The 533,520-nt window shown below is 43.9% G+C and overlaps 1 protein-coding gene across 1 annotated transcript; it reads right to left on the reverse strand.

Moving 5' to 3' along the window:
• Positions 1-23,119: 23,119 nt before the first annotated feature.
• LRRIQ1 (leucine rich repeats and IQ motif containing 1) lies at positions 23,120-292,625 on the reverse strand. Its single transcript, XM_069764400.1, has 26 exons — positions 292,486-292,625; positions 261,675-261,804; positions 260,384-260,475; positions 256,977-257,088; positions 254,692-254,921; positions 252,034-252,108; positions 248,490-249,626; positions 238,966-239,118; positions 234,153-234,303; positions 227,005-227,198; positions 209,608-209,735; positions 185,718-185,791; positions 185,396-185,489; positions 152,044-152,211; positions 151,600-151,956; positions 146,748-146,946; positions 144,986-145,105; positions 126,347-126,433; positions 123,301-123,425; positions 118,764-118,859; positions 118,591-118,679; positions 115,673-115,774; positions 30,783-30,912; positions 27,857-27,917; positions 26,989-27,112; positions 23,120-23,568 (listed from the first exon to the last, which is right to left on the reverse strand). The coding sequence occupies exons 1-26, from the start codon at positions 292,606-292,608 to the stop codon at positions 23,435-23,437; spliced, it is 4,485 nt and encodes a 1,494-aa protein (XP_069620501.1). The 5' UTR covers positions 292,609-292,625; the 3' UTR covers positions 23,120-23,434.
• Between the last annotated feature and the right edge of the window lie 240,895 nt (positions 292,626-533,520).

Raw genomic sequence — 533,520 nt, forward strand, 5'->3', positions numbered from 1 at the left:
AAATGGCTGCCCACTCTCCCCAGTCCCACAAGCTCGCTGCCTCGGGGTAATCCTTGATGCTGATCTCTCCTTCAAACCACATATCCAAGCCCTTTCCACTTCCTGCCGCTTTCAAATCAAAAATATTTCACAAATCTGTTCATTCCTCACCCATGACTCTGCAAAAACCCTTGTCCATGCCCTCATCATCTCTCGCCTTGACTACTGCAACTTCCTGCTCTGTGGCCTCCCCTCTAACACTCTCGCACCCCTCCAATCTATTCTAAACTCTGCTGCCCGACTAATCCACCTGTCCCCCCGCTATTTCCCGGCCTCTCCCCTCTGTCAATCCCTTCACTGGCTCCCCATTGCCCAGAGACTCCACTACAAAACCCTAACCATGACGTACAAAGCCATCCACAACCTGTCTCCTCCATACATCTGTGACCTCGTCTCCCGGTACTTACCTACCCGCAACCTCCGATCCTCACAAGATCTCCTACTCTACTCCCCTCTTATCTCCTCTTCCCACAATCGTATACAAGATTTCTCTCGCGTATCACCCCTACTCTGGAACCCTCTACCACAACACATCAGACTCTCGCCTACCATCGAAACCTTCAAAAAGAACCTGAAGACCCACCTCTTCAGACAAGCCTACAACCTGCAGTAACCACCGATCGACCAAACCGCTGCATGACCAGCTCTACCCTCACCTACTGTATTCTCACCCATCCCTTGTAGATTGTGAGCCTTCGCGGGCAGGGTCCTCATTCCTCCTGTACCAGTTATGACTTGTATTGTTTAAGATTATTGTACTTGTTTTTATTATGTATACCCCTCCTCACATGTAAAGCGCCATGGAATAAATGGCGCTATAACAATAAATAATAATAATAATAATGTTTTAACTCAGGAAGTGTTCAGAAATCAATATTTTGTGGAATAACCATGATTTTTAATCACAGCTTTCCTGCGTCTTGGCATACTTTCCACCAGTCTTTCACACTGCTCCTGGCGCAAAAATGGAAACAGTTCTTCTTTGTTTGATGGCTTGTGACTATCCATCATCCTCTTGATTACATTCCAGAGGTTTTCAATGGGGCTCAGGTCTGGAGATTGGGCTGCCCATGACAGGGCTTTTATGTGGTGGTCTCTTAATTTTTGCCAGAACTGTATATGTTGTCAGAAACTAATGTTAAGGTTACTGTTAGGGTACTATTTGTTAGGGCTAACGGAACGCACCGAGTAAATATAGATGTTTTATTGTTATTGGTGCATTCGCAGCCCGGGGTCCACTGTGCAGGAGAACCTGCTGCTAGCAAACGGCGGAACTATATGGCGGTATGAACTAGCTCTGTTATTTCACAGAGTAACCGTGAAAGCAAAGCACTGAGCCCTGTTAGACTTCACAGAGGCACAGGCTAACTACCCAACTGAGAGCAGTCAGTGGTCATGCATGCACACAAAACTCCTCGCCGGAGCTGCCAGCATTCTAGGGGCTTATTTCAGCCAGGTCCCTTAATACACACAAACACAATCTCCTCGCCGGAGGTGCCAGCATTCTAGGGGCTTATTTCAGCCGGGTCCCTGAACACACTCTTACATGACCACACTGGCGCAAAGCATATAACATAGAAAGATACTAGCGCATAGCCATGCGAGCCTTAAATAGTTGCAGCACGTACAGGACCTTCCTAGCAGGACCAATGAGAGGCTGCCACAGAGCCTGAGCACCTACAGGACCTTCCTGAAGGACCAATGGCTTTAGCTGCAGTATCTCACTCTGGGCATGCTCAGAACAAGAAAAGCAGGACTTAGTCCCAGAAGCGTCTGCTCGCCGATGCCCAGCACTGACTTCAATGGCAGAAGCAGGAAAAGCAGCAGTAACTCTTTGTACAGAGTCAGACTGAGCGAGACGCTGGGACTGACATCTCCGCTTAGCAGGCTCCACTGCGGCAGGAGAAGAATGGGAGACCGCAGCGGAGATGGCCCGAGATTCCCCCTGTGCAGAGGCGGGAACTCGACCCCTAACACTATTAGGGTTTTTAATGGTTACATTTTGGGTTACATAACATTTTTGTTTGGTTTCAGTATAAGGCTGTAATTACATTTTTGTGCCCTACGCTGAGCACTTACTTTGGGGTTTCAGTGTAAATTCCACAAAACGTGATTCAAGCCAACGACGGAACCACCCACTATTATAAGGCAGATGGAGACACTTTGGACTCCGTTTGGTGTCTGTTCAGGTGGTATACATCTTTGTAGGCATGCACAGATCTGTGGTCGCCCACACTTGTGTGCTAAAAATATGCCTAAAATTATAGGACACCGCCAGAACACAGGACAGTCCAAAGTGACTCCATCTGCCTCAATAGTGAGTGGTTCCATTGGGGGCTTTATTTGAATCACGGTTTTGGGAATTTACACAAAAACCCCTACGTAAGCGCTCAGCGGACAGCACAGGATGCATGTGAGCTAAACCTTACTCTTGATTTTTGGGAGACAGAATGAATAAATAGAAACCAGTACAAGAATAGTTATTTTTATTTTTGCACAGTTCACCATGTGGTATAAGTGATGACATGGCTTTATTCTTTGGGTTGGTGCGATTACAGCGATACCAGATTTATATAGGTTTTTTAATGTTTTGCTGCTATCACACAGTCAAAATACATTTTTTTTTAATAAAAAAATAGTTTTGTCGCCATATTCCAGGGAACTGTCAGTTTTTTTTTACTTTTTGGCGAACAGTGCTGAATGAGGGCTTACATTTTGAGGGACAAGTTGAAGATTTTTTTGGTACCATTTTGGGACAGACAACATTTTGTGATTGCTTTTTACACACAGAATGAACAAACAAATGGCCAAGAGGAAGGCTGAAAAAATAGCAGCACTCACCACTAGTAACTTAAAAAGGCATCTTTACTGAGGGAACATGCACCCAATGTGGACCTAGGAAAGACGGGTGACAGCTGTTTTCACTTGACAAGCCAGAAGAAGTGTGTTTTGTACGAAACAGCTATCACTTGTCTCTGCTTTTCTAGGTCCACATCGTGTGCATGTTCCCTCAATAAAGATGCCATTTTAAGTTACCAGTGGGGAGTGTCGCTATTTTTTTTTAGCTTTTCTCTTGTCCAGATATACGCATTTTTGTTGCTGAGCAAAACCCTAAACTGTTTTTTATGGACATTGTACAGATTCTGGTTAAATTTCACATTTAAAAGTGATAATTAACAATTATAAGTGATATAGACATGTGAGCAGTGCGCATGATCAACACTCACTCCATTCAAATGACTCTTCATAGCCCCGGTCTCAGGATTAGTGGAGATTCCAACCTTTGTACTCCCAGTGATAAGGAAGTTGCCATCCCATCGATCAGGAATAACTTCCATATTTGAGAATACCCTTTAAATATTTCCAAAACATGTGTGAGATTAAGGAGCCGTCAAGGTCAATGCCATTCTGAGCCAAATGTATTCTTCAAATACTTTAATGCAGAATGTGAGACAGAGTTCAGGAGTAATTACGGAATTTATAGACTGGAGATAGTTACAGAGTCATGATACTAATAATCTAAGAAAAATACTTTTACACACATATATCAGAGATGTATTCTGGAAGAATTGTAAACTACCTAAAATAAATTTTTCAATATAAAATGTCTATTTGTGTGTTATTTAATTATCATGTATTATTACAATATCTTCTGAAGAATGATCTATTGTGAATTTACAGTGTTTTTTCCAATTGCATATTTTGGCATAATAAAATTAATAAAATAATTTGTGGGGGGAAAAGGTAAACCTTGGCAGCATTAATGTTGTAGCCTTACATTTTCACACATAAGAGATACAAGCCTGAGGTCCAGAACAGGAAGAGTTGAACTCCTGCACCTGGATCTAGTCTAGAGACACTTCCCAGCTTTGGGTAAAACCAGATTACGATTTTTATTTTATTTTTTTTTTATTTATTTTTTTACACTTTTTCAACAACTATTTGCAAACTTTTCATTTTCCAATTCAGCTATATTACTTAAAAAAACAAGTGTTAAAGCATGAATCTGAGCAGTATTGTCCAATAATTATCCATAGTGTTCAAGAGAGTTTGGGAAAAATTAATATACTTACAGAGTATGTGTGCAATGTAATGCACTGTTATAGATAATAAATTAAAAAGGTTGAAAAGTGAAAGCAAGTCCTGTCGATATATGGTATGATACTGATCGGTGGAGGTCCAGCCGTTGGGACCCGCACCAATGGGCAGAACAGGAATTTTTATCCCTGATGGGATCTCTATCCACATTACAAAATGGAGTGGCAGTTCAGAAGACCAACAACCACTCCATTCAATTTTTATTATGGCTTATGAAAAAAGCGGAGAACAGCTCTTCGCAGCCTATAGGGAATGAATTGAGCAGAGGTACAGCATGGGCCACTCCTTTCTAATAGGGATACAAGTGCCTCTTTCTGCTGATCGGTGTGTGTCCCAAGATTTGGTCCCCCAACCCTTAACAAGTTATCCTTTAAGTAAATAGGTAATAAAGGGGTTGTCTGGTGAAACAAGTTGAAAAAAGATGAGCATCAACACTATCCTGTATTATCTACGATAATATATTTACCTACATACACTGACAAGCAAAATGGTAACAATCTCTTTTGATTTTCAGGCTCCATAGCTCATCATCCACTACTGCTTCAAATGTAAGACTACCATCATTTTATAGACAATCATCTTGGCTATCTCATATATAAATTTGATTTGCAACTATTTTGCATATGATTACTTATGGAGATTCTTGTCATATCACTATATTATTGTTTTCTTCCTAAAAATCTAAGTTGTAATTTTTATTATTTTGTTAGTATTTTGTAAATCCACTTTTGACCCTTAACACTGACAATCATTCTGGGCATGCTCTCGCTCAGATTCAAACATATCTTGACCGAAATTAGATTCAGGTTTCTTATACACTGAACCAAAAGTTAGCACATACTGGTCGACTCACTTGGGTATGTATAAAGTTTTTTCATCAACTCTACCCACAAGGGTCTATTGGGTTGAGATCTGAGGACTGTGGGGGCCAGTCAAGCACCACTACTTCATTGTCACTGAACAATTTCTTCGCCAATTTTTACGTATGCTTTTGGTCTTTGTCCTGCTGGAGCACTTTGGTCCTTTTCAGCCCCATATTACTAGACTGTACGAAGTAACTTGTCATGAAGGATACTCACATATAGCTGAACATCGAGATAAACTTCGATTCTGGTCAAGTATCCAATGTCTTTGGCTGTGATACACCCCCATATCATAAGGCTTCCTCAACCAAATTTGACAGTTCCTTCAATTTCTCAATCCGTTCTTCCCTTTTCCTTGATCCTTTCAGACCTTTTTGCACCCATCAGAGACTAGTCTATTAATTTTCATCTTACCACTGCAAATCACCCATTTCTAATCTCTCCACTTTTCATACTTTTTTGAAAACTCACAGATGCTTCTTATGATGAAATTGAAGTTGTGGCTTCTTCCCCTATTTTTTGGCCATCATTCCAGACTTGTGTAACATGCTTCACACAGTGCTTGCATAGATATCTGTGATCTCACTATTACGAAGCATACAAGCCACCTCCACTTCCATGTTTGATGTGTCAGAACTGATAGATCTTGTTGACACCGATATTTTGCCTAGATGTCCAAGTCTTGGCTATTGATTAGATGGACAGACTTCATTTCTGCCATCTGTAATGGCAACCACATGATGCATTTTAGCAATATTCTTGAAGATTTTTCAGGTGGGTGACTCTTTTAAGGCTGGGGTCACACTAGTGCAGAATATGGAAGAGTGCTATGCAAGAAAACATTGTCACACACACACATATACAGTTAGGTCCATATATATTTGGACAGAGACAACATTTTTCTAATTTTGGTTATAGACATTACCACAATGAATTTTAAACAAAACAATTCAGATGCAGTTGAAGTTCAGACTTTCAGCTTTCATTTGAGGGTATCCACATTAAAATTGGATGATGGGTTTAGGAGTTTCAGCTCCTTAACATGTGCCACCCTGTTTTTAAAGGGACCAAAAGTAATTGGACAATTGACTCCAAGGCTATTTCATGGACAGGTGTGGGCAATTCCCTCGCTATGTCATTCTCAATTAAGCAGATAAAAGGCCTGGAGTTGATTTGAGGTGTGGTGCTTGCATTTGGAAGGTTTTGCTGTGAAGTAAACATGTGGCCAAAGGAGCTCTCCATGCAGGTGAAACAAGCCATCCTTAAGCTGCGAAAACAGAAAAAAAACCATCCGAGAAATTGCTGCAACATTAGGAGTGGCAAAATCTACAGTTTGGTACATCCTGAGAAAGAAAGAAAGCACTGGTGAACTCATCAATGCAAAAAGACCTGGGCGCCCACGGAAGACAACAGTGGTGGATGATCGCAGAATAATCTCCCTGGTGAAGAAAACCCCTTCACAACAGCCAACCAAGTGAACAACACTCTCCAGGAGGTAGGCGCATCAATATCCAAATCTACCATAAAGAGAAGACTGCATGAAAGTAAATACAGAGGGTTCACTGCACGGTGCAAGCCACTCATAAGCATCAAGAATAAAAAGGCTAGATTGGACTTTGCTAAAAAAACATCTAAAAAAGCCTGCACAGTTCTGGAAGAACATTCTTTGGACAGATGAAACCAAGATCAACCTCTACCAGAATGATGGACAGAGAAAAGTATGGCGAAGGCGTGGTACAGCTCATGATCCAAAGCATACCATATCATCTGTAATAAACGGTGGAGGCAGTGTGATGGCTTGGGCATGCATGGCTGCCAGTGGCACTGGGTCACTAGTGTTTCTTGATGATGTGACACAGGACAGAAGCAGCCGAATGAATTCTGAGGTATTCAGAGCCATACTGTGTGCTCAGATCCAGCCAAATGCAGCCAAACGGATTGGTCGTCGTTTCATACTACAGCTGGACAATGACCCAAACCATAAAGCCAAAGCAACCCAGGAGTTTATTAAAGCAAAGAAGTGGAATATTCTTGAATAGCCAAGTCAGTCACCTGATCTCAACCCAATTGAGCATGCATTTCACTTGTTAAAGACTAAACTTCTTGCAGAAAGGCTCACAAACAACCAGCAACTGAAAACCACCGCAGTGAAGGCCTGGCAGAGCATCAAAAAGGAGGAAACACAGCGTCTGGTGATGTCCATGAATTCAAGACTTCAGGCAGTCATTGCCAACAAAGGGTTTTCAACCCAAGTACTAAAAATGAACATTTTATTTAAAATTATTGAATTTGTCCAATTACTTTTGGTCCCTTTAAAAACAGGGTGGCACATGTTAAGGAGCTGAAACTCCTAAACCATTCATCCAATTTTAATGTGGATACCCTCAAATGAAAGCTGAAAGTCTGAACTTCAACTGCATCTGAATTGTTTTGTTTAAAATTCATTGTGGTAATGTCTATAACCAAAATTAGAAAAATGTTGTCTCTGTCCAAATATATATGGACCTAACTGTATATATGTATTTATATTGCATACATAGATAGATACAAGAAAAGTCGGCAAAGCATCTGCCACGTACAGTATAATCACAGTGACAAGTTAGAATAGAATAATGTAGATAGAATACATATATACACATAGAATAGATGTGTGTGTATATATATATATATATATAGCAGTGACACACACACATATATATATACATATATATATATGTATTTATATTGCATAGAGAGAGATAGAAGAAAAGCACGTAGATCATCTGCTGTGTTCTGTAAAATCACTGCAAGAGCCGATAGGATAGAGGAGATGGATTACATACAGTTAATACCAATAGAATAGGTAGATATATATTTGTCTGTGACAAATACAGCTAATACAGTGCGTGTGCAAATTACTGTACATGTATTTAATTAGTCCCTCAGAGTAGCGGTCATATACCGGTCCCCAGGCTTACCCACCCACTTCCTGGACCATTTCTCTGCCTGGCTGCCGCACTTCATGTCCTCAAAACTACCAACCCTTATCCTGGGAGACTTCAACATCCCCATTAACAGCCCCACTTCCACATCTTCATTCCAGCTTCTATCACTAACCAGTTCTCTAGGCCTCTCACATCTCCCAACCTCTAAAACACACAAAGACGGTAACTCCCTTGACCTGGTGTTTGTCCGGCTCTGTTCAATATCCTACCTAGATAACTCATCGCTTCCCCTCTCTGACCACAACATTCTCTCCTTCACGCTCACAAATCCTCGCCCATCCCAGCACACTCCTACCTACCACACATTCAGAAATCTACAAGCCATTAACCCTCATACACTTTCAGACTCTCTACACTCATCACTGTCCCCAATCTCCTCTTTTTCCTGTCCTGATATGGCTGTACATCACTACGAAGACACTCTTAGAAGCACCCTTGACCAAGTAGCTCCTTTCACCCTCAGAACCTCCAAAACACAGAGTACAATAGCCCTAGCCCACATCGCAAAGCCGATTTCTCCAGCGATTCTCTAGGTGTGCTGAACGCTTATGGAGGAAAACTCGCACACCAGAAGACTTCATCCACTTCAAATTTATGTTGAGAACCTATAATTCTGCGATTCACTTTGCCAAACAGACCTACTTCACCACCCTGATCTCCTCACTATCCAACAACCTCAAGAAACTTTTTGACACCTTTCACTCCCTCCTCAGGCCAAAAGCACAAGCCCCTATCACACACATTTGTGCTGATGACATGGCCTCCCACTTTATGGAGAAAATAGATAATGACCATCAGGAAATCAGCTCCCAGCCACCAAGAGCATTGACTCCCATCCCCTAGCTCACTCTCTAAATTTGATCCCATCACAGAAGAAGTCTCCAAGCTCCTCTCTTCTCGTCTGACTACAAGCACTACTGACCCCATTCCCTCACATCTCCTCCAGTCTCTCTCTCCAGTCATCACAACTCACCTAACTACAATCTTTAATCTCTCCCTCTCCTCTGGCATTTTCCCCTCCTCCTTCAAAACACTACTATTACTCCATTATTAAAGAAACCTGTCCTCGACCCATCCTGCACAAACAACTTCAGACCAGTCTCCAATCTCCCCTTCATCTATAAACTCTTGGAGCTCCTGGTCTACTCCTGCCTTACCCGTTACCTCTCCACTCATTCCCTCCTAAACCCTACTGACAGCAAAATGTAATGGTGACCACTCTCTGCTCATTCTTCTTGACCTTTCTGCAGCTTTCGACACTGTTGAACACCTTCTCCTACTCTCTAGGCTCCAGTCACTAGGTATTAAAGACACTGTTCTCTCCTGGTGCTCTTCCTATCTTTCTGACCACTCCTTCAGTGTTCTGTTTGCTGGCTCCACTTCATCCCTTCTTCCTCTCACTCTTGGGGTACCTCAGGGCTCAGTTTTTGGCCTCCTTCTCCCTCTACATGGCCCCAATTGGAAAGACCATCAGCAGATTTGGCTTTCAGTACCATCTTTATGTTGATGACATACAACTATACACATCATCCCCTGACCTTACCCCTGCTGTACTACAGGATGCCAGTGACTGTCTGTCCACAGTCTCCAACATAATGTCCAGTCACTATCTGAAACTCAACCTTTCCAAAACTGAACTTCTTTTACTGCTGCGTCTACTAACTGTCATGATCCCAATGGCAGGGGATCACAAAAAGGACAAGCACAGAAACAAACAAGCTCTAGGGCGATGGAACCTGAGCTGACCGCGACCCTGAACCTAACACACAAATAAAAGTAGCCGGGGAACGTGCCTACGATGATCCTAGACGTCTCGCTCCAGCCGAAGATCTAACTTCCCCTATCAGAAGAAACACAGACCTCTCTTGCCTCCAGAGAAATACCCCACAGCAAATAGCAGCCCCCCACATATAATGACGGTGAAATGAGAGGAAAGCACATACGTAGTATGAAAACAGTTTCAGCAAAATGAGGCCCGCTAAAGCTAGATAGCAGAGGATACAAAAGTGAACTGCGCGGTCAGCGAAAAACCCTTCAAAAAACCATCCTGAAATTACTTGAACTCATGTGCCAACTCATGGTACATGAAAAGCAATTTCAGCCCACTAGAGCAACCAGCAGCAGAGAATCACATATCTGCAGGCTGGACTAAAAACCAAATTAAGCAAAACACAAAACAGGAAAATCCAAACTTAGCTTGTCCAGAAGGTTCTAGGAGCAGGGAGCAGAGGTAACAAGACACACTGGATACATTGATAACCGGCGAGGAAATGCCAGCAAAGCCAGGTTAAATAGGAAACTCCCATATGCTGATGGAACAGGTGGAACCCAGAAACCCAGGAAAGACAAGTCACCCAGTACCATCAGTAACCACCAGAGGGAGCCCAAAAACAGAACTCACAACAACTAACCTCCCTAAATCTGACATTTCCCTCTCCATGGGTGGCACCATAATCACGTCCTGGCAGCAGGCACGCTGCCTGCATGTTATGTTTGACACCAATCTCTCCTTCACATTCCATATACAATCTCTTGCCCGCTCTTGCCGCTTACACCTAAAGAACATCTCTAGAATCTGCCCTTTTCTCACCATGGAAACAACAAAAACCCTCACTGTCATCCTGATCCACTCCCACCTGGACTACTGTAACACTCTATTAATTGGCCTTCCTGTTACTCGGCTTTCCCCTCTCCAGTCCATCCTTAATGCAGCAGCCAGGGTCATCCACCTGGCTAATTGTTACTCGGACACATCCGTTCTTTGCCAGTCATTACACTAGCTGCACATTCATTATAGGATCCAATTCAAAGTACTTGTTCTCACCCACAAAGCTCTCCACAGTGCGGCACCCCCTTACATCTCCTCCTTCATTTGTGTCTATCGGCCTAGCCGATCGCTGGGCTCTGTAAATGACTTTCAACTAACCTCTGCACTAATTCGTACCTCCCACTCCAAACTCCAAGACTTCTCCGGCGTTGCGCCATTCCTCTGGAATGCTCTACCCCAAGAAATTAGGACTAACCACAACTTGCACAGTTTTAGGTGCTCCCTCGAAACAGATTTGTTCAGAGCGGCCTATCACGTTCCCTCATCAAAGTAATTTTATGTCTAAGTGTGTGTGTATGTAGCCCATTATCTCAACCAATCCCCCCCCCTGAAGATGGCTGGACCTTCACTGTAAATACATCATTGTAAATACACACCTGTACTTTGTATCTCCCCCACCTCATTGTAAATTGTAAGCTCTCATGTGCTGGGTTGTTTCATTTTTGCTTTAATCATTATATTATTGTTAACGCTGTTATTTATGGGCGGCACGGTGGCGCAGTGGTTAGCACAGCAGCCTTGCAGCGCTGGAGTCCTGGGTTCAAACCCCGCCAAGGACAACATCTGCAAAGAGTTTGTATGTTCTCTCCGTGTTTGCGTGGGTTTCCTCCGGGCACTCCGGTTTCCTCCCACATTCCAAAGACATACTGATAGGGAATTTAGAATGTGAGCCCCATCGGGGACAGTGATGATAATGTGTGCAAAACTGTAAAGCGCTGCGGAATATGTTAGCGCTATATAAAAATAAAGATTATTATTATTATTTATGACTGTTGTGTTTGAAACGGTTTAACTGTAAAGTGCTGCAGAATATGTTGGCGCTAAACAAAGATTATTATTATTTTTAAGAAAAAAATGTCTTGGGCACCCGCGCAATTTTCATAACCAGCAGAGGAAAAGCGATGACTGGGGGCACATGTTTATAGCATGGGTAGGGGGTAATACCCATGGAGCTTTCCAGGCTATTACTATCCGCTCACAACTGTATTCTTAGCCTTTACTGGCTATTAAAATGGGGGACCCCCCAAAAAGTGATGTGGGGTCCCTCTGTATTTAATAACCAGCAAAGGCTATGCAGACAGCTATGGGCTGATATTAATAGCCTAGGAAGGGGTTCAATCTTCGTGTCTTCACAGCAGATCACCATGAGACTGAGCTTGAACTGCGGTGACCTCATTACTAACTTTTTCCCACGTTCCAGAGGTCACCGCAGTTCAGCATGGCTGGGAGCGCAGCTTCAGTGACGTCACTGAGGCTGTGCTCACAGCATCTTATTCACCAGTGGTTCTCAGCCTGGATAGTCGCATCTTGACACCGTCCAGGTTGAAAACGAATTATCCGTCCAGACATGGATTATGAAGTGGGACAGAATGAAAGGTATGGTATATTGTTGTTTTTTTATTTTACGTTTATTACAGGAGATCGAGGGCTTTGATGAATTAGGTGAGGTCATAAGTATGGTTTAATTGAGATTATTAAAGGAGTCTGTGCCTTTCTTTAAATTAACCCCTTTCTGACCTCGGACGGGATAGTACGTCCGAGGTCAGATCCCCTGCTTTGATGCGGGCTCCGGCGGTGAGCCCGCATCAAGGCCGGGACATGTCAGCTGTTTTGAACAGCTGACATGTGCCCGTAATAGGCGCGAGCAGAATCACGATCTGCCCGTGCCTATTAACTAGTTAAATGCCGCTGTCAAACGCAGACAGCGGCATTTAACTACCGCTTCCGGCCGGGCGGCCGGAAATGACGTCACATGATCGGGGGTCGGCGATGCTTCAGAATTGTAACCATAGAGGTCCTTGAGACCTCTATGGTTACTGATCGCCGGCAGCTGTGAGCGCCACTCTGTGGTCGGCGCTCACAGCACACCTGATTTTCAGCTACATAGCAGCGAACAGCAGATCGCTGCTATGTAGAAGAGGCGATCGTGCTGTGCATGGTTCTAGCCTCCCATGGAGGCTATTAAAGCATGGCAAAAGTAAAAAAAAAAAAAAAAAAAGTTAAAAAAATGTGAAAAAAAAATAAAAAAAAATAAAAGTTTAAATCACCCCCCTTTCGCCCCAATCAAAATAAATCAATAAAAAAATATATCAAATCTACGCATATTTGGTATCGCCCGATCTATCAACTAAAAAAAAGTATTAACCTGATTGCTAAACAGGGTAGCGAGAAAAAAATGCGAAATCCCAGAATTACGTTTTTTTGGTCGCCGCCACATTGCATTAAAATGCATTAACGGGCGATCAAAAGAACGTATTTGCACCAAAATGCTATCATTAAAAACATCATCTCAGCATGCAAAAAATAAGCCCTCAACCGACCCCAGATCATGAAAAATGGAGACGCTACGGGTATCGGAAAATGGCGCAATTTTTTTTTTTTTTTAGCAAAGTTTGGAATTTTTTTTTCACCACTTAGGTAAAAAATAACCTAGTCATGTTAGGTGTCTATGAACTCGTATTGACCTGGAGAATCATAATGGCAGGTCAGCAAAAAAGCCAAACAAAAAACAAGTGTGGGATTGCACTTTTTTTGCAATTTCACCGCACTTGGAATTTTTTTCCCGTTTTCTAGTACACGACATGCTAAAACCAATGATGTCGTTCAAAAGTACAACTCGTCCCGCAAAAAATGAACCCTCACATGGCCAAATTGATGGAAAAATAAAAAAGTTATGGCTCTAGGAAGGAGGGGAGTGAAAAACAAACACGGAAAAACGAAAAATCCCAAGGTCATGAAGGGGTTAAAGTACTTCTTTCTGGGTGTCTGTTTTCTTACAATGTGACTATGGGGTTAGTAATGGGGGTGTCTTATTGACGCCTCTCCATTACCAACCTCGAGACTTGATGTCACCAGACAATACAAAGGTGACATCAACCCCCCACAACTATTACCCCACTTGCCACCGCTACAGGGCAAGTGGGAAGAGCGAGGCTAAGTGCCAGAATTGGCACATCTTAGAGATACGCCTTTTCTGGGGCGTCTGAGAGCTGATGTTTTTAACCGGGGAGGGGGGCAGTATCCATAGCCCCTTCCTAGGCTATTGATATCAGCCCGCAGCTGTCTGCATAGCCGTTGCTGGTTAATAACTATAGGGGGACCCCACATCAGAATTACAGGCTTTTTTTCTATCTATCACTCTACGCAATATAAGTACATATATACACACGTGTGTGTCACTGACATATATACAGCAAAAATATATGTATATATATACAGTGGGGCAAAAAAGTATTTAGTCAGTCAGCAATAGTGCAAGTTCCACCACTTAATAAGATGAGAGGCGTCTGTAATTTACATCATAGGTAGACCTCAACTATGGGAGACAAACCGAGAAAAAAAAATCCAGAAAATCACATTGTCTGTTTTTTTAACAATTTATTTGCATATTATGGTGGAAAATAAGTATTTGGTCAGAAACAAACAATCAAGATTTCTGGCTCTCACAGACCTGTATCTTCTTCTTTAAGAGTCTCCTCTTTCCTCCACTCATTACCTGTAGTAATGGCACCTGTTTAAACTTGTTATCAGTATAAAAAGACACCTGTGCACACCCTCAAACAGTCTGACTCCAAACTCCACTATGGTGAAGACCAAAGAGCTGTCAAAGGACACCAGAAACAAAATTGTAGCCCTGCACCAGGCTGGGAAGACTGAATCTGCAATAGCCAACCAGCTTGGAGTGAAGAAATCAACAGTGGGAGCAATAATTAGAAAATGGAAGACATACAAGACCACTGATAATCTCCCTCGATCTGGGGCTCCACGCAAAATCCCACCCCGTGGGGTCAGAATGATCACAAGAACGGTGAGCAAAAATCCCAGAACCACGCGGGGGGACCTAGTGAATGAACTGCAGAGAGCTGGGACCAATGTAACAAGGCTTACCATAAGTAACACACTACGCCACCATGGATTCAGATCCTGCAGTGCCAGACGTGTCCCACTGCTTAAGCCAGTACATGTACGGGCCCGTCTGAAGTTTGCTAGAGAGCATTTGGATGATCCAGAGGAGTTTTGGGAGAATGTCCTATGGTCTGATGAAACCAAACTGGAACTGTTTGGTAGAAACACAACTTGTCGTATTTGGAGGAAAAAGAATACTGAGTTGCATCCATCAAACACCATACCTACTGTAAAGCATGGTGGTGGAAACATCATGCTTTAGGGCTGTTTCTCTGCAAAGGGGCCAGGACGACTGATCCGGGTACATGAAAGAATGAATGGGGCCATGTATCGTGAGATTTTGAGTGCAAACCTCCTTCCATCAGCAAGGGCATTGAAGATGAAACGTGGCTGGGTCTTTCAACATGACAATGATCCAAAGCACACCGCCAGGGCAACGAAGGAGTGGCTTCGTAAGAAGCATTTCAAGGTCCTGGAGTGGCCTAGCCAGTCTCCAGATCTCAACCCTATAGAAAACCTTTGGAGGGAGTTGAAAGTCCGTGTTGCCAAGCGAAAAGCCAAACACATCACTGCTCTAGAGGAGATCTGCATGGAGGAATGGGCCAACATACCAACAACAGTGTGTGGCAACCTTGTGAAGACTTACAGAAAACGTTTGACCTCTGTCATTGCCAACAAAGGATATATTACAAAGTATTGAGATGAAATTTTGTTTCTGACCAAATACTTATTTTCCACCATAATATGCAAATAAAATGTTAAAAAAACAGACAATGTGATTTTCTGGATTTTTTTTTCTCAGTTTGTCTCCCATAGTTGAGGTCTACCTATGATGTAAATTACAGACGCCTCTCATCTTTTTAAGTGGTGGAACTTGCACTATTGCTGACTGACTAAATACTTTTTTGCCCCACTGTACATATATATATATATATATAGACACACACACACACATCTATTCTATGTGTATATATCTATTCTAACTTGTCACTCTGTGATATACAGTTTTGGCAAAAATTAAGAGACCACCACATCAAAACCCTGTCATGAGCAGCCCGATCTTCAGACCTGTACCCCATTGAAAACCTCGGGAATGTAATCAAGAGGATGATTGATAGTCACAAGCCATCAAACAAAGAAGAATTGCTTACATTTTTGTGCCAGAAGCAGTGTGAAAGACTGGTGAAAAGCATGCCAAGATGCATGAAAGCTGTGATTAAAAATCATGGTTATTCCACAAAATATTGATTTCTGAACTCTTCCGGAGTTAAAACATTGTTGTTTCTAAATGATTATGAACTTGTTTTCTTTGCATTATTTGAGGTCTGAAAACACATTTTTTAATTTTGACAATTTCACCTATTCAGAAAAAAAATGTTATTGCTTGGAAATTCGGAGACATGTTGTCAGAAGTTTCTAGAATAAATGAACAAGTTACATTTTACTCAAAAATTTACCTATAGAGAGAAAAATCAGACAAACTGAACATTTTGCAGTGGTCTCTTAATTTTTGCCAGAGCGATATATATATATATATATGTGTGTGTGTGTGTGTGTGTGTTTTGACGAATATTTCCTTCGAAAACAACATTTAAATGACAGAAAATTGCTGTATGTAAAAGCTCATGTTAAAATCGCATTGCAATCGGCTGTCATACGGATTCATAGGTGCGAGAAAATCGCTTCATTGCATTGCAAATGGATTACACACAGATGTCCATACGGAGAACACTCCTGTGACTCTCGGCAGGGAGACTCGGACCGATTTTCCATATGGTAAGGGTGACCCGGGCCTAAGTCTTTACATTTTCTGTATTATCTGATGTATTGATGCATTGTCTTTTTTTCTTGCTTAGTTGAGTTGCTTAGCCATTTTGTGAACAATGAAGGAAAGAAACATCAAAATATGTTTATCTGACATAAAACTTTGCTTGCTGACACGGATGATGAGGTCACAGTAGCATATGGCACCCGATGCGAGAGCATCGGATGCAATATGCTAATTACCCTCGACTCCTGCTCTGCTCCGAGCTTGAGCCGAGTGTCAGTGCTCTGTGCTCCAATCTTCTCTCATGACACTTGCAGCACAGGTGTGGAGGAGACAGATAAAGTAATTTCTCCATCTCCCCTATGGCCTGACTCAGCATATATATCGGACTGTAACGGTATGATATCCGAGTGTAGTCCGATGTATCACAAGCACCCATAGACTTGTATGGGTGGGGTGTGCAGAGTCTCGCTGCTGAGTCTGTTGCAACATGCTGCAATTTGCGATTGCTCTTTCATGCCAAATCTGCACTGCCCCATAGTATAGCATTGGGCTGAGTGCTATCCAAAAAAACATTGGCTATCACTCGGTTGTGTTGTACAGTATGCTCTTGTGACCCCGGCCTTATAATCACTTCACATTCCGGTGATGTCGCCACTGGGTCTCTTGGCACTCATAGGACATTGTTATGCGAACTCTGCAGCCAATCAGCAGCTGCTATTGGGTTCCAGTGCTCCCACTTTCACTGGACATCTACATTTTGTTAGAGACCCAGTAACCCAGTGCCAGTTGACAGGCTGCAGTGCTTATGTGGTATAAAAACGTTATGTAAGTGCCAAGAGACCTGGGTCCAATATTGCTAACTAGTGCAAAGTGCGGGAGGTGAGTATATTTCTTTTATTTCAGTAGGGATGGCTGTGGGAAATCTCTCTATCTCATTACAGTGGGGCAAAAAAGTATTTAGTCAGTCAGCAATAGTGCAAGTTCCACCACTTAAAAAGATGAGAGGCGTCTGTAATTTACATCATAGGTAGACCTCAACTATGGGAGACAAACTGAGAAAAAAAAATCCAGAAAATCACATTGTCTGTTTTTTTTATCATTTTATTTGCATATTATGGTGGAAAATAAGTATTTGGTCAGAAACAAACAATCAAGATTTCTGGCTCTCACAGACCTGTAACTTCTTCTTTAAGAGTCTCCTCTTTCCTCCACTCATTACCTGTAGTAATGGCACCTGTTTAAACTTGTTATCAGTATAAAAAGACACCTGTGCACACCCTCAAACAGTCTGACTCTAAACTCCACTATGGTGAAGACCAAAGAGCTGTCAAAGGACTCCAGAAACAAAATTGTAGCCCTGCACCAGGCTGGGAAGACTGAATCTGCAATAGTCAACCAGCTTGGAGTGAAGAAATCAACAGTGGGAGCAATAATTAGAAAATGGAAGACATACAAGACCACTGATAATCTCCCTCGATCTGGGGCTCCACGCAAAATCCCACCCTGTGGGGTCAGAATGATCACAAGAACGGTGAGCAAAAATCCCAGAACCACGCGGGGGGACCTAGTGAATGAACTGCAGAGAGCTGGGACCAATGTAACAAGGCCTACCATAAGTAACACACTACGCCACCATGGACTCAGATCCTGCAGTGCCAGACGTGTCCCACTGCTTAAGCCAGTACATGTCCGGGCCCGTCTGAAGATTGCTAGAGAGCATTTGGATGATCCAGAGGAGTTTTGGGAGAATGTCCTATGGTCTGATGAAACCAAACTGGAACTGTTTGGTAGAAACACAACTTGTCGTGTTTGGAGGAAAAAGAATACTGAGTTGCATCCATCAAACACCATACCTACTGTAAAGCATGGTGGTGGAAACATCATGCTTTGGGGCTGTTTCTCTGCAAAGGGGCCAGGACGACTGATCCGGGTACATGAAAGAATGAATGGGGCCATGTATCGTGAGATTTTGAGTGCAAACCTCCTTCCATCAGCAAGGGCATTGAAGATAAAACGTGTCTGGGTCTTTCAACATGACAATGATCCAAAGCACACCACCAGGGCAACGAAGGAGTGGCTTCGTAAGAAGCATTTCAAGGTCCTGGAGTGGCCTAGCCAGTCTCCAGATCTCAACCCTATAGAAAACCTTTGGAGGGAGTTGAAAGTCCGTGTTGCCAAGCGAAAAGCCAAAAACATCACTGCTCTAGAGGAGATCTGCATGGAGGAATGGGCCAACAACATACCAACAACAGTGTGTGGCAACCTTGTGAAGACTTACAGAAAACGTTTGACCTCTGTCATTGCCAACAAAGGATATATTACAAAGTATTGAGATGAAATTTTGTTTCTGACCAAATACTTATTTTCCACCATAATATGCAAATAAAATGTTAAAAAAACAGACAATGTGATTTTCTGGATTTTTTTTTCTCAGTTTGTCTCCCATAGTTGAGGTCTACCTATGATGTAAATTACAGACGCCTCTCATCTTTTTAAGTGGTGGAACTTGCACTATTGCTGACTGACTAAATACTTTTTTGCCCCACTGTACATATATATATATATATATAGACACACACACACACATCTATTCTATGTGTATATATCTATTCTAACTTGTCACTCTGTGATATACAGTTTTGGCAAAAATTAAGAGACCACCACATCAAAACCCTGTCATGAGCAGCCCGATCTTCAGACCTGTACCCCATTGAAAACCTCTGGAATGTAATCAAGAGGATGATTGATAGTCACAAGCCATCAAACAAAGAAGAATTGCTTACATTTTTGTGCCAGAAGCAGTGTGAAAGACTGGTGAAAAGCATGCCAAGATGCATGAAAGCTGTGATTAAAAATCATGGTTATTCCACAAAATATTGATTTCTGAACTCTTCCGGAGTTAAAACATTGTTGTTTCTAAATGATTATGAACTTGTTTTCTTTGCATTATTTGAGGTCTGAAAACACATTTTTTAATTTTGACAATTTCACCTATTCAGAAAAAAAATGTTATTGCTTGGAAATTCGGAGACATGTTGTCAGAAGTTTCTAGAATAAATGAACAAGTTACATTTTACTCAAAAATTTACCTATAGAGAGAAAAATCAGACAAACTGAACATTTTGCAGTGGTCTCTTAATTTTTGCCAGAGCGATATATATATATATATATATATATATATATGTGTGTGTGTGTGTGTGTGTGTTTTGACGAATATTTCCTTCGAAAACAACATTTAAATGACAGAAAATTGCTGTATGTAAAAGCTCATGTTAAAATCGCATTGCAATCGGCTGTCATACGGATTCATAGGTGCGAGAAAATCGCTTCATTGCATTGCAAATGGATTACACACAGATGTCCATACGGAGAACACTCCTGTGACTCTCGGCAGGGAGACTCGGACCGATTTTCCATATGGTAAGGGTGACCCGGGCCTAAGTCTTTACATTTTCTGTATTATCTGATGTATTGATGCATTGTCTTTTTTTCTTGCTTAGTTGAGTTGCTTAGCCATTTTGTGAACAATGAAGGAAAGAAACATCAAAATATGTTTATCTGACATAAAACTTTGCTTGCTGACACGGATGATGAGGTCACAGTAGCATATGGCACCCGATGCGAGAGCATCGGATGCAATATGCTAATTACCCTCGACTCCTGCTCTGCTCCGAGCTTGAGCCGAGTGTCAGTGCTCTGTGCTCCAATCTTCTCTCATGACACTTGCAGCACAGGTGTGGAGGAGACAGATAAAGTAATTTCTCCATCTCCCCTATGGCCTGACTCAGCATATATATCGGACTGTAACGGTATGATATCCGAGTGTAGTCCGATGTATCACAAGCACCCATAGACTTGTATGGGTGGGGTGTGCAGAGTCTCGCTGCTGAGTCTGTTGCAACATGCTGCAATTTGCGATTGCTCTTTCATGCCAAATCTGCACTGCCCCATAGTATAGCATTGGGCTGAGTGCTATCCAAAAAAACATTGGCTATCACTCGGTTGTGTTGTACAGTATGCTCTTGTGACCCCGGCCTTATAATCACTTCACATTCCGGTGATGTCGCCACTGGGTCTCTTGGCACTCATAGGACATTGTTATGCGAACTCTGCAGCCAATCAGCAGCTGCTATTGGGTTCCAGTGCTCCCACTTTCACTGGACATCTACATTTTGTTAGAGACCCAGTAACCCAGTGCCAGTTGACAGGCTGCAGTGCTTATGTGGTATAAAAACGTTATGTAAGTGCCAAGAGACCTGGGTCCAATATTGCTAACTAGTGCAAAGTGCGGGAGGTGAGTATATTTCTTTTATTTCAGTAGGGATGGCTGTGGGAAATCTCTCTATCTCATTACAGTGGGGCAAAAAAGTATTTAGTCAGTCAGCAATAGTGCAAGTTCCACCACTTAAAAAGATGAGAGGCGTCTGTAATTTACATCATAGGTAGACCTCAACTATGGGAGACAAACTGAGAAAAAAAAATCCAGAAAATCACATTGTCTGTTTTTTTTATCATTTTATTTGCATATTATGGTGGAAAATAAGTATTTGGTCAGAAACAAACAATCAAGATTTCTGGCTCTCACAGACCTGTAACTTCTTCTTTAAGAGTCTCCTCTTTCCTCCACTCATTACCTGTAGTAATGGCACCTGTTTAAACTTGTTATCAGTATAAAAAGACACCTGTGCACACCCTCAAACAGTCTGACTCTAAACTCCACTATGGTGAAGACCAAAGAGCTGTCAAAGGACTCCAGAAACAAAATTGTAGCCCTGCACCAGGCTGGGAAGACTGAATCTGCAATAGTCAACCAGCTTGGAGTGAAGAAATCAACAGTGGGAGCAATAATTAGAAAATGGAAGACATACAAGACCACTGATAATCTCCCTCGATCTGGGGCTCCACGCAAAATCCCACCCTGTGGGGTCAGAATGATCACAAGAACGGTGAGCAAAAATCCCAGAACCACGCGGGGGGACCTAGTGAATGAACTGCAGAGAGCTGGGACCAATGTAACAAGGCCTACCATAAGTAACACACTACGCCACCATGGACTCAGATCCTGCAGTGCCAGACGTGTCCCACTGCTTAAGCCAGTACATGTCCGGGCCCGTCTGAAGATTGCTAGAGAGCATTTGGATGATCCAGAGGAGTTTTGGGAGAATGTCCTATGGTCTGATGAAACCAAACTGGAACTGTTTGGTAGAAACACAACTTGTCGTGTTTGGAGGAAAAAGAATACTGAGTTGCATCCATCAAACACCATACCTACTGTAAAGCATGGTGGTGGAAACATCATGCTTTGGGGCTGTTTCTCTGCAAAGGGGCCAGGACGACTGATCCGGGTACATGAAAGAATGAATGGGGCCATGTATCGTGAGATTTTGAGTGCAAACCTCCTTCCATCAGCAAGGGCATTGAAGATAAAACGTGTCTGGGTCTTTCAACATGACAATGATCCAAAGCACACCACCAGGGCAACGAAGGAGTGGCTTCGTAAGAAGCATTTCAAGGTCCTGGAGTGGCCTAGCCAGTCTCCAGATCTCAACCCTATAGAAAACCTTTGGAGGGAGTTGAAAGTCCGTGTTGCCAAGCGAAAAGCCAAAAACATCACTGCTCTAGAGGAGATCTGCATGGAGGAATGGGCCAACAACATACCAACAACAGTGTGTGGCAACCTTGTGAAGACTTACAGAAAACGTTTGACCTCTGTCATTGCCAACAAAGGATATATTACAAAGTATTGAGATGAAATTTTGTTTCTGACCAAATACTTATTTTCCACCATAATATGCAAATAAAATGATAAAAAAACAGACAAAGTGATTTTCTGGATTTTTTTTCTCAGTTTGTCTCCCATAGTTGAGGTCTACCTATGATGTAAATTACAGACGCCTCTCATCTTTTTAAGTGGTGGAACTTGCACTATTGCTGACTGACTAAATACTTTTTTGCCCCACTGTATGTATGTTTTAAAAAGACTAATAACTTGACATTTAAATAGTAACTAAACTTTTTGATTTAATTATCATCCAGGCATTTCAAAGTTTAGATTTTTTTTTACCTTATTTTTGCTTTTTCTCCCTAAAACATTATTCTGCAGTACTATTTTAATGCTTTAGAAGCTCCTTTCTACTGCTGCTGAGCACTTTCTGTACACTATATTCAAACATTCTGTATAGTGAGGAGCTTCAACAGTTTGAGTCAGCTTGCTCACCAGAGGAAATTGTTTTCAAGCAGGGGAATACACTTACTGTTTGAATATAAACGGAGCTTGCTGAGCAGCAGTTAAAAGAAGCTTCTAAAAGAGAATGAAATTGGCATAGTAAGGACCATGCAGCATAATAGTTGGGAGAGAATGAAGCAAAATAAAGTATTGAAGTATATTACAAAATTTATAATGAAGGATAATTAAATGAAAACAATTTAGTGGTAAGTCTTTAGTTATTACTCTTCAACATTTTTAACATCTAAGTATCACTAAAGCTTAACATCTAAAAAAAAGCATATATTTTCTTAATAAAACTTAGTATTGATTCAAACATCAGCTAAAATATTTTTATGAAAAATCATATTTAAGCATTTTTGTGCTAGTCTTTAGATGAAAAAAATGAATCTAAAGAATTCCATGTTCAGTTATTGTGTTCAAATTCTTTACTGGTTTGATATGTCATACAAAGTAAGGCACAACATTTATCACAACAATGTCATATACGCTACATTTTTATAATAAATAATTTAGTTAATTGAAAAATCATTTAAAACAAGAGCTAAAGAAAATATGAATTTTACCATGTATATCACAATAGCAGAAAGAACTACTGGAAAATGTCAGATAGTTTCCCAAAAAATTTTCTATTGTAAATATGGATCTATATAAGGATAGCGTATATTTTGAATCATATAAAATATACTAAACGATTCATCTGTATATCTTTAAATAAAACTATATATTGGCTTTTCCCTTCTTTTTTCCTCCTCCCCAGCCACCACTGAATTGAACTGGATTGTCTCTAAATGATATGCGTTCTTTCCGCTGAGGTCCCGAATAAGTTTTCACTGGTGCAAATAAATTTCTGTCTAAAGAACAAAAAAAAATACAGCTTTATTAACATATTAAAATAAAAAGAGACAGATCTAACACATGGCACTTGATGAATTGTTCATGATCACTTCCAGATGATGGCCCTAATCCAGATAACAGTTTCAGGAATTATAGCTAAAACATGTTCGCTAAATTGAATGTAGGCATCTACCAATAGGAAAGCAGAAGATATACTGTATGTTATATGTTGCACCCTGTAATTGCTGGCCATGCCTCATAAATAAATGATCCAACAATCTCATACTTAAAGGGGACCTGTCCTGTAAAATAATGCTATTAACCTGCAGATATGGGGTTACCCTGTGGCACTTAGAGCCCCCCAGTCGGGAGGAAATCAACTTTATTCTCCCCAGTGGCATCTGACTTCCAGTCATAAGGGTGGAGCTAGCCCGGTTTCAGTCACACAAAATAGATAATAAATAACATTTCCAACGTCTACTTTACATCAGAACAATTTTTGAAACATAACTTTTTTGTTCAAAGGGTTAAAAGTTGACCAACAATTTCTCATTTTTCCAACAAGATTTACAAAATCATTTTTTTAGGGACCAGATCACATTTGAAGTGACTTTGAGGGGTCTATACGACAGAAAATAACCAAAAGTGACACCATTAAAAACTGCACCCCTTAAGGTGCTCAAAACTACATTCAAGAAGTTTATCAACCCCTTCAGGTGCTTCACAGAAACTGAAGCAATGTGGAAGGAAAGAATGAACATTTAACTTTTTCGCAAAAAACTTACCCCCATTTTTTATTTTTTTTCACAAGGATAACAGAAGAAAATGGACCCCAAAAAGTGTTGTGCAATTTCTCCTGATTACGCCTATACTCAAGAGGTGGGGGAAGTCTACTGTTTGTGCGCACTGCAGGGCTCAGAAGGGAAGGTGCACGTTTGATTTTTTGAACGCAAAATTGTTTGGAATCGAGAGCAGACATCATGTCGCGTTTGGAGAGCCGCTGATGTGCCAAAGTAGTGGAAACCCTCACAAGTACAAGTGACCAAATTTTAGAACTACACCCCCCAAATAATTTGGCTAGATATGTAGTGAGTATCTTGAAAATAAAAAAAATATAAAAAAAAAATTTCCTCAAAAATGTTCTTTTAACTCCAAATGGTTTTATATTCATAAGGGTAGGAGGAGAAAATGGAGTCCAAAATTTGTTGTGCAATTTCTTTCTCCTGATACCCCATATATGGGCGGAAACTACTGTTTGGGCGCACTGCAGGCCTCTGAAGGGAAGGAGTGATGTTTTGGAATGCAGACTGATGGAATGGTCTGCAGGTGTCATGTCGCATTTAGAGAGCCTCTGATCTGCCTTAGCAGTGGAAACCCCCCACAAGTGACTCAATACTGGAATGGATCTAGTGTTTCCTGGTATGTGAATTTTATAATGTAGTGGCATACGTGAGTAGTGTTGAGTGCATTGGGTTGGCATACGTGAGTTGTGTAGTGTACATCAGGTTGGCATATATGAGTTGAGTAGTGTACATCAGATTGCCATACGTGAATTGTGTACAGTGCATCAGTTTGGCATACGTGAGTTGTGTCAGTCAGAAATGAATTTAGTAGTCTATGGATGTGGTACAGTTTGAAGAATTCTTTTATAGACAGGCCAGGTTTGTCAGGTCAGGTGTTGAATCGATAAGTGGTGTACTTGCATATTTCGCTTCTGTAACACACTCGGCACCTCTTTTGCAACCTTCTTTTCTTTGTGGTTTGAGGGATCTCACCCTGGATATGTTGGCCTGGTATGTTATGAGCAGGAGAAGAGCCTTGGTGAAACAGGTAAAGAAGAACCCCAAGATCACTGTGGCTGAGCTCCCGAGATGCAGTAGGAAGACTGGAGAAAGTTCCACAAATTCAACTATCACTGAAGCCCTCCACCAGTCGGGCCTTACGGCAGAGTGGCCCGATGGAAGCCTCTCCTCAGTGCAAGACATGTGAAAGCCCGCATAGTTTGCTAAAAAACACATGAAGGACTCTCAGACAATGAGAAATAAGATTCTCTGGTCTGATGAGATGAAGATAGACCTTTTTGTTGATAATTCTAAGTGGTATGTGTGGAGAAATCCAGGCACTGCTCATCGCCTGCCCAATACAATTCCAACAGTGAAACATGTTGGTGGCAGCATCATGCTATGGGAGTTTTTTTCAACTGCAGGGACAGGATGACTGGTTTCCATTGAAGGAAACATGAATACGGCCAAGTACAGAAATATACTGGATGAAAACCTCTTCCAGAGTGCTCTGGACCTCAGACTTGGCCGAAGGTTCACCTTCCAACAAGACAATGACCCTAAGCACACAGCTAAAATAACAAAGGAGTGGCTTAAGAACAACTTTGTGACCATTCTTGACTTGCCCAGTCAGAGCCCTGACCTAAACCCAATTGAGCATCTCTGAAGAGACCTGAAAATGGCTGTCCACCAACATTCACCATCCAAACAGAAGGAACTGGAGAGGATCTGCAAGAAAGAATGGCAGAGGATCCCCAAATCCAGGTGTAAAAAACTTGTTGCTTCATTCCTAAGAAGACTCATGGCTGTACTAGCTCAAAAGGGTGCTTCTATTCAATACTGAGGGTCTGAATACTTATGACCATGTGATATTTCAGTTTTTCTTTTTTAATAAATTTGCAAAAATTACTTTACTAAATTTCGGTATTTTTTCAGTCAAGATGGGGTGCAGAGTGCACATTAATGAGAAAAAAAGAACTTTTTTTGAATTTACCAAATGGCTGCAATGAAACAAAGCGTGAAAAATTTAAAGGGGTCTGAAAACTTTCCATACCCACTGTACAAGCACGGATACTTTAGCATGCTTTTTAAGTCTTTTTGATAAGGTAGATAATTTTTATCCTGTGTGCATCAATGGTAGAAACTTTTACTGTAATCTACAGCCTGCATCTGTAGTGCAGATCTTCTGACACGTTGGTATTAGGTAATACTTGTATTCACCATAAAGTAATAATTCTTAAGCATCCTTTTATAAAATGATGCATTATGGCATTCCTCCGTCATCTCTCGTGGAACAGTAATAATTAGTTGACAAATGAAAATTGGCATCCCCATATACACAGGGTGTGTCTTTACACAGTCTAACATTGGTCAGCACTGATTGGAAAGAGTGTAGGGACTCGCCCCCAAATGGTAACACCCAGGTGTCAATATATTCAGAAATTTCTAGGAAGAATAACATAGGAATAGACAATACATCTTGACAAGATACTGTGTCATTCTTCCTTATGTCAAGAGAACCAACAGTTTCATAGTTTTTAAGGTTGAAGGTAGGCTTAAGTCCAAAGAGTTCAACCTATAGCCTGTTCGGTCCTTCTTAATATAAGGTCATTAGATTTCCAAATGCTTGCCAATTAAATATATACGGTAACTTACTAGAAGATGTCCCAGAACTTCTTTGAGTTTTCGCTTTTTCTTCTCTGTTTTGAGATACTGAACTGCCAGATTTCACAGACAACAGATCTAAGTCATCAGCTTCTTTGCTTAGAGGAGCATTACTCTGAAAATTGTGACAAAACATGCATATCTTACTATCCCAAGAGCACAAAACATACCTGTGCCCAAAGTATATGAACGGTTATTGCTGGTTCCAAACTCTTCCTCATCTTCCAGAATGAACAGGCTTGATAATTCGAGAAGTCATCTGTCCGGTTGCACTGACTATTCTGCCTGCAGTACTTTGCAATGGGTGAAATCTATGGTTGTCATTCATTATTATTATTATTTCTTTTTGGATAAGTAAAGCCAAGCATCACTGCTGCGGACCAGCGGTTAACCCCTTCCCATGGACATGCGAGAAGTCAATAGATTTTCACTTTTCCGGTGTATGGACAATATTTCACTTTCTCTTACGAGTTTTCAATGAAACATTTTTTAAATTATTGGAAACGTAGAAAATAATAATATAACCTTGAGCCAAAACAGAATGTAATCTCTAACAATAATAAGGGAGGGATGAATAATCAGCATGCAAATTGTACCTCAGCGTTCTGGTTCTTGATGTAAACCATGCCAGCGTCACCAGTAATGTACGCAGTGTATTAACCAACACCTTGATACAATTACACATCTATTATTTATGGTTTGCATCTAAAATCAGTACTATCAGTCACTTCTGTGGTATGCTTAGCACATGGCCATTTATTGTATGTAAATTCATGCAGAGTATTTATTCAGAATATTTAGCGGTTAAGATAGAATCAGATAATAATCCCTAAGGGAAATATACTGGATAATATCTTACCACAAGCTGGACACGTCTTCCATTCAGAACGTCATGGTTTAATTCAGGCAATAAACGCTTACTGAAATAAAAGGACATAGAATGATTCAAACTATAGACCTAATTCTGTACCATGGGGCAGAAATCAGATGGTATTTTCTATATCTGCATATTCATCAATCACAGGAGCATCATATTTGGGGAAAAATATAGAATTGTGGTCTACACGTGACTCATGGAAACTAGGATCAACCATCCAAACTGTGCACATGCAGCAAATGCCTAGATGGGGTAATGCATGAAATAAACCAATATGTATTTTTATTACCTAAGTAAACCATTGTATTAATTTAATGTTCCATTTCTAGCAGCTGTAGAGAGAAGAAATGAGCAAATTGGTTGGAAAAGACTTTAACGGGAACCTGGCAGCTGCGCATGCGCAGGGAGGCAGTGGTGACGCAGGGAACGAGATTTGTAGAGCCGGCGGTAATGGCTAGCGGAGTACTAGATCAGTGGTCCCCAACTCCAGTCCTCAAGGCCCACCAACAGGTCATGTTTTCAGGATTTCCTTTGCATTGCACAGGTGATGCAATTATTACCTGGGCAAGACTAAGGAAATCCTGAAAACATGACATGTTGGTGGGCCTTGAGGACTGGAGTTGGTGACCCCTGTACTAGATCACCACTGCCTCCCTAAGCATGTGCACTGATGAAGTTGGGGAGCATACACTTGGCTTCACTATGAATTGCCAGGGATTACCATTGGTAAACTGAAAAGTATAAGTGCAGAAAATATGTGCGGATGTTAAATGCAGAAACACTGTGGATTCCAGATTACATATCCAACGTGTGAATCGACTGTACCTTAGATACTGTTATTTGGAACGCTTGAATTTTATAAGTGTATATGTGTCATGTACAGAATTTGCGTGCACAGTTCTTTATTAAAAACCAAATAATATATGAGGCTGATACTAAATGGCGACCTCCATCCTGTTTCAGTATGATAACTACATTCACTTTATTATGTCTACAACAGAGGCAGTCTTATTCCTAGTCTATAATGGGCCACATACACAGGTGCATCTCACAAAATTAGAATATCAGCAAAAAGTAAATTTATTTCAGTTCTTCAATACAAAATATGAAACTCATATATTAGATAGATCACTCTGTTTGTTATGACTCTATTTCAAGTGTTTATTTCTGTTAATGTTGATGATTATGGCTTACCCCAAATGAAAACCCAAAAGTCATTATCTCAGTAAATTAGAATACTTTATAACACCAGCTTGAAAAAATGATTTTAACATCCGAAATGTTGGCCTACTCAAATGTATGTTCAGTAAATGCACTCAATACTTGGTCAGGGCTTATTTTGCATCAATTACTGCATCAATGGCATAGACGCGATCAGTCTGTGGCACTGCTGAGGTGTTATGGAAGCCCAGATTGCTTTGATAGGAGCCTTCAGCTAATCAGCATTGTTGGGGCTGGTGTCTCTCATCTTCCTCTTGACAATACCCCATAGATTCTCTATAGGGTTAAGGTCAGGCGAGTTTGCTGGCCAATCAAGCACAGTGATACTGTTGTTTGAAAACCAGGTATTGGTACTTTTGGCAGTGTGGACAGGTGCCAAGTCCTGCTGGAGAATTACATTTCCATCTCTAAAAAGCTTGTCGGCAGAAAGGACGAATGAAGTGCTCTAAAATTTCCTGGTAGATGGCTGTGCTGACTTTGTTCTTGATAAAACACAGTGGACCTACACCAGCAGATGACATGGCTCCCGAAACCATCATTGATTGTGGATACTTCACTTCACGCTTAGTCCCAGAAGCGTCTGCTCGCTGCTGTCCAGCACGGACTTCAATGGCAGAAGCAGGAAAAGCAGCAGTAACTCTTTGTACAGAGTGGGACTGAGCAAGATGCTGGGACCGACGTCTCCGCTGAGCAGGCTCCACTGCGGCAGGAGAAGAATGGGAGACCGCAGCGGAGATGGCCCGAGATTCCCCGTGTGCAGAGGCGGGAACTCGACCCCTAACACACTAGACCTTGGAAATCCAGGTCCCAGAGTCTAGAGGAAGAGTGGAGAGAAAAACAATCCAAGCTGCTTGAGGCCTAGTGTGAAGTTTCCACAATCAGTGATGGTTTGGGGAGCTATGCTATCTGCTGGTATAAGTACACTGTTTTATCAAGACCAAAGTCAGCACAGCTGTCTACCAGGAAATTCCCTCTGCCGACAAGCTTTTTGGAGATGGAAATGTAATTCTCCAGCAGGACTTGGCACCTGTCCACACTGCCAAAAGTACCAATACCTGGTTGAAAAACAACAGTATCACTATGCTTGATTGGCCAGCAAACTCGTCTGACCTTAACCACATAGAGAATCTATGGGTTATCATCAAGAGGATGATGCGAGTCACCAGACCCAACAATGCAGATGAACTGAAGGCTCCTATCAAAACAATCTGGACTTCCATAACACCTCAGCAGTGCCACAGACTGATCGCCTCCATGCCATGCCGCATTGATGCAGTAATTTATGCAATAGGAGCCCCGACCAAGTATTGAGTGCATTTACTGAACATACATTTCAGTAGGCCAACATTTTGGATGTTTAAATCATTTTTTCAAGCTGGTGTTATATTCTAATTTACTGAGATAATGACTTTTGGGTTTTCATTGGCTGTAAACCATAATCATCAACATTAACAGAAATAAACACTTGAAATACATCACTCTATTTGTTATAACTCTAATATATGAGTTTCACTTTTTGTATTGAAGAAATTAAATAAATTAACTTTTGGCTGATATTCTAATTTTGTGAGATGCACCTGTATGCTAGAGGAGATGGTGTGCACATGATTTCTCACCCTATATGTATTGTACGAGGCACTGTATTCTGTATTAGCAAATCATTTGTACAATAAGACCAGTATACCACCTCGATGATGCAGAACGATTTGTATTTATGTCTCCACACTGTGTATGAAGCCATTGATAAGTGAGTTCTCTACTTCTTGCTAATGCTTCTAGAGGGAGTTCCGTTAACTGGCATGATTCTTCTTCTTTACCTAGGAAAAAGTTATAAAATCATTATATAAATGTATAAAAAAAAAACACAGGAAGGAAGAAAATAAGTATACCCACTTGGTCCACTTCCACAAAGTTGAAGATTGCAGAATGAAAAAAAAACCTATATAACCAAACTTCAAAATCATGGTTTTCTTGAGCGTGGACTATGTCCATCAGCCATTTACTAATAACACAAGTGAAACCGCTACTGAAGGTCTTAAGCGCTTAAATATCTGGCTGTGCCACCCATTCCCTGCTATACAATCACAGCTTGGCAAAAGGGGCTTCCTAATAGAAATACCATTGGAAACAATTTTTAATTGAACTTTTATAAATAAATAATTTTTCAAATTTATTTTTTTTTTGTTTTAAACTGCTCAGAAGAGATTAAATTAAGCAGCTGTAAAGTGAACCATTCTTTGTCTATTAGACCTTAGCTAAACACTCACAGAGTGAAAGTGTCCTTCATGCCACTTTACTTTCTGGAGCAATGCATTAGAAATACAGAATAAGGCCACGTTCACACGTTCAGTATTTGGTGAGTTTTTAACCTCAGTATTTGTAAGCCAAAACCAGGAGAGGAACAATCAGAGGAAAGTATAATAGAAACACGTCACCACTTCTGCAGTTTTCGTCCACTCCTGGCTTTGGCTTACAAATACTGATGTAAAAAACTCACCAAATACTGAACGTGCGCAAGTGGCTTAATCAGGAGTAAATCACTGAGCTTGAGGAAAGGTTTTTTTTTTTTACGCTAGGCTCCCAAGTTGCGTATTTGGTCCACACAATATCCACAGCATTTTACAAGATTATCAAAGTGGATGAGTTTTACGTTAATTCCATCACATGCTTCCCTAGAGGAATTGGAAATTGTGTTTTTTACATTTTTTTGATTGGCAGCATTCAGTTTCTGTTGCAAAGACTTAAATTTGGTTTAGATGTTTGAAATTGAAGGACATGGTTCATGTTTCTGAACGGTCTCGTATTTCTGAACCGGAAATTTGCAGAAAACCTTTCTAAATCACTGCTGAATTCCATTTTTTGACACTTTTGGCCTTCATATATAGAAACCGCCAATATTAGCGGCATCGGACGACAGTCTAAAGTGTATGGGGAAAATGAAGTCTGGCATTTGTTCTTTCATAGCCCAGCCAAGCATTCCTGTGTAAGGGGAAGTTAGGAGACAGATGTTGGACAAAAAATATTTAGAATTGAGAATCCTCAGTGGTTGATACCTTTTAATGGCTAACTGAAAAGATGGTAACAAATTGCAAGCTTTCGAGACTACTCAGGTCTCTTCATCAGGCAAAGACGTTGGACAAACATTCTAATGTGTAATGGGGCTTTCAGAGAGATAATAAACTTGTGAAATATTGTGTCCGTACTGCTATTTTTCTTAATGTAATCAGATCTAAAAAAAATGAACATCCTGCAAAAAATCATCATTTTCTTGCATACAATGCATAAGCCGTGGTGACTCCAAACCTATAAAAGTTTTTCAGAACTTCCCTTCTAAAATATAGTAACTGATTCTTTTACTTTTAAGTCATGGATGCTCATTCCTTTTCATTTCTATATATTAGGTGGGTCCCGGAGGTCAGACTCCCATTGATACTAAAGTAATGAGATATCCTAGCAATGCTCCAACAGTTTCTATGATGGGAATACCCCTTTAATGTATATTTATTCATCAAATCCATGAATGACGAACAATGATCGAGAATTATTCCAAAATGGTCTTTAAACCTTTATTCATTTAGAATTACTTACGGTTTCAAGCCACGAAAAAATATATATTATTTTTACCATTTGGCCTCTATGTTTTTGAGCTGCCTTGGGAAAAACAATTTAACAACCATTGCCTCAGAAGCATTACCAATTGAGGAGCAACTAAGAAGCTGAACACTGAAATTTCAGAAATAGAAACCCACGTAGGAAAAAGCAAGTATTTGAGTAGCAATTACAGTAAACAAACGGTAAGATCTAAATCAAGTTATTTGAAAGGCCTAGTCGGAAAAACAAACTCCAGTAAGATGGAGAAACCGCTTCCCAAGATTTGTAAATGCATTTGTCCTGTGGGCAAGTAGCTACTCAAAACCAGCTGCCATGGCAAAATGTTTTATCCAGCGCAAAAAATAAGCTATTGTTTATTGATCAATCGGCAGATAAAGCAAAACAGAGAGATGGATATCTTGTGTGTGTTATAACCCAATGCCAATTGCTCCCAGAAATGTTGGTGAGTTTGAAAGTATATGCTAAAAACATACAAGTAGCCAGCAATTCGGTATGGTGGAACTCTCTAATAGCCAGTTCTTAGTAAACAAAATTATGTGCAAATATTAGAAACAAAGGCCTCAGCCCCAATGTCCCAGGAAAAAAAGATATCAGAGTACCCCTAAGCTATGAACTCAATAATATATTATATTATATATATATACAATTTTCGTAGTCATGAAAGTACAGAAAAATCTTTAAATGAGATGGTGTGTCCAAACTTTTGGTCTGTACTGTATATATATATATATATATATATATATATACAGTACAGACCAAAAGTTTGGACACACCATCTCATTTAAAGATTTTTCTGTACTTTCATGACTACGAAAATTGTACATTCACACTGAAGGCATCAAAACTGTTAGAATTTGTATTATGGCAAGAAAAAAGCAGCTAGTAAAGAAAAACGAGTGGCCATCATTACTTTAAGTAATAAAGGTCAGTCAGTCCGAAAAATTGGGAAAACTTTGAAAGTGTCCCCAAGTGCAGTGGCAAAAACCATCAAGAACTACAAAGAAACTGGCTCACATGAGGACCGCCCCAGGAAAGGAAGACCAAGAGTCACCTCTGCTTCTGAGGATAAGTTTATCCGAGTCACCAGCCTCAAAAATCACAGGTTAACAGCAGCTCAGATTAGAGACCAGGTCAATGCCACACAGAGTTCTAGCAGCAGACACATCTCTACAACAACTGTTAAGAGGAGACTTTGTGCAGAAGGCCTTCGTGGTAAAATAGCTGCTAGGAAACCACTGCTAAGGACAGGCAGCAAGCAGAAGAAACTTGTTTGGGCTAAAGAACATAAGGAATGGACATTAGATTAGTGGAAATCTGTGTTTTGGTCTGATGAGTCCAAGTGTGAGATCTTTGGTTCCAACCACCGTCTCTTTGTACGACACAGAAAAGGTGAACGGATGAACTCTACATGCCTGGTTCCCACCGTGAAGCATGGAGGAGGAGGTATGATGGTGCTTTGCTGGTGACACTGTTGGGGATTTATTCAAAATTGAAGGCATACTGAACCAGCATGGCTACCACAGAATCTTGCAGCAGCATGCTATTCCAACCGGTTTGCGTTTAGTTGGACCATCATTTATTTTTCAACAGGACAATGACCCCAAACACACCTCCAGGCTGTGTAAGGGCTATTTGACCAAGAAGGAGAGTGATGGGCTGCTATGCCAGATGACCTAGCCTCCACAGTCACCAGACCTGAACCCAATCGAGATGGTTTGGGGTGAGCTGCACCGCAGAGTGAAGGCAAAAGGGCCAACAAGTGCTAAGCATCTCTGGGAACTCCTTCAAGATTGCTGGAAGACCATTCCCAGTGACTATCTCTTGAAGCTCATCAAGAGAATGCCAAGAGTGTACAAAGCAGTCATCAAAGCAAAAGGTGGCTACTTTGAACAGCCTAGAATATAAGACATAATTTCAGTTGTTTTACACTTTTTTGTTAAGTATATAATTCCGCATGTGTTAATTCATAGTATTGATGCCTTCAGTGTGAATGTACAATTTTCATAGTCATGAAAATACAGAAAAATCTTTAAATGAGAAGGTGTGTCCAAACTTTTTTGGTCTGTAATATATATATATATATATATATATATATATATATATATATATATATATATATATTCTAGACAATGTTGTAAACTAAATTCTATTTTTTAATATATTTTGTGGTATGTTGACTCGCTCGATTTCTTAAAGAGGTACACACAGATGGTTTATTGCAGTCCTCATAAACCACATCACAGTCTTTGTCCACCACAAGGTAAAACAAAACAGTAACAAGTCCATACAATAGTGCTGGTTAGCCAACCTGGCAAAGAGTCCAGCATCTTAGTCCTTTTAGCAAAGGCATTCAATCCAGCAGATCTGAAACCTCCACAGACACAGCCCTGCATGAGAGAAACAGCTCTCAATTTACCAAAGTGAACCACACCCAGGGATGGAGATATGGTGAGTAGTACTGTCTCACAAATCATCAGCTGCTCACAATAAAACTGCCATGACCAGGCAACTCCTCTCAGCACTTAGTGTGCCGAAGCACTTTCCTATATGTACTAAAACATTACTTCAAGTTTATCTCTCAACCACTAGATGTCCGACAGCCACCTTACATACCCTCCCCTCTGCCTAAAGACGTGGGCTTGGCACCTTCTATCACTAGACATGGAATTCTCGGGAGGGCATTGGTATTACCCTGTAATTCCTGGCTCTATGTTCTACGTGGAAGCTGAAATTCTGCATAGCTGAATCCAGTGGGGTAACACAAGCATTTCCTCCTTTTTTTCTGATCCACTTGAGTGGAGCATGGTCTGATACAAATTTAAATTTTCACTCTAAGAGATAGTATCGCAATGTGTCCACTGCCCATTTCAAGGCTAAACATTCCTTTTCTACCATGGAATAATTTTTCTCACATGTCGACAGTGTTCTACTCAGGTAGAGAACACGTCGCTCCTCTCCGTGTATCTCCTGAGAAAGGAAGGACTGCTCCTAATCTGACTTCTGAGGAGTTTGTTTGTACAAATTCCTTCTTAAAGTCAGGGGCAATCAGGACTGGCTGATTACACAGAGCTACTTTTAGTTCTTGAATTGCCGTCTCCGCTACCGACGTCCATTTGGCAATAACCGATTTGTCCTCTTAAGTAGGTCAGTCAGGGGGGTGGCCACCATGGCAAAGTTTAAAATGAACGTCATGTAGTACTATAGCGCCAACATATTCCCCAATCCTTTACAGTATGACCTAGTTTTGAGTTTTGTCCACCCCCAGATGGCCATCCAAGGCTTGTGAATGGGCCTTGACCAATACCCTCCGTCTATAGAGTCCTGGTACCAACATTTGTTCCTCATGCATTATGGAGTACTAACTCCTCATCTTCCCCCATTACACAGAAGCAAAGCCTGTCAGACTCTTGGGTTGGCGATACTTTTTTTTTTTTTAGGGACAACTCGTTGTTTCTTAGCTGAGCAATTGAGGCTCAGAGTAGTATGATGTAAGCAACGAGACCCTGAATCCAATGGTGTTCAACTTAGTTTACTGGGTGCAACTGTTACAACACAATTAGAGTTCTTAGATTTAGCAATATAGCAGAGCTTAGAAAGCTAGCCCTGCCCACATCAGGCTCTCAGTGTACATAGCTATAGACAGTGAGCTACTTATCACAGAACTTGACTAAATTTGACTACACACCAATAATGGATAATTAATACCATCAGGATATTTGGATAAATTGTGATTTTAATATTCCAGCTATATAAAAAAACAAAGACTTATTTTTTTTAATTTTGTACAGTCATGTACACATTTATGCCAACAGCTACTCAGTCTTGAGACACTGATTTGGTGTACTCCGGTTTTCACAGTGGTCTTTGCTAGTGTACATTGACATGCAGTAGTAGTGGTACAGAAAAAAAGACCACATGGAAAGAAGAAAGCAATAGCTTTTCACTTTAAAGTTTTATCTTCATCTATGGAATCTAATTCAAATTGCCTTTAAAAAAAAGAAAAGCAGCATACCAACAAGTCACAAACCAGTTGCCGAGTTCTTCACACAAGTCCACATTGGTCTTTTATTGGATGACATCATGCTTCATCAAGAATGGTCATTAATCTGAAGTTATGCTGCTGATAGGTGAATGCTACCATCGATTATACCTAAGGGTGTTATGTTCAGGTTGCCCCGTGACTGGAGGAAAAGGTTATTCCAGAAATATAATGGCAAAAATGGCAGGTGGCACGTTTATGCAGGCTGCACAGCGGGAATGAAGAGCCTTGGGCTTCCAAAATGGTTATTACCGTATTTTTCATACTATAAGACGCACTCTTTTCATCCCAAAATGTGGAGGAAAATGGGGGATGCGTCTTATAGTCCGGATGTATGGGCTCTGGCTATGGTGAGGAGGTGGGGGAGCAGTTTTGGCAGAGCATCAGGTCAGTTGAGGCTGGAGCCGGCAGCTCCGGCTAACTCCTGTGCCCGCTGCTAAAGAGAAATGAATATGTCCTGCATTCCACGACCCTGGGCGTGAAGGGCAATACATATTCATTTCTTTCTGGCATCCTGGTATGATTGGCCCCATCCTGTTGCTGGTATGATTGGTCCCATCAGAAAAGATTAAAAAAAGACAAAACATTACAGTTACCTTCCTCCGCTCCCTCGAAGTGTCCTGCTCCGGTGCCAGCAGCTGCCGGAATACTCACTGGGACCGTTCATCATAGACAACGGTGAGTATCCATTCCTCTTCAGTAGCGTGCAGTGTCAGCCGGAGCCTTCCTGCTGCTGCCAGTGGTCACGCGTGTCAATATTAAGAGAAATGAATATTCTGAATATTCATTTCTCTTAAGCATTGGCACACGTGACTGCCGCAGCAACAGGAAGCTGCTGGCTGAAACTGCGCGCTATTGAAGAGGAATGGATACTCACCGCTCTCTGCGATGAACGGTCCGGATACTCACCGCTCTCTGTGATGAACAGTCCTGGTGAGTATTCTGGCAGCTGTGCTCTGCTTGCAAGCAGCGCATGGCATCCCTGCCATGTGCTGCTTACAAGCATTAAACAACCGCTGGCACCAGAGCAGGATGCTGCGACTGCGAGGGAGTGGAGGAAGGTACAGTGCTGTGCAAATTAATTGGGACAAAGCATTTTTTTTTAAGTAAAATCGTAAGTTGGTTACCAGTCAGTGATTCAAACCAGTCTTAATATACAGTACAGACCAAAAGTTTGGACACAACTTCTTTAAAGATTTTTCTGTATTTTCATTACGGTACTATGAAAATTGTACATTCACACTGAAGGCATCAAAACTATGAATTAACACATGTGGAATTATATACTTAACAAAAAAGTGTGAAACAACTGAAAATATGTCTTATATTCTAGGTTCTTCAAAGTAGCCACCTTTTGCTTTGATGACTGCTTTGCACACTCTTGGCATTCTCTTGATGAGCTTCAAGAGGTAGTCACTGGGAATGGTCTTCCAACAATCTTGAAGGAGTTCCCAGAGATGCTTAGCACTTGTTGGCCCTTTTGCCTTCACTCTGCGGTCCAGCTCACCCCAAACAACCTCGATGGGGTTCAGGTCTGGTGACTCTGGAGGCCAGGTCATCTGGCGTAGCACCCCATCACTCTCCTTCTTGGTCAAATAGCCCTTACACAGCCTGGAGGTGTGTTTGAGGTCATTCTCCTGTTGAAAAATAAATGATGGTCCAACTAAACGCAAACTGGATGGAATAGTATGCCGCTGCAAGATGCTGTGGTAGCCATGCTGGTCCAGTATGCCTTCAATTTTGAATAAATCCCCTACAGTGTCACCAGCAAAGCACCTCCACACCATCACACCTCCTCCTCCATGCTTCACGGTGGAAACCAGGCATGTAGAGTCCATCTGTTCACCTTTTCTGCATCTCACAAACACACGGTGGTTGGAACCAAAGATCTCAAATTTGGACTCATCAGACTAAAGCACAGATTTCCACTGGTCTAATGTCCATTCCTTGTGTTCTTTAGCCCAGAAAAGTCTCTTCTGCTTGTTGCCTGTCCTTAGCAGTGGTTTCCTAGCAGCTATTTTACCATGAAAGTCTGCTGCACAAAGTCTCTTCTTAACAGTTGTTGTAGAGATGTGTCTGCTGCTTTGAAATCTGTGTGGCATTGACCTGGTCTCTAATCTGAGCTGCTGTTTCTGAGGCTGGTGACTCAGATTAACTTATCCTCAGAAGCAGAGGTCACTCTTGGTCTTCCTTTACTGGGATGGCCCTCATGTGAGCCAGTTTCTTTGTAGCACTTGATGGTTTTTGCAGCTGCACATGGGGACACTTTCAAAGTTTTCCCAATTTTTCAGCCTGACTGACCTTCATTTCTTAAAGTAATGATAGCCACTCATTTTTCCTTACTTAGCTGCTTTTTTCTTGCCATAGTACAAATTCTAACTGTCTATTCAGTAGGGCTATCAGCTGTGTATCCACTAGACTTCTGCACAACACAACTGATGGTCCCAATCCCATTTATAAGGCAAGAAATCCCACTTATTAAATCTGACAGGGCACACCTGTGAAGTGAAAACCATTCCCGGTGACTACATCTTGAAGCACATCAAGACAATGCCAAGAGTGTACAAAGCAGTCATCAAAGCAAAAGGTGGCTACTTTGAAGAACCTAGAATATAAGACATATTTTCAGTTGTTTCACAATTTTTTGTTAAGTATATAATTCCACTTGTGTTAATTCATAGGTTTGATGCCTTCAGTGTGAATGTACAATTTTCACAGTCATGAAAATACAGAAAAATCTTTAAACGAGAAGGTGTGTCCAAACTTTTGGTCTGTTCTGTATAATAAATAAATCTTGGTCAACTAGCCAGTGGAAAAAGGTAATTTTCAGAATTAGCATGTAACAGTGCATTATAACATTTTATTTTTTTGCTTTGTTCCAATTAATTTGCACAGTGTGTAATATTTTTTTTTTTTTAATCTTTCCTGATGGAGCCATGCATACCAGGAATGGGATGGGACCAATTATAAAACAAAAAGGATGGGACCAATCGTACCAGGAATGGGATGGGGCCAATTATAAAAGAAAAAGGATGGGACCAATCATACCAGAAACAGGATGTGGCCAACTATAAAAGAAAAAGGATGGGACCAATCATACCAGGAATGGGATGGGGCCAATTATAAAAGAAAAAGGATGGGACCAATCATAACAGGAACAGTATGGGGCCAATCATACCAGGACTTTGATGGGGACAATCATACCAGAATAAGGATGGGACCAATCATACCAGGAACAGGATGGGGTCAATCATACCAGAATAAGGATGGGACAAATCATACCAGGACCTTGATGGGGCAAATCATACCAGAATAAGGATGGGACCCATCATACCAGGAAAGGGATGGGGCCAATTATACACCAGAATAAGGATGGGACCAATCATACTAGGATAAGGATGGGACCAATCATACCAGGACTGGGATGGTGCCAATCATACCAGGATAAGGATAGGGCCATGCATACCAGGATAGGGATGAGGGGGTCATGCATATCAGGATAGGGATGAGGGAGCCATGCATACCAGGATAGGGACGAGGGACCATGTGTATCAGAATGAGGATGAGGGGACCATATATACCAGGAAAGGGGATATTAAGCACAGAATTGACCATTTTTGTGCTTCCATTTTTTTCCCCTAATTTCCTGCTCTAGAACCTAGGTGCGTCTTACAGTCTGAAAAATACGGTACTATCGACGCATTTCTGCATCGGTCGGCGCCTTTCTCAAGCTATATAAACCAAGTGACTTCCTCCATTAATCATTGCCATGACACAGCAGAACAATTTTTAATGACTGTGACTTGCAGCTTGCCAACTTTCAAGACGGTTGGGAAAACCAATACTGACAATGGGACATAAAGGAAATCAGTGGCCACACACAGATTATAATAGCTCTGATAGCATGTTGGGCAACTTGCAGACATCAACAGAGGAATGATTCCAAGTGAGCGAGCCAGTGTATTTAGAAAAATGTAAGATGACGATCTGAGCCAATAATAAATAGGAAAACGGAATTTTGAGGTGAGATCACATCTGCTTCATCCAGACGGACATCAAAGTAAAGCGTATGTTCATCTATTGTAAATACTGATATCTGATTGGCTGTGGAATGGTAAACCAAACTAAATATCCCTTCGACCTGTTGTTTCCCATCACATGTGTTCATTATTTCAGCATATAAACATACTTGTCAGAAGAAACCATCAAATGAATGTGTTAGTGTCCAAAATCATTACTGCAGAATATGTTCATCTTTACACCACAAACTGCAACTGACACGATACAAAACGTCTACATATACACCAGAAGCCTGCTGCCTAGAGCAGATCTCAGTTTCAGATAAAGAACAACACTAAAGGGGAAACATAATACTGTGACACTACATTTTCATTAAAAGGAGCCTTCCTGTTTCAGAAAACCCAACTCTTTAGATGTAGTTTGCTTAAAAAAATAAAAAATAAATATTATAATATATCTAATAAACAGTGGGTTACTCATCCTCTCTAGTTTGACAAATACTATGTTATGGTCTGCAGTAGTGACATTATGTCAATAGTAAGGCAGCCAATCAGTGAGCTCAGCGGCTCATGCCGTTAACTTTGGACCCCGGGATGGAGAGTAAAGCACAATTTTGTTTGAAAAAAAAAAACGGTACCTGGGTATAGGGGCTTTGTGAAACTAGAAAATCCTTTTGTGCTGACATTTTCTAAATGATTTGCAACTTGGCTATAGTGAAGATAACTGCCCACATAACTGGTATGCGAAAGGGGTAGACGGGTTCTAGTCTTGGTGACAAAAAGAGGATAAGTAACTGGACAAAAGGTCATTAAGCATGTGTCTGGCCCTTCTAGGACGGCTAGCTCAACCCATAGATATAAAGCGGGGCCCCTCTTCAGATTTCACAGTCTGTGCTACACATCAAACATTTTCCATGTTCGTTATCATAATTTATGCCATGTAGAAACACAGTGTAACATGCCTTTAATGTTGTTCAGGTACAGGTTAAATAATCCTATAGGACTAGGGTAAAATATGATAAATGGTAGAAAACACAAAGTGGCAATATAAAAATATAAAGGCTCAGGTATTAACGATCCTAGACCGGTAATAAGAAATGATCTAAAACCGATGGTATAAGAATTGGGATAACACTACGGGAACTTAAGCCGGTTGACCACGGTAGATAACACGTCTACACCAAGTCCTAAAGACTGGTGTGCTTTTTCAACCATTGTCCCATTTCATTGAGTGTTGCTATGCAGGATACTATTCAGGATTCACCAGGACATTATGTAAAGTGAATATCCTTTTCACGATAAAGGCGAACTAGATTTGTAGAGTCTCAACCAAATTCCATCCATCATACACAACAGCATCAATAAGCACTGGCCTTAGTATTCCCATGGCTGCTGATAAAAGGAAAGTGGTTTATTACACAGTAAGTAGATCCCTACTTGCCAGTGTTTTCCTGCAGTAATTTAACATGCACTTTCACCTTCTAGACATGTTTCAACAACACTTTAATTGATGACTAAGTGTGTGGCTACCTAATACGTCTTGTTCTCTTACATACGACCATCAATGAGATACGGTATAGAGCCTTCGAAAGGACTAGCTAAGGACCGATAGTAGTCACTCAAGCACACAATGCACTAAACATAGGGGTTGAAGAGCGCCTGTCACGGGGAAGAAAGAGGAAGCAATTTAATTACAAAAAGTCCATCGCTTGTCAATGACTTTCTCTAATGTACAAATAACCCATTATACGTCATTAATGTCGTCCTGTGGGTACAACACCAACGACAATGTTCTATGGATATGCCAAGTTCTATTAACAGTAGATAGCGCATAGATCCCCAGGATAAACTAGTCTGATGAGCCCAACCAACTCAGAAAAACTAACAAGTCTTTTTTCTTGCAGATACCAGAGCATAAAATATGACAAAATAAAGCTTTATTTAAAGCGTTATATTATATTAGAAAGAAAAGGTAGAAATAAGAAGTAGTGCAGAAGGAAGTGCAGACCCACAGAAACTTCCATCCTCGGATGTGTTAACCGATATATGGTAAATTAAAGTATTTTCTGTGGTAGGCCTCTCTTGGATTTTCCGATTGTGTTATGTGTTTTATTATCTAAAAATATTTTAATGAGAAAATGTCTAATAAAATAAATGCATCACTTCCAGGTTTATTTTTTTTCAATGAATGTTAACATCTCATTTAGTGATGAGAAAGTGTGCTTGGAGAAGGAGTTATTCGAGCACGCTCATATCCTAATTGAGTATTTTCGCCGTGCTCGAAAAAAAATGCTCGAGTTGTCGCTGCTGCATATCTAACGGCTGGTTGAGAGCCACAATACACGCTGGGATACATTTTTTTTGGAGCATGACAAAAATACTCGATTAGGACACGAGCATACTTGCTCATCACTAATCCCAATATGTATTTAAAAAAAATAAAAAACTCTAGTGAGGTAGCTAAAGAGAGTGCAGAAGTAACCATCTCATCTAACCCCTTATGACTGAGGGGGCCAAGATGTCCCTTTTCTACATAAAAGTCACCTGTATTAAAAACTTTGCATTAAAGAGAGTTTGTCATCACAAAATGACTGGTCAAGCCAAGAACACTTGGCATGACAAGACAATTCCGTGCACCTTGCCAGTTACTTATTTTGCATCTATCCCCACCCTCTTCCTTGACTGACAGCTCAGGCTTTATAGCATCACAAAATGCACAGAGCAGTGAGCAATTTGCATAAAATCTGACATTTTTAAACATACTTTATTTTATGGCACTTTTTTTTCGGCGCCATCAGCAAGATGCAAACAATTACCAAAATCTAATTTTTCCCTTCATTGTCACATTACTTATGCCATAAAACGTACAAGTGTTTAAAGGTAGCAGGTGTGGAAAAAATTAATTTAGCTGCCGAAAAGATCCAATTTTTACACACTCATAAAATCAAGTAATTTGAGGAACAGGAGTCTATTAGTTTGGAGTATTAGTATATGAAGGGTCATTAAAAGTGACAATTTTCTTAAACAAAATATTTTGTGCAATAAATTGAACTTTTTATTTAAAAAAAAAGTAGAAAACCATGTCAGATTTTATTTAGCATAATATAAAAATAATAAGACTTTTCTATTATTTGGAACACCTACATGCATATTCAGATGAGTTTAGTTTAAATGTTTAATGCTCCTTCCAATACCTTTGGAGGTAGAAAAGGAAACTTGGCTAAAAAGCAGGAGTCATGCCTATTATCTACAGCTCTCAGGGGTATCCTGTAATCGGAGGTCACAATCGAGGCAACAGAAGCAATGTCACAATATCAGAGAATAGGCCAATTCAGGCCTCCCCTGGACAGACTGAAAGGTCAGGTCCTATGGCACATAATTGTATTAAAAAACAGCTCGCTGCACACTTTTAGAAATGTCATCTGAACAAACAAGAGAGGGTCATTTCTAGGTTAAATTAGATCAAGCTATTGCATTGTAAAAGTTTCTAGCAATCCACTAAATGAAATAATAAAAATGTTAAGATCAGTTAATTTTACCAAACATTGCAGAATCCCATTTTTTACTAGCTCAAATACTATATATATGGGGATAAAATGGCTGAAAACAAGAACGACAGAAAAACAAATAGGAGAGGATATTATTCTTGCATTTTTTTTAATTTCCAAAATATTTTTTAAATTATATGTCCTAACATTTCTATAAAAACTGTTTCCAAAACTATTTACCTATCTATTTGATTTTTCAGTTCAGACAACTTGTTTATTAAAACACTCTAAAATTCTAAGGCCCTAATGACTATTGATTCGGTTATCCTGCAGTGTACTCTTGTGGCGAAAAGTTTTGGGACTGACACATTTATACATTTTCACAAAGTTTGTTTCAGTTGTTTAAGTGGAAAAACTCTAGATTGTTATGAAGAGTAATCGAATGAAATGCAAAAATTGGTAATGTTGTTTCCAGGACTCCATCATGACAGCACCATCAGGAAATGGTCCTTCGTATCCTTGATATGGACAGGAACACAGAAGAGGTTAAATAGCCCCTTTCTACCACCACTCTTCAGTGTTTTCTCCAAGTACCACACCAGGATGGATGCAAAGCTATTTTATTGAATTTCCCCTCTACACATGTTTACATCACATATCAGACAGGAAATCCAAGAGAGGGTATATAAGGGGTGCTGTCATGATGGACTCCTGGAAACAACATTACCGGTAGGACTAATTCCTACTTTCCAGGACGTCCCTCCTGCAGCACCATCAGGAAAAATACCAAATAACTCCTAATAGGGCGGGTTTACTGCTTGGAAGACTTTCCTTCCAAAGGTCGTCTGTTGGTTTGACAGAACGACCAATTTGTAATGCTTGCAAAAGGTATTTACTCTAGACCAGGTTGTGGCCCTGCAGATTTGGTCCATGGAAGCCCCTGCACTCTGTGCCCACGAAGCCAAGATTGCTCTCAGCGAGTGAGCCCTGAGGCTTTCTGGTGGAGTCTTTCCCGCCAAAATATATGCTACACTAGTTGACTTTATCCATCTGGCTAAGGTGGCTTTTGATGCTTTCTTCCCCGTTCTTTCCTGCCATCTGAACGAAGAAATTTGAGTCCACTCTCCAGCTCTCTGTGAGCTTTAAGTACTGTAAGACTGTCCTTTTAACATCCAAGGAGTGGAGAGAGCGCTGTTTTTCATTGCTATGGTTCTGGCAGAAAGTGGGCAACATGATCTCCTGATTCCTATGGAAGTCAGTCACCACCTTGGGAAAAAAGCTGGATCTAATTTTAAGATGATATAGTCCTCCTGGATCTTTAAGTATGTGTCTCTTATGGAAAGAGCCTGGATCTCACCTGTAAGCCTTGCTGAGGTTATTGCTATAAGAAAAATTCTTTGAATGTTACCGACCTTAGGTCGGCTTGGTGTTGAGGTTCATAAGGGTCCTTTTGTAGATCATTTAGAACTAATTTGAGATACCAGGGGGGCAAAGAGCTACGTATTGTGGGCCTAATACTTTGAGTGGCTTTAACGAACCTTACTACACAGGGATGATCGGCCAGTGGATAATCAAAAAGGACATCATGGCTGAAATTTGTACCTTTAATGTACTAGGCCTTAGACCGCTATCGAAGCCAGCCTGAAGAAAGTCTACAACCTGAGGAATATTAGGATCCTGACAGAGGGATACTGGACCTGCACAGTGTGAACAGAATATTTTCCAGACTGAGGTATATAGCTGAGATAACAGGCTTTCTACTTTTTTGCAGGGTAGAGATGACTGACTGACAAGCCCCTCAGTCTGAGGATCTCCTTCTCAGGATTCAAGCTGATAGCTGCAAGAACTCTAAATTCTGATGAACAAAAGGGCCCTATGTCAGAAGATCCCATTGTGATGGTAGGAGAATTGGCTATTCTAACGCCATCTGTTTCAATAGCGGTAACCAGCTCCTTTTGGGCCAGTAGGGAACTATTAGAATTACAGAAGCCTGACTTTCCTGGATATTCCTTAGAACTCTTGGTATTAGAGCCAGACAGTGGAGGGAACGCATAAGCTAGCTCCATATCCCAGTTCTGTGCTAAGGTATCTACTGCAGTCAGATTGGCTCCCGGATTTAACAAGAAGAAATCTTTTGTCTTTCTATTTTTCTTTGAGGAAAACAAGTGTATTTCTGGTGAACCCCAGAGCCTGGTTAGTTGAACAAACACTTCTTCACTTAAGGTCAACTCCGAGGGTTGTATTTTCTCCCTGCTAAGAAAATCTGCTACCTGTTTTCTTTCAGGTGTACTGCCGAAATGGACTTTACATTGAGTTCTGCCCAGAAAAATATTGTCTCTGCTAAATTCTGCAAGTGACTGTCTCGGACCTCCCTGATGTAGTAGGAAGGATACTGTGGTTGAGTTGTCCAAGAACACTCTGACATGATGATTGTGTAGCTGTCTCTGGCATCTCCTCAGCAGCTCCCAGACTGCTTTGAGTTTCCAGAGGTTTGATGAACTGTTGTGCACGGTTATGGGCCATATTCCCTTCTATGAGGGCTCCCCAACCACTGAGGCTTGCGTCCGTGGTGATGTTTATGCATGGAAACAATCTCCAGGGTTTCCCCTTCTCGAGGTTTGCTATACTGGTCCACCACGACAGGTACTATCTTACATCTTTGGATATCATTCTGTCATCCAATGAAGTTTCCTTGCCATCCCATGCTGAAAGGATCTCTTGTTGTAATATCCTTGAGTGAAATTGACTCCATTGGAGGTTGGAAATACATGAAGTCATTAGGCCCAGAACTCTCATGGCCTTCCTGATGGAGATGTATTTTCGCTTTTGTAGGTTCTGAGTCTCCTGTTTGATTGCTGTTGGAATGAATGCGCCTGTTCTGAGTCTACGAGTACCTCCAAAAAACTTTTTTTTCCTTCCCAGCTTGAACCTCGATTTTTTCAGGTTTATCACCCGCCCCAGCCTCTCCAGAAGTGACCTGGTAGCTACCAGATATTCTTCCATTTGTTGTGGTGAGTCTGCCACTAGCAGTAGATCGTCCAGTATGGGATTATGAGAACGTTCTTTACCCTTAAGAAGGCCGTAACTTCTGCCATGAGTTTTATTAACACTCGAGGAGCGGAAGAGAGACCGAATGGCAGACACCGGAACTGGAAATGCTGTATCCTTCCTTGGTCTTCTATTGCAAACCTGAGGTACTTTAGATGTGAGGCATAAATGGGCACATGGTAATTTGCGCTTTTGAGGTCTAGCGTGTACATTACCGAATTTTTCCTTATCAGCAGTATGACTGATTTGAGAGATTCCATTTTGAACTTGTAGGATACCCATTGGTTTAATGTCTTCAGGTTTATTATAGTCCGGTATTCCCTTCGTTTTTTTATGGAAAATAGACGGGAATAATGTCCATGGAATTGCTGGGAAAGGGCACCAGAATTATGACTTATAATTCTATAAGCTCCTGTATGTCTTTTAGAAGTCTTAGATGGACCACTGGGGACTGGCTGCGTGTTAGGCAAAGTCTCCTGAGGGGTATCTGGATGAGCTCCAACCTGTACCCCTGAGCAATTGTCTGCAGGATCCACTGATTCTGGGTAAATTCCTGCCAATTCTCCAGGACGTACTGAAGTCTCCCCCGATGCGTCTTGTGTCATTGTCTGACGGATCTAGACCCCTGGTCTCGAAAAGAGCTTCTACCCTTACGACACTTGGGGTAGCTCCACCTTCCGGTTTTACCCTTTCCTTTATAATCCTGCCTCGGGTGAGAGCGAATCCTCTGAAAGAACAGCATCTTTTTTGGCCTTTCCTCTGGGAAGCCCTTCTTTCTACCTGATGCTTTTTCAAGCAACTCATCCAAAACTGGTCCGAATACATGGAGGCCAGAAAATGTTATCGAGCAAAGTTAATTTTTTGATTGGGTATCCCTTGAACACAATCTTAGCCACAGAGCACGCCTCGCTGCGTTTGATAGCGTATTGTTTCTTGCTGCGAAACGGAGTGACTCTGCTGAGGCATCTGCCATAAAATCAGTCGCCATTCTCAATAATGGTAGATTTCAGGATTTCCTCCCTGGGAATCCTGTTCCTGATCTGGCTCTCAAGCTCCTCTACCCAGAGACTCATTGATCTGGCTACTGAAGTAGCCGCTATGTTGGATTTCATGATGGTTTCAGATGCTTCCCACGCCTTTTTAAGGAGGTCTTCCGCTCTTTTGTCTAATGGATCCTTAAGGCCAGATGAGTCCTCGAACCGGATGGCTGTCTTCCTAGACACTCTAACCACTGGTATATCAATTTTTGGTACTGTTTTCAAGACCTTAGTTTCTTCCGAATTGAAGGGAAGGCGGAACTTAAAATCCCTTGGGACCACAAGCTTTTTCCCCACGTCTTCCCATTCTTCTAGTATCATTGCCGTTATATGATTATTTACTGGGAATATCCTGTTCCTACGAGCCCTCAGGCTGCCGAACATCTCATCCTGAATTGTTAATGGTTCCGTGGAGTCCTCCACTTTCATGGCACCCTGGACCACCTGCAGGAGCATATCCGTGTTCTCGGATGAAAATAAATATCTTTTCCATTTCTGTGAAAGTAACATTAAGGAACTCTCGCCTTCGCCAGAGTCCGGGTCAGAGTAGCCTGATATTTCCCCTTCCTCTGAGCTTGGATTATGTCCCATCTGGGTCTCTTAGGAGAGGGAGATTGGGACGGTCCGAGTGTAGAGACAGTAGCCTGAATTTCCTCTTTAATCATGGTCCTTATATTGGTCAATAAAGAGGTTTGCTCCTGTTTAACCAACTTGGCAATGAATGCTTCACACAGTTTTTTGTCGTATGCCTCTGGAGGTCTGGCGGAACATAATGGACACTTATTAGACTTCTTTCTGGCTGTTGAAGTGGTTCACTTAGGCATCGCTGAGTCCTAGAAGATAATATAGAAAGGAAGGCCCTGTAGCTATTGGATCTAGCCCAGCTGAGAGACCCTCGCTATGCCCCACTCACATGATCCAGGGACGGCTCTAAGGACTGGATGTCAGGACAGCTAGCACTCTCCACCTTCACTAAGTCCATTGTGCTGTCAGCTGTCAGTCTTTAAGTAGTCTGCCTTACTCAGCTTGAAGACATCTGCTTCGTCCTCCTTCCGAGCTCAGCAGCTGTCAATCATGGTGTTGCAGGCACTCAACTAAACCGCACATGCTCCCCGTGGAATGCACGCCGACCAGAAGCACCTACACCCAGTGCCATGCTTCCTCTCGCCTGAAGGAACTCCCCCAGGCCCTGACTCAGCACCCCCCTGACGAGGAGCACCAGAAGTCCTGTTTCCTGCCTGGACCTGGCCTGTTAGACATGCCCCTGGATGTTGTCACCGGCGCGCCTCATGATGACGCGGCACACCAAAAGTGCCGGTCGGAAATCCCAGCTTGCATTCGGAGGCCCCGTCCCTCGGAAATCACTAGCAGCGTGCCTCCTGACCGGAAGCTCAGGCCCCGCGTACCGGCCTGAGGATGCCACTACAGCAGCTACTGCCCAGAGCCGCCTGGGGAGGGATGAAGCAAATGTCGGGGACACACAGCTCAACCAGCCGCTGAGGGACCTCCAGCAGTATCAGCGACATTATGGAGCCCGTCAGGTCGAGCCTCCACTGCCCCAGAGCCCCCTATGGAGGGATGATTCCCTTGTTTCCATACCTACTGTGCTCCTCTCCTGCATCTGTCCCTGATAGGGACAGGAAAAACACTGAAGGGTTGTGGTGGGGAGGGGCTCTTTAACCTCTTCTGTGTTCCTGTCCCTATCAAGGATAAAAAAGGCCAACTTCCTGGTGGTGCTGTCAGGAGGGACATCCTGGAAAAAGACATTCCTTGTAAGAAAATTAACTTGATCCACTCTCTTTGAATGGGGTCATTCTGAATAATTGATAGAACAAATACTTCAGGGTGCTCAAAATAGTCCAGCAAGTAACAGGGCCATTTACCAAAGAGGATTTGGCAACAGGATGTGTTCAACACCAGTGCAGAGCTTGCTCAGCGATGGCAGCAGGCAGATGTCAGTGCATCAACAGGCACATTGAGATTAATACTGTTCTGATGGCAAGAAAGGCAGCAAAGAAGCCACTGCCCTACAAAAAAATCATTGACAGACTGAAAGTCTGCAGGTTGTATAGGGATAAGATTGGAGAGGACTGGGGTAAAGATATTTTCTCTGTTGAAGACCCCTTCACACTGATTGGCACATCTTAAAGAAAGACTGTCCGGAGAAGAAAATATGCTTTCTGCCAAGAGTATTGTGTCATGCCATTCATATGTGCAGTTCATTTTCATCCAAGTGAGTGGTCTCACTCACAACTTTTCTTATAAACACTGCCATGAATAAAGGATGGTATATAAACAACCTTCTAGATTAACTTCTCAAAATGATGGAGCAATTTGGTGATGAAAAATGCTTTTTCCAGCATGATGGAGCACCACGTACGAAACAAAAGTAATAAAGTGGCTCAGTGAACAAACCATTGACATTTTGGGTCCATGACCAACAAAGTCCCTATATCTTAATCCTATTTAGAACAAGTGGTCAATCCTCAAAAAGAGTGGACAAACAAAAAACAAAGTAACTGTGTTAAATGGCAAGCACTGATTAGGCCAGAAATGGTTGCCATAATTCAGGAATTGGTAAGATATTGAGGCGTGATCACAGAACTATCAAACTTTTTCTTGCAAATAGTCAACAAGGTAGCAAAAAAGTGTTGAGAAAAAAAAAGACGCACATTAACTGCCAAAGATTTGAGAAGAATCAAATGTGAAGTGACCAGAAATCCATTATCCTTCAGTGCTGCCATATTCCAGAATCGCAACCTCCCTGTAGTACCAAGAAGTACAGGCTGTAAAGTGCTCAGAGAAATGGCCAAGGTAAGGAAGACTGAAACCGAATAACCACTGAATAAGACACAAAAGTTGAAATGTAAAGACTGGGGCAAAAAATATCTGAAGATCGACAGACCTGATGGTTGACCTGTGGCTGGATAAGTAATGGGCACTGACATACACTTAGAAACAGATATCAGCAAGCAGGAAGTGGTCTACTGTTATGGGCTGGTATTATTAAAGACGAGCTTGTTGGACCTTTTCGGGTTGAAGATGGACTCAAAAACTTTCTTCAATCAGTGATACAGGAAAATGTTTGCATCTTTCAAGAAATCCATGATTTTTATGCAGCACAATGCTCCATCGCATACATCAAAGTATTCCACTACTTAGCTATACAGTAAAGACCTTAAAGATGAAATAATAATCACCTGCCCTAAACCCTATTGAGAACTTGTGGGCTCTTCTTAACCTCTTTCCATCATCGGGCATAATTGTACGCCGATGTCTGACTCCCTCCCTTTGATTTGGGCTCCGATGCTGAGCCCACATCTTTCCTAGCACGTCAGCTGTTTTGAACAGCTGACATCTGCTTCTAACAGCCGTGGGTGGAATTGTGAAACACCCTTGGCTGATAAGCAGTTAAATGCCACTGTTAATCTCTGACAGCGGCATTTAACTCGCGCTTCCGGCAAGCACGCTGGAAATCCGTCCCATTGGTGACCCAGTCACGTGATCGTCGGACACCGATGGGTTGATATGATAACCAGAGAACTTCAGCACAAATCTATGATTGTAATAGCCAGATTGCTATGAGCACTGCGTGATGGTTGGCGCTTATAGCAAGTGAGCATTTCTGCTACATACAGGTGATCTGATCATTGCCTGTATGTAGCACAGCTGATCGGACAAGTTTCTAGTTTCCCATGGAGACTATTGAAGCATGCAAAAGGTAAAAAAAAAAGTTTGTAAAAATATTAAAAAATAAAAAAGTATCCCCCCTTTCGCCCCATTCAAAATAAAACAATTAAAAAAAAAATTAAACAAACATATATTTGGTATCGCAGTGTTCAGAATCGCCTGATCAATCTGTTAGGTGTCGAGTTCCCGCTGCCACACAGGGGGAATCTCGAACCATGTCCGCTGCAGTCTCCCATTCTCCTCCAACCACAGTGGAACCTGCTCAGCAGAGACGTCAGTCCCAGCATCTGGCTCAAGCTGATACTATGCGAATGGTTACTGTTGCCTTTCCAGGCTCTACCTTTGTAGCCAGCACTGATCAGCAGCAAGCAGGCCTTTCTGGGATTAAGTCTTGCTTTTCCCATACTGAGCATGGCCACGGTCACATGCTCAGGTCCTGTTGCGGCTCCTATTGGATCATCAGGAAGGTCCTGGAGCGCTACTGCTATAAAAGGTTCGCATGGCCACTCAGCGATGGATGAAAGCTCCAAATCATTCCCATCCCTAGTGTTGTTGCCTGCTCGCGAATGGTGGAAGCTACCTGGCACCAAACAGTGGTACTCTGCACATCCAGCACACAATTCAGCGTCTCTCAGCAGAGACCGCCAGTGCGGCGCTGTGTGCTTAGTGCGCTTTCCGGGCCCTGGTTAGGGCGGTTAGTGGCATCCTAACTCTTGTGGGATAAATTATTATAATCAGTTCATTTTTAACCCTTGACACCACAGTAGGTGTCAAGCGTAAGAGGTCTAGAGGAACTTTTTCCCCGTGTCTTGTGACAGAGTTCTGTGACCCTTTACTTGCGCACTCTGTGCGGTATCTCGGCCCTGTGATGCAACAGGGTTCGCATCCTTCATACCGAGTGAAGCTAACCCGTGTATGTATTCACATTATAACGCCACCTAGTCCGGCATTATCGAGCAGCAGGTGTCCTTTCTGAATGGTGGACCCCGGACTGCGAACGCACCTCATATCCTCTCTAAATATTTTTTGGTGCGTTCCGCCAGTCCTAACATTACACTAGCGCCAGGGTCTGGCTAGTTATGGCGGACGAACAGCGACTGCAGCGGTACATCCAGAAGCTGGAGGGCAGGTTGACGGCTCTCGAGCACAGAACCTCAGCTGTGGATGTTACCGCACTAGCTGTTCAGGCTGCTAGCGTGGCTGCAGCCACTTTGTCCACTGCCACCCCTGTTCCGACCTTATCCCGCCTCCCACTGCCAGATAAATTCTCTGCTGATAGCAAGTCTTGTAGGGAATTCGTGAACCAGTGTGTGATTCACCTTGTGCACCTGGCTGCACGTTTCCCCTCAGAGCGGGCTGAAGTGGGATACATCATTTCTCTCTTGTCGGGCAGGGCATTGGAGTGGGCTACGCCGCTGTGGGAGCACGATGATCATGTGATGCAGAGTGCTCCACAGTTTCTGAGCACGCTGAAACAGGTCTTTTGGGACCCCAAGTCACCCATGATACGGCGCTCCAACTGCTAGTATTGACACAGGGTTCATTCATGGTCAGTCATTTTTCTGTCCACTTCCGGACTTTAGCACATGAGCTGGAGTGGTCGGATAAAGCCCTCATCCCTGTATTTTGGAGGGGGCTGGCTGACCATGTGAAGGACGCCTTGACCAATAGGGAGATTTCTGCCGAATTACAGGAGCTATTAACTATATCTACTAGCATCAACCTTCATTTCAACAAGCCCAGTGAAGGCAGAGGTTTCGGCTCCCACATTCGCCAAACCTCTGGGATCTCCGATCCAGGCGTCCGAGCCATATGAGGCCGTGGAGGTGTCACGAGTGGGGCCTAAGTCACGGACTGCTCATGCACTCAAGGTCTCCGGTCTGCCAGCAGTCGGGACATTATGCCAGGAAATGTCCCCAGCAGTCGGGAAAACATCAGCATCTATTGGTAGGAGGAGGTACACTAGACACGGCGACATTTTCCTCCAAATTGTCCTTTAAGGGGACAATTACCTTAGGCCCATCCACTCATACGGTAGAGCTTTGCATGGATTCCGGGGCGGAGGGCAACTTCATGTCTTCTGCCTTCGCCCAACGGCACGCAAAACCTCTGGTGATGCTCGCCAAAACAGTGACCGTGCGAGTAGTAAATGTGTCGACACTGCCCTCACAGATAACACACCAGACCATTCCATTTACTCTATGTCGCCATCCCATCAGGAGATTATCTCTTTACTCATCATTCCTGATGGAATTGATGAGGTCCTGTTAGGGATACCTTGGCTACGGTACCACTCCCTCATATAGAGTGGTCCACAGGCAGAATTTTGGGATGGAGTGAATCTTGTGAGGGTAGATGTCAGAGGGAGTGCGTTCAGGTTGCTACTGAGGTACCCGCAGATCTTTCCTCTCTTCCCAAGCATTATTGGCCCCATGCGGGCATGTTCTCCAAGAGGGCTGCGGAGACCCTTCCGCCTCACCGCCCCTATGACTGTCCTATTGACCTCTTGCCTGGTGCTGAGCTTTCCTGCGGTTGAGTCTATCCGTTATCTCTCCCAGAGACGGAGGCAATGTCTCAGCTCATCCAGGAGAATCTGGCAAGAGGATTCATTAGGATGTCAGTGTCACCCGCAGGGGCTGGGTTCTTCTTCATGCAGAAGAACGGAGAACTATGTCCATGGAGACTACAGGGGTCTTAACGCAATCACTGTTAAAGGGACACTGTCACCTGAATTTGGAGGGAACAATCTTCAGCCATGGAGGCGGGGTTTTGGGGTTTTTATTCACCCTTTCCTTACCCGCTGGCTGCATGCTGGCTGCAATATTGGATTGAAGTTCATTCTCTGTCCTCCGTAGTACATGCCTGCACAAGGTGCAATCTTGCCTTGCCCAGGCGTGTACTATGAAGGACAGAGAATGAACTTCAATCCAATATTGCAGCCAGCATGCAGCCAGCGGGTAAGGAAAGGGTGAATCAAAAACCCCAAAACCCCGCCTCCATGGCTGAAGATTGTTCCCTCCAAATTCAGGTGACAGTGTCCCTTTAAGAATAAGTACCAACTGCTCCTGATATCTGAGCTCTTTGATAGGCTTTGGGGAGAAAGGGTATTTACTAAACTAGATCTGCGGGGTGCTTACAACCTGATTCGCATCCGTGAGGGGGACGAATAGAAGATGGCTTTTAACACCAGGGATGGGCACTATGAATACCTGGTGATGCCCTTCCGGCTCTGTAATGCCCCAGCCATTTTCAAAGACTTTGTGAACGATATCTTCTGGGATATGCTCTCCACCTCGGTTGTAGTGTATCTGGATGATATTCTCATCTACTCTCCAGATATAGACTCCCACCAGAGAGATGTTTGCAAAGTCTTCGACCTCCTACGGGCAAACTCCCTCTATGTCAAGTTGGAGAAGTGTGTGTTTGAGCCGGAGTCTTTGCCTTTCCTTGGCTATATCATCTCGGCCCAAGGATTGGCTATGGATCCCGCCAAGCTACAGGCTGTGATGGACTGGCAGGAACCTCATTCTCTCAAAGCGGTGCAGCGCTTTATGGGGTTCATCAACTATTATTGCCAGTTCATTCCCTACTTCTCAACTTTGGTAGCCCCCCTGGTTGACCTCACCAAGAAGGGAGCTAATCCCAAATTGTGGTCAGAGGAGGTCTCCAAGGCCTTCCTCTCTATCAAGTCACACTTCGCTGGGGCTCCCATTTTACATCACCCCGATGTTGATAAACCATTTATCATGGAGGTGGAAGCCTCTTCCGTCGGTGCTGGAGCAGTTCTCTTCCAGAAGGATGCTCAAGGTCGGAAGCATCCTTGCTTCTTCTTCTCCAAGACCTTCACACCAGCAGAGAGGAATTATTCCATCGGGGATAGGGAGTTGCTAGCCGTGAAGTTGGCCTTTTCAGAGTGGAGACACCTCCTGGAGGGCGCTCGCTTTCCCTTCCAAGTTTTCAACGACCACAAAAATTTGGTGTATTTGCAAACCGCCCAGCGGCTAAACCCTCGCCAGGCCAGATGGTCCCTGTTTTTCTCCCGGTTCCACTTTATCCTCCATTTTCTCTCTGGGGAGAACACTCATGCCGACGCTCTCTCCCGCTCCTTAGTGTCATCAGAGGAGGAGGAGCCTCGGCTTATTGTCCCTTCAAAGAGCCTGATGACTGTGGCGCTGGTTTCGCTAGAGTCTGTACCCCCAGGCAAGACTTTCATTCCATCTAATTTGCTACCGGAGGTTCTCTCTTGGGCTCACTCGTCCAGGGTGGGTGGACATTTTGGGACCAAGAGGACATCTGAGCTTCTAGCGAGGATGAACTGGTGGCTGCATATGGCCTGTGACGTCGGGGACTATATTTGGGCGTGTGTCTCCTGCGCTAAGAATCGGTCTCCTCGGCAACGGCCTGCTGAGCTGGTTTTACCCTGCCGGTGGCAGACAGGCCTTTAGAGATGCCACAATCGAAATATAGAAAGGACAGCGCCACACCAGGAAGTGACAGACAGTAACTTTCTTTATTCTGCCTCCTGCGGCTGCAGGAGGCAGAATAAAGAAAGTTACTGTCTGTCACTTCCTGGTGTGGCGCTGTCCTTTCTATATTTCGATTGTGGACTCTTTTGCTGGGACGGACCCCCTGGTGTGGACGAGCGCCCTGATGTCCATGGAGACAGTGTCAGTATTGGGTGCGGTCTAACACATTTGTTCGATACAGGCCTTTAGAGATGGTCTGGATGGACTTCGTGGTGGGCTTACCCAAGTCTCATAGCTGCACCGTTATCTGGGTAGTCACTGACCATTTTTCTAAAATGGTGCACTTGGTTCCGCTTCCATGGTTACCTTCTGCATGGGCCTTAGCGGCATTGTTCATTAAACATGCTTTCTGTCTACATGGCATGCCTGACAAAATTGTCAGTGACCGGGGTCCCCAGTTTGCGTCTCGGTTCTGGAGAGAGCTCTGTCGTTTTCTCAGCATTGAGCTGAATCTCTCTTCTGCGTACCATCCCGAGACGAATGGGTTGGTAGAGAGGGCCAACCAGACTCTGGTCACATACCTGCAACATTTTGTCTCTGCCAGGCAGGATGACAGGGCATCTTTGCTATCATGGGCGGAATTTGCTTTGAACAATGTAGTAGCCGACTCCACTGGGCAGACCCCATTCCTCCTTAATTACGGCCAGCATCCGCGTGTCCCTGTGCCCATGCCCGTATCATCCACCAATTCTAGGGTGGCAGACTGGGCGGTGGAGGCACATGACATTTGGGACCGCACACAGGATGCCATCCGGGCCTCCAAGGAGAGAATGAGAGTTTCTGCCGATGCACACCAGCGCCCCACTCCAACCTTTGCTCCTGGCGACTTAGTGTGGCTCTCTGCCCGTAACATCAGGCTGCGAGTTGAGTCCACGAAGTTTGCGCCTCGCTACATAGGCCCTTTCAAGGTTCTGGAACAGGTTAACCCTGTGGTCTACTGTTTGGCTCCTCGTCCACACCTAGGTATCACCGACACTTTTCATGTATCTCTCTTAAAAACCGTCTATATGTCCTGGTTTTCCGAGTCATCTGCCGGGACATTGGGTTTGTCCACGGACGAGTACGAGGTGAACTCTATCTTGGGGTGCATGGCAAAAAATATTATCTGGTGGACTGGAAGGGTCACGGCCCAGAGGACAGAACCTGGGAACCTGTGGAGCACATTTGGGCTCCACTGCTCATTGCAGCCTTTGAACGTAGCAAGGCCCAAGGAGGAGGGGGCCATGTTAGGTGTCGAGTTCCCATTGCTGCACAGGCGGAATCTCAAACCATGTCCGCTGCGGTCTCCCATTCTCCTGCAGCCGCAGTGGAATCTGCTCAGCAGAGATGTCGGTCCCAGCGTCTGGCTCAAGCTGATACTGTGTGAATGGCTACTGCTGCCTTTCCAGGTTCTGCCTTTGTAGCCAGGACTGATCAGCAGCAAGCAGGCCTTTCTGGGACTAAGTCCTGCTTTTCCCTTACTGAGCATGCCCACAGGGCAACCTCTCATTGGAGGTCGGGTCACATGTTCAGGTCCTGTTGTGGCTCCTATTGGATCATCAGGAAGATCTTGGAACGCTACTGCTATAAAAGGTTTGCATGGCCGCTCGGCCATGCGCTTGTGTAAACTTATTTACTTATGTGGGTGTAGATGAATGCCTGTAGATGGATGAAAGCTCCGAATCATTCCCATCGCTAGTGTTTTCCCACAAAAATGATTTTTTTAGCCCCCAAATTTTTATTTTCCCAAGGTAAACAAGAGAAATTGGGCCCCAGAAGTTATTGTCCAATTTGACCTGAGTACGCTGATACCCCATATGTTGGGGTAAACCCCACTTTGAGCGCACGGGAGAGCTCGAAAGCGAAGGAGCACTGTTTTACTTTTTCAATGCAGAATTGGCTGGAAATGAGATCAGACGCCGTGTCGCGTTTGGAGAGCCCCTGATGTGCCTAAACAGTTGGAACCCCCCAATTCTAACTGAAACCCTAACCCAAACACACCCTTAATCCTAATCCCAACACTAACCATAACCCTAACCACACCCCTAACCCTAATCCCAACCACACCCCTAACCCCAACACACCCCAAACCCAGCAGAGATGTCGGTCCCAGCGTCTGGCTCAAGCTGATACTGTGCGAATGGTTACTGCTGCTTTTACAGGTTCTGCCTTTGTAGCCAGGACTGATCAGCAGCAAGCAGGCCTTTCTGGGACTAAGTCCTGCTTTTCCCTTACTGAGCATGCCCACGCGACGACCTCTCATTGGAGGTCGGGTCACATGTTCAGGTCCTGTTGTGGCTCCTATTGGATCATCAGGAAGATCTTGGAACGCTACTGCTATAAAAGGTTTGTATGGCTGCTCGGCCATGCGCTAATGTAAACTTATTTACTTATGTGGGTGTAGATGAATGCCTGTAGATGGATGAAAGCTCCAAATCATTCCCATCGCTAGTGTTTTCCCACAAAAATGATTTTTTACCCCCAAAATTTATATTTTTCCAAGGTAAACAAGAGAAATTGGACCCCAGAAGTTGTCCAATTTGTCCTGAGTACGCTGATACCCCATATGTTGGGGTAAACCCCTGTTTGGGCGCACGGGAGAGCTCGGAAGGGAAGGAGCACCTTTTACTTTTTCAACGCAGAATGGGCTGGAAATGAGATCAGACGCCTTGTCGCGTTTGGAGAGCCCCTGATGTGCCTAAACAGTGGAAACCCCCCAATTCTAACTAAAACCCTAATCCAAGCACACCCTTAATCCTAATCCCAACACTAACCATAACCCTAACCACACACCTAACCCTAATCCCAACCACACCCCTAACCCCAACACACCCCAAACCCAACCCTAACCACACCCTTAACTCCAACACACCTCTAACCCTAATCCCAACCATAACCCTAATCCCAATCGTAAATGTAATCCAAACCCTAACCTTAACTTTAGCCCCAACTCTAACCCTAACTTTAGCCCCATCCCTAACCCTAACTTTAGCCCCAACCCTAACTGTAGCACTAATGAGAAAATGGAAAAACATTTTTTTTATTTTATTTTTCCCTAACTAAGGGGGTGACGAAGGAGGGTTTGATTTACTATTTATAGAGTTTTTTAGCAGATTTTTATGATTGGCAGCTGTCACACACTAAAAGGCACTTTTTATTGCAAAAAAATAGTTTTTGCGTCTCCACATTTTGAGAGCTATAATTTTTCCATATTTTGGTCCACAGAGTCATGTGAGGTCTTGTTTTCTGCGGGACGAGTTGACGTTTTTATTGTTAACATTTTCGGTCACGTGACATATTTTGATCGCTTTTTATTCTAATCTGATTTCTTTGCCTATATGGATTGGATGCGTTGTTACAGACATCTGGTGAGAATTTCATGTCAATAGCACCTTTACAAATATATTTTCTTAGAAAATTGGTGACGTGTTCAATACTTATTTCACCCGCTCGCTGTATGTCAATATTTTTTATTGATTATTGCAGTGATATGTAAAAATGAAAAATCACTACCTTCACACTTGGAAAGATCTACTAGACATAGTAGTTTTACACACTTCTTGTCAAACCTATAGTAAAATTAAGTACAGTAAATAAATATGAAAATATACTTAGAAATGTATTTTAAAGGGTTTGGCAAAACTGCAGTAACAAGAGAAAGTGGCCAACCCTTTTAATGCATTGCTTCTCTTTATAAAATAACACAACCTTTCATAGCAGTGTGAAAATAAAAATATAAAGTCTATAGATCTCTAATTGTGAAGACATTTTAACACTATCATATTCACAAAATTTCAAATTTAAGATTTCGCAATGGTAAAAAAAAAAAATCATGAGAAATGACTGTCAGAGAGCCTGATTACACCATTTACCTTCAAGTTCAATTGTCTTATAATTTGTCATATGTGAAAGTGGCTGCTCATTCCCTCTGTGTTTATTATTACTGCATACAACTGAAGCTGCCACCCTCAGTCAGAACAAAGATAAATTGCTGATTTTGCAAGTGTTTACATAATTAGAAAGCAAATGCTGTCAGATTTGTACCCAAAAAGCCAAGGAAGAAGGCTGATCTGATAGCCATCTGAAGGACAGTGTATTTTATTTCTTAGTCTGGCGGCCTTCCAAAAGACAAGCTTTCCCTATCAGATTAAAGGTAAATCTATTGCAATCGTGTATGACTGGATATTTATACAAAAAATAATTAAACTTCAGTAATAAAAATGTCACACATTTGGCTATCTTTATTTTCAGTATCATACGAAAACACTGTAAAGGTTAATAAAGCTACAGAAGAAGATTATTCAAGTAATCCAAATGCTTATACACCAAAATGATAAGAGGAAGCCAAATAAACAACATAAATGAATACAAGTTTCGAGTACAGTTATACATCACACAACCACCTTGTATGAACCTTTTATGCTATCGCAGTCTCCAAAATTCAGTATTATGGACTACGTCATATAGTACCTGCTTCAAGGCACAATTTTATTTGCATCGATCAACCACATTAGAAAACCAAAAACCTACAACTGTTGGGTAGGTCAACCTTGTGCTACCAAAGCAGCCCTAATCTATGGAGGCATGTGTTCTTCTAGAGTTATCATTCGTAAACGATGCCAACATATTAGGACCTGATCCCTTAGGTTCCATATAGCTGGCCAAACACATGAGATTGTTGTCAGCTGAACAACACCCCCACGCACAACTCGCAGCCATGTCTTCATGTGTACTTCAGAAAGCCACTCCAATAAATTGGCCTGTCTCCCTTCAAAGTTAACGGATCAGTCATTAAAATTCCCATTGTGTGATTCTTCTTTTCCCTAACAGATGATGTGAGAGCAGGAAGAAACTCATACATATTAGATGGTCGGTAAATTTTACCATAATCGACGAGTGTGGCAAACATTCATCGAATGCGTATGGCAGCTTTAGATACAGTAGGGGAAATAAGTATTTGATCCCTTGCTGATTTTGTAAGTTTGCCCACTAACAAAGACATGAACAGTCTATAATTTTATGGGTAGGTTAATTTTAACATTGAGATATAGAATATCAAAAATAAAATCCAGAAAATCACATTGTATAAATTATATAAAATGTATTTGCATTTTGCAGTGAGAAATAAATATTTGATCCCTATGGCAAACAAGACTTAATACTTGGTGGCAAAACCATGGTTGGCAAGCACAGCAGTCAGACATTTTTTGTAGTTGATGATGAGGTTAGTGCACATGTCAGGAAGAATTTTGTTCCATTCATCTTTCAGATCATCTCTAAGTCATTAAGATTTTGAGGCTGCCGCATGGCAACTCGGAGCTTCAACTACCTCCATAACATATAGAAAAAACCAGCATATACAAATTGTAACATATATACTAACTCAATTATAGCATATTAGATATAGGAGAACTAGAATTATTCGTATAAAAATACCATTTATTAAATATAAAACATCAAGATACAAAAGAATTTCATAATATCACATACATTATATTAGCATGAAAACATAGAAAATAGTGTGATCCCAATGGTACAAACACAAAAGGGGTTGTTAACCTGGGCTGAAAAGGGCAGCAATGAACAGTATTACTTCCAAATGATTGTAATTATAGACATGGAACGAAGTAAACTCCTACTGCACATGTGCTAACAAGGAAGATAGTCCCCTCCCTTGTAAACATTCGGGTAGTTCCAGCCTAGAATAGATACCGCATATAACATGGAAAACAATTGCTGCCCAGAAAAAGATAGTATGATAAAAGGTTAATTACCCATAGTATGTGAAGTTCAGTCCAGGAAACGACCACTCGTTTCCTGGACTGAGAGTGGTCGTTTCCTGGACTGAGAGTGGTCGTTTCCTGGAATGAACTTCACATAATATGGGTAATTAACCTTTTATCATACTATCTTTTTCTGGGCAGTAATTGTTTTCCATGTTATATGCGGTATCTATTCTAGGCTAGAACTACCCGAAGGTTTACAAGGGAGGAGACTATCTTCCTTGTTAGCACATGTGCAGTAGGGGTTTACTTCGTTCCATGTCTATAATTACGTTCATTTGGAAGTAATACTGTTCATTGCTGCCCTTTTCAGCCCAGGTTAACGACCCCTTTTGCGTTTGTACCATTGGGATCACACTATTTTCTATGTTTTCATGCTAATATAATGTATGTGATATTATGAAATTCTTTTGTATCTTGTAACAACTACCTCCATAAGTTTTCTATGGGAATAAGGTCAGGAGACTGGCTAGGCCACTCCAAGACCTTAATGTGCTTCTTTTTGAGCCACTCCTTTGTTGCCGTGGCTGTATGTTTTGGGTCATTGTCTTGCTGGAAGACCCAGCCATGACCCATTTTGAATGTCCTGGTGGAGGGAAGGAGGTTGTTACTCAGGATTTTATGGTACATGGCTCCATTCATTCTCCCATTGATGTGAAGTAGTCCTGTACCCTTAGCAGAAAAACACCCCCTAAACATAATGTTTCCACCTCCATGCTTGACAGTGGGGATGGTGTTCTTTGGGTCACAGGTAGCATTTCTCTTCCTCCAAACACGGCGAGTTGAGTTAATGCCAAAGACCTCAATTTTTGCCTCATTTGACCACAGCACTTCTCCCAATCACTCACAGAATCATCCAGGTGTTCATTGGCAAACTTCAGACGGGCCTGCACATGTGCCTTCTTGAACAGGGGGGCCTTGCGGGCACTGCAGGATTTTAAACCTTTACGACGTAATGTGTTAATGGTTTTCTTGGTGACTGTGGCCCCAGCTGCCTTGAAATCATTAACAAGTTCCCCCATGTAGTTTTAGGCTGATCTCTCACCTTCCTCATGATCAAGGATATCCCATGAGGTGAGATTTTGCACAGTGCCCTAGATCAATGTCGATTCACAGTCATTTTGTACTTCTTCCATTTTCTTACTATTGCACCAACAGTTGTCTCCTTCTCACCCCGCGTCTTACTTATGGTTCTGTAGCCCATCCTAGCTTTGTGTAGGTCTTTGATCTTGTCCCTGAAATCTTTCTAAAGCTCTTTGGTCTTGCCCATGTTGTAGAGGTTAGAGTTTGACTAATTAGTTGAGTCTGTGGACAGGAGTCTTTTATAAAAGTGATATGTAAGACAGCTACCTTTAATGCAGGTAACACATTGACTAGGAGCGTCTAACTGGTCTGTAGCAGCCAGAACGCTTAATGGTTGGTAGAGGATCAAATACTTATTTCCCACTGCAAAATGCAAATAAATTTATATAATTTATACAATGTGATTTTCTGAATTTTATTTTTGATATTCTATCTCTCAATGTTAAAATTAACCTACCCTTAAAATTATAGACTGTTCATGTCTTTGCCAGTGGGTAAACTTACAAAATCAGCAAGGGATCAAATACTTAGTTCCCCCACTGTAGATACTCAACTGAATTTAGATCTTAAGAATTTGGAGTCCAAGCCAACTCCTTGTCATGTACCTCAAACAACTACTGAACAATTTTTGCAGTGTGCCAAGACACATTATTTTGCTTACAGGGACCATTACCATTTAGGAATATAGGTATAATATTACCATAAAGAGGTGTACTTGTCAGCAACATTTCGAGGTAGGTGGCACATGTCAAAGTAACATTCACATAAATGGCAAGACCCAAGGCTTCCCATCAGGATAACAGTGCTTTTGATACCTTGCCTTTGTATGGTACATTCTAGTGCCATTTCTTTTAGGTAAGCAATGTACATGCAGCCAGTTGTCCACTGGATGTAAAAAAGAACTAAATTCATCAGATCAGTCTACTTTCTTTCATTGCTCTACAGTAAAATTCTTATGTTCATGTGCCTTCATTTGTGGAAATGGGTCAGCAAAGGTACTATAACTGCAGTCCCATACAGCATTGCAAGAGGTCGTACCATGAATAACGTTTATCAGCTATGTACAGGACAGATGACACATGAATGATTGCTGAGGTTTCAGCTATTCAGTCCTCTACTGATCACTATGTAAATAAAAAAATTTGTCAGAATGTTCGACCATTGACGGTTTATACTATTTTCATGACTGGAAGGTGTCTCAGAGGTCATGCCCCCAGCAATCATACATTTATCACCGATCCCTAGGACAGGTGATACTGAGTACCATGTTTATGTGAAAACTTGTTAAAACTTTTTCAGCAATTTGCAGTACAGTAGGTCTTAACCGACTAAAATGTAGTTCCTACACAGCAGAAATTCTGCTATTGAGACTGTCCAAAGTTGCAGTAAAATGCATTTGTTATATGAGCATTTTGGACTCAGATAGATTCTTCTAAAGATGTCATCCTCTTATGTATGGCAAATCTGCGAGACATCGCCAACAGATATTACACTTTATGGATTCGAAAATCCAAAGAATGACCATGAAAAGGACCTGACACCAGGTCATCAGTGGCCATTTTTTGCTCTTATTTTATTCCCACTGCTCCCGGACATGCTTTTTTTTTATCCACCATAAAGTTCCATAGATATGGGCCTTAATATTTAGTGCAATTTCTTTATGGCCTCTACCAAGGGTACATTGCTTACCGGGTAATTATGCAGAGCATCCTAAAGACATGGCCCCAGAGAATTCTGTGAGTAAGGACTCTTGGAAAAGATCATAAAACAAAAGGAAAAAAAAACCAGAATGTTCAGAGGAGCAGCTGGAATAGAATAGGAGCACAAACTGGCCATGTTTGACCTGGTGACAGGTCATTTTTAAATCTGCTAAATATATGCTGTGGGTGCCTGCAGATCAAAAGTTTATTAGCTTCTCAGTCATGCAACAATTTTTCTTTCAACTGCTTTTCATAGTGCCATTTTTTAGCTAATTTTTGCTTTACCGTATGTTTGGCATTTATGTTTATTTTTATAACTACATCTTGATGATACATGCGAAAAATAAAAATTACCTACATTTTTGAAGATTGCCGTTTAAATGACCTACAAACTCATCTTTTCTGGACAAATAGGTTCTTCATCAGGATGTTTGAGCAGGAAAAGTCTCAGCAAGCTGAATTAAACACATCTTTAAATCTGGCATTAATGGCATGGAGGGAAACACGGCTCTTCCATTTTTTGTTATTTTATTTAAAAAACAATGTCAACCTTATGAACTTCTGCACATGGCAACCGACGGAGTGTTTATTTTTAACCGTTCCGATTAAATCCAAGTGTTGAAAACACTTGGTTCAATACGGAATTAATTCAGACTTTGTCTTCCCCCAATTTAAAAGCAAAAAAAAATCATTTAGGTTTAAATGGATTCTAAAATTATCCGTATCTTGCTCTCCCAGACCCAGGTCATAACCTTGTTTAGGCTCAGGAAATAGTTATCAGGTCATACAATGGTCAGATGAAAAAGAATGTGAATAGACCTAACCTTGTCTTAGTGGGAGTATGTTCAAAAGAAGCTTTCTTAAGACGAATCAAATCAACAATAAAAAAAACAAAACTGTCGTAAGAGCTCGACAATTACTCACGTGGATTTTATTCATCTGGCCATTTTTCATTACATAGGCGTGTGTCAAGGCCTGTATGTAAGATTAATGGAATGTTTTGGTTGTAAGACAGCGAGCTTTAAAGCGAACTTCAGGTTTCATCTCGCGATTTATTCCAAATTGCAAAACTGTGGCTATCACAACTAATGTCCATGCAGCCCAAGTGCGCGCTGTAGAAGGTCAAAGGAGTATTTTTCATATAGCTGCTCTAGTGAACTGGGTTTGCACTCTGCCAGCAGAGCAAATCTGACCCATGGAGAGCACTCCTTCAGATCAACACTGCCTCGGGCCTTACTACTTTCTCCAAGAAGTCTAACGTTTCAGGCATCAAGTTGAAATTCTTCTGGAGATGATTAACCCAAACCCATGACAGATTTTTTCCAAGATATCCAACTCCTCATGTTTATTTTATCCTGGCTCTTTTTGGATGTATTGGACATAACTAACCTACTCATTTTACATGTTAAGGGGCTGGTAGAGAGCCATTTATGTCTTCAAATGAGAAAATATTTCAATGTGCAAGCCTCTATTGTTGTGTGAGCTCACACTAGATAATAAGAAACAAAGCTATACTTTGCTCCGATTCTCAAACTTCCTGTTTCATCACATCTTAAGATAAAGATCTTACATGTTTTTGGAAATGTATACGTTTAACTTTTATTCGCTACATAGAGAGTCAGAGCTGAACTGCTTTAATTAAAAGTTGATTGATCAAAACAAAAATTTAAGCCAAACCCACCCCCCCTCCTGCTGATTCTATTTTTAACCAGATACGTATGCTTCTTCACCCAGTGACATTCATTAGTATCTAGACAAATAAGAAACCCTTAGAGCTTCACTTTACAAAAATAGTAGTGGGATTTACAGTGATAAAGAGCAATCCGCGAATATTAGTTATGGTTCTACTGAAGTTAAACAGCCGTGACAAACGTACTTATACTATATAATGACATAACGGCAAACATTTAATTTTAGAAAAATGTGTAGATCTAAAATTATGTTTAAATGAACTAAGTTAGTAACTATACACCATTGTCAGATTTCAAAACTCACAAGAAAAAAAATCATGCAAAAAAAAAAAAAAAAAAGGCCCGATGTCTTAAATTCCAAAGACCGTGGGGGGAGTGGAGGAACAGCACAAGATTCCTCAACCCTATAGCGGATACAGACAGAAAAGGGCCCTTGTGTAAGGACAATATATGGGCCCCTCCTTGATTTTGCGACAAAAGCAGATTGTTACTGTGGAGGTGGAAGTGGCCCCCATTCCTCTTGGCCCCTGTCTCATTCACTTCCTAAATGCTTGGGCTAAGCATTCATACTGCGCTCTACCTTATCATTGGGTAAAATGTGTGGCCGTCTGTAGTCACACGGATTTCAATGGTCCGTATAACCCATATCAGTTGTGTCTTCCATGTTCCCCTGAAGTTCAGGTGTGGGGAGGTCCGTAAGGAGCACTACTCAGCTAATACGTAGAGTTGACATATCACAGCTTTGTCCAAGATTCCGTGACGGCATCACCTACACGCCAAGCCTTTCTTATCACCCACCCTCAGCCTAGATCACTGACTGCTATCTATATACTAACCATTGCTGCATGGTCACCTTTATATTTACTATAGCTTGTCTACATGAGACAGTATTCCATTTGCTTACTTTGGAGCTTTAATTTACTTTGCAAGTGCTGTATAATCAAAACTAAAATCTACATACGGTATATACTATTATTTTATTTGTATGCTTTTATTTGGTTGGCACCTACTCACGCTAGCTTAGATGTGCTGATCCTTCTTTTCTATTTTTATTTCAATTATTTTATCAGTTTGATGGAAAGTTCTAAAGATCGGGTGTTTTTTAACAATTGTTTTCTTATGTATTTCTATGTATGGGACATTTTCCTTTGCGTGCGTCTCTACGTCCCTAAGGGAAACCATGTAGTTTACCTTTACTGTTGTGTAATATACCTATAAAGGGAAATTATCATCAGAAAATGACCCATCAGATTTTTGTATTCTGACTCATGCACATGACCAATTATACTGAACGAGTGCTATCCACAGGGAAAAGTTGAAGACATGTCTGATTTTGATCCGAGTCAGATCAAAACTGACAAAGCAAGTCTATGGGTCTGTGAAAAACATTGGAGCACACTCAGATGACATCCACTTTCACAGACTAACAGAATAGAGAGGGTACAGAAACTTTTTTTCTGCCACCTCCGAGAGACACCGATGACAGTCTGATCAAACCCTTGATCAGAATATCTACACTGTTTTTTGCGGATAGAGTGCAATTTTCACAGTGAAGAGTTACTTATCATCAATGACGGGGTTACAATGACAGGTAACACTTCTATACACCTCTGACAACACAGGATCCACTAATTACAATAGGTAAGGTCAGATCTCTCCCTCACTTCACTAAGATCTTTCCATAGAAATTACTGGAAAAATTAGGAAGATAGTCTAAACCCTAGTGGCCAGTGTGATCATTGCAAGATTTTCATTGTTAATACAGATTTTAATATGAGTTAAAAATTACAGGTTTTGAGTTAAAACAAAAACCTAATTTTAACTATAGGTAATTTTCTGATAATACACCCACTAGAGGACCATAAAAATATAAAATGTGAACAAGTAACAAAAATAAAAATAAAACACGGCAACGTCAGCAAATGAAAAAAGGGGAGACAGCCCAATACCGCCACACTGTATATACTTATAAGCGATAAACACTATGGTATCACTACCTGATTGAATCGTCCGAGAAGGATCAAAGTAACTGCAATATAGTCACTTGGAATGTCCCAGAAAAGTCCGTCCCTTATGACCAATGTACAGGAAAACGGTATAGCAGATTGTTCCGGAGTCCTTGATGCTTGCGGTGCCCAATAAAGGTCAGATGAAATGAGTATCGCAAATTGTCCTGATCTAAATCACGATGGCAGGCACTGCCCCGGCCGGTGGCAGCGTTAGCCCGCGTGTAAAACGACGCGTCCGCGCTACTAAATGGAGCCGTTAGGTATACTGCTATTGCAGGACCTAATGTGACGTCACAATCACGTGGGGAACCACGTGATGGGCTACAGGAAGAGCTCAGGACCAATTCCTACGCGTTTCGGAGACAAAACGATCTCCTTCCTCGTGATTTAGATCAGGACAATTTGCGATACTCATTTCATCTGACCTTTATTGGGCACCGCAAGCATCAAGGACTCCGGAACAATCTGCTATACCGTTTTCCTGTACATTGGTCATAAGGGACGGACTTTTCTGGGACATTCCAAGTGACTATATTGCAGTTACTTTGATCCTTCTCGGACGATTCAATCAGGTAGTGATACCATAGTGTTTATCGCTTATAAGTATATACAGTGTGGCGGTATTGGGCTGTCTCCCCTTTTTTCATTTGCTGACGTTGCCGTGTTTTATTTTTATTTTTGTTACTTGTTCACATTTTATATTTTTATGGTCCTCTAGTGGGTGTATTTTCTCCAGCGCAGATTTTCCTTTTCTTTTTAGATTTATCTACTTTTTGCGGGTGGGTGGTCCCGCGATATTATCTGCTGCAGGTTTAATTTTAGTGTGAGCGCTACAGGTGCCGCTTTTGTGTTTTAATTTTCTGATAATAGCTTTCTTATAAAGTTTACACAAATGTACTTAAAATAGGAGGACATGTGAACATCCTATTCTATCCTAAAACACCAAGGAGGCAGTACCCTAGCATGAAAAAAATAATGTCATTAACTCCCCCACTACCATAGAACAGAAAAGAAGTTTTAATTACTATGAAACACTGCTTCTCCTAATTTTTCTTGTCTAAATTCAGGTCTATCTATAGTCATCAGCAATATAAGAATGGTAAAAAAATATCTTGGTAAATGCACTAGTATATGGGAAGTAACGGTCCAGTCATCAACGCTATCTACATTACTATGTGGTGGGGTGTATAAACTTTTAATTTTATTTTAAAAATATGAAAAAAAATATCCTTAACAAGGGGCATAAAGGGGTATAGATTCATGTTTCCACCCCCTGCGTAAGTCAGTGAAAGAAGATTAAAACAGATTACCAACAATTAAGCAGTTCAAGTCCCCTAGGGAAACAAATAAATAAATAAATAAAGATAGCTTAAAAATACGATTGAAGAAAACCTCAAATACATGAGATATTTAAATCTCCCACCTTTTTCCATTCTGTAAATCAAAATATAAACACATTTGCTATCCCCACCGCATTAAAGGTCTGCACTTTCAAAAGGTTACATTATTTGTCCCAGACAGTTAACATCTATAAAATAAAAACAGAATTTCTCACCAAAAACAACACGATCAAAAAGTTGTAGGCGTGTCAAAATGGAACTAATAGAAACGACAGCTTGTCATGCAAAAAATAAAGTATCAAAGAGAAAGAACAAAAACCCAAACAAACAATAAAAACTATCATTTCAGTTTTCCGATTAATGACAATGAAGAATGGAAAGGCAGATCCACAGAAGATCCCCTTCTCCCCCCACTCGTAAAGCCAACAAAAGAAGATTAAAAACAGATTGTGAAATAGAATTTTGGGCATTGGTCGCCCAATCAATCTTTCTGCTGACCTCGATCCTCATAAAAAGGAAAGAAAAATGGATAAGTGAACATATTAATTGTTTTACTCAATTGAATAATGTAGCACTTTGGTTTCCTCATATCATTTGAAAGAGAAGTCTTGAAAAGACACAAACTGAAGCCAAAATGAATATACTGACATTAGTCTAAATTCCATAGAAATAAATGCAATCCTTCACCACATCGTTTATGTGTTTTAACAAAAGCTAGTGTGAAAATAGTTGTCAAAGGGAATGTATCAGCTTTATTTTTAATAATTAAAACCAGAAAGTAAAATAATTGTCTCCTAATCTCTCAGTGGCAGCAGCCACATGGACCATAGGAATCTGTCCGGAGATGACTCTCTGACTTCTATGAAAGATTGTCTTACGCATGTTCTGTGACCTGATGACCTGTGCAGGAGGGCAGAGGAGGTGAGCTGTGGCCATTACTTTTCGGAATCCTGTGTGATCATATATATGTGTTATCCGTCATTGTAATCCTGCCTGTGTTGATAATGCGATGAGTACTGAAAAATGATCTCTACAGAACATGAATTATGAGCATATTATTAGGAAGGGTAGACAAAGGAAAAATGGGAAAATTTCAGGATTTTTTTCCCACTATACACTATATGGACAAAAGTATCTTAATTGCTAAATTCAGGATTGTCCTTCAGCTCCATTCCTGCATAATTAACATATAACCCCTAACCATGCGTATGAATGTACACGCTTTTAAAAAAGAAAAATGGGTCACAGAAGTGGTGAACATTTTATAGTCAACTGTGAGTTGTATCATGGAAAAGTGGAAGCTTTTAGGAACCATAACGGAGTGGCAGATCATGTAAAGCTACTGAGTGAGGTTGCCAAGTGCTGAGGTATCTATATATATAATTGTCTAAGGGTCACTTCCGTCTGTCTGTCTGTCTGTCTTTCTGTCTGTCACGGATATTCATTGGTCCCGGCCCTGTCTGTCATGGAATCCAAGTCGCTGATTGGTCGTGGCAAAACGCTCACGACCATTGCCACGACCAATCAGCGACGCCTGCAGTCCGGTGGCAATATGGCCGCTCTTTCCTCCCCGCAGTCAGTCAGTGCCCGCTCCATACTCCCCTCCAGTCAGCCCTCACACAGGGTTAATGCCAGCGTTACCGGAGCGCGGTGTAACGCACTCCGGTTAAGCAGCTATTAACCCTGTGTGACCAACTTTTTACTATTGATGCTGCGTATGAGGCATCAATAGTAAAACGATCTAATGTTAAAAATAATAATAAAAATAAAACGTTATACTCACCCTCTGCCGTCGCGTCCTGTCCTCGGCACTACAAGCGGCAGGTTCCGCTTCCAAAGATGCTATAGGAGAAGGACCTTCCATGACGTCACAGTCATGTTACCGCAATGTAACGGTCATGTGACCGCGACATCATGGAAGGTCCTGCGCTCATACCAATCCTGGGACCGGAAGCTGCCGGATGCACCACACACAAGCGCCGGAACTACAACGGGCTTTTCGGAAGGTGAGTATATGTTTTTTTTATTTTTTAACCTGTTACATACGTGGCTGGGCAATATACTACGTGGCTTTGTGCTGTATACTACGTCGCTGTGCAATATACTACGTGGCTGGGCAATGTACTACGTCGCTGGGCAATATACTACGTGACTGGGCAATATACTACGTGGCTCTGTGCTGTATACTACGTTGCTGTGCAATATACTAGGTGACTGGGCAATATACTACGTGACTGGGCAATATACTACGTGACTGGGCAATATACTATATGGCTGGGCAATATACTATGTGGCTGGGCAATATACTACGTGACTGCGCAATATACTACGTGACTGGGCAATATACTACGTGACTGGGCAATATACTACGTGGCTGGGCAATATACTACGTGGCTGGGCAATATACTGCGTGACTGGGCAATATACTACATGGTGGGGCAATAAACTACGTGACTGGGCAATATACTATGTGACTGGGCAATATACTACGTCGCTGGGCAATATACTACGTGACTGGGGGCAATATACTACGTGACTGTGCAATATACTGCGTGACTGGGCAATATACTGCGTGACTGGGCAATATACTACGTGGCTGGGCAATATACTGCGTGGTTGGGCAATATACTACGTGACTGGGCAATATACTACGTGACTGGGCAATATACTACGTGACTGGGCAATATACTACGTGGCTGGGCAATATACTACGTGGCTGGGCAATATACTACGTGGCTGGGCAATATACTACGTGGCTGGGCAATATACTGCGTGACTGGGCAATATACTACGTGGCTGGGCAATATACTACGTGGACATGCATATTCTAGAATACCCGATGCGTTAGAATCGAGCCACCATCTAGTAGTGCATAAAAGTCACCAAACTATGCTAAACTCAGTAACTGCACAGTTCTCAGCCTCCTCTAGCATTAACATCAGCACATGAGCTGTATTGGGAGCATTATGGTGGGGTTTCAAGGTCAAGCAGCTGTATACAAGTCTTAAATCCCCAAGCACAATGCCAAACATCAGATAGTGTGGTGTAACACAAGCTAATATGGGACTGAAAATATATTTTGCGGAGTAGCAAATTCTCTATCTGACTTCTCATGGATGAGTTTGGGTATGGTACATGGCAGAAGAATGTTAACTGACTGACAGCATTATGCCACCTGTAAAGTATGGTGGAGGATGGATAATACAATAGGGTTGTTGTTGAGGGGTTGTTCTAGGCACCTTACCTCCAGTGACGTGATTTTTTATGCTTCAGCATATCTAGACACATTGAAAAATTGTATGTTTCCAACTTTGTGTGAACAGTCTGGGGAAGGCCCTTTTCTACTGGTGTCCCAGTGCACAATGCATAATTCATAGAGGCATAGTTAGGGGAGTATGGTGTAAAAGAACTGAACTGGGCCCGTACAGATCCTTGACTTAATCCTCTTCGATCACTATGGAAAACAACTAGAATGTAGATTGTGAGCCAGATCCTTTTGTCAAACATCGGTGTCTAAAATCACAAATGTTCTTCTAGATACATGGCAATTCTAAACACACACAATACAAAGGTGCAATGTCTAGGTATCCTAATACCTTTGTCCATACAACATAAATAGTTAGAACAGATAATTTTCCAATCACACATTCTATTTAAAAGGAATCTGTCAGCAGGTTTTTGCTATATAAACTGAGGAGAGCTGATGTAGGGGTTAAAACACTAAACGAAGGATGTGACATGTCAGAGTGTGTGATGTTGCTTACTTAGGCTGAAGCATTAAACACCTTGTGATTAACATTGCTGTGAGAGCCAGCCATGTGCTTGCAAGTCAGACTCCACCCCTTTTGGTTATAAGCAGCTCAATTTCTATAGACTGTGTACACTGTGGGCCTGGTGTGGGCGGGGCTAGCTTTCTCAGCTCTGCTGCATTGCTTAATATAAAAACTCTGATTGTGTCACAATGGCTGCATCCAGTAAACTAAGTGACACAAAGCTGGATTCAGGGTCTCTTTGCCTACATCAGGCTGATCTCAGATGAAACTGCAAAAACCTGTTGACAGATTCCCTTCAAGTATGCAAAATTTGGCAAGATAACCATAGTATTAAAATGTCAGATAGAATGTACTAAAATACTGATTATTATAACATGATCTGACATTATACCATGCCATGATTCCACTAGCAGTTTTGTTACAGCTTATATACAGGTTACAGATTGCTGTAAGTCATGTATGTAGCCCAATCTCCATTAATAAGCAAAGCACAAGTGTAATTCTATATCTATAGTGTTCTGTTGCTTCATTTTTGTAATTTTGAATTGATAAAAGGAGCAAGTATGTGAAGTGTGCAGATATCAGCGTTGCCTGATTCAGAGATTTATTATAAAGAAAATATGATGCTTTATTAGACATTTATAGATAATAGAAATTGTATTATAAATATTGCCTTTTACCTCTACTTAATTATGTGTTTTACTTTTCAACCATAAAGTATTTCCTTTCTAGAATACATCAAGGGCAGAAACTGGTAAATTATACTATGTTTCTAATACACATGCTTGGAAATTTTTCATTGACAAAAATATGTTCCTAACCAACACATTCTGGTAGCAATAGCATTGTATGGGCACTACTTATCTCTTTATTAAGTGGAAAACTCCACAAAAATCCACATTTTTCTTAAAGGGAAACTGACACCTGGTTTTTGCTATTTAATCTGACAGTAGTATAACATAGAGCACAAGAGCATGATTCCAGGGATGTTTCACTTATTAGGCTGTGTGTTGTAGATTCCAGACAATCAGTATTTTATTAACAGGAGATTAACACTACAAGACAACATCTTGTGAGCCCCGCCTCACCCCCATCAGTGATTAACAGCTTACTGACAATTCACAGTGTACACAGGAAGCTGCTAGAGAGGGGTGTGAGCAGGGATAGACAGAGCCCCAAAGTCTTAGCTCTGCTATGTGTACAGTAGAAAAACAAGGACACTATCAAAACTATACCACACAGTCCAGTAAGTGATACATCATCTACATTCATCTACATCTAGATTCAGGCTTGTTTTTAATAAAAGGGGGTGTTATCAGTGTGGGACATGTAAATGACACAGTATGGTAGACCTGAACTTTGTCTCATTACAAACACATTTGCAGCAGCAGCTCCCACAGCTCTGCAGTACGGTAACAACGGCTGCCTGTGACACGGAAGTTGAAGCACTGAGAGGCCACCTGCAGATGTGTTTAATGTTGTACTGTGTGAGTTATAATCATCCACAGCACTGCAATGAGGTCAGTCAGTCATTACATGTCTTACACTGGTAACTCCCACTTTCATTTAAATAAGCTCTGGAGGCAGATTTTCATTCAGACAAGTGTCTGGCCCATAGATTTTATGGCTCATTCACATATAAGGAAATATGAATTTCTTTTGAATTAACCCCTCTGTGACCTTAGACGTACTATCCCGTCGAGGTGCCCTGGGCCTATCTGACCCTGGACGGGATAGGACGTCATAGCGATCGGCAGCGCTTACGGGGGAAGCGCCGCCGATCGCGGCCGGGTGTCAGCTGCTTATCGCAGCTGACATCCGGCACTATGTGCCAGGAGCGGTCACGGACCGCCCCCGGCACATTAACCCCCAGCACACCGCGATCAAAGATGATTGCGATGTGCCGGCGGTACAGGGAAGAAATCGCGCAGGGAGGGGGCTCCCTGCGGGCTTCCCTGAGCCCCCCACAGCAACGCGATGTGATCGCGTTGCTGCGAGGGTCTCCTCACCTCCCTCCCTGCTACAGGCCCGGATCCAAGATGGCCGCGGATCCGGGTCCTGCAGGGAGGGAGGTGGCTTCACAGAGCCTGCTCAGAGCAAGCACTGTGAAGCCTGCAGTGCTGCATGTCAGATCAGTGATCTGACAGAGTGCTGTGAAAACTGTCAGATCACTGATCTGTGATGTCCCCCCCTGGGACAAAGTAAAAAAGTTAAAAAATTTTTTTCCAAATGTGTAAAAAAAAATAAAAAAAAATATTCCTAAATAATGAAAAAAAAAAAATATTATTCCCATAAATACATTTCTTCATCTAAATAAAAAAAAAACAATAAAAGTGCACATATTTAGTATCGCCGCGTCCGTAACGACCCGACCTATAAAACTGGCCCACTAGTTAACCCCTTCAGTAAACACCGTAAGAAAAAAAAAAAAAACGAGGCAAAAAACAACGCTTTATTATCATACCGCCGAACAAAAAGTGGAATAACACGCGATCAAAAAGACAGATATAAATAACCATAGTACCGCTGAAAACGTCATCTTGTCCCGCAAAAAATGAACTGCCATACAGCATCATCAGCAAAAAAATAAAAAAGTTATAGTCCTGAGAATAAAGCGATGCAAAAATAATTATTTTTTCTGTAAAATAGTTTTTATCGTATAAAAGCGCCAAAACATAAAAAAATGATATAAATGAGGTGTCGCTGTAATCATACTGAACTGAAGAACAAAACTGCTTTATCAATTTTACCAAACGTGGAACGGTATAAACGCCTCCCCCAAAAGAAATTCATGAATAGCTGGTTTTTGGTCATTCTTCCTCACAACAATCGGAATAAAAAGCGATCAAAAAATGTCACGTGCCCGAAAATGTTACCAATAAAAACGTCAACTCGTCCCGCAAAAAACAAGACCTCACATGACTCTGTGGACCAAATATGGAAAAATTATAGCTCTCAAAATGTGGTAACGCAAAAAATATTTTTTGCAATAAAAAGAGTCTTTCAGTGTGTGATGGCTGCCAATCATAAAAATCCGCTAAAAAACCTGCTAGAAAAGTAAATCAAACCCCCCTTCATCACCCCCTTAGTTAGGGAAAAATAAAAAAAATGTATTGATTTCCATATTCCCATTAGGGCTAGGGTTAGGGCTAGGGTTAGGGCTAGGGTTAGGGTTAGGGCTAGGGTTAGGGCTAGGGTTAGGGCTAGGGTTAGGGCTAGGGTTAGGGCTAGGGTTAGGGCTAGGGTTGGGGCTAAAGTTAGGGTTAGGGTTTAGATTACATTTACAGTTGGGAATAGGGTTGGGATTAGGGTTAGGGGTGTGTCAGGTTATTATTAAACTCAAAGTAAACCTCAGAAAAAAATATAAAACCACTATTTATTATATAAAATCAAGGCGACGAACCCAACCCATAGTGACCAATAACCAAAAACAACCAAGAAAACATACAAAAAAAGTGCTATAAAAACACCATTGAACTAATGGGGTAGGCTATATGACCCTAGTAAGGTAGACTAGATGCTCTCCTACCTAGCTGCGGAGGTTGACACCCTAGGGGGAACGTACTGGCGCCCCCGCTCAACGATGACTGTCCCTAGGGGCCCTAGTGTACCCTACACCAACTGAAGACCACCTCTACCCAGCATCTAAAGGATCCTCTAGTGCTATACAGAGATCTACTGCACTAGGGAAAGCCTATACCCCAGAATGAACAATGAAGATGATAGACACCTATGGCGGTGGGTGAGAAATGCTAGTATCAGCACAGCAGATAGTACTCCAGTACTCAACAATAGCGGGTAGCTGCACAAGATAAAATATATTGCTGCCAGGCCGATCTGCCTAGTACACTGGAGCATCCCAATACACCATCGATAGCTTTGTCAAATCAAGACATTAGTGTGTATATGAACCGATAGTACTCATCTGCTGGCATATCCACTCTACCGCCATCTATGAACCACGCCTCAACGCGTTTCGCCTGCCACGGCTCTTCAGGAGGCCAGATATCCAGATACGCAGTGTCACTAATGATGATGGATGACTTAAGCGCCCAGTCTCACCTTAGCTGCTTATATAGCCATTGCCGGACTTACTTCCTCGCGGTGCCGTCTCACCACTTCCTGTGGCGTGCCTCCAGTTGGACTGCGCATGTCCTCTGCAATCTGCGCACCAGGGACTGCGCATGTCCATTAGAGGCTGCGCACTACGGACACTATCTGTATCCCGCTGCGCAGACATCGCCGCGTGTGCCCCAGGAGGAGGATAACATTACCACACCGCGCATGACAACGTCAAACAGCGCCGTGCCCCCAGCCAGATGGACACACGCGGCAGCCGCCCCGCCTGTCACATAGGTCCGGCGGCACACACGATGCAGGGACAGGTCCTGCGCATGCCAGAGTTACTTCACACATCATATTCCTGCTGGCCCTCTACATGGATACAGCGGACATCATCGCCCCCCAAGGCTATAAGGCAACATAGATAGCACCCCAACAAAGTCTTTATTCAATACTGTAGGTATATATATATATATATATATATATATATATATATATATATATATATATATATATATATATATACTCCTCTACCCATAGGTTATTTGCGGTGCATTATAAAAAATTGCACAATGACTATCAATATAAAGAATCAAAAATCAAGCAAATCCCAGGTTACCCCCAGACGTGTGACAGGATAGATCACGCACCCGCAGGAAAACCCCAACCGATGGTTGTCCACAGATAACGTACTAAACATAGTATGAATAATGTTGACATACAGGTTGGGCATAAGGTAAAATCTTACGGGTTTCAAGGATGAAAAATTACATACCCTGGGCCAACAAAAAATAGGGCACCGAGAGAGAATATACCAATATCATACGGCAATGGTGGATAGTAGACGGTGAGACACTGTGTCAGGGTTAGAGGTGTGGTTAGGGTTACCGTTGGAATTAGGGTTAGGGGTGTGTTTGGATTAGGGTTTCAGTTATAATTGGGGGGTTTCCACTGTTTAGGCACATCAGGGGCTCTCCAAATACGACATGGCGTCCGATCTCAATTCCAGCCAATTCTGCGTTGAAAAAGTAAAACAGTGCTCCTTCCCTTCCGAGCTATCCCGTGTGCCCAAACAGGGGTTTACCCCAACATATGGGGTATCAGCGTACTCAGGACAAATAGGACAACAACTTTTGGGGTCCAATTTCTCCTGTTACCCTTGGGAAAATACAAAACTGGGGGCTAAAAAATAATTTTTGTGGGAAAACAAAAAGATTTTTTATTTTCACGGCTCTGCGTTATAAACTGTAGTGAAACACTTGGGGGTTCAAAGTTCTCACAACACATCTAGATAAGTTCATTGAGGGGTCTAGTTTCCAATATGGGGTCACTTGTGGGGGGTTTCTACTGTTTAGGTACATTAGGGGCTCTGCAAACGCAATGTGACACCTGCAGACCAATCCATCTAAGTCTGCATTCCAAATGATGCTCCTTCCCTTCCGAGCCCTCCCATGCGCCCAAACGGTGGTTCCCCCCCACATATCGGGTATTAGCGTACTCAGGACAAATTGGACAACAACATTTAGGGTCTAATTTCTCCTGCTACCCTTGGAAAAATACAAAACTGGGGGCTAAAATATAATTTTTGTGGAAAAAAAATATTTTTCATTTGCACGGCTCTGCGTTATAAACTGTAGTGAAATACTTGGGGGTTCAAAGCTCTCACAACACATCTAGAGGAGTTCCTTAGGGGGTCTACTTTCCAAAATGGTGTCACTTGTGGGGGGTTTCTACTGTTTAGGTACATTAGGGGCTCTGCAAATGCAATGTGACGCCTGCAGACCATTCCATCTAAGTCTGCATTCCAAATGGCGCTCCTTCCCTTCCGAGCCCTCCCATGCGCCCAAACGGTGGTTCCCCCCCCCACATATGGGGTATCAGCGTACTCAGGACAAATTGGACAACAACTTTTGGGGTCCAATTTCTCCTGTTACCCTAGGGAAAATACAAAACTGGGGGCTAAAAAATAATTTTTGTGGGAAAAAAATTGTTTTATTTTTATGGCTCTGCATTATAAACTTCTGTGAAGCCCTTGGTGGGTCAAAGTGCTCGCCACACATCCAGATAAGTTCCTTAGGGGGTCTACTTTCCAAAATGGTGTCACTTGTGGGGGGTTTCAATGTTTAGGCACATCAGTGGCTCTCCAAATGCAACATGGCGTCCCATCTCAATTCCTGTCAATTTTGGCATGAAAAGTCAAACGGTGCTCCTTCCCTTCCGAGCTCTACCATGTGCCCAAACAGTGGTTTACCCCCACATATGGGGAATCAGCGTACTCAGGACAAATTGGACAACAACTTTTGAGGTCCAATTTCTTTTCTTACCCTTGGAAAAATAAAAAATTGGGGGCAAAAATATAATTTTTGTGAAAAAGTTCCTTAGGGGGTCTACTTTCCAAAATGGTGTCACTTGTGGGGGGTTTCAATGTTTAGGCACATCAGTGGCTCTCCAAACGCAACATGGCGTTCCATCTCAATTCCTGTCAATTTTGCATTGAAAAGTCAAATTGCCCTCCTTCGCTTCCAAGCTCTGTCATGCGCCCAAACAGTGGTTTACCCCCACATATGGGGTATCGGCGTACTCAGGACAAATTGTACAACAACTTTTGGGGTCCATTTTTTCCTGTTACCCTTGGTAAAATAAAACAAATTGGAGCTGAAAGAATTTTTTTGTGAATAAAAGTTAAATGTTCATTTTTATTTAAACATTCCAAAAATTCCTATGAAACACCTGAAGGGTTAATAAACTTCTTGAATGTGGTTTTGAGCACCTTGAGGGGTGCAGTTTTTAGAATGGTGTCACACTTGGGTATTTTCTATCATATAGACCCCTCAAAATGACTTCAAATGAGATGTGGTCCCTAAAAAAAAAATGGTGTTGTAAAAATGAGAAATTGCTGGTCAACTTTTAACCCTTATAACTCCCTAACAAAAAAAAATTTTGGTCCCAAAATTATGCTGATGTAAAGTAGACATGTGGGAAATGTTACTTATTAAGTATTTTGTGTTACATATCTCTGTGATTTAATTGCATAAAAATTCAAAGTTTGAAAATTGCAAAATTTTCAAAATTTTCGCTAAATTTCCGTTTTTTTCACAAATAAACGCAGGTACTATCAAAGAAATTTTACCACTATCATGAAGTACAATATGTCACGAGAAAACAATGTCAGAATCACCAGGATCCGTTGAAGCGTTCCAGAGTTATAACCTCATAAAGGGACAGTGGTCAGAATTGTAAAAAGTGGCCTGGTCATTGACGTGCAAACCACCCTTGGGGGTAAAGGGGTTAAACATCAGATTACAGATATCAAGGTATAATTTTATTTAACTTTCTATGACCTGCATATCCATATAAATGGCTAAAGATTGTTAATCCTACTGACAGATTCCCTTCAGTAACAGTGTGCTTTTTTAAGGGATGAAGGCAACCAATAGTGGACAGCAATCTCATGCTTATCTTACAAAAGAGGTTCGACAGTAGCTGAGCTGTGTAAAATGAGAAATAACATAGCTCCTAAAATAAACAAAGAGTATATAAAGTCACTTCGGAGTTATGTGACATTTACAAGGGCAGCTAGCCTGTGGCTTTGTGGGTTTATATAGTGAAGGATCCCTTTGGTGACTTTACCCCTTTCTGACATCTGATCGCCATAAATGAGTGCACCCCCTTTAAAAATAAAGATTTAATTAATATCTCACTGAATATAAGAACAATTTCCAACATTTTGACTCAGTTGCATGGATCATTTTATTTAACCCATAACCCATGAAAGTAAAGTTAATAATATAACTTTCATTACAAAATGTGCAGTTTTACTAATTAGTTGATGCAAAAGTGAATACGCCCCACATCAAAAACTGCTACATTTAGTATTTTGTACGACCTCCAATGTTTGTTTTGGATCATTCTTATGTTGAAAAAATGCACAGCTTCCAAGGGAGCGGAGTGATGATAGCATCTTCTGCTTTAATATAGATCACTACATCTGTGAATTCATGACACCATCAATGAAACGAAGCTTCCCGACACCAGTAGCTCTCATGCAGCCCCACATAAGGACACTGCTACTATCAGGTTTCACTGTAGACACCATGCATTTTCTAAATGCATGGTGCCTATAGCGATATATGGAGATGTCAGTGCACTTATATGGGGCTTAATGAGAGCTACTGGTGTCGGGAAGCTACGTTTCATTGATGGTATCATGAATTCATAGACATCCTGCTCTACATTGAAAGAAGATGCTAAGATCACTTTGTTCCATTGGTAGATGTTCATTTTTCCAACATGAGTATGATAAAAAAACATCTTTCATGCATTTCTGAAGAACAGGGTGAAAGTGATTAATTGGCCAAATAGGTCTACTGATCTGAACCCCATCGGACATCTATGGAGAAATCTCACCAGACAGGTTGAGCATCACTCTCCATTCAGGCTCTAAAAGAGGTTGATCTTGAAGAATGAAAAAAGAGACATGTTGTAATAATACAGTGGGGCAAAAAAGTGTGTGTGGCAACCTTGTGAAGACTTACAGAAAACGTTTGACCTCTGTCATTGCCAACAAAGGATATATTACAAAGTATTGAGATTAAATTTTGTTTCTGACCAAATACTTATTTTCCACCATAATATGCAAAAAAAATGATAAAAAAACAGACAATGTGATTTTCTGGATTTTTTTTTCTCAGTTTGTCTCCCATAGTTGAGGTCTACCTATGATGTAAATTACAAACGCCTCTCATCTTTTTAAGTGGTGGAACTTGCACTATTGCAGACTGACTAAATACTTTATGCCCCACTGTATATCACCAACTTGTTCATTCCAAGTGTAGAAGACTTGGTGCTGGCCTGAAAAATCATGGAGATCCTATAAAATACTAAATGTGGCACTTCAGATGTTGGGTCTATTCATTTTTACATGATCTAATTTCTTTATAAAATGCTCAGTTTTGCTCAAAGTTATATTATTAACCTCTCTTTCGTGTTATGGATTAAATGAATGTTCCATGAAACTCAGTCTTGTCAAAATGTTAGAAATTGTTCTTATATTCAGTGAGATATTGATTAAAGTAATCTTACTTTTCAAAGGGGGTGTACTTATTTATGCTGAGGAGTGTACATAAACCTGGCTGATGTCAGGAGCGTATGTAAGGAATTAGCTGACACCCACCGGTGGCTCATCTCTACGTACACTGTTATGATCTAGTGGCCTAGGAGCAGCATGAGACGTACTCTGGAGTCCGACCCCCCTAATTTTGCCATAAAAAAACTGGGGAAACTTATTGACTCGAGTATAAGCCTAGGGTGGGAAATGCAGCAGCTACCGGTAAATTTCAAAAGTAAAAATAGATACCAATAAAAGTAAAATTAATTGAGACATCAGTAGGTTAAGTGTTTTTGAATATCCATATTGAATCAGGAGCCCCATATAATGCTCCATAAAGTTTATGATGGCCCCATAAGATGCTCCATATTAAAATATGCCCCATATAATCCTGCATAAAGGTTAATAATGGCCCCATAAGATGCTCCATAGACACATTTGCCCAATATAATGCTGCACAAATGTTGATTATTGCCCCATAAGATGCTCCATCAAGATATTTGCCCCATAGGATGCTGCACAAACCTTGATTATGGCCCCATAAGATGCTCCATACAGACACTTACCCCTTATAATGCTCCACAAACGTTAACGGGACTTTGTCACCTGAATTTGGAGGAAACAATTTTCAGCCATAGAGGCGGGGTTTTCGGGTGTTTGATTCACCCTTTCCTTACCCGCTGGCTGCATGCTGGCTGCAATATTGGATTGAAGTTCATTCTCTGTCCTCCATAGAACACGCCTGCGCAAGGCAAGATCACATACTCACCTCTTTGTCGCTCAGGCCCCCGACACTTTCAATATTCACCTGACGCTGTTCCATCTTCAGCATCTTCTGCACTGACGTTCAGGCAGAGGGCGCGCACTAACCACGTCACCGCGCCCTCTGACCTGAGCGTCACTGCAGAAGACGCTTTTGATGGAGCGGCGCCGGAACGGGGAGCAAGTGAATATCGCACAACGCTCCCCCTCCCCATTATACTCACCTGCTCCTGTCGCGGTGCAGTCCCTGCTTCCCCAGCTTCTTCCTGTATTGAGCGGTCACCGTTACCGCTTATTACAGTAATGAATATGCGGCTCCACCCCTATGGGAGGTGGAGCAGCATATTCATTACTGTAATGAGCGGTACCATGTGACCTCTCAGTACAGGAAGAAGCTGGGGCGTCGGGATGCCAGGAACCTGCAAGGATCGCGCCAGGAGCAGGTGAGTATAATTAGACAGCCCCCACTCCCCCTCCCCTGCCGACCCCTGGGTATGACTCGAGTATAAGCCGAGAGGGGGACTTTCAGCCCAAAAAATGGGCTCAAAATCTCAGCTTATACTCTATTATATACGGTAATTTTAAACACTCAGAGAATGATGTAATTGCAGTGAACTACAAAAAAAAAAGCTCACAAAATATTAGCAGAATTGCTTTTATTTTTACTTCAACCCCACAAATATTTTTTCTGTTTTCCCATATTTTAGAGGTAAATCATTAGTGCCATATAAAACTAGAACTCACAGTTAATAAACAAAAAAAAATACATTAATATGGGTTTCAATTACTATCAATTATTTTATATTATCAAGTTTTATCTAACGCAGACAAAACTACGTAAATGTTATTTAACATAAATTATTACAATTAATATCTTTATATTACCATAATTCAGAAACTAATGGCAGCCATAGCGGACATGGTTGCCTATGACTGTAAAAATTCTTACTTGGGTATTCCATAAAATATATAAATGACAAAGCAAACATTACTACATTAGAAAATGCACTCTAGTGGTACTAAAGTATAAATAGCTAATAAAAAACAAATTACTTTAAAAACACTAACCACAATTGATATTTCTTATCGCAATAAAATATGTTTCCCATACATATCCTTGTGCTTGACGATTTATTCTGCTTCCGATGCACTAACCTAATAAAATGACTGTTCACAGCAACCTCACATATCTTGATATACGGTAGTGTAACTAGATAATCAATGTTCTTCACTTCGGCTGTCAATGGTATTATTATAGCTGATTGGTGTGAGCAGCGTACACCGAAATTATGATGCCCTATAGCACAAATCCGAACAGAAACATCCTAAAAAAAAAGCAGATTGTCTCTCAACTTTTAAAGACAGAGAGAGGGACATTTGGTCCCAAACACATTATGAGGCCTTCAGTGACTCCCACACAGTATGATGGCTCTCCATAGTCCCAAAACACAGTATGTTGGCCCCTACAGTTCCACAACACAAAATTATGGCCCCCAAATAAACAAAAGCGGATGATGACACCTACAGCAGCACAACAAAGTATGATGGCCCCCACAGACATCCATATACTACACAAACCTCCGCATGACATAATGGCCCCACATAGCTCAATACATAGTATACTGGCCCCATACAGCCCTCCACACTGTATAATGGCCCACACACATCGCTCCATAGCACATAATGGCCCCCAAACAGCCCTCTAGAAAGAATAATGGCCCCACACAGCGTAATGGCCCCCAAAAAGGCTTCCACACACTATAAGGGCAGATACACAGTCCTCCCCAAATACAGCATGATACGCCCACAATGCCCGCAACAGAGTGATAATCCCACCTTTCCCCCACACGAATTGTGATCCTCACTGTGATGGCCCCCACAGTTCCACAACATAACAACATAGGATGATGGCCCAAACAGTCCCATAGCATAGGATGATGAACCCCACTGTCTCACAATACAGAATGATGGTCCCCACAGTCTCACAGAGTATGATGACCCCTGCAGTTCCATATAAGTATAATGGCCCCTACATAGCCATCCACACAGCATAGTGGCCCCCACAAAGCCCTCCATACAGTATAATGGCCTCCACACAGCAATCGATTCAGTACGATTGCCTTCACACAGCATAATGTCCCCCACACACCTGTCCACACAGCATAATGGTCCCAACACAACCGTTCACACATTATAATGGCCTCCACACAGCTGTCCACACAACAAAATAGCCTCCTCACAGTATAATAGTCCCCACACAGCCATCCACATAGTATAATGACCTCCACACAGTATAACAGCCCCATACACAGTATAATGGTCAATCACAGCCCTCCACACCATATAATGACCCCACACAGTCCTTTACAAAGTATAATGGCCTCCTAACAGAATAATAGCCCACAAAGCACCCATCAAAAAACAATAATGGCCTCCCAGAGTCTCTCCTCACACACAATTGATGGCCCCCAAAGTTCCCCACATTTTATGATGGCCATCTATTCCCTTACACACAATATGATGGTCCGCACAGCATATCCCCAGACACACAATAAAAGCATGATACAAGTACTCTTTGATAAAATAAAAAAATAAGAAACTACTCACCTCAACCTGTACCCCCAACTGCTGCGGTCTCTGTGTTCTGAAGCTCCATACTGCAAGCAAGATGCAGTGACATCATCAAACCCGCTGCTCAGATGCACAGAGCAAATGATGGAACAGGGTACAGACTGACCCTTTTTCCATCATTGTATTCAACCCTATCTGCATCCCGAACGCAGATACCATTGAACGTGGAATGCACAGCGTTCCACTTGGTTTCTTTCTGCCTGTATAATGTGGTGCACAGTGTAGAACCTCTGTGTTTCACTATTATCCCTTGATGAACCTCTGAAATGAAGAAAAAGGGGGAAAATGCATTGTTACCTGTATTCTTGGCATTATAAGATAAGTTGATAACCTTACTTTTTCTGCAACATTTAAAAGTTGTTATGATACCCATATCAGGGATGTACTATACAGTTATCACAATGAGGGGAAACCCTTCTAGAGCTGCTATGACTATTATGGTTAAAATTATTTTGGTTATAAGGGGGACCAGAATGAGTCCCTAACTGATCCTAATTGGGTGGAGTGTATTTGCTCTCCTCGGGTCATGTTATCTTTTCGTTGTGTTAATTTATGTATTTAATAATTGGTTTGTTGACACTGGTGGTGTTTTAAGTGCATTAGCCCCTTTCTCCCATACAATTATCTGATATGTATCCTGAGAAACAGGGTTTAACAGGGTGAGCCGACGTGGAGCGGGAGAGCCATTAAAGTGTCATCCTCTGCTGACAGGTAGGGGAAAAACTAGGGATGTATGTAGGCCCCATGGAGACACCCCTATATTTTCCTCTACAAGAAGGTTGCCCCACATCTTTGCCCATTTGAATCAACACCAGTGATAATTGATATATATATATATATTTTTTGTCTAGTTAGGACATAGGGCTGTATAGTTACTTAGAGGGTCAACCTAGGTGGTGTAAGGACGCCAGATCGGCAGCTTATAAGGGTGCCAATCTCCGTTGACAGGCAAGGTAAGAATAGGGTTCCATTGAGGGACATTATAGAATTTCTAATAGTTATTTATATGTTTGTCTGTGTTGGATCATTTCTGATTTTGATAAGTATTTAATAAAGTATATTTTCAAAAGGGTTTTTGGTTTACCTATTTAGCTATATCTGCATCTAGAGTGCAGATACCATTGAAAGTGGGATGCCAACCAAGTGGGAGAGCGAGGGAGCAGCACCAGACGCCTCCCAACTCACAGGCACCTAAAGTGGCCGCATGGTCTGCTGCTATTAGTAGTACACCACTGATCAGCATATGGTATTCTTTTAGCGTAATGTACTGATAATAAAAAATGTAATGGAGTTGATAACTTTTTTTTAAAGTAATTGCCCTGTATTAGGGGTGCAGCACTGCATCAATTTTTGGTGTGAGAGACCACATTGTAAGGTTGGATTTATACATCCAACATATATGATCCACTGATCACATGTGATTGGCTTGGTTATTGCAGTCCGAGCACGGATTGCATATTATGGGGATGTCAATGCAGCCTTAGTTTGTAGAACCTGAAGAGCATAAAGAAAATATAAGAAACAGGCTTGAGTTACACTGTGATTTTGACTGCGACAGGACACACAAGATCTACCATGAACAACCATAACATTGAAAAAAACCACGTATCCAAACCACTCTGAGCTGTCAATGCATGGACTCCACAAGACTTCTAACGTTGTCCTGTAGTATGTGGCCCAAATGTTAGTAACAGACCTTTGTAGTCATGGAATTTCCAATGCAGACTCATGACCTATAACCATATCATCAGTTTACAAGGTCGTTTTTCCATACAACAATTGGTAGGAAATAACCACTGTATACTAAGAACAGTCCACAAAAGCGGCTATTTTGGAAATGCGCCAATGAATCGTCCAAGTTGCTACTATATCCTATCTGTAAACAATATATGCCATTGTAACAAGTGTTATGACCTGGTGGTGAGGACAATAATGGACCTGGTGGTTAAGAGCACACGGAATGACCTGATAGTTACTAATAATACAGGACAAGCTCTGAGACGTGGGAACTCTGCTGACCGCAATCCCTAATCCCATCACACACACTAAAAATAGCCGTGGATTGCTCCTAACGCTCCCTATGCAACTCGTCACAGCCTAAGGAACTAGCTAGCCCTAAAGATAGAAAAATAAAGCCTACCTTGCCTCAGAGAAATTCCCCAAAGGAACAGGCAGCCCCCCACATATAATGACTGTGAGTTAAGATGAAAATTGCAAACACAGAGATTAAATAGATTTAGCAAAGTGAGGCCCGACTTACTGAACAGACCGAGGATAGGAAAGGTTACTTTGCGGTCAGCACAAAAAACTACAAAAAGACCACGCAGAGGGCGCAAAAAGACCCTCTGCACCGACTCACGGTGCGGAGGCGCTCCCGCTGCGTCCCATAGCTTCCAGCAAGCAAGAAAAAAATCAAAATAGCAAGCTGGACAGAAAAAATAGCAATCAGAGAAAAACAAGCAGGAACTTAGCTTCTGCTGGGAAGACAGGTCACAAGAACGATCCAGGAGCAAACTAGACCAATACTGGAACATTGACAGGTGGCATGGAGCAATGATCTAGGTGGAGTTAAATAGAGCAGCCAGCTAACGAATTAACCTCGTCACCTGTGGAAGGAACCTCAGAAGCTGCAGCCCCACTCACAACCACCAGAGGAAGCCCATGGACAGAACCAGCCGAAGTACCATTCATGACCACAGGAGGGAGCTTGACAACAGAATTCACAACAGTACCCCCCCCCCCTTGAGGAGGGGTCACCGAACCCTCACCAGAGCCCCCAGGCCGACCAGGACGAGACAAATGAAAGGCATGAACCAGATCGGCAGCATGAACATCAGAGGCAAAGACCCAGGAATTATCTTCCTGACCATAACCCTTCCACTTGACCAGGTACTGGAGTTTCCGTCTCGAAATACGAGAATCCAAAATCTTCTCCACCACATACTCCAACTCCCCCTCAACCAACACCGGGGCAGGAGGATCAATGGATGGAACCACAGGCGCCACGTATCTCCGCAACAACAACCTATGGAATACATTATGGATGGCAAAAGAAGCTGGAAGGGTCAAACGAAATGACACAGGATTGAGAACCTCAGAAATCTTATATGGACCAATGAAACGAGGCTTAAACTTAGGAGAGGAAACCTTTATAGGAACATAACGAGACGACAACCAAACCAAATCCCCAACACGAAGTCGGGGACCCACACAGCGCCGGCGGTTAGCGAAACGTTGAGCCTTCTCCTGGGACAATGTCAAATTGTCCACCACATGAGTCCAAATCTGCTGCAACCTATCCACCACAGTATCTACACCAGGACAGTCCGAAGACTCAACCTGCCCTGAAGAGAAACGAGGATGGAAACCAGAATTGCAGAAAAACGGCGAAACCAAAGTAGCCGAGCTGGCCCGATTATTAAGGGCGAACTCAGCCAAAGGCAAAAAGGACACCCAATCATCCTGATCAGCAGAAACAAAGCATCTCAGATATGTTTCCAAAGTCTGATTAGTACGTTCGATTTGGCCATTTGTCTGAGGATGGAAAGCCGAGGAAAAAGACAAATCAATGCCCATCCTAGCACAAAAGGATCGCCAAAACCTCGAAACAAACTGGGAACCTCTGTCCGAAACGATGTTCTCCGGAATGCCATGTAAACGAACCACATGCTGGAAAAACAACGGCACCAAATCAGAGGAGGAAGGCAATTTAGACAAGGGTACCAAATGGACCATCTTAGAGAAGCGATCACAAACCACCCAAATGACCGACATCTTTTGAGAGACAGGGATATCCGAAATAAAATCCATAGAAATATGCGTCCATGGCCTCTTCAGGACTGGCAAGGGCAAAAGCAACCCACTGGCACGAGAACAGCAGGGCTTAGCCCGAGCACAAGTCCCACAGGACTGCACAAAAGAACGCACATCCCGCGACAAAGACGGCCACCAAAAGGATCTAGCCACCAAATCTCTGGTACCAAAGATTCCAGGATGACCAGCCAACACCGAACAATGAACCTCAGAGATAACTCTACTAGTCCATTTATCAGGGACAAACAGTTTCTCCGCTGGGCAACGGTCAGGTCTATCAGCCTGAAATTTTTGCAGCACCCGCCGCAAATCAGGGGAGATGGCAGACAAAATTACCCCCTCTTTGAGAATACCCACCGGCTCAGGAACACCCGGAGAGTCGGGCACAAAACTCCTTGACAGGGCATCAGCCTTCACATTCTTAGAGCCCGGAAGGTACGAAACCACAAAATCAAAACGGGAGAAAAATAGCGACCAACGAGCCTGTCTAGGATTCAACCGTTTGGCAGACTCGAGATAAGTCAAATTCTTGTGATCCGTCAAGACCACCACGCGATGCTTGGCTCCTTCAAGCCAATGACGCCACTCCTCGAATGCCCACTTAATGGCCAACAACTCTCGATTGCCAACATCATAATTGCGCTCAGCAGGCGAAAACTTTCTAGAAAAGAAGGCACATGGTTTCATCACCGAGCCATCAGAACTTCTTTGCGACAAAACAGCTCCTGCTCCAATCTCAGAAGCATCAACCTCGACCTGAAACGGGAGCGAAACATCTGGCTGGCACAACACAGGGGCAGAAGAAAAACGACGCTTCAACTCCTGAAAAGCTTCCACAGCCGCAGAAGATCAATTGACCACATCAGCACCCTTCTTGGTCAAATCAGTCAACGGTTTAGCAACACTAGAAAAATTACTGATGAAGCGACGATAAAAATTAGCAAAGCCCAGGAACTTTTGAAGACTCTTCACAGATGTCGGCTGAGTCCAATCATAAATGGCCTGGACTTTAACAGGGTCCATCTCGATAGTAGAAGGGGAAAAAATGAAACCCAAAAATGAAACCTTCTGAACTCCAAAGAGACACTTAGACCCCTTCACAAACAAAGAATTAGCACTAAGGACCTGGAACACCATTCTGACCTGCTTCACGTGAGACTCCCAATCATCCGAGAAGACCAAAATATCATCCAAATATACAATCAGGAATTTATCCAGCTACTCTCGGAAGATGTCATGCATAAAGGACTGAAATACTGATGGAGCATTGGAAAGCGCGAATGGCATAACCAGGTACTCAAAATGGCCCTCGGGCGTATTAAATGCTGTTTTCCATTCATCGCCCTGTTTAATACGCACAAGATTATACGCACCACGAAGATCTATCTTGGTGAACCAACTAGCCCCCTTAATCCGAGCAAATAAATCAGACAGCAGCGGCAAAGGGTACTGAAATTTGACTGTGATCTTATTAAGAAGGCGGTAATCAATACAAGGTCTCAAAGAACCATCCTTCTTGGCCACAAAAAAGAACCCTGCTCCCAATGGTGACGACGACGGGCGAATATGACCCTTCTCCAAGGATTCCTTTATATAACTCCGCATAGCGGCGTGTTCTGGCACAGATAAATTGAACAATCGGCCCTTAGGAAACTTCCTACCAGGAATCAAATTGATAGCACAATCGCAATCCCTATGAGGAGGTAGGGCACTGGATTTGGGCTCATCAAATACATCCCGGTAATCCGACAAAAACTCCGGGACTTCAGAAGGGGTGGATGACGAAATAGACAAAAATGGAACATCACCATGTACCCCCTGACAACCCCAGCTGGACACAGACATAGATTTCCAATCCAATACTGGATTATGGACCTGTAGCCATGGCAACCCCAAAACGACCACATCATGCAGATTATGCAACACCAAAAAGCGAATATTCTCTTGATGTGCAGGAGCCATGCACATGGTCAATTGGGTCCAGTACTGGGGCTTATTCTTGGTCAAAGGCGTAGCATCAATTCCTCTCAATGGAATAGGATACTGCAAGGGCTCCAAGAAAAAACCACAGCGCCTAGCAAACTCCAAGTCCATCAAATTCAGGGCAGCGCCTGAATCCACAAATGCCATAACAGAATAGGATGACAAAGAGCAAGTCAGAGTAACGGACAAAAGAAATTTCGACTGTACCGTACCAATGGTGGCAGACCTAGCGAAACGCTTAGTGTGCTTAGGACAATCGGAGATAGCATGAGTGGAATCACCACAGTAAAAACACAGCCCATTCCGACGTCTGTGTTCTTGCCGTTCAGCTCTGGTCGAAGTCCTATCACATTGCATAGGCTCAGTTCTATGCTCAGATAATACCGCCAAATGGTGAACAACTTTACGCTTATGCAAGCGTCGATCGATCTGAATGGCCAAAGACATAGACTCATTCAGACCAGCAGGCATGGGAAATGCCACCATGACATCCTTAAGGGCTTCAGAGAGACCCTTTCTGAAAATTGCTGCCAGCGCACATTCATTCCACTGAGTGAGTACAGACCACTTCCTAAACTTCTGACAATATATCTCTACCTCATCCTGACCCTGACACAGAGCCAGCAAGATTTTCTCTGCCTGATCCACTGAATTTGGTTCATCATAAAGCAATCCAAGCGCCAGAAAAAACGCATCAACATCACGCAATGCCGGATCTCCTGGCGCAAGGGAAAATGCCCAGTCTTGAGGGTCGCCACATAACAAAGAAATAATGATTTTCACTTGTTGAACAGGGTCACCTGAGGAGCGAGGCTTCAAAGCAAGAAACAATTTACAATTATTTTTGAAATTCAGAAACTTAGATCTATCCCCAAAAAACAAATCAGGAATTGGAATCCTAGGCTCTAACATCGGATTCTGAACCACAAAATCTTGAATGTTTTGTACCCTTGCAGTGAGATTATCCATACAAGAGGACAGACCTTGAATGTCCATATCTACACCTGTATCCTGAACCACCCAGAGGTAAAGGGGAAAAGAGACAAAACACACTGCAAAGAAAAAAAAATGGTCTCAGAACTTCTCTTATCCCTCTATTGAGATGCATTAATACTTTTGGCCACCTGTACTGTTATGACCTGGTGGTGAGGACAATAATGGACCTGGTGGTTAAGAGCACACGGAATGACCTGATAGGTACTAATAATACAGGACAAGCTCTGAGACGTGGGAACTCTGCTGACCGCAATCCCTAATCCTATCACACACACTAGATATAGCCGTGGATTGCTCCTAATGCTCCCTATGCAACTCGTCACAGCCTAAGGAACTAGCTAGCCCTAAAGATAGAAAAATAAAGCCTACCTTGCCTCAGAGAAATTCCCCAAAGGAACAGGCAGCCCCCCACATATAATGACTGTGAGTTAAGATGAAAATTACAAACACAGAGATGAAATAGATTTAGCAAAGTGAGGCCCGACTTACTGAACAGACAGAGGATAGGAAAGGTAACTTTGCGGTCAGCACAAAAAAACTACAAAAAGACCACGCAGAGGGCGCAAAAAGACCCTCCGCACCGACTCACGGTGCAGAGGCGCTCCCTCTGCGTCCCAGAGCTTCCAGCAAGCAAGACAAAAAACAAAATAGCAAGCTGGACAGAAAAAATAGCAAACAGAGAAAAACAAGCAGGAACTTAGCTTCTGCTGGGAAGACAGGTCACAAGAACGATCCAGGAGCGAACTAGACCAATACTGGAACATTGACAGGTGGCATGGAGCAATGATCTAGGTGGAGTTAAATAGAGCAGCCAGCTAACGAATTAACCTCGTCACCTGTGGAAGGAACCTCAGAAGCCGCAGCCTCACTCACAACCACCAGAGGAAGCCCATGGACAGAACCAGCCGAAGTACCATTCTTGACCACAGGAGGGAGCTTAACAACAGAATTCACAACAAACAAGATAACCATTGTACCAAATGTTAATAATAGCAATTAGTGATGAGCGAGCATGTTTGGTTAAGGCATCATCCGGACATCCTCCTGTGCTAACAGAGTGTCTTCAGCGTGGTCGAATAATATGTTCGAGTCCTGCGGCTGCATGTCTTGCTTAACAAACAATCAATCTATTAATGTGTTGCGGCTGTCAAACAGCTGCGAAACATACAGCGGGGTAAATAGAGCATTTTTTTTCCGAGCACGTTACCTCATATCTAATAGCGTTATTAACAATTCTTGTCAAGGATATGGGTGGTGCTGATCAAACAAAAAGGTTGCTATGCTTTACATGGTTCTGCAGTTTCTTTTGCCTTAGTCCCTGGAAATTCCACATCGAGGCATTAAACGGAATCTGTAAGCAGGATTTAGGTATGTAATCAGAGTAGAACGATGTAGGAACAGAAACCCTGATTTCAGTGGGTGTTTTGCTGTTTCAATGAAATCAGTATTTTATCAGCAAGAGATTATCACTTGAGGACTAGATGTCTCCTGGTCCAACCATCCAGCTTTCTGTCAATATACATTGTACAGAGAAAGCTGCCAATGAGTGATATTTGCAGAGTTCTACAGAGCTCATCATTGCGAGCTCTGCTACCTCTGCAGCAGAGAAAACTGTGATTGTATTACAACTGCTGCATCCTGCAAACTAAGTGTTGCCTCACCAAATCACGGTTTTTCTCCTTTCCCCTTGCTGCTGTGAGGTTACTTAGCAAAAACCTTCCATCAGATTCACTTTAATGGGGTTTTCTACTGTCAGTAAAGTTCAGGGTCGGCTCCAGGTTTTCGTGGGTCCCGGGCGAAAGATTCTCAGTGCACCCATTTAACACATACCACGATTCATAATGCACAAAAATGGCTCCACATTGTCTTATATGCTACATCGTCTCCACACTGTCCCCTCCTTTAAAATATTCCCATCATACTGTTCCACTTTTTTTTTTTTTACTATGACTACCACCATACTGTACACCCTGGTGAACTGCCACATTGTCCTCCATTATGACATATACCCAAAACACCTTTTCTTTATGAACTATGACCTCCGGGTTGTTTTCTCCCAATACTGACCCCCTCCACTCCATATTGAGCCACCTCTTCACACTGTCTCCTCACTCCTTACCGAGCCTTCTCTTTACACTGTCGTTCCAATATTGCCCTTCTCCAAACTGCCCCTCCTTCAGTCAGCCCCTCATACTGCCCCACCTAGTCACAAACTGTCCATATTGATCCATCTGCACAGAGTTCCCTCTATACTGCCCAATCTTTATATCAAATAGTCACACACTGCCTCAACTTCATACCGAGCCGCCCCTCCATCCTGCCTAATCTCCATACTGAGCCCTGCGTACTGTCTTTTTTCCCACACAGTGATCCCCAACACTGCCTCATCTCCATATTCAGCCTCCTATGCTGACCCATCTCCATACAGAGTCCCTGTGCGCTGCCCTATCTCCACGCAGACCCCATCACCGACACATCTCTATAGATTCCCCTTATGCTGTCCAATCGCCATGCTAAGCCCCCATACTGCCCCATCTCCACACAAAGCTCCCCTATACTTCTCCATCTCCATATAGAACCCCCTATCCTGCCCTATCTTGATACAGAAAGCCCAATATTACTCCATCTCGATACAGAATCCCCTATACTACCCGTCTCTATATAGAGCTACCCTATATTGCCCCATCTTCATATTAAACTGCCCTATTCTGTCATATGCCCATATTCAGCCGCTTATACTGCAGCATCTCCATAAAGACCCAGCTTTACTACCGCATCCCCATACTGGCCTCTCCCAGCTGCTTCACCCACACCGTCTGATCCTCTGGCACATTCTTGATGACTGCAGTGTGATGAGATGACCTCATCACGCTTCAAATCGGACAGGGAGCAGATCCCGAAAGTGCCAGCGCTGGCATCTTCTTTGGCATTCACATCTGTATAGATGTGAATACAAATGAATGCTCGCAGAAAATGTACTTTCTCCCTCCATCCCCGGACAGAGAGTGGGCCTCCCGGTTGTCCGAGGGCCCGGCACTTGCCCGAGCTCGCTGGGTGGTGACGCCGGCCCTGACCCCAAACAATCTAAAATAACAAGCAGGTACTCACCCTCCCCGAGTCCAGAACTGGCCATAGTCTCAGCGATGAAGTCACGTCGTCAACAACATCATTTCTGCATCTGTTATTATTTTGCACCAACATTTATCACAGCATCACATGATGTTTGATAAATGACGACACCACTGAGAGTTCGTCAATCAAATCATTATAGTGACAAGCAAATTATCACTTCAAGGAACATTCTTACTAAGTCCAAAAGTAATTGGCTGACATTGTGATTTAAGGGTTAATTGTGACTCTGACATTGACACCCAATTTGGTGAAGTGGCTAGCAAACATTTTATTTGCCAGAATTGCTCAAGCAGGTTTGTAGTGACTATGCAACCAAGGAAAAATAATATTCAGGCAGTTCTGGTCTCAGCATTAAGCGTGTTAGCTTGGCGGCTGACCAGACACTTCTGATTAAAAGTAATATAGCACTTAAAGTTGACAGGATAGTTCTATCAAGGCAAATACATGACAAATTGACTAAGAAATGTGTTATTCTAGAACAGGTCTACCAAGTCCTTTAGTACAACACATTGTTTAACTTGGCCACCGGGGCATTTTGCTCCATTTAACAAAATTAGTTAAGAAAATCCTCTTGCATTACTAAAAATAACTTTTAGAACTAAGGAGAAAAATCTGCAACATAATCTTTAATGAGGAAATGTTCATTTTACTAGAACATTCTGGTTATACACATTTACAAGGACATATTGTATAAAGTATATCGTTTTCGAACTGTAACAAATAGCAGCAAAATGGTCTTTGGAGATGTTGAGACCTTTACATTTTTGGAATAAATTCTAATAATCCCAAATGAACACATATCCAGGCTTCTAGGTAAAGCGGAGTTAAAATGAGTTTTTACGTAAGTAAAGCTAATTTCTTGTGCAATTTCTAACAATTTCTTAATGCAAATACATGGTGGCCTACTGTCCCAGATATCATGGGACACCTAAATCAAAAGGAGACAAGGATTATTATAAACTGCACCCAAAAGTGGGAATTCTGGAGCAGAACAGCGACCACTATATACCCTTCACTGTGTATTATCTCCTTTGTATATGGCTATTAAAGAGTTACTCATTTTAATTTTCATTTCATAAATACACATGAAAATTAAAAACTTTGCAAAATATCTTATCAGAAAAAATAATCTACTTCTTTGATAAGATAAATAGTGTGTGATATAAGCATTGAACAAGTCACAAATTGTCTAAGTAAATATATCTCTAAAGGTGCTATTGCCATGAAATTCTCAGTAGATGTTGATGACAACCCATCCAATCCACACAGGCAAAGAAATCAGACCATAGATGTCCATAAATTGAGTTATGCGTGACAATTTCATGTCAATAGCATTTTTACAAAAATATTTGCTTAGACAAGAAATTGTTACATCACACAAATGTGCCCAATCATTGTCCTGTGAGAATATTTCCAGCAATTGCACGATCACTGAGAATTGACTTACATGTCATTCATCAAATCATAGATGTCTGCTTAAAAATTAGCATTTGTCTGCGGTATATCCCTTCATAAATAGGGGAGTGCTAGTCATTACCAGAGGAGACAAGAGGAAAAACAAAATAAATCTCAAAGGGAATGGCATTATGAAAAGAAACGTGTGATTGTTATGCATAAACCCACGTCTTTCGAATGTTAAAAGGTGTTCTATGTAAAGTAAAAAGATTGCCTTGGAGACTGGATGTGTAAAAATAAAAAAAAACTCATTAATACTCGACTATCGGCACCCACCTAGATCAAATGGATTCAACCCGGACTTCATTGCTTAAGCATCCACTAAACAGCTATGGTCTGTCATTGGCTGCAGTGGTCATGTGACCGTAAACCACGCGCCATCAGTAAAATATATGCTGATCATAGAATATTAGATGTGGAAGGGACCTCAATGGTCATTGTGTCCAACCCCCCTCTGCTCAATACAGCACAGGATTCACTAAACCATCTCAGACAGATGTCTGTCCAGCCTCTGTTTGAAGACTTCCATTGAAGAAGAACTCACCACCTCTCGTTGCAGCCTGTTCCACTCATTGATCACCTTCACTGTTCAATTTTTGTCTAATATCTAATCTGTATCTTCTCCCTTTCAGTTTCATTCCATTGCTTCTCATGCATAAATGTGCAAATGAGAATAATGATAATCCCTCTATACTCCACGTAGGACATGCTTTGCAGTCCGCTCACCATCCTGGTAGTTCTTCTCTGAACTTGCTCCAGTTTTTCAATGTTTTTTTTTTTTTTTTTTTTTAATGTGGTGCCCAGAACTGGACTCAATATTCCAAAAGAGGTCTGACAAAGGAGGAGTAGAGAGGGATAATTACTTTACATGCTACTCTTATTACATCCTAGAACTGTCTGCCTTTTTTTGCTGCTGCATCACACTGTTGACTCATGTGCGCGGTCTGTGAGCTATTATTATACGCAAGTCTTTTTCACATGTGCTGTTGCTTCGTTCTATTTCTTCCATTCTGTAGATGTAATTTTTGTTTTTCTTGCACAGATGTAGAATTTTGCATTTCTTCCTGTTAAATGCCATTCTATTAGTTGTTGCCCATTGTTCAAGCTTATCTACACCGTTTTGAATTATTTCTGTCTTTTCTAGTGCTAGCTATTCCACCTAGTTTTGCATCGTCTGCAAATTTGATCAGGTTACCTACAGTTCCCTTATCTAGATCATTCATTTATAAAAACGTTGAACAACACTGGGGCCAGGACAGAGCCTTGTGGTACCCCACTTGAAACATTCTTCCAATTGGATGTGCAGCCATTTATTACCAATCTTTGTGTACGATCACTGAGCCAGTTATAAATTTACCTAACCATAGCCTTGTTAATCCCATACTTTGTCATTTTTTAAATTAATTTAAATTAGCTAAGTGTTCCCTCACCATCTCTTTGTTTATAGTTAGTGTGGATTCCTTTATTCCTTCGATGGCACCGTGATAGGCCCACGACGACCAATCCATTTTCCAGTAAACTGTTCATGTAGGAATGCTCAGACCGGACACCCAAAATGTGGTGATACACCATCCTGCTGGAAAACTGAGGGAACGTGCCATCTTCAGTGCATAAAGAGGGCAACACATCATCATGATGGTTGTCGTGGGCCAGATGAATGGCCACCAAGGTCTCCAAATATCCCTTAGACTTTTATCTTTGGGGTCATCTTAAGGCAATTGACTCAGTATGGAATGGCCAAGGCAACTGTTAGGTGGATTCATAACTGGCTTAGTGATCGGACCCAAAGAGTGGCTGTAAATGGCTGCACATGCAGTTGGAAGAATGTGTCAAGTGTGGGGTGCCACAGGGCTCTGTATTGTTCAACATCTTTATTAATGATTTAGATTTAGGAATTGAGGGTACACTGATTAAATTTGCTGATGACTCCAAGCTAGGAGGGATAGCTAATACTAGAGAAGAGAGAGGATTCAAAAAGATATAAATAAGCTGGAGCAGTGGGCAGCAACTAATAGAATGGTTTTTAACAGGGAAAATGCAAAGTATTACATCTGGGTAATAAAAATGAATTAAAAAGCATATACAGAATGGGATGAATAGGGCTAAGTAACAGTACATGTGAAATAGACTTGGGTATATTAATAGATCATAGACTAAACATGAGTCAACATTGTGATGCAGCAGCAAAAAAAGCAAATACAGTTCTGGGATGTATTAACAGAAGCATACAGCCTAGATCACGTGAAGTCATTATATGGTGTCCAGTTTTGGGCACTACATTTAAAAAAAACACATCAACAAACTGAAGCAAGTTCAGAGATGAGCGACCAGAATGGTGACCGGTCTGCAAACCATGTCCTATGAGGAACGGTTACAGGATTTGGGAATGTTTAGCTTGCAAAAAAGAAGACAGAGGAGACTTAATAGCTGTCTACAAATATCTCAAGGGCTGTCACATTGTAGAAGGATCATCTTTATTTTCATTTGCAAGAGGAAAGACTAGAAGCAATGGGATGAAACTGATTAGGAGGAGACACAGATTAGATATTAGAAAAAACTTTTTGACAGGGTGATCAATGAGTGGAATAGGCTGCCACGAGAGGTGATGAGTTCTCCTTCAATAAAAGTCTTCAAACAGAGGCTGTACAGACATCTGAGATGGTTTAGTGAATCCTTCTTTGAGCAGGGGACTGGACCAGATGACCCAGGAGGTCCTTTCCAACTCTACCATTCTATAGGTTGTAGCCCTCATTACAACTGACTGACCAACCAGAGTTGACAATAAACCACTCACTGAGCAGGCTGTTCCGCTCATATGACAACAAGCGAGCCAATTGGATTCTATCGCGTCATCTGACATATGCAGACTCAAGCTCCAGCTAGATTGGATGGGCTGTGAGCGGACATGCCTGCTATATGCTCGCATCTGACTAGTAAGTCTGAGCAATGATGCGCTCACTAGGATCACAAATGGTGAAGCGCTACGTCAGCATGCCAGAGAGCACTTCACCTATTGGAGTATTGAGAGGAGAGCATTCTCCGATTGGTTTGAACATAATTTTGACAATATGGAGATTTGATGTTTTCAGTTGCGATGTATCACTATGGGCCTTTCACAAAGATTAATTTTCACCCCATTGGCCGGTTACTCTCATTGGCTATAGTGTAAGTGATGTCATCTTTTTGTAAAATGTAAGACTTTGATCTATTGGTCCTCAAATTACACAGAGGCTATCTATTGATGGCTTGTTTGGCCGGCAGCCATTCAAGCCTGTGTCCATCCACTCATGGGGAATCCTTCCTGTATCTCTCCTACTCATTTGTTATTGCCTATATATGAAGTAGTTTGCAGATATCTGTTACAAATATTATCCATATAGTTAATAAATAGATTAGCTCCATGCTACCATAACGGCGCTCCCAGACGTTAAGCCTCTTTTTCCAAACGCCTTTCTGAGATAACCTATAAAGACTATTAGAAACTTATATAGGATTTCACATTTCCTGGTGTTCTGGCCTGACTGTCTGTGTTCACTTTGATTTTCCCTTTCGTGAGGGCTTTACGTCTGTATTGCTTTCCTAACCCTGACATTGAAGAGTAATGGAATTATGTCTTTTTAACATAGGCCTTCCTGCCACCGGTCATCTGTGTTCAATTAATAATTGTTATTGTTTTGGCCCTTTGGAGCCTCATTGCTCTTAGGTGTAAATGATATTGGTCTTAGCTTCAGATGTCAATTACAGAATCTCTTGTTTTGTTTTTTTTAAACTTTTTCACTGTCATATTTACATAGCAATATCGCATTATTAGATTTTTCTATGTATAGTTCTAAGCGATAATTTCTGTTAGATGATATGCAGCACAAATTATAATAGGCAAATTAATATAATATCAAAGATAACAACGCATTTATATAGAAGTGATATGGAGATTGTGTTTTATAGGACAAGCAATATCAATAGCATATGGGATTTTTTTTTTTTTTTAAATCAAACACCACTTTAACTCCTTCCGAACATGTGCTGTATTTGTACATTCCTTCAAACTGCCGTACATATACTTCTTCACAATCACATTGTGCTCATGGTCTCCAAGGTGACCCCGGGCCGAAAGATGGCTCCAGGGTCACCCAGGGACGGTAGCCTCTGAGGTCCTGCATGTGATACACTGTTCTAATTCCCTACAATCCAAAAACATTGCAGAGTATTAGATCAGCGTTCAGTGCAGGAAACGTTGATGTCCCAATGTAAAAAGTTAAAAAAGTTATTAACAATTGTAAAAATTAAAAAAAAAAAAAAATCACAAAATAAAGAACAAAAGGATGAAAAAAAAATTAATCAAATAAATATATTTATTTATGTAAAAAGAAAAATAAACAAAAAAAATAAACATATTTGGCATTCCTGTATCCGGAACGACCCAACCTATAAAACTGTACCTCTAGTTAACCACTTGAGTTAACAAAGTAAAGAATAAATAAAAAATTAGGCAAAAAACTATGCTTTATCATCATATCGCTGAACAAAAAGTGGAATAAAATGCGATAAAAAAGATGAACGTAAATAAAAATGGTATCACTGAAAATGGAAAAAAACAAAAAAACAAGCTGCCATACAGCTGTCAGCAGAAAAATTAAAACGTTATAGTTCTCAGAATAAAGCAATGCAAAATAAAAAATTTTTCTATAAATTAGTTTTTAGTAAAACGTAAGAAAAATTATATAAATGTGGAATTTTTGTAATCATACTGACCTGAAGAATAAAGCTGCCTTATCAATTTTACCACACGCGGAACGACATTAAAAAAAAAAAAAAAACATTTCCTGAATTGCTGGTTTTCATTCACTTTGCTTCCAAAAAATCGCAATAGAAAGTTATAAAAAAAACTGTCATGTGCCCGAAAGTGGTACAAATAAAAACATCAACTCATCCCTCAAAAAACAAATCCTCATGTGACTTTATCAGCAAAAATATGGACAAATTATAGCTATCTAAATATAGGGATGCCAATAAAAAATATATTCTAGTGTGACAGAAGCCAAACATAAAAAAAACACATAAATCTGATATCGCTGTACTCACACCGACCCGAAGAATAAAGTTGTCTAATCATTCATATTGCACGAGGAACGGCAATAAAAATAAAACCAATTCTTCACCTGCTGTTTATTTGTTCATTCTGCCTCCTAAAGATTGCAGTAGGAGTTTGTATGTTCTCCCTGTGTTTCTGTGGGTTTCCTCTGGGTACTCCGGTTTCCTCCCACATTCCAAAGACATACTAATAAGGAATTTAGATTGTGAGCCCCATCGGGGACAGAGATGATAATGCGTGCAAACTGTAAAGCGCTGCGGAATATGTTAGCACTATATATAAAGATTAATATTATTATCACAGAAAGGCTCAGCTCACATTTATCCTGTGCTCTACGCTATGCGCTTGCACCGGGGTTTCCGTGTAAATCTCTGAAATACGTGATTCAGACAGAACCCCCGGCCGAAGATTCCCTATAATAAGGCAAATGGATATAGAACATAATAAAAAATGGGGATATAGTCCAATATAATCAACAATTGTAAATTTATTAGAATATAATACATAAATAAATGAATAGATAAAAATACATAGACTAGGATCAGGTAAAAAATGTGGACAGTATGTCCTGACAACAAATTATCTTATTTGTCACGGGTAAAAAGTGCTAAAGTGCCGTGGAGATACACCCATACAGTCCAAACAATGATTTGTAGTAAGAAAACAAGTGTCATAGTAATTATAAATAGCGCGCTATATCATGATTAGGACCAGGTTATACGCTCACAAATGTGCTTACCCATAGTTTTACTGAGTCAGGACACGTGTCCACGCCGCCACCGACGCGCGTTTCGCCTCTTTATCAAGGTGCGGTAATGTGCCGTGTGCCCGGCCGCCCTTAAATATCCTCACCATTCGGTGTCCATCTTGATGGCGCATGTGTGAGGATCCGTGCGCCGATGATTGCATTACTTCCGGCAAGGTGCGTCAGACATGCGGGCCAGGAGACGTCACAAGGGCATCACTGAACCGCACACGTCAGCACCCAGCGCCATTGGCAATGCCCAGGAATGCACAGGCCCCAGACATGCGCACATGAACACGGAGGTGGTGCTATAACGGTCACTGGTCTGTCCTCCAAACAGACCCTATTCTTCAAAAATGCCTTCCACATCGCCCCCTCATGACAGCAAGAAGGAGCAACAATTTACGAGACATATTAGTGAAAAGTCACTATGTTGCTAAAATACCTAAACCTTTTCAAGTATGTACACCAAGAATTGGTTTCTACCCCTGCGGAGACTGCCTCGCATGCAAAAACCTTAGGCGTGCTACATCCTTCACTTCATACGATAGCCAGAAGGAATTTAAAATCAAAGATTATATCACATGCAACACCACGTTTGTGGTGTATTATGCAGTGTGCCCTTGTGGACTTATCTATATTGGGCTCACATCGCGTGAATTACAGGTCCGTATTCGCGAGCATGTGAGGGATATCGAGGCTGCTCGGGATGTGGAGGATGTAAGCACCCTAAAACCCATTCCAAGACACTTTTGTTTGAAACACAAGTGTAATTCGGGGGGTCTCCGGGCTTGGGGTATTGATAAAATTCATGCTGGTATTCGTGGTGGTGATATGGGGCGCCTGCTCGCTCAGAGGGAATGCCGATGGATTGTGACACTTGACACAATGTCACCGGCAGGTCTCAATGAACTGCTGAGCTTTAGCTCATATTTATGAATTGGTATCCCCCTTTTTGCATTCTTTTATATGTGTGTTTCTGTGTGTCATTTTGTATTAATGTGTTTCTTTATTCTTTTTTCTTATTTAGTTTCATTATAATTATTGGCATTTATGCATGGATGAATTGTCATGTAATTGAGATCTACTGGACCGTTTTGGAGCTTCTTATCAGAAAAAAATCGGCGCATGTTGAACATCTACTGGATAATACTATGATAATTTTAGTACTTCACAAATGAGTTCATTATTCACTGTATAATATTATATATATTATTCTTATTCATTTATAGATCACATATATTTTGTGTATAATTATTTCACACTGTATATTCATATATATGTCACTTCACAGTATATATGTTGTTAATTTGGTAGTCGGTCTTATTATTATTATTATATTGTTGTCTGTGTTATTATTATATCTATATCTATCATAATTTTGTTATCCACTATTGCATATACCACTTTACTTTGATTAGTTGTTCTTTAATCATGATTATTAGTATGGTATATATTCTAATATATCTGCGTGATTAGTTAATCAATTATTGCACATTGTACGTCACTCTGATTAGCGGTTCTCACGATTATCAGCATTCTGTATGTCTAGTATACCTGGGTGTTTAGATCTTGTTACAACCTCCCCCTCCATTATAACACCACCTCCGTGTTCATGTGCGCATGTCTGGGGCCTGTGCGTTCCGGGGCATTGCCAATGGTGCTGGGTGCTGACGTGTGCGGTTCAGTGACGCCCTTGTGACGTCTCCTGGCCCGCATGTCTGACGCACCTTGCCGGAAGTAATGCAATCACCGGCGCACGGATCCACACACATGCGCCATCAAGATGGACACGGAATGGTGAGGATATTTAAGGGCGGCCGGGCACACAGCACATTACCGCACCTTGATAAAGAGGCGAAACGCATGTCGGTGGCGGCGTGGACACGTGTCCTGACTCAGTAAAACTATGGGTAAGCACAATTGTGAGCGCATAACCCGGTCCTAATCATGATATACGCGAGTAAAAAGTATACGGCAGCACTCACCGATCTTCTATGCAGGTTCCTTTATTAAGACAATATCTTCACGGCACGGGGGTGTGTACACATGGAAATGTGGCAGCTAAACTCACATTTCCATGTATACACACCCCCGTTCCGTGAAGATATTGTCTTAATAAAGGAACCTGCATAGAAGATCGGTGAGTGCTGCCGTATACTTTTTACTCACGTGTCTACGATAGCTATCTTTCCGGCTGAAGCACCCGAGATCTGCGGGCTAGTGGTGGTTAATTGGCCTGAAGCGTTCAAAGTCAGCTGTATCGTGGTGCGGTCAGCTGTTTTCTTTTTGGCTTACTAATCATGACATAGCGCGTTATTTATTATAATTACTATGACACTTGTTTTCTTACTGCAAATCATTGTTTGGACTGTATGGGTGTATCTCCGCGGCACTTTAGCACTTTTTACCTCGTGATGGTGCCATGATGAATTGGCTGCAGTCCTTTCTCTTGTCTGTTGGGCGGTTTGCAGAATGTCCAGCTGGTAGCTCTGTGTACTTCAGACTCCCAGGATGTGATCTCTGAGTCAATTTATCATGGCACCATCATGAGGGACACTGATTTAGGATTCTATAGGAAACAACCTAGGGGTTTTCGGCTCCGGTTGGAAGGACACAGATCTGATCCAGTGACCATCTCTACACCATGGATATGTTTGGAGAAAACCAGGGTTGGGACCCGTTGGTCGCCTGGTTCCATGGAGATGGTCCGATAAGACAGGTGGTGAATCTCGTGTCAACTGGCTCTGAACCTTGTATGGACTCTATGGACAGTTCTTGGTCATCTCCCTATGCTTGTCGTTACCCCTCCACAGATGGAGTAGCGACCCTGGGAGCTCTGACATCATGTCAACTGGCTTTGGACCATGTATGGACTCTATGGACAGTTCTTGGTCATCTCCCTATGCTTGTCGCTGCCCCTTCTCTGTGCGTTCATCCACAGATGGAGTAGCGACCCTGGGACCTCTGACATCGTGTCATACTAGAAATACGTGGAGACGCAGTGATATTTTATATGCGCCCATGTACCAATACAATTCCAGGCATGTTGGGAATGCTCTGTTTGCTATTGTGTGCTGTGGTTCAATAAAGTATTGCCACCCTGGTTTACCTTAACCCTGTGTTGTCTGTGTAGTGTACTGCCCACTGGGAGATAGAGCGGGCATTCAGTGGTATGAGCCGTGGTCCATGCAGTCTTGCTAAAGACAGCCGGGCCAGCGGACAAGAGCACCCACTGACCCCGCTTCTCCATTACACTGGTGGCAGACAGCGGGATGTGATATCCCTTCTACAGAAGTTAAAAAGGACTACATTAAAAGATCTGGTGGAAGCCCGAGGGTTAATCGCCAGCAACAAAACAAAAGCGGATTTGATAGCAGCCATCATGGAACACGACAGTGCAGGGCCCCCAATGTGAACGTGGAGGACACTGAATTCCAGAGGGAGGTAAAGAACAGACTGGCGTTCTATGGCCCAAACCCTGCAGTAGAGATCATACGAGAGGTGATGGCTGATGTGCGTACTGATCTGAAGGAAGAGATGGCCGAGCGGACCAGGATAGAGCTAACCAAGATGGAGATGGCAGAGCGGACCAAAGTGGAGCTGGCCAAGATGGAGATGGCAGAGCGGAGAGAGGAGAGTCAGCGAGCAAGGGGAGCTCTGGCCTCCGCCCAGGTACCTTCAACAGTAAGCCACAAAAAGATCCAGTATAATGCCTTCCGACAGTTGGGAGAAGCAGTCAGCTTTTATATGCTCTCATGTAATCAAGAAATTCCTGCCAGCGTCCTTCATTCAAAATCTAGCAAAAGCAGAGTGGACTTCCTGAAACACGGGGTGGTACTGAAAGAGGTACCCCAGCTTGGTAGACCCTGTTACAACTTCTTCCTCAGGAAATACCACACACATATCACGCATTCCTAAAAAGACGGACTACTACAGTTTTGTGCACTTCGGAAAAAAAGGAAGCCACAGAACAGAAGCCAGATGGAGTGCAAAGTAACTCTGTTGCATCATTATAGTGAATGGATCCCTTGGGGGTTTCTTCTAAATCACGTTACTTGGAGATGTAGGTGGAAGTGCTCAGCATAGTGCGCAGGACAAATGTGATCCCAAATGTTATGTAAAATGTTCCCAATAAAAGCTTCAACTCAATCCACAAAAAAAGCAAGTCCCCACTCAGGTCCTTTATCTGTTAACGGAAATATAGGGCACGTCCACGTTACTGGTAGAACACAGGCTCTGGAAAAGCGCTATGGCTCCTTGCCCCCCAAAGAAATTCAGCAAATTCTGAGCTCCCAAATCCAAATGCCCCCTTCATTCTGAGTCCCACAGTGTGCCTTAACCACATTTAGCGTCCACATTTTTGGCATTTCTGTAGAAATGACAGCCTGCCCAACTTATGGGTGTGTTTCTCCAGAAATATGAGCTAGGTTCTAAAACATATTGGTAACTATCTTAGGCTAGTTTCACATTTGCATTTAAATCCGCGTTTAAAACGAATCCGCAAGTGGTGAAAAAAACGCATGTAAACGTGTACAAACGCTGCGTTTTTTAGACGAATGCGTTGTCGCATGTGGTTAAAAAAACGCCGCGTTTGTACGCGTTTACATGCGTTTTTTCCTGCGTTTGCGCTTTCAAGACACCGCCAATGGGACTACAGAGGGCGTGTATTATGACGAAACGCGGAACGGTATAAATGGCCCCCCAAAAGAAATTCATGAATAGCTGGTTTTTGTTCATTCTGCTTCACAAAAATCGGAATAAAAAGCAATAAAAAATGTCACGTGCCCGAAAATGTTACCAATAAAAATGTCAACTCGTTCCGCAAAAAACAAGACCTCACATGACTCTGTGGACCAAAATATGGAAAAATTGTAGCTCTCAAAATGTGGTAACGCAAAAAATATTTTTTGGAATAAAAAGCGTCTTTCAGTGTGTGACAGCTGCCAATCATAAAAATCCACTAGAAAACCCTCTATAAATAGAAATCAAACCCCCTTCATCAACTCCTTAGGGAAAAATAAAAAAAATTAAAAAAATGTATTTATTTCCATTTTCCCATTAGGGTTAGGGCTAGGGTTAGGATCCCTTTATCACCTTGATGGTGGCTTAGGGTTAGGGTTTGGATCCCTTATCACCTTGATGGTGGCTTAGGGTTAGGGTTTGGATCCCTTTATCATCTTGATGGTGGGGGGGTGGCTTATCAGTGTCTAGACTTGTTTTTCTCTATTGAAACGCATGCGTTCAAAAACGCATCCAAAACGCATGTGCTTAAAAACGCATGCGTTTACATAGACAGCAATGTGGTTTTTTTACGCAAACCGTAGAAATTACTAGAAATTACTACATGTTGCATTTCCGCGCCAAGCCGCACGCGACAAAAAGACGCATGTGTCATCAAACGCAGCAAAACGCGAACAAAAAAAAACCGCATGCGTTTTTAATGTTAAATATAGGAAAACACGAGGCAGGCGTTTATATGCGGTACAAATGCTGCGGCAAAAAACGCAAATGTGAAACCAGCCTTACTGGGCACTACAATGGCAGTTTGCAATTTTCACTTAACAAAATCTACTACTGCCTGTTTCTGGGAAACACCCATGGAGTCAAGTTCATCACTACACCTATAGATAAATTTACGAAGGGGTATAATTTCCAAAATACGGTCACTTGAGGTGGGGTTCTGCTCTTCTAGAACTTAGGGGCGATGTATATGGAATCTGAAAACTATTCTAGGAAATTCTGTGCTCCAGGAGAAAAATTGAGCTCCGTTCCTCCAGAGTCTCGCCGTGTAGCTAAGCAGTGCTGTACAGCCATATATGGGCTATTTCTAAATTCAGCAAAAATTGTGGGACAAATTTTGGTGTCATGGTTACCAATTTCCCAGTGTGAAAAGGTAAAATATGAGGTTAAAACTACATTTTTATGATAAAAATTGACTTATTTTTTCTTCACTGCCCAATGGTATGAAATTCTCAGACGGACACCTGTGGTGTCAACATGATTACTGTACCATTAGAGGAATTCATTGACAAGTGTAGTTTGTAAGACTGGGTCACTTATGTTTTTTTTTTTGCTGTTCTGGCAACTCAGTGGCTTTACCATGTGACATGGCACCTTCAAACCATTCCAGCAAAATCTAAACTGCAATATGGTGCGTCTTTCATTCTGAGCTTTGTTCTGTACCTCAAAAGTAGTTTTCAACCACATACGGGGTATTGGTGTACTCACATTGCACAACAAATTTTGGGGTCCATGTTTTTCCTGTTATCCTTGAGAAAATGAGAACATTTGGGGCTAAAACAACAATTTTGTTGGAAAAATATATATTTTTAATTTTCACAGATCAACATTGTAAAATTTTGTGAATCACTTGTGGGTTTAAGGTACTCATCAGATATCTAGATAAATTCCTTGAGGGGTCTAGTTTCCAAAATGGGGTCACTTGTGAGGGGTTTCCACTGATAAGGCACATCAGGCTCTCCAAACCAGACATGACACCCGCAGAACATTCCATGAAAATCTGCGTTCCAAAAAGTCACTACATGCTTTCTGAACTCCGAGGTAAGCCCAAACAAAAGATTTCACCCACATATGGACATATGAGGTATCTGAATACCCAGGATAAACAGTACAACATATTTTGGAGTTCATTTTACCCTTGTGAAAATAACAAATTTGGGGCTAAAAACATTTTTGTAGGAAAAATTTAATTTTTTATTTTTACTGTTCAATGTTATAAAAGTCTGTGAAGCACCTGGAGATTCAATGTGTCACCATCACCACACATCAAGATAAGTTCCTTGAGGGGTCTAGTTTCCAAAATGGGGTCACCTGTGGGGAGTCTCTACTCTTTCGGCAGATCAGGAGCTCTCTATTCTCTAAACACGACATGGCGTCCACTGATTCCAGCTAATATTGCATTCAAAGAATCAAATGGTGCGCTCCATCCCTTTCATGCCATGCACCCAAACAGTAGTTTTCCTCCACATATTGGCTATCGGCCTACGCAGGAGAATTACGCAACAAATTGTATGGTGCATTTTCTCCTGTCATCCTTGTAAAAATAACAAAAATTGAGTCTAAAGTTAAATTTTTGTGAAAAAAAAGTAAAATGTTAATTTTTTTTCCACAATGCTTCAGTTCCTGTAACGCATCTTAAGGGTTAATGAACTTCTTCAATGTGGTTTTGAGCACTTTGAGGGGTGCGGTATTTAGAATGGTTTCACATTTCGATATTTTCTAGCACACAGACTCCTCAAAGTCACTTCACATGTGATGAGGTCCCTAAAAAATGATTTTGCAAATTTTGTTGCAAAAATGAGAAATCGATGGTCAACTTTTAACCCTTCTAACTTCCTAACAGAAAAAAATTGTGTTTCATAAATTGTGCTGAGATTAAGCAGACATGTGGGAAATGTTAGTTATTAACTATTTTGTGTGACATAACTATCTGATTTAAGGGACATAAAAATAAAAATAAATTGAAAATTTCAAAATTTTTGCCAAATTTCCAATTGTTTCACAAATAAACGCAAGTCATATCGAATAAATTTTATCACTATCATGAAGTACAATAGGTCACGAAAAAAAAAACAAATCTAAGAATCAGTGGGAACTGATGATGAGTTCCAGAGTGACACTGGTCAGAATTGCAAAATTTGCTTGGTCGTGAAGGTGAAAATAGGCTCGGGGGTGAAGGGGTTAAACTTTACGCTACATTCTTTCTGGATTTAATTTCAGAATATGACAAATATAAATAAAAAAAAGTCTTGTGATTTGTTTTTTATATGCTTCCATAAAAACGCTAAAGTGAAAGCAGGCAATATAGCAGCTTTATTGGTAAGTGCTGCACGTATTTTTATGAATTTATCTGTTCTCTGTACCTCCTAACGCATCATTCTTTAAGTCGTTATTTAACAGCCATTTTAACGCCATTGGGTGATGCCATCAAATCTCATGTTGGCAGTACTCACTACAAACAGACTGCTGGTTATGTATTCAAAAGTGCACATCCATTGCCCTGCATTTAACAGGGGAGGTGAAAGAAAGCCCCCCTTGATGGGGTGTAGATGGTCAGGCAAGTGAATATTTGCTTGTGGCTTTAATAAAAAAACAAATGGCAGACTCTTGTGCACAGTGGCTGAAAGGTGCCAACCGGCGGCGGAGTAGTAAGCTGTCGATGTGTCTCGGCATCTCAGTACAGCATTGTATTACGCAGGTGTTAAACCACCGAAAAAATAAATAAATTAATATATATATATATAAAATATATATATATATATATATATATATATATATATATATATATATATATATATATATCAGAAAAAAAATCTCTATACAAACCTGGCAACAAACAGAGGTATAGTTAGCCCCCACAGAGGTGTCGTGTTATGGCTCCACACGACTAGGAACGTGCTGCCAGAGTAAGCAATGTATACCAGTCGGAGGGATTTTTTAATTATTACTCAGTGTTTGGGTAACATCTACAAAATGTGCTAAGTATGGAGATCAAGCACCCGTCATATTAGGTTACTCACACAAGGGCCCATTTACAGCAATCTGTTTATTGGTTCTGTATTTTGTCTGAACCTTGGTGTTCTGTTTTCTTTGTTTTAGGCATTTTTCCATATTTAATCACAATAAATACTACTAATAATAACAATAATAATATTAAACACATTTACGCTTAAAAGACATTTACATTTTACCTATTTGTATATTTGCTAAAAAATGCAAATGAGCAAAAAGGGGCTGAAACTCATTTAATAATATATTGTATGTGTTGTGTTGCAATTCCTGTACGAAATGAATTCAATGTTACATATGAATTCCCGTCCCCTTTTAGAGACATCAGGGGAATGTAAACAGATTTTCCATGACAGTTAGCAGAAAGCTGGTACTGGTGTTGAGATTTGCTTGGTTAGACAATGGTTTATTTGGCGTACCCAGCACAAATTAAGTAGACATGTTTTAAGCACATTACGGGAGAACAATGAGATCAAACAGAGTTAGCCGGCAAACCACAATTTTATGAGGAACATCTTGCTGGAAGGGGCCGGTGTCAGGGTCAGACGGAGAAACATGCAGACGATCTCCTGCTCGCATACAGCGCACTCCCTAACTACAGACCCGACACTGCTACTACTCTCCACATTCCTGCAGACTGGAGACTATGGATTAATCGGTAGATAATTACAGAAGATAAATGACAAAAACTATTACATTTAAATCAGCAAATGTATGTGCTGTAATACACGTCAGAAAAAAGAAGGCTTCACACACAAGCAGTGCAATATATTATTATTATTATTATTATAGCGCCATTTATTCCATGGCAATATATATATATATATATATATATATATATATATATATATATATATATACACATACATACCACACAGCCCAGCTGTCTAATCTGCATATATAAACACAGAAATATATATACATATATATACACACAATGTACATACACACACATATATGCACATACATACTAATCTATCTATACATGTATATATATATGTGTGTTTATACATGTATACTCATATTATTCATATATAAATGTATATTTGTAACTGTATGTATATACTGTATTATATATATATATATATATATATATATATATATACACACACACACACACAACTGCAAATATATATATATATATATGAATATACATATATACATATAGAATCATACATACATATAAACACACACAGACATACAGGTCCTTTTAAAAAAATTACCATAATGTAATGATTACAATTAAACTTTCATATATTATAGATTCATTATCCACCAACTGAAATTTGTCAGGTCTTTTATTGTTTTAATACTGATGATTTTGGCATACAACTCCTGATAACTCAAAAAACCTGTCTCAATAAATTAGCATATCAAGAAAAGGTTCTCTAAACGACCTATTACCCTAATCTTCTGAATCAACTAATTAACTCTAAACACATGCAAAAGATACCTGAGGCTTTTATAAACTCCCTGCCTGGTTCATTACTCAAAACCCCCATCATGGGTAAGACTAGCGACCTGACAGATGTCAAGAAGGCCATCATTGACACCCTCAAGCAAGAGGGTAAGACCCAGAAAGAAATTTCTCAACAAATAGGCTGTTCCCAGAGTGCTGTATCAAGGCACCTCAATGGTAAGTCTGTTGGAAGGAAACAATGTGGCAGAAAACGCTGTACAACGAGAAGAGGAGACCGGACCCTGAGGAAGATTGTGGAGAAGGACCGATTCCAGACCTTGGGGAACCTGAGGAAGCAGTGGACTGAGTCTGGTGTGGAAACATCCAGAGCCACCGTGCACAGGCGTGTGCAGGAAATGGGCTACAGGTGCCGCATTCCCCAGGTAAAGCCACTTTTGAGCTACAGAGAAGCAGCACTGGACTGTTGCTAAGTGGTCCCAAGTACTTTTTTCTGATGAAAGCAAATTTTGCATGTCATTCGGAAATCAAGGTGCCAGAGTCTGGAGGAAGACTGGGGAGAAGGAATTGCCAAAATGCCTGAAGTCCAGTGTCAAGTACCCACAGTCAGTGATGGTGTGGGGTGCCATGTCAGCTGCTGGTGTTGGTCCACTGTGTTTCATCAAGGGCAGGGTCAATGCAGCTAGCTATCAGGAGATTTTGGAGCACTTCATGCTTCCATCGGCTGAAATGCTTTATGGAGATAAAGATTTCATTTTTCAGCACGACCTGGCACCTGCTCACAGTGCCAAAACCACTGGTAAATGGTTTACTGACCATGGTATTACTGTGCTCAATTGGCCTGCCAACTCTCCTGACCTGAACCCCATAGAGAATCTGTGGGATATTGTGAAGAGAAAGTTGAGAGACGCAAGACCCAACACTCTGGATGAGCTTAAGGCCGCTATTGAAGCATCCTGGGCCTCCATAACATCTCAACAGTGTCACAGGCTGATTGCCTCCATGCCACGCCGCATTGAAGCAGTCATTTCTGCAAAAGGATTCCCGACCAAGTATTGAGTGCATAACTGAACATTATTATTTGATGGTTTTTTTGTTTGTTATTAAAAAACACTTTTATTTGATTGGATGGGTGAAATATGCTAATTTATTGAGACAGGTTTTTTGGGTTATCAGGAGTTGTATGCCAAAATCATCAGTATTAAAACAATAAAAGACCTGACAAATTTCAGTTGGTGGATAATGAATCTATAATATATGAAAGTTTAATTGTAATCATTACATTATGGTAAATAATGAAATTTAACACTATATGCTAATTTTTTGAGAAGGACCTGTATATACAAACGCATAGAAACAAATGTGTCTATACATGTGTGTGTGTATATATATATGTATTTATGTTTCTATGTGTATATACATATGTATATTCACATATAAACATATATATATATATATATATATATATACACACACAGAGTTATAAATATATATATATGAATATATATATATATATATTCATATACCATATATATATATATATATATATATATATATATATATATATATATATATATATATATATATACACACATACACACACACAGAAACAAATACATGTACACACACACATATATATATATATATACACACAAACACATGTATAGATATATAGATGCATTTGTCTCTTTGCATGTGTATATATGTGTGTTTATGTACTGTATGTATGTGAAGCATTCTTTTCTTGCCGTAAATTACAGTGTATAAAATGGCTAACTAAATAAAATTATTTTCCTTATTTATCTTCTGCAATTATCTAACAATTAATTTAGAGTCATAGATTTGCAAGAATTTATATATATATATATATATATATATATATATATATATATATATATATATATATATATATATTTTATATTGAGGCTCATGATAAGGGATGAGCCAAAAGCTTAGTATAGAAAATAAATGTCCATGTCATCGTTTTTACTACAAATTGGCCAGGAGAGAAGTCCTAACGCTTAGGTACTAACCTCGAAAGTACTCGATTTTTGTTGGCTGGGCCTTCTTTGGTGGCATTACAGGGGCATGTTTATTTTCATTATTTTTGAACAACGCCAGGCGCACAGCTGGGTCTAGATGAAAAGGTACATGTTAAAATTAAAAGGGTATGATTTGTTTTGCTCTTTCAAAGGTTAACTTACTCTTTTCTAGGTCTAAAAGGCAACAAGGCTTCATGCAGTTCAGAACAAAACATGGAGCTTTCTAAAAAGCAATCCTCTTTGAAAGTAAGAAAAGAAAAAAAAAAGAAAGAAAAAAAAAAATCCGGCTTAAATTCTACCACAAATTACATCATATATTATGGTTACGTTATACCAATCTATTTAAAATATGATAAGAAGCGCTCACATTTTCACTTACTGTAAAAATGAAATTACATTTTTTGTTTTATTTTCAGGATAAATTTTCATGATAAATAAAAAAAGGTAACGGACGAATACAGATATTAGGAATGATACTAGTTGTTTTAGCACAAATAATGAACTTTACACATAGGAAATATAGGAAGATATAAAAACATAGGAAATTTGACAATGGTTAACAGAAATGTCACCGAGTGAACTAGAGCTCTACAGCTCTAATCAAGAATTGACGACGGAGATGAAAACGTCTTGGACATAGAGGATTCTGAAACCTTGAATCAATTTTTCTAATACAGTTTCATCTTCAAAGCATGTCTGTGCTATGATGCTTCTCGTTTGTTAGGGAAGAGCCTAATTTCTTAAAGACTCCATGTGCAAACCACTGGAATTCGAAGACGAGACTAGATGCAATATACATAGTACGGTATATCCTTCTATCAAAGCGCTCGGCAGTGTGGCCATCATTCTGAGCTGGTAAAGAAGCGCAGCAAAAAGGAGAAATAGTCACTATACATTGCCGTACAAAGCTGTAAGCACTCATGTAAGCGGACAAAAAGAAGCAGAACTAGACATGTCCGAAACTCGGAAACTCTTATCTAATCTGCAGAAAAAAAGAATGAACCTTAGCATTAATGACACTTAAATATTTTGCACACTTCATTGATTTTTTTTAAGATATACCAGTAATAAATTAAAAAAAAAAACTTAAAAAGGCAAAAAGAAGAATGGAAAAAATTAGCATCTTCTGGCTTACCGTACAATTAAAAAAAAAGATATATATATATATATATATATATATATATATATATATATATAAATATATAATTATATATATATATATATATATATATATATATATATATATATATATATATATATATATATATATATATATATAATGCTTCTAAAATGATGCCCAGGGCCTAAACTGTGAGCTCCTACTTTATGACATTCCAGTTGCAATGACTAAGTTATTTGCAACCTACACCTCACTGCTAAATAGCATATAAAACTAAAACTATTTTTGCTATATTGTGAAGATAGGGATATCAGCCGTTGTGTAGTGCCCAAGTGAACGCGCGTGGCTCGGTGGACAGGTTGAACATCTTTGGTTTGCTGGCCATCTGCAGGACAACTCATAGCCATAGCTGTATTTTTTTTTAGTCTTTCGTTGTAGAAACTCAATAAAAAGGATAACTATTAGTTTTCAGAAAAATGGCATTCCTTTTAGTTAATGTTGTAGTTGTTTGCGAAAGAGAAAATCAAATGTCTTTATTCGAGGCTGAAAAGGTGACGGAACCGTTGGAGCTCAAGTGAGGTCATTTGTAAACTCTGATGTATTCCATGTGTCTTTAGAAATATTAAATACATCTTGACAGACCAAAGGCGAATATAATCATGATTTTATGCCCATTTTCCACTTTACGATATTTTCCTCCAGGATAAGTAAACCTTGGTGGCTACAAATTAGGCAAAGTTCTGGGGAATGTGATGGTACACCCTTGCACAGTTTTATGCTAATATTAATACATTTCGGAGTAATAAATTATATCAATTAAGAAGTAAATTAGGCTTATTTACCCTTTGATCACTATTACAAATGATTTGAAACCTATCAAGTCAACAGTCTATCAATTTATAGGGAAGCTACCTTTAAATAAAACACCTATTGTTTTAAACAGGTTTTTGTGTTAAATGTATATACTAAACATTTTTGGATTTTTTTTTCCCGATATCGCAATCTGTGTTAAAAAGAAATAGAAATATTGCAACCTTCATACTGGCCACAAGGGCTTTTTTAGACTCATACTTCCTGTTGTTGCAGGAAACACTACATGTACATCACCTCAATTAGCAGACGCTGACCCTATGTTTTGTACTGAATCATCTAATGAGTGAGTATGGGTATGGTTTTTGTGTTAAATGTATTTTTTAAACATTTTTGGTCATCACTATGTGTTTTATAAAATAAATAAATCTTGCAATTCTCATATTGGCCACCGAGTCATTTTTAGACTCATATATCCTGTTTCAGGAAACAACACATGTGCTTAGTCACAATGAGCAGACTACTGTGATCCTATCTTTTGTATTGAAGCGCCTAATGAGCATATGCAAAAATCATTGTGAGAGGAGGAGGAGGAGCAAGGTCAACTGTGACATCGTCTATTGAAATTGGTGAACCTTGTGTTATCAGGAGTTCATCTGCTGATAAGGAAGCTGCTGAATAGTGTTCCTAAAAACACAGAAAGTCGAAAAACGTCCCCGTGATTACTTTGAAAATTGCAGAATTACTTATTTTGTTTTTCCTTATTCATAAAAATTGTGATATGAAAAAAAAATATTGCTAGAATTTTCGGTTAGAAATAGATGTAGCACAAAAAACATGATTTTAACAATAAGGCCATTTTCTGATGATGGCTTGTATTAAACATTATAAAAAAGCTTAATATTTCTAGAAAGGTGACAATATAAAGCATTGTAATGCTTTAACAATTTTTATGAAACTCTGGTTCCCAATTACTTACCCAACATTTTTTTATGTTTTGCTTGTTTAGACTTCATTTTCTGGGCTCTTTTCAGCATGAGTTGTGCTGTAGATGCCTCTTTAAACCCCCTACAAGAAAAGATATTTACATACATATACGTTGAGCCTCACGATGATGCATCAAGTTATAGTAAAAGGAAGTATTTTACATACCACTCCTGGGAAATTTTTTCCTCTTTCTCCGATTTGAAGGAAACGTCAGTATTGGACTTCATGCTATACACATGTGACAGATTTGGTTTCTCCGACCTGACATTAGATGAAATTGTAGGCCAAATCAGTTAAAACTGTGATGTACTAAGGCTTTGTAGTCTAAAGCTGCTCCGGCTAACTGTTTATGCATTCCTAAATCTAAAAGAAAATCTACGCGAAATTCTGGTGGAAAGCTTCATCGTGAAAGGTTCTAAAAGTCTCTTACATTCTGAAGTGTTTACATTTCAATTACTTAAAGAACATTTCAAAAATCACCGTCAGCACACAAATCCTGACCTGCACAGCAAAAACATCCATAGCTAGACACATAGACATGTTCTCCCACGAAATACAAACACTGGACGAGCTAACGAACAGTCTACCATTATAATTCGCATACATGGATGACAATGATGGTAATACCTGTAGGGCAGTAACACACTTTAAAAGAAACACTCCCCCTTAAATACCATTTTGATATTAAATAGTAAGGTTGTAAATATGTAAAAAAAAAAAAAAAAAAAAAAAAAGGGGCAGCGTCGCCAATTCCTGTTCTATTTTTTTTTCCCACTTTTTTTTTTTATTGTGTCCAATGGACATACAACACTTTGATGTCGTTTTTTGGGGGGAATTGATGAGGCTAAATCTGGCGTTATATTTTTTGCCTGCTTCAGTGTCCATTTTATTAGTTGTATGGAATCGTAAAAAATGTATAAATTATTACCCACCTAGTTTCTACCATTTACAGTGCTCCATGACATTACCGCACTTATGCTGTTCAGTCCATCTATCACTTGACCGCTGCAGTCAATTACTGTACTCAGCGATGATATTGGCAGCCAGTGATTGGCTGCAGCGGTCAGGTGACCAATTCAATTTATAATGAAATGTGTGGGAATTACAATTTCTTTATTTTCTCATTCCCTACTTTAGAAAGGCATTTTTTAAATCTTGGAAACCAAGTTAAAGTACAATGTAATGGAAAAGGTAGAAAATAATATGTAAAAAACATTACAGTATAATAAAAATATTAGGTTTAATTTAGCCCACACAGATATTTTTACCATTTATTAATTCAAGTTTTACCTTGCTTTGGGGTTGACAGGAAAAAGAGATGCTAAATCTGTCATCAAAGTGATTAGGCATATGAAAAATGAAATTTCTGCTACGTATATTATTTTATGAACATTAATAACAGTCTGAAAGTATAATTCCAGCTATTAAGAAAACGATTACGGTATATTACAGCCTCCTGCACAATAAATGCGCAATAAATGTTTTACATTGTAACCGTAGGTTCTCCGTCCAAACTTCTTTTCGCCGTTTCAGAAATCACACTTTCAAGCGCAGACCAAGCCAAAAAGCTTGTCAGGAATGCAATAAAGTTCAATTTCTCTCCCAAAATGGAACTTTCTACTTATTAAATTAGTATTAGCGGTTTATTGGATTTAGTGGTCAGGTGACCTCTTCAAAAACGGAAATATGTAGAAGAGTTGTTGCTTCTCTCTTTGGCTCCCGACACACATCATTGTGGTTTTGTTACCACTTTGTCAGGGTTTCACAAAAAACAACAACTTTTGAGCCTATCTGCAGGGGTTCTGAATCAGGTCCTTAATTTGTTAATCTTCGCATCCTTTGGGTTAAGGGTATGTGCACACGTAAGAATTTCTTGCAGAAAATTCCTGAAAAAAATCACGGATATTTTCTGCAAGAAATCCACATGCGTTTTTTTTTCCGGGGTTTTTTCCAGAGCTTTCCCAATGTATTATATAGCGGGGAAAAATTGAAGAAAACGCAAAATTAATGAACATGCTGCGTTTTTTACCGCAATGGGCACACAAATTGCAGAATGCATTCTAAATGATAAGATGCATATGTCTGCGTTTTTATTGAAAGCGCAACGTGTGCACACAGCTTAGAGTTATTACTTTTAGCTTATTTTGGATAAAGAGGAGCTGCCACTCTTTGACAAGTCTATTTTAGTAAATGGTTCAATATGTAATAGCAAATCATGTGCCTCTTTTCTATTAAATCTGCGTTGCCCCATTCTGCTTGTATTCTTATAAATATACTAGCTATTCAACCCGTTCTACACCTGGGTGGCGAGCATTTATATTGGTATATGGTCTCCATCCTGTCATGTGCTGCTTCATCCTGCGTCCCCATCCTGTCATGTGCTGCTCCATCCTGCGCCCCCATCCTGTCATGTGCTGCTCCCATCCTGCGCCCCCATCCTGTCATGTGCTACTCCATCATGTGTCCCCATCCTGTCATGAGCTGCTCCATCCTGTGCCCCATTCTGACATGTGCTGCACCCATCATGCGCCCCCATTCTGACATGTGCTGCACCCATCCTGCGCCTCCATTCTGACATGTGCTGCTCCCATCCTGCACCCCCATCCTGTCATGTGCTGCTCCCATCCTGCGCCCCCGTTCTGTCATGTGCTGCTGCCATCCTGCACCCCCGTTCTGTCATGTGCTGCCCTATTCTGTCATGTGCTGCTCCCATCCTGCGCCCCCGTTCTGTCATGTGCTGCTCCCATCCAGCGCCACCGTTCTGTAATTTGCTGCTCCCATCCATATGCCACATACGCTGCTCCATTATGGTTGATGGCCCCCATAAGATGCTCCATAGTATATGCCCCATATGCTGCTCCATTATGGTTGATGGCCCCCATAAGATGCTCCATAGTATATGCCTCATATGCTGCTCCATTATGGTTGATGGCCCCCATAAGATGCTCCATAGTATATGCCTCATATGCTGCTCCATTATGGTTGACGGCCCCCATAAGATGCTCCATAGTATATGCCTCATATGCTGCTCCAATATGGTTGATGGCCCCCATAAGATGCTCCATTTTTTGTTAAGTATATAATTCCACATGTGTTAATTCATAGTTTTGATGCCTTCAGTGTGAATGTACAATTTTCATAGTCATGAAAATACAGAAAAATCTTTAATTGAGAAGATGTGTCCAAACCTCTACTGCATGTCAGGAGAGATGACTGATGTTCTGTAAAACGTTAATATAAAAATGAACAAACATTAAGGCCCCGATTCATCTAGATCGGTGTTGTTTGCACCAGGCCCATGAAGGGTGTACAGAAGTCAGTCACCTGATTCACTAGGATGCACACACCTCTTAAAAAGAACCTAACATCTGACACACACTGCTCAATCTGTGGCTGTATGATCTCAGTCAGTTATGTATTCCTCTAAAATGCTGCTGAGTTTCAGAGATCAACATACTTTAATAACCAAAGAGGACCAAGACTGCGCTGAGACTAGTCAGAAAGGCACGTCTCCGGTAGCTTCTTCTCGCCCGCTGCCCTGGAGTGGCAGGTCTCGGCCTATTTGTGCACAATCCAGGTCATCGGTTGAGGAGAATCCACCGGAGACATGCCTATCTGACTAGCATCCAGAGCAGCTTGGTCCTTGACAGCTGTTAACCGCTTAAGAACCGAGCCACTTTGTATGCTAATGACCAAGCCTCATTTTTTTAAATCTTATCAGTGTTACTTCATGGAGGTAATAATAACTCTGAAACGCTTCAACAAATCCCACTGATTGTGAGATTGTTTTTTGTGACATATTGTACTTCACGATAATAGTAAAATTTCTTCAATATGACATGCGTTTATTTGTAAAAAAAATTGGAAATTTGATGAAAATTTCACAATTTTCAAACTTTCATTTCTTATGCCCTTAAACCAGAGAGTTATGTCACACAACATAGTTAATAAATAGCATTTACCACATTTCTACTTTACATCACCACAGTTTTAGAACAATATTTTTTTTTGTTAAGTTAAAAGGGTTAAAAGTTGGTCAGCAATTTCATTTTTTCAACAAAATTCACTAAACCATTTTTAGGGACCACATCACATTTGAAGTCCTCACCATTTAAAGTCCTCAAAACCACATTCAAGTAGTTTATTAACCCTTCAGGTGGAAAAAAAAAGAACATTTTACTTTTTTTCACAAAAAAATGAAATTTAACCCCAATTTTTTTATTTTCACAAGGGTAACAGGAAAAAATGGACTCCAAAATTTGTTGCGCAATTTCTCCTGAGTACGCTGATACTCCAATATGTGGGTGAAAACTACTTTTGAGGCACAGTGCAAAGCTCAGAAGGGAAGAAGCGCCATATTGGGGTTCAGATTTTACTGGAATGGTTTTAGGGTGCCATATCACATTGGTAGAGCCCCTGAGGTGCCAGAACAGCAGAAACCCCCCAAAAGTGTCTTTTGAGATCTTTTCCTTGTATAGATGATAACTTGCTGATAGTTGAGGGTCCAACTGCTGGTATTCTATTTGAAGCAGAGAATATGGTTCTGCAGAATACTGTCTAAATGGAGCAGTAGCCAGACATGCTCATCGCTGCACTATTCAATTTCCATGGGACTGGCAGAGAAAGCTGAGTGCTGTACGCACTTATCTTTGGCACTCTCAGTTCCCTTTAAGTGTTGATGTAATATGTAAAATAATATTACCTGCTACCATCACTGCCTTTTTCATATTGTTGTCTTCTATCTGGTGCAGACACCTCAGAAACAGCCCAGGCTTCTTGTGGGAACCATGTCAAAGAGTATTCCCTGTCTTCTTTAGAGACATATTTCTGTGGAAAGTTAAATAAAATTAAACCATTCTGAATACTTATATTATGTGCTCTACACTCTTTTCCCGATGTGCTCTACACTCTTTTTACGACGTGCTCTACACTCTTTTCCCGATGTGCTCTACACTCTTTTCCCGACGTGCTCTACACTCTTTTCCCGACGTGCTCTACACTCTTTTCCCGACGTGTTCTACACTCTTTTCCCGACGTGCTCTACACTCTTTTCCCGACGTGCTCTACACTCATTTCCCGACGTGCTCTACACTCTTTTCCCGACGTGCTCTACACTCTTTTCCCGACGTGCTCTACACTCTTTTCCCGACGTGCTCTACACTCTTTTCCCCATGTGCTCTACACTCTTTTCCCGATGTGCTCTACACTCTTTTCCCGATGTGCGCTACACTCTTTTCCCGATGTGCGCTACACTATTTTGCATATGTGCTCTACACTCTTTTGCCGATGTGCTCTACACTATTTTCCCGATGTGCTCTACACTCTTTTGCCGATGTGCTCTACACTATTTTCCCGATGTGCTCTACACTATTTTGCTGATGTGCTCTACACTATTTTGCCGATGTGCTCTACACTCTTTTCCCGATGTGCGCTACACTCTTTTCCCGATGTGCTCTACACTATTTTGCCGATGTGCTCTACACTCTTTTGCCGATGTGCTCCACACTCTTTTCCCGATGTGCGCTACACTCTTTTCCCGATGTGCGCTACACTCTTTTCCCGATGTGCTCTACACTCTTTTCCCGATGTGCTCTACACTATTTTCCCGATGTGCTCTACACTCTTTTGCCGATGTGCTCTACATTCTTTTCCCGATGTGCGCTACACTCTTTTCCCGATGTGCTCTACACTCTTTTCCCAATGTGCTCTACACTCTTTTCCCGACGTGCTCTACACTCTTTTCCCGACGTGCTCTACACTCTTTTCCCGACGTGCTCTACACTCTTTTCCCGACGTGCTCTACACTCTTTTCCCGATGTGCTCTACACTCTTTTCCCGATGTGCGCTACACTCTTTTCCCGATGTGCTCTACACTCTACATACACTGAAAACCTGCTTTCTACTTTAGAGTTCCCTCAAAGTTTGATCCACTTGTTAAGAGTCAATGGATAAATAAAACTTCAGGCAGTCTACCTGCCTCAGTGAAAAAAAAAAACATATACGAACACAGTCTGAACAGACCACAGCTACTGGCCAGGGGAGGACACATTACAGCAGGGGACAACAGCTGCTGCTTTCTGTGTGGTAAAATATTTCCCTTCCCATTTTTTAAATATGCTTTAGGGTGCCTTCACCCGAAAATTATGCATGGCAGAGTGCACATTCGCTCTGCTGGCACCATTATAGTCTAGTTGCCGAACTCATCTGAATCTGAGTTTTGCAGGGGGAAGGGGTTCGGGCGCATACACCTACTGGAGGCGGACACTCAGACATAGTACACTGCATCTGCGTGTCCACCTCTACTAGGAGCATATGCCCGAAAATGATGCACAACAGAGAGCACATTCACTCTGCCTACACCATTATAGTCTATGACCCTGTCAGGGCATATGCCTGAATCCAGTTTTGTGGGGTGGTGCAGACACGAGCTACGACGGGACACAAACGTGAAGATAAGCGCAATGTGAAAGCACCTCACAGAATCAGCTGCAATGCTTGTCCTGACTGTATATTCTTATACTTCCTACCCTGACCAGAAGATGTGGTATGATCAGACCCATGTTCCTATGTTTCTGTACGGTCAGACACAGCCATTACACAGTACACATCAGGGGCACATTTATAAGATTCTCTCAGCACAGGACCATTTTTTAACACATCCAAATGTGGAAATTATTAATATTCCAAGAGCTATTGATTAAAATGTACTTTGCTCGGGGGAAAACCCCAATTAAAGGTAAAACAGAACATCGGAGATTACTAGCACTGACAGTGAGCATTTCTGTTTTCATTCTTTTAAGATCTCGGATTCCAAGTTGAGCATTTAACATCAGGAGAACATTTGTTGGACGGGTATAAACATTTGTGTGGCAATTACAATTCTGAGAACTTCAGTTTGAGAATTGGCCATGATCAAGAACAATACACAAAAGGGGAGATTTCTTAAGACGAGTATTTCATATGCCAATGTATACTGAAGCAGGATGTGTCAGATTCATTAAATAGGTATACACCTAAAATTCTAAGTTATAAAAGAAGAAAATTAAATCTACGTCTGCTAGAAGCGAGCCAAATTTTCATTATAATTATTAGTAAATGTGTCAGACTGATGGGAACCCCAATCCTCTTGGATAAGATTGTCCGCTGTTTACACCACGTTTCAAAAGTGTCTGTAGGAGTTGGAGGTCAAGAATTTAATCGAATATATGTTGTATAGCAAAATGTGCACCTCTTTTAGGCTATAGAGCTGTTAACAAATCTGCCCGATAAAGCATGGTTAAGCTGCCAGAGGTGTCTTATATCAACCTGTTGAGAAACTCAATTTGAAGAGCAATAGAGGCAGTTTCGCCCAAGAACTGGCACATAAAATATTAGTGGAATATAAAACATTAACTTAACTTAGAAAGTTCTAGTAACATGAAGACACTCATTTCTTAATAGAAGATTTTTATATTATTTGGAATACTACATCCACTAGCGATTTCTCACACTGTGCCAGAAATGCAGCTGCCGCATATCAGAAATGTGTTTTTTTCACATTCTTTCTTTTCTTAACATTAAGCTACTGTGAAAGAGTGTTGAAAAAAATCCAAAATAAAGACAGATATAAAATACAAGAGAAATAACAGCTGGGGAGAAACAGAGCCAATGGTATCTTAAAACAGGCCAATGAATCACTACATTAATCACTCAGGCACAAAAAACCTCAGTGGATGATGAAAGGCTAAGACATCCCAATGACATGTTACCTTTGGTCGTTCTGGTTTACTGAAGATATGTAGCGCTCTAGAATGGGAAAGGGCAGGATCGACTACCCAGTCTTTTTCGAAAACATTCTAAAAAAAAAAAAATGAAGTAAATACTTATAGATCAAAAAATTTACAGCAATGAGGAAACAATATGTTCTAGTACAGTATAAAAGCAAATTAACAAGACTATCTAATCTTAGAGATCACAGTAATTTACCCAGTATTCACATAGATTTCTTAAAGGGTAACCATACTTTTAAGGATCTTTTCAGAATAATCTATCCCGGATGTGTATATCAGAAGTAAAACTATATCTGGCCATTATATGATTTGTGGCCTGTATTTTAACCAGTTTGTAGGATCCACCTCTTAATTTGCAATTGTCTCTGAGCTGGTGGGAGGAGCATAGCTGCTATGATCTCTATTATACATATCACAGCACATAGAGAGATTCATGCTCTTTATTTCTGTCTTGATAGTGGTTAGGCAAAAATAGGGGATTGCTAGTTGACGCCTAATCCACTGAAGTGATCTGGCTTAAATAACAATCCAAGATTCAAAATTGATGCTATTTTGGGGGCGAAAGATAACAGTAAAGCGGTCACCTAATATAACTCTATTAGGATACAGTTTATCCTAATAGGAACCTTCGCGCGATATCAGCTCAATTCATTTCCTTAACTGTAGGAACTACACTGAGCCATCAGGCACTGCATAAATAATCAAAGTACACCTACATGCAGTCTTTGAAGGAACATAGGAGGGATGCTGTTCCAAACATCTTAGGCCGGTTTCCGATTTGTGGTTGTGTCCACAGCGTTTGTGCCGCAATTATCCGCATGCGTCGTGTATTCCTATCTTTAACATTAGGGACGCATGTGTCAGAGATCGGTTGCGTTTTGCCGCGTTAGACTACGCATGCGTCGTTTCGTCGTCTGCGGTTTGGCGCGGTGAACGCTACATGTAGTAATTTTAGAGGCGTCAATTTGCCGCCTAGAAACGTATGCGGTTGTTAGCGGAAGGACTGTGGCAAAAAAAGCATTACGGTCTATGTGAACGCATGCGTTCGCAAGCACATGTGTTTGCTTGCGTTTGTGAACACATGTGTTGCACCACAGGAAAACATGTCTAGAAACTGATTAGCCACCCCCCACATACAAACTGATAAGAGGAGGGAGTGGGCATTTGCAGATCACTACCCAGCAGACAGAGAAGCAGAGCAGACGCAGGCAAGAACCTTGGAGGAAACAAAACACTGAACAATGTGAGTATATCCTAGCCAATGTCTTTACTTTCTATTTTCTGTCTCTATTTGTCCTAATTTCTGCCATTTTTTTCTTTCTGCATGCATCAGAATGTCATCTTCTTCTGAGGAGCAACGGCCTGGGCCTGCACAAGCTGAACATGTCAGTGAAGTGAGTACTCACCTCCTCAGTAAGTAAGTATTCACTGTCACATCTACACATATGACAATTTTTTATTCCTTTTTTTAGAGCACTTCATCCACTGCGGCAGAGACTGAGCAGGAGCAGCGGGTTCACGGTCGGATGGCAAGGTGGCAGCATGTACGTATACGTGGCTGACTGTTTATTGTATCCTCACTTTACTATTCTTGAATGTTCATTTCTTTACTTTCCTCTTTCTTTACCTTTTTCTTCTTGACTCCTGTTTTTCTTGACTTTCAATATTCATGGCAGTTTTCTGTCTCTGTTTTTTTTCCTTTCCTTATGTTAATGTCTTCTACATTAATGTCTTTATTTATTTTTTAGGTTCCAGAACAGGATGAGGACCTCATTGAAAATGGCAGCACTCGGACAAGGTGACGATCCGGCGGCTATGGAATGAGGTAGCCAAAGCGATGTGGGATAACTGGGACAACGCCCCGACTCGGGTCCGAAATGCATTTTCTAAGTATTGCAATGCAGTGTGCTGCAGCAGCACTCTTGGCCATGATCACACAACTGTGTGTGATGAGAGAAACTCTCAGGAGTTTATCTCATCACACGCAGTTGTGTGATCACGGTGAAAAGTACATTGTCTAACCATAATTTATATTTTTCAACAGTGCTCAAAGTCAAAACACGTTGGCATTCGATGAAGGATCGCTTCAACAAGGACCTTCGTCAAGAGAGCCGGCTTCCTAGTGGTTCTGGAGCAAGGATCCGCAAATACAAATATCACTGCATCCTTGCATTTTTGAGACTGGGCCTTACCCAGAGAACGTAAGTATTGTTTGTGGTGTAATGGGTTGTGTTGGATTGCCTAATCTGTATTTTTATATTCCACAGGAGTTGGCGCTTTACTAATGTAAATGTTTGGTAGTAATGTGTTTTTTCTTCTTTTTTCACAGCACACGGAGCAGCACTCTTGACCCTGGTTCTGAAGCGGTCCTTCATCAAACAGCAACAGACCCGTCCCAGACTTCCAGCAGCGCTGCAGCAAGTGGGCCTGCCACACAGACTGGAGACCAGGAAGCTGGTCCATCAGGTGTTCCCCTGTCCCAGTCCTCTGCCTCTATTTTTTGGGCTCTTCCCGGCAGCGGCAGAGGGCCTCAGACAGGTCACTCATGCCCGAGTTTTTGCACTTGAGCTCGATCTTTCATGATGGCAAAAAAATGGATAGAGAGAACCACTCCAAAAGAGAGCACACCGCTATATAATTATATATAAAGAGGCAAAACTTTTATTGATACAAAAATATAAAAACACTTAAAAAATACATGTATACAACAACATCCCCAGTGCTACTGCCAAAATACAAAAGGTCATGATATATATAGTAAAGAGACAAAGATAATCTGCATAGTCATAATGAAAAAACGACCTAGAATATAGAAAATACCATGAACACACACCCCGGAAAGGTATAGAACCGATGGACAATAACCACCGATAAAACCAACCATAAAGCAACACTCTCTAAGGCAAATATACCAGAAATAACTGTATGCGGACGCAAGATTACACTGATATTTTTTGGTATCCTCAGTGCTAATAAATACAGTCAGAAACATATCCATCATGCAAATACAATCAGGGAGGCACCTAATTGGCTACACATTCATTCTGCAACAGGCTACCGACTCCAAAGATACAGCCAATGTTATTAAGAACTGTCTTTGTGGAAGTGATGATGTGTCCCTAACAGAGTCCTGATCTCAAAATCATCAAGTCTGTCTGGCATTATATGAAAAGACAGAAGGATACATCCACACAAGAGCAGTGGTTAGTTCTCCAAGATGTTTGGAAGAACCTCACTACCGAGTTCCTAGAAGAATTGTTGCTTTGATACTTTATTGAAGGGAAGAGTTGAATGGCCGTATATCTCAGATGAGGATCACAGCACAATGCTTGGACTAGCCATCGGTTCTCCTGACCAGAGCGTGACAGCTGCATAGAAATACATGCTGACACGCTTGGTTCAGAAGAGCTGACAGTAAGTCATAAAATTAAAAAGCAGCCACACCAAATATTGATATGACTTACAATTTCTCTTTTGTTCACTCACTTTGCATTGTATTAATTGATAAAAATAACCTACCACTTCTATTTTTCAAAGCATTTTTACTTTCCACACGTGCCTAAAACTTGTGCACAGTACTGTATATTACTGATATTTTAAATTAGTTTAGTTTATTAACCTCTTTTTGACAACTTTTCCCCCGTTTTGGCCTCACTTTTGCTTTGTCAATACTGTTATTGTTATGTTATTTGACAATTATGTCTGCATAAAGTGATTATTTTTTTACTTGGCTTGCATTAACTTGATTATTGGTGTTTTTTGAGTGTGTGTATATACACACACTCACACACATACACGGTCATGGCCGTAAGTGTGTTGGCACCCTTGAAATTGTTCCAGATAATGAAGTATTTCTCCCAGACAATTATTGCAATTACACATGTTTTGTTATACACATGTTTATTTCCTTTATTTTCTTTGTGTGTATTGGAACAATACAAAAAAACAGAGAAATCATGCAAAAATTCAAATTGGACATAACTTCACACAAAAACTCCAAAATGGCAAGATCAAATTTGTTGGCACCGTCAACTTAATATTTGGTTGCTCACACTTTGCAATACATAACTGCAGTCAATCGCTTTCGATAACCATCAACAAGCTTCTTACACCTATCAACTGCAACCACTGCACAGTCACACGTCTGGACCCCGAGAGCGTCGTAGGCTATGTTGTGAGGCGAAATTTTAACCCCGCGCATTCCAATTCACTAAACAATTTTGTCCCTATCTACATAATGGGGAAAAAGTGAAAGGAAAAGTGTTGGAGGCAAATTGACAGCTGCCAGATGTGAACAAGGGGGACTTAAAGAGTGAGAGCGATGGCGCCAAAGAGTATATACCGTACAGTTGCTAAGGTGGGGCCCCAACATGGGATACTTACCACACACGGGGATATGAACACACACACAAAAGGCGCAACACACTACCACGTCACATGACCTGTCTATTATGTGTATGTGTGAGCTAATATATACTGCCAGGGGGGGAGGGCTTCCTGTTGGCTGGGGATTTATCAGGCTGCCAATTTAGCTTAGGAGGTGCGCTTTGACTGAGTGACCCCCCACCCCCCGTTTGGTTGACCAACATGACCGCAGGTATAACCACTGTTATTATATGACTGCATGTGAAGCCCTTGCTAGCTATATGGCAAATGACAATAAGATTAGTTTCTATACGTAGCAACGGGCAGGCTGCATTTATATTCATTAGATCCTGCATAATAGCCGTATCATGGTCTTGGTCCATATAACGTAACGCATGTGTAGTTAGGTCAGCTGTATTCTATAGACAGTCACCTAGTGGGGATTACTTTAGTCTCTGGTTCTGTTATGACTCCGTCTTAATGATTGTATCTCACCATGTTATTGTATGTGTAATGCTGTTTTTATATATTTTCTTGTAATTAATAAATAAACTGTTTTTATATGCTCAATTTGTTTGTGATCCAGTCTCTTCATGTTTCTCTGTTGGCGCCCATTGATTTATTAATGGAGGGATCTTAGAAATACTATGAGGATATTTGTATTGGTTATATATGCCAATTTAGCTTACAAATACTGAGGTAAAAATACTGACCAAATAATGTGTGAATGCGGTCTAATACAGGAGGAGATGACAAACAGATATATACTATATACAGGAGGAGATTACGCACAGGTATATACTATATACAGGAGGAGATGACACAGGTATATACTATATACAGGAGGAGATGACACACGTATATACTATATACAGGAGGAGATGACACACGTATATACTATATACAGGAGGAGATTACATACAGGTATATACTATGTACAGGAGGAGATGACACACACATATATACTATATACAGGGGAGATGACACAGGTATATACTATATACAGGAGGAGATGACAACCCGGTATATACTATATACAGGGGAGATGACATACAGGTACATACTATATACAGGGGCGATGACACAGGTATATACTATATACAGTGGAGATGATACACAGGTATATACTATATACAGGAGGAGATGACATACAGGTATATACTATATACTGGAGGAGATGACACACAGATATATACTATATACAGGAGCAGATGATACACAGGTATATACTATATACAGGAGATGACTTACAGGTACATACTATATACAGGAGGAGATGACACACGTATATACTATATACAGGAGGAGATGACATACAGGTATATACTATATAAAAGAGGAGATGACATAGGTATATAGATGAGATGACATACAGCAGGTATATACTATATACAGGGGAGATGACATACAGGTATATACTATATACAGGAGGTGACATACATGTATATACTATAGATAGGAGGAGATGACATACAGGTATATAGTATATACAGAAGAGATGACATACAGGTATATAATATAGGAGATGACACATGGGTATTTACAATATACAGGAGGAGATGACATACAGCAGGCATATACTATTTACAGGAGAGATGACATACAGATATATACAATATACAAGAAAAGACATATAGGTGTATACTATATAAAAGGGAGATGACAAACATGTATATACTGAGGTGAAAATGAGGGGTGTGAGGTGAAAATGAAAAGGTGTGAGTGCAAAATGAGAGGAGTGAGGGAAAATAGTGGAGTGATCGGAAAATGACAGATGTGAGGTCGAAATGAAAAGTGTTAGGGGGGAATGAGAGGAGTGAGGGGGAAAATAAGAGGAGTGAGGGGGAAAATGAGAGGTGTAAGGGAGAAAATGAGAGGCATGATGGGAAAATAAGAGAAGTGAGGTGCTATAACTAACCACAGATATTTACTATGCCCAGGCAACGCCGGGCTCTTCAGCTAGTATATATATATATATATATATATATATATATATACACATATATATACACACATACAGTATACACATACACCAATACAGATATATAATAGATATATAATATAATAGGTACAGTGGCATGTAAAAGTTCGGGCACCCCTGGTCAAAATTACTGTTATTGTGAACAGTTAAGCAAGTTGAAGCTATAATGATCTCTATAAGGCCACGTTCCCACAGTCAGTATTTGGTCAGTATCTTACCTCAGTATTTGTAAGCCAAAATCAGGAGAGGAACAATCAGAGGAAAAGTATAATACAAATACTTCACCACATCTGTATTTATCACCCACTCCTGGTTTTGGCTTACAGATACTGAGGTAAAATACCGACCAAATAGTGAACGTGTGACTGTGGCCTAAGACCTACAGTTAAAGATGACACATTTCCTTTGCTTTTTAAGGCAAACTATATATCTATTTTTAGCTTTTACATTTTAAAAATTACAAAGAAAATGGGTCAATGCAAAAATTTGGGCACCCTGCATGGGTACTACCTAATAGCTGTTGTGAATTCTGTGGCTGAATTCACTCCTGTGGTCACAAGTGGTACTGCAGCTTCTGAGCTTCCTCCCTCAGGTGTTCTGGTGAGCTCGTTAACTGCTTCATTACTTAACTCCGCCTGATGCTGCTATCCTTGCTCCTTGTCAATGTTTCAGTGTTGGATCTGAGCTTCTCCTGATTGTTCCTGTGACCTGCTGCTCTGTATAGCTAAGTGCTTTTTGCTTTTTTGTTGCTTTTTTTCTGTCCAGCTTGTCTTTTGTTTTGCTGGAAGCTCTGAGACGCAAAGGGTGTACCGCCGTGCCGTTAGTTCGGCACGGTGGGTTTTTTTTACCCCCTTTGCGTGGTTTTGCTTTAGGGTTTTTTGTAGACTGCAAAGTTCGCTTTACTGTCCTCGCTCTGTCCTAGAATATCGGGCCCCACTTTGCTGAATCTATTTCATCCCTACGTTTTGTCTTTTCATCTTACTCACAGTCATTATATGTGGGGGGCTGCCTTTTCCTTTGGGGAATTTCTCTGGGGCAAGTCAGGCCTATTTTTCTATCTTCAGGCTAGCTAGTTTCTTAGGCTGTGCCGAGTTGCCTAGGTAGTTGTTAGGCGCAATCCACAGCCGCTTTTAGTTGTGTTTAGGATAGGATCAGGTGTGCAGTCTACAGAGTTTCCATGTCTCAGAGCTCGTTCTTGTATTTTTGGGTATTTGTCAGATCACTGTGTGCGCTCTGATCGCTAAGCACACTGTGTTTCTGGATTGCCTTCATAACACCTGTCATTAGCAAACATAACAGTACAAGGAGCCTAACTAATGATTCTCAATAGAGGGAAAGAAAAAGTTCTGACATCATTTTTTTTTTTTTTTTCTGCTCTGTGTTCACTTTTTTTTTTTCCCCTAGACATTTGGGTGATTCTGGACACAGGTGTGGACATGGATATTCAGGGTCTGTGCTCTTCAATGGATAATCTCGTTATAAATGTACAAAAAATTCAAGATACTATTGATCAGAAATCTATGTTAGAACCAAGAATTCCTATTCCTGATTTGTTTTTTGGAGATAGAACGAAGTTTCTAAGTTTCAAAAATAATTGTAAGCTATTTCTGGCCTTGAAACCTCATTCTTCTGGTAATCCTATTCAACAGGTTTTGATTATTATTTCTTTTTTGCGCGGCGACCCTCAAGACTGGGCATTTTCTCTTGCGCCAGGAGACCCTGCATTGAGTAGTGTCGATGCGTTTTTCCTGGCGCTCGGATTGCTGTACGATGAGCCTAATTCAGTGGATCAGGCTGAGAAAAATTTGCTGGCTTTGTGCCAGGGTCAGGATGATATAGAAGTATATTGTCAGAAATTTAGGAAATGGTCAGTACTCACTCAGTGGAATGAATCTGCGCTGGCAGCTTTGTTCAGAAAGGGTCTCTCTGAGGCTCTTAAGGATGTCATGGTGGGATTTCCTATGCCTGCTGGTTTAAATGAGTCTTTGTCTTTGGCCATTCAGATCGGTCGACGCTTGCGCGAGCGTAAATCTGTGCACCATTTGGCGGTACTGCCTGAGGTTAAACCTGAGCCTATGCAGTGCGATAGGACTATGACTAGAGTTGAACGGCAGGAATACAGACGTCTGAATGGTCTGTGTTTCTACTGTGGTGATTCCACTCATGCTATTTCTGATTGTCCTAAGCGCACTAAGCGGTCCGCTAGGTCTGCCGTCATTGGTACTGTACAGTCCAAATTCCTTCTGTCCATTACCTTGATATGCTCTTTGTCATCGTTTTCTGTCATGGCGTTTGTGGATTCGGGCGCTGCCCTGAATCTGATGGATTTGGATTATGCTAAACGTTGTGGGTTTTTCTTGGAGCCTTTGCGGTGTCCTATTCCATTGAGAGGAATTGATGCTACACCTTTGGCCAAGAATAAACCTCAATACTGGGCCCAGCTGACCATGTGCATGGCTCCTGCACATCAGGAAGTTATTCGCTTTCTGGTGTTGCATAATCTGCATGATGTGGTCGTGTTGGGGTTGCCATGGCTACAAACCCATAATCCAGTATTGGATTGGAATTCCATGTCGGTATCCAGCTGGGGTTGTCAGGGGGTACATGGTGATGTTCCATTTTTGTCGATTTCGTCATCCACCCCTTCTGAGTTCCCAGAGTTCTTGTCTGATTATCAGGATGTATTTGAAGAGCCCAAGTCCGATGCTCTACCTCCGCATAGGGATTGTGATTGTGCTATCAATTTGATTCCTGGTAGTAAATTCCCTAAAGGTCGATTATTTAATTTATCCGTGCCCGAACACGCCGCTATGCGCAGTTATGTGAAGGAATCCCTGGAGAAGGGACATATTCGCCCATCGTCATCACCACTGGGAGCAGGGTTCTTCTTTGTAGCCAAGAAGGATGGTTCGCTGAGACCGTGTATTGATTACCGCCTTCTTAATAAGATCACTGTTAAATTTCAGTATCCCTTGCCATTGTTATCTGACTTGTTTGCTCGGATTAAGGGGGCTAGTTGGTTCACTAAGATAGATCTTCGTGGTGCGTATAATCTGGTGAGAATCAGGCAAGGAGATGAATGGAAAACTGCATTCAATACGCCCGAGGGTCATTTTGAGTATCTAGTGATGCCGTTCGGACTTGCCAATGCTCCATCTGTGTTTCAGTCTTTTATGCATGACATCTTCCGTGAGTATCTGGATAAATTCCTGATTGTTTACTTGGATGACATTTTGATCTTCTCAGATGATTGGGAGTCTCATGTGAAGCAGGTCAGAATGGTTTTTCAGGTCCTGCGTGCTAACTCTTTGTTTGTGAAGGGATCAAAGTGTCTCTTCGGTGTGCAGAAAGTTTCATTTTTGGGGTTCATCTTTACCCCTTCAACTATCGAGATGGATCCAGTTAAGGTCCAAGCCATCCAGGATTGGATTCAGCCGACATCTCTGAAAAGTCTGCAAAAGTTCCTGGGCTTTGCTAATTTTTATCGTCGCTTCATCTGTAATTTTTCTAGCATTGCCAAACCATTGACCGATTTGACCAAGAAGGGTGCTGATTTGGTTAATTGGTCTTCTGCTGCTGTGGAAGCTTTTCAGGAGTTGAAGCGTCGTTTTTGTTCTGCCCCTGTGTTGTGTCAGCCAGATGTTTCTCTTCCGTTCCAGGTCGAGGTTGATGCTTCTGAGATTGGAGCAGGGGCGGTTTTGTCACAGAGAGGTTCTGATTGCTCAGTGATGAAACCATGTGCTTTCTTTTCCAGGAAGTTTTCGCCCGCTGAGCGTAATTATGATGTGGGCAATCGAGAGTTGCTGGCCATGAAGTGGGCATTCGAGGAGTGGCGTCATTGGCTTGAAGGAGCTAAGCATCGCGTGGTGGTATTGACTGATCATAAGAACTTGACTTATCTCGAGTCTGCCAAGCGCTTGAATCCTAGACAGGCCCGTTGGTCGTTATTTTTTGCCCGCTTCGACTTTGTGATTTCGTACCTTCCGGGCTCTAAAAATGTGAAGGCGGATGCTCTGTCTAGGAGTTTTGTGCCCGACTCTCCGGGTTTATCTGAGCCAGCGGGTATCCTCAAGGAAGGAGTCATTGTGTCTGCCATCTCCCCTGATTTGCGGCGGGTGCTGCAAAAATTTCAGGCGAATAAACCTGATCGTTGTCCAGCAGAGAAACTGTTCGTCCCTGATAGGTGGACTAATAAACTTATCTCTGAACTTCATTGTTCGGTGTTGGCTGGTCATCCTGGAATCTTTGGTACCAGAGAGTTAGTGGCTAGATCCTTCTGGTGGCCATCTCTGTCACGGAATGTACGTACTTTTGTGCAGTCCTGTGGGATTTGTGCTAGGGCTAAGCCCTGCTGTTCTCGTGCCAGTGGGTTGCTTTTGCCCTTGCCGGTCCCAAAGAGGCCTTGGACACATATTTCGATGGATTTCATTTCTGAACTTCCCGTTTCTCAAAAGATGTCAGTCATTTGGGTGGTCTGTGATCGCTTTTCTAAAATGGTCCATCTGGTGCCCTTGGCTAAATTGCCTTCCTCCTCTGATTTGGTACCTTTGTTCTTTCAGCATGTGGTTCGGTTGCATGGCATTCCTGAGAATATTGTTTCTGACAGAGGTTCCCAGTTTGTTTCAAGGTTTTGGCGAGCCTTTTGTGGTAGGATGGGCATTGACCTATCCTTTTCCTCGGCTTTCCATCCTCAGACTAATGGCCAGACCGAACGAACCAATCAGACCTTGGAAATATATCTGAGATGTTTTGTTTCTGCAGACCAGGATGATTGGGTGTCCTTTTTGCCGTTGGCTGAGTTCGCCCTTAATAATCGGGCCAGCTCGGCTACCTTGGTTTCTCCATTTTTTTGCAATTCTGGGTTCCATCCTCGTTTCTCTTCAGGACAGGTTGAGTCTTCGGACTATCCTGGTGTGGATTCTGTGGTGGATAGGTTGCAGCAGATCTGGACTCAGGTAGTGGACAATTTGATTTTGTCCCAGGAGAAAGCTCAACTTTTCGCTAATCGCAGACGCCGTGTGGGTCCCCGACTTCGTGTTGGGGATCTGGTTTGGTTATCTTCTCGTCATATTCCTATGAAGGTTTCCTCTCCTAAATTTAAACCTCGTTTTATTGGTCCGTATAGGATTTCTGAGGTTCTCAATCCTGTGTCTTTTCGTTTGACCCTCCCAGACTCCTTTTCCATACATAATGTATTCCATAGGTCGTTGTTGCGGAGATACGTGGCACCTATGGTTCCATCTGTTGAGCCTCCTGCCCCGGTTTTGGTGGAGGGGGAATTGGAGTATATTGTGGAGAAGATTTTGGATTCTCGTGTTTCTAGACGGAAACTCCAGTATCTGGTTAAATGGAAGGGTTATGCTCAGGAAGATAATTCCTGGGTTTTTGCCTCTGATGTTCATGCTTCCGATCTTGTTCGTGCCTTTCATGCGGCTCATCCTGGTCGGCCTGGGGGCTCTGGTGAGGGTTCGGTGACCCCTCCTCAAGGGGGGGGTACTGTTGTGAATTCTGTGGCTGAATTCACTCCTGTGGTCACAAGTGGTACTGCAGCTTCTGAGCTTCCTCCCTCAGGTGTTCTGGTGAGCTCGTTAACTGCTTCATTACTTAACTCCGCCTGATGCTGCTATCCTTGCTCCTTGTCAATGTTTCAGTGTTGGATCTGAGCTTCTCCTGATTGTTCCTGTGACCTGATGCTCTGTATAGCTAAGTGCTTTTTGCTTTTTTGTTGCTTTTTTTCTGTCCAGCTTGTCTTTTGTTTTGCTGGAAGCTCTGAGACGCAAAGGGTGTACCGCCGTGCCGTTAGTTCGGCACGGTGGGTTTTTTTTACCCCCTTTGCGTGGTTTTGCTTTAGGGTTTTTTGTAGACTGCAAAGTTCGCTTTACTGTCCTCGCTCTGTCCTAAAATATCGGGCCCCACTTTGCTGAATCTATTTCATCCCTACGTTTTGTCTTTTCATCTTACTCACAGTCATTATATGTGGGGGGCTGCCTTTTCCTTTGGGGAATTTCTCTGGGGCAAGTCAGGCCTATTTTTCTATCTTCAGGCTAGCTAGTTTCTTAGGCTGTGCCGAGTTGCCTAGGTAGTTGTTAGGCGCAATCCACAGCCGCTTTTAGTTGTGTTTAGGATAGGATCAGGTGTGCAGTCTACAGAGTTTCCACGTCTCAGAGCTCGTTCTTGTATTTTTGGGTATTTGTCAGATCACTGTGTGCGCTCTGATCGCTAAGCACACTGTGTTTCTGGATTGCCTTCATAACACCTGTCATTAGCAAACATAACAAATAGCACCCTCTTTTGAAAGTATAACAGCTTGTAAATGCTTTTTGTAGCCAGAATTGAGTTTTTCAATTCTTGTTCGATGGATTTTCATACATTCCTCCTTGAAAAAAAGCTTCCACTTCTGTGAGATTCCTGAGTTTTTGCTTGCACTGCTATTTTGAGATCTAACCACAGATTTTCAATGATGTTCATATCAGGTGACTGTGTGGACCATTATAAACCTTCAGCTTGCGCTTTTTAACCTTGGGATTTTCCGTTTTTCCGTGTTTGTTTTTCGCTCCCCTCCTTCCCAGAACCATAACTTTTTTATTTTTCCATCAATATGGCCATATGAGGGCTTATTTTTTGTGGGATGAGTTGTACTTTTGAACAACATCATTGGTTTTACCATGTCCTGTACTAGAAAACGGGAAAACAATTCCAAGTGTGGTGAAATTGCAAAAAAAGTGCAATCCCACACTTGTTTTTTGTTTGGCTTTTTTGCTAGGTTCACTAAATGCTAAACCTGACCTGATATTATGATTCTCCAGGTCATTACGAGTTCATAGACACCAAACATGTCTAGGTCCCCTTTTATCTAAGTGGTGAAAACAAATTCCAAACTTTGCTTAAAAAAAAAAATTGCGACATTTTCCGATACCCGTAGCGTCTCCATTTTTTGTGATCTGGGGTCAGGTGAGGGCTTATTTTTTGCATTGCGAGCTGGCACTTTTAATTATACCATTTTGGTGCAGATACGGTCTTTTGATCGCCCATTATTGCATTTTAATGCAATGTCGTGGTGACCAAAAAACGTAATTCTGGCATTTCAATTTTTTTTCTCGCTACGCTGTTTAGCGATCAGGTTAATGCTTTTTTTTATTGATAGATTGGGCGATTCTGAACGCGGCGATACCAAATATGTGTAGGTTTGATTTTTAAAAAATTGTTTTATTGTTTTATTTTGAATGGGGCGAAAGGTGGGTGATTGAAACTTTTATATTTTTTTCACATTGCAGCAAACGGCATCAGTAACCATAGAGGTCTCAAGGACCTCTATGGTTACTATGCAGAAGCATCACTGACCCCCGATCATGTGACGGGGGTCGAAAATGCGCTCATTTCCAGCCCAATGGCCGGGAGTGCCGGTTAAATGCCGGTCTGCATTTGACAGTGGTATTTAACTAGTTAATAGCGGCGGGTGAATCGCGATTTCACCCACCGCTATTGCGGGCACATGTCAGCTGTTCAAAACAGCTGACATGTCCCAGCTTTGATGCGGGCTCACCGCCGGAGCCCGCATAAAAGCGGGGGTTCTGACCTCGGACGTACTATCCCGTCCGAGGTCAGAAAGGGGTTAAAGGTAGTCCATTGTAGATTGTGATGTATGTTTCGGATCATTATCCATTTGTAGAAGCCACATCCTTATTGTTTCACAGGACTTGTTTCCAAAATGCATAAGGCTTGTTTAGATGTTCCTTTGCATACTTCAGGCATTGGTCGCACTAGGACCAGGGACTACGGGTTCCAGACTTGCCACACAAGGACCAAGAAATCACATTCAGGACACTGGGCATACCAGGACCTAGGGACAACTTACTAGTTGCACCATTAACACGCTAATGAACTTCGTTGTTTCGGCCACTCCTTTTTTGTGGAGGGTGCCTTTTATACAAGATGCTTCCCAGCTAAGGGCTGAGGGTATCTTAGCAGGTGCAGGCTGGCCCTTTAAGAACAGGACAGCACAAGGTGTGCCGCCAAGAAACCAGAGAACCAGGAAGCATGACGAAGGACACACTGCGTGGCAAAGGGGGATATGTCGGCGCCCCTGCATGGAGGGGGAAGGGGAACCATGCAGAGGAGCTGGTATTAACGTTACATCTTTATGGAGGCACATGGTTAATATGACAACCTATTGATATTCTGTTGCAGAATTATGGCTCGACTGATACCCCACAACCTGACCAGGGTTAAAGTGCTAAGACTGGAGCTAGCTCCCACCCTGACAGTTAGTATCGGGTGTCAGCTGTACGCACATATGACCAGCTCCCATTTGGTATAGAGTGGAATAAGTTCCTGAACACTCTCCATATGTGTGCATCTGATAGCCAACTCTCATCTTGTATAGAGTGGGCTCAGTTACTGAACTCTCTCCACATGTGCACATCCGATAGCCAGCTCCCATTTGATATAGAGTGGGCTCAGTTCCTTAACTCTCCAAACATGTGAGAATCCGATAGCAAGCTCCCATCTTGTATAGAGTGAGCTCAGCTCTTGAAATCTCTCCATATGTGCGCATTCGATAACCAGTTCCCATCTTCTATAGAGTGGGCTCAGCTCTTAAAATCTCTCCATATGTGCGCATTCGATAACCAGTTCCCACATTGTACGGACTGATCTTAGCTCCTGAGCTCATGCTAATATTTAGAGACAGGGCTGGACTGGCCATATGGCAAATTGCCAGAAGGGCCTGTCTAGTCATGGGCCGCCTTTTCTGCTACATTGCTATCAGAATCCGCATCCTCAAGACGCCCATACTGTTAACCGTTGTAACGGAGAACAAAGTTGCTTGCACTGCCATTTACCCTAGCAGGATGTGGACGTCCCTTCTTCCTGTGACTTGCCGGAGGCCAGCAGCACCAACAGGGAACTTTGGTGGTGCAATGATGTCACTGCATCGCACCACCAGCATCCACTGCGAGAATGGAAAGAAGAGGAGTCAGATGCCGCGGAAGATAAGGTGTCTGGATAAGGCAAGTATAGGAATTTTTTTTTAATTTTGGGGGGTTGTGGAAGACCTTCACACTGTATAGGGTGCTGTGAGTTGGACCATCATAGTATATAAGGGGCTGTGGGGTGGACCACCATACTATATAGTATACTGTTGGGAGGACCATCATACTACATAGGGGGCTGTTGGGAGGACCATTATACTATATGGGAGATTGTGAGGTGGACAGTCATACTATATAGGGGGCCATGAAGTGAAACATCATACTATATAGCGGATTGTTGGGAGTGCCATAATACTATATAGGGGCTGTGAGGTGTATCATCCTAATATATAAGGTGCTATGAGGTGCGCCATCATGTTATATGAGGGGGCCTTGGGGGAACCATCATATTATATAGGGGGCTGTTGGAAGGACCATCATACTATATGAGGGGCTGTGGGGTGGCCCATCATACTATGTAGGGTCTGTGGTTTGACCATCATACAGTATTGGGGGTTATGGGGGATCTTCATAGTGTATGGTGGTTCTATCATACTGTGTGGGGTGGCTGTGGGAGGACCATCTTACTGTGTAGGGTGGCTGTGGTGGACATCATACTGTATGGCGTGGTTGTGGTGGACAGTATACTGTCTGGAGGTCTATTGGTACATTATATTATGTTGGGGGCTGTGACGACCATCATACTGTATGGGATAGTTATGGGGGACATCACACTATATGGGGGCTGTGGGGTCCTCATAGTGTACAGTGGGTTATGGTGGACATCACAATTTATTTAGGGGCCTGAGGTGAACATCATACTGTGTGGGGGTCTGTAGAGCCTCTCATACTGTATAGTGGGGCTGTGGTGGATACCATACTGTATGGGAGGCTGTGGTGACAATCTTACTGGGTGGGGTGCTGTGGGGCATCATACTTTGTGTAAGGTTTGTGGGGCAATCACACTGTGTGGGGTCAACATACTTTCTGGGGACATACTGTAATAGTCTACAGGGGTCATGAAAGAGGTATCATAGTGAGTGAGACCACTAAAGAGCTTCAGTAGGAGCAAAATAACTGACTAAGTGATGCAATGTATTTCCTTCTCCATTTCTCAAAATGTTGGGAGATATGCTCTTTGACTGTGACGTGATAGGACTTTTTGTTGGGGTGCCTGTTATTTCTATGTATGCCCCTGCTCAGGAGCATTATTAAAATAAAGAGGCACTGAGGGTCATTATTATAAGGAGAAACAATGGAGGGATAGTTATGATAAAGGTGGAAGCAAAAAGGCATTATTATTATTATAAGAAAGCACAGGGGATATTTTTATCATTATAAGGAGGTACAGGGTCATTATTATAAGGGGTCCAGGGAGAGCATTATTAAAGGAGGCACGAGGGAATTATTATAAGGCATCACAAGCTGTGGTTTGCAAGGAGGTTCCTGGAAATTCAGTAAAGTGAAGATGTCTGTGTGTTACATTTTGCAGGGACAAGTTATGGTTGGAAGAAGTCATGGTGATCTGGACCGAATGCAAAGGGAAAAGGAAAATGAATGAGAACAATCAGCGAGAACGTCACTGATGAGAACCTTACAATATGCTCAAGTTTGATCTGTAAAACCCTAGTGTAAAACTGATATCACCATTATATGGTCACTGTATGGTGGTAATATCAGTCTCAGTACAGTGTTTTTGGCTAAAGTATTTGTCCAAGCTTGAAGTTAAAGTCTGCAGTGACTCTATGTGACTGCGGACTTCTGAATCCTCACAGAACATTGCGCGTTATGAGGATTCTCCAGTGCCGGCGTTGGAAGTTGGACCGGACTGCAGCGGGACTGCCCCTGGGTGACTATAATCTAAAGGTACCGTAACATTAAGCGACGCTGCAGCGATATAGACAACGATGCCGATCCCTGCAGCGTCGCTGTTTAGTCGTTGTGTGGTCGCTGGAGAAATGTCACACAGACAGCGAGGGCCGGCCGTAAAGCAGAGCACAGCGGTGACGTCACCGCTGTGCTTTACGGCCGGCGCTCACAGTCAGTGCGGGAAGCTGACGGCGAGGGACGCGACAGACACCGGAATGTAAGTATGTAGTGTTTGTTTTTTTTTACATTTACAATGGTAACCAGGGTAAATATCGGGTTACTAAGCGCGGCCCTGCGCTTAGTAACCCAATGTTTACCCTGGTTACCAGTGAAGACATCGCTGGATCGGCGTCACACACGCCGATTCAGCGATGACAGCGGGTGATCCAGCGACGAAATAAGGTTCTGGCCTTCTAGCTCCGACCAGCGATGTCACAGCAGGATCCAGATCGCTGCTGCGTGTCAAACACAACGATATCGCTATCCAGGACGCTGCAACGTCACGGATCGCTGTCGTTATCGTTGTTAAGTTGTTCAGTGTGAAGGTACCTTAACTTGTTTTTCTTATCTTTCAGGATACATTGGGGGCTTATCTACAGCATTACAGAATGCTGTAGATAAGCCCCTGATGGCGGTGGCCTTAGGTTATAGGCAAAAAATGGGGTGACAGATTCCCTTTAATAGCACTGTTTTGTTATACAGGCCTAAGAGACTTTTGGGGCGCCCTAGGCTCCGGGGCCCGGGTGCGATTGCAACACTTGCACCTACTGTTGTTAAGCCCCTGATCATGTTACCGCAAGTATGAGATTTGCATATATGCAGTCACATGCTAACTAGACGTGCGCGACATCGCTCAATAAAAGAGAAATTAGCAAAGCAGAGTACAATTAGTCGGAATGTGGCCGGAGGTGTGAAAATTGCATTCTTTGTGGTCACAAGACGGCTGCTTCCAATGCTGGCACAGGAGAATCCTCACAGAGAAGTCTAAAGTTACACAGACTTTATTAACCTCAGCCCTTTTAACGATCAGTATGGTGATATTATTAATATTTTAGATGCTGATAACATTTGGTTATGGTTTGTTGGTATTTGTCTATTTATCTGTCTGTTTATTATAATTATTTAATCTTATATAGCAATATTATTGGTATTATTAGAAATATTGGTTTTGGAGTGTATCTTGGTTTCCTCCAGGCGGGATAATATCAGTAATATATCCCCACCTTGTGCTCAGGGGCGGCGACAGAATGGGCCTGTGTGATTTCAAATGCCACGGCTGAATTTCAGGCCCAGTCCGTCCCTGTTTAGAGGTTATTAAGCAAGAGGTAAATTTATTAAAACACTGATGTCACAATTAATATATAATCATGCTAGATGTTTTTAAAAATACATATTTAGGACAAACATCTATTTTGATTACTTGACATTCCTTACTTCATCAAATGTAAACTCATCCAAATTCACTTCTTCAAAGTCGTCTTCCAACTCTTCTCTATCAATACCAGCAAAAGCAGCAGCTAATTTTTTTCGGAAAAAGAATCCTTTCCAAGCTGCCTGAAAAAAAAAAAATCAACAGATGTCATAAAAGGATCGTAGATCATCTGCAAATACAGATTCACAATGTCATCCCATTAGGCAGATAAAACATTTCGGAGCTTTGTTTAATAGCTCAATGATCTGTTTTCTGAACTTTATGTGACATCTAAAACTACAAGACAAATTAAATGCCTGCATGTGTCTGAGGCTAAGAATACCCAAGAGGGTCTCTTCAAGTAAGCCGAAAGGAATTCTTGAACTCCCCTCGCTACATGCAGCTTGGGTCAACTAATTAATAATTTGACAATTCCTTTAGGGTGTTTTAGAGCCTCGGGGAAAAGATGATACAAAGAGAAAGCAAAGTGTGTACTTGCAACCTTTAACATCCAAATTAGTGCGACTCAAACAACCTCTTGTCTAAAACTGGTAGGGTTAGAGTGTCTGGCTATTAATAGAACTGAGCTACGGGCAGATTTCGGCTATTCGGCATACATTGGAGGCATCCTTTTTATATTTTAAAAATAAACCGTGAAAAAAAGAAACGTGCCCCTTGTAAATAGGACCATTGTGGTGTTCATAAAAGAAATAAAAACACAGCATCTAACACAATTCCGGAAAAAATCCCAAGAATGGCAATGATCCAGCGGTCAATATGCGGCCAAGAAAAGGGCAACTGTGTTCTCGTCTATCTCTTAGTTCAAGACGGTCAATTAAGTCTGTAGGTAGGTTAAAAAGGTTCAGATATGAAAAAAGTGATACAAATAAAAAGGGAAAAGAACAGATTTTAAACTCTTTAGCTTACATAAATTATCAGGGGTTAAATAGATATACGAACAGGGTATTGTGACCATATAAATGTCTGATGGGTCTACCTACTGGTAGATCGGAGGTCCCTGTTGGGCATGACAAGTTGGCCACAAAAGAAAGAACAAGAAGGGGAGTACCTCATTTACAGTTTACAGGAGTTCTGAACATGGCTTGACAGAAAGAACTTGACATCATTCCTTCTGTTAGCACTAACCATAACGCCTTGTCAACCGAATGATCTAATTCTAGAGGTCAGCCCAGTAGCCTACATTTTTTATTTTACAACACAAGTAGCAGCTTGATTAAATACATAAATTGTAGTATTTCAGGGAAACCATTCAGATAAAGGTAACACATGGACAGGTCAAGTTCACTATAACTGGAACTGCTCTTACCAGGCGGCTTATGGCTCTAGTTCATAGATGGGAGGCCATTTATTTTAATTTTTTGCTTATGGTATCCTTGATAATGTTGAACACCAGCATCTTATACTGTAGTACTACATCTTCAGTGCCAGCACATAAACATGATGAGGTATGATCAACTGCCAGGGGGCTCAAACAACAAAATATCTGAAAAAGTCCTGCTAGCATTACATAAAACTATTAGTAATATAAACTTCCATATTAAAGGAATGTTGCAAGTTGAAAAAAAAATTTCTAACTTAAAATGAAAAAGGAAAGTTAACAGAGATGCAACCATCCCCCTTTTCATTTATGGTCACTGAAGCAGAAGCAAAAAACACTAAAAAGAAAGAACATTTTTGGTGCCGGACCACCCTTTAAATATTTTATATTACGGTATATTACCTATTATGTTTTATTGTAAAATATATTTATTATATTAAATTTACCTGTATTACTGTGGCAGCCTGTTGTTTGACCTCTGACGTCTTGGAATTTGCACATTTCTTATGCAATGATTTTTTTCTGTTGTAATAATGATGCCATGCAGTCTGTATAACAGAGGCAGCCTCGTGAAGCTTTGTATAATAATGGATATCTCTCCGGATTACATACCCTCGCCAGTGAGACTGGATACGAACTGCAGCACTTGTGTAAAAAGACAGGTCATGAATATGAATTCAGAAAACATTCAATACAGAATATATTTAATTAACATTTTTTTTTCTAATTTGGGAGTCAAAAGTGTAAGAAATGGTTTTACTGGATCCTTAGGATAGGCTATCAATATTAGATCAGTGGGTGTCTGACTCTTGTTACTGCAGGTGATCAGATGTATGATGTGGCTACAGGGCTAGTAGCAATTGTGCTGGATAATGCAATATTGTTCCATTCACTAAGTATAGGCTATTAATATTGTGATCCCAGAAAACCTCTTTAAATAGACACATCTTATTGCTATTTTCAGCTTATCAAACTACAGAAATAAGATCGTTATCATTGAAAAAATGCAGGGAGAAAAAAATAGTAGTATTAACATCTTAATGCAAAATTACATATAGGTACTGATGGGGTGCCCATGTGAAAGGGGCTTTGGAGCTCAGCTCTCTCTACATGCAGTAGATGTATTTAACAGCAGTGGCCAGAGCTAAGCTCCAACTGCTGCTATTAACCACTATAATGCTGCTGTCCATTTAACCCCGTTCCGACATCGGGCGCAATAGTATGCCGATGTTGAACTCTGGCGGTGAGCCGTTATCTTTATGGAGACATGTCAGCTGTTTTGAACAGCTGACATGTGCCCACAATAGCCGCAGGTGGAATTGCGTTCCACCCGCGGCTATTAGCCAGTTAGCACTTCCGGAAATCGCACCGGAAATCCGCACACCGGTGACCCTCGTCTCGTGATCGCGGGTTACCGATGTGTTGGCATGACAACCGGAGGTCTCCTGGAGACCTCTATGCTCGTCAGTGCCAGCTTGCTGTAAGCGCCAGCCAATGGTCGGCGCTCATAACAAGTGACTAAATCGGCTATATAGCAGACCCGATGGGGTTGGGGCAGCCTCTAGTCTCCTAAGGAGACTATTGAAGCATGCCAAAAGTAAAAAGAAAATGTTTTTAAAAATATAAAATTATATATATATATATATATATATATATATATATATATATATATATATATAAATATACATACACACACACATATATATAAAATGCGGCAGCACTCACCAGTCTTGAGTGGTATGAATCCTTTATTCAAGCATATAAAACATCATCTTCACGGCTCGGGGGTGTGCAGATGGAACAAGAGTGTGCAGGGGTCGACAACGGCCGTTTCGCGCTAACGGTAGCGCGAAATGGCTGTTGTCGACCCCTGCACACTCCTGTTCCATCTGCACACCCCCGAGCCGTGAAGATGATGTTTTATATGCTTGAATAAAGGATTGATACCACTCAAGGACTGGTGAGTGCTGCCGCATTTTTTTCTGTTTATTTTGGTTGAACACTTTTTTCCATGCGAGCACCCCTGATCCGCTGTCAGGCTCTCCTTTGCACCACATAGAGACTACGGTCGGCTCCAGGTCTTGCAGCTGTGCTGCTCTACATTTCTATTTTATTAACTTTACAAAAAATAAGCCCTCACCCAACCCGAGATCACGAAAAATGGAGACGCTACGGCTATCGGAAAATGGAACAATTTTTGTTTAACAAAGTTTGGAATTTTTTTCTTAATTACTTAGATAAAAAGAGAACCTAGACATGTTTGGTATCTATGAACCCACTATTAGGAAAACCCCTTCTTCATCAAAATGTTTGGCCCCCCTAAAATAATAAAACCTACACTCGCCTCCTGTACCGGCGCTGTCCTGGGGCCCTCGTGCAGTGCAGTGTTGTGAAACATGACATCGGCTCCCAATCAGCGATGGCGTCACTGTCCCAGCCTTCGGACAAATAGAACATGAAAAGGAAGTCAGGGCTGCAGTTGATCTCGGACTTCCTCTTCTTGCTCAATTCAACAGGAGGCGGGGACAGTGACGGGAGCGCTGATTGAGCTGCGGGAGACGGGAAATGGCGCTGGCACAGGAGGGGAGTATAAGCTTTATTATTTTTGGGGGCAAAACGAAGAGTATGAGAAGTTGTCCAAGTAGTGGACAACTTCTTTAATTGTAGTGTTTTGTATGAAATGTAGTATTACATGGGGCCATATAAAAGATCAATTGTTGAATAAAAGTCCTCTTGCTCATCAAGGGTCCTATGCAGAGAAATCCCACCTGTGACACCCACAATGCTGGAAGCATTGCCCAATTGGGCCAAAACCTCTATGTAACATTTTGTTAGATATATACTTTCTAATACTACCGGTAATCTAATTCACGATACAACTACTACTACATGGCAAACTGTCATCTATAGAACTCTTTAAACAAAACAAAAAAATGACAAGGAAACAATGTACAGATTTCAGGGCCTGTCTGTTACATAAAAAAGGAGGTCTTCAATTATCAATGACTGTTTACTGTAAAAATGAGTTGTTAGCTTTCATATTATGAACTATTTTCAAAAGGTGTTGATATTGAAAGAAATGGTTTAACAGTCCTTTCATTATTTTAAAGTATTTGACCACTACTTTTTTAATTTATGGCCTATCTTTGGGATAGATGAGATATAGACCCAGATATAAACAACTTATTGTGGGATGTAGGTTTAATGGGAAGAAAATAATTTATCACTAAGCAGCCCTATTGTCTGCTACTGCCTTGCCGCAGAGGTTGGCACCGTAGAAGCAATGCAAATTGTGGCACCCCCGCTCAATGTAGACTTTCCCTTGCTGTCCCCTACACTAAACTCACCCATCACCAGCCAAGATAGCATAAAGAATGATGAGGTGACAGCAAAAAAAAATGGGTCAAATAACCAAACCCAGTTGTGATAAAGCAGAAAGAGCCCTACTCACAGCATACAAATCATTGTCCATACGTGTATAAATGCATAATTAGATACCGGTCACAATGGACACGCTCAATAGACACATTTAGTTAAAATGAGAAAACATCACTAGTTCACATAGTTTGATAAAAAAAAGCATAAAGAGACCTCAACCAGCCCAAGATTCCGAAAAATTTAAATATTACGGGTCTTGGAAAACAATGACAAAGGCAAAAACATTTTTTCATATAAATTTAGAAATTTTTTTATCACCACTTGAATAATAAAAAAAAATAAATTCAAGTTTGGTATCTGCGTATTTCTGCTGATCTGGAGAATATAATGCCAGGTCAATTTTACCACATAGTGAACATTGTAAATAAAAATGCAAAAAACAAATTGTGGAATTGCACTTTAAAAAGAAAAAAAAAAATCACAGCACTTGCAAATTTTTTCCCATTTTCCTGTACAGTAGATGGTAAAATCAATGGTTTCATATGGCCATATTGATGCAAAAATAAAAAAGTTATGGTCCTTGGAAGAAGGGGAGGAAAAATGGAAAATGACCTGGGGTTGAAGAAGTTAGGCTAGCTTCACACAAGCGTTTTGCTGAGCTGCGGACTTCCTCAGTGAAGCCCCGCCCACGGCCACATCTCTGCCTACATCCGCATGCGGCCTGCATACCTATCTTTAACATTAGGTATGCGGATGTATACAGATGCCTCTGCATGCGTCGTTTTGACGATGCAGAGAAAAAAAGAAATTCCAACCAGCTGCGTTCGACGCGGGTCGCCGCATCGTCAAAATGACGCATGCGGAGGCATCCGCATACATCCGCATGACCTGCGTACTTAATGTTAAAGATAGGTACGCAGGCCTAAAGCAGACGTGGGCGGAGCTGAGTGGCAGAGGTGTGGCCATGGGCAGGACTTCACGGAGGAAGTTCGCAGCCCTCCGCAGCTCAGCAAAACGCTAGTGTGAAACTAGCCTTAAAGAGAGCAGCTCAGTAGAAAGTTTTTGTCAATGCTCCCTGGGTATAAAGTATGCGAGTAGCTTTCTAGTAGACACAAAACAAAAAGATAGGAAAAAAACTCCACTATCTCACAAGTACCACCTAAGAGAGGTAGGGAACCTATAAGTCAATGTCAGACCCTTTAATGATCACTGCAGAGTAAGGGTAAATTCCAACACAAAAGCTAATTTACCGACAGCTTACTTTGTTCCTTATGTTCTGCAAGAGAGCTAATTTGCATACTTTTCTCCCATGAAGCATTGTCTCTATGAAGGTATACTCAGATGGTCTTGTAAAGGAGAATCATTCTTCCCCACAATGCCTCACAGGCGTCTCGCTCAACCACCAAGACTGTGCTCTATAGAAGAGGAGTAAACACCCTCAAAATATGCTGTCTGTAGAGGGATTTCTGGATTAGCATTTATCCCTGGTCGTTTTGCCAGGCTCGGAAAAGACAGCAATTTATAAGGTAGCTAAATCCCCTAGGTCGTATTTTCAAAATAGTTTATATTCCACGAGTAGATCCTGCATTAAATTAGTTTGCCATGTGAGAGAGCTCATAGTTGAAGGAATGATGGTGACCTTTCACGCAGTATGTGGACTGCCATCATACAGGTTCGGACCCCTCTACACCATTTTCTTGATATGCTGTTAAACTGAGAGTCTATTTTGGTCAAATCAAACAACAATATTTTAAAATGAGTCAAACAATGCTTATAATTTGGAAATGTTACATAATGGTGGAATTTATGAAAGATAATTAATCTTTCTCCAGTATTCATTTATGAAGATATAGTGAAGAGTATTAAACACTGCAGCGGTGGAGAAGGAGGACGTTGTAAGATGAAAGATGTGCTACTTACGCTTCTCTAGAATGTACTTTTTTAGTTGACATGTCTGATTGCCGAGGTGGATTTCTCATGCCTACTCTACTGTTGGCTTTCGTGGAGGAGCGCTCATGCACACACTGAGCTTGTTGGAAGATGATCTGCCTTGTGTCTTTATTTTTATCTTCGGGAAGACCATTAATAATAGGACTACTAAGCTGCCTTCTCTCAAGTTCTAGTTGACGTGCATGGTCTCTAAGTATCTCTGCATCTTCTCTTTCAGCAATGTCTGTATCGCCATACTCGTGTGCATATCTATATACATTACTGAATTGTAATATTTCTTTTAGTGAGCTACAGTATATTTCCAGTTTGTCTAAAGAGTATGATGGCCTGCAAAAAAAGAAGACCAAAATGTTTAAAGACGATGGATACGCATGAAAGAGCACTAATATTTTTCCTTAAGCTCTTACTACATACCTCTCCTCACCATTTACTGCTTGCCAGAGTTTACCAATATTGGAAATTTGGTGTTGACATAGTGCCAAGAAGCTTCCTGAAGGTGCCTTGGGGCTTCTGTTATCTCCAGACTTTATTTCATCGTCATTCAGGAGTCTCAACGCAGGTAACGTTTTTTGTAAAGTGAAACTAACATAAATAAGACAAAACACAATGACGCTCTTCAAGTTTCAGATTTCAAAATACATATTCATTAATAACGTACTTTTAATTCTAGTTTACTGTGACAATAAAAAAAAAAACACAGGAAAACCAGTCCAAAGTCAAGCAGTACACTGAAAGTGCCATCTGCTGCATATTCCCATATAGAAAGATATGTCACAATCTTCCGCTAGAGCAGCTTTTCCCAAACCCCGTCCTCAAGGCCACTAACACAGCATGTTTTCAGGATTTCCTTAGTGTTGTACAGGTGAGAACCTGCGAGTTTCTGATGCCTTGATAATAATTCCATCACCTGTACAATACTATGGACATCCTGAAAACATGATCTGTTGGGGGCCGTGAGGACTGGAGTTTGGAAAACACGGAGCTAGAGTCATGTATCTGAAAATGCTCCCACAATATTGGAAACTGATGAATTTTGGTTTATTGCACCAAATATAATTACTTAATTTATTTTCTGAGCTAACAGACACTTGATTTCTTTGGTCCTGAGAACTGCTCCTTAGTCTGCACTGGTTTTCCTACATGATGAAAGGCTTCCACATATGCTCGAAATGTCTTCATTCTTAGTTGAGGAACCTAGAAAGGTGACTACCATGTGGTTCAATGTTATAATAATAATAATTTTTATTTATATAGCGCCAACGTGTTCCGCAGCACTTTACAATTAAGCGGGGACATGTACAGACAATAAATTCAGTACAAGTTAAGACAATTTAAACAGTGACATTAGGGGTGAGGTCCCTGCTCGCAAGCTTACAATCTAAACTTTTTCCTCTTACCACCGCAGCCGATTTTGGCCTTTACGACATGGCACACTATTCAGTTTTTTCATTGTCCCCTTAGGAGAACCATAACTTTTTTTTTTTTTTTAAATCAACATTGCTGTACGAGCTTTTATTACAAAATAGGTTGTAATTTTCAACAATTTATAACTAAACCATTTCAAGGGGAAATAGTTAAAAGCTTTAACTATTTCAGCTTTGCAATGTGGAGTATGAACTCTGCATAGCAGTTTTCTTTTTCATCCACAAAGCACTGGGAGCACTTTCTTATTAAGAGATGGGTTTGAGGTTTTGGTACAATTCAGGGGTTCATAAGACTTTTTTGTATTTTTTAAATCTCTTTTTTTGGAGAAAGATCAGCAAAGAAATCAATTACAGGTTTACTGTATTGGTTAAATAATGTGATAAGTTTATGATTCAGGTTGATACAAGAGCATGTGCAGTAGCTTTTATTTTACTTAATAAAGCAGTAAACATTTTTGGTTGTTTTCCGAAAGGAAATCAATCACCAGGTTTTTGCTATGTAATCTGAGGGCAGCATGAGATAGGGGGCTAAGGCACTGATTTCAGCGATATCTTACTTATTAGGTTGTGTTCTGTTGTTTCCATGCAATGAAAGTTTTATTACCAGCAGACTATGACTGGTCAGACTAGCTCCCTCATGCCAAGAGTCCTGACCACGCCCCCTCCTCTGATAAGCAGCTTACAGTCAATAGACTAGGTACACAAAAAGCTGTGAAATAGGTAGGGTTTGCTTTGTGAGTTTTGCTACAAGCTACATCTGAAAACTCTGCGTCACAACTGCTGCATGCAGTAAACACATAATTGAAATCAGAGTCTCTGCATTTACTTTATGCTTTCAGATGAGAATGCAAAAACGTGGTGACAGATTCCCTTTAAACATTTTTAGCCTTGTATCTAATATATCTTTACTTATTTTTTTCTTGGGTCCACTAGGGACTTCACAAGGCAACAACTTAATTACAGCTCACAAAGCTAAGCAAATTCCCTCTATAAACCACTTAGATGCTGCAATCAGCATGGACAGTGGCACCTAAAAGGTATAAGTAAAGGTGGAGAAGAGAGTTATCTGCAATCCTGGCCAATACAGAAGCCCAGATTTCATTCACAATTAGCTTCCTATGTTAATTATTTTTTAATCGTCATTTTTCGATCGTCATGACGCATGTGTACAGAAAGTTGTGGGATGTACTTCCCGATCATGACACTTGTCTAATATTTTATGAAGGAATTAAAGAGCTTTGAAACACAACTTGGTTATCAGACAAACTATCAATAAACAGATATACGGTACTTCAGTATGAAAAATACAAGGATTTTCTTTTATATCTTTTTCCATAACTTTTTCAAATGCAAGTATAACTTTTAAAGGGAACCTGTCACCCCCAAGATCGAAGGTGAGCTAAGCCCACTGACACAGGGGCTTATCTACAGCAGGGCAGACAAAGTACGCCTACGTCGGAGCCGGGAATGGTCAGAGAGTCCAGGCACCTGCGCACTGCAGTACTTTGCTCTGCCCTCAACAGGGCAGCCAAAGTATGCCTGCGCCGGAGCCACAGCGTGAAGACAAGAGGACGTTATTGTATGAAGAAGGGAGGCCCCAGACCGGACCATGACGCCCATCGGATCGGACCGCCCCCCAGGTGTTTATAATCTAACCTCTTTTTCTCATCTTTCAGGATACATCAGGGGCTTATCTACAGCATTACAGAATGCTGTAGATAAGCCCCTGATGCCAGTGGGCTTAGCTCACCTTCCATTTTGGGGGTGACAGGTTCCCTTTAATCTATCTGAAATGTGTCAAAAAACAACAGTCCCTCATCAGTTTTTCCTATTTTTGTATCAAGGGAATATTATCATAACTAGTTTTATCAGCAGAGCAGGATTTTATACTTGTAAAATGATCAAACAGATTTATATAATCAGGCTCATTAAGCATATAAGAATGAAAGAAGAATTAAATTAAATCAAATTTTACTTAAAGAAGATGTTGATGAGTGAGGCCAATCTATCCACAGAGAAAAAGACTGTACAAACCAGTGTTGAGTAGTTCTAAATAAAATAGGTGCCAAATCAAGTTGATAAATGTGTTTAGAAATATATCTGGGAGTTAGGGGACCACAACAGTAGTTTTTTCCAGCTGTTTCTCACATGTTGAATGCCTGAGTCAATATTTCATTTAGTGAAAACTTCCTAGTGAATATTTAGGCACTTAAGAGTATGCATTAATCATGGCTGAGTGAAAAAGTCGTTCCCCTAGGAGCAAAAGCACTGATCCTTGGGTTTCATTTGTAAAACACAAACTCTTAGTTCTTGGGTTTGATGGTGTTATCGCTGGCTGCAGATGAAAGTAGATAGTCGATCGGAAAATTTTACAGTTAATGCCTTAGCAGGTATCAAGGGGTTATTTCAAGGTCATTAGTAAGCACTGCATGAATAAAGTCTAAGATGAATTCAACAACTTCATAATTTTTAATATCCCATTAGTCAAAAGTGTCTGAGGGAAATAATCCCGTGTCCAAGTAATAAAATATGAGGTTGTGAAATTGATCCATCCATGTCTACAACTGACAAAACATTAATATATAATTGAATAATTATACACACGCACACACACATAGTGTGTATTGATCATTCCTCATCTGGAGTACTGTGTCCAGTTCTGGGCAACACATTGTATAAAATACAGGGTGGGCCATTTATATGGATACACCTAAATAAAATGGGAATGGTGACATCAACTTCTTGTTTGTGGCACATTAGTATATGGCACGGGGAAAACTTTTCAAGATGGGTGGTGACAATGGCGGCCATTTTGAAGTCGGTCATTTTGGATCCAACTTTATTTTTTTCAATGGGAAGAGGGTCATGTGACACATCAATCTTATTGAGAATTTCACAAGAAAAACAATGGTATGCTTAGTTTTAACGCAAGTTTATTCTTTCATGAGTTATTTACAAGTTTCTTTTTGTTTACAGCCATTGACATGTGGCAGAGGTTAACACGTGAGGAGCGAATAGAAATTGTGTGGATGTCTGGTGAACGCAGTATCCGGGTGATTGTAGCAGATTTCAATGCAAGACACCCTACAAGACCTCCCATGCTACAGTTAGCAAACCGCTTGCCAAATTTCATGAACCAGGTTCAGTGTTGAAGTTGCTAAAATGTGGACGCAAGAAAACTGTCACTAATGTAGAAACATCAGTGGCTGTCCTAGCTTCATCAGCAAGAGCCCACAGCGTAGCACTCACATGTCACTGGAGAGTGGCATCAATCGAACATCCCTTCAGTGGATATTAGCTACGCACAAATGTTACCCTTACAAAATCCAGCTGCTGCAGGATCTCAACGAGGATCGGCGCGCTGAATTTGAAGAAGGGCAAAACAAAATTGGAACAGGACCCTCAGTTTACACAGAACATTATTTTCAGTGATGAGGCAAACTTTTTTGTGAATGCTGAAGTTAACAAACAAAACCACCGCTATTGGTCTGACACTAAACCACAGTGGATAGATCCCTCCAAGAATGTTGGAACACAAAAATTGATGGTATGGTGTGGTATATGGGGTACAAAGATAGTGGGGCCATTCTTCATCAATGGAAACCTCAATGCCACTGGATATCTGAAATTGCTACATGATGATGTGTTGCCCTCTTAATGTAAAGAAGATGGAACATTCCCTGAGTTTTTCCAGCAAGATGGTGCACCACCACATTATGGGTGTCAGGTCCGAGTATTCCTAAATGAACAGTTTCCTGGAAAGTGGATTGGTCTTCATGGGCCAGATGAAAGGCCACCGAGGTCTCCCGATCTGATCCCCTTAGACTTTTATCTTTGGGGTCATCTGAAGGCAATGGTCTATGTTGGGAAGATACGAGATGTGCAGTATCTGAAACAACGGATACTGGAATCCTGTGCCAGCATTTCTGCGGTGTTGCTATCAGTGTGTCAAGAGTGGGAGAAGAGGATTGCATTGACAATCCAACACAATGGGCAGCACTTTGAAAACATTTTATAAGTGGTCATAAACTTGTAAATAACTAATGAAAGAATAAAGTTACATTAAAACCAAGCACACCATTGTTTTTCTTGTGAAATTCTCAATATGTTTGATGTGTCACATGACCCTCTTACCATTGGAAAAAAATCAGGTTGGATCCAAAATGGCCAACTTCAAAATGGCCGCCATGGTCACCACCCATATACTAATGTGCCACAAACAGGAAGTTGATATCACCAACCATTCCTATTTTATTTAGGTGTATCCATATAAATGGCCCACCCTATACATTGAAAAATTGGAGCAAGTTCAGAGAATAGCTACCAGGATGGTGAGCGGACGGTAAAGTGTGTCCTACAAGGAAAGGTTAACCCCTTTCTGACCTTTGACGTACTATCCCGTCGAGGTGACCTGGGCCTATCTGACCCTCGACGGGATAGTACGTCATAGCGATCGGCCGCGCTCACGGGGGGAGCACAGCCGATCACGGCCGGGTGTCAGCTGCCTATCGCAGCTGACATCCGACACTATGTGCAAGGAGCGGTCACGGACCGCCCCCGGCACACCGCGATCAAACATGATCGCGGTGTGTTAGCGGTATAGGGAAGCATCGCACAGGGAGGGGCTCCCTTCGGGCTTCACTGAGACCTGAGACCTATCATACCGCCGAACAAAAAGTGGAATAACACGCGATCAAAAAGACGGATATAAATAACCATGGTACCGCTGAAAATGTCATCTTGTCCCGCAAAAAATGAGCCGCCATACAGCATCAGCAAAAAAATAAAAAAGTTATAGTCCTCAGAATAAAGCGATACAAAAATAATTATTTTATATATAAATCGTTTTTATCATATAAAAGCGCCAAAACATAAAAAAAGATATAAATGAGGTATCGCTGTAAACGTACTGACCCGAAGAATAAAACTGCTTTATCAATTTTACCAAACGCGGAACGGTATAAACGCCTCCCCCAAAATAAAATTTATGAATAGCTGGTTTTTGGTCATTCTGCCTCACAAAAATCGGAATAAAAAGCGATCAAAAAATGTCACGTGCCCGAAAATGTTACCTATAAAAACGTCAACTCGTCCCGCAAAAAACAAGACCTCACATGACTCTGTGGACCAAAATATGGAAAAATTATAGCTCTCAAAATGTGGTAACGCAAAAAATTTTTTTTGCAATAAAAAGCGTCTTTCAGTGTGTGACGGCTGCCAATCATAAAAATCCGCTAAAAAACCTGCTATAAAAGTAAATCAAACCCCCCTTCATCACCCCCTTAGTTAGGGAAAAATTTAAAAAATAAAAAAATGTATTTATTTCCATTTTCCCATTAGGGTTAGGGCTAGGGTTAGGGTTAGGGCTAGGGTTAGGGCTAGGGTTAGGGCTAGGGTTAGGGCTAGGGTTGGGGCTAGGGTTGGGGCTAGGGTTAGGGCTAAGGTTAGGGTTGGGGCTAGGGTTAGGGCTACAGTTAGGGTTGGGGCAAAAGTTAGGGTTAGGGTTGGGGCTAAAGTTAGGGTTAGGATTACATTTACGGTTGGGAATAGGGTTGGGATTAGGGTTAGGGGTGTGTCAGGGTTAGAGGTGTGGTTAGGGTTACCGTTGGGATTAGGGTTAGGGGTGTGTTTGGATTAGGGTTTCAGTTATAATTGGGGGGTTTCCACTGTTTAGGCACATCAGGGGCTCTCCAAACGCGACATGTCGTCCGATCTCAATTCCAGCCAATTCTGCGTTGAAAAAGTAAAACAGTGCTCCTTCCCTTCCGAGCTCTCCCGTGTGCCCAAACAGGGGTTTACCCCAACATATCAGCGTACTCAGGACAAATTGGAAAACAACTTTTGGGGTCCAATATCTCCTGTTACCCTTGGGAAAATACAAAACTGGGGGCTAAAAAATAATTTTTGTGGAAAAAAAATATTTTTTATTTGCACGACTCTGCGTTATAAACTGTAGTGAAACACTTGGGGGTTCAAAGCTCTCACAACACATCTACATGAGTTCCTTAGGGGGTCTACTTTCCAAAATGGTGTCACTTGTGGGGGGTTTCTACTGTTTAGGTACATTAGGGGCTCTGCAAACGCAATGTGACGCCTGCAGACCATTCCATCTAAGTCTGCATTCCAAATGGCGCTCCTTTCCTTCCGAGCCCTCCCATGTGCCCAAACGGTGGTTCCCCCCCACATATGGGGTATCAGCGTACTCAGGACAAATTGGACAACAACTTTTGGGGTCCAATTTCGTCTCTTCCCTTGGGAAAATAAAAAATTGAGGGCGAAAAGATAATTTTTGTGAAAAAATATGATTTTTTATTTTTACGGTTCTGCATTATAAACTTCTGTGATGCACTTGGTGGGTCAAAGTGCTCACCACACCGCTAGGTAAGTTCCTTAGGGGGTATACTTTCCAAAATGGTGTACTTGTGGGGGGTTTCAATGTTTAGGCACATCAGTGGCTCTCCAAACGCAACATGGCGTCCCATCTCAATTCCAGTCAATTTTGCATTGAAAAGTCAAATTGCTCTCCTTCGCTTCCGAGCTCTGTCATGCGCCCAAACAGTGGTTTATCCCCACATATGGGGTATTGGCGTACTCAGGACAAATTGTACAACAACTTTTGGGGTCCATTTTCTCCTGTTACCCATGGTAAAATAAAACAAATTGGAGCTGAAGTAAATTTTTTGTGAAAAAAAATTAAATGTTAATTTTTATTTAAAAATTCCAAAAATTCCTGTGAAACACCTGAAGGGTTAATAAACTTCTTGAATGTGGTTTTGAGCACTTTGAGGGGTGCAGTTTTTAGAATGGTGTCACACTTGGGTATTTTCTATCATATAGACCCCTCAAAATGACTTCAAATGAGATGTGGTCCCTAAAAAAAAATGGTGTTGTAAAAATGAGAAATTGCTGGTCAACTTTTAACTCTTAGGCTTGGTTCATATTGCGTTAATGTGACCGCGCTAACGGACAGCGTTGCATGGCGAAATTAACGCCGTGCAACGCGTCTGTTAGCGCGCCTATTAACAGCAATGGGGACGTGCATCACTAGCGCGTGCCATTTTCGGCACGCGCAGGCGATGTGCCGGTGTTTTGTGGCGTGCCGCGGACGCTGCTTGCAGCGTCCGCGGTGCGCCCGAGGTCCGTTCTATGGGGACATTTAACGCGACCCCATAAAACAACATTGCGTTACCGCAATCTGCTAGCGCTAGGTGCTAAACGGATTGCACTAACGCAATATGAACCTAGCCTTATAACTCCCTAACAAAAAAAATTGGGTTCCAAAATTGTGCTGATGTAAAGTAGACATGTGGCAATTGTTACTTATTAAGTATTTTGTGTGACATATCTCTGTGATTTAATTGCATAAAAATTCAAAGTTGGAAAATTGCGAAATTTTCAAAATTTTCGCCAAATTTCCGTTTTTTTCACAAATAAACACAGGTAATATCAAAGAAATTTTACCACTATCATGAAGTACAATATGTCACGAGAAAACAGTGTCAGAATCACTGGGATCCGTTGAAGCCTTCCAGAGTTATAACCTCATAAAGGGACAGTGGTCAGAATTGTAAAAATTGGCCTGGTCATTGACGTGCAAACCCCCCTTGGGGGTAAAGGGGTTAAACAATCTGGAAATGTTTAGCTTGCAAAAAAGAAGGCTAAGAGGAGACTTAAGAGCTGTGTACAAATAGATCCTCTCAAGACCTCCTACACTCTTCCACACTTATTCGTTCCTCACACAACCGCCTCCAAGATTTCTCCCGAATATGCCCCATCCTCTGGAACTCCACGCCTCAACACGTCTGATTATTCACCACCCTCGGATCCTTCAGACGGAACCTGAAAATCCATCTCTTCAGGAAAGCATACAGCCTGCAATAACCATTCTGCCACCTCACTACCACCCGAGCTGCCACGTCACCAACCGCCGGAGCTGCCGCCTCACCACCGCTAGAGCTGCCGCTCCCCCGATCTTCTGTCTCCTCCCTGTTATCCCGTAGAATGTAAGTCCGTAAGGACAGGGTCCTCTCCCCTTTGCACCAGTCTGTCATTGTAAATTTGTTTACTGTAAACGTTATCTATAACCCTGTACGTAACCCCTTTTCTCATGTACAGCACCATGGAATTAATGGCGTTATACATAATAATTAAAAATAGTATCTGAAGATATATTACAGTATAGAGGGATCATCATTATTCTCATTTGCACATGGAAACACGTGAAGCAATAGAATATTAGAAAAAAACTTGACAGCGAGGGTGATCAATGAGAGGAACAGGCTGCCACGAGAGGTGGTGAGTTCTCCTTCAATGGAAGTCTTCAAACAGAGGCTGGACAGACATCTGTCTGAGATGATTTAGTGAATCCCGCATTGAGAAGGAGGTTGGACACGATGACCCTGGAGGTCTCTTCCAACTCTAACATTCTATGAAATCTATGATGTAGTGGACTTTCAGGATACAAAATGCAAATAACACTGAACCAGTAATAAACGGTAGTTAACTCTCCATAATGCTAAACCTGTCGATTGCCCACCACCTAACCACTACTGATTTCACGTATTGTTATATATGACACTGTATGGGGTGTATATATACTCTGCAGCAACCTTTTCTGGTCTGAGGGCCACACTGTCATGTTGCATAACTTCCAAGGTCGGTAAGAAAGCCAGTCAGCTGCACCTAAAGCCAGCAGAAAAATGTACTGCATGAGAAAAGCCCTCTGATGAGCTCATAGGGTGGGAGCAAAATGTTAGTATTTGAAAAAAAAAAAAAAAAAGATCAGTGATGACGTCTTTCTGTCCGGTTAGACTCATATGCGGCAGGAATTGGGAAATCTTGGAAACGGAATGGCATCTTTGATATTGTTCACTCCCAAAATGCACTGCAGGTATCGCTCAAATCCCATATTACCATCTGAGATTTTTTCAGAATATCAAAATTATATGTCTTAAATACCTGATAGGTAGAAGAACAGAAAATGAGACCTGTACCTATGGGAAGAACAGAGGTACTCTTATCTCCAGTTAGCACTCAGAAGAGGGGAAACATCATGCGTGAATATGGCTCTCCCCATTGTAAACCTAAATGCCATAAACTACTATTGAGAGCTGCAAACATAGATGGTCACCTGAAAAAACTCATTCACATCTTTGTGGAGTAACAAAGAGGGGTAAAGGGACCACATTCTCAACATTTTGGGGGGACACAAAGATGACTGTGTGCCATCCCTCTTTTCTTTAAAAGGAATCTTTCAGCAGGATCAACCCTACTAAGCTGTCTATATGGTTATATAAGAGAAAACAGCCGCACTCTCTCAGGATATGTCTTGCAAAAGGTGATGTATTTATTCATATGTGTTGAAACAAATATTATATATATATTGTGGGAATATAGCTCATCAGGGATCTCTGCTTTGGCCCAAGCAGGTGGCTATGGAGTCACAACGAACAATAGCAGGCTAGCGAGTTCCACACTGTGTCAGGTGTATTTATTGTACACATTTGCCGTACAATGTTACACGTGCCAAACATGAAATAAAATGTCTAAGGCCGTCTGGCCACTAACTAACAACAAGATACTAACTGCAAAATAAACCTATACAACAAGAAAGAAGTTTGTGCAACCTTACTGTGTCAGCTCCCAGACCAGCAGATGAGAGACTGAGATCCCAGCAGTTCCTTGATTATATCAGCTGAAGCAAAAGCTGGATCGTATGTGTGGAAGGGAAGCACCAGAGCTTTCAGGCTGATCACTAAAGAAACCAGGACCGGATTACAGAGAAATAAACAGCTTCACAATCAATACCGTGATACATATGAAATGAAGCGGGGAGAAACATATCTGTTTTCTAGTACTTCTCCCCTTGGCACCTCACATACCCCCTTCCTTTGTTCGAGCCTGTAGGGTCGGACACGATGAGTCACTAAGCAGTGTGTTCTGGATAACGCATCTGCATTCCCATGCGCTGCGCCTGCCCTGTGCTCAACGGAAAAGTTAAAAGGTTGTAATGCCAAGAACCAGCGTGTCACCCTCGCATTGCCCTCTTTTGCGCGGGACATCCATGTTAGGGGTGAATGGTCCGTTACTAGCCTAAATTGGCGACCTAGTAAATAATAGTGTAAGGTGAATTGGGCCCATTTCACAGCCAGGGCTTCGCGCTCAACCACGCTATAATTCTTTTCTGCCCTGGTAAGCTTCCTACTCAGATAGCTTACTGGGTGTTCCTCGCCATTCACTTCCTGTGACAACACTGCACCGAGGCCGACACCAGAGGCGTTTGGACAATAAACTCCCGTTTAAAGTCAGGGGCAACCAACACTGGTTGGTCACAGAGGACTGTTTTCAAATACTGAAAGGCCTTCTCTGCTTCTGCGTTCCACTTTATTGTGATAGCTTTTGAGCCCTTGGTAAGCTCTGTGAGAGGGGCCGCGATGGTGGCAAAATTTTTAATGAAGCGCCTATAATAGCCAACGATCCCTAAAAAGGCTCCGACCTGTTTTTTGTTGACCGGTCGTGGCCAATTCTGAATAGCGTCCACTTTATTGGTCTGTGGCATTACGACTCCTCGCCCTATGCTATATCCCAGATAGCGAGCCTCTTCCAATCCCAAGGTACATTTCTTAGGATTGGCAGTTAACCCAGCAGTTTTTATCGAGTCTAAGACGGCTTGTACTTTTGACAAATGTGTGTCCCAGTCATCACTAAAGACAATGATATCGTCCAAGTATGCGGACGCATACCGGACATGGGGTTTAAGGACAATATCTATTAGACGTTGGAAGGTGGCTGCAGCACCATGCAACCCAAATGGCATATCACGGTACTGGAACAGTCCCTGGGGCGTTACAAAGGCCGTTTTCTCTTTGGCTGAATCCGTGAGGGGAATCTGCCAATAACCTTTTGTTAAGTCGATAGTAGATATGTACCTGGCCGAACCCAGTCTCTCTATAAGTTCATCAACTCTCGGCATCGGGTAGGCATCGAATTTTGATACCTCATTTAATTTCCGAAAATCATTACAAAACCTAATAGTCCCATCGGGTTTGGGCACTAGCACGATTGGGCTAGCCCAATCACTCCGGGACTCTTCAATGACTCCAAGTTCTAACATTTTCTCGACTTCCTGGGCAATGGCTGGTCTCCGAGCCTCCGGAATTCGATATGGTTTTAGTCGTACACGGACCTGTGGATCAGTAACAATGTCGTGTTTAATTAAGTGAGTACGACCAGGAAGCTCTGAAAAAACCTCTGCGTTTTTCTGTATAAATTCCTTAGTCTCTCGTTTCTGACTTTCGGATAGTGTCTCTGCAATACCCACCTCTGGCAATGCTACCTGGGGGTCATTTACCACAGATGGGGGTGCCCTACGAGGTCCATCATTAAGGGTGGCTTTTGTCATTAGACTCTCCCTATCCCGCCAGGCCTTAAGCAAGTTTATGTGGTAGATTTGTTCGGTTTTCCTCTTGTCTGGTTGATATATCTTATAATTCACTTCACCTATTCTCTCCAACACCTCGTATGGGCCCTGCCACTTCGCAAGAAATTTATTTTCTACAGTGGGTACTAATACTAACACCCTGTCTCCGGGTTGAAAGACTCGTGTTTTAGCCGCTCGGTTATATACCGTGCTTTGGGCCTGTTGCGCACGTTCTAAACATTCTTTAACTATTGGCATGACCGCCTCAATTCTATCTTGCATAAGCATTACGTGTTCAATTACACTGCGATAAGGAGTCACCTCTTGTTACCAAGTCTCATTAGCAATATCTAACAGGCCTCTAGGACATCGCCCGTAAACTAACTCAAAAGGCGAAAAGCCTGTGGAGGATTGGGGTACTTCCCGTATAGCGAACAGGAGATATGGTAGGAGAGCATCCCAATCCCTCCCGTCCTTATCTACCACCCTTTTCAACATTCCCTTCAGGGTTTTATTAAATCGCTCCACCAACCCGTCAGTCTGAGGGTGATATACTGAAGTACGCAAGTGGGAGATTTTTAGTAGCTTACACAAGTCCTTAAGTATTCGAGACATAAAGGGGGTTCCCTGATCTGTTAGTATTTCTTTCGGAATGCCGGTGCGAGAAAACATATTAACAAGCTCCTTTGAAATTGCTTTCGCATTGGCATTCCGCAGAGGCACTGCTTCAGGGTAACGAGTGGCATAATCTAGTACTACCAAAATGTACTGATGTCCCCTGGCAGATTTAACTAATGGACCCACTATATCCATTGCTATCCTCTCGAAGGGCACCTCTATTATTGGTAAGGGCACAAGGGGGCTTCTAAAATGTGACATAGGTGTGGTCAATTGACACGTAGGACAGGACTGACAATACCGGGTCACGTCCCCCCCTAGACCCGGCCAAAAGAAATGCTGCAGAATACGGTGTTGTGTTTTTTCTCCGGCCAGGTGTCCCCCCAAGGGATGTTTATGTGCCAGTTCCAAAACTACCTGGCGAAAGGACTTGGGCACCACTAGTTGCTCTACCGCCACCCCCCGCACTTTGTCTATATGATACAGCATACCCTGTTGCACAGCTAGGTGTGGGAACTCATTTTGAGCCCCTGGGTACAATGGTCTTCCCTCAGAGACCTTTACATTTTCCCATGCCCTTGCCAGAGTAGGGTCCTGGTGTTGAGCGGTCCCGAACTTACCACGGGCCACCTCAAGACCTGGCATTTCTATAGCCTCCTCTAGTTCACTTGCGTCGCCTGCATATACAGCCAGAGGTGAGTCTACAGATTCTGGAGTTACCTCTGAGATGGACTCCCCCCCCTCTTGCTGCAATAGCTCAGGGGTTAGCCCCACGGCACCCTCCTCAACTAGAGTGCTCATGCCATTTTTAAGGTTCCACAAGTCCCAAAATAAGGGAAAGTCTCTCCTCAATATTACATCATGTCCCATAGACTTTAGGACTGCCGCTTGATGTCTTTTGGTTCCTACTGGCGTGGCAAGGGTGACCCAGGCAGTGGGGTAGTTTTTTATATCGCCATGGATGCAACTAATGCCCAGGGTTGAGTTCGTTAGGGCTCTAGGGTCCACCAAACTGGCATGTACCAGAGTTACTTGACTGCCGGAATCCAAGACGGCATTCACACTATGGCCGTCGACCTCGAGGCAACACACGTGGCGTTCATTTCCTGTGAGGACCTCTGCAACACAGACTGACTGTACATATAACGAAAGGCGTCTCATAGCGTTACAGTCCATTGGCTCTGTAGTCATTGGGCAGTTAGCTGCTACATGGCCAAGCCCGCGACATCGCCAACATTGTATAGGTCCTTGCTTCCTCGCCGGAGACGCCTGATAGGGTCTGCTGAATTGCTGTGAGACTGTACCGCCTCCATAGTTCTTTGTGGGTCTGCTACCCTTTATTGCAACGTTCTCTTCTTTTGAAGATGAAGTAGGTCTCGCAGTATTTTCTGGCGATTTCTTGGGAGCCCAGCGAGGTGATAACGTCCCTTGGAGTAGGCTTTCGGAAGCATTGTAGCGTTCGACCATATTCACCAACTGGTCGGCTGTATATGGGTCACCTTGTCCAACCCACCTCTGTAACTTAGGGGGCAAGGACCGCAGGTACTTGTCTAGAACAACACGTTCCACCATCTCTGCAGATGTCAAAATCTCTGGTTGCAGCCATTTTTTTACTAGATGGATAAGATCATGCATTTGTGAGCGGGCTGGCTGATCTTCCACAAAAGTCCATAAATGTACCCTCTGTGCTCGTACATATGTGTTTACTCCCAGCCTTGCCAGGATTTCGCTATTTAATTTGGTATAGTCCATAGCATCCACTCCACTTAAATCGTAATAGGCCTTTTGTGGATTTCCACTCAGAAATGGCGCAACCACTTCAGCCCACGTGTCCACCGGTAAATGCTCACATTCTGCAATACGTTCAAATACGGTGAGATACGCTTCTACATCATCGTCAGCAGTCATTTTAAGCAGGGTTTTTTGTACGGCTTTCCGTGCACCAGCAACACTTTGTGCATGATCCCTCTCATCTCGGGGCTGCCGAATCAAAGCCTGCTTTATTGCATTCAACTGCTCTTGCTGAATCTGGTTTTGCTGGTCCAGGGCTTGCTGGAAATAAGTATTGGTCTGCTGTTGTTGCACATTTGCCTGCAATAACTGTTTCACTAGTTCCTCCATATTACTGGACTCTTGGCTCTTCAAAAGCACATGAGCTTTCAGCCAGGACATACACAGAGCACTTTATCTGCAGTCACAGTCCAACAGCCACTATGCCCGCATTCTCCACCATTTGTGGGAATATAGCTCATCAGGGATCTCTGCTTTGGCCCAAGCAGGTGGCTATGGAGTCACAACGAACAATAGCAGGCTAGCGAGTTCCACACAGGTATGTGTCAGGTGTATTTATTGTACACATTTGCCGTACAATGTTACACGTGCCAAACATGAAATAAAATGTCTAAGGCCGTCTGGCCACTAACTAACAACAAGATACTAACTGCAAAATAAACCTATACAACAAGAAAGAAGTTTGTGCAACCTTACTGTGTCAGCTCCCAGACCAGCAGATGAGAGACTGAGATCCCAGCAGTTCCTTGATTATATCAGCTGAAGCAAAAGCTGGATCGTATGTGTGGAAGGGAAGCACCAGAGCTTTCAGGCTGATCACTAAAGAAACCAGGACCGGATTACAGAGAAATAAACAGCTTCACAATCAATACCGTGATACATATGAAATGAAACGGGGAGAAACATATCTGTTTTCTAGTACTTCTCCCCTTGGCACCTCACAATATATATATATATATATATATATATATATATATATATATATATATATATACCGTATATACTCGAGTATAAGCCGAGATTTTCAGCCCAAATTTTAGGGCTGAAAGTGCCCCCCTCGGCTTATACTCGAGTCACGGTAGCGGTGGGGTCGGCAGGTGAGGGGCTGAGGGCGCTGGGGTATACTTACCTAGTCCCAGCGATCCTCGCGCTGTCCCTGCCGTCCCACGGGCTTCGGCGCTGCAGCTTCTTCCTCTCTTCAGCGGTCACGTGGGACCGCTCATTACAGAAATGAATAAGCGGCTCCACCTCCCATAGGGGCGGAGCCGCTTATTCATTTCTCTAATCAGCGGTGCCGGTGACCGCTGATAGAGAAAGAAGCTGCAGCGCCGAAGACAGGAGGGGACAGCGCGAGGATCGCCAGGACTAGGTGAGTATGTTATATTCACCTGTCCTCGTTCCAGCCGCCGGGCGCCGATCCATCTTCCCGGCCGGCGCCTCCATCTTCCCGGCGTCTGCGCTCTCTGACTGATCAGGCAGAGGGCGCGATGACGCATATAGTGTGCGCAGCGCCCTCTGCCTGATCAGTCAGAGCAGAGACGCCGGGAAGATGGAGGCGCCGGAACGAGACGCTGGGAGCTGCAATCAAGGGAGGTGAGTATGTGTTTTTTTTTTTTTATTGCAGCAGTAGCAGCGGCAGCACAGATTAATGTGGAGCATCTATGGGGCACAGTGAACGGTGCAGAGCACTTTATAAGGCACAGCTAGGGGGCACAATGAACGGTGCAGAGCACCGTATAAGGCACAGCTAGGGGGCACAATGAACGGTGCAGAGCACCGTATAAGGCACAGCTAGGGGGCACAATGAACAGTGCAGAGCACCGTATAAGGCACAGCTAGGGGGCACAGTGAACGGTGCAGAGCACCGTATATGGCACAGCTAGGGGGCACAATGAACGGTGCAGAGCACCGTATATGGCACAGCTATGGGGCACAGTGAACGGTGCAGAGCACTGTATATGGCACAGCTAGGGGGCACAGTGAACGGTGCAGAGCACTATATGGGGCACAGCTATGGGGAAATATGAATGGTGTAGAGCACTATATGGCACAGCTATGGGGAAATAATGATCTATTTTTATTTTTGAAATTCACCGGTAAATGCTGCATTTCCACCCTAGGCTTATACTCGAGTCAATAAGTTTTCCCAGTTTTTTGTGGCAAAATTAGGGGGGTCGGCTTATACTCGGGTCGGCTTATACTCGAGTATATACGGTATATATATATATATATATATATATATATATATATATATATATACACACACAGCAGGATAAGATACACAGAGTAACGTTTCGACCCTGCTTCGGGTTTTTCTCAAACTGCAAGCAAACATAAATTACAATTAGTGTTATATACATATGAGGTGCATGACATAGATCAATAATCAATAGATAATTTAAAGATCCCGTTACAAGGAAAACTATTAATGAGGTACGGTTAATGTACTGAGATCCATGAGCTGGATCGATGAACATCATCCGGAGATCCGGAAATGACGCCAGTAACCCAGCCTGCATTGCGTGCGCTCCAGCACCCGGATGTATTGTAAGCGGTCCAATGCGACGGCGCATGCACCCGGAATACCGGAATTGACTTTTTCGGCGTGCGGAAGCTGGCGGCAAAGAACACGAGCGACGGCTCTATTTAAAGTAGTGAAATGTAAGTATACCATAGCTATGCTCACAGGTTATAAGATGTTTTGATCCCCTGATGATTCTTTGAGATGAAACGCGTCGGGAGGCATCACACATGGACCAGATGATAAGGGGACAGGATAGTTCCATGGTGATGTATGGCAAAATCGATACTCTGGTGGTCGAACCGAGGGAGTAAGCCGGTGACCCAGATGAGTATAAATAGATTTATGATACATATGATCTGGTATGAGCACCGTATGAACGTATGCCGATAAGCACAGTTCTAATGAGCGGCATAGATGCATTCAAGGAAACATACTGTAAGATTATATATATTAAGGGACCTAATTATTGGGCTCCTTTTTGAGAAGCCTGTTGTTGTATTTACATATATATATGTTTGGAGGTCATGAATTTGATCTGCTTTACATACAGGACAATGCTATAAGGACGAATTAGTACCCTCGTGCAGGACAAATGAGGATATTTGTAGACAATAAGGTAGTAAGGGATATTATATTTGCTTATTAATGATGCAGCAAACATCTTCTCTATACCTATTGTGATAACTCAGATACCTGTTAGTGTGAGGCACCATTGATTTATTATGCATTGCTGCATCTGAAGATAGCCCATTGGAAATATGGGAGCCATGGAGCAGGTTTGAGTAAAACCCGAACATTGTATATACTGGGGTAAAAGGATCATTTCTGATTGAGAGAATATTGTATGACTTGACCCCGATACTTCTTGGTGTACATATTTCTTCTTTTTTATTGGTTTGTTGGCACAAGCACGTTTTATGCACATATGTTTTTTGCACCTGTATATATACGTATTTTAAGAGGTCTGTAGTAAAAGTTAAGTTTTAATTTAAGATTTCAAAGCTGCTGTCATAGTGTTTAATTAGGCTTTGTATTTAGACCCTTGGTTAAATAATACTCATACGTCTTCCTCGGCTGGGTGTTCCCCTTTTTTTTGCTGTACAGGGAGGCATCCATCTTTCAGTCCATTTTCTAAGATTGGGGCAGCAGTGCCTGAGGAGGAGAGTTTTTCTGGAAATTTGGACAGGGTTTGGATCAATGTACGCCATAATCTGAAAGAGGCAAATAGGAGGTCAAAGAAATATTTTGACAAGAAAAGAAAGGAGGCGTCATTTGCAGTTGGAGACATGGTCTGGTTGTCCTCCAGGAATCTGCGTTTGAAGATCCCTTCTCAACAACTGGGGCCTAAGTTTGTGGGACCCTTCAAAGTGGTTCAGGTGGTCAACTCGGCAGCGGTGAGATTAGACATCCCCTCGTCCTGGGAATTAATTCAGCTTTTCATGCATCTTTACTGAAGAAAGTTGACACACCAGATAAGGAGCCTATGCCGACTGTTCCTCCAGTTGATGAGGACGGCGAGTTTGAGATGTCACTCATTTTAGATTCCAGGTGGCACAGAGGAAGGTTGCAGTATCTGGTGTCCTGGAAGGGTTTCGGTTCCGAGGATAATTCCTGGGTGAAAGCTGAGGACGTCTCGGCCTCAAGGCTGATTAAGGCTTTTCACAGGAGATTTCCAAATAAGGCTCGGCCAAGAGGATTTAGAGGATCCTCGTAAAAGGGGAGGTACTGTCAGAATCTATTTTGTTTTGACCATTCGCCATCTTGTTTTAGTTTTCTGGCTGCTGGTCTTTTTCCCCTGGTGCTGGGTTGTCTTGGTAAGGTGATTGTATCACCCTTTATTACCCAGCACCTGCCTCCCAGTCCTTGCTGGACCACAGTTTTAATCCGCTAGAGTTCTGGCTAGGTGCTTTGACAGCTTTCTGTGTTTGACATTGTGCAGTTCTGGGATCTCTGGTTCTGCTATCTTTTGTTTCTGGTTTCAGTTGGTTTCTGCAGACTTCTCTGTGTTTTCTATTAGGAGGTGACCTGTTTTTTTGTACCCAGTCCTTAGATCTTTTAGGGACCTCCTTCCCCTTATCTATAGGTCTTCGCTAAGTTTAGACTAGGATCGTCGGTGAGTCTATTCGCAAGGAATGGGTCGCCCACTCCATCGTAGGGTTTCAGCCTAGTCTTAGTGCAGGGTCAGCTTTCCCCCATCTCTCCTAGTTTTGTGCTCCAGTTTCGTAACAATACCTTTATATCTGCAATTCAATGGCTAATTCCATAGAAATCTGGAATTTCTTAATATGAAAATAAGCTGTTAAGATCTATGGGTCAGACTCAGATCTGCCAGAGAATCTGCCTCCAGAGATTATTTTAAGTAAAAGGAGATTTACGAGTGTGAGACATGTAGTGAAAGATGGTCTGCTCTCCTGGTATACAAGCTTCACATTGGTAATGAACTCTTTCATTTAACATAAGCTCTGGAGGCAGATTCTCATGCAGACCAGTGTCCGGCCCATAGATCTTAACAGCTCATTTACATATAAGAAAAACATGGATATCTCTATAATAAGACATCAAATCACATAACAATGTATCACTTTATTCAGCTTTATATGACCTGCATACCCATATAGACCACTTAGGAAGGTTGATACTTCTGACAAATTGCCTATTCAACTACATGCAAACAAAACACAGACAAGTATTTCTATTTCTGTGATCAGATGGTTGGGGGCCACATAGTACTGTATAGCAGTCCAAATATGGGCACAGAGGCACAGTTTACGCACCCTATGTGTATCTATTCAAAGGGAATCTGTCAGCGGTTTTTGCTATGTAATCTGAAGACTGCATGCTGTAGGGGTTAAAACACACATTTCAGTGATGCCTGTCTTATCAAATGCTTTGGTTTTGTTTACTTGCAATGATAGTTTTAGCACCAGGAGATTATCATTGCTGGTACACAGCAGTTCAGACATGCAAGTTAGACACACCCCCTCCCGTGATGGGCACTTTACGGTCTATAGACATTGCATATAGTGATGAGCGAATATACTAGTTACTCGAGATTTCCCGAGCATGCTCGGGGGTCCTCCGAGTATTTTTTAGTGCTTGGAGATTTAGTTTTTCTTGCCGCAGCTGAATGATTTACATCTGTTAGCCAGCATAAGTACATGTGGGGGTTGCCTGATTGCTAGGGAATCTCCACATGTACATATGCTGGCTAACAGATGTAAATCATTCAGCTGCGGCAAGAAAAACTAAATCTCCAAGCACTAAAAAATACTCGGAGGACCCCCGAGCGTGCTCGAGAAATCTCGAGTAACTAGTATATTCGCTCATCACTAATCTTTGGCATTGCCGTAATTTTACTGACCTGGAGAATCAAACTGCAAGGTCATTTTTACTGCAAAATTAACAACAGAAAAACAAAACCTAAAAATAATGGTAGAATTCAGTATTATTTTTTCTCAGTAGAATATATGGTAAAATTTATAATGCCGTCCGGGAAAAAAAAAAAAAAAAAGTTACGGCTCTTTAAAAAAAAAAAAAAAAAAAAAAAAGGCAAGAAATAGAAAAAGCACAAAATCAAAATTGGCATCCTTAAAGGGAATCTGTCACCAGCTTTTTTCCAATAATAATAATCTAGCCTGAGAGCAGCATGATGCAGGTCCAGAAACACTTATTCCAACGATTTGACACTTACTATGCTGCGTTTTGCTTTTTCTATAAAATCAGTTATGGTTGTGTTGGGGTTAGGGTTGTGGTTAGGGTTGGAATTAGGGTTATGGTTGGGATTAGGGACAGGAGTAGGGCTGTGTTAGGGTTGGAGTTAGAATTGGGGGGTTTCCACTGTTTAAGTGCATCAGGGGGTCTCCAGATGCAACATGCTCCTGCCACGGATTAAAGCCAATTTTGGGTTCAAAAAGTCACACGGTGCTCCCAGTGGCTTTCCTCCCAAATACGGGGTATGGGTGTACTCAGTAGAACTTGCACAACAAATTTTGTGTTCCATTTTCTCTTGCTACCCTTAAATTAAAAAGTTTGGGTCTAAAGTAAATTTTTAGTGAAAAAAGTAAAATGTTCATTTTTTCCATCCACATTGCTTTAGTTCTCGTGAAGCACCTGAAGGGTTAATAAACTTCTTGTTTTTGAGCACCTTGAGGGGTGCAGTTTTTAGAATGGTGTCACTTTGGGGTATTTTGTGTGTCATATTGACCCCCAAAAACTCACTTCAAATGTGATGTGGTCCCTAAAAAAAGGTTTGGTAAATTTTGTTGGAAAAATGAGAAATCGATGGTCATTTTTTGACCTTATAACGTCCTAACAACAAAAAATTATGTTTCTAAGATTGTGCTGATGTAAAGTTGACATGTGGGAAATGTTATTTATTTAGTATTTTGTGTGACACGACTCTGTGATTTAAGGGCACAAAAATTAAAAGTTTGAAAATTGCAAAATTTTAGCCAAATTTCTGTTTTTTTTCATAAATAAGCGCAAGTCATATTGAAGAAATTTTACCACTAAGATAAAGTACAATATGCCATGAAAAAACAGTCTCAGAATCATCGGGATCCATTGAAGCGTTCTAGAGCTATAACTTCATAAAGGGATAGTGGAAAAAATTGTAAAAATTGGCTTGGACATTAAGGATAAAATTGGCTGTCACTAAGGGGTTAGCGAACTGGAAACCATTGCTCATCTGGATACTTTCCACAAATACCATTACCTCATTCTTATAAGCCCTGCACGACCAATGACATAGGTATGTCATAGGTCGAGTCCAAGCATTTAATGTTGCCTCCCGTATGAGCCCACATCTTTTCCAGGACATGAAAGCTGATTTGGTCAGCTGTCACGTGCCCCTAAAGGCAACGGGTGGAATTGCGATCTACCCGCGTCTGTTAACATGTTAAATGCCGCTATCTCTGACAGAAGCATTCAACTCAAGCTTACAGGAAGCGTGTCACAAACCTTGCCGATCGGCACCCCTGTCACATGATCATGGGGTGCCAGTGGGTTGGCATGACAACTGGGGGTCTGAATACAATGTACGCGCGTGTGCTGAGTTCGTCAGCGGGGAGCTGGTTGTCAATCAACATGATGTTGTCAATGACATCCTGTAAACAAAACAGAGTGGTAGGGAAGGAAATGCTCTGTCAGAATGAAATCACAGGAAGAGGGAGAATGACCGCTCTGAGCAGGAAGCGCTCAGTAAATGTCAAAGCAAGCAGGTAGTTCGCAACTACCGACAGATAAGTGCTTGACCCCATAGGAAAAAAAGCCCTGGCTAAAACCTTTTAAAGTTTCTTGTTTAATTGGATTATTACAACCAGCAGAAAGTTTGTAAATGTTACAAATAAAACTAATTTGCAATTGGGGTTAAAAGTATTTGATTGCAAATTTATCTATAACATCATGTAGTCATTTCAGGAGATTGTCAAAAAGCATGTAAGAAACCAAGATAACATGATATATTTTTTTTTAATTTCTTACACAGGGCAAAGTGTGAAATCAGTGAAACTTTAGCAAGCACTGTAAAAAAAAATCAAATGATGGGAAGATCCCAGTAAAGAATCCACCAAACCAAGGAGTTCACTTCCCAATTACCGTATATACTTGAGTATAAGCCGAGGCACCTAATTTTGCCACGGAAAACTGGGTAAGCTTATGGACTCGAGTATAAGCCGGGTATGCATTGTCCCCTCATCGATGACCTGCTATGTGTGGCCCGTCCTCCCCTTGTATGCATGGCTTGGCGTCCTCCCCCTTGTATGCGTGGTTCGGCGTTCTCCCCCTCGTATGCATGGCTCAGCATCCTCCCCGGTCCTTCCCCTTGCACCCATGGCTTGGCGTCTTCCCCCTTGTATGCATGGCTCGGCATTCTCCCCCTTGTATGCATGATTCGGCATCCTCCCCCTTGTATGCATGGTTCGGCGTCCTCCCCTGTCCTCTCCCTTGTATGCATGGTTTGGCATCCTCCCCCTTGTATGCATGGCTCGGCATCCTCCCCCATCCTTCCCCTTGCATGCATGGCTTGGCGTCCTCCCCCTTGTATGCATGGCTTGGCGTCCTCCCCCATCCTTCCTTTTGCATGCATGGCTAGGCGTCCTCCACCTTGTATGCATGGCTCGGCGTCCTCCCCCTTGTATGCATGGTTCGGCGTCCTCCCCTGTCCTCCCCCTTGTATGCATGGCTCGGCGTCCTCCCCCTTGTATGCATGGTTCGGCGTCCTCCCCTGTCTTCCCCCTTGTATGCATGGCTCGGCGTCCTCCCCCTTGTATGCATGGCTCGGCATCCTCCCCCGTCCTCCCCCTTGCATGCATAGCTTGGCGTCCTCCCCCTTGTATGCATGGCTCGGCGTCCTCACCCGTCCTTCCCCTTGTATGCATGGCTAAGCGTTCTTCCCCGTCCTTCCCCTTGTATGCATGGCTAGGTGTCCTCCCCGTCCTTCCCCTTGTATGTATGGCTAGGTGTCATCACCCTTTTATGCATGGTTCGGCAGCATCCTCCCCCTTGTATTCATGGCTCGGCATCCTCCCCCGTCATACTCACCCTTCTCGCGCGGTCGCTGCACGTCCCTGCATCTCCGCTGTCTCGGCGCAGCAGCTCTTCCTGTGCTCAGCGGTCACGTGGTACCGCTCATTAAGGTAATGAATATGCGCTCCACGCCTATGGAAGTGGAGACACGTGCATATTCATTACCTTAATGAGCGGTACTGTGTGACCGCTGAGCACAGGAAGAGGTGCCGCATCGGGACAACAGTGATGCAGGGACGTGCAGCGACCGCGCGAGAAGGGTGAGTATGATATCACAGCCGCCGACTCCTTCCGCTGCTCTGCCGCTCCCCCTCTGGCTTTCTGGACAATGACGCGTGTATATTTCGAGGGGGGGGGGGGGCGTTTTCAGCACAAAAAAGTGCTGAAAATCTCAGCTTATACATGAGTATACATGGTATTTTCAATGGAAAGCACTGTGGTTTAAGGCACATAATGGACTGTGATGTCAGCCGCTAAGAGTCACATTTTATAATTACAAGCCCTGTACATTAACCGCACAGGAGCATTTTCCTTCAGTCTTTTGGAAATTGGCTGTTGAGTCAAATTATTGCTCCCTAGAGAACGAAGTGAGATGAAGGAAGGAAATTAACAGCATTTTACATATGGGTCCTAATAAGCACATTTATATACCCAACCTATTAAAGCAGCTTAAAAAAATGCTGTAATATTTCACTTTTATTACCAGACATCAGAATTAATCTGTATAAATATTTTTTATGATTGTAAAATCACAGCATTAATGCTACATACTGTAAAGTCTAAAGCTAACTCTTTACACAAAGACTAGGTTTAGACTAGGCCATTCAGGCCACACTTATTCTGAAGGGTTAATGCGAATTTACTGAACACAGTGAAGCTTTATAACTAAAGTTATATGTGGTGTCACTGAGGTATAAGGTAGGAGCTCGACCTGGGCAATCACTGCAAATAAATAGTATCAGCCAGGATAAATGCGGACCTGGTAACACATGGCGAGCCTGACATCTGTAAGTACTTAAAGTGAACGTTAGGAGCACATTGTTGTCAGCCATTATACTGTTTTTCAGTAATGCAGTCCTTTTTAGATTGCAAATAAAGTATTCATGACCAATACATGTCTAACCATTACATTACTATGTGTAGTGGGTAAGCACGGTGTACAGTAAAGAAGGAGTATGTTCTCATGCCTGCAAATGGGGCACAAATCAATGGTTTGGTTTGTCCTTGAGGTTATCCTGAGGAGTATAAAAAAAAAAAAACAATTTTAAAATGGCGCCCGCCGCGCATGCGCAGTAGCCGCTATCGATGTATATAGAGGTGATCCGATAGAGGCTACTGCCCAGGCGGCGCCTTCTTGCTTGAAAAGAAAAAAAAATGTCCTCCTCCAAGATGGCGCCGGCGGCACATGCGCTGTTATAACCTGGTGGTCAGGACAATAATGGACCTGGTGGTTAAGAGCACACGGAATGACCTGATAGTTACTGATAATAAGGACGAGCTCTGGGACGTGGGAACTCTGCTGACCGCAATCCCTAATCCTATCACACACACTAGAAATAGCCGTGGATTGCTCCTAACGCTCCCTATGCAACTCGTCACAGCCTCAGAAACTAGCTAGCCCTGAAGATAGAAAAATAAAGCCTACCTAGCCTCAGAGAAATTCCCCAAAGGAAAAGGCAGCCCCCCACATATAATGACTGTGAGTAAAGATGAAAATACAAACACAGAGATGAAATAGATTTAGCAAAGTGAGGCCCGACTTACTGAACAGACTGAGGATAGGAAAGGTTGCTTTGTGGTCAGCACAAAAACCTACAAAAAGACCACGCAGAGGGCGCAAAAAGACCCTCCGCACTGACTCACGGTGCGGAGGCGCTCCCTCTGCGTCCCAGAGCTTCCAGCAAGCAAAACAACAATAAAAATAGCAAGCTGGACAGAACAATAGCAAACCCAAGAAAAACAAGCAGGAACTAGCTTCTGCTGGGAAGACAGGTCACAAGAACGATCCAGGAGTGAACTAGACCAATACTGGAACATTGACAGGTGGCATGGAGCAAAGATCTAAGTGGAGTTAAATAGAGCAGCCAGCTAACGAATTAACCTCGTCACCTGTGGAAGGAAACTCAGAAACACCCACAGCCACCAGAGGAATTCCATGGATAGAACCAGCCGAAATACCATTCATGACCACAGGAGGGAGCCGGACAACAGAATTCACAACAGTACCCCCCCCTTGAGGAGGGGTCACTGAACCCTCACCAGAGCCCCCAGGCCGACCAGGATGAGCCAAATGAAAGGCACGAACCAGATCGGCAGCATGAACATCAGAGGCAAAAACCCAGGAATTATCTTCCTGACCATAACCCTTCCACTTGACCAGGTACTGGAGTTTCCGTCTCAAAATACGAGAATCCAAAATCTTCTCCACCACATACTCCAACTCCCCCTCAACCAACATCGGGGCAGGAGGATCAACGGATGGAACCACAGGCGCCACGTATCTCCGCAATAACGACCTATGGAACACATTATGGATGGCAAAAGAAGCAGGAAGGGCCAAACGAAATGACACAGGATTGATAACCTCCGAAATCTTATACGGACCAATGAAACGAGGCTTAAACTTAGGAGAGTAAACCATCATAGGAACATAACGAGACGACAACCAAACCAAATCCCCAACACGAAGTCGGGGACCCACACAGCGCCAGCGGTTAGCGAAATGTTGAGCCTTCTCCTAAGACAATGTCAAATTGTCCACCACATGAGTCCAAATCTGCTGCAACCTATCCACCACAGTATCTACACCAGGACAGTCCGAAGACTCTACCTGCCCTGAAGAGAAACGAGGATGGAAACCAGAATTGCAGAAAAACGGCGAAACCAAAGTAGCCGAGCTGGCCCGATTATTAAGGGCGAGCTCAGCCAATGGCAAAAAGGACACCCAATCATCCTGATCAGCAGAAACAAAGCATCTCAGATATGTTTCCAAAGTCTGATTAGTTCGTTCGGTTTGGCCATTTGTCTGAGGATGGAAAGCCGAGGAAAAAGACAAATCAATGCCCATCCTACCACAAAAGGATTGCCAAAACCTCGAAACAAACTGGGAACCTCTGTCAGAAACGATGTTCTCCGGGATACCATGTAAACGAACCACATGCTGGAAAAATAATGGCACCAAATCAGAGGAGGAAGGCAATTTAGACAAAGGTACCAAATGGACCATCTTAGAAAAGCGATCACAAACCACCCAAATGACCGACATCTTTTGAGAGACGGGGAGATCCGAAATAAAATCCATAGAAATATGCGTCCAGGGCCTCTTCGGGACCGGCAAGGGCAAAAGCAACCCACTGGCACGATAACAGCAGGGCTTAGCCCGAGCACAAGTCCCACAGGACTGCACAAAAGAACGCACATCCCGTGACAAAGACGGCCACCAAAAGGATCTAGCCACCAAATCTCTGGTACCAAAGATTCCAGGATGCCCAGCCAACACTGAACAATGAATCTCAGAGATAACTCTACTAGTCCATCTATCAGGGACAAACAGTTTCTCCGCTGGGCAACGGTCAGGTCTATCAGCCTGAAATTCTTGCAGCACCCGCCGCAAATCAGGGGAGATGGCAGACAAAATTACCCCCTCTTTGAGAATACCCGCCGGCTCAGGAACACCCGGAGAGTCAGGCACAAAACTCCTTGACAGGGCGTCAGCCTTCACATTCTTAGAGCCCGGAAGGTACGAAACCACAAAATCAAAACGGGAGAAAAATAACGGCCATCGAGCCTGTCTCGGATTCAACCATTTGGCAGACTCAAGATAAGTCAAATTCTTGTGATCTGTCAAGACCACCACGCGATGCTTGGCTCCTTCAAGCCAATGACGCCACTCCTCGAATGCCCACTTCATGGCCAACAACTCTCGATTACCAACATCATAATTGCGCTCAGCAGGCGAAAACTTTCTAGAAAAGAAAGCACATGGCTTCATCACCGAGCCATCAGAACTTCTTTGCGACAAAACAGCCCGTGCTCCAATCTCAGAAGCATCAACCTCAACCTGAAACGGGAGCGAAACATCTGGCTGGCACAACACAGGGGCAGAAGAAAAACGACGCTTCAACTCCTGAAAAGCCTCTATAGCTGCAGAAGACCAATTGACCACATCAGCACCCTTCTTGGTCAAATCAGTCAACGGTTTAGCAATACTAGAAAAATTAGCGATGAAGCGCCGATAAAAATTAGCAAAGCCCAGGAACTTTTGCAGGCTCTTCACAGATGTCGGCTGAGTCCAATCGTAAATGGCCTGGACTTTAACAGGGTCCATCTCGATAGTAGAAGGGGAAAAAATTAACCCCAAAAATGAAACCTTCTTAACTCCAAAGAGACACTTTGACCCCTTCACAAACAAGGAATTCGCACGAAGGACCTGGAACACCATTCTGACCTGCTTCACATGAGACTCCCAATCATCCGAAAAGACCAAAATATCATCCAAATACACAATCAGGAATTTATCCAGGTACTCTCGGAAGATGTCATGCATAAAAGGACTGAAATACTGATGGAGCATTGGAAAGCCCGAATGGCATAACCAGGTACTCAAAATGGCCCTCGGGCGTATTAAATGCTGTTTTCCATTCATCGCCTTGTTTAATACGCACAAGATTATACGCCCCTCGAAGATCTATCTTGGTGAACCAACTAGCCCCTTTAATACGAGCAAACAAATCAGACAGCAACGGCAAAGGATACTGAAATTTGACTGTAATTTTATTAAGAAGGCGGTAATCAATACAAGGTCTCAAAGAACCATCCTTCTTGGCCACAAAAAAGAACCCTGCTCCTAACGGTGATGACGACGGGCGAATATGGCCTTTCTCCAAGGATTCCTTTATATAACTCCGCATAGCGGCGTGTTCTGGCACAGATAAATTGAACAATCGGCCCTTAGGAAACTTACTACCAGGAATCAAATTAATTGCACAATCGCAATCCCTATGAGGAGGTAGGGCACTGGCTTTGGGCTCATCAAATACATCCCGATAATCCGACAAAAACTCTGGAACTTCAGAAGGAGTGGAAGACGAAATAGACAAAAATGGAACATCACCATGTACCCCCTGGCAACAGACATAGATTTCCAGTCCAATACTGGATTATGAACCTGTAGCCATGGCAACCCCAAAACGACCACATCATGCAGATTATGCAACACCAGAAAGCGGATATCCTCCTGATGTGCAGGAGCCATGCACATGGTCAATTGGGTCCAGTACTGAGGCTTATTCTTGGCCAAAGGCGTAGCATCAATTCCTCTAAATGGAATAGGATACTGCAAGGGCTCCAAGAAAAAACCACAGCGCCTAGCATACTCCAAGTCCATCAAATTCAGGGCAGCGCCTGAATCCACAAATGCCATAACAGAATAGGATGACAAAGAGCAAATCAGAGTAACGGACAATAGAAATTTAGACTGTACCGTACCAATGGTGGCAGACCTAGCGAACTGCTTAGTGCGCTTAGGACAATCGGAAATAGCATGAGTGGAATCACCACAGTAAAAACACAGCCCATTCCGACGTCTGTGTTCTTGCCGTTCAGCTCTGGTCAAAGTCCTATCACATTGCATAGGCTCAGGCCCATGCTCAGATAGTACCGCCAAATGGTGCACAGCTTGACGCTCACGCAAGCGTCGATCGATCTGAATGGCCAAAGACATAGACTCATTCAGACCAGCAGGCATGGGAAATCCCACCATGACATCCTTAAGGGCTTCAGAGAGACCCTTTCTGAAGATTGCTGCCAGGGCACATTCATTCCACTGAGTGAGCACAGACCACTTTCTTAACTTCTGACAATATATCTCCGCTTCATCCTGACCCTGACACAGAGCCAGCAAGATTTTTTCTGCCTGATCCACTGAATTAGGTTCATCATAAAGCAATCCAAGCGCCAGGAAAAACGCATCAACATCACGCAATGCCGGATCTCCTGGCGCAAGGGAAAATGCCCAGTCTTGAGGGTCATCACGTAACAAAGAAATAATGATCTTTACTTGTTGAACAGGGTCACCTGAGGAGCGAGGTTTCAAGGCAAGAAACAATTTACAATTATTTTTGAAATTCAAGAACCTAGATCTATCACCAAAAAACAAATCAGGAATTGGAATCCTAGGCTCTGACATCGGATTCTGAACCACAAAATCTTGAATGTTTTGTACCCTTGTAGTGAGATTATCCATCCAAGAGGACAGACCTTGAATGTCCATGTTTACACCTGTGTCCTGAACCACCCAGAGGTAAAGGGGAAAAGAGAGACAAAACACACTGCAAAGAAAAAAAAATGGTCTCAGAACTTCTCTTATCCCTCTATTAAGATGCATTAGTACTTTGGGCCACCTGTACTGTTATGACCTGGTGGTCAGGACAATAATGGACCTGGTGGTTAAGAGCACACGGAATGACCTGATAGTTACTGATAATAAGGACGAGCTCTGGGACGTGGGAACTCTGCTGACCGCAATCCCTAATCCTATCACACACACTAGAAATAGCCGTGGATTGCTCCTAACGCTCCCTATGCAACTCGTCACAGCCTCAGAAACTAGCTAGCCCTGAAGATAGAAAAATAAAGCCTACCTAGCCTCAGAGAAATTCCCCAAAGGAAAAGGCAGCCCCCCACATATAATGACTGTGAGTAAAGATGAAAATACAAACACAGAGATGAAATAGATTTAGCAAAGTGAGGCCCGACTTACTGAACAGACCGAGGATAGGAAAGGTTGCTGCGTGGCGCAAAAAGACCCTCCGCACCGACTCACGGTGCGGAGGCGCTCCCTCTGCGTCCCAGAGCTTCCAGCAAGCAAAACAACAATAAAAATAGCAAGCTGGACAGAACAATAGCAAACCCAAGAAAAACAAGCAGGAACTAGCTTCTGCTGGGAAGACAGGTCACAAGAACGATCCAGGAGTGAACTAGACCAATACTGGAACATTGACAGGTGGCATGGAGCAAAGATCTAAGTGGAGTTAAATAGAGCAGCCAGCTAACGAATTAACCTCGTCACCTGTGGAAGGAAACTCAGAAACACCCACAGCCACCAGAGGAATTCCATGGATAGAACCAGCCGAAGTACCATTCATGACCACAGGAGGGAGCCCGACAACAGAATTCACAACAATGCGCTCAATTAACAGCTATCGGATCACCTCTATATACACCGACAGCTGATACTGTTTTAAAATGGATTTTTTTATACAGTCAGGATAACCTCAAGCACATTTATTAATAACACACTAAACATGCGATTATGCTGAAGCGCAGGCGTCACGGCCGACACCCGACTGCAGAAGGGGGTTATTTTTGGCAATATGTACAAATATTCATTATGTAAACTAGGGGACAGGTCATGAATACCTAATCAGAGCACCACATGAAGACCCCTCACAGGCCGCCCCGGAGCACGAGCATATCATTAACTCAATACTGAAAGTAAAGATTCAACAACAACCACAAGACGGATTTCATCACCCAAGGGGTCACTGTAATTAGTATAATGGCGCCGACCTGACACGGTGTGTAGGTTACTATGCACAATCCTGCTGGCAGGTTCTCTTTAAAAAGCAGGACCTGCTGAGTCAAGAACTGTTTTTTTTATACAAACTGTATCCAGGGTACAGGGGTTTTCTGAACAAATCACCACTGGAAAACTAAAAATAATTCCTTATAAGCCTCAAGGATGTAGACCGGTGTGCTGAACAATAGATAATGAATTAACGAATATAATGAGACACGTGAAACTGTATCAGTCGAAGTGTAAAATATATGTCCATGCACATGATAGCCATCAATGATGGTAAAAAGACCAAAATGATTAAGGTAATAAGCTCCAATCATGTGTAGTGTTACTGTCGGACATTATTGTCACATTTTAGAACTATAACCAGGGTGTAATGTCTAAAGCTAAGCCCATACATTTCTATTCGCTGGGCTTTTATTCTTACATGCACCTAGTCTTACAGCATAGCATTGCTGCCCCCTAACATTTCAATGGAATCTGTCAGTAGGTTTTTCCTATGTAATCTGAAGACAGCAGGAGATAGAGGCTGAAACACAGAATTCAGGGATGTTTCACTTGTCTCAGTACGTGCGGTTTGCGAACTGTGAAGGATTTATCACTGAGAGATTAACATTGCCAGGCTAGTCAGACTCCGCCCCCTCCTGTGATAAGCAGCTCACTGTCTATGGACTTTGTACATGTAGAGCATGGTGTGGGCGGGGCTAGCTTTCTCAGCTCTGCTTCACTCTAAATGTAAAAGCTCTGATTGTGTCAGAACGGCTGAACCCAGTAATCTAAGTGATACATTGTTAGATTCCGCTTCTATTTGCCTACATCAGGGTGCTCTTAGATGAGGTATCAAAAATCTGCTGACAGATTCCCTTTAAAATCCGAAGAAAAAAATGTCCAAACCCATCTGAAACAGAACTGAACTGAATTATTCTCGAGTGAATATAGAAGAACAATTTGTGGACATTGCAGTTCATCCACCAAGGAAAACCTTGCTGGATGCTTCAAAGTAGTGTTGGATGTTGCGAAGCATGGAGTCCGTTTATTAGATTTTAGGCTACATTCACACTTCTGTTCAAACAGTTTTTTTGCCCATTTTGTTTTATGGAACAAAAAAATGGAATTAATGTCCAAATCGTATCTATCGCGTAACTGACGCCAACGGTAGTAGAGGGAACCCTTTTTAATGGGTTCTCAAATATCTGTTTTCATAATGGGAAAAAAAAAATTAAAAAATTCTCCATAGATTTTTCTGGCTTAAAAAAGACACTTAACGTGACCCAGACAGACACCTTAATAATCAATCGTTCCCTTCTGCTTCCATTTGCGTCAGTTATGCAGAAGATCCATTTTGCACATGAATTCCGTTTGATCCTCAAAACAAAAACAGGCATAACAAAAGTATGATTGAAGCCTACCAGATATAATTTAATGGTAGACTAAGTTGGCCTTTACTCATATTTGGGGAGGACAAAAAAAAAACAAGGGAATAGTAATAGGAAAAAAATACAATAAGCACAGAAGATATCGATAGATATGCAAACATGGCACCATCTGCTGGTGAAAAGGAAGTATTGCAAGCAAGGGAAAAGCCAGCTTTGGCCGAAGAAAGGATTAGGGGGACATCTGCTGTTCAAGCAACAGGTACTGAAGCCATAAATGGAGAGGCTTGTTCTGGTGACACCTGCTGGTCAAATTGTGAAATACATAATGCACAATATTCTTAGCAAATGTCTATGAATGATGTACTAACATGAAATATACTCTTTGAGCTTATATAAATATATATCCTTCAAGTGTAAAAATATACAATGATAGATTGAAATAAAACCTGACATTTTCTATTTAACATCCTAAGTTTAGCGTTGCATAACGCAGAATATTGATGATCTCACCTCCAGTTATGTTCTTGTAGAAATGGATTCTTGCTAATCAAGAGTTTTCTTAAGTGTGTGCATCCTTCCAGCCATTGGGATACAGCGGCTAGCTCTGGAAAATAAAAAGACGGTAGAAATAGTAGTGATCCAGTCATGGTGTCCTGCAGCACCGAGGTTCTCAGGGCAAATACTAATGGAATGTATTCACCCTGTCCTTTCATGGGCCCACGACCCATCACGACCTCGTACTTAGAAATGTGAGAGATCAATGATGACCTTAGTCTAATATAGGAAAAATAAACGTACAATCTACATAATAGATATGTAATAAAACACATACCTGATAAACAGTTGGCACTTAGGTCCAGTTCTTCAAGTGAGATAAAGGTATTAAATGGTGCAAGGTGATGTATGCTACAATAAAGAAGACACGGCCATTAAATTGTGAAAGAACATAACATTCCGAGCGTAATAATGTAAAGCCTCCCTGCAGCACAGCATCCACTAAACAGGTCTAGATTAGAATATTTAGGTACTCTTACTTATACTTCAGTCATTTTTCCTTTATTATTGACACCCTGAAACCATCTTCCTGCTAACAGATCTGCTACTCCTAATATCTGTCTTTATGTCAGGTATCAGTGTGCAGAGGTGACCTGGGGCATACGAGTGCTTCAATACTAAAAGGGGATCTCCAGGAATTGAAAAAAAAGCCCCCCCCCCCTGCCATCTCCAGCATTAGATCAGTAACACAGGGGGACAGCAGTGTGCACAGCCTCTTCTTACCTCTGCCCCCTACCATCTCCAGCAATAGATCAGTAACACAGGGTGGCCAGCAGTGTGCACAGCCTCTTCTTACCTGTGCCCCTGCCATCTCCAGCATTAGTTCAGTAACACAGGGGGACAGCAGTGTGCACAACCTCTTCTTACCTGTGCCCCCTGCCATCTCCATTATTAGATCAGTAACAAAGGGGGCAGCAGTGTGCACAGCCTCTTCTTACTGGAGATGGCAGGGGGGCAGAGATAAGAAGAGGCTGCGCATACTGCTGCCCCCCTGTGTTACTGATCTAATGCTGGAGATGGCAGGGGGCAGAGGTAAGAAGAGGCTGCACACACTGCTGGCCACCCTGTGTTTCTGATCTAATGCTGGAGATGGCAGGGGGGCAGAGGTAAGAAGAGGCTGTGCACACTTCTGCCCCCTTTGTTACTGATCTAATGCTAGAGATGGCAGGCGGGCAGAGGTAAGAAGAGGCTGTGCACACTGCTGGCCACCCTGTGTTACTGATCTAATTCTGGAGATGGCAGGGGGGCAGAGGTAAGAAGAGGCTGTGCACACTTCTGCCCTTTATGTTACTGATCTAATGCTAGAGATGGCAGGGCGGCAGAGGTAAGAAGAGGCTGTGCACACTGCTGGCCACCCTGTGTTACTGATCTAATGCTGGAGATGGCAGGGGGGGCAGAGGTAAGAAGAGGCTATGCACACTGCTGCCCCCCTTTGTTACTGATCTAATCCTGGAGATGACAGAGGGCAGAGGTAAGAAAAGGCTGTGCACACTGCTGGCCACCCTGTTTCACTGATCTAATGCTGGCGATGGCAGGGGGCAGAGATAAGAAGAGGCTGCACACACCTGCCCCCTTGTGTTACTGATCTAATGCTGGAGATGGCAGGGGGGCAGAGGTAAGAAGAGGCTGCACACACTGCTGGCCACCCTGTGTTACTGATCTAATTCTGGAGATGGCAGGGGGGCAGAGGTAAGAAGAGGCTGTGCACACTTCTGCCCTTTTTGTTACTGATCTAATGCTAGAGATGGCAAGGCGGCAGAGGTAAGAAGAGGCTGTGCACACTGCTGGCCACCCTGTGTTACTGATCTAATGCTGGAGATGGCAGGGGGGGCAGAGGTAAGAAGAGGCTATGCACACTGCTGCCCCCCTTTGTTACTGATCTAATCCTGGAGATGACAGAGGGCAGAGGTAAGAAAAGGCTGTGCACACTGCTGGCCACCCTGTTTCACTGATCTAATGCTGGAGATGGCAGGGGGGCAGAGATAAGAGGCTGCACACACTGCTGCCCCCCTGTGTTACTGATCTAATGCTGGAGATGGCAGGGGGGCAGAGGCAAGAAGAGGCTGTGCACACTGCTGGCCAACCTGTGTTACTGATCTAATTCTGGAGATGGCAGGGGGGGGGCAGAGGTAAGAAGAGGCTGTGCACACTGCTGCCTCCTTTGTTACTGATCTAATGCTGGAGATGGCAGAGGGCAGAGGTAAGAAAAGGCTGTGCACACTGCTGGCCACCCTGTTTCACTGATCTAATGCTGGAGATGGCAGGGGGGCAGAGGTAAGAAGAGGCTGCACACACTGCTGGCCACCCTGTGTTACTGATCTAATTCTGGAGATGGCAGGGGGGCAGAGGTAAGAGGCTGCGCACAATGCTGCATATATATATATATATATATATATATATATATATACACACACACACACATATATATATATACACACAGATATATATATGTATATATATACTGTATGGATTAACGCCATCAGGTAGTCAGTAGGTAGCATTTACACAGGCACTGTTTTTTGTTTCAAAACACTTTAACGTTTAGGTTTCACTGGTTACATAGTATCAAACAAAACCATGAACATAAATCCCTAAACTTGTCAATGCGCAGTAAACTAAACAACACAAACCCAGGTTACTCAGACATGGCTGAGCTGATCCCAATCCGGTCAAACAAAAGAGCTATCGTCCATAGTAACCAGTGATATCTGCAGTTTGATGCACACGGTCTGTGCAGTTTCTTCTGATCTGACTGATCAAGTTGAACACCTATCCTGGTTATATGCAGAGCTGGCCAGGTGAAAATAATCAGAGCCTGTAGAATTAGGATTAAACGCTAGCCTATGTGGATTTGCTATATACCCTCCTCCCCCATGCCCAAAGCCGAGAGACTGGGCACCATGTGACAACACACAGAGCCTTCAGGGCTTTAAATTGACCTGAATGTGAAGCTCATGCTGGTGACCTCATATCTCTAAGATCCTGCCCCTATTTTTGGGTACCGATTTTTGGTCATGCTGATTTTTAGAAGGCAGCAAAGTTCCTGCCACTTTGACACCCACAATGTTGGCTTCTCACCAGGCCAACCAGAAAGGAATTTCGGGTGGGTCCTTACCCTTCCAGGGTTGCAATAATACACGGGAAAGGCCTTTCTTTTCCCTGGTTGGTGTACTTCATGGTTGATCTCTCTCACCTTTTCCACCATCCACCCTATAGGGTCCCTTTCACTGGGTAAGGAACTTGTTCTCACCTATGGGCACTAACACGAGTATTCAATCCCCAGGAATTTTTCCTCTTGGGCCTTATGGAGGCACTCTTTTACCTGTTCCTTCACTTTGTACCACAAAACAACAAATCATTATGCACGGCCCCTTGTGGAAACAGACTATACGCTCCAGTCTTCTAGGGATCCCGATTTACATCTTATAATCCACCTTTTACTGTTAAGTCTGCAAGGCCAGGCCATAGTATGTTTTCTGCGGTTCCCCAGTAAGGTATGGGGCAAAGGTCTCTGCCCATGGTTCCAGAGGCATTTTCTCTCTGCTACCCTTTCCAAGGGTGACAACCTTGATGTCGTCATCCAGAGTCATTTTCTGCAAGGACTCCCATACCATTCATCTCATACGGCTACATTCACTTTGGCTGGTGGGAGTTGCCATCTCCGTAACTTGCATGGTTTCTGCCAAAAGAGCTGTTGAAATATCTGGATCAGAAGTTTCTTGGTTTCTTGTTTGTCCTGCTGCTTATGCATATTAGGGTAAGTTCACACAGGGTGCTTTTGCTGCGGTTTATTTCTGCAGCAAAACCTGATCATCTTGGCAGGAAAGAAGCTGCTCCAAAAATGCAGGTTTAGGTGCGTTTTTGGTGCGTTTTTTTTCTCTTTGTGCGTGCCAATAAAGTTGAGTGCACAGAGAGAAATAAAACAACTTCCTGTAGATTGATAGAATAGATCAATACATTACCTGTGATAACCTCTTTCCTGGCATTTTCCCACGGTGCAGAGGTTACCTCAGGTCAGGCTGTGTGGGAGCGCAGGCTCGGTGACGTCACCGCTCGTTACTGAGCCTGCACCCGCTCCGTCTCATTCATTCCCTAGTAGCTTACAGCCAGGAGTGGTCGCATTAGCAGCACTCCCAGTTGTAAGTTTTATCGCCCCCAGATACTGCGTGGGACACTCGTTATATCGGACTACGATGGATCAGGAAGTATAGCTTTGCTTTTTTATTTTTATTACAGAAGATCGATGGCTTCGCTTGGAATGGCAGAACAATAAAAAGATTGCAAAACTGAGTGGTGTTTTATTTCATTAAAATACTTTTTCCTGCATGTGTGTTTATTTATTCCTTTAACTTGTATAGGATTAGTAATGGATAGGTGTCTTATTGACGCCTCTCCATTACTAATTCGGCTTAATGTCACCTTACAATAGCAAGGTGACATTAACCCCACAAATATTACCCCACTTGCCCACGCTACAGGGCAAGTGGGAAGAGTTGGGCAAAGCATCAGAATTGGTGCATCTAATAGATGCGCCTTTTCTGGGCAGCTGCGTGCTGATATTTTTAGGCTGGGGGGGGCCTATATCAATGGCCCCTTACCAGCCTAAGTATACCAGACCCTAGCTGTGAGCTTTAGCAAGGCTGGTTGTCAAAAATGGGGGGGAGCCCACGCTGTTTTTTTAATTATTTATTTAAATAAAAAAAATTTAAAAAGCGTGGGGACCCCTCTATTCTTGATAACTAGCCTTGCTGAAGCTGACAGCTGAGGGTTGCAGCCCCCAGCTGTGAGTTTTGTCTGGCTGGTTTTGAAAATTAGGGGGGAACCCAGACCGTTTTTATTTATCACGCAGGAGCGGCTTATTAATACTCCCATCTGCAGCTCCTGCTGTCACTGTAATTAGCGTTAGCAAGTGTCAGATGATGGGATCAGTAGTCCCATCAGCTGACACCAGTGATTGGAGGTGAAGTTTATACCTCCGATCACAGCTGAGCACTCACGCTGTCTTCTGACAGCGGGGAGCCGCGGCTCTCTGACTGGCTGGGAGGATTTCCCTGCTGATCAGAAGCGGTGTTTGTGGAGCTGTCATGCATATGACACCGTGTCAAACACTAATGTCGGACCCCCCATTCAAGTGAATGGGTTCCACTCTGCTGGACGACAGGCTGCATGGACGCATAATGCAGCCTGTCATCTAGATGTAGCAGAGCCAAGTGTGAGGTCACATCCAGCTGTCCTTGACTTTTCTGCAGCACATACGCTGCAAGAAAGGTCAACCTGCGTATTTTCAGCGTTTTTTCACCATCCATTCAAGTCAATGGATAGAAAACGCTGAAAAAACCCTGAAAAAACGCTGAAAGAAGTGACATGCCCTATGCCAAAAAAACGCTGCAAAGCACAAAATCCTGATCACACAAAAATCAATGTGTGTGCATGAGATTTCTGAAATCTCATAGGCTTTGCTGGTACTGTAAAAAGCTGCTGAAAATTAGCATTAACCCCTTTACCCCCAAGGGTGGTTTGCACGTTATGGACTGGGCCAATTTTTACAATTCTGACCACTGTCCCTTTATGAGGTTATAACTCTGTAACGCTTCAACGGATCCCGGTGATTCTGACATTGTTTTCTCGTGACATATTGTACTTCATGATAGTGGTAAAATTTATTTGATATTACCTGCGTTTATTTGTGAAAAAAACGGAAATTTGGCGAAAATTTTGAAAATTTCGCAATTTTCCAACTTTGAATTTTATGCAATTAAATCACAGAGATATGTCACACAAGATACTTAATAAGTAACATTTCCCACATGTCTACTTTACATCAGCACAATTTTGGAACCAACATTTTTTTTTGTTAGGGAGTTATAAGGGTTAAAAGTTGACCAGCAATTTCTCATTTTTACAACACCATTTTATTTTAGGGACCACATCTCATTTGAAGTCATTTTGAGGGGTCTATATGATAGAAAATACCCAAGTGTGACACCATTCTAAAAACTGCACCCCTCAAGGTTCTCAAAACCACATTCAAGAAGTTTATTAACCCTTCAGGTGCTTCACAGGAATTTTTGGAATGTTTAAATAAAAATTAACATTTAACTTTTTTCCACAAAAAATTTACTTCAGCTCCAATTTGTTTTATTTTACCAAGGGTTACAGGAGAAAATGGACCCCAAACGTTGTTGTACAATTTGTCCTGAGTACGCTGATACCCAATATGTGGGGGTTAACCACAGTTTGGGCGCATGGCAGAGCTCGGAAGGGAAGGAGCACCATTTGACTTTTCAATGCAAAATTGACTGGAATTGAGATGGGACGCCATGTTGCGTTTGGAGAGCCACTGATGTGCCTAAACATTGAAACCCCCCACAAGTGACACCATTTTGGAAAGTAGACCCCCTAAGGAACTTATCTAGAGGTGTGGTGAGCACTTTGACCCACCAAGTGCTTCACAGAAGTTTATAATGCAGAACCGTAAAAATAAAAAATCTTTTTTTTTCACAAAAATTATCTTTTCGCCCCCAATTGTTAATTTTCCCAATGGTAAGAGAAGAAATTGGACCACAAAAGTTGTTGCACAATTTGTCCTGAGTACTCTGATACCACATATGTGGGGGTAAACCATTGTTTGGGCGCATGGGAGAGCTCGAAAGGGAAGGAGCGCCGTTTGACCTTTCAATGCAAAATTGACAGGAATTCAGATGGACGCCATGTTGCGTTTGGAGAGCCACTGATGTGCCTAAACATTGAAACCCCCCACAAGTGACACCATTTTGAAATGTAGACCCCCTAAGGAACTTGTCTAGATGTGTGGTGAGCACTTTGACCCAATAAGAGCTTCACAGAAGTTTATAATGCAGAGCCGTAAAAATAAAAGAAAAATTTTTTCCCACAAAAATAATTTTTTAGCCCCCAGTTTTGTATTTTCCCGAGGGTAACAGGAGAAATTGGACCCCAAAAGTTGTGCAATTTGTCCTGAGTGCGCTGATACCCCATATGTGGGGGAGAACCAGCGTTTGGGCGCATGGGAGGGCTCGGAAGGGAAGGAGCGCCATTTGGAATACAGACTTAGATGGAATGGTCTGCAGGCGTCACATTGTGTTTGCAGTGCCCCTAATGTACCTAAACAGTAGAAACCCCCCACAAGTGACCCCATATTGGAAACTAGACCCCCCAAGGAACTTATCTAGATGTGTTGTGAGAACTTTGAGCCCCCAAGTATTTCACTACAGTTTATAACGCAGAGTCGTGAAAATAAAAAAATAAAAAATTCCCCTCAAAATTATTTTTTAGCCCCCAGTTTTGTATTTTCCCAAGGGTAACAGGAGAAATTGGACCCCAAAAGTTGTTGTCCAATTTGTCCTGAGTACGCTGATACCCCATATGTTGGGGTAAACTCCTGTTTGGGCACACGGGAGAGCTCAGAAGGGAAGGAGCACTGTTTTACTTTTTCAATGCAGAATTGGATGGAATTGAGATCGGTCGCCATGTCGCGTTTGGAGAGCCCCTGATGTGTCTAAACAGTGGAAACCCCCCAATTATAACTGAAACCCTAATCCAAACACACCCCTAACCCTAATCCCAACGGTAACCCTAACCACACCTCTAACCCAGACACACCCCTAATCCTAATCCCAACCGCAAATGTAATCCAAACCCTAACCCTAACTTTAGCCCCAACCCTAACTGTAGCCTTAACCCTAACCCTAGCCCCAACCCTAGCCCTAACCCTAGCCCTAACCCGAGCCCCAACCCTAACCCTAGCCCTAACCCTAGCCCTAACCCTAGCCCTAACCCTAATGGGAAAATGGAAATAAATACATTTTTTTAATTTTTTTATTTTTCCCTAACTAAGGGGGTGATGAAGGGGGGTTTGATTTACTTTTATAGCGGGTTTTTTAGCGGATTTTTATGATTGGCAGCCGTCACACACTGAAAGACGCTTTTTATTGCAAAAAATATTTTTTGCGTTACCACATTTTGAGAGCTATAATTTTTCCATATTTTGGTCCACAGAGTCATGTGAGGTCTTGTTTTTTGCGGGACGAGTTGACGTTTTTATTGATAACACTTTCGGGCACGTGACATTTTTTGATCGCTTTTTATTCCGATTTTTGTGAGGCAGAATGACCAAAAACCAGCTATTCATGAATTTCTTTTGGGGGAGGCGTTTATACCGTTCCGCGTTTGGTAAAATTGATAAAGCAGTTTTATTCGTCGGGTCAGTACGATTACAGCGACACCTCATTTGTATAATTTTTTTATGTTTTGGCGCTTTTATACGATAAAAATTATTTTATAGAAAAAATAATTATTTTTGCATCGCTTTATTCTGAGGACTATAACTTTTTTATTTTTTTGCTGATGATGCTGTATGGCGGCTCGTTTTTTGCGGGACAAGATGACGCTTTCAGCGGTACCATGGTTATTTATATCCGTCTTTTTGATCGCGTGTTATTCCACTTTTTGTTTGGCGGTACGATAATAAAGCGTTGTTTTTTGCCTCGTTTTTTTTTTTTTTTTCTTACGGTGTTTACTGAAGGGGTTAACTAGTGGGACAGCTTTATAGGTCGGGTTGTTACGGATGCGACGATACTAAATATGTGTACTTTTATTGTTTTTTTTATTTAGATAAAGAAATGTATTTATGGGAATAATATTTTATTTTTTTTCATTATTTAGGATTTTTTAATTTTTTTTTTTTTTTTTTTTTTTTTACACACTTGGAAAAATTTTTTTTAACTTTTTTACTTTGTCCCGGGGGGGACAATACAGATCGGTGATCTGCCAGTTTGCACAGTACTCTGGCAGATCACTGATCTGTCTCAGAGCGCTGCAGTGTTACCAAGTGCCTGCTCTGAGCAGGCACTTGGTAAGCCACCTCCCTCCCTGCAGGACCCAGATCCGCGGCCATCTTGGATCCGGGACTTGCTGCAGGGAGGAGGTAAGAGACCCCCGGAGCAACGCGATCACATCGTGTTGCTGCCGGGGTCTCAGGGAAGCCCGCAGGGAGCCCCCTCTCTGCGCGATGCTTCCCGGCACCGCCGGCACATCGCGATCATCTTTGATCGCGGTGTACCGGGGGTTAATGTGCCGGGGGCGGTCCGTGACCGCTCCTGGCACATAGTGCCGGATGTCAGATGCAATAAGCAGCTGACACCCGGCCGCAATCGGCCGCACTCCCCCCGTGAGCGCGGCCGATCGCGCTGGACGTAATATTCCGTCCTTGGGAATTAAGGCCCACCCCACATGGACAGAATATTACGTCCAATGGCAGAAAGGGGTTAAAAAACGTAGCAAAAATGCCCTGTGTGAACTTACTCTTATAAGGCTGGGAAATTTGCATCACCTAGCCTTTCCTAACAATAATAGTGAACAAGCCATAACCCTGGTCTGAAACCTAAGTCAACATTATCTGAGCACACAAATCTCCAAGGGTGCCCAAATGTTTGCAGTGGCAAATTTACCTTTTTGTCATTTTTAAAATGTAAAAGATGAACAAAAAAATTATATATATATATATATATATATATATATATATATATATATCTATATATATATATCTCTATATATGTATCTCTCTCTCTCTCTCTCTATATATATATATATGTGATGTGTGTGATGCATCAGCACTAAATAGTTAAGTTGGTGAAGTAAGAAAAATATAGGCATAACATTAAATTCATGGTATCAAATAACGTTTTAATTGGCATGTATTCACCCCTTTTGCTATTAAAAATTCATGATGCAAGCAATTCCCTTCATCTGTCACATGCTTAGTGAAAGGCCACAGAGGCTGCAACACCATTAAGCAAGAGGCACCACTAACCAAACAACACCGTGAAGACCAAGGAGATGTCCAAACAAGACAGGGGCAAAATTGTTGAGAAGCACAAGTCAGGGTTTGGTTATAAAAAAAAAAATATCCCAATCTCTGATGATCTCCTGGAGCAGCATCAAATCAATTATCAAATGGAAAGAACGTGGTACCACAATAAACCTCACCCAAAATCTGAGCCCAGGAAAGGATGGCTTTAATCAGAGAGGCAGCACAGAGACCAAAGATAAACCTGAAGGAGCTGCAGAGTTCCCAAGCAGAGACTGGAGTATGTGTCCATATAACCACAATAAGCTATAAACTCCATAAAAGTGGCCTTTTTGGAAGAGTGGTCAGAAAAAAGCCTTTACTCGTCGCACAAAAATTGCAAGGCTCGTTTGAGTTTGCCAAAAGACATGTTGGAGACTCTCCAAATGTATGGAAGAAGGGGCTGTGGTCAGATGAGACTAAAATTGAACATTTTAGCCACAAAGGTAAGCATTATGTCTGGTGCCAAATCACCCCAAAAACACCATCCCCACAGTAAAACAATGTGGTGGCACCATCACCCTCTGGGGATATTTTTCGGCAGAAGGGACAGGGTAAATGGTCTGATTCATGGGGATGATGGGTATTCCTGAAATAAAGGGATATTCTTGAGCAAAACCTGCTTCAGTCTGTCAATGATTTGAGACTGGGATGGAGGTTCATTCTCTAACAAGACAATGACAAACGAACCATAGCATACTGCTAAAGCAACACTCGGCTGATTTAACCCCTTAGTGACAGAGCCAATTTGGAACTTAATGACCAGGCCAATTTTTGCAATTCTGACCACTGTCACTTTATGAGGTTATAACTCTGGAACGCTTCAACAGATCCCGCTGATTCTGAGATTGTTTTTTCGTGACATATTGTACTTCATGTTAGTGGTAACATTTCTTCGATATTACTTGCGATTATTTTTAAAATTTAGCAATTTTCAAACTTTGTATTTTTATGCCCTTAAATCAGAGAGATATGTCATGAAAAATAGTTAATAAATAACATTTCCCACATGTCTACTTTACATCAGCACAATTTTGGAAACAAAATTTTTTTTTGTTAGGGAGTTATAAGGGTTAAAAGTTGACCAGCAATTTCTCATTTTACAACACCATTTTTTTTAGGGACCACATCACATTTGAAGTCATTTTGAGGGGTCTATATGATAGAAAATAATGAAGTGTGACACCATTCTAAAAACTACACCCCTCAAGGTTCTCAAAACCACATTCAACAAGTTTATTAACCCTTTACGTGCTTCACAGGAACTGAAACAATGTGGAAGGAAAAAATGAACATTTAACTTTTTTTTGCAAACATCTTAATTCAGAAACATTTTTTTTATTTTCACAAGTGTAAAAACAGAAATGTAACCATAAATTTTGTTATGCAATTTCTCCTGAATACGCCAATACCCCATATGTGGGGGTAAACCACTGTTAGGGCGCACCGCAGAACTTAGAAGTGAAGGAGCGCCGTTTGACTTTTTCAATGCAGAATTGGCTGGAATTGAGATCGGACGCCATGTCACGTTTAGAGAGCCCCTGATGTGCCTAAACAGTGGAAACTCCCCACAAGTGACACCATTTTGGAAACTAGACCCCCCATGGAACTTATCTAGATGTGGGGTGAGCACTTTGAATGCCCAAGTGCTTCACAGAAGTTTATAATGCAGAGCCGTGAAAATAAAAAATATTTTTTTTTTCCACAAAAAAGATTTTTTAGCCCCCAAGTTTTTATTTTCACAAGGGTAACAAGAGAAATTGGACCCCAAAAGTTGTTGTCCAATTTGTCCTGAGTATGCTGGTACCCCATATGTGAGGGTAAACCACTGTTTGGGCGCACGGCAGAGCTCGGAAGGAAGGAGCGCCGTTTTGGAATGCAGACTTTGATAGAATGGTCTGCGGGTATTATGTTGCGTTTGCAGAGCCCCTGATGTACCTAACCAGTAAAAACCCTCCACAAGTGACCCCATTTTGGAAACTAGACCCCCCAAGGAACTTATCTAGATGTGTGGTGAGAACTTTGAATGCCCAAGTGCTTCACAGAAGTTTAGAATGCAGAGTCGTGAAAATAAAAAATATTTTTTTTTTCCACAAAAAAGATATTGTAGCCCCCAAGTTTTTATTTTCACAAGGGTAACAGGAGAAATTGGACTGCAATAGTTGTTGTCCAATTTATCCCGAGTACGCTGATGCGCCATATGTGGGGGTAAACCACTGTTTGGGCGCACGGCAGAGCTCGGAAGGGAAGGAGCGCCTTTTTGGAATGCAGACTTTGATAGAATGGTCTGTGGGCATTATGTTGCGATTGCAGAGCCCCTGATATACCTAAACTGTAGTAACCCCCCACAAGTGACCCCATTTTGGAAACTAGACCCCCCAAGGAACTTATATAGATGTGTGGTGAGAACTTTGAATGCCCAAGTGCTTCACAGAAGTTTAGAATGCAGAGTCGTGAAAATAAAAAATATTTTTTTTTTTCACAAAAAAGATTTTGTAGCCCCCAAGTTTTTATTTTCACAAGGGTAACAAGAGAAATTGGACACCAGAAGTTGTTGTCCAATTTATCCCGAGTACGCTGATGCCCCATATGTTGGGGTAACCCACTGTTTGGGCGCACGGCAGAGCTCAGAAGGGAGGGAGCACCATTTGACTTTTTGAGCGCAAAATTGGCTGTCGTGTTTGGAGACCCCCTGATGTACCTAAACAGTGGAAACCCCCCAATTCTAGCTCCAACCCTAACCCCAACACACCCCTAACCCTAATCCCAACCTGATCCATAATCCTAATCACTAACCCTAACCATAATCACAATCCTTACCCCAAAACAACCCTAATGTCAACCCTAACCATAACCCTAATCAAAACCCTAAATCCAACACACCCCTAATCCTAATCTCAACCCTAACCTCAAACCTAACCCTAATCCCAATACACCCCTAATCACAACCCTAACCTTAACCCTAATCCCAAACCTAACCCTAATCCCAAGCGTAACCCTAATGCCAACCCTAATTCTAATACCAACCCTAATCCAAACCCTAACCCTAATCCCAGCTCTAACCCTAACTTTAGCCCCAACCCTAGCCCTAAGGCTACTTTCACACTTGCGTCATTTGGCATTCCGTCGCAATCCGTCGTTTTGGACAAGAAACGGATCCTGCAAATGTGCCCGCAGGATGCCTTTTTTGCCCATAGACTTGTATTGCCGACGGATCGTGACGGATGGCCACACGTCGCGTCCGCCGTGCACTGGGTCAGTTGTGTTTTGGCGGAACGTCGGCACAAAAAAACGTTCAATGAAACTTTTTTTGTACGTTGCATCCGCCATTTCTGACCGTGCATGCGTGGCCGTAACTCCGCCCCCTCCTCCCCAGGACATAGATTGGGCAGCGGATGCGTTGAAAAACTACAGCTGCTGCCCACGTTGTGCACAATTTTCACAACGTGCGTCGGTATGTCGGGCCGACGCATTGCGACGGCCCCGTACCGACGTAAGTGTGAAAGAAGCCTAACCCTAAATTTAGCCCCAACCCTAACTCTAAATTTAGCCCCAACCCTAACCCTAAATTTAGCCCCAACCCTAGCCCTAACCCTAGCCCTAACCCTAACCCTACCCCTAACCCTACCCCTAACCCTAATTTTAGCCCCAACTGCTGTTCTCCTGCCGGCCGGCAGATGGAGACAGATGGCGGGCGCACTGGGCATGCGTCCGCCATGTTCTTCTGCCGGCGGCCAGAAGGAGCAGCAAGAGGATCCAGGGACCTAGGTGAGTATGCTAGGGTCCCCGAATCCCCCTATTTCTCTGTCCTCTGATGTGCGATCACATCAAAGGACAGAGAATTACACTTTACTTTTTTTTTTTTTTTTGCGGTCGCCGGTAAACAGTTAATTACCGGCGATCGCAAAACAGGGGTCGGTAATACCGACCCCGATCATGCTCTTTGGGGTCTTGGCTACCCCCGGCAGCCGAGACCCCAAAGATTCTGCCGGTGCCGGCCGGCGGGCGCACTGCGCATGCGCCCGCCATTTTGAAGATGGCGGCGCCCACCGGGAGACACGAGGAGCATCGGGGGAGCTAGGTGAGTATTGGGGGGCCACCTCGGACCCCTTTTCTCTGTCCTCCGATGTGCGATCACATCGGAGGACAGAGAAATTAAAAAGAGATCGCGGTTTTTTTTTGTTTTTGTTTTTTTTTGCGATCGCCGGTAAACGGTTAATTACCGGCGATCGCAAATGCGGGGTGGGTTAAAAACCCCCCGAATCATGTTCTCTGGGGTCTCGGCTACCCTCGGCAGCCGAGACCCCGGAGAAAATCGGCCTCTGGGGGGCGCTATTGACTTTTTCCACAGCGCCGTTAATTAACGGCGCTGTGGTTTAAGTACCCTTAGCGGCAGCCGTTAAAAGGCGTATCGGCGGTCGCTAAGGGGTTAAGGGGAAAGGTGTAAATGTTTTGGAGTGGCCTAGTCAAAGCCCAGACATTAATCCAATTGAGAATCTGTGGTCAGACTTGAAGATGTGTGTTCAGCAGAGGAAACCGTCTAACTTGAGCGAGCTGGAGCAGTTTTTCCTTGACGAATGGGCATAAATCCCAGTGACATGATGTGGGAAGCTCATACAGACTTATCCAAAGCGACTTGCAGTACTGACTTTAAGGGGTGAATAGTTATGCACACTGAAGTTTTCAATTATTTTGTATTATTTGTTGTTTACTTCATAATAGATAATAAGCCAAATGTTCACAGATGTAGGCATGTTTACATCAACTGATGCAAACCATAACAAACAGTGAAATCCCATGATCTGAGGTAGCAAAACACCAAAAATGCCAAGGGTGTGAATACTTTTGCAATCAACTGTATGTCAGAATATCAGCAATATCAAAATACAGCAATCATAATAATGGGAGATATTCACGATTGCATCTTTGGCCAATATTTTGCAACATTTCCATGTCATAAACGATGATGCAAAAATTGATCAACGTTTTACGACAAAAATGATGACAAAAGGGGGCGTGTTTAACCATTTGTTGTGACGTACAATAATAAATGTACTTCTATATAAAAGTTTAAAAAAAGCTGCATATTCTAAACAAATATATTCATGTTACAACCATTTTTAAGACGCATGAAAAGCGACAATCTGCAAAAATTTCTACATTAGCATGTAACATTTGACAAACTGGCCCTCAAAAAAAAGTGCATCAATTATCATGCATCAAAGTCGTAATTTGGGGTATATGTAAAATTGCATTGAGTTGCAACATGTGACACCGTGGTCTCAGACTCTAAAAAGGGAATCTGTCAGTAGGATCAATCCTCCTTAAAGGGGTTGTCCGGTCAAAACCGATAAGCCTGTAGTCACTATGTGTGTTAGGGCTAGCGGAACGCACCAAATAATAAGACAGATAGAGTATGGTGCGTTCGCAGACCGGGGTCCACCGTGCAGAGATGGAACCTGCTGCCAAGTAATGACGGACTATATGGCGGTACTCATAAGTATACACACGTGGGTTAAACTTCACCCAGCGTGAAGGAAGCGATCCTGTTGCGTCACAGGACCGCGGTACCGCACATAGAGCGCGAGCAAGTAGTCAGCGAACTCAACCCCAACTAGGATTGAAGTCCGATTAGACCCTTGCTGGCACAACACCGCAACTGGGTGTGTAAGGAAACTATTTAACAATATTAAGGCACAAGAGTGCATGCGGTGCCGCACTGACGAATGCCACTAACCACCCAGGCTTGGGTAAGGAAAGCACAGAGGAAGTGCACGGCGCCGTACTGGCGGTCACAGCAACTGGACGCTGTAATGTGTGATTCGTGCTGTAGGCTAAGTCGGGCGCTAGATAGCAGCCATACACCTTCCGCGAACAGACATTCAATAGGGTAGGGGTATCCAAGGACGACTTGCACTCACAACATACACACATTAACAATTGTACACTAGCGCATGGCCGTGCGGTCATGCGCAGTTTATATAGTTGCAGCACAGGAAGTGGCCACAGAAACTTTGCCCTTCCAAGACCTGCCAAGAGGACCAATGGAATGTGCTGCAGAGCCTGAGCACATGACCCTCGATCTCCAACGGGAGATCTTGCCCTGGGCATGCTCAGTGTGTGCAGACAAGGACTTAGTCCCAGAGAAGTCCGCTCGCTGCTGACCAGCACTGGCTTTAATGGCAGAAGCTGAAGAAGCAGCAGTAACTCTCTGTACAGAGTGAGACTGAGCAAGACGCTGGGACCGACGTCCCTGCTGAGCAGACTCCACTGCGGCTGGATAAGAATGGGAGACCGCAGCGGAGATGGCTCGAGATTCCCCCTGTGCAGAAGCGGGAACTCGAGACCTAACAATGTGTGACTGCAGACTTACAAATCCCCCCAGAAAATGCACTGTGTGATGCAGGGATTCGTTGGTTACAGACCTGGAACGCAGGGTATTTATGAGTTACACATATCCACAGCCAGTGTGCGCAGCCTCGCTCCACACACTTGTATTGAGCTGAGGCCACACCCAACCAGTGACACGGATGGCTAAGGGACGTGTCCAACAAGAGGGCATGGCCTAGCTCCACACAAATGTATGGAGAGCGAGGCCGCGACCACTGGACGGGGATATGAATAACGCATAAATACCCTGCGGGTCTTGGAAAATGACGCCTTTTTTTTAACAAACTTTGGATTTTTTTTTACCATTTAAATAAAAAAACAAAACAATCTATACATATTTGGTATCTACAAACTCGTAATGACCTGGAGAATTATAATGGCAGGTCAGTTTTAACATTTCGTGAGCATTGTAAAAAAAAAAAAAAAAAACAGTTATGGAATTGCACTTTTATTGGATTTTGTTTCCCGTTTTCGAGTACATGACATGGTAAAATCAATAGTGTCGTTCAAAAGTACATCTCGTCCTGCAAAAAATGGGTCATGACATGACCCTACTGATGGAAAAAAAAAAAGTAATGGCTCCGGAAAGAAGGGGAGCAAAAAACAGAAACAAAAAAGAGCTGTGGTGTGAAGGGGTTAAGTAACATTGGGAAGTGTGGTATCAAACTTTTTAAAAGTTGCTCTGGTTTAATTTACACCAAATGTATTATTAAGATGAAACATTTAATAAATATGAAGTGGCAGAGTTGAAGTGATTACTAAAGACTTGGCAGAAATTAGTCCATTTATCATGATTGTGTCACGACAAAGTTGTCGGGTGATCGGGGGCTCCTTCCCTGTCCCTAACACTAGGGGGCACCCTAGCTCGCCCTGCTCCACGGAATACTTCAGATGGTGAAGATGGCGGGGCCTCCACCCCTCCCTTAACTACCAAGTTAGCCCTCCGTTTGTTCTCTTCCCACACCTAGGGAATAGGGGGCGCTACTGTGCACCGTAGTACACCAACCCGACAAACAAGGCAACACAGACAAGGTTTAACAGAAAACTCCAGGCATACAAAATATTCACTCACATATAACAGAGGAATGCACCGCGGTGTAAAGGTAGGGGAATAAACCAAAGCAGAGAAGGATAAGGAATTACCACGCATAAAAACCAAGCATAACTCCTTCAACTCTCCTTCTCATACGCTCTACTCTTCCTCCGTTAGCTATGCAGTAGTAAAGCTAACTCTGACAAGGATTAGTATCATAGCCCAGATTATAAAGGGAAAAGGAGTGGCTAACCAAGCACAGCTGTGAACACAGGGATTTCCAACATGGCCGATTAACTTATGTTCTGCCAGAAGGAGTGAACATTTAAAATGAAGAAGTGCTTCTTTTCAGCGCTGGAGTAGGAGCAATCAGAGGCTGCAGTCTTCTGGCTCCACACTGTTGCGGTAACCCCGTGATAGTACCCAGTCTTCTATGAGGGACCTTCTGAACCTCACAACCAGGCTTATCAGGGTGTGCCGTGTGAAAATCCCAGACCAGTCTGGCCGCATGAACATCAGATGCTGGTACCCACATCCTGTCCTCAGGACTGTACCCCCTCCAATGTACCAGATACTGAAGCGACCGACGAACAAGACGAGAATCCAAAATCTTCGCAATCTGAAACTTTAAATTATCATCAACAATGACAGGAGATGTGGGAGAGGTGATGGTACAGAAGATACAACGTAGTTTTTGAGGAGAGAATGATGAAATACATGCTAAAGGTCGGTGGTAAAGCAAGGCGAAACGCTACAGGATTGAGGATGGCTATGCTCTTATAAGGACCGATAAAACTAGGACCCAGTTTCCAAGACAGAACCTTCAGCTTAATGTTCCTAGAGGACAGCCACACCAAGTCATCAACACACAGGTGCGGACCAACCAAACATCTCCAATCAGCCACACTCTTAAATTTGGATGGCATCTTCCTCAAATTATTTGTAACCCCCTGCCATATGGAAGAAATGGAGGATGAAAACCTCTCTTCCTCTGGTAATCCAGAAGGGCGATTACCATTAAGAACTAAACTGAAGATGGAACCCATATTTATGTAAACCTGGGACTTACCGGTCGATTCCTGACAACGGTTATTTACAGCGAATTAAGCTTACGGTAAATAGGTAACCCAGGCCTCCTGCTTTTCAGAAATGTAACACCTGAGATACGTCTCTAGATTCTGGTTAACCCATTCAGTCTGCCCATTAGACTGCGAGTGAAAAGCAGAAGAGAACGACAAATGAATCCCCAAACGGGTGCAAAATGTCCTACTGAACTTGGAGACAACCTGCACCCCTTATCAGAAACAATATTGGTCGGGATCCCATGTAATCTAATTATTTCCTTGAAGAAAACTTGAGCCAAGGATTTGGCGTTTGGTAAAATTAGACATTTTACTGAATCTATCTACCACCACAAGAATTACAGCATTCCCCACCGACATGGGTGGATACGTGATAAAAATGACTGACAACTGAGTCCAAGTTCCGCTGGGAATTTTCAATGGTTGGAGAGCCCCGGACGGACGAGTTTGAGAGGTCTTAGAACGCCACAGACACTGCAGGCGGCTGCATACTCACGGACATCCTGATGAGCACCTGGCCACCAAAAACGCAGAGTAAGCAGATCAGCGGTGGCTTTATTACCAGGATGTCTAGCCAACACTGAACAAACAGTTTACCAAGTGGACAGGCAGCATGGGCGTCTCCCTGGGTGTCAGCAACCTCCAGTGAGTTTTTAGAAAAATAAACACATGGTCGCCATTTACCAGGAGACGCACCCTGCAACAATACAGCCCCCACTCCGACCTCAGACGCATCGACCTCAATGATAAAAGGCTGAGAGATGTCAGGCTGAATAAGAATCGGTGCAGAAGAAAAACACCTTTTCAACGTATCAAATGCCTCCCTGGCCGGACTGGACCACTTGGAAAAGTCCGTCCCCTTCCTGGTCATAAACGTAAGAGGTTTGGCTACTACTGAAAAGATTTTATGAACTTATGGTAGTAGTTGTCGAAACCTAAAAATCTTTGTAACGCCTTCAAAACCTCTGGACGATCCCAATCCAATACCGTTCACACTTTCGCAGGATCCATGAGAAAACCGGAGGAAGACAACACATACCTAGGAAAGGGATCTCCTCATCTGAGAACATACACTTCTCGGGCTTGACATAAAATTTATTGTCTTGGAGTATTTGTAAGACCTGCCTAACATGTACTTGGTGTGACTCAAGATGAGGGGAATAAATTAGTATGTCGTCCAGATAGATAACAACTAGTGATGAGGGAATATACTCGGTAATTGAGATTTCCCGAGCACGCTTGGGTGTCCTTCGAGTATTTTTTAGTACTCAGAGATTTAGTTTTCATCACCGCAGCTGAATGATTTACATCTGATAGCCAGCATAAGTACATGTGGGGGTTGCCTGGTTACTAGGGAATCCTCATATGTACTTATGCTGGCTAACAGATGTAAATCATTCTGCTGTGGCACTGAAAATGAAATCTCTGAGTACTTTCAAATACTCGGAGGACACCCGAGCGTGCTCGGGAAATCTCGAGTACCGAGTATATTCGCTCATCACTAATAACAACGAATCTGCCTACCTGGTGACTAAAGATATAATTTATAAAGTGTTGAAAGATGGCAAGTGCGTTCGTCAACCCAAAAGGCATCACCAGATTCTCATAGTGTCCCTCAGGCTTACTGACCGCAGTTTTCCACTCATCCCCCTCTTTAATGTGGATGAGATTATATGTACCCCTAAGGTCCATCTTAGGCTGGTTTCACATTTGCAGAAATGCAACATGTAGTAATTTCTACTTTTTTTTGTGGCAAAAAAACCTATTGCTGTCTATGTAAATGCATGCGTTTTTAAGCACATGCGTTTACATGCGTTTATAAACACATGCGTTTTAATAGAAAAAGACAAGAATACACACTGATAAGCCAACCCCAAACCCTAACCCTTACCCTAAGGGATCCTAACCCTAACCTTAACGGTTAGGGTTAGGATCCCTTAGGGTTAGGGATAGGATCCCTTAGGATTAGGGTTAGGATCCCTTAGGGTTAGGGTTAGGATCCCTTAGGGTTAGGGATAGGGTTAGGATCAGGATCCCTTAGGGTTAGGATCCCTAGGGTTACTAGGGATCCTAACCCTAACCCTAACCCTAGCTATTTCTGTTTAAAGTGGATTTTCTTGTTGATTTTGATGATTGGCAGCTGTCACACACTTCTCATCATGCGTTTTAAAAACGCAAACGCAGGAAAAAACGCATGTAAATGCGTCAAAATGCCACATTTGTATTAAAACATGCAAAAACGCATGCGTCTAAAAAACGTGGCGTTTTAACGCGTTTACATGCGTTTTTTTCACCACATGCGTTTGCTTTTAAAACGCTGCGTTTTTAAACGCAAATGTGAAACCAGCCTTAGAAAACAATTTTGCCCCTATAATTTGACTAAAGAGATCAGGAATGAGAGGGAGCGGATACGAATCATGGACAGTGATCGTAATGAGTTCCTGGAAATCCAGGCAAGCGTGTAAGCCCCAATCTTTTATCTTTAAAAAAAAAAAGAACCCCACAGCAATGGGGGATGAGGATGGTCTGATATGACCCTTAGCCAGGCTTTCTGTGATGTAGTCCTTAATGGCCTGTCTGTCTGGACCAGAGATATTATAGAGTCTGCTCTTGGGGAGCTTGGCGATGAGGAGGGAGTTCTTGGCTCCCCTGCTTAGAGAACACATCCCCAAAATCCGACAGGTAACTAGGCACAGACTGGTCATCCACCCTAGCCAACCGGATACCCAAGCAGTGTCCTTTACAATACACACTCCATTTAACTACTTCCTGAGTCTGCCAATCTAATACAGGATTCTGCAGAGCGAGCCAAGGAAGTCCCAGTACCACAGGTGAGGGTCGCCTCTCTAGTACATAACAGTCCAACACCTCAGTGTGCATGGCCCCCACCTGAAGCTGCAAGTCTCAGACGACTTGAGTAAAGTGCTCCTGTCTCAAGGGGGCACAGTGGATGGCAATTATGGGTATGGGTCTGGACAGAGTATGTGGTATGAGGCCTTGGACCTGGACGAACCTAGCATTGATCAAATTAAACCCCACCCCACTGTCCAGAAATGCAGACACGGCCACCTTAATTCCACCCACGAGAATTACGGCTGGTATAAAAAACTGTGTCCTACCCACAGAGGTGATAAGTACACCCGGGTTGCTAACCTCTCCATAACCTGGACCATCTAATTTTCTGGCGGTTGTTTACTATGTGGTCGGAAAGGACACGTATCCACAAAATGGCCTTTTTTACCACAAAAGAAACACACTCCCCCTTACGCCAGACTACAATTTACCAGAATGTGATGCCGCATGCACCTACATGGGTTCCTCAGTAGGCGTAGGCTCAGTTCTGACCTCCCTTGACCCCGGACCTCCCGCACCCAGAAGTGACTCCCTATGTCTCTGGCGAAGATGGCGATCAACCCGGATCGCCAGAAACATGACTGCCTCAAGGGAGTCAGGAGTCACATACAGAGCTAAGGCATCCTTCACCCTTACTGTAAGCCCCTCACAGGACTGACTTCGGAGTGCGGGGTCATTCCACTTGGTATCCGTGGCCTATCTCCTGAACTCAGAGCAATATTCCTCCACTGGTCAGTCTCCTTGCGGAAATTGGCGCAGTGTGGACTCTGCTAAGGAGACGCAATCGGGGTCATAATATATAAGGCCCAGAGCCGGAAAAAAAAAATCACTCTACTCTGACTCTCAGTCGCTTCAGAGGGGAGAGAAAACGTCTATGCTTGGGAGTCCCCGAGAAAGATCGAGATAACTATCCCCACATGTTGCTCCTCTGTACCTGAGGAATCCAAATGTAACTTGAAGTACAGTTTACAGGCCTCTCTGAAAACAACCAACTTGTCACACCCCCCAGAGAACATGTCAGGCAATGTGACTTTGGGCTTCATTATGGTTTGACTGAGAGACGAGATTCCCACACCAGATATATTAGGGTGCTGCAAAACCACCGTGTGTAAATCCACCACCTCCAGACTGAGCTGCTGCAATGGCTCCGTCAGAGCAGAGATTGGATCCATCTTTCCCTGTCCCTAATACCAGGAGGCACCCTAGCTCACCCTGCTTCCCGGGATATTTCAGATGGCGAAGATGCCGGGGCTTCAACCCTTGCCTTAACTCCTAAGTTACCCCTCCGTCTGTTCTTCTCCCCCACCCAGGGAAGATGGGGGCGCACCATAGTACACAAACAAGGCAACACAGACAATTGTTAACAGAAAAATACAGACATACAAAATATTCACTCACATATAACAGAGAAATGCAATGGGATGTGAAGGTAGGGGAATAAACGAAAACAGAGAAGGATAGGGAATTACAACATAAACAAAACCAAGCAACAGTCACCAATAACTCTTTCAACTCTCCTTCTCATACGAACTCCTCTCTTTCCGTTAGCCATGCAGCAATAGTTAGCTGAAGAAGGATTAGTATCATAGCCCAGATTATAAAGGGAAAATGAGTGGCTAACTAAGCACAGCTGTGAGCACAGGGATTTCCATAAAGGCTGATTAACCCCTGTTCTGCCAGAAGGAATAAACATTTAAAATGAAGGAGAAGTGATTCTTCTCAGCGATGAAGTAGGGGCAATCAGATGCAGCGGTCTCCTGGCTCCACACTGTCGCAGTAACCCCGTGACAATTGTGGGCAGATATTTTTACTATTATGATAGTCAAGTTCTTTACAAACCCAGTCAGAAAGCTAAATTTCCATATACCTATATGATTTATACCTGGACTAGATGGTGGCCCGATTCTAACGCATCGGGTATTCTAGAATATGTATTTAGCAGCCACATAGTATATAGCACAGGCCATGTAGTATATAAGAGCCATGTAGTATATAGCAGACAAATACTACGTGGCCTGTGCTATATACTATGTGGCTGCTATATATACATACATACATATTGTAGAATACCCGATGCGGTAATACAGGCCACGCAGTATATAACAGTGGCCACACAGTATATAACACAGCCCAAACAGTATATAACACAGTCCACGCAGTACATAACACTGACCACATAATATATAGCACAGCCCACGCAGTATATAACACAGCCCACATAGTATCTAACACTGGCCAGGTAGTATGTAGCAGCCACGCGGTATATAACACAGCCCACGTAGTATATACCAATGTGGGCACCATATCCCTGTTAGAAAAAAAAAATTAAAAATAGTTATATACTCACCCGCCGGGATCCATCGAAGCTGTGCCGATGTGCGCGCGGCTGCCGCCATCTTCCGTGACTGCTAAGTCTTCTCGGTAATTTCGCAATGCATCTCTGGGAACGGAAGCTGGCGGCAGCCGCGCGCGCCTGAACGGACTACTGATGGTGAGAATAGCAGGTTTTTTGTTTTTTTTTTAAATTATTTTTAACATTAGATCTTTTTACTATTGATGCTGCATAGGCAGCATCAATAGTAAAAAGTTGGGGACACACAGGGTTAATAGCAGTGTTAACGGAGTGCGTTACCCGCGGAATAATGCGGTCCGTTAACGCTGTCATTAACCCTATGTGAGCGCTGACTGGAGGGGTCGGAGTATGGGGGCACCGGGCACTGACTGCAGGGGAGTAGGGAGGGACTAATTCTCGGCTGTACTGTGCTCGTCGCTGATTGGTCGCAGCAGCCAGGACAGTCAACTGGCTAGACCAATCAGCGACGTGGGATTTCCGTGACGGAAGTTGCCGACAGAAAGACGGAAGTACCCCTTAGACAATTATATAGTAGATTATCGAATATGTGCAGAAAATATATAGGCATGTATTAAAACAAAATCAATTTACCTGTTTTGTGATACGGAGAAAACCTGCAGTAATGGTAACCAATATGATGACAGGTCTGACAGAGTGGTTAAGTTATTATCATCCAGATATAACTCTCTCATCAAAACATGATTAACCAGTCTAGGAATCTGGAAGCAAAGAAAGAGTTTTGTTTGAGAAGTACATTTAAAGTCTAAGTACACCTTCACCACCAAATCTGTTTCACTGGACCAATGCATCTGAAATGAAAACAATTACCGTATATACTTGAGTATTAGCCGAGATTTTCAGCCCTTTAGTTAGGCTGAAAGTGCCCCTCTCGGCTTATACTCGAGTCATTGTTCCAGGGGGTCGGCGGGTGAGCGGCAGAAATGGCAGCTGTCACATCATACTTGCCCCCTCCTGCCACGGTCTCTGCACTTCCCTGCTTCTCAGATGGTCACCGGTGCTGGCAGCTCTTCCTGTGTTCAGCGGTCACGTGGTACTGCTCATTAAAGTAATGAATATGGCGTGGAGCACATATTCATTACTTTAATGAGTGGTACCACGTGACCGCTGAACACAGGAAGAGCTGCCAGCAACGGAGACCATCTGAGAAGCAGGGAAGTGCAGAGACCACGCCAGGAGGGTGAGTATGACGGGGGAGGGTGAGCCCTACGATACTCACTTGTCCCTGTTTCACCGCCGGGCTGTGTCTTCCGTGTCCTCTGGCTGTGACGTTCAGGTCAGAGGGTGCGGTGACATCAGTGCGCGCCCTCTGCCTGAACAGTCACTGCAGAGAGACGAAAGACACAGCGGTGCACGGCGGTGGAATGGGGACAGGTGAATATCGCTAGTGCCGCTGGCCTGAGCCAGCGGCGACACTGGCACTTGGCTCCCATAGCACATCGATGTCCCTAGTATGTAATTTTTTAAAAAATCTCAGCAGCAGCAGCATATGGGGCATCTTATGGGGCCATCATATGGATCATTTTATGGGGCATATTATTCTATGGAGCATCTTATGGAGCCATCAACCTTTATGGAGCATTATATGGGGTATATTTTAATATGGAGCATCTTATGGGGCCCATCATGAACTTTATGGAGTATTACATAGGACATATTTTATATGGAGCATCTTATGGGACCCATCATAAACTGTATGGAGCATTATATGGGGCTCCTAATTCAATATGGATATTCAAAAACATTTAACCTACTGATGTCTCAACCAATTTTACCTTTAATAGTATCTATTTTTATTTTTGAAGTTTACCAGTAGCTGCTGAAAATCTGAAATCTCATCTCTTGAGATCTTGATCCCGAGATCACCATCAGCGCATGCGCCGCCCCCCGGCGGCAGCCAAATTCCCGGAGACCAGCTCACGTGAAACCCTGGAAGTGCCGGGGCTCTGGCTTGTCACAAAATGTCGGCAGAGCCTCGGGCAGCCCCGGACACCCACGCAGCACTGCTGGGAACTGGAGACACCCGCAGCAATTGCCAGCAACCGCCGGGCACCCGGAGACACCCGGCAGCAGCACGAGAAACCCGCAGCAGCACAAGATCCCCGCAGCAGCGCGCCACACATCGAAGCCCCCACTCATCCCTGTCTGCGGCATCAGCCCACTCCAGCCTCCTCCAGCAGCGACCCTGGGACCCCGCTTCACTGCAGCCACCACCCCCGGTAAGCAATAAGATGCAAGGATTATAAGAAGCACCACCAATTTATTAAAAAATATTTTTTTCTTATTTTTCTCCTCAAAATTTGGGGTGCGTCTTATAATTCGGAGCGTCTTATAATCCGAAAAATACGGTATACAGTGGCTTGCTATTTTTTGTGTTTTGCTACCTTACAACCTGAAATTTCACTGTTTTTTTTTTTTTGAGGGTTTGAATCTGTTCATGTAACGAACATACCTAGAGCTGTGAAGAGTTGGTTTTCCTTTTCTTGTGCAGCAAACAACAAATAGGACTAATTAACTGAACATTTCAGTGTGCATAGCAATTCATCCCCCTCAATCCCAAAGTCAGTACTTTGTAGTCGCTTTGGATAGGTCTCTATGAGCTTTCCACATCTTGCGAATGGTATTTCTGCCCATTCCTCGAAGCAAATCTCCTCCATCTCCTTCAAGTTAGATGGTTTCCTCTGGTGAACAACAATCTTCTAGTCTGACTACAGATTTTCATTTGGATTACAGTCTGGGCTTTGACTAGGCCACTCCAAAACATTTACACATTTCCTCTTAAACCACTCGAGTGTTGTTTTAGCAGTATGCTTTGAGTCATTGTCTTGTTGGAAGGTTAACCTCCATCCCAGTCTCAATTCAGGGACAGACAAACGGGTTTTGCTCAAGATTATCCCTGTATTTCGCACCATCCATCTTCCCCTTGACTTGAACCCTGTCTCTGCTGCCAAAAAACATTCCCATAGCATGGTGATGCTGCCACCACCATGTTTCAGTGTGGGAATGGTGTTCTTGAGGTGTTGGTTTGGTGCCAGACATAGCGTTTAACTTGGTGGCCAAAAAGTTCAATTTTGGTCTCATCTGACCACAGCTTCCTACATACATTTTGAGAGTCTCCCACGTCTTTTGGCAAAATCAAAACAAGCCTTACAATTTTTGTGTGTAAGAAAAGGCTTTTTTCTGCCCACTCTTCCATAAAGGCCTCCTCTATGGAGTGTACGGCTTATTGTGGTCGTATGGACAGATACTCCAGTCTCTGCTTGAGAACTCTGCAGCTCTTTCAGAGTTATACTTGGCATCTGTGCTGCCTCTCTGATACCCATGTGGTACCATATTCTGCCCATTTGATGAACATGAATTAGATGAAGCTCTGGGGGATCATAAGAGATTGGGACGTTTTTGTCTGTTTTGTTTTTTTAGAACTAAACCCTGACTTGTACTTCTCAAGAACTTTGTCCTTGAGTTGTTTGGAGATCTCCTTGGTGTTCAATGTGTTGTTTGGTTAGTGGTGCCTCTCGCTTAATGGTGTTGCAGCCTCTTTGGCTTTTCAGAAAAGGTGTGTATATATTGACAGACCATGTGGCACTTAGATTTCACACAAGTGGATTTCCTTTCAGTAAGCATGTGACTTTTGAAGATAATTATTTACACCAGAAATTTTTAGGGGCTTCATACCAAAGGGGTGAATACATTTGCACATGCCAATTTTTAGTTATTTAATCACATACATTTAATTTATGCCTATATTTTTCTCACTTCACCAACTTAGACTATTTAGAGCTGATGCACCACACACAAATCGGATTACAAAAATATTAAATCACAGTCTGCAATCTAACAAATCAGATAAAAGCTAAGGGGGTGAATACTTTTGCAAGTCATTTTATTCATGATTTGAACTATGTATCCCTAAAGGGTAACTGCCACCAGGTTTTTCCCATATAAAGTAGAGCCAGCACCTGTAAGCCCTCATATGCAGCATTCTAGAATGCAGTCTATATGTCGTCAATGGGTTCTGCGTAACACAAAAAAGAGCTTATATTATACTCACCTACGGGGTGGTCTGGTCCGATGGGCGTTGCTGGTCTTGATCCTGATATGCCTCTCTCCTTGCTTTGTGTGGATGAGTGCAGACACACATGCATTACACTACTTTGCTCTGACCTCGGCAGCGCGATGGAGGAGACTGTATGGCACACGTCATCCACATGAAGGAAGAGGGAAAATGGCGATCGTAAGAAGAGACAAGGTGCCAGATCAAGAACAGCGATGCCCATTGGACCCAACCGCCCTGTAGGTGAGAATAATAAAAGCTACTTTTTGCATTATGCAGAGTGCATTGGGGACATATAAGACATATAGACAGCATTCTAGACTGCCGTAATGGGGGGGTTACAGGTGGTCACCTGGCTTTATATGGGAAATGCCTGGTGACTACATTTTTTTATAGAGCCATTTATTTCATGGCGCTTTACATGTGAAAAAGGGGGCAAATATAGACAAATACAATAAACATGAGCAAAATACAAGGCACTAACAGGCACAGAAGGAGAGAGGACCCTGCCCGTGAGGGCTCACAGTCTGCAGGGGATGGGAGAGGATACTCTAGGAGAGGGTAGAGCTGGTTGTGCGGATGTTCAGCAGGTTGAGGATCACTGCAGGCTGTAGGTTTTTTGGAAGAGGTGAGTCTTCAGGTTCTTTTTGAAGGTTTCTGTGGTAGGCGAGAGTCTGATGTGTTGGAGGTAGAGAATTCCAGAGTATGGGGGAAGCACGGGAGAAGTCTTGGATGCGGTTGTGGGAAGAATAGATAAGAGGGGAGTAGAGAAGGAGATCTTGATAGGATCGAAGGTTGCATGTAGGTAAGTACCAGGAGACAATGTCACAGATGAATGGAGGAGACTGGTTGTGGATTACTTTGTATGTCATAGTAAGGGTTTTGAACTGGAGTCTCTGGACGATAGGAAGCCAGTGGAGAGCTTGGCATAGGGGAGAGACTGGGGAATAGTGGGGAAACAGGTAGATTAGTCAGGCAGCAGAGTGTAGGATGGATTGGAGTGCTGTCAGCGTGCTAGAAGGGACTCCAGAGAGTAGGAGGTTGCAGTGGTCAAAGCGGGAGATGATAAGGGCATGCACTAGTCTTTTTGTGGTTTCGTGGTCAAGGAATGCACGGACCCGGGAAATATTTATAAGTTTGAGATGGCAAGAGGAGGCAAGGGCTTAGATATGTGGCTTGAGAGAGAGGGCAGAGTTGAGGATCACCCCGAGGCAACGAGCATGCGGGACTGGGGAAAGCGAGCAGCCATTGACATTAATGGATAGGTCTGGTGGAGGGGTAGTGTGAAATGGGGGAAAGATGATGAATTCTGTTTTGTGCATGTTCAGTTTTAGAAAGCTAGCAGAAAAGAAGGCTGAGATACCAGACAGACAATGTGGGATTTTGGTGAGTAAGGAAGTGAGGTCAGGGCCGGATAGGTACAGTCATGGCCAAAAGTATCGACACTCCTGCAATTCTGTCAAATAATACTCAGTTTCTTCCTGAAAATGAATGCAATCACAAATTCTTTGGTATTATTATCTTCATTTAATTTGTCTTAAATGAAAAAATACAAAAGAGAATGAAGTAAAAAGCAAAACATTGATCATTTCACACAAAACTCCAAAAATGGGCCAGACAAAAGTATTGGCACCCTCAGCCTAATACTTGGTTGCACAACCTTTAGCCAAAATAACTGCGACCAACTGCTTCCGGTAACCATCAATGAGTTTCTTACAATGCTCTGCTGGAATTTTAGACCATTCTTCTTTGGCAAACTGCTCCAGGTCCCTGATATTTGAAGCGTGCCTTCTCCAAACTGCTATTTTTAGATCTCTCCACAGGTGTTCTATGGGATTCAGGTCTGAATTCATTGTTGGCCACCTTAGAAGTCTCCAGTGCTTTCTCTCAAACCATTTTCTAGTGCTTTTTGAAGTGTGTTTTGGGTTATTGTCCTGCTGGAAGACCCATGACCTCTGAGGGAGACCCAGCTTTCTCACACTGGGCCCTACATTATGCTGCAAAATTTGTTGGTAGTCTTCAGGCTTCATAATGCCATGCACACGGTCAAGCAGTCCAGTGCCAGAGGCAGCAAAGCAACCCCAAAATATCAGGGAACCTCCGCCATGTTTGACTGTAGGGACTGTGGTCTTTTCTTTGAATGCCTCTTTTTTTCTCCTGTAAACTCTATGTTGATGCCTTTGCCCAAAAAGCTCTACTTTTGTCTCATCTGACCAGAGAACATTCTTCCAAATGTTTTAGGCTTTCTCAGGTAAGTTTTGACAAACTCCAGCCTGGCTTTTTTAGGTCTCGGGGTAAGAAGTGGGGTCCTCCTGGGTCTCCTACCATACAGTCCCTTTTCAATCAGACTCCGACAGATAGTACGGGTTGACACTGTTGTACCCTCGGACTGCAGGGCAGCTTGAACTTGTTTGGATGTTAGTCGAGGTTCTTTATCCAACATCCGCACAATCTTACGTTGAAATCTCTTGTAGCCTTGAGATTGCTCATGCTTCCTCATAATTTGGTTTCTCAAGTCCTCAGACAGTTCTTTGGTCTTCTTTCTTTTCTCCATGCTCAATGTGGTACACACAAGGACACAGGACAGAGGTTGAGTCAACTTTAATCCATGTCAACTGGCTGCAAGTGTGATTTAGTTATTGCCAACACCTGTTAGGTGCCACAGGTAAGTTACAGGTGCTGTTAATTACACAAATTAGGGAAGCATCACATGATTTTTCGAACAGTGCCAATACTTTTGTCCACCCCCTTTTTATTGTTTGGTGTGGAATTATATCCAATTTGGCTTAATGACAATTCTTTTTGTGTTTTTTCATTTAAGACAAATTAAATGAAGATAATAATACCAAAGAATTTGTGATTGCAATCATTTTCAGGAAGAAACGGAGTATTATCTGACAGAATTGCAGGGGTGTCAATACTTTTGGCCATGACTGTAGATCTGCGTGTCATCGGCGTAGAGATGATACTGCACACCGTGGGATTCTATGACCTGTCCCAGGCCAAAGGTGTAGATGGAGAAGAGTAGGGGTCCTAGAACTGAGCCTTGAGGAACACCGACAGACAAGGGATAAGGTGATAAGGTGGTGTGGGAGAGGGAGACACTGAGTGTTCTGTCTGTTAAATATGATGAGATCCAGGAAATGGCCAAGTCTGTGATGACAAGAGATGATATAATCTGTAGCAGAAGGGAGTGATCTACAGTGTCAAAGGGGGAAGAGAGGTCCACGAGAAGGAGGACAGAGTAATGTCGCTTGTTCTTGGCGGTTAGTAGGTCATTGGTGATTTTAGTTAGGGCAGTTTCAGTTGAATGATGGGGTCGGAAGCCAGATTGTAACCGGTCAAAGAGGGAGGAGAGGTGGGAGGACAGTTCAAGATGGGCATGCTGTTGCAGTAGTTTTGAGGCATAAGGGAGAAGAGATATCGGGCAATAGCTAGACACAGAGGATGGTTAGAGCCTGAGGGAGGGCTTTTTTAGGATGGGTGTGATCTTGGCATGTGGGAAGGATGAGGGGAAGACACCATTTGTGAGTGAGAATTTAAAGAGGTGTGTTAGGTTGGGATGAAGATTATGGCGAGTGTAGGGATGAGGTGAGACGGGAGAAGATCAAGCGTGCAAGTGGTGAGGTGTGATCTTGACAGGAGTGTGGAGAGCTTATCTTCTGTCATAGTGGAGAAGCTGGTTTTGGAGGAACAGGGTTGAGCAGCTAAGAGGGGCACTGGGTGCTGTGGGCTAAAGCTTTCTCTGATCGTATCGATCTTATGTTTAAAGAAAGCAAAGTCTTCAGTAGAAATGAGAGGGGAGGGAGGAGGTGCTGGGGGCAGAGTAGCGAATTAAAAGTGTTGAAAAGCTGTGTAGGGTTATGAGTCAGGGAAGATATGAGAGATGAGAAGTAAGTTTGTTTTGCGGCAATGAGCGGAGACTTGAAGATGGTGAGGGACTGCTTGTATGCGATGAAGTGCTCGGTAGAGTGGGATCTCTTCCACCTCTGCTCAGTGACCCTGGAAGCCCGTCTCAATTCTTTAGTCAGGCTGGTCAGCCAGGGCTGTCTGTTGATTGTACAAGGTTTGCTATGCATGAGGAGGGCGGCAGAATCGAGTGTCGCTGTTATTGTGGTGTTATAAAAAGTGGCAGCAGCATTTGTGTCATGAAGGGAAGCTATGTCTGTAAGAGGGAAAAGGGGCTCAGAGAGTGATTGTAAATTGCGGTGTTTGAGATTTCTGCGAGGGTGAGTGAGTTTGTGGAGTGGGGGTTGCACACTAGGAGAGGAGAGGGAAGAGAATGTCAGTAGGTTGTGGTCAGACAGGGGGAGGGGTGAGTTAGAGAGATTAGTAAGGGAACAGAAGCGGGTAAGGATGAGGTCTGGTGTGTGACCTTCTTTGTGAGTGGCCGCAGAAGACCATTGAGTGAGGCCGAAGGAGGCAATGAGCGATAAAAGTTTAGAGGCAGCTGAGGTGGAACTGTGAATGGGGATATTGAAGTCACTCATGATGATAGTGGGGATGTGAGCAGAGAGGAAATGATGTAGCCAGGTGGTGAAGTGGTCGAGAAAGGTGGAGATGGCTAGTTCTGAGGGGGGTGATAGTTGACAGCCAGCTGGAGGTTGGAAGGGGAATAGAGGCGGATGGAGTGCACCTCAAAACGATGGAAGAGTAGCGGAGGGTGGTAGCGGGATTGGAGTATAGGAGCTGGATGAATGGTTGCGGTAACGGACCGCGTTATGCCGCGGGTAACTCACTCCGTTACCGCCGCTATTAACCCTGTGTGACCAAGATTTTACTATTGATGCTGCCTATGCAGCGTCAATAGTAAAAACATCTAATGTTAAAAATAATTTAAAAAAATAAAAAATCATGATGATATACTCACCTTTCGCAACGCTCCGGTGACCGCAACGTCATCACAGGCCCTGCACGCCTGCGCGAGAAGGACCTGCCATGACGTCACGGTCATGTGACCACAACGTCATCACAGAGCCTGCGTGCCTGCGCGAGAACGACCTGCCGTGAAGTCACGGTCATGTGACCGAACTACAAGGGGCCCTCGGAAGGTGAGTATAGGTTTATTTTTTAACCTGTGACATACGTGGCTGGGCAATATACTACATAGCTGGGCAATATACTACGTGACTGGCCAATATACTACGTGGCTGGGCAATATACTATGTGGCTCTGTGCTGTATACTACGTCACTGGGCAATATACTACGTAACTGGGCAATATACTACGTGGCTGGGCAATATACTACGTCACTGGGCAATATACTACGTAGCTGGGCAATAGACTACGTGGCTGGGCAATAGACTACGTGGCTGGGCAATAGACTACGTGGCTGGGCAATAGACTACGTGGCTGAGCAATAGACTACGTGGCTGGGCAATGTACTATGTGGCTGAGCAATATACTACGTGGCTAGGCAATATACTACGTGGGCTGTGCAATACACTACGTGGACATGCATATTCTAGAATACCCGATGCGTTAGAATCGGGCCACCATCTAATATATATATATCTACTATATAATTGTCTAAGGGTCACTTCCGTCTTTCTGTCCTTCTGTCTGTCACGGTTATTCATTCGCCGATTGGTCTTGCCAGCTGCCTGTCATGGCTCCCGCGACCAATCAGCGACGGGCACAGTCCGGAAGAAAATGGCCGCTCCTTACTCCCCGCAGTCAGTGCCTGTCGCCCGCATACTCCCCTCCGGTCACCGCTAACAAAGGGTTAATGCCGGCGGTAACGGACCGCGCTATACCGCGGGTAACGCACTCCGTTACCGCCGCTATTAACCCTGTGTGTCCCCAACTTTTTACTATTGACGCTGCCTATGCGGCATCAATAGTAAAAAATGTAATGTTAAAAATAATAATAATAAAAAAAACCTGCTATACTTACCGTCCGTAGCCGCTCGCCACCTTCCGTTGCAGGTTCCAGTCGCAGAAGGACCTGCCATGACGTCACGGTCATGTGACCGCGACATCATCACAGGCCCTGCGCTAGAAGGAACTGCCATGACGTCACGGTCATGTGACCGCGACGTCATCACAGGCCCTGCGTGCCTGCGCTAGAAAGACCTGCCATGACGTCACGGTCATGTGACAGCGACATCATCACAGGTCCTGCGCTCACACCAACCCTGGGACCGGAAGCTGCCGTTGACTGGAAGGGCTCCCTCGGATAGGTGAGTATATGTTTATTTTTTAACCTGTGACAAACCTGCCTGGGCAATATGCTACGTGACTGGCCAATATACTACGTGGCTCTGTGCTGTATACTACTTCGCTGTGCAATATACTACGTGGCTCTGTGCTGTATACTACGTCACTGGGCAATATACTACGTCACTGGGCAATATACTACGTCGCTGTGCAATATACTACGTGGCTCTGTGCTGTATACTATGTCACTGGGCAATATACTACGCAACTGGGCAATATACTTCGTGACTGGGCAATAAACTACGTCACTAGGCAATATACTACGTGGCTGCGCAATATACTACGTGGCTGGGCAATATACTACGTGCACATGCATATTCTATTCTAGAATACCCGATGCGTTAGAATCGGGCCACTAATATATATACATATATATATATATATATATATATATATATATATATATATATATATATATATATATACACACACATATACACACACACACACACTGCTCAAAAAAATAAAGGGTACACTTAAACACAGAATATAGCTCCAAATAAGCCAAACTTCTGTGAAATCAAACTGTGATTCTGCAGGTGGGGACCACAGACCACATCTCAGCACCAATGCTTTCTGGCTGATGTTTTGATCACTTTTGAATGTTGGTTGTGCTTTCACACTCTTGGTAGCATGAGACAGAGTTTACAACTCACACAAGTGGCTCAGGTAGTGCAGCTCATCCAGGATGGCACATCATTGTGAGCTGTGGCAAGGTTTGCTGTGTCTGTCAGCGTAGAATCCAGAGGCTGGAGGCACTACGAGGAGAGAGGCCAGTATACCAGGAGACATGGAGGGGGTCGTAGGAGGGCAACAACCCAGCAGCATGACCGCTACCTCAGCCTTTGTGCAAGGAGGAACAGGAGGAGCACTGCAAGAGCCCTGCAAAATGACCTCCAGCAGGCCACAAATGTGCATGTGTCTGCACAAACGGTTAGAAACCGACTCCATGAGGATTGTCTGAGTGCTCTACGTCCACCGATGGGGGTTGTGCTCACAGCCCAACACCGTGCAGGATGCTTGGCATTTGCCACAGAACACCAGGATTGGCAAATTCACCACTGGCGTCTTGTGCTCTTCACAGATTAAAGCAGGTTCACACTGAGCACATGTGACAAATGTGACAGAGTCTGGAGACGCCGTGGAGAGCGATCTGCTGCCTGCAACATCCTTCAGCATGACAGGTTTGGCAGTGGGTTAATAATGGTGTGGGGTGGCATTTCTTTGGAGGGCCGCACAGCCCTCCATGTGCTTGCCAGAGGTAGCCTGACTGCCATTAGGTGCCGAGATGAGATCATCAGACCCCTTATGAGACCATATGCTGGTGCGGTTGGCCCTGGGTTCCTCCTAATGCAGGACAACACCACACCTCATGTGGCTGGAGTGTGTCAAAAGTTCCAGCAAGATGAATGCATTGAAGCTATGGACTGGCCCGCCAGTTCCCCAGACTTGAATTCGATTGAACACATCTGGGACATTATGTCTCGCACTATCCACCAACGTTACGTTGAACCACAGACTGTCCAGGAGTTGGCTGATGCATTAGTCCAGGTCTGGGAGGAGATCCCTCAGGAGACCATCCGCCGCCTCATCAGGAGCATGCCAAGGGGTTGTAAGGAGGTCATACAGGCACATGGAGGCAACACACACACAACTGAACATCATTTCCTTGTCTTGAGGCATTTCCACTGAAGTTGGATCAGCCTGTAACTTCATTTTCCACTATGACTTTGAGCATAATTTCAACTCCAGATCTCCGAGGGATATTAGTTGTGATGTACGTTGATCATTTTTAGGTTTTATTCTTCTCAACATATTCCACTATTTAATGAATAAAGATTTACAACTGGAATATTTCATTCAGTGATATCTAGGATGTGGGATTTTTGTATTCCCTTAATATTTTTTTGCAGTATATATACACAGCAAACCTTCTTGCCACAGCTCGCATTGATGTGCCATCCTGGATGAGCTGCACTACCTGAGCCACTTGTGTGGGTTGTAGTGTCCGTCTCATGCTACCATGAGTGTGAAAGCACAACCAACATTCAAAAGTGACCAAAACATCAGCAAAAAAGCATTGGTACTGAGATGTGGTCTGTGGTCCCCACCTGCAGAACCACTCCTCTATTGAGCGTGTCTTGATAATTGCCAATAATTTCCATTTGTTTTCTATTCCATTTGCACAATAGCATGGTTGTGCAATTATAACTTGGAGTTATATTCTGTTGCTTAAGTGTTCCTTTTATTTTTTTGAGCAGTGTATATATATATATATATATATATATATATATATATATATATATATATATATATATATATATATATATATATATGCAAATGTACAGAGAACAGCCGGACAGCACTACCGCCTATAAGAATATAGTGGGAACCGCTCACCTGTGTCTTGTCGGCCAAGGTATATGATCCTGGGTGCTGTGCTCCGCTGGAAAAAATCCACGTGTAGATCCCAAAGAAAAGAAAAGGAGCGCACTCACTGGTCATCCGGTGCAGGTAACTTTATTTAAACGCTGTGAGATACATCTTCACGACCGGGGGTGCTGTACAAAGAGTGCGGCGAAGCTAGACGACGGTCTTTTCGCGCCTGGCTGGCGCTTCAACGGGTCAGTGAGAATGCACCGGATGACCAGTGAGTGCGCTCCTTTTCTTTTCTTTGGGATATATATATATATATATATATATATATATATATATATATATATATATATATATATATATATATATATAGTATATATATATAGTATATATACACACACACACATTTATCTTACTATCATGTATTCGGAATGCTTACCTGCAGGAGACAGGTAAGGTGCATAAGTTTTTCATACAATCATGCTTCTTGGTCAGTCGTACTACATTATGCATTGATCATATCAATTTGCTTCTTATTTGTTTTTACTTCTGCTTTCTCACAACTCGCCCGCCCTTTAACACATTCTGTGCACTCTCTCCATATTCACCCCTTCCTTCTCCCCTCTACCATGCATAACTCTGAGGCTCTACTGACATTTCTTACCCACTCCAAACCATCGAATACCTCCTTGCAGCACTCAAAATGCTCATACAAATCATCCCACCAGCATACATTACTCTCCTCCAGCTGCATATAGAAACCCTGCTAATCTTATTAACATTCAGTGCATGCCTTGTCCTATTGCTTTCCACTGTGCTCTCTGGAATGCACGGTCTGTGGGTAACAAACTAACTTACATTCACAATTTCTTACTCTCTAATTCCCTTAACCTTCTGGCTATTACAGAAACCTGGATCCAGCATTCAGACACCACCGCTCTCTCGTCTGGTGGGCTGAAATTTTCACATACTGCCAGAGCTGAGAACAGACAGGGTGAAGGTGTTGGTTTTCTCCTTTCATCACAATGTGCTTTCCAGTTCATTCCCCGGTTCCCTCACTTACATTTCCTTCCTTTGACGTCCATGCCGTCAGACTCTTTAAGCCCTTCTCCTTGTGAGTGGCGGTTGTCTATCGCCATCCAGGCTTCTCTAGCCAGTTTCTAGACCACTTTGCCACCTGGCTTACTCACTTCCTATCCTGTGACATCCCCGTCCTCATCATGGGAGACTTTAACATCCCCATCAATGATCCCCCCTCCCAATCTGCCTCTCATCTTCTTTCTCTAACTTCTTCATTCGGCCTCTCACAGTTTACTACCGTATTTTTCCGACCATAAGACACACTTTTTTCCTCCAAATTTGGGAGGAAAGTGTGGGTGCGTCTTATGGTACAGATGTAGCATGTGGGGAGGGGGGCAGCAGTGAGTGGGATCGCACTGTTATCCCACTTCAGGATGTCCCGCTGCCCAGAATCAAGGCTGGGGAAACCACATGGTCCCGATGATTAAGTGCAGTGAATATTCATTAGCTACTCACGCCCACCTATCAGCTGAGCAGTGAGCCAGGAGCAGCAAATGAATACTGCACTTAAGCAGGGACACACATGGCTTCTCCAGCCCTGATTCCTGCAGCAGCTGGGGAGGTCTGTGTGTCCGGGGGAGAGGAGACAGCAGCAGCAGGGGCCAGAGGAGAGAGGAGATCGCTGCATACCTGCCTGCCATGCCTGGGCTGGATGCTGAGTGCTGTGCACAAACAGGACCTGTTTGATGTCAGGAGTGGGCGGGCTGGAGCATCACATGGCAGCTCAGAGCCCTCCCTCTTCTTGACATCATCACAGGTCCTTCAGGCTCTCCACTAGAATCTGCAGCTTCCTCATAACCTGTGCTGTGGAAAGGAAACGAGGGAAGGCTCTGTGTGCAGTCATGGCATGCTTTTACCTCACCACAGTGTGGCTGGCTGCCACATTTAAGAGGTTAGTCTTTACAAAACACAATAAAGCACTCTGCCACTCCTTTGGTGAACTATAACTCCCAGCATGTCATAGGATCTGCAGGACATGCTGGGAGTTATAGTTTTCCCATGGGATTTTAAAGCAGCACTCCAGTGTTATTTTGCAGTGCTGGAGTGGTGCTTTCAATATAAGCTCTGTGCTCCCATTCTTATACTCACCCTCCAGCATCTTCATATAGTACTGTACAGACACCACACTGGTCCCGCAGCTTCCAACATAATAACATACTATTATATATAATAACACCACATATAATAGTATGTTATTTATGTTATTAAATATTTTACCACATTTTTTTGCTTTAAATATTTTTTTCCCCTATTTTCCACCTCTAAAACCTGGGTGCGCCTTATAGTCCGGTGCGTCTTATAGTCCGAAAAATACGGTAATTCTCCTACGCATGAAGACGGGAATACTCTGGACCTGTTTTTTCCCCGTCCCGGCTCACTGCACGACTTTACTAACTCCCCTCTCCCGCTCTCAGACCACAACCTTCTTTCCTTCTCTGTCTGCTCACCCAGGACACCCCCACCTACCACACTTATCGGAATACACATACCATTAATACCCAGCAGCTTATGGACAATCTCCACACATCTTTAGCCCCCAACTCCTCCCTCTCCTGTCCAGACTTAGCATTGTCACACTTCAATAATACACTGAAGAATGCCCTAGATGAAGCAGCACCTTCTACACGCAGAAAGACCCGACACAGACAACGGCAGCCCTGGCACACTATGCAAACACGCTTTCTTCAGTGTTGCTCAAGGTGTGCAGAGCGGCAGTGGAGAAAATCTCTTAGCAGAAGACTTCATATACTATAAGTTCATGCTCAAAACCTATAACTCTGCCCTTCATCTGGCCAAACAATCCTACTTCACCACACTCATCACATCACTATCCAACAACCCAAAACAACTTTTTGAAACCTTAAACTCCCACCTGAAACCTAAAGTACAGGCCCCCATCACCAACCTCAGCGGTGAGGATCTGGCCACTTATCGCCTAGAAAAAAATCAGCCACATCCATCAGGATATCTCCGCCCAATCTCCTCAGTGCCTGGAGTCCCTGCCCTGCCGCACCTCAAGCTCACTAGACATCTTTGAGCCTGCTTCAGAAGTACAGGTTTCCAAGCTCCTCGCTTCTGCTTGGCCTACCACCTGCAACAGTGACTCCATTCCTTCACATCATCTCCTGCAGTCTCCCTCACCAGTGGTCACCACTCACCTGACTAAAATATTCAGGTATCTTTCCCTCCTCATTTAAACATGCCATCATAACCCCTTTATTTAAAAAGCCATCACTGGACCCCGAACTGCACTGCTAACTACAGACCTGTCTCTAACCTTTCCTTCACATCTAAACTCCTGGAACGCTTGGTCCACTCCCGTCTAATCCGCTATCTCTCAGATAACTCTCTTCACGACCCCTTACAATCTGGTTTCCGCTCTTTACACTCCACTAAAGTCTCTAATGATCTAATAACAGCTAAATCCAAAGGTCATTGCTCCCTGCTGATTCTCCTGGATCTCTCCACAGCATTCGACACTGTGGATCATCAGCTCCTCCTCTCTATGCTCCACTCTGTAGGCCTCAAGGACACAGCCCTCTCCTGGTTCTCCTCCTACCTCTCTGACCACTCCTTCACTGTATCTTTTGCAGGCTCCTTTTCCTCTCCTCGTCCCCTTACTATCGGGGTTCCGCAAGGCTCAGTCCAAGTCCCCCTCCTCTTCTCTCTATACACTGCCCCTATTGGACAAATCAGCAGATTTGGGTTCCAGTACCATCTCTATGCTGACGACACCCAATTATACACTTCTTCCCCTGACATCACCCCTACCCTAATTCAAAATACCAAGGATTGCCTGTCTGCTGTCTCTAACATCATGTCCTCCCTCTATCTGAAACTAAATCTCTCCAAAACAGAACTTCTTGTGTTTCTCCCTTCAACTAACCTCACTTTATCCAACATAGAAATTACCCTGGAGGGATCAACCATAACTCCCAAGCGGCATGCCCGCTATCTTGGGGTCACTTTCGAAACCGAATTTTCTTTTACTCCCTATATCCCATCACTCACTCGCTCTTGTCACATGCATCTTAAAAACATCTCCAGAATCCGAACTTTTCTCACCTTTGAAACTGCTAAGACTCTTACTGTTGCTCTTATTTATTCCTGTCTGGACTACTGCAACTCTCTTCTGATCGGTCTCCCTCTTACCAAACTTTCTCCTCTCCAATCCATCTTGAATGCAGCAGCCAGGGTCATATTTCTGTCCAGCCAATTCACCGATGCCTCTATCTTGTGCCAGTCATTACACTGGCTACCCATTCGCTACAGGGTCCAGTATAAACTCATCTCTCTCACCCACAAAGCTCTCCACAGTTCTGCACCGCCTTATATGTCCTCTCTCATCTCCGTCTATCGCCCTACACATGCCACACGCTCCCCCAGGTCCCCCGCCTTCCAGCATCGATCTGTGCAGCTGATCCATCCTTGCAGGAATATACAAGTATCCTTGCCGGCGATTGGAAGGATGGATCAGCTGCACAGACCAACGCTGGAAGGTGGGGGACCTGGGGGAGCGTCTGACAAGCGCAGTGCGCATGCCCAGGAATCCCAGCCCCGCACTGTGCATAATGCATAACACAGTTCGGGGCGGGGATTCATTAACAGGGTGGCCGCACTGCCCGCACAGGCGCAGTCAGTAACCCGGCATCTGAGCTATGACGGCCGATGCTCAATGCGCCTGCCCCAGGCAGGCGAGCACAGCGCAGGCACCAGATTTCAGACGAAAACAGCGCTCAGGGGGCGGCGACCAGCGTCCCAGAAGAGATGACTGACAGCAGTTGGGAACTTCACAGAGGAGGCTTCAGACCTGCCTCCAGGTATAAAGATAGGTATTTGGGGAAAATTATAAAACGCTTTATTGAGGGAATAACAGCAGCAAAAACTAAAAGAGTCACCTTGTTAGAATGCAGCATTACTGCTGCACAAGGTGGCTCTTTTAGTTTATAACGGCTAGAGGGGGTGACAGTGGCCCTTTCAACACACAGGCTAATGCCCGGATCAAACAGCTTTATCTGAAAATCCCTATTTATTATAATTGTCAGACCTGAAATAAGAAGCACTTTTCACCTATTGTGTGCCCCCATTTCCTTGTAGATTGTAAGCTTGCGAGCAGGGACCTCACTCCTAATGTCACTGTTTAAATTGTCTTAACTTGTACTGAATTTATTGTCTGTACATGTCCCCGCTTAATTGTAAAGTGCTGCGGAATATGTTATTATTATTATTTAATACTTTACCTCTGATAAATTATTTCCTTGTAACTTTAGAATCTGCAGGAGGCCACAGTTCTGAATTCCTTCCAGTTCCGTGAGATAATTGTATGAACAGTCCAAACAGGTCAACAAAAGTGTTGTCTCAAGGGCCTTAGTGGATATCAGCTGGTTATGATCCAAGACAAGCCGCTGAAGGTTTCTCAGATGCTCTAGTCCAGCTAAAAAAAAGTTACACAAATCAGTCAGTAGAATTCGGTGATAATGGACACAATATAAATGTAGATTTATACTTATAGCATCTAACCACACACAAAAATGTATTTCTTGACAAGTCTGTAAATACTGAATGTATGATCATCACAACTTGACAACTATTCACTGAAAAGACGGAGCAGTGCGGTCTGTAATCTGTAGTCACTGGCGTGAGACAGTCTACTAGAAGGTGATCTGTGCAGCAGCAGAGTCTCCATAGATGACAGCACGCATGTGTGAACATGGGGTGAGCAGCAGAGTCTCCATAGATGACAGCACCCATGTGTGACCATGGGGTGAGCAGCAGAGTCTCCATAGATGACAGCACGCATGTGTGAACATGGGGTGAGCAGCAGAGTCTCCATAGATGACAGCACGCATGTGTGAACACGGGGTGAGCAGCAGAGTCTCCATAGATGACAGCACGCATGTGTGAACATGGGGTGAGCAGCAGAGTCTCCATAGATGACAGCACGCATGTGTGAACATGGGGTGAGCAGCAGAGTCTCCATAGATGACAGCACGCATGTGTGAACATGGGGTGAGCAGCAGAGTCTCCATAGATGACAGCACGCATGTGTGAACATGGGGTGAGCAGCAGAGTCTCCACAGATGACAGCACGCATGTGTGAACATGGGGTGAGCAGCAGAGTCTCCATAGATGACAGCACGCATGTGTGAACACGGGGTGAGCAGCAGAGTCTCCATAGATGACAGCACGCATGTGTGAACACGGGGTGAGCAGCAGAGTCTCCATAGATGACAGCACGCATGTGTGAACACGGGGTGAGAAGCAGAGTCTCCATAGATGACAGCACGCATGTGTGAACACGGGGTGAGCAGCAGAGTCTCCATAGATGACAGCACGCATGTGTGAACACGGGGTGAGCAGCAGAGTCTCCATAGATGACAGCACGCATGTGTGAACACGGGGTGAGCAGCAGAGTCTCCATAGATGACAGCACGCATGTGTGAACATGGGGTGGAGAAAACAGTCAGCACACGTCACTTTGTACTCAATATCCGATCCCTCAATAAGGGAGTCAACATGGGAGCATTTACACTCCACGATTATCAGAAACAAATGTTCCTAGTAAACAGGCTGCTGATCACCCAAATAACAATGAGCATTGCACAAATAAGCCAAAAACTTCATCGTTGTGCAAAATTAAATTTTGATTGGTTTAAAACATAAAAAAAATCTTCATTCTCAGCAGCGCATCATCATGTGTAAATGGTACCTGTGCTGGTGACAAAAATACCAGCCTATGCGCACCGAACAACAATATTATTGATTGATCTATGCGCGTCATAACCATAGTCAGCCTGTTTAACCCTTCCATGACATTGCGACTTTCCGTTTTTTTCTCACCTTCTTCCAAAAGCTATAACTTTTTTACCCCATCAATAAAGACCTATGAGCGCTTGTTTTTGTTGGCCAAGTTGTACTTTTGAATGACACCATTCATTTTATCATTTGATGCACTGGAAAGCAGAAAAAATCCAAGTGCGTTGAAACTGCAAAAAGTGCAATTCCACAATTTATTTTTTAGTATTTACCATAATTCATTATGTGGCAAAACTGACCGACTCAACCTGGAGAAAATAAAGGCCTAAAAGGTGATTCCATTACCATATGCAAGCAGATGAGGGAACAGCACAAGAACTTTCCAATGATATTTTAATACCTGATCTGCAATGGTGATATGGGCCAAACTCTATATCTAGAGGAACAAGGTTTCTTCCAATCAGAGAGTGATTATCTACTGTGAGGGCAGTGAGACTATGGATTCTTCCCTGTAAGAGCCATGAGACTATGGGTTTTCCTTTGTAACTCTCTGCCACGTGACCCTGTACTGTTAATTTACACCAAAAGTACCAGGAGGCCCGAATGTCTACCTTGTTAAGTATTATTTCAGATTATGGCACTAGAATCTGATAGGATCTTGTTGTGGAATCAGGACTCCGCACTCCCCCTCTTCACCTGAGGAAACTAGCATCTACCTCATGGGATTTTACTCCCGGTTCAGTAGTATGTCGTGTTATAGGACAAACTCGATAGCCATATGTCTCTCTTCAACCAATAACTATGAAGAGTCCCGAATTTAGCAAAAAAGTACCAAGAATACTTCTGACTAGACAAAGCATGGGTTGAATTGAGAATCCTGTTCTGAAACAGAAGAAACAATAGGCCAATCCGAGCATAGTTGCTCACTAGGCTAAGCCAAGTTATAAAGAATGAGATGAAGGAAGATGGACCTGGGTCCACGACATGAAGCCTCTCTAACTGGACTAGAGGCCCGAGACAAGAGGCACCCTCCTCAAATGCTCCAGACAGAGACTTCGCAAAGTAAGGTTCCTGGTACTACGCCTGTCTGGCATATGGTTCTAATGAGATGCACATTTTCATTTAGTTTGAATAGAAAATGGCGATCACATCAGCTCACCAGATCCAGCCACTGGATTATTCTCTTAGGGAGTAATGCATGGAAGTGACCAAAGGTTGTCTCCCAGGCAAGAACAAATTGCTAGGGAGAGGATATTCAGCAACCGCAAAAAATAGAATGATAAAAACATCACTTACTCAATATGCTTTTAAAGGAAAGGTGCCACCATTTTTAGTTTTGTATAAATAACATAGGGGAACAATTTGAAAACAAAATTTCTGTTGAGTTAGGTTTTTGAGCTGATTTATACTAAAATTGGCATGCTGGTTCCAAAAATGTAGTCAGTTTTTTTCTAGCACGTCAAGTTTTTCCTCCACAACTTACCTGCCAGAGAAGCACAATTGCACTGATATCTGTAATAAGACTTGTTATCTGATTACAATTCGACTCATATAGAGCTACGTGGCAACTTGTAAGAGTAGTCACAACTTTGTCATGCCTATTTCTTATATATTTCATTTTTTGCTCATATTTGTACTATTTAATTAAAAAAAACAGTTTTTAGGTACAGTAGTTTACATAGTTTTGAGAAGACAAAAATCCTATAGTTCAAAAACTTGACGTGATAGAGAAAAACTGAGATCATTTCTGGATTCAGCATCCAAAAATAAATTAAGAACAGTTGTCTGACCTAACTCTTAAAAAATTGTGTTCCCCAGTGATTGCTTATATAATTATTTTTAATATAAAATTAAATGTATTATCCCTTTAATAGTTTTTTATGTATTAATTTATTACTTTAACCACTGGGGCTGTCATTTTCTTTTGTAGTGGGGTGTAAACTGTCTGAGCAGGACACTTAAACACCTCACTTACGGCAGCCCCTGGTCATAAGAGCTTGTGGTCGGACGGCGACCACATCTCTTGTATTGAGATTACTTCTCCTTCCTCTTAACTGTGACCTGTCCAGGTTAGAGCTGTGGGAGGACATCGTGGCCATCTTTGTGGAGCCTGCAGTGTATGATGTGGGCTCAACTTTACCCTATCATCGCACGCACAATGCTCAGTCACTGCGTGCCATTACAGGAGCTGCCGGGGAGAGAAAGTGCAGAGGAGCGGAGGTCCGAGGTGAGTATCTGCGGTGGCAGGGAGCGGTGATCACAATCTGTCACAGTTTACCGCTGACCTGTTCAGAGCACAGAGAAGTCACAGCACTGCGTGGGAGGGCGTGGTAGGTAAGTAGGATCGTTTATTGCTTTTTTTTTCTTTGCATTGAATATATGGAGGCATATACCAGCATAGGGGAGCATATATCAGGATGGATGCCAAATACCAGGATGAGGACATATACCAAGATGGGGATATATACCAGGATGGGGGCCATATACACAGACCAGGGGCCATATTCCAGGATGTAGGCCATATACTAAGATGGGGGTCATATACACAGGATAAGGGCCATATACCAGGATGGAGGTCATGCTCCCCATAGGCCTCCATACAGTATAGTGCACTCCCCATAGGTCTCCATATAGTATAATGCACTCCCCACAGACCTTCATATAGTATAATACACTCCCCATAGGCCTCCATATAGTATAATGCACTCCCCATAGGCCTCCATATAGTATAATGCACTTAGCCCTGTATCTAATCTCAGCATGTGTTACTCTAGGCATATCTAATAGCGCACATGATACACTCCACGTGTCTAACCCCAGCTTATGATACAGCGAGCAGCACTAACTAACAGAATCGGTGCTGTCAACTGTCCTTGGTGACACTGTACTTGTCAGTATCATTAGCAGTCACCAACAAAATGGCTACACACTGTGATCCTAAACTTCATCCTTTCTTATTTTTATACAAACACCGAGAAGTGGAGGGGAGGGTTGACAACACACACCTGAGCAGATACCACTCACATTTACTGAAGCTGTAATGTGAGCTAGTTGTACACTGGGTTTTCATAGGAAATTTCAGGACCGGCTCCCCCTAGTGTTTAAAAGTGGAAATACTAATCATTTTTATTTATTTTTTTTCATTTTTTACTTCATTAAAAACAAATGATAATATCTAAAAAAAAATAAAACATTAATATTTACTTTTTTTAAATTGTTAAAAAAAATGTTTGTATTGATGACACCATCACTTTAAAATAAAGGGATAAATAGTAAAATAACACCAAGAGTTTCCCCCTTTTCCCCTCTTTATCCCTTCATTTTAAGAGCATATAGAATAAATTATGCTTTTATTATTTTATTTTTTGCAGTTGCTGGATAAGACATGCCCTCGGAGAATATGTGTGCCATCATGGCCCCTGGGTAAACACCATAAACATTAGCACTAAATAAAAAGGGTCATATCTAAGGAACTATGTGGCAGATTAAGATGCAAACAAAAATGGAATACTCAGGGGAGAAGCACGGATGAAATAAGTGCAAAAACTGGCCACTTTTGCCAATGTGACAGGTCCTCTTTGCTTTATTTTTTTAGGCAAGTGCTGAGATTCTGAACAAAAGGCAGGGAGCCAGCACACCGAGGAAATGCAGGAAGCACGGATCTCCGTCCTGACGTGACGTGAAGAATATCCAAAAAACGAAAAGATGATCCAGCTTACAAATAAAATATAAAAGTTTAATCCAACATATTAAAATGAGGAGACAACTCCTGGGACGGCATCATACACAAAGTAAGGCGAGCGACGCGTTTCGACCAAGCGGTCTTTATCACAGCTGTAGTTTTGTTAAAATCACAGCTTTATCAGCAGGAGTTAAGGACTAGTAAACCTGCTACCGGTAGTCCTCCAGATTCATGAGCTCTGTATAAATCCGCCCCTACCACTGATTGGCAGCTTTCTGTCTATGCACAGTGTACACAGAAAGCTGTAAAGCGGTGGAGTGGACGGGGTATACAGAGATCAGCATTCATAGAACTGGTGAACCTGCAGAAAATAAAATACTGATTTTTAATCGGAGAAGAAGAGGGTGGTAAGAAACCCACAGAGAGTTTAGGTTTCCCTGACACAAACATAAAAGACTTGGGTGAGGATCATACAATTACATGTGTGAAGCGCTGCTTGTTGTATTCCCCCCGCCACCCCAACGCACGTTTCACTAGAACTTCATTAGGAGGCACACGCGCAAACAAGACTTGCGCTGCAGATAACATTGAAGCCTATGTGCACTGAATACATGGTGTGTCCGTATAAACAGGTTAGTAACCAACCGAAGACCAAACATGCTGCCAGTCGTTTGATCTGCAATGTAAATGGGTTATAACAAAATATTTTACAAAGTTTCTTACAGTATATACTCGTGTATAAGCCAAGGTTTGCAGCATTTTTTTATGCTGAAAACGCCCCTCTCGGCTTATACACGAGACATTGCCGGCGGGGGAGGGGAGTGGGGGTACAGAAGACATCATACTCACCCTCCTGGCGCTGCATATCAGTCCCTGCATCTCGGGCACCGGCATCTCTCTTCCTGTCTTCCTTCCTGTGCTGAGCGGTCACGTGGTACCGCTCATTAAAGTAATGAATATGCACGCGTCTCCGCTCCCATAGGCGTGTAGCGCATATTCATTACATTAATGAGCTGTATCACTGACTGCTCAGCACAGGAAGGAAGACAGGAAGAGAGATGATGGTACCCGAGATGCAGGGACTGATATGCAGCGCCAGGAGGGTGAGAAGGACTTGGGGAGGGCGAGCCATGCGCTGTTCAGCTGTCCCTGTTCCACCTCACTGTGTCTTCCATGTCCTCTGGCTGTGATGTTCAGGTCAGAGGGCACAATGACGTGGTTAGTGCGCACCCTCTGCCTGAACAGAACTGCAGAGAGCCGGCGACGCTGAGGAGCAGCGGGCAGCAACGAGAGGAGAGTATGTCTTTTTTTTTTTAAATTGCAGCAGCAGGAGCATTATATGGGGTATATTTTAATATGGAGCATCTTATGGGGCCATCATTAACCTTTATGCAGCATTTTATGGGGCATATTTTAATATGGAGCAACTTATGGGGCCATCATTAACCTTTACGCAGCATTATATGGGGCATATTTTAATATGGAGCATCTTATGGGGCCATCATTAACCGTTATGCAGCATTTTATGGGACATATTTTAATATATAAATAAATAATAATAATAATAATAATAATAATATGGAGCATCTTATGGGGCCCATCATAAACTTTATGGAGAATTATATGGGGCGCATTTTGTATGGAGCATCTTATGGGGCTCCTGATTTAATATGGATATTCAAAAACATTTAACCCACTGATGTCTCAATTAATTTTACTTTTATTGGTATCTATTTTTATTTTTGAAATTTACCGGTAGCTGCTGCATTTTCCACCCTAGGCTTATACTCGAGTCAATAAGTTTCCCCAGTTTTTTTATGGCAAAATTAGGGGGGTCGGCTTATACTCGGGTCGGCTTATACTCGAGTCTATACGGTATATTTGCACGAACCATATAATGTAAATTCACATTTTTGGAATTACAAGCAAAACATAAATATACATGCTTACCAATTCGGGTTATTAGGTTGAATGATAGTTCTAAATCCATAAGTTTTTCACAATCTTCTAGTCCATGAATTGATGTGACCTGGTTCCTATTTAACACTAGCACACACAGGTTCTCCAATCCTTCACAATTGATTATACTGATGCTATTTTCCTGTGAGAAAAGTTTTAATAATGTGTAATAAGTGGTCTTACTGCAGTAACCAAATGTAAATATGTCTCTATGCATTAGGGCTTTATAGTTATCACACAGAACAATGTATTCATCAACCAATTATCTATTTGAAACCAACAGTTTATGATAGTTTTAGAAATTCAGGGAAATGTCATTCAATTAAATGTTAGGTGTAACTTTCACATCGGAGAAAGACAATCCATTGCTTGAGCCACTAGGAGACAGTTAAGGTAGAATGCATCATGGAACATGAATAGCAACCATACTCAGCAGGGATGTGGCCCACTGACATTGCTGGATTGGGAGGACTAGAACAACATTTTGGAAGGCCATCAGAAATCATTTTACCAATTGAGCAGAATGGAAGTGTCCTGGAATAACTATCTAGATGAAGCGTGCTACTCGCCACAGAATGGTAAAGGTAGCCTAAAATGACCCGTTAATAGCCCACATCCGATCGCTTACAACTGCTCCTCCATGATATTCCTGTAACGTAAATCGGTTAAGAGACCAAACGATAAGCTTCTGATAAGTGATCTGTACAAGCAATAGAATGCCTCCTACTGAGCACGACAACACTAAGTAAAGGGGATGTCAACATTTTTTTTTACTTGTCCCGAAGCTTTTCTTCCACAAGGTAGACAAATTTGTAATATACTTATATTAAAAATTCTATCCCTGTCTATAGTTATGTGGCTGTTCATATGAGTGGTGATATCGCTCTGGTTAAGAGACATATAATGGCTACCTTTTATTGAGCCTTAAACTGCACTGCTGTCACGATCCATGTTTGGATCTGTGGCAGATCTGGTTTCCCTCAGATATAAACTTTTTTTCCTTTCTGGTCATTGGGGGTTAATGCAGTTTACTCCCCCCGGTGGCCGCTGGTGTTATTGCATTGCTGCTGGTCAGCTGATGTTTGTGACCACTCCCACCATCCTTTATAAGGTCACCTGGTGTTTCAGCTGACTGTTGGTTATACAGGTCCTTTGGATACCAACCTTGCTGGAAAAGGAGCTTGCTGAGTGCTGTTGTTCTTCAGCTAAATACTCATTCCTGGTGCCTTACTCTGCTGTGCGGTGCATTGCAGCAGAGAAAGCTAAGTGTGGTGTTATTGTTTCTTTGTCCCTTTGTAGTTTGTGCATTCACCTTTTGGTATTGTGTTCCCCTCAATATTGTTTATTTGCTTTGTGGTGCTGTTTTCTCTGTTCACCTCCTGGGGTGGGGGTTGGGGGTTTAGTTCAGGATTGAACAGGAGGCCTCCCTACCTTCAAGGGTACCCAAGGTTAAAGAAAGACAGGGCTTCCCCTAGCCTGAGGGGCAGTTCAGGGGCCCAGATTCCTCATCTCCTGTTTTCCTATTTTTGCATCGTGACAACTGCACAGTGTAGGTAACATCACTGATGACATAAGTATATGGGTCGTGCTAAAGTTGTAGGATAGTGCATGCTCCGAAGAAGTTGGATGACACAGATGCGATTGCCGCTGCCTCCCCGCTCGACACAGGTCATGATGCTGGGATCGCACATGAATTAGTAAAGAACATCATTCCCACTCCTTCTTCAGCTGTACACGTTACACCTGATTATCTCTGTCCATCAGGAGTATCAGCAGTCCCATGTACAGCAGTAACGCTCACTTTGCCATATGGTGCTGTGTATTGAGGATGCCAAGAGGAGATAGTGAGCTGCAGGGGGTTGGGAGGAATGCTGTACTGCAGAAGACTGTATGAAAAAGGACCTGAGGAGCGATGTATTGCGGTATATAAAAGAGGCTGATGAATGGTGGTTTGCAGAAGAGGTGGTATATGGAAGGGCGGTGGGGCAATGTACTGCAGGAGAGGGAAGTATATAGAGGGGCTGATTAGTGATGTATTGCAGAAGAGGCTGAATTTCAAAAGGGTTGAGGAGCGATGTACTGCAGTAGGAAGCTATAAAGAAAAGGTCTGAACGGTGATGATACACCACAGGAAGAAGCTGTATGTGGAGTGTTGCTGAAGAGCAATGTACTACAGGAGGAGGCTGTATATACAGAGGACTGAGGAGCAATGCACGGAAGAAAAAGGCTGTGTATAGAAGACGCTGAAGAGTAAAGTACTGCAGGAGGAGGCTTTATATGGAGAGGCGGAAGAGATCATGAGTCAGGGGAGCGTCGGGAAGCCCGCATATACATTAGATTGTTGGGCAATCCAGCCGATATCAGCGGGTCTGGCCAACTTTAGGCTACTGTGTGTGGAAGACTTTAGAATAAGATTTATATTACGTCCTGGGATGATCCTAATTTCACACAGTCACAGTAGAGGTATCAGTGTACTCAGTTGTTTTACTCAGCACCATCCATTAATACATGGTGTCATTTCTTATTATATATAGTGGCATCCTTTCTTCTATTACACAATAGAAAAGAGCAAAAAGATTTGAACCGCCCCGGGCCAGCATCCACTTCTGTTACTGGCATTGTGGGTGCGGAGTGGATAGAAGTGGCAAGCAACAGGCAACCTAGCAAGGGAGACAATAAGTGTATTGGAACCACTATCTAAGATGGAAAAACAAAGTTACAGATCCTCACAGAAAATGACGGGAGAAGTCAGGGCTGCACTGGTTCGAAAATAGAAAGCACAAAGGAGGATTTCAAAAAACAAAACAGAGGGGAAGCGTGACTTGTGATGACAAAGGAACACCCATCACCAGGTTGGTAGCAAATAAAAGTGAGAACTGGATGTAACTGCGCAAAATGATTTTCTAGATATATAAATGATCAAAGCTGAACTAGTTATGAATATTACAAGCATTTTCAAGGTTTTTGGATTTTGACATGGATCTCATCCAGTACCATAGACTGATGTGTAGAGTGGATATCAAGATTGGAACCTTAAATGGACGATGTTCTGGATTTTATTTGAAAAAAGCACTGTTAGATTGGGATGAGAATTTGGTGGATAAGTCTGAATTTGACCCTCCCCCGACTGATTATGTACTTCTAAAGAGAAGGATCAGTCTTGAAATTCAACAACTTATCGTGTAACACACGTGGACCCACTGCACCACGGACTGGTGAGAGCCTGGTAGGGCGTAACTAGGTGACAGCCTGGGTTTTCACTAGAACCCCTAATTGTGGGGTTAGACTTGGGCCACAGGTAGATGCCAGGTGCTACTTCTCAGACAGATCAAGGTACCGTGGAAGCTGACCCCAAGAGTCAGGACTGTAGACACATACTCGGAGTTCAAGGTGTGGGCGGATACTGGTAGAACAGATAATTGTCATTACAGACGGGACAGGGTAGTAAGCACAGGTACCAGTTCACATGCCGCCAGAGTGGCTTCAGGCTCTGGCACTGCAGATGAGGGTTCAGGTACTAACGGAGCAGTTTCAGGTTGAGGTACTACTGGAGCAGTTTCAGGTTGAGGTACTACAGGAGCAGGTTCAGGTACTACCGGAGCAGGTTCAGGTACTACCGGAGCAGGTTCAGGTACTATCGGAGCAGTTTCAGGTTCAGGTACTACCGGAGCAGGTTCAGGTACTACCGGAGCAGTTTCAGGTTCAGGTACTACCGGAGCAGTTTCAGGTTCAGGTACTACTGGAGCAGGTTCAGGTACTACCGGAGCAGGTTCAGGTACTACCGGAGCAGTTTCAGGTTCAGGTACTACTGGAGCAGGTTCAGGTACTACCGGAGCAGGTTCAGGTACTACCGGAGAAGATTCAGGTTCAGGTACTACCGGAGCAGTTTCAGGTTCAGGTACTACCGGAGCAGTTTCAGGTTCAGGTACTACCGGAGCAGTTTCAGGTTCAGGTACTACTGGAGCAGGTTCAGGTACTACCAGAGAAGTTTCAGGTTCAGGTACTACCGGAGCAGTTTCAGGTTCAGGTACTACCGGAGCAGTTTCAGGTTCAGGTACTACCGGAGCAGTTTCAGGTTCAGGTACTACCGGAGCAGTTTCAGGTTCAGGTACTACCGGAGCAGTTTCAGGTTCAGGTACTACCGGAGCAGTTTCAGGTTCAGGTACTACCGGAGCAGGTTCAGGTACTACCGGAGCAGGTTCAGGTACTACCGGAGCAGGTTCAGGTACTACCGGAGCAGGTTCAGGTTCAGGTACTACCGGAGCAGTTTCAGGTTCAGGTATCGTTAGAACGGTTTTGGGATTAGGTACCGCAGAAGTAGTTTTTGGTTCGAAGTACAGATCAGACTGGAACAGGTACTAGAACAGATGCAGGCTCAGGGACTCAGGGCTACTGGCGAGAGAAACATAGAATTGTGCACGCTGTCTCTTTAAGAGACCAGGAGTGCGCACGTGACCTAAGCGTGCCACCAAAGAAGTAGTGTGAATTGCGCCGAGACTGGGGCGCTGTAGCTGGAGCAGGGGACGCGACAGGGCAGTGAGTAAGTTGGTGTCCCTGCTGAGAGGGAGGAGTGAAGGCATGCAGGGAAACCAGCATTACGTATCTTTTCATTCTTTCAAGAATTATGCAAGGATCGGAAGTGTCTGGCAGTGATTTACTTTACTCTCACAACTAAATTCATTTGCATGATCGGCTTAATTGACTGCGCATTTGTATGGGGGTGTCTATGAATAACCAGGACACTAATATGTATACTTTGAAGTTTTAGTAGAGTGGTTTCTGAAAAAGAAGTATTAACCATTACCTGGACATCTATGTATTGCAAAGCTTTGCAGTTACTTAATCCATCAAGTGAAGTTAATCCACAGCGTCTTAAAGACAGAAATTTCAGTTTGACACATTTTGACAATGTTGAAAGACTGCAGCCTGGCAGGTCATGAAGAGTCACCATTGTAACCTAGAAATTAAAGAAATGATCTCAATGTTTGTACAGACATTACCTATGACTGAAAATTTGATGGCAATAATAAAAAATACATGTATCCATCCATTACAATAAGTGAATCGAAAGGAAGACATTCCTGAAACTGAGTAACAGTAAAATAAAAGGTTTACACAGGATTCTCCTTCATTTATACAGAAGTGAAACGAAGAGTGGAAGAACCTATTATGCCTGCAATGATTCATCAGAAATAAAACTCGATCATAACAGAGTAAATGGTGACAAATCTGGAACCCGAATTTGAAGAGATTTTCACCAGAAACAGAAGCGAATAGATTTTATAGTGTCCTTCGATAGCAATGTGGTAAAGTGTATGGTGGGCCATAGACTATTATATTCAGTGTCATGGTGGTAACTCAAAGATAAAGCCGTGTGCACTACTACTAGTGGTGCCCAGGTAGGTTCCCACACCATGTGATACTAAAAGAAAGAACCTGGCACTCAACTAAGTTGAGTTGAGTGCCAGGTTCTTTCTTTTAGTATGGTGGTAACTCAAGTCTCCTCAGCGCTCTTCTATTCACGGTTTCTCCCGACATCAAGCCACCTCGCTAGTCTGCTTCTTGAAGCATCTGCATGTCATCCATTTAGCTAGGCGGGCATGTCCTGTCTCTGCAGGAATTTAACCCTGCTGGGTCCTGCAGAGACTAGATTCCCCAGCTTATCCCATGCTAGCAGGGTTTTTATTAGGCAACTCCACCTACCAATTCCCACCCAGTCGGGCAATCAGCTGCATTACGCTACCAGTTAACAACCTGTCCCGCCTGACCCCTCTTCTCCTGACCTTGGCTACGTTTACTGATTCTGTGCGGCCTGCTCTGACGTTGGACCATCTGACTACGCCTCTGTCTCGCCCCTCAGTACCTCGTACCTGTGCCTTTGACCTTCCGGTCAGCTGCTGTAGACCCAGGGACAGCCCAGAAGTGGTACCTGGTGACTACCGGTGGGAAAGCCTATCTAGCGAATACTCGGTGGTCACTTAGTTACGCCCCTCCAGGGTAAGCCCGACCCATAGCGCAGTGGATTGACACCCAACAGCGATATGTTTGATTTATGTATTAGTGTTTTCTGTGAGGCCACAGAAAATTTGACATGGTTAATTAAAATAAAAGAAAAAACTAAAGTGAACAAGTGGCATCGTAGTCACCTGCCATACGTAATGTGCAATAGAATAAATTGTACAAAATGGATGGGCAGGTAAAGCATAGCAGATAGCAATCATACAGTAAAAAGGATTTAATAAACATATATATATGGTAATTCAAAAGCACATTGAACATACAATGCCACAGACAAGGCAGATCAGCTCTGCGTGCAGCTGCCATGCAATAAAGAGATTATAAAGCTAACGGGAGCCAATGGTAAATAGCACCCACCATAACCTACATGATCATCTAGGGGAGTGCTGCCTAAACCGATCCTGATCTCAAGGCATCCCTGACAGCACCACAGAAAGTGATTTACAGCTATCAGCAGCCTTGTCTGACTTTGGTATGTAAGGATTTTCTTTTTATCTTCATTACTTTATTAGTTTATTATATGACTACTGGTATATGCTATCTTATTATACTTCCTTCCTTTTTTATGCCTTTTTCCGATGTTTATGAGGTTTCCTACATTTATCTAATAGGCTATTTGTATGGAAGTGTATTATGTACTATTATGTTATTTAGTCATTATGCCCATTACTAACACCTTTGGGCAGTGGTTTCCGTATATTTTGTCATTTGGTTTCCCTCCATCCTTTATGTATTTTTATGGTCTTTTATATTTTAATATTATGACTTAATAAAATTATATATTTTATATACTTTTTTTTTTTTTTTTTGGTTTATTCACTGTTTTGGAGTATATCAACTGTTCAAACCAGCCTGATGAAGGAGCCTGTGTTCACCGAAAACTTGCCGATATTTATTTTATTTAATCTTTCCCACAAAAAAGCGTCACGCTCACAAACAAATTTAGGGCCTGATTCACTAAGCCTTGTATTGCATATGCCAGTCTTAATAAAGAGGCATTTTGGAGTTGGAAGTGCACATCACCAAAAAGGGTGTCATCAAGTTTATACGTTATTCCCTATCCATAGGTTAGGGAATAACTATTTGATCGCGGGGGTCTGAACGGAGAGGTCCATACTGACCTCGAGAACAAGAAGAAGCCCAGCTGATTGGAGCGGAGGTCGATCATGTGCACTTCTTCAGCACTATTAGAATGGAAGGGATCAGCTGAGAGTTGCACTTGGCAATAACTGGTGCTTCCCTTAAAGAGGTTGTCCACTACTTTTACACTGATCTATCCTTAGGATAGATCATCAATGTCTAATCGGCCGAGGTCCGACAACCCCGCTGATCTGCAGTTATCAGTGTCGGCTGTAAGTACACACTTAACGATTTGCTCCGTGTACTGGTAATGGCCGCTGCCGGGTACTACACATCCACTTACTATTGTTTTGAATAGGAGGTGGATGTTCAGTACAGTTCAGTTTGGGCTGCTACACGTACTGTAGATGGACTAGCTTGGCAAGTGAGTACTTTCGGCCGGCGGACACCGCCGATAACAGCTGAATTGCGAGGGTGATGGGTGTCGGAACTCAGCCGATCGGACATTGATAACTTATCTTAAGGATAGGCCATCAATGTAAAAGTAGTGGACAACCTCTTTAAGAATAGGGGATAATGCTTAAACTTGAGAACACATCTTTATTAAGTTTGGCACATCCTCTCAGTGGCGTGCATCTCGCCAGATTTCCTTTAGTAACAACTCTGGCATAAAAACCGATGCCACTATTGGTGAATCTGACAGGTAGACGTTACCACTCTGTTCTAGATCCTCCCCAGCTCCACCCATTTCGGCGGCGCTGCGTGAAATGCCAAAATTCGCCACATTTTGTTACGCAGTTTTGAAAAGCTGCAAATTTTTTGACGCAACACAAAGTGTTTCATGACATGGGGGCTGTGTAACAATGTCATCAAGATTGTAAAGGAATCATTTCAAATAAAAAGAATCTATTAAAGAAGGAAAATTAAATAATTCTCTAAAAATTAGATGTTCGCCGAGTCTTTCAACACATAAAGCGGTTTGCGGAATTCTTCTTTGGCCGACAGCTCTCTCCCGCAATGTGTGCTTACGTTCTGTATGGGGAGAAGAGACGAAGCTTCTGCCAGATTCTAGTGGTGGCCCATCTTCTAACGAAGCAAAACGATCTGGTGTGTAAAATCCTCCTCTTACCTGACCTTGTCTATCGGAGAAAGTCCGGAGATGGTCACCCGGTTATAGAAGAATCAAAAGGTCTGGACAACATGGCGGTAATGCGTATGGCGCCTTTACTTTAGCACATCTTCACGGTACATACCGTACGTTTCATTTTTTTTCTATATATCGCACTTCTCCAACTTACGACCTCCGAATTGTTCTTCAGCCAATGTTCTCCCTGACCTTAGTAGCGCATACTGTGCTATACAAAGCAAGACTGAACTCCAGGTATTTTTAATCAAAAGCAAGTTTCCTCGAAACGCCTCGCTTCCAAGTTCAATTTAAAAGCGCTATAAATCCAAGAAGATATTAATTTTTTTGTTGTTCGAGCATCAATAAGATTTTGCTAGTTAAAGTGTCATATGGCAATGCAGGCTTGGATAAGCTTGTTTAGAAAGATTCCAGCTATGATCATTTTCGCCAAATGAAGAAACGTAACCACACACATCACGACATATTGGAATCATTTCTTTTATTACTGAGGCTGAAAGCCGTGTCTGTTTTTCTACACAATATGAAATGGTTCGCTTTTGATATGCAAAACTAAATCTTATATGCTGTGGAAAATGCTCAAATGAAACCTGACACATGGAAAAGCACTGACAGGAGGACTATTTTTTTTTTTAATAAATTTATACAAGTATCTAGAAAAGTGATCTAAAGTGTTTGTGTTGTTTTTTTCAAAACCGTATTACACCCTTTACGCAATGCTTTATCCAATTGTAAGGTGCAAACAGCCCACATTCATTGCCACAGAAACATAAAAAATCTGCTCTTTTCCCTCATTTATCCATTGAAGTGGTTTCTAAATTTGTAGTCGGTGTAATAATAATACTATTAGCAAATACCCCCAATTAGAAATGTAGTATAGTTCCTCTGATTCGCTATGTCGCCTACCCCATGTGCAGGGCATTGCAGTAGCTTAGGTATCCATGACTACGATCACTCATATAGTGACAGTTGGCTATTAGTTGTAGTAACCATGGATTCCTAAGCTATTGCAATGCCCCGCACATGGTGTAAGCGACACAGCTTATCGGAAGAACTATACTACATTTCTAATTGGAGGTATTTGTTAATATTATTATACCTACTACATATTTAGATATGTAGTAGGTCTCTATTGTCGTCTATACACAAGGATGTCAGCAAAACCTAAATCATGGCAATATCATTGATCTCACTGGCCAAAAGTCCATTAATGGGCAGCGTTATTATTACAATTGCTACAGTCAGCTGCATTGATAAATTAAAGTAATTTGACAACTCCGCAGTACTCTGCAAACCAGCCCTTTCAAACAGCAAATTGGCCGGTATGCTAAGAGTCAAACCCCAACAATCCGATATTGATCGCTTATATGAAGAATAGGCCATAAATATTCTGAACTTAGAAAACCCGTTTAAATCTCCCTCTGTTGCTTCATTGATTTGCACTGATAATATTGTGTACGTGGGTCATGTAATAGCTGCAGCCAATCATTAGCGTCAGTGTGCAAGTGTCATACCTGCAAGTCAGACTAGAGATTGGTTGCAGTGGTCATCTGACTGATGTGTATGTCACTGTTACAGGTACAACAGAGATCATTGGAGTAACAGCACCGGAACTGTGAAATTTAACAGGTAGGTAACATATATTTTTGGGGGGCTCTTTATGTTTTGGGGCTTTATTTTCTAACAATTGCTGCTGTTGGCATTTTTTTTTTAAGTCTTGTACAATGTCTTTAATATTATCTTCTTCTTTGGTCTCATACTGTTATGATCTGGTGGTTTAGGAGCAACATGGGACGAGCTCTGAAGGAAGTGGTACCTGTACTGACCGCAGTCCCTAAGCTCAACACAACACTAGAAGTAGCCGTGGAATGCTCCTTACTCTCCCTAGGCATCTCGTCACAGCCTGAGAACTAACTACCTCTAAAGATAGAAACAGGAAAACTATCTTACCTCAGAGAAAATCCCCAAAGGATAGATAGCCCCCCACAAGTAATGACTGAGTGGAGAGGGAAAAGACATACACAGAATGAAACCAGGATGAGCACAGGAGGCCAGTCTAGCTAGATACAGTGGGGCAAAAAAGTATTTAGTCAGTCAGCAATAGTGCAAGTTCCACCACTTAAAAAGATGAGAGGCGTCTGTAATTTACATCATAGGTAGACCTCAACTATGGGAGACAAACTGAGAAAAAAAAATCCAGAAAATCACATTGTCTGTTTTTTTAACATTTTATTTGCATATTATGGTGGAAAATAAGTATTTGGTCAGAAACAAAATTTCATCTCAATACTTTGTAATATATCCTTTGTTGGCAATGACAGAGGTCAAACGTTTTCTGTAAGTCTTTACAAGGTTGCCACACACTGTTGTTGGTATGTTGGCCCATTCCTCCATGCAGATCTCCTCTAGAGCAGTGATGTTTTTGGCTTTTCGCTTGGCAACACGGACTTTCAACTCCCTCCAAAGGTTTTCTATAGGGTTGAGATCTGGAGACTGGATAGGCCACTCCAGGACCTTGAAATGCTTCTTACGAAGCCACTCCTTCGTTGCCCTGGCGGTGTGCTTTGGATCATTGTCATGTTGAAAGACCCAGCCACGTTTCATCTTCAATGCCCTTGCTGATGGAAGGAGGTTTGCACTCAAAATCTCATGATACATGGCCCCATTCATTCTTTCATGTACCCGGATCAGTCGTCCTGGCCCCTTTGCAGAGAAACAGCCCCAAAGCATGATGTTTCCACCACCATACTTTACAGTAGGTATGGTGTTTGATGGATGCAACTCAGTATTCTTTTTCCTCCAAACACGACAAGTTGTGTTTCTACCAAACAGTTCCAGTTTGGTTTCATCAGACCATAGGACATTCTCCCAAAACTCCTCTGGATCATCCAAATGCTCTCTAGCAAACTTCAGACGGGCCCGGACATGTACTGGCTTAAGCAGTGGGACACGTCTGGCACTGCAGGATCTGAGTCCATGGTGGCATAGTGTGCTAATTATGGTAGGCCTTGTTACATTGGTCCCAGCTCTCTGCAGTTCATTCACTAGGTCCCCCCGCGTGGTTCTGGGATTTTTGCTCACCGTACTTGTGATCATTCTGACCCCACGGGGTGGGATTTTGCGTGGAGCCCCAGATCAAGGGAGATTATCAGTGGTCTTGTATGTCTTCCATTTTCTAATTATTGCTCCCACTGTTGATTTCTTCACTCCAAGCTGGTTGGCTATTGCAGATTCAGTCTTCCCAGCCTGGTGCAGGGCTACAATTTTGTTTCTGGTGTCCTTTGACAGCTCTTTGGTCTTCACCATAGTGGAGTTTGGAGTCAGACTGTTTGAGGGTGTGCACAGGTGTCTTTTTATACTGATAACAAGTTTAAACAGGTGCCATTACTACAGGTAATGAGTGGAGGAAAGAGGAGACTCTTAAAGAAGAAGTTACAGGTCTGTGAGAGCCAGAAATCTTGATTGTTTGTTTCTGACAAAATACTTATTTTCCACCATAATATGCAAAAAAAATGATTAAAAAACAGACAATGTGATTTTCTGGATTTTTTTTTCTCAGTTTGTCTCCCATAGTTGAGGTCTACCTATGATGTAAATTACAGACGCCTCTCATCTTTTTAAGTGGTGGAACTTGCACTATTGCTGACTGACTAAATACTTTTTTGCCCCACTGTAGATAGGACAGGATGGAATACTGTGCGGTCAGTATAAAACACTACAAAAAATCCACACAGAATTTACAAAAATCTCCACACCTGACTAAAGGTGTGGAGGGTAAATCTGCTTCCCAGAGCTTCCAGCTACACAGAATTAATTCATACTGACAAGCTGGACAAACATAGAAAGCACAGAACGGATAAGTCCACAACCTGTGGACAGAAAAGAGCAAGCAAGGACTTGGCTTTGCTGAACTGGTCAGGATAACAGGGAAATCCAAAGAGATGTGAATCCAACCAGGAACCATTGACAAGTGGCACCAGCTGAAGGAAAGAGCCAGGCTAAATAGCCGAGCAGAATAGACAATCAGTGGAAGCAGCTGCTGACTGCTAAATCCAAGGAGCAGCCATTCCACTTAAAACCACCGGAGGGAGCCCAAGAGCAGAACTCACAAAAGTGCCACTTACAACCACCGGAGGGAGCCCTAGAGCGGAATTCACAACACATACGTCCCTATGACAACATTGAGCTGAAATAGCATAGATGGCGGAAGTTATGTGTGGACGAAGGTTTAGAAGTAGACCGTCCAACCATCCCAGATCTAGCAGAAGATTCCCAGGTTTGGGACATTCCTAGGATCTAGTAGGCATGTCCAGACTTCAAGTGTATCAGTTTCTTAAAGACACAGATGAAGTTGAATATAATGGTGGAGTAGGGATCCCTTAGCTCCCTGCTCCACCGTTCAGCTTGAAATGATTAAGTCTTGACACAGCAACCACAATGACATCAGTATATTGTGTCTCTTGCACCAAGTCACACCAAGCACAGGCCGGAGCAGCTCATTTTGGAAAATGGGTTACGGGAGTAATTTTTGATTAAGCTAATGCACCAGTAGACTGAGGTAGAGGAACACTGCAAGAGAAACATGTGGGGAACTGTGGGGGCATCATAATGTGTGTGGGGATCTGTACACTTTGAAAGGGGATCATTTATGGAGGCACTCTAGACATATCGACTCTGTAGGTGGCATTAGTGTTTGTACGTGGGGGGACGTTTGTGGGGTACACTGTAGGATCACACTGTGTAGGGGAGGAATCATGGAGTGTCCTTCTGCATACTGTTCTGTGGCGACCTACCGTACGGGAACACTAAGGCGTTTTACTAAGGACATTATTTCTATGTGGTCACACAGAAAAAATGCCTGCGGTTAACGGGGGTAGTGTAAAAAAAAAAATTGCCATAGGTCACATATTGCCACTCTCTCCTACAACGCTGATAATTTGGTACAGGAATAAAGTATTCATTTTCTTTCAACTAAAGGAGCCAGAATATCGAAGTTTTGGGAGTTTCCCTCCGAATGCGGATCTGTGTCCCGGCAAGATCATAAAGCGATGGATACTTATGTAATCACACCTGTCACCTTGTCATGGAGCAAAACACATTTTCATTTCACTGCGCAAGCCGCATATCACTGTAAGGGCACAGTGCACAGAACTGGAAACAATTTTGAAGATTCATTTGAACACGAGCTAAAGTGCCAATTGGTCCTTTTACAATGTGTCTCCATATGTGTTTTTCATACAATATGTAGCTAAATTATACGCACTTAGGATATTACTTGCTGCATAACCACAAAACTTTCAATTTCCTGTGCTTTCTATTTCGTAGAACAAAGCATAAAAACATGTTCTGGACAATACAGCCTCTAATTATTTTCAGGCTAAAAATCAGTAAACATTTAGGATTTCATCTAAGCAAATATACAGCGTAATAAATACAGCGCAGTTACAGTAAATGGCCGGCCAGCCAGAGTGGAAACACCATGAGCAGGTCATAACTGCGTGCATGTGTCATCCCACAGAAGAAGGCCACCACCAGAAGCTTGGAAGTGTGGTCAACTTCTGCTCCACAAAAACAGGTCACTGTTCCGATCTGAATGGAGTGAAAGTTGGGCATGTTCACCTCCAATGCAATCTAAAGATCTGCTGAAGATAGCTGCGTACAACGCTGTAAATTATCATATACATTTCAGCTACTATTCCTATGTAGTCTAAAAGAGGTTCTTCAGAAGCTGCAGTGTAGAAAATGCAGTTCTGCGTGGCAAAACATCATAATTTAGATGCTCTGTTCAGATCATTTCCTTTTTAACTGGATTAAGGGGAGTTTTATACTAGTCAGTGTGTTTTTCTTAAGTCCAGGTTCAGAGGAATATTATCTCCAGATCTGCATTCTCCTGAGGACTCACAGTAGATTTACAGAAACTATCATTTGCAAAATATATGTCAAAGGATGACTAGTAGGATGCTAATCAAACAAATCTGATAACTTTGGGTCATCAGAATAAAGACTTTAATAAACCCGCCATTTGACAAAATAATTGATATCACCACAAGGATACCTATACAAACATTAGTAAAAGTTGACGCTACCTGCTCCAAGTGCTGGCATGGAGTGCTGTGAAGAATGAGGGCTTCCTTTAGTGGAGGTAACTGTTTGGCAGCAGAGCTTTTCCTTTTTCTTGCTTTCTTAATCACAACCCTTTGGTTATCCCTCAAAATCTTGGACCAAGGTTTGCAGGATTTCATCCATGCTAGTCTCTTCACCTCAGCTTGATCAGACAAAATCCCATCATTCAGGGCTTCAGAAATCGGTGAAGTTTCCTCTTTTGAGCTTCCTGCAATCTGGCCTTTGTCTTGTTCTTCTAAGTGGACTGTGGAAGGCATTGCGCTTGGATCATGTTCCCTAGTGGAAGGAACTGACATACAAGTCAACATAGAAGAAGGGCTTTCCCTTTCTATAGTCTTCTCAACATCCTTGGAAATTATATTGTGTACTAATGGTGAACTATCAGGGTCTACTTCCAACTTCCTGTTGACATCTCCAGGCTCCTTGTTAGATATTCTTACAGCATTCGTATTTCTTTCACTGTCCGTCCCCTTCATTCTGACACCTATTTCTTGTTGGATCTTGCTGTGCATTTCTGGATTTTCCTCCTCCTCAGACCTCTTTACCACTTTCTCGGCCCTGTTAAGGCTGAGATTCAGTCCCTTCGGTTGACCTTCTTCAGCTTGGCTTTGATTCTTCAAAGAATATGTGGGACTGTTCATTTCCGTTTTTCTTTTTTCTTCCAGTTTCATTACTTTAGCTTTCTCCAGTCTAATTTTTTCTTCATTTTTCTTCTTCTCATATTCTCGCTGCCTCATTTCCTGTTCCAAAAACTCTTTCCTTTTGGCTTCTTCCGTTGTCCTTCTTGCAATTTCCTCATTTTGTCTCTTTACTTCATCTTTTCGTCTTTTCTCCTCAAGCTTCATCTTAATTTTCTCTTCTAGCTCTTTCTTTTCCATTTCCATTCTGTGCTGTAATTCTTTCTTTCTTTTCCTATCCTCTTTTTTCTGCATTAATATAGGGGCGTACATTTTGTGTACCCGGTGGGCTCTGAACACTGCCTGAATTTTCACAGCAGATATAGATCGCAGCTCTTCCAAACGCCTTTTGGCTTTGGCCTTTTGTTCTTCAAAGGCATTTCTTTCAATGATCAAGTCGGCTTCAATTTTGTTAATTCGATTCTAAAAGAAATAAATTTACCAAATCTAAATAAATCCAGTTCAATAAGCAACACACAAAATATTGCAGATGTACTGAAGCATAACCAGCATTTACTTGCACTGTATACGCAGCAGAAGACGTCACTACTATTATGCTTATAGTAAAGCTCTTAGATCAATGTGTTAGAGAAAAAGACAAATGGACACAGCACATGCAAACGATTTGTCTATGTGTGTGGGGACAGGAGAATTGCCCACCATAAACATGACCTGCTGCCATTTACAGATGTTATCCTGGCTGGAGGATGTTAAAGGGAATAGAACACCAGGTTGTTGCTTCTTAATCGGAGGACAGGAGGAGATACTCATTATTACCCCTTTATAAATCACTGGTGAGGCCACATCTAGGATATGGGATCCAGTTTTGGGCCTAACACTTTCAAGGGGATATTCAGAATTCAAAGACTGGCAACTAGAGTATTACAAGGGATGGAAGGCCTCTCATGTGATAAAAGGTTGGAAAAGTTGGGCTTGCTTAGCTTAGGAAAAAAGGGGGGATCTCATTTACTGATTTAAATATATATGTGGTCAGTACAGAGGACTGGTGCATGACTTATTGTTTCCAAAGACCATACTAAGGACTTGGGGGCACTCATTACGAGAGGAAGAAAGGCGATTCTGGCAGCTACCGTAAATAGGAAAGGGTTCTTTACAGTTAGAGCAGTCAATGCCGACCACAAGAGGTAATAATGGCAGACCCTATAACAGCTTTTAAAAAAGGGCTGGATGATTTCCTCTATACAAATAACATTGCGGGTTATAGTTAAACTAGTGATACGATGTACGGTTGTTGGAGAAAAGTTTAAGTTGATGGACATAGCTCTTTTTTCAAGCTATATAACAGCATGAAATAGGGGCAAGGACCCCAATTCCACTCCTTGGTCACTTATTGGGCTTCTTGTTGCACTTCTGATGAAATCATAGATTTGAGAGGACAGCTCTGCTAGTCCCCTCAATGATGACATCCTACTATGCAGTGATTGATATTGATGAGCGCCCCCAATCACCACAACCCACCTTTGAGTGGGAGCTTCCAGCTTATGAACTGCAAAGCATAACACTGTCCATCAATAGCCCAAGTGGGGTTAGTCAGAGCTCATCATTGACATCGTTGAAAGGATTACACAGACGAAGCTCATCAATGAGAAGACCAGCAGAGCTGCAGCAGATAGTGTTTTATCAAATGTATAAATGACCCAAAGTTAAAATCAGGGGGTTTCGCCCCTACTTTATGATACTCTCAGATGGGTCAGCATATGATCAGACATGGTGCTTTCTCTGCCCACCATAGAATGCCCCTTACATCAAGTAGTAGTGCACAACTTCACCTGTAGATTCAACACCTGTGTGTTATGTGATGTCACCTTACCAGGTCAGAAGAAGCGCTCCAATGTTACATTGCTTTGTTACAATGTTACACCCCTTTCGAAAATCCACACCATGGCCCATCATAATGTGCTCAGCACATACATCCGATACAGACCAGATATTTAAAACTAGATAAATGATAAATCACAGTAATAGATAATAAGGAGTAAACTTAGCATGAAATGGATGCATCCCGACCCGTTTCCCCGTCAACATGGTTCATCAGGAGGTAATACAGATGTCCAACATGCCGGATGCCATGATGATTAAGCACATAAGCACATTATGATGGGCCATGGTGTGGATTTTCAAAATGAGTGTATTAAACTCCTAATATGTTTTGGCCTTTAATCATTACTACCATTATGACTGTTCATGTATTTGGCCTATGTGCTGATTCTACGTCATAAATGCTTTTCTATATGGAATATTGTGGAGTACTAGACATTGGTTGTGATGCTAATGGAGACTTTATCTTGTTGCCAATAAGGTACCCACAGGAAATTCATATGAAGTATTGTTGGATTCATTAAAAGACTCTCTTCATTTCTATTCTACATTATATTGTTTTCCAACCTATATTTATGGGGCTGTGATAGGGAAGTGAGGGATAGCCCACGTTGAGTGGGGGCGCCCAAAAAAATAAATCGCTTCTTAGGGTACCAACCTCCACAGCCAGGCAGGGGCAATTTTAGGTCTACTGTAGGGTATCTATAGGTACATTTGTCAATTTTGGTCAATTATTTGGGTATCTAACCCTAGTTTTTTCACTGGGTAGGTGTTAAGTTTTTTTAAGGAGAATATATGTTCACATCTTGATTAATTGCAGCCTCAGCAGTGATATTGTTCATGTCTAGCAGCTGATTGTATCACTAATTGGTGAAAACAATTAGAGACGAGGTCTACTGATGTTTCACCCCATCAAAGAAAGGAAAGATGATTCTCAGTATCATAGAAATTACAATTAATTACATTTTTTTGTCCTGCTAAAATGATTTACCTGATAATTTTCCAAATCTGCTTCAAGAGCTTCATTGTTTCTCTTCAGATGTGATTCAAGTTGCTCTTGTTGCTCCTTCAAAAGAGATTATACAAAAGTCAGATTATTTAAAACCAGTGATGGTTGCTTTCTATGATATTCTAAAATAAATGAAAAATAAACTGGAAAGTCCGACCCTGCCAACCTCAATAAAGTTTATTAAACGTTCAGGTGACCCATGTGTGGGAGATACCAAAGAAAAAAAATGATAATAAATTTCAACATTCCAGTTCCTTTGTTTTCACTGGAGAAAAAATGCCACCCAAGGTGTCAGCAACTTCTCTATATTGAGAACACATGCTCTGAAGGTGCTTGGTCAAGTTTTGATTCTAGGGCTTTAAGGATCTGTGTCAAGTAGCTCCAATTTGGGTTTAAAGACCATAAATGGGGACATTACTTTAAGCTCTTAATGACCACCGGTATGTCTATTTCCTGACCTGTGATGTAGGAGAACAGTCTCCCCCGAAGGGTGAAAATGCAGCAGCTTTCAGCTGTAAACTGTAGCTGACACCTTCCTGCATCAGCTATGGTCGGTATTTAGTGATGAGCGAGTGTACTCATTGCTCGGGTGATCTCCGAGTATTTGTTAGTGCTCGCAGATTTAGTTTTCATGGCGGCAGCTGAATGATTTACAGCTACTAGCCAGGCTGAGTACATGTGGGGGTTGCCTGGTTGCTTGGGAATCCCCACATGTACTTATGCTGGCTAGTAGCCACAAATAATTCAACTGCCGCGATGAAAACTAAATCTCCGAGCACTAACAAATACTCGGAGACCACCCGAGCAACGAGTACACTCGCTCATCACTATCGGTATTGGCAGTGACCATGGCCGTTTAACTCCCTTATTGCTGCTGTCAGTACTGACTGGCATCTAGATGGTTAACAGAGACTAACGTCTCCCTCTTTACCAACATTGGCACCCAGAGATCCCAATTGTGTGGTCTTCTGATCACGGACAGTTGTCTGATGCCGGTGCTGCCAGTACACACCACTAGGCATCTGCAACATAGGAGGAACACAGGGGGGCCGAAGCTAACTAGATCCATTGCATTGTAGAGTTACAGAGCAATGCGTACAAGCTCTAAAGTAGAGAGCTTACAAGCGCTGTGATCCTTGCCTAGAAACCTGGCCACGTCTGATACCCTGCAGAGGTGGGCGGTAATCTAGGCAATAAGCAATCAAATTACCGTAAAAATCTCTCAGTTCTGAGGAACGATAAAAAATTTTCATTGGAGGTAAAACTGCAAACTTGCTTGTTCTTAGAAGCACTTTGCAATTTGTACCAACTTTTGAAAAAAAAAAAACACTTCTAGCGTTGGTAAAAAAAAAAAAATGCATAAAACATTTCAAGCTTTGGTAAAAAAATGCATAAAAATGCCCTAAAACTGCAAGTGTAACTATGGCCAAAATACTGCCAGGATGGAGAAAGCCTCTTGGAGATCTGATTTTTTAGCCCATAGAAAATGATAGACATGTTTTGTTTTTTTCTGCAGGAGTATATTTACAAAAAGAATGGTCAGTTATTCCGCGTAAGACTAGGGTCACACAACAGTTTTCTCTCCATCTGAGAAAAAAGGTCCGATCATGCTAATCAGACTCTGATCAGAGTGGAAACTTATTTTCTTGGAGGTGGGCAAAAAAAAAAAGAAAGTTTTTCCACCTTCTCCATAATGCAAGGAAGGAGAAAGTTCCCCAGGGCTGGACACCCCTTTGGGAACTTATGCAAACTCAGATGAACACCGCTATCTAAAGTGTATGCCACCATGTTTTACCAAAGATTACAGCTGATCGCTGGGGGTCCCAGCATGGGACGATTTGTGGTTGTCTTAATGTCATGAGAACTTCCTACCAAGTAAGGACTGACTAAAGGGTTTCCATCTAAGCATGCAACACATCTCTCTACATAAGAGGTAAATACATTTTATAGTCAAAGAATTACACAACATTATAAAAATACAAGGAATCTCCCTACGGCAGTTTAGTGTGTTCTCTAAAGTCCAGAACTTTATTTCGTCGCTGGATCTCCCGCAGACATCGCTGAATCGGCGTGTGTGACGCCGATTCAGCCATGTCTTCACTGGTAACCAGGGTAAACATCGGGTTACTAAGCGCAGGGCCGCGCTTAGTAACCCGATGTTTACCCTGGTTACCAGTGTAAATGTAAAAAAAAAAAAATACACTTCATACTTACATTCCGGTGTCTGTCACGTCCCTCGGCGTTCTGCTTTCCTGCACTGTGTCAGCGCCGGCCAGCCGTAAAGCAGATTACAGCGGTGACGTCACCGCTCTGCTTTACAGCCAGCTGGCGCTCACAGTCAGTGCAGGAAAGCAGAACGCTGGGGGACAGACACCGGAATGTAAGTATGTAGTGTTTTTTTTTTTTTATGTTTACGCTGGTAACCCTGCGCTTAGTAACCTGATGTTTACCCTGGTTACCAGGGGACTTCGCATAGTTGGTCGCTGGAGAGCTGTCTGTGTGACAGCTCTCCAGTGACCACACAGCGACGCTGCAGCGATCGGGATCGTTGTCTAGATCGCTGCAGCATCGCTAAATGTGACGGTACCTTAAGACTTGAGGCCATTTTCTGAACAATCATACCATCTTGTTCTGACTCACTTGCTGAAGGTTATGAAGCCTTAACAGGTCTTTCTCAAACTCCTTCTTCCAATGTTCTCGCTTTTCATCTTGTTCTTCGAGTTCTTTCTCTAGGACAGCTTTGTGAGCGCTGAGTGCCGCTCTATTCACTGCTTGATGCTTCTCCTGCTCTTTTCCCCAAAGCTGCAGCTTCTGTCTACAGCTTTCTTCAACCTCAATGTAACAAAGGTTTATAACCTCATCAGTGCCATCTGCAGTGAAACATGGAGGGAGAGGTCAACACCCACTAACATCTCCGCTACAGGCTACGTTCTACCACCAGCAAGTAAAATATAGAAGAGAAGCTAAATCTGAGCAGATCATACGACAGCTCTTGTGAAAATTGCTCACTAAAATGAGAGCTTTTTACAGACGAGAATATTGAAGGGGGTTGCGTTGGCTTGAGAAATGGTTTTTACTCTTTTACTCCCAAATGTACTGCTCACCTTATGCAAATGAGCCAGGACCAGTTTGGAAAGGCGTTGTTTCCTCCAAGCTAGTCCTGCCCCAGGTCCTAATTCCGGATGGCCCAAAACCTTCACTTTTTAGACATTTGGAATAACTTGAATGTCATATGCTGACCTACCAATAAAGCCACCATCTTCACTGCTTCCTAACCTACTGCCATAATTCTCTGTACTCTACTAATAAAGCCAAGGGGGCATGACTAAAATAATTGCTGTGGGGATAGAGGCGTCCCGCCAGACTGGTCGTGACTCATTTCCATAAGGCCAGTGGTGCATTTAAAGAAGTTCTCAACTTTTTAAAGTGAAAAATGTTCAAGAGACAGATACCACAGAACACAGGTAATGTAACATTATGGCAGCTGTTTGGGAAGGCTAGGAGACATGACAAGTTCCTTTTAAGTGAATGATGAGGTGCGGCAATACAACACATAACCCATGCTGTTTTGAAATAAGACCGCCGTGTTTTTTTAATCTCATAAACCTTTATGCCAGTCACAAGTACTTTGCACTATAACCAAACTAATCAATTGTCAGCTATTCCCTTATCATATATAAAGGCTCGTATTCATCATTTGCAGCGTTTTCTTAGTCTTGAGGTATTCGTTACTGTTTTTTGGTGCCAAATTCTTCAAATGGCACACACGCTCAAAGTAAAAAAAAAAATCTTTACTTTTGTCTTCAACCATTTTGGCGACTTTTAGAGCAAAAACTCATACAAATTGGCAAATTTGAGCAGATATTGCACCAGATTAAGTGGTCTACATAAAATCACTCCGTCGGGGAAATGGTGGAGGATCGAAGAACATTTGTGACAAATTTTGCAATTTTGAATCAAGCAAAAAACATCTGGAAAACCTTAAAAGGGTAAATAATAGTGATGAGCGAATATACTTGTTGCTCGGGTTTTCCGGAGCACGCTCGGGTGGTCTCCGAGTATTTGTTATTGCTCGGAGATTTAGTTTTCCTTGCCGCAGCTGCATAATTTACGGCTACTAGACAGCTTGATTACAAGTGGGGATTCCCTGGTTGCAAGGGAATCCCCACATGTGTTCAAACTGTCTAGTAGCCGCAAATCATGCTGCTGATGCGATGAAAACTTAATCTCCGAGCAGTTACAAATACTTGGAGACCACCCAAGCAACGAGTACACTCGCTCATCGCTAGTTATGAACCAAAATACTGTACATGTGATGTTGGCTAACAGAGCCGTAGGATATGTTCACACAGTGTTTATTTTTAGCACTGATTGGATTTTCCACTTCAAAATCCACATAAAAGAGTGCTTCATATCTTTGAATATTCTTCAATGTGAATTTTAAAGCAGATCATCTTCAAAAAACCATGTGTGAACATACCCTCATGCAAAAAAAAAAAAAAAAAACCCCACATACTGTCATATACGGTAAGGCTATATGCACACGTTCAGGATTTCTTGCAGAAATTTCCTGAGCAAAACCGGACATTTTCTGCAAGAAATCCACATGCGTTTTTGATGCGTTTTTTGTGCGTTTTTTTCCGGAGCTTCCCATTGCATTAAATAGCGGGAAAAACGCAAAAAATCTGCAAAATTAATGAACATGCTGCGTTTTTTACCACAATGCGTTTTTTTTTTCGCACATCATGTTCACAAAAATTGCAGAATGCATTCTAAATGATGGGATGCATAATGTATGCATTTTTTGTGCATTTTTATAGCGTTTTTATTGCAAAAAAAAAACGCAACGTGTGCATACAGCCTCAGTCATTACCAAAAGGCTTATAAATTCTATTAACTTCAAGTGACAAAAATAGATCCAGTACCTAAATTATCAGTATGCTCTGCATCTCGTTTTCTGACAGTTGTGTTTTCAATTTCATGATCATTCCCACTAAGCAGATCTTGTCTGTCATTATATTCTATCTCAGCCAAAACCTAAAAATGAAAAAAACTGAAATTTAGAAATAAGACTATATACACACACACGGCAATTTTGCAGCGGAGATGAGAGGATGCACCAGTTTACTTCTGATAATCCTCCCGAAACCTGGGTGAGAATGCCATCCAGAAATGCCCTATAACGTTAGCTGCCTATTGTATGATACTATGAACAGGTAAGGCAATCTGTGGTGGAGGAGAAGCTCCAGGAGTTGACAGGCCCTCGTCACACAATGGCTCCGGCCCCTTAGTACAACAGGGTGAGGAGGAGACGGCGTGGACAGACACGGAAGGAGACACACCACATGAGGAGCCCGAACTCACGATGAAACATGTCTCCATTCTGCTACTAACCGCCATATAAGTTTCCACTTTGGCTCTTACCGCCAAAATAGTTGAGGTAAAAATAGACGTGGCGCTGCTAAGGCTCAATCTGCAAAATTTTAAGGAGCGTGTGAAGGAGGCTGAGACCAGGGTGTCAGCACGTGAGGATTCATCAAAGTAATGTCTTTAGTGTGCCCTAAAAACGCATATGTTCAGACCGGCCTACTGCCTCAACGCATTAACCTAATTATCCCTGTGTGGCCCATTCATATAAGTTAAACCATAATCTGGTTCCTCGCATCATGTTCTCCTACATTTTATACAGTTATTAGCCCTCTGTGTCTGTACTGCTACATACTTAGGCAGTTAACTGGTTCATGCAGCTTTACATGAACACCCGAGCTTTACACTATGGCCGGTCCGAATAACTAAAGCAATTGTTACCATCCACCTCTCGTGTCTCCCCTTTTCCTCATAGTTTGTAAGCTTGCGAGCAGGGCCCTCATTCCTATTGGTATCTATTTTGAACTATGATTTCTGTTATGCTGTAATGTCTATTGTCTGTACAATTCCCCTCTATAATTTGTAAAGCGCTGCGGAATATGTTGGCGCTATATAAATAAAATTATTATTATTTATGCTAGAAAATGACTTAAGTGAGGATCACTTCTCTTTATGAGATGCATTTAAATGTTATTTGAATGGTTACTGTCAATCCGCTATCTCTTTTATTAAAAGAGAATCAGCTAAGAAGGAATCTGACATTGTCATACTGATGTCTGTTCTACTCTTGATCTAAGGATCTAGGCTTTTAGTTGAGATGAATCATCTGATTGTTCAAGACAAAAGTGTTTTTTGCACTTTTTCCAACCTACAAGGTAGCTATGGGGAGTCTGGCAATTTATTCTTGTACTGATGTTGGTTCTTGCGATGTATTCCAGTACTGATGATGGTTCTCGTGAATTTCTTTATTATTCATGGTTCTGTTGATGTATTGTTATACTAATGGTGGGTCTGGTACTATACTCTGTACAAATAGTAGTTCAGGCAATGTATTCCTGTACTGATATTTGTTCTGGCAAAATATTCCTGTACTTATGGTGATTATTGCAAAGTACTCCTGTACAGATGGCGGTTTTGGCGATTTTTTTTTCTTGTACGGATGGTGGTTCTGGCAAAGCATTCCTGTTCTCATGCTGGTTCTGGCAAATTATTCCAGTACTGATGCTGGTTCTGGTGATGTATTTCTGTATTATTCATGGTTCTTTTGATGTATTCTTGTACGGTTATTGGTTCTGATCCTGCACACATGTAGCCATCCATATCTTGCCAGGTAACGTGATACAGAGCTATTTTAGTATTGTCCCATCTCTTAAAGTTAAAGGTAATCTATCCCCCTGGGACGTCTTTAGCTATCAATATGGGGATACAGGTAATTGTGTATGCCCATATATGTGGTCAGTATGTGTAGACATCATCATCATTACAGTGCTATGGTAACCAGTTCTTCCAGGCTCCGGGGTGTGCGGTGCTTGGAAGAAAACTTGGCCTCATGTCTTCATTTGCATACCATCCCTCTCCCATCAGCGTCACAGTGTATTGCTGGCCCCGGAATCTCGTGCTTGTGCCCTGCAATAGCGCAATTATACTTACCCTTTCCGCCATGCTATGGGCATTGGCATCATTGTTAAAACATCCCGGGGGGTAACAGATTCCCTTTAACCCCTTCACGACATGCGCCGTACTAGTACGGCACATGTCGTGTCTCCCCCTTTGATTTGGGCTCCGGCAGTGAGCCTACATCTTTCCCGCCACATGTCAGCTGTTTTGAACACCTGACATGCGCCCGGAACAGCTGGGGAAGGAATCGCAATCTACCCGCGGCTGTTAACCCGTTAAATGCCGCTGTCAAACTCTGACAGCAGCATTTAATGCACACTTCCGGCAATCACGACGGAAATCCTGCCCATTGGTGACCCTGTCACGTGATCGCGGGTCACCGATGGGTCGATATGACAACCAGAGGTTTCCTGCAGACCTGTATGGTTGTCAATGCCGGATTGCTATGAGCGCGACCCAGTGATCGGCGCTCATAGCAAGCGAGTACCGTAATTCTGCTACATACAGGCGATCTGATCATCGTCTGTATGTAGCAGAGCCGATCGGGTTATGGCAGCTTCTAGTCTCCCATTGAAGCATGCCAAAAGAATATTGAAGTATGCCAAAAGTAAGAAAAAATGTGTTTAAAACTATTAAGAAAATAAAAGAAATATACAAGTTCAAATCACCCCCCTTTTGCCCCATTCAAAATAAAATAAAAAATCAAACATACACATATTTGGTATTACCGCATTCAAAATCGCCTGATCGATCAATATAAAAAAAGAATTAACCTAATCGGTAAACGGCGTAACGAGAAAAAAATTCAAAATGCCAGGATTACTTTTTTTGGTCGTAGCAACACTGCATTAGAATGCAATATCGGGCGATCAAAAGAACGTATCTGCACCTGAATCAGGAAGAGAAGCTACTTGGCACGTGACTACAAATATGCTAATCACATATGTGTGATCACATGTCACTGATTAAACCACTTAGGCTGTGAATAGGTGTAAGTGCCAAGCTTAGTTTTTGCCCTGGGTGCAGGCAAAACCTAGATTCGCTTCTGTCTAGCCAAATTATACCTCTTACTTTGCACTGATGAAGGGCAAACACCCTGAAACACGTGTCTGCAAAGTGTTTGTTGTAGCAATTTATACACATGCAAAGCTGGTTAAAAATCAATGCTGACTTTTAAATCCAACTGGTGGCGCTAAAGTTAAAGTACTCTTCCTCTAGGCATAGAGAACTATATGACACTTACATGTATATCATTATTACTCGTACTCCATAAGAAATATAAAAGAACATGACCACGGTGGTGTTGAAAAACCAAAGTATCTTCAGAAGAAATCTGTGCATAACATACCCGTCTCCTAAAAGTCTCTGGTTCTTCATTGTGCTCAGATGCCAATTGAGCTAAATATTCAATATCATCACTGGGTTGATGTTTGGATTGTACTGTGCCAAAGAAAAGGGATAACACATCATGGCAAATATTCATATAGCCAAAATAATATACAAAAATATGCAGAAATTATACTGTAAATGTACAGTATATGTGGTCAAATAGTATTCAGTAAAATATCTTTATTCCAGCTTCAGTTCCCCATATTCTGGACTATTGGATGACCATAGTTCAGTATAGAATATATAAAAGTCGCTTCAAAAATCAGCATATCCAATAGAAACATGTAGTATGTAGTCGCTGAGATCTCAGATGAGGGTCTGACTTACCATACGGCCATGCAAATCAGAGCAAGGAGGTATGCCCAAATATTATAATGTCCCGGGTCAATTTGGTCATATTTGCAATCACTGTGAATCATTCATTTAAAGAACAATCAGCAGCTATGTAATGTATTTGATCAGAGAGCGCTGCTTCTTTCTCCTCCTGAACAGATCATTTATTCTCTAAATGTTCAGTTCTCATGTAAAATCTGCCTTCAGCGATTACAGACTTTGCCATTACTGGATAGGACAGTTAGTGCTCATAACGTTCTATGGAGACCTGGAACTGTCATGTCAGTAGGGTACGCAGCAGCAGAACTTAAACTACTTGTGAATCCTCAGATTGCGCATGCGTTGTGAAGCTTCTCCAGTGCCGGCGGCGATATGCATATTCCCGGCCACCTTCCGACTAGACTGTTTCTGGCCTTGCGCAATACACTTGTGGCGAGGAGTATGCATAGGACATGCTTGTAATTACAGGACCACCCTTCCCAGCGCCGGAGAAACCTCACAGCGCGCAGTATGTGCAATGTCAAAATTCAAAAGCATGCAGTGACATAGCATGCCTGGTTTAAGACCAGATAATCCCTTTAAAAAGAATATTATGAGATTCTGATATATTTTGGAAACCCCACTACTACGATGGTAATAGGACAATATACTCACTGCTTAAAACGTCCTCAAAACGATGTGGCGCCCATGATGACATCACAGTTTTGAGACAGCCAATCCCATCATGCCAACCACAGTCTTTTTAAAAAGGCTCAGTGTCCACATGGGCCTATAGGAGTGCTGGTTACTAATGGCCCTCATACAGTGTCAGTTATAGACCCCACACTTTCCATGGAAAGATACCCCTCACACATGTGAGTGACCGGCCTACAGCCAGGACTAAGAGGAGAAAGGAACACACGTCATCCGGACAATACCTGGAAAATAGTCGCCTGGCCAGGGCTCTGTACAATCCAAGTCTTGTCGAATCACTTTCTCAGCATCTTCACTTCTTTGCTTGACAAATTGTAGAAATGAAACAACAGATGGCGGAAATTCCTCTTCAGGCTGCAAAGAAAAAAAAACACTCTGTGACTGCAGATACAAGCAAACAGCCTCATGATGAAAGGGTTAATCCCATGTTCCTTTATGGGTCAAGCTGAAAAAAAAAGGCTTGTTAACAAAATGCAACTTTATAATTTACAGGTGCTTCTCATAAAATTAGAATATAATCAAACAGTTAATTTATTTCAGTTCATCAATACAAAAAGTGAAACTCATATATTATATAGAGTTATTACAGAGTGATCTATTTCATGTGTTTATTTCTGTTAATGTTGATGATTATGGCTTACAGCCAATTAAAAAACCCAAAAGTCATCATCTCAGTAAATTAGAATACTTTATAACATCAGCTAGAAAAATGATTTTAAAATCCGAAATGTTGGCCTACTGAAATGTACGTTCAGTAAATGCACTCAGTGCGGTGTGACATGGAGGCGATCAGCCTGTGGCACTGCTGAGGTGTTATGGAAGCCCAGGTTGCCTTGATTGCAGCCTTCAGCTTGTCTGCATTGCTGGATCTGGTGTCTCTCATCTTCCTCTTGACAATACTCCATAGATTCTCCATGGGGTTAAGCTCAGGTGAGTTTCCTGGCACCTGTCCACACTGCCAAAAGTACCAATACCTGGTTTAAAAACAACAGTATCACTGTGCTTGATTGGCCACCAAACTCGTATGACCTTAATCCCATAGAGAATCTATGGAGTATTGTCAAGATGAAGATGAGACACCAGATCCAACAATGCAGACGAGCTGAAGGCTGCTATCAAAGCAACCTGGGCAACACCTCAGCAGTGCCACAGGCTGATCGCCTCCACACCACGTTGATGCAGTAATTGATGCAAAAGGAGCCCCGACCTAGTATTGAGTGCATTTACTGAACATACATTTGAGTACGCCAATATTCTAATTTACTGAGATAATGGCTTTTGGGTTTTCATTGGCTGTAAGCCATAATCATCAACATTAACAGAAATAAACACTTGAAATAGAATCAATACAACCAGAGTCCCTATCTAATATATGAGTTTCACTTTTTTGTATTGAAGAACTGAAATAAATTAACTTTTTGATGATATTCTAATTTTGTGAGATGCACCTGTACTTCTCAAGAATAGAGGAATAGTCTGCAGCTGCAGTCTATCAGAGGAGGCAGGAGATGCACAGCAGGTACGAGACATGTCCACTCCTGACCCTGGCCACCGTCACTGCCATTAGTGTACTGATGCTGAAGAAACAAAGCTGCCTCATGTGGTCAAGAAGGAGTACAGCGAGCAGAAAGCCAGGAGGATATGGAGTGTACGGTCCGTGTTCCGTTTTACCATCAGTATGTCATCAGTGTACGGTCCGTGTGTTCAATTTTACAATCAGTGTATGGTCCGTGTGTCCGTTTTTACAATCAGTTTATGGTCCGTGTGTCCGTTTTTACCATCAGTGTGTAGTCCATGTGTCTGTTTGTACAAATCAGTGTGTCATCAGTGTACGGTCCGTGTGTCATCACTGTGATCACTGTGTCATCATTTTATGGTCAGTGTGTATGTTTTTACCATCAGTGTATCATCAGTGTACGGTCCGTGTGTCTGTTTTTACCATCAGTGCACGGTCTGTGTGTCTGTTTTTACCATCAGTGTACGGTCCGTGTGTCTGTTTTTACCATCAGTGTACGGTCCGTGTGTCTGTTTTTACCATCAGTGTACGGTCCGTGTGTCTGTTTTTACCATCAGTGTATGTTCCGTGTGTCCGTTTCTACAATCAGTGTACAGTCTGTGTGTCCATTCTTACCATCACTGTGTCATCAGTGTACGGTCCGTGTGTCTGTTTTTACCATCAGTGTACGGTCCGTGTGTCTGTTTTTACCATCAGTGTACGGTCCGTGTGTCTGTTTTTACCATCAGTGTACGGTCCGTGTGTCTGTTTTTACCATCAGTGTACGGTCCGTGTGTCTGTTTTTACCATCAGTGTACGGTCCGTGTGTCTGTTTTTACCATCAGTGTACGGTCCGTGTGTCTGTTTTTACCATCAGTGTACGGTCCGTGTGTCTGTTTTTACCATCAGTGTACGGTCCGTGTGTCTGTTTTTACCATCAGTGTACGGTCCGTGTGTCTGTTTTTACCATCAGTGTACGGTCCGTGTGTCTGTTTTTACCATCAGTGTACGGTCTGTGTGTCTGTTTTTACCATCAGTGTACGGTCCGTGTGCCTGTTTTTACCATCAGTGTACGGTCTGTGTGTCTGTTTTTACCATCAGTGTACGGTCTGTTTTTACCATCAGTGTATGGTCTGTGTGTCTGTTTTTACCATCAGTGTACAGTCCGTGTGTCTGTTTTTACCATCAGTGTATGGTCCGTGTGTCCGTTTTTACCATCAGTGTGTCATCAGTATAGTGATGCTTTTGGATGCTGCAGCTCGTTGCCAGGGGGTAGAGGTTCCCCGTAGTGTCCGTTTCACCATCAGTGTACAGTCTGTGTTTCCGTTATTTACTATCAGTGTATGGTCCGTATGTCCGTTTTCACCATTAGTGTGTCATCAGTGTAATTTGCAGTACAGAATGTATATATATATATATAAATATAAATATAAATATATATATATATATATATATATATATATATATATATATATATATATATATATATATATATACAGTTAGGGCCAGAAATATTTGGACAGTGACACAATTTTCGCGAGTTGGGCTCTGCATGCCACCACATTGGATTTGAAATGAAACCTCTACAACAGAATTCAAGTGCAGATTGTAACGTTTAATTTGAAGGGTTGAACAAAAATATCTGATAGAAAATATAGGAATTGTACACATTTCTTTACAAACACTCCACATTTTAGGAGGTCAAAAGTAATTGGACAAATAAACATAACCCAAATAAAATATTTTTATTTTCAATATTTTGTTGCAAATCCTTTGGAGGCAATCACTGCCTTAAGTCTGGAACCCATGGACATCACCAAACGCTGGGTTTCCTCCTTCTTAATGCTTTGCCAGGCCTTTACAGCCGCAGCCTTCAGGTCTTGCTTGTTTGTGGGTCTTTCCGTCTTAAGTCTGGATTTGAGCAAGTGAAATGCATGCTCAATTGGGTTTAGATCTGGAGATTGACTTGGCCATTGCAGAATGTTCCACTTTTTGGCACTCATGAACTCCTGGGTAGCTTTGGATGTATGCTTGGGGTCATTGTCCATCTGTACTATGAAGCGCCGTCCAATCAACTTTGCAGCATTTGGCTGAATCTGGGCTGAAAGTATATCCTGGTACACTTCAGAATTCATCCGGCTACTCTTGTCTGCTCTTATGTCATCAATAAACACAAGTGACCCAGTGCCATTGAAAGCCATGCATGCCCATGCCATCACGTTGCCTCCACCATGTTTTACAGAGGATGTGGTGTGCCTTGGATCATGTGCCGTTCCCTTTCTTCTCCAAACTTTTTTCTTCCCATCATTCTGGTACAGGTTGATCTTTGTCTCATCTGTCCATAGAATACTTTTCCAGAACTGAGCTGGCTTCTTGAGGTGTTTTTCTGCAAATTTAACCCTGGCCTGTCTATTTTTGGTATTGATGAATGGTTTGCATCTAGATGTGAACCCTTTGTATTTACTGTCATGGAGTCTTCTCTTTACTGTTGACTTAGAGACAGATACACCTACTTCACTGAGAGTGTTCTGGACTTCAGTTGATGTTGTGAACGGGTTCTTCTTCACCAAATTAAGTATGCGGCGATCATCCACCACTGTTGTCATCCGTGGACGCCCAGGCCTTTTTGAGTTCCCAAGCTCACCAGTCAATTCCTTTTTTCTCAGAATGTACCCAACTGTTGATTTTGCTACTCCAAGCATGTCTGCTATCTCTCTGATGGATTTTTTCTTTTTTTTCAGCCTCAGGATGTTCTGCTTCACCTCAATTGAGAGTTCCTTTGACAGCATGTTGTCTGCTCACAGCAACAGCTTCCAAATGCAAAACCACACACCTGGAATCCACCCCTGACCTTTTAGCTACTTCATTGATTACAGGTTAACGAGGGAGACGCCTTCAGAGTTAATTGCAGCCCTTAGAGTCCATTGTCCAATTACTTTTGGTCCCTTGAAAAAGAGGACGCTATGCATTACAGAGCTATGATTCCTAAACCCTTTCTCCGATTTGGATGTGGAAACTATCATATTGCAGCTGGGAGTGTGCACTTTCAGCCCATATTATATATATAATTGTATTTCTGAACATGTTTTTGTAAACAGCTAAAATAACAAAACTTGTGTCACTGTCCAAATATTTCTGGCCCTAACTGTATATATATATATATATATATATTTTTTTTTTTTTTATATATGTCTTTATATTTCATAGAGAGATAAGTAGCAGAATAGCTGGTAATTCATTACTCGGCTTCTGTAAAATCACTGCAGGACCCGACAGGATGGAAGACATGGTTGACATAAAAGTAAAAAGATGCAGAATAGGTATGTAGATATATAGATGTGTGTGACCGATACAATTAGTAGTGTGCGTGTGCAAATTAGGGGACATGTATTTAATAAATGATTCTTTTTGGGGAAAAAAAATGGTGTGGGCTTCCGTGCAATTTTCCAAACCAGAGAGGGAAAACCAGCGACTTGAGGCAGATGTTTATAGCCTGGGAATAGGTAACACCCACGGATCTTCCTAGGCTTTTAATATCAGCTCACAGCTGTATATTTAGCCTTTACGGGCTATTAACCCTTTTACCCCCAAGGGTGGTTTGCACGTTATGGACCGGGCCAATTTTTACAATTCTGACCACTGTCCCTTTATGAGGTTATAACTCTGGAACGCTTCAACGGATCCCAGTGATTCTGACAGTGTTTTCTCGTAACATATTGTACTTCATGATCGTGGTAAAATTTCTTTGATATTACCTGTGTTTATTTCTGAAAAAACGGAAATTTGGCAAAAATGTTGAAAATTTTGCAATTTTCCAACTTTGAATTTTTATGCAAATTATCACAGCTTAACATACTTTTTTTTTTGCAAAAAAAAAACGTATTAACCCCTTCATGACCCAGCCTATTTTGACCTTAAAGACCTTGCCGTTTTTTGCAATTCTGACCAGTGTCCCTTTATGAGGTAATAACTCAGGAACGCTTCAATGGATCCTAGCGGTTCTGAGATTGTTTTTTCGTGACATATTGGGCTTCGTGTTAGTGGTAAATTTAGGTCAATAAATTCTGTGTTTATTTGTGATAAAAACGGAAATTTGGCGAAAATTTTGAAAATTTCACAATTTTCACATTTTGAATTTTTATTCTGTTAAACCAGAGCGTTTTGTGACACAAAATAGTTAATAAATAACATTTCCCACATGTATACTTTACATCAGCACAATTTTGTAAACAAAATTTTTTTTGCTAGGAAGTTATAAGGGTTAAAATTTGACCAGCGATTTCTCATTTTTACAACGAAATTTACAAAACCATTTTTTTGAGGGACCACCTCACATTTGAAGTCAGTTTAAGGGGTCTATATGGCTGAAAATACCCAAAAGTGACACCATTCTAAAAACTGCACCCCTCAAGGTGCACAAAACCACATTCAAGAAGTTTATTAACCCTTCAGGTGCTTCACAGCAGCAGAAGCAACATGGAAGGAAAAAATGAACATTTAACTTTTTAGTCACAAAAATGATTTTTCAGCAACAATTTTTTTATTTTCCCAATGGTAAAAGGAGAAACTGAACAATGAAAGTTGTTGTCCAATTTGTCCTGAGTACGCTGATACCGCATATGTGGGGGTAAACCACTGTTTGGGCGCATGGCAGGGCTTGGAAGGGAAGGAGCGCCATTTGACTTTTTGAATGAAAAATTGGCTGCACTCTTTAGCGGACACCATGTCACGTTTGGAGAGACCCTGTGTGCCTAAACATTGGAGCTCCCCCACAAGTGACCCCATTTTGGAAACTAGATGCCCCAGGGAACTTATGTAGATGCATAGTGAGCACTTTGAACCCCCGGGTGCTTCACAAATTGATCCGTAAAAATGAAAAAGTACTTTTTTTTCACAAAAAAATTCTTTTAGCCTCAATTTTTTCATTTTCACATGGGCAACAGGATAAAATGGATCCTAAAATTTGTTGGGCAATTTCTCCTGAGTACACCGATACCTCACATGTGGGGGTAAACCACTGTTTGGGCACATGGTAAGGCTCGGAAGGGAAGGAGCGCCATTTGACTTTTTGAATGAAAAATTATCTCCATCGTTAGCGGACACCATGTCGCGTTTGGAGAGACCCTGTGTGCCTAAACATTGGAGCTCCCCCACAAGTGACCCCATTTTGGAAACTGGACCCCCCAAGGAACTTATCTAGATGCCTAGTGAGCCCTTTAAACCCCCAGGTGCTTCACAAATTGATCCGTAAAAATGAAAAAGTACTTTTTTTTCACAAAAAATTTCTTTTCGCCTTAATTTTTTTATTTTCACATGGGCAATAGGATAAAATGGATCCTAAAATTTGTTGAGCAATTTCTCCCGAGTACGCCGATACCTCATATGTGGGGGTAAACCACTGTTTGGGCACACGGCAGGGCTCGGAAGGGAAGGCGCGTCTTTTGACTTTTTGAATGGAAAATTAGCTCCAATTGTTAGCGGACACCATGTCGCGTTTGGCGAGCCCCTGTGTGCCTAAACATTGGAGCTCCCCCACAAGTGACCCCATTTTGGAAACTAGACCCCCCAAGGAACTTATCTAGATGCATACTGAGCACTTTAAACCCCCAGGTGCTTCACAGAAGTTTATAATGCAGGGCCATGAAAATAAAAAATAATTTTTCTTTTCTCAAAAATGATTTTTTAGCCTGGAATTTCCTATTTTGCCAATGGTAATAGGAGAAATTGGACCACAAATGTTGTTGTCCAGTTTGTCCTGAGTACGCAGATACCCCATATGTGGGGGTAAACCACTGTTTGGGCGCACGGCAGGGCTCAGAAGGGAAGGCACGCCATTTGGCTTTTTAAATGGAAAATTAGCTCGAATCATTAGCGGACACCATGTCGCGTTTGGAGAGCCCCTGTGTGCCTAAACATTGGAGATCCCCACAAATGACCCCATTTTGGAACCTAGACCCCCAAAGGAACTAATCTAGATGTGTGGTGAGCACTTTGAACCCTCAAGTGCTTCACAGAAGTTTATAACGCAGAGCCATGAAAATAATAAATACGTTTTCTTTCCTCAAAAATAATATTTTAGCCCAGAATTATTTATTTTCCCAAGGGTTACAGGAGAAATTGGACCCCAAATGTAGTTGTCCAGTTTCTCCTGAGTACGCTGATACCCCATGTGTGGGGGTAAACCACTGTTTGGGCACACGTCGGGGCTCAGAAGGGAAGTAGTGACTTTTGAAATGCAGACTTTGATGGAATGGTCTGCGGGCGTCACGTTGCGTTTGCAGAGCCCCTGGTGTGCCTAAACAGTAGAAACCCCCCACAAGTGACCCCATTTTGGAAACTAGACCCCCAAAGGAACTTATCTAGATATGTGGTGAGCACTTTCAACCCCCAAGTGCTTTACAGAAGTTTATAACGCAGAGCCGTGAAAATAATAAATACGTTTTCTTTCCTCAAAAATAATTTTTTAGCCCAGAATTTTTTATTTTCCCAAGGGCTACAGGAGAAATTGGACCCCAAAAGTTGTTGTCCAGTTTCTCCTGAGTACGCTGATACCCCGTGTGTGGGGGTAAACCACTGTTTGGGCACACGTCGGGGCTCAGAAGGGAAGTAGTGACTTTTGAAATGCAGACTTTGATGGAATGGTCTGCGGACGTCTTGTTGCGTTTGCAGAGCCCCTGGTGTGCCTAAGCATTGGAGATCCCCCACAAGTGACCCCATTTTGGAAACTAGACCCCCCAAGGAACTTATCTAGATATGTGGTGAGCACTTTGAACCCCCAAGTGCTTCACAGACGTTTACAACGCAGAGCCGTGAAAATAAAAAATAATTTTTCTTTCCTCAAAAATGATGTTTTAGCAAGCAATTTTTTATTTTCTCAAGGGTACCCCAATAATTGTTGCGCAGTTTGTCCTGAGTATGCTGGTACCCCATATGTGGGGGTAAACCACTGTTTGGGCGCACGTCGGGGCTCGGAAGTGAGGGAGCACCATTTGACCTTTTGAATACAAGATTGGCTGGAATCAATGGTGGCGCCATGTTGCGTTTGGAGACCCCCTGATGTGCCTAAACAGTGGAAACCCCTCAATTCTAACTCCAACACACCCCTAACCCTTATCCCAACTGTAGCCGTAACCCTAATCACAACCCTAACCCCAACACACCCCTAACCACACCCCTAACCCCAACACACCCCTAACCCTAACCACAACCCTAATTCCAACCCTAACCCTAAGGCTATGTGCCCACGTTGCGGATTCGTATGAGATTTTTCAGCACCATTTTTGAAAAATCCGTGGGTAAAAGGCACTGCGTTTTACCTGCGGATTTACCGCGGATTGCCAGTGTTTTTTGTGCGGATTTCACCTGCGGATTCCTATTGAGGAACAGGTGTAAAACGCTGCGGAATCCGCACAAAGAATTGACATGCTGCGGAAAATACAATGCAGCGTTTCCACGCGGTATTTTCCGCACCATGGGCACAGCGGATTTGGTTTCCATATGTTTACATGGTACTGTAAACCTGATGGAACACTGCTGCGAATCCGCAGCCAAATCCGCACCGTGTGCACATACCCTAATTCTAAAGGTATGTGCACACGCTGCGGAAAACGCTGCGGATCCGCAGCAGTTTCCCATGAGTTTACAGTTCAATGTAAACCTATGGGAAACAAAAATCGCTGTACACATGCTGCGGAAAAACTGCACGGAAACGCAGCGGTTTACATTCCGCAGAATGTCACTTCTTTCTGCAGATTCCGCAGCGGTTTTACAACTGCTCCAATAGAAAATCGCAGTTGTAAAACCGAAGTGAAATGCGCAGAAAAACCGCGGTAAATCTGCGATAAATCCACAGCGATTTAGCACTGCGGATTTATCAAATCCTCTGCGGAAAAATCCGCAGAGGACCAGAATACGTGTGCACATTCCTAACCCTAACCCTACCCCTACCCCTAACCCTAACCCCAACATTAGTGGAACAAAAAAAAAATTCTTTATTTTTTTTTATTGTCCCTACCTATGGGGGTGACAAAGGGGGGGGGGTCATTTACTATTTTTTTTATTTTGATCACTGAGATATAACCTATCTCAGTGATCAAAACTCACTTTGGAACGAATCTGCCGGCCGGCAGATTCGGCAGGCACACTGCACATGCGCCCGCTATTTTGGAAGATGGCGGCTCCCAGCAAAGAAGACGGACGGACCCCGGGAGGCTAGGTAAGTATAAGGGGGGGAGATCAGGGCACGGGGGGGGGGGGGCGTCGGAGCACGGGGGGGTGGATCGGAACACGGGGGGGTGGATTGGAGCACGCGGGGGTGGATCGGAACACGGGGTCGGGGATTGGAGCACGGGGTGGGGGATCGCTGTGCGGGGGGTGGATCGGAGCACGGGGGGGAAATCGCTGTGCGGGGGGGATCGGACTGCGGGGGGGTTTGATTGGAGCATGGGGGGTGTGATTGGAGCACGGGGGGAGCGGACAGGAGGACGGGGGAGCGGAGCACAGGACGGAGGGGAGCGGACCACAGATCGGGGGGCTGGGGGGGCGATCGGTGGGGTGGGGTGGGTGCACATAAGTGTTTCCAGCCATGGCCGATGATATTGCAGCATCGGCCATGGCTGGATTGTAATATTTCACCAGTTTTTTAGGTGAAATATTACAAATCGCTCTGATTGGCAGTTTCACTTTCAACAGCCAATCAGAGCGATCGTAGCCATGGGGGGGTGAAGCCACCCCCCCTGGGCTAAACTACCACTAGCCCTGTCCATGCAGGCCGGGTGAAATGGGAGTTAACCCTTTCACCCGATCTGCAGGGACGCGATCTTTCTGTGACACAGCATATGCGTCACAGGTCGGATTGGCACCGACTTTCATGACGCATACGCTGTGCAAGAGCTGCACACCATCAAATAAATAAGTACCAAAAAATAAACTTAGACTGATTTTATTCACGGATCAAAACATACAACATAGATAATAAAAACATAATTAAAAACATGAAAACAACATCATGAACACACAGGAAATGCATATGATGACTCGGTATAATAAGCTAACCCAAAGAAGACCAATGGCTCATGGGGTGTTGCGCAAAAATCTATAATACCAGAAGGACAGTGCAGGAATTGGCTCGTATGGCCGCTGCCGCAGACCAAAACGAGCAGAAAATAACAAACGCACAACAACGTCCAAGGCAAAAAGCAGCAACCAGCCAAGAAGGACATATACAGGGTAGCCTATACAAAATAGTACAACTGAGACACAGCATATGAACAGGAGAAACCTCCCATATATATACCACCTGGTGATGTGATGCCCCACGCGTATCGCCCGGCGAACCAGGCTTCTCCCCTGACGAAGGTTGTTGTATAATTTGTCCTGAGTACGCCGATACCCCATATGTGGGGGTAAACCACTGTTTGGGCGCATGACAGAGCTCGGAAGCGAAGGAGCGCCATTTTACTTTTTAATGCAAAATTGACTGGAATTGAGATGGGACCCCATGTTGCGTTTGGAGAGCCACTGATGTGCCTAAACATTGAAACTCCCCACAAGTGACACCATTTTGGAAAGTAGACCCCCTAAGGAACTTATCTAGAGGTGTGGTGAGCACTTTGACTCACCAAGTGCTTCATAGAAGTTTATAATGCAGAACCGTAAAAATAAAAAAATCATATTTTTTCACAAAATTTATCTTTTCGCCCCCAATTTTTTATTTTCTAAAGGGTGAGAAGAAATTGGACCCCAAAAGTTGTACAATTTGTCCTGAGTACACTGATACCCCATATGTGGGGGTAAACCACTGTTTGGGCGCATGGGAGAGCTCGGAAGGGAAGGAGCGCCGTTTGACTTTTCAATGCAAAATTGACAGGAATTGAGATGGGACGCCATGTTGCATTTGGAGAGCCACTGATGTGCCTAAACATTGAAACCCCTCACAAGTGACACCATTTTGGAAAGTAGACCCCCTAAGTAACTTATCTAGAGGTGTGGTGAGCACTTTGACCCACCAAGGGCTTCACAGAAGTTTATAATGCAGAGCCGTAAAAATAAAACAAAAATTTTTTCCAACAAAAATTATTTTTTAGCCCCCAGTTTTGTATTTTCCCGAGGGTAACAGGAGAAATTGGACCCCAAAAGTTGTTGTGCAATTTGTCCTGAGAACGCTGATACCCCATATGTGGGGGGACCACCGTTTGGGCGCATGGGAGGGCTCGGAAGGGAAGGAGCGCCATTTTGGAATGCAGACTTAGATGGAATGGTCTGCAGGCGTCACATTGCGTTTGCACCTAAACAGTAGAAACCCCCCACAAGTGACACCATTTTGGAAAGTAGACCCCCCAAGGAACTTATCTAGATGTGTTGTGAGAGCTTTGAACCTTCAAGTGATTCACTACAGTTTATAACACAGAGCCGTGAAAATAAAAAATCTTTTTTTCCCACAACAATTATTTTTTAGCCCCCAGTTTTGTATTTTCCCAAGGGTAACAGGAGAAATTGGACCCCAAACGTTGTTGTCCAATTTGTCCTGAGTACGCTGATACCCCATACATTGGGGTAAACCCCTGTTTGGGCACACGGGAGAGCTCGGAAGGGAAGGAGCACTGTTTTACTTTTTCAACGCAGAATTAGCTGGAATTGAGATCGGACGCCATGTCGCGTTTGGAGAGCCCCTGATGTGCCTAAACAGTGGAAACCCCCCCAATTATAACTGAAACCCTAATCCAAACACACCCCTAACCCTAATCCCAACAGTAACCCTAACCACACCTCTAACCCAGACACACCCCTAACCCTAATCCCAACTGTTATGAACTGGTGATTTAGAACCACAATGGACCTGGTGGTTAAGAGCACACAAGATGACCTGAAAGTTACTAATAACATAGGACGAGCTCTGAGACGTGGGAACTCTGCTGACCACAATCCCTAATCCTATCACACCACACTAGAAGTAGCCGTGGAGCGCTCCGGACCAGACCTAGGCGCCTCGGCACAGCCTGAGAAACTAGCTAGCCCTGAAGATAGAAAAATAAGCCTACCTTGCCTCAGAGAAATTCCCCAAAGGAAAAGGCAGCCCCCCCACATATAATGACTGAGTAAAGATGAAAATACAAACACAGAGATGAAATAGATTTTAGCAAAGTGAGGCCCGACTTACTGAATAGACCGAGGATAGGAAAGATAGCTTTGCGGTCAGCACAAAAACCTACAAACAACCACGCAGAGGGCGCAAAAAGACCCTCCGCACCGACTAACGGTACGGAGGTGCTCCCTCTGCGTCCCAGAGCTTCCAGCAAGCAAGACAAACCAATATAGCAAGCTGGACAGAAAAAATAGCAAACAAAAGAAACACAAGCAGAACTTAGCTTATGCAGGGAAGACAGGTCACAAGAACGATCCAGGAGAGAGCAAGACCAATACTGGAACATTGACTGGAGGCAAGGAACAAAGAACTAGGTGGAGTTAAATAGAGCAGCACCTAACGACTTAACCTCGTCACCTGAGAAAGGAAACTCAGAAGCCGCAGCCCCACTCACATCCACCAGAGGAAGCTCATGGACAGAACCAGCCGAAGTACCACTCATGACCACAGGAGGGAGCTTGACCACAGATTTCACAACAGTACCCCCCCCTTGAGGAGGGGTCACCAAACCCTCACCAGAGCCCCCAGGCCGACCAGAATGAGCCAAATGAAAGGCACGAACCAGATCGGCAGCATGAACATCAGAGGCAAAGACCCAGGAATTATCTTCCTGACCATAACCCTTCCACTTAACCAGGTACTGGAGTTTCCGTCTCGAAATACGAGAATCCAAAATCTTCTCCACTATATACTCCAACTCCCCCTCAACCAAAACCGGGGCAGGAGGATCAACGGATGGAACCACAGGTGCCACGTATCTCCGCAACAATGACCTATGGAATACATTATGGATGGAAAAAGAAGCTGGAAGGGTCAAACGAAAAGACACAGGATTAAGAACCTCAGAAATCCTATACGGACCAATGAAACGAGGCTTAAACTTAGGAGAGGAAACTTTCATAGGAATATAACGAGACGACAACCAAACCAAATCCCCAACACGAAGTCGGGGACCCACACAGCGCCTGCGGTTAGCGAAACGTTGAGCCTTCTCCTGGGACAATGTCAAATTGTCCACTACATGAGTCCAAGTCTGCTGCAACCTATCCACCACAGTATCCACACCAGGACAGTCCGAAGACTCAACCTGCCCTGAAGAGAAACGAGGATGGAAACCAGAATTGCAGAAAAACGGGGAAACCAAAGTAGCCGAGCTGGCCCGATTATTAAGGGCGAACTCAGCCAAAGGCAAAAAGGACACCCAATCATCCTGATCAGCAGAAACAAAACATCTCAGATATGTTTCCAAGGTCTGATTGGTTCGTTCAGTTTGGCCATTTGTCTGAGGATGGAAAGCTGAGGAAAAAGACAAATCAATGCCCATCCTAGCACAAAAGGCTCGCCAAAACCTCGAAACAAACTGGGAACCTCTGTCAGAAACGATGTTCTCCGGAATGCCATGTAAACGAACCACATGCTGGAAAAACAATGGCACCAAATCAGAGGAGGAAGGCAATTTAGACAAGGGTACCAAATGGACCATCTTAGAGAAGCGATCACAAACCACCCAAATGACCGACATCTTTTGAGAGACAGGGAGATCCGAAATAAAATCCATAGAGATATGTGTCCAGGGCCTCTTCGGGACCGGCAAGGGCAAAAGCAACCCACTGGCACGAGAACAGCAGGGCTTAGCCCGAGCACAAGTCCCACAGGACTGCACAAACGAACGCACATCCCGCGACAGAGACGGCCACCAAAAGGATCTAGCCACCAAATCTCTGGTACCAAAGATTCCAGGATGACCAGCCAACACCGAACAATGAACCTCAGAGATAACTCTACTCGTCCATTTATCAGGGACAAACAGTTTCTCCGCTGGGCAACGGTCAGGTCTATTAGCCTGAAATTTTTGCAGCACCTGCCGCAAATCAGGGGAGATGGCAGACAAAATTACCCCCTCTTTGAGAATACCCGCCGGCTCAGGCAAACCCGGAGAGTCGGGCACAAAACTCCTAGACAGGGCATCCGCCTTCACATTCTTAGAGCCTGGAAGGTACGAAACCACAAAGTCAAAACGGGAGAAAAACAGCGACCAACGAGCCTGTCTAGGATTCAACCGTTTGGCAGACTCGAGATAAGTCAAGTTCTTGTGATCAGTCAAGACCACCACGCGATGCTTAGCTCCTTCAAGCCAATGACGCCACTCCTCGAATGCCCACTTCATGGCCAGCAACTCTCGATTGCCAACATCATAATTACGCTCAGCAGGCGAAAACTTCCTGGAAAAGAAGGCACATGGTTTCATCACCGAGCCATCAGAACTTCTTTGCGACAAAAGAGCCCCTGCTCCAATCTCAGAAGCATCAACCTCGACCTGGAACGGGAGCGAAACATCTGGCTGGCACAACACAGGGGCAGAAGAAAAACGACGCTTTAACTCCTGAAAAGCTTCCACAGCAGCAGAAGACCAATTGACCACATCAGCACCTTTCTAGGTTAAATCAGTCAACGGTTTAGCAATACTAGAAAAATTATTGATGAAGCGACGATAAAAATTAGCAAAGCCCAGGAACTTTTGCAGACTCTTCCGAGATGTCGGCTGAGTCCAATCATAAATGGCCTGAACTTTAACAGGGTCCATCTCGATAGTAGAAGGGGAAAAAATGAAACCCAAAAATGAAACCTTCTGAACACCAAAGAGACACTTTGACCCCTTCACAAACAAAGAATTTGCATGCAGGACCTGGAACACCATTCTAACCTGCTTCACGTGAGACTCCCAATCATCCGAGAAGACCAAAATATCATCCAAGTATACAATCAGGAATTTATCCAGGTACTCTCGGAAGATGTCATGCATAAAGGACTGAAATTCTGATGGAGCATTGGAAAGCCCGAATGGCATAATCAGGTACTCAAAATGGCCCTCGGGCGTATTAAATGCGGTTTTCCATTCATCGCCCTGTTTAATACGCACAAGATTATACGCACCACGAAGATCTATCTTGGTGAACCAACTAGCCCCCTTAATCCGAGCAAACAAATCAGACAGCAGCGGCAAGGGGTACTGAAATTTGACTGTGATTTTATTTAGAAGGCGGTAATCAATACAAGGTCTCAACGAACCATCCTTCTTGGCCACAAAAAAGAACCCTGCTCCCAATGGCGACGACGACGGGCGAATATGACCCTTCTCCAAGGATTCCTTTACGTAACTCCGCATAGCGGCGTGCTCAGGCACAGACAAATTAAACAGTCGACCTTTAGGAAACTTACTACCAGGAATCAAATCGATAGCACAATCGCAATCCCTATGCGGAGGTAGGGCACTGGACTTGGGCTCATCAAATACATCCCGGTAATCCGACAAGAACTCTGGGACCTCAGAAGGGGTGGATGATGAAATAGACAGAAATGGAACATCACCATGTACCCCCTGACAACCCCAGCTGGACACAGACATAGATTTCCAATCCAATACTGGGTTATGGACTTGTAGCCATGGCAACCCCAACACGACCACATCATGCAGATTATTGGTAGAGCAGCTTAGTATACATTTTTTGCAAAAAACATATCAACCAAATACCCTGTTTTTTACATCTTTTACTAGCACTTGCGGATTACTGCAACATTTTTTCAAACTGAGTGTTTTTGGTTTTACTATTCTCTTTTGTGTCTTCAGGTTTCTTGGTGGTGTGTGAACATGATCATACAGACTTGTTCACTGTGCAAGTAGCCCATGTGTTCCTGTTTCCATAATTGTTCTCTTGTGTCTACAAGACTGGGGAGTTCCACCACTCCTCTTGGGCTATCTGCACAAAAGCTGTTCTACCCTGTATGCACACATGGATTTTTCCTCTCTGAACCCTGTTCACACAGGTTATATACAGATGATCAGGTTTTTAAATACATCAGATAGGGATTGCATACATTAGTTAGGACTGCTCTGATAAGGGTATACCGTGAAGATTGGTAGAGCAGCTTAGTATACATTTTTTGCAAAAAACGTATCAACCAAATACCGTTTTTTACATCTTTTACTAGCACTTGCGGATTACTGCAACATTTTTTCAAACTGAGTGTTTTTGGTTTTACTATTCTCTTTTGTGTCTTCAGGTTTCTTGGTGGTGTGTGAACATGATCATACAGACTTGTTCACTGTGCAAGTAGCCCATGTGTTCCTGTTTCCATAATTGTTCTCTTGTGTCTACAAGACTGGGGAGTTCCACCACTCCTCTTGGGCTATCTGCACAAAAGCTGTTCTACCCTGTATGCACACATGGATTTTTCCTCTCTGAACCCTGTTCACACAGGTTATATACAGATGATCAGGTTTTTAAAAACATCAGATAGGGATTGCATACATTAGTTAGGACTGCTCTGATAAGGGTATACCGTGAAGATTGGTAGAGCAGCAAAAAACGTATCAACCAAATACCCTGTTTTTTACATCTTTTACTAGCACTTGCGGATTACTGCAACATTTTTTCAAACTGAGTGTTTTTGGTTTTACTATTCTCTTTTGTGTCTTCATCATGCAGATTATGCAACACCAAAAAGCGAATATCCTCCTGATGCGCAGGAGCCATGCACATGGTCAGTTGGGTCCAGTACTGAGGCTTATTCTTTGCCAAAGGCGTAGCATCAATTCCTCTCAATGGAATAGGATACTGCAAGGGCTCCAAGAAAAACCCACAGCGCCTAGCAAACTCCAAGTCCATCAAATTCAGGGCAGCGCCTGAATCCACAAATGCAATGACAGAATAGGATGACAAAGAGCAGATCAAAGTAACGGACAAAAGAAATTTCGACTGTACAGTACCAATGGTGGCAGACCTAGCGAACCGCTTAGTGACTTAGGACAATCGGAGATAGCATGAGTGGAATCACCACAGTAAAAACACAGCCCATTCCGACGTCTGTGTTCTTGCCGTTCAGCTCTGGTCAAAGTCCTATCACATTGCATAGGCTCAGGTCTATGCTCAGATAATACCGCCAAATGGTGCACAGTTTTACGCTCACGTAAGCGTCGATCGATCTGAATGGCCAAAGACATAGACTCATTCAGACCAGCAGGCATAGGAAATCCCACCATGACATCCTTAAGGGCTTCAGAGAGACCCTTTCTGAAAATTGCTGCCAGCGCACATTCATTCCATTGAGTGAGCACAGACCACTTCCTAAACTTCTGACAATATATCTCTACCTCATCCTGACCCTGACACAGAGCCAGCAAATTTTTCTCTGCCTGATCCACTGAATTAGGTTCATCATAAAGCAATCCGAGCGCCAGAAAAAACGCATCAATATCACATAATGCAGGATCTCCTGGCGCAAGGGAAAATGCCCAGTCTTGAGGGTCGCCACGTAATAAAGAAATAATGATCTTAACTTGTTGAACTGGGTCACCAGAGGAGCGGGGTTTCAAAGGCAGAAACAGTTTACAATTATTTTTGAAACTCAGAAACTTAGCTCTATCTCCAGAAAACAAATCAGGAATAGGAATTCTAGGTTCTAACATAGAATTCTGAACCACAAAGTCTTGAATATTTTGTACTCTTGCAGTGAGATGATCCACACAAGAAGACAGACCTTTAATGTCCATCACTACACCTGTGTCCTGAACCACCCAAATGTCTAGGGGAAAAGAAAGACAAAACACAGTGCAGAGAAAAAAAAATGGTCTCAAAACTTCTCTTTTCCCTCTATTGAGAAGCATTAGTACTTTGGGCCTCCAGTACTGTTATGAACTGGTGATTTAGAACCACAATGGACCTGGTGGTTAAGAGCACACAAAGTGACCTGATAGTTACTAATAACATAGGACGAGCTCTGAGACGTGGGAACTCTGCTGACCGCAATCCCTAATCCTATCACACCAGACTAGAGGTAGCCGTGGAGCGCTCCTGACCAGACCTAGGCGCCTCGGGCACAGCCTGAGAAACTAGCTAGCCCTGAAGATAGAAAAATAAGCCTACCTTGCCTCAGAGAAATTCCCCAAAGGAAAAGGCAGCCCCCCACATATAATGACTGTGAGTAAAGATGAAAATACAAACACAGAGTTGAAATAGATTTAAGCAAAGTGAGGCCCGACTTACTGAATAGACCGAGGATAGGAAAGATAGCTTTGCGGTCAGCACAAAAACCTACAAACAACCACGCAGAGGGCGCAAAAAGACCCTCCGCACCGACTAACGGTACGGAGGTGCTCCCTCTGCGTCCCAGAGCTTCCAGCAAGCAAGACAAACCAATAAAGCAAGCTGGACAGAAAAAATAGCAAACAAAAGTAACACAAGCAGAACTTAGCTTATGCAGGGCAGACAGGCCACAAGACGATCCAGGAGAGAGCAAGACCAATACTGGAACATTGACTGGAGGCAAGGAACAAAGAACTAGGTGGAATTAAATAGAGCAGCACCTAACGACTTAACCTCGTCACCTGAGGAAGGAAACTCAGAAGCCGCAGCCCCATTCACATCCACCAGAGGAAGCTCATAGACAGAACCAGCCGAAGTACCACTCATGACCACAGGAGGGAGCTTGACCACAGAATTCACAACACCCAACACTTTTCCCAACCGTAAATGTAATCCAAACCCTAACCCTAACTTTAGCCCCAACCCTAACTGTAGCCTTAACCCTAACCCTAGCCCTAACCCTAGCTGGAAAATGGAAATAAATACATTTTTTAATTTTTTAATTTTTCCCTAACTAAGGGCGTGATGAATGGGGGTTTGATTTACTTTTATAGTGGGTTATTTAGCGGATTTTTATGATTGGCAGCCGTCACACACTAAAAGACGCTTTTTATTGCAAAAAATATTTTTTGTGTTACCACATTTTGAGAGCTATAATTTTTCCATATTTGAGTTCACAGAGTCATGTGATGTTAGGAGTCGAGTTTCCTCTGCTGCACAGGGGGAATCTCGATCCGTGTCTGCTGCGGTCTCCCATTCGGTATTGGCCGCGGTGGGCTCTGCTCAGCGGAGACGTCGCTCCCAGCGTCTCGCTGGGGCTGATTCGGTGCATAGGGTCACTACTGCCTTTTCTGGCTTTCCTATGGTACCCTGCACTGATCTGCGGGGAGCGAGCCTCTCTGGGACTAAGTCCTTGTTTACTCACACTGAGCATGCCCAGGGCAGTGTCTCCCATTGGAGGTCGAGGGCCACATGTTCGGTCACATGCTCAGGTGCTGCAGTACATTCCATTGGTCCTTCTGGAAGGTCCTGAAAGGGCAAAAACTTCAGTAGCAGCTTCCTGTGCTGCAACTATATAAACTGCGCATACCCGCACGGCCATGCGCTAGTATTGTCTTATGTTATGTGCTTTGCGCCAGTGTGGTCACATGTATGTGCGTTCAGGGACCCGGCTGAAATAAGCCCCTAGAATGCTGGCTCCTCCGGCGAGGAGTTTTGTGTGTTTGTGTGACCACTGACTGCTCTCTGTTTGGGCAGTTAGACTCCACAGAGGCACAGGCTAACAGGGCACAGTGCTTTCCTTTCACGGCTACTCAGTGAATTAACTGAGTTAGTCTATACCGCCATATAGCTCCGCCGTTTGCTAGCAGCAGGTACTCCTGCACGGTGGACCCCGGGCTGCGAACGCACCAATATCAATAAACATCTCTATTTACTCGGTGCGTTCCGCTAGCCCTAACAGAATACTAGCGCCAGGGTCTGGCTAGTAAATGGCGGACATTCAGCAATCTTTGCGGTATATCCAGCAGCTGGAGGGTAGGTTGGCGGCTCTCGAGAGCTCAACCTCAGCTGTGGATGTTACCGCAGTTGCTGTACAGGCTGCTAGCGTGGCTGCAGCAACCTTGTCCACTGCCATCCCTGTTCCGACGTTATCTCGCCTCCCGCTGCCAGAAAAATTTTCTGAAAATAGCAAAACTTGTAGGGGATTCGTGAGTCAGTGCTCTATTCACCTCGAGCTCCTGGCTGCACGTTTTCCTACAGAGCGGGCTAAGGTGGGATTTATTGTGTCTCTTTTGTCGGACAGGGAGTTGGAGTGGGCTACGCCGCTGTGGGAGCGTGGTGATCATGTGGTGCAGAGTGCTCCGTTGTTCCTGAGCACTCTGAAAAAGGTCTTTTTAGGACCTCAAGTCACCCATGACACAGCGCTCCAACTACTGGCATTAACTCAGGGTGAGTCCTTGGTCAGCCATTTTTCCGTCCGCTTCCGTACTTTAGCTTCCGAGCTGGAGTGGTCGGATAAAGCCCTTATCCCCATATTTTGGAGGGGCCTGGCTGACCACATTAAGGATGCTCTGGCCACTAGGGAGATTCCTGCCACACTGGAGGAGTTAATAACTGTCTCTACTCGTATTGACCTCCGTTTTAACGAGCGGAGGTTGGAGCGAGCCCAGTGTAGGCAGAGGTTTTGGCTGGCTCCCACCTTCGCCAAACCTTTGGAATCTCCAGTCCAGGCATCCGAGTCACATCAGGCCTTAGAGGTGACACGAGCGGGATCCAAGTCTCAGTCTGCCCGTGCACATACGGTCCGTCATGTTTGCCAGCAGTCAGGACACCTTGCCTCCAAGGGTCCTCAGCGGTCGGGGAAACGTCAGCGTCTAGTGGCAGTTGGAGGAGGTACACTAGACACGGCGACGTTTGCCTCAAAGTTGTCCTTCAAGGGGACAATTACCATAGGCCCATCCACTCTTATGGTCGAGCTATGCGTGGATTCTGGGGCAGAGGGTAACTTTATGTCTTCCGCTTTTGCCCAGCGTCACGCAATACCCTTGGTGATGCTCGCCAAGCCAGTAACCGTTTGAGTGGTAAATGGGTCAACACTACCTTCACAGATTACCCACCAAACCATTCCTTTCTGTGTCTCCATCACATCAGGAGATAATCTCCCTATTAGTCATTCCTGAGGGAATTGATGAGGTCCTGTTGGGGATACCATGGCTTCGCTACCATTCTCCTCATATTGAGTGGTCCTCTGGGAGAATTTTGGGATGGAGTAAATCCTGCGAGGGTAGATGTCTGAGGGAGTGCGTTCAGGTTGCTACTACACAGGTACCCGCAGATCTTTCCTCTCTCCCCAAGCACTATTGGCCCTATGCAGACGTGTTCTCCAAAAGAGCTGCAGAGACCCTTCCGCCTCACCGCCCCTATGACTGTCCTATTGACCTCTTGCCTGGTGCTGAGCCTCCACGGGGTCGAGTCTATCCGTTTTCTCTCCCGGAGACGGAGGCAATGTCCCTGTACATCCAGGAGAATCTGGCAAGAGGATTCATTAGGAAGTCAGTGTCACCGGCAGGGGCAGGGTTCTTCTTCGTACAGAAGAAAACTGGAGACTTACGTCCATGCATAGACTACAGGGGTCTTAACGCCATCACCGTTAAGAACAAGTACCCACTACCCCTGATATCTGAGCTGTTTGATAGGCTACGGGGAGCGAGGGTATTTACAAAGTTAGATCTGCGGGGTGCTTACAACCTGATTCGCATCCGTGAGGGGGATGAATGGAAGACGGCTTTTAACACCAGGGATGGGCACTATGAATATCTGGTGATGCCCTTCGGGCTCTGTAATGCCCCACCCGTTTTCCAAGACTTTGTGAACGACATCTTCCGGGATATGCTCACCACCTCGGTCGTAGTCTATCTGGATGATATTCTCATCTTCTCTCCAGATATTGACTCCCATCGGAGAGATGTTCGCAAAGTCTTCGACCTCTTACGGGCAAACTCCCTCTACGCCAAGTTGGAGAAGTGTGTGTTTGAGCAGGAGTCCTTGCCTTTCCTTGGTTATATCATCTCTGCCCAGGGTTTGGCTATGGATCCTGCCAAGCTACAGGCTGTAATGGACTGGCAGGAACCCCATTCTCTTAAAGCGGTGCAGCGCTTTATGGGGTTCATTAATTACTATCGCCAGTTCATTCCACACTTCTCAACTTTGGTACCTCCCTTGGTTGCCCTCACCAAGAAGGGAGCAAATCCCAAGTTGTGGTCAGAGGAGGTCTCCAAAGCCTTTCTCTCGATCAAGTCACACTTCGCTAGCGCTCCCATCCTACATCGCCCCGATGTTGATAAGCCATTTATCTTGAAGGTGGATGCCTCATCCGTTCGTGCTGGAGCAGTCCTTTTCCAAAAGGATGCTCAAGGTCGGAAGCATCCTTGCTTCTTCTTCTCCAAGACCTTCACACCAGCGGAGAGGAATTATTCCATCGGGGACAGGGAGTTGCTGGCCATGAAGTTGGCTTTTTCGGAGTGGAGACATCTCTTGGAGGGAGCTCGCTTTCCCTTCCAAGTCTTCACTGACCACAAGAACTTGGTGTATCTGCAAACGGCCCAGAGGCTGAATTCTCGCCAGGCTAGATGGTCCCTGTTCTTCTCCCGGTTCCATTTTACTCTCCATTTCCTCTCCGGGGAGAAGAACGTTCGTGCTGACGCTCTCTCCCGCTCCGTGGTGTCATCGGAGGAGGAGGAGGAGCCTCGGCTTATTGTCCCTTCTGAGAGCCTGAGAACTGTAGCTCCGGTTTCGCTAGAGTCTGTGCCCCCGGGCAAGACTTTCGTACCAGCTAACTTGCAACCGGAGGTTCTCTCTTGGGCTCACTCCTCCAGAGTGGGTGGGCATTTTGGGACCAAGAGGACATCTGAGCTTCTGGCGAGAACATACTGGTGGCCGCATATGGCCTGAGATGTCAAGGACTATATTCAGGCGTGCGTTTCTTGCGCCCAGAATCGGTCTCCTCGGCAACGGCCTGCTGGATTGCTTTACCCTCTACCGGTGGCAGACAGGCCCTGGGAGATGGTCGGGATGGACTTTGTGGTGGGTCTACCCAAGTCGCGTGGCTGCTCCATTATTTGGGTTGTCACTGACCATTTCTCCAAGATGGTGCATTTGGTGCCGCTTCCTCGGTTACCCTCAGCACGGGCCTTGGCGGTGTTGTTCATTAAACACGTTTTCCGATTGCATGGTATGCCTGATAAGATTGTCAGCGATCGGGGTCCCCAGTTCGCATCTCTGTTTTGGAGAGAGCTCTGCCGTTTACTCAGCATAGAGTTAAACCTCCCCTCTGCATACCATCCCGAGACGAATGGGTTGGTGGAGAGAACCAACCAGACTCTGGTGACATATTTGCGACATTTCGTCTCTGCTAGGCAGGATGACTGTGCATCTTTGCTACCTTGGGCGGAATTTGCCCTGAACAACGCCGTAGCCGATTCCACTGGTCAAACTCCTTTTCTCCTTAATTACGGCCAGCATCCGCGTGTCCCTGTGCCCATGCCCGTGTCATCCACCGATTCTAGGGTGGCAGACTGGGCGGTGGAGGCACATGACATCTGGGACCGCACTCAGGATGCCATCCGGCCCTCCAAGGAGAGAATGAGGGTTTCGGCTGATACACACCGGCGCCCCGCTCCGGTCTTTGCTCCTGGCGACTTAGTGTGGCTCTCCGCCCGTAACATCAGGCTGCGAGTTGAGTCCACTAAGTTTGCTCCTCGCTACATTGGCCCGTTTAAGGTTCTGGAACAGGTCAACCCTGTGGTCTACCTTTTGGCTATTCCTCCACGCCTTGGTATCACCGATACTTTCCACATTTCCCTCTTAAAGCCCGTTCATTTGTCCCGGTTTTCCGAGTCATCTGCTGGGACATCGGGTTCATCCACGGATGAGTTTGAGGTGAATGCTATTGTGGGGTGCAAGGTGGTACGTGGCAAGAAATTTTATCTGGTGGACTGGAAGGGTCACGGCCCAGAGGATAGAACCTGGGAGCCTGTGGAGCACATTCGGGCTCCGCTGCTTATCGCAGCTTTTGAGCGTAGTGAGGCTCAAGGAGGGGGGGGCCCTAGGAGGGGGGGGTAATGTTAGGAGTCGAGTTTCCTCTGCTGCACAGGGGGAATCTCGATCCGTGTCTGCTGCGGTCTCCCATTCGGTATCGGCCGCGGTGGGCTCTGCTCAGCGGAGACGTCGCTCCCAGCGTCTCGCTGGGGCTGATTCGGTGCATAGGGTTACTACTGCCTTTTCTGGCTTTCCTATGGTACCCTGCACTGATCTGCGGCGAGCGAGCCTCTCTGGGACTAAGTCCTTGTTTACTCACACTGAGCATGCCCAGGGCAGGGTCTCCCATTGGAGGTCGAGGGCCACATGTTCGGTCACATGCTCAGGTGCTGCAGTACATTCCATTGGTCCTTCTGGAAGGTCCTGATAGGGCAAAACATGCTCAGGTACTGCAGCACTTTCCATTGGTCCTTCTGGAAGGTCCTGAAAGGGCAAAAACTTCAGTAGCAGCTTCCTGTGCTGCAACTATATAAACTGTGCATGACCGCACGGCCATGCGCTAGTATTGTCTTATGTTATGTGCTTTGCGCCAGTGTGGTCACATGTATGTGTGTTCAGGGACCCGGCTGAAATAAGCCCCTAGAATGCTGGCTCCTCCGGCGAGGAGTTTTGTGTGTTTGTGTGACCACTGACTGCTCTCTGTTTGGGCAGTTAGCCTGTGCCTCTGTGGAGTCTAACAGGGCACAGTGCTTTCCTTTCACGGCTACTCAGTGAATTAACTGAGTTAGTCTATACCGCCATATAGCTCCGCCGTTTGCTAGCAGCAGGTACTCCTGCACGGTGGACCCCGGGCTGCGAACGCACCAATATCAATAAACATCTCTATTTACTCGGTGCGTTCCGCTAGCCCTAACGATGTGAGGTCTTGCTTTTTGTGGGACGAGTTGACGTTTTTATTGGTAACATTTTCGGGCACGTGACATTTTTTGATCGCTTTTTATTCCGATTTTTGTGAGGCAGAATGATCAAAAACCAGCTATTCATGAATTTCTTTTGGGGGAGGCGTTTATACCGTTCCGCGTTTGGTAAAATTGATAAAGCAGTTTTATTCTTCGGGTCAGTACGATTACAGCGATATCTCATTTATATCATTTTTTTATGTTTTGGTGCTTTTATACGATAAAAACTATTTTATAGAAAAAATAATTATTTTTGCATCGCTTTATTCTGAGGACTGTAACTTTTTTATTTTTTTGCTGCTGATGCTGTATGGTAGCTCGTTTTTTGCGGGACAAGATGACGTTTTCAGTGGTACCATGGTTATTTATATCTGTGTTTTTGATCGCGTGTTATTCCACTTTTTGTTCGGCGGTATGATAATAAAGCGTTGTTTTTTGCCTCTTTTTTTTTTTCTTATGGTGTTTACTGAAGGGGTTAACTAGTGGGACAGTTTTATAGGTTGGCTCGTTACAGACGTGGCGATACTAAATATGTGTACTTTTATTGTTTGTTTTTTTATTTAGATAAAGAAATATATTTATGGGAATAATATTTTTTTTTCTTTATTTAGGAATTTTTTTTTTTTTTTTCACACATGTGGAAATTTTTTGTGTGACTTTTTTACTTTGTCCCGGGGGGGACATCACAGATAGCTGATCTGACAGTTTGCACAGCACTCTGTCAGATCAGCGATCTGACTTACAGCGCTGCAGACTCTGAGCAGGCACTTGGTAAGCCACCTCCCTCCCTGCAGGACCCGGATGCCGCGGCCATTTTGGATCCGGGCCTGCAGCGAGGAAGGAGGTAGGAGACCCTCGGAGCAACGCGATCACATCGCGTTGCTTCGGGGGTCTCAAGGAAGCCTGCAGGGAGCCCCCTCCCTGCGTGATACTTCCCTATACCGCCGGCACACCGCGATCATGTTTGATCGCGGTGTGCCGGGGGTTAATGTGCCGGGGGCGGTCTGTGACCGCTCCTGGCACATATGCCAGATGCCAGCTGCAATAGGCAGCTGACACCCGGCCGCGCATGATATACTATCCCGTCGGTGGGCATACGGGCCCACCACACCTCGACGGGATAGTACGTCATATGTCAGAAAGGGGTTAAAATAGGGAGAACACCCCCAAAAAATGACGTGGGGTCCCCCTATAATAACCAGAAAAGGCTACGCAGACAGCTGCGGGCTGATATTCATAGCCTAGGAAGGGACCATGGATATTGGCCCCCCTGGCTACAAACACTAGATCTTAGTTGCGCCAATTCCGGCACTTAGTCATTCTCTTCCCACTTGCCCTGTAGCGGTTGCAAGTGGAGTAATAGTTGTGGGTTTGATGTCACCTTTGTTTTGTCTGGTGACATCAAATCCATGGCTTAGTAATGGAGAGATTTCAATATCAGTGACTTCAGCGATAGTCACTGATGCTGCATCTCATTCATTTACCAGTGGTTTATAGCCGAGGTGGTCACATCTTAGCACCGTCCTGGTTGTAAACTGTATATACCCCAGATAGGGATTACAACATATGACACAATGACAGACAGGTACGGTATGATGTTGTTTTTATTATTTTATTTTTATTAAAGGAGGAGGGCGTTGCAGGAATTAGGAGTATAATAAAGATGGGAAACGGTGTAGTGTTTTATTTCATTCAAATACTTTATTCTGGCTGTGTCTTTATTTAGCCTGTAACAGCAACAGGATTAGTAATGGATAGGTGTCTTAGAGAGTGGCTAAAGTGCCGGAATTGGCGCATCTTAGAGAGCGGCTGAGAGCTGGTGTTTGTAGCCACGGGGGGAGGGCAATATCCTTGGCCCTTTCCTAGACTATGAATATCAGTCCACAGTTGTCTGCATAGCCTTTTTTGGTTATTAATTATAAGGGGACCCCATGTAATTTTTTTGGGGGGTTCCCCCTATTTTTATAGCCAGTAAAGGCTAAATATACAGCTGTGAGCTGATATTAATAGCCAGGGAAGCTCCATGGATATTACCCCCTTCCCAGGCTATAAACATCTGCCCCCAGTTGCTGGCTTTCCCTCTCTGGATTGGAAGATTGCGCGGGATCCCACATCATTTTTTCCCCCAAAAGAATAATTTATTAATTAAATATATGTCCCCTAATTTGCACACACACACACTACTAATTGTATTGGTCACACACATATCTATATATCTACCTATTCTGCATCTATTTACTGTATGTAAAACTTGTCTTCTATCCTTTTGGCTCCTGCAGTGATTTTACAGAAGCCGAAATATGAATTACCGGCTAATATTCTGTCAATCTCTCTATGAAATATAAAGTCATATACATATGTGTGTCACTGATTTTATATATATATATATATATATATATATATATATATATATATATATATATATATATATATATTTAGATATATTGAAGAATATTTCGTTTTACATATTGTGTCAATGACAGAGAACTGCTGTATGTAAAAGCTCATGTTAGAAATCACATTGCATACAGATGTCATACGGATACCAGATGCGAGGAAGTCGCATCATCGCATTGCAAACGGATTACACACGGATAACCATACGGAGAACACTGGTGCGATTCTCGGCCATATTGTTATATGTTAAGTGTAACCCGGCCTTAGGCTACATTCCCACAATGAGCTTTTTGATGATTTTTAAAGCTGAGTATTTTTGATAAAAGTTACTTGTTCTAGTTAATGGGTGCAGAAAATCTGCAACATCAGAAACTCACCAAAAGCTCATTGTGGCACCGTCGCCTTAGTGGCGATTGTTTAGGTGTATTATAGTTTACCATTTTTAATACCTAAACTTAAAAATTTATAAACCAAATCAATGATAAATTGTAATTCTGTGTGACTTGTGCTGGCAGTTATTAGAGAGTTTGGTGGAGTCGATCATGAAGGAAGGACATGGATGACGGACGGAAGCACATGATGGACATGGTCACACAGACGACGGGAGGAAGCACGTGATGGAGAGACACAGCCACACGGACGACAGGAGGAAGACACGTGATGGAGGGACACAGCCACACGGACGACAGGAGGAAGCACGTGATGGAGGGACACAGCCACACGGACGACGGGAGGAAGACACGTGATGGAGGGACACGGTCACACAGACGACGGGAGGAAGCACGTGATGGAGGGACACAGCCACACGGACGACGGGAGGAAGCACGTGATGGAGGGACACAGCCACACGGACGACGGGAGGAAGCACGTGATGGAGGGACACAGCCACACGGACGACAGGAGGAAACACGTGATGGAGGGACACAGCCACACGGACGACAGGAGGAAACACGTGATGGAGGGACACAGCCACACGGACGACGGGAGGAAGCACGTGATGGAGGGACACAGCCACACGGACGACGGGAGGAAGCACGTGATAGAGGGACACAGCCACACGGACGACGGGAGGAAGCACGTGATGGAGGGACACAGCCACACGGACGACGGGAGGAAGCACGTGATGGAGGGACACAGCCACACGGACGACGGGAGGAAGCACGTGATGGAGGGACACAGCCACACGGACGACGGGAGGAAGCACGTGATGGAGGGACACAGCCACACGGACGACGGGAGGAAGCACGTGATGGAGGGACACAGCCACACGGACGACGGGAGGAAGCACGTGATGGAGGGACACAGCCACACGGACGACGGGAGGAAGCACGTGATGGAGGGACACAGCCACACGGACGACAGGAGGAAACACGTGATGGAGGGACACAGCCACACGGACGACAGGAGGAAACACGTGATGGTGGGACACAGCCACACGGACGACGGGAGGAAGCACGTGATGGAGGGACACAGCCACACGGACGACGGGAGGAAGCACGTGATGGAGGGACACAGCCACACGGACGACGGGAGGAAGCACGTGATAGAGGGACACAGCCACACGGACGACAGGAGGAAACACGTGATGGAGGGACACAGCCACACGGACGACGGGAGGAAGCACGTGATGGAGGGACACAGCCACACGGACGACGGGAGGAAGCACGTGATAGAGGGACACAGCCACACGGACGACGGGAGGAAGCACGTGATGGAGGGACACAGCCACACGGACGACGGGAGGAAGCACGTGATGGAGGGACACAGCCACACGGACGACGGGAGGAAGACACGTGATGGAGGGACACGGTCACACGGACGACGGGAGGAAGCACGTGATGGAGGGACACAGCCACACAGACGACGGGAGGAAGACACGTGATGGAGGGACACGGTCACACGGACGACGGGAGGAAGCACGTGATGGAGGGACACAGCCACACGGACGACAGGAGGAAGCACGTGATGGAGGGACACAGCCACACGGACGACGGGAGGAAGCACGTGATAGAGGGACACAGCCACACGGACGACGGGAGGAAGCACGTGATGGAGGGACACAGCCACACGGACGACAGGAGGAAACACGTGATGGAGGGACACAGCCACACGGACGACAGGAGGAAACACGTGATGGAGGGACACAGCCACACGGACGACGGGAGGAAGCACGTGATGGAGGGACACAGCCACACGGACGACGGGAGGAAGCACGTGATGGAGGGACACAGCCACACGGACGACGGGAGGAAGCACGTGATAGAGGGACACAGCCACACGGACGACAGGAGGAAACACGTGATGGAGGGACACAGCCACACGGACGACGGGAGGAAGCACGTGATGGAGGGACACAGCCACACGGACGACGGGAGGAAGCACGTGATGGAGGGACACAGCCACACGGACGACGGGAGGAAGACACGTGATGGAGGGACACGGTCACACGGACGACGGGAGGAAGACACGTGATGGAGGGACACGGTCACACGGACGACAGGAGGAAGCACGTGATGGAGGGACACGGCCACACGGACGACGGGAGGAAGACACGTGATGGAGGGACACGGTCACACGGACGACGGGAGGAAGCATGTGATGGAGGGACACAGCCACACGGACGACGGGAGGAAGCATGTGATGGAGGGACACAGCCACACGGACGACGGGAGGAAGACACGTGATGGAGGGACACGGTCACACGGACGACGGGAGGAAGCACGTGATGGAGGGACACGGTCACACGGACGACGAGAGGAAGACAAGTGATGGAGGGACACAGCCACACGGACGACGGGAGGAAGACACGTGATGGAGGGACACGGTCACACGGACGACGGGAGGAAGCACGTGATGGAGGGACACGGTCACACGGACGACGGGAGGAAGCACGTGATGGAGGGACACGGTCACACGGACGATGGAAGCACGTGATGGAGGGACACGGTCACACGGACGATGGAAGCACGTGATGGAGGGACACGGTCACACGGACGATGGAAGCACGTGATGGAGGGACATGGTCACACCATACAACATTAACAAGCCGCAGGCGTAAACAAAAAGCACATAAAACATGATGCTCTGCATAAGAATAAAACATCTTTATTAATGATGTACGCCAATTTCCAGCTCGCCTTTTGCACGGTCAGTCACCTACACTGCTCTAGTCCCCATAACAACCAGGGCTCAGCGCTGTACAGAGCGGAGAAATGAAAGCTGACCTCTGATTGGTGGAACACTGACATATGACAGGCATGGAAGCTGTGCGGCCCACGGTCTCCTAGCAACGGACGAAACAATCTCCTGCCTCGGTGTAACCGGCTTCCTTCCCTCCCGCCGCCGTCCGCACATTCTCACCTCTTCCTCGCCACGTTCTGTAACGCTGCCGTAGTCTTCCTCGGGGTCCTCCTCCGGTGAATCGCGCTCCGCAGTCTCCGACAAGACTAGCCGACTCAGTTCGAGCTCGATATCATCCTCCATGTTTACCCGCTCACGTGATCACTGCTCAGGGAGGGAGGGGGAAGGGCCGTGTGACGTCATGACCGAACTGTCAGGGCCAGTGAGGGGCCGGTTCCCTTGGCGGTGAGAGCCGGTGCTCAGCGCTCTGTCAGTAGTGAGGGGGTGTAGGAAGAGCCGGGGCAGGAAGGCAGAGGGTGTCCCCCAATAAATAGGACCTTCTCAGGGAAAAGGTGCCCCTGTACTCAGAGCCCCAGGAGTCAGTGACCACACTCAGACCCATGAGTTAGCCCCCATACCCAGAGCGTCTTAGGAGTCCGCGCCCCATACACAAAGAGTCCCAGGAGTCCGCATCCATAAGCATAGAAATAAAAGACGGGCACATCCAGACAAGTGTGAACAGGTGCATACCAGGAGCAGCTACCTCCATATACAAAAGAAGGTTGTGCTCTATTGTGCTAAAGCATGTCAATGTGAAATACATGAAATATGAATAGTTATACGGCTTCTGGATACTAGGAAAGAAAAGAGGCACTTTGCACATTAATTGGCCAAATCATGTCTGCCCATCAACCAACATCAAGGTGGTCTAAAAAGAAGTGATGGTTCCTACGTGAATGAATACCAATTAGGCTGATAGCTGAATTCCTGGGTGAATGTGGACACCTCTCTCACTAAGGCCGGGATCACACATGCAAGCTATACGGCCGATTCTCGCATGATACCCGGCAAGGAGCGGAGCGTGCAGCCGCATGTATTATGCGTCCGCACGCTCCGATCCTGAGTGACGGCGGCAGTGCCGGGTATTAACATGCGAGACTCGGCCGTATATCTCGTGGAGCGCCCCCAGACACAGGGCCACGAGTTCTCGGTACCGGGCCTCTCTGGTTCGGTTCTGAGGCTGTCACGGTGGCTAGACCAGGTCCGTGACCCTGCTAAGGGGCGTCCTGTAAAGGGATTTCTACAGTCTGTCAGGGGTTCGTGACGCCACCTGTGGTGTTCGGTCAGGGTGACCGACGCTGCTGTGGGGTCCGCTGGGGTGATGGAATGGCAGCTGGATGGTATACCTTCCCACAGGTGAAGAATGTCCCCAGGGCTTCCCAGTAAGGTAGATGGTGATGGTGTGAGGTGCAGGCAATAACGAGGACACAGGGTTGCAGTCTCTTTACATCTTTACTGAAGACTTCAGGATCCTCAATCCAGAGTGCGATTAACAGGGCTTTCTGAGACCGGCCGGTCCGATGGGCACATCCAGAGTTTCCCTAGCAGATGGAAATCAGTGCCTACCACTAGCGCCTGTGTGTTGTAGTCCTACCCTGCTGAGCATTCGGAATATTCCTCACAACTGCTGTTCTCGTTCGTTCGTTCTCTACAGCTCTCTCTCTCTCTCTCTTTGGTTCCAGATGTTACTAGTTTCTAACGTCCCCCAGATATGTTATGGCTAGGACGCCACCCATTTGACGGGAAGGCTTGGAGGTCTTCCAGGACCCTAGAGACGCCCCTCTCCCAATGTTGCCCCCTATGTCTTCGTAGGTGTGAAAGGTAGACAGCCAACCTATAATCAACTGTCCAGCGGAATTTGAAGTAAGGCCTGAAGTCAGTTACTCCTACGGTGATCCGGCCACTGACTACGCGCCTCAGTAGGATGTTGCCTTCCTCTCTCGGCACGACTCTTACTGGCTCTCCTTTGTGCTGATCTCGTTTACACTGTTCCACAATATTCTTCCCCTCTTGTCTCTTTCTTAGGATACCGCCGCAAGGTGTGCAGGCGCGGTTCCGTTACGTTCTGTTCTGTCGCTAGGCACCTGCCAGGTTCCCACGCCTGACAGGGACCCCCCTGTGCCTTCTCCCTGCAACACCCCCTGCCACGGGATGTTGCCTGGTTCCAACCCAGTCAGCTTCTGACTAACTTCCTCCCCAGCCCCTAGTTTTACCAGTGTGAGGAGTGGCCCAATAAATAAAGCCCTTTTGCTCCCCCTAGTGGCCGGAGTGTGAAGTGTAATGTGTTCTGGTGATACCTGGTCAGGATAACTCTTTAGTGCCATCAGACGTACCGCTGCTCCCCTTAGTGGCGGAGTGCTATACTGCAACGACCAGGTCTCTGGGGCGCTGCACTCGCATGTGTGATCTCGGCCTAAAGCTGCATTTATGGGTAGGTAGGAACCTGCTGTAGTTAAAATCACCACATGGTGAAGGGCGGAGTGCTCAGTCAGTAAGCTAACATACAAATGACAAAAGACTGGCACATCCAAGATAATATGAATAGGTGCATACCTGGAGCAGCTGCCTCCATACACAATATACAAAAAAAGGTTGCACTCTATCATGCTAAAGTATGTCAATAAAATATCAGTTTTTTGAGACCACCTTGACGTTGGTTGATGGGCAGACATGATTTGGCCAAATAATGTGCAAAAGCATCTAATTTTTTCCCTAGTATTCAGAAGCCGTATTGCTATTCATATTTCGTATATTTCACATTGACATGCTTTAGCACGATACAGTGCAACTTTTTTTTGTACATAGCCCCCATAAGCAGAGTCCCAGGAGTCAGCGTCCATATGCAAAGAGTCAGTTCCCTTACTCAGAGAGTCCCAGGAGTCAGTTCCCTTACTCAGTGAGTCCCAGGAGTCAGTTCCCTTACTCAGAGAGTCCCAGGAGTCAGTTCCCTTACTCAGAGAGTCCCACGAGTCAGTTCCCTTACTCAGAGAGTCCCAGGAGTCAGTTCCCTTACTCAGTGAGTCCTGTTGTGAATTCTGTGGCAGAGCTCCCTCTTGTGGTTACAAGTGGTACTTCGGCTGATTCTCTCTGTGATCTTCATTTGGTGGAGAAAAGTGGTACTGCGGCTTCTGAGTTTCCTTCCTCAGGTGATATGGTGAAGTCGTTAGGTGCTACCCTATTTAACTCCACCTGGTGCTTGGATCCTTGCTTCCAGTCAATGTTCTAGTGTTGGACCTGTTTCCTCCTGGAGTGTTCTTGTGGCCTGCTGATCTGCATAGCTAAGTTCCTCTTTGCTATTTGTTTGCTGTTTTTTCTATTCCAGCTTGTCAATTTGTTTTTTCTGCTAGCTGGAAGCTCTGGGACGCAGAGGGTGTACCTCCGTGCCGTTAGTTCGGTACGGAGGGTCTTTTTGCCCCCTTTGCGTGGATTTTGTAGGGTTTTGTGTTGACCGCAAAGTTGCCTTTTCTATCCTCGCTCTGTTCAGGAAGTTGGGCCTCACTTTGCTAAATCTATTTCATCTCTACGTGTGTCTTTTCATCTTAACTCACAGTCATTATATGTGGGGGCTGCCTTTTCCTTTGGGGTATTTCTCTGAGGCAAGGTAGGCTTATTTTTCATCTTCAGGCTAGCTAGTTTCTCAGGCCGTGCCGAGTTGCATAGGCAGCGTTAGGCGCAATCCACGGCTGCCTCTAGTTGTGTTGGAGAGGATTAGGGATTGCGGTCAACAGAGTTCCCACGTCTCAGAGCTCGTTCTTATTTTTTGGGTTATTGCCAGGTCACTATATGTGCACTGACCTCTATGTCCATTACGGTACTGAATTACCAGCCATAACAGTACTGGAAGCCAAAAGTACTAATGATTCTCAATAGAGGGAAAAAAGAAGTTCTGAGACCATTTTTTTTCCTTTGCACCGTGTTTTGCCTTTTTTTTCCCCTAGACATTTGGGTGGTTCAGGACACAGGTGTAGCAATGGACATTAAAGATCTGTCATCATGTGTGGATCAGCTCACGGCAAGAGTACAAAGTATTCAAGACTTTGTGGTTCAGAATTCTATGTTAGAACCGAGAATTCCTATTCCTGATTTGTTTTTTGGAGATAGAACCAAATTTCTGAGTTTCAAAAATAATTGCAAACTATTTCTGGCTTTGAAACCTCGTTCCTCTGGTGACCCAGGTCAACAAGTTAGGATCGTCATTTCTTTTTTGCGTGGCGACCTTCAGCACTGGGCATTTTCTCTTGCGTCAGGAGATCCTGCATTAAGTAATATCGATGCGTTTTTCCTAGCGCTCGGATTGCTGTACGATGAGCCTAATTCTGTGGATCAGGCAGAGAAGAATTTGCCGGCTCTGTGTCAGGGTCAGGATGAAATAGAGGTATACTGTCAGAAATTTAGAAAGTGGTCCGTACTCACTCAGTGGAATGAAGGTGCGCTCGCAGCTATTTTCAGAAAAGGTCTCTCTGAAGCCCTTAAGGATGTCATGGTGGGATTTCCTATGCCTGCTGGTCTGAATGAGTCTATGTCTTTGGCCATTCAGATCGGTCGACGCTTGCGCGAGCGTAAATCTGTGCACCATTTGGCGGTAGTACCTGAGCTTAGACCTGAGCCTATGCAGTGCGATAGGACTTTGACCAGAGTTGAACGGCAAGAACACAGACGTCTGAATGGGCTGTGTTTCTACTGTGGTGATTCCACTCATGCTATCTCTGATTGTCCTAACCGCACTAAGCGGTTCGCTAGGTCTGCCACCATTGGTACGGTACAGTCAAAATTTCTTCTGTCCGTTACCTTGATCTGCTCTTTGTCATCGTATTCTGTCATGGCATTTGTGGACTCAGGCGCTGCTTTGAATTTGATGGACTTGGAGTATGCTAGGCGTTGTGGGTTTGTCTTGGAGCCCTTGCAGTGTCCTATTCCATTGAGAGGAATTGATGCTACGCCTTTGGCCAAGAATAAGCCTCAGTACTGGACCCAGCTGACCATGTGCATGGCTCCTGCACATCAGGAGGTTATTCGCTTTCTGGTGTTGCATAATCTGCATGATGTGGTCGTGTTGGGGTTGCCATGGATACAAGTCCATAATCCTGTATTAGATTGGAAATCCATGTCTGTGTCCAGCTGGGGTTGTCAGGGGGTACATGGTGATGTCCCATTTCTGACTATTTCGTCATCCACCCCTTCCGAGGTTCCTGAGTTTTTGTCTGATTACCGGGATCTAGTTGATGAGCCCAAGTCCGATACCCTACCTCCGCATAGGGATTGTGATTGTGCTATCGATTTGATTCCTGGTAGTAAATTCCCAAAAGGTCGACTGTTTAATTTATCTGTGCCTGAGCACGCCGCTATGCGGAGTTATGTGAAGGAGTCTTTGGAGAAGGGGCATATTCGCCCGTCATCGTCGCCATTGGGAGCAGGGTTCTTTTTTGTAGCCAAGAAGGATGGTTCACTGAGACCTTGTATAGATTACCGCCTTCTGAATAAGATCACGGTTAAATTTCAGTACCCCTTGCCATTGTTTTCTGATTTGTTTGCTCGGATTAAGGGGGCTAGTTGGTTCACCAAGATAGATCTTCGTGGTGCGTATAATCTTGTGCGTATTAAGCGAGGCGATGAGTGGAAAACTGCATTTAATACGCCCGAGGGCCATTTTGAGTATCTAGTAATGCCATTCGGACTTGCCAATGCTCCATCAGTGTTTCAGTCCTTTATGCATGACATCTTCCGAGAGTACCTGGATAAATTCCTGATTGTGTACTTAGATGACATTTTGATCTTCTCGGATGATTGGGAGTCTCATGTGAAGCAGGTCAGAACGGTGTTTCAGGTCCTGCGTGCTAATTCTTTGTTTGTAAAGGGATCAAAGTGTCTCTTTGGTGTTCAGAAGGTTTCATTTTTGGGGTTCATTTTTTCCCCTTCTACTATCGAGATGGACCCTGTTAAGGTCCAAGCCATCCATAATTGGACTCAGCCGACATCTCTGAAAAGTCTGCAAAAGTTCCTGGGCTTTGCTAATTTTTATCGTCGCTTCATCTGCAATTTTTCTAGTATTGCTAAACCATTGACCGATTTGACCCAGAAAGGTGCTGATGTGGTCAATTGGTCTTCTGCTGCTGTGGAAGCTTTTCAAGAGTTGAAGCGTCGTTTTTCTTCTGCCCCTGTGTTGTGTCAGCCAGATGTTTCGCTTCCGTTCCAGGTCGAGGTTGATGCTTCTGAGATTGGAGCAGGGGCTGTTTTGTCGCAGAGAAGTTCTGATTGCTCGGTGATGAAACCATGTGCCTTCTTTTCCAGGAAGTTTTTGCCTGCTGAGCGAAATTATGATGTGGGCAGTCGAGAGTTGCTGGCCATGAAGTGGGCATTCGAGGAGTGGCGTCATTGGCTTGAAGGAGCTAAGCATCGCGTGGTGGTCTTGACTGATCATAAGAACTTGACTTATCTCGAGTCCGCCAAGCGGTTGAATCCTAGACAAGCTCGTTGGTCGTTGTTTTTTGCCCGTTTTGACTTTGTTATTTCATACCTTCCGGGCTCTAAAAATGTGAAGGCGGATGCTCTGTCTAGGAGTTTTGTGCCCGACTCTCCGGGTGTATCTGAGCCGGCGGGTATCCTCAAAGAGGGAGTAATTGTGTCTGCTATCTCCCCTGATTTGCGGCGGGTGCTGCAGAAATTTCAGGCTAATAAACCTGATCGTTGCCCAGCGGAGAGACTGTTTGTCCCTGATAGGTGGACGAATAAAGTCATCTCTGAGGTTCATTGTTCGGTGTTGGCTGGTCATCCTGGAATCTTTGGTACCAGAGAGTTAGTGGCTAGATCCTTTTGGTGGCCATCTCTGTCGCGGGATGTGCATACTTTTGTGCAGTCCTGTGGGATTTGTGCTCGGGCTAAGCCCTGCTGTTCTCGTGCCAGTGGGTTGCTTTTACCCTTGCCGGTCCCAAAGAGGCCTTGGACACATATCTCTATGGATTTTATTTCAGATCTTCCCGTCTCTCAAAAGATGTCAGTCATTTGGGTGGTCTGTGATCGCTTCTCTAAGATGGTCCATTTGGTACCCTTGTCTAAATTGCCTTCCTCCTCTGATTTGGTGCCATTGTTTTTCCAGCATGTGGTTCGTTTACATGGCATTCCAGAGAATATCGTTTCTGACAGAGGTTCCCAGTTTGTTTCGAGGTTTTGGCGAGCCTTTTGTGGTAGGATGGGCATTGACTTGTCTTTTTCCTCGGCTTTCCATCCTCAGACTAATGGCCAGACCGAACGAACCTATCAGACCTTGGAGACATATCTGAGATGCTTTGTTTCTACTGATCAGGATGACTGGGTGACCTTTTTGCCTTTGGCTGAGTTCGCCCTTAATAATCGGGCCAGCTCGACTACCTTGGTTTCACCGTTTTTCTGCAACTCTGGGTTCCATCCTCGTTTCTCTTCAGGGCAGGTTGAGTCTTCGGACTGTCCTGGTGTGGATACTGTGGTGGACAGGTTGCAGCAGATTTGGACTCATGTAGTGGACAATTTGACCTTGTCCCAGGAGAAGGCTCAACGTTTCGCTAATCGCAGACGCTGTGTGGGTCCCCGACTTCGGGTTGGGGACTTGGTTTGGTTATCTTCTCGTCATATTCCTATGAAGGTCTCCTCTCCTAAGTTTAAACCTTGTTTTATTGGTCCGTATAGGATTTCTGAGATCCTTAATCCTGTGTCTTTTCGTCTGACCCTTCCAGATTCTTTTTCCATACATAACGTATTCCATAGGTCATTGTTGCGGAGATACGTGGCACCCGTGGTTCCATCTGTTGATCCTCCTGCCCCGGTTTTGGTGGAGGGGGAGTTGGAGTATATTGTGGAGAAGATTTTGGATTCTCGTGTTTCTAGACGGAAACTCCAGTATCTGGTTAAGTGGAAGGGTTATGCTCAGGAAGATAATTCCTGGGTCTTTGCCTCTGATGTCCATGCTCCCGATCTTGTTCGTGCCTTTCATATGGCTCATCCTGGTCGTCCTGGGAGCTCTGGTGAGGGTTCGGTGACCCCTCCTCAAGGGGGGGGGGTACTGTTGTGAATTCTGTGGCAGAGCTCCCTCTTGTGGTTACAAGTGGTACTTCGGCTGATTCTCTCTGTGATCTTCATTTGGTGGAGAAAAGTGGTACTGCGGCTTCTGAGTTTCCTTCCTCAGGTGATATGGTGAAGTCGTTAGGTGCTACCCTATTTAACTCCACCTGGTGCTTGGATCCTTGCTTCCAGTCAATGTTCTAGTGTTGGACCTGTTTCCTCCTGGAGTGTTCTTGTGGCCTGCTGATCTGCATAGCTAAGTTCCTCTTTGCTATTTGTTTGCTGTTTTTTCTATTCCAGCTTGTCAATTTGTTTTTTCTGCTAGCTGGAAGCTCTGGGACGCAGAGGGTGTACCTCCGTGCCGTTAGTTCGGTACGGAGGGTCTTTTTGCCCCCTTTGCGTGGATTTTGTAGGGTTTTGTGTTGACCGCAAAGTTGCCTTTTCTATCCTCGCTCTGTTCAGGAAGTTGGGCCTCACTTTGCTAAATCTATTTCATCTCTACGTTTGTCTTTTCATCTTAACTCACAGTCATTATATGTGGGGGCTGCCTTTTCCTTTGGGGTATTTCTCTGAGGCAAGGTAGGCTTATTTTTCATCTTCAGGCTAGCTAGTTTCTCAGGCCGTGCCGAGTTGCATAGGCAGCGTTAGGCGCAATCCACGGCTGCCTCTAGTTGTGTTGGAGAGGATTAGGGATTGCGGTCAACAGAGTTCCCACGTCTCAGAGCTCGTTCTTATTTTTTGGGTTATTGCCAGGTCACTGTATGTGCACTGACCTCTATGTCCATTGCGGTACTGAATTACCAGCTATAACAGAGTCCCAGGAGTCAGTTCCCTTACTCAGAGAGTCCCAGGAGTCAGTTCCCTTACTCAGTGAGTCCCAGGAGTCAGTTCCCTTACTCAGAGAGTCCCAGGAGTCAGTTCCCTTACTCAGAGTCCCAGGAGTCAGTTCCCTTACTCAGAGAGTCCCAGGAGTCAGTTCCCTTACTCAGTGAGTCCCAGGAGTCAGTTCCCTTACTCAGTGAGTCCCAGGAGTCAGTTCCCTTACTCAGAGAGTCCCAGGAGTCAGTTCCCTTACTCAGTGAGTCCCAGGAGTCATTTCCCTTACTCAGTGAGTCCCAGGAGTCAGTTCCCTTACTCAGTGAGTCCCAGGAGTCAGCACCTTTACTCAGTCCTAGGAGTAAGTGTACATATTCAGAACGTCTTAGGAGTCAGCATTCATATGCCGAGTTCCAGGAATACGCACGCTTAGGCCTCCTTCACACGTCCATTTTTTGTATCCACAAGCATGAATATATGCATACCCATTGTATTCAGTGGTGGTGTGCATTTCAAGTTTTTTACATGGACCCGCAGACATGTCAGTTTTATATCAGCAGCATGGACAAAATGCAAGCCGCACACGGACGACACAAAGATGACATCCGTGTTTCACCAGCGTGACACATACTGGCGCCTGGGAAGAAGCACTACAGTTTGTGCTGTTCCCGTGTGCTGAATGCAGATCTCATCATTGTATCATGGTCTCGCTGTAATTAATGCAACCAGGCAACAATAATAGGAGTTGAATTCAGCACTTGCTGTGTCCCTACTGTGTAAACTGAAGAATTAAATTAAAAAAATGGCAAGGGCTTCCAAATAATTTTCTTAACCAGCAGAGAGAAAGCACTCAGCTGGGGGCTGCTGTTACTAATCTGGGAAAGCGGACAATGTCCCAAAAAGTTCCCAGAATATTAATAAAAGCTCACAGCTGTTTGCTTAGCCTTACTGGTGAATTTACGGGTGACCCCTGAAAAAATGACATAGGGTCCCCCTATAAATTCAAACAAGCAAAGGCTGAACACACATCTGTGGGTTGATATTAACAGACTGGGAAGGGGCCAGAGATATTGCCCACTCCATCCTAGGCTACCAATATCAGCCCTTAAGATGCACAAAATCTGGTGCTTAGCCTCACTTTTCCTACTTGTGGCAGTGGTAAGTGGGGTAATAGGGTTTTGGTTCATGTCAGCTTTGTATTGTCAGCTGACATCAAGCCCAAGGGTTAGTAATGGAAAGGCGTCTATAAGACACCCCCAATACTAACCACATAGTAAGTTTGGAAATAAACACACAGCAAGAGTAAAATCTTTTATTTGAAATAAAACTCAACACCCTGTTTTACACATTAAATGAAAGATAAAAAAAACAAAGTTATACTCACCTTTACGCCAAAAATCCATTCAAACCCCTGCAAAAAAACAAAAATAATAACCATATCCCTCACTTGTCCGTCGTGAAGTTAATCCTTACTGCCCCATGCTATAATCCATCTCTACTACATCTGGTTTTCAAACTGGACGGTGGCATGATGCGACCATTCAGGCTGAAAAGCAAGAGACACTTAGCTGCTGAAAACGCTGCCTCAGTGATGAGCAGTGACGTCATAAAGAGTACCGCTGGTCACTGAAGGTGCGTTCCCACGCTCTTTTCACTGTGAGCCTGGACGATGAATGTATAGAATGTAATACAGCCAGCCCCCATAAAATGTAATACAGCACAGCCCCCATAAAATTTAATGCAGCCAGCCCCCATAGTATGTAATGCAGCCAGCCCCTATAGAATGTAATAAAGCCCCCCCAATAGAATGTAATACAGCAATGTAATGCAGCCAGCCCCCATAGAATGTAATGCAGCCACCCCACAGAATATATTGTAGTCCCCTGAGTATAATGTAACCCCCCAGAGAATATAATGCAGCCCCCCATATAGTATAATGCAGCCCTTGCATATATATGGTAGCCCCCTCATAGAGCATAATGCAGCCCCTCCATAGAATATAATGTAGCCCATCCATAGAATACAATGCAGCCCTCCTCATCTATATATATAATTGTCTAAGGGTTTTTCCGTCTGTCTGTCTTTCTGTCTGTCTGTCCTGGAAATCCCGAGTCTCTGATTGGTCGAGGCCGCCAGGCCTCGACCAATCAGCGACGGGCACAGCGACGATGATGTCATAAAGGACGTAGACATCCCACGTCTCTGATTGGTCGAGGCCTCCAGGCCTCGACCAATCAGTGACGGGCACAGCGACGATGATGTCATAAAGGACGTAGAAATCCCACGTTTCTGATTCAGCGACGGGCACAGTATCGACGTAGATGTCATAATGGTTGCCATGGCGACGATGATGTCATAAAGGTTGCCTCGACCAATCAGCGACGGGCACAGTGTGCCGCGAATTCTGGAATCATCATTGTCCATATACTACGGGGACATGCATATTCTAGAATACCCGATGCGTTAGAATCGGGCCACAATCTAGTCTATATATATAATTGTCTAAGGGTTTTTCCGTCTGTCTGTCTTTCTGTCTGTCTGTCTGTCTGTCTTTCTGTCTGTCTGTCTGTCCTGGAAATCCCGCGTCTCTGATTGGTCGAGGCCGCCAGGCCTCGACCAATCAGAGACCCGGCACAGCATCGATGTAGAAATCCCGCGTCTCTGATTGGTCGAGGCCGCTAGGTCTCGACCAATCAGCAACCGGCACAGCGACGATGATGTCATAAAGGACGTAGACATCTCACGTTTCTGATTCAGCGACGGGCACAGTATCGACGTAGATGTCATAATGGTTGCCATGGCGACGATGATGTCATAAAGGTTGCCTCGACCAATCAGCGACGGGCACAGTCTGCCGCGAATTCTGGAATCATCATTGTCCATATACTACGGGGAAATGCATATTCTAGAATACCCGATGCGTTAGTCCTGGAAATCCCGCGTCCCTGATTGGTCGATGCCGCCAGGCCTCGACCAATCAGCGACGGGCACAGTATCGACGTAGAAATCCCGCGTCTCTGATTGGTCGAGGCCGCCAGGCCTCGACCAATCAGCGACGGGCACAGCGACGATGATGTCATAAAGGACGTAGACATCCCGCGTCTCTGATTGGTCGAGGTCGCCAGGCCTCGACCAATCAGCAACGGGCACAGCGACGATGATGTCATAATGGTTGCCATGGCGACGATGATGTCATAAAGGCTATAAAGGCACAGATGATTGGCCTCGGGGAGACCAAAACATCCAACACCGCGGAGACACCATCACGTGTTTCTCAATGCAGTGATTCCAGAACACTGCCCCCATCCCTTATGGGAAATATGCAGATGCATGTAAAGAAGCTGCGGAGACACCATCACGTGTTTCTCGACGCAAGCAGTAAATAGCCAGGCCTTTCCCCGGGAAGGAACAACCACGGGAAGGGCAGCATCCTATGAAGGAAAGCCACCTATGCCAAGCATGGTATCCATCCACAGACAGCTGTTTCGGGGTTTTTGCCCCTCATCAGTGTGGAGTAGGAATCTGGCTATTAGGAGCAGTGCCTAGTAAAAAGGCTATAAAGGCACAGATGATTGGCCTCGGGGAGACCAAAACATCCAACACCGCGGAGACACCATCACGTGTTTCTCAACGCAGTGATGATGTCATAAAGGTTGCCTCGATCAATCAGCAACGGACACAGTCTGCCGCGAATTCTGGAATCATCATTGTTCATATACTACGGGGACATGCATATTCTAGAATACCCGATGCGTTAGAATCAGGCCACAATCGAGTATAGTATAATGCAGCTCCACATAGAATATAATGTAGCCCCCTCATAGAGTATGATGCAATCACCTCTCATAGAATATTATTCAGCCCCCCATAGAATATAATGTAGCCCCCAGAGAAGGCTATACAGCCCCCCATAGAATATAATACAGCCCCCTCCCCACAGAATATAATACAACCCCCCATTTAATATAATGTAGCCCCCATAGACTTTAATACAGCCCCCCATAGAATGTAATACAGCCCAGCCCCCATAGAATGTAATACAGCCCAGTCCCATGAGAATGTAATACAGCACAGCCCCCATAGAATGTAATACAGCACAGCCCCCATGGAATGTAATACAGCACCTTCCCCATAGAATGTAATATAGCACAGCCCCCATGGAATGGAATGCAGCCAGCCCCCATAGAATGTAATTCAGCCAGCCCCCATAGAATGTAATAAAGCCCCCCAATAGAATGTAATGCAGCCAGCCCCCATAGAATGTAATAAAGCCCCCCAATAGAATGTAATACAGCACAGCCCCATAGAATGTAATGCAGCCAGCCGCCATAGAATGTAATGCAGCCAGCCCCCATAAAATGTAATGCAGCCAGCCCCCATAGAATGTAATACAGCACAGCCCAATTGCCCCACAATCCAGTTATCACTCACTGATCTGTAATTTAAAAAAACACACTCTCCTCACCTCTCCTCGTGCCCCGTGCTGCTCCCGGCTCCGGTCTTAGCAGCTGCAGTCTGCCCGTCCACACTGCAGGTGCGCGATGATATGACCATCTGGAGACCAGTGGTCAGACCGAACGGACCAGTCAGTCGTTGGAACAAATTTTGCATTGCCTTTCCACTACCAGTCAAGAGAACTGGTCTGACACCTTGCCTTTAGCAGAATTCACATTTAATAACCATGTTAACCACTCTACAGGTACCTCCCCTTTCTTTTGTAATTATGGGTTTAATACACACTTTGGGGAGTTTTCTCTCCTGGAATCCGGTTGCCCAGGGGCTGATATTGCTATATAGCAGTTGGGGAATTTATGGCGGGAGGTCCAAAAGAACATTGGGGAGGCTCAGAGGAAGTATGAGCTTTTTGCTGACAGGAAACGGACTATAGGACCCACCCTTCGAGTTGGGGATAAAGTGTGGCTATCCACCAGGAACATTAAACTTAAGCTTCCTTCAGCTAAATTAGGACCTAAGTTTATTGGTCCTTATCATATCATGGAGGAGGTTAACCCAGTGGCATTTTGTTTGCGTCTTCCAACGTCTTTCAAGATCCCCAATGTCTTCCATAGGGCCCTGCTGAAACCATTGGGGGTTGTGGAAGAAGCATCATTGCATACCTCGCTGCCTGTGTTGGTAGATAATCAGGAGGAGTTTGAGGTGGAGTGCATTGTGGATTGCCGGTTGGTCCGCCATTCCCTCCAGTATCTTGTGCACTTTAAAGGGTGTGGTCCTGAGGACTGATCCTGGGTTACTGCCCAATCGGTTGATAACGATCGTCTGGTGCTCTCCTTTCATGCCCGGTTTCCCGGGAAACCTGGGGGTCCGGTGGCCCCCCGTTAAGAAGCGGGGTACTGTCATGACTCTGGACAGGATGGTGCCGCCTCCATCCTTGTCAGGTCAGGGTTAATTTTAGTCCACCTTTGTTTGGTTTTGGGATGGCTATTTAATGTTGGCAGTTTCTGGATTGTGTATCGGTGATACTTCTGTATACTTGGCTTGTGGTTGCTGACCCAGGTTTACTCTTCCGTAAACTTTTTGCCTCTGTGCTTTTGTGCCTTGCTGTGTATGACTCGGTTCTGTTCCCTGACTTCTGCCTTTGCATTCTGCTTTGTACTGTTCTGTCTCTCTCAGTAATCAGACCCGTGGGTTGTCCCTGTTTACTCTTTGTCTTATCCTTAGGTACTTCGCTCCCTCCTGGCTTTGACCCTCAGCTATCCTTGACTACGTTTTCTGTCTGTGCCCTGCTCTCTGTGTCTTCCGTGCATTCAAGTGCAATAGCTCCACCCCCTGGTCACATGACTGCTCGGTGCCAGGTCCTGCTCACTGCAATAGTTTAAAGTTCTTGAGCTCGGTGTCATTTGTTTCTGCACTACCTACCTTTATTCATGTGCCCCCGTCAGCTCCCCCTAGGCAGCGCCAGTGACACCTAGGGTGTCACCACAGCCAGTCAAGACAAAATTTAATTTTCCCCATGTCTTGCAAACATACTTATGGCAGTTTGGGATGAAATTGAAACCAATCCATGTAGAGATAAAAGACAATGGTTTGGTCGTTTCATAGATGACCTCTTTTTTGTATGGACTGGCACTTTGCTCCTCTCAAGACTGCCAGCTAGTCTTGCTGCAACTTTCATGGTGAGCTGACTCCACCTTCCCCTCCCTCCTTAATGAACAACTTACAAGATATTTTCCCCGCTGAAGGTCCCAGGCATTAGATATTGATGTCATATTTTCTATTGTGATTTTTACCTTTACATAGAGGCCAAATATGACCCAGATGGCATCATCTATTGGACAAATATTAAGTTGGAGGGTTTCTAGTGGCCAACCGCGATATGAGTCAATGCGTCATGTCCAACTCTTCGCTATGACACTGAAAATCTATATCCCATAAATATCAAATGGATGCAAACCTCAATATTTCTATATGGACCCCGGTACGGAGTGTCTACGACCCCTGTGTAAACAGATTTCATTTTGGTATCTGCTTCCCAGAAAAGATGTGTCCTGTTTAATTACCTGGACACCGCAGGGGCCACTACTTCAAAATGAACTTGAAGCTTGAGTTTCTTATGTATTAATTTGTTTTTCTCACTTCCCAATATGTTCAATGTTGAGGCCTAGTTCCAAAAGGAGTTTGCATTGTCATCTCTTATGGATTTTAATTTTTCTATGAAACACCACAGCAAGGTATACTCAATCAGGACAGTTCCAGCCTGTCTTTATTATTACAACCATACTTTGTGTTAGCCAACCTCAATGTGAAAAAGGGCAGGACAGGGACCCCAACTAATCAGCTCTTATTCACCTTCAGATCAGTTGATACAAGGTAAGAATTTAATACTAAAAATGGGCTTGGACTGTCCTAATAGGGAATATCTTGTTGCAGTGGGATGGCTTTCATGCTTTTTTGGTGAAAATAGTGTTAACTAAGTACCCTATATTATTTACATATACTATTACTGTTTACTTATTTACTTGCTATAGAGTTTATGCTCAATTTGTTTTTTCTTGGGTTTTGTCTATGAAATGGCAACAGTGTGAATGTACTCTTATACCAACTAATTCATGGGCTTGATGTCACTTGACAATACAAAGGTGACATCAACTTCACAAATATGAACCCCACTTGCCACTGCTACAGACAGGACAAGTGAGAAGAGCCAGGCAAAGCTCTAGAATTGGCATATCCAATAGATTATCCTTTCCTGGGGACCTGTGGGCTGTTATTTTTAGGTTGGGGGCCAATATCCATGGCCTCTTACCAGCCTGAGAATACCAACCCCCAGATGTCTGCTTTGGCTTGGCTGGTTGTCAAAAAATGGGGGGACCCCACTGCGTTTTCTTTAAATTATTTAAATAATTAAAAAAAATCAGAGTGGTGACCCCTCTATTCTTGATAAGCAGACTTACTAAAGCTAAGGGTTGCAGCCCCCAGCCTTGTGTTTTCCCAGCTGGCTATCAAAAATACAGGGGAACCCACGACGTTTTTTTTCTATTATTTATTTACAGCGAAGGCATCGGCTGATGAATACTCCCATCAGCCGCACCTGCTCTCACTGTTATTAGTGGAAGAAGGCGTTGACTGATGGGAGCAGTAGTCCAATCAGACGACACCAATGACCAGAGTAAACTCCAGGCTCACACGCCATTTGACAGTGTGGAAACCGCAGCAGTCTGACCGGCGGTGATGATTTTACCACCAATCAGAAGCTGTGTTTGCCGCGCTGTCATGCATATGACAGCATGACAAACATGAACCCGAACAGTAACATGGACTTACTGTCTGTGTGCTCTGTCCATGCCCGAACAGTAGGTGTTCAGTATGGACGCCGAACTTTACTGTTGAGTTCACCCATTTCTGCTACTTACACTTTGCTTTCCAGTGAGGCGATTGTCAATGACAAGGGTAGGCTTTTCTCTTCGCTTCTGAACTTAGAAAAGCCAGCCACCTTCATCATGTGTTGACGTACCAAAAGGTAAGTTCTCTGAAGGCTTCAGAACAAATCCAGAAGTGAAGGATCCAGAATTAGGAAAGTGAATATGAAATAAGATTTAATGAAGCCTACAAGTAAAGTAGTAGCTCCTGCGGTAAAAAATGTAGATGCCACATATGTGTTAAACAGTTTTGCTTTGAGTAGATGCCACATTATACTTTTTAGGACATACAAGTGCTTCTCACTAAATTAGAGTATCATGAAAGTTAATTTGTTCCAGTTCTTCAATACAAATAGTGAAACTCATATAGAGTCATTACAGAGTGATCTATTTCAAGTGTTTATTTCTGTAAATGTTGATGATTATGGCCTACAACAGCAAATCAAAACCCCAAAGTCATTATCTCAGTAAATTAGAATATAACACCTGCTTGAAAAATGATTTTAAAATCCAAAATGTTCGCCTACTGAAATATTTGTTCAGTAAATGCAATCCATACTTGGTCGGGGCATCTTTTGAATCACTTACTGCATCAATGCAGCGTGGGATGAAGGAAATCAGCCTGTGGCTGTGGAAGCCCAGGTTGCTTTGATAGCAGCCTTCAGCTCATCTGCATTGTTGGCTCTGGTGTCTCTCATCTTCTTTTTGACAATACCCCATAGATTCTCTACGGGGATAAGGTCAGGCGAGTTTGCTGGCCAATCAATCACAGTGATACTGATGTTTTTAAACCAGGTATTGGTACTTTTAGCAGTGTGGACAGGTGCCAAGTCCTGCTGGAGAATGAAATTTCCATCTACAAAAAGCTTGTCGGCAGAGGGAAGCATGAAGTGCTCTAAAATTTCCTGGTAGACGGCTGAGCTGACTTTGGTCTTGATGAAACAGTGGACCTACACCAGCAGATGATATGGCTCCCCAATCCATCACTGATTGTGGAAACTTCACACTAGAACTCAAGCACCTTGGATTGTGTGCCTCACCACTCTTCCTCCAGACTCTGGGACCTTGATTTCCAAATGAAATGGAAAATTTACTTTCATCTGAAACCAACTCCTTGGACCACTGAGCAACAGTCCACTTCTTTTTCTCCTTAGCCCAGGTAAGACGTTTCTGGCGTTGTCTATTGGTCATGAGTGGCTTGACGCAAGGAATGCGACACTTGTAGCCCATATTATGGATACGTCTGTGTGTGACGGCTCTTGAAGCAATGACTCCAGCAGCAGTCCACTCCTTGTGAATCTCCCCCAAATTTTTGAATGGCTTTTTCATAACAATCCTTTCAAGGCTGCAGTTATCCCGATTGCTTGTGCACCTTTTTCTACCACACTTTTTCCTTCCACTCAACTTTCCATTAATATGCTTGGATACAGCACTCTGTGAATAGCCAGCTTCTTTAGCAATGACCTTTTGTGACTTACCCTGTTATGATCTGGTGGCCTAGGAGCAGCATGAGACGTACTCTGGAGAAGGTGGTACCTGTACTGACCGCAAACCCTTAACTTAGCAGCGCAACTATAAGTAGCCGTGGGGGGTACCTAACACTCCCTAGACCCCTCGACACAGCCTAAGAACTAACTTCCCCTAAAGACAGAAACAGGAAACCTATCTTGCCTCAGAGAAAATCCCCAAAGGATAGACAGCCCCCCACAAATATTGACTGTGAGAGGAGAGGGAAATAACATACGCAGACATGAAATCAGGATTTAGCATAGGAGGCCATACTAGCTAAAAAGAAAGAATAGAACAGAGTACTATGCGGTCAGTATTAAAACACTAGAAAATATCCACCACAGAAAATACAAATCACCACATCTGACTAAAGACATGGAGGGTATATCTGCATCTCCAGAGACACAGCTAGGCTGCAAAAAATCCTTCACAGACAAAGCTGGACTAGACCAAACATGAAAATGCACAGAACTATAAGGTCCACAGCAGGTGGACAGCAAAAACAATGCCAGAACTTATCTTTGTTGAAATGAACAGCAGAACAGAAGAGACCAGGTATGGATGTGAATCCTCCAAAAACAATGGACAACTGGCACTGACTAAAGGATAAAGCAGGACTAAATAGCCCAGCCCAAATTGCAAAAAATAGAAACACCTGATAAATGCTGCGATCCAACTACCGCAGCACTACCACTCATAACCACCGGAGGGAGCCCAAGAGCAGAATTCACAACATTACCCTCCTTGTGGAGTGTATCAATGACTGCCTTCTGAATATCTGACAAGTCATCAGTCTTCCCCATGATTGTGGAGCCTACTGAAACAGACTAAGGGACCTTTTTATACCCTTAGGAATCCTTTGCAGATTTTTTTTTTTTAGAATTATTCTAATTTACTGAGATAATGACTTTTGGGTTTTATTGACTTTAAGCCACAATCATCAATATTAACAGAAATAAAGACTTGAAATAGATCACCCTGTTTGTAATAATGCTATATAATATATGAGTTTCACTTTTTTTTAAGAACTGAAATAAATTAACTTTTTAATGATATTCTAATTTAGTGAGAATCAATTGTACTTGTTAAATACTACTCATTTATCGGCGTTAGAAAAGTGGCAAATAAACAAGTAGCAAGACACGTGGAGATTCTTCAAGAAATACATTGTTTGTTGAAGCACTTTTAATGAATCTAACACACTATTTTTGGTGATACATTTTCATACTTTTGTACCTAAATCATCTGCCACCAGGTGGCGGTATTGCGATTCACTGATTTACAAAAGCTATGTCCATATGCAAAACTTGTTACATAGGTTGAAAAAAGACCTAGGTCCATCAAGTTCAACTTTTCTTCACCAATTGTTCATTTTGTCACTACATTAACTGTAATCGGCAATGTTAGGATAACCGCAATGTTACTACAGTTTTAACAGTAGCTATTTCTGAAACTATGAATTTGTGTCCAGTAAATTATGGCCTGCACCCCAGGTCAAAGGATAATCAGTGCGGAGTTCCCAACTACTAAACCATGACACTTGCAGTGAAATTTATTTATTCATAAGTTATTAGTTATTCCTGCGATATGCGTTCTTGTATTGAGTGAATTATTACAGAAGCAAAATCAGATAGAGTACTGGAAAATGCCAAGGTTAACATTTCTGTCCTCCTGGGCCTTGATCACTGTTATCTACTATATAATTGTCTAAGGTTCACTTCCATCTTTCTGTCTGTCCTTCTGTCTGTCTGTCATGGAAATCCCAAGTCGCTGATTGGTCGCTGCACAACGGCCAAGACCAATCAGCGACGGGCACAGTCCCGCTCCTTACTCCCCACAGTCAGTGCCCACTTCATACTCCCCTCCAGTCAGCGCTCACACCGGGTTAATGGCAGCGTTAACGGACCGTGTTATGTCGCGGTGTAACGCACTCCGTTAACGCTGCTATTAACCCTGTGTGACCAACTTTTTACTATTGATGCTGCCTATGCAGCATCAATAGTAAAAAGATCTAATGTTAAAAATAATTTAAAAAAAATAGTTATATACTCACCCTCCGTCGGCCCCACGGATCCAGAACAGGTCTTTCCCGCTCCTCGCGACGCCCCGGTGACCGCTCCATGCATTGAGGTCTCGCGAGATGATAACGTAGCGGTCTCGCGAGACCGCACGTCATCATCTCGCGAGACCGCAATGCACTCTTGGGACCGGAGCGCACGAGGAGCATCGGTAAACGCTTCACCTGGATCCGGGGCCCAACGGAAGGTGAGTATATAACTATTTTTTATTTTAATTCTTTTTTTTAACAGGGATATGATGCCCACATTGCTATATAATATGTGGGCTGTGCAATATACTACGTGGGCTGTGCAATATACTACGTGGGCTGTGCAATATACTACGTGGGCTGTGCAATATACTACATGGTGTGTGTTATATACTACATGGAGTGTGTTATATACTACGTGGGCTGTGCAATATACTACGTGGGCTGTGCAATATACTATTTGGGCTGTGCACTATACTACGTGGGCTGTGCAATATACTACGTGGGCTGTGCAATATACTATGTGGCTGTGCAATACACTACGTGGGCTGTGCAATATACTACGTGGCTGTGCAATATACTACGTGGCTGTGCAATATACTACATGGGCTGTGCAATATACTACGTGGGCTGTGTTATTTGCTACGTGGGCTGTTATAAACTACGAGGCTGTGTTATACGCTATGTGGGCTGTTATACACTCCATGGGCTGTGCTATATGCTACGTGGCTGTGCTATATACTCCGTGGGCTGTGTTATATACTACGTGGCTGTGCTATATACTCCGTGGGCTGTGCTATATACTCCGTGGGCTGTGCAATATACTACGTGGCTGTGCTATGTACTACGTGGCTGTGCTATTTACTACGTGGGTTGTTATATACTACGTGGCTGTGCTATATACTACGTGGCCGGCCGCGAGCAATCAGCGACAGGCGCAGTCCGGCCGCGAATTGGCGCTGGATTTGAACCACGCTTCGCTAATTGGTCGCGCCCGGTCGGCCGAATCCTGTGTATTCAATGTATTGTTCTTCATAAATAAACTACATACATATTCTAGAATACCGGATGCGTTAGAATCGGGCTACCATCTAGTCCTATGATAATGAGATAAGATACACCAATCTGTATGGAACTGGGTGGATCTAAAATTATCAGTAGTTAAATAACACAAAGTTGAATGAAAGTAAAAATATTTCTGTTGGTAATTAAGTTGTCATATATCACAATAGACTTCGATGGAAAATAGTTAACGTAGATTGAAGAAAAAAATAGGAAGGAAAATTAGAGACAGCAGCCAATACCTTGTGTAAAGACTAGCCACAGAGATGCATTGTCTGTAAAATATATCATCAGTTCTCATCTTCTTCTCACCGTACTGTTAGGCCTCATTCAGATGTTCGTGTTTGATCATGACAATAATAATTTTTATTATCATTTACATACTTACAGTCTCATATATCCAGTATATATCAGACCGATGTTGCTAAGTTTGGGATACGTATTACCTTTTATCTCTTTATCTTTCCCCCTCACAAACACACACACACACATTTTATGTCCTATATAGTATATGTTACATTTGGAGTTAAGTAGTACAGTCTCTGGCAGTATAGATAATTTTTTAGAGCCATTATTTCATTTTTTTATTAATACTTTTAACCCCTTCACGACATATAATGTACAGGTACGTCATGTGTTGTGTCCATGAAATGCCGAGCTTGCATGTTTCCCGGCAGGTGATGGCTGATATAATCAGCACTCATCTGCCTCTAATAGTCGTGGGTTGAGCGGTGCTTCCTCCTCTATTGTTGAGCTGTTAAGTCCTACTGTCAATCTCTGACAGTGACATTTGGTACGCACCGACAGAGGGGGGTTGCTTTATTCCACGCTCCCATCTGCAAGTCCATGTCGTGATCGCAGGGCACTGACGGGTTGTCATGACTGCTCAAGACCCCCGTGCCTGTCATTATGATCCTCCTGTGAAAACCATCCTGTTGCTGGCATTTATAGGAGATCGAGATTTTCGCTAAACATAACAGTGCTGAAGCTCTACAATGTATAGTACAGGTGATCAGACAATCGCAGCTTCAAGTCCCCTAACAGGACTATTAATTAACCTCTTAATGTCCAATGACAGACATAGTCCATCATTGGACGCCTCCCCCTGTTTGGTGTGGGCTTTGGCGATGAGCCCACACCTTTTCCGGGACATGACAACTGATCTGATCAGCTGACATGTGCCCAGAACAGCCGCGGGTGAAGTCGCGATTCACCTGCTGCTGTTAACATGTTAAATGCCGCTGTCATACTCTGACAGCGACATTTAACATGCACACGCAGGAAGCGCGTCATTCCCTCCTCCCATCGGCGCCTGTGTCACATGACAGCAGGTCACCGATGGGTTGACATCACAACCCGGGGTCAGGAAAAGACCCCTGTGGTTGTCATTGCTGGATCGCTATGAGCACCGCCTAGTGGTCGGCGCTCATAGCAAGTGAGCATTTCTGCTACATAGAGCAGGACTGCAGCTCTGCTCTATGTAGCAGAGGTGATTGGACAAGTGCAATTTCAATTTCCAAACTTTTAATATTTATGCCCTTAAAGGGAACCTGTCACCCCCAAAAATCGAGGGTGAACTAAGCCCACCAGCTTCAGGGGCTTATCTACAGAATTATGGAATGCTGTAGATAAGCCCCCAATGTATCCTAAAAGATGAGAAAAAAAGGTTAGATTATACTCACCCAGGGGCGGTCCGATCTGATGGGCGTGGCGGTCCAGGGCCTCCCATCTTCATAGGGCCTCCCATCTTCATGCTGCGGCTCCGGCGCAGGCGTACTTTGTCTGCCCTGTTGAGGGCAGAGCAAAGTACTGCAGTGCGCAGGCGCTGGGAAAGGTCAGAGTGGCCCGGGACCTGCGCACTGCAGTACTTTGCTCTGCCCTCAACAGGGCAGACAAAGTACGCCTGTGCCGGAGCCGCAGCGTGAAGACCAGAAGAGGATTTTATCTGATGACGATGGGAGGCACCGGACCGGACAGTGACACCCATCGGACCGGACCAGCAGCAGGACCGCCCCTGGTGAGTATAATCTAACCTCTTTCTCATCTTTCAGGATACATCGGGGGCTTATCTACAGCATTACAGAATGCTGTAGATAAGCCCCTGATGCCGGTGGGCTTACCTCACCCTCGATTTTGGAGGTGACAGGTTCCCTTTAAATGAGAAAGTTATGTTACACAGAATAGTTAATAAATGACATTTCCCACAAGTATTACAGCTGCATATTTTTTAAACCTATTTCTTGTTTGTTAAGAATTTAGAAGGGTTAAAAGTTCTAATTTTTCCAACAAAATTTACAAAACAATTTTTTTAGGGACCACATCACATTTGAAGTGACTTCGGGGCCTACAGTTAGGGCCAGAAATATTTGGACAGTGACACAATTTTCGCGAGTTGGGCTCTGCATGCCACCACATTGGATTTGAAATGAAACCTCTACAACAGAATTCAAGTGCAGATTGTAACGTTTAATTTGAAGGGTTGAACAAAAATATCTGATAGAAAATGTAGGAATTGTACACATTTCTTTACAAACACTCCACATTTTAGGAGGTCAAAAGTAATTGGACAAATAAACATAACCCAAACAAAATATTTTTATTTTCAATATTTTGTTGCAAATCCTTTGGAGGCAATCACTGCCTTAAGTCTGGAACCCATGGACATCACCAAACGCTGGGTTTCCTCCTTCTTAATGCTTTGCCAGGCCTTTACAGCCGCAGCCTTCAGGTCTTGCTTGTTTGTGGGTCTTTCCGTCTTAAGTCTGGATTTGAGCAAGTGAAATGCATGCTCAATTAGGTTTAGATCTGGAGATTGACTTGGCCATTGCAGAATGTTCCACTTTTTGGCACTCATGAACTCCTGGGTAGCTTTGGCTGTATGCTTGGGGTCATTGTCCATCTGTACTATGAAGCGCCGTCCAATCAACTTTGCAGCATTTGGCTGAATCTGGGCTGAAAGTATATCCCGGTACACTTCAGAATTCATCCGGCTACTCTTGTCTGCTCTTATGTCATCAATAAACACAAGTGACCCAGTGCCATTGAAAGCCATGCATGCCCATGCCATCACGTTGCCTCCACCATGTTTTACAGAGGATGTGGTGTGCCTTGGATCATGTGCCGTTCCCTTTCTTCTCCAAACTTTTTTCTTCCCATCATTCTGGTACAGGTTGATCTTTGTCTCATCTGTCCATAGAATACTTTTCCAGAACTGAGCTGGCTTCTTGAGGTGTTTTTCTGCAAATTTAACTCTGGCCTGTCTATTTTTGGTATTGATGAATGGTTTGCATCTAGATGTGAACCCTTTGTATTTACTGTCATGGAGTCTTCTCTTTACTGTTGACTTAGAGACAGATACACCTACTTCACTGAGAGTGTTCTGGACTTCAGTTGATGTTGTGAACGGGTTCTTCTTCACCAAATTAAGTATGCGGCGATCATCCACCACTGTTGTCATCCGTGGACGCCCAGGCCTTTTTGAGTTCCCAAGCTCACCAGTCAATTCCTTTTTTCTCAGAATGTACCCAACTGTTGATTTTGCTACTCCAAGCATGTCTGCTATCTCTCTGATGGATTTTTTCTTTTTTTCAGCCTCAGGATGTTCTGCTTCACCTCAATTGAGAGTTCCTTTGACCGCATGTTGTCTGCTCACAGCAACAGTTTCCAATTGCAAAACCACACACCTGGAATCCACCCCTGACCTTTTAACTACTTCATTGATTACAGGTTAACGAGGGAGACGCCTTCAGAGTTAATTGCAGCCCTTAGAGTCCATTGTCCAATTACTTTTGGTCCCTTGAAAAAGAGGACGCTATGCATTACAGAGCTATGATTCCTAAACCCTTTCTCCGATTTGGATGTGGAAACTATCATATTGCAGCTGGGAGTGTGCACTTTCAGCCCATATTATATATATAATTGTATTTCTGAACATGTTTTTGTAAACAGCTAAAATAACAAAACTTGTGTTGTCACTGTCTAAATATTTCTGGCCCTAACTGTATATGACAGAAAATACCCAAATGTAACACCATTCTAAAAACTGCACCCTTCAAAGTACTCAAAACCACATTCAAGAAGTTTATTAACCCTTCAGATGCTTCAGAAACTAAAGTAATGTATAAGGAAAAAATGAACACTTAATTTTTTCACAAAATTTTTTCTTCAGCTCCAAAATTGTTATTTTCACAAGAATAAGAGGAGAAAATGTATTGTAAAATTTGTTGTGCAATTTCTCCTGAGTATGCCGATACCCTGTATTTGGGGGAAATCCACTGTTTGGGCATACGACAAGGCTCGGAAAAGAAGGAGTGTAATTTAACTTTTTGAACACAAAAATGGCTGGTATCAAGAGTGAACACTATGTCACGTTTGGAGATGCCCTGATGTGCCTAAACAGTGGAAACCCCCCCAAAATGACCACATTTGACCACATTTTGGAAACTAGACCCCTCAAGAAATGTATCTAGATGTGTGGTGAACTCCCAGGTGCTTCAGAGAAGTTTATAACGTAGATCTGTGAAAAAAAAATTTTTACCCACAAAAATGTTCTTTTATCCCCAGTTTTTTTTATTTTCACAAGGGTAACAGGAGAAAATGGACCCCAAAATTTGCTGTGAAATTTCTCCTTAGTACACCGATACCCCAAATGCGAAGGAAAAGTACTGTAGATCGATCTGTTCGTCGGGTCGGTATGATTGCAGCAATACCAAATTGATATAGTATTTTCATGATTTGCTATTTTTACACACTTAAAACAATATTTTACAAAAATGAATTTGTTTTTGTATTGTCATATTCTGAGAGCTGTAACTTTTTTTTATTTTTTTGCCAAATGAGCCATATTAGGGCTTGTTTTGTGGGATGGTTTGCTGTTTTCATTCCTCATTGCCAGGGTCCGATGGTTACTAAGGGGGTCTTGTGACCCTATGGCAACAACTTAAATTCCGCTGTCGCAATTGACAGCGGTATTGAAGGGGTTAATCGGCCTCGCTTGGTCGCACAGACTCTTTACTGTAAAAGCTGTGAGACTATGGAACGCACTGCCACATAATGTATCGGTTGAGTCACTTGATAAGTTCATGGGAGACCTGGACACTTTTTTGATTAATGTAATGTTATACGCTATGGGAACTATAATTTTTGATGGATTTGATTATTATGTCTGGAATCAGAAAAGAAAATCCCCCCTGAAATTGGGCAATTAGCATCTGCCTCGTGTTTTTTTTTTCCTTCCTCTCTATCAACCGATTATAGGTTGAACGCAAAGGATCTGTGTTATTTTTCAACCTTAACAAGTATGACACTAAACGTCACTGAATCGGCTCTTTCATCAGATCTAATTCAGGCATTCGAAGCCTCGGTGGAAATGCAATTTTATATTTCTCATTTGCAAGTTTTTTTTTATCACAGATAACGCTCTAATTTGGAGTATAATGCGTCAATAAAAAAGCTCGAATAATGAATGAGTTTTATTTTGACAAATCACCCCATGTACTTTCTCACATTACAAGATCAAGCAATATTTTTATTATCAACGGCTTAAAACTATGCCATCAGCAAGCTGTGTCTATTCAGATTAGCCACAACGCGTGCATCTAGACTGGTGTCAGTGAGAAAGGTGTTAATATCTTTTGTTAAATCCAGACAAAGTCCAGACAGATTCAACAAGCAGAGTTATATCAAAGCTTAAGTGCTGAATGGCAAATCCATTCTCAAATAACAGATATTTGGATAGCATCTCTGTTTATATTACCAGGCTTTCCCACTTACAGTATCTCTGTGTGGGTGCTGCAAACATGACTTTCAGCATATACACTGATAATGTATCAAGCAAAATAATGGCGGAACAACCAGATAATTTTGTTCTGAAAATAATGACTTAATACAATTACTATAACAAGCAATTATTATAGTAAATTGACATATTATAATGCTCTACTGTTCAAATAGTAAATGAAACAGTTTATAGGGGCTATATCCAGTATGCAAGTTTAGATCTTTCCATAATTAAAAAAACTAATTCTAATTAACAAGAATTCAACCACAGGTAAATCTTATTATTCATTAACCCCTTTATCCCAAGTGGTTTGCACATTATTGACCAGGCCAATTTTTACAATTCTGACCACTGTCACTTTATGTGGTTATAAGTCTGGAACGCTTCAATGGATCCCACTGATTCTGAGGCTGTTTTTTTTTTTTTTTTTTATATTGTACTTCATGATAGTGGTAACATTTCTTCAATATAACTTGAGTTCATTTGTGGAAAAAAAAACTGAAATTTGGCAACAATTTTGAAAAGTTTGCAATTTTCAAGCTTTGAGTTTTCATGCCCTTTAGTGATGAGCTAGTGTACTCGGTATTTGGGTTTTCTGAGCATGCTCGGGTGTTCGCCGAGTATTTTTGGCGTGCTCGGAGATTATGTTTGAGTCTCCGGAGCTGCATGATTTGCGGCTGCTATCCCCCTGAATACATGTGGGATTCCCTAACAAACAGGCAATCTCCAGATGTATTCAAGCTATCTCGCAGCTGCAAATCATGCAGCTGTGGCGACTCAAACATAATCCCGAGCACGCCCAAAATACTCGGAGAACACCCGAGCATGCTCAGAAAACCCGAGTACTGAGTACACTCGCTCATCACTAATGCCCTTAACCCCTTCACCCCGAAGCCTGTTTTCACCTAAATGACAGGGCCAATTTTTACAATTCTGACCATTGTCACTTTATGAGGTAATAACTCTGAAAAGCTCCAATGGATCCTGGTGATTCTGACATTGTTTTCTCGTGACATATTGTGTTTTATGATAGTGGCAAAATTTCTTTTATATTACTTGCGTTTATTTGTGAAAAAAACAGAAATTTGGTGAAAGTTTGGAAAATTTTGCAATTTTCAAACTTTGAATTTTTATACCCTTGCATTAGAGTCTCATATCGCACAAATTAGTTAATAAATAACATTTTCCACATGTCTACTTTACATCAGCAATATTTTGGAACCAAATTTTTTTTGTTAGGGAGTTATAAGGGTTAAAAGTTAAACAGCGATTTCTCATTTTTTCAACAACCTTTACAAAACCATTTTTTGTAGGGACCACATCATATTTAAAATACCCAAAAGTGACACCATTCTAAAAACTACACCGCTCAAGGTACTCAAAACCACAATCAAGAAGTTTATTAACCCTTCAGGTGATTCACAGGAATTAACGGAATGTGGAAGGAAAAAAATAACATTTAACTTTTTTTTCCACATAATGATATTTTAGCAACATTTGCTTTTATTTTCACAAGGGTAAAAAGAGAAAATGGACCACTAAAGTTGTTGTGCAATTCCTTCTGAATACACTGATACCCCATATGTGGGGGAAAACCACTGTTTGGGCGCACGGCAGGGCTCAGAAGGGAAGGAGCGCCTTTTGACTTTTTTAAACCAAAATTGGCTGGAATTGAGATCGGACACCATGTCGCGTTTGGAGAGCCCCTGATGTACCTAAACAGTGGAAAACCACAAGTGACCCCATTTTGGAAACTAGACCTGTTAATTCTGTCACACTAGGGTGCCACCCGTCTTAATTGTCTGTGGCCAAATTGGGTCTCTGAAAGAGATGATACGTGCACGGAGGAAAGAACACAAAATACACAGTAGATCATGTATCAAATGATTCTCGCCTAGTTTATTCATTAGCAGAGGGCCTCCTTTTATAGGAGTAATCGGGCAGTCTCATTACATTATGGATTTTTCTAACATAACAACTATCACAAGTTACTTTTGATTGATTATATTATTTGTTGATTATTCCGTACCGTTATCACCCTAATGACCTGTTCTAGGTCAGGTTGGCATCTGTCTATGCACGGATTCTACTGATCTTCAGTTTGGGAATTGATCTCCCCACATACAGGTGCATTTACTCTTTATAATTACAAAGTCTATCTAGACATTGGCATATCTTGGCACATCCTGGAATGGAATAATAAACAGAATTAAGTCTTATAACAGTGAATTTAGAAAACCTTAAAGTGACATGAATCTAATATTAAGCAAAGCATCCATATAAGTTTGATTTCAGTATATCTTCATATGCCATACATTCTCTCCTTAACAGACCCTTCAAGGAACTTATCTAGCTATGTTGTGAGCACTTTGAACCCCAAGGTGCTTCACAGAAGTTTAGAACGTAGAGGCGTGAAAATAAAAAATCACATTTTTTCCCCCAAAATGATCTTTTAGCAACAATTTTTTTATCTTCACAAGTGTAAAAGGAGAAAATGGACCACTAAAGTTGTTGATCAATTTATCCTGAATACACTGATACCCCATATGTGGCGGAAAACCACTGTTTTGGCGCACGGCAGGGCTCGGAAGGGAAGGAGCGCCATTTGACTTTTTCAAACCAAAATTGGCTGGAATTGAGATCGGACACCATGTCCCGTTTGGAGAGCCCCTTGTTATGATGTGGTGGTTTAGGAGCAACATGGGACGAGCTCTGAAGGAAGTGGTACCTGTACTGACCGCAGTCCCTAAGCTCAACACAACACTAGAAGTAGCCGTGGGATGCTCCTAACACTCCCTAGGCACCTCGTCACAGCCTGAGAACTAACTACCCCTAAAGATCGAAACAGGAAAACTATCTTGCCTCAGAGAGAATCCCCAAAGGATAGATAGCCCCCCACAAGTAATGACTGTGAGTGGAGAGGGAAAAGACATACACAGAATGAAACCAGGATGAGCACAGGAGGCCAGTCTAGCTAGATAGATAGGACAGGATGGAATACTGTGCGGTCAGTATAAAACACTACAAAAAATCCACACAGAGTTTACAAAAATCTCCACACCTGACTAAAGGTGTGGAGGGTAAATCTGCTTCCCAGAGCTTCCAACTACACAGAATTAATTCATACTGACAAGCTGGACAAACATAGAAAGCACAGAACGGATAAGTCCACAACCTATGGACAGAAAAGAGCAAGCAAGGACTTAGCTTTGCTGAACTGGTCAGGATAACAGGGAAATCCAAAGAGATGTGAATCCAACCAGGAACCATTGACAAGTGGCACAAGCTGAAGGAAAGAGCCAGGCTAAATAGCCGAGCAGAATAGACAATCAGTGGAAGCAGCTGCTGACTGCTAAATCCAAGGAGCAGCCATTCCACTTAAAACCACCGGAGGGAGCCCAAGAGCAGAACTCACAACAGTACCCCCCCTTGAGGAGGGGGTCACCGCACCCTCACCAGAGCCTCCAGGCCGATCAGGACGAGCCAAGTGAAAAGCACGAACCAAATCGGTGGCATGGACATCGGAGGCAACAACCCAAGAATTATCCTCCTGGCCATAACCCTTCCACTTGACAAGATACTGAAGCCTCCACCTCTAAAAACGAGAATCCAAAATTTTCTCAACCTCATATTCCAACTCTTCCTCAACCAACACCGGGGCAGGAGGATCAACTGAGGGAACAACGGGCACCACATATCTCCGCAACAAAGATCTATGGAAAACATTATGAATGGCAAAAGAGGCTGGAAGAGCCAAACGAAAAGACACCGGATTGATAATTTCAGAAATCTTATAAGGACCAATAAACCGAGGTTTAAACTTAGGGGAAGAAACCTTCATAGGAACATGACGAGAAGACAACCAAACCAAATCCCCCACACGAAGCCGGGGACCAACACACCGACGGCGGTTAGCAAAACGTTGAGCCCTTTCCTGAGACAACGTCAAATTGTCCACCACATGAGTCCAAATCTGCTGCAGCCCGTCCACCACAGAATCCACACCAGGACAATCAGAAGGCTCAACCTGCCCAGAAGAAAAACGAGGATGAAAACCAAAATTACAAAAGAAAGGTGAAACCAAAGTAGCCGAACTAGCCCGATTATTAAGGGCAAACTCAGCCAACGGCAAGAAAGCCACCCAATCATCCTGATCAGCAGACACAAAGCATCTCAAATAGGTCTCCAAGGTCTGATTAGTTCGCTCAGTTTGGCCATTAGTCTGAGGATGAAACGCCAAAGAAAAAGACAAATCAATGCCCATCCTAGCACAAAAGGCCCGCCAAAACCTAGAGACAAACTGAGAACCTCTGTCAGACACAATATTCTCCGGAATGCCATGCAAACGAACCACATGCTGAAAAAACAATGGAACCAATTCTGAGGAGGAAGGCAACTTAGGCAAAGGTACCAGATGGACCATTTTAGAGAACCGGTCTGTTGTGAATTCTGTGGCCAAGCTCCCTCCTGTGGTCGAGAGTGGTACTTCGGCTGGTTCAGTCTATGAGCTTCCTTTGGTGGATGAGAGTGGTACTGCGGCTTCTGAGTTTCCTTCCTCAGGTGATGAGGTTAAGTCGTTAGGTGCTGCTCTATTTAACTCCACCTGGTGCTTTGATCCTGGCCTCCAGTTAATGTTCTAGTATTGGTCTTGCTTCCTCCTGGATCATTCCTGTGGCCTGTCTATCCTGCATAAGCTAAGTTTTGCTTGTGTTATTTTTGTTTGCTATTTTTTCTGTCCAACTTGCTTTATTGGTTTTTCTTGCTTGCTGGAAGCTCTGAGACGCAGAGGGAGCACCTCCGTACCGTTAGTCGGTGCGGAGGGTCTTTTTGCCCCTCTGCGTGGTTGTTTGTAGGTTTTTGTGTTGACCGCAAAGTTATCTTTCCTATCCTCGGTCTATTTAGTAAGTCGGGCCTCACTTTGCTAAATCTATTTCATCTCTGTGTTTGTATTTTCATCTTACTCACAGTCATTATATGTGGGGGGCTGCCTTTTCCTTTGGGGAATTTCTCTGAGGCAAGGTAGGCTTATTTTTCTATCTTCAGGGCTAGTTAGTTTCTCAGGCTGTGCCGAGTTGCATAGGGAGCGTTAGGCGCAATCCACGGCTACCTCTAGTGTGGTTTGATAGGATTAGGGATTGCGGTCAGCAGAGTTTCCACGTCTCAGAGCTCGTCCTTTGTTTTTGGTAATTGTCAGGTCACTTTGTGTGCTCTGAACTTCTATGTCCATTGTGGTTCTGAATTACCTGTTCATAACACCGGTCACAAACAACCCAGATAACAGACATCTTCTGGGAAACAGGAAGATCCGAAATAAAATCCATGGAAATATGCGTCCAGGGCCTCAGGGACCGGCAAAGGCCAAAGCAACCCACCAGCGCGGGAACAGCAAGGCTTGGCCCGGGTGCAAGTCCCACAGGACTGCACAAAAGCACGCACATCGCGCGACAAGGAAGGCCACCAAAAGGACCTAGCAACCAAATCTCTGGTACCAAAAATCCCAGGATGACCAGCCAACACTGAACAATGAACCTCAGAAATCACCTTACTTGTCCATCCATAAGGAACAAACAGCTTCCCTACTGGACAGCGGTCAGGCCTATCAGCCTGAAATTCCCGAAGCACCCGCCGCAAATCAGGGGAGATGGCAGAAAGAATCACCCTTTCCTTAAGAATGCCAACCGGCTCAAGGACTCCAGGAGAATCAGGCGAAAAACTCCTAGATAGGGCATCAGCCTTAACATTCTTAGATCCCGGAAGATACGAGACCACAAAATCAAAATGGGAGAAAAACAGGGACCATCGAGCCTGTCTAGGATTCAGCCGCTTGGCCGACTCGAGGTAAATCAGATTCTTATGATCAGTCAAGACCACAACGCGGTGCTTAGCTCCCTCAAGCCAATGTCGCCACTCCTCACACGCCCACTTCATAGCCAACAACTCCCGATTGCCGACATCATAATTGCGTTCCGCAGGCGAAAACTTTCTGGAAAAAAAAGCACACGGTTTCATCAAAGAACCATCAGAATCCCTCAGACAAAACGGCCCCTGCCCCAATCTCAGAAGCGTCAACCTCAACCTGAAAAGGAAGAGAAACATCCGGCTGACGCAACACAGGGGCAGAAGTAAATTGGCGTTTAAGCTCCCGAAAGGCCTCAACAGCCGCAGAGGACCAGTTTGTCACATCAGCGCCTTTCTTCGTCAAATCAGTAAGGGGCTTAACCACACTGGAAAAGTTGACAATGAAACGGCGATAGAAATTAGCAAAGCCCAAAAATTTTTGAAGGCTCTTCACAGATGTGGGTTGAATCCAGTCATGAATAGCTTGGACCTTAACAGGATCCATTTCCATAGACGAGGGAGAAAAAATAAAACCTAAAATAGAGACCTTCTGAACTCCGAATAGGCACTTAGACCCCTTCACAAATAAAGCATTATCACGAAGGATCTGGAACACCATCCTGACCTGCTTCACATGAGACTCCCAATCATCGGAAAAAATCAAAATATCATCCAAATATACAACCATGAATTTATCAAGATAATTGCAGAAAATATCATGCATGAAGGATTGGAACTCATATGGAGCATTAGAGAGCCCGAATGGCATCACAAGGTATTCAAAATGGCCTTCGGGCGTATTAAATGCAGTTTTCCATTCGTCACCCTGTTTAATACGAACAAGATTATATGCCCCTCGGAGGTCAATCTTAGTAAACCAACTAGCCCCCTTAATCTGAGCAAACAAATCAGAAAGCAAAGGCAAGGGGTATTGGAATTTGACCGTGATCTTATTAAGAAGACGATAATCTATACAGGGTCTCAAGGAGCCATCCTTCTTAGCAACAAAAAAGAAACCTGCTCCCAATAGTGACGAAGACGGCCGAATATGCCCTTTCTCCAAAGATTCCTTAACATAGCTCCGCATGGTGGCATGCTCTGGCACAGACAGATTGAAAAGTCGGCCCTTAGGGAACGTACAACCAGGAATCAAGTTAATAGCACAATCACAGTCCCTATGTGGAGGAAGGGAACTGGACTTGGGCTCATCAAATACATCCTGGAAATCTGACAAAAACTCAGGGACCTCAGAAGAGGGGGAAGAGGAAATTGACATCAAAGGAACGTCACTATGTACCCCTTGACAACCCCAACTAGTCACAGACATAGTTTTCCAATCCAGCACTGGATTATGTTCCTGTAACCATGGAAAACCGAGTACAACAACATCATGCAGGTTATGCAACACCAGAAAACGGCAATTTTCCTGATGTGCAGGAGCCATGAACATGGTCATCTGCGTCCAGTACTGAGGTTTATCCTTGGCCAATGGTGTAGCATCAATGCCCCTCAAAGGAATAGGGCTCTGCAAAGGCTGCAAGGAAAAACCACAGCGCCTGGCGAATTCTAAGTCCATTAAGTTCAGGGCAGCGCCTGAATCCACAAATGCCATGACAGAAAAGGACGACAATGAGCAAATCAGGGTCACAGATAAAAGAAATTTAGGCTGTACAGTACTAATGGTAACAGACCTAGCGACCCTCCTTGTACGTTTAGGGCAATCAGAAATAACATGAGCAGAATCACCACAGTAAAAACACAGCCTATTCTGACGTCTGAATTCCTGCCGTTCTGTTCTAGTCAAAATCCTATCACATTGCATAGGTTCAGGACTCTGCTCAGAGGACACTGCCATATGGTGCATAGCTTTGCGCTCGCGCAGACGCCGATCAATCTGAATGGCTAGAGACATAGATTCGCTCAAACCAGTAGGCGTAGGGAAGCCCACCATAACATCTTTAAGGGCTTCAGAAAGACCTTTTCTGAAAATAGCAGCCAGAGCATCCTCATTCCATTTAGTGAGCACAGACCATTTCCAAAATTTCTGTCAGTATAATTCTGCCGCTTCCTGACCTTGACACAAGGCCAACAGGGTTTTTTCTGCATGATCCACAGAATTAGGTTCGTCATACAATAATCCGAGTGCTTGAAAAAATGCATCTACATTCAGCAATGCCGGATCCCCTGATTCAAGGGAGAATGCCTAGTCCTGAGGGTCACCACGCAGCAAGGATATGATGATTTTAACTTGCTGAATGGGATCACCAGAAGAACGGGGTTTCAAAGCAAAAAACAATTTGCAGTTATTTTTAAAGTTCAAAAACTTGGATCTGTCCCCAAAAAACAAATCAGGAGTAGGAATTCTAGGCTCCAAAGCCGGAGTCTGGACAACATAATCTTGGATACTCTGTACTCTTGCAGCAAGTTGATCCACACGAGAAAACAAACCCTGAACATCCATGCCAGAGCATAAATCCTGAACCACCCAGAGATCAAGAGGAAAAAAAAGACAGAACAGAGCACAGAAAAAAAATGGCTCAGAATTTTTTCCTTCTTTGTAGATGCATCTAATTCATTTTTGGCCACTTGTACTGTTATGATCTGGTGGTTTAGGAGCAACATGGGACGAGCTCTGAAGGAAGTGGTACCTGTACTGACCGCAGTCCCTAAGCTCAACACAACACTAGACGTAGCCGTGGGATGCTCCTGACACTCCCTAGGCACCTCGTCACAGCCTGAGAACTAACTACCCCTAAAGATAGAAACAGGAAAACTTTCTTGCCTCAGAGAAAATCCCCAAAGGATAGATAGCCCCCCACAAGTAATGACTGTGAGTGGAGAGGGAAAAGACATACACAGAATGAAACCAGGATGAGCACAGGAGGCCAGTCTAGCTAGATAGATAGGACAGGATGGAATACTGTGTGGTCAGTATAAAACACTACAAAAAATCCACACAGAGTTTACGAAAATCTCCACACCTGACTAAAGGTGTGGAGGGTAAATCTGCTTCCCAGAGCTTCCAGCTACACAGAATTAATTCATACTGACAAGCTGGACAAACATAGAAAGCACAGAACGGATAAGTCCACAACCTGTGGACAGAAAAGAGCAAGCAAGGACTTAGCTTTGCTGAACTGGTCAGGATAACAGGGAAATCCAAAGAGATGTGAATCCAACCAGGAACCATTGACAAGTGGCACAAGCTGAAGGAAAGAGCCAGGCTAAATAGCCGAGCAGAATAGACAATCAGTGGAAGCAGCTGCTGACTGCTAAATCCAAGGAGCAGCCATTCCACTTAAAACCACCGGAGGGAGCCCAAGAGCAGAACTCACAAAAGTGCCACTTACAACCACCGGAAGGAGCCCAAGAGCGGAATTCACAACAGCCCCTGATGTACCTAAACAGTGGAAAACCGCCATAATTGACCCCATTTTGGAAACTAGACCCTTCAAGGAACTTATCTAGCTATGTGATGAGCACCGTGAACCTCCAAGTGCCTCACCAAAAATTATAACGATGAGTCGTAAAAAAAAAATAAAACACATTTTTTCCACAAAAGTGATATTTTAGCTACGATTTTTTATTTTCCCAAGGGTTATAGGACAAAATAGACAGAAAAAGATGTTGTGCAATTTTTCACGAGTACGCCGATACCCCATATGTGGGGAAAAACCACTGTTTGGGCACACGTCGGGGCTCGGAATGGAATAAGTGACGTTTTGGATTGCAGACTTTGATGGAATGGTCTGCGGGCGTCATGTTGCATTTGCAGAGCCCCTGATGTGCCTCAATAGTGGAAATCTCCCACAAGTGACCCCATTTTGGAGACTGGGCCTCCCAAGGAATTTATTTAGATATGTGGTGAGCACCATAAACCTCCAAGTGCCTCACCAAAAATTATAACGATGAGTCGTGAAAAAAAGTAAAACACATTTTTTCCACAAAAATGATCTTTTAGTTATGATTTTTTTATTTTCCCAAGGGTTACAGGACAAAATAGACAGAAAAAGATGTTGTGCAATTTTTCACAAGTACGCCGATACCCCATATGTGGGGAAAAACCACTGTTTGGGCGCATGGCAGAGCTCGGAAGGGAAGGAGCACCATTTGGAATGCAGACTTAGATGGATTGGTCTGCAGGTTTCACGTTGCATTTGCAGAGCCCCTGATGTACCTAAACAGTGGAAATCCTCCACAAGTTACCCCATTTTGGAAACTACACCCCTGAAGGAATATATCTAGAGGCATAGTTTTATAGTATTGATTATAATTCTTTTGGTTTTACTGGTGTATGAATTTATAATGTGGCGGTATGTGTAAAGGTACCTTCACACTGAGCAACTTTACAACGAGAACAACAACGATCTGTGACGTTGCAGCGTCCTGGATAGCAATCTCGTTGTGTTTGACATGCAGCAGCGATCAGGATCCCGCTGTGACATCGCTGGTCGTAGCTAGAAGTCCAGAACTTTATTTGGTCGTCAGGTCGGCGTGATTCGTCATGTTTGACAGCAAAAGCAACGATGCCAGCAATGTTTTTACATGGAGCTAACAACCAGCGAGAACGATAAGTGAGTCGCTGTTACGTCACTGGATCGCTCCTGCATCGTTCTGGTGTTGCCGTGTTTGATGTCTCTACAGCGACCTAAACAGCGACGCTGCAGCGATCGGCTCGTTGTCTATATCGCTGCAGCGTCGCTGAGTGTGACGGAACCTTAAGATGTGCGGGGTACATCAGATAATAAAAATGTGTTGTATCAACAGGGTATAAACTAATTTTATTAATTTGTGGACGTGTGGTATGCTTTGAAGCAATCCTTAATGCAAAGGCCAGGTTTCTCAGGGCAGGTTTCACAATGGTAAATTGTGTCCTTTTGGATTACCCTCTTGGAACATACTCTGCACCATTTTTGTGATCGTCCTGTCCTCGCTGTTTGGGGAACCTGTCCTGGGAAATGTTGACCTGGGACAATACGGGCACTATCAGATTCTGAAGTACTGGGACCCTCACCTCCCTGAGTGTCAAACATTAGGGCCTTGATGACTACCTCCTGAAACTGAAGGAAGGTCCCCCCCGTATTGCTTGTAGATCGTAACAGCACAAAAGCATTGTACAGTGCCATCTGTACAATGTGCATGGCCAATTTTTTGTACCATACGTAAGCTTTTCGCATGGCACTGTATGGTTGGAGGACCTGATCTGAGAGATCCACACCCCCATGTACCGATTGTAATCCAGGATACAATCTGGCTTTGGGACTTGTGTTGTGGTCCCACGAACAGTGACAAGGGTGCTGTTGTCACGGTGTATGGTGGTCAGGATAAGGACATCCCTTTTGTTCTTATACTTGACCACCAGCATGTTGTCGCTGCATTTGGCTCTGCTTTCCCCTTTTCTCAGCATTTGCCCAATTAGCGGCTTAGGGAGGCCTCACTGATTTTTTCGCACGGTGCCTCATGCAGCTGTACCTCTGGCAGAGAGGGTCTTGAAGAGTGGGATGCTGGTGTAAAAGTTGTCAATGTAGAGGTGATAACCCTTATCCAGCAGTGGGTGCAGCAATTCCCACACAATATTCCCACTCACCCCCAGGATGGGGGGCATTCAGGGGGGTTAATCTGGGTGTCCTTACCCTCGTAGACCCTAAATCTGTGGGTGTACCCTGAGGTACTCTCGCACAGTTTGTACAGCTTTATTCCATACCTGGACCTCTTACTGGGCAGGTACTGTCGGAATTTTAGCCTCCCTTTGAAATGAACGTGAGATTCATCAATAGCGATGTCCCTCTGGGGTGTGTACGCCTCATCAAATTTTCTGCTGAAGTGTTCAATCACTGGCTGAATTTTATATAGACGATCAAAGTTTGGATCGTCTCGGGGAGGACACTGCGCATTATCACTGAAATGCAAAAATTTTTGGATCCCTTCAAATCGTGTCCTTTTCATGGCCATGCGGAATACCGGTGTACTGTAGAGGATGTCAGTACTCCAGTATTGCCGAAGCTTTGGCTTTTTGATTATGCCCATATGCAGCACAATTCCCCAAAATGTCATCATCTCTGCTGCATTTACAGGGGTCCATCTGGCATAAGATGACGTGGGATTTTGGGTGAAAAATTGTTGGGCATACAGGTTCGTCTGGGCCACCATAAGATTTATTATTTCATCACTGAAAAAGAATTTGAAGAAGTCAATTTCAGTGAGGCCAGTCGTGTCAAACTGGATTGCTGAGCTGCTGCTGAAATCCGGAATGACGGGCTGAAAATTTTCAGGGGGTGCAATCCATACGGGATCGATTGCTGCAGGAGTTGCCTGGGTCCTACGGCGCCTTGCTGGGGGTCCTTCTTCACCAGATGAGGAGGAGGATGAGGAGGAGGAGGAGGAATAGTGGAATGTGGGCTCTTCCTCACTGGCTGTATCCGTGTCGGACGCAAAGATGGCGTAAGCCTCCTCTGGTGAATAGCACCTTGTTGACGAACGGGCCATTTTTTTCCCCCAAACCCTGGGGATGTGTGTGTAAGTGGTGCTTTTACACATGTAATGTGTGGGGCTTGTGTATAGGGTACTCTTTATTATAACCAATCAGAGAGAAAAAACAAGTAGTGAGAAAAAATGTAGAAGAAACAAGAAAAAAAGATGAAAAGAAAAATCAGATGTAAAAAAATAAGTTTGTATAAAAAAAGTATAAATCTACCCAATGTAACTAAATCTTTTTTTTGCAAAAGAAAAACGAACGCCACTAACAGTGTGACGTACGCTTCCCTAATGCACTCGCTAAAAATTAGGCGACACAACTATTCTTTTTACAAAAAAAAGTGAACGCCACTAACAGTGTGACGTACGCTCCCCTAATGAACGCGCTAAAAATTAGACGACGCAACTAATTATTCTTTTTACAAAAGAAAAGCGAACGCCACTAACAGTGTGACGTAAACTCCCCTAATGCACTAGAGATTATCCGGCGATAGCAGATTTTTTTATGCAAAAAAGACGCTACCTCTCTACCTATAAAACTACTCTGTACGATTTTTTTTTCTAAAAGATGATCGGTCGTCACTAACGCTGTGACGCCGGCTACACTAACACGCTACCACTAAACTACTCTGTACAATTTTTTTTTTCTCTAAAAAAAAAGACCAGTCGGCACTAACGCTGTGACACCAGCTAATCTACGTCTAAATCTACACTGTACTAACTACTATTATTATATTTTTGAAAAAAAAAAAATCGGACGTCGCTTAGACTGCGAAGTCCGTTACACTAACTAGCTAAAAAAAGAAAGTCCTGTAGCGCAGTCTCTGATCAGGGGGAGAGGGGTACTGGAACAGGGATGGAGGGACGTCACCAAACACTGACGCCGGCTACGCTACCTTGTTACGTCTAAAACTATACTGTACTAACTACAATTTTTTTTCTAAAAAAAAAAACGGACGTCGCTTAGAATGCAATGTCTGCTACGCTAACTAGCTAAAAAAAAAAAGTCCTGTGGCGCAGTCTCTGATCAGCAGCGATACTGATCAGAGCGCTGCGGACAAAGGAAGAGCACGAATGCTCTGCGCGGGACGCCGCGCACAGGAAAAAAAAGCGCAAAAAAGTGCACAAAAAATTTCAATTGGTGGGTGGGGGTACTGGAACAGGGATGGGGGGATGGAAAAGTGGTGGGGGAGGTGCTGCTGCTGTGATCACAGGCCTCACACAGCAGGCAGATGGCAGCAGAGAGCACACAGCAAAGAGCACGGAGCTGGAGCAGGAGCACAAGCTGGAGCAGGAGATCAGCACAGGAGGCAGGAGATCGCAGGGATGATCGCACTGCCCACCAATGGATACCTTCACTCAGGTGACACAGAGGGGCTTGGACAACCGCTCTGCATGCCAAATCTGAGAGAAAGATGGCGTGCAGGGCGGTGATCGGTATTTTAAATTAACCCCTTTGGCACTGATTGGCTAGAAGCTATTGTTCAGCCAATCAGTGCCATAGGGGTTAATCAGGTGAGGTGACGTGCGAATCACCCCACCTACTGTGACGACTGTGATTGGTGCGACGTCACACAGCACCAATCACACCTTGTCACATGCTTTTTTTTTTAAACTTTATTGTCATGTCGCTGTGATTGGCTGGTCACAATCACAGCGATCGCTGATGCGGGGGGCGGTGCAGCCCTCCGGAGCTGCGTGCAGAGATGGTCTGCTGTCAGGGTCAGCAGCCATCGGAACCCAATCACCGCGCGATGTCTGGAAAATGGCGGCGCCATACTGGTACTGCGGCTGGCACAAATGCAGTGCCCGCAGCGCAGTACTAGTACGGTGCATGGCGCGAAGGGGTTAAATAACAGAGATATGTCTCACAAAATAGTGTCTACTTTACATCAGCACAATTTTGGAACCCAAATTATTTTTGTTAGGAAGTGTTAAGGGTTAAAAGTGGACCAGCGATTTTTCATTTTTCCAACAAAATTTGCAAAACAATTTTTTTAGGCACCTCTTCACATTTGAAGTCACTTTGAGCAGTCTATATGACAGAAAATACCGAAAAATGACACCATTTTAAAAACTGCATCTTTCAAGGTGCTCAAAACCACATTCAAGAAGTTTATTAACCCTTCAGGTGCTTCACAGGAATTTTTTTTCTCAAAAAATTTACTTCAGATCCAATTTTTATTTCGACAAGGGTAACAGGAAAAAATTTGTTGTGTAAATTCTCCTGAGCATACCGATACCTCATATGAGGGAGAAAACCACTGTTTGGAAGGGACACGGAAGGGAAAGAGCGCCATCTGACTTTTTGAATGCAAAATTTGCTGGAACAATTGGCGGATGCCATGTTGAGCTTGGAGAGCCTCTCATGATCCTAAACAGTGAAAATCCCACACACAAGTGACCCTATTTTGGAAACTAGACCCCTCAAGGAATGTATTTAGATGTGTCGTGAGCACTTTGAACCCCCAGGTGCTTCACAGAAGTTTATAACATTGAGCCGTGAAAATAATAAAATCACATTTTCTCCACAAAAATTTTATTTTAGCCCCAAATTTTGCATTTTCTTAAGGATAACAGGAGAAATTCACCATACAATTTATAGTGCAATTTCTCCAGAGTATTGCTATACCTTATATGAGGATATGAAGGGGAATGCTACTTTTGAAGCACCGTGCAAACCTCAGAAGGGAAGAGATGCCATATTGGAGTTCAGAATTTGCCGGGATGGTTTTAGGGTGCCATGTCAAATTGTCAGAGCCCCTGAGGTGCCATAACAACAACCTCTTATATGTGAACTCATTTTACAAACTACACTCCCCAATTAATTCATTTAGGAGTGCAGTGATTATATTGACACCACTTGTTCCTCACAGTATTTATTGATGTATATTCACCACTGAGTGCTGAAGAAAGAATAAATCACATTTTTACCACTAAAATGTTGTTTTAGACCCAAGTTTTTTAATTTTTTTTAAAGGCTAATGGGAATTTTTTTTTGCAACAAACTGAGGTCCATTTTTTCCTGAGTACACCAATACTCTACATATAATGGGGAAATATTTTTCAGGTACATTGCAAAGCTCAGAAGGCAAGGAGTGCCAAATTTTACTGTTATTATTTGCAGGTGCTATGATTCGCTGGGAGAGGCCATGAGGTACCAGAACAGCAGAACACTTCATAAGTGACCCCATTTTGCAAACTACATCTCTCAGGGAATTCATCTAGTGGTGCACTGATCATATTGACACCATGGGTGTGTCACAGAATTTTATACCATGGGGCAGTGAAGAAAAAATAACTACATTTTTATTACCACAAAATCTTTAGCGCCAGATTTTACATTTTCACTCAAGAAGTAGATAAAAATGGGACCATAGTTTTTCTCACAATTTCTACTGAACGTTGCAATACCCAATATGTGGCTGTACAGTACTACTTAGCCATATGGAGAGACTCGGGAGGAACGGAGCACTATTTGCCTCCTGGAGCGCAGATTTTCCTAGAACAGTTTACAGACTCCATATACAGATCCCCTAATTTCTAGAAGAGCAGAATCCCCCTTAAGTGACCCCGTTTTGGCAATTATACCCCTTTGGGAATTTATCTACTTGTGTAGTTCCAATTTTCACTCCATGGGTATTTTCCAGAAACAAGCAGTAATGAATGTTGCCGAGTGAAAATTGCAAACTGCCGTTGTAGTGACCAGAACGTTGCAGTCACCAGGACGTTATGCCCAGCCCGTGCTTCTGGAGACATTTGGAGAAACGCCAAACATGTGGACGCTACATGTGGTTTAGGTACACTGTGGGGCTCAGAAGGGAGGGGGAATTTGCTGAATTTCTGTTGGCGGGTGAGGAGCCATTTCGCTATTCCAGAGACTTTGTACTACCAGTAACATGGAAGCCCCCTATATTTCCGTTAACAGATGACTGACCTGAGTGGAAACTTTTTTTTTTTCTGGATTGAGTTGAAGCTTTTATTGGGAACATTTTAGATAAGGTTTGGGATCACAATTATCCTGCGCTTTACGCTGAGCAACTTACGTTGGGGTTTCAATCTATGGCCGGGGACACACACAACGTATAAAAAAACGGACCGTTTTTGATGGACGAGAATCGCACAAATGTTACCAAAACATTGATCCGTGTGCAGTGCGAGGATGCGATTTTCTCGCATCAAATGATCCGTGTGACATCCGTATGGCATCCGTACTGCGTGTTTTTATCGCAGGCTTGCAAAACCAACATACGGCTATACAAGGGATCCATGTGACAAAAAAAAAAAATATATATATATATATATATGTCAGTAGACACATATATGTATATATATTAAGATTTCATCCAGCGCGATATAGCAGAAAGCCGGTAATTCAATTACCGGCTTCTGCTTTCTCCTTCCTAAACCCGACATGATATGAGACATGGTTTACATACAGTACACCATGTCTTCTCCCCATTTTTTTTGCATATTCCACACTACTAATGTCAGTAGTGTGTCTATGCAAAATTTGGCCGTTCTAGCTAGTAAATTAAGGGGTTAAATGGCGGAAAAAATTGGCGTGGGCTCCCGCACAATTTTCTCCGCCAGAGTAGTAAAGCCAGTGACTGAGGGCAGATATTAATAGCCTGGAGAGGGTCCATGGTTATTGGCCCCCCCCTGACTAAAAACATCTGCCCCCAGCCACCCCAGAAAAGGCACATCTGGAAGATGCGCCTATTCTGGCACTTGGCCACTCTCTTCCCATTCCCGTGTGGCGGTGGGATATGGGGTAATGAAGGGTTAATGCCACCTTGCTATTGTAAGGTGACATTAAGCCAAATTAATAATGGAGAGGCGTCATTTATGACACCTATCCATTATTAATCCAATACTAGTAAAGGGTTAAAAAAATACACAAACACATTATTAAAAATTAATTTAATGAAATAAACACAAAGGTTGTTGTAGTAATTTATTCTACTCTCAATCCACTCACTGAAGATCCTCGATCTGTAAATCAAAAAAACATAATAAACCAACAATATACATACCTTCCGAGGATCTGGCACGTCCAACGATGTAGATCCATCTGAAGGGGTTAAACTATTTTGCAGACACGAGCTCCGCTAATGCAGGATGCTCATTTCTGCAAAACCCCAGCGAATGAAGCTAAATATAGGTCAATGATCTATATTTAGCTTTATTTGCGGTGAGGCGCCCTCTGCTGGCTGTTCCTAGATCGTGGGAACTTTCCTAGAAAGCTCCCTGGCTCGAGATCATATGAGGACAACCAGCAGAGGGCGCCTCACCGCAAATGAAGCAAAATATAGATCATTGACCTATATTTAGCTTCATTCGCCGGGGTTTTGCAGAAATGAGCATCCTGCATTAGCGGAGCTCGTGTCTGCAAAATGTTTTAACCCCTTCAGATGGATTTACATCGTTGGACCTTACAGATCCTCGGAAGGTATGTATATTCTTGGTTTATTATTTTTTTTATTTACAGATCGAGGGTCTTCAGTGAGTGGATTGAGAGTAGAATAAATTACTACAATAACCTTTGTGTTTATTTCATTAAATTAATTTTTAATAATGTGTTTGTGTATTTTTTTAACCCTTTACTATTATTGGATTAATGGATAGGTGTCATAAATGACGCCTCTCCATTATTAATTTGGCTTAATGTCACCTTACAATAGCAAGGTGGCATTAACCCTTCATTACCCCATATCCCACCGCTACACGGGAATGGGAAGAGAGTGGCCAAGTGCCAGAATAGGCGCATCTTCCAGATGTGCCTTTTCTGGGGTGGCTGGGGGCAGGTGTTTTTAGCCAGGGGGGGGCCAATAACCATGGACCCTCTCCAGGCTATTAATATCTGCCCTCAGTCACTGACTTTACTACTCTGGCGGAGAAAATTGTGCGGGAGCCCACGCCAATTTTTTCTGCCATTTAACCCCTTAATTTACTAGCTAGAACGGCCAAATGTTGCATAGACACACTACTGACATTAGTAATGTGGAATCTGCAAAAAAAATGGGGATATGAGATGGATTACTGTATGTAAACCATGTCTCATATCATGTCGGGTTTTAGGAAGGAGAAAGCAAAAGTCGGTAATTGAATTACCGGCTTTAAAGCTGTCTAGCGCTGGAAGAAATATTAATATATATATATATATGTGTCTCACTGACATATATATATACCTATTATATGTGTACACATTTATTCGACCTATTCTATTGTAAGCTGTCAGTGTGATTTTACTGTACACCGCACTGAATTGCCGGCTTTTCTCTCTAACAGAGCTGCGTATTCCTCGCAAGTCACACTGCTGGTCCGTGTGTGATCCGTATTTTTGGGGCTTCCATAGACTTTCATTGGCGATTCTCGGCCGAGAAACGCTGACAATCGCAGCATGCTGCGATTTCACTCGGATCCTGAATACGGCCGAGAAAATATCGGATGATGGGAGCTGCCCCATTGATTAACATTGGGACGAGTGCTATGCGATTTTTTTTTTTATCGCATTGCACTCGTCCGTATTACGGTCTAGTGTGACCCCGGCCTAAATCTCCAAATGACATGACAGATGAAACCTCTGATGGATCCATTCACTATAATGAGGTAGCAGATTTACTCTGGACTCCGTCTGGCCTCTGTTTAGTGTTGTACTTTTCAGAAGTGCACAAATCTGTGGCCAACAGCACTTTTATGAAATCCTAAAAAGACGGACACATTCCCTCATTATAGGGAATCTTCAGTCAAGGGTTCCTTCTGAATCACGTATTTCAGAGATTTACACGGAAACCCCGGTGAAAACGCAGAGCACAGGATGGGAAATTATGATGAGACAACTTAAGCATCACTCGCCATACAGCATCTATGCCCTAATATAAGTCGTTCTTGAAGAAAAGTAAAAGATGTCGCAATATTGTGTCAACTTGTTCATTTCATACCTAGAAGACTTTGTGCTGTCCTTAAAAAAACATGGAGATCATAAAAAATACTTTATATAGTAGTTTTTTGTTAGTTGTATTCATTTTTGCATAAAGTAATTTAAGTAAAACTGAAGATTTTTAAATAAAAGTTATAGTATTAATCTTACGTTCATGTTATGGGTTAAAAATTGTTCTATGAAACTCAGTCTTGACAAAAGTTTTGGAAACTGTTCTTGTGTTTAGTGAGATATTGATTCAGATATTACTTTCCAATGGGGATGTAAATATTTATGATGAGTGCTGTATTTATCAGAAGCCTTCGACAAATGTCATGTGGCGGTGTCGGTCATTCTTAGGATTCTTAGGATTCTTAGCATTGTAAAAAAAAAATATAGTTAAATAGATATTTTTCTACTGGATGCCAGTATATGAAATTTCATACAGCAGAAAGGACAGAATGCCTGCTGTTTTATGCTTGAATGGTGGCTGAAGTGAATCGATGGCGATCTATGGATTCATTTAAAGAGGTTGTTCACTCCTACGATATTGTTGACATATACCTAAGATTGCTCATCCATATTATATCGGTTGTGGTTTCCTTAGGATAGGTCATTAATAACAAGGGTTTAGTTGTAGCCACCTTAGGATATGTCATTTATATCCAATCGTTTGGGGTCTCAGCTGTTATCAGCTTTGTTGGTGACTCAATATAATTCAGAACAACACTCTCCACATAGTTTATTAGCTGTTAATGAATACTGCAGCTCCACTCATTTTGAATAGAATATGAGCTGAGCTCATGAAGTACAGAAAAATAGCTCTTGTGGGTCCTTATACTGTTTAAAAAAAACCACTCAATTTGAAAATGGCGCCCGCCGCGCCTGCGCGGTAGCTGCTATCGGTGTAGCTGTGATCTGAGAGCTGCACATGCACTGGCAGCGCCATCTTACTGGAGAAGAAAAAAAAATCCTCCTCCAAGATGTCACCGCCCGTGCCTGCACAATAGCAGTTCTCGGCCATCTCCGAGAGCTGCTACTGCGCATACAGCGGCGGCACCATCTTGGAGGAGAACATTTTTTTCTTCTCCAGTAAGATGGCTGATGTCGTGAGATGTTGCTTCAGTATTGCCACATAATCTTATTTTCTCATGATGCCATCTATTTTGTGTAGTGCAACAATCACTCCTGCAGCAAAACAGCATGATGCTGCCACCCCTGTGTTTCACAGTTGGGATGGTGTTCTTAGGCTTCCAAGCTTCTCCCTTTTTTCTCCAAACGTAACAATGGTCATTAAGCCCAAAAAGTTCAATTTTAGTTTCATCAGATAGCAGGACATGTCTGCAAAAAAATAAGGTATTTGTTCCTGTGTGCATTTGCAAACATTAATCTGGCTTTTTTATGTTACTTTTGAAGTAATGGCTTCTTCCTGGCAGAGTGGCTTTTTAGCCATGTTGATACAATACACGCTCCACTGTGGATATTGACACAAATTTACCAGCTTCCGCCATCATCTTATCAAGGTCTTTTGCTTTTGTCCTTGAGTTGACATGGACATGTAGGACCAAAGCACGTTCATCTCTGGGACACAGAACCCGTCTCCTACCTGAGTGGTATAATGGCTGGATATTCCCATCTTGTTTCTATAATTGTTTGTACAAATGAATGAGGCACCTTCAGGCATCTTGAAATTGCACCCAAGATTGAGCCAGAGTTGTGCAAGACCACAATTCTCTTCCTGATATCTTGGATGCTTTCTTGAGACTTTCCCATGATGCTCCACAAAGAAGCAGTGTTTCAGGTGTGCATCCACAGAAGCTTCCAAGCACATGACATCATCATATGGTCAGTCCAAAATTGTTTAAAGGCATAGTAATCTTAGTGTATGTAAACTTTTGACTTTGCAGTAAGTAATAAACATGTCTTAAAGCATTCTCCCCAGTAGCATAGCTACCCCGGGGGCAGAAGGGGCCATCGCCCCAGGCCCCATCACATGGAGGGGCCCAGTCGGAGCGGCAACCGCTTCAGATATTAAGCAATAAGCGGCCGCGGCTCTCTGATGTATCAGATACATGGCGGCATGCTGCTGCCTGGTCTCCATCTGAGCGGAGACTCTATACACTGCACAGCAGCCAATAGCAGAGTCTCACTGCAGCGCAAGGGGCGGGCTGGAGCCTGGAGCGCCGCTAACCTGATAGTCTCTGACAGGCTGGCAGCGCTGTGGTTAGCTCCACCCCCAGGTGTGCTCCGATTGATCCGCACTGGACTCAGGGTCCTAATGAGCAGCTGCAGCTTAGTTTGTGTCAGGAGCCCAAGACAGTGCCTGGCCTGGACAAACTGGAACTAATCACGGATGGACACATAAATGTAAGGGCTGCTGCTGTGGAACAAAATGCTTGTTCTTTTAATGAAATTACAGCACATGATGTTAGTATGTTACTATGGGAGTGGGGTGAATGTGAGGGGAAGAGGGAGTGCTGAATTAGGGTAGTGGGGGTGGGTGCTGCTGTAGGGGCCTTGTCTTCCATTTCTTGGATTGTATGCAATGCAATCTTATCTAATAGTTGTTGTCTGGGGAGGGTGGAGGTAGGGGGCTTATTATATTTACAGCTTAGGTCTTACAATAAGCCCCAGCCTGTTAGTATAACAAGCCCACATACAATATCCAGGGGATTGTCTGATGTAATTCTACAAGCCTGCAGTTACTCCTATGTGGCTGCAAAATTGTGAATTTTCACATCACGCACACTGACCAGTTGTATGGAAATAGCATACTTGAGGTTACATGGCAGCCCCATTCCCACACTGGAGACTCCTGACAACATGCTGTGCATGCAATGTGAGGATTCACAAGTCTGCAATCACATAGAGTCACTGCAGACTTGTAGCATAGCTTTGGAATAAAAATCTACAGTCACTATATATGACTGCAGACTGGCAAATCATGATAGGGTGCGGTGCACCTGCTGTCATGAGTCCCCAATATCGTCAGTGTGGTTATGTGACCATATGTTTGCTATGTGCATCCGTCGACTAGATACATTTGGCTTCTCTCAATAGAAGAGAATAGAGAAAAGCCAAAAGAGTCTAGTCAGCACATACATATAGCATATACGGTCACATGTTCGTCTGATCACATAAGTGATGCTAGGTACTCATGAGCCATTATTACTGTACATAAGGGGACTCAGGAGTAGTGTTGAGCGATACCGTCCGATACTTGAAAGTATCGGTATCGGATAGTATCGGCCGATACCCGAAAAATATCGGATATCGCCGATACCGATATCCGATACCAATACAAGTCAATGGGACATCAAGTATCGGAATGTATCCTCATGGATCCCAGGGTCTGAAGGAGAGGAAACTCTCCTTCAGGCCCTGGGATCCATATTAAAGTGTAAAATAAAGAATTAAAATAAAAAATATTGTTATATTCACCTCTCCGGCGGCCCCTGGACATCAGCGGGAGGATCCGGCGTCCGGCACGGCTTCTTTCTTCAAAATGCGCGCCTTTAGGACCTGTGGAATGACGTCCCGGCTTCTGATTGGTCGCGTGCCGCCCATGTGACCGCCACGCGACCAATCAGAAGCCGCGACGTCATTCCTCAGGTCCTAAAAGGCGCTCATTCTAGGACTTTAGCTGAGGAATGACGTCGCGGCTTCTGATTGGTCGCGTGGCGGTCACATGGGCGGCACGCGACCAATCAGAAGCCGGGACGTCATACCACAGGTCCTAAAGGCGCGCATTTTGAAGAAAGAAGCCGTGCCGGACGCCGGATCCTCCCGCTGATGTCCAGGGGCCGCCGGAGAGGTGAATATAACAATATTTTTTATTTTAATTCTTTATTTTACACTTCCGATACCGATACCCGATATCACAAAAATATCGGATCTCGGTATCGGAATTCCGATACCGCAAGTATCGGCCGATACCCGATACTTGCGGTATCGGAATGCTCAACACTACTCAGGAGACATTATTAAATATGAAGTGGGCACTTAGGAAGCATTATTGTTATTGGGCACTCAGAGTATTGTGAACATCAAAGGTGCACATGGGGGCATCATTCATTTTTAGGGCCAAAATGGAGCACTGTTTTCTAGAGCACTTGCACAGCGCAAGGAGTAGTTTTACCATCCAGATGACACAAAGGGGGGATTTTACTTTGTAAGGGGCACAGTGGTGGGCATTACTATGTGGGGAACAGTGGTGGCATTATTATTTGGAGTACTAAGAGAATCAGTAATAGGGACACATATGGCAGCAGCGGCTCAGTATTGTGGTATCAGGTGCAGTAATAGGGACACATACAGCAGCAGCAGCTCAGTATTGGGATATCAGGTGCAGTAATAGGGACACATACAGCAGCAGCGGCTCAGTATTGTGGTATCAGGTGCAGTAATAGGGACACATACAGCAGCAGCAGCAGCAGCTCAGTATTGGGATATCAGGTGCAGTAATAGGGACACATACGGCAGCAGCGGCTCAGTATTGGGGTATCAGGTGCAGTAATAGGGACACATACGGCAGCAGCAGCTCAGTATTGGGATATCAGGTGCAGTAATAGGAACACATACAGCAGCAGCGGCTCAGTATTGGGGTATCGGGTGCAGTAATAGGGACACATGCGGCAGCAGTGGCTCAGGATTGGGGTATCAGGGGCAGTAATAGGGACACCTACTGCAGCAGCTGCTCAGTATTGGGGTATCTGAAGGAGTAATAGGGACACATACAGCAGCAGCGGCTCAGTTTTTGGGTATCAGGTGCAGTAATAGGGACACATACGGCAGCAGTGGCTCAGTATTGGGGTATCAGGTGCAGTAATAGGGACACATATGGCAGCAGTGGCTCAGTATTGGGGTATCAGGTGCTGTAATAGGGACACATACGGCAGCAGCGGCTCAGTATTGGGGTATCAGGTGCAGTAATAGGGACACATACGGCAGCAGTGGCTCAGTATTGGGGTATCAGGTGCTGTAATAGGGACACATACGGCAGCAGCGGCTCAGTATTGGGGTATCAGGTGCAGTAATAGGGACACATAAGGCAGCAGCTCAGTATTGGGGTATCAGGTGCAGTAATAGGGACACATATGACAGCAGCAGCTCAGTATTGGGGTATCAGGTGCTGTAATAGGGACACATACGGCAGCAGCTCAGTATTGGGGTATCAGGTGCAGTAATAGGGACACATACGGCAGCAGCGGCTCAGTATTGGGGTATCAGGTGCAGTAATAGTGACACATACGGCAGCAGCGGCTCAGTATTGGGGTATCAGCAAGATGTGGAAGTTGTGCAGGTTGGGAATAGATGGTGATGGGGCTGTAAATGTGATAAGTCAAATGTGTCTTTGTTGTAATCTCTGCAGCCGCATTGTGGCGATCTGTGCCTGGTTTGATAGACTGGAAAAGTGAACAACTCCATTAGAAAAAGCATCACCTGTAAGTTTCTATAACTGCACTGTAATCATACATATGTTCTTTAGGCCGGTGTCACACTTGCGAGTGTGATGTGAGAAACTCGCAAGAGTCTCTAGCATCAATACCCGGCACTGCCGCCATCACTCGGGACCGGAGCGTTCAGCTGCATGTATTTCTATGCAACCACACGCTCTGCTCCCGAGTGTCGGCAGCAGTGACGAGTATTGATGCCAGAGACTCTTGCGAGTTACTTGCATCACACTCGCAAGTGTGACACAGGCCTTAAGACTGATATCTGCCACTATATATTCACCATATTTTTAATATCAGTTACAGCCCAGTCATCTGCTGCCCCATTGTGAGCTCCGGGGAGGAGGGGGCGGAGTTCCAGCCGCGCATGCACTGTCAGAAATGGCGGACACAACGCACCAACGTTACATGCAACTTTTTTGGTACCGACGGTCCGCCACAACACGACGCAACCGTCACACGTTGACAAAAGACAAAGACAACTTTGCAGGATGCGTTTTTCTGCAAAACAATGCATTAAGACGTGCGTCGTACGACGCTAGTGTGAAAGTAGCCTTAACATGCTAGGAAGAAAAGTGAGTGTAAAGGACTTCTTAAACAATCCTATAGTCTGGTAACCGTTGCCGTTCACATAACCAGTTTTTGTGTTCCGGAAGTGTAAGCAATTATTTCCACCATATAGTTTCAAGAAGTGAGAAAAGCAATCCTGATTTAAAATTCACACCAAGAATAAACTAAAATTCATTCTTACATGTATTCACACGGGACTGTAATCATGTTGGTAATTGTTTTCAAGGCCATCTGTGCTTTAGCTGTATAATTTATGAAGTTTACTGTCTTCTAAGTAAAGGCAAAAATCATCACCTTGAGCAGGATGTTGTAAGAATCAAGGACGCTGAATTATGTAAGGTACATTATTAATCATGGATAGGAAGGTGATGGTTAGGAAGCCAGCAGATATACATTCTTGGAGGTAAGTCATTCATAATTCTTAGAATGAGTAATTCATAAAATGAGTAACGGATGACGAAACAGTTAATCTTCCTGTATTATTAACAGTGTTTGATATCTTGTCTTAATCTTTGTTCAGGCGACAATTGCATGTTGCTATAGTAGTGCATGTATATTCTTATTCGCGGCTTTAAATGAGAAACGTTGACATTTGCCGATTAATGCTTCTTAGATGTTTGTTTTTATTAATTTCATTAGAAGCTTTTTTCCCTTCTTTTTCTTTCTACAAATGTACATTCAAAGTTTAGACATAGCAAGACAAAACCTGCAGGAAGAGACAGTGTAAGTAATTTACTGCTACAGACGCCGACAATCATGTGAGGATTACAATTGTAAAACATTGCACTAGGTTACTTGAGGCAACAAACACACATCGAACGCAGTTCATTTTATTTCCAAGTTTTTTATGGATGACTGAATATTCAACAGTTAATCTAGAGTCTATGAGGAGAGAAAATGGGTGCTTTATTTGGGATATTTCAAGTGTTGTAGACTAAATTTTCCATAGCATAGCTATGGAGGGATCATTTTTTATGAATTTTCATGAAATGTTTGAGACAAGAACAAAAAGATTTATCATGATTCACATTAAGGAAATAATTTCACTCTTCCTTTTTACTTAATAAATTGTATTTATGTTTAACGACCAATTCTTAAGTAATTGGACATTACCCTACTTTGTTACATTTTGTATTTATAGTGTAATGCACTCCTTACTGTAAAGTATATAAATTAGAAGTCACCATAGATCTCCTTGACCACAGAAAAACACAAAGTCACAGGCAGAGGTCACAGTTCTTTACGTTGACTTCTGATATCTTTGATAAAACGCAGTACATTGTATTTTAATTTTTCTAAGAAAAATGTTCCTCGTTGAAATGAGGCTACACTAGCTGTGCTGTGTATTACGGTACTCACCTCCATAATGGTGACACCCAATACCTTGTATGCTTTTCTAACCAAGCACCTTTAAAATGTTTCATCCACAATCTCCTTATCTACACTGATGAGCAAAAGGGTAACAATGTTTGACCTTTTGACTTTCAGACTCCATATCTCACCATCCACTACTGCTTCGAACGTGAGACTACCATCATTTTATAGACAATCATCTTGGCTATCTCATACATAAATTTGACTTACAACTCTTTAGCATATGATTAGTTATGCAGATTCTTGTCATGTCACTGCATTGTTACTGTTTTGATCCTGGTGGTGGAAAAATCTTTTTCTTCCTGTATACTGTAATGCAACTGCAAGGCAGTTGCACGCACCTCCACCAGGGGGCGCAGGTAAGGGAAAAAAGGTAGCACTCACCGTGTAGCACCACAGTGCGGAGCGCCACTAGGAGGTGGCAGAGAAGTCAAACAGGCCGGTTCAGGAACAAACAGGAAGACAAAGTACCAGAGGTCACAGCAATGCACGTGGTCAGAGACAAGCCAAAAATCGGAACCAGACGGGAGCGCGGGATCCAAAACGAGACAGAAGATGTAGTCGGGGTACAAGCCAAAGAGTCAAAGCCAGATGGAAAATGTAACAGAGACGGAAAGCAAAAGGCAGGGTTCTGAATTCAAGCTGAGTCATACACTGTAGGGAACCACCAAACACACACTAAGTCAGGGATGGGGAACAGGTCAGTCACAAATACGGGTAGTCCGAGGCAGAAGTATCACTAGGGTGATGGGTCAGCTTTTCAAGCAAGAGACTGGAACTATCACTGACAAATGCTGCCAGAAAAGGCACCAATAAATAGCCACCCATGAACCAAAGAGAGGCAGGAAAGGCTAACCCCACCATAACCAGGCCAGGGAAAATAAAGCAAGAAGCAAACCCCAACCTGAATCATGTCATATACTAAAAAATACAACCTGTTCTCACATTCCCTGATAGCTCAGTGTGTTATTAGGTTGATTCCCTTGCAAAAGAACACTGGTTTGAATTGAGGGGCGGCCGTGAAGATGTCCCAAGAAAAGAGAAACAGCATCATCCAGCTCTTCGATAGCGATCTCTCGGCCTAGAAAATTACCAAACCACATCATGTGAGTGCCATGACAGCTGACAGGATATGAAATGAAATCTGTCCATCCATTTAAAAGTCATGAGGTGGACATCCAGGTACAATACTGTATCTGAGTCAACAAGTCGGCTCATCACTAGGTCTAGTTCTGTTTCAAGAAACATGACAGTGGAGGTGGCTCGTATGCTCTGCAATAGTAAGATTATAGACATCCATGCAAGCACTGTGCTACGCACATTGCACAAGTCTGGAATGGTGGCACAAAGAAGGGGAAGAAGCCTCAAGTTCAATATCGTCATAAGAAGCAGCACCTCGATTTTGCAAAAAAGTGGACAAAAGATTGGAAACGGGTGTTTTCGAGCGAACTTGATGGACCCAGGTCTTTTTTTCAACCTATGTAACTCTCTCTCTGATTGGGACAGTGGATTCAGAACCCCCTTTCCAATGGTCTTTGTGGCTCCCAGCAGTGGGGCATCCAGTGAGAATAAATGTGTCATTTGTACTGTGGATTGGAGATGAATAGATAAATGTATATAGAAAGAAAATACACATTTCAAATCAGTGGGGAAAATTAACTGCACTGGTATTTCATCCAAAAAGCCCCCCCCCCCCCCATACAAGCCCTATGAAACCATAACCAATTTAAATCATATGGTTAAATTGACAAATAAATTGCTAAAATGTAAATGAAGTCTTTACATTTTTTTTCAAGATAATTTAAAAAAAAATGTAAGTCATTTATCGGAATAGTTAATACAACCTCATTTGTATAACTTTTTTGCTATAACGTCACAATTAACTTCTAGTATTTGAAATGGATAATCCCTATTAATCCTTTTACCTACAACCTACCATATGGAAACTCTAGTTGTAAATGGAGTGTTAAAGGTTAATCCTCATAATCAGTGGACACTATCCATATAAAGAGTTTGCTGAGTGTGCATTACTTACCAATAATCCATCTCAAATATGAAGAGAATCCTTCGATGTATGTACGTTTCTCCATAGGGGTTTGGCAATAGCGCATATTTGTGAGAGGTGCATTTCTGTATTTTCCTTATAATGAAATTTAGTGAAATGGTCTTCTATGGTGTCATAAATTAGAAATAGAACTGGTAACACCTGATTAGAGGTGTTTAAAGGGAATGTCGTCCACTACCTTACTGTTGTGAATTCTGTTGTCGAACTCCCTCCTGTGGTCGTGAATGGCACTTCGGCGAGTTCTGTCTATGGGCTCCCTCTGGTGGCTATGAGTGAAGCTGCTGCTTCTGAGGTTCCTTACGCAGGTGACGTGGTTTATCCTTTGGTTGGCTGCTCTATTTAACTCCTCTCAGATCGTTACTCCATGCCAGCTGTCAATGTTTTTGCATTGGTTCAGTTCGCTCCTGGATCTCTCTGGTGACCTGCCTTCTCCTGCAGAAGCTAAGTTCCTGATAGTCATTATTTGTTCACTGTTTTCTTGTCCAGCTGGTTATCATGATTTTGTCTTGCAAGCTGGAAGCTCTGGCATGCAGAGTGGCCCCTTCGCACCGTGAGTCGGTGCGGAGGTCTTTTTTTTGCACACTCTGCGTGGTCTTTTGTAGGTTTTTGTGCTGATCGCAAAGTTACCTTTCCTATCCTCTGTCTATTTAGTAAGTCTGGCCTCCCTTTGCTGAAACCTGTTTCATCTCTGCGTTTGTGACTTCCATCTTTACTCACCGTCAATATATGTGGGGGGCTTCCTTTACCTTTGGGGAATTTCTCTGAGGCAAAGTAGGCTTTATTTTCTATCTCTAGGGCTAGATAGCTCTTAGGCTGTGACGAGGCACCTAGGTCTGGTCAGGAGCGCTCCACGGCTATTTTTAGTGTGTGTGATAGGATTTGGGCTTGCGGTCAGCAGAGCTCCCACATCCCAGAGCTCGTCCTGTATGAGGTTTAACTATCAGGTCATTCCGGGTGCTCCTAACCACCAGGTCATAACACCTTACACCCTGCCTTCATCTGCCCTAGCAGCTGCAGACAAGTTTATTTCTAATTGTTTTTTTATTACATGTCTCTGAGCCGGCATCACAATATCAATCATACACGTCTGTGAGAAGCCACAGGCTCAAAAAGGCTATCTCAGACAGACTTGGCACAAGCCATTACATCTGGAAAATTCCAGATCTTCACCCTTTAATCGCTGTACAGGGATCTGATCTTACAATGAAATACATTGTATTGCTTCCAAGGAAGTCTGCTGGCCGGAGGAGCGAACAGAGGCAAGAGGGGTCGTCATGTGGGGTCAAAACCAAGAAGTCACATCTGGGATAACATCAGAAGACAAGTGGATGGTCAAAATACAAGATGAGGCCAGACAACTGGATATACAAAATAGTACACAGGAGCAAAGGACCAGAGTGACCAGGTCTAGCTGAGCTAACTATATAACAGTCAACTAGAGACTGTTTGCTGGTGTTATATATAACTTATGGCTCCCAGTAGTGAGCTAATTACTTACCATCTCACTGCAGTAAAACAGGAGGTGCACATGAAAAGGACAACTAGTCTCCGCAATCTATAAGCTAAACTACCCGAGACTTTCAACATCCATCAGTAAGCATGATATTGGAGTGGCGCCACCTATAGACTAAGAGGGGTTGCAGCAATATGTTCAGGAGGAGGCACCGTGCGCACAACTATATAGAAAGGTGCCTGGGTAGGTTCCCACACCATAAGCATTTATTAAATAAACCCAGCACTCATCTTATGTGATCAAACTGAATTTAATATGATTCACTGTAGTGCAAAACATTTCGGTCTTGACCTCAGTCCTTCATCAGTTACTAAAAAATAATAACAAGTATGGTAGAACAGTGTAAAGACAAAACAAAAAATAAAAATTAAAGATAAATAAGGTATATACAAGGGATCAGCAAATGCAAGGTCATTATATATGAGACAATACATATAATGGACTGAAAGGGCTGAAACATGGAGCACTTAGAACATCTCACATAGGCGATCATATCAGAAATATTGTTATGGCATAAATGTCCATAGGGAGGAGAGACACTGGCCTATAAGCGGGGTATAAAAACATGAAAATGCAGATATAGCATAAGTGCCTATAGGGAGGAGAGACACTGGCCTATAAGCAGGGAGAGAGAAATAAAGAAATAAAATGAAAATGCACATACCAGTGTATATGGGTACAGACTCGCTTGTGGGAGTGCGTAGATCACAAAACTATAGCTACCTCTGTTATGAAAAGAACAAATGGTATGATCACAAATAGAAGTGATGTGATGTGAGGAAAATGAATAATGAGAGCACACATACCGGAGCTGCTATTAGGAACGGAGTAGAATGACGTAGAAAAGGTCTATGAAATAAAAGTATATATATATATATATCGGTATACTGATTTCCAATATAGTCCAAAACGTAGGCAGCACGTAGAGTGGTGTATCAAGTTACTTACTGGCCTCTGTGCAGGAAAACGTGTATCATGCCGCTGTGGCAGTCATGGACGCGGTGTCCGCCGCTAGTCCAATGAGGAGGGGGCAGCGGGACTAAGGATAAAGGCTGCCAATCAGGTGAACACGTCCGGGATATGCCGGAAGTATATGGCCGTGCATTCCATAGTGGGGTCCGGTGCGTTCCAAAGCAGGAGTGAAGCGTGGCTAGCGAAACAGATCCATAGCGGGCGGGGACAAACGATAGCAAACAGTTGGCCGTGCTTAGATAGACTGCTGTACATTGTGAAGGCAGGTAGCAGCAATATGTTCAGACACAGATGTGACACATGTAAGTCAATTTCACTACAGAGCCGTGAAAATAAAAATTCTTTGTTTTTCACAAAAATGATTTTTTAGCCCCCAGTTTTGTATTTTCACAAGGGTAACAGAATAAATTGGACCCCAAAAGTTGTTGTCCAATTTGTCCTGAGTACGCTGATACCCCATATGTGGGGGGGGGGAACCACTGTTTGGGTGCATGGCAGAGCTCGGAAGGGAAGCAGCGCCTTCTGGAATGCAGAGTTAGATGGATTGGTCTGCAGGCGTCACGTTGCATTTGCAGAGCCCCTGATGTACCCAAACAGTAGAAACACCCCACAAGTGACCCCATATTGGAAACTAGACCTCCCAAGGAACTTATCTAGATGTGTTGTGAGAACTTTGAACCCCCAAGTGTTTCACTACAGTTTATAACGCAGAGCCGTGAAAATATATATATTTTTTTTCACAAAAATGATTTTTTAGCCCCCAGTTTTGTATTTTCACAAGGGTAACAGGATAAATTGGACCCCAAAAGTTGTTGTCCAATTTGTCCTGAGTATGCTGATACCCTGTTTTTTCACAAATAAATGCATGTTAATAAATTTTACCACTATCATGAAGTACAATATATTACGAGAAAACAATGTCAGAATCGCCAAGATCCGTTGAAGCGTTCCAGAGATATAACCTCATAAAGGGACATTGGTCAGAATTGTAAAAATTGGCCCGGTCATTAACGTGCAAACCACCCTCGGGGCTTAAGGGGTTAATGACAGATTTTTAATGATTTGGGTCCTAATGAATCAGAAACATATTTTGCAAAATTTTTGCAAGTACGGATTTTTTAGAAAAGGGCGTCCCAATATTCATTTAAAAATGACAATGACATGATTTCCTATTTTGAAAACATTCATTTTAAAAACACAACACAAAAAATTGGACCTAATTATAAAAATTATATAATCATAGCTGCTAGAAGCTAAAAATTAGGCGTCCCAAAAAAAGGACATTCGTAGATAATGGGTTAAGGTTAAAATTGGCTCTGTCACTAATGGATTAAAAACTAAAGTAAAAAAAAATGTATAAAAAACCCCAAAACATAAACATTTGAATCAGTGACAATATGTCAGAAATATCACTACATAAAGTGAGTCCATGTCTTCTTGCCAGTTACAAGTACTTCTGTATCTGGTTTATACCTACGCACTCAGCTGTGGTACTTCTATTTCTTTGTCCTGTTATGGACCTCGGCCGCTTTATTGACTATTTTTCTTTGATTTTCCCTTTTCCTAGTTCTGACACAATGACCTAACTGTTCTCGCCAGCCCACTCCACTTCACTAGTAAAGCAGCCACTCCTAATGACTCAACCCAGGGTCCCTGTGGAAGTACACATGCCTGTATAGGGTTAAAGGGGGAAAGCCAGGGCTCTCCTAGTACCTGATAGAGTAGCTAGCTCAAAGTTTGTCCATGAAAGCCCTATTTAGAGATGCCTGGCAATCACAGAAAACCACTTTACAGTTAATCTTCAAAATATTATTAATCTTTAAACTATAAGTACCTAGTAATGCAGATGATTTTCATACCAGTTTGTACTCAAGCCTTACATAGGCTCTGCTCACAACATGTTTAGGCATTGAGAAAAATGTAAAAACCCCACAAAACGTGATACATTTGTGATGACACCCTGTATAAAAAAGTGCAGTCTGGTCTGCTTTCCTATACAATAATAAGAAAGTGTACCACACACACAACCTTGAAAGACACCAAAAAATATACTCTCTTTATATCTCAGGCAGATAGGGGTCTATAGTATGTTCAGAATTTGCTCCATGAATCTCACAATAGCGTTAAAACCCAAATACATTGTATGTAATGCATTTTATATTTCATTATAGACTTTCAAGTGTTAGGGGTCGAGTTCCCGCCTCTGCACAGGGGGAATCTCGGGGAATCTCCGCTGCGGTCTCCCATTCTTCTTCTGCCGCAGTGGAGCCTGCTCAGCGGAGACGTCGGTCCCAGCGTCTTGCTCAGTCTCACTCTGTGCAAAGGGTTACTGCTGCTTTTCCAGCTTCTGCCATTGAAGCCAGTGCTGGGCAGCGGCGAGCAGACGCTTTTGGGACTAAGTCCTGCTTTTCCTCTTCTGAGCATGCCTATGGCAAGATCTCCCATTGGAGATCGAGGGTCACATGCTCAGATACTGTAGCAGATCACATTGGTCCTCCAGGAAGGTCCTGAAGGCGCTCAACTTCTGTGGCAGCCTCCCATTGGTCCTTCTGGGAAGGTCCTGTACATGCTGCAGCTATAAAAGGTTCGCATGGCCGCACGGCCATGCGCTAGTGTACATTTGTATACGTGTGTGTGTTGATGAGTGCAAGTTGTTCTTTTAAATCCCCGCCCTATTGTATGACTGTTCGCATATGGTGTATGGCTGCTATCTAGCGCCCGGCTGAACTGTCAGCAATATTATAACACACAAAACAGCGTCTACTGCTGTGACCGCCAGTGTAACGCTACGCGCCATTAGAACACTTCCTTAGCCCAAGTCTGGGTGGTTAGTGGCATCCGCCAGTACGGCACAGCTTGCATTCTTGTGCTCAAAACTATTATTTCAGTTTCTCTCTTACACCCAGTAGAGGTGTCAAGCGCAAATAGTCTAGACGGACTCAAATCCTGAGTCTGTGTTCGGAGACTCCTTGCTTGCACTCTTTGTGCGGTACCGCGGCCCTGTGACTTAACAGAGTTCGCTTCCACCGCCATATAGCGCTGCCATTTGCTAGCAGCAGGTTCTCACCTGCACAGTGGACCCCGGACTGCGAACGCACCTAATAACATCTCACTATTTACTCGGTGCGTTCCACCAGTCCTAACATCAAGTGACTTCTGTTCGCAAAAATAACCCTCTCTAAAAATTGGAAAATACATCAACTAAAATGCAGAGACAAAAACAGTGTGTATCCAGCCTTAAAAAAGAGAGATTTATAAATCTCTAATAAAAAATTAGCTATTTCTTTTAGTGGCATTTCCTGTAATGTATGTATTTATTTGTATGTAAACTACTGTCATAGTAACAGATCTATTCTTTAGGCTGTGTGCACACGTTGCTGTTTTTTCGCGGTTTTTCCCGATAAAAACGCTATAAAACCGCAAAAAAATGCATACAATAAGTATCCCATCATTTAGAATGAATTCCGCATATTTTGTGCACATGATGCGTTTTTTTCCGCAAAAAAAACGCATCACGGTAAAAAACGCAGCATGTTCATTAATTTTGAGGGTTTTTTGGTGGATTTCCCACTACAAAATGCATTGGGAAGTGTCCGGAAAAAAACGCAGCAAAAACGCGTCAAAACCATGGCAAAACCGCGGCAAAAACGCATGCGGTTTTTTTGCGGATTTCTTGCAGAAAATGTCCGGTTTTTCTCAGGAATTTTCTGCGAGAAATCCTGACCGTGTGCACATAGCCTTACTTTTGTTTGCCTTTTCTTGCAATTACAGTTCACAAGTGATTGAAGTGACAATAAAAAAAACCTAAGTTAAAAAACACTCAGAAAATTCAGTTGCATAATCATACGCGAAGAAGCAACAAGAAGATTCATATGCTTGCAGACACAACTAATTATGATTCCACTTTAAAAATTCCATTACTTCTGTCCTGGACTTGTTATTGCACATCACATGAAATAAACCAAAAGTGAGAAAAATATATAATTAAGGTCAGTCTAATCCTAAGGCAATTTACAGATATAGAATATAATGTACCGTATTTTCCGCTTTGTAAGACGCACTTTATTTCCCCCAAATTTGGGGGGGAAATGTGGGTGCGTCTAACAAAGCGGATATACCGCTTACCATTACAGGCTGGGAGGAGGGGGTGTCCGCCGCCGCTACCGCCTGCCGCCGCTGTCGTCCGCCGCCACTGCCGGGGTTGTCCGCTGCTGCCCCGGGTGATGCTGAAGGCTCCGGTGCTGCGGGGGGCTCTGGCGACATATTGTGAAAGACCAGAGCCCCCCGGCAGTTCTTCCATGCGTTCCAGTATGACTAATTCCGGGAAAATGGCCGCCGGAATCTCGGGAGATGAGATTTCAGCGCTGAGATCTCATCTCTCGAGATTCCGGCGGCCATTTTCCCGGAGTTAGTTCCAGTATGACTGACTCCGGGAAAATGGCCGCCGGAATCTCGGGAGATGAGATTTCAGCGCTGAGATCTCATCTCTCGAGATTCCGGCGGCCATTTTCCCGGAATTAGTCATACTGGAACGCATGGAAGAACTGCCGGGGGGCTCTGGTCTTTCACAAAATGTAGCCAGAGCCCCCCGCAGCACCGGAGACAGCCCTACAGCACAGGAGCCCCCTGCAGACCCCTCATCCCAGCCTGCAGCAAAGGAGCCCCCTGCAGACCCCTCATCCCAGCCTGCAGCAAAGGAGCCCCCTGCAGACCCCTCATCCCAGCCTGCAGCAAAGGAGCCCCCTGCAGACCCCTCATCCCAGCCTGCAGCAAAGGAGCCCCCTGCAGACCCCTCATCCCAGCCTGCAGCACAGGAGCCCCCCTGCAGCACAGGAGCCCCCTGCAGACCCCCTCATCCCAGCCTGCAGCAATGCTCCACTCCTGCCTCCGGCAACGAGCCTGGGACCCTGATCCACCACAACCACAACCCCCGGTAAGTAATAAGACGCATGGATTATAAGACGCCCCACCAATTTATTAAAAAATAGTTTTTTCCTATTTTTCTCCTCAAAATTTGGGGTGCGTCTTATAATCCGGAGCGTCTTACAAAGCGAAAAATACGGTAATTAATTAAAACTAATCGACATTACAGAACAATGCGGATCCACCCAAAATCTCATAAATTATTTAGAGTCTTTTTAGAATGGATTTCCTGGAAAATATTCTTAAAAACAGAATTTGCAATAAAAAAAAAATTATAAGTAAGCTTAAATGCCATTTATCAACACCTTTTAGGTTTTACTGACAGCTAAAGTTTAGCTCAAAATTTCAAGTTCAATTGTTGGGTATTCCTTGCACGAAAAATACCTAAATGAGAATTTGTAAAATCAGATTTACCAGGTGAAACCATAAGTTTACAAACACTATACAAAAAGAAACACGTGCATCTTTTTCTCAATATCTGACAAGAAATTAGAATAATCCTGTTTTAGGTAAATTAGGATTACCATAATTATTTATATTTGCCAAATGCCAGAATAATGAGGGAGATAATGTTTTAAGGATTTTAGTACTTAATGCAAACTCAAAAGTTAACATATACTAAGATTACTATGCTCTTAACCAATTCTGGACTGCCCATATGATGATTTTTGGAAACATCTGAGTTAAAGGGAACCTGTCACCTGAATTTGGCGGGACCAGTTTTCGGTCATATGGGCGCAGTTTTCAGGTGTTTGATTCACCCTTTCCTTACCCTCTGGCTGCATGCTGGCCGCAATATTGGATTGAAGTTCATTCTCTGTCCTCCGTAGTACACGCCTGCACAAGGCAATCCAACAATCTTGAAGGAGTTCCCAAAGATGCTTAGCACTTGTTGGCCCTTTTGCCTTCACTCTGCGGTCCAGCTGATCCCAAACCATCTCAATTGGGTTCAGGTCTGGTGACTGTGGAGGCAAGGTCATCTGGCGTAACATCCCATCACTCTCCTTCTTGGTCAAATAGCCCTTACACAGCCTGGAGCATTGTCCTGTTGAAAAATAAATGATGGTCCAACTAAACGCAAAGTGGATGGAATAGCATACCGCTGCAAGAAGCTGTGGTAGCCATGCTTGTTCAGTATGCCTTCAATTTTGAATAAACCCCAACAGTGTCACCAGCAAAGCACCCCCACACCATCACTCCTCCTCCTTCAAGCTTCAAGGTGGGAACCAGGAATGTAGAGTCCATCCGTTCACTTTTTCTGCTTCGCACAAGGACACGGTGGTTGGAACCAAAGATCTCAAATTTGGACTCCTCAGACCAAAGCACAAATTTCCACTGGTCTAATGTCCATTCCTTGTGTTCTTTAGTCCAAAAAAGTCTCTTCTGCTTGTTGCCTGTCCTTAGCAGTGGTTTCCTAGCAGCTATTTTACCATGAAGGCCTGCTGCACAAAGTCTCCTCTTAACAGTTGTTGTAGAGATGTGTCTGCTGCTAGAACACTGTGTGGCATTGACCTGGTTTCTAATATGAGCTGCTGTTAATCTGCGATTTCTGAGGCTGGTGACTCAAATAAACTTATCCTCAGAAGCAGAGGTGACTCTTGGTCTTTCTTTCCTGAGGCGGGCCTCATATGAGCCAGTTTCTTTGTAGCGCTTGATGGTTTTTGCCACTGCACTTGGGGACACTTTCAAAATTTTCCCAATTTTTCAGACTGACTGACCTTCATTTCTTAAAGTAATGATGGCCACTAATTTTTCTTTACTTGGCTGCTTTTTCCTGCTATAATGCAAATTCTAACAGTCTATTCAGTAGGACTATCAGCTGTGTATCCACCAGAATTCTGCACAACACAACTGATGGTCCCAACCCCATTTATAAGGCAAGAAATTCCACTTATTAAGCCTTACAGGGCACACCTGTGAATTGAAAGCCATTCCCGGTGACTACCTCTTGAAGCTCATCAAGAGAATGCCAAGAGTGTGCAAAGCAGTCATCAAAGCAAAAGGTGGCTACTTTGAAGAACCTAGAATATAAGATATAATTTCAGTTGATTCACACTTTTTTGTTAAGTATATAATTGAATTCAGCAGGAAAAAAGAAAGAAACCAGAACGTATCGTTCCTAATCACGTCTGACCACTTTTAACTAACAACCCAGCATAGCCAGCCACTAGACTCTAAAACTTAACATTTAATATGTATACCTCTAAAATTATGTGTACTTTAAAAACAATTAGGTGCTCATGTTTAAACGTGCACTAGACAAGAAAAATGGCATGATCTCACCCAATTGCTGTCTCTCTTCTTGTTGTAGATTCTTGTGCTTATTGAGAGCACGGCATGGGATGGAGACCAATAAACCTTTTCCAATGGGGGGGAGAAGAAAAGAAAAAAAAAAAAAAAAAAAAAAAAAAATATATAGGTAGGTGGGGGGGAAGGGTTTAAAGCTATCTTCCCTGTCGTGCCCCGTGTATAAGACTCCCGCCCTAACAAGGGCAGTCCCCAAGTTTGAGCCTACTTAATGAAGCCCTTTGGTTAGTATAACCACCCTGGATGATATGTCCTCTTTCTCTTCCCAACGCGTTTCCCTCCCCGTTACGGGGGTTCATCAGGGGAATAAAATGTCCAGGTTAAATGTCCAGGTTAATGGAGGTATTCTGCAGTGGCAGACATAACCTCATTCAGCGGCGTCCTCCATGTGAGGATAAGGCAGTCCCCATCCTTAAGGGACTGCCTTATCCTCACATGGAGGACGCCGCTGAATGAGGTTATGTCTGCCACTGCAGAATACCTCCATTAACCTGGACATTTAACCTGGACATTTTATTCCCCTGATGAACCCCCGTAACGGGGAGGGAAACGCGTTGGGAAGAGAAAGAGGACATATCATCCAGGGTGGTTATACTAACCAAAGGGCTTCATTAAGTAGGCTCAAACTTGGGGACTGCCCTTGTTAGGGCGGGAGTCTTATACACGGGGCACGACAGGGAAGATAGCTTTAAACCCTTCCCCCCCACCTACCTATATATTTTTTTTTTTTTTTTTTTTTTTTTTTTTTCTTTTCTTCTCCCCCCCATTGGAAAAGGTTTATTGGTCTCCATCCCATGCCGTGCTCTCAATAAGCACAAGAATCTACAACAAGAAGAGAGACAGCAATTGGGTGAGATCATGCCATTTTTCTTGTCTAGTGCACGTTTAAACATGAGCACCTAATTGTTTTTAAAGTACACATAATTTTAGAGGTATACATATTAAATGTTAAGTTTTAGAGTCTAGTGGCTGGCTATGCTGGGTTGTTAAGTATATAATTCCACATTTATTATTTCATAGTTTTGATGCCTTCAGTGTGAATGTACAATTTTCATAGTCATAAAAATACAGAAAAATCTTTAAATGAGAAGGTGGGTCCAAACTTTTGGCTGTACTGTATATGATAAGGTGCCTTGTTCATCTGTACAAACAGTTGTATGCAAGAACCAACAAGATGGGAATTTCCAGACATCATACCGCTCAGGAAGGAGACGCGTTCTGTGTCCCAGAGATCATCGTGCTTTGGTCCGACATGTGCATATCAACCCAAGGACAAAAACAAAAGACATTGTGAAGATGATGGCAGAAGTTGGTAAGATTGTGTCAATATCCACAGTGAAAGAAGCACTGTATTAAAATGGGCTGATAGGCCACTCTTCCAGGAAGAAGCCATTACTCCAAAAGAAATATAAAAAAGCCAGATTAATGTTTACAATTGCATACTGAATGCAATCTAAATTGAACCTTTTGGGCATTGTGACCATTGTTATGTTTGGAGGAAAAAGGGAGAAGCTTGGAAACCTAAGAACATCATCCCAACTGTGAAACACGGGGTTGGCAGCATCATGTTGTGGGGTTGTTTTGCTGAAGGAGGGACTGGTACACTTCACAAAATAGATGGCATCATGAGAAAAGAAGATTATGTGGCAATACTGAAGCAACATCTCAAGACATCAGACAGTAAGTTAATGCTTGGGCGGAAATAGCTCTTCCAAATGGACAATGACCCGAAACATGCTGCCAAAATGGTAGCAAAGTGTCATGCCGTTAACGGTGATAAAGGGGCCGGACAGCGTACTGGGACCCGCTCCTGTCCCTGCCACTATATTGAGGCCCTGGCTTTCCCTTATCACAAGGGTACCTATAATGGTTAGGAGGCCTGAGCCGCCAGCGTATCCCTGTCTCCCGTGCAGACCCTATCAGTGGCCCCCTCTCCCCCCATGGAAGGTAGACTGCACCAGTGTATAAATACAACAACTAAACAGGGTATACAGACAAGGTAACTAAGTCTCAAACTCACCAAATGCTCACACCACCATAGAGGAAACACAGAGAAGGGAAGAGAAGGAAAAAACTAGGAAGGAAAACAGGTTTAACATGCAACCAAAACAGCAGACACCAATCTCTGTAAATAAACCTCCAAGCTCCTAATACCATGCTCCTTCTCACTCCAAGCCAGGCAGCAGAACTGATCACTGACAACAGTTGTAGACAAAGCTCAGTCTGTATAGGAGTGGAGATTACCAAAACCAAATCAGCTGAGAGACATAGCTCTCAGTAACTTCAGTAACAAGGTTTAACTCCTGCCCTGCTGGCACAAGACAGAATCCATGACCCTGGCTATCTGGAACTCGAGATTTCCATCAACAAGGACCGGAGAGGGAGGTAAAGGTGATGGATTAGGTGATGCCACAAACCTCTTGAGTAAGGAGCGATGAAAAACATTATGAATCCTAAACGATTGAGGTAAAGCCAGCCGAAATGCAACAGGATTGACGACGGCCACAATCCTATAAGGGCCAATAATAAAAACCTCTGTAAGGCCTTAAGGTCCTCAGGGCACTCCCTCTCCAAGACCGCCTTGACCTTAGCCGGATCCATACGAAATCCTGTGGAGGATAATAAATAACCCAAAAACGGAATCTCTTTGACCGCGAACATGCATTTCTCAAGTTTGGCAAACAGTTTATTGTCCCTGAGTACCTGAAGGACCTGCCGTACATGATCCTGATGGGACTCGAGGTCAGGGGAATAAATTAAGATGTCATCTAGATATACCACCACAAACCTACCTATTAGGTGACTACGTATATCATTGAAAAAGTGTGGAAATACAGCAGGAGCATTACTTAACCCAAAAGGCATAACCAAGTTCTTGTAATGTCCCTCTGGAGTATTAAACGCCGTCTTCCATTCATCCCCCTCCTTCATCTGAATGAGATTATATGCCCCCCTGAGATCTAATTTGGAGAACCATTTAGCCCCCACAATTTGATTAGAGGTCCGGAATAAGAGGGAGCGGGAAAGAATCCCGGACCGTAATTTGGTTTAATTCACGGAAGTCTAAGCATGGGCGTAAGCCCCCGTCCTTCTTCTTTACAAGGAAGAACCCGGCAGCAATGGGTGATGACGAGGGTCTGAAAAGACCCTTGGCCAGACTCTCCGTGATATAGTCCTTCATGACCTGCCTCTCTGGGGCAGAGATGTTTTATAGCCTACTCTTAGGCAGTTTAGCACCAGGAATGAGACGTATTGCACAATCATAAGAACGGTGTGGAGGTAGCTCTTGACTCCCCTCCTCAGAGAATACATCCTCAAAATCTGAGATGAACTCTGGCAAAACCAGAGAACTCAACCCCACCAGCCGAGTGCCCAGGCAATGTTCCTCACAAAACTCACTCCATCTAGTAATCTCCCAAGTCTGCCAGTCTAACACCGGGTTGTGTAACGTGAGCCACGGTAAACCGAGAACTACAGGCGACGGCAAACCCCTCAATACATAACAATCTATTGACCCAGAGTGCAACGCCCCTATTTGTAGGCTCACCCCACGGACGATCTGAGTGAAAGTCCCCTGGCTCAAAGGTGCAGAATCATTAGCAATTATTGGTATGGGTCTAGACAACTCTTGAGTTTTAAGCCTATGTGCCTGAACAAACCCAGCATCAATTAAATTAAACCCTGCCTGTTATGATCTGGTGGCCTAGGAGCAGCATGAGACGTACTCTGGAGAAGGTGGTACCTGTACTGACTGCAAACCCTAAACTTAGCAGCGCAACTAGAAGTAGCCGTGGGGGGTACCTAACACTCCCTAGACCCCTCGACACAGCCTAAGAACTAACTTCCCCTAAAGACAGAAACGGGAAAACTATCTTGATTCAGAGAAAATCCCCAAAGGATAGACAGCCCCCCACAAATATTGACTGTGAGAGGAGAGGGAAATAACATACGCAGACATGAAGTCAGGATTTAGCATAGGAGGCCATACTAGCTAAAAAGAAAGAATAGGACAGAGTACTAAGCGGTCAGTATTAAAACACTAGAAAATATCCACTACAGAAAATACAAATCACCACATCTGACTAAAGACATGGAGGGTATATCTGCATCTCCAGAGACACAGCTTGGCTGCAAAAAATCCTTCACAGACAAAGCTGGACAAGACAAAACATGAAAATGCACTGAACTATAAGGCCCACAGCATGTGGACAGCAAAAACAAAGCCAGGACTTATCTCTGTTGAAAAGCTCAGCAAACAGGAGAGACCAGTAAGAGATGTGAATCCTCCAAAAACAATGGACAACTGGCACTGACTAAAGGATCAAGCAGGACTAAATAGCTGAGTCCAAATTGCAAAAAGTGAACACACCTGATAAATGCTGCGATCCGAAAACAGCAGCACTACCACTCATAACCACCGGAGGGAGCCCAAGAGCAGAATTCACAACACCTGCCCCAGAGTCCAGAAAGGCAGAGATATTGAGCCTACTTTCACCAAGACGAATCTCGGCTGGTAGGAAAAATTGTGGTTTACCTAAGGAGGAAACTAGTACACCCGATTTGAGATCCAAACCTACAGAGCCCTGTGTGGAAAAGTGATTGCCCTAAACCAAATAACTGCTTGGCCCACCCTTAGGAGCAACAACTGCAATCAAGCCTTTGTGATAACTTGCAATGATTCTTTTACAACATTCCAGAAGAATTTTGGCCAACTCATTGCAGGGTTTACGAGCCTGAACCACCTTTTAAGGTAATGCCAAAGCATTTCAATTTAAAGTGTTTTCAATAAATTGACTTTTTAGAAGATCCATGCTGGAGATTATTTTTTCTTTTTCATTGCTGGCTCTGGACTACGCCCTTGACCAAGGCGGCTCCGTGCATGGACATCATTGCACTGTTGAGGGATTGGTGAGCTGACTTATTTTCTTCCCATTTTTTTCCTTTTTCTCTATTTTTGTAAAGCATTTCAATCGGATTAAGGTCAGGACTTTGACTTGACCACTCCAAAGTCTTAATTTTATTTTTCTTAAGCTATTAAGAGGTGGATTTGTTGGTGTATTTTGGATAATTATCCTGCTGCATAAACCAAGTGCGCTTCAGCTTGAGGTCACGAACAGATGGCCAGACATTCTTTTCCAGGATTTTTTGGTAGACAGCAGAATTCATGGTTCCATTTACCACAGCAAGTCTTCCAGATCCTGAAGCAGAAAAACAGCCCCAGACCATGACACTGAAATGCTGTGTTAATTCTATGCCAGATGTGATGGGACATACACTTTCCTAAAAGTTCAACTTTTGTCTCATCAGTCCACAGTGTATTTTCCCAACAGTCTTGGGGATCATCAACATGTTTTCTGGCAAAACTTAGACAAACCTTTATGTTCTTATTGCTCAGCAGTGTTTTCATCTTGTAACTTGACCATGCAGACCATTTTTGCCCAGTCTCTTTCTTATGGTGGTGTCATGAACACTTACCGTAACTGAAGCAAGTAAGGCCAGTAGCTCTTTGGATATTGTTGTAGGGTCTTTGTGACCTCTTGGATGAGTCATCGCTCATATCAGTCATATCATTCCATATTTTCACCACTTGAGGATAATGGCTCGCACTGTGGTTCCCTGGAGTCTCAAAGCTTGAGAAATGGCTTTAAAACTTTTTCGAGACTGATATATCTCGATTACTTTTTTTCTCATTTGTTCCAGAATTTCTTTGGATTGTGGGATGATGTCTAGCTTTTGAGAATCTTTTGGTCTACTTTACTTGTCAGGCAGGTCCTAGTTAAGTAATGTCTTGATTGAAAACAGGTGTGGCAATAATCAGTCCTACATGTGGCTAGGGAATTAAAACTCAGCTTCCCAAAGATGTGATAAACCACAGTTAATTTATGTTTTAATTGGGGAGAGGTGTCAATCACTTTTTCACACAGGGCCATGTAGGTTTGGATTTCTTTTTCCCTTAATAATAAAACCTTCATTTAAAAACTGCATTTTGTTTTTACTTGTGTCATCTTTGTCTAATATTTAAATTTGTTTGGTTATGTGAAACATTTAAGAGTGACACACATGCAAAAGAATAAGAAATCACTTTTTCACACAACTGTAGTTTGTGCAAGTATACTCTGCTCAACAGCTTATATAGCCTATATTAAATGTCATTCTTCAAATATATATTCGCTGTGTTCTTACAATTCAGAGAACTAAGTGGCATAGCAATTTATAAGTGTGATGAGATCTTGATTGAAAAGCACCTTTTAGAAGTAATTGAGATGTGGCCTAATCTACCATTTTTGGTTTGTTCTAATCCAATCCTCTAGGACATTATTTAATATTTAATAGGTCTCCTTGCAGAACATCCATGTTCAGATTAATGCATTGCAATGAAATTATCAATGGGGTGCGTGTTTTTCACTTTTTATTCCACTGAGTAGCATATGTTCACCATATTTTTCAAGGGCTTAGTTTTTGTACGAAACAAATACTTCTGGACACTTAATGACTGATTCATCAAAAGGTTTATCTAGATTTCTGGTGTAAACACTTAGACAAAAATTTGTGTCTTTTAGCTCCACTAAATTGGGCAGATAATGGGAGTGGCAGCGCTCGGCCACCACATTTGTCAAAAGTCATGTCATTAGTTACTTATGCCAAAAATGTTACTCTAGTCTCTTCATGATTTTGGCGCATCCTACTTCACCATACCCTTTCATTAAGACTTGCGTTGACAATGCCAGTCTTAATGAATCAGCCTCCTAATACTTTCCTATTTGGGCTCTCTTTTTAAATAGCTTCAATTGGAGCTTGACTACCTCTGAAGTGGAGAGTGCTTGCAGCCAAACATGAGGCACTCAAGCATTCATGATAGCTGAGCTTAGCTCTGAGGTAATAACTCAAGAATGCTTCAACAAATCCTAGCAGTTCTGAGAATGTTTTTTCGTGACATATTGGGCTTCATGTTCATGGTAAATTTAGGTCGATAATTTTTGTGTTTATTTGTGAAAAAAATGGAAATTTGGCTAAAATTTTGAAAATTTCGCAATTTTCAAATTTTGATTTTTTATTCTGTTAAACGAGAGTTATGTGACACAAAATAGTTAATAAATAACATTTCCCACATGTATACTTTACATCAGCGCAATTTTGAAAGCAAAATTTTTTTTGCTAGGAAGTTATAAGGGTTAAAAGTTGACCAGCGATTTCTCATTTTTACAGCAAAATTTACAAAACCATTTTTTTTAAGGACCACCTCACATTTGAAGTCCATTTCAGGGGTCTATATTGCTGAAAATACCCAAAAGTTACACCATTCTAAAAACTGCACCCCTAAAGGTGCTTAAAACCACATTCAAGAAGTTAATTAACCCTTCAGGTGCTTCACAGCAGCAGAAGCAACATGGAAGGAAAAAATGAACATTTAACTTTTTAGTCACAAAAATGATCTTTTAGCAACAATTTTTTTATTTTCCCAAGGGTAAAATGAGAAACTGGACACCAAAAGTTATTGTACAATTTGTCCTGAGTACGCCGATACCCCATATGTGGGGAGGAACTACTGTTTGGGCGCACGACAGGGCTCGGAATGGAAGGAGCGCCATTTGGAATGCAGATTTAGATGGATTGGTTTGCAGGCGTCGCGTTGCATTTGCAGAGCCCCTGATGTACCCAAACAGTAGAAACACCCCACAAGTGACCCCATAGGGAAGGGAAGGAGCGCCATTTGACTTTTTCAATGAAAATTTGGCTCCAATCTTTAGCGGACACCATGTCGCGTTTGGAGAGCCCCTGTGTGCCTAAACATTTGAGCTCCCCCACATGTGACCCCATTTTGGAAACTAGACCTCCCATGGAACTAACCTAGATGTGCAGTGACCACTTTAAACCCCCAAGTGCTTCACAGAAGTTTATAACGCAGAACCGTGAAAATAAAAAATAATTTTTCTTTTCTCAAAAATTATTTTTTAGCCCGCAATTTTTTATTTTCACAAGAGTAACAGGAGAAATTGGACCCCAAAAGTTGTTGTCCAGTTTGTCCTGAGTACGCTGATAACCCATATGTGGGGGGGAACCACTGTTTGGGCACACGTTGGGGCTCAGAAGGAAAGTAGTGACGTTTTGGAATGCAGACTTTGATGGAATGGTCTGTTGGCGTCATGTTGCATTTGCAGAGCCCCTGATGTGCCTAAACAGTAAACCCCTCCCACAAGTAACCCTATTTTGGAAACTAGACCCCCAAAGGAACTTATCTAGATATGTGGTGAGCACTTTGAACCCCCAAGTGCTTCACAGAAGTTTATAACGCAGAGCCGTGAAAATAAAAAAATAATTTTTCCTTCCTCAAAAATGATGTTTTAGCAAGCAGTTTTTTATTTTCACAAGGGTAGCAGGAGAAATTGGACCCCAATAGTTGTTGCCCAGTTTGTCCCGAGTATGCTGGTACCCCATATGTGGGGGTAAACCACTATTTTGGCTCACGTCGGGGCTCGGAAGGGAGGAAGCACCATTTGACTTGATTTGATCTTGAACGCAAGATTGGCTGGAATCAATGGTGGTGCCATGTTGCGTTTGGAGACCCCTGAATGTGCCTAAACAGTGGAAACCCCTCAATTCTAACTCCAACACTAACCCCAACACACCCCTGACCCTAATCTTAACTCTAGCCATAACCCTAATCACAACCCTAACCCCAACACACCCCTAACCACAGCCCTAACCCCAACACACCCCTAACCCTAATCCCAACCCTAACCATAATCCTAACCCTAATCCAAACCCTAACCCCAACACACCCCTAACCACAACCCTAACCCCAACACACCCCTAACCATTACCCTAAACACAAGCCTAATCTTAACCCTATTTCCAACCCTAGCCCTAATTCCAACCCTAACTCTAAGGCTATGTGCCCACGTTGCGGATTCGTGTGAGATTTTTCAGCACCATTTTTGAAAAATCTGCGGGTAAAAGGCACTGCGTTTTACCTGCGGATTTACCGTGGATTTCCAGTGTTTTTTGTGCAGATTTCACCTGCGGATTCCTATTGAGGAACAGGTGTAAAACGCTGCGGAATCCGCACAAAGAATTGACATGCTGCGGAAAATACAACACAGCGTTCCCGTGCGGTATTTTCCGCACCATGGGCACAGCGGATTTGGTTTTCCATAGGTTTACATGGAACTGTAAAGCTGATGGAAAACTGCTACGAATCCACAGCGGCCAATCTGCTGCGGATCCGCAGACAAATCCGCACCGTGTGCACATAGCCTAATTCTAAGGGTATGTGCACACGATGCGGAAAACGCTGCAGATCCACAGCGTTTCCGCCACTGCGGGTCCGCAGCAGTTTCCCATGAGTTTACAAAAAACGCTGTGCACATGCTGTGGAAAAAATTGCGCGGAAACGCAGCGGTTTACATTCCGCACATTTCACTTCTTTCTGCGGATTCCGCAGCGGTTTTACAACTGCTCCAATAGAAAACCGCAGTGAAATCCGCAGAAAAACCGCAGTAAATCCTTGATAAATCCGCAGCGGTTTTGCACTGCGGATTTATAAAAAACGCTGTGGAAAAATCCGCAGGGGACCAGAATATGTGTGCACATTCCCTAACCAACCCTAACCCTAACCCTAACCCTAGTTCTAACTGTAGTGGGAAAAAAAATTTCTTTATTTTATTATTGTCCCTACCTATGGGGGTGATAAAGGGGGGGGGTTCATTTACTTTTTTTTTATTTTGATCACTGTGATAGGTTTTATCACGGTGATCAAAATGTACATGGAACGAATCTGCCGGCCGGCAGATTCGGCAGGCGCACTGCGCACGCGCCCGCCATTTTGGAAGATGGCAGTGCCCATGAAGAAGACGGACGGACACCAGGAGCCTTGGTAAGTATAAGGGGCGTAGATCGGGGCACGGGGGGGCGTCGGAGCATGGGGGGTGGCATAGGAGCACGGGGGGAGCGGACAGGAGGACGGGGGAGCGGAGCACAGGACGAAGGGAGCGGACCACAGATCGGTGGACTGGGGGGGGGGGGGGCAAACAGTGGGGTAGGGGGGCACATCAGTGTTTCCAGCCATGGCCGATGATATTGCAGCATCGGCCATGGCTGGATTGTAATATTTCACCAGTTTTTTATGTGAAATATTACAAATCGCTCTGATTGGCAGTTTCACTTTCAACAGCCAATCAGAGCGATCGTAGCCACGGGGGGGGGGGGGGGGGGTGAAGCTTCCCCCCCGGGCTGAACTACCACTCCCCCTGTCCGTACAGATCAGGTGAAATTGGAGGTAACCTTTTCACCCGATCTGCAGGGATGCGATCCCTCCATGACGCCAGATAGGCGTCATGGGTCGGATTGGCACCAACTTTCATGACGGCTACGTGGCGTCATGGGTCGGGAAGGGGTTAAAAATAACTTGACATGCAGAATAGGGTCACTAATCTGCTCTAATTTAGTGCACAAGTACACCAAAAATTGGATTAATTCAAGTCTAGTGCACCAGTTCTCCTTATTATTCCCCACCTAGTGGCCCCCCATTGGCTTGATTGACATCTGTTCAGTGCCAGTATGTCACTGCTATCTACACTGCTGAACAAATGCCACTCAAAGTCATGGGGACAGGGTTAAGTGGTAGATAATGGGTAGAAAAGATACATGATCTAAGAATCAGCCAGCCTTTTGATGCACTTGCAGCTTAATCTACATAAATATTCAAAGTAATTTTCTCAATGATGAAATATCAATTTATTACTAAGTTTTAAGGGCTCAGATGGGGTTGATACAAATGAGCCAGAAGTGCGAATAATGCAGGAACAGTAAAGATATGTAGGCAACTGATATCTTGCAACAGGACTTCATTTATATACAAGAATAGCAGAGATGTACACTGCTCAAACAATAAAGGGAACACTAAAATCCCACATCCTAGATATCACTGAAAGAAATATTCCAGTTGTAAATCTTTTTTCATTACATAATGGAATGTGTTGAGAACAATAAAACCTAAAAATTATCAATGTAAATCACAACTAATATCCCACGGAGGTCTGGAGTTGGAATGATGCTCAAAATCAAAGTGGAAAATGAAGTTACAGGCTGATCCAATTTCAGTGGAAATGCCTTAAGACAAGGAAATGATGCTCAGTAGTGTGTGTGGCCTCCATGTGCCTGTATGACCTCTCTACAATGCCTGGGCATGCTCCTGATGTGGCGGTGGATGGTCTCTTGAGGGATCTCCTCCCAGACCTGGACTAAAGCATCTGCCAACTCCTGGACAGTCTGTGGTGTAATGTGACTTTGGTGGATGGTGTGAGACATGATGTCCCAGATGTGTTCAATCGGATTCAGGTCTGGGGAATGGGCTGGCCAGTCCATAGCTTCAATTCCTTCATCTTGCAGAAACTGCTGAGATACTCCAGCCTCATGAGGTCTGGCATTGTCCTACATTAGGAGAAACCCAGGGCCAACCGCACCAGCAAATGGTCTCACAAGGGGTCTGAAAATCTCATCTCGGGACCTAATGACAGTTAGGCTACCTCTGGCGAGCACCTGGAAGGCTGTGCGGCCCTCCAAAGAAATGCCACCCCCCACACTGACCCACTGCCAAACTGCCGGTCATGCTGAAGGATTTTGCAGGCAGCAGATCACTCTGCACGGCGTCTCCAGACTCGGTCATATCTGTCACATGTGCTCAGTGTGAACCTGTTTTCATTTGTGAAGAGCACAGGGCACCAGTGGCGAATCTTGGTGTTCTGTGGCAAATGCCAAGTGTCCTGCACAGTGTTGGGCTGTGAGCACAACCCCCATTTGTGGACGTCGGGCACTCAGACCATCCTCATGGAGTCGGTTTCTAACCGTTTGTGCAGGCACATGCATATTTGTGGCCTGCTGGAGGTAATTTTGCAGGGCTCTGGCAGTGCTCCTCCTGTTCCTCCTTGCACAAAGGCTGAGGTAGTGGTCCTGCTGCTGTGTTGCCCTCCTACAGCCCCCTCCAGATCTCCTGGTGTACTGGCCTGTCTCATGGTAGCGCCTCCAGCTTCTGGACACTATGCTGACAGACACAGCAAACCTTCTTACCATAGCTCGCATTGATGTGCCATCCTGGATGAGCTGCACTACCTGAGCCACTTGTGTGGGATGTAGACTCTGTCTCATTCTACCACGAGTGTGAAAGCGCAACCAACTGTCAAAAGTAACCAAAACATCAGCCTGAAAGCATTAGTACTGAGATGTGGTCTGTGGTCCCCACTTGCAAAACCACTCCTTTATTGAGTGTGTCTTGATAATTGCCAATAATTTCCATTTCTTGTCTATTCCATTTGCACAACAGCATGTGAAATTGATTGTCAAACAGTGTTGCTTCCTAAGTGGACAGTTTGATTTCACAGTAGTTTGATTTGCTTTGAGTTATATTCTGTTGTATAAGTGTTCCCTTTATTTTTTTGAGCAGTGTATATGCAAACTGGTATCTTGCTTGGAGAAGTGAGGTTACACAAGAAGAGAAGAGATGTATAGGCAAACTGGTAATTTGATTGAAGAGATGTGGTTACACACAGTAAAAGCAGAGATACACTGAGTACGGAAAGTATTCAGACCCCTTTAAATTTTTCACTCTTTGTTTCATTGCAGCCATTTGGTAAATTCATAAAGGTTCACTTGTTTTCTCAATAATGCACACTCTGCACCCCATCTTGACTGATAAAAAACAGAAATGTAGAAATTTTTGCAAATTTATTAAAAAAGAAAAACTTAAATATCACATGGTCAAAAGTATTCAGCCACTCATATTTAAGTCGCATGCCGCCCATTTCCTTGTGATCCTCCTTGAGATGGTTCTACTCCTTCATTGGAATCCAGCTGTGTTAAATTAAACTGATATCACTTGATTTGGAAAGGCATACACCTGTCTATATAAGACCTCACAGCTCACAGTGCATGTCAGACCAAATGAGAATCATGAGGTCAAAGGAACTGGACAAGGGACTCAGAGACAGAATTGTGGCAAGGAACACATCTGGCCAAGGTTACAAAAGAATTTCTGCAGTACTCAAGGTTAGGGTTGAGCGAAACGGGTCGTTCATTTTCAAAAGTCGCCGACTTTTGGCAAAGTCGGGTTTCATGAAACCCGATCCGACCCCTGTGCGGGGTCGGCCATGCGGTATGCGACTTTCGCGCCAAAGTCGCGTTTCAATGACGCGAAAAGCGCCATTTCTCAGCCAATGAAGGTAAACGCAGAGTGTGGGCAGCGTGATGACATAGGTCCTGGTCCCCACCATCTTAGAGAAGGGCATTGCAGTGATTGGCTTGCTGTCTGCGGCGTCACAGGGGCTATAAAGGGGCGTTCCCGCCGACCGCCATGTTACTGCTGCTGATCTGAGCTTAGGGAGAGGTTGCTGCCACTTCGTCAGAAGCAGGGATAGCGTTAGGCAGGGTCCATTAACCACCAAACCGCTTGTGCTGTAGCGATTTCCACTGCCCAACACCACCTTCGGTGTGCAGGGACAGTGGAAGCTACATTTTTTTTTCCCCTCAGCGCTGTAGCTCATTGGGCTGCCCTAGAAGGCTCCCTGATAGCTGCATTGCTGTGTGTACGCCGCTGTGCAAACCAACTGCTTTTTTCAAAGCACAAATCCTCTTGTTCCTTCCTTTCTGCACAGCTATCTTTTTTGTTTGTCCACACTTTTTATTTAATTTGTGCATCAGTCCACTCCTTATTGCTGCCTGCCATACCTGGCTGAGATTACTGCAGGGAGATAGTAATTGTTGGACACTCCCTGTTTTTTTTTTTTTTTTTTTTTTGTGGGAGATTAAGATTGACATTTCTGCTAGAGTGCCATCCCTGTGTGTGCCATCTCTCACTCACTGGGCCATAGAAAGCCTATTTATTTTTTTGCTTGATTTGGGTTCTAAAATCTACCTGAAAAAATCACTACATCAATCAGTGGGAGAAAAATATTGGCCTCAGGGCTTGTGTGCCACTCCTGACTCCTGTGTGCATCATCACTCACTCAGTGGGCCATAGAAAGCCCATTTTTTTTTTTTTTTGCTTTATTTGGGTTCTAAATTCTACCTGAAAAAATCAATAAATCAATCAGTGGGAGATTAATATTGGCCTTTGGGCTTGTGTGCCAGTCCTAAGCGTGCCATCTCTCTCTCTCAGATAGTGGGCCATAGAAAGCCTATTTATTATTTTTTTTTATTGGGTTTATAAATTTTCCCTGGAACAAAAAAAAAAAAAGTGGGAGATTAATATTGGCCTCTGGGCTTGTGTGCCAGTCCTGAGCGTGCCATCTCTCTCACAAATAGTGGGCCATAGAAAGCCTATTTTTTTTTTTTTTTTTGGTTTTATAAATTCTCCCTGAAAAAAAAAAGGGAGATTAATATTGGCCTTTGGGCTTGTGTGCCAGTCCTAAGCGTGCCATCTCTCTCTCTCAGATAGTGGGCCATAGAAAGCCTATTTATTTATTTTTTTATTGGGTTTATAAATTTTCCCTGAAAAAAAAAAAAAAGTGGGAGATTAATATTGGCCTCTGGGCTTGTGTGCCAGTCCTGAGCGTGCCATCTCTCTCACAAATAGTGGGCCATAGAAAGCCTATTTATGTTTTTGGTTGATTTGGGTTCTAAATTCTACCTGAAAAAATCAATAAATCAATCAGTGGGAGATAAATATTGGCCTCTGGGCTTGTGTGCCACTCCTGACTCCTGTGTGCGTCATCTCTCACTCAGTGGGCCATAGAAAGCCTTTTTTTGTTTTATTTGGTTTCTAAATTCTTCCTGAAAAAATCATTTTATTCTATTATTTTTTTTTCCTAAAGTCTCCCTGAAAAAAAAAAACAAAACAAATCAGTGGGAGATTAATATTGCCCTTTCTGCTTGTGTGCCAGTCTTGACTCCTGGGTGTGCCATCTCTCTCTCTCTCTCCAATTGTGGGCCATAGAAAGCCTATTATTTTTTTAGCTTGATTTGGGTTCCAAAATCTACCTGAAAAAATCACTACATCAATCAGTGGGAGATAAATATTGGCCTCTGGGCTTGTGTGCCACTCCTGACTCCTGTGTGCGTCATCTCTCACTCAGTGGGCCATAGAAAGCCTTTTTTTGTTTTATTTGTTTTCTAAATTCTCCCTGAAAAAATCATTTTATTTTATTTGGTTTCTAAATTCTTCCTGAAAAAATCATTTTATTCTATTATTTTTTTTTCCTAAAGTCTCCCTGAAAAAAAAAAAAAAAAAAAAATCAGTGGGAGATTAATATTTACATTTGTGCTTCAGTGACAGTCCAGCGTGTGTGGCATCTCTCTCATTTGTTGCCACCAACAACAGAGTGTGTAACATTGTGCCTGATTTTCGTTGTGGTCTCACTCACCTGTAAAGGGGTAGCTAAATCATACTGAAGTTATAGCTCACCGTGTAAGTTGTGTGACAGCAACAAATACCGTTAGTTTGTTTACGTTTTTAAAACAATGAGGAAGTCTGGTGGAAGAGGTCGTGGCCGGGGGCGTTCATTGTCAGCTGGTAATGAGGGTAGTGGTAGTGGTGGAGCATCAGCTGGTCGTGGGAAAAAAAATATTGCACCTAAGTCTGGAGCTGTGGAGCCAGGTTCGTCGTCTGGCTACACAAGGCCTCGAACGCTCCCTTTTCTGGGAGTAGGAAAACCGCTTTTAAAGCCGGAGCAGCAAGAGCAAGTTTTGGCTTATCTTGCTGACTCAGCCTCTAGCTCTTTTGCCTCCTCTCGTGAAACTGGTAAATGTCAAAGCAGCGCGTCGTTAGTGGATGTTCACGGTCAGGGACAAGTCGCTTCCTTGTCCTCTTCAGCAAAAACAACAACAGAGAAGAATGCAGCAGGCGACACAACGGGTTACTCCATGGAGCTCTTTACACATACCGTCCCTGGCTTAGAAAGTGAAGCTGTTAACAGTCCATGCCCATTACAAGTTGAATCTGACATGGAGTGAACTGATGCACAGCCACAGCCAGACTACTATGCTGGTCCTTTGACTCAGACCACAACATTGCCCTCGCAGGGTAATGATCAAGAATCAGACCCTGATGAGACTATGTTGCCCCATCACGAACGCTATACCACCGACCGACACGGTGACACAGATGAAGTTGCACACGAGCTACAAGAAGAGGTAATAGATGACCCAGTTCTTGACCCCGATTGGCAGCCATTGGGGGAACAGGGTGCAGGCGGCAGCAGTTCTGAAGCGGAGGAGGAGGGGCCGCAGCAGGCATCAACATCGCAACAGGTTCCATCTGCCGGGCCCGTATCTTGCCCAAAACGCGTGGCAAAGCCAAAACCTGTTGGAGGACAGCGTGGCCATCCGGTTAAAGCTCAGTCTGCAATGCCTGAAAAGGTATCCGATGCTAGAAAGAGTGCAGTCTGGCATTTTTTTAAACAACATCCAATTGATCAGCGCAAAGTCATCTGTCAAAAATGTTCAACTACCTTAAGCAGAGGACAGAATCTGAAAAGTCTCAATACAAGTTGCATGCATAGACATTTAACCACCATGCATTTGCAAGCCTGGACTAACTACCAAACGACCCTTAAGGTTGTAGCACCCTCGGCCAATGAAGCTAGTCAGCAACGCAACATCCCTTCCGGCAGTGTAGGGCCACCATTTTCCGCACCACCTGCAGTATCTGTGCAGGTTTCTTTGCCAGGCCAAAGCAGTCAGGGTCAGGGAATCACCAGTTTCGTAGTAGGAAACACTGCATCTAGGGCACCGGCGGCAACAATACCATCTCCCACCGTCTCTCAGTCTGCCATGTCCACCGGCACCCCCGCTAGTTCCACGATCTCCAGCTCTCCAGTCCAGCTCACCCTACATGAGACTATGGTTAGAAAAAGGAAGTACTTAGCCTCGCATCCGCGTACACAGGGTTTGAACGCCCACATAGCTAGACTAATCTCGTTAGAGATGATGCCCTACCGGTTAGTTGAAAGCGAAGCTTTCAAAGCCCTGATGGACTACGCTGTACCACGCTACGAGCTACCCAGTCGACACTTTTTTTTCCAGAAAAGCCATCCCAGCCCTCCACCAGCATGTTAAAGAGCGCATCGTCCATGCACTCAGGCAATCTGTGAGCACAAAGGTGCACCTGACAACAGATGCATGGACCAGTAGGCATGGCCAGGGACGTTACGTGTCCATCACGGCACACTGGGTGAATGTTGTGGATGCAGGGTCCACAGGGGACAGCAAGTTTGGGACAGTTCTGCCTAGCCCACGGTCTAGGAAACAGTTGGCTGTAGCCGTTCGCACCCCCTCCTCCTCCTCTTCGTCCTCCTGCAGAAGCGAGAGCTCGTCCACAGACCGCAGTCGCACAACCACTCCATCCGCAGCTGCCACTGTTGCACACCAGGTCTCCCATTATGGGGCAGCTACTGGCAAACGTCAGCAGGCTGTATTGGCTATGAAGTGTTTGGGCGACAACAGACACACCGCGGAAGTTCTGTCCGAGTTCTTGCAGAAAGAAACGCAGTCGTGGCTGGGCACTGTAGATCTTGAGGCAGGCAAGGTAGTGAGTGATAACGGAAGGAATTTCATGGCTGCCATCTCCCTTTCCCAACTGAAACACATTCCTTGCCTGGCTCACACCTTAAACCTGGTGGTGCAGTGCTTCCTGAAAAGTTATCCGGGGTTATCCGACCTGCTCCTCAAAGTGCGTGGACTTTGCTCACATATCCGCCGTTCGCCCGTACACTCCAGCCGTATGCAGACCTATCAGCGTTCTTTGAACCTTCCCCAGCATCGCCTAATCATAGACGTTGCAACAAGGTGGAACTCAACACTGCACATGCTTCAGAGACTGTGCGAACAGAGGCGGGCTGTTATGTTTTTGTGGGAGGATACACATATACGGGCAGGCAGTAGGATGGCAGACATGGAGTTGTCAGGTGTGCAGTGGTCGAAGATTCAAGACATGTGTCAAGTCCTTCAGTGTTTTGAGGAATGCACACGGCTGGTTAGTGCAGACAACGCCATAATAAGCATGAGCATCCCCTTAATGCGTCTGCTGATGCAAAGTTTGACGCACATAAAGGATCAGGCGTCTGCAGCTGAGGAAGCGGAAAGCCTTGATGACAGTCAGCCATTGTCTGGCCAGGGCAGTGTACAGGACGAGGTAGCGGGCGAAGAGGAGGAGGAGGACGAGGAGGATGATGGGGATGATTATATTTTTAATGAGGAAGCTTTTCCGGGGCCACTGGAAATTGGTGGCGCGGCAAGGCCGGGTTCTGGTTTTTGGAGGGACACAAGTGACGTGGATTTGCCTGAAACTGCCCCTCAACCAAGCACAACCGCAGATTTGAGAACTGGAACTTTGGCCCACATGGCGGATTATGCCTTACGTATCCTCAAAAGGGACACACGCATAACTAAAATGATGAACGATGACGATTACTGGTTGGCCTGCCTCCTTGATCCTCGCTATAAAGGCAAATTGCAAAATATAATGCCACATGAGAACTTGGAACTAATATTAGTAACCAAACAATTAACTCTTGTTGACCGTTTGCTTCTGGCATTCCCTGCACACAGCGCCCGTGATCGTTCTCACACGAGCTGCAGGGGCCATCAGACCAGAGGAGTTAGAGGGGCAGAAATCAGAAGTGGCGTTGGCCAGAGGGGTTTTCTGACCAGGTTGTGGAGTGATTTTGCTATGACCGCAGACAGGACAGGTACTGCAGCATCAATTCAAAGTGACAGGAGACAACATTTGTCCAGTATGGTTACTAACTATTTTTCATCCCTTATCGACGTTCCCCCTCAACCGTCATTCCATTTGATTACTGGGCATCAAAATTAGACACCTGGCCAGAATTGGCAGAATATGCATTGCAGGAGCTTGCTTGCCCGGCAGCTAGTGTCCTATCAGAAAGAGTATTCAGTGCTGCAGGTTCAATACTAACAGAAAAAAGGACTCGTCTGGCTACCCAAAATGTAGATGATCTAACCTTCATTAAAATGAACCACAACTGGATTTCGAAATCTTTTGCCCCACCTTGCCCGGCTGACACCTAGCTTTCCTATGAAAAGGTCTTGCCTGTGGACTATTCTGAATGCCTTTTCCAATCTCGTAATTTTCTGCACCTGATTGTCCAGCATACGACATGTTTACACCTCACTAAATGGCCAAACTCCCCACACGGGGCCGTGGTATCGACACTTGGCGACAGCACCCGTGAGAGTGCTGTTTGTCTGAAGAGGTGGGTGTGCCCGCCTTTGGTCGACGGCACTGCCACTGGGTCCCTCCTAGTACAATAAAGTGTCTCTGGCGGTGGTGGTGCGCACCCAACGTCAGACACACCGTTGTAATATGAGGGGCCCTGGGCCTGTACCGCCGGCCACAAGACAGTTCCCCCCCCCCAGCTCAAACAGTGCTCTACCACTTGCAAAATTATCTCACAGCTCCGCCAATGTTTAGTCTATGCGCTGACATCCTTCAATGCCTGCCACTGACAATACCATTGTATTGACATTTTTGTTATGTTAGGCCTTCGAAGCCTGTCTGCGGTCACTCCTTCCACTATGCCTCCACTGACCACACCACTGCTGCCCGTGTACCCCTGGAAGCAATTTAAAATTGCCTACAGCCAGCCCAATTTTTTTATTTTAGGCCTTCGATGCCTGTCTGCGGTCCGTTCGTTCTACTACTACTACACTGACCAGGCCACTGCTGCCCGTGTACCCCTGGAACCAATTTAAAATTGCCTACAGCCATGTGTTATTATTTTAGGCCTTCGATGCCTGTCTGCGGTCACTCCTTACAATATGCCTCCACTGACCACACCACTGCTGCCCATGTACCCCTGGAACCAATTTAAAATTGCCTACAGCCAGCCCAATTTTTTTATTTTAGGCCTTTGATGCCTGTCTGCGGTCCGTTCTTTCTACTATTACTACACTGACCAGGCCACTGCTGCCCGTGTACCCCTGGAACCAATTTAAAATTGCCTACAGCCAGCCCAATTTTTTTATTTTAGGCCTTCGAGGCCTGTCTGCGGTCACTCCTTCCACTAGGCCTCCACTGACCACACCACTGCTGCCCGTGTACCCCTGGAACCAATTTAAAATTGCCTACAGCCAGCCCAATTTTTTTATTTTAGGCCTTCGATGCCTGTCTGCGGTCACTCCTTCCACTAGGCCTCCACTGACCACACCACTGCTGCCCGTGTACCCCTGGAACCAATTTAAAATTGCCTACAGCCAGCCCAATTTTTTTATTTTAGGCCTTCGATGCCTGTCTGTGGTCCGTTCTTTCTACTACTACTACACTGACCAGGCCACTGCTGCCCGTGTTCCCCTGGAACCAATTTAAAATTGCCAACAGCAATGTGTTATTATGTTAGGCCTTCGATGCCTGTTTGCGGTCACTCCTTCCAATAGTTCTCCACTGACCAGACCAATGCTGGCCGTGTACCCCTGGAACCCAGCTGAAAGTGCATGTAGCCTCCTTTTTTTCTTTGTTTTATATTTAGAAAGCCCAGATTAACTAAGCTGTGCAACGGTTCAAGCTACCCAGTCGACATTTCTTTTGCGAGAAAAGCCATCCCAGCCCTCCACCGGCATGAAAAAGTCTGCATTGTCATAGCACTCAGGCAATCAAACAGTAGAAAGGTGCACCTGACAAGAGACGCATGGACCAGTAGGCATGTCCACAAAAAGTTACGTGTCCATTACGGCGCACTGGGTTAATGTGTTGGATGCATGGTCCACAGGGGACAGCCTACAAAGTCTGTCTGCAGTCCCTAATTCCAATTTTCCTCCGCTGACCACACCACTGCTGCCCGTGTACCCCTGGAACCAATTTTACAGTGTCTACAGCCTAATTTTGTTATGTTAGGCCTACTACGCCTGTCTGCGGTCCCTCCTTCCAATACTCGTCCCCTGACCACACCACTGCTGCCCGTGGACCCCTGGAACCTATTTTTAATTGCATAGAGCATCCTTTTTTTAATAGTAGGCGTACAAAGTCTGTCTGCGGTCCACTATTGAAATTGTCCTCCACTGCCCAGAGCACTGCTGCTTGTGTACCCCTGTAACTTTTTTAAGCTGCAGTGAGCCACATTTTTGGGTTAAGTCCTACTACCTGTGTCTGTCTGCGCCACTCAATTCAGCTGTGTTCCTTTAAAAAAAGCTGAGCGTCAATAGTCTTGTTTTCAGCCTCTAGGAATTTTAAAACTGCATTGGGGGTACAACTTTGGTAGGGCCTACTAACGGTGTCTGCCTCCCCAAGGTGTGCCCCAGGTTTCCTCGCCATTGCTTCGATCTTAATGCTCTCGTTTAGTAGTTGTTGGAAACTACACTGCATTAGGCCTCCAAATTGGGTATGGGGTGTAGAGAGATGGTGTGTTCCACTCCAAGGTGTTCTCCAGGTTGCCTTTCCTGAGCTTCGATCTTCCGGCTCTCGTTTAGTAGTTGTTGGAAACTACGCTGCATTAGGCCTACAAATTGGGTATGGGGTGTAGAGAGATGGTGTGTTCCACTCCAAGGTGTTCCCCAGGTTTCCTCGCCAATGCTTCGATCTTCCGGCTCTCGTTTAGTAGTTGTTGGAAACTACACTGCATTAGGCCTACAAATTGGGTATGGGGTGTAGAGAGATGGTGTGTTCCACTCCAAGGTGTTCTCCAGGTTGCCTTTCCTGAGCTTCGATCTTCCGGCTCTCGTTTAGTAGTTGTTGGAAACTACGCTGCATTAGGCCTACAAATTGGGTATGGGGTGTAGAGAGATGGTGTGTTCCACTCCAAGGTGTTCTCCAGGTTGCCTTTCCTGAGCTTCGATCTTCCGGCTCTCGTTTAGTAGTTCTTGGAAACTACACTGCATTAGGCCTACAAATTGGGTATGGGGTGTAGAGAGATGGTGTGTTCCACTCCAAGGTGTTCTCCAGGTTGCCTTTCCTGAGCTTCGATCTTCCGGCTCTCGTTTAGTAGTTGTTGGAAACTACACTGCATTAGTCCTTCAAATTGGGTATGGGGTGTAGAGAGATGGTGTGTTCCACTCCAAGGTGTTCTCCAGGTTGCCTTTCCTGAGCTTCGATCTTCCGGCTCTCGTTTAGTAGTTGTTGGAAACTACGCTGCATTAGGCCTACAAATTGGGTATGGGGTGTAGAGAGATGGTGTGTTCCACTCCAAGGTGTTCCCCAGGTTTCCTCGCCAATGCTTCGATCTTCATGCTCTCGTTTAGTAGTTGTTGGAAACTACACTGCATTAGGCCTACAAATTGGGTATGGGGTGTAGAGAGATGGTGTGTTCCACTCAAAGGTGTTCTCCAGGTTGCCTTTCCTGAGCTTCAATCTTCCGGCTCTCGTTTAGTAGTTCTTGGAAACTACACTGCATTAGGCCTACAAATTGGGTATGGGGTGTAGAGAGATGGTGTGTTCCACTCCAAGGTGTTCTCCAGGTTGCCTTTCCTGAGCTTCGATCTTCCGGCTCTCGTTTAGTAGTTGTTGGAAACTACGCTGCATTAGGCCTACAAATTGGGTATGGGGTGTAGAGAGATGGTGTGTTCCACTCCAAGGTGTTCTCCAGGTTGCCTTTCCTGAGCTTCGATCTTCCGGCTCTCGTTTAGTAGTTGTTGGAAACTACACTGCATTAGGCCTACAAATTGGGTATGGGGTGTAGAGAGATGGTGTGTTCCACTCCAAGGTGTTCTCCAGGTTGCCTTTCCTGAGCTTCGATCTTCCGGCTCTCGTTTAGTAGTTGTTGGAAACTACACTGCATTAGGCCTTCAAATTGGGTATGGGGTGTAGAGAGATGGTGTGTTCCACTCCAAGGTGTTCTCCAGGTTGCCTTTCCAGAACTTCTATCTTCAGGCTCTCATTAAATTGTGGTTAAACGGAACAACTGCATTTGGCGTACTAGTTGGTTTGGGGCCTACTATCGGTGTCTGCCACTCCTTGCTGTTCTCCTCCACTGAACAAAGCTGTGCCGCCTGTTTACTACGGTTGCCAATTTTGAACTGTATTTTGACTACTTACTGATTTGGGCCTACTCTCTGTGTCAGCCTCTCATTCCAGTTGTCCTCCACTGCAATGCCCCCTGGTTAGTCCTGTGTTGCCAATTTTGAACTGCATTTAGCCAACTTTATTCTTTGGGCCTATATCTGTGTTTCCTCCTCATCCTGCCCATTGCCCAGCCAGTGATAGATGAGTCTGCTGGTACATTGACCCATAACGCAAAATTCCCCGTGCACGCTACACAGCAAGATTGTGACCCTGCTGAAAGTCAGGTTCCTCTACCCGCATACCATACCACCTTACACGGGGACAAAGAGGAAGGTGCAGATGAAAGTGCAGGTTCCTTCATCAGGTGGGGGGAGGAATACTAGTTGGCGACGTCACTGGCACAGGGCCTCTCATAGTACACAAAAGTGTTGCTGCTGGTGGGAGGCGCCCCCGCCATGCAAACACACCGCTGTACTTTGAGGGGCCCTGTGCCAGTGCCAATGCCAACGAGTGGGCCCCCCCTGCTTGCTCAGGATCACAGCACTTGCAAAGTTGAAATACTTACCTCTCCCTGCTCCACTGCCGTGATGTGGTCCAGATTTACTGGGCCCACTAATTACTTGAACCAGCCCTACCCCCAACATCTTTAGCCAAATGACCCCCAATTTCAAATGCCTTCCAATTATTATAAGGTAAATTACGATTGACAAGCTTCTTTAACAAGAATGGATGTTTTTGCCATTAAAATGGGCAGTGTAGGTGTTTTCCTGGCCTCCACTCACTGCCGACTATGCTCCCCCATTGACTTGCATTGGGTTTCGTGTTTCGGGCGATACCCGACTTTTCGCGATAATCGGCCGATTCCACTCGACTCGACTTCTAAGATAGTCGGATTTCGCGAAACACGGCTCGACTCTAAAAAGGTCAAGGTCGCTCAACCCTACTCAAGGTTCCTGAAAGCACAGTGGCCTCCATAATCCTTGCATGGAAGAAGTTTGGGACCACCAGAAGTTTTCCTAGACCTGGCCGTCCAGCCAAACTGAGAAATCGTGGGAGAAGTGCCTTGGTGAGAGAGGTAAAGAAAAACCCCAAGATCACTGTGGCTGAGCTCAAGAGATGCAGTAGGGAGATGGGAGAAAGTTCCACAAAGTCAACTATCACTGCAGCCCTCCACCAGTCATGCCTTTATGGCAAAGTGGCCCGACGGAAGCCTCTCCTCAGTGCACGACATATGAAAGCCCACATAGAGTTTGCTAAAAAACACATGCAGGACTCCCAGGCTATGAGAAATAAGATTCTCTGGTCTGATGAGATGAAGATAGACCTTTTTGGTTATAATTCTAAGCAGTATGTGGGGAGAAAACTGGGCACTGCTCATCACCTGCCCAATCGAAGCCCAACAGTGAAACATGGTGGTGGCACATCTTGCTATGGGGGTGTTTTTCAGCTGCAGGGACAGGATGACTAGTTGCAATTGAAGGAAACATGAATGCAGCCAAGTACAAAGATATCCTGGATGAAAACCTCTTCCAGTGTGCTCTGGACCTTAGACTTGGGCGAAGGTTCACCTTCCAACAAGACAATGACCCTAAGCATACAGCTAAAATAACAAAGGAGTGGCTTCAGAACAACTCTGTGACCATTTTTGACTGGCCCAGCAGGAGCCCTGACGTAAACTGTTGTGAATTCTGTTATTGAACTCCCTCCTGTGGTCATGAATGGTACTTCGGCGAGTTCTGTCCATGGACTCCCTCTGGTGGCTGTGAGTGGAGCTGCTGCTTCTGAGGTTCCTTCCACAGGTGACGTAGTTTATTCTTTGGCTGGCTGTTCTATTTAACTCCACTCAGATCGTTACTCCATGCCAGCTGGCAATGTTCTTGTACTGGTTCAGTTCGCTCTTGGATCTTTCTGGTGACCTGTCTACTCCAGCAGAAGCTAAGTCCCTGCTAGTTATTTATTTGTTCATTGTTTCCTTGTCCAGCTGGCTATCATGATCTTGCCCTGCTAGCTGGAAGCTCTGGGATGCAGTGGCACCTCCGCACCGTGAGTCGGTGCGGAGGTCTTTTTGCACACTCTGCGTGGTCTTTTTGTAGGGTTTTGTGCTGACCGCAAAGATACCTTTCCTATCCTCAGTCAGTTTAGTAAGTCTGGCCTCCCTTTGCTGAAACCTGTTTCATTTCTGTGTTTGTGACTTTCATCTTAACTCACAGTCAATATATGTGGGGGGCTGCCTTTTCCTTTGGGGAATTTCTCTGAGGCAAGGTAGGCTTTATTTTCTATCTTTAGGGCTAGTTAGCTCTTAGGCTGTGAAGAGGCATCTAGGTCGTGTTAGGTACGCTCCACGGCTATTTCTAGTTGTGTGATAGGATTAGGGGTTGCGGTCAGCAGAGCTTCCACTTCCCAGAGCTTGTCCTGTGTGAGTTTAACCATCAGGTCGTTCCGGGTGCTCCTAACCACCAGGTCCATAACAGTAAACCCAATTGAGCATCTCTGGAGAGACCTGATAATGGCTGTCCACCAATGTTCACCATCCAACCTGACGGAACTAGAGAGAATCTGCAAGGAAGAATGGCAGATAATCCCCAAATCCAGGTGTGAAAAAACTTGTTGAATCATTCCCAAGAAGACTCATGGCTGTACTAGCTCAAAAGGATGCTTCTATTCAATACTGAGCAAAGGGTCTGAATACTTATGACCATGTGATATTTCTGTTTTTCCTTTTCAAAAAATTTCTGGAAACAAGTCATGTGGACCGATGAGGTTAAAATAAAACTCTTTGGCCATAATGATCAAACTTATGTGGAGAGAAAAAGGGCACAGAATTTCAGGAAAAGTGTAACGGACTGGGTGGTGGAACCACTGTGCCAAAGCCCAAGGAATACCTGTAGGGGTGTGACTAGGAGTCTCACCCATGGACATACAGCAGCTAAATGCACCACGGTCCATGGAAAGACAAAAGAGGTGATCCAGGTACTACTCCAAAACTGTCTTGGATAGATAGCAACTGACCCATAGGAATGGGTAGCTGGGATGGCTCGGGGGAATGTCTAACAGATGCAGGCAGGAAAAAAAATGACAGGAACCGCAGGTGCAGACAGGACAGTCTGACGGAGAGATGAGCACTGGCAGGTGCAGCTGGCTCGGCTGCCATTGGGGTGAGCACTAGAAGGTGCAGCTGGCTCGGCTGCTGTTGAGGTGAGCACTGGCAGTTGCAGCTGGCTCGGCCGTCAGACAGGACAGTCTGACGGAGAGATGAGCACTGGCAGGTGCAGCTGGCTCGGCTGCCATTGGGGTGAGCACTAGAAGGTGCAGCTGGTTTGGCTGCCATTGAGGAAAGCACTGGCGGGTGTAGCAGACGAAGGCTACCATTGAATAAAGCACTGGTGGGTGCAACAGGCTGAGATGCAAGTACTGGGACCTGAGAACTGACAAGCGTGTTAGGAGCAAACTCACAACATTGCACAGGCACCTCAATGTTGGAGGAGGCACTTTAAATCGTAAGAGACCTCTATTGGCTGGGGACACTTTAGAGGAACATCCACAGCCCCTTTAAGAAAGTGGAAGTGTGCGTGCATGCTGTAAGCACAATGCCTGGATTTCTGCTAGGAATTAATGCACCCCGGGCAGCAGCAGACCAGGAAGGAGCAGGATGTTTATGTTTATAAATAGCCCATTTGTTTGACCCGCATTTGAGGTCTTTATTTGCCTGTGCTGTGTATTTATTATATACACTATTGTTTTATATATTTTTTCTTGGTGCCTATTATTAGGTTATATATACATTTTCTTAGGGGCAATAATATCATTTTTACCTTTACAAGTACACCTTTAACCGCCATATGCAAAATTGGTCTTTTTTATATAATAACTCTCTTCTACTATATACAGTAATTGTCTAAGGGTCACTTCCGTCTTTCTGTCCTTCTGTCTGTCTGTCATGGATATTCATTGGTCGCGGCCTCTGTCTGTCAAAGAAATCCAAGTCACTGATTGGTCGCGGAAAAAAAGCCACGACCAATCAGCGACGGGCACAGTCCGGAGGAAAATGGCCGCTCCTTACTCCCCGCAGTCACTGCCCGGCGCCCGCATACTTCCCTCCAGCCACCGCTAACACAGGGCTAATGCTGGCAGTAACGGACCGCGTTATGCCATGGGTAACGCACTCCGTTACCGCCGCTATTAACCCTGTGTGTTCTCAACTTTTAACTATTGATGCTGCCTATGCGGCATCAATAGTAAAAAATCTAATGTTAAAAATAATAAAAAAACAAAAAACCTGCTATACTCACCCTCCGTTGTCCGCAGAGCTGGCCGCCGTCTTCCGTTCCCGGCGATGCATTGTGAAATTACCCAGAAGACTTAGCGGCCTCGCGAGACCGCTAAGTCATCTGGGTAATTTCACAATGCATCCTGGGAACGGAAGATGGCGGCAGCTGCACGCTCATCGCCTGCGCCAGATCCGAAGGTGAGTATGTTAGAACTATAAGGGGCCCTCGGATCCGAAGGTGAGTATGTTTATTTTTTATTTTTTAATTTGTGACATACGTGGCTGGGCAATATACTACGTAGCTGGGCAATATACTACATGACTGGGCAATATACTACGTGGCTGGGCAATATACTACGTGGCTGTGCAATATACTATGTGGCTCTGTGCTGTATACTACGTCGCTGTGCAATATACTACGTGACTGGGCAATATACTACGTAGCTGGGAAATATACTACGTGACTGGCCAATATACTACGTCACGGGGCAATATACTACGTGGCTGGGCAATATACTACGTCACTGGGCAATATACTACATGGCTGGGCAATATACTACGTGGCTCTGTGCTGTATACTACATCGCTGTGCAATATACTACGTCACTGGGCAATATACTACGTAGCTGGGAAATATACTACGTGACTGGCCAATATACTACGTCACGGGGCAATATACTACGTGGCTGGGCAATATACTACGTCACTGGGCAATATACTACATGGCTGGGCAATATACTACATGGCTCTGTGCTGTATACTACGACGCTGTGCAATATACTACATCACTGGGCAATATACTACGTAGCTGGGCAATATACTACGTGGCTGGCCAATATACTACATCACAGGGCAATATACTACGTGGCTGTGCAATACACTATGTGGCTGGGCAATATACTACGTGGCTGGGCAATATACTGCGTGGCTGGGCAATATACTGCGTGGCTGGGCAATATACTACGTGGCTGGGCAATATACTATGTGGACATGCATATTTTAGAACACCCAATGCGTTAGAATTGGGCCACCATCTAGTTTTTAATATTATTCATTTGTTTTCATATTCCTATGTATATCTTGATACGTGCACATCCATAGTGTGCCTTTCTATTGCTATTTGTTGATATTTCTATTTAAATAATGATATACATTTTTATTGTGCATTCTCTGTCTTGGTGGTTCTTGGTTTTATCATGTTTGGAGTATGGACTAGTTTTTTCGCCACCCAGGAAAGCGAAGTGTAGTAGTGTACCGTAATGCAACCAGACTAATAAGTTAATACAAACACGGATAAAAGAAAATACCAATCATACAAATATACTTACACAAACAACAGAGGTAAACACTGGGGAGGGCAAAATGAGGTAAAATCAAAGTATGAGATGGACGGCAATTACCACACACCCAAAACCAAGCAACAGTTTCAGATAAACTCTCCAAATGCCTTCTCAAGCAACCACAAACCACCATCTGCTAACTGTGCAGCATAAGCTACCTCTGGCAATGAGTGCTAGCTAGAGCCCAGAATATATAGGAGAGGGGAGTTTGCAACAGTGAGCTGCTGAGAGCCTTGATGCAGGAAAGCTTCCAAGAGCTCTGAACTAAGCAGATTAACCCCTTCACTGCTAAACGAAATATGCACCGTTAAATATAAAAGTGAAGTGCTTCTAAACAGTACAGGAGTAGGAGAAATCAGATGCTGCAGTATTCTGTCTCCTCTCTATCGGGGTAAACCCCATGTTGTTGAAATGCTACCTCCAGCTTATATGGACTGTATCAGATGGTGGTGCCAGATGTTGTGACATGCTGAGGAAGGTTTTCAACATTTTGACCATGCACTCTACACCAGGTTGTTAGGGCACTGTGGACCACACTGTAATAGCAATCTGCACCAGGCTAGGCTGTTAGGGCAATGTGCACCAGGCTGTTATGGCACTCTACACCAGGCTGGTAGGGCACTGTGCACCTGGTTGTTAGGGAACTCTGCATCAGGCTATTGGGGTACTCTGGATAAGGCTATTAGGGTACCCCTACACTAGGCTGTTAGGGCACTCTACACCAGGCTGTTAGGGCACTGTGCACCAAGCTGTTAGGCCACTCTGCACCATGTTGATAGGGCACTGTGCACCAAACTGTTAGGGCACTCTACACCAGGCTGTTAGGGTACTGTGCAGCCAAGCTGTTAGGGCAATGTACACTAGGCTGTTAAGGCACTCTTCAGCAGGATTTTATGACATTCTGCACAAGGCTGATAGAGCAATACGACTGTATGTATATATATTTGCGCCGACTCCGAAACGCGTTGGATAGAACTTTTTGGTCCTAGGTGCATTCCGTTAGCTGGTCACGTGAAGCTTCACGTGAATGTGACGTCACGCAAGGTCCTGCAGCTTCACTGCACCTCGCCGGCAATTTACTTTTGGAAGCGCGGGTTACCGCTGAAGATCTGGAAACTTTGCCTGTGAGGTAAGGGGTGACTGTCATCGGCCGGGACAGGTTTAACACCCTTTCCCCACAATTTTTGGAAAAATAAAGTATCATCGCTGTGTACATTTTCGGGAGACCCTTGTTATGGATATATGTTTGTGATCATCCAGTATTCGCAAGGACATGAAGTGGACGATAGGCGCTGTATAATGAACCGCCTATAAGGTAACTGTTCAAACATAGTGCCATGGATATTATTCTCTGTAGGAAGTCTTTCTGCTAACAGGTTTTTGTGATCTGACGGTACCTTCAGCGCAAATATATATACATACAGTCGTTTGTGTTTTTACACTTAATATTGGACATTTGGGTAGTTGTGTCCGTTTATTTGCAGCAGGACTACCAAGAAATAAGAAATAAAAAAATAACTTTTTGTGCAGCGCCCTTAGTTGCTTTTATATCTTTGATAGAGCAATATGCACTTGGCTCTTAGTGCACTGCGCACTAGGCTGTTAGGGCATTGTGCATCAGGCTGTTAGGGCGCTCTAAACCAGGATGTTAAGGAACTCTGCACCAGGCTGTTAGGGCACTCTGCACCAGGCTGTTAGGCCATATTGCACCAGGCTGTTAGAGCACTTTACACCAGGCTCTTAGGGCACTCTGCACCAGGCTGTTAGAGTAATGTGCATAAGGCTGTTAGGGTGTTTTACACCAGGTTGTTAGGGCACTCTGCACAAGGCTTTTAAGGCACACTGCACCAGACTGTTAGGGCACTCTGCACCAGGCTGCTGGGGACTCTATACCAGGCTGTTGTGGCACTCTGCAACAGGCTGTTAGGGCAAAGGGCTGTAAGGGCACTCTGCACCAGGCTATTAGGGCATTGTGCACCATACTGTTTGGTCACTCTGCACAAGGCTATTAGGGCACTCTACATCAGGCTGTTAGGGCAATGAGCACCAGGCTTTTGGGACACTCCGCCCCAGGCTGTTAGGGCACGCTACACGAGGCATTTACTTGTCATCAGCCAATTATACAGTTTCGGACCCGTGGTACACCTGGCAATCACAGCCAGTACAATGGCCTTCTGGGAGTAGTCTGTGTTCGAAGTTCAGCACCGTACACTAGGTGTCTGGTGAAACCCCCAGAATTTTACAGTTCGGGATTGCTCATCCCCAATCCCGAATACTCAGGTGTCTTTAAAAGACCTAGGATACTAACATCAGTAAACCCTTGCTGACCATGACAGATCGAGCTAGCTATAGGAGAAGCAAGCAAAATCCAGCGCTGTAGCCAGAACTGATAAGGAACATGAAGAAGGAATGCTTGAACTTGTCATTTAATACCCTCATCAGGTATGTAATAACTTTGGACATGCTATGTGCTGGTCATTAGTAATAACCAAAAATGTAATTTATTGCTTTGTTTAAATGAGGTAAATAATTTAGCATTATAGTTTTATCCAAAAGAAAAAAATATTTAATTAAAATTTTAAATTCAAAATATTTATCCTACATTTTATATGGATATGGCACAACAGTTACCTTAAAAAATCTATAAAAATATAAACCACCCAGAGAAAATTAATGAGGAAGATAAAATCCAAAGTGAAAAGGCTGGAAAAGTATGAATAAATATAATTAAAGCTAACGAGATTTGAAGGAAAAAGATTAAAATTAATTGGCTGTTCTCAAGAAGGAAAATGATTCTGGGGAACAGGATTATGATTTTCAGTGATGGGGCCAATAACTCGAACAGTTATTCCTCAAATACTGTATGTCTTAATATACAAATAGCATTATATAAATACATTAAATCTAAAATTTTCTAACCACATGCTCTTGTACATAGTTTTAGTATTTATCTTTATGTAATAAATATTGTTGTATAGCTATTTTATACATACACAAAAATATAAAAAAAATTGCAGGAATAAACAGCCAAAATATAAAACTTTTCCTAGACAATTAAGTGGAATATTGACTGCCCACGTTGTGTAGAATAAAGGTAAGTCATTTTGATTTGCCTTAATTTTTGATTTTACAAAATATTCTAACAGTCAGTTTTATTATAAATCTGTGTTTTTTAAAGATACCCCCTGTGGAGACACGAGGGTCAGTAGGTGCTCTCATCCGCTAGCCCGGCTGTCTTTAGAAAGACTACATGGACCAGGGCTTAACCCACTGAATGCCCGTTCTCCCATTCGCATCTGCTTTTTCGACTGTGCTCTCACCTCCGCAGCCCTGCACCTGCTGTCCCTGTCATGTCTTCGGCATCTCTGCTCTCTGCCTCCCCTCCCCAAGAGAGTCACTGGCATACTCACCACCGCAGTCCCATGCCCTGTCCATTTCCTCCTGCAGCTGCCAGGAGTCTGCACGCTACTTGCAGATCCATAGGCACTGTACTTAGGGCACGTGTGGTCCTACCATTTTAAAGGGTCAGCGCATGTGCCATCCTAAAGGGCCAATGGCTAGGGAGCACTTGTTATTTAAGGCACCTCCACCCAGTGGAAGATACCAGCGTAACGCTGTAAGTTTGTTCCGAATACTCTTTCCCGTTCTCAGGTCCCATTTCTTGTATTCCTGTTTACCAGCCTGACTATCAGCCCACCTATTAACCAGCTTATATCAGGTTTGATATCAGTAAGTTTCCATCAGTCTGGAGCGCAGGTGACTCTTTGCGATATGTTTTATAAAGAATTTGCAGCAGTAACCTGAACCACACACAGATGTACAGTGCCTTGCGAAAGTATTCGGCCCCCTGGGATTTTTCAACCTTTTCCTATATATCATGCTTCAAACATAAAGAAACCAAATGTAAATTTTTGGTGAAGAATCAACAGTTGGAACACAATTGTGAAGTTGAACGAAATTTATTGGTTATTTTAAATTTTTGTGGAAATACAAAAACTGAAAAGTGGGGCGTGCAATATTATTCGGACACTTCACTTCCAGTGCAGCAAACTCACTCCAGAAGTTCATTGTGGACTGTTGTGAATTCTGTGGTCAAGCTCCCTCCTGTGGTCATGAGTGGTACTTCGGCTGGTTCTGTCTATGAGCTTCCTCTGGTGGATGTGAGTGGGGCTGCGGCTTCTGAGTTTCCTTCCTCAGGTGACGAGGTTAAGTCGTTAGGTGCTGCTCTATTTAACTCCACCTAGTTCTTTGTTCCTGGTCTCCAGTCAATGTTCCAGTGTTGGTCTTGTTCTCTCCTGGATCGTTCTTATGGCCTGTCTACCCTGCATAAGCTAAGTTTTGCTGGTGTTACTTTTGTTTGCTATTTTTTCTGTCCAGCTTGCTATATTGGTTTTTCTTGCTTGCTGGAAGCTCTGAGACGCAGAGGGAGTACCTCCATACCGTTAGTCGGTGCGGAGGGTCTTTTTGCGCCCTCTGCGTGGTTGTTTGTAGGTTTTTGTGCTGACTGCAAAGCTATCTTTCCTATCCTCGGTCTATTCAGTAAGTCGGGCCTCACTTTGCTAAAATCTATTTCATCTCTGTGTTTGTATTTTCATCTTTACTCACAGTCATTATATGTGGGGGGCTGCCTTTTCCTTTGGGGAATTTCTCTGAGGCAAGGTAGGCTTATCTTTCTATCTTCAGGGCTAGCTAGTTTCTCAGGCTGTGCCCGAGGCGCCTAGGTCTGGTCAGGAGCGCTCCACGGCTACCTCTAGTGTGGTATGATAGGATTAGGGATTGCGGTCAGCAGAGTTCCCACGTCTCAGAGCTCGTCCTATGTTATTAGTAACTATCAGGTCACCTTGTGTGCTCTTAACCACTAGGTCCATTGTGGTTCTGAATCACCAGTTCATAACAGTGGACCTCTGAATGATGTGCCAATATGTCACTCTCCACAAGGAGAATCGTTACCCCTTAAACCTCAATCCAGAGCCTCTCACCTAGCCAAATCAGTTCTCATGCTTCGCACTGACGAGGGCCAACAGCCAGAAACACCATGTCTGCGAATTGAGATACTGATTTAGCTTTTATCCAAAGTCATATTGCACGACTCGTTAAAGGGCTGATTGTGGCTTGTAGGATCGCTACTTCCAACAGGTGGCGCTATAGAGTTCAAGTCTTCTTTTTCTCTGTAGAGGCAATTTGCATATTAAATTTCCCAGATCAGCATTGCTCGGCGAATAAGCCTCCTTACCTTGACAAGCCAGAGCTGGTATGTCACGCTCCACAAGGAGAAACCTTAACCCTTAGACATCAAATATTGATGTGATTTATCTTTATCCTTAGTTTATTCATTTTGCATTTTGTTAATCGATAAAAGTATGTTATTAACACTATTTTTTAAAGAATTCTTACTTTGTGGTATTTTTCCCCACGTTTCTTAATCGCAGCCTTTAGTAATTAATTTAATTTATTTTATATTTTGATAGATCAGACTTTTACAGATGTGAAAATGCCAAATATGTTTTTTTATTTCTTCTAATGTAAGAAAAAATGGGTGATTCAAATTTTTATAATTGTGTATTTATTGTATTATTTAATACTTTTTTGCTTTATTTTTTAAGTCCTACATTATTGCAATATAGATAAAATCTCAGTTTGCTATGGAGATCAGTTTCTGCTTTAGCTTCACAAGAATACCAAGATGACAGCTACAGGGGCCTTCAGCCGTTCCCATGCTCTCATGGTAACTCATCAGTGCACTGAGATGGGGCTGATGGGAGCCAGTGAATGTGAACACCCGCTTACATTTGACTTATACACTATTATGGTCTATCAAACTGTACTAGATTTGTTTTTTAACTTGTGAAGTATACCAGATTTAATTAAGAATCACAAAATGACTAGCTCTAATTCAGGGGCTTCAATCTTGGATGCTCCAGAACGCAAGACGTCCCTATTCAATTTGATCATACACAGCTGGGCTATATTTGAATAAATGTGCTTAGAATAACATAGGAGCCATTGTGAAAAGAGACCCAAGAGATGCATATGGCTGGATTTTACACTTAAATACTCCTGCTACTTTTCTACAGGGCTGGCATTAGGGGCAGGCAAACTAGACATTTGCCTAGGGCCCCCACTCCCCAAGAACCCCAGCCAGTGGCTTACCGCTAATAGCAGCACACCATGTTATCGCTATGGGGGCCATGAGTCAGATGGGTCCCAATGCCAGCGCCGACTGCATCGCGCATTTAACTGTATCAGCATCATAGATGTTGATACAGTTGAAACAATGATAGAGGAGAGAGCGTCAGCTGAGATTCCCTCTTCCATCATTTCACCTCTGTGTCTGATGCAGCGGGCGTGATGGCGTCACTTCATCACATACCACGCTGCTGAGGAGAAGCACTGCAGAGACTGGAGCAGCGGGGGAATCGGGAGAAGTGATTATGTATTTATTTTTAAATCAGTGAGTACATTGTGGTGGTCATAATACTGGAAGACTATGGGGTGTGCATTATATGATATGTACTCTATGGGGCTGCATTATACTCTATGTGGCTGCATTATACTCAATGGGGTTGTATTGAACTATATGGGGCCTTATTGTGCTCTATGGTGCCGTTTTGTGCTCTCTGGGGCCGTAGTGTACTCTATGGGGCCACATTATGCTTTATGGAGCCACACTGTGCTCTATGGGACTGTATTGTGCTCTATGGGACCGCACTGTGAGGACTATGGAGAGTGCATTTTACTATATGTACTATATGGGGACTGTATTATACTATATGGGGTTGCATTATGCTCTATCAATGGCTATAGGCTGTATATTAAACTGTATGCACTATGGGGCTGCATTATTTTGTATAGAGGACTATGTGGGGTGCATTATACTATGGGGAGTGTATTGTACTATATGGAGGACTATGGGGGTGCATTACACAATATGAAGGACTATGGGTACATCATACTATATTCAATACTATTATCTGTGCAATATACTGTTTGGAGGATTTTAGCTATTGTATTATACTATATGGTGGACTATGAGGAGTGCATTATACTGTATGGAGGACTATGGGGTGCGCATTATACAATATGGAGGACTATGGGGGTACATTATTCAATATGGAGGACTATGGGATGCATTATACTATATTGCGGACTATAGAGAGTATGTTATACTATATTGCGGACTATGGAGAGTGTATTATACTATTTGGAGAACTATGGTGAGTACATTATACAATATGGAGGACTATGAGGTGTGTAGTATATTACTTGGAGAACTATGAGGTGTGTATTATACTATATGGAGAACTATGGGGAGTGCAGTATACTATATGGAGAACTACAGGGAGTGCATTTTACTATATGGAGGACCATGGGAAGTCTATTATACAATATGGAGGACCATGGGGAGTATATTATACTTTATGGAGGACTATGAGAGGTGTATTATACTCAACGGAGGACTATGGGGAGTATATTATACCATATTGAGGACTATGGTGCACTTTATACTATATAGAGGACTATGAGGTGTGCATTGTACTATATAGAGGACTATGGTGTGTGTTATACTAAACAAGCAAAATGCTGCCTATTCATCAAGTTATTGGATTGTTTATGCTAGAACAAAAGTCATTGTTCTCAGCAGCACTTTGCGCAGTGAAAACTGCAGATATGCTGATAACATGATACTGTACAAGGACATATTGATCTAAAGGTACTGTCACACTAGACGATATCGCTAGCGATCCGTGACGTTGCAGCGTCCTCGCTAGCGATATCGTCCAGTGTGACAGGCAGCAGCGATCAGGCCCCTGCTGGGAGATCGCTGGTCGGGGAAGAAAGTCCAGAACTTTATTTCGTCGCTGGACTCCCCGTAGACATCGCTGAATCGGCGTGTGTGACACCGATTCAGCGATGTCTTCACTGGTAACCAGGGTAAACATCGGGTAACTAAGCGCAGGGCCACGCTTAGTAACCCGATGTTTACCCTGGATACCAGCGTAAAAAAACAAACAGTACATACTTACATTCAGCTGTCTGTCCCTTGCCGTCTGGTTCCTGCACTGACTGCTGGCCGTAAAGTGAAAGCAGAGCACAGCCACAGCGGTGAGTCACCGCTGTGTGACTCACCGCTGTGCTGTGCTTTCACTTTCACTTTACGGCCAGCAGTCAGTGCAGGAACCAGACGGCAAGGGACAGACAGCTGAATGTAAGTATGTACTGTTTGTTTTTTTACGCTGGTAACCAGGGTAAACATCGGGTTACTAAGCGCGGCCCTGCGCTTAGTTACCCGATGTTTACCCTGGTTACCGGGGACCTCGGGATCGTTGGTCGCTGGAGAGCTGTCTTTGTGACAGCTCTCCAGCGACCAAACAGCGACGCTGCAGCGATCCGGATCGTTGTCGGTATCGCTGCAGCGTCGCTAAGTGTGACGGTACCTTAATAGTGATCATTCTGTGCCTATCATTCTTTCTCAGCCAGCATAAAGAGGTCGGGAAACAAGTGTCGAACGACTTAACTATTCTTGATCACGCTCATCTAATGGCTTCAACTCAGCACATGTAAATGCAACAGAAATGTTTCTGTGTGATGGTGCAATATGTTAGCATTTGGGGCCCCATTTTAAAGTTTTGCCCAGGATTCCACTTTGTCTAAAACTGGCCCTGCTCTTCAGATATTAGACTAGTGTGTCCAAATTTAAAGGTGATCTGTCACTAAATTTTACAAAGCAAATTGAATATACTGCTAGTTAGAACTTTTAGTCTGTTTCTTTCTGTAGTAATATATGCATGCGAAACCTGGACGATAAAGAAGACAGAAGAAGAATCAATGCCTTCGAAATGTGGTCTTGGAGAAGGATGCTATCAAAAAGTCTGAATGAGCATAGAAGCCAAAATTAATCCATGAGATAAGTACAATATCCGATTTCCAAGCCTGATTGACAGGTTGAGTCTTGCACTTAGCTGTGTGAAATTTCAGCAGCATCAGCAGGGAGAAAGGAGACACAGAGGTTATCCATACAAAGATTATGTTTAGCTCAGTGATACACAAGGACTCATTGGGATTTGGAGGTTTCGCCCCCAGCAGTTCGCCCCCAGAAGTTTGCCCCAAGCAGTTCGCCCCTGGGTACATTTCGCCCCCGCACATTTCGTCCCCAGCATTTGGCCCCTGGATATTTCGCCTCGGCAGTTCGCACCTGGATGTTTGTACCCTTGTGGTTCATTAATTCCCATCCATCATCAATGTTTCCCCAGCATTTGGCCCCCGGATGTTTTGCCCCTGGCAGTTCACCCCCGGATGTTTGTTCCCTTGTGGTTCATGAATCCCGTCCATCATCAATATTTCGCCCCCAGCAGTTCGCCCCTGGCAGTTCACCCATGGATGCTTGTACCCTTGTGGTTTATGAATTCCCGTCCGTCATCAATGTTTCTCCCCCAGCAGTTCGCCCCCGGCAGTTCACCCCAGGATGTCTGTACCCTTGTAGTTCATGAATTTCTGTCAGTCATCAATGTTTCGCAGCCAGCAGTTCACCCCTGGCAGTTTGCCCCCGGATGTTTGTACCCTTCTGGTTCATGAATTCCTGTACATCATCAATGTATCACCCCCAGCAGTTTGCCCCCGGCAGTTCACCCTCAGATGTTTGTACCCTTGTGGTTCATGAATTCCCGTCCGTCATCAATGTTTTGCCCACATCAGTTCACCCCCGGCAGTTCGCCCCCAGATGTTTGTACCCTGCTTTGCCCCCAGAATTTTGTGTTTGGATGTTTGGCCAGTTTGTCTTTGTGGTTCATGAATTCCCATTCGTCATCAATCCACATGCCACAAAAGTACTGTAGAGAGTGCTGCACATTTGTGACAAGTTAAATCAACTGTTTCCATCTGTTAACCTCACAACTGATTGCATTATAGTGTCTGAGCATTTTGCCCGCAAATTTAACAAGACATTTTCCCAAACTTTTCTAAAACATTTTTGTGTTACAAAAACATAACACGAAAAAAATAAACCGTTTAAAAAAATGTAGTGTGAATGAGGCCTGATTTATGTGGGGAATGTAAACCACTCTAAAATCAAAACATTTTGTGAATTTTTACCTGACCCAGCACTGACCTACTTGTTTGCAAGATTTGTTGCAGATGTAAAAATTTTCATGTCAGGTGTTCTGCAAGTTACATTAGACTAGCTCTTATTCCATCTTTACATCAGAATACAGCAGTGTCTAAAATCTCTACAAAGAGAGAGGTGTACTAGCACAAAAAAATCAGTCAGTTTCCACAGCAATTCACTTTCTACAAGTATGAATTCAGTTCTATCCAAACGTGGGAAGAAGAAGTTGGTCTACGAGAATCACATTAACATATTTTCCAAACGAACGGCTGATGATGTCCATGGCATCTGGGTGTGTGAAAAACGGTCAACTTGCAAGGGACGCGTTTGGACCAATGAAGCATCTGGTGAAGTGAAAGTAACCAATCCCCACAACAACGCAGCACAAGCAGCAAGACCTGAAGCAATCTGACTTGTTAATGAGGCGGTCACCAGTGCAAGGACAACACAGGCGACACCACAACAGATTCTCACAGAAGTCATTTCAGGAGCCCATTCTAATGTTGTAGCACTTCTCCCAAAGAAAGCATCACTGAAGAGAACAACACGATTATCAATGCAACTTGGCAATATTCCAAGGTTGCCCCAAACCCTTAATCAACTTGTTATTCCCCAGGAGTTCCAGGGGATCAATATTGATGGCATCCAGCAGCAATTCCTTTTGCATGACTCTGGTAAGCATTTAACATTTCCATTATGCAAAATTATTGCAAAGTTTATGTTGCTCAAATGTGAAAAGTTGTATATTACAAAGTGATGAGATAGAATTCTTTGTGATTTTTTTTGCTTTAAAGGGAAACTTTGAGGATAGTATAATATAAGATGAGACCTACTGATTCCCACTATGCCTCACTTGTTTAGTTGCAGTCTAATTCTCTGCTCAGCTTTAAAGTTAAAGTCCTGTCTTTAAGATACAGTGATTTGCTATGTTCATAAGCAAAGTGGTAACCTTTTCCACCAACCATGACTTGCAGGTATCCAGCCATTGTCAATCACAGCCAGAGGACAAGGTTGTCGCATCAAACCAGCATCACTAGATGTTAATTTTAGTGTAGAATTTTCTTCTATAAATTAGCTGCAGATTATCTGCTGCAACTACTTAGTGCATGTGAATGGACCTTAAAGGGAACCTGTCACCCCGAAAATCGAAGGTGAGCTATGCCCACCGGCATCAGGGGCTTATCTACAGCATTCTGTAATGCATTTTGTAATGCTGTAGATAAGCTCCCAATGTATCCTGAAAGATGAGAAAAAGAGGTTAGATTATACTCACCCAGAGGCGGTCCCGCTGCAGTTCTAGTCTGATGGGCATCGCGGTCCGGTCTGGGGCATCCCATCTTCTTACTATGACGTCCTCTTCTTGTCTTAACGCTGTGGCTCCAGCGCAGGCGTACTTTGCCTGCCCTGTTGAGGGAAGAGCAAAGTACTGTAGTGCACACGTGCTGGGAAAGGTCAGAGAGGCCCGGCGGATGCGAACTGCAGTACTTTGCTCTGCCCTCAACAAGGCAGGCACAGTATGCCGGAGCCGGAGCCGCAGCGTGAAGACAAGAAGAGGACGTCATCGTAAGAAGATGGGAGGCCCCAAACCGGACCACGACACCCATCGGACCAGAACAGAACCGAGACCGCCCCTGGGTGAGTATAATCTAATCTCTTTTTCTCATCTTTCACGATACATTGGGGGCTTATCTACAGCATTACAGAATGCTGTAGATAAGCCCCTGATGTCGGTGGGCTTAGCTCACCTTCGATTTTGGGGGTGACAGGTTTTCTTTAAGGATTCTACTCCTCTTTGGTTAGCCCTCATCTGGACTACTGTGTCCAGTTTTGGGCACCACATTTTAAAAAAGACATCAACAAACTGGAGCAAGTTCAGAGAAGAGTGACCAGAATGTTGACTGGTCTGCAAACCATGTCCTATGAGAAATGGTTACAGGATTTGGGGATGTTTAGCTTGCAAAAAAGAAGACAGAGGAGACTTAATAGCTGTCTACAAATATCTCAAGGGCTGTCACATTGGAGACGGATCATCTTTATTCTCATTTGCACAAGGAAAGACTAGAAGAAATGAGATAAAAAACAATGGGATGAGACACAGATTAGATATTAGAAAAAACTTTTTGGCAGTAAGGATGATCAATGAGTGGAACAGGCTGCCACAAGAGGTGGTGAGTTCTCCTTCAATTGAAGTCTTCAAACAAAGGCTGAACAGACATCTGTCTGGGATGATTTAGTGAATCTTGCTTTGAGCAGGGGGCTGGACCAGATGACCCAGGAGGTCCCTTCGAACTCTAACATTCTATGATTCTATGATTCATGAACATGTCTCGTAACCTCTGTGGATTGTCAAAAACTGTAGATCTACAGCTATTTTGGTGTAGATAATTCTACACCAAAATCTCTATTTAGCTCTATTGGTTTAGGTTCAGGTTTTAGTGCAGGATTTTAGCCCCTTGTCTGAATGGCTGGAATCTTGTTTGCATAATGGCAGCATACATTCACATGCACTGACAAAAGTGGCTTGGCCCTGGCCCCATAGCAAAGTTTTGAAGGGGCCTGAGCCCCCCTTCCTCCGCAATGCCCTGCCCCTTTAGCCACACCCCCTGCCAACAGCATGAAATGAAGTTCCAATGCTGAATTAATGCTGGGAAGAGAGTACACCATGCTCCGGTAGGTGCCTGTCACCTACCGGAGCATGGCAGGGGGTTAAGTATTATTCACCACCTGCTGCCACATGCTGCGTTCCTCTGCTTTGATACAGGACCTGGAATGATGTATGCAATCATGTGATCTCTCACGTCTCAGGATCTGCATCAAAGCAGAGTGAGGAAAGCAGCGCAGCAGCAGGCGGTGAGTATTAATTTATCCATGCCATACTCCAGTGGGTGACAGGCACCTACTGTACCAGACCTTGGTAGATCTAGGGGGCCCGCTGTTCATGGGTGCATTACACCCCTTGGCGGCAGGCCTTCTGATGGCTTGGGGGCAGTAGCATCCCCTGCCTACATGGTAGGTACACCACTGCTGCACTGCATGTCATTTTTTTAACTGTGCATTTTTTCATCAGCATGTGGATGGGATTTACTGTAGACATTTACGCTGCATATGACCCCAACCTAATGAACCATTGAGTTACTATGCTTTTTTTTTCACAAATACTTCTTACATGTTTGCTCATTTTTGCTGATGTAAACCTTTTATTATCATGGAATTCTGCATTTTGCTAGTTTCTGCTGCCATTAATCCTTTCACAACTTTGAAATTGTGAAATTTTTGAAGCTTGGAAGCATTTTTAAACAGGAATATATCATTTGCCACTGGGACAATACATGTCGTAGAAACAAATATTGCTTAGCCCCTTCACACCAGATTTTGCTTCAGTTTTACATTTCTGTTATAAAATCAGAAAATCTGAAGCAAAATGTGAGTTTTTAATGTGAGATATGAACAACGGATGCTTCTGATTTGGAAAATTTATTGTGGATTCATCCCGAAATTCTCTGTCTGCTACTTGTTACTTTTTATTTTGTCTCTCATTATTTCCTGTACTAATACTTTCACTTTTAATTAGGAAGTGGACACAGGCATATCTTGGTATTTGGAACATTAGACAATCTCCATCTACTGGCCCAAAGTAAAGAGTGGTTTGCTGATGGCATTTTTTCCACTACACTATCCCTGTTCAAGCAACTTTATACAAATCATGTAGCCCACAGCGACCTTGTTGTTCCTGTAGTGTAGTGTACGCCTTACTGACGGACAAGAGCCGTTCAACATACCAGAGATTGCTACAAGAGCTGAAGAACATGCAACCTGGACTGCAGCCACACAACCTGATGTTGGATTTTGAACTAGCTGCAATCCAGGCATTTGAGAATGAATTCCCCAACCTCAAGAAGACCGGTTGCTTCTTCCACCTATCACAGTCAGTTTGGTGTAAAGTTCAAAATGAAGGACTCAAGGTGCAATATCAAGGTGACCATGAATTTGCTCATTGGATACGCATGATACCTGTCCTTGCCTTTCTACCAACACAGAATGTTGTGCCTTCATTTGAAGAGTTAGTGGAAAATCCTGACTTTCCACAAGAAGCCATACCCATTTCCAACTATTTTGAAGATACCTACATTGGTCAAATGACTCGAGGAGGACGTCAGTGTTTCCAATTGAACTTTGGAATATGTATGAATGAACATTAAATGATCAATAGCGAACAAATAATGATGTTGAAGGATGGCACCGTAGCTTTCAAGAAACATGTGGTACTCTTTTCCCAAATATATGCCGGTTCATTAACTGTCTGAAACATCAGTAAAAGCTCCACAGTTCAGAAATTATTCAGATAATAGCAGGAAATCCCACCACTGCAAGAAACAAAAAATACACTGCAATTTCAGCAAGGGTTAAACGTATTATGCAAGATTTCAACAATAGAAGCTTGATAGATTATCTGAGAGGCATCGCCTACAGCTTTGAATTTTAGTTGATGTTCACATATTTAGCTGTAAAATAATTCAAACATTAACACCTGAAATTTTTCTTTTCTTTCCTCTTTTTCTCTAACCCTTCCCCCTCTATGCCATTTATGTTTCTTGTTTAACAGTTTTAATTTATACAGTTAAAGCGTAACTCTAAAAAAAACAAGTTTTGCTATGTTATAGTACCTGTGGCACTGATCCTCTTTTCCAATGGAGATCCCCTTCCAGCAACTTCACTTCTGTGTGAAAAGTCCCATCCAAGTTCCAGCAGCAGGCTCCATGTGATGCAGGATTTCAGTGGCTAATAAGGGGGTGGTTTTGCCTTAGTAGCAGAACTTGTGGATGGACTCTAGGGGGCATGACTACACGGGACATGCAACTGTTAGGCCTCTTTCAGACTAGCAGTTTTGCCAGCGATTATCGCAGCAGTTTAAAACGGTGTCGGTAGTCGCCAGCAAAACCACTACATAGCACTCGATTTGCCCAATGCAAGTCAATGGGCTCAAATCGCGGGAAAACTGTGCAGCAGAAAGCCGCAAAGTTTTCCATTTTAAAAAATGTTCTATCTTCCTGGCGATTACCGCCGCCAGGGGCGGATTATCAGAGGGTCAATATGGGCGGTAGCCCAGGGCCCAGTGGTCTGGGGGGGCCCTGGGCTGCCGCACAGATTGACCCTCCACTAATCGTCTGTGATTGAATGCCCACCGCCGGGCCGGCATGTATGTGCCCCCGGATCCGGTGGGCAGAGAGAGGGGGCCCGCATTGGGCCCCTTCTCCTCTGCTCACCGGGCCCCTTCCGGCGCTGCGGCGGTTTCCTATTGATGTGCGGGCGCGTGCCCGCACATCAATAGTTAACAACAACAGCCGCCAGCCAATTGGAGGCTAACGGTTACGGTGGACACACTGGGGGGCAATGCTGGAGGACACACTGGGGCAATGCTGGAGGACACACTGGGGCAATGCTGGAGGACACACTGGGGCAATGCTGGAGGACACACTGGGGCAATGCTGGAGGACACACTGGGGGCAATACTGGAGACACTGGGGCAGATTGCTGGAGGACACACTGGGGGCAATACTGGAGACACTGGGGCAGATTGCTGGAGGACACACTGGGGGCAATACTGGAGACACTGGGGCAGATTGCTGGAGGACACAGTGGGGGCAATACTGGAGACACTGGGGCAGATTGCTGGAGGACACACTGGGGGCAATACTGGAGACACTGGGGCAGATTGCTGGAGGACACACTGGGGGCAATACTGGAGACACTGGGGCAGATTGCTGGAGGACACACTGGGGGCAATACTGGAGACACTGGGGCAGATTGCTGGAGGACACACTGGGGGCAATACTGGAGACACTGGGGCAGATTGCTGGAGGACACACTGGGGGCAATACTGGAGACACTGGGGCAGATTGCTGGAGACACTGGGGCAGATTGCTGGACACACTTTCTGGGGGCAATGCTGGACACACTGGGGCAATATGCTGGACACACTGGGGGCAATATGCTGGACACACTGGGGGTATTATGCTGGACACACTGGGGGTAATATGCTGGACACACTGGGGGTAATATGCTGAACACACGGGGGTAATATGCTGAACACACTGGGGCAGATTGCTGGACACACTGGGGCAGATTGCTGGACACACTGTCTGGGGGCAATGCTGGACACTGGGGCATATTGCTGGACACACTGTCTGGGGGCAATGCTGGACACACTGGGGCAATATGCTGGACACACTGGGGGTAATATGCTGGACACACTGGGGCAGATTGCTGGACACACTGGGGGTAATATGCTGGACACACTGGGGGTAATATGCTGGACACACTGGGGGTAATATGCTGGACACACTGGGGGTAATATGCTGGACACACTGGGGGTAATTGTTATGTTTGCTAATGACAGGTGTTATGAAGGCAATCCAGAAACACAGTGTGCTTAGCGATCAGAGCGCACACAGTGATCTGACAAATACCCAAAAATACAAGAACGAGCTCTGAGACGTGGAAACTCTGTAGACTGCACACCTGATCCTATCCTAAACACAACTAAAAGCGGCTGTGGATTGCGCCTAACAACTACCTAGGCAACTCGGCACAGCCTAAGAAACTAGCTAGCCTGAAGATAGAAAAATAGGCCTGACTTGCCCCAGAGAAATTCCCCAAAGGAAAAGGCAGCCCCCCACATATAATGACTGTGAGTAAGATGAAAAGACAAAACGTAGGGATGAAATAGATTCAGCAAAGTGGGGCCCGATATTCTAGGACAGAGCGAGGACAGTAAAGCGAACTTTGCAGTCTACAAAAAACCCTAAAGCAAAACCACGCAAAGGGGGCAAAAAAAACCCACCGTGCTAACGGCACGGCGGTAGACCCTTTGCGTCTCAGAGCTTCCAGCAAAACAAAAGACAAGCTGGACAGAAAAAAAGCAACAAAAAAGCAAAAAGCACTTAGCTATACAGAGCAGCAGGTCACAGGAACAATCAGGAGAAGCTCAGATCCAACACTGAAACATTGACAATGAGCAAGGATAGCAGCATCAGGCGGAGTTAAGTAATGAAGCAGTTAATGAGCTCACCAGAACACCTGAGGGAGGAAGCTCAGAAGCTGCAGTACCACTTGTGACCACAGGAGTGAATTCAGCCACAGAATTCACAACAGTACCCCCCCTTGAGGAGGGGTCACCGAACCCTCACCAGAGCCCCCAGGCCGACCAGGATGAGCCGCATGAAAGGCACGAACAAGATCGGAAGCATGAACATCAGAGGCAAAAACCCAGGAATTATCTTCCTGAGCATAACCCTTCCATTTAACCAGATACTGGAGTTTCCGTCTAGAAACACGAGAATCCAAAATCTTCTCCACAATATACTCCAATTCCCCCTCCACCAAAACCGGGGCAGGAGGCTCAACAGATGGAACCATAGGTGCCACGTCAGTCTGGGAGGGTCAAACGAAAAGACACAGGATTGAGAACCTCAGAAATCCTATACGGACCAATAAAACGAGGTTTAAGTTTAGGAGAGGAAACCTTCATAGGAATATGACGAGAAGATAACCAAACCAGATCCCCAACACGAAGTCGGGGACCCACACGGCATCTGCGATTAGCGAAAAGTTGAGCTTTCTCCTGGGACAAGATCAAATTGTCCACTACCTGAGTCCAGATCTGCTGCAACCTATCCACCACAGAATCCACACCAGGACAGTCCGAAGACTCAACCTGTCCTGAAGAGAAACGAGGATGGAACCCAGAATTGCAAAAAAATGGAGAAACCAAGGTAGCTGAGCTGGCCCGATTATTAAGGGCGATCTCAGCCAACGGCAAAAAGGACACCCAATCATCCTGGTCTGCAGAAACAAAACATCTCAGATATGTTTCCAAGGTCTGATTGGTTCGTTCGGTCTGGCCATTAGTCTGAGGATGGAAAGCCGAGGAAAAGGATAGGTCAATGCCCATCCTACCACAAAAGGCTCGCCAAAACCTTGAAACAAACTGGGAACCTCTGTCAGAAACAATATTCTCAGGAATGCCATGCAACCGAACCACATGCTGAAAGAACAAAGGTACCAAATCAGAGGAGGAAGGCAATTTAGCCAAGGGCACCAGATGGACCATTTTAGAAAAGCGATCACAGACCACCCAAATGACTGACATCTTTTGAGAAACGGGAAGGTCAGAAATGAAATCCATCGAAATATGTGTCCAAGGCCTCTTTGGGACCGGCAAGGGCAAAAGCAACCCACTGGCACGAGAACAGCAGGGCTTAGCCCTAGCACAAATCCCACAGGACTGCACAAAAGTACGTACATCCCGTGACAGAGATGGCCACCAGAAGGATCTAGCCACTAACTCTCTGGTACCAAAGATTCCAGGATGACCAGCCAACACCGAACAATGAAGTTCAGAGATAAGTTTATTAGTCCACCTATCAGGGACGAACAGTTTTTCTGCTGGACAACGATCAGGTTTATTCGCCTGAAATTTTTGCAGCACCCGCCGCAAATCAGGGGAGATGGCAGACACAATGACTCCTTCCTTGAGGATACCCGCTGGCTCAGATAAACCCGGAGAGTCGGGCACAAAACTCCTAGACAGAGCATCCGCCTTCACATTTTTAGAGCCCGGAAGGTACGAAATCACAAAGTCGAAGCGGGCAAAAAATAACGACCAACGGGCCTGTCTAGGATTCAAGCGCTTGGCAGACTCGAGATAAGTCAAGTTCTTATGATCAGTCAATACCACCACGCGATGCTTAGCTCCTTCAAGCCAATGACGCCACTCCTCGAATGCCCACTTCATGGCCAGCAACTCTCGATTGCCCACATCATAATTACGCTCAGCGGGCGAAAACTTCCTGGAAAAGAAAGCACATGGTTTCATCACTGAGCAATCAGAACCTCTCTGTGACAAAACCGCCCCTGCTCCAATCTCAGAAGCATCAACCTTGACCTGGAACGGAAGAGAAACATCTGGCTGACACAACACAGGGGCAGAACAAAAACGACGCTTCAACTCCTGAAAAGCTTCCACAGCAGCAGAAGACCAATTAACCAAATCAGCACCCTTCTTGGTCAAATCGGTCAATGGTTTGGCAATGCTAGAAAAATTACAGATGAAGCGACGATAAAAATTAGCAAAGCCCAGGAACTTTTGCAGACTTTTCAGAGATGTCGGCTGAATCCAATCCTGGATGGCTTGGACCTTAACTGGATCCATCTCGATAGTAGAAGGGGTAAAGATGAACCCCAAAAATGAAACTTTCTGCACACCGAAGAGACACTTTGATCCCTTCACAAACAAAAAGTTAGCACGCAGGACCTGAAAAACCATTCTGACGTGCTTCACATGAGACTCCCAATCATCTGAGAAGATCAAAATGTCATCCAAGTAAACAATCAGGAATTTATCCAGATACTCACGAAAGATGTCATGCATAAAAGACTGAAACACAGATGGAGCATTGGCAAGTCCGAACGGCATCACTAGATACTCAAAATGACCCTCGGGCGTATTGAATGCAGTTTTCCATTCATCTCCTTGCCTGATTCTCACCAGATTATACGCACCACGAAGATCTATCTTAGTGAACCAACTAGCCCCCTTAATCCGAGCAAACAAGTCAGATAACAATGGCAAGGGATACTGAAATTTAACAGTGATTTTATTAAGAAGGCGGTAATCAATACACGGTCTCAGCGAACCATCCTTCTTGGCTACAAAGAAGAACCCTGCTCCCAGTGGTGATGACGATGGGCGAATATGTCCCTTTTCCAGGGATTCCTTCACATAACTGCGCATAGCGGCGTGTTCGGGCACGGATAAATTAAATAATCGACATTTAGGGAATTTACTACCAGGAATCAAATTGATAGCACAATCACAATCCCTATGCGGAGGTAGAGCATCGGACTTGGGCTCTTCAAATACATCCTGATAATCAGACAAGAACTCTGGGACCTCAGAAGGGGTGGATGACGAAATCGACAAAAATGGAACATCACCATGTACCCCCTGACAACCCCAGCTGGATACCGACATGGAATTCCAATCCAATACTGGATTATGGGTTTGTAGCCATGGCAACCCCAACACGACCACATCATGCAGATTATGCAACACCAGGAAGCGAATAACTTCCTGATGTGCAGGAGCCATGCACATGGTCAGCTGGGCCCAGTATTGAGGTTTATTCTTGGCCAAAGGTGTAGCATCAATTCCTCTCAATGGAATAGGACACCGCAAAGGCTCCAAGAAAAACCCACAACGTTTAGCATAATCCAAATCCATCAGATTCAGGGCAGCGCCCGAATCCACAAACGCCATGACAGAAAACGACGACAAAGAGCATATCAAGGTAATGGACAGAAGGAATTTGGACTGTACAGTACCAATGATGGCAGACCTAGCGGACCGCTTAGTGCGCTTAGGACAATCAGAAATAGCATGAGTGGAATCACCACAGTAGAAACACAGACCATTCAGACGTCTGTATTCCTGCCGTTCAACTCTAGTCATAGTCCTATCGCACTGCATAGGCTCAGGTTTAACCTCAGGCAGTACCGCCAAATGGTGCACAGATTTACGCTCGTGCAAGCGTCGACCGTTCTGAATGGCCAAAGACAAAGACTCATTCAAACCAGCAGGCATAGGAAATCCCACCATGACATCCTTAAGAGCCTCAGAGAGACCCTTTCTGAACAAAGCTGCCAGCGCAGATTCATTCCACTGAGTGAGTACTGACCATTTCCTAAATTTCTGACAATATACTTCTATATCATCCTGACCCTGGCACAAAGCCAGCAAATTTTTCTCAGCCTGATCCACTGAATTAGGCTCATCGTACAGCAATCCGAGCGCCAGGAAAAACGCATCGACACTACTCAATGCAGGGTCTCCTGGCGCAAGAGAAAATGCCCAGTCTTGAGGGTCGCCGCGCAAAAAAGAAATAATAATCAAAACCTGTTGAATAGGATTACCAGAAGAATGAGATTTCAAGGCCAGAAATAGCTTACAATTATTTTTGAAACTTAGAAACTTAGTTCTATCTCCAAAAAACAAATCAGGAATAGGAATTCTTGGTTCTAACATAGATTTCTGATCAATAGTATCTTGAATTTTTTGTACATTTATAACGAGATTATCCATTGAAGAGCACAGACCCTGAATATCCATGTCCACACCTGTGTCCAGAATCACCCAAATGTCTAGGGGAAAAAAAAAAAATGAACACAGAGCAGAAAAAAAAAAAAAAAAAATGTCAGAACTTTTTCTTTCCCTCTATTGAGAATCATTAGTTTGGGCTCCTTGTACTGTTATGTTTGCTAATGACAGGTGTTATGAAGGCAATCCAGAAACACAGTGTGCTTAGCGATCAGAGCGCACACAGTGATCTGACAAATGCCCAAAAATACAAGAACGAGCTCTGAGACGTGGAAACTCTGTAGACTGCACACCTGATCCTATCCTAAACACAACTAAAAGCGGCTGTGGATTGCGCCTAACAACTACCTAGGCAACTCGGCACAGCCTAAGAAACTAGCTAGCCTGAAGATAGAAAAATAGGCCTGACTTGCCCCAGAGAAATTCCCCAAAGGAAAAGGCAGCCCCCCACATATAATGACTGTGAGTAAGATGAAAAGACAAAACGTAGGGATGAAATAGATTCAGCAAAGTGGGGCCCGATATTCTAGGACAGAGCGAGGACAGTAAAGCGAACTTTGCAGTCTACAAAAAACCCTAAAGCAAAACCACGCAAAGGGGGCAAAAAAAACCCACCGTGCCGAACTAACGGCACGGCGGTACACCCTTTGCGTCTCAGAGCTTCCAGCAAAACAAAAGACAAGCTGGACAGAAAAAAAGCAACAAAAAAGCAAAAGGCTATGTGCACACTTTGCAGATTCCACTGCGGATTTTTCCGCAGCGGAATTGCAAAATCCGCAGTGAAAACCCATCGCGGTTTTTACTGCGGATTTATCGCGGTTTTTACTGCGTTTTCTTCTGCGGATTTTCAACTGCAGTTTTCTATTGGAGCAGCTGAAAATCCGCAGAAAAGAAGTGACATGCTGCGGAATGTAATCCGCAGCGTTTCCGCGCGGATTTTTCTGCAGCATGTGCACAGCGTTTTTTGTTTCCCATAGGTTTACATTGAAATGTAAACTCATGGGAAACTGCTGCGGATCCGCAGCGGTCAAATCCGCTGTGGATCCGCAGCAAAATCCGCAAAGTGTGAATATAGCCAAAAGCACTTAGCTATACAGAGCAGCAGGTCACAGGAACAATCAGGAGAAGCTCAGATCCAACACTGAAACATTGACAAGGAGCAAGGATAGCAGCATCAGGCGGAGTTAAGTAATGAAGCAGTTAACGAGCTCACCAGAACACCTGAGGGAGGAAGCTCAGAAACTGCAGTACCACTTGTGACCACAGGAGTGAATTCAGCCACAGAATTCACAACAGGTAATATGCTGGATACACTGGGGCAGATTGCTGGACGCTGTCTGGGGGCAATGCTGGACATACTGTGGCAGATTGCTGGACACACTGGGGGCAATACTGGAGACACTGGGACAGATTGCTGGACACACTGTCTGGGGGCAATGCTGGACACACTGGAGCAATATGCTGAACATACTGGGGCAGATTGCTGGACACACTGGGGGTAATATGCTGGACACACTGGGGCAGATTGCTGGACACACTGGGGGCAGGACTGGAGGCATGGGCAGAATGTAGACACGTGGCATGATTGGAGACACGGGGCAGGATTGGATCATGGGGCAGGATGGATACGATGGAGACAGATGGGGCAGGATGGGGAGATCATATGGTGTAGAATGGATAGTCATGAGTGCAGGATGAGAGAACATATGGCTGGAGCCAGGAATGAGACACACGGGGCCAAGGTGGGGAATATTATTACCATAGGGGCTAATTAAGGGATATTATTACTGCAGTGATGTATTTATTTTATTTTTTGAGTATACGGTTTTAAATGGGGGGGCGGTCCTGTTACTGTGCAGAGTGACACTGTCGCCTTTTTTTCTTCGTGTTGTAATGTAGAAGTTGTGAAAAATTAAGTAATGTGTTCTGCAAGCGGAGCTCGAGATAACTGTGTTATTTCCTGCAGAAACGAGTCCTGGCTAGAAAAAATGATGGCGGTCTTTGCTGGATGAAAGATGAAGAACTTCACCTAGAGACGTCACTGGTGAGTCAGTGTTACCTATACACTGACACTATACACTGTATACTATATACAGAGCTCCTGTGTACTATGTCACCAGTGATCACTGTAGTCCATATACATTATATACAGAGCTCCTGTGTATAATACCACCAGTGATCTCTGTATTACCTCTACACAGACACTGCATACTAAGTACAGATCTCCTGTGAATACTGGCACTTATAGTGTTATAGTATTGTGTTTGTTTTTTTTTTGTTTTCTTTTTTATTACTGATCAGTATTGTAGTATTCAGTCACTATGTGGTGGTAATATGTGGTCTGGAAATGGTGTTGTGGTATTTGTCCCTTGTATGTGCTATTTGGTCACCAAATGGTAATATGTGGTCTTGACATGGTGCGGTGGTATTTGTTCCTTGTATGTGATATTATTCGATCACTGTGGTTGTAATTTGTGGTCTGGTCATGGTGCGGTGGTATTTGTTCCTTGTATGTGATATTATTCGATCACTGTGGTTGTAATTTGTGGTCTGGTCATGGTGCGGTGGTATTTGTTCCTTGTATGTGATATTATTCGATCACTGTGGTTGTAATTTGTGATCTGGTCATGGTGCGGTGGTATTTGTTCCTTGTATGTGATATTATTGGTCAAAATATACCTAAATAGTATTGCAGATTTTAACAAATATTTAATAGGTTACAGTAGAGTAGGGCCCGGCCATTTTTCTGGAATAATCTGGCTCGGGTATGGCACATGACCCCCGTCACATGACCCCCGTCACCCGTCACATGACCCCCGTCACATGACCCCCGTCACATGACCCGGGGGGCCCACAGTGTCTGAACAGCCCGGGGCCCTGGCTACCCTTAATCCACCCCTGACCGCCGCGGTTTTAAACTGCCGCGGTAATCGCCAGGAAAACAGCAAGTCTGAAAGAGGCATCAATGTGCTCCCTATGATGTATACAGGGCTGCTAGTTCACAGCCCCCTGCAAAGCTCCCCAACGCCCCATGTGCTCAGTCCTTTACTGGCTTTACACAGCGGGGAAACCCTCCTCTTGTCCAGGATCTAGTACATGAGAGGAGGGGGAACGGGAATTTTCCAGAGGGCTGTGATCGAACAGCCCTGAATGTATCACAGGAAGCCTGAATCCATCCACAATTTCTGCTACCAAGGGGGGCCGACTTCCTTAGTAACCGCTGAAATTCTGCAGCACATAGAGCCTGCTGCTGTAACTTGGATGCGACTTTTCACACAAAACTAAATAAAATTTACAAAATATTATATTTAAAAAAATAAACTAAAGCTGCTGGAAGGGGTTCTCCATTGGAAAAGATCAGTAACACAGTTACTATAACATATCAAAAGTTTTGGAGCTTTTTTTAGAGTTACGCTTTAAATATATTGTTCTGCAATGTTGGTTGGTTTGACCAATTGTTAATATTTTTCTGTCTGTTTGTAAAGTTACATATCTAGAAAACTCAAAGTTTTGGAATTTAAAAAAAACCTGTAACTTGATCACATTTATACAACTTAGACCCAAAAGATGATTAGTGAGAAGTGAACCTGCCAGATTCAGCACCCCCAAACTATCATCTCCATTGAACTCAATGGGTATGGAGACTCAGAGGGGTGGAGGATCTGTCCACCACATCCTCATCACTGACAAGATAGTAAAAAGAAAATATATACAGTACAGACCAAAAGTTTGGACACACCTTCTCATTTAAAGATTTTTCTGTATTTTCATGACTATGAAAATTGTACATTCACACTGAAGGCATCAAAACTATGAATTAACACATGTGGAATGATATACTTAACAAAAAAGTGTGAAACTACTGAAATTATGTCTTATATTCTAGGTTCTTCAAAGTAGCCACCTTTTGCTTTGATGACTGCTTTGCTCACTCTTGGCATTCTCTTGATGAGCTTCAAGAGGTAGTCACCAGGAATGGTTTTCACTTCACAGGCAGCCCTGTCAGGTTTAATAAGAGGGATTTATTGCCTTCTAAAAGGTGTTGGGACCATCAGTTGCATTGTGCAGAAGTCTGGACATAATTTCAGTTGTTTCACACTTTATTGTTAAGCATATAATTCCACATGTGTTAATTCATAGTTTTGATGCCTTCAGTGTGAATATACAATTTTCATAGTCATGAAAATACAGAAAAATCTTTAAATGAAAAGGTGAGTCCAAACTTTTGGTCTGTACTGTACGTCTGGGCCCACTGCAACCATTTCTGCTTGTGAACACTGTTTAGGGGTGGCCGAATAGCAAGCCTTTGAAGGATCCTACACCTCGAGGTTCGAGGGACTCCAGAGGCACCAGCAGCTTCAAATATCTGTTTGCTGCTTTGTATGGCTTTTATCAGCTGACCTCGGACGGGATAGTACGTCCGAGGTCAGATCCCCTGCTTTGATGCGGGGCTCCGCGGTGAGCCCGCATCAAAGCCGGGACATGTCAGCTGTTTTGAACAGCTGACATGTGCCCGTAATAGGCGCGGGCAGAATCGCGATCTGCCCGCACCTATTAACTAGTTAAATGCCGCTGTCAAACGCAGACAGCGGCATTTAACTACCGCTTCCGGCCGGGCGGCCGGAAATGACGTCATCGCCGACCCCCGTCACATGATCGATGCGTCAGGATGGTAACCATAGAGGTCCTAGAGACCTCTATGGTTACTGATCACCGGTGGATGTGAGCGCCACCATGTGGTCGGCGCTCACAGCACACCTCCATTTCTGCTACATAGCAGCGATCAGCAGATCGCTGCTATGTAGCAGAGGCGATCGAGTTGTGCCTGCCTCTAGCCTCCCATGGAGGCTATTGAAGCATGGAAAAAGTAAAAAAAAAATGTAAAAAAAAATGTAAAAATATAAAAGTTTAAATCACCCCCCTTTCGCCCCAATCAAAATAAATCAATAAAAAAAAAATCAAATCTACACATATTTGGTATCGCCACGCTTAGAATCGCCCGATCTATCAATTAAAAAAAAGCATTAACCTGATCGCTAAATGGCGTAGCGAGAAAAAAATTAGAAACGCCAGAATTACATTTTTTAGGTCGCCGCGACATTGCATTAAAATGCAATAACGGGCGATCAAAAGAACGTATCTGCACCAAAATGCTATCATTAAAAACGCCAGCTCGGCACACAAAAAATAAGCCCTCAACCGACCCCAGATCATCAAAATGGAGACGCTACGAGTATCGGAAAATGGCGCAATTTTTTTTTTTTTTTAGCAAAGTTTGGAATTTTTTTTCACCACTTAGATAAAAAATAACCTAGTCATGTTAGGTGTCTATGAACTCGTACTGACCTGGAGAATCATAATGGCAGGTCAGTTTTAGCATTTAGTGAACCTAGCAAAAAAGCCAAACAATAAACAAGTGTGGGATTGCACTTTTTTTGCAATTTCACCGCACTTGGAATTTTTTTCCCATTTTCTAGTACACGACATGCTAAAACCAATGATGTCGTTCAAAAGTACAACTCGTCCCGCAAAAAATAAGCCCTCACATGGCCAAATTGACGAAAAATAAAAAAGTTATGGCTCTGGGAAGGAGGGGAGTGAAAAACGAACACGGAAAAATGTAAAATCCCAAGGTCATGAAGGGGTTAATCCAATGAACTTGTCTGGCAGAAACCTTCCTCATTATGCCTTTATCAGCACGAACACGTCTGTGCTCAGATTCTGCCACAAATCTCTACGATGATCACGCTTACATTTTCAGGAAATATCTAATGGTTTCATTCCTTGACCAAGGCCTTGCACTATTTGATGCTTCTCGGCAGCAGACAGATCCTTTTCCCCATGTTACTTGAAAACTGTGGCCTGCTTAATAATGTGGAACATCATTTTTAACTATCGGTAGTTTTCCTTTAACTAGCATCACCTGGAAAACTAATTATCACGTGTGTTTAAGATTGATTTCAGTGATCCATTGAGCCCTGAGACACAATACCATCCATGAGTTTATTTGAAAAACAAAACAATTAAATCTTTATGACACTTAAATCCAATTTGCATAATAATTTGGAATATGGTATAAAGCACCATTAATTCCATGGTGCTGTACATGAGAAGGGGTTACATCAAAATGCAATCTATAATATTATCTGTGTTTCATAGCCTTGAAGATAAATATTATCTGTGTTTCATAGCCTTGAAGATGAATGAAAAGTTGGGCATCTTTTCTTACTAAATCTACAACATATCGCTGGGAGCGTCACTCTGTCCGAAGCCTTTATAGACTGCGCAAGCGCAAGCGCCGGCGCAGTCTGGCCCCCACAGAGTGACTCACCCAGGAGATCGCGGTATGCGTAAACACTGAACGCACACCGCGATCTCCAACAGAGAAGCAGGGACCGCCAGGAGGGTGAGTATCGGCTATATTCACCTGGAACCGTTCCACCACTGCACGCATCCATCTTCCGGGTCCTCTGCCTGTAACCTTCAGTTCAGAGGGCGCGATGACGCGATGACGCGCTTAATGCGCGCCGCCCTCTGACTGACCAGTCACAGCCAGAGGAGCCGGAAGATGGCGGCGCGCAGCGGTGGAACGGGGCCAGGTGAATATAGCAAGTGCTGGGGGGCCTGAACTAGCGGCGATACCGGCACCTGACCCCCACAGCGTGCCGGTGTCCCCGCCTGCTCAGGCCCCCCCTGCACTTGGCGCCCAGCGACGATAGGTGAGTATGGTATTTTTTTTTCCATATATTGCAGCAGCATACAGGGCATATACCATGGAGCATCTTATGGGGCCATAAACCATAATGGAGCAGTGTACAGGGGCATATACAATGGAGCATCTTATGGGGCCATAAACCATAATGGAGCAGTGTACGGGGGCATACACTATGGAGCATCTTATGGAGCCCATAAACCACAATGGAGCAGTGTACGGGGGCATACACTATGGAGCGTCTTATGGGGGCCATCAACCATAATGGAGCAGTGTACGGGGGCATACACTATGGAGCATCTTATGGGGGCCTTAAACCATAATGGAGCAGTATACGGGGGCATACACACTGGAGCATCTTATGGGGCCATAAACCATAATGGAGCAGTGTACGGGGGCATATACCATGGAGCATCTTATGGGGCCATAAACCATAATGGAGCAGTGTACGGGGGCATATACCATGGAGCATCTTATGGGGCCATAAACCATAATGGAGCAGTATACGGGGGCATATACCATGGAGCATCTTATGGGGCCATAAACCATAATGGAGCAGTGTACGGGGGCATATACCATGGAGCATCTTATGGGGCCTTAAACCATAATGGAGCAGTGTACGGGGGCATATACCATGGAGCATTTTATGGGGCCATAAACCATAATGGAGCAGTGTACGGGGGCATATACCATGGAGCATCTTATGGGGCCATAAACCATAATGGAGCAGTGTACGGGGGCATATACCATGGAGCATCTTATGGGGCAATAAACCATAATGGAGCAGTGTACGGGGGCATATACCATGGAGCATCTTATGGGGCCATAAACCATAATGGAGCAGTGTACGGGGGCATATACCATGGAGCATCTTATGGGGCCATAAACCTTTATGGAGCAATGTACGGGGGCATGTAATATGGAGCATCTTATGGGGCCATAAACCATAATGGAGCATTGTATGGGGGCATATACCATGGAGCATCTTATGGGGCCATAAACCATAATGGAGCAGTGTACGGGGGCATATACAATGGAGCATCTTATGGGGGCCATAAACCATAATGGAGCAGTGTACGGGGGCATATACAATGGAGCATCTTATGGGGCCATAAACCATAATGGAGCAGTGTACGGGGGCATATACAATGGAGCATCTTATGGGGCCATAAACCATAATGGAGCAGTGTACGGGGGCATATACAATGGAGCATCTTATGGGGGCCATAAACCATAATGGAGCAGTGTACGGGGGCATATACCATGGAGCATCTTATGGGGACCATAAACCATAATGGAGCAGTGTACGGGGGCATATACCATGGAGCATCTTATGGGGGCCATAAACCTTTATGGAACAGCGTACGGGGACATATACTGTGGAGCATCTTATGGGGGCCATCAACCTTTATGGAGCAGTGTATGGGGCATATACTATGGAGCATCTTATGGGGGCCATAAACCTTTATGGAGCAGTGTATGGGGCATATGGATGGGAGCAGCAAATTAAAGAACGGTGGCGCAGGATGGGAGCAGCACATGTCAGAATGGAGGCGCAGGATGGGTGCAGCACATGTCAGAATGGAGGCGCAGGATGGGAGCAGCACATGACAGGATGGGGACGCAGGATGGGCGCAGCACATGATATGATGGGGGCGCAGGATGGGAGCAGCACATAACAGGGTGGGGGCACAGGATGGGTGCAGCACATGACAAAATGGGGGTGCAGGATGGGAGCAGCACATGACAGGATGGGGACGCAGGATGAAGCAGCACATGACAGGATGGGGGCGCAGGATGGGAGCAGCACATGACAGGATGGGGGCGCAGGATGGGTGCAGCACATGACAGAATGGGGGCGCAGGATGGGAGCAGCACATGACAGGATGGGGACGCAGGATGGAGCAGCACATACCAGGATGGAGACCATATACCAATATAAATGCTCGCCACCCGGGCGTAGAATGGGTTCAATAGCTAGTATAAAATATTGGAAAATGTAAAAAGTTGAGATTTGGTTTTCGTTCTATGGTTTTTCTTGTTGCTGTTGTTTTAAGCTTCAACAATGTTTCTTTGACTTTTCCATGATCAAATGAGGTTTTCATCTATAGCTTAGAACAGATATATGTCATACTAACTAAGCAATTGTGTAACTAAACTGTAAGCATTACGAGTGCGTAAAGAACATACAAACCCCATACAATTGTTGTAAAAGTTGGTTTCAGCTAAATAAAACGCTATGTTTTCCTTAAAGCTTTGTAATTCTTTTTAAACCCAACATCCTTTTTTTATGTTGGGGTGGGGGTACAATGACATGTTGAAACAGGAATCTTGAATAGATGCTTTATGTTTAAGATAGTGTATTAGTAAATCTTGGAAGAAGAAGGGAACAATAGATAAAAAACTACTGATGCCACATATTTACACCATTACTAAAATAACTCTTCAAGGCTTTATAAACTGCGTCACAGAACTGCAATTTGGATTAAAGAATTCTCAGCTATTAATTGTCTCTATATTGTACATTATAGCAATATATGCTTATATCACCTCATATATAATAACTAACTTCACCCAAGTACAGGTCCTTCTCAAAAAATTAGCATATAGTGTTAAATTTCATTATTTACCATAATGTAATGATTACAATTAAACTTTCATATATTATAGATTCATTATCCACCAACTGAAATTTGTCAGGTCTTTTATTGTTTTAATACTGATGATTTTGGCATACAACTCCTGATAACCCAAAAAACCTGTCTCAATAAATTAGCATATTTCACCCATCCAATCAAATAAAAGTGGTTTTTAATAACAAACAAAAAAACCAACAAATAATAATGTTCAGTTATGCACTCAATACTTGGTCGGGAATCCTTTGGCAGAAATGACTGCTTCAATGCGGCGTGGCATGGAGGCAATCAGCCTGTGACACTGCTGAGATGTTATGGAGGCCCAGGATGCTTCAATAGCGGCCTTAAGCTCATCCAGAGTGTTGGGTCTTGCGTCTCTCAACTTTCTCTTCACAATATCCCACAGATTCTCTATGGGGTTCAGGTCAGGAGAGTTGGCAGGCCAATTGAGCACAGTAATACCATGGTCAGTAAACCATTTACCAGTGGTTTTGGCACTGTGAGCAGGTGCCAGGTCGTGCTGAAAAATGAAATCTTCATCTCCATAAAGCATTTCAGCCGATGGAAGCATGAAGTGCTCCAAAATCTCCTGATAGCTAGCTGCATTGACCCTGCCCTTGATGAAACACAGTGGACCAACACCAGCAGCTGACATGGCACCCCACACCATCACTGACTGTGGGTACTTGACACTGGACTTCAGGCATTTTGGCATTTCCTTCTCCCCAGTCTTCCTCCAGACTCTGGCACCTTGATTTCCGAATGACATGCAAAATTTGCTTTCATCAGAAAAAAGTACTTGGGACCACTTAGCAACAGTCCAGTGCTGCTTCTCTGTAGCTCAAAAGTGGCTTTACCTGGGGAATGCGGCACCTGTAGCCCATTTCCTGCACACGCCTGTGCACGGTGGCTCTGGATGTTTCCACACCAGACTCAGTCCACTGCTTCCTCAGGTTCCCCAAGGTCTGGAATCGGTCCTTCTCCACAATCTTCCTCAGGGTCCGGTCTCCTCTTCTCGTTGTACAGCGTTTTCTGCCACATTGTTTCCTTCCAACAGACTTACCATTGAGGTGCCTTGATACAGCACTCTGGGAACAGCCTATTTGTTGAGAAATTTCTTTCTGGGTCTTACCCTCTTGCTTGAGGGTGTCAATGATGGCCTTCTTGACATCTGTCAGGTCGCTAGTCTTACCCATGATGGGGGTTTTGAGTAATGAACCAGGCAGGGAGTTTATTAAAGCCTCAGGTATCTTTTGCATGTGTTTAGAGTTAATTAGTTGATTCAGAAGATTAGGGTAATAAGTCGTTTAGAGAACCTTTTCTTGATATGCTAATTTATTGAGACAGGTTTTTTGGGTTATCAGGAGTTGTATGCCAAAATCATCAGTATTAAAACAATAAAAGACCTGACAAATTTCAGTTGGTGGATAATGAATCTATAATATATGAAAGTTTAATTGTAATCATTACATTATGGTAAATAATGAAATTTAACACTATATGCTAATTTTTTGAGAAGGACCTGTATATAACTTCTCTCCTATGCCTCAAAACTACTGGAACAACACATCCATCTTGAACTTTCCACCCATCTCTCCTCCTGCTCCCTCTGCGACTGCTTACAATCTGGCTTCTGGTCACACCACTCCACTGAAACTGCCTTAACTAAGGTCACCAATGACCTATTAACCGCCAAAAGCAAGCAACACTACTCTGTCCTCCTCCTCCTGGACTTGTCCTCTGCCTTTGACACAGTGGACCATTCCCTATTATTACAGACCCTCTCATTTCTTGGCATTACAGACTTGGCCCTATCCTGGATCTCATCATACCTAACAGACCGGTCATTCAGCGTCTCCCACTCACACCACTTCATTACCTCGCCGCCTATCTGTCGGAGTCCCGCAAGGTTCAGTCCTAGGGCCCCTGCTCTTCTCCATTAACACCTTTGGCTCATAGAATCTCACAGCTTTCAGTATCACCTCTATGCTGATGACACACAGATCTACATCTCTGGACCAGATGTCACCACCCTACTAACCAGAATCCCTCAATGTCTGTCCGCTATTTCATCCTTCTTCGCTGCTAGATTTCTGAAATTTAATATGGACAAAACAGAATTCATCATCTTTCTCCCATCTCATGCGACCCCCCCCAATGAACCTATCCATTACAGTAAATGGCTGCCCACTCTCCCCAGTTCCACAAGCTCGCTGCCTCGGGGTAATCCTTGACACTGATCTCTTCTTCAAGCCACATATCCAAGCCCTTTCCACTTCCTGCCAACTTCAACTCAAAAATATTTCACGGATCTGTACATTCCTAAACCAAGAATCAGCAAAAACCCTAGTGCATGCCCTCATCATATCCAATCTTAACTACTGCAACCTCCTGCTCTGTGGCCTCCCCTCGAACACTCTCTCACCCCTCCAATCTATTCTAAACTCTGCTGCCTGACTTTTCCACCTGTCCCCCCGCTATTCCCCGGCCTCTCCCCTCTGTCAATCCCTTCACTGGCTCCCCATTGCGCAGAGACTCCAGTACAAAACCCTAACCATGACATACAAAGCCATCCACAACCTGTCTCCTCCATACATCTGTGACCTCGTCTCCCGGTACTTTCCTGCATGCAACCTCCGATCCTCACAAGATCTCCTTCTCTACTCCCCTCTTATCTCCTCTTCCCACAATTGCATACAAGTTTTCTCTCGCGCATCACCCCTACTCTGGAACTTTCTTCCACAACATAGACTCTCGCCTACCATCAAAACCTTCATAAAGAACCTGAAGGCCTACCTCTTCCGACAAGTCTACAACCTGCAGTAACCACCGCTCGACCAAACCACTGCACGACCAGCTCTACCCTCGCCTACTGTATTCTCACCCAACCCTTGTAGATTATGAGCCCTTGCGGGCAGGGTCCTCTCTCTTCCTGTACCAGTCATAACTTGTATTGTTTAAGATTATTGTACTTGTTTTTATTATGTATACCACTCCTCACATGTAAAGCGTCATGGAATAAATGGCGCTATAATAATAAGTAATAATAATAATATCAATGCCTAAAATAGAGGCTATTCAGGTGAAATCTGGGGTAGTCTACTCGTCAGACTAAACAGAATAAGGTGTCAAGCTATGACGGTCTTCGGTAAGGGAGGAGCAGAGCAGATGCAAGACGCGATGGGAGTAGAGCCGCAGGATGCGGGATGGGAGCAGTGCAGAGCAGCAGGATCTGGGACGGGAGCAGAGCAGAGCCGCAGGATGTGGGATGGGTGCAGAGCAAAGCCGCAGAGTGCGGAACCAGAGCAGAGCAGAGCCGCAGGTTGTGCGAGCATAACAGAGCAGAGATGCAGGATGCGGCGAGCAGAGCAGAGCCGCAGGTTGCAGAACAGGAGCAGAGCAGAGCCACAAGGTGCGGAACAGGAGCATAGCAGAGCCTCTGGGTGAGGAAAGCAGAGCAGAGCCCCTGGGTGCAGCGAGCAGGGCAGAGCCGCAGGTTGCAGAAAAGGAGCAAAGCAGAGCCGCTGGGTGCAGAGAGCAGAGCAGAGCCAAGCAGAGCTGTAGGATGCGGCGAGCAGAGCAGAACCGCATTAGCGGAGAGCAGAACAGAGCAGAGCAGAAGGAGTAGACACAAGGCTACACACAACTGAGTGGGGAAGGCAATAGACAAGGATACAAACAGGAGCAGGTATAGGACGAAGTTCAGACAACAACAGACATGGGAACAAGTTCAGGACAAAGGGTTCAAGCCTGGGTATACAGCCCCCAGGGTGGCAGAAACAGGACACAGAGCACAGAAATAGGCCTTGTGAGCAGCCCCCAGGGAGGCGTAAAACAGGACAGGACGTGGCAACTCAGTGGAAGAATACAGACTGAGAGAAATTGTTGTTCAGGTATCTCCCTGTGGGTGGAGATGCCTTAAGTACCTGATGCCTCTTGGCATTTGGCTGGGGACACCTTAGGAAGGTGCACACTGTCTCTATTAGAATCAGGGAGTTCCGGCATCGTCCCCCTACGCACACAACCGGGAAGTATGCAAACAACAGGCAGGAGACATGAGGTTCACAGCATGGAGCAGGCAGAGGACAGAACTCACAGCATGGCACAGAGGAGTAAGTAAGATGGTATATCTGCTTGATGGGAGATGGAAAGCCATGCAGTGATGCTGGCAGGGGCGTTACAATTACAGTGCAGATTTTTCTGCACTTGTTTGAGGGTGCCATTTTACTTTGGCAGAATCTCCATAAGTGACCCCATTTTACCAATTAAACCTCTCAATGAATTCATCTATGAATGCAGTGATTATATTGACAGCACAGGTGTGTCACAGATTCTTATACCACTGAGTAGTGAAGAAAAAATAATTTACATTTTTACCACCAAGATTGTGTGTTAGCCCCAAGTTTTACATTTTCATACTGGGAAATGAGTAAAAATTAGTAAAAAAATGGCACAAAATGTGTCCCACAATTTCTGTTGATTGTAGAAATACCCCATATGTGGATGCACAGTACTACAGGACTCCAGCGCTGCAAGGCTGCTGTGCTATCCACTGCGCCACCGTGCCGCTGGTCAGTGGATGTTGCTGAGTGAAAATTGCAAACTGCCGTTGTAGTGACCAGTATGTTGCAGTAACCAGTACATTATGCCCAGTTCTTGCTTCTGGAGACATCAACCTGTAAATTAGGCAGCCTCTCGCCACTACAGAAATGGCAAACATGTGGGTACTAAATGTGGTTTAGGCACACTGGGGCTCAGAAGGGAAAGGGGGCAATTGGATTTTGGAGCGGACAATTTGCTCAATTTCTTTTGGGGAGCGAGGAGCCATTTTGTTTTTCAGAGCCTTTGTGCTATCAGTAATGTGGAAGCCCCCTATATTTCCATTAACAGATAACAGATCTGAGTGGGGACTTGCTTTATTTGTGGATTGAGTTGAAGCTTTTATTGGGAATATTTTACATGACGATTGGGATCACATTTATCCTGCGCTCTATGCTGAGCACTTTCTTTGGGGTTTCCATGTAAATCTCTGAGTGACTTGATTCAGATGAAACCCCCAAGGGATCCGTTCACTATAATGAGGCAGCAGATTTACTCTGGACTCTGTCTGGCCTCTGTTCAGCAGTGTCCTTTTCATAAGAGCACAAAAATGTGGCACTTTTATGCAATCCTAAAAAGATGAACACTGCGGGATCATAGGTCCTATGGCATCCACAGTGCCTCCATCTGCTTAATTATAGAGAATTTTGTGCCGGGAGTCCTGTCTGAATCATGCATTTCAGAGATTTACATGGAAACACCAGTGTAAGCGCTCAGGGTAGAGCGCAGCATAAATGTGCACCAAACCTTAATGCGAGGCAGAATGAAAAAATCGACAGCATGTGAAGAATTGATTTAATTTATTTTTATGCCATTACTCACACAGTATAAGTGATTAGGCGACTTTAGTCTTTGGGTCGGTGCGATTACAGCGATACCAGATTTATAACGGGTTTTTATGTTTGGCTGCTGTCACTCACACTAAAAGATGCTTTTTATTGCGAAAACTAATTTTTGCATCATCATATCTTGAGCGCTATAATTTTTCCACATTTTGGCCTACCTAGTCATGTGGCTTGTTTTTTGCAGGACGAGCTGACGTTTTTATTGGTACCGTTTTCGGGCACATGACGTTTTTTGAGCGCTTTCTAGTCTGATTTTTGGGAGACAGAATAAACAAAAGCCAGCAATTCAGGAATTGCTTTTTTTTTGTTATACCTTTCCGCATGTGGTAAAATTGGTAAGGCAGCTTTATTCTTTGGGTCAGTACAATTACAGCGATACCTCATTTCTATCTTTTTTTGTTTTGTCGCTTTTACACAATAAAAACAATTTTGTAGAAAAAAAATATTTTTGCATTTCTGTATTCTGAGAGCTACAACTTTTTTATTTTTCTGCTGATAGAGCTGTGGGACATCACTGTATAGTGTCAGATCACTGATCTGATACTCTGCACTGCAGAGTATCACATCATCATCTGACAGGCAGGGAAGTAGGCATGTCAGCTCCTGTTCTCAGCAGGTGTTCACAAGCCACCTTACCTGCAGGACCCGGAAGGACCCCACGGCCATCTTGCGGCCAGGGGTCTACATGGAAACGGTCAGGATAACGTGATTGCATCACGTTGTCCTGATGGAAGCGCTTAGGGAGCTGCTTCCCAGCACGATGTTCCCCTATGCCGCTGCCACTACTGACAGCATATCAGAGGGGTTAAATGGCTGCAATCAGTGCTAGTACTGTGCTGATCACCACGGCGCTCAACATGAGGTTGCGCAATTGCCACGCCATGCATACGTATACTGTTGTTTGCGGGAACGCAGCCTCCGCAGAGCAGTATATGTATGGCGCATGTCAGGGAGGGGTTAAATATCATAATGAAAATGCCTTTATTATTTGATTACCAGTACAGTAAGAAAAAAAATTATTACTACTTACAATCTGCACTGAGTTTATGGGATTCCTCCAAGCCAATTTAAGCTTCAAGTGTCCCTTTCAAGTGTCGCTGATCATAGATATGTTCATAACACTTCTATATTTCTGTGAAAAATGTTGCACTTATGTAACTACGAGAGTCTAACATAATGTCATAGTTTTGACAAATGAACAAATTAAATCATAGTAATAATACAAAAAGCTCTGAAATGTGTTCTTCATTACTGGATTGTTCATCAAAAATGCTTTTACTCAGAAACATACAGGAAAAAGCCCTTTAGGCTACAAATTGTTTGTATTTAATCTGCATTATTGAGTTTACAGATAAAGAATTACAGTATATTATAAACACACAAAATCATGGAGCACAATTTTTAAAAGGTCAAGTGAGGTGCCAGCAACCTATACCTTGGGAGATCCTAACCCATGATTCAGCTTATGGCATACTCTAAAAATTAGAAGTGAATTCACTACAGTTTTGTGTTGAATAGCATGAGGTACAATAAAATATTATACCGTGGAACCCTGTTAGCCAGAAATATTAATGTAAAGACTTTTATGCCCAAAAAAGACAAATGTATTCCAGATACTGACTGGCTATAGGCTGGTCACAATAATGATATTTGCAGCTTTGAGAGCACAGAGGATCCTTCATCAGGCTGGTTCCCAAATGAATTACTGATACAGGAGCACAACATTTAAGAGATGTTACAACAGGATATTTGTGCATGGAGAGATGCCTCCTGAAGATAAGCCAATGTTATAAAATTAAGATGGAGTGATGACTCCTAAACTTAATTTTATAACCTTGACTTATATTTAGGAGGCATTACACCATTCACCCCATGCACAAATGTCCTGTTGTAACATCTCTTAAATGTTGTGCTCTTAAACATATTTGATTCATGAGCCTTTGTGATCTGAAAGCTAAAAATATAATTTTTCTGGTTAGTCAAATAAAGGTATCACCCCTAGAATACTTTTGTCTTTTTTGGGCATAAAAGTATTTACATTGGTGTTGAATAGCAAATATGTACATGCTAAGAGGGTGAAAATTAGATTCCCCAGAGCTGTGCATCATTTGTGACCAGAAACTTTTATCTACTACCCAAAACGGGACCCTGCGGAACCAATAAGAGGGATGAGTGTTTTGGGAAGGAAGAGTCTAGATGGAGCATCTGGTCAGGTGACATTCGTGATGCAGTTACCCAATATAAAAGACTGGAGTAGCAAGGCAGGAAGAGATTTGGCGCCAAAGAGAGGCAGCAGCAGAATGGGTGCTCGGAGGGACACTGCGGCCAACATACCAGAATGCACTCGGGGGACCAAACGTCTGCGGCAGTGATCAGGCCATTACTTCTGACATTGACATACAGTACAAGGATCAGTCTGGGGTGACGCAACAGACTGGGTGGGGACCGGCCAATGTGGGGGAGTGTTATGATCCGGTGACCTTGGAGCAGCATGAGAACTTTCACTGGAGAAGGTGGTCACTATACTGACCGCAATCCTGAACTTAACAACGCAACTAGAAGTAGCCGTGGAGTGTACCTAACAATCCTAGACACCTCGTCACAGCCGGAGGAATAAATACCCCTAAAGATGGAAATAGGAATACTATCTTGCCTCAGAGCAGATCCCCAAAGGATAGACAGCCCCCCACAAATACTGGCGGTGAGTCGGAGAGGAATAAACATACACAGGCAGAAAAACAGGATTTAGCACAGGAGGCCACTCTAGCTAAATAGGACAGGATAGGACAGAGTTCTGTGCGGTCAGTATTAAAACCCTTCAAAAATATCCACAGCAGAATATACAAAAACTTGCTACATCTAACTAAAGATGTAGGAGCGTATATCTGCAACTCCAGCGAATCCAACAATCAGAGCAGGAATACAAACAAAAACAAGCACACAGCAGTGTGCCACAGACACAAAAAACCAAACACTTATCTTTGCTGAATTTGGCAGCTAGCAGGAGAAGCCAGAAAGTGATCCAACACTTCACAAGGAACATTGACAACTGGCAAGGGCTAATGAATCCTGCACACTTAAATATCCCAGTCAGAACAGCAATTAGCAGATACACCTGGCCAGGACTGTGACTCAGAGACAACTGCATTCCCACCTACAACCACTGGAGGGAACCCAAGAGCAGAATTCACAACAGGGGAGGCCCGGAGAGCTTTGATTGACTTTGTCAGAAAAACCTGCGGCCTAGCATGAGGAACTGGAGACCCCACTAGGGACTGGAACATAAAAGAGGCCATTGTAGTGACACCCTTATTACTGTGAACGCTGTTCTCAGTAGAAACTAGATATATAACAAAGTGAATTTGCACTGCAAGAGTTATAGTGCGTTGATAACAACTTTGCTATGATTGCATATTGAATATTGTACTGTACACTGTTCCCAACAATTTACTTTCTGTTCAAATCACCCCCTTACTACAACCCCTGGGAAATTTGTTTCCTCCGAATTGAGTGACTCCATAATTTTTACCCTATGCTTGGTTAAAAAAGTAACCATTACTGACTACCACATTTTTTGTTCTTGATTTCTTTTAGTGTTTCTTAAAGCCAGAAAGTTGCCATTTGAAATGACATTAGTTTTGTGCCATATCTGTGATCTGCTTTTTTCTATAAAATTAAACAACTGAATGAACATCCCCCAAGGCCGGTGATTACTTAAATTTTTGAAAGGAGCTGTATATTTGCACCAGGAAAATAAATAATTAAGTTGAATCAAACTGACCCTAAGAGATAGGGAGAGAAAAAAGGGGATCAAACGCCGCTCATGATCTAAGTGTAGTAAAAACTGTTTCTAAATTGCACGCTATAATAGTTTCACTCACGAGAAACCGGCGAAATGAGGCATAAACGGGTCCCACAGGAATCCCGAGGAGGCGGACTGCAGCTCGACCAGCTGGGCTCACGGGAAGCTTCAAACAACTGTGGTGAAAGCAATCGATAGACAGAGAAATACCTAGATAGTTGTCAGCACTTCTGTCACAAGATTCTCGTGGTAATGAAATAGAATCATTTATTTAGGAGTTACAGGATCAAACAATGCGTTTCAACTCCAAACATCCAGGAGTCTTCTTCAGGTTATTTAAAAAATATCTATATCATATAATTAAGTTGGTTACTTCTGCCATGTCCTTGTCTACATGTTGCATTCAGTGACCTGCTTACATGTAGACAAAAATTTGATTGCATGTAAGGTGCTGCAAAGTGAATATGACTAGTAGCGACCCCAAGAACTTTTTCAAGCTGAAATGCATTTCCCGGATATTCCTTTTTGTTTGTTGTTGAATACTAGACAAGAATCTAGAAACTGACCTAAGAGTTAAAGGGAACCTGTCAGCAGTTCAGATATGGCCACTGCCTTTCAGGGCTTATCCACAGCATTCTATAGTGCTGCAGATGAGCCCCCAGTCCAACCTGAAAGATAAGAAAAATAAGTTTTATTATACTCACCCAGGGGGTGGTCCGGTCCAATAGATGTTATAGGTCCGGGTCTGGTGCCTCCCATCTTCTTTTGATTGTCGCCCTCCTGCTTGCTTCATGACTCCCCATCATCGCGCTGCTGCGCAGGCGTACTTATCTGCCCTGTTGGGGGCAGAGCAAAGTGTTGCAGTGTGCAGGCGCTGGGAAAGGTCAGAGAGGCCCAGCACCTGCGCACTGCAGTACTTTACTCTACCTTGAACAGGCAGAAAAATACAGTATCAATATATCTTGCTCAAGTAATAAAACGTGCTTCCCTTCTAGGTATATGCATATATATTTGTTTTAATAAGCACGCATCTAATCAGCCAGTTGTATGGCAGCAACTAATTCCATGAAATCATGCAAATATGCTCAAGAGCTTTAGCAGTTGCTCAAATCAACCACCGTGAACTCACATGTAACGTGGAACAAATGTGATCTGAGTGACTTTGACCATGTAATGTTTATAGGTGCCAGACAGGATAGTTTGATTATTATGGGAAAGTATACCATGTTATTGCAAGAGGTCACCGGTGAATGGTGTGACTGGTTCAAGAAAAGTGATAGTAACTTAAAAACTATTCATTAAAAGTGGTATGCATCTCTGATCTTAGGCACTGTTCACATCATGTTACAGTCCTATATTAGCCCTATACATTGGGAAAGCTTCCTGCTAATACATCAAATATATTTATTGGGCTCCATTCAGCCTAAGAATGCTAAAAGAATATACTTTAGCCATTTGTTGGGCCGGTATACCATTTTTTTGCTTTATTTTTAGGATAGATTAGTATGTGTGACGCTAGTCACTTCTCACGGCCAAGCCGTGAGTAAGAGGAGTCATGGAGTCCAATTTCAGAAGCCAGGAGGGTACTCTATAAACAGAAGGAAGAGACAAAAGAGTAGTCAGGTAATGTTCCGAGGTCAGAGTACCAGGAGGATAACGGATCAGAGCTGAAGGGGTTAAACAGGCGGATGGTCAGAACAAAGTTCAAGGTCAGGCAACAGATCAAGCATGCAGAACTCAAAGCACAGAGAGCACAGCACAAACTTCACAAGCTGAATGTACGTTTGGCAGTGGTCTGGGAGAAGCTGCTCAGCTAAGTAGCATGGCAATCACCCGAGATAGTGAAAAACTTGAGACAGCTAACTCCTCCCAGTCACAGATTGGATAGTTGAGCTGTCAATCAACACAATGACAGCTCAGCACTTCCCTGTACCAGATTGGATGGCCATGCTGTCCATCAAAGTACTGACAGCTTCAGCATGCCCCTGTACCAGATTGGAGGGCCGAGCTGTCAATAACTGCATCCCAGACACCCTGAGGGGTGGAACCATGACAGTATGCTTATACTATTCTATGCAGAGGTATCTGGGGAAAAATCTGACCTGTTAACCCCTTCGGGACATTGGGCTTTCCCATTTTAGCATTTCCGATTTTTGCTCCCCTTCTTCCTAAAGCCATAACTTTTTTATTTTTCTGTCAATATGGCCATGTGAGGGGATTTTACTTTTCATTGACACCAAAGGTTTTTACCATATTGTGTACTGGAAAACGGGAAAGAATTTAAAGTGCTGTAAAATGTTTTTTATTTTTTTACCATGTTCACTAAATGCTAAAACTGACCTGCCATTATGATTCTCCAGTTCATTATGAGTTCTGTGATACCAAACATGTACAGGTTCTGTTTTATTTAAGTGATGAAAAAAAAATCCAAAGTTTGCAAAAAACAAGTGTTGCCGATTTCCGAGCCCCATAGCGTCTCCATTTTTAGGGATCTGGGGCTGGGTGAAGGCTTTTTTTTTTGTGCGACAAGCCTTTTTAATTCAGCAAAGCGAATAAAGCAAAAATACTCTACAATTAAAAGTCAGCTAGACTTGAGACACATCAGCTATATATTATATACCCATGCTACCATTTTAATAAAGTCATAGTAAAGTATTTTTGCTTTTAACTCGCTTTGCTGAATTGAAAAGACTCTTTTCACAATTTTAAAGAAAGCTGCTTGATACCTCACAAGTAGGGTTGAGCGAAACGGGTCGGCCATTTTCAGAAGTCGCCGACTTTTGGCAAGGTCGGGTTTCATGAAACCCGACCCGACCCCTGTGTGGGGTCGGCCATGAGGTCGGCGATCTTCTGAATCTGGTATCGAAATTCCGATACCGAGTTCCGATATGTTTGCAATATCGGAAATCGGTATCGGAATCCATATTTAAGTGTAAAAGAAAGAATTAAAATAAAAAATATTGCTATACTCACCCTCTGACGCGCCCTGGTACTAACCGGCCATCTTCCTTCCTTAGAATCAGCGCTTGAAGGACCTTCGGTGACGTCGCGGCTTGTGATTGGTCGCGCGACGGCCCATGTGACCGCTCACGCGACCAATCACAAGCCGCGACGTCACCGAAGGTCCTTCAAGTGCTGATTCTTAGGAAGGAAGGCTGCCAGAAAGAAGCAGGGCGCGTCCGAGGGTGAGTATATTCTTATTAGGTATATACTCACCGTCGGACGCGCCCTGCTTCTTTCCGGCAGCCTTCCTTCCTAAGAATCAGCGCTTGAAGGACCTTCGGTGACGTCGCGGCTTGTGATTGGTCACGTGAGCGGTCACATGGGCCGTCGCGCGACCAATCACAAGCCGCGACGTCACCGAAGGTCCTTCAAGCGCTGATTCTAAGGAAGGAAGATGGCCGGTTAGTACCAGGGCGCGTCAGAGGGTGAGTATAGCAATATTTTTTATTTTAATTCTTTCTTTTACACTTAAAGATGGATCCCAGGGCCTGAAGGAGAGTTTCCTCTCCTTCAGACCCTGGGAACCATAGTAACCCATTGCAATGCATTGGGTTTCAAGTTTCGGCCGACCCCGACTTTTTTATAGGATCGGCCGATTTCACTCGACCCGACTTTTGAGAAAGTCGGGTTTCATGAAACCCGACCCGATCCTATAAAAGTAAAGGTCGCTCAACCCTACTCACAAGCTTTATCTGTTCATAGTGGAGTGGATTGCACAGGAAACTGGGCTGATCAATCTACATATATTGGATGGGGTGAAAACCTTTTCATATTTTATTATGATTTTACTTCTAAGATTTAAAAAAAGACTACAAAAATGATTTTTTTATGCAGAACAGTATAATTAAATATGATACAGAATTGTTATATTGTGGTAGGTGCAATTATTTCCCTAAAACAAACATGTCCAAAGAGCTGAGTCTCTTTACAATGAGTTCATATGGGCCAAACATTTTTGTATCACTAATCACATCATCATGGACATGAAATTGCTTGTATTGAAAAGTAACTTCTCAGCCCAGAGAGGCAAAAGAGTCTAGAAGTACAAATGTGGTTAACCGCGACAGAGAGGAGCCAGAAGACCACAGCATTTGATGTCTCCTGTCATGATCCCAATGGCAGGGGATCACAAAAAGGACAAGCACAGATACAAACAAGCTCTAGGGCGATGGAACCTGAGCTGACCGCGACCCTGAACCTAACACACAAATAAAAGTAGCCGGGGAACGTGCCTACGATGATCCTAGACGTCTCGCTCCAGCCGAAGATCTAACTTCCCCTATCAGAAGAAACACAGACCTCTCTTGCCTCCATAGAAATACCCCACAGCAAATAGCAGCCCCCCACATATAATGACGGTGAAATGAGAGGAAAGCACATACGTAGTATGAAAACAGTTTCAGCAAAATGAGGCCCGCTAAAGCTAGATAGCAAAGGATACAAAAGTGAACTGCGCGGTCAGCGAAAAACCCTTCAAAAAAACATCCTGAAATTACTTGAACTCATGTGCCAACTCATGGTACATGAAAAGCAATTTCAGCCCACTAGAGCAACCAGCAGCAGAGAATCACATATCTGCAGGCTGGACTAAAAACCAAATTAAGCAAAACACAAAACAGGAAAATCCAAACTTAGCTTGTCCAGAAGGTTCAAGGAGCAGGGAGCAGAGGTAACAAGACACACTGGATACATTGATAACCGGCGCGGAAATGCCAGCAAAGCCAGGTTAAATAGGAAACTCCCATATGCTGATGGAACAGGTGGAACCCAGAAACCCAGGAAAGACAAGTCACCCAGTACCATCAGTAACCACCAGAGGGAGCCCAAAAACAGAACTCACAACAGTACCCCCCCTTGAGGAGGGGTCACCGAACCCTCACGAGAACCACCAGGGCGACCAGGATGAGCCCTATGAAAAGCGCGAACCAAATCATCAGCATGAACATCCGAGGCAACCACCCAAGAATTATCCTCCTGACCATAACCCTTCCACTTGACCAAATACTGGAGTTTCCGTCTGGAAACACGAGAATCCAAGATCTTCTCCACAACATACTCCAATTCTCCCTCCACCAGCACTGGAGCAGAAGGCTCAAGAGAAGGAACAACAGGTACCTCATACTTCCGCAACAACGACCGATGAAACACATTATGAATAGCAAACGATGCCGGGAGATCCAAACGAAACGACACAGGGTTAAGAATTTCCAAGATCCTATAGGGACCGATGAACCGAGGCTTGAACTTAGGAGAAGAGACCTTCATAGGAACAAAACGAGAAGACAACCACACCAAGTCACCAACAAGAAGTCGAGGACCCACACGGCGACGGCGATTAGCAAACTGCTGAGCCTTCTCCTGGGACAACTTCAAATTGTCCACCACATGTCTCCAAATCCGATGCAACCTATCCACCACCATGTCCACTCCAGGACAATCAGAAGGTTCCACCTGACCAGAGGAAAAACGAGGATGAAACCCCGAATTACAAAAGAAAGGAGAAACCAAGGTAGCAGAACTAGCCCGATTATTAAGCGCAAACTCGGCCAGCGGCAAAAAGGTAACCCAGTCATCCTGATCAGCAGAAACAAAACACCTTAAATAAGTTTCCAAGGTCTGATTAGTTCGTTCAGTCTGGCCATTCGTCTGAGGATGGAATGCAGACGAAAAGGACAAATCAATGCCCATCTTAGCACAGAAAGTCCGCCAAAATCTAGACACAAACTGGGATCCCCTGTCAGAAACGATGTTCTCAGGAATCCCATGCAAACGAACCACATTCTGAAAAAACAGAGGGACAAACTCAGAGGAGGAAGGCAACTTAGGCAAGGGTACCAGATGAACCATTTTAGAAAAGCGATCACACACAACCCAGATGACGGACATTTTTTGAGACACAGGGAGATCCGAAATAAAGTCCATGGAAATGTGCGTCCAAGGCCTCTTCGGGATAGGCAAAGGTGACAACAATCCACTGGCCCGAGAACAGCAAGGCTTAGCCCGAGCACAAACTTCACAAGACTGCACAAAAGAACGCACATCCCTCGACAAGGAAGGCCACCAAAAAGACCTGGCCACCAAGTCTCTAGTACCAAATATTCCAGGATGACCTGCCAACGCAGAAGAATGGACCTCGGAGATGACTCTACTGGTCCAATTATCCGGAACAAACAGTCTCTCAGGCGGACAACGATCAGGTTTAGCCACCTGAAACTCCTGCAAAGCACGTCGCAAGTCTGGGGAGACAGCAGACAAAATCACCCCATCCCTAAGGATACCAGAGGGCTCAGAATTTCCAAGGGAGTCAGGCACAAAACTCCTAGAAAGAGCATCCGCCTTCACATTCTTTGAACCTGGCAGGTATGAAACCACAAAATTGAAACGAGAGAAAAACAGTGACCAACGAGCCTGTCTAGGATTCAGACGCCTGGCAGACTCAAGGTAAATCAAATTTTTGTGATCAGTCAAGACCACCACACGATGTCTAGCACCCTCTAGCCAATGACGCCACTCCTCAAATGCCCACTTCATGGCCAAAAGTTCCCGATTACCAACATCATAATTCCGCTCAGCCGGCGAAAACTTTCTAGAAAAAAACGCGCATGGCTTCATCACTGAGCCATCGGAGCTTCTCTGTGACAAAACCGCCCCCGCTCCAATCTCGGAAGCATCAACCTCAACCTGAAAAGGGAGCGAAACATCTGGCTGACGCAACACAGGAGCAGAAGAAAACCGGCGCTTAAGTTCCCGAAAGGCCTCCACAGCCGCAGGAGACCAATTAGAAACATCAGCACCCTTCTTAGTCAAATCCGTCAAAGGCTTAACAACACTAGAAAAATTAGTTATAAAACGACGATAGAAATTAGCAAAGCCCAAGAACTTCTGTAGACTCTTAAGAGATGTAGGCTGCGTCCAGTCACAAATAGCCTGAACCTTGACGGGATCCATCTCAATAGTAGAAGGGGAAAAAATATACCCCAAGAAAGAAATCTTCTGGACTCCAAAGAGACACTTTGAGCCTTTTACAAACAAGGAATTGGCCCGCAGGACCTGAAACACCTTCCTGACCTGCTGAACATGAGACTCCCAGTCATCAGAAAAAACCAAAATATCATCCAAATACACAATCATAAATTTATCCAGATATTCACGGAAAATATCGTGCATAAAGGACTGGAAGACTGAAGGAGCATTAGAAAGTCCAAAAGGCATTACCAAATACTCAAAATGGCCCTCAGGCGTATTAAATGCGGTTTTCCACTCATCACCTTGCTTTATTCGTATAAGATTATACGCACCCCGAAGATCAATCTTAGTGAACCATTTAGCCCCCTTAATGCGAGCAAACAAATTAGTCAACAATGGCAAAGGATACTGATATTTTACGGTAATCTTATTCAAAAGACGATAATCTATACAAGGCCTCAAGGAACCATCTTTCTTGGCCACGAAAAAAAAACCTGCTCCCAAAGGGGACAAAGATGGACGGATATGTCCCTTTTCCAAGGACTCCTTAACATAATCCCGCATAGCAGTATGCTCTGGCACTGACAGATTGAACAAACGACCTTTAGGAAATTTACTGCCCGGAATTAAATTTATAGCAAAGTCGCAATCCCTGTGAGGAGGAAGCGAACTGAGCTTAGGCTCCTCAAAAACATCCCGATAGTCAGACAAAAACACAGGAATCTCAGAAGGAGTAGATGAAGCGATAGAAATCGGAGGTGCATCATCATGAACCCCCTGACAACCCCAGCTTAACACAGACACTGATTTCCAGTCAAGGACTGGATTATGAGTTTGTAACCATGGCAGACCAAGTACTAGAACATCATGCAAATTATACAGTACCAGGAAGCGAATCACCTCCTGATGAACGGGAGTCATACGCATGGTCACTTGTGTCCAGTACTGAGGTTTATTCATAGCCAAAGGTGTAGAGTCAATTCCCTTCAAAGGAATAGGGACTTCCAGAGGCTCCAGACTAAACCCACAGCGATTGGCAAATGACCAATCCATAAGACTCAGGGCAGCGCCTGAATCCACATAGGCATCGACGGAAATGGATGATAATGAACAAATCAGAGTCACAGACAGAATGAACTTAGACTGTAAAGTACTAATGGCAACAGACTTATCAACCTTTTTTGTGCGTTTAGAGCATGCTGATATAACATGAGCTGAATCACCACAATAAAAGCACAACCCTTTTTTCCGCCTATACTTTTGCCGTTCACTTCTGGACTGAATTCTATCACATTGCATTATCTCAGGTGACGGTTCAGACGACACCGCCAAATGATGCACAGGTTTGCGCTCCCGTAAACGCCGATCAATCTGAACAGCCATAGTCATAGACTCATTCAGACCAGCAGGCACAGGGAACCCCACCATAACATCTTTAATGGCCTCAGAAAGGCCATCTCTAAACTTTGCAGCCAGAGCGCACTCATTCCACTGAGTAAGTACCGACCACTTCCGAAATTTTTGACAATAAATTTCTGCTTCATCTTGCCCCTGAGAGAGGGCCAACAAAGCTTTTTCAGCCTGAATCTCTTGGTTAGGTTCCTCATAGAGCAAACCCAATGCCAGAAAAAACGCATCTGCATTAAGCAACGCAGGGTCCCCTGGTGCCAATGCAAATGCCCAATCCTGAGGGTCACCCCGCAGGAAAGATATAATTATCTTGACTTGCTGAGCAGGGTCTCCAGAGGAGCGAGATTTCAAAGAAAGAAACAACTTGCAATTGTTCCTAAAATTCAGAAAACGAGATCTATCTCCAGAAAAAAACTCTGGGATAGGAATTCTAGGTTCAGACATAGGAGCATGTACAACAAAATCCTGTATATTTTGAACCTTAGTGGCAAGATTATTCAGGCTGGAAGCCAAACTCTGGACGTCCATGATAAACAGCTGAGATCAGAGCCATTCAAAGATTAAGAGGAGGAGGAAGTAGCCAGGCTGCAATAAGGCTAGGCAGCAAACTCTGAGGGGGGGAAAAAAAAAAAAAAAAAACTTCCTCAGACTACTAATCCTCCTACTTCAGCCAATACAATTAACACTTTGTGGGCCGGTTATACTGTCATGATCCCAATGGCAGGGGATCACAAAAAGGACAAGCACAGATACAAACAAGCTCTAGGGCGATGGAACCTGAGCTGACCGCGACCCTGAACCTAACACAAAAATAAAAGTAGCCGGGGAACGTGCCTACGATGATCCTAGACGTCTCGCTCCAGCCGAAGATCTAACTTCCCCTATCAGAAGAAACACAGACCTCTCTTGCCTCCATAGAAATACCCCACAGCAAATAGCAGCCCCCCACATATAATGACGGTGAAATGAGAGGAAAGCACATACGTAGTATGAAAACAGTTTCAGCAAAATGAGGCCCGCTAAAGCTAGATAGCAAAGGATACAAAAGTGAACTGCGCGGTCAGCGAAAAACCCTTCAAAAAACCATCCTGAAATTACTTGAACTCATGTGCCAACTCATGGTACATGAAAAGCAATTTCAGCCCACTAGAGCAACCAGCAGCAGAGAATCACATATCTGCAGGCTGGACTAAAAACCAAATTAAGCAAAACACAAAACAGGAAAATCCAAACTTAGCTTGTCCAGAAGGTTCAAGGAGCAGGGAGCAGAGGTAACAAGACACACTGGATACATTGATAACCGGCGAGGAAATGCCAGCAAAGCCAGGTTAAATAGGAAACTCCCATATGCTGATGGAACAGGTGGAACCCAGAAACCCAGGAAAGACAAGTCACCCAGTACCATCAGTAACCACCAGAGGGAGCCCAAAAACAGAACTCACAACAGTCTCCTACTCCGGTACTGATTTGAAGCACTTCATCTTCATATTAACCCCTTCACCCCCAGAGCTTTTTTCATTTTTTCGTTTTCATTTTTCGCTTCTCTCCTCCCCAGAGCAATAACTTTTTTATTTTTCCTTCAATATGGCCATGTGAGGGCTTATTTTTTGCAGGACGAGATTTACTTTTGAATGATATTATTGGTTTTACCATGCCATGTAACAGACAACGGGAAAAAAATTCCAAGTGCGATGAAATTGCAAAAAAAGGGCAATCTCACACTTGTTTTTTGTTTGGCTTTTTTGCTAGGTACACCAAATGCTAAAACTAACCTGCCATTATGATTCATCAGGTCATTACGAGTTCATAGACACCAAAGATGTATAGGTTCTCTTTTATCTAAGTGGTAAAGAAAAATTCCAAAGTTTGTTAAAAATAAAAAAATAAAAATTGCGCCATTTTCCGATACCTGTAGCGTCTCCAATTTTCGTGATCTGAGGTTGGGTGAGGGCTTATTTTTTGTGTGCCGAGCTGGCATTTTTAATGATACCAAAGAGGTGCAGATACATTCTTTTGATCGCCCGTTATTGCATTTTAATGCAATGTCTATGCAACCAAAAAAACGTAATTTTGCCGTTTTGATTTTTTTTCTCGCTACGCCATTTAGTGATCAGGTTAATCCTTTGTTTTTATTGATAGATCGGGTGATTCTGAACGCGGCAATACCAAATATGTGTAGGTTTTTTTTTTTTTTTATTTTGATTGGGGCGAAAGTTGGGTGATTTGAACTTTTATATATTTTTTATTTTTTCTATATTTTTAAACACTTTTTTGTCATTTTGGCATGCACTACACGATTGGCTCTGCTACATAGAGGTGAAGCACAGATCACCTCTATGTAGCAGAAATGCAGATGTGCTTTGAATGCTGACCACAGGATGGCGCTCAAAGCAATCGGCCATCAACAACCATAGAGGTCTCAAGGAGACCTCTGGTTGTTATGGCAATGCACCGATGACCCCCGATCATGTGATGGGGGTCAGCGGTGCCAGCATAGCCGGCCGCGCGGCCGGGAGCGCTAGTTAAATGCCGCTGTCAGCGTTTGACGGCGGCATTTAACTAGTTAATGAGCGCGGGAAGATCGCAATTCCTAGCGTTAAGGACAGAGAAGGAGACACCCGACAACAGAGTCAGGACCTGAAAGTTATGATGATCTTTCCCACATTCAGAGCAGGAATGAATGTGTCATATGGATTTATGTCTTTCTACATCAACAAATGAATGTGCTCCTCATACCATTTGGAGGCAGCATCACTACCCTGGACCATGCCTCGATTACAGAAAAACAAAACTTTCACACTCCTTATCCATGAACTCCGCCAATATTTACTGCCATAACTGTTTTCTCCACTTCTCACATTGACAGATCTGTTTCACATCAATTGTCTCATTTATTACATTATTACGGTGTCCTGATGTGTAGAGTTGAGCGACCTTGACCTTTTTAGAGTCGAGCCGGGTTTCGCGAAACCCGACTATCTCAAAAGTCGGGTCGAGTGAAATCGGCCGATTATGACGTAAAGTCGGGATCGACCGAAACACGAAACCCAATGCAAGTCAATGGGGCAGCATAGTCGGCAGTGAGTGGGGGCCAGGAAAACACCTAGAGTGCCCATATTAATGTCAAAACCATCCATTCTTCTTAATGAAGCTTGTCAAGCGTAATTTACCTTATAATAATTGGAAGGCATTTGAAATTGGGGGTCATTTGGCTAAAGTTGTGGTGGGTAGGGCTGGTTCAAGTAATTAGTGGGCCCAGGAAATCTGGACCACGTCACGGCAGTGGAGCAGGGAGAGGTAAGTATTTCAACTTTGCAAGTGCTGTGAACCTGAGCAAGCAGGGGGGGCCCACTCGTTGGCATTGGCACTGGCACAGGGCCCCTCAAAGTACAGCGGTGTGTTTGCACGGCGGGGGAGCCTCCCACCGGCAGCAACACTTTTGCGTACTATGAGAGGCCCTGTGCCAGTGACGTCGCCAACTAGTATTCCTCCCCCCACCTGATGAAGGAACCTGCACTTTCATCTGCACCTTCCTCTTTGTCCCCGTGTAAGGTGGTATGGTATGCGGGAAGAGCAACCTGACTTTCAGCAGGGTCACAATGTTGTTGTGTAGCGTGCACGGGGAATGTTGCGTTATGGGTCAATGTACCAGCAGACTCATCTATCACTGGCTGGGCAATGGGCAGGATGAGGAGGAAACACAGATATAGGCCCAAATAATAAAGTGGGCTAAATGCAGTTCAAAATTGGTAACACAGGAATAACCAGGGGGCATTGCAGTGGAGGACAACTGGAATGAGAGGCTGACACAGAGAGTAGGCCCAAATCAGTAAGTAGTCGAAATGCAGTTCAAAATTGGCAACCGTAGTAAACAGGCGGCACAGCTTTGTTCAGTGGAGGACAACAGCAAGGAGTGGCAGACACCGATAGTAGGCCCCAACCCAACTAGTAGGCCAAATGCAGTCTAACATTAACAACTACTTAACGAGCGCCTGAAAACGGAATTTCAGGACAGGAAACCAGGAGAACAGCAAGGAGCGGCAGACACTGTTAGTAGGCCCCAAACCAACTAGTACGCCAAATGCAGTTGTTCCATTTAACCACAATTTAACGAGAGCCTGAAGATAGAAGCTCAGGAAAGGCAACCTGGAGAACACCTTGGAGTGGAACACACCATCTCTCTCCACCCCATACCCATTTTGTAGGCCTAATGCTGTGTAGTTTTCTACAACTACTAAACGAGAGTCGGAAGACCGAAGCAATGGCAAGGCAACCTGGGGAACACCTTGGAGTGTAACACACCATCTCTCTCCACCCGATACCCATTTTGTAGGCCTAATGCAGTGTAGTTTTCTACAACTACTAAACGAGAGTCGGAAGATCGAAGCAATGGCGAGGAAACCTGGAGAACACCTTGGAGTGTAACACACCATCTCTCTCCACCCCATACCCATTTTGTAGGCCTAATGCTGTGTAGTTTTCTACAACTACTAAACGAGAGTTGGAAGACCGAAGCAATGGCAAGGCAACCTGGGGAACACCTTGGAGTGTAACACACCATCTCTCTCCACCCGATACCCATTTTGTAGGCCTAATGCAGTGTAGTTTTCTACAACTACTAAACGAGAGTCGGAAGACCGAAGCAATGGCAAGGCAACCTGGGGAACACCTTGGAGTGTAACACACCATCTCTCTCCACCCGATACCCATTTTGTAGGCCTAATGCAGTGTAGTTTTCTACAACTACTAAACGAGAGTCGGAAGATCGAAGCAATGGCGAGGAAACCTGGAGAACACCTTGGAGTGTAACACACCATCTCTCTCCACCCCATACCCATTTTGTAGGCCTAATGCTGTGTAGTTTTCTACAACTACTAAACGAGAGTCGGAAGACCGAAGCAATGGCAAGGCAACCTGGGGAACACCTTGGAGTGTAACACACCATCTCTCTCCACCCGATACCCATTTTGTAGGCCTAATGCAGTGTAGTTTTCTACAACTACTAAATGAGAGTCGGAAGATCGAAGCAATGGCGAGGAAACCTGGAGAACACCTTGGAGTGTAACACACCATCTCTCTCCACCCCATACCCATTTTGTAGGCCTAATGCTGTGTAGTTTTCTACAACTACTAAACGAGAGTCGGAAGACCGAAGCAATGGCAAGGCAACCTGGGGAACACCTTGGAGTGTAACACACCATCTCTCTCCACCTGATACCCATTTTGTAGGCCTAATGCAGTGTAGTTTTCTACAACTACTAAACGAGAGTCGGAAGACCGAAGCAATGGCAAGGCAACCTGGGGAACACCTTGGAGTGTAACACACCATCTCTCTCCACCCGATACCCATTTTGTAGGCCTAATGCAGTGTAGTTTTCTACAACTACTAAACGAGAGTTGGAAGACCGAAGCAATGGCAAGGCAACCTGGGGAACACCTTGGAGTGTAACACACCATCTCTCTCCACCCGATACCCATTTTGTAGGCCTAATGCAGTGTAGTTTTCTACAACTACTAAACGAGAGTTGGAAGACCGAAGCAATGGCAAGGCAACCTGGGGAACACCTTGGAGTGTAACACACCATCTCTCTCCACCCGATACCCATTTTGTAGGCCTAATGCAGTGTAGTTTTCTACAACTACTAAACGAGAGTCGGAAGATCGAAGCAATGGCGAGGAAACCTGGAGAACACCTTGGAGTGTAACACACCATCTCTCTCCACCCGATACCCATTTTGTAGGCCTAATGCTGTGTAGTTTTCTACAACTACTAAACGAGAGTCGGAAGACCGAAGCAATGGCAAGGCAACCTGGGGAACACCTTGGAGTGTAACACACCATCTCTCTCCACCTGATACCCATTTTGTAGGCCTAATGCTGTGTAGTTTTCTACAACTACTAAACGAGAGTCGGAAGACCGAAGCAATGGCAAGGCAACCTGGGGAACACCTTGGAGTGTAACACACCATCTCTCTCCACCTGATACCCATTTTGTAGGCCTAATGCAGTGTAGTTTTCTACAACTACTAAACGAGAGTCGGAAGACCGAAGCAATGGCAAGGCAACCTGGGGAACACCTTGGAGTGTAACACACCATCTCTCTCCACCCGATACCCATTTTGTAGGCCTAATGCAGTGTAGTTTTCTACAACTACTAAACGAGAGTTGGAAGACCGAAGCAATGGCAAGGCAACCTGGGGAACACCTTGGAGTGTAACACACCATCTCTCTCCACCCGATACCCATTTTGTAGGCCTAATGCAGTGTAGTTTTCTACAACTACTAAACGAGAGTTGGAAGACCGAAGCAATGGCAAGGCAACCTGGGGAACACCTTGGAGTGTAACACACCATCTCTCTCCACCCGATACCCATTTTGTAGGCCTAATGCAGTGTAGTTTTCTACAACTACTAAACGAGAGTCGGAAGATCGAAGCAATGGCGAGGAAACCTGGAGAACACCTTGGAGTGTAACACACCATCTCTCTCCACCCGATACCCATTTTGTAGGCCTAATGCAGTGTAGTTTTCTACAACTACTAAACGAGAGTCGGAAGATCGAAGCAATGGCGAGGAAACCTGGAGAACACCTTGGAGTGTAACACACCATCTCTCTCCACCCCATACCCATTTTGTAGGCCTAATGCAGCCTACTTTCCGACAACTACTAAACGAGAGCATGAAGATCGAAGCTCAGGAAAGGCAACCTGGGGAACACCTTGGAGTGTAACACACCCTCTCTCTACACCACGGAAGGGCTGATTCTTAGGAAGGAAGGCTGTCGGAAAGAAGCAGGGCGCGTCCGAGGGTGATTATATTCTTATTAGGTATATACTCACCCTCGCGCCCTGCTTCTTTATTTGTAATGAATGTTTATTTGCAATGTGGTTTTGACTTACTCTATTTTTTTGGTAAATAATGATTTTATTATTTTCATTGTTTTGCATCTTCTTGGCAATAATATAAAGAAGACGCGACAGGACAACACTCGGTGGATGCCATATCTGTGTTTTAAATTGAAAAAAACTTTCAGTTAACTACTTGCAGGAGAAAGTTATTGTAGCTGGTGGCCATTTTTAGTACTGTACCAGATTTTTGTTGTATGTGTTTGTTTTTAATGTTAAAATGTCTGCATTTGATATCTCTCCAGTATTTTCTTTTTTATAAGCAAAATACTTATTTTTATATTTTCTGATGTTGGTTCAAGGGGTACACGGGCAGCAGTAGACAGGTCAGTGGAGGCCTAGTGGAAGGAGGGACCGCAGACAGGCTTCGAAGCCCTAACATAATAAATTGGGCTGGCTGTAGGCAATTTAAAATTGGTTCCAGGGGAACCCGGGCAGCAGTAGACAGGTCAGTGGAGGCCTAGTGGAAGGAGGGACCGCAGACAGGCTTCGAAGCCCTAACATAATAAATTGGGCTGGCTGTAGGCAATTTAAAATTGGTTCCAGGGGAACCCGGGCAGCAGTAGACAGGTCAGTGGAGGCCTAGTGGAAGGAGGGACCGCAGACAGGCTTCGAAGCCCTAACATAATAAATTGGGCTGGCTGTAGGCAATTTAAAATTGGTTCCAGGGGAACCCGGGCAGCAGTAGACAGGTCAGTGGAGGCCTAGTGGAAGGAGGGACCGCAGACAGGCTTCGAAGCCCTAACATAATAAATTGGGCTGGCTGTAGGCAATTTAAGATTGGTTCCAGGGGAACCCGGGCAGCAGTAGACAGGTCAGTGGAGGCCTAGTGGAAGGAGGGACCGCAGACATGCTTCGAAGCCCTAACATAATAAATTGGCCTGGCTGTAGGCAATTTACAATTGGTTCCAGGGGAACACGGGCGGCAGTAGACAGGTCAGTGGAGGCCTAGTGGAAGGAGGGACCGCAGACAGGCTTCGAAGCCCTAACATAATAAATTGGGCTGGCTGTAGGCAATTTAAAATTGGTTCCAGGGGAACCCGGGCAGCAGTAGACAGGTCAGTGGAGGCCTAGTGGAAGGAGGGACCGCAGACAGGCTTTGAAGCCCTAACATAATAAATTGGGCTGGCTGTAGGCAATTTAAAATTGGTTCCAGGGGAACCCGGGCAGCAGTAGACAGGTCAGTGGAGGCCTAGTGGAAGGAGGGACCACAGACAGGCTTCGAAGCCCTAACATAATAAATTGGGCTGGCTGTAGGCAATTTAAAATTGGTTCCAGGGGAACCCGGGCAGCAGTAGACAGGTCAGTGGAGGCCTAGTGGAAGGAGGGACCGCAGACAGGCTTCGAAGCCCTAACATAATAAATTGGCCTGGCTGTAGGCAATTTACAATTGGTTCCAGGGGAACACGGGCGGCAGTAGACAGGTCAGTGGAGGCCTAGTGGAAGGAGGGACCGCAGACAGGCTTCGAAGCCCTAACATAATAAATTGGCCTGGCTGTAGGCAATTTACAATTGGTTCCAGGGGAACACGGGCGGCAGTAGACAGGTCAGTGGAGGCCTAGTGGAAGGAGGGACCGCAGACAGGCTTCGAAGCCCTAACATAATAAATTGGTCTGGCTGTAGGCAATTTAAAATTGGTTCCAGGGGAACCCGGGCAGCAGTAGACAGGTCAGTGGAGGCCTAGTGGAAGGAGGGACCGCAGACAGGCTTCGAAGCCCTAACATAATAAATTGGCCTGGCTGTAGGCAATTTACAATTGGTTCCAGGGGAACACGGGCGGCAGTAGACAGGTCAGTGGAGGCCTAGTGGAAGGAGGGACCGCAGACAGGCTTCGAAGCCCTAACATAATAAATTGGCCTGGCTGTAGGCAATTTACAATTGGTTCCAGGGGAACCCGGGCAGCAGTAGACAGGTCAGTGGAGGCCTAGTGGAAGGAGGGACCGCAGACAGGCTTCGAAGCCCTAACATAATAAATTGGGCTGGCTGTAGGCAATTTAAAATTGGTTCCAGGGGAACCCGGGCAGCAGTAGACAGGTCAGTGGAGGCCTAGTGGAAGGAGTGACCGCAGACAGGCTTCGAAGGCCTAACATAAGAAAAATGTCAATACAATGGTATTGACAGTGCCAGGCATTGAAGGATGTCAGCGCATAGACTAAACATTGGTGGAGCTGTGAGAGAAAATTTTGCAAGTGGTAGAGCACTGTTTGACCTGGGGGGGGGACTGTCTTGTGGCCGGCGGTACAGGCCCAGGGCCCCTCATATTACAACGGTGTGTCTGACGTTGGGTGCGCACCACCACCGCCAGACACTTTATTGTACTATGAGGGACCTAGTGGCAGTGCCGTCGACCAAAAGCGGGCACACCCACCTCTTCAGACAAACCGTACTCTCACGGGTGCTGGCGCCAAGTGGCGATACCACGGCCCCGTGTGGGGACTTTGGCCATTTAGGGAGGTGTTAACATGTCAGATGCTGGACAATCAGGTGCTGCAAATTACGAGATTGGAAAAGTCGTTCAGAATAGTCCACAGGCAAGACCTTTACATAGGAAAGCTAGGTGTCAGCCGGGCAAGGTCGGGCAAAAGATTTCGAAATCCAGTTGTGGTTCATTTTAATGAAGGTTAGATCATCTACATTTTGGGTAGCCAGACGAGTCCTTTTTTCTGTTAGTATTGAACCTGCAGCACTGAATACTCTTTCTGATAGGACACTAGCTGCCGGGCAAGCAAGCTCCTGCAATGCATATTCTGCCAATTCTGGCCAGGTGTCTAATTTTGATGCCCAGTAATCAAATGGGAATGACGGTTGAGGGGGAACGTCGATAAGGGATGAAAAATAGTTAGTAACCATACTGGACAAATGTTGTCTCCTGTCACTTTGAATTGATGCTGCAGTACCTGTCCTGTCTGCGGTCATAGCAAAATCACTCCACAACCTGGTCAGAAAACCCCTCTGGCCAACGACACTTCTGATTTCTGCCCCTCTAACACCTCTGGTCTGCTGGCCCCTGCAGCTCGTGTTAGAACGATCACGGGCGCTGTGTGCAGGGAATGCCAGAAGCAAACGGTCAACAAGTTGATTGTTTGGTTGCTAATATTAGTTCCAAGTTCTCATGTGGCATTATATTTTGCAATTTGCCTTTATAGCGAGGATCAAGGAGGCAGGCCAACCAGTAATCATCATCGTTCATCATTTTTGTTATGCGTGTGTCCCTTTTGAGGATACGTAAGGCATAATCCGCCATGTGGGCCAAAGTTCCAGTTCTCAAATCTGTGGTTGTGCTTGGTTGAGGGGCAGTTTCAGGCAAATCCACGTCACTTGTGTCCCTCCAAAAACCAGAACCCGGCCTTGCCGCGCCAACAATTTCCACTGGCCCCGGAAAAGCTTCCTCATTAAAAATATAATCATCCCCATCATCCTCCTCGTCCTCCTCCTCCTCTTCGCCCGCTACCTCGTCCTGTACACTGCCCTGGCCAGACAATGGCTGACTGTCATCAAGGCTTTCCTCTTCCTCAGCTGCAGACGCCTGATCCTTTATGTGCGTCAAACTTTGCATCAGCAGACGCATTAGGGGGATGCTCATGCTTATTATGGCGTTGTCTGCACTAACCAGCCGTGTGCATTCCTCAAAACACTGAAGGACTTGACACATGTCTTGAATCTTCGACCACTGCACACCTGACAACTCCATGTCTGCCATCCTACTGCCTGCCCGTGTATGTGTATCCTCCCACAAAAACATAACAGCCCGCCTCTGTTCACACAGTCTCTGAAGCATGTGCAGTGTTGAGTTCCACTTTGTTGCAACGTCTATGATTAGGCGATGCTGGGGAAGGTTCAAAGAACGCTGATAGGTCTGCATACGGCTGGAGTGTACGGGCGAACGGCGGATATGTGAGCAAAGTCCACGCACTTTGAGGAGCAGGTCGGATAACCCCGGATAACTTTTCAGGAAGCACTGCACCACCAGGTTTAAGGTGTGAGCCAGGCAAGGAATGTGTTTCAGTTGGGAAATGGAGATGGCAGCCATGAAATTCCTTCCGTTATCACTCACTACCTTGCCTGCCTCAAGATCTACAGTGCCCAGCCACGACTGCGTTTCTTTCTGCAAGAACTCGGACAGAACTTCAGCGGTGTGTCTGTTGTCGCCCAAACACTTCATAGCCAATACAGCCTGCTGACGTTTGCCAGTAGCTGCCCCATAATGGGAGACCTGGTGTGCAACAGTGGCAGCTGCGGATGGAGTGGTTGTGCGACTGCGGTCTGTGGACGAGGTCTCGCTTCTGCAGGAGGACGAGGAGGAGGAGGAGGGGGTGCGAATGGCTACAGCCAACTGTTTCCTAGACCGTGGGCTAGGCAGAACTGTCCCAAACTTGCTGTCCCCTGTGGACCCTGCATCCACCACATTTACCCAGTGTGCCGTGATGGACACGTAACGTCCCTGGCCATGCCTACTGGTCCATGCATCTGTTGTCAGGTGCACCTTTGTGCTCACAGATTGCCTGAGTGCATGGACGATGCGCTCTTTAACATGCTGGTGGAGGGCTGGGATGGCTTTTCTGGAAAAAAAGTGTCGACTGGGTAGCTCGTAGCGTGGTACAGCGTAGTCCATCAGGGCTCTGAAAGCTTCGCTTTCAACTAACCGGTAGGGCATCATCTCTAACGAGATTAGTCTAGCTATGTGGGCGTTCAAACCCTGTGTACGCGGATGCGAGGCTAAGTACTTCCTTTTTCTAACCATAGTCTCATGTAGGGTGAGCTGGACTGGAGAGCTGGAGATCGTGGAACTAGCGGGGGTGCCGGTGGACATGGCAGACTGAGAGACGGTGGGAGATGGTATTGTTGCCGCCGGTGCCCTAGATGCAGTGTTTCCTACTACGAAACTGGTGATTCCCTGACCCTGACTTCTTTGGCCTGGCAAAGAAACCTGCACAGATACTGCAGGTGGTGCAGAAAATGGTGGCCCTACACTGCCGGAAGGGATGTTGCGTTGATGACTAGCTTCATTGGCCGAGGGTGCTACAACCTTAAGGGACGTTTGGTAGTTAGTCCAAGCTTGCAAATGCATGGTGGTTAAATGTCTATGCATGCAACTTGTATTGAGACTTTTCAGATTCTGCCCTCTGCTTAAGGTAGTTGAACATTTTTGACAGATGACTTTGCGCTGATCAATTGGATGTTGTTTAAAAAAATGCCAGACTGCACTCTTTCTAGCATCGGATACCTTTTCAGGCATTGCAGACTGAGCTTTAACCGGATGGCCACGCTGTCCTCCAACAGGTTTTGACTTTGCCACGCGTTTTGGGCAAGATACGGGCCCGGCAGATGGAACCTGTTGCGATGTTGATGCCTGCTGCGGCCCCTCCTCCTCCGCTTCAGAACTGCTGCCGCCTGCACCCTGTTCCCCCAATGGCTGCCAATCGGGGTCAAGAACTGGGTCATCTATTACCTCTTCTTGTAGCTTGTGTGCAACTTCGTCTGTGTCACCTTGTCGGTCGGTGGTATAGCGTTCGTGATGGGGCAACATAGTCTCATCAGGGTCTTATTCTTGATCAGCACCCTGCGAGGGCAATGTTGTGGTCTGAGTCAAAGGACCAGCATAGTAGTCTGGCTGTGGCTGTGCATCAGTGCACTCCATGTCAGATTCAACTTGTAATGGGCATGGACTGTTAACTGCTTCATTTTCTATGCCAGGGACGGTATGTGTAAAGAGCTCCATGGAGTAACCCGTTGTGTCGCCTGCTGCATTCTTCTCTGTTGTTGTTTTTGCTGAAGAGGACAAGGAAGCGACTTGTCCCTGACCGTGAACATCCACTAACGACGCGCTGCTTTTACTTTTACCAGTTTCACGAGAGGAGGCAAAAGAGCTAGAGGCTGAGTCAGCAAGATAAGCCAAAACTTGCTCTTGCTGCTCCGGCTTTAAAAGCGGTTTTCCTACTCCCAGAAAAGGGAGCGTTCGAGGCCTTGTGTAGCCAGACGACGAACCTGGCTCCACAGCTCCAGACTTGGGTGCAATATTTTTTTTCCCACGACCACCTGATGCTCCACCACTACCACTACCCTCATTACCAGCTGACAATGAACGCCCCCGGCCACGACCTCTTCCACCAGACTTCCTCATTGTTTTAAAAACATTACCAAACTAACGGTATTTGTTGCAGTCACACAACTTACACGGTGAGCTATAACTTCAGTATGATTTAGCTACCCCTTTACAGGTGGGTGAGACCACAACGAAAATCAGGCACAATGTTACACACTCTGTTGTTGGTGGCAACAAATGAGAGAGATGCCACACACGCAGGACTGTCACTGAAGCGCAAATGTAAATATTAATCTCCCACTGATTTGTGTTTTTTTTTTTATAAAGGAGACTTTAGAAAAAAAAAAAAAAAAAAATGATTTTTTAAGGAAGAATTTATAAACCAAATAAAATGAAATGATTTTTTCAGGGAGAATTTAGAAAACAAATAAAACATAAAATAGCCTTTCTAGGGCCCAGTGAGTGAGAGAGGACGCACACAGGAGTCAGGAGTGGCACACAAGCCCAGAGGCCAATATTTATCTCCCACTGATTGATTAAGTGATTTTTTCAGGTAGATTTTGGAACCCAAATCAAGCAAAAAAATTAATAGGCTTTCTATGCCCCACTAGGGTTGAGCGAAACGGATCGTTCATTTTCAAAAGTCGCCGACTTTTGGCAAAGTCGGGTTTCATGAAACCCGACCCGATCCCTGTGTGGGGTCGGCCATGCGGTACGCGACTTTCGCGCCAAAGTCGCGTTTCGTATGACGCGCTTGGCGCCATTTTTTTCAGCCAATGAAGGGGCGTGGGCAGAGTGATGACATAGGTCTTAGGGGCGTGGACACGCCTATCGCCATGTTGTCGCTTGTGCGCTGTAGCGATTTGCACTGTGCAACACCAGCTTTTCAGTTCAGGGACGGACGGAGGGAACAGGGGGAGAGGGGGGGAGAGAGAGAGAGAGAGAGAGGAAAAAAAAAAAAATCCCATTGCCTTTGCATTGGGTTTCGTGTTTCGGTCAATCCTCGACTTTTCGCCATAATCGGCCGATTTCACTCGACTCGACTTTTGAGATAGTCGGGTTTCGCGAAACCCGGCTCGACCCTAAAAAAGTCAAGGTCGCTCAACCCTATGCCCCACAATTGGAAAGAGATGGCACACCCAGGAGTCAAGACTGGCACACAAGCAGAAAGGGCAATATTAATCTCCCACTGATTTGTTTTTTTTTGTTTTTTTCAGGGAGACTTTAGAAAAAAAAAAATACAAAAAAAATGATTTTTTTCAGGAATAATTTAGAAACCAAATAAAATAAAATGATTTTTTCAGGGAGAATTTAGAAAACAAATAAAACAAAAAATAGGCTTTCTAGGGCCCACTGAGTGAGAGAGGACGCACACAGGAGTCAGGAGTGGCACACAAGCCCAGAGGCCAATATTTATCTCCCACTGATTGATTAAGTGATTTTTTCAGGTAGATTTTGGAACCCAAATCAAGCAAAAAAATTAATAGGCTTTCTATGCCCCACAATTGGAGAGAGATGGCACACCCAGGAGTCAAGACTGGCACACAAGCAGAAAGGGCAATATTAATCTCCCACTGATTTGTTTGTTTTTTTTTTTCAGGGAGACTTTAGAAAAAAAAAATACAAAAAAAATGATTTTTTTCAGGAATAATTTAGAAACCAAATAAAATAAAATGATTTTTTCAGGGAGAATTTAGAAAACAAATAAAACAAAAAATAGGCTTTCTAGGGCCCACTGAGTGAGAGAGGACGCACACAGGAGTCAGGAGTGGCACACAAGCCCAGAGGCCAATATTTATCTCCCACTGATTGATTTAGTGATTTTTTCAGGTAGATTTTGGAACCCAAATCAAGCAAAAAAATTAATAGGCTTTCTATGGCCCACAATTGGAGAGAGAGAGATGGCACACCCAGGAGTCAAGACTGGCACACAAGCAGAAAGGGCAATATTAATCTCCCACTGATTTGTTTTTTTTTTTGTTTTTTTCAGTGAGACTTTAGAAAAAAAAAATACAAAAAAAATGATTTTTTTCAGGAATAATTTAGAAACCAAATAAAATAAAATGATTTTTTCAGGGAGAATTTAGAAAACAAATAAAACAAAAAATAGGCTTTCTAGGGCCCACTGAGTGAGAGAGGACGCACACAGGAGTCAGGAGTGGCACACAAGCCCAGAGGCCAATATTTATCTCCCACTGATTGATTTATTGATTTTTTCAGGTAGAATTTAGAACCCAAATCAACCAAAAAAATTAATAGGCTTTCTATGGCCCACTATTTGTGAGAGAGATGGCACGCTCAGGACTGGCACACAAGCCCAGAGGCCAATATTAATCTCCCACTTTTTTTTTTTTTTCCAGGGAAAATTTATAAACCCAATAAAAAAAATAATAAATAGGCTTTCTATGGCCCACTATCTGAGAGAGAGAGATGGCACGCTTAGGACTGGCACACAAGCCCAAAGGCCAATATTAATCTCCCACTGATTGATTTATTGATTTTTTCAGGTAGATTTTGGAACCCAAATCAAGCAAAAAAATAAATAGGCTTTCTATGGCCCACTGAGAGATGGCACACACAGGAGTAAGGAGTGGCACACAAGCCCTGAGGCCAATATTTTTCTCCCACTGATTGATGTAGTGATTTTTTCAGGTAGATTTTAGAACCCAAATCAAGCAAAAAAATAAATAGGCTTTCTATGGCCCACTGAGTGAGAGATGACACAGACAGGGATGGCACTCTAGCAGAAATGCCAATCTTAATCTCCCACAAAAAAAAAAAAAATTACTATCTCCCTGCAGTAATCTCAGCCAGGTATGGCAGGCAGCAATAAGGAGTGGACTGATGCACAAATTAAATAAAAAGTGTGGACAAACAAACAAGATAGCTGTGCAGAAAGGAAGGAACAAGAGGATTTGTGCTTTGAAAAAAGCAGTTGGTTTGCACAGCGGCGTACACACAGCAATGCAGCTATCAGGGAGCCTTCTAGGGCAGCCCAATGAGCTACAGCGCTGAGGGGAAAAAAAAAAAATGTAGCTTCCACTGTCCCTGCACACCGAAGGTGGTGTTGGGCAGTGGAAATCGCTACAGCACAAGCGGTTTGGTGGTTAATGGACCCTGCCTAACGCTATCCCTGCTTCTGACGAAGCGGCAGCAACCTCTCCCTAGGCTCAGATCAGCAGCAGTAACATGGCGGTCGGCGGGAACGCCCCTTTATAGCCCCTGTGACGCCGCGGACAGCAAGCCAATCACTGCAATGCCCTTCTCTAAGATGGTGGGGACCAGGACCTATGTCATCACGCTGCCCACACTCTGCGTTTACCTTCATTGGCTGAGAAATGGCGCTTTTTGCGTCATTGAAACGCGACTTTGGCGCGAAAGTCGCGTACCGCATGGCCGACCCCACACAGGGGTCGGATCGGGTTTCATGAAACCCGACTTTGTCAAAAGTCGGCGACTTTTGAAAATGTTCGACCCGTTTCGCTCAACCCTACTGATGTGTATAAATATGTGACTCTATAGATTTTGTGTTAGGGCCAAGACAGACTGCCGTATATCCCGTGCGATGATCGCACTGCACTACACGGGCTGGCCGAGGACCTCTCCAGACCTGAGCATGACAGAGTGATGTATTTCTGTGCAGCTGTCAAGCTCAGGTCAGGAGAGTAGACAACCAGTACGAGAATTATGATGCGATCCTCACATGAGTTATACAGCAGTCTGTCTTTGCCCTAATACAGAGTCTGATGAAGAGATCTGAGTAGTCGCAAAAGTTTGTTATTTATTGCCATCCTTTTAGTTAGCCATTAAAAGGTATTGCAGTGCCCCAGAGTCCTGGTCGTTACAGTAATGTCGCTCTGCCACTAAGGGGAGTGATGTTATGTCTGATTGCACTAAAGGAGTTCACCTGACCAGGTATCACAGTCACACATTACACTTCACACTCTGGCCACCAGGGGAGCAAAAGGCACTATGTATTAGGCCACTCCTCACACTCTGGTAAACCTGAGGGTTGGACAGGAAGTTAGGGAGAAAGCAGCCCGGGAGAGTTCGGGAGAGGACCTGTCAGAAGTGGGAACCTGGCAGGTACCTTGCAGAAAGGACAGATTGTTACGGAGCTGCACCTGCACTACCTTGCGGCGGTATCTCAAGGAAGGACACGAAGTGAAGTATATTGTGGAGAAGTGAGAAGCGGGATCATAGTGGAAGGAGATAGAACCAGAAGGAGTCATGCCCCTAAGACTGTGGCAACATCCTTCTGAAGCGTGTAGCCGGTGGCCGGAGCACCAAGGAAGTAACAGACTCTATGCATTACTTCAAACAGCGGCAGGACAGTTAATTATAGGTTGGCTGTCTAACTTAAATCACCTAAACGGACAAAGGAGGCAATCGTGGGAGAGGGGCGTCTGTTATGAAAGGCAATTCAATATAACAATGGACATGGAGGTCAGAGCACACACAGTGATCTGACAATAACCCAAAATAACAGAACGAGCTCTGAGACGTGGAAACTCTGCAGACCGCAATCCCTGATCCTCTCCAAACACAACTAGAGGCAGCCGTGGATTGCGCCTAACGCTCCCTATGCAACTCGGCACAGCCTGAGAAACTAACTAGCCTGAAGATAGAAAAATAAGCCTACCTTGCCTCAGAGAAATACCCCAAAGGAAAAGGCAGCCCCCCACATATAATAACTGTGAGTAAGATGAAAAGACAAACGTAGGGATGAAATAGATTCAGCAAAGTGAGGCCCGATATTCTAGACAGAACGAGGATAGGAAAGATAACTTTGCGGTCTACACAAAACCCTAAAGAAAACCACGCAAAGGGGCAAAAAGACCCTCCGTACCGAACTAACGGCACGGAGGTACACCCTTTGCGTCCCAGAGCTTCCAGCAAAACAAATAGACAAGCTGGACAGAAAAAATAGCAACAAATAGCAAAGAAGCACTTAGCTATGCAGAGCAGCAGGCCACAGGAATGATCCAGAGAAACACAAGTCCAACACTGGAACATTGACAGGAAGCATGAATCAAAGCATTAGGTGGGGTTAAGTAGAGAAGCACCTAACGACCTCACCAGATCACCTGAGGGAGGAAACTCAGAAGCAGCAGTACCAGTTTCCTCCACAAACGGAAGCTCCCAGAGAGAATCAGCCGAAGTACCACTTGTGACCACAGGAGGGAGCTCTGCCACAGAATTCACAACAGTACCCCCCCCTTGAGGAGGGGTCACCGAACCCTCACCAGAGCCCCCAGGCCGACCAGGATGAGCCACATGAAAGGCACGAACAAGATCGGGAGCATGGACATCAGAGGCAAAAACCCAGGAATTATCCTCCTGAGCATAACCCTTCCATTTAACCAGATACTGGAGTTTCCGTCTTGAAACACGAGAATCCAAAATCTTCTCCACAATATACTCCAATTCCCCCTCCACCAAAACCGGGGCAGGAGGGTCAACAGATGGAACCATAGGTGCCACGTATCTCCGCAACAATGACCTATGGAAGACGTTATGTATGAAAAAAGAATCTGGGAGGGTCAGACGAAAAGACACAAGATTAATAACCTCAGAAATCCTATAAGGACCAATGAAACGAGGTTTAAACTTCGGAGAGGAAACCTTCATAGGAATATGACGAGAAGATAACCAAACCAGATCCCCAACACGAAGTCGGGGACCGACACGGCGTCTTCAATTAGCGAAACATTGAGCCTTCTCCTGGGACAAGGTCAAATTGTCCACTACATGAGTCCAAATCTGCTGCAACCTGTCCACCACAGTATCCACACCAGGACAGTCCAAAGACTCAACCTGTCCTGAAGAGAAACGAGGATGGAACCCAGAATTGCAGAACAATGGCGAAACCAAGGTAGCCGAGCTGGCCCGATTATTAAGGGCGAACTCAGCCAAAGGCAAAAAGGACACCCAGTCATCCTGATCGGCAGAAACAAAGCATCTCAGATAGGTTTCCAAGGTCTGATTGGTTCGTTCGGTCTGGCCATTAGTCTGAGGATGAAAAGCCGAGGAAAAAGACAAGTCAATGCCCATCCTACCACAAAAGGCTCGCCAAAACCTCGAAACAAACTGGGAACCTCTGTCAGAAACGATATTCTCTGGAATGCCATGCAAACGAACCACATGCTGGAAGAACAACGGCACCAAATCAGAGGAGGAAGGCAACTTGGACAAGGGTACCAGATGGACCATCTTAGAAAAGCGATCACAGACCACCCAAATGACTGACATCTTTTGAGAGACGGGAAGATCTGAAAAAAAATCCATAGAGATATGTGTCCAAGGTCTCTTCGGGAGCGGCAAGGGCAAAAGCAACCCACTGGCACGAGAACAGCAGGGCTTAGCCCGAGCACAAATCCCACAGGACTGCACAAAAGAACGCACAGCCCGCGACAGAGATGGCCACCAAAAGGATCTAGCCACTAACTCTCTGGTACCAAAGATTCCAGGATGACCAGCCAACACCGAACAATGAACCTCAGAGATCACTTTATTTGTCCACCTATCTGGGACAAACAGTTTCTCCGCTGGACAACGATCAGGTTTATTAGCCTGAAATTTTTGCAGCACCCGCCGCAAATCAGGGGAGATGGCAGACACAATTACTCCTTCCTTGAGGATACCCGCCGGCTCAGATAAACCCAGAGAGTCGGGCACAAAACTCCTAGACAGAGCATCCGCCTTCACATTTTTAGAGCCCGGAAGGTACGAAATCACAATGTCAAAACGGGCGAAAAACAGCGACCAACGAGCCTGTCTAGGATTCAAACGCTTAGCAGACTCGAGATAAGTCAGGTTCTTATGATCAGTCAATACCACCACGCGATGCTTAGCTCCTTCAAGCCAATGACGCCACTCCTCGAATGCCCACTTCATGGCCAGCAACTCTCGGTTGCCCACATCATAATTCCGCTCAGCAGGCGAAAACTTCCTGGAAAAAAAAGCGCATGGTTTCATCACTGAACAATCAGAACCTCTCTGCGACAAAACAGCCCCTGCTCCAATCTCAGAAGCATCAACCTCGACCTGGAACGGAAGAGAAACATCTGGTTGACACAACACAGGGGCAGAAGAAAAACGACTCTTCAACTCTTGAAAAGCTTCCACAGCAGCAGAAGACCAATTGACCAAATCAGCAGCCTTCTTGGTCAAATCGGTCAATGGTTTGGCAATACTAGAAAAATTGCAGATGAAGCGACGATAAAAACTAGCAAAGCCCAGGAACTTTTGCAGACTTTTCAGAGATGTCGGCTGAGTCCAATCATGGATGGCTTGGACCTTAACAGGATCCATCTCGATAGTAGAAGGGGAAAAGATGAACCCCAAAAATGAAACCTTCTGCACACCAAAGAGACACTTTGATCCCTTCACAAACAAAGAATTAGCACGCAGGACCTGAAAAACCGTTATGACCTGTTTCACATGAGACTCCCAATCATCCGAGAAGATCAAAATGTCATCCAAGTACACAATCAGGAATTTATCCAGGTACTCTCGGAAGATGTCATGCATAAAGGACTGAAACACTGATGGAGCATTGGCAAGTCCGAATGGCATCACTAGATACTCAAAATGACCCTCGGGCGTATTAAATGCAGTTTTCCATTCATCGCCTCGCCTGATTCGCACCAGATTATACGCACCACGAAGATCAATCTTGGTGAACCAACTAGCCCCCTTAATCCGAGCAAACAAATCAGACAACAAAGGCAAGGGGTACTGAAATTTAACAGTGATCTTATTAAGAAGGCGATAATCTATACAAGGTCTCAGCGAACCATCCTTTTTGGCTACAAAAAAGAACCCTGCTCCTAATGGCGACGATGACGGGCGAATATGCCCCTTCTCCAGGGATTCCTTCACATAACTGCGCATAGCGGTGTGCTCAGGCACGGATAAATTAAACAGTCGACCTTTTGGGAATTTACCACCAGGAATCAAATTGATAGCACAATCACAATCCCTATGCGGAGGTAGGGCATCGGACTTGGGCTCATCAAATACATCCCGGTAATCAGACAAGAACTCTGGAACTTCAGAAGGGGTGGAAGACGAAATTGACAAAAATGGAACATCACCATGTACCCCCTGACAACCCCAGCTGGACACCGACATGGATTTCCAATCCAATACTGGATTATGGGCTTGTAGCCATGGCAACCCCAACACGACCACATCATGCAGATTATGCAACACCAGAAAGCGAATAACCTCCTGATGTGCAGGAGCCATGCACATGGTCAGCTGGGTCCAGTATTGAGGCTTATTCTTGGCCAAAGGCGTAGCATCAATTCCTCTCGATGGAATAGGACACTGCAAGGGCTCCAAGAAAAACCCACAACGCTTAGCATATTCCAAGTCCATCAAATTCAGAGCAGGGCCTGAATCCACAAACGCCATGACAGAATATGATGACAAAGAGCAGATCAAGGTAACGGACAGAAGAAATTTTGACTGTACCGTACCAATGGTGGCAGACCTAGCGAACCGCTTAGTGCGCTTAGGACAATCAGAGATAGCATGAGTGGAATCACCACAGTAGAAACACAGCCCATTCAGACGTCTGTGTTCTTGCCGTTCAACTCTGGTCAAAGTCCTATCGCACTGCATAGGCTCAGGTTTAAGCTCAGGTAATACCGCCAAATGGTGCACAGATTTACGCTCACGCAAGCGTCGACCGATCTGAATAGCCAAAGACATAGACTCATTCAGACCAGCAGGCATAGGAAATCCCACCATGACATCCTTAAGGGCTTCAGAGAGACCCTTTCTGAACATTGCTGCCAGCGCAGATTAATTCCATTGAGTGAGCACTGACCATTTTCTAAATTTCTGGCAATATACCTCTATCTCATCCTGACCCTGACAAAGAGCCAGCAAATTATTTTCTGCCTGATCCACTGAATTAGGCTCATCGTACAGCAATCCGAGCGCCAGGAAAAACGCATTGATATTACTTAATGCAGGATCTCCTGGCGCAAGAGAAAATGCCCAGTCCTGAGGGTCGCCGCGCAAAAAAGAAATAATAATCAAAACCTGTTGAACTGGATCACCAGAGGAACGAGGTTTCAAGGCCAGAAATAACTTACAATTATTTTTGAAACTCAGAAACTTAGTTCTATCTCCAAAAATCAAATCAGGAATAGGAATTCTTGGTTCTAACATAGATTTCTGATCAATAGTGTCTTGAATCTTTTGTACTCTTGCCGAGAGCTGATCCACAAATGAAGACAGACTTCTAATGTCCATCGCTGCACCTGTGTACTGAACCACCCAAATGTCTAGGGGAAAAAAAAGACAAAACACAATGCCAAGAAAAAAAAATGGTCTCAGAACTTGTTTTTTCCCTCTATTGAGAATCATTAGTACTTTTGGCTTCCTGTACTGTTATGAAAGGCAATTCAGTATAACAATGGACATGGAGGTCAGAGCACACACAGTGATCTGACAATAACCCAAAATAACAGAACGAGCTCTGAGACGTGGAAACTCTGCAGACCGCAATCCCTGATCCTCTCCAAACACAACTAGAGGCAGCCGTGGATTGCGCCTAACGCTCCCTATGCAACTCGGCACAGCCTGAGAAACTAACTAGCCTGAAGATAGAAAAATTAGCCTACCTTGCCTCAGAGAAATACCCCAAAGGAAAAGGCAGCCCCCCACATATAATGACTGTGAGTAAGGTGAAAAGACAAACGTAGGGATGAAATAGATTCAGCAAAGTGAGGCCCGATATTCTAGACAGAACGAGGATAGGAAAGATAACTTTGCGGTCTACACAAAACCCTAAAGAAAACCACGCATAGGGGCAAAAAGACCCTCCGTACCGAACTAACGGCACGGAGGTACACCCTTTGCGTCCCAGAGCTTCCAGCAAAACAAATAGACAAGCTGGACAGAAAAAATAGCAACAAATAGCAAAGAAGCACTTAGCTATGCAGAGCAGCAGGCCACAGGAATGATCCAGAGAAACACAAGTCCAACACTGGAACATTGACAGGAAGCATGAATCAAAGCATTAGGTGGGGTTAAGTAGAGAAGCACCTAACGACCTCACCAGATCACCTGAGGGAGGAAACTCAGAAGCAGCAGTACCAGTTTCCTCCACAAACGGAAGCTCCCAGAGAGAATCAGCCGAAGTACCACTTGTGACCACAGGAGGGAGCTCTGCCACAGAATTCACAACAGGCGTCTCTAGGGTCCCAGAATAACTCCAGGCTTACCTGTCATACGGGTGCATCCAAGCCATATTATCTGGGGACGGAGAGAGAAAGAACAGATACGACAGTTGTGAGGACTATTCCGTGGTGCTCAGCAGGGAAGAACTACAACACACAGGCGCTAGAAGGTAGACACTGATTTCCATCTGTGAAGGGAACTCTGGATGTGCCTTCGGACCGGCCGGTCTCAGCCAGCCCTGTTAGCAATGCTCCGGATTGCGGACCCCGAAGCCTTCAGTAAAAAGGTAAAGAAACTGCAACCCTGCGTCCTCGTTATTCCTCGCATCTTGCACCATGCACCATCACCTTTCATTGGATGCCCCTTAGCAGGGTCACGGACCAGGTCTAGCCACAGTGACAACCCCGGACCGAGTACCCCGCGGCCCTGTGTCTCGGGGCGCTCCAACTTGGCGTCACGAACAGGATGTACTTAAGCCTGAAGAATCAGGTCATGTGTGCCTTGGAACTGTGACTTATTGCAAAGACTGTGTATCGCTATTTGCCGACAAAAATCCGCCATTGCCGCGCCGTGTGGAGCACGAGGGGAGGAGCTATAGCTCCGTGGGTGCAGCCGGCTGGAAAAGAGCGCGGAGTGGGAAGATGCGGTGAGGTGCCGATCCCGGAAGAAGTACCGCGACCCCGGCGCCGATCCCGGAAGGAGAACCCCGACCCCGGCAGGTTAGCAGGGGGGAGGAACGGCCATGTCAGATCCCGGAGGGGCGGAGGTGGCGGCCACAGCTGCAGACTCGGGGGCATTTCCAGATTCCGTAGCAGACGCAGCCACGGGCCCGGTATCACCGCTGGAGGCCATGGGGCTTGCTGCTCCCATCAGCCAGCCGGACACTGCCACAGCTACGACAGCCATAATGCCCTTCCCTATGCCGTACCTACCAGGAGCCGCCTGGCTCCCGCGATACTCTAGAGAATCCCATACGTTAACTGACTTTAAAGAGGGGATTTGTAGCCTGCTTGAGTTTTATCCCTTGACAGAGCCTCAGAAAGTTCATATGATAACCGGCCAACACTTTGGAGCGTCATTGATGGAAGTGAAGTCCTGGCCCGTTGCGGATAAGAAAACTGTGCAACAGGTATTTGCAAAGCTTAACACCACCTTTGACACCCGCACCGCTACGGAAATTAAATTGACGTTCTATGGGTGCAAGCAGAGGCCGCAGGATAGCTTACGGGACTATGCCCTTAATCTTCAGGAGACGCTGCGGGCCATCAAGCAAAGTGATCCAAACAGCATGCAAGATGAAGATAAACTCCTGAAGGAGCGGTTCATCGAGGGGCTCCTGTGCAGTAAGCAAAGGGCCCAGCTACACTTCCTGGCCATGCAGAATCCAGACCTGACTTTCGCGCAATTCAAAGATAAAGCCATTTAGGCACTACCAGAGCGACAGCCCAGCCGTGCCACACTTCCCAGGCGTCAAGCCCTCACGTACCACCAGGAGGTGGCGCCGGACGCACCCGTTTCCGATGAGGAACAGTCCAATCCCTACAGGAAGCCCCCAAGGAGAAGATCCAGTTGGCTTCCAGACCGGAAGATGTCCCCTGGCAGCGACCAAGGAGAGTTCCGTCGACCAGAGGCAGAGACGACGATCGCTTTCATCGGGATGGACGACCTATCTGCCGCCGCTGCCACCAGGTGGGCCATCTTGCAAGGTTCTGTCAGGTAAACAAGCAACCCCTGGGGCAGAGGGCCAACCCCCAGGAGTAGAACAGTCAGGCCCGCAAAATTGGAGAGCCAAATACATCAGAGGGCGACCAGTTCTCCCCATTGTGATCGACGGTATCCCCATGAACGCTTTGCTGGACATCGGTTCCCAGGTGACAACTATGCCCTACATTCTTTATAGACGTTATTGGGAGGACACCGACATTACCCGTTGCCCCGATGATGATTTTACCATAATAGCTAGTAATGGTCAGCCACTGCCGCAAGTGGGGTATAAAGAGGTCACTATTAAGGAGGGGCGGGTAGAATTGGAGGCCCAGGGAATTGTCATTGTTGAGATTGATATTGACCGACGTGAATGTAACCCCATGACGACCATCGGTACTAATGTCATAGAAAATTGTCTTGCAGAAGTTATCGTCTTGTTCCAGCAGGTAGCAGAGACTGCTGGTTAGAGTGAACAACGTGCCTTGCAGAAAGAAATTAGAGCCCTAATGTGGAGACAGCAGGTGGAGCTGACTGGTGGTGAAATTGGCCGGGTCACAGTGAGTGATTCGAACCCCATTGCAATACCACCCAGGAGTGAAATGTTAATATGGTATCGGGCAGCCATAGGCCTCGGGGGTAAAGACTATCAGGCCCTGGTAGAACCTGTGTATTTGGATAATAGGCCTACCCTCCTGACAGCCAGAGGGGTGGTTGATGTCCGCAAGGGGAGGGTGCCAGTACGTGTCCTTAACAGTGGGGAGGAAGAAGTCCACCTTACCAAATATGTCACACTTGCCAAGCTGTTTACTGTTAATAATAGCGTGATACAGGCACCCATGCCCTTGGTCTCGTCCAATCCGGCGGAGGACAACGGCTCTGCAGGGCAGTCGAAAGATTGGTGTCAAGAATTACATGTGGGCACTGATTCTACTCCATCTCACCAGATACAGGGGGCCTACAGGGTGGTTCACGAGTATGAGAGGGTATTCAGCAAGCACCCCCTTGATTTCGGGCGGGTAAAAGGGATTCAACATCACATCCCAACGGGAGATCACCCACCCATAAAAGAAAGATATGGCTCATTATCAGTGTGCCAAGGACATGTTGCGAGAGATGAAGGAGGCTGGGGTAGTGAGAGACAGCTGTAGCCCCTGGGCAGCTCCATTAGTTAGGAAAAAAGATGGCACCATGAGGATGTGTGTGGATTATAGTTAACTAAACTGCATTACACATAAGGATGCATACCCCCTGCCTAAGATAGAGGAGTCCTTGGCTGCTTTAAAGTCTGCTAACTACTTCTCTACCTTGGATCTCACCAGTGGGTACTGGCAGGTTCCCGTGGCAGAGGCGGACAAGGAAAAGACGGCCTTCACGACGCCGATGGGTCTTTGCGAGTTCAACTACATGCCCTTCGGATTGCGTAACACCCTGGGGCCGTTCCAGAGGATGATGGAGTGCTGTTTGGGACACAAGAACTTTGAGACTGTGCTGCTATATCTGGACGATGTTATTGTCTTCTCTAAGACCTATGAAGACCATTTGAAGAACCTGGCTGAGGTGTTTGAAGCTCTGTCCAACTTTGGCTTAAAGGTGAAACCATCCAAATGCCATCTGCTAAAACCCAAAGTGCAGTACCTGGGCCATGTGGTGAGTGCCGAAGGAGCGGCCCCAGACCCCGACAAGGTCACGGTGATCAAGGACTGGCCGCAGCCTGGTAACCTCCATGAAGTCCGGCAGTTCCTTGGGTTGGTGGGTTACTACCGGAGGTTTATCAAAGATTTCACCAAGAAGGCCGCGCCGTTGCAAGACCTGTTGGTGGGCCAACCAAAGAAACCCAAGGGTAAGAATACCCCGTTTGATTGGAACAACGGACTGGAAGGATCGTTCACCTACTTAAAATCGGCGCTGACGGGAGAAGAGGTACTAGCCTACCCTGAATATGACCAACCATTTGTATTGTATACGGATGCCAGCAATGTGGGGCTGGGAGCTGTGCTGTCCCAGGTCCAGAAGGGCAAGGAAAGAGTAATCGCTTACGCCAGCAGGAAACTTCGCTACACTGAAAGGAACCCTGACAACTAGAGTTCCTTTAAGCTGGAGTTCCTCGCCGTCGTTTGGGCCGTGACGGAGAGGTTCAAGCACTACCTGGCCTCAGCAAAATTCACTGTCTTCACGGATAATAATCCACTAACCCACTTGGACACAGCAAAACTTGGTGCCTTGGAGCAGCGGTGGATGGCCCAATTACGACTTCACCATCAAGTACCGGGCGGGGCACAAGAATGCAAATGCCGATGCATTGTCCCGAATGCCTCACCTGCCCGAAACGGGGGAAAATCCGGAAGCATTTGAAGAGGTAGAGCTGCCCGCTTTCCATCGCCCCAAGGCAACCCAGTGTTCCCATCAGGTGGAGAACAGGCGCAGAAATAAACAGGGTGCCCCGTTGAATCCCCTGCCCCATCACGGGTGGACAGAGAACCAGGATGGTGACCCTGCGGTCCGTCGGGTGAAAGAGCTCCTGACGTAGGCAAGTTTACATCCCGGCCCGGATGATCCACCAGAGGCATTACAGTTGTGGAAGGAGAGGGGCAAACTGTTTATTCACAATGGCAAGGTGTGCCGAAGGAGCATCGACCCACGCACTCATGAAGTGGTATGGCAGATTGTGGTCCCAAGGCAAGATGTGCCAATGGTCCTGGGAGCGTACCACGATGAGGCAGGACACTTCGGATGGAGGAAGCTGGAGAGGCTACTCCGTGGGAAGTTCTACTGGATCGGCATGAAGAAAGCCATTGAGAAGTGGTGTCGAGAGTGTGGCCCCTGTAGCCTACGCCGGAAGGATCGTGACAGCCAACGGGCTCCCTTGCAGCCCATCATCACCAAACAGCCGCTCGAGTTGGTCGTGCTGGATCACGTAAAGCTAACACCTAGCCGGTCAGGTTATATCTACGCTCTCACCATTGTGGACCACTACTCCAGATTCCTGGTAGTCGTGCCAGTCAAAGATCTAACGGCTAGGACGGCTGCCAAAACCTTCCAGCAGTACTTCTGTAGCCCCCATGGGTACCCGGAGAAGGTGCTGACCGACCAGGGACCAGCATTTGAAGCGGAGGTGTTCCAGGAGTTCTGCAATTTGTACGGGTGTAAGAAGATCAGAACCACGCCGTACCATCCACAAACCAACGGGATGTGTGAGAAGATGAACCAAGTGGTGATCGACTTACTGAATACCTTACCTGTAGAGGAGCCAAACTTGTGGCCCACAAAGTTACCAGACTTGGTAGATATGTACAACCACATCCCGCTGAATTCCACCAACTGCACCCCAGCGTACCTGATGCGAGGAAGGTCTAGTAAATTACCCATCGATCTGGACATGGGGGTCCTGACCCCCGAAGATATATCGCCAGATGCGGATTGGGATACCGAGAGGCAGCAAAGGGTACCGCAAAATACAGGAATGTGTAGAAGTCTCACCCAAGCCAGAAAAAAACAAGAAAGGGACTACAACCAGTTTGCTCCCACGGCTCCATTGTCACCCGGTGAGCAGGTACTCAAACGAAAGAGGAGACTACACAAGCTTGATGACCAATGGGAAGCAGAACCATATACCATTCTGTCCTCCGATTTCGACAATACGAAGGTCTGTCTCATCAGCAAAGACGGAGGGGAAACCTCAACGGCCATATCCAGAGACCACCTCAAAATATGCCCTGATAAGCTGAGAGATGGGGAAACAGACCCCGGGACTTCTCCGCCCATGGAAGAGGAGAAGATGATACACACTGTTCTTGGCGATTTTTCCCCAGTCTTTGACTCAAATAAATCAGGCCATGGTGGTACCTGTCTTAATGTTTCGTCAACTGAAACCGCCAGAACTAAATGTGGTGCCAGAGCATCCGGACCCGCAAGTGCAGCTGACCCCACCAGAAGATGCGATGCCAACAGTCGAACCGGCAAGCCCTCCCACTGCTATCGGTGAATCTGCCACACCCATCATTAGTAGTGGCAGCTCTGAGAACTCCAGCATACCAGTGCTGCCCAGACTCACTAGAAGTGTAGCTAGAAGACAGTGCACTACACCAGCGATAGCAAGCGTAGCGGGCCCTGTCAGGCCAATAGCAACCCCCGCGCTGCGGAGGTCTACGCGTAGCACCAAGAATCAGACTCCACTTCTCTATAAAACTTGGAGATATTAATGATATATATGAAGCAATTGGACTAAAATTTTACTTTTAATTAAATATGCTAAAAAAGACAAACAAACGTGATAACATCACCAAGTGAAGTACAAACAAGGGAACATAAAAAAAGAGGAACAGCGTTCACTCTTGTAGACACAAGAGGGTACAAGGGAATAACTAACACACTCGTACCGGTCCGTTAGACCTCCTAGACCCAGCACGTCTGTTAGTAGTTACTCACAGAGGGATACGTCAGTATATGAACAAGTGCTGACAAAAGCGAGAGTGGTATAATGTACTGAGAATTAAATGTATACGCTGTATCTATTAGAGATGCATAGGGTCATATATTCATAATTACCCTGCTTGTACATATACACTCAGAATACCCTCTTAAACCACATAATCAGTCTTTTAACTTTCCCAAACTGACAACGTATCCATAACTCAAAGAGTGAACATATATATGAATTCAGCAGCATAGAGGCCGTACGAACACCGTCATAATGGAGCCCATCAAATCACATACACATATGCCAGGAAAATATAAACTCCCTTTTATGAACAGGGTTTCCATGTGTACTTGAATAATATTATGCTCCAATCAAGATTGACAGGTGTGAACTATCTTAACCGTAAAAGCTTGAATGCCTAGTGGCACATATAGCATGGTACAATCTCACCCATATGTCTTTATGTGAGAAGTGTTTTCGGCCTCATTTAGATCAGATAGCGTCTCCCGACGCGTTTCGTCCTAACCAGGACTCATCAGGGGAATGACGGATACCTGCGAGGCTGCATTACCTGGCGCCCGCTGTGTCTCCCTTATGTACATGCCGACCGGACCGCTAAACGCCGCTCATCATCCTCGGTGTGCACCGCACTTCCGGTCCTTGTGTCCTCAGTTCCGGTTTCTCCCATGCTGGAAATGCGCATGCGCACGGCGTGGAACGCATACAACCCACGCCGTGGAACGCAAACAATTTCTCGCTGTGAGGACTAACCCTACAGACATAACGAAACATTTACAAAATGTGAGGACTCGTGTAGGGGCAATATCCCCAAAGAAATGTAATCTAGGAGAAGTATTGCCTGAAAGGCTGCTTTACCATGCAGACTATATACTTGCATAATGGCAAAGCAATCATGCCCAAGCGGAGGCCACCTGAATTGTGCTTCCAAGGTACTGCTCCGTTTATCCATCAGTTATGGTCCGGATTTTACTCCGGTTTCATATCACACCAACCATAAAGTAGTGGGACTTGAGGTCAAAGAGAAAAGAGAAGAAAAAACTGTCATAAATTAGGCATAGGCTAGCAGAAGGAACCTAAAGGAAAAATATGAGGAGTACTATTTCGAAGCAAGCATTGTTTCGACATACGGGACACCACAGAACCTTCAAAAGCCTATATACCCTATAGGTAAACTACACTGCCTGGCCCCTACCTACGTGGAGGTTGGCATAGTTTATAAAAAGCACCCATATGATAATTGCTCATTTAGGCCATGTGGTTGTGTAGTTTGAACGGTGCCACATACTCCATCCGACATTTTATAAACTGTCGAAGTAAGGGCGTGATCTATAAGGCCACCTGTGAGTGCGGTATGGAGTATGTTGGGAAAACCAAAAGGGAATTCCGCAGAAGGATATGCAAACATGTCCGTGACATTCTGAATAAAAGGGATACTCCAGTGGCCAACCACATGAATGTACATCATAGTGGTGACCACAAAAAAATCAAATTTGTCGGGATCGACAAAATTATACCATCACCTAGGGGGGGTGATTGGGACAAACAAATTCTGCAAAGAGAATGCAGATGGATTTTCAACCTTCAAACTACACAACCACATGGCCTAAATGAGCAATTATCATATGGGTGCTTTTTATAAACTATTAATACTCTTATACACATGCCATATGTGCCAGCCTATGATTAGATATGCGGGTCTACCTACCGTTTCCCCTCTTGCTATCTATGTTTTATAAGGCGTAATAGGGACAGGACAGGGATAGTCGTCGTGGAGTGGGGGCGCCACTGTGCGCAGGATTCTTAGGGTGCCAACCCCCGCGCTAGGTAGAACATCAGCTTATAGCATTACATCGCAGACATCAATAGGCTTCTCTCGATAGGTTATATAAGTACATTCCCGCCAATTACATCTTGGTTTTGGTATGATACTATAACACAAATACCAATAACTGGGACAGGTTGCACCATGCATATTCACATTACATATCTCTTCCTCATCTCTTTATAGTAGGGACGCGTAGGGATAGATAGCTAGGGATAGCCTTCGTTGAGTGGGGGCACCATCTGCGCAGGTTTCAAGGGTGCCAACCTCCACGTAGGTAGGGGCCAGGCAGTGTAGTTTACCTGTAGGGTATATAGGCTTTTGAAGGTTCTGTGGTGTCCCGTATGTCGAAACAATGCTTGCTTTTTAAAATAGTACTCCTCATATTTTTCCTTTAGGTTCCTTCTGCTAGCCTATGCCTAATTTATGACAGTTTTTTCTTCTTTTTTCTCTTTGACCTCAAGTCCCACTACTTTATGGTTGGTGTGATATGAAACCGGAGTAAAATCCGGACCATAACCGATGGATAAACGGAGCAGTACCTTGGAAGCACAATTCAGGTGGCCTCCGCTTGGGCATGATTGCTTTGCCATTATGCAAGTATATAGTCTGCATGGTAAAGCAGCCTTTCAGGCAATACTTCTCCTAGATTACATTTCTTTGGGGATATTGCCCCTACACGAGTCCTCACATTTTGTAAATGTTTCGTTATGTCTGTAGGGTTAGTCCTCACAGCGAGAAATTGTTTGCGTTCCACGGCGTGGGTTGTGTGCGTTCCACGCCGTGCGCATGCGCAATTCCAGCATGGGAGAAACCGGAACTGAGAACATAAGGACCGGAAGTGCGGTGCACGCTGAGGATGATTAGCGGCGTTTAGCGGTCCGGTCGGCATGTACATAAGGGAGACACAGCGGGCGCCAGGTAATGCAGCCTCGCAGGTATCCCTGTCATTCCCCTGATGAGTCCTGGTTAGGACGAAACGCGTCGGGAGACGCTATCTGATCTGAATGAGGCCGAAAACACTTCTCACATAAAGACATATGGGTGAGATTGTACCATGCTATATGTGCCACTAGGCATTCAAGCTTTTACGGTTAAGATAGTTCACACCTGTCAATCTTGATTGGAGCATAATATTATTCAAGTACACGTGGAAACCCTGTTCATAAAAGGGAGTTTATATTTTCCTGGCATATGTGTATGTGATTTGATGGGCTCCATTATGACGGTGTTCGTACGGCCTCTATGCTGCTGAATTCATATATATGTTCACTCTTTGCGTTATGGATACGTTGTCAGTTTGGGAAAGTTAAAAGACTGATTATGTGGTTTAAGAGGGTATTCTGAGTGTATATGTACAAGCAGGGTAATTATGAATATATGACCCTATGCATCTCTAATAGATACAGCGTATACATTTAATTCTCAGTACATTATACCACTCTCGCTTTTGTCAGCACTTGTTCATATACTGACGTATCCCTCTGTGAGTAACTACTAACAGACGTGCTGGGTCTAGGAGGTCTAACGGACCGGTACGAGTGTGTTAGTTATTCCCTTGTACCCTCTTGTGTCTACAAGAGTGAATGCTGTTCCTCTTTTTTTATGTTCCCTTGTTTGTACTTCACTTGGTGATGTTATCACGTTTGTTTCTTTTTTAGCATATTTAATTAAAAGTTAAATTTTAGTCCAATTGCTTCATATATACTATTTTTTTGGATTATATCCCGCTACAAATAGATATTAACGATAGTTGCTATTTGGTTGAAAATGTTTGTGTAAATATCTGTGTTACAGGTTTAAAAATGGACAATGGTGTGTTGGACAGTGAATCGCTCCAAAACTTTCACAGGGACCCCTTTGTTTACCCGGGGTCCCTGTTGTTCCATGGTTGCACCTACTGAACTGGGAGTAATGAACTGTGCATGACCAACCTTTTGCAACATTCAAGCATCCTCACCTTCCACAACGGAAAGCGCTGTTATATTTACTTGTTCATAGTATTTAGAAATGTTGTGTGTTTTCTATTAACATGTATTGTTATTCTTCTTTTCCCAGTCCGGGAGTACTGGATTTAACCGGGGGGGGGGGAGTGCAGCATCCCAGAGTCCTGGTCGTTGCAATAATGTTGCTCTGCCACTAAGGGGAGTGATGTTATGTCTGATTGCACTAAAGGAGTTCACCTGACCAGGTATCACAGTCACACATTACACTTCACACTCCGGCCATCAGGGGGAGCAAAAGGCACTATGTATTAGGCCACTCCTCACACTCTGGTAAAACTGAGGGTTGGACAGGAAGTTAGGGAGAAAGCAGCCCAGGAGAGTTCGAGAGAGGACCTGTCAGAAGTGGGAACCTGGCAGGTACCTTGCAGAAAGGACAGATTGTTACGGAGCTGCGCCTGCACTACCTTGCGGCGGTATCTCAAGGACACAAAGCGAAGTATATTGTGGAGAAGTGAGAAGCGGGATCATAGTGGAAGGAGATAGAACCAGAAGGAGTCGTGCCCCTAAGACTATGGCAACATCCTTCTGAGGCGCATAGCCGGTGGCCGGAGCACCGATGACGTAACAGACTCTACGCATTACTTCAAACAGCGGCAGGACAGTTAATTATAGGTTGGCTGTCTGGCTTAAATCACCTAAATGGACAAAGGAGGAAATCGTGGGAGAGGGGCGTCTCTATGGTCCCAAAATAACTCCAGGCTTACCTGTCATATGGGTGCATCCTAGCCATATTATCTGGGGGACGGAGAGAGAAAGAACAGATACGACAGTTGTGAGGACTATCCCGTGGTGCTCAGCAGGGAAGAACTACAACACACAGGTGCTAGAAGGTAGACACTGATTTCCACCTGTGAAGGGAACTCTGGATGTGCCTTCGGACCGGCCTGTCTCAGCCAGCCCTATTAACAGTGCTCCGGATTGTGGACCCCGAAGCCTTCAGTAAAAAGGTAAAGAGACTGCAACCCTGCGTCCTCGTTATTCCTCGCATCTTGCACCACGCACCATTACCTTTCATTGGACACCCCTTAACAGGGTCACGGACTGGGTCTACCCACCGTGACAACCCCGGACCGAGTACCCCGCGGCCCTGTGTCTGGGGGCGCTCCAGTATCAACTACTGAAGACTCTCTTTTAATATTGTTCTGTGGATAACCTATGTAACAGTGGCATATATTAGTGCCTTCCAACAGAGGTGCATAACACGGGGCCTATCAATGTAAGTCAGCCCCCTTTCCTGTCTATGCATTGACCATGACAGAGAATGGAGCTGGCTTATCTTGAAATCAGCAGTCAGCCGGCCTTCTTCACTTATAGCACTGGAGATGTCCCAACACAGAAAGCTACTTCCTTTGTGAAGCAAGGAAATGTAGTTGCTGAACCTGCGACCGAAGGCTGTACTTGATGATCTGGTCACCTGGCATAACTGAAGCATAATAATACGTTATACACCTTACTATTTTAAGCATAGTCATCCACACTTAATTAAGCAAAACATTTGCAAACTGAAGGTAGTACTATATAATCTGTAGGAATAGCATGATGCTTTGAAGACAACATGACCAGACTCTGAAAAATATTTCCTGCAGCTTATTTAATCCATGTAATAAATGGAGGATGTTCTGCAGTTAAACAATGGTCCAAATCCTTTAATCACTATTTAGTAGAAATTATAATAGACAAACTATATATTTTACAGACTATAACATTACTCTCTTTAGCAACGAAAAAATATTTCCACAAAGAGAGATCTCTCTGTCTACTAGGGTGCTCTAAGAAGGTCTGGTTGCCCCATATCCAACTGTTTCCTTTTTAATCATAGCAACAGTGTCTCACTATATATACACATTGCACTAAATCTGTATAATTAATATAGTGCATGAAGGAAGCTGAACATGATGTGCACATTGTGTTCAGAGACTGGACACAGCCATGGGGTATTAATCCCATCTTTTACCCTAGACCACCATGGAATAAAGTATGAAACACATATCCTAAACAACCAAGTAATTATTTTCTGAAAGCACAAGGGAATAAAATTTGACCACCACCTTTCATCCTAAACCACCAAGGAATGATCCTTTAATGTAGACCACCAGACAATAATGGCACCATCCAGTGAAAACAAGTTATAATCTACTCACATTATAGCTGATAACTTGCTGGGACTGTACAGATCAGCAAAATGGGGAATTTTTCCTCGATGATGACCTCTTGTTCCCATTACCAAATGTAATGGCAGATCGGATGGAGTAGCAGATCAGATGGAGTGGCAGATCGGATGGAGTGGCAGATCGGATGGAGTGGCAGATCGGATGGAGTGGCAGATCGGATGGAGTGGCAGATCGGATGGAGTGGCAGATCTGATGGAGTGGCAGATTTGATGGAGTGGCAGATTTGATGGAGTGGCAGATTTGATGGAGTGGCAGATTTGATGGAGTGGCAGATTTGATGGAGTGGCAGATTTGATGGAGTGGCAGATTTGATGGAGTGGCAGATTTGATGGAGTGGCAGATTTGATGGAGTGGCAGATTTGATGGAGTGGCAGATTTGATGGAGTGGCAGATTTGATGGAGTGGCAGATTTGATGGAGTGGCAGATTTGATGGAGTGGCAGATTTGATGGAGTGGCAGATTTGATGGAGTGGCAGATTTGATGGAGTGGCAGATTTGATGGAGTGGCAGATTTGATGGAGTGGCAGATTTGATGGAGTGGCAGATTTGATGGAGTGGCAGATTTGATGGAGTGGCAGATTTGATGGAGTGGCAGATTTGATGGAGTGGCAGATTTGATGGAGTGGCAGATTTGATGGAGTGGCAGATTTGATGGAGTGGCAGATTTGATGGAGTGGCAGATTTGATGGAGTGGCAGATTTGATGGAGTGGCAGATTTGATGGAGTGGCAGATTTGATGGAGTGGCAGATTTGATGGAGTGGCAGATTTGATGGAGTGGCAGATTTGATGGAGTGGCAGATTTGATGGAGTGGCAGATTTGATGGAGTGGCAGATTTGATGGAGTGGCAGATTTGATGGAGTGGCAGATTTGATGGAGTGGCAGATTTGATGGAGTGGCAGATTTGATGGAGTGGCAGATTTGATGGAGTGGCAGATTTGATGGAGTGGCAGATCGGATGGAGCGGCAGATTGGATGGAGTGGCAGATTGGATGCCCGACCGCTACTCCATTCATTCTGTGTGAAGCACAGGCCCATGGGTAATGAGTGGAGAACGTACAGTGCTGCTCCATTCTAACAGAAATAAAAGTTCCGAATTCTTCCAACTTGTGAAGGTCTCAGTGGTTGGATGCCACCTATCAATAATATGTTTTAAGTATTAACTTCTTTACTATCTTTGACCAGGGCATGTTTTTCTGACGTTTTGTTACATAAACTTGAGTACATCTTGCAGTTTAATGTGCAGCATCTTATTATCCAAAAATAATATATATATATATATATATATATATATATATAATTTTTTTTCTTTTTTAAATACTTTTATATTTCTACAATATTTAAACACAGCTTAAAAGTCAGCATTTTGGTTCCCACAGTACATGTGTCCCTTAATTGGGAATAGCTTTCTATTGATCATTTTTATTTCCAGGAATCAATGAAATGATCCCTTTCACATGACTGAAAACACTTGACAGCATACAATTCTTGCAATTTATCAGCCAATAGAAGCAATTTTAAACTTGTGTGTTGAAAGCCAAACAGTGTAACACTGGTCGCCCAAAATAAGTACATGTATGTGAAGGGCATAGAATCTATAACATCTACAAACTTAAGAACAAGTAAGAAGTTGACTAATGCCCTTTTGAGGTATATAGACAGATATGTAGCAAAAGTCTAGCAATATGAAAATCCCAAAGGAATTTTAAGCCAGGCACCAATTAAACCAGACTGACGCTGCTTAGGGATTTAGATAAGAGTATTAAATATGTGAACTCACATGCATTCAATGCATTAATAGACAGTGCCAGAGGGGCCTTCTGTACATGTTTCAGGGCCTTTTGAAGAAAAAAAAAGTTAATAGTCGAGTACATTTAAATACTTAAAAGATGATTTATATCTTATTTTGTAGTGTTTAAACATGAATAATCTGCTAAATACAAGTTTGAATACTGACATATTAAACCTCTTCAGCGTAACATAAATGCATTATATTAAGTTTTCACAAATCCGCTATTTTAGAAATCATCACACTTATATCATACTTCATTATATGTGCAAAGAGAAGTCAAGCTACACTTGCCCGTTCATGTAAACGTGAATTAAACTAAATTTAACCTTGGCAGTAAATATTATCAATAATTATTGTATGGTCTTGCTTTGCTTTCAGAATTCAAAAATATTCTAAGTAAAAAATGAGTTTATTCAGTCTAGTGGGGGTCATTTTGAAGAACTGAAGACTTCTTCAAGAGCTGAAGAATTTTGAAGAAAGAGAGATATGTATGTCTACTAATGTCATAATAAAAGCAATGACAGAATTAATTAGAAGTGGGTTTGGATTCACTATACTGGATGGTAACTTCAGTTTTTTATCTACTACAAATAAGGGATTAGATTCAATTTAAAGATTATCTGAATTGTACATTGAAGAGCACATACATGGTGCAGGCTGCAGCCCAATTGAGGACACATTTTATTACATGCTTGTTGCTATTAACTATAATGAATGTTAGGCTATAAGAAGAAACTGTTATATTTAATAGAGTCTGTTCTCAGGTTTTGTAATAAATGCAGTAGTCCAACACTTTTATATGGTTCTTGAACTTCTTTAGGTAAATTTGTGCAGTAGCTTATTATCAAAAAATTAGATATAGGAAAACTTATAAACCTGTTAAAATGAATAAAACTATTTAATATTCCTTTTTTATATGTAATTCTTTATGTGCTGCAGGGAATCACACTCAGCAGTAGGTAGCATTCAAACAGGCAATGTGGTCTTATCTAAATGTGCAGTTTTCTTGCTTTCATAAAATGCTAAGGGATTCCAAGCAAAACAGCCTCTTTTGGCAACACAGGTAGCAAAATAATCAGTTCATGCAAGAGCAGGTAGTGATTACCAGAGCCAGATCACCCTTTCAGAATTCAGTCGTTCTCTCATTGCAGGCTAAACAATGCCAGAGTCTCTTCCATACAGCAGTTCAGGTTCACACCAAACTTAGTGTCCTTCACATTCACTGGTTATGCACCAGTTCCAATAACTTTCAGGCTCGGGTAGACTATTGACCACTAAATGGTCCTTTCTAACACCAGACTGCTCCGCTCCCTAGCTGACTGACAAACTCTCAGCCTGGTGTTCTAGACATAGTTAACCAGATACACCTAATTAAGACCTGCAGTGCTATGAATAAACCCCGTCCTACCCAGATTTCCTACACACCTCCCCCCTCTGCCCAAAGCTGAGGGGTGGCACCATCTGCCAACCCATGGTGGCTACAGGGGTCACTTTACCAAAACTGATTTTGTTAGGGGGCGTGGACAGTTCTATATTAACTTCTCTTAGACTACTTCCCGGTGGGCCTCATGAATTCTACAGGGATTTAAATTGACCCAAGTGAAAGGCTTATGTTTGATGACATGGGTGTGACCAAGTAACTCCAGGAACCTGTCACTATTTTTGTGTTCAATTTCCTGGTTGTGTTGTCTTTGGGAAGTTGACAAACTTCCTGTTACTTTTGCATCCAGAATGGTGGCTTCTGACTGGACCAACAAGCAAGTGGTTTTTAGCGGATTTCTATACTTACAGGGTGTTAGCAGGTTGCCAAAATATATGGGAAAGGGCTTTCTTTTCCCTGGTTGGTGTATGTACTTTATAGTTGACCTCAATGGCATTTTCCACAACCTTATAGGGTCCCTGCCACTGGGTAAGCAAGCTGTTCTCCCCTGTGGCACTCAACAAGTACCCAATATCCAGGCTTAAATTTTCTCACTTTAGCCAACCGATAATACCCCTTTATTGTGCCCCTTGTGCTTTGAGGAGGTGATCTTTTACCTAGCCTGTAACTTTGGTCCTTCAACACCACAGATCATTATACCTGGCCAATTGTGGAAAACGATTATCGGCTACTGGCTTCTTGGGAACACCATTTAACACACTTACATTTTCCAGAGTACGTTTTATCATTAAGTCTCTGATCTGGGCTTCTCCAGGTCAGGAACCTTGGCTTCAGGGGATGCTTCCTCATCCTCCTCTCTAGCTAATACAGTGAAAGAAAATTCCTGTTCACATCATGTGACCTTGTCACCAAAGCTGGCGCCTTACTGGACTACTGGGTGCTGCAGATTCAGTTTATAAGTCTCAGAACCATGGAAAATCACATCCGATAACAATAGCATGAAATAAGTCTTTGATTACTCCATCTCTCAAGACACAGAACCACTGTTTGTGAATATTTCAAACTGGGCCACGGGATAGTTTTTGGCATCTCCATGGCTACACCTTACCCCCTGTTATGAAAGGCAATTCAGTACTACAATGGACATAGCGGTCAGAGCACATACAAATCATAGAACGAGCTCTGAGACGTGGGAACTCTGCAGACCGCAATCCCTAATCCTCTCCAAACAACACTAGAGGCAGCCGTGGATTGCGCCTAACTCTGCCTATGCAACTCGGCACAGCCTGAGAAACTAACTAGCCTGAAGATAGAAAATAAGCCTACCTTGCCTCAGAGAAATACCCCAAAGGAAAAGGCAGCCCCCCACATATAATGACTGTGAGTTAAGATGAAAAGACAAACGTAGAGATGAAATAGATTCAGCAAAGTGAGGCCCGACTTTCTTAACAGATCGAGGATAGAAAAGGTAACTTTGCGGTCTACACAAAACCCTAAAGAAAACCACGCAAAGGGGGCAAAAAGACCCTCCGTACCGAACTAACGGCACGGAGGTACACCCTTTGCGTCCCAGAGCTTCCAGCAACAAGTTAGACAAGCTGGACAGAAAAAATAGCAAACAAATAGCAAAGAAGAACTTAGCTATGCAGAGCAGCAGGCCACAGGAATGATCCAGGGAAAAGCAAGTCCAACACTGGAACATTGACAGGAAGCCATGATCAAAGCATTAGGTGGAGTTAAGTAGAGAAGCACCTAACGACCTCACCAGATCACCTGAGGGAGGAAACTCAGAAGCCGCAGTACCACTTCCCTCCACCAACAGAAGCTCACAGAGAGAATCAGCCGAAGTACCACTTGTGACCACAGGAGGGAGCTCTGCCACAGAATTCACAACAACCCCCATCCTCTTCCCAGGGATTAGGACATGCGGAAATGTGTCCCTTACCAGTGTTACCAAGCTTCCTGAGTCCACTTCATGAATTCATGAATTCAGAAGTCCCATCACTTGGATTCTGTTCAGTCACCTGTCATGGCTTTGGTCCATCACCAAAGTGAGGTATGGCAGTGCACGTGGGATGTGCAAAAAATTAGATGCATCGGCGTACGAAACAGTTCGTGGGTCATGATATCAGTGGACAATGAGCTGATATATGACCCGGGGCATGACACCTCCAACAGACAATGGCATGAGATGTACCTCTTGATCCCAGATCTGACCCCCCCTATGTCTTTGTGCACCCCTCAGGCATGAACTTGGACCTTCTCTTTTTTGTATCCCAGATGGTGACCCTTAATTGCTCAGGGATTTCTCTGTAGCCAAGTATCTTTCCACAAGGTCATCTGCATTTTGGGGAGCTGGGTTACCAGGTTTGCATGGATTTAGTTAATGAATAGATAAATCGGTCCACTCAGAGTAGGTCTAAGGCAGCAGCCTTTTTTGCACCAGGTGTAATAGGTCAAACACATGGGACCGGGGAGGCTTGTCTTTAGGTAGCGCCAGAGGTGTACCCATTGCGCCTGCACTGCCAGGGCTATTCCCAAATGTACCATAATCTCCACCTTCAGCTTGTCATACTCTTTGGCAATATGCAGGGCAAGGTTGTAGTACACTTTCTGCAGTTAACCAGTGAGGTATGGAGCTAGGATCTCTGCTCATTGCTCTGGTCATTTTCTGCAAGGCCTCCCGTATTGTTTGCTTCACATGGTTACCTTTACTTTGGCATGTGGAAGGTGCTGTCTCCCTGGCCCAGACAGTATCTGCCAAGAGAACCATCTGCTGTTGATAAACCTGCTGTAACTGCTGCTGAAACTGTTGCTGGTGCTGCTGAAACTGTTGTTGTTGCTGCTGCTGGTGCTGTTGCTGCAGATTGGCTTTTTGCAGCTGTTTAACAAGCTTTCACAACCTTTCTAACCTTAAAAGCCACATTCAGCTCTGAGAGAGGGTCTCAAGCCACATCCAACTCCCGCCCCCCTCACAGTAGTGGCAACCAAAAAACCCATTACCGGTATAATGATGACCAAAGCTTTTCCACAGAAATCACCCTGAAGCAGTATACCAAGATCCAGGGGTACACACAATACCCTCATTGAGTATTCCCCCATTAAGCACTTCCAACACACTGTCACATCCAGCTTCAAGCACCTCCTATGACAGGTCATATCATCCTGTCTTCAATGAACCAAACTTAAATTATGTCAAAACCCATAAGACCAGTATATGTGCACCCAGATCTGCTCTTTTGTGCAGTGTTACTTACAAAATTCACCATTTTGAGATGTGCTCTTCATTCTTGCTTGCTAGACCTAGAGCTAATTCACAAGCAGGCAAACAGCTGCGAGCCACAATTCATGGGACCGCGAACCACGTGTTCCTAAAACTACAGGTTGGGGACCACTGATTTAGACAGTACTTGCTCTGGGAAGCTTCTAAGGGTACATCAAATTTATCGTTTGGCATGCACCAATGTGATAAATTTTGCCCATTTTCAGATTTCTAGCCTACATTTATAGTCTAAGTTTAAATTGTCTAAATATTTAAATATTAGACTTGATTAGCAAATCTGCCCCATTATTCAGCAAATGGCAGTTATGCCAAAATCCCAATAAACTAAAACATTAGTGAGAGTTACAGAGGCAATGTAGAGTGAAAATGCTTTTATTCCAGCAATAGGCAACAACCATTCTGCAGACATCTATTTATATAATCGTTTAAGGAGCACTTCTGTCTGTCAGTATGTCACGCGTCGCTGATTGGTCGCGGCCACCAATCAGAGATGGGCACAGTCCTGCCACGAATTTGCCCCTTCCTACTCTGTCAGTGCCCACTCCAGTCAGCGCTCACACAGGGTTAATGGCTGTGTTACACCGCGTTATGCCGCGGTGTAACGCAGTCCGTTAACGCTGCTATTAACCCTGTGTCACCAACTTTTTACTATGGATACTGCCTATGCAGCATCAATAGTAAAAAGATCTAATGTTAAAAATTTAAGAAAAAAAATAAAAAAATAATTATATACTCACCTTTCGGCGCCTTTCCTGCTTATCGCGACGCTCCGGGCCTTGCATTGCGGTCTCGCGAGATGATGACGTAGCGGTCTCACGAGACTGCTAAGTCATCTGGGTAATTTTGCAATGCACCGCTGGGAACGGAAGCTGGCATCTGCATCGCACGCATAGGGACAGCTTCACTGGACGCCGGAGGTTGAGTATATAACTATTTTTTATTTTCATTCTATTTTTTAACAGGGATATGGTGCCCACAGTGCTATATAGTACTCGGGCTGTGCTATATACTGCGAGGCTGCTATATACTATATGGGCAGTGTTATATACTGGGTGGCCAGTTTTATATATTGCGTGGGCAGTGTTATATACTACGTGGGCAATTTTATATACTACATGGGCAATGTTAAATACTACGTGGGCTGTGTTATATACTGCGTGGATGCTATATATTGTGCGGGCTGTGTTATACAGTACAGACCAAAAGTTTGGACACACCTTCTCATTTAAAGATTTTTCTGTATTTTCAGGACTATGAAAATTGTGCATTCACAATTAAGGCATCAAAACTATGAATTAAAACATGTGGAATTATATACCGTATATATTTGAGTATAAGCCGACCCGACTATAAGCCGACCCCCTTAATTTTGCAACAAAAAACTGGGAAAACTTATTGACTCGTGTATATGCCTAGGGTGGAAAATGCAGAAGCTACCGGTAAATGCCAAAAATAAAAATAGATACCAATAAGAGTAAAATTTATTGAGACATCAGTAGGTTAAGTGTTTTTGAATATCCATATTGAATCAGGAACCCCATAAAATGCTCCATACAGTTCATTATGGCCCCATAAGATGCTCCATATTAAAATATGCCCCATATAATGCTCCATGCAGTTCTTTACGGCCCCATAAGATGCTTCATATACAAATATGCCCCATATAATGCTCCATGCAGTTCTTTATGGCCCCATAGATGCTCCATATGAAGCTGTTCCACATATAATGCTGCTGCTGCAATAAAAAAAAATGACATACTCACCTCTCATCACTGCCTGCTGCTCCTCAGCGTCCTGTCTCTCTGCACTGACTGTTCAGGCAGAGGGCGGCGTGCACACTAATATGTCATCGCTCCCTCTGACCTGAGCAGTCACAGCAAGAGGATGGGAAGACGGAGCGGCGCCCGGCGGGTGGAACGTGGACAGGTAAATATGAAATACTCACCTGCTCCGGCGCGGTCCCTCGCTCCTTCTGGACAGCTGATTTCCGGGCACTGCAGCTTCTTCCTTTGTCAGCGGTCACTGGTACCGCTCCCCTATGGGAGTGGAGTTCATATTCATTACTGTAATGAGCGGTACCACGTGACCGCGGAACAGAGGAAGGTGTTGTGAATTCCGCTCTTGGGCTCCCTCCGGTGGTTGTAAGTGGCACTTTTGTGAGTTCTGCTCTTGGGCTCCCTCCGGTGGTTTTAAGTGGTATGGCTGCTCCTTGGATTTAGCAGTCTGCAGCTGCTTCCACTGATTGTCTTTCTGCTCGGCTATTTATGCCTGGCTCTCTCTTCAGCCAGTGCCACTTGTCAATGGTTCCTGGTTGGATTCACATCTCTCTTTGGATTTCCCTGTTATCCTGACCAGTTCAGCAAAGCTAAGTCATTGCTTGCTCTTTTCTGTCCACAGGTTGTGGACTTATCCGTTCTGTGCTTTCTATGTTTGTCCAGCTTGTAAGTATGAATTAATTCTGCGTAGCTGGAAGCTCTGGGAAGCAGATTTACCCTCCACACCTTTAGTCAGGTGTGGAGATTTTTGTAAACTCTGTGTGGATTTTTTGTAGTGTTTTATACTGACCGCACAGTATTCCATCCTGTCCTATCTATCTAGCTAGACTGGCCTCCTGTGCTCATCCTGGTTTCATTCTGTGTATGTCTTTTCCCTCTCCACTCACAGTCATTACTTGTGGGGGGCTATCTATCCTTTGGGGATTTTCTCTGAGGCAAGATAGTTTTCCTGTTTCTATCTTTAGGGGTAGTTAGTTCTCAGGCTGTGACGAGGTGCCTAGGGAGTGACAGGAGCATCCCACGGCTACTTCTAGTGTTGTGTTGAGCTTAGGGACTGCGGTCAGTACAGGTACCACTTCCTTCTGAGCTCGTCCCATGTTGCTCCTAAACCACCAGATCATAACAGGAAGGGCTGCGGCACCATAAGACCATGGGACAGGCAGGGCCAGTGCCAGGAGTGCTAGGAGCAGGTGAGTATGCGACAGTCCTCTCTCCCCCTCACCTGCCGACCCTGCCGCCGACCATGACTCGAGTATAAGCCGAGAGGGGCACTTTCAGTCCAAAAATTTGGGCTGAAAATCTCGGCTTATACTCGAGTATATACGGTACTTAAAAAAAAAGTGTGAAACAACTGAAAATATGTCTTATATTCTAGGTTCTTCAAAGTAGCCACCTTTTGCTTTGATGACTGTTTTGCACACTCTTGGCATTCTCTTGATGAGCTTCAAGAGGTACTCACCGGGAATGGTTTGCACTTCGCAGGTATGCCCTGTCAGGTTTAATAAGTGGGATTTGTTGCCTTCTAAATGGGGTTGGGGCCATCAGTTATGTTGTGCAGAAGTCTGGTGGATACACAACTGATAGTCCTACTGAATAGACTGTTAGAATTTGTATTATGGCAAGAAAAAAGCAGCTAAGTAAAGAAAAACGAGTGGCCATCATTACTTTAAGAAATGAAGGTCAGTCAGTCCGAAAAATTGAGAAAAGTTTGAAAGTGTCCCCAAGTGGCAAAAACCATCAAGAGCTACAAAGGAACTGTCTCTCTTGAGGATCGCCCCAGGAAAGGAAGACCAAGAGTCACTTCTGCTTCTGAGGATAAGTTTATCCGAGTCACCAGCCTCAGAAATAGCAGGTTAACAGCAGCTCAGATTAAAGACCAGGTCAATGCTACACAGAGTTCTAGCAGCAGACACATCTCTACAACAACTGTTAAGAGACTTTGTGCATTAGGGCTTCATGGTAAAATAGCTGCTAGAAAACCACTGCTAAGGACAGGCAACAAGCAGAAGAGACTTATTTGGGCTTAAAAAAAAACACAAGGAATGGACATTAGACCAGTGGAAATCTGTGCTTTGGTCTGATGAGTCCAAATTTAAGATCTTTGGTTCTAAACACCGTGTCTTTGTGCGACGCAGAAAAGGTGAACGGATGTACTCTACATGCCTTGTTCCCACCGTGAAGCATAGAGGAGGAGGTGTGATGGCGTGGGGGTGCTTTGCTGGTGACACTGATGGGGATTTATTCAAAATTGAAGGCATACTGAACCAGCATGGCTACCACAGCATCTTGCAGTGGCATGCTGTTCCATCCAGTTTGCGTTTAGTTGGACCATCATTTATTTTTCAACAGGACAATGACCCCAAGCACACCTCCAGGCTGTGTAAGGGCTATTTGACCAAGAAGAAGAGTGATGGGTGCTACGCCAGATGACCTGGCCTCCACAATCACCAGACCTGAACCCAATCGAGATGGTTTGGGGTGAGCTGGACCGCAGAGTGAAGGCAAAAGGGCCAACAAGTGATCTCTGGGAACTCCTGCAAGATTGTTGGAAGACCATTCCCGGTGACTACCTCTTGAAGCTCATCAAGAGAATGCCAAGAGTGTGCAAAGCAGTCATTAAAGCAAAAGGTGGCTACTTTGAAGAACCTAGAATATAAGACATATTTTCAGTTGCTTCACACTTTTTTGTTAAGTATATAATTCCACATGTGTTAATTCATAGTTTTGATGCCTTCAGTGTGAATGTATAATTTTCATAGTCATGAAAATACAGAAAAATTTTAAATCAGAAGGTGTGTCCAAACTTTTGGTCTGTACTGTATACTATGTACGCAGTGTTATTTACTACGTGGGAAGTGTTATTTACTACGTGGCAGTGTTATATACTACGTGCGCAGTGTTATATACTACATGGGCAGTGTTATATACTGTGTGGCAGTGTTATATGCTGTGTTATATACTATGTGGGCAGTGTTATATACTACGTGGGCTGTGCTATATACTACATGGGCAGTGTATATATATATATATATATATATACTACGTGGGCTGTCTTTTATACTATGTAGGCTGTGTTATAAACTATGTGGGCAGTGCTATATACTATGTGGGCAGTGTTATATGCTATGTGGGCAGTGTTATATACTGCGTGGCCTGTGTTGTATACTGCCTGGCTGTCTGTGTTATATACTACGTGGGCAGTGTTATATACTATGTGGGCTGTGTTATATACTACGTGGCAGTGTTATATACTACGTGGCTGTGTTATATACTACGTGGCAGTGATATATACTATGTGGGCAGTGTTGTATACTACGTGGCAGTGTTATATACTACGTGGGCAGTGTTATATACTATGTTGGCTGTGTTATATTCTACGTGGCAGTGTTACATACTACGTGCGCAGTGTTATATACTACTTGGGCTGTGTTATATACTACGTGGCAGTGATATATATACTACGTGGGCAGTGTTATATACTACATGGGTTGTGTTATATACTTCGTGGGCAGTGTTATATACTACGTGGGCTGTGTTATGTACTACGTGGGCTGTGTTATATACTACGTGGCTGTGTTATATACTACGTGGCTCTTATATACTACATGGTTGTGCTATATACTACGTGGCTGTTTGTGTTACGTGGCCTCTGCTAAATGCTATGTGGCTGCTATATATACACACATACATACATATTCTAGAATACCTGATGCGTTAGAATCGGGCCACCATCTAGTTATATATATAAATTCCATTTTTGCTACGCATGTAAAAATGCGCGGTGATTAGCACACATTTTGATCACAGTGTGTTTGACCTCCTGCTAGCAATAAGGTGATTTTGTAAATGGAACCCTATACTAAAGACTCACCTCTATATCTATACCTTAATTAAGCAGGGAATATATCGGTTATACTTATCTATGTTTAAGAACAGTCTAGGAAAAATGGATGAATAAGGTACAAGGACCTTGGAGGTAATCACTCCTACCACAGCATAATGCAGTATACAATTGGGCCAGGACTACCTGTAATAATATAAGAATGCACAGATCCATGACATTGGCTCCCTTACAAGATAATATATTTAAACAATATGCATCAGCCTTTGGATACATTATTTACATGAGTTCCAACTATATGGTAAATTTAGTATAAAAATGTATGATGGTTCTGTGAATAAGCTGTATTTATCATTCTGTTAGATTTGCAAAAATGTACCGTAGTACACTTGCATAGAGTGGTTTATCCCCTTTATAGACCATTGTGCTCTACTTGCTGACAATCAACTGTCACTGAATAGTGTTCTATTATCATTAGTTACACTGTAAGAAAAGCTCCACCAGAAAGTGACAGACAACAAAAAAAGGTGAATTAGAAATAAGTGAACAGTTATCCATGTATCACAAAAAGAATTTGTGGCATATAATCTTTTTCTTTGTGGCTGGGATTATTTTAAGGCAGGCATAAAAGGAAAATAAATAAAAAACATTTTGAGAATATATTGTGGATGATTGAAATAACAACTAGATATCGCAGTTGTAAGAATTATGACACGCTGATCCACCTACATTGTCATTCACAAGTAAATTACAAGGACAGAAAACTCCTTACCTGTCATTTGCTGCTATTTACTGCTGTATTTTACACAATCTATATTCTTCAATTGTATCCAGATCTGCTGATAATCTCCGACCACTTTAAAGGGGAATTCCCAGAAAAAAATATGGTTTGTTTTTAACGTACACAAGGGCTGTAAATTAAGTAAATTGTATCGCTGTTAATTTCCCTACTGGCAGCCTTAGGCTACTTTCACACTAGCGTTTTCTGCAATCCGTCACAATGCGTCGTTTTGCAGAAAAAACGCATCCTGCAAAAGTGCTTGCAGGATGCGATTTTACCCCATAGACTTGTATTGACGACGCATTTGCGACGGATTGCCACATGTCGCATCCGTCGAGCGACGGATGCGTCATGCTTCTGCGGACCGTCGGGAGCAAAAAACGCTACATGTAACGTTTTGTGCTCCTGATGGACCGCTTTTTCCGACCGCGCATGCGCAGCTGGAACTCCGCCCCCACCTCCCCGTACCTTACAATGGGGCAGCGGATGCGCCGGAGAAATGCATCCGCTGCCTCCATTGTGCAATGCGCTAAACGCTAGCATCAGAATCTCTCCCCGACGCATTGCGACGGGGAGATTCCGACGCTAGTGTGAAAGAAGCCTTAGGCTATGTTCACACATTGCGTTTTTGCTGCGTTTTTTTTTTACTGCATGCAAAACCTGCTCTCTTGGCAGTAAAGGAGCTGCTTACAAAAATCAGGTTTTGCTCAGTTTTCGCTGCATTTTTGTTTTTTGTGCATGCTGATAAAGTTTCTTGGTCTCAAGGAACCATCTTTTTTGGCCACAAAGAAAAAACCTGCTCCCAAAGGGGACGAAGATGGACGGATATGTCCCTTTTCCAAGGACTCCTTAACATAATTCCGCATAGCAGTATGCTCTGGCACTGACAGATTGAACAAACGACCTTTAGGGAATTTACTGCCAGGAATCAAATCTATAGCACAATCGCAATCCCTGTGAGGAGGAAGCGAACTGAGCTTAGGCTCCTCAAAAACCTCCCGATAATCAGACAGAAATACCGGAACCTCAGAAGGAGTAGATGAAGCGATAGAAATCGGAGATGCATCATCATGAACCCCCTGACATCCCCAGCTTAACACAGACATTGTTTTCCAGTCCAGGACTGGGTTATGAGTTTGTAACCATGGCAGACCAAGCACTAAGACATCATGTAAATTATACAGTACCAGGAAGCGAATCACCTCCTGATGAACGGGAGTCATACGCATGGTCACTTGTGTCCAGTACTGAGGTTTATTCATAGCCAAAGGTGTAGAGTCAATTCCTTTCAAAGGAATAGGAACTTCCAGAGGTTCCAGACTAAACCCACAGCGATTGGCAAATGACCAATCCATAAGACTCAGGGCAGCGCCTGAATCCACATAGGCATCGACGGAAATGGATGATAATGAACAAATCAGCGTCACAGACAGAATGAACTTAGACTGTAAAGTACCAATGGCAACAGACTTATCAACCTTTTTTGTGCGTTTAGAGCATGCTGATATAACATGAGCTGAATCACCACAATAAAAACACAATCCATTTTTCCGCCTATAATTTTGCTGTTCACTTCTGGACTGAATTCTATCACATTGCATTATCTCAGGTGCCTGTTCAGAAGACACTGCCAAATGGTGCACAGGTTTGCGCTCCCGTAAACGCCGATCAATCTGAATAGCCATAGTCATGGACTCATTCAGACCCGTAGGCGCCGGGAACCCCACCATAACATCTTTAATGGCCTCAGAAAGGCCATCTCTGAATTTTGCAGCCAGAGCGCACTCATTCCACTGAGTAAGCACCGACCATTTCCGAAATTTCTGACAATATATTTCTGCTTCATCTTGCCCCTGAGAGAGAGCCAACAAAGCTTTTTCAGCCTGAATCTCTAGGTTAGGTTCCTCATAGAGCAAACCCAATGCCAGAAAAAACGCATCCACATTGAGCAACGCAGGATCCCCTGGTGCCAATGCAAATGGCCAATTCTGAGGGTCACCCCGCAGGAAAGATATAACAATCTTGACCTGCTGAGCAGGGTCTCCAGAGGAGCGAGATTTCAAGGAAAGAAACAACTTGCAATTGTTCCTAAAATTCAGAAAACTAGATCTATCTCCAGAAAAAAATTCTGGGATAGGAATTCTAGGTTCAGACATAGGCGTATGTACAACAAAATCTTGCATATTTTGAACCTTAGCAGCAAGATTAATCAGGCTGGAAGCCAAACTCTGGACGTCCATGATAAACAGCTGAGGTCAGAGCCATTCAAGGATTAAGAGGAGGAAAAAAAACAGCCAAGCTGCAATTAAGGCTAGGCAGCAAACACTGAGGAGGGGAAAAAAAAAAAAAAACTTCCTCAGACTACTTTTCCTCCTACTTCAGCCAAAACGATGACCAACATTTTTTTTTTTTTTTTTTTAAGGCCGGCTATACTGTCATGATCCCAATGGCAGGGGATCACAAAAGGACAAGCACAAAAACAAAACAAGCTCTAGGGTGATGGAACCTGAGCTGACCGCGATCCTGAACCTAAACACACAACTAGCAGTAGCCGGGGAACGTGCCTACGATGATTCCTAGACGTCTCGCGCCAGCCGAAGGATTAACTTCCCCTATCAGAAGAAACACAGACCTCACTTGCCTCCAGAGAAACACCCCACAGAAATAGCAGCCCCCCACATGTAATAACGGTGAAATGAGAGGAAAGCACATACGTAGTTATGAAAATAGAATCAGCAAAAATGAGGCCCGCTAAAGCTAGATAGCAGAGGATACAAAAGTGAACTGCGCGGTCAGCGAAAAACCCTTCAAAAAACCATCCTGAAATTACTTGAACTCATGTGCCAACTCATGGAACATGAGGAGTAATTTCAGCCCACTAGAGCAACCAGCAGAAAGGAATCACATATCTGCAAGCTGGACTAAGACAAAAATTAAGCAAAACGTGGAACAGGAAAATCAAAAACTTAGCTTGTCCTGAAGATAACAGACACAGGGAGCAGAGGTAAAAAGACACGCTGATTACATTGATAGCCGGCGAGGAAATGACAAAAAAGCCAGGTTAGATAGGAAACTCCCATAACCTGATGGAACAGGTGGACACCAGAGACCGCAGAGAACACAAGTCACCCAGTACCATCAGTAACCACCAGAGGGAGCCCAAAAACAGAACTCACAACAGTTCAGATAAAAAATCCATTTGGCCTCACGTTGCAACAACAGTTGGTCCCAGTTACCTCCCCGTACCGGTTTGAAAACTTTTTCAATTGCTGTAAATTTCAGATGACTGGTCTGGCCATTATGAGCGGCATTCACATGCCTAGAGACAGAGGTGTCTCTCCCATGTTCCACATCACCAATGTGTTCCAGAACTCTTCTTTTGAACTCCCTAATGGTCTTTCACACGTATTCAATACCACAGGAACAAGAAATCTTATAGACTACCCCCTTAGTGCTACAGTTCATGAACTGGTGTATTTTATAGCTCTTTCCTGTGACATTACTCACAAAATGGGTACCTGTGCCGATATACTGGCAGGCTACACAATGACCACATTAATAACAGCCCGTTACACTGCTTTTTAGCCAACTCTCATTGCTAGGGCTAACAAAATGGCTGTGAACCAGTCTATCGTTAAGCGAGCGGGCCTTTCTGTAGGTGATAGCGGGTGTATCACTAAGATAATTGGAGATATCAGAGTCCATTTGTAAAATGGACCAATGTTTTTTGATAATCTCCCTTACCTGTATAGCCCCGTTATCATAAGTAGTGATAAAACGTACTGCATCATTATCCTGCGTCTTATTTATGGGATTCAAAAGTGTCGTTCTGTCTCTACTCCTCGCTTCATGGTAAGCCTTTTTCAAGATGGTGGGTGGATACCCTCTGTCTAGAAAGTTGTTCCTCAATTCCCTTGCATGGGTCTCAAAATTTGTGTCATCCGAGCAATTTCTCCGGACCCTAAGGTATTGACCCTTAGGGATCCCTCTTTTGAGATGGACTGGATGATGGCTGTTCCAATGGAGGAGCGCATTTGTGGCCGTAGGTTTCTTGTAATTGGACGTCTCCAAATTGCCATTGGCCCCCTTGGTGATCAGGATGTCCAAAAATGGTAGAGAAGAGGGCTCAATTACCGACGTGAAGAACAATCCAACGTCATTATGATTGAGTTTGTTTACAAAAGCCTCAAAATCATTAGTGGAAACCGTCCAAATCAAAAAGACATCATCTATGTATCGTGTCCAAATTTCAGGGACACGATACATAGAGAAAGGACTCCCAGGCTCCTCACTCCAAACCACAGTCTCCTCCCACCAGCCGAGGAAGAGATTGGCGTAGGTAGGGGCACAAGGGCTCCCCATTGCCGTCCCCCTCAGCTGGTGGTAGATCCTGCGGTTGAACGTGAAAACATTGTGTGTTAAACAAAACCTCAGGAGTCTTAAAATAAAGTGGTTGTGTTCCCGAAATTGGCAACCTCTTGTTTGCAGACAGAAATTTACAGCCTCTAAACCCTTTTCATGAGGGATAGAAGAGTAGAGGGCCTCCACATCAATACTTGCCAAGAAGGCATCTGGCTCGATGGTAAGGCCCTCTAAACAACGGAGGAGATCTGGAGTATCCTTGACAAAGGATTGCAATGCAGACACAAAAGGACACAACACGTGGTCCAAATAAATGCCCGCGTTTTGACACAAACTGCCTACCCCAGACACAATTGGCCTGCCTTTCAAGGGATTAAGGCCCTTGTGTACCTTGGGGAGGCAGTAGAAAGTAGCCATGACGGGATGGTCCGGTAGAATAAAGTAAAACTCGGTCTTACTTATGACACCACTCTCCAAGCCATCCTGTAAGATAAGACGAAGTTCTTCTCTAAATGTGCTACCAGGATCATTTTGAAGGATCTCATAAGAGCTTCTGTCCAGAAGAATGTTGCCATTAAGCCCTCAGATAAGGGTGGCAATATAGTCATCCTAGATACAACTCATTATCAGCAGATGTGTGAAAATATTCTTCTGGACAGAAGCTCTTATGAGTTCCTTCAAAATGATCCTGGTAGCACATTTAGAGAAGAACTTCCGGCGCTTGAACACGCAAGGAAGAATGGCCTTAGTCAGCGGCCAATTCCTGCGCTTAGCGTCTTGTGGGTTGCCCGGTAACCTTAACATCTGGGGCGCCCGCTGCATTCCGGCTGATAGGGGCTGCGGCTGGCGTCTCCGTTGCCCGGCAACACCTACTTCCGGCGCTCGGATACGCTAGGTAGAATGGCCTGAATCATCGACTAATTCCTGCGCCTAGCGTCCTGTGGGCTGCCCGGTAACTATAACATCCGGGGCGTTCCTTGCCACAGGATACACTGGCGGTGCCACATTGTGTATGATGGCGTTTTACTTCTGAATTTACAGCGCGGTATCAGGCTTGCAGCATAGCAGGGGCCCTAATGTATACAATATAGGGGTGCACTGTTAGGTACTCTTGCCGCATTTTAATTACACTATGGTGGTTTGCAATGTACGCTTTAGGCACAATATATGACAACATATAGTGGGTTCCCCCATTCGGTTTACCCAGTCGTCATGGTTACCTTTAGCTGCCATATGATTCCCTATGGGAAGTGGTCATATTAACACATGGTATCCGCCTCCCCTTTTTGCTATATAAGCATTAGCCCATTGCCGTGTTCACTCTCTGCAAGACAGCATTGAGGGTGGCAGGACTTAGTGTTCCTCCTTTTTAGCACTCTATCTCCATGCACAAGAAAGTCCCCTGAAGATTCTGCTTGGATGAAACGCGTCGGGACAGACTATACAGGGAGAGTGCAGGGCATGTTTGGACAGGGGTAGCTGTGGACTGCCCTTGTAAGGGCAGGAGCTTTGGGGATAGTCTATCGATAGCCCCATAGGGACTGACATAGGGACTGTCGTCTCCATTACTTTTCCGGACTTTCTTCTGACCAGAAAATTATTCGGTGCTCCTGGGCCCTCATCTTGGAACCAGTGAGATTGTTCCTTTTTATATTACTTATAGCCATCAGTGGCACTGTCTATATGCGACTATTGATGGTTTTTATTGCTTGTTCATGTAACTAGCCTGACGTTGTGTGCTGTTTGACGTTATTTTACTCCAGCTCCATATGTCAATTTCTAGTTCTTATGATATCTCCAATATGCTGTAGAGGATATCATTCTGTCCTATCTGGGGATAATCAGTCTCTGTGGTCACCATACCAATTGCCTGAGACTCTGCCCCAGTATTTTTATTCACTTGGGTGTTTGGTTTAAGTTTTCTTGTGTGTGACTTTTGCCATAAAGGCCTAACAATAATTCACCTAAATATCACTATATACATTTTCTGTCAAGTTGCATATTGTTTTATGCCCTACTCCTTCACTTCCTGTGCTGTGGCACCAGCTCTGCAGTCACAGCCATCACTTCCTCTTCAGAATCCTAAGACAGAAAATAATCATATACCCTGCTGTAAGTAAATACTGTAAGTGAAAGCAATAGTGCTTAGAAGTTCTTAGAAAACACAGTTTTTGACTTAAATAAAGTGTAAAAACCATCCCACCAGCATCAAGGTGTACCCAAATTCGGGATGGTCCTAACCTCTAATATTAAAACCTTACCATGCGTCATCGTGATGTGTGTGTGAATAAGGCATGAGCAGGATGGGCGTGGCCTTCCTTCCTTTGAGCTGGACACTACATTTAAATAGCTTCCCATTTGCTGTGTGTTCATGTTCGGAACTCGGTCCTGCGAAGCCCTTATTCACGCAAACATCAGGGTGAAGCATGGTCAGGTATTAATACAAAGGGAAACACTTCCTGCATTAGGGTTGGTAGTCACAGACAGTGTTAGTACAAGGTTCAAATTCACGTACAAGCTACAATGGGCCCTAAGAGTACCAAGCTTTCAAACAGCACCAAGGCGCACTGAGAGTCTAGAGTAGATCACTGGACAGTCCAGGGCCTATGGCCCGGAAGAGGCATTGGAGTCCATGTCTCATTCTCTCCTAAGAAAAAGAGGCTGATTGCGGAAGCGCAAGAAGAAACAGTGGCAGACCTCAAGAAATTTGGGTTGCTGGATGGGGAATCCCTAGTGCCAACAGGAGGCTATTGAGGTGGGGACAGTTTGGGCAGACCAGAGGTAGGACCTTGATGTGTACTGTTTTATGGGGACATTAACTAGAGGGAGCTCTGCACCATACTGCATTTGTATTTTAACTGTATAGTAAAACCGAACCTGTTCAACCGGACCCAAGGTCTCTTCGTCAGTGTGCTACTAATCTTGGTAATTGCAGAGCGTGTGCAACAGCACAGCACTAGTGATGAGCGAGTATACTCATTAACATCGTTAAATTGCCGGGGGTGGTCCGTTACCACTCCTGGCACATAGTGCCGGATGTCAGCTGCGATAGGCAGCTGACACCCGGCCGCGATCAGCCGCACTCCCCCCGTGCGCGCGGCCGATCGCTATGACGTACTATCCCGTCGAGGGTCAGATAGGCCCAGGTCACCTCGACGGGATAGTACATCAAAGGTCAGAAAGGGGTTAATTATGTAGCAAGGTTTGGGGTAGCCCCCTCACAGAATATAATGTAGCCCCCTCATAAAATATAATGCAGTCCCCTCTCATAGAATATAATGCAGCATCCCACAAAATATAATGCAATCCCCTCAGTTATAATGCTGTCCCCACCATAGAATATAATGTAGCACCCTCAGAGGGTATAATACAGCCCCCCCTCATATAGTATAATGCAGCCCACCACAAAATATAATGTAGTCCCCTGAGAGAATGCAGCCCCACCTCAGAATATAATGCAGCCCCCTCATATAGTATGATGTAGCCCCCATAATATAATGTAGTCCCCTGAGAATAATGCAGTCCCCCCACAGAATATAATGTAGCCCCCTCATAAAGTATAATGCAGCCCCTCTCAACCCCCATCATTGTTCTCATCACCACCTCCATCATTGCCTTCTCCCCCTCCACCCCTATCATTCTCCCCCACCACCTCCATCACTGCCCATTCCATCACCTGCATCATTGCCTCCTCCTCCACTGTCATTGACCATTTCATCACCGCCATCATCATCTCCATCATTGCCTCCCCACCACCATCTTTGCCCATCACCTCCATCATTGCCTCCTCCACCACCATCATTGCCCATTTCATCACCTCCATCATTGCCTCCCACCACCACTATTGCCCATCATCTCCATCATTGCCTCCCCCCACCACCATCATTGCCCATCACCTCCATCATTGCCTACCCACCATCATTGCCTATCACCTCCATCATTGCCTCCCCCACCATCATTGCCTATCACCTCCTTCATTGCCTCCCCCACCATCATTGCCCATCACCTCCATCATTTCCTTTCTGCCCCTTCATTGCCCATCACCTCCATCATTGTCTTTCCACCATCATTGCTCATCACCTCCATCATTGTCTCCCCCCACCTCCATCATTGCCCATCACCTCCATCATTGTCTCCCCCCACCACCTCCATCATTGTCTCCCCCCACCAATATCATTGTCCTTCACCACCACACACACATCTCACCGCAGCAGCAGCTCATCACACACACACGCAGGCACACACACTCACACACACACACCTCACCACAGCAGCAGCTCATCACACACACATGTAGGCACACACACGCAGGCACACACACACGCAGGCACACACACATGCAGGCACACACACATGCAGGCACCCTCCTACGCAAATCTGTTTTTAGGGTGGTGGGAGGAGTCGCTGGTCTATAAGCATAAGGCTTTTGGGAGCGGTGCCAGAAATGGTTTCGCTACATTGATGACATTGTGATGTTTTGGACAGGCACAAAGGAGGATTGCAATCAATTTATTGCGGATCTGAACACTAATCCTTTCAACATTACTCACTTCAAATATGTCATGGATTTCAGTGGAATTCTTGGATCTCAAGTTGAGTCTGGAAGGTTCGTATATTGTCACCACCCTCTATCGGAAACCGACAGCCACTAATAGCCTATTACACTATTCATGCTTCCATCCTAGGCATTTGAAAAATGGTATTCCAACAGGCCAATTTTTGCGGCTCAAAAGAATTGTAGTCTGACGTCAGATTTCCAATCTGAAGCAAAAAAGTTGACGGACCGCTTCAGACATCGTGGATACCCAAAGGGAATTATCTCCTCCGCGTACCAGAGGGCCAAGACTAGTGCACGCTCGGAGTTACTTCATAGACAGACACGTGAGTTATCTAGACCTTTGGGCATTGTTACTACTTTTAACAATCAGTGGCGGGACGTGTATAGGATCTTGGATCGGAGTTGGGGAATCTTACTGAGCGAACCCAAACTGGCATCCCATATTTCGACTACGCCCAAATTGATAGCTAGACTGGCAAAAAATTTGAAAGATTTATTATGCCATAGCCACTATGTACGCTGAACAACCAACCTAAACAGGAGAACTAGGGTCTTTGGTACTTATCCTTGTGGCAATTGTAATATTTGTCAACATACAATTGCACAAGATGACTTCTCATGGACTGAAAGAGGAACTGCTTTTTACCGGTTTTTATAAACAGCTATAGCAGGATTTGTTTATAAGGAAATTAAACATTTTCCAGCATTCGTTACATAATCCCCCACCCAACTTCCCCCCCCCTCCCTTTTTTCCCCTTTCCCCCTCCCCCTTTTCCCTGCCTTTCTAGGTCCATTTATATGGAGCCCAGGTGCCTTCTGGGAAGAGCGAAGAGTCTCCCTAAGCTAGAAGATCGTTGGGTACAGCCGGGACCAGCTGCTTGGAAAGCATCACCAAACCAGGGATTCAAGCTTGAGGAGGCTAATTTGCATATCCCAGGTGCCTTCTGGGAAGAGCGAAGAGTCTCCCTAAGCTAGAAGATCGTTGGGTACAGCCGGGAACAGCTGCTTGGAAAGCATCACCAAATTTTTGCCTGGAGGACATTATTGCAAGAGAGCTTGGCTGAGTAGATTACACAAGAAGGAAAACACACAGCAAGTCAGCAGGATCTAGGAGCAACATGGCAGATGTGACAACCTACATGGTGAGCTGCAGCATGTGCTACATGTTCACAGATCGACCAGAAGAAGAATCAAATTTCACCTGTCAGAAGTGTAGACTAGTGGCCCTTTTAGAAGAAAAGGTGCGGGGTCTGGAAGAAAGAATAGCAACTTTGAAACTCATCAAAGAGAATGAAGACTTTCTAGACAGAACAGAAGCATCTCTACTGGTCACAGAAGGTGAAAAAAGTGTCAGAGAACCTCCAAAAGCAGATGAGTGGAAGCATGTGACCAAAAGAAGCAAGAAGACCATGGAGAAATCACCAACCACACAACTGAAGAACCGATATCAAATCTTTGTAGAGGATGAAGATGGCACACCTAAGGATGAAGCAATACCAGCAAGCAAAAAAGAAAAGGGCACACAGCAACAAGTGACAGCAAAAAGTACAGCCAAGAAGCAACGAAGAGTGGTGGTGGTGGGAGACTCACTACTGAGAGGCACAGAAGCAGCCATCTGCAGACCGGACATAACCGTAAGAGAAGTATGCTGCCTTCCAGGTGCGATGATCAAGGATGTGACCGATAGGATACCAAAGCTCTTGAGCTCCAAGGACGTCCACCCATTTCTTCTGATACATGTTGGCACCAATGACACGGCAAGGAAGGACCTACCGACAATCTGCAAAGACTTTGAAGAGTTGGGGAAGAAAGTAAAGGAACTGGATGCACAGGTAGTTTTTTCTTATATCCTTCCAGTAGACGGGCATGGCACCAGGAGATGGAACAGGATCCTTGATGCAAACAACTGGCTAAGACGATGGTGCAGACAACAAGGATTCGGATTCCTGGACCACGGTGTGAATTACTTGTACGATAGACTCCTCGCCAGAGACGGACTACACCTCAACAAACCTGGGAAACACACATTCGCCATAAGACTCGCTACACTCATCAGGAGGGCGTTAAACTAGATGAAGAGGGGACGGGAAGAAAAACATTAGACTTGAACAAAGAAGACCCAGGAAAACATACTCAGAAGGGAGGTAAGAACATTTCTAAAACAATCCACAGCGAGGAGATTGGAACAAAACAAAATCCTCTAAACTGCATGCTCGCCTGACAAACAAGATGGAAGAACTAGAAGCAGAAATATCTACAGGTAACTTTGACATAGTGGGAATAACCGAGACATGGTTAGATGAAAGCTATGACTGGGCAGTTAACTTACAGGGTTACAGTCTGTTTAGAAAGGATCGTAAAAATCGGAGAGGAGGAGGGGTTTGTCTCTATGTAAAGTCTTGTCTAAAGTCCACTTTAAGGGAGGATATTAGCGAAGGAAATGAGGATGTCGAGTCCATATGGGTCGAAATTCATGGAGGGAAAAATGGTAACAAAATTCTCATTGGGGTCTGTTACAAACCCCCAAATATAACAGAAACCATGGAAAGTCTACTTCTAAAGCAAATAGATGAAGCTGCAACCCATAATGAGGTCCTGGTTATAGGGGACTTTAACTACCCGGATATTAACTGGGAAACAGAAACCTGTGAAACCCATAAAGGCAACAGGTTTCTGCTAATAACCAAGAAAAATTATCTTTCACAATTGGTGCAGAATCCAACCAGAGGAGCAGCACTTTTAGACCTAATACTATCTAATAGACCTGACAGAATAACAAATCTGCAGGTGGTTGGGCATCTAGGAAATAGCGACCACAATATTGTACAGTTTCACCTGTCTTTCACTAGGGGGACTTGTCAGGGAGTCATAAAAACACTGAACTTTAGGAAGGCAAAGTTTGACCAGCTTAGAGATGCCCTTAATCTGGTAGACTGGGACAATATCCTCAGAAATAAGAATACAGATAATAAATGGGAAATGTTTAAGAACATCCTAAATAGGCAGTGTAAGCGGTTTATACCTTGTGGGAATAAAAGGACTAGAAATAGGAAAAACCCAATGTGGCTAAACAAAGAAGTAAGACAGGCAATTAACAGTAAAAAGAAAGCATTTGCACTACTAAAGCAGGATGGCACCATTGAAGCTCTAAAAAACTATAGGGAGAAAAATACTTTCTCTAAAAAACTAATTAAAGCTGCCAAAAAGGAAACAGAGAAGCACATTGCTAAGGAGAGTAAAACTAATCCCAAACTGTTCTTCAACTATATCAATAGTAAAAGAATAAAAACTGAAAATGTAGGCCCCTTAAAAAAATAGTGAGGAAAGAATGGTTGTAGATGACGAGGAAAAAGCTAACATATTAAACACCTTCTTCTCCACGGTATTCACGGTGGAAAATGAAATGCTAGGTGAAATCCCAAGAAACAATGAAAACCCTACATTAAGGGTCACCAATCTAACCCAAGAAGAGGTGCGAAACCGGCTAAATAAGATTAAAATGGATAAATCTCCGGAAAAGTCCGGATGGCATACACCCACGAGTACTAAGAGAACTAAGTAATGTAATAGATAAACCATTGTTTCTTATTTTTAGGGACTCTATAGCGACAGGATCTGTTCCGCAGGACTGGCGCATAGCAAATGTGGTGCCAATATTCAAAAAGGCCAGTAAGTCTAACCTCTATTGTTGGTAAAATATTTGAAGGGTTTCTGAGGGATGTTATTCTGGATTATCTCAATGAGAATAACTGTTTAACTCCATATCAGCATGGGTTTATGAGAAATCGCTCCTGTCAAACCAATCTAATCAGTTTTTATGAAGAGGAAAGCTATAGGCTGGACCATGGTGAGTCATTGGACGTGGTATATCTCGATTTTTCCAAAGCGTTTGATACCATGCCGCACAAGAGGTTGGTACACAAAATGAGAATGCTTGGTCTGGGGGAAAATGTGTGTAAATGGGTTAGTAACTGGCTTAGTGATAGAAAGCAGAGGGTGGTTATAAATGGTATAGTCTCTAACTGGGTCGCTGTGACCAATGGGGTACCGCAGGGGTCAGTATTGGGACCTGTTCTCTTCAACATATTCATTAATGATCTGGTAGAAGGTTTACACAGTAAAATATCCATATTTGCAGATGATACAAAACTATGTAAAGCAGTTAATACAAGAGAAGATAGTATACTGCTACAGATGGATCTGGATAAGTTGGAAACTTGGGCTGAAAAGTGGCAGATGAGGTTTAACAATGATAAATGTAAGGTTATACACATGGGAAGAAGGAATCAATATCACCATTACACACTGAATGGGAAACCACTGGGTAAATCTGACAGGGAGAAGGACTTGGGGATCCTAGTTAATGATAAACTTACCTGGAGCAGCCAGTGCCAGGCAGCAGCTGCCAAGGCAAACAGGATCATGGGGTGCATTAAAAGAGGTCTGGATACACATGATGAGAGCATTATACTGCCTCTGTACAAATCCCTAGTTAGACCGCACATGGAGTACTGTGTCCAGTTTTGGGCACCGATGCTCAGGAAGGATATAATGGAACTAGAGAGAGTACAAAGGAGGGCAACAAAATTAATAAAGGGGATGGGAGAACTACAATACCCAGATAGATTAGCGAAATTAGGATTATTTAGTCTAGAAAAAAGACGACTGAGGGGCGATCTAATAACCATGTATAAGTATATAAGGGGACAATACAAATATCTCGCTGAGGATCTGTTTATACCAAGGAAGGTGACGGGCACAAGTGGGCATTCTTTGCGTCTGGAGGAGAGAAGGTTTTTCCACCAACATAGAAGAGGATTCTTTACTGTTAGGGCAGTGAGAATCTGGAATTGCTTGCCTGAGGAGGTGGTGATGGCGAACTCAGTCGAGGGGTTCAAGAGAGGCCTGGATGTCTTCCTGGAGCAGAACAATATTGTATCATACAATTAGGTTCTGTAGAAGGACGTAGATCTGGGGATTTATTATGATTGAATATAGGCTGAACTGGATGGACAAATGTCTTTTTTCGGCCTTACTAACTATGTTACTATGTTATATGGAGTATTTTGAAAGTATGCTATGGGACAAATGGGTGACTATTTATTAACCCCTTTCTGACATTGGACGTACTATCCCGTCGAGGTGGGGTGGGCCCCTATGACCACCGACGGGATTGCACGTCATATGCGATCGGCAGCACTCACGGGGGGAGCGCGGCCGATCGCGGCCGGGTGTCAGCTGCCTATCGCAGCTGACATCCGGCACTATGTGCCAGGAGCGGTCACGGACCGCCCCCGGCACATTAACCCCTGGCACACCGCAATCAAAGATGATCGCGATGTGCCGGTGGTACAGGGAAGCACCGCACAGGGAGGGGGCTCCCTGCGGGCTTCCCTGAGCCCCCCGCAGCAACGCGATGTGATGCTTCTAAGTCTGCATTCCAAATGGAGCTCCTTCCCTTCCGAGCCCTCCCATGCGCCCAAACAGTGGTTCCCCCCCACATATGGGGTATCAGCGCACTCAGGACAAATTGGACAACAAATTTTTGGGTCCAATTTCTCCTGTTACCCTTGGGAAAATACAAAACTGGGGGCTAAAAAATAAATTTTGTGGGAAAAATTTTTTGTTTTATTTTTACGGCTCTCCATTATAAACTTCTGTGAAGCCCTTGGTGGGTCAAAGCGCTCACCACACATCTAGATAAGTTCCTTAGGGGGTCTAGTTTCCAAAATGGTGTCACTTGTGGGGGGTTTCTACTGTTTAGGTACATTAGGGGCTCTGCAAACGCAATGTGACACCTGCAGACCATTCCATCTAAGTCTGCATTCAAATGGCACTCCTTCCCTTCCGAGCCCTCCCATGCGCCCAAACAGTGGTTTCCCCCCACATATGGGGTATCAGCGCACTCAGGACAAATTGGACAACAAATTTTGGGGTCCAACTTCTCCTGTTACCCTCGGGAAAATACAAAACTGGGGGCTAAAAAATTATTTTTGTGGGAAAAAATTTTTGTTTTATTTTTACGGCTCTCCATTATAAACTTCTGTGAAGCCCTTGGTGGGTCAAAGCGCTCACCACACATCTAGATAAGTTCCTTTGGGGGTCTACTTTCCAAAATGGTGTCACTTGTGGGGGGTTTCAATGTTTAGGCACATCAGTGGCTCTCCAAACGCAACATGGCGTCCCATCTCAATTCCTGTCAATTTTGCATTGAAAAGTCAAACGGCGCTCCTTCCCTTCCGAGCTCTCCCATCCGCCCAAACAGTGGTTTACCCCCACATATGGGGTATCAGAGTACTCAGGACAAATTGTACAACAGCTTTTGGGGTCCAATTTCTTCTCTTACCCTTGGAAAAATAAAAAATTGGGGGGAAAAATAATTCTTGTGAAAAAATATGATTTTTTATTTTTACGGTTCTGCATTATAAACTTCTGTGAAGCACTGGGTGGGTCAAAGTGCTCACCACACCTCTAGATAAGTTCCTTAGGGGGTCTACTTTCCAAAATGATGTCACTTGTGGGGGGTTTCAATGTTTAGGCACATCAGGGGCTCTCCAAACGAAACATAGCGTCCCATCTCAATTCCAGTCAATTTTGCATTGAAAAGTCAAATGGCGCTCCTTCGATTCCGAGCTGTGCCATGCGCCCAAACAGTGGTTTACCCCCACATGTGGGGTATTGGCGTACTCAGGACAAATTGTACAACAATGTTTGGGGTCCATTTTCTCCTGTTACCCTTGGTAAAATAAAACAAATTGGAGCTGAATAAAATTTTTTGTGAAAAAAAGTAAAATGTTCATTTTTATTTAAACATTCAAAAAATTCATGTGAAGCACCAGAAGGGTTAATAAACTTCTTGAATGTGGTTTTGAGCACCATGAGGGGTGCAGTTTTTAGAATGGTGTCACACTTGGGAATTTTCTATCATATAGACCCCTCAAAATGACTTCAAATGAGATGTGGTCCCTAAAAAAAAATGGTGTTGTAGAAATGAGAAATTGCTGGTCAACTTTTAACCCTTATAACTCCCTAACAAAAAAAAATTTGGGTTCCAAAATTGTGCTGATGTAAAGTAGACATGTGGGAAATGTTACTTATTAAGTATTTTGTGTGACATATCTCTGTGATTTAATTGCATAAAAATTCAAAGTTGGAAAATTGCGACATTTTCATAATTTTCTCCAAATTTCCATTTTTTTCACAAATAAACGCAGGTACTATCAAAGAATTTTTACCATTGTCATGAAGTACAATATGTCACGAGAAAACAATGTCAGATTCACTGGGATCCGTTGAAGCGTTCCAGAGTTATAACCTCATAAAGGGACAGTGGTCAGAATTGTAAAAATTGGCCCGGTCATTAACGTGCAAACCACCCTTGGGGGTAAAGGGGTTAAAGGGGAAAAAAATATTTTTCATCAATTGATACTGTTATTATATGATATGCCCTGCTTGGGTTTTCATGCGTTATACCTTCTAAATCGGTATAGATGTTCTTACGGATTAACTAGTTTCTATTTGTTGAAAACCATGGTTTTCTATATGTAGGTGGTTATGCAATTCTTTACATTTTTTACTTTATCATGCACTTATGTTTATATAAATTTCTCCTTCCAAATATGCCAGGTTTGAAGCATTGGGTTTTCCCTATTGTCTCTTTAAATATCCAGAGACTTTCCTTAAACCTTACCTGTTTTTGGGCCGACCATATTTGCGCTGCACTTATGTGATTAGATGTTTGCATGTTTCTCATCGCTGCAAGGTAGATGCATCTTGATTGCTACTGCGCATGCGCCTGACGGCAGTAATATACTTTGTTTATCTCCGGCCAGAGTGGGCTTCTCAGCCTTGCAATCTTCCTTCCTCTGTGTGCTGCACACGCGCCGATTGGCGCATGCGCACATTATCTCCTTTCAGACATCTTTAAACAGGAGCTTCGGCTTCTTTCATAGCTTTGCGCTAGCGCCGGCATGCTGACTACTTCCGGTTTCCGGCTAATGCCGGCGCTATGAGATTGTTTCCTTATGCGCTCCTGGACTACAGCTGTTTCCTGACCAGCGTTAATTGCTAAGGCATTTAAGATTGATATACGCTCACTGCAACCACCGCCCCTGAAGAAGCCAGGGTTCCTGGCAACACGCGTTGGGCATTTAGTGCCCTTGTCTCCCCATTTCTTCTACCTCTTATTGCATTGATGCTCCTCACTGAGATCCTATTCTGGAAGCCCTATTCACAGGCTCAGGTTGTATAGGTCTTCTTTTGTCTCCCCATTTGAGGGAATTATTCTACTATTGTGGCCAAATGTTTAGTGTCATTCCATAAAGGGCGATCGCTTTTTCTCACAGGTTTGGAGCATTTATCTATGCATTTTATAGCCCACGAGTATGGGCTTCCTTCATGTATGCGCTTATTATACCACACTGATAGGATGACTTCGTTTTCCCTGTGTAGCTACTTTTGAGTGATTATTAGCATCATAGATATTGATCTTTGGGGTGCGACAAGGGTATGACCCTATTATGGGTCTGTGTAGTTGTTTGTTGTTTGCAATTTTAAATGTTTTTAATCCTTTTGCAGTGTTTGTATTATGACCAAATAAAACTTACTATTTTTTCTGATACTTTTGTGTGGTGAGCCATGCAAAATGCATGCTATCTTTTCTTAGTTTGTTGCACACTCTCTCTCACACACACACACATATGCAGGCACACACACACACAAACGCAGGCACACACACACACACACACACAAATGCAGGCACACACACACGCAGGCACACACACACGCAGGCACACAGCACTGCTCACCTTCCCGCAGCAGCAGCTCATCCCTGCAGCCTCTTCCTTGCTGGAAGCTTTCTGTCTGAGACAGCACACTGGATGATGACATCATCCAGCTGGGCTGTCTCAGACAGGAAGCAGGATGCCGGGAGGTGAGCTGCTCTGTGTGAGTCTGTGTGCCTGCATGTGTGCGTATGTGTGCAGTGCTGTGTGTGTATGTGTGCATGTGTGTGTAGTGCGGTGGTGCGGCTTTATATGCGGGCAGTATTAGCTGCAGTTTGCGGCTAACGCTGCCCGCTATTAAAGAGAAATGTTATTCACGCCCATAGGGGCGTGGGGAAGCGTGAATATTCATTTTGCTTTAGCAGCGGGGACAGGATCCTTTCTCCAGCTGCTGATACTGGCACAGGGCGGGCCCCCTTGACTCAGGAGCCCCATAGGCACTGGCTGGGGGCCCCTGGAGCAGCGGGGGCCCTAGGCAGCTGCTGGCCAGTATGCCAGCAGGTGTCAGTGCCTGGGCCCACCAGAGAATTCTCCGGTTCTCTGGTGGGCCAGTCCGAGCCTGCCCACAGCACTGGCCTTGAACCCCCCTTCAGGTTCATGAAACATCACAGCAACTGCAATCACTATGGGCCTGATATATTAACACTGATGATGTTCATGCCGGTCTTGATGAGGAGGTGTGCTGGAGTCAGACGCTTCAAATTCATGAAGAGACATACACTCGAAATGTGCCAAAATGCCTGCATTCTCTTTTTTGTGAACACAAAATTTTAATCTTTGCTTCGTATACCTTGGATAATAAAAAACACTTTTTTGCATTTCATCTGTAGGCTGGATTTTTCTGCTTTCTCCATACACCTCTGTTTGCCTCTCACCACAAGTCCCACTACAGCAGTATACTAAATATATTTTGTATTTGTAATGTTTTTATAATTATAAAATATGCATTGGATATATATAGTTGTGTCAGCTGTTTACGGGTTAAGCTTATCTGAATTATACAACATTTTATATGTGGCACAGAATTTAATTTCTCTAGGTATTCTTATACGGCCATGTTCACGTGATACTTTCTTTACGTTTCTGGGTTTTTTTTGGCATGATTTTCCAAAAACAAAATGAAAAAGAGGGGCCTGAGGGCACTACAGATGTTTTAAGGGGATCACTGAACACACAGAGAAAATAGCATATGCAAGACAAGAGAGGAAAGAAGTGTGTACAAGTTGATCAGGATCACCCTCAAGAAATGATTTAATAAGTAAATGTATTAATGAAGAAAAAACACAAACAGAACAAAAACAGCAATAAAAACAATGAAAAGAGCCAAAAACTGGCCATACAAAAGAACGACTGACGGTCAGTATAGAGATCAACATCTGTCCTTCTCCAATGTGCTAGCAGCAGGTACAATGAACATGGTTTATAAACACAATGGAAAATACTTTATATTATGGTGTATCAAATTTAGATCAAATTTAGATCAAAATGATATTATATAAAAGCCAACTGGTGACATTTAGCCAATGAAGTAAAGACAAGACCAAAAAAGCAGCGTACAGCGAAGTGCTTAAAAGAACAAAATTGTAAAGATGTATCAAATGTTAGATGAGATCTGAGCCTATTATCTCCTATATAGACTTATTTAAATAAAACTGCATGACATCTGGAATAGGAAAATCGCAAAGAGAAAATGCAGTAAATGATATAAAAGTTCCAACACAGCATTAAATCTGCACAGCTGAAATAGAGAGCATTCTAACAGATAATCAGATGGAAACATAAAGAGCAGAAAGATAGCCTTGCCCAAAATATGCAGAATGAATATATCCTGACTATAAAAAGCAGTCAAAGAGACACCAGTCTTAAGGCAAAGACAACCTAATGGTAATGTTGAGGCAATATTGCTACTTGCTGCCAGCATGATGGTGAGGGGAAGGGCCCAGGCGTATCGCCACCTGAAAGCGTGGCTTCCTCAGGGGAGAAAAAGTACAACAAACAGGATCTCCATGCATGTGTCGTGACTGTAACACAGCCGCGAAACATGCACCTGCAGAGCCAAACAGCAGCTGCATCAAAAGTAAAATTTCAGCATCAATAGTAAAAGATAGAATATTAAAAATAATAAAAAAATAAAAAAATAGTTATTGTCACCTTCCGACAGCCCGATCTCCTCAGCGGCGCTCCCGATACTTTTCGTTCCCAGGGATGCTTTGCGCAAAGGACCTTAGTGACGTCACGGTTGCATGACCATTACGTCATCCTAGGTGATTCCCACAATGCATCCCTGGGAACGGAAGCAGCCGCGTTCACCGCTGAGAGGCGGGAAGACTCCGGGGGCCATTAGAAGGTAAGTATATCCCTATTTTTTATTTCAATTCTTTTTTTTTACAGGACTATTGTACCCAGGGCCTGGAGGAGAGTCTCCTCTCCTCCAAACCCTGGGTACCATCCGCACATGAAGCGCTCACTTTACGCATGGTGGGCAAAGCCACATGCATAAAGTGAGCGTTTCCACCTCAGTTCTGCAGAAATAATGAACATGCTGCAGATTTTACCGCTATGTGATTCCTCAGCGGAACAATCCGCAGCATGGGCACAGCAACTGCAGAATCCCATAGGATTGCATGGGAATGCTTTTTTAAGCGTTTCCGCTGCGGCAAAAATCATGACGGAAACATATAAAAAACGCAACGTGGGCACACAGCCTTACTGAGATAAGAAGAAACTGCTCATACTGTCCCAGTACTTCTGATCTAATATTTCAGATACTTTAGGCACTCAGGTAAGAAGAGATTACTCACATTGCTGTCCACCTTGTCTTCCTGACCTAATGTTTGAGATATCAGGGGTGCTGTGGTAAGCAACGACTACTCACACTGTTGTCTACAAAGTATTTCTTATCTAATATTTGAGATACTTTGGGCAATCAGGTAAGAAGAGGCTACTCGCATTGCAGTCCACCCTGTTTTTCTAATCTCTTAATGAAGATTCAAGGAGTGCTAAGGTAAAAAGAGGCTGCAAATACTGCTGTCCACCCTGCCTCTCTTACCTAATATTTGAGATATCATGGTTGCTGAGGTAAGAAGAGACTGCTCACACTACTGTTCACAAAGTATTTCTGATCTAATATTTGAGATACTTGGGCACTCAGGTAAGGAGAGGCTATTCGCATTGCTGTCCACCCTGTTTTACTGACCTAATATTTGAGATACCAGAAATGCCGTGGCATGAAAAGACTACTCACACTGCTGTCTATCATGCTTTTCTGATCTTTTACTCAAGTTTCAAGGAGTGCTGAGGTAAAAAGAGGCTGCTTATACTGGTGTCCACCCTCTCTTTCTGATCTAATACTATAGATGCCAGGGGTGTTGAGGTAAGAAGAAACAGCTCACACTGTTGTCTATCCTGTATTACTGCTCTAATATCAGAGATACTAGGAGTGTTAGGGTAAGGAGAGATTGCTCATTGCATGCCCCCTTTGGAAGAAGCACGGATGCGAAACGGTGCTGTCAGGGTAGGAGCGCGCAACACATGAAAACCCTGCATTGTCACTTTGTGAGTACCTTCTCTAAGCTCTGAAGATACTTTTTATCTACTCTCCTCTATTGCATCCATATGTTTTTCTTTGCAGATAACATTTTTTGCCTAATCACTGATGAATATGTTACTTTGACCTAGGTTGGTTTGTGCCTCTGCCATATTGTATGCATATCCTACATTATGAGGATTTCTCTTTTTTTGCACTAGGCACTTTAATATGAATTCTTACACTTTGACAGAGACTCAACGTACTCTGTAAATCTTTTTGTCACTACATTTGGCAGATTGAATATGATTTTCATATATATTTGTACTAGCATGTGATTGCAGACTGTTCATACTGTAAGTTATTACCATCATAAGATACAACCGTGGTGCCAGCATACTCCTTTTCTTAGTTATGTAGCTTGAATTTTAATATTTTTAAACCAATTATAATTAAAGATTTATTTTTTACATACAATTCAACCACCTTTTTCTCATTTATATGAGGTTGTGTGTCATATAGTGATTGGTGGACTGGTTGTGCCACAGAAGTATGAAATTGTGTTAAAATCTAATACTTGAGATGCTAGGGGTGCTGAGGCAAGAAGAAACAACTCACACTGTTGTCTATCCTGTATTACTGATCTAATACCAGAGATACTAGGAGTGTTATGGTAAGAAGAGACTGCTCATACTGCTTCACATGATGTTTTTCTGATTTAATACCAGAGGTTTCACGGGTGCTGAGGAAAGAAGAAGGTTATTACACTGCTTAACACCCTGTTTTCCTGAATGCTGAATATCTGCCTTGACCCAGAGAGAACATATAATGTACATTAGTTTACAACAGCTGAGCTTCAGACTGTACATTTTCACTGGCACCTGTCTTATTAATTTTCTAGTTAAGTAAATAAGGCAGCACACTGCAGCGCTAGAACATGCAAACATGAAACACGAAAATTGAACTGCATTACTGCACTAGAAATATGAAAAATGAGAGCGTTTAGCGCATAAAAATGGCCAATTTTATGTGTACCTGGGAGCCACATTAGGGCATCTCTCTTATACCAGGTCCTAAACTTGCCTTTCCTCGCTGAGAATAAACGTCTCCATCTGAGTGGGTACATGTGAAACCTCTTCTTAGACTAAAATTCTCTCTCTCTGTGGAGGGGTATTGGACCTGCTGTAATTAAAACACCTGTGGCTAGAAGGCGGAGTGCACGATCAGAAGGCTAAAGAATACATTTCAAAAACCTGACCGGCACATCCAAACATAGACTAAGTGTGAACAGGTGCTGAACCTAAAGTTGCCAACTTGTATATAGTTAAGTAAATAAGGCAGCACACTGCAGCGCTAGAACATGCAAACATGAAACACGAAAATTGAACTGCATTACTGCACTAGAAATATGAAAAATTAGAGCGTTTAGCGCATAAAAATGGCCAATTTTATGTGTACCTGGTAGCCACATTAGGCCATTTTTATGCGCTAAACGCAAATAAGTTGAAACGAAAGGCACACGTTTCTCTCTATTCCTATTTCTATGAGATTGTAATTCCCCATCATTTAGTGTAATCACCTGATTTTTTTGACACATCACCTTCTCTTCAGGATAACCTCTGCAGATGAACTTATTGCACATTTCGTCCAACCTAATATCATATATGTCATCATCTGAGACAATACGGCGTACTCTTAATAATTGGCTCCACGGGAGCGAATCAATCATCCTCCTGGGATGATAGCTGCCATACTCCAAAAGACTGTTCCTGTCGGTTGCCTTAATAAACAGATCTGTACACAATCTATCATCTTGTTTGTATACCATGGTATCAAGGAATTGTATCCTGTCCATGGAATGTGTGACAGTAAATTTAAGCTGTGAATGTATATTATTCAGTTCAGACAAAAAAATCAGAAAGCTCAGTTTGAGTTCCCGCCCATATACAAAAAATGTCATCGATGTGTCTGATATCTGTATACTTGTTTTTAATGTTGATATCTTTGTTTTTGTTTTTGTTTCCTTCTAGTACACTGGTGATTTGACATCCAAGGAGATTTGGAAGTTACTGGACTATTTTTCTTTTGTTTGTTATGTGTTTGTGTATATATAGTTGGTGTTGTTCACCTATTTCTTCCTTGTCCCCTTGTGTGCCAAATCGCGATATATAAAATATTTGTGTGTACACACGCTGGTTACCATGGAGTTGGTTATATCCGGTTCTTACCATACAGACGGGGATTCGCTGCGTCCCGTGGTGGTCAGGTGATGTGTGTGGGCGGTTCGCCTATGCTCCTCCCTGGCTCTGACGTGGCCGCTGGCGCTTCCCTGTACTGTGGGTGAGCGATGTCTGGCTCGGTGCTGCTGGCGCTTGCGCTGTAGGTTGGGTCGGTGCTGCGGTCATGTGACCGCGTGCACGTGACGCACCTGCACGTTTGCTCTCGCGGCTTCTGACCGGCCGATATGGCGGTGTGCTTGCAGGCTGTTAGGTATAAGGCGATTGACTGATGGGTATCAATAACAGCACAGAAAGACCCTTCAGGATTGGAGGATACACCTGTTATGGAGGTTATAAGGATTCATTGGTGGATCATCGTCATGACAGCAGAGACAACAAATCTAAGATTTAATTACAGCTCCAGTATTGAATGGTTCCTGACGCCCTTTTCTAAGTATTTTGTATCTTCTATGTAATATGATGTCAATGTTATGTGGGTATTTATATGTTTTATAGATAATAGTGTAATCTGTGTATTTATAGTATTGTTGTTAAATGAAGGCCGCCCCTTGTCAGTGATTGGTGCCTGATTTTGGCTCCACACTATTTAAGGTAGCCAGGTGAGCTATATTGTGTACTTGACAAAGGTCATATCTGGCCGAAACGTTGTATGATGGTGGTGGAATAAAGACTTTATACCTTTCACCTGGAATGGATGCTGCTTCTTTTTCTACATTGTGAGTATCAGTCCAGTGGATCCATGGACGTTGGAGCGTGCATCCTGGCTGATTGAGTGCTGCTGGTTGCTGGTTTTTTTTCATATGTATTTTGGATCCTAACCAGCGTGCACCTATTCCGTGGCTATGGAGCCGTCTATCAATCCAGAGGTGGGTGAACTGGATACCGCCACAACTTTTTCGTATACAGATTAGGACGCTATACGGATTCTGTCCGGCACCTCTATAGACAATGCCTTTCTTAACAAACCTACTGCTGACATGCTCCGTAAGAAATATGAGAGCGAGAAAAGAAGGTTAATTTCTTTTGAGTTACATGTGACCACACTCACTGAATATTATAAGGCACGTAGGATACCTCGTGGGCTACGCCCACATTTACGCCCAACCCTGTTGGCTGACAACACACAGTTTTGCAACAAATTTGAGTCCATTACCAACAAATTCTCATTTGATCTAATGCTCCTGAACATTGAATTTCTACGTATGGAAATGGAGCTGATCAAGATTGTTGTGGCAGATTTGGAGCAACAACTGATTAGTCTTATGACTACACAGGAATTGGATTCCTATAAAATCCAACTGGATGTGAATTTGTTGAAATTTCGCAGTGACATTGAGAAAACCAAGAGATCTAAATGGTTTCGTGATTTGGAGGACTATAGATGTGGTCGAGTGTTTTCTTGGCATGCTGGTGTACAATCATCCTTCAATAGGAGGTCTAGATTTCAGCAAACAAGGAGGAAGAAAAGACCCTATGATAAAGACACACAGGGATTTGGTTTTACCACTGCTGAATCTGATTCCACTGATGACTCCAATATGGGAGCTGCTTCTTCCTCTTCTAGTTTTTTAGGAAACAGAAAACCAGAGGGTGTGGCAACGAAAGGAGGATCCGGAGAGGTGGCCGAAAACACAAAAGGTGGAGGCATCATTCGGGAACGGAGGAAGTTCCACAAATCACCAATGAGGACCCGGAACATGGACGAGCGGCGGAAAGTGAACTAGACTGTAAAGACTAAGTGGTAAATATATCATCTGTAGATCTGTCAGAAAATGACTATGCTGTGCTATCCAAAGGACTTACCTTTTGCCCAAGAAACTTTCCGGATTGGTTTCAGATAGAATGTGACTTACATGCCTTTTTTAGATGTTTACGGCTTGCTGTATATTTTTCTGACAAACAGTTGGTTGATAATTATGATAGTGAGGTTGTCGATGGCTTCACCTTGAAAGGAACGGGCCTATTTAACAAAAGCTCTTTTCAACCTCCTGTGAGAAATCATTTTGTTGAATCTTACATTGAGTTGGAAGAGAAAGATGTGAAACTATTGAAAGATGGGTTTCGGAATACAGGATTCAACAATTTATCGTATATTGAGAGGCAGTCACTTGACAGACTAGCAGGTAATGCTGAAATTACAATCAAACCGGCCGACAAAGGCGGTGCGGTTGTAATTATGGATACTATTAAGTATGAGGCTGAAATTCTTGGACAATTGGCTGATACTGCTGTATACAGGAAATTGACGGGCAATCCCACTAGTCAATTTCAGAGGGATTTACAGCTCCTGATCGAGGACTCCTTGACTGGTGGACTCATCGATCAGAAGCTGTCTGAATTTCTTTTTGTGGATGCACCTATTACTCCCATCCTGTATACATTGCCTAAGATACACAAAGATCTGTGTAACCCCCCAGGACGACCCATTGTGTCGGTGAGGGGGTCTATGTGTCATAAAGTGGCTATCTTTCTCGATAGAATCTTGCGTCGTTTTGCCATCTCATCTCGATCCTATATTAGAGACACTAACGACTTTTTGGACAAATTGAGGGATGTCAGGGTGGGTACCTCTACCATCCTGGTATCCTTCGATGTAGTCTCCTTATATACTTCAATTGAGCACGAAAAGGGGTTACATGCTGTTGATATGGCGCTATCAGGCTCGGACTTGGCTCCAGCGTGTGCACAGTTGGTCCTCACCTTGCTGGAGTTGATCCTCAGGAGGAATTTTTTCCTCTTTGGGGATGACTACTATCTCCAGCTAAGGGGTACCGCCATGCGGTCCAATGTGTCCACAACTTATGCCAACATCTATATGGCGGTACTTGAGGACCAATCTGTGTACAGTTCCAGCTACTGGTGCCACGTCCGGGCCTGGTGGCGCTACATCGATGACATTTTTTGTATATGGGAGGGAACTCAAACTGAGCTTTTTGATTTTTTGTCTGAACTTAATAATATACATTCACAGCTTAAATTTACTGTCACACATTCCATGGACAGGATACAATTCCTTGATACCATAGTATACAAACAAGATGATAGATTGTGTACAGATCTGTTTATTAAGGCAACCGACAGGAACAGTCTTTTGGAGTATGGCAGCTATCATCCCAGGAGGATGATTGATTCGCTCCCGTGGAGCCAATTATTAAGAGTACGCCGTATTTTCTCAGATGATGACATAAGTGATATTAGGTTGGACGAAATGTGCAATAAGTTCATCTGCAGAGGTTATCCTAAAGAGAAGGTGATGTGTCAAAAAAATCAGGTGATTACATTAAATGATGGGGAATTACAATCTCATAGAAATAGGAATAGAGAGAAACGTGTGCCTTTCGTTTCAACTTATTGTCCAGCTAGTGGTAGAATTGCGAGCATTTTGAATAAACATTGGGGTTTTTTGAATAGAGGGTTGCCTCAGATTCAAGATTTTCGTTCACGGCCTATTCTTTCTTATAGACGTGGACATAACTTGAAAGATAGACTGGTAAAATCTGATGTGGGTACAAGGAGAGTTGCCATCCAGCGGACTTTGTGTCCACCTAGGATGGGCAATTTTCCTTGCCTCAGCTGTGCTTGTTGTAGCAATATGCTTAAGGGGGATAGTTTTCATCACCCTCATACTGGGAAGAAATTTTCGATTAAAGAACGTTACACATGTTCCTCTAGTTTTGTCATCTATTTGCTAGTTTGTCCTTGTGGACTTATGTATGTAGGGGAGACTACGATGGAGATTAGAGCTCGCATAAGCAAACACAAGAGCACAATTAGGACTAAATTGCTTGAACTACCAGTCCCTAAACACTTTGAGGAATGTCGACATTCTGTCAATCAGCTCCGATTTAGGGTGATCGATGGGGTCCCTACACTGAGAAGGGTGTTGTGAATTCTGTTGTCAGGCTCCCTCCTGTGGTCATGAATGGTACTTCGGCTGGTTCTGTCCATGGACTTTCTCTGGTGCCTGTGGGTGTTTCTGAGTTTCCTTTCACAGGTGACGAGGCTAATTCGTTAGTGGGCTGCTCTATTTAACACCACTTAGATCTGTGCCCCATGCCAGCTGTCAATGTTGTACTATGGCTCTAGTTCGCTCCTGGATCGTTCTGAGTTCCTGTTGCTCCAGCAGAAGCTAAGTTCCTCTGTGCTATTTTGCTTGTTTGCTATTTTTTCTGTCCAGCTTGCTTTTGTCAATATTGCCTTGCTTGCTGGAAGCTCTGGGACGCAGAGGGGCGCCTCCCGCACCGTGAGTCGGTGCACAAGGTATTTTTCCCTGCACTCTCTGCGTGGTCTTTTGTAGGTTTTTGTGCTGACCGCAAAGTAACCTTTTCTATCCTCGGTCTGTTCAGTAAGTCGGGCCTCACTTTGCTAAATCTATTTCATCTCTGTGTTTGTATTTTCATCTTTACTCACAGTCATTATATGTGGGGGGCTGCCTTTTCCTTTGGGGAATTTCTCTGAGGCAAGGTAGGCTTTATTTTCCTATCTTCAGGGCTAGCTAGTTTCTTAGGCTGTGCCGAGTTGCATAGGGAGCGTTAGGCGCAATCCACGGCTATTTCTAGTGTGTTTTGATAGGTTTAGGGATTGCAGTCAGCAGAGTTCCCACGTCCCAGAGCTCGTCCTTATTATCAGTAACTATCAGGTCCATTATTTGTCCTAACCACCGGATCATAACAGTACAGCTGGCGAAAAGTATTGATGCATCTCAATAGAGGGATAAGTGAAGCTCTGAGACCATTTTTTTTTCTTTGCAGCGTGTTCTGTCTCACTTTTCCCCTTTACCTCTGGGTGGTTCAGAACAAAGGTGTAGACATGGACATTCAAGGTCTGTCCTCTTGGATGGATAATCTCACTACAAGGGTACAAAACATTCAAGATTTTGTGGTTCAGAATCCGATGTCAGAGCCTAGGATTCCTATTCCTGATTTATTTTTTGGTGATAGATCTAAGTTCTTGAATTTCAAAAATAATTGTAAATTGTTTCTAGCTTTGAAACCTCGCTCCTCAGGTGATCCTGTTCAACAGGTAAGGATCATTATTTCCTTATTACGTGGCGACCCTCAAGACTGGGCATTTTCTCTTGCGCCAGGAGACCCGGCATTGCGTGATGTAGATGCGTTTTTCCTGGCGCTCGGATTGCTTTATGACGAACCTAATTCAGTGGATCAGGCAGAGAAAATCTTGCTGGCTCTATGTCAGGGTCAGGATGAGAGAGGTATATTGTCAGAAGTTTAGAAAGTGGTCTGTGTTCACTCAGTGGAATGAATGTGCCCTGGCAGCAATCTTCAGAAAGGGTCTCTCTGAAGCCCTTAAAGATGTCATGGTGGGATTTCCCATGCCTGCTGGTCTGAATGAGTCTATGTCTTTGGCTATTCAGATCGATCGGCGCTTGCGTGAGCGTAAAACTGTGCACCATTTGGCGGTACTATCTGAGCATGGGCCTGAGCCTATGCAGTGTGATAGGACTTTGACCAGAGCTGAACGGCAGGAACACAGACGTCGGAATGGGCTGTGTTTTTAGTGTGGTGACTCCACTCATGCTATCTCCGATTGTCCTAAGCGCACTAAGCGGTTCGCTAAGTCTGCCACCATTGGTATGGTACAGTCTAAATTTCTTTTGTCCGTTACTCTAATTTGCTCTTTGTCATCCTATTCTGTTATGGCGTTTGTGGATTCAGGCGCTGCCCTGAATTTGATGGACTTAGAGTACGCTAGGCGCTGTGGTTTTTTCTTGGAGCCCTTGCAGCATCCTATTCCATTGAGAGGAATTGATGCTACGCCTTTGGCCAAGAATAAGCCTCAGTACTGGACCCAATTGACCATGTGCATGGCTCCTGCACATCAGGAGGATATCCGTTTTTTGGTGTTACATAATCTGCATGATGTGGTCGTTTTAGGGTTACCATGGCTACAGGTCCATAATCCAGTATTGGACTGGAAATCTATGTCTGTGTCCAGCTGGGGTTGCCAGGGGGTACATGGTGATGTTCCATTTTTGTCAATTTCGTCTTCTACTCCTTCTGAAGTTCCGGAGTTTTTGTCGGATTATCAGGATGTATTTGATGAGCCCAAAGCCAGTGCCCTACCTCCTCATAGGGATTGCGATTGTGCAATTAATTTGATTCCTGGTAGTAAGTTTCCTAAGGGCCGATTGTTCAATTTATCTGTGCCAGAACACGCCGCTATGCGGAGTTATATAAAGGAATCCTTGGAGAAAGGCCATATTCGCCCATCGTCATCACCGTTGGGAGCAGGGTTCTTTTTTGTGGCCAAGAAGGATGGTTCTTTGAGACCTTGTATTGATTACTGCCTTCTTAATAAGATCATAGTCAAATTTCAGTATCCTTTGCCGTTGCTGTCCAACTTGTTTGCTCGTATTAAAGGGGCTAGTTGGTTTACCAAGGTAGACCTTCGAGGGGCCTATAATCTTGTGCGTATTAAACGGGGCGATGAATGGAAAACAGCATTTAATACGCCCGAGGGCCATTTTGAGTACCTGGTGATGCCATTCGGGCTTTCCAATGCTCCATCAGTATTTCAGTCTTTTATGCATGACATCTTCCGAGATTACCTGGATAAATTCCTGATTGTGTATTTGGATGATATTTTGGTCTTTTCGGATGATTGGGAGTCTCATGTGAAGCAGGTCAGAATGGTGTTCCAGGTCCTTCGTGCTAATTCCTTGTTTGTGAAGGGGTCAAAGTGTCTCTTTGGAGTTCAGAAGGTTTCATTTTTGGGGTTCATTTTTTCCCCTTCTACTGACGAGATGGACCCTGTTAAAGTCCAGGCCATTCATGATTGGACTCAGCCGACATCTGTGAAGAGCCTGCAAAAGTTCCTGGGCTTTGCTAATTTTTATCGTCGCTTCATCGCTAATTTTTCTAGTGTTGCTAAACCGTTGACTGATTTAACCAAGAAGGGTGCTGATGTGGTCAATTGGTCTTCTGCGGCCGTGGATGCTTTTCAGGAATTGAAGCGTCGTTTTTCTTCTGCCCCTGTGTTGTGCCAGCCAGATGTTTCGCTCCCGTTTCAGGTTGAGGTTGATGCCTCTGAGATTGGGGCAGGGGCTGTTTTGTCGCAAAAAAGTTCTGATGGCTCGGGAATGAAGCCATGTGCTTTCTTTTCTAGAAAGTTTTCGCCTGCTGAGCACAATTATGATGTTGGTAATCGAGAATTGTTGGCCATGAAGTGGGCAATCGAGGAGTGGCGTCATTGGCTTGAAGGAGCCAAGCATCGCGTGGTGGTCTTGACAGATCACAAAAATTTGACTTATCTTGAGTCTGCCAAACGGTTGAATCCGAGACAGGCTCGATGGGCGTTGTTTTTCTCCCGTTTTGATTTTGTGGTTTCGTACCTTCCGGGCTCTAAGAATGTGAAGGCTGATGCCCTGTCAAGGAGTTTTGTGCCTGACTCTCCGGGTGTTTCTGAGCCGGCAGGTATTCTCAAAAAGGGGAGAATTTTGTCTGCCATCTCCCCTGATTTGCGGCAGGTGCTGCTGATAGACCTGACCGTTGCCCAGCAAAGAAACTGTTTGACCCTGATAAATGGAATAATAAAGTTATCTCTGAGCTTCATTGTTCGGTGTTGGCTGGGCATCATGGAATCTTTGGTACCAGAGATTTGGTGGCTAGATCCTTTTGGTTGCCGTCTTTGTCATAGGATGTGCGTTCTTTTGTGCAGTCCTGTGGGACTTGTGCTCGGGCTAAGCCCTGCTGTTCTCGTGCTAGTGGGTTGCTTTTGCCCTTGCCGGTCCCGAAGAGGCCCTGGACGCATATTTCTATGGATTTTATTTCGGATCTCCCCGTCTCTCAAAAGATGTCGGTCATTTGGGTGGTTTGTGATCGCTTTTCTAAGATGGTCCATTTGGTACCCTTGTCTAAATTGCCTTCCTCCTCTGATTTGGTGCCATTGTTTTTCCAGCATGTGGTTCGTTTGCATGGCATCCCGGAGAATATAGTTTCGGACAGAGGTTCCCAGTTTGCTTCGAGGTTTTGGCGATCCTTTTGTGCTAGGATGGGCATTGATTTGTCTTTTTCCTCGGCTTTCCATCCTCAGACAAATGGCCAAACTTAACGAACTAATCAGACGTTGGAAACATATCTGAGATGCTTTGTTTCTGCTGATCAGGATGATTGGGTGTCCTTTTTGCCGTTGGCTGAGTTCGCCCTTAATAATCGGGCCAGCTCGGCTACCTTGGTTTCACCATTTTTCTGCAACTCTGGGTTCCATCCTCGTTTCTCTTCAGGACAGGTTGAGTCTTCGGACTGTCCTGGTGTGGATGCGGTGGTGGATAGGTTGCAGCAGATTTGGACTCATGTGGTGGACAATTTGACATTGTCCCAGGAGAAGGCTCAACGTTTCGCTAACCGCCGGCGCTGTGTGGGTCCCCGACTTCGTGTTGGGGATTTAGTTTGGTTGTCGTCTCGTTATGTTCCTATGAAGGTTTCCTCTCCTAAGTTTAAGCCTCGTTTCATTGGTCCATATAAAATTTCTGAGGTTATCAATCGTGTCATTTCGTTTGGCCCTTCCTGATTCTTTTGCCATCCATAATGTGTTCCATAGGTCGTTAGGTCGTTATTGCGGAGATACGTGGCGCCTGTGGTTCCATCCGTTGACCCTCCTGCTCCGGTGTTGGTTGAGGGGGAGTTGGAGTATGTGGTGGAGAAGATTTTGGATTCTCGTATTTCGAGACGTAACTCCAGTACTTGGTCAAGTGGAAGGGTTATGGTCAGGAGGATAATTCCTGGGTTTTTGCCTCTGATGTTCATGCGGCCGATCTGGTTCGTGCCTTTCATTTGGCTCATCCTGGTCGGCCTGGGGGCTCTCGTGAGGGTTCGGTGACCCCTCCTCAAGGGGGGGTACTGTTGTGAATTCTGTTGTCAGGCTCCCTCCTGTGGTCATGAATGGTACTTCGGCTGGTTCTGTCCATGGACTTTCTCTGGTGCCTGTGGGTGTTTCTGAGTTTCCTTCCACAGGTGACGAGGCTAATTCGTTAGTGGGCTGCTCTATTTAACTCCACTTAGATCTTTGCCCCATGCCAGCTGTCAATGTTGTACTATGGCTCTAGTTCGCTCCTGGATCGTTCTTAGTTCCTGTTGCTCCAGCAGAAGCTAAGTTCCTCTGTGCTATTTTGCTTGTTTGCTATTTTTTCTGTCCAGCTTGCTTTTATCAATATTGCCTTGCTTGAGGAAGCTCTGGGACGCAGAGGGGCGCCTCCCGCACCGTGAGTCGGTGCACAAGGTATTTTTCCCTGCACTCTCTGCGTGGTCTTTTGTAGGTTTTTGTGCTGACCGCAAAGTAACCTTTTCTATCCTCGGTCTGTTCAGTAAGTCGGGCCTCACTTTGCTAAATCTATTTCATCTCTGTGTTTGTATTTTCATCTTTACTCACAGTCATTATATGTGGGGGGCTGCCTTTTCCTTTGGGGAATTTCTCTGAGGCAAGGTAGGCTTTATTTTCCTATCTTCAGGGCTAGCTAGTTTCTTAGGCTGTGCCGAGTTGCATAGGGAGCGTTAGGCGCAATCCACGGCTATTTCTAGTGTGTTTTGATAGGTTTAGGGATTGCAGTCAGCAGAGTTCCCACGTCCCAGAGCTCGTCCTTATTATCAGTAACTATCAGGTCCATTATTTGTCCTAACCACCGGATCATAACAGAAGGGGAGGGAATAGGGTACAATTACTCAAACAAAAGGAACTCAGGTGGATCTCTATACTAGAGACATTACAACCGAAAGGGTTAAATATTGAATATAATTTGCAGATATGTAATCTTTGATCCCTCTCTCTTCCCAGATAGTGTCTGATATCTGTATACTTGTTTTTAATGTTGATATCTTTGTTTTTGTTTTTGTTTCCTTCTAGTACACTGGTGATTTGACATCCAGGGAGATTTGGAAGTTACTGGACTATTTTTCTTTTGTTTGTTATGTGTTTGTGTATATATAGTTGGTGTTGTTCACCTATTTCTTCCTTGTCCCCTTGTGTGCCAAATCGCGATATATAAGATATTTGTGTGTACACACGCTGGTTACCATGGAGTTGGTTATATTCGGTTCTTACCATACAGACAGGGATTTGCTGCGTCCCGTGGTGGTCAGGTGACGTGTGTGGGCGGTTCGCCTATGCTCCTCCCTGGCTCTGACGTGGCCGCTGGCGCTTCCCTGTACTGTGGGTGAGCGATGTCTGGCTCGGTGCTGCTGGCGCTTGCGCTGTAGGTTGGGTCGGTGCTGCGGTCATGTGACCGTGTGCACGTGACGCACCTGCACGTTTGCTCTGGCGGCTTCTGACCGGCCGATATGGCGGTGTGCTTGCAGGCTGTTAGGTATAAGGCGATTGGCTGATGGGTATCAACAACAGCACAGAAAGACCCTTCAGGATTGGAGGATACACCTGTTATGGAGGTTATAAGGATTCATTGGTGGATCATCGTCATGACAGCAGAGACAACAAATCTAAGATTGGATTACAGCTCCAGTATTGAATGGTTCCTGACGCCATTTTCTAAGTATTTTGTATCTTCTATGTAATATGATGTCAATGTTATGTGGGTATTTATATGTTTTATAGATAATAGTGTAATCTGTGTATTTATAGTATTGTTGTTAAATGAAGGCCGCCCCTTATCAGTGATTGGTGCCTGATTTTGGCTCCACACTATTTAAGGTGGCCAGGTGAGCTATATTGTGTATTTGACAAAGGCCATATCTGGCCGAAACGTTGTATGATGGTGGTGGAATAAAGACTTTATACCTTTCACCTGGAATGGATGCTGCTTCTTTTTCTACATTGTGAGTATCAGTCCAGTGGATCCATGGACGTTGGAGCGTGCATCCTGGCTGATTGAGTGCTGCTGGTTGCTGGTTTTTTTCATATGGTTTACACTGAATGTCCCAGCTTTCCCTGGTTCCCATATGTCTGTTTGAATTGCATTATTTGCTCTGGTATGCACTGAATGTCCCAGCTTTCCCTGGCTCCCGAATGTCTATGTGAATTGCATGCCACGATCCTCTACACATTCTTGCAACCTTAATAACCTCATTCCCATTCATCTATCCCCCACTCCCCGAATCCCCTTACCTGGAGCACTATGGAACGCATGTTCTGTTTCCAATAAACTGCCGTTTATCCATGACCCCCTCACCCCCTCTGATTCAGCCTCTCCAGCTACACTTTCCTACGGTGGACTCCATCTCTCTCACTCCCCTTGCCCCAGCAACAAATGTGGTGGAGAAGTCGGCCTGCTCCTTTTACCCCAATTCCGCTACCACCCTCTGCCACTCTTCCCTTGTTTGAGATGCTCTCCATCCGCATCTACACCCCCTCCAACCTCCAGCTGGCTGTCATCTACCACCCCCCAGAACTAGCCATCTCCACCTTCCTTCTGTTCCCTTACTAATCTCACTAACTCCCCTTCCCTCTTTCTGACCACAACCTACTGACAGTCTCTTCCCTCTCCTCTCCTAGTGTGCAACCCCCACTTCACAAACTCACTCACCTATGCAGAAATCTCAAACACGTCAATTTACAATCACTCTCTGAGTCCTTTCTTCCTCTTACAGACATAGCTTCCCTTCATGACACAGATGCTGCTGCCACTTTCTATAACACCACAATAACAGCAACACTTGATTCGGCTGCCCCCTCACGCATAGCATAACTCAACAGTCAACAGACAGCCCTGGCTGACCAACCTGACCAAAGAACTGAGATGGGCTTCCAGGGTCGCTGAGTGAAGATGGAAGCGATCCCGCTCTACCGAGTGCTTCATCGCATACAAGCAGTCCTTCGGCAGCTTCAAGTCCACGCTCACAGTTGCAAAACAAACTTACTTCTCATCTCTCATATCCTCCCTGTCTCACAACCCTAAACAGCTTTTCAACACTTTCAATTCTCTACTCCATCCCACAGCACCTCCTCCCTCTCAACTCATTACTAGTGTTGAGCGATACCTTCCGATATTCGAAAGTATCGGTATTGGATTGGATCGGCCGATATCATAAAAATATCGGATCTCGCCGATACCGATACCCGATACCAATGCAAGTCAATGGGACCAAAATATCAGAATTAAAATAAATCCTTTCTTTCCATGTAGGTAATTCTACATGAAGGAAAACAACTAAGACTAACTTAGAATGTATTGGAGGAGGTGGAGGAGACATTAAAGGCATAGAGGTTTAGCCCATTCAAATGGAATAGCAGGAATTATAAATTTTTTAAGACGTTCGGAGTTACAAAGATTTTGACTATGTTTATTTTTTTAGATTTTGTCATATATTTATGTTTCTCTACTTCCATGCTCTGCACCTTTTTTTTAACTTCTACCACACTTTCTTCTTCATCATCCTCAGCAGCAGCATCTTTTTCATTAACTTCTTCTTCACCTTCTTCTTCTCATTCAACTCTTCTTCTTCTTCATATTCAACTTCATCATCTCCTTCATATTCCTCTTCTTCATCAAAATCTTATGTGTGACAAACAGGCATTCCTGTAGTTGTTATCTGTCAAAGTTTGAAGATTACACCTTCCGTTCTGCCTGTCACAAAAGATTTAAAACAGGATTTGTCCACGTTCAGTTTGGCCTGCAGCAGCAGGTTTTTTCCAGGGGCACCACGAGGAGGAACGGACTCACCCCCATACACTGCTAGTCTTCTTCTGCTTATAATTTAGATAATAACTTTTGCTCTGATTTTTAGTCTTATGCTTAATGTTCTTCTGCTTTTTGTTCTGCAGCTTCTTGTTCTTTTGCTTTTCAGTCTTCAGGGTCATCATGCTTAGGTTATTGAACTTTGAACTGTAGCAGGAGGTACAAGAAGGCCGAGGAACTGCAGAGAACCAGCTGACGGTACTGGTACCCGGATGGCTACCCGAAGGTGCAAGAGCCAATGGCACAACCAAGGACCAGCTGACGGTACTGGAACCCGGTTACTAAGCATGAGGTACCCGTGCCACAAAGCACTACCAAGGACCGCCTGACGTTGGTGGAACTCGGATACCCAGAAGGAGGCACCAAAGCCAAAGGCTCTGCCCGGAACCAGCTGACGGTGCTGGAACCAGGATGGGGAGCAGAAGGTAAAAGAGCAAAAGACCTTGCCGAGAACCAGCTGACGGTACTGGAACCCGGATGGCTACCCGAAGGTAGAAGAGCCAATGGCACGACCGAGGACCAGTTGACGGTGCTGGAACCCAGTTACTAAGCAGGAGGTACCCGTGCCACCAAACACTAGCAAGGACCACCTGACGTTGGTGGAACTCGGATACCCAGAAGGAGGCACCTAAGCCAAAGGCTCTGCCCGGCACCAGCTGACGGTGCTGGAACCAGGGGGACCTAGATAAGATTGTGTTTCCAAGAACCAGCTAATGGTGCTGGAACTCAGGCGGCAGAAGGTCCACAGTAAAAGAAAAAATAGGTAGGCCACGATCCAGCCACAGTTACTGATAACCAACAGTCCTACAGGGGGAGCTTGTCCTATTGGCACTACAGAACCAGCCTTGATTGCCACTTCCCGCAGCCCACATAGGCAGCACCTAAACTGCAGGCACCATGGAGTCGGCTAACCCGACCGCAACACGACAGGACAATGTTTCGGAGTCTAAGTGACCTTGACACTACCTGGAAACAGCTGACGGTGCTGGAACCAGGCAGGGCAGGAGGGAGTACCCGTGCCAAAGACACTGCCGAGAACCAGCTGACGGTACTGGAACCCAGATGCGTTGCCCAAGGTGCAAGAGCCAATGGCACGACCGAGGACCAGCTGACGGTACTGGAACCCGGTTACTAAGCATGAGGTACCCGTGCCACAAAGCACTACCAAGGACCACCTGACATTGGTGGAACTCGGATACCCAGAAGGAGGCACCTAAGCCAAAGGCTCTGCCCGGAACCAGCTGACGGTGCTGGAACTAGGGGGACCTAGATAAGATTGTGTTGCCAAGAACCAGCTAACGGTGCTGGAACTCAGGCAGCAGAAGGTCCACAGTAAAAGAAAAAATAGGTAGGCCGCGATCCAGCTGCAGTTACCAATAACCAACAGTCCTACAGGGGGAGCTTGTCCTATTGGCACTACAGAACATAGCCCACATAGGAAGCACCTATACTGCAGGCACCATGGAGTCGGCTAACCCGACCGCAACATGACAGGACAACATTTTATAGGATAAGTGACCTTGACACTACCCGGAAACAGCTGGCGTGCTGGAACCAGGCTGGGCAGGTGGGAGTACCCGTGCCAAAGACACTTCTGAGCAGCAACTGGCGGTGTTGGAGCCCAGGGATTACATGACAGAGTGTAGGCTGAGGCCTAATTTGAGCAAGTTGAAAGGGAACCTTTAACCCCCCCCAGACATTAGCAACTTAAAAAGCCACCTTGCACAGCACTAACACTGCACAAGGAAAAGTTGGCTCTTTTAGTTATGCTCCTTGCACACGCAGAACTAAACACTTATAAAATGTGTCCCCTGATACCAAGAAACCATCCCGGAGGTGGGACTTTCCTTCGTTTAAAAACATTTTTTTTTACTTGTGCCATGCTTCAATAGCCTCCATGGGAGGCTAGAAGCTGGCATAGTCTGATCGCCTCTGCTACATAGCAGCGATCATCAGATCGCTGCTATGTAGCTGAAATGCAGGTGTGCTGTGAGCGCCGACCACAGGGGGCGCTCACAGCAGGCTGGCATCAGTAACTATAGAGGTCTCAAGGACCTCTATGGTTACCTTCCTGATGCATCGCCGACCCCGATCATGTGACGGGGGTCGGCGATGACATCATTTCCGGCCACCCGGCCGGAAGCGCCGGTTAAATGCCGCTGTCTGCATTTGACAGCGGCATTTAACAGGTTAATAGCGGCGGGTGAATAGCGATTTCACCCACCGCTATTGCGCGCACATGTCAGCTGTACAAAACAGCTGACATGTCGCAACTTTGATGTGGGCTCACCGCCGGAGCCCTCATCAAAGGGGGTGACACGGCATGCGCAGTAATAGTATGGCGCATGTCGTGAAAGGGGTATATAGCACAGCCCGCATAGTAGATAACACAGCCCACACAGCAGTATACAGCACAGCCCACACAGTAGTATATACAGCCAAGCCCAAACAGTAGTATATACAGCACAGCCCACACAGTAGTATATATAGCACAGCCCACACAGTAGTATATACAGCACAGCCCGCACAGTGGTATATCCAGCACAGCCCGCACAGTGGTATATCCAGCACAGCCCGCACAGTGGTATATCCAGCACAGCCCGCACAGTGGTATATCCAGCACAGCCCGCAGAGTGGTATATCCAGCACAGCCTGCACAGTGGTATATCCAGCACAGCCCACACAGTGGTATATCCAGCACAGCCAGCACAGTGGTATATCTAGCACAGCCCACACAGTGGTATATCCAGCACAGCCCACACAGTGGTATATCCAGCACAGCCCGCACAGTGGTATATCCAGTGTTATGACCTGGTGGTTAAGAGGCCACACTGATATGACCTGGTGGCTAAAATGCAACATGGAGCGAGCTCTGAGAAGGTGGTATCTCTACTGACTGCAGTCCCTAATCCTAACAACAACACTAGAAATAGCCGTGGAATGTTCCTGACTCTCCCTAGACACCTCTTCACAGCCTAAGAAATAACTACCCCTAAAGAAGGAAATAGAAAGCTATCTTGCCTCAGAGAAAACCCCCAAAAGGAAAGACAGCCCCCCACAAATATTGACTGTGAATGGAGAGGGAAAAGACGTACACAGAAATGAAATCAGAATTCAGCAAAGGAGGCCAATACTAAACTAGATAGACAGAGAGAAAAGGATACTGTGCGGTCAGTATAAAAAACTACAAAATCCACGCAGAGTTTACAAAAATGAACTCCACACCGACTCACGGTGTGGAGGGGCAAATCTGCTTTCCCAGAGCGTCCAGCTAGCCTGAATAAGACATAGAGACAAGCTGGACAAAAAGATACATATTTGCAAAGCAATAGAGTCCAAACAAATAGACAAACAAAAACTAGCAAAAACTTATCTTTTGCAGACAAGGACTGGCCATATGAAAATTCGAAGGAGAGAACCAAATCCAACCAAGAACATTGACAGCAGGCATGGACTAAAGCCCAGAGCAAGTTTAAATAACAAACCCAGGCAAGGCAATTAGTGAAGGCAGCTGCTACAGCTACCTAAAGGAGCAGCAGTTCCACTCGAAACCACCAGAGGGAGCCTAAGGGCAGAACTCACAAAAATACCATTAGCAACCACAGGAGGGAGCTCCAGAACGGAATTCACAACAATCCAGCACAGCCCGCACAGTGGTATATCCAGCACAGCCTGCACAGTGGTATATCCAGCACAGCCCGCACAGTGGTATATCCAGCACAGCCCGCACAGTGGTATATCCAGCACAGCCCGCACAGTGGTATATCCAGCACAGCCCGCACAGTGGAATATCCAGCACAGCCTGCACAGTGGTATATCCAGCACAGCCTGCACAGTGGTATATCCAGCACAGCCCACATCTCTCCTCCTCCCCCCGAGAATGTCTCCACAGTTCAGCAAAAAAACAAAAAAAACACTCTTCTCACCTTTCCTCGTGCCCCGTGTTGCTTCCTGCTCTTGTCTCAGTCTCAGCGGCTGCAGTCTGTCCGGGACACAGCAGGTGCGTGATGATATGACGTCATCGTGCACCCGCAGTGTCAGAGGCAGAGCGGGGAATGATGGGAGAGGGAGCGTCTGTAGACGCTCTCTCCTCCATCATTGCATTCAACTGCACCGGCGTCATAGACACCGTATAGTTGAATGCGACGGCAGGGGGGTGAGTTGTCGACGGCGGTGGGGAGGCCGATCGAGCGGCCCACGACTGGCACCGGCCCTTCTGGCATTTGCCAGAAGTGCCCGATGGCCAGTCTGGCCCTGGGTGTAAGTGCGATCTGCACTTATGAACCGATACTACAATCGCCTAGGCATGAACCCTTAGGCTATGTGCACACGTTCAGGATTTCTCGCAGAAAATTCCTGAGAAAAACCGGACATTTTCTGCAAGAAATCCGCTAGAAAACCGCATGCGATTTTTCAGCGGTTCTGACGCGTTTATGCCGCGTTTTTTTCCAGACACTTCCCAATGCATTTTGTAGTGGGAAATCCACAAAAAACCCGCAAAATTAATGAACATGCTGCGGTTTTTACCGCGATGCGTTTTTTTTCGCGGAAAAAAACGCCTCATGTGCACAAAACATGCGGAATTCATTCTAAATGATAGGATGCTTATTGTATGTGTTTTTTTTGCGGTTTTATAGCATTTTTATTGGGAAAAACCGCGAAAAAAACACGAAAAAATGCAACGTGTGCACACAGCCTTAGAGCGATATTCTTTCAGTATAATAACAGCTTTGCAGACGCTCTCTTTGTTTAATTTTACAAGGATTAAATGTAGCTGTCATTTTATAAAACTTCTGACATGTCATAATCAATTTATGATTGACACTCAAATCAAAGGATAGGAACACCAAATTTTTATGTGAGAGGCCAAGCTCACCTTGTTCTCTAAAATAAAGATACTCTTTGTATAATGAGAGTTGAAAGTGTAAAGACAAGAATTGTTGCGATTTGTCGAGGTCACAACACCCAGACCTTCACTTAGCCCAGCTCTTTTCAAAGATTACAGTTACACTTTATCCTGCTGTGTATTCTCCAGTCCATCTTCTGTGATCATGTGTATTACTGTTTTTTTTTAATATAAGAACAGAAAAGATCAAATGACAAAATAAATAGACAGATGAGTTTTACAGGGCAATAGAACAATTTATTTACTATTGTTCAAGAAAATGAAGATGCTATTATTAAAGAATAACTAAACTTTTGCAAAAAATTGCAATAATTTTTGTCCCTTTAAGTGGATTGTAGATTAGTGGGGTCTGGACCCTGAGTTCCCCACCAATTATTCAATAGACCACAACAAGAGCACAGACTTTCTATTAAATCTGTACTTTTTCAATGAGTGTGTGCTCTGGTAGGAACTGTGAGCTCTTGTTTCCTAGCTGCACAGCTTCTCATGGGTCTTTGGTGTGATCGGTGGGGGTCTCAGGGTCTGGATTCCCAACGATCCATGGGTAATTGAACGGACAGAAAAATATGTCTCAATATTTTGCAATCATCATATTATATAGCACTGTGCTCTCACAATTTCACATTTTGCCCTTCTACCCAGCTAATACTGCTTTTTTCCTATAGGTCTATGACATCACGTGATTAAAAATTGACTAGCTGAATCCTTCTAAGCTTTATGTAGAAACATGAAATTTGCCCTGCGTGAGTCATGAGTCACTGCAAAAGTCCTTGGCAGGGGAGGAGGGAGCAGCTGGGTCAGGAGATGGAGAGGGGAATGATATATGCCAGGACAAGAGACTTCTTGTTGCTACATAGAACAGAGAAAAAAGAATTTGCTGCGTAGAAAGGCAAAATGAGCAATTGTAATTACACAGTGCCATTTAAAATTATGACTGCAATATGTTGAAAGGATAAATACTTAATGGGAGTGCTTCTTTAACCCCTTTCTGACAGTAGACGTACTATCCCGTCGAGGTGGTATGGGCCGGTATGACCACTGACGGGATAGTACGTCTAACGTGAGTGCGGCCGATCACGGCCGGGTGTCAGCTGACCGGATGTCACGGACCGCTCCTGGCACATTAACCACCGGAACACTGCGATCAAAGTCGATCGCAGCGTTCCGGCGGCATTGAGAAGCATCGCGCAAGGAGAGTGCTGAGACCCTCGGTACAACGCGATGTGATCGCGTTGTACCGAGCATCTCCTCTCTGCAAGCCTCATATTAAAAATGGCTGCGTGGCTCCTTCCAGGTCCTGCAGGGAGGTGGCTTTCAAGCACCTCCACAGAGCAGGCGTCGGGAAGCCTCCCTGCAGTGCCTGTCAGATCGCTGATCTGACACAGTGCATTGCAAAGTGTCAGATCAGCGATCTGTCACTATATTGTGATGTCCACCCCTGGGGCAATGTAAAAAAGTAAAAAAAATAATATTCACATGTGTAAAAGAAAAAAAAAAACCTAAATAAAGAAAAAAAAATATTGTTCCAAAAAATACATTTCTTTATCTAAAAAAAAAACAATAAAAGTACACATATTTAGTATCGCCATGTCCGTAACGACCCAACCTATAAAACTGTCCCACTAGTTAATCCCTTCAGTGAACACCGTAAAAAAAAAAACGAGGCAAAAAATTATGCTTTATTATGATACCGCCAAACAAAAAGTGGAATAACGCGATCAAAAAGACAGATATAAATAATCATGGTACCGCTGAAAACGTCATCTTGTCCCACAAAAAATGAGCTGCCATATAGCATCATCAGAAGAAAAATAAAAAAGTTATAGTCCTCAGAATAAAGCGATACAAAAATAATTATTTTTATGTAAAATTGTTTTTATCGTATAAAAGCGCCAAAACATAAAAAAAAAATATATGAGGTATCGCTGTAATCGTTCTGACCCGAAGAATAAAACTGCTTTATCAATTTTACCAAACGTGGGACGGTATAAGCGCCCCCCCAAAAGAAATTCATGAAAAGCTGGTTTTTGGTCATTCTGCCTCACAAGAATCGGATTAAAAAGCGATCAAAAATGTCACGTGCCTGAAAATGGTACCAATAAAAATGTCAACTCGTCCCGCAAAAACCAAGACCTCACATGACTCTGTGGACCAAAATATGGAAAAATTATAGCTCTTAAAATGTAGAGACGCAAAAACTATTTTTTGCAATAAAAAGCTGCCAATCATAAAAATCAGCTAAAAACCTGCTATAAAAGTAAATCAAACCCCCCTTCATCACCCCCTTAGTTAGGGAAAAATAATAAAATTTTAAAAAATGTATTTATTTCCATTTTCCCATTAGGGTTATGGTTGGGGCTAAAGTTAGGGTTAGGGTTGGGGCTAAAGTTAGGGTTAGGGCTACAGTTAGGGTTGGGGTTAGGATTAGGGTTGGGGCTACAGTTAGGGTTAGGGCTAAAGTTAGGGTTAGGGTTGAGGCTAAAGTTAGGGTTAGGGTTGGGGCTATAATTAGGGTTGGGGCTAAAGTTAGGATTAGGGTTGGGGTTAAAGTTAGGGTTGGGGCTAAAGTTAGGCTTTGGGCTAAAGGTAGGATTAGGGTTGGGGCTAAAGTTAGGGTTTGAATTACATTTACGATTGGGATTAGGGTTGGGATTAGGGTTAGGGGTGTGTTTGGGATAGGGTTTCAGTTAGAATTGGGGGGGTTGTCACTATTTAAGCACATCGGGGGCTCTCCAAACTCAACATGGCGTCCAATCTCAATTCCAGACAATTCTGCGTTGAAAAAGTAAAACAGTGCTCCTTCCCTTCCGAGCTCTCCCGTGCGCCCAAACAGGGGTTTACCCCAACATATGGGGTATCAGCGTACTCAGGACAAATTGGACAACAACTTTTGGGGTCCAATTTCTCCTGTTACCCTTGGGGAAATAAAAAACCGGGGACTAAAAAATAATTTTTGTGGAATAAAAAGATTTTTTATTTTCACGGCTCTGTGTTGTAAACTGTAGCGATACACTTGGTTATTCAAAGTTCTCACAACACATCTAGATAAGTTACCTGGGGGGGTCTAGTTTACAATATGGGGTCACTTGTGGGGGGTTTCCACTGTTTAGGTACATCAGGGGCTCTGCAAATGCAACATGACGCCTGCAGACCAAGCCATCTAAGTCTGCATTCCAAACGGCGCTCTTTCCCTTCTGAGCTCTGCCATGCACCCAAACGGTGGTTCCCCCCACATATGGGGTATCAGCGTACTCGGGACAAATTGGACAACAACATTTGGGGTTCAATTTCTCTTGTTACCCTTGGGAACATACAAAACTGGGGACAAAAAAATTATTTTTGCGGCAAAAAAAAAGATTTTTTATTTTCACGGCTCTTTTTTATTTTCACGTTATAAATTGTAGTGAAACACTTGGGGTTCAAAGTTCTCACAACACATCTAGATAAGTTCTTTGAGGGATCTATTTTCCAATATTTGGTCAGTTGTGGGGCGTTTCTATTGTTTAGGTACATCAGGGGCTCTGCAAACGCAACGTGACGCCAGCAGACCTTTCCATCTAAGTCTGCATTCTAAATGGAGCTCCTTCCCTTCCAAGCTCTGCCATGCGCCCAAACGATGGTTCCCTCCACATATGTGGTATCAGTGTACTCAGGACAAATTGCACAACAACTTTTGGGGTCCAATTTCTCCTGTTACCCTTGGGAAAATGCAAAACTATGGGCTAAAAAATAAATTTTGGGGAAAAAAAGGATTTTTTATTTTCACAGCTCTGCGTTATAAACTGTAGTGAAACACTGGGGGCTGCACAGTTCTCACAACACATCTAGATAAGTTCCTTGGGGGTCTAGTTTCCTGTATGGTGTCACTTGTGGGGGGTTTCTTCTGTTTAGGTACATCAGGGGCTCTGCAAACACAATGTGATGCCTGCAGACCATTCCATCTACAGTGGGGCAAAAAAGTATTTAGTCAGTCAGCAATAGTGCAAGTTCCACCACTTAAAAAGATGAGAGGCGTCTGTAATTTACATCATAGGTAGACCTCAACTATGGGAGACAAACTGAGAAAAAAAAATCCAGAAAATCACATTGTCTGTTTTTTTAACAATTTATTTGCATATTATGGTGGAAAATAAGTATTTGGTCAGAAACAAAATTTCATCTCAATACTTTGTAATATATTCTTTGTTGGCAATGACAGAGGTCAAACGTTTTCTGTAAGGCTTCACAAGGTTGCCACACACTGTTGTTGGTATGTTGGCCCATTCCTCCATGCAGATCTCTTCTAGAGCAGTGATGTTTTTGGCTTTTCACTTGGCAACACGGACTTTCAACTCCCTCCAAAGGTTTTCTATAGGGTTGAGATCTGGAGACTGGCTAGGCCACTCCAGGACCTTGAAATGCTTCTTACGAAGCCACTCCTTCGTTGCCCTGGCGGTGTGCTTTGGATTATTTTCATGTTGAAAGACCCAGCCACGTTTCATCTTCAATGCCCTTGCTGATGGAAGGAGGTTTGCACTCAAAATCTCACAATACATGGCCCTATTCATTCTTTCATGTACCCGGATCAGTCGTCCTGGCCCCTTTGCAGAGAAACAGCCCCAAAGCATGATGTTTCCACCACCATGCTTTACAGTAGGTATGGTGTTTGATGGATGCAACTCAGTACTCTTTTTCCTCCAAACACGACAAGTTGTGTTTCTACCAAACAGTTCCAGTTTGGTTTCATCAGACCATAGGACATTCTCCCAAAACTCCTCTGGATCATCCAAATGCTCTCTAGCAAACTTCAGACGGGCCCGGACATGTACTGGCTTAAGCAGTGGTACACGTCTGGCACTGCAGGATCTGAGTCCATGGTGGCGTAGTGTGTTACTTATGGTTGGCCTTGTTACATTGGTCCCAGCTCTCTGCAGTTCATTCACTAGGTCCCCCCGCGTGGTTCTGGGATTTTTGCTCACCGTTCTTGTGATCATTCTGACCCCACGGGGTGGGATTTTGCGTGGAGCCCCAGATCGAGGGAGATTATCAGTGGTCTTGTATGTCTTCCAATTTCTAATTATTGCTCCCACTGTTGATTTCTTCACTCCAAGCTGGTTGGCTATTGCAGATTCAGTCTTCCCAGCCTGGTGCAGGGCTACAATTTTGTTTCTGGTGTCCTATGACAGCTCTTTGGTCTTCACCATAGAGGAGTTTGGAGTCAGACTGTTTGAGGGTGTGCACAGGTGTCTTTTTATACTGATAACAAGTTTAAACAGGTGCCATTACTACAGGTAATGAGTGGAGGAAAGAGGATACTCTTAAAGAAGAAATCTTGATTGTTTGTTTCTGACCAAATACTTATTTTCCACCATAATATGCAAATAAATTGTTAAAAAAACAGACAATGTGATTTTCTGGATTTTTTTTTCTCAGTTTGTCTCCCATAGTTGAGGTCTACCTATGATGTAAATTACAGACGCCTCTCATCTTTTTAAGTGGTGGAACTTGCACTATTGCTGACTGACTAAATACTTTTTTGCCCCACTGTAAGTCTGCATTCCAAATGGAGCTCCTTCCATTCCGAGCTCTAGCATGCGCCCAAACAGTGGTTCTCCCCATATATGGGGTATCAGCATACTCAGGACAAATTGGACAACAACCTTTTGGGGTCCAATTTCTCCTGTTACCCTAGGGAAAATACAAAACTGGGGGCTAACAAATAATTTTTGTGAAAAAAAAGAAGAATTTTTATTTTCACGGCTCTGCGTTATAAACTATAGTGAAACACTTGGAGGTTCAAAGTTCTCACAGCACATCCAGATAAGTTCCTTAGGAGGTCTTCTTTCCAAAATGGTGTCACTTGTGGGGGTTTTCTATGTTTAGGCACATCAGGGGCTCTCCAAACGCGACATGGCGTCCTATCTCAATTCCAGTCAATTTTGCATTGAAAAGTCAAACGGCGCTCCTTCCCTTCTGAGCTCTGCCATGCGCCCAAACAGTAGTTTACCCCCACATATGGGGTATCAGCGCACTCAGGACAAATTTTCCAACAACCTTTGGGGTCCAATTTCTTGTGTTACCATTGGGAAAATAAAAAATTGGGGGCGAAAAGATCATTTTTGTGAAAAAATATGATTTTTTATTTTTACGGCTCTACTGTTATGATAAGGTAATTCAGTACCACAATGGACATAGAAGTCAGAGCACATACAGTGAACTGACAATAACCCAAAAACATAGAACGAGCTCTGAGACGTGGGAACTCTGCTGACCGCAATCCCTAATCCTCTCCAACCACACTAGAGGCAGCCGTGGATTGCGCCTAACGCTCCCTATGCAAATCGGCACAGCCTGAGAAACTAGCTAGCCTGAAGATAGAAAATAAGCCTACCTTGCCTCAGAGAAATACCCCAAAGGAAAAGGCAGCCCCCACATATAATGACTGTGAGTTAAGATGAAAAGACAAACGTAGAGATGAAATAGATTTAGCAAAGTGAGGCCCGACTTTCTGAACAGAGCGAGGATAGGAAAGGTAACTTTGCGGTCAACACAAAACCCTACAAAAAACCACGCAAAGGGGGGCAAAAAGACCCTCCGTACCGAACTAACGGCACGGAGGTACACCCTCTGCGTCCCAGAGCTTCCAGCAAGCAAGAAAAACAAATAAGCAAGCTGGACAGAAAAAAACAGCAAACAAAATAGCAAAAGCGGAACTTAGCTATGCAGAGCAGCAGGCCACAGGAACGATCCAGGAGGAAACAGGTCCAATACTAGAACATTGACTGGAGGCCAGGATCAAAGCACTAGGTGGAGTTAAATAGAGCAGCACCTAACGACTTCACCACATCACCTGAGAAGGAAACTCAGAAGCCGCAGTACCACTTGTGACCACAGGAGGGAGCTCTGCCACAGAATTCACAACAGTACCCCCCCCTTGAGGAGGGGTCACCGAACCCTCACCAGAGCCCCCAGGATGACCAGGATGAGCCATATGAAAGGCACGAACAAGATCGGGAGCATGGACATCAGAGGCAAAGACCCAGGAATTATCTTCCTGAGCATAACCCTTCCACTTAACCAGATACTGGAGTTTCCGTCTTGAAAGACGAGAATCCAAAATCTTCTCCACAATATACTCCAACTCCCCCTCCACCAAAACTGGGGCAGGAGGATCAACAGATGGAACCATAGGTGCCACGTATCTCCGCAACAATGACCTATGGAATACGTTATGTATGGAAAAAGAATCTGGAAGGGTCAGACGAAAAGACACAGGATTAAGAACCTCAGAAATCCTATATGGACCAATGAAACGAGGTTTAAACTTAGGAGAGGAAACCTTCATAGGAATATGACGAGAAGTTAACCAAACCAAATCCCCAACACGAAGTCGGGGACCCACACAGCGTCTGCGATTAGCGAAACGTTGAGCCTTCTCCTGGGACAAGGTCAAATTGTCCACTACATGAGTCCAAATCTGCTGCAACCTGTCCACCACAGTATCCACACCAGGACAGTCCGAAGACTCAACCTGTCCTGAAGAGAAACGAGGATGGAACCCAGAGTTGCAGAAAAATGGTGAAACCAAGGTAGCCGAGCTGGCCCGATTATTAAGGGCGAACTCAGCCAAAGGCAAAAAGGACACCCAGTCATCCTGATCAGCAGAAACAAAGCATCTCAGATATGTTTCCAAGGTCTGATTGGTTCGTTCGGTCTGGCCATTAGTCTGAGGATGGAAAGCCGAGGAAAAAGACAAGTCAATGCCCATCCTAGCACAAAAAGCTCGCCAAAACCTCGAAACAAACTGGGAACCTCTGTCAGAAACGATATTCTCTGGAATGCCATGTAAACGAACCACATGCTGGAAGAACAATGACACCAAATCAGAGGAGGAAGGTAATTTAGACAAGGGTACCAAATGGACCATCTTAGAGAAGCGATCACAGACCACCCAAATGACTGACATCTTTTGAGAGACGGGAAGATCTGAAATAAAATCCATAGAGATATGTGTCCAAGGCCTCTTCGGGACCGGCAAGGGCAAAAGCAACCCACTGGCACGAGAACAGCAGGGCTTAGCCCGAGCACAAATCCCACAGGACTGCACAAAAGAACGCACATCCCGCGACAGAGATGGCCACCAAAAGGATCTAGCCACTAACTCTCTGGTACCAAAGATTCCAGGATGACCAGCCAACACCGAACAATGAACCTCAGAGATAACTCTACTCGTCCATTTATCAGGGACAAACAGTTTCTCCGCTGGGCAACGATCAGGTTTATTAGCCTGAAATTTTTGCAGCACCCGCCGCAAATCAGGGGAGATGGCAGACACAATTACTCCCTCTTTGAGAATACCCGCCGGCTCAGATAAACCCGGAGAGTCGGGCACAAAACTCCTAGACAGAGCATCCGCCTTCACATTTTTAGAGCCCGGAAGGTACGAAATCACAAAGTCAAAACGGGCAAAAAACAGCGACCAACGAGCCTGTCTAGGATTCAACCGCTTGGCAGACTCGAGATAAGTCAAGTTCTTATGATCAGTCAAGACCACCACGCGATGCTTAGCTCCTTCAAGCCAATGACGCCACTCCTCGAATGCCCACTTCATGGCCAGCAACTCTCGATTGCCAACATCATAATTTCGCTCAGCAGGCGAAAACTTCCTGGAAAAGAAGGCGCATGGTTTCATCACAAAGCAATCAGAACTTCTCTGCGACAAAACAGCCCCTGTTCCAATCTCAGAAGCATCAACCTCGACCTGGAATGGAAGCGAAACATCTGGTTGACACAACACAGGGGCAGAAGAAAAACGACGCTTCAACTCTTGAAAGGCTTCCACAGCAGCAGAAGACCAATTGACCACATCAGCACCTTTCTTGGTCAAATCGGTCAATGGTTTAGCAATACTAGAAAAATTGCAGATGAAGCGACGATAAAAATTCGCAAAGCCCAGGAACTTTTGCAGACTTTTCAGAGATGTTGGCTGAGTCCAATCATGGATGGCTTGGACCTTAACAGGGTCCATCTCGATAGTAGAAGGGGAAAAGATGAACCCCAAAAATGAAATCTTCTGAACACCAAAGAGACACTTTGATCCCTTCACAAACAAAGAATTAGCACGCAGGACCTGAAACACCGTTCTGACCTGCTTCACATGAGAATCCCAATCATCCGAGAAGATCAAAATGTCATCCAAGTACACAATCAGGAATTTATCCAGGTACTCTCGGAAGATGTCATGCATAAAGGACTGAAACACTGATGGAGCATTGGCAAGTCCGAATGGCATTACTAGATACTCAAAATGGCCCTCGGGCGTATTAAATGCAGTTTTCCATTCATCGCCTCGCTTAATACGCACAAGATTATACGCACCACGAAGATCTATCTTGGTGAACCAACTAGCCCCCTTAATCCGAGCAAACAAATCAGATTACAACGGCAAGGGGTACTGAAATTTAACCGTGATCTTATTTAGAAGGTGGTAATCTATACAAGGTCTCAGTGAACCGTCCTTCTTGGCCACAAAAAAGAACCCTGCTCCTAATGGCGACGATGACGGGCGAATATGCCCCTTCTCCAAGGACTCCTTCACATAACTCCGCATAGCGGCGTGTTCAGGCACAGATAAATTAAACAGTCGACCTTTTGGGAATTTACTACCAGGAATCAAATCGATAGCACAATCACAATCCCTATGCGGAGGTAGGGTATCGGACTTGGGCTCATCAAATACATCCCGGTAATCAGACAAGAACTCT

Source organism: Ranitomeya imitator, chromosome 4 (genome assembly GCF_032444005.1).
Source record: "Ranitomeya imitator isolate aRanImi1 chromosome 4, aRanImi1.pri, whole genome shotgun sequence".
Classification (NCBI taxonomy): domain Eukaryota; kingdom Metazoa; phylum Chordata; class Amphibia; order Anura; family Dendrobatidae; genus Ranitomeya; species Ranitomeya imitator.

Coding starts and splice junctions, on each gene's coding strand:
- LRRIQ1 (XM_069764400.1), bottom strand. CDS start 292,608: ATGGAGGATGATATCGAGCTCGAACTGAGTCGGCTAGTCTTGTCGGAG. Junction 249,627..252,033: donor CAGATTTGGAAAATTATCAG/GTAAATCATTTT, acceptor TATTTCTTTTAG/AATCGAATTAACAAAATTGA. Junction 118,860..123,300: donor AAAGGCAGTGATGGTAGCAG/GTAATATTATTT, acceptor ATCTAATGTCAG/GTCGGAGAAACCAAATCTGT.